Here is a 576716-nt window from a genome sequence, read left to right on the forward strand (position 1 = left end):
ACGGAATTTTCCAGGCAAGAATACTGGAGTGGGTTGCCATTTCCTCCTCCAAAGGATCTTCCCAAGCCAGGGATTGAACCCGCAATTCTTGCGTCTCCTTCATTGGCAGATGATTCTTTACCACTGCACCACCCGGGAAGCCCTTACATTCCAGTATATTTTATTAATGTAGTCTGCCTTTAGTTTTAACAAGGGGTTGGCAAAGTGTGGGTAAGTCTGGCCACAACCATTCATTAGCATATTACCCACAGCCGATTTCTCACAACAATGGCAGAGTTAAGAGTAGTTGAGACATAATGTATGGCTGTCAAAGCCAAAATCATTTACTATCTATACAGAAAAAGTTTGATGACCCCTGGTTTAAAATAATTTCTTATCCTATTTCTTACTGAGTGTACATTGATGAAATATAACAAGCCCATAAATTTAAACTGTTTGGAAAACAGATATTTGTTTTGAAGCTGTTAGAGCACATCATTCAAAAAAATGACATGACCCCATAATTTTCAAAATAAAAACTTCCATATGGAAGCCAGGACATTCTAAGGCTCTAAATATTGAGTATGTCAGTTTCTTTCTTTGAAAAGAAATGAAAAAAGATATATAAACACACATAGTTACAATTTTTTACTGGTTTCCTGAATCTTAACACTCCTGCTAGAGTACCAATACTGGTATTATCCATACGGCATAATAGTGAGGCAGGGAGTAGGGTCAAGGGCCTTGAGTTCAGTTTATTTTACCCGTAAAAGACTAAAACTTTCATATTGATTATGGATCTGCAAGAGTCATATCAATCAAAACCTACTGACTCACTAAGGAGTTAAATATGATCCAAGATCAGCTAAAATACCTGCTATCTCAGCAATGTAATTTATTGTTAGTGCTTGCTATAGTCACTCATATGCAAGTGACCACTCACCGAATATTTCTGATTGTTGTTGAGGTACAACAAATTGACTTTATTCACTCAAGGATAGCAGGCACTAATTCCTAGGAAGACAATTCACTTTTAAAATTCAGTACATTGTTTTAAGACAGTTTTTAAATCGAGGTATTATTTTGAAAAAAAAAAAAAAATATTGTTGGGACTTCCGTGGTGGTCCAGAGGTTAAGACTCCACATGGCCAGTGCAGGAACGCAGGTTCGATCCCTAGCGGGGGAATTAAGATCCTGCATCCTGCAAGGCACAGCCAAAAAAACAAAACAAAACAAAAAATCCTACTCTCCAAGGCCAAATTCTCCTATTTCATACTTTCTGAAAGAAAGGTGAAGATAAAACATTGATTATTAGGAAAAGAAAAAAAAAATGTAGAAGGTTGTTTCTGAAAACAAAACAACTTTGTGTTCCGAGCCCCTAACCATCTGTCATACAGGAATTATGTCTATCAGCAGTCTATTCTAATGGTAGCTCTACTCATGTGAACCTAGCAATAGCTGTAGAAAAACTGCTTATGAAATAGAGGGAAGTCACAAGATTTGAAATGTGGGTATGTGCATCAGGGCTTTAAAATATGGCCTCATTTGACTTGAGCTTTTATCAAAATTGAATATGCTTTACTCCCAAACTTAATTTTACCAAGAATTAAGTGCCAAGTTTACGTCTGAACTTGATTCTTTGTCTGTCCCATAGTCACCACTCATACCTTTATTTGAAGAGGTAAAATGACAGTTTCAGAACTTTGAGAACTGCATGCTCCTCTCAGAATGTAGTATTTAACTGTACAAGCAGCATCTTATAGGATTATAGCTTGTATGTATTTAGTCCCTGAATGTTTGATTAACAGGCTGACCTGGATACTACTGCTGCTTAATGAAATACCCCAACATTTACTAGCTTACAATAATCATTTTATTATGCTCACAGGTTCTGTGGGTCAGGCCAAGGAACAGCAAGATTGCTTGTCTCTGCTCCACAGTGTCTAGGATTTTAGCTGAGAAAATTCGAGGGCTGAGGGGTGATTCAATGACTTGGGGCTGGAATCATTTGGAGGCCCCTTCACTCCTATGATGCAGGAGACCCGGGTTTGATCCCTGGGTCGGGAAGATCCCCTGGAGAAGGAAATGGCAATCCACTCCAGTATTATTGCCTGGAAAATCCCAAGGACAGAGGAGCCTGGTAGGCTACAGTTCATGGGGTCGCAAAGAGTTGGACACGACTGAGCAACTTCACTTTCACTTTCACTCCTATGAATCGGGCCTGTGCTGAAAAGGCTAGAACTATCAACTGGACTGCCCATAGCTGGCCTCTTCATATGGCGCTTCAAGTTGTTTGGCTTGGAGCCAAGCATGTTAGCCTTAGGACAGTTGGATTTCTTATGTGGCAGCTCAAGGCTCCCAGCATGACTGTTCTAGCAAACAAAGTGATAACTGCATCATCTCTTATGACCCAGCCTCGAAAGCATACAGCTTCACTTTCACTGTATTCTGTTGATCAAAGCAGTCCCAAGACCATCCAGATTCCAGGAGAGGAGAGTTCAGTTCAGTTCAGTTCCGCCGCTCAGTCGTGTCTGACTCTTTGTGACCCCACGAATCACAGCACGCCAGGCCTCCCTGTCCATCACCAACTCCTGGAGTTTACCCAAACTCATGTGCATCGAGTCGGTGATGCCATCCAGCCATCTCATCCTCTGTCGTCCCCTTCTCCTCCTGCCCTCAATCCCTCCGAGCATCAGGGTCTTTTCCAATGAGTCAACTCTTCTCATGAGGTGGCCAAAGTATTGGAGTTTCAGCCTCAGTATCAGTCCTTCCAATGAACACCCAGGACGGGTCTCATTTAGGATGGACCCTGCCTATTTACATGGGAGTGGTAAGGTTATATTGGGTTTCCCTGGTAGCTCAGCTGGTGAAGAATCTGCCTGCAATGCAGGAGACTCCAGTTCGATTCCTGGATCGGGAAGATCCCCTGGAAAAGGGATAGTCTACTCCAATATTCTTGGGCTTCCTTGGTGGCTCAGACAGTAAAGATTCCACCTGCAATGTGAGAGACCTGGGTTCAGTCCCTGGATTGGGAAGATCCCCTGGAGGAAGGCATGGCAACCCACTCCAGTATTACTGCCTGGAAAATCCCATGGACAGAGAAGTCTAGCAGGCTACAGTTCATGGGGTCGCAGAGTTGGACGTGACTGAGTGACTGAGCACACACACAAGGTTACACTGGAGATGAGAATGTGGGAATGGGGATTTTTTAAAAGCTTTCTCCAAGAGTAAACTTTTAGTAAAGTATGTATATTTTAAGTCTCTCAAGCCAATATAAAAGCCAAAAAACTCAACCAATATGGTAGTTCAAACATCAGGTGAATGTAAAAAGGAACCCATTTGAGTCAGTTCTAATGAGGTGGATGAACCTAGAGCCTATTATACACAGTGAAGTAAGTCAGAAAGAAAAATACAAATATCATATATTAACACATGTATATGGAATCTAGAAAGATAGTACTGACGATCCTACTTGCAGGGCAGCAGAGGACACAGACAATTTGGACACAGTAGGGGAAGGAAAGAGTGGGTTGATATGAGAGAATAGCATTGAAACATATATATTACTGTGTGTAAAACAGCCAGTGGGAGTTCAATGTCTAACACAAGGAGCCCAAAGCCAGTGCTCTGTGACAACCTAGAGGGCTGGGATGGAGATGGAGGTGGGAGAGGGGTTCAGGAGGGAGAACAGGACATATGCATACCTAATGCCGATTCATGTGATGTATGGCAAAAACTATCACAATATTGTAAGGTAATTATCCTCTAATTAGAAAAATGGATGAAAAAACATTAGCTGAATAGACTGCCCCCCCCTTTTCTTTTTCAGAAAAGGAAAGAGTCTTTTATTTCTTTTAATTGAACAAGTGCCACCATCTAACCTTTAGAGTAGAAACATCTTCTGCATGCATTTGAGCAAAGGGAGGTGTTGAATGTTAGAAGTGACTCAGTTTCTTGGCAACATTACCGAGACCCTCTTTGGGAAATAAGCTCTGCCACGCTGGCCAAAAAAAGGGGATACACAATTGAGCAAATATAAGTATTCAGTGAAATGTTAACATTTTTATAATGTGATATTTATAAGAATTGGATGTCTAAAAGTCATCTCAAACCTACTACATTCAAAACAGTGTTCTATTTCTTCTTCCTAAATCAAAACAGTGATTTTGGTCTTCTCCAAATTTGGTCTTCATTGGGTATTAGGAAATAGCACAGTTTCTTAGTCAAAAACTTAGGAGTCATTCTTGATTTTTCTTATCCTTCCAATTCTTCAATCTAATCTACCAAGTCCACTTAGTTTTACCCCTAAAGTGCCTCTGAAATTCACCCACTTCTCCCAATCTTTAGTACTTTCTCCCTAATGCAAACCATCAGTTCCTTTCTAATCCATCTCCATTTAGTATCGTTGTTGTTCAGTCACTCAAGTCGTGTCTGACTCTTTGCCACCCCATGGACTGCAGCATGCCAGACCTCCCGGTCCTTCACCATCTCCTGAAGCTTGCTCAAGCTCATGTCCATTGAGTCGGTGATGCCATCCAATCATCTTGTCCTCTGTTGTCCCCTTCTCATCTTGCCTTCAATCCTTCCCAGCATCAGGGCTTTTTCTTTTTTCATTTTTTATTTTTCAGAAGAAGCATCAGGGTTTTTTCTAATGAGTCATTTAGTATTAAGAACACATTTTCCAAATCCTAAATTTGATCAAGTGATACCCTCTTTTGTAAGTCTTTGGTAGTTTATGATTGCTCTTAGAATATGATATTAATTTCTTTCTATGAAACTGTAATATCTGGCTCCTGCCTTCCCCACATCTCATTGCATACCTCCCTTTGCTCCTGTACCAACCCTCAACCCCCAAAAGCCTTTGAACTTGTTGTCTTCTCTGTTTTCCTCACAGTTTTCCACATAGCTGACTCTTAAAAGTCAGCTGTTACCTCCTCAAGTCTTTTCTGACCAGCCAAAGTACTCTATCTTATTACTCTCTTGTTTACCATCATATTAATTTCTGTAATAGAAATTATTTCATACATTTGCTTACTCGTTTATTGTCTTTCTTCCCAACTAGAATTTAAGCTCCTTGAAGACAATTGCCTGGTCTGTCTTGCTCACCCATTTCTTTAGTATTTCATTGGATCTTGTACATAAAAGCCATTCCAAAAATACTTTTTTGAAAAATAAATGCAAGATTGTTTAAAACAAGGAGAAATCATAGTTTAAGCCTAATTTCTCATGAAAACATATCCATATTTTACTAAAGCCCATGACTGAACACAAAAGATGATTTTTAAATTAACAGCCACAGAAAAGTAAAAACTCACAAGTGCTTTCTGAGTTCAATCCAGTCTTTCAAGTGGGATCTTACTATATTTGAAGTTGTAGTTGTCATTAATTCAGCTTAAGCTTCATTTATTCATTCTTTATTTATTCATTCAGTTTTTAGTGAGAGCATCCTATATTCATGGGATTGTACTAGAGGAGAATGTAAAAATGTATAACATCCATCTCCTACTCTCACAGAACCTACAATTTTGTGGGGGAAACAAAGAACATACACTGAAAGCCTCATTACATTGAGACGTAAGTGGCACAACCTAAAAGCTATCCATACAGAAAAGAAAGAGTTCTTTTGTACTGAACTAATCAGAGAAGATAATAGGGATCAGGTAGCACTGTCATTTGTTATTATTGTTTAGTTGATAAATTGTGTCTGACTCTTTGTGACCCCATGGAGTGCAGCCCGCTGGGGTCCTCTGTCCATGGGATTTTTGGGGCAAGAATACTGGAGTGGGTGGCCAGTTCCTCCTCCAGGAGATCTTCCTGACCCAGGGATCGAACCCTCATCTAGTGCATTGGCAGGCTGATTCTTTACTGCTGAGCCACCAGGGAAGCCCAGCACTTTAACTGGACATTTAAAAATAAAAAGGCTTTCAATAGTTGGAGATGGAAGTGGAGGAAAGAAAGTCATTCCTGGTAAAATAAATTGGTCCCAGCTAGTAAACAGGACCAAGAAAATGACATGCATGTTTAGGAAATGGTGAGATGTCCCATACATCAAACTATGTATGGGGTCAGTAGCAAATACAGCTGGCTGAAACCTGGTCAAGCAAGGTCACTAAGCCAAATAATTTGGACTTTATTCAGTAGTTGATAAAGAGCTTTGAAAGTGTTGTTTAGGGAGGGCAGTTCAGTTCAGTCGCTCAGTCGTGTCCGACTCTTTGAGACCCCATGAATCACAGCACGCCAGGCCTCTCTGTCCATCACCAACTCCTGGAGTTTACCCAAACTCATGTCCATCGAGTCAGTGATGCCATCCAGCCATCTCATCCTCTGTCGTCCCCTTCTCCTCCTGCCCCCAATCCCTCCCAACATCAGGGTCTTTTCTGATGATTCAACTCTTCGCATGAGGTGGCCAAAGTATTGGAATTTCAGCTTTAGCATCATTCCTTTCAAAGAACACCCAGGACTGATCTCCTTTAGGATAGACTGGTTGGATCTCCTTGCAGTCCAAGGGACTCTCAAGAGTCTTCTCCAACACCACAGTTCATAAGCATCAATTCTTTGGTGCTCAGCTTTCTTCACAGTCCAATTCTCACATCCATACATGACCACTGGAAAAACCATAGCCTTGACTAGACGAAACTTTGTTGGCAAAGTAATGTCTCTGCTTTTGAATATGCTATCTAGGTTGGTCATAACTTTCCTTTCAAGGAGTAAGCATCTTTTAATTTCATGGCTGCAATCACCATCTGCAGTGATTTTGGAGCCCCCCAAAATAAAATCTGACACTGTTTCCACCGATTCCCCATCTATTTCCCATAGGGAGGGCAGGAGCTTAATAAAACAGTGCTTTAGGAGATTAACCTAATTATGTGCAGTTTAGACTGAAAATAGGGGTGGGTGGGTTGTAAGGAGTCCAGACTTTCCCCACCAAAGATTATGTAATCTTAACTTTCTTCATGTATCTCCTAGGGAGGGATTGAGGAAGCATGGTAGAGTAGAAAATGTGGAAGTTTAGGCCTAGTTTCAGAACTCTGGCTCCACAACTTTGGCACTTGTTTCTGAGCTTCTGTTTCCTTAACGGGATAATTTTTATCCTGTCTCACAAGGATTAGGAAGTTTTTGACACATGGTAGCTATCATTAGTTATTGAACACAGCACTGAATTTGTTTAAAATATCTTAGCATTACACTGGACTGCTTCCATCTGCTTGATTGGTGGTCTATGATAAAGCAAGATGATGAAAGCAGTTTGTTAGGACGGCGCCACTATACCTAGTATGTCATATTTTCTTCTGTATTCTCTGAAAAATCACCTCCATCTACTTGATTACCCTGCTCTTTATTCCAAATAGTAACTGCAGCATCAGCAGAAACTTTTGAAGAGTTGTTTCTCTAAATGGACTGTCTTTTACTCTTGCCAGGATAGACAAAGTGTTAAATAAGTACTCAATACTTATTGTATTTTAATTTAATCAAAGAAGCAGTAATGGAATTTGAGGGTCACTGGCTGGAGCAGCAAGAGCTGTCTAGCACGCTTTCTTCCATTTTGGCCCTCTTTAGGGTTTATTTTAATATCATCCTTGGACCAGGATGCCAGGGTACTGGTTCCAACACATCACTGCATCTATGAAGAAATGTGAGTACCAAGGAGTGACTTATTTATTTAGTGATTTATTTCCCCTGAATCAAAGTTATCACAGTACTCAAATGGAAAATTGAAAGGGAAGGGATTTATCTTTTAATTATTTGAAAATTACCTTCGTTCAGTTTCTGCCTTACCATTATAGATGCTAGCATAGACGTTTCTGAATGATTTGTGCTAAATACTAAATACTTTTGCTAAATACTAACCTTTACATTTAAGCAAGTAAATGCTGAAGGACATTTTTTTTTACCCATTTCTGTGTAATGCTGGATGAAAAGTTCATTTTTGGTAAACACAGATGAAAGTCTTAAAATTTCACTTGGAGATGAAGATTGCTATTACCACTGTATGTGCTCTTAGTCCCTCCGTCGTGTCTGACTCTTTGCAACCTCATGGACTGTAGCCTGCCAGGCTCCTCTGTCCATGGGATTTTTCAGACAAGAATACTGGAGTGGGTTGCCATTTCCATCTCCATGGGATCTTCCCGATCCAGGGATCGAACCCACATCTCCTGAATTGGCAGGCAGATTTTTTACCACTGAGCCACCAAGGAAGCCCATGCCAGGGCCTATTTGGTATTTACTAAAATAACAATGACAATACCAAGATACCAAGAGAAATATTTTTTCTACCACTTATTTCAATATGAAAAGTTAAAAAGTTAAGGAGGGAATGGAACAACTACCATAGTGTTACGAGTTCATGGAAAGTTATCAATGGCCTTCAAACGCATGTTGTTGTATGTCTATTTTATGCCCTATAGGAATGATTGTGGCTAGAAAGCACATACATGTGATTGAAGTTAAAAGAAAACAGCACCAAAAAAATCTCATTTTAAATGTTGTGACTTAAAAGCAGCCACGGTAAAAACAAAACAAAACAAAACAGAACAAAAACCAAGAAAACACCCAAAAAACCCCAAACTCTAGTGCTTGAACTTCCCCAAATTCTGGTTTTGGATAACTGAGTTTTCAGAAAGTATACACAGGTGTTTATATCACTGTACATGTGCTCTGTCAGGTTCGATTGAACTGGAGCAGTAGATGTAATTTAAGTATCACATTGTATGGATTTCTCCAACAATTAGCCAACCCTCTGGATCAGATGTTTTAAGTTCACAGAGCAAGACCAACCCCCAACTCCAAACTTCCACCAGTTTTGAGGAAATCTGAAACAGAAGTGATGTGTAAGAAAATGTATGGAGTTCTGGTATTCACATTGCTTCTTTCCATAATAGGAGTGATAATTCTATGAGTGAGTAATAGGGTTATTATGAAGATTAGGTGAGTTCACGTAAGTAATTAGAACAGTCCCTGGAACATGGTAATGACTATGTAGGTCTTGGCTATTAACAGTATTAGTGTTATTAGTGGGGCTATCAATATTTTCATTGCCAGGTAACAGAAACTGTCAATAGACAGCATATTTCATATAAATTTTCATAAGGAGAAGGCAATTCTGGAACTGTGATGATGTAAGTGTGTAATGACTATCAACTGGGTTTAGAAAGATGGGGCCAAATTCAGGCCCCATACTCCCTTTTTTCTAGCTGTATTTGTTAAAGCTTGTGTTTAATGTCAAAACAGATCATCTTGACTTAAAGTTAGCCTTGATGACCACATCATTTAAAAAAAATACACTATAATCAATCAACTTGAAACCTCAGACATTCATTATGTATGAAAAAGGAAAATATGCCAAAATATTAGCAGTCATCTCTGAAGGAGGGTATTTCTCATGCCATTCCATCTAATTTGTCTCTGTTGCACAACTTTTTTAAATAATAAAACTGTTACTATCATAACAGACAAAAAAGCAACAGATTTTCATTTTTGAAAAGCAAGCAGCTATAAGCAAAAGTACAGCAAGATGCCCAATAAAATGTTATTTGAAAACTTTGTACAGTATTTTTATTTGCCTAGGTGCAAGAAAAGCAGCAATATTGTAAGATCTTCTCACTCCATGACACCAGTTTGAATGAAGCCCAGGTGGGCAGTGAGCAAACCCCATCAGCACTAAATATCATCCAGTAACTGTGAAAGGGTTCAGACATTTCAGCACTGTCGCTGGCGTCACAGTAGCTACTATTTCATAGCTTGTAAAGAGATTAATCTTACTGTCTATCAGAAGGGTTTCTTGTGAATTATAGTTTACAATAATATGTCATTATATATTACTTGTATGGAAAATAGCTATAAGCAGGAAAATGAAATTATTTATATATTTTATTCAAACTTAAGTTAAAAAATAAGCCAAAAAATTGATCTACAATGGCTCAAAATTTAAAAACTTGCAAGGGTTATAGTGAAAAGTCTTTTTCCCCATGCCTACCCCACAATCACCTAGTTCTCTTTCCTGGAGGTAAATACTGCTTTTAGTTGCTTTTATATCCTGTCCTTCCAGAGATATTTTCAGTTCAGTTCAGTTCAGTTCAGTCGCTCAGTCGTGTCCGACTCTTTGCAACCCCATGAATCGCAGCACGCCAGGCCTCCCTGTCCATCACCAACTCCTGGAGTTCACTGAGACTCACGTCCATCGAGTCAGTGATGCCATCCAGCCATCTCATCCTCTGTCGTCCCCTTCTCCTCCTGCCCCCAATCCCTCCCAGCATCAGAGTCTTTTCCAATGAGTCAATTCTTCACATGAGGTGGCCAAAGTACTGGAGTTTCAGCTTTAGCATCATTCCTTCCAAAGAAATCCCAGGGCTGATCTCTTTCAGAACGGACTGGTTGGATCTCCTTGCAGTCCAAGGGACTCTCAAGAGTCTTCTCCACCACCACAGTTCAAAAGCATCAATTCTTCGGCGCTCAGCCTTCTTCACAGTCCAACCCTCACATCCATACATGACCACAGGAAAAACCATAGCCTTGACTAGACGAACCTTTGTTGGCAAAGTAATGTCTCTGCTTTTGAATATGCTATCTAGGTTGGTCATAACTTTCCTTCCAAGGAGTAAGTGTCTTTTAATTTCATGGCTGCAGTCACCATCTGTGGTGATTTTGGTTTATGTACATGCAATAGATATGTAGATTTGATTCACAAGTTATAGATTAGGAAAAGTGATGTTTTAAGAAATTTGTGGAGCCTGAATCTGCCTTAATAGAAATGTATTCTGGTTGAGCAAGGCTCTCTTTTTTTAATGCTCTACAAAAATGGATGTGATTGATCATTCAATAAATAATTATTGAGTTCCTACTATGTGTAAGACTTTGTGTCAAATGCTGCTTGTCCTGTCAAGCTGCCTTTAAAATTTTAATACGTATTCATCTTGTCATTCAGATCTGTGTGCTCAAACATCACAAAGCAAAAGAGGCCGTCTCTGACACCCACTTGCAAATGATTCTCCCTAGCCTCTCACTGTGTTTTATTTCCTTTGGAGCGAGGGTGAGTCTATAACTTCTGACCAACATCTCTTGAGAATGAAGGAGAGTGCTATTGCCAGGACACAGGAATATCAGGGTTACCCCTGGGATGGTTGGTCACCCTATTTGTACCATTTCCTGCTTCACAGCATTTTGCATTCCAAGGAAATGGAGATTATCTTGTTAATTTATTTGTTCACTTGTAAGCTCCACGAAACTGGAACTTTGCTTGCTTCAGGGACCCATCACCTCGAAGAGTCCTTGACACATAGTAGGTTTGTAATAAATATTTGTATGCTGAACAGATGACCTTCATGTTCTGTGTGGAAGTGAACCCCTTCTGGTCAGCAAGGGGAAATTGAGAAGTCATAAAGGGCAGATTTGCTCAGAATGTTTCCTCCCTCAGGATAAGGAGCTTTTAACACTCAAATTACCATCTTGCTGTGTTTCCTGTAAAGAGATCAGTCTGGCAGATGTGTACTGGAAGTATCAGCTGTTTGGTTATTTGCAAAAGGATGGGTGTATTGTAGTCTCCAGGATAGGCCTGGTCTGGGGAGAGAATGGTCATGGACCAGTTTGACCCAGTGGTTGGTTAATCTGTAGAAAACCTGTCTTCTCGCAGTGGAACAGCTATGTCCATGTGATTCAGTCCACAGGAGAAAAGGAAGAGCAACTTTAGAGCAAGCAGCTGCCATCTGGGCTTATTCATCCTCCAGGAGGTGAGAGGCCAGCAGGATACAGAGGAACAAGTACCTGTCTGTGTCTGGGACGTGGCTGGTGGGACACACACACACACACACACACACACACACAAACACTGATTAGCAGAGTCCAAGGGCCCTGGGAGTTGGTTTTGGTAGAGAAGTCTGATGTAATTCTCTACTATCTTACTTAAAACCAGACTAATCTTTTTAATCATAGAGGGTGTAGTTTTCCGTGGCTTAGTAGCTCAATTTAATTTTCCCTTTTCCTTTTCAAACAGAGAGGCCTGTGTCTTGTTGTTAGGCTGATGTATACAGGAGAATTCCTGTAGGGGAAAGAGGCTGAAACTCTGGCTTAAGGTTATTAAACAGAGCATTCATAATAAGTGTATCAATGCTATTTCTGAAATATTTGCATGTTTCTCTATCACAAACATATTCAAATTTTATTAAAAGAAAATATTCTAGTATCCTGTTGAAATATTGTTTTTTTGAGTGATTATCTCAAGCTCCTTGATTTTATTACTGAGGGAACTGAAGTCTAGAAAGGCTGAATAACTTGTCTTCCTCAACATGAACGGAGATAGGCTTCTGTTTTTAGATGTTAGAACCTTTCTTAATATTTGATGTTAGGTACGTGTTTTTAAAATGACAGTTGGATATGGCTGAGAGTTTAGCAGTTTAAGCTGTGAAGCAACTTATGACACGTTTAACCAAATAAAATTCTTTTCCCTAGCTCATGCCATGCTGACAGCTTACAAAAACAGTGTTCACCTTTCTTTACTCCTCATAAAAAGGGACTACAGTTATTTTTAAATTTGGAATCAAAGGAGGAAATATAGATTGTAAATTAAGGTTGGCTGAATTTATTCAGGAATTTGCCAGACTGAATATGTAATTTCTAGAGTGTGAATGAAACAAAAATGAAGTTTCTAAGTGATCTCTTTGTCTTTCTCTCTTTGTCTATATCTTCAGTTTCATCCCTGACTAGTCCCAGGATGGAAAGACAGGTGATTTTCTCTCTCCTTACTCTTATATCCTGAAATGGTTAATGAAACCGATTCCAGGTTGGCTACTTCAATGATCATTCGATGGCAGTATTATTTAATAACGAAATGACTATAAGTCAAAATACTAGCACAAAGAAAAATACCTATTCTATATGGCAAGATTTTTGTCAGACGTTTACTAATGAGCCATATATTTAAAAAGAAGCTGTAATGAAAAACATTACTGATCATTCTTTGAAGTTTGTAATCTATACTGTCTCCTTTTGTTTAGGGCCCCAAATAAGATGTGTATGAATGTTGCAATTTTGTGTAACTCAGGGATAAGCATTCATTGATATCGTTTATCCTTTTTTCTCTTGTAAAATAGTATAATAAAAACCCTGAAATAATAGTTATATTTATGGGCTTTGCTATTTGTTGAACAAAATCCTTTATAGATAATATTCAGTGACGAGCCATCACTCTCTTTGATTTTATAATGAGGAAACTTAAATACAGAGGTCTTTAAGTGGAAAAAAAAAAACAACAACACTGAGGTCTTTATAAAGAGGTGTGACTATACAAAGTTACACAAAGACTGAGAAAACTTTTGTGGCCATAATTCTACCTGCAGGTCAGATTTGTAGCCTAATTCTTTGAATAATCATCTTGGGGTCCATTAGTTGTATTATTTTTCTAGGTACAACCTTCTTGCTTTAGAATCGAAGAGAACCATGCTTCTTCAAGACCAGGAATGTCTGAACCACCTATTGAAAACCTTTCATCTTCATTCTTGCTGGAGACATCATGCCAACATGAGGTTTCATCACCTGCTGCCACTAGGTGGTGCCTGCCATTGACACAAAGGTTCTTCCTCTCATCTTTGTTTCCTTTAGGTGCCCATAAGGACCTTGGATGATATCAAAGAAACTTGATTGATAAGCTAAAATAGTGGGTTAGTATCCTAGAAGGTCATTTAGCAGAGAGAGTTATTTATTAAACAAATAAATCATTATCAGTAAAGATTACTTATATTGTTTTTCTAATTCCATTCATTTTTTCTGTTCATTTTTCTTGTCACCAAGCTGTGTGCACACCAGTATGAAATGAACAAATAAAGCTTTCTTTGGGCTCGTGAGAATCAAGGGACATAGTGTGTTTTAGGATTGGTGAAAAAAGGTCTCCGAATTCATTGTCCTGTCTCTGAACTGGAGAAGGAAATGGCAACCCACTCCAGTACTCTTGCCTAGAAAATTCCATGGATGGAGGAGCCTGGTGGGCTACAGTCCATGGGGTCGCAAAGAGTGGGACAACTGAGCAACTTCACTTTCACTTTTTTCAGCTCTGAATAGCAATAGCAAAGGTGACCACACGCAGAGATAACGAGAAAAGTTAATCAATGACCTTTCAAAAGAAAAACACATGCATCTCAATTACTGGACAATAGTCAATAGGAAAGGAAATGGAACCTGCGCTTTTAATTGTGGGATAGCAAACATCAAGTAATGAGAATGATAACAGATTGCTGGCTTTTTGCCAAAGACAACTCTTTTTTTCTCATTAATATAAGGGGCACACAACCCCGCACCCCACAGTGCTCTAATTCTCTCTCTGCCTCCCACCCCACTCTCCAACTTTATACTCCTTTCAGGGTAAAATTTTGTCCATCTTGATAGAAAAATGCCTTTAAGGGTTACTTTTTTGGTTTGGGTAAAGACCAGTTTGATGTATTTTGCAGCAGAATATTGGAAACCATAAGTTTCTTGGACTTTTCCTTTCCCAAACAGTCACCAACACTGACCATTCATGGCTGGTTCACGATGATAATGAGAAATTGCCAGCTATGTTGAAATACATAATCCACAGTGTGAAAAACTGCTGAACAGCAATGGCAAATTCTTAATACAAAAGTGGCTTCTCTTTTCCTGTGAGCTTACTTTGGGGTTGCTGATTCTTGCTAACTGTGTGCTCAGGGACTGAAAGTTAATTTTAACATTAGTCTAAAAACAAAGTATAGTTATGTAGGCAAAATCTTTACATTTAAGTAAAAAAAAAAACCAAAACTTGAATTTCCCACGTTATTGCAGTGGGTAATGTAAAATGTGTGAGCATTGAGGTAACAACAGCCAGACACATGACATTAATGCATTTCAATTTTAGACATTAGATACTTTCTGGTCATCCCAGTGTCTCCTGAGCACTAACCAAGGATTTTAAACACACTAGGTTTTTTTTTTTATTTAAAGGTTCAAGTATATACCTGTTTTGCCAGCATTGGTGAGGTACAATAAATAATATGTCTATTCCAGTTTTAAATACTAGAAAGAAGACTTTTGTCTCCAAGTTATTTTCCTCCAGATTTTTTTCCCCACTAGGGGTCTTATTAATTATAGGTTAGGATTGAAGAAAGGGCTTCCCTTGTGGCTCAGCTGGTAAAGAATCTGCCTGCAATGCGGGAGACCTGGGTTCGATTCTTGGGTTGGGAAGAACCCCTGGAGAAGAGACAGCTACCAACTCCAGTATTCTGGCCTGGAGAATTCCATGGACTGTATAGTCCATGGGGTCGCAAAGAGTCAGACACAACTGGGTGACTTTTACTTGCTATTGAAGAAAGAATTTGGAAACAAATCTTTGGCGGAGGTAGTGAGCATGTGACATTATTTCTGTAGGGTTTTATGTGTTCCGGTGGTTACCCTCAGAGATGCAGTTTGGTCAGTGACTTCCATATGTATATTAAATATATAATATATATTAATAGGAAATGCACATGGGCTTACATCATATACTGTGTGGCTCAAATCCATTAAGTGGCTACTCTCTAGCAGTATTCAGAACATTAGATGGTGTCAGTGCCGACAGTCTGTTCATATATTTATGGTCTACTTAACTGATCAAAATGGGGCTGGTCATTGATATATTATTAGTAGTATTATTTGCTTGGCAAAGAGGACTTAAACCTCTATTAGCCTTAGAAACAGAGTAAATACAATAATCCATTTATATCCTCAAGAAACTCCCTTGGATGACTAAAGATGTTTCCCAAACTGGTTGAGGAAGACAGAAGTCATCAGTGACAAGCGAAGGACAAGGCTGACAGCTGCGCTCTCCCCAGACATCGTGCTAGAGGTGAACAACTTCACACAGCGTGCTGGCAGCGCGCTCTCTACCTGTTTCCCTCCACTTTTATAAAAGTAGCTTCAAGAGTGATCTGTCCCAGTCATTTCAGTTCTGCAAGAGAGAGGAAGCTCTCCCCAGCGGGGAACTCTTGTAAATCGGACAAAAAGCTGGGACTTAGCAGCCGGCTCAGGGCACGAGAGAGAGAGAGAGAGAGAGCGCGCGCGAGACAGACAGACAGACAGACAGAGTCAGAGGCAGAGCCAGAGAGAGAGAGAGAGAGACAGAGGGAACCCAGGGAAGCGGAGGCGGCGGGTCAGGAGCCGGGTCTTCGGTCAGTTCCAGCCGGACGCGGCGCCCAGAGCCCGGGCCCCCGGGGGCGGTGCGGCCCGAGGCCCCTCCCCGCCGCCGCGATGCCCGGGCTGGTGACGCCGAGCGGCGGCCCGGAGCGGTGGGGGCCGGGCGGGCGGGCGCGAGCGAGGGCAGGGCCGGGGGGCCGGCCGAGGCCAGTGGCGGCTTTAAATATGGATCGCGGGCTCGCGCTCGTGGCACAGCCTCCGCCACCGCCGCCCTCCCGATCCACCCCCCTCCCCGGGCTCGCTCCCGAGGGGCGTCCGGGCCGGGCGCCGCTGCTGCAGTGGTAGTTACCGGCAGGAACCTCGGCGATCCCCATAAATATGCAGGAGCTGCAGAAGGCAAAGTAGAGTAGACGCCCCGCGCTCTCACACACTCACCCGCCAGGCACCACGCGGGCCGTGTAGACATCTGCCCCCGCGCTCGCTCTCTCCCCTCTTTCAGGGTCCAGTCCTGCCGGCTCCGGAGACCCTCCCGCCCCCGCGCCCTCGCCCTGTCCTCGCCTCCCTCCGCCCCGGAGCGCGCACCCACCCGGACTGCTAAGTTGTGACTACTTGGGCGGGGGTGGCTCGAGCCCCGCGCCTCGCGCCGACAACTTCCCGCGGTTCGGCCCCGCCGCGCCCCGGGCCCGCGCCTCCCGGGATCCCGCGGGCTCCCGGTTTCCAGCCCCGGCGGCGCGCCGGGCAGCGTTTCGGAGGCGGCGGCAGCGGCGGTGGCAGCGAAGGCGGCGGCGGCAGCGGTTGCTGCAGCTCCACACTCAACCGCCAAACTGGACGAGCGACGGAAGCCGGACCCCAGGAGGTGAGCACCCGGCCAGGGCCGGGGAGGGAGGGTCAGCTCGGGGCAGGTCCTGGAGGGGGCGCGGGCGGCCTGGGCGCGCGCGGGGAGTGAGAGAGAGAGGTCAGTTGCGGGCCGGGCATCTTCGGGGGCTGGGCGCCAGGCGGAGTGTGGAAGCAGATTCCGCAGAAAAGTACTTTTTTCTTCTTAGCGTTTAGAGGGGGACGTTGGATGGTCCTGCTGCACCCGCATGGTCAAGCCCGCCCCCCTCCCCGACACCCCTCCGCGGCGCTCACCTGGCGTCCCTGCCCGGACTGTGGGGCCACTGTATCCCGGGGGCTGGGCTCCGGCGCAGGACACGTGTGTTCCTGCCTGGGTGAGCTTTGGTGGCCCCAGCGTGGCCGGGCACCTGCCGGAGAGGGAGACATCCCCAGACACACTAGCGGGGGAGGCCGGAGGATGGGGGCAGGGGACTTTCGGTGCCACCGGGACCGCGACCCCCACTTCACTATCAGCCGGGAGACCGATCATTCACATCTCTCCCTGGCACGCCGAAAGCGGGGGTGAGTCAGGCAGATTCTCTGCAAGTGGCACACACACACACGCTTCTTTGCTGTTGATTTGGAAAGGGGAGGTTAAACTGGAATTTCTCTTGGCCGGCGACAGTGGAGCTCTTCCTCAGGTACTGGGCACATGTGCGTCTTGGCAAGAGGAGGTGATTTCTTCTTTCTTAAGTGCATTTTACCCAGCCTTTGCCAGTCCGTTAATAAGAGTCGCCAAAGGAAGGTAGCAGTTGGGAACTACATCAGCAAACTGCAGCAAGCCCCGCAAGAAGGGAAGTTAATTAAAGAACAAAAGAATCGCAACACCAAAAAAACCCGAACTTGATAGGAAAGATGGAGAAGGAAGCCATTCTACCTCTGTTCGACCATGGTAAACCATTTTTCAGAAGAGTTCCTTGTAAAACTTCCGTGTTTTCCCCCCACCCCTCACTCCTTCTCAAGGCCTTACCTTCACAACGTAATTGGCCCTCAGCAAGCTCTTTCCAGACTTGACAATGAAGGGCATTTAACAGTTTTGGTTTATGTTCCTCATTTCTTTTCCCATTTCACTTCAGTGCTGGAGAAAGTTGGGGCTAATGGGAAATCGTGAACACTGGGTTGTGCCAAACACACATTGTCTCAAATCCTGGAATGGTTCCTTTCCTGAGAGACACTGCCTTGTACCATATTTCCCCTTTTCCTTGTATCTGGGACTTGGAGTTTGAATATTACCTGAATTAAATTTAAGCATACTTTGCCCATTAGGGCTTATTTTTTCATGTTGATTTGAATAGGTTGTTCACAGCAATGAGAACAGTATCCAGTAGCTTCTTATAGCCAACATAATGTCTTTTGAAAGGCTTCTGACTTAAGAACTCTCTTCCTTGTTATCTATCACATTAGCATTTAAGTGATTTTCATGGCCATAATGGCACTTAGACTGAGGTTATTGGTATAGCTTCAGTCAAAGGAAAATGTCTGCTGCTTTTTTTATAGCTTTAACAACTGAGAAAAAAACTTTTACTTTCATTTTAAAGTTAAATGTAGTGATAGGATTCTGTTCTCTTGCTATTACATCTTGAAATTCAATAGTTTTTACTTTATCTCAGCGTCTCTGGTAAGATGACAAAAACCTGCCACATATATGGGTAGAGAGAGGAAAGTAGAACTCTTACGAACTCTTGAGGCAAAGCGCATTTATCAGGGTATGAGTGTGGGAGGGATAAGATGGGATAGTTTGATAGTTCTAGGCATGTCCACCTTAGACACCGTCAAGAAGGTGTTTTCAAAATGAGATTTGGAGTATCATTTAATGGTTCGGGATCATTCTACAGAATGACCCTTAGTAACATATATAAGGCATGCCAGCCAATGAAATATCCAGAATGTACTGTTTATAGTGGTGTATCTCTTTTAGTTCATTTTGTTAACATAAAAGGACTTTAAATGTAGGAATATTCGTGTTATTATTTTCATCTTTTAAAGGATTAGAATACATTTTGGGTTTACACCCATGTGTGAAAGCACTACAGGGAATCATATTTACAGAAAAAATGTGATAGAAATGGGTAACCTTTGGGACAAATTCCAGCACACTCTGGTGGTAATTTCATTTTTCACTGAGCTCTGGCAAGTATAATTTTCAAGTTCTGATCCCTCGTTCTGATAACAAGATCGATGTCTGGCCATGGCTTACATCTTAAAGAAAACACAACACTTAAGGAAAGGAAATACGTATTAGTTGGTGAATCACGTAGATAATCAGGTTTCTCCGCCTGCCTCTGAGGGCGCTGCAGTCCACGAGGACTAGTGTTGTTAGTCCTGTGAGAAGTCACTGCTACTTAAGTGTGCCAATACACATCATCTGCTTGTTTCCTGGAGCGTTTTTGGTGTTCGTTTTTAATGTGAATGAAAGCCGAGACTGGAGTTGATAGGTATGAAGACTGGGAGTGGAAAGAACAAACTCAGAAGAGAAAAATGTAGCAATGATGAAAGTTTTAAGGAGTTTTTCCTTTATATAGCTGAATGAAAAGAATCAGGGTACATGATTTGATGGGACAGAGGAAGCTGTGAGCGGAACACATATCTGGATTCTCACTGTGGCTGCAGTTTCTGAGGTCAACCTGTGAATTATGAAATTAGTGTGTTGCGGAGGGCCATTGAGCAAAACACATAGTTTAGGAACATCCTAAACTTACATAAAGTTCGTAAGACTTTACAAAACTAGATCTTGCTACTTTCGGGGATTTTTTGCATAATGTAGGAATTTGAAAGAAGGGAAAGAATAATGTTTCGTTCATACAAGATCAGGGCTAAGTTGTATTTCACGTACATATTTGCCTTTCTCCCAATAGCTAAGAGTTTGATTTATGTCACAAGTAGAAAATATGCTGCTGTCCTTCTAACACTAATGTGATATTTTATATCCCCTGTAGTGCACACTGTTGGTTATTTTTCCAGCAGTGAAGATGGATTTTTCTAACCTACCATTTTACTCAGGCCTTTTGTCCGATGTACATTACGCACAACACACAGGCACATGCACAGGTGCACGAGTACTCCTCATTTGTAGAGGTGGCTGATTATTTTATCTGAAAGCTGTATTTATGACTGTCATAATGATTTTGTGGCAATGACTTTTATTGCATTTCTCTAGTCTCTGCAGTGGAATGGCATTTCCAACAGGGCATCAAAAGGACAGCCAGCTATGAAATATGATGGATTTATTTACCTGCTGTGACAAAGAAGAGAAAAAACTTTTTCTTCCAATCTTCTTCATGAGGTTCATAATTTCACCCTCGATGATATGGTCTTATTTGCCTTTGGATTAAGTTACATGTTCGAAAAGATGGAGATAGACCTCATCATGGTGAAACCCTGTACACCTATAGTTGTTTCTAGAAGCCAAAGCATTATCTTTTTCTGCAAATTAAGTAGATGTAAGGGATTATCATGCTTGTTTAAAAGATGAGTAAGCCAAGGCACAGGGAACTTTGTATGCTTTTCTTAAACTAAGTGGAAAATTATTGGTTGAGGTGGGAATGAATATTTCATCTTTGAACTACTGATACCTGTTTCTGAAATGACTGTCCTCGAATGAGTGTTGTTTTAGTTACAGTTTTTAAGATACTAAAGCAGATAAACATTGATCTGATGTAAGGTGAGAGTTTCTGCTCCTTGTTTATCATTCTGTGTAGTGGATGCACACACCCAGCTCTTCTTTATTTCAGGACCTGCAGTGCCTGTGCAGAGAAGGCAATGGCACCCCACTCCAGTACTCCTGCCTGGAAAATCCCATGGACTGAGGAGCCTGGTGGGCTGCAGTCCATGGGGTCGCTGAGGGTCGGACATGACTGAGCGACATCACTTTCACTTTTCACTTTCATGCATTGGAGAAGGAAATGGCAAGCCACTCCAGTGTTCTTGCCTGGAGAATCCCAGGGATGAGGGAGCCTGGTGGGCTTCGGTCTATAGGGTCGCACAGAGTCGGACACGACTGAAGTGACTTAGCAGCCGCAACAGCAGCAGCAGTGCCCGTGGGTGACTTTTTTCAGTTTGTGTGCCCCAGTTCTAGCTCCAGTCTTGAGAGCTAACTTTTATTTTTCATGGAGAATGAGTACAGAAAGAAGTTACATAAATTAAGATGTAAAAGGATTTTACAAGTAGTATTTCAGGTTTTTTTTTTTTTTACATTGTGGATTACTGTGTAGAAAGAGACTTTGCTGCACTCGAGTTTCTGTTTTGGAAACCTTGAAGTTTTAAATAAAAGTTGCAGTATACTTTTTGGGAGGATTTAAAAAATCAAAGTTAGTAAAAATACAAAATGAGAAAGGAATATATTCTTTGAAACTGATAGGATGTTCTATGAATGACATAGTTAGCAAAGCTGTTCATAATGTCTTGGATAAGAAGTTAGCAGTTCTTTTCTTTTTTATAAACGTATTCACTAGTGATATTCTCTTATACTTACTTTGGAAGTAAGTAAACTCCTGGGATCTGGAATTTTATGTTGGTTGATTCTAGCTTTAGCCTAGAGACCTAGTATTCATGGGTAGAGCCCAGTGAAAAAGTGAAAGTGTTAGTATTAGTAGCTCAATCATGTCTGACTCTTTGCGACCCCATGGGCTGTAGGCCGCCAGGCTCCTTTGTCCATGGAATTCTCCAGGCCAGAATACTGGTGGTTTGCCATTCCCTTCTGCAGGCGATCTTCCTGACCCAGGGATCAAACTGGGGTTTCCTGGGTTATTGTTGTTGTTCTGTCGCTCAATTGTGTCTGGCTGTTTGTGACCCCATGGGCGGAAGCACTCCAGGTTTCCCTGTCCTTCACCTTCTCCTGGAGCTTGCTCAAACTCATGTGCATTGAGTCAGTGATGTCATCCAACCATCTTGTCCTCTGTCATCCCCTTCTCCTCCTGCTGGGTTACAGACTGATTCTTTACTAGACATTTGAGCCACCAGGAAAGCCCTAGAGCCCAGGAACATCTCCATCTTTTGGTAACTCCTGTATCTGGCATATTCGTCAGCAAAACAGCCTCTAAGCAGGCAAAACAGAGGTTAAAAAGAAAGACCTACATTAAAGAGGATTCACTTTACTCATAGGAGATCCCTCATATGAGTGGCTGTTCACATGCAGTGTGACTGATTATAACATATCTAGTCCTGTGGTAAATAGTAAACTACAGATTGGAAGATAGAAATGGCCTGGTACTGGCAGCTGCATGGATAACATTCAAAAGTCCCCGAGAACAGCTTGGTAGTCAAGGAAGAGATCGATTAAGAGCTAAGAGACGTGAGAATGAAAAGAAGCTTGGTGGTTGAGGACTCTTTCCACCGTCCTGATAACATCACTTCATACATTTCCTTTCCCCTCTTCCATTTCTCCTTTCTTTCTTTCTTTTCTCCTACTCTTCTTCCTGTCTGTCTAAGTTTTTATGGAAATATAACGTGTATAGAAAAGTATGTTGTTGTTTAGTTGTTAAGTAGTGTCCAACTCTTTGCAACCTGCCAGGCTCCTCTGTCTGTGAGATTCTCCAGGCAAGAATACTGGAGTGGGTTGCCATTCCTTTCTCCAGGGGATCTTCCCGACCTGGAGATTAAACCTGTGTCTATTGCATTGACAAGCGGATTCTTTACAACTGAGCTACCAGGGAAAAGTATGGTATAGAAAAGTATGTGTGTCGTTAAATGATAAGTAAACGGTTCAGTGATTTACCTAAGTGAATAGAGCCCTGGGCATCAGCACCAAAGGCCAAGACATAGGCCACTGTCAGCAGCCAGAAGCCCCACTCTCCTCCCACCAAGGGTAGCTTCCCTCCTGAAGTCCCTTCTGGGGCTGCAGGTTACTTTTACCTGTTATTGAACTTTCTACCAGAATACATGTTCTGTATCCTTTTTGCCTCACTTCTTTTGCTCAGTGTTATATGTGTGAGGTTCATTCTTGTTTTGCATTTTGCAACAGTTTGTTTTTTCTCATTGTACTGTCGTGTTTCATTTTATGAGAAGGCCACATTTATTTATCCATTTCACTCTTGATGGATATTTGAGGTTTTTTCCCCCCAGTTTTTGGTTATTATGAAAAGCAGTGCTCTGAGCATTCTTACATATGTCTTTTAGTATGGGTAGGAATTTGGGATGTGTGTTATGAGTTGAATTGTTGAGCCAGTCTTAGTAGATAGTGATAGCAGCATCTAATGAGAGTTTTGGCGGCCGCATATCCTTAAAAACAGCTACTGTTATCTCTCTTTTTAATTTTAGCCATTCTAGTGGATATGTCGGAGAAGGCAATGGCACCCCACTCCAGTACTCTTGCCTGGAAAATCCCATGGACAGAGGAGCCTGGTAGGCTGCAGTCCATGGGGTCGCTAAGAGTCGGACAAGACTGAGTGACTTCACTTTCACTTTTCACTTTCCTGCATTGGAGAAGGAAATGGCAACCCACTCTAGTGTTCTTGCCTGGAGAATCCCAGGGACCGTGGAGCCTGGTGGGCTGCCGTCTATGGGGTCGCACAGAGTCAGACACGACTGAAGCGACTTAGCAGCAGCAGCAGCAGTGGATATGTAGTGGTATCACATTGTGGTTTTAATTTGCATTTCCTGGAGTACCTTTTGTATTTTTTAATATGTTTATTGGCTTTGTTTTTCTTCTGTGAAGTTCTAGTTCAAGGTTTTGGCTTAGGAGTTTCTGTCCAGTATATTATCCCAAGTAAGGAACATTTTAGGACTTGTGGAGTAAACCTACCTTATTTGTCTAGAAAGCTCAGCTAACCAGGCAGACTCATTTCACCAGTGTTTTTATATAATAACTAAAATAAATGGGTGAAGAGATTAGAGCAGTTTTTTTAAGTGAAAATGAGTTTATTCAGAGAGATATACGTTCCATAGGGAGCATGTGGCCATCTCAGAAGATGAGAGGGGCTCCAGAGCCCAGGAGGTATGGGGTTGTTGGTTTTTATGGACTGGGTAATTTTATAGGCTAACAAGTGGGAGGAGATTCCATCTATTTTGGGGAATGGGCGGGGATTTCCAGGAATTGGGCCACAGCCCACATTTTGGCCCTTTATGGACTGTCATGGCACCTGTGAGTGTGCCCTTTAGCATGTGCTGATGTATTAGATGAGCGGATACTCAGCATGTCTGCGGGGAAGTAGAATCTTGCAACATCTTGGGCCTAGTTGCTTCTAAACAGTTTTTGTAGTATCTTGTTTGAACAGAAATATTTGAACTTGTACACATCCTAGTCTGGATCTGTAAAACTTTTTCCTTAAAAGCTTTAACACAGTTCAGAACCGTACAGAATATATCCTCTGTGGTTCCCATGAGAGTAGAGCATCTTGTAATGTGGTTCTGCCCAGTGACTGATGGAAATGTACGTTTGGAAGGTATGAGTTGGAGACCCAGCTCTATTACTTATAAGTTACTTGATTTAGAGAATTTAGAAAATCATCTAGATCTCTTATTTTTTCATTGTTATTAAAATGGCTGTAAAACCGAATTCATTAGAGCTATTATGGAAGACAATTGAGGTGTTATTTTTAAAGCTTTCTTCAAAACTGTAAATGGCCAAACATATTTTAGTTATTTCATTATTGTTGTTGTGTTCTAAACATACCTTACTCTTGAATTGTGCCAACAAGTGAGAACAGTTCCTGACACAGTAATAAATGCTTGTTTGCTGAATGAATGAACTACACACTTAAGCAGTCTTTTTGAACTGTTAACTCTGCATGCTTCACACTGTTTTTACATTTTTTTTCTCTAGGACTTTTACTTTTTATGCTAAAGCTGAGCAGGGAACAGGGTTTATTAAACATCAGCTTGAAAAATTGAGTCTAATAGCCAGCAGCTTGAGATCACCCGTTTCACTATATAGCTCATATCAAGTTTATGCCCCCAAGTAACACACACAGGACCGGGAGAACCCTCGAAAATGATTAAAGTGCTCTTCACCCTATGGGTGAGCCCTCAGAGCTTACGCACTGAATATTTTTTGCTTCTATAATTAGAATGCTGGCCAACAATTTTCAGATTTAAAATCTTGTAGTGGGTTTTCCAGTGCTGATACCCTGGTAACCATGTTTCGTGAAAAACTGAATATTTAAAGATGAACAATCTGATAACTGGAGCTTGTAGAGAGCCCTTTCAGCTTAGTATGGATAAGATCATTCTCAGATACGTTGATTATAATGTCAGAAGCAAACTTGCAGCATATACTTTATAAACTCGTGTAAAGCAGTGATTCCTAATCCTCTGAAAGGTCTGACTCTCAACTTTTGGTGTGACTTTCTGACCCTCTTTATTTCTTCACCTGAAAAGGAGTTTAATGCCTATATTTATATTTAAATGAAATATAATGAGAATTTGCATGATCTTTATTTTGGAGAATTACATGATAAACAATAGAAGGTATCCCTATGCAAAACCAGACTTGCAGCAGAAGGAACTTGGAATTTGATGTGTAAATCTAGTTAGATTTTCTTACCCAAAGGCTGAATTTTCTTTTTTCTCATATTTGAGTCTTTTCCTTTTTTTTTGAGAGCTGGTGGTGGTAGTGTTGGCTGGTTGGCTTTTGTCATTTAAGTAAAACTGTTTTGCAGTTCTCAGAGTACTGAGTGTATAATACATATTGCTTCAGAATAACATAAGTTAGTCTATATTTTATGAGGACGTTTACATTTTAGGTAGCATCCCTCATATGCGCTTGACCCGAATGTGGCTGCTTTAGGGTGATTTACTGGAAAAATGGAATCATCTGGAATAACAAGACAGCTTTTGTTTTCTTGCTACAGACATAATGCTATGGAAAATTGAAATAAATACAAGGGGTAATTATGGTCTGCCTTGTTAAACTACTATTTTACAAATAGTGAATTTCAGAAAGCCTCATCTTCTGTTCTGGGTGATTTCATTCCTGTTAGAAGTTAAAGTGGGTCTTTTAAAAACAAAAAGCACCCAAGCATGTCTGGTTATTGCTGTGTTAAATGCTAGATGCAAGGCTCCTCTCTTTTGTGTCTACTCAGCACTTGTGACTTTTAAAAGACATTGACGCTGTGGATTTAGGGAAGAGCAACTATTTAAAGAGTAGGATCATGACAATGATAATATCTAAACTGATGTCCCATGAGAGTGAAGTGAGAGTAGCTCTTCCATTTCTCCTGCTCTTCAGCGTGGAAATCTGTTGTCTCTAATGGCCTGATGGAGAGATTCTTTTTTTTTTTTTTTCAATTCTTTTGACATGTACACAGTGCTATATTTGTTTATTTATTATGTATTTAAAAAATTTATTTTTGGCTGTGCTGGGTCTTTGTTGCTGCATGTGAGCTTTCTCTAGTTGCAGAGAGCGGGAGCTACTCTCTAGGTGCCGTGCTTGTGTTTCTCATTGTGGTGGCTTCTCTTGCTACGGAGCACAGGCTCTAGGTTCATGCGCTTCAGTAGTGGCAACTTGCAGGCTCTAGGGCGCAGGGGGCTTCTGTAGTTGAAGCATCAGTCATTAGTGGTGGCTTGCAGGCTCTAGAGTGTGCAGGCTTAAGTAAGGGTGGCGCACGGGCTCAGTAGTTGTGGTGCTGGGACTTAGTTGCTCTGTAGCATGTGAAATCTTATAGGATCAGGGATCGAACCCATGTTCCCTGCATTGGCAGGTGGGTTCTTATCCACTATGCCACCAGGGAAGTCCCTGGAGGTTCTTAATGTCTTTAACACAAGGCAGGCTTTGGTACTTTCTACCCCAGACTGACCATGAATGAAGTTCTGAAAGTGTTATTTGTGAAACTTGTTAGTTCAGCTGAGGACGGAGTGAGATCTTCAGCCGGGCAGTTTGATTGGACATTGTATGGATGGCTGCCCTCCTAGAACCTTCCCCTCGAGTGTTGCATGTCGACTGCAGCTGCATCGAGGCCTCACACCTCGAGCTGCTGCAGAAATGCCTTCATTCCTTTGACCTCTAGAGACGTGTCCTTAGGAATGTGAGATGAGCACTCCTGATGTTAGCAGAGAGTAGGGCTTTGTGGCAGGAGATGGCTAGCGTTACAATCGCTGTACTAGTTTGCATTCCCACCAACAGTGTAAGAGGGTTCCCTTTTCTCCACACCCTCTCCAGCATTTATTATTTGTAGACTTTTGGATCGAAGCCATTCTGACTGGTGTGAAATGGTACCTCATAGTGGTTTTGATTTGCATTTCTCTGATAATGAGTGATGTTGAGCATCTTTTCATGTGTTTGTTAGCCATCTGTATGTCTTTTTTGGAGAAATGTCTATTTAGTTCTTTGGCCCATTTTTTGATTGGGTCGTTTATTTTTCTGGAGTTGAGCTGTAGGAGTTGCTTGTATATTTTTGAGATTAGTTGTTTGTCGGTTGCTTCATTTGCTATTATTTTCTCCCATTCTGAAGGCTGTCTTTTCACCTTGCTAATAGTTTCCTTTGATGTGCAGAAGCTTTTAAGGTTAATTAGGTCCCATTTGTTTATTTTTGCTTTTATTTCCATTATTCTGGGAGGTGGGTCATAGAGGATCCTGCTGTGATATATGTCGGAGAGGAAATTGCTGAGTGTTAACAGGTTGAGAAGAAACACACAGTTCACACATTTGCAGTTTTACAAGTTGAACTGCTTTGCCAGGGAAAAGAGAGAAGGCGGATAGGAAGCGTCTCAAAAGATTTAGATAAACGAGATCAGATAATTTCCCTTGAAAAGTACATTAAGATATGAAACTAAAACATCCGTCTAGAAACATCAGAAGAAAATATTATTCAAGTACTCACACTTTTTATTGCCAAAATGTTCAGCAGTGAATTGTACACTAATTGATCCCTTTATGCCTACTGTTCTGCACTGCCTTTGGTTTCATATGTGTTCCTGTTGTCTTCGTACACTTTCTGCCTCCTCACTGTGAGAACTGTGTCAGAGTAGCTCTCATGGTCCTCACAGTGGATAGCATATTTTGTAGTGAAAATACTTACTTAGTGAAATGATAATTAGTCACTTAAAAAATCAGGACAGACCAGTCAGAGATGCCCAATCATTACACTCAAATTTAATCTGAAGTCTATTTCTTCTAGAGAAATTCCTCCACTGTAGTATCAATAGCTTTGATCATTGCTATTTGGTCTTTCAAATATTTCTTGTGAAATATGTTTTCATGAAGTTTGGAATCCAGTAACTTTGGGGATGAAACTTTTGTTATTAGAGTTTGTGATGTTTTATATTTTATAGTTCCTTGGAAAAATGATCTAACCTTTTTATTTAGATAGGACTCTATTTTATCTAGTCTCTGAATTGGATGCAGTTTTATGCATTAATTTCTTGAAAGTAAAAATGAATTGTTAGCACTTAAAAAAACCTTTTTGTTTTGAAATAATTGTAGGCTCACAGGAAATTAGAAAAATATAGTCCAGTTTTTACTTAGCTTTCACCCAGCTTACCCCAATGAGCACTGCTTTTAAGATTTCTAAAGAGGCATTTACCTAAAAAAAAGTTTATAAGGAATTGTAATTTTTATGCCTTCTCTGAAGAATATGTATAGAAGGTATTGTTAAAAAAAAAAAAAAACACGTTGAAATGAAGTACACCTGACTTTGGGGTCAGTTCAGTCGCTGAGTCGTGTCCGACTCTTTGCAACCCCATGGACTGCAGCACGCCAGGCTTCCCTGTCCATCATCAACTCCTGGAGCCTGCTCAAAGTCATGTCCTTCAAGTCGGTGATGCCATCCAACCATCTCATCCTCTGTTGTCCCCTTTTCCTCCTGCCTTCAGTCTTTTCCAGCATCAGAGTCTTTTCCAGTGAGTCAGTTCTTCACATCAGGTGGCCGAAGTATTAGAGTTTCAGCTTCAGCATCCGTCCTTCCAATGAATATTCAGGACTGATTTCCTTTAGGATGGACTGGTTGGATCTCCTTGCAGTCCAAGGGACTCTCAAGAGTCTTCTCCAACACCACAGTTCAAACGCATAAGTTCTTTGCCGCCCAGATACTTTCTGAGTATCATTTGACAAACCTGAATGGGTGCCTCCTGTGGTAGGTGACGGGGGAGTCATTCATTAACTTAGGTATCCACGTCTGTGAATTTGGTGTTTGCCTCACTCAAATCATTCTTTTATACTGTATTGAACCAGGAGTTTTAAATCCAGATGTTGTTCTCATAAAATCTTTGGAAGATGTAACAGAAATAAAAGTGAGGGAAAGTAAAACTTCTTTATAGTACAGCTCTTAGGGCATTGTGATAATACTGGGCTTTATATAAAGATAAGAGAATATCATTACTGTATATATCTGTGTATTATTTGATGTATATTATTTGCCTTATAGTATGTGTGCCTTATAATAGAAGCTAATGCACAACATATTGAGACATTAGAGAACATGTGTTTATTTTTATTGTTTGTTTATTCGGCTGTGTTGGGTCTTAGTTGCGCCGTGTGGGATCTTTTGTTGTGACTCATAGGCTCTTTAGTTGAGGCACTTGAATTCAGTTGCTCTGTGCCATGTAGGAACTTAATTCCCCCACCAGGGATCGATCCTGTGTCCCTTGCATGGCAAGGCAGATTCTTTATCACCAGATCACTGGTGAAGCCCCAGATGTTTTACTTATTATGTGTAAATGATATTTCCAGTGAAATCCCAAGAATTTCACTATTCTTTGGTGTATTGATAAATATTGCATTTGAGCACATATTTGAGTTCAGTTATTACCTCCTAGGACTTCCCTGGTAGCTCAGATGGTAAAGAATCTGCCTCCAATGCTGGAGCCTTAGATTTGATCCCTGGGTCAGGAAGATCCCCTGGAGAAGGGAATGGCTATCCACTCTGGTATTCTTGCCTGGAGAACTCCATGGACAGAGAAGCCTCATGGGCTACGGTTCATGGGATCACAAAGAGTTGGACGTGACTGAGTAACTAACACACACACACACATCACCTCCTAAAAGGGATCTTTTCATGCTGAATGTCTGTGTTCATCCATGTGTCTGAACCTTGTGAATTTTTCCTACATGGCTCCCTCGAAGGTTTGTTCTTGCACCTCAAGACAGACATACCTGGGAAAGGTCTAGAGAAATACACTGCATATCATGAGAGTAGGGGGGTGTCTTTAAATCGATATGAGTGCTGTAGTCTTGAACCGTGAAGCCTGAAAGGAGACCTCACCTTCATCTGAGTCCAAGTCTAAGGAAAGTCATGAATTCTCTGCCGCAAATCCAAGAACAGCAGTGCTAGGGAGACCACACAACTGAGAGACATAGGTTTAACATAAAAGAAGAGTTTAAATTTATGTAGTAGGTATTTCTGTGAGCAACATTTTACCCCAGGAGGAGAAACTGGCGTCTTGAGAGGCCCAGAATAAATCTTTAGGTAGATGCAGTATTTGTACAATTTAAAAGAAAGGATGGCTATGTTTGATCTATGGGTCTCTTTGGACAGTCTTCTGTCTGGACTCGGCTCCGTCAGGACCCTTTGTGTGAGTCTCCTTCCACTTTGTAGAATGGTCTCTTGCTCTTTGATGTCTGTGTCAGATGTCACTGAAGGGTGGTCTGGGGGATCGTGGGTCTGGCCTCACATGACATTTCCGATAAAGTTTACCTGCTTCATCCGGTCTTATCTTAGCTCTTGACCTTGACCGGAAGGTACTAGTGTAAATGCATTGTTTTACTTGAAGCTATAAAATGATCGCATCCTTTAACACTCCTTGTAAAATTTCTCTAAATCAAGTCCACACCTTGCTGGCTGAGAAAATCAAATTGGGTGTTTCTGAGTAATTAAAACCAACACTTTTGGTTCAGGGTTCGTTTGGGATAATTCCATTACTCTAAAAGAGTTTGCTTTCCTAACTAAGTGAAATTTATTTTGTAGATTTAAAAATAAGTGAGTTGGATACCCTAGATGTCGTATTATATCCACAGATTAAATAGCTTGGGAAGTCCAGTGCCGTGTATTCCTGTTTGACCCACAGCTCTTAGCTTCTGTGATGGAAGGACTCTAGTAAAGGATTTGAATAATACTGTGTCCTTTATATAAAAACCGAAGTGGCGGAAAAAACCAGGCTTGAGTAGGCCCAGGCTTTAAGCAGGTGGCTGCTTGAATAAGGAGCTGGTGGTATAACTTCTCAGTCTTACTTAGACAGTGAAGGGTTCAGTTCTAAGGTGGGCATCGAGGGATATGGGATCTAACAGGGCCCTGACGACTTGGGGAGCAGTGATGGTAGGGTGTGAATGCCTGAAGGTACCATGGATCCCAGTCTGTGGAATCAAGGGAGGGGAAGTCATGTTTTGGGAAGCCCATCTCTGGGAAATAAAGCTCTGTCTGCTTAAACTGCAGGAGTGATCTATTTATCTACTGTCATTACAGTATGAAGTATTCACTTTCATTGAGTTTTCTGATAACTGAAGCTTACCTAAGTAAGCATCCAGTTAAAATTGTCTTAAAATATGTTTCTGATGTATATCATTCTAAAATGAATTGCACACACTTATCTCCTTTCTTAGCAATCTATTGAAAATAATTTCCCGTTTTGTTCATTTCTCATGGTCTTTATACAGTCCAGCAGTGCTCTTTGGGCTGGAGTTGTGTGGAGCTGTTACTCCACATATGTGTTCTCATATTGCTGTGCTTTATTTTTTTAAATTTAAATTTATTTATTTTAATTAGAGGCTAATTACTTTACAATATTTAGACGTTCTTTTGCTTATCTTTTATGTTGTAAAGAGGATGTCTGAGCTATGTCTGAACAAGGATTAAGGGTTTTGCTCTTTGCTTTCATGGTGGGCAGTGACCCTCAAAGTGTGTGTTCTCGTGAATTGAGCATGTTTGAGCATGTTGAACAGTTTTTGTTGTTGTTTTGGTTTGGTTTCTTTGGCAGTGCCACATGGCATGTGGAATCTTAGTTCCCCACCTGGAGATCGAACCCACACCCCATGCATTAGAAGTGCAGCGTTCTGAACACTGGACCACAAGCAAAGACCAGAGAGGGCCATGATGGGGACTGTGCCCTAACAACGAGGCCTTAGCTGTATTGAGAGAGAGACTGTAAGACAGAGTGGAAGGACCCATTTCCATGAGGGAGTCTGAGAAGCATGGGCCAGGGAGGGCTGCTTCAACCAGGTAGCAGAGTAGGGCTCTGGGGTGATGGAGCCTGAGGTGGTGGCTGTGTCTTCCTCATAGGTTTCGAGGACTAGGAGACCAGGAGAGAGGATTCTGGGCAGAACAGTGGCATTCTCCAGTAGTCAGTGGCCTTCAGTGAAGAGGCCTGAGTAGACAGTCGTGAAAGGATTGATGGTGAGCACGGCTGACAGACCCCAGAAATGAGGGAAGCTTGCAGAGATCCAGCAGTCCTGTGGCAAATTTCGGTTCTTGTTGCCAAGACCTCTTTGTACCTGTATGTTCCGAGGCCTGTGGAAACCCCCCTGGAGCTTGTTTTCTGAATCTGCCTTACCGTCAGAATTTCAGTGTACTGTTTATGGGCATGGACTCTGGAGCCAAAGTGCCTGGACTTGAGTCCTAGGTTCCTGGAAAGCAGGTTCTGATTGGGCGGGGTGTTTACTGGGGCTTGTGCTGAGGTATATAATACCTGTGAGGGAGTGAAGGAAGTTGGATGGGGCAGGAGGAGGAGGTGAAGTCAATACGATGGCAGCCAAGGCCTCTGCTGATCCCCTTGGGAGTTCCGGAGCCGAGCAGACCCTTCAGAGTTGTCTTGTCTCGAGGTAAGGGAGCCAGGCCTTTCTACCCCATGTTAGCCAGTCGTGAGATGGGGGCTGTCCTTGGACAGGGCTTGACCTTGGCTCAGGCGACTCTGGAGTAAGACCGAGCTGAGCATTATCAGTTACCCAACATTCCCATTGGGGAAGCCCCTACTCTGTGAGGAGGAGATCTGGGTAGTGCAGCCTGGACCCCAAATCCTTAGTGCTCCAGCTCTTCATCTGAACCTCCCTCCTTTAATTCCGAGGCTCTTAAGTGAGTTAATAAATGTGAAATGCTTAGAAGGGTTTGTAGCACACAGTGAGAATGATTTAGGTGTTAGTTATTATCATCATATGTGACTTTATCAGCTCTACATTTCCCTTATAGTATAGTTTTTTTAGTACAATATGAGTTTAAAAGATAATGCTCTTTATTAATTTTTTTCTTGATTTTCCTTGCAAGAGGAAAAAATCTGACAATATCCTTGTAAGAAAAATAATTTAACGTGGTATGTATCTTAGTAGTGTTCGCAGTTTTAATTTTTACTGGAAGAAAGGAGCAAAGGAGATAATCCCTGATGATTAAATTTGAAGGATTTGGATGTACGGTGAATGAAATTTTTAGGTAGGTGTGTGTGTTAGTTTTAGCCTTTCTCAAAGTAACTTAGGTAAGGACCTTCTGAGTATAGGGGACATGGACTCACCTCTGCTGCTGTGCTGGGGAGTGGCTGGATAAGGCAGTTCATGGCCAGGTGATAGTGTCCATCTCAGAAGGTCACCAGGCTTCGCAGGTGGCTCAGTGGTAAGGAATTTGCCTGTAAATGTAAGAGACACGAGTTCAGTCCCTGGGTTGGGAAGATTCCCTGGAGGAGGAGGTTGTGACCCACTCCAGTAGTCTTGCCTGGAGAATCCCATGGACAGAGGAGCCTGGTGGGCTACAGTCATTGGGGTTGCAAAGAGTCAGACATGACTGAGTACACACACTGGCACTCAGAAGATCACCAGAGTCTTGCTGTTTGTCTTTCCTGTCACTCTGGTTCTGGATCTGAACATTACAACACAATCAGTAAATACAGCATTACCACTTAATTAAATTGCTTCATTTCTTAAACATTTCAGAATCGTTCTTTTCAACAGTCCTGTATTTAAGTTCCATAAATATAGAGCCGATCACCTGGAGTGTTTTAGAAATTTGGTTTTGATTCAAAATAATGTTCTCATGGAGGCTCAGTCTGCCAATTCATTTCTCAGTCACTTGGGAACATAGCTAATTCCTTTGGACAGTTTCTATCTTCTTCATATTTGTATGGCTGGAAAACATTGTGCCTGAAATTTCTTACTTCCCCTCCACCCCAACACCCCAGGCAATTATATTATAAGTAAATTGTTTATTTTTAAGGAACTGTCCGGTTGCCCTGTTAACGATGAAACAGAGATAGCTAATCACGTCTGCCACAAAACACTTCTTTAAGACATAACTGTGCCCATTTCTTCTGTTTGCACCAGTAGTGCACTGTTGGCATATCTTATTAAAGCTGGCAGAGTGGAGGAGGAAATACTGTGGTACTTCCTCTGAAGGAATTTTTTGTAAAAAGGCCTTCCTTGGATTCACTTTCTTCCCTAGTTTGCAATTGTTTGAAAGTATTCTCAGTTTCTTTAAAATAAATGTCAATATTAGGCGTGAACCATGAAAAATCGTTTGTCTGCCTTTTTATTACATAATGATCCATAGAAGTTGAAGATTATATGGAACACACAGTAAGTATCAAGCTGAGTCAATGAGAAAATTTGTCTTTTGGTGTTACCTTATTTGGAGGTTGAGCACTGTATTGTGGGTTCCATGCAGAATTCCACAGTTAGTTTTGTTCTGTGAGCCAGGAGCCTCATGAAGAACATCTCCTTCAGCAACCAGAAGGGCTTTTTTTTTCCCCCTATTGAGGTTAGGAGTGTTGAGTACATTTAAGATTTTACATCCATGCTCTTTTTGTTTTCTTGGTGGGAGAAATTTTGGGGAGGGAAGAATATGGATAAAAGATTTAAGACTGATAGATGTGTAGAAGGTATTCATGTTTAAAGTGGTAAAAACTCATCTCATAATAAGCCCTTTCTAAAACCAAAGATGACTTTTTAAAAACTGTGCATTTTGGGGATTACAATGCATAAACCCTCTTTTTAGAGAAATGTTGTTGAGCTCGATGTAATGGAAATAAGTCTCAGATCCAAGAAGATTATGTCAGTACAGCTTTTAATTCTCTAAAACATGAAATTATAACATTTGTATATATGGTCTTCCACTGTGTAAGAGACAGGAAGTAAAAAGAGTAATATTCTGCTAAAAATTGTTTCCAAAATGGACATAGGTAAGAATGAGTATATCTTGTATGTTGTATTTTTACTCCCAGAGTGACCACAATTACCACATGATGGCTTTGCAGAGTGTGGCCAGCTACTGTCTTATCAGGATTGACACATACCCACTATTGCTACTATGTATAAAATAGTTAACTAATGAGAACATACTGTAGAGCACAGGGAACTCTATTCAGTGTTCTGGGGTGACCTAAATGAGAAGGAAGTTCAAAAAAGAGGGGATATATGTATATGTATATCTGATTCACTTTTCTGTAGAGCAGAAACTAACACAACATTATGAAGCAATTATGTGTGTGTTAGTCACTCAGTCGTATGCGACACTTTGCGGCCCCGTGGATTGTAGCCTGCCAGGCTCCACTGCCCATGGAATTCTCCAGGAAAGAATACTGGAGTGGGTAGCTAGTCCTTTCTCCAGGGGATCCTCCCATCCCAGGGATTGAACCTGGGTCTCCTGCACTGCAGGCAGATTCTTTACTGTCTGAGCCACCAGGAAAGCCCGTGAAGCAACTATAGTCCAATAAAAACTACTTGAAAAAAACTGCTTCATGATTCCTCTTTTTTATTTTTAGCATGAACACAGGTTGTTTTTTTTTTTTTTTTTAATTTAGTATTGGAGTGTAATTACTTTGCAATGTTGTATTCCAACAAAGTGAGTCACAACAAAGTGAATCAGCTATATGTATACATATATCCCACTCATCTGGAGCCTTCCTCCCTGTCTCCTATGCATCCCTCTAGGTCATCACAGAACACTAAGCTAGGCTCCCTGTGCTATGCAGCAGCTTCCCACTAGCTAGCTGTTTTACACCTGGTAGTGTATGTATGTCAGAGAAGGCAATGGCACCTCACTCCAGTACTCCTGCCTGGAAAATCCCATGGACGGAGGAGCCCAGAAAGCTGCAGTCCAAGGGGTTGCTGAGGGTCCGACACGACTGAGCGACTTCACTTTCACTTTTCACTTTCATGCATTGGAGAAGGAAATGGCAACCCACTCCAGTGTTCCTGCCTGGAGAATCCCAGGGACGGTGGAGCCTGGTGGGCTGCCATCTATGGGGTTGCACAGAGTCGGACACGACTGAAGTGACTTAGCAGCAGCAGCAGCAGTGTATGTATGTCAATATTACCCTCCCGATTTGTCCCACCTGCCCCTTCTCCCACCCTATTCCACCCTATTCCTCCGTGTCTCTATTCCAGCCCTGCAAATAGGTTCATCCGTACCATTTTTCTGGATGTCATATATATGCATTAGTATATGGTATTTATTTTTCTCTTTCTGACTTGCATCACTCTGTATAACAGACTCTAGGTCCACCCACATCATTATAAATGACCCAGTTCTGTTCATCTGTACCATTTTTCTGGGTTTCATATATATGCATTAGTATATGGTATTTATTTTTCTCTTTCTGACTTGCATCACTCTGTATAACAGACTCTAGGTCCACCCACATCATTATAAATGATCCAGTTCTGTTCCTTTTTATGGGTGAGTAATATTCCATTACTTATGTGTATCACATCTTCTTTATCCATTCATCTGCCTGTGGACATTTAGATTGCTTCCATGTCCTGACTGTTGTAAAAATAGTGTGCAATGAACATTGGGATACATGTGTCTTGAATTACGGCAGGTTGGCTTTTATGTAGGTTTTAGTTGTATTTTGGTAAAAATAATTCCTAAATCTTGGACCACTGTTTTGGGTTTTAAAATGAATAGATTAAAACCAGAATATATTGTAAATAAGGAAAAATTCTTAACAAAACCTAATTTTTTTATTTAAATAGAATGACTTCTTGCCTTCATTAGAATATTAATCAAAGTTAATCAATTCTTAGATTGTTCATCTAAATTTATATATGTAGTATAGTCATGAACATTAAATGTTTGCCTAAATGATCACTAATACAGTATAAGTATGTTAAACTAGACTTTGATTACTCTCAAAGCTTTACACATGAAATTTTTAATAAATTAACTGTTCATATTGTTACTTTAATAAAAGGCAGAGAAGGAAGGATACTTAATAAGCATCTCACTGTGAATTCCAGTGAAACCACATTATTGGAATTTATATATTTTAAGGACTAGTTTTTTACTCAGTGACACTCAAAGGTTGTCTAAAGGGAAAGGAAGGTTGCATATGAGTGTCAGCTGTTTGGTCTAATGTTCTAAATGAAATGAGAAAAGAAGAAAAAGAAAAAAATCATGGACATAGATTAATGGTTCAGTTTCCAACAGTAAACCTGGTGAGTTCACTTTAAGTGCGGTTTGCTGCAAATTGATGGTGGTTTTTAGCACTTAGCTTCTTATCTCTAAAGCACTTTCCAAATGTTGAATAATTAATTACCACAACCTCCATGTGGGGGTAAAATAGCAAGCATGTCTTTCTGTTTACCCGGAAACCATTATGGCAGAGTCTGTAAATGTTGATTTTTATTTTTAGAGGTTTCTGTGCTTTCCAAGGTGACCAGCTTTTAAAATGCTGTCCTGATTTTCAATCACAGAGTCATGGGAAAAGTAACCAAGGATATTGAGTACTTGAAAACTTTTTCTTCCCATTGTTCCAGTTGTTTTCATCTCAGTTCTACCTGCTCATCATTTTGGAATACAATTTTTTTTAATGGAATAGTTAGTTAAATTTAGTCTCTGAAATTAATATAGTCTCAAACTCACCGGGTAAATTCAGAATTTGGGAATCCTGGTAGAACAATGGCAGTAAATCTAAGTGGCAAAAAAGTCACATTTGGAAGACCTTTTTTTAGCATTAAATCAAATTGTGTCTTTAAAAAAATTTACTTATTTTTGGCCCTGATGTGTGGCATATGGGATCTTAATTCCCCAACCAGGGTTCAAACCCATTCCCCCTGCAGTGGAAGTGCAGAATCTTAACCACTGGACTTCCAGGAGAGTCCCTAAAAATGGTTTTAATAAATTAACGAATCTTTCAAACACTAGTTTTTGTAACTTAAACTGAACCTTGGAGTCTGAGGAATAATGAATATATAGGTGTATGTTTTAGTAGTATATTATAGACAATTGAGCTGTGTGATATATAGAGGACAAACTTTTAAGAAACTAGAGAACAAGAAAGAGGATAAGAGGCTAATTTAGTGTAGAATAAAATGTGTAATTGAACACTGCTTTTAAAAAATTCAAATGGACTTTGAGAAGACAGCCTCTTAAGTGAAGGTGCAGGATGGCAAGAGCCCTGAGGAGGTGGGTGGCTGAACAGTGCTGGTAAGATGGCTTCCAGTGGCGACCTCAGTCTACCAGATGATAGCACCTGCATTAGCCAGGCTAATTCTTAGCTTGTTTGTGTTGCCAGCGTCAGAATGTCTACTGATTAGCTCTCTGGAGGGATGCAGTGTGAAGTCACTGTGGCAGAGGCAGGAGGCTCTCCATCCCTCAGCTTCTCAGCCTTCCAAACAGAAAAGAGCCAGAGCCTTCCTTTAAGAGGAGTTAACTAAACTGTTTCTGTTTTGAGAAACTGACCAGATAACGAAGAGAATGTTGTGGTGACTGTTTCTGATGAGTGTTGAGTTTCTTTGCATAGAATGGACACCTTTAAAGGCAGTGCAGAATTCAGTTCTTCATGTCGGTTTCAAGGAGGTGAAGTTCTGGAACTCTTAGAGGTGTCTGCTCACACTTGTCTGCTGAATGCAGAGATAGGTTCTTTATTTTGAGATCTGGAGGGCTGGGCTTTAGATGGGGGCTCATGATCACACCAGATATTATATGTAGAATCTGTATATGTATATGCTTTTGGAAGAGTGCATCCAGAGTATTCATGTTGTTAAAGTGGTGACATATACTAAATATTTAATGTTTAATATGGACTAGTATCCCTTAACAGTGTTTACTTATTAATCCCCTACAAATAACAAAACATTATAGTTTTCAGGTTTATCTACTCCCCCTGGGTGGTCTGGGTGGAAAGGAAATGAGAGACTATCAGCTCTAAGGTTTCACCTGTAAAATCCAATCTTTTTATGGTATCAGAAACATCAGAAAGTGCAATGATGCAATTAAAACCACTGAACATGGTTGTTTAACTACAACACATTAAATTTGGAAAGGTAGTGATCGAGTCCAGTTTATCTACAATCAGTCATGGAGCTTTCTTCCTATCAGAGCCGAAGAAGGTGTGCCCATAAGAATAAGGCAGCTTCGACTGTATTTTTGTGGTTTAGGTTACTTTCAGATGTGAGGTGCTTTGACAGCATGTTTGTTGGAACCTGCTCACTGAATATGTGGTACATATGGGAAATAGGGAATTCTTTGCCCATGGGGTTCTTTTTATAAGCAATGGAGTTATTTTCCTGAAGTTTATAGGTTAATTTTTATAAATGAAATCATGTTTATGGGAAATTTTACAAATAAGATCTTGATTACAACTCCCTAGGGGAATCTTGATATTTAAAGGAATGATGCAAATGCAAGAGAATTGGTAAATACTAGTGCAAAATAATGCCAGATAATTAGAGTTCTTTACTTGAGTTCATAGTTGGCTTTTGCGGGGCAGAGGTTCAATAACTTCATGAAAATAGAGCACCATTTAAGTTATATACTCATATATCCATTTTATTTTGATATATTGACTATAGGTTTCATCAGATTTTCAAAAGGTCTGTGGTTCCAAAAGAATCGTTAACTTATATAATGTCAGAGTCTTATATATGCTTATCTAGAAAGAAGCCTTCTAAAAAAAAAAAAGAAAGAAGCCTTCAATATTGAAGATTTTGTTCAACCTCAGAAGTTTAAAGATGGGTCGTTGATAAAGAGTAACATGGTGCAACAGAATGGACCTCAAACGTATTTAGGACTGCTGTGGGCTGAATGTGTGTGTTCCCCTCTAAATTCATATGTTGTAATCTTAATTCTCAAAGATTATAGTATTAGTAGATGTGGCCTTTAGGAGGTGGTTAGGTCATAGGGATGAAGCCTGCATGAATGGGATTTCTGCTTTTGTAAGAGATTCCCACAGCTCAGTAGCCCCTTCTGCCATGAGAATGTACAGTGAGAAGTCTGGAAGAGGGTAACACCTGACTGTGCTGGTGGCCTGATCTCAGACTTCTGGTCTCCAGAACTGCAAATAGTACATTTCAATTATCTGTAAGCTTCTCCTCCATGATAATGTGTTACCACAGCCTGAAGGGACTAAGACAAAGGCTGAAAGTTCTGAAGATTTATTACACAACAACATAAATGTATTTAACACTACTGAACTGTGTGGACTTAAAAATGGCTAAGATGGAAATTTTTATGCAATTAAAAAAAAATGAATTTAAGGCTGAGTACAGTGTTTGACAAATACTCAAGAAGATAAGAAAGGTCAAACCAGAACCCTGCAATTAACTGAGGGCCTGGGATTGAATATGTGAGTTACAATCTATGGATAATCCAGGAATCTCATTATGATCAGTAGTTGGAAACATTTCACCCATGAAATGCACATTCATTTTGATTATGTATATCACAGAGGGATAGGGTGGTTTCTTACTCTATTGATCAATTTGGATTTCGTTTCCTCTATCATGGTTATCTCTTGGAGGCAAATCTTGAATTCCTTAAGTATTCAGTCTCTGGCATCAGACTGGTCATTTTGCTTTGCTGTTTATGACTGTGGACAAGTGAATTAGCTTCCTTGAGCCCCTCTTCTGGAAAATAAGCATAGCAAGAGTACTGATCTCATAGAGCAGTTGTGGGAAATCATATGCTTTGTATATATTGACAGCAGTGCCTGTCTCATGGTAAGGACTTAATAATTGCCAGCTTATTACTACTTTTGGAGTGATGCCTGCCAATAAGATAGATAAGATATAGCAGGCCGAAAGGACAGTGAGAAGAAGTGAGGTGTTGGCCATGTTCCAAATGCTGTAATCGTCCCATGAATAAATGAGAGTTGATGCTTTATGTTATTGACACTAGTGTGAAGGCACTTGGAGAGTTTTGTTTGATTTAATATGTCTAGACACATGGGCCTTCCAAATCGAATATTTCTAAACTTCTTAATTCAGAATTGTAAAAATTAAAATGAATCTATAACCATGTGTGAGGATAAATTTAGATATGCTTCCAAAACCTTAAAGGAAACTGTACGTATAGGTACATATCACTGTCGATTTTAAATCTAAATATGATTTCCCAATATTTCATACACACATACAAACTAAACAAAGGCCACAGACGGTGAAATGCATTTTCAGATGTTGAGATCAGACTATTTAGTGAATAAACTTAATTTTCATCTTTCTGCAGTGGTAAAGGAAGATCTGGAAGTGGGAAAGTGATGCAGAATTTACTTCTTCAGATTCTCCTTTATGAATCATTTCACGGTCTTCTAAACATCTTTGAATTTTTAAGAACTGCATGAAGGCCTTTTCCCCTTTATGTAGAAAAATTAGTGCTTGAATACTATTTTTTCCTCTTTCATTTACATTTGGGTTTAAGAAGTTTTTGGAAGGCTTCCTTCCTTGGGGAAATTAAAATAATTTGATATATCAAGGTTACTATTACAGATATCTTCTTACTGTTGGCTAATTACATCTTTAGAATTAAAAAAAGATTATTGGAAATAAAATCTGACATTACACAGTTTATCACATTACATTAAAAGGGTTGTATTGTAGTGTGTGGAAGCACACTTGGTTCCTTTTTTTTGTACTAAAATCTTGTAATCTCATTTAATGATTTATCAATTATAGTTTTCCTTCCTGTTATGGTATTAATATTTGCTTTCATTTATTATCATCTGGACTCTTCCATTTGAAGTCACCTTCCTGTTTACGCCTGTGAGAGCAAGCTAACCTCATTAATTTGGGTTCTAGTATGTCTGCATCAGTTTTTCAGATTGTTTGTACCATCTCTTGAGGATTGCAGATGGTACTCAGAAAACCCTCACTTGGATCTAGGGTAACTTTCTTGTCATAACCAAAAAACATTTGACTTGAGATGAATATCTCTCAGCTTTTTTCTTCCAGTTTGCAGACTTGATATTGCTAGTAAGCAAGGGCATAGTTATCTTTTTTTTTTTTTGGCTGTTGAATAGCCATTATTTGGTTTCAGGAGAAATCATGACATTTATGTAGTCAGTGTCTAAAGAATGAATGACCCATGTACTCAAAGTTACCATTGCAAGAAATGCTGAAGTGTTTTTGAGCTAGCTGAGTTTGTAGTCAATGTAGTGTCCATGTTAAAATAACTATAATTTTTCAGGAAACATTTTCCTATGGGTTATTTCTCATAAAAAAAGTATTATTTGTGATCTCGCTTTTTCTGCCTCCTTCCTTTCACTCATCATCCTTTCCCCAAGTAGAAGCTTAGGGAAATTAACCCAACTGAGGAGAAGGCTTTCTTCCTGCTCCCGGGAATGCTATCTTTGTAGACAGAAAGGATGAAGAATCTGTTAATCTTGAACAAGTGTATTTCTTGGTGTTTGAAGCTATGCAGAATTGTCTGTAATGAGTCTTTCTGTCTCAGTTGACTAGACTCTCTCCTCTATGAAGTGACTGTATTTTATTTATTAACAGTAAAAAGATGTTTATCAGTTTTCATAATAAATATTTATTTTTTATGTCACTAGTCCTTGACTTGGACTGCTACAGAGTAGATCTTCAATAAAAAGTTAAGTGAGCTGAACTGTTAGGTGTACAGTTGCAGTAACAAAGGCGAAAAGTGAAAAAGAAAGAATGTTGGATAATCAGAGTTCCAAAGAATCGTCTAAAAAGTCTGAAGAGACTTGCAACTAAATATACGACCAAGCAAAGTCACATTCAGAATGTTTTTCTTTGTAATTTATCTTGGGAACATTTATTCATTTGCAGATCCATGTGGTTTTTAGATCGCTTTCAAATAATATCTTTGTATGCCTGAGTGACTGCATCATACGCTTTTACCACAAAAGCACCTTCATAAAACAGTTTATCTTTTCATAATCACCTTCCGTCTTTTCCCTTGCTTGTGCCTACAGATTTTGGGCTTTGGCTGGTGATTTAAAAAGGATTTATAATTTATTAGCTTTTTAACAAGATAAAGGCATAGTGATATTCCTATGTTTTTATACCACAGTGAATTTAGATCTGTCACTACCGTTTCATTTAAAATGCAAAAGTTTTTACAGACTGCCTCTGAAACACCAAACAATTTGCAAGATTAAAATGTCAAAATTGTGAATGATTGTTTACACCATTCCCTAGGTACTTTTATCAGGGAGATAGAAAGACACTTTCTATTTAAATTCCTTTTATATTTCTGTCCTAATTATTAAGAGTATACTGGCATAAAATAGCACAGACCTTAACGTCTCTGCATTTGGAAGTTTTAAAAACATGTGGGTTTGTGTAACACAACTTCCTGATAAATGTGGGCATAAACCTGGAGAGTTGGGCCCCTGCCCCCATCAGGCAGATGGGCCTTTCCAAATCTCTCTTCTAAGAAGGTGGAACATTTGGCAATCTAAACCCGCATAGGTTGGGAGTAAACACACATTGGTGATACTATCTCTTGAATTTTCTTTTAAATTTTATTTATTTTGATTGGAGGCTGATTACTTTACAGTATTGTAGTGGTTTTGCCATATATTGACATGAATCAGCCATGGGTGTACACGTGTTGCCCATCCTGAGCCTCCCTCCCATTTCCCTCCCCATCCCATTTGTGTGTGTGAAGAGCTCACAGTGTTTTGTGGATCTTTTCAGAACACACATAGCATCATAGGGCCTCAGGCTGTGTGGAAAGTGAGCCTTGTCTCGTGAAGCTGAGGAAACAGATGCAGAGATAGCAGAGGCTTGTTTGGAGTTACCCTTGGAAGGAAAGTTATGACCTACCTAGATAGTATATTGAAAAGCAGAGATATTACTTTGCCAACAAGGGTCTGTCTAGTCAAGGCTATGGTTTTTCCAGTGGTCATGTATAGATGTGAGAGTTGGACTGTGAAGAAAGCTGAGCACTGAAGAACTGATGCTTTTGAGCTGTGGTGTTGGAGAAGACTCTTGAGAGTCCCTTGGACTGCAAGGAGATCCAACCAGTCCATCCTAAAGGAGATCAGTCCTGGGTGTTCATTGGAAGGACTGATGCTGAAGCTGAGACTCCAATACTTTGGCCACCTCATGCGAAGAGTTGACTCATTGGAAAAGACTGATGCTGGGAGGGATTGAGGGCAGGAGGAGAAGGGGACGACAGAGGATGAGATGGCTAGATGGCATCACTGACTCGATGGACATGAGTTTGGGTGAACTCCGGGAGTTGGTGATGGACAGGGAGGCCTGGCGTGCTGTGATTCATGGGGTCACAGAGTTGGACACAACTGAGCAACTGAACTGAACTGAACTGAAGTCAGAGGTTGTCAGACTTACAGCCAGCTTCATGGACGTGATGACTGAAGTGCCTTGTCACCAAGGAAGTCAGCCAACCTCCAGGATGTCTCACGGGCCATTTACAGAGACAACTTAGATGCCATCCAAGGAAAACCATGAAGTGATGGGACCAGATGCCATGATCTTAGTTTTTTGAATATTGAGTTTTATGCCAGCATTAATCTTCCAACCTTGGCTTGTCCAAGTGTGCCTGCCCTCAAAGAGTCTGTCTTCCATCTGAAATAGTGAATCCAAGCCTCATTCCAAAATTGTCTAATCCCCACCTGAAATTTTGAGATCCATATTTCTATTCTTCTTTGATTTGGAACACTTTGGTACTTTCTTAGTATTTTATGCACTGGATTTGATTTCTTGGTTAGGTTCAGGGTTAGTTTTAATATAGTCTTCCTACTGTGTTTAATCCTCAGGAGAAGGAATGGATGTAGGCAACGTTGTGTCTGGCTGGGAAAGCAGCAGGGAGAGGCCCAGTGGTCTGAGCCTGGGTGGAAGGTGGGGTGGCCTTTGCTTAGAGCAGGTGGTGAGGAGCAGTGCTGACCTGCTCTGGTCCAAGGGTCTCACCAGAAATGAGAGAAGAGCCAGGAAGTCACCAAGACCAGAATTGGGCTCCCCAGGGCAGAGTTACATTGGGATTGGAGAACTGTGGAATATGAAAGTGAGAGGCAGAGGTTGAGAGCAGGTGAATGAGGAAGTGTTGGCCTATATTCCAAAATGGTAATGATGTTGCCTGTGTGTGTGTGTATGTGTATGCGTGCACATGTCAATAGGGTGCCAGGTGCAGTTTTGGGTAGGCCAGGTCACATTATAGAAACTGGGATGAAATAGATACCAGAGAGCCAAGCAGAGTGATTGCCATGAGGCCCAAACTCCTCTAATGCTGAGGAGAGTTTTCTAATGAAATTGGAGTGTGAGACGTGATGATGTCTCAGACTGGGATCATTCTACATGCACTGTTGCTAACTGGCATGTAATTTGTACCTTCTTTTATTCTCTAGCAGTAATCCTGAATTTTGTCTCAAAAAGAATTGGCCTGTGAATGCAGTTCTTGACATGTTAGGAGGAGTCAGTGAAGCAGGAGTAGGGGGGTTTCTGTTCTTTGAGGTTTGCAGACGCAGGAGAGCGCTGCTGCCCAGCTGGTGGGCTTGACGGCAGGGGCCACGTTTGCTACCACACAGGCTCATCTTAGCATGCAGGGCTGAGTTTCCATCGCACATCAATTGCTCTTTAAAAACAGTCATTTCTGAGGCTGTCCTGACAATGGGTATTGTTAGATACAGTGAAAGATGAAAAGGTAAGAAGGAAACCTGCCTCTTCTGCTCCCACTCAGGCTGCTGCTCCTCTTCAGTGTCGTCCTGATGCTTTCATAGCACTAACGCCTCCATGGTTGCTTTCTTTTTTAAAAATTGAAATGTAGTTGATTTACAGTATTATATTAGTTTCAGGTGTTCTCACAAAGAGATTCAGTTATACACAAAATGTATATATTTTCAGAATCTTTCTCATTATAGGTTACTACAAGATATTGAATATATTTGTGCTTTGATAGTAAATCCTTGTTTATCTACTTTACGTGTATTAGTATGTATCTGTTAATTGCATAAAACTAATTTATCCCTCCCTCCCTCCCTTTCCCCTTTGTTAATCGTAAGTTTGTTTCCTGTGTCTGTGGCTCTATTTCTGTTCTGTGAATAAATTCATTTGTATTATTTTTTAGATTCCATGTAGAAGTGACTGTCGTATAATATGTGTCTTTCTCTGCCTGACTAACTTCACTTAGGCCTCAATCTGTTAATGTGGCTCCCAGATGCACCCCAGTCCAGTTTGTGGATGGTCTGTGTGCAGAACTGAACCACATGGGGCTCCCCCTTTGGCATCCACTGAGCCTGCCCTGAGGGATGTAGAAGTGCCTTCTGCTGTGGCCTCCCACCTTGGTTTCCACAGCCTTGTATACAGTACTTCAGATGGTGTGTTATTCTCAGCCTGGGATGACGCTGGCCAACAGCTGTTAGAAAAATAATGGCCCTATGGCGGAGGGACCAGGATGAAGGGGGAAGTGGTTATTCATGCTTCTCTAGGGACATTCTAGACTTTCTAAGCTGTTGACATTTTCTGATCAAAAAGTTGGTGAAATGATGGATTCATTTGCTAATGCTTTTGACCTTTGTCACGTCATAGAATGCTTAGTAAGTAATAATATTTGTACAGTACTCTGGATGAGCAGTCTAGACATCTTGTGGATGGAGGTAACTGGCCTGGGGCCCTGTCTGTGCCTGACTCTGCCTGGAATGGGGAAGGACATCTCAGTCCACCTGGAGCGTGGTCCTAGCGCACTGGCCGGGAACCATCAGGATTCCTGGTTGACACAGTGGCAGTGTTATCAGTGAAATAAATTCTGTGCTAGGAGCTTGAATTGCAGTTTTTGCTTTTGCTGTGATTCCTTCCTGTGCTTAGAACTTCCATTTGTTTGAATTGTTATCAGTTCAGTTCAGTCTCTCAGTCGTGTCCGACTCTTTGTTATATCTCTAACCTATTTCAGTAGAATAACCTATCTTATTAGCTATTAAGCATATTGAGAAGATAAACCGTGTGAACTCTTTGAGCACTAGAATAATACCCTGGACGATTACGGTGGTATCACAGAAATTTGGAAGTCCTTGTGTTTATTCTGCTGTGCTCCACTCAGTCCTGTTGATTGTAGACTAAAACAAGATGGACTTGTTTTTTTTTTGGCAGGGAGTTATGGGGGTGGGGGAGTTCATTAATTTGCTTCTTACTGCTTTTTTTGGTTTACTAAGAACTTTGTATTCTGGCCCTGTCCACGGTGCAAATAGCTGTGCTTTCAAAACAACTTATCGTCATAATGACACCCGTTTAAATTAATCAATATGCGCTCTCAGTTTCACTATATTCGCATCATTTTCTGAGTCCTTGAGGGAAAGATGATGCTCCTCCACTGATGCTCTGGGTCTGCTTCTCCAGGAGTCTCCATCTACCTTGTATCTTTCCCTCGTCAGACTCTTGAGAGTCCCTTGGACAGCAAAGAGATCAAACCAGTCAGTCCTAAAGGAAATGAACGCTGAGTCTTCATTGGAAGGACTGATGCTGAAGCTGAAGCTCTGATACCTTCTCCACCTGATGTGAAGAGCTGATTCATTGGAAAAGACCCTAATTCTGGGAAAGATTGAAAGCAAATGGAGAACAGGGTGGCAGAGTGAGATGGTTAGATAGCACCACTGACTCACTGGATTTGAATCTGACAAACTCTGGGAGATAGTGAAGGACAGGGACCCTGGTGTGCTGTAGTCCATGGGGTCACAGAGAGTCAGACATGACTTAGCGACTGAATGGTAACAACAACAAAGGGTGGGAGGACACAGGAAGTGGACCCTATGCTGGGCACTTTCAAAGCTAACAAGGGAGAGGCTTGGTTTTCGAGTCAGATCTGAGTGTGAATTTCCATTCTTCCTCTCTTAATGTCTGCATTCTTGGGCCTTTCCCTTTATGGCTCTGAGACTAGATTTCTTCCTAAGAAAAATGGAGCTTAGAGTAACTCTAGCACGTGGGCCTTGTTATGAAGACCGCAACTGATCCATCTATATGGATGAGAACTAAGTATACATGTAATCATCATTATTGGTAATTCCTTAGCATTATAGAGAGTCAGTAGTTTTAGTAACACAAGAAAAATTATTATTACTCATCTACCAAGTCTGTCATTTCTATTTTAGGAAATCATTAATCTTAGAAAATTAGTTCCTACCAAAGCTATATATTGGTTAAGACCCGGCAACACATTTTTTTCTTTCTTTTCTTACCTACATCCCCTTGTCACTTCTATTTTTAATTTTTCCTTTACTCTGATGTTTAAAAATTGGCATTTGGGATCATTTTCAACATTTTCCAAGCCTGAAAAATTACACAAGCCAGTCTGTGTTTCACAGGGTGACCACCTTTCAAAAATATTCCGCTGGCTTATTTCCAGTCCTCAGGCACTTTTCCAGTGAGTCGTCTGAGTGTTATCAACCAGTTGTGACCTCTGGCATGTGAAGAGGGTGCAGGCTGATGACCTCTTTCCTTGCTGCCCCTGCGGGTCACTTAAGGTTTAGAAGAGGGAAACTCTCTCTTGTTTCTGGCTCCCAAGCTGGGGCTCATAAGTTTGGAGAGATTTTGGAAGAACTGCCTGGTTATTTATTCCTCCTGTTCCATGCAGGGATGGAGGTGTGGCATGAGGGCATTGGAATCAGGCAGAGCTGGGTTTGAATTCCCTCTCTGCTAGTTGTTAGCAAATGTAACCTTCATGAACTTGTGCCTGTCTAGGGAAAGTTAAGGACCTTCCTGTCTAATAAAACAAGCTGCCTGGGTAGACTGCAGATCTATGACCAGCACCTATCATGCAGTGTGCTTTTTAAAAACAAATTATTTGTCCTTTGTACTGTTTGATTTTTAAAAAATGTTATTTACTTATTTAGTCTGTGCCGGGTCTTAGCTGTGACACCTGGGATTTTTGTTGCAGCATGTGGGATCTTTAGTTACAGCATGCAAAATTAGTTGTGGCATGTGGGATCTAGTTCCCTGACCAGGGATCAAACCTGGGCCCCTGCAATGGGAGCAGTGAGTCTTAGCCACTAGACTGCCAGGGAAGTTCCCAGGGTGCTTTTGTCTATATTATCTTGTAAGTTTCCTGCAATTGAACAAGGTAGGTATTATTCCTAAACCCATTTTTCAGATGAGAAAATTGAGACTTAAAGAATTAATAACTTGAATTACTTTAATTCATAAAATATTATTTTCTTTATTGAAATATAGTTGATTTACAATATTAGTTTTAAGTATGTAACATAATGATTCAATATTTTTATAGATTATATTCCATATAAAGTTGCTATAAAATATTGACTCTTATTTCCTAGGCTGTACAATATGTCCCTATAGATTATTTATTTTACACATACATCCCCTACCCATATTTTACCCCTGTTCTTTCCTTTTACCCATTGGTAACCACTAATTTGTTCTCTGTATCTGTGAGTCTGCTTCTGTTTTGTTATAGTCAATCGTTTGTTTGATTCTTTAGATTCCACATGTAAGTGATAATGTATAGTATTTATCTTTATCTGGCTTATCCACTAAGATTTATAGCCTCCAGGACCATCCATACTGTTGCAAATGTCAGAATTTCATTCCATCCTTTTTATGGCTGAATAATATTCCATTATGCATACATCTTTTTTGTCACATTCATCTGTTAATGAACACTGAGGCTGTGTTCTTGGCTGTTGTAAATAAGGCTGCTATGAGCACTGGTGTGCATGAATATTTTCAGATTAGTGTTTTCATTTTCTGTAGATTATACTCAGGGGTGGGATTATTGGATCATATGTTCGGTAGTTCTATTTTTAGCTTTTTGAGGAACTTCCGTAGTGGCTGCATCATTTTACATTCCCACCAACAGTGAATGTACTGTTTCCTTTTTTTCTATCCTTGCCAGTCTTTGTTGTTTGTAAACTTTTTGATGACAGCCGTTCTGACAGGTGTGAAATGATACCTCATTGTGCTTTTGATTTGTGTTCCTCTAATAATTAGTGATCTTGAGCATCTCCTAATGTACCTGTTGGCTATTTTTATTTATTCTTTAGAAAAATGTTTAGGTCTTTCACTCATTAAAAAATTTTTTTTTTGGCTGTACGGGGTCTTCGTTTTGGTGCATATGTGTGAGCTTAGTTGCCCCACAGCATGTGTGATCTTAGTTCTCCAACCAGGGATTGAACCCGTAACTCTTGCATTGGATGACGGATTCTTAATCACTGGACCACCAGGGAAATCCCTCATTTTTAAATTGGACTAATTTTTTTATTTTAGAGAAATTGTGTGTGTGGAATAAGGTCCGGGGAACCAGAACTGGACAAACAATACCACTTTTAAGTTTGCCCAGACGTCCAAGTTTCTTCCCTTAAGTAGGCTAATCCTGACTGAGAGTGAATGTTTCTGCTAGTGTATGGGCCATCAGTGCCAATGACAAAACAGTGCAAATCAATAGTGTGATGAAGTGATAAATGATTTGGCTATTAAGAAAATGGCATCTGTATAGGTTAGCAAGTAGTTTTTAATCTATGGGTGCTTATTATATGCTTGCCTTTCAAAGCCCATTGTAAACAAAAATGAAGGTCTCTATGAAGGTCACTTCATTTTTTAAGAAAAACTAAGATCATGGCATCTGGTCCCATCAATTCATGGGAAATAGATGGGGAAACAGTGGAAACAGTGTCAGACTTTATTTTTTTGGGCTCCAAAATCACTGCAGATGGTGATTGCAGCCATGAAATTAAAAGACGCTTACTCCTTGGAAGGAAAGTTATGACCAACCTAGATAGCATATTCAAAAGCAAAGACATTACTTTGCCAACAAAGGTTCGTCTAGTCAAGGCTATGGTTTTTCCTGTGGTCATGTATGGATGTGAGAGTTGGACTGTGAAGAAGGCTGAGCGCCCAAGAATTGATGCTTTTGAACTGTGGTGGTGGAGAAGACTCTTGAGAGTCCCTTGGACTGCAAGGAGATCCAACCAATCCATTCTGAAGGAGATCAGCCCTGGGATTTCTTTGGAAGGAATGATGCTAAAGCTGAAACTCAAGTACTTTGGCCACCTCATGCGAAGAGTTGACTCATTGGAAAAGACTCTGATGCTGGGAGGGATTGGGGGCAGGAGGAGAAGGGGACGACAGAGGATGAGATGGCTGGATGGCATCACTGACTCGATGGACGTGAGTCTGGGTGAACTCTGGGAGTTGGTGATGGACAGGGAGGCCTGGCGTGCTGCGATTCATGGGGTCGTGAAGAATCGGACATGACTGAGCGACTGATCTGATCTGATCTGATCTGATGAAGGTCACAGAAACAGGCAGTGATCAGCTAGGCATGATCAGCTAACCATCACTTGCTCTTAGCTCGCCTTTCCTACTGTTGACTCTTAGTTTTACAGAACTGTAAGCACGGGTAGGCAGACTTACGAAGGTCTCCATCAAGGCTGGAATGTAGTAGTGACAGTCTGACTTGCACTATTTTTGACTCTTTTCAGCTTGGCTGCAGCTAGTAAGCTGGGAGGACTGTAAAAGGACTGTAAAAGCTACAGGAGGACTGTAAAATCTCCAAATGGAGATTGGAGAGAAAGTCATCATTACTTCTAAGACTCTTCTTGGCGAAGGGAATTATCTTCTGCTATTTAGATGAAGAAATAATTCTTCCTTTTAACCTAGTGGTTTGTGAAATTGATTCAAGTTGATAAAAGTTCACAAGCAAGTCCCAGATCTCCAGAGAGGAAATGTTATGACACTGAATAGGTCTTTAAGAACTGACTGGTGTTTTACTTTGGTCTTTAGCTATCATGTGTTTATCCAGATAATTGATTTTTGGGATAAGGAGAAAAGCAAATTTAGAAAGTTGCCTTAGACAATATGTGTATGTAATTTCTTCTTGGAGTAGGTTTGTCTCAACTGATTGTAGTTCATTTATTTGTGATTATCTATTAAAGATAACACTGATATTTATCCTCTAGTTTCAGTTATTTGTTTAATGCCCTTTCTAACCAAATGCATACTGCCTCCTACTCATTTTTGGAATGCCATCATTGAATATGGTTATTTGAAACTCAAAATGTATTTTTTTGATAGAAAATAATACCAGAATGATGCTTGGGGTTCCATTCAACACCACTGAAACCTATTTTACCCATTCTGTACCTAAAACACTACTTTGGTACTGCTGCTGCTACTGCTAAGTTGCTTCAGTCGTGTCTGACTCTGTGTGACCCCCATAGAGGGCAGCCCACCAGGCTCCCCGGTCCCTGGGATTCTCCAGGCAAGAACACTGGAGTGGGTTGCCATTTCCTTCTCCAATGGATAAAAGTGAAAAGTGAAAGTGAAGTCACTCCGTCGTGTCCAACTCTTAGCGACCCCATGGACTACAGCCCATGAGACTCCTCCATCCATGGGATTTTCCAGGCAAGAGTACTGGAGTGGGGTGCCATTGCCTTCTCCGACTTTAGTACTATACAGTTATTAATTATTTCAATACTATTAGCTGATAATCTATGTGGATTCCATTATTATGTAACCTTGACAACTGCTTACATCTTCATGTCTCACTTTCATCATCTGTAAAATGGGGATATTAATAGCACTTATTTCATGGACTAGTATTAGGTTTTAAATTATTCATACAATGCACTTATTGTATTAGCTTTTATTATTATTACTATAATTTGGCCACATTTGCAGTAAATAGTTTTTTGTGAGTTGTCTTTGGAACCTAACCAACAAATGTAATATTATTTCTTTGGGAAAAAATAGGTGCCCTGTATTTGGCAAGAAAGGAATATTGTGTCACCAGGACATACTTCCGCTTTCTCCCTGTACCTCGCCTAGCAATAGAAGGGACTGTGGTGGTTTTGGATACTTTCTGTTCTTCCAGGATCCCAAAGAATGCTCATTGTCCTGTGCTTGAACATCATTCATTTGTACATACAGGCAGCCCTGACTTTCATACCTTCAGCTTTGATGCAAACTATGTTTTAATATACAAACAGCACCCCCCACCCCAGCTGGTAATTGCTGTTTCCCGTTGCGCTTGTGTTCTTTGCACTCAGTGAGGAGCTGGAGGGAATTTGCAGAGGCATCTCCTGCAGCCCGTGGTTCTGTTTTGTCAATGTCACAGGTTTCTTTGCACCTCAGTGTTTGTTGCTACAGATATATGGATGTTTTGTTGCATTTTGTGTGTGTGCTCAGTCCTGTCTGACTCTTTGCAACCCCATGGACTATAGCCTGCCGGGCTCCTCTGTCTGTGGAATTTTTCAGGCAAGACTACTGGAGTGGGTTGCCATTTCCTACTCCACAGGATCTTCCCGGCCCAGGGATCAAAACTGTGTCTCTTGTGTCTCCTGCTTGGCAAATGGATTTTTCTTTACTACTGTGCCACCCGGGAAGTTCCTGTTGCGTTTTTAACATGCAACTTTAACACAAATGAGGGGAAAAATTTCAAAATGCTGATGCTTGTATTAAGAAACATAAACATACCATAAACTTTGTTTTGTTTTGACTAAGATGAAATTACTGGGCATGATAAAGTCACTCCAGTACTCCTTGGATGAGAGCCTGTGGATTAAGGTGTGAAGGAAAAGAAAACACACGTTGAAATCTTCCTATACATTTTAATTTATTATGTCTAAAATGAGGGACAAAAATGTGGACATTCGAGTTTATAATAATCTTTGGGAAAGGAACTGTCTATATAACTTGTGAGTATATTCGTTACAACTTTTCTATTAATACATGTTTTCTGGAAGGCGTGAGGGGCTGCTGACCCAAAAGATGCAAAGAGAAGAGAGTTCCCCTGCCCAATTTTGGCTCCTCTTTTCATATGTTTTTTTTCCCCTCCCCCTGGGCCTGCCCTGTGTAAATTGGGCTAGCCAGGAGTGCTATTTATTTTGCCTGAGTTCCTCACTCCAGTCCTCGGACCTTCCTTTGTTCTATTTTCGTGGGCTTTTCCTTTGCTTGTCTTTTAGCCACTGCCATTCTGGACTCCTTTTTCCTAGTCTAACTGCCTAAGAGTATGATGATCTCTAGGTTCATCCATGTTGCTGCAAATGGCATTATTTCATTCTTTGTTATGGCTGAGTAGTATTCCATTATATATATATTATTTATTATTCCATTACATATGTATACACACATATATATATATATACCCCACAACTTCTTTATCCATTCCTCTGTTGATGGACATTTAGATTGCTTCTAACAGCTATTAAATAAAGACATTAAAAATACAACCCCAATCCCATTATTATACCTAATGGAAATTAATAGTAATTCCTTAGTATCATCTAATACCTAATTAATATTCAATCTTTCTTAGTTGTCCCCTCATTTTTTAAAAAATGATTTGATTGAGTCAGGATCTCAAATTGCATATTGCATTTGAGAGTTACATATGGTAGATTCCTTTTCAATCTACCAGAGTAAAAGAGGGTGTTTTTAATTTGAGAGTACCATGCTTCTTTGGGATGGCCTACCCCTTGCTAAGAATCCACTAGAGCCAAATAAGCATTTCTTCCGCCCTTAGGCAAAGGATGACACACTGAGGGCATTTACCTTAAAATACAATAGATATTAACTAAGGAATTTGCAATCATTCTCTGTCTTTCCTATTCTCACAAAATTAATCCAGAAAATTTACTGTTAAAGACAACTTTAAATATATGTCTTTATTATGTAAAACATAGATTTGAGTCACGGGTGTTAAAAAGCCACCAACAAATCAATTCCATGCTGTTCTCTTTACACGTAGGTATTAGTCATCTGCTTTGGCATCTTCTAACACTGAGTTGCCATCCCTGGGGCACATTTAGGTAGGTGAGGATTCAGGTGGCAACTGCAGAAGTCATGAACTTTGAGGCTAGTTTGCAGAAGTTAATAAAGATTATATGAATATAAAGTTAATGCAGATCAGCCGGAGTTCAGAGGACTGACCCGAGGCGGAAGTCAGTGCACAGGCTCTGACCGCTGGGGATCCTGTCTTCTCAGGTGGGTCTGCACCTGAGAAGGGGCCTGGCTGCTGTAGGAAGCTGCCCTGGCAGACCTGCTGGTAACTTTCATGCTATGGCTCCTGGAAGACCTTCTGGGTAGAATCAGGTTCCAGGAAGGACCTTCATGAAGATGTTTATTTAATGACAGAGATTTAAAAAGTAAAGAAGACTGTAAGCTTGAGGAAATATCACGGCTGCTCAGAATCCCCCAGTGGTTTCTAGTTGCTCAGAGTAAATGGCTAAGCCCTCTGAGTAGCCTCCCAGGCCACGGCGGCTGCTCCTGTGTTAGCTCTCTCTCTCTGGACTTGATTCCCAGCCTGCTCTGCTGTAGCCACTGGCCTGCTTGATGTCCCAAAAATCTGCCACTCTCCTGCCTCAGGGCCTTTGTATTTGTTTTTCCCTTGAATAATTACTTGCTCATCTCCTTCAAGTCTCTGCTCAAAGTGTCACTGAGCGAGATCTCTCCTAACTGCCTATTTAAAACTGATTCCCATTGTATCCCATCCCTCTAGCTCCCCCTAAATCTCTTCCTTTCTTACATTTTTTCCCGTAGCAGGATCACCTTCTAATGTATTATGCAGTTTACTTTTAAATTTTCCTTCTTGCCTGTTTTTCCACTATGGATTTATCCTTAGTGCCTAGAATAAGGGCTATTCATAGGAGACACTCAATTGGTTCAATGAATGAGTAGATGAGTTAAACTTTGGGAAAATTTGATTACAAGTATACACTGAGAGATTCCTTGAGGAAACTGAAGGATAAACTTTGAAAAGTACAGTAAGTCTACTTCATATGAATGAGTTCTGTTCTGAGAGCATGTTTGTAATTCCAGTTTGTTCTTAGGACCAACACAGTTAGCCTAAGTACCCAACTAGCACAATTGGCTGCATAGTACTGTACAGTAATAAGGTTATAACACTTTTAAATACAAATAATACATAAAAAACAAATACACAAAAAATAAAACATTTTTAATCTTACAGTCCAATACTTTGAAAAGTGCAGTAGTACAGTACAACAGCTGGCATACAGCAATAAACTGGTGGGAGGTGGTGGAGCTGAAGGATTGTCAGCAATAGGAGGTGGAGGGCAAGCTGCAGTTTCACTCATGCCTGACATTGACACACAGGTTCTGGTTCCTTGCTTGATTCAACTCTATCTATAAAGATACTGTACTATTGTACTCTATACAGATCTGTACAGTAAACTACATAAGAGCACAGCTACTTGCAGAGATGCACACATGTTTCGGTGTACACCAGACACGTGAATTAACTTAATGTCATTGGACACTCAAATGCATATTCACATGTGATTGGACATGCTAATGCATATTCATGTCTTTGAAAGTTTGCAACTTGAATGTTTGTATGCAGGGGACTTACTGTATTGTGGTAAGAGACATTTTGGTAAGGGAATGGATTAGAGAAGTACTTTCATTGTTCATGTAACAGTGAGCAGTGCTTATATGTTTAAACTTCATGTTTATGAGATAAAGTTTTTCTGCTTAGTAGTATAGCCCACATGGGAAGTGATGCATTCTTCTGACTTTTGATACAGTAAACCCTTTTGGCTATTTGCTGGTAGCCCTGAAGGGTCATACCATGTAGTCATTTGTGCTCTGTAGAGATGCTCATGGTGAGCCCTGTGCTACTGGTGAACCCAGACTGAGCCTGGCAGATGGCACACCCCCGGAACTGCAGGTCATCCTGATATCCCTCTTTTCCTTGAGTTCAGAAACTTGTACAGTTACACTTGACCACATATTATATCAGAAATTATATGTTACCATGTTATTTGTGAGTTTGAACATTTGCAGAATAGGATTGAGAGGAGGAGTTTTATGAATGTCTTGGGTCTGCATACTCTGGAGGTATTCTGGTGAGTCTGCTGTTTCTCCAAAGATCTGTTTAATCTTTGTGAGCCTGGATTCCTGGAGAGTTTGAAACAGATCAGTCAAATTAGGTGAAGGGAGGCAGCATGACATATAATGGCTAAGAGCACAGACTTGGAGATCTAGACAACCTGGGTTTGAATCCTGACTTTGACAATTATTAGCTGTGTGACTTTGGTAAGTTACTTAATCTCTCTGTGCCTCAGAGTTCATGATGATAAAAATGATACATACTTCACTAGACTGTTGTAAAAATTAAATGAGCTAATAATATTTGTAGCAGTTACAGCAGTGACTGGCACATAGTAAGCTTAACCTCAGTGTTTATTAAATAAAGATATTTATTTGGGAAGCCTGTCATAGGGTCCTTCAACTTTTGGCCAGTAGGTACACCCAGATAGGGTAAGAGGTGAGTGTAAGTGATAGAATCTGAAGTTATGAGAAGGCATATTGAAGTTAAGTAAGATAAAAAAAGATTCTTGAAGTTGATCACTGATGGACATCCGTTAGATTAGTTATGAAGGGGTATAGGAGAGTGCTTAAGATAAACTTCCTGCCTGGGTCTTAGCTTACTGTGTGATTTTGAGTAAATTATCAACTTAAAATTACAATTCTACATGGGTATGTTGAAAGTGTTTACCTTATGGGGTTGTCGTGGGGATTGAATCAGACAAGCATTGTAAAGTGATGAGCCCAACACTTGGTATGTAGTAGATGTTTTAAACATGGGACTTTTGAAAAATTAATTGATAATCAGAGTCCCTATCCTCAGTCCCACATTGTTATAGGTATTGAAATCTTATAACTAGAACCTTCAGCCCCATCCTGTTATTAAGCCAGCTGGGCACAATTTTACAGCATCACGAATGAAATACTCCATGTGTGACGCTTAACACAGTGCCTGGCATGTAACAAGAACTCAGTAGAATGCCAGGAGCCTCATCCTTGCCACCTGTTGTGGTGGCTCAAGATGGAAGATGTGAATGAGGTGACTGCCACTCAGGTAGAGGTGGGAAGGGAAGGCTGTTTTCTTCAGGGTCAGCTCTTGGTGTCAGAGGTGGGAGGTCACGGGCTGTACCTGCTCAGCTGCCCTCCAGCTGACTCCCAGCACTGTGTCCCGGAACAGACGCCTACTCTGGAGTTCCTGTCCACCTGCCAACCTGGATCTAACCTGAGGTCACTGTAAAAGCCGGACTGAATGTCTGCCAAATCACAGACTCAGAGGAGAAGTACGAAATTAACTCTGGTTATCTGGGCTGTCCCTGTGCTAATTACTATAGATAATTAACATTGACTATGTATAATTTTAAAGTTAGGCTGCAATTTCCAGAGCTCAAAGTTTATGTTGACATTTCAAATCCTAATTTCCTTTTGCAGGTATTTGCTATCCAGCGTCTTTATTGGTTTACCTAAACACATTACAGAGTTTTATTTGTTCAGTTGCAGGTTGAGGAACAAAATTGAGCCTTCTCTTTATTTTCTTGGGCTCCAAAATCAGTGCAGATGGTGACTGTAGCCATGAAATTAAAAGACGCTTGCTCCTTGGAAGAAAACCTATGATAAACCTAGACAGCATGTTATAAAGCAGAGACATTACTTTGCTGACAAAGGTCCATCTAGTCAAAGCTATGATTATTCCAGTAGTCATGTATGGATGTGAGAGTTAGACCATAAAGAAAGCTGAGTGTTGAAGAATTGATGCTTTTGAACTGTGGTGTTGGAGAAGACTCTTGAGAGTCCCTTGGACTGCAAGCAAATCCAGCCTGTCTCCTAAAGGAGATCAGTCCTGAATATTCATTGGAAGGACTGATGCTGAAGCTGAAGCTCCAATACTTCAGCTACCTGATGCTGAAGCTGAAACTCCAGTACTTCAGCTACCTGATGCTGAAGCTGAAACTCCAATACTTTGGCCACCTGATGCAAAGAACTTGACTCATTGGAAAAGACCCTGATGTTGGGAAAGATTGAAGGCAGGAGGAGAAGGGGATGACAGAGGATGAAATGGTTGGACGGCATCACCGAGAATATGGATATGAGTTTAAGCAAGTTTCAGGAGTTGGTGATGGACAGGGAAGCCTGGCGTGCTGCAGTCCATGAGGTCGCAAATAATTGAACACAACTGAGTGACTGAACTGAACTAAACTGATGGCTTCTCATGCTTCTTCTGGATTTTTAAAGCAGTTTAAGCTGTGATTTAAGTTTGTTCATTTGTAATTATTAAGCAGATATTTGCTTTGAACCTATTGTGTGACAGATCTAGATACTGCTTAACTTTAATAAATTAAAAAAATTATTTATTTTAAAATTTTTTTCAAAAGTAGACAAAGGGAAATTCTCTTGATTTTAATTTTACATATTTCTGTGCAATTATAATTATAGTCTATAGAAAGGGTTAAGTTCTCAAGTTAGGTAATAAGGAGAAAGTTAAATAATTAGGATTATTTAAAAAAAAATCTCATAATTCACCCACAGACATAACATCATTCAGGGGATATAGCATAGCCTTTTCCTCACTCTTTGGAGCAAATCGCTGTTTTGACAAGTGATTAAAAGTTAGCTTGTAAATGGGGTTCATGTTTGGAAACTACACTCAGGTCTTTGCATTTAGAGATATGTTAGTTCCAAACATGTGTGTGCTGTCAGTGTACTCCTTCCTCACTTGTTTTTTTTTTCTCCCAAAGTACATATTTTATTTTCATAGAGTAGTGCAAGTGGAACATGAGTAATGTTGTAATCCAATTTAAATGTCATCATGTGCTGGCCATCTGTCCTGGCCATGGGTGATAGCAGATGTGGTTGGCCTTTATAAGGCAAAGTCATAGATATAGCATCCCGGGTTAGTTGACTGATTGATCCATTCATTCATTCTTCAACATTTAAAGAGGAAATGGCAACCCGCTCCAGTACTCTTGCCTGGAAAATTTCCATGGACTAAGGAGCCTAGGCTATGGTTTTTCCAGTGGTCATGTATGGATGTGAGAGTTGGACTGTGAAGAAGGCTGAGTGCCCAAGGATTGATGCTTTTGAACTGTGGTGTTGAAGAAGACTCTTGAGAGTCCCTTGGACTGCTAGGAGATCCAGCCAGTCCATCCTAAAGTAGACCAGTCCTGTGTGTTCATTGGAAGGAATGATGCTGAGGCTGAAACTCCAATACTTTGGCCACCTCATGCGAAGAGTTGTCTCATTGGAAAAGACCCTGATGCTGGGAGGGATTGGGGGCAAGAGGAGAAGGAGATGACAGAGGATGAGATGGCTGGATGGCATCACTGACTCAATGGACATGAGTCTGAGTGAACTCTGGGAGTTGATGATGGACAGGGAGGCCTGGCGTGCTGCGATTCATGGGGTCACAAAGAGTCAGACACGACTGAGCGACTGAACGGAACTGAATTGAAGGAGCCTAGTAGGCTACTGTCCACGGGGGTTGCAAAGACTTGGACACGACTGAACAACTTCACTTTCACTATACTATGTGTAGTGACTGTGCTTGAATCTGGAATTAGAAAGACTTCAGAAGGATGGTATTTGCTCTCAAAGAGCTTATACGGTGGTGCAGAAGTCTGCCATGATGTGTCCGAGGACAGTTGTGTGAGGTTCAGTGATGGTGATGTTCTCTGTTGTACATGCTCCATGAGAAGCAGACACATTTAACGAGCCAGTGAAGAATGGGGAAAGGAGTGTGGCTTTTTTGGGGGAAGGGTGTGTCTAAGAATGTAGAGAGTGTTCTAGAGAGTAGGGTCTAGAAGAATGGGTTAACCAGGGCAATGTGTTATTTAGAGGAAACAGCATGTCCACAAAGGCATGGTAGCCTAATCCGGGAGTGGGATGGTATGGAGAGTGGCAGGAACTCTGTGTAGAAAGCTCATGATAAGTCTTCAGTTCCATGTTGAGCAGTTTGAACTTCATCTTCAATGTAATGAATGATCTTTAAAAGGAGAATGATACCAGACTGTGTTCTCTAGATGGATGGATAAGTGGGGAGTGAGTTCAGAGCCAGGAAGACCAGTTAGAAACCATCGGTGGGAGGGCAGGTAGCAATCCAGTCATGATACACTCACTTCTAAGCCTGAAGTTGGCGTGTTGCAGGGTGGGTTTCCAGCTATCGAAGCCCTTTTGATAGGGCTGTCTTCCCTATCGAATGGAAGAGTTGCTTCCCTTCTTCCCTTTACTCTGCCTTCTTTACACGACAGCTGGTTCAGTCTGGCTCTTGGCTGGAGACCTGGCAGTGAATTCGGGGGACAGGATGGACGTGCTCAGAGCCATCCTCCTGACTCCTGAAGAGAAGTCCCAGTCTTTCCATTCTTGCCACCCCCCTCTCTTAGGATCTTTCTGTTTTCACTCCAGAGCCTTTGAGGAAGGACAGTTGCAAGTTATGAGTTGAGAAGGGAGCCTCCGTTTCCTGTCCCTAACAGTCAAAACTCCAGGAAAACTTTCACTGGGCAAAGTGCTGAATTTTTGACATAGGAACTCTGGTCAGAAGCTGTAACATATGGTAGTCAGGAAAACAAGTAGATCTACTCATTAAAGTAAATTAAATGATGTAAGGGTAATTCAGGCTTCCCTGGTGGCTCAGATGGTAAAGAATCTGCCTGCAATGCAGGAGACCCAGGTTCAATCCCTGGGTTGGGAAGATCCCCTGGAGGAGGGCAGGGGATCCACTCCAGTATTCTTGCCTGGAGAATCCTATAGGCAGAGGAGCCTAGTGGGTTACAGTCCATGAGGTCTCAAAGATGTCAGACACGACTAACACTTCACTTCACTTTTCAAGGATAATTCAGGCGGGTGTCCCATGGGGTCAGACGAGCTGTTCCCTTTTCAGCACAAAATACCCTCTCCAGCACATTCTGCTTTCATCTGTCACCAGTCCTGAGCTTCCACGCCCTTCCTCAACCCAGAGTCCCTGTCTCCATCCTGCTACTAGTTCTTTAAAAAAAATTTTATGTATTTATTTTGCTGCACCGAGTCTTAATTGCGATGCGCAGGATCTTTGATCTTTATTGCTGCATGTGGGGTCTTTAGTTGTGGCATGTGGCATCTAGTTCCCTGACCAGGCACCGAACACAGGGTGCCCCCCACCCCATGCATTGGGAGAGTGGAGTTTTAGCCCCTGGACCACCAGGGAAGTCCCACACCACCAGTTCTTTTCTTGTCCTTTATTGCTGAGCCTGCTCCAGCAAGGAAGTTCCTTTCAGAACTCAGTCAGCCATCTGAAGACAGTGTAGGAGACTGTCCCCAACATGAAGAAGATGGGAGAGAGGAGTTTGATACCCAGCCTTGAGGGGCAGTTCATTGCTGGTCTCCCCAGTTGATACTCCCAGGCATTTGCCCATGGGGACAGAATTAAAGCCTTCGGGATTGTAGGCCTGTTAGTTACTATACTTTCTGGGTCCTTGAAGCCTTAGATTTAGATTCAACTAAAATTAATTAAATTTATTTACTCTGGGAACATATTTAATCCCCTGAATCACTTATCAAGTGTTTAGGGTCATTTTTAAGGACAATTGAAGTGAGTGGTTAGCTAACTCTCCCAAGGTTACAGTTACTAAAGTGCATGTCTGGGATTTGCACCATTTTACTTGATTCTGCATATGTGTGGATGGACCAGCTTCTGTAACTAACCATCACGTGAAATAAAGTTTAAAAAAGCAGATTTGCAGATGAGCTTTTTTAATTGAAACTTTTATTGAAATAAATATAGATTCACATGTATTTTTAGAACTAATACAGAGAGATCACTTCTATATGGCTAGTATTACCTCACTGTTAACTTTTTGCAAAACTTTAGTATAATATCACAACCAGGATTTTGGTATAATATCACAACCATGATTTTCTGATCACATATAATGCAGTTATTCAGATTTCCTGTTGGTACTCATTTCTTTGTATATGTGTGTATGTTTTCTGTTCTGTATAGTTTTATTACCTGTGTAGATTCATGTATTCATCACCACAAGTGAGATGCCTAACAGGACCAAGTCAGCAAGGAGTTGGATTTGAAATTTCCAAATCTGTTTTCTGTCACCTTTTTATAACAACGAACACCACCTCTGCCATCTCTGTACTCTTGTCACACTAACCTGCCCTTCGTATCTAAATTTTGGTCATTTCAAAAATACTGCAGTTCATAAACCAGAATTATGTGTGGTGTGATCCTGTTCAGGATTCAGTTTTCATCTTTTATCCAGTCTGCAGTCTGGTTTTGTGAGGGGCTGTCATCCCTTTCTCCCTGGACCGGGGCCTGTGTATTGATGCATTTACAGCCTGATGAGGCATCCCTGACTTGATGGACATGAGTTTGAACAAGCTCCGGGAGATGGTGATGGACAGGGAAGCCTGGCGTGCTGCAGTCCATGGGGCCGCAAAGAATCAGACACAACTGAGCGACTGAACTGAACTGAGGGCCCTCGTGAACTCTGCTGAGGGGACCTGTTTGGCTTTGTTGCCTCCTGATTGCCGGGGCTCGGCTCTGCTATTAGTCATCTTTTGGGTTTGCCACACTGAAGTTTCTTTTCCCCAGTAGGTATTTCCAGAGCTCCAGCAGTCTCCACGGTTAAGCCAGCGCCCGCGTCCTTCTCTTTCCTCCCTGTGGAAGCCAAAGGCCTTCTCAGCACTGGTGGGGACTGGTGAAGTTAGGAAGGAAACTGTTGCAACTTTTCCTCTGCTCCTGCCCTCCACTTCCCTGTAGTGAACACGTGTGGCCGATAGATGGCAGTCTTCTTTGCAGCGCTGGGATTGCTGGCCCCTGTTGCCTGTGCTTTTAGAGAACTAACTGATGCTGTTCTTTACGTGTGTGTTGAAAACGTGGAAAGCAGATTTTCCAAAACAACAAAGACACCAATAAAACACTGTGTGGTTTCCAAAGTTTGAAAACATTACACTGGCAAATGATTGGCGATGCTAATGATTCCCCTCTTCTTGGAGATGATTTGAATAGGAAATAGAATTCGGAGAGATGTGTGTGTCTGTGTGTGTGTGTGAGTGTATACTTGTAAATGTCAGTACTGGTGGCTCCTGAAAAAGACCTGTGAAAATACCAATTTTTTTTTGCCTCTCACGTGATCTAACCAGCTGAGAAGCAGGGGCAACCTGCATTGAGCTCTGAGACTTGAGACGAACTCCTTGTACCCCTCAAGGAAAGGCCCTTACACACAGTGTAAATATAAATTTACAGCAGCAACAAGTAATAACAATGATAATACAACTCTTCACTTCCTGGTACTTGTCCACTCCCCTCCGTGCGTCACTTTGGTGTGTGCGGGCATGTGTGTAAACATTTGCTGTGCATGGGAAAGCTGTTGTAAAGTGAGAGATTACGGGGTTCCCTGGCTCTTGTAAACAGATCAGGCTAGTGAGGATAAAGTGAGATGAGTTTAAATATGAGGTTAAGTAGTAAATTTTAAGCTGTACGCATGGAAAGAACCAGTGGTGTTGAGCTCAGATACAGACGTATGAACAACTGGAGCTACTCTGCTCCTGAGGGTGCTGTGCATGGTCTGGTGCCTTCTTGAAAGCAATCAGGAAGCACCAGTATTCATTCGATCCCCGTGCAGCTAAGTGGAGAGCAGGGTGTGGAGGAGAGGGGCTGGCAGTGGGAGTGGGCATACCAAGGTGGAAGGGCTGCTTTCTGCTTCTCTGGGTCTGAGCGGTGCCGCTGCTGTGACCCTGCAGCTGAGAACATAGCCGCATTCTGGGGGGTGACAAGGGAACATGTGGCTCCACCTTAAGCAGCAGCCTTTTTGCTGCTAGTGCATCCTTTGGCAAAAGCCCTTGCTTCGGAGGAGAAATGCTCTGCATAAAGTTATAACCCTGAAACCAGATGCTGTTACTATAGAGACGAGTGAAATGCTACCGTGGGAGGCAGAACCCGGGAGGGGTGAGAGAAGGGAGGTGGGAGGGCAAGTGAGGCGAATCTAAAGGCTAGCACACAGAGACCTTCAACCTTTAGCAGCACTGTGACGGGGCATGCTCGCATTCTGAAACTTGCGTGCTGGCGGCCTGCCACTTGCTGACTGGCTGAGTGGCAGCTGCATGCGCTGTGTGGACTAGCTGGTGAGCACGTTGGCAGTTGGCGAGGGCTCTAGGGCTGGGAACTCAGAGGGGTGGAATGTAGATGGGTGCCCAGGGCCCAATGGCCGACAGTTTTGCACAAATGTTTCTCGTGCCAGGCTTAAGTCACCCTTACAAGCCTGTGCAGTGATTAGGACCGGCTGTTGAGGGCCAGTCTGTTTGGCAGCTGATTTGACATGGGTTACAGTTAAATCACTTGCAGCTCCCAGCATAACAGAGGATGGGAGAAGCCCCACATTGGGTATGTGGATTGCTGGGGGAAGGGGTCTGACTTCTGCTGTCAGACGTCCTGCTGAAGGAAGGCAGTGTTGGCCCCGCATGGATTTTATACTGACTGGTATGACCCTTCTCCCCGTGATGCTGGTGAGAAGCTTCCAAATCTATTCTGAACTTTGCCTCATGCTGACGACAAGAGCAGCCTAGGGAACTGTTTAGAAGCATGCTCCCTCCCTTCTTTGTTTTCAGCAAGTGCAGTTGGTGTGAAAGGAACATTTTAGCGTAGATTTTGGGGGCCTGATTAGGAACTAGAGGAGTTCATTTCTTCCTACTGATAGAGGGAAAAACTGGTTGGGTCAGACGGGGCATTTTAAAAGATATCTCTGTCTTACTAATAATAGCAAGCAACTGCTGAGAGGATTTGGTCTCGGGTGGGGTGTGCACAAACCCCAACAATGGACACTTGTGGTATAAAGATGGAAGAAAGCTATAAAATCCCTGAATTCTGTGTCAAAGCCGAGATGTGCCAGGCTGCACTTGCTCTTGACAAGGAAAGGGCTGCTCTGGGCATGCAGGTTCTATATTTTCAGTTTGCATTTTCCTTTGCACTTTTTACAGGAAGGAGGGTGCTTACAGATGCTCCGCACTGTCCACCAGAAAGAACTAGGTTTCTAGTTACTTGCTATGTATAGTCTTGGAGGGAATGTGAAATATGTATCAAAGAGCCAACGAATGCCCCTACCATTATGCTCCCTCTAACCCGGAGCCTGTGCACAGTGCTTCAGTCAGGCTGGATGGTTTTCTCCGCCTAGGAAGTGATTTTGGCATTAAAGCTTGTCTAGTCTCCTTTAGTTGTTACTGTTGACTTCCTTCACTTCTGCTTTGATTGTTTGTTGTGTGCGATTTGGGGAAGAGCTTAGGTGCAAAAGCTAACCTTTTCATTTAGGAAATGTGTGAAAAGTTAGTAAATGGCTTTGGGACCAGCTTGGTTAGTGGTAGGGGTGCAGAAATGACTATAGGAAGTTGTGTTGGATTCTGTAGGTTATAGGACCAGAAAGCGTGCACTTTGAAAAGAAATGTGGGCTACACTACTCTTTGTTTCCTGAAGGGGAGATAGTAAGTACTAGGAGTGTAGATGCAATAGTACAGGATCCAGTATTTTGTTGTTTCCAGGGTCTTTTAAGGAGATTTCTCCATTAACCTGTCATCTTCATCGAGGTCTACAAATGCTGTATTACTGGTGGGTTCTTGCTCTTTGGATCAGCCCTCAGATTGCTAGGGGACGTCTTCAAGAAGGCAGATGCGATTACACTAGAGCCTCTGTCTCTTGTCTTGCTCATCACTGTATCTCCAGTGACCAGAAGAGCCCCTAGTAGGTACTCAGCAAATATTCACTAATGAATGAATGGAGGATGTCAGGGAAGAGAAAAGGGGATGATTGAATGCTGTCTGTGTGTGTCTAGCACTGTGTATGGTATGTTTCAAGTGCTTTGGTCATCATCACCAATGGCCTCCCTATTGCCAAACCCCTTTTTATTCTGATTCTTTCTGAGCAACACTCTCTTTTCTCAGCTTCCTTGACATCATTGTTTCCTGGTTTTCTTCTTACCTCATTGACTGCTTTTGTTCCTCTGCTCTGCTTGTAAATGTTGGCATGCCCGGCATGCCTGGCACTTGGTCTTATGTCAGCTTCTCTATTTCTGCATTTTCTTCCTGGATGATATCATCTAGTAATAACTTCAGACACCAGCTTTATTCATTGATTCCCAATTTTTATCCCCAGCCCTCGGCTCCTGAGCTCCAGACTGACCTCTAGTTGTGTGCCTGACAGTTCCTTTTTCATATATAATAAGCATCTCAACCATAACCTTTCCAGAAAAGAACTCTTGATTCCTTCCTTGAAATATGTTTTTCCTGTACTCTTCCCTGGGCTCCTGAGATAGTTTCTTAGTCTCTTTTAGTGAGGAAACATCCTGACTAAAAGAAACTGGAGACTTAAGAGATGCAGTTTCCATCCTTGGGTTGGGAAGATCCCCTAGAGGAGGAAATGGCAACCCACTCTAGTATTCTTGCCTGGAAAATTCCATGGACAGAGGAGCCTGGTGAGCTACAGTCCATGGGGTCGCAATGAGTTGGACACAACTGAAGTGACTTCACACGCATGCGTGAATTTTTCACTTAACAGCCAGAGCGGTCTTTTAAAAGACAAAGCAGGTCAAGTCCCTTTCCATCTGAAAACTCTTCAGGGGCTGCCATAACACCTAACATTCTAATTGCTTACCGTGGCCTGCGTGGCCCTGATTCCTTCCACATTGTTACTTCCCAGTGACCTTCCATCCCTCTGCCCAGTCCTTCTGGCCTTACCCTGTTCCTGAAACATGCTAAACTTCTTCCCCCTTTAGGGCCTTTGCATTGCTCTTCCCTTTGCTTGGAATATTCTGCCCCCAGATTGTTAAATGCCTGGTTCCTTCCTATCATTTTTGCCTCTGCTCAGATGTCACCTTCTCAGAAGCCACATCTGAATCACCTTATGCTAAGTAGCCCACTACTTATTTTTTTTTCCTGCATCGCACTTACTGATATCTAAGATTATCTTGTTCATCTATTTATTATTAGTTTCAGAGGCATTTTGCCTGCCTTATTCAGACATGTGTTCCTCTCCCTCCAAGAGTACCAGTTCCAAGAGTGGCAGGAATGTAGCAGACATTAAATAAATATTTGCTGAATTGGTGAGTATGTTGGATAATTTAATTTTCATGGAAAACAGAGGCTCAGAGAGGCTGGTAACTGATTTGACCTCTCAAGTCTTCACAGCATTTTCTTTTTTACTGTGATCCTGTTTGCTGACCCATTTCCTGTTTGCATTTAGTTTTATATTTTTAGAGTATAGAAAAGGAAAAAGATGAACTGTGTGTAAGAGCCATATCCCAGAAGAAAAGATTCTTCAGCTTTCCAAAGTAATGAGTTTCTTTATGGCATTGTCCGCCAACCAAGGTTAGGCAAAAAAGAAAAAAGGAAAGAAGACAGGAAAGAAACATAACTTTATTAAACATGTCATAGGTGCTAGGACAAAACTGAGTGCTTTCTCCCATTCTGAAGGCTGTCTTTTCACCTTGCTAATAGTTTCCTTTGATGTGCAGAAGCTTTTAAGTTTAATTAGGTCCCATTTGTTTATTTTTGCTTTTATTTCCATTGAAACATGTAAAATATCATGTATGAAACGAGATGCCAGTCCAGGTTCAATGCATGATACTGGATGCTTGGGGCTGGTGCACTGGGACGACCCAGAGGGATGGTGTGGGGAGGGAGGAGGGAGGGGGGTTCAGGATGGGGAACACATGTATACCCGTGGTGGATTCATTTTGATGTTTGGCAGAACTAATACAATTACGTAAAGTTTGAGAATAGAATAAAATTAATTAAAAAAAAAAAACTGAGTGCTTTCATGTGTGTTACCTGATTTTAATTTCAAAGCAATCCCACATAATTGATATTATTACCTCCAATTTCCTAGATGGAAAAACTGAGGCTTAAAAATTTGGATACTTTGCTCCAGGTGATACAGGTACGAATAGGCTTTTTAAACTGGTGTCTCCCTGACACCAGATTTCTGACTTTTTAAGCTCAGATGGTTGCTTTGTGAGATGGAAATGCTCCTGAAATAGAAAGGAAGAAAAAGTGAATTCAGTGCATCTCATATAGATGATAACAAATATGAGAAGCACAAGAATAAGTTACAAAGACAATATGGAAAACAGACCCACAGGATTCAGTGCCCGAGCACATAACTGGATGAATAGAATACAGAGTGAACATTTGGTTCTCTGGCGGGGCTCATGTATGGTATGACATAGAGCAGCTGTCCCCAGAGAAAGGTCTTTGTTTCTAGACCGGTACGACAGTAGCAGCATTTGAGCAATTTGAGAGTTCTTTCTGCTTTCACTATAAATAGAGTTCATGGAATTCTGTATGTCAAAGTTGATGCAATGAAAAGGAGTCACCGAATATGGAAATCCACCTTACCTCGTTCTATAAACCAGAGACACATTTGGCATTGGGAGGCTGTACAAACGCTGTCATTACTTGGATGGATCCTGAGGTCTTATTTAGCCTAGGAAATTGCAGAGTAGATCCTATTATGTAAGGAGACAGGAGGGCAGCATAATATGGTTACAAAATGCAGCACTTCATGCCCTTCAGGGAAGAGTTAACAGGGCAGATATACATAGACAGAGACGTGCGATAAGAATGTGGAAAATGAATGAATGGGTGGCATATATATGTGACTGTTGCTGAAGCCGGGGTTGCTGGATAATCCTCAGATGTCAGATTTCCGTAAGGCCAACATGTGACTCAAAGCTTGCCACTCAACAGAGAATACTGGGCTGTGCTGGTATTAAGAGGCTGGCTGGAAGCTAGGCTCCCACTGTGCAGTAGCCTAACTCCCTGTCGCTTTCTGTGTGTGGGTGGGTGTGCATGTGTGCGTGTGTGTGTGTGAGGGTATACATTTTTATGCAGTGGGTGTTTAAAGAGCTAAGCACTGAAGCTGGATTTCCACAAACGACCATCACGAGCACTCCAGGCACACCAAACTTCCTCTCTTGGTATTTTTTTTTTCTTTTTGTCTTTTTTTTGGGGGCAGATCCCAAAGGGGAGAACCCCCAACATCCAGCCTCCAGGATTGAAATGATTTTCTCTTACCTGTCCCTGCGGGGGCCCTGTCAAGGTTAGAACGGAAGCTATGTGGGACCGGCATATTCTGAAGCACCCGATGAGAGGAGCTGAAGGAGCGAAGGAGCAGCAGACACCAAAGGAAGAGGGACTCTGCCCTGTTAACATGAGCAGCAGCTTGCAGGTTCACCTGCCCAGAAGCTGGGCTACGTCCAGTGGCTCCCTCAAGGAGAAGTCTGAGCATTCTTTTTTTCTTTTTTATTACTATAGGATGGAGGATGAAGCTGTCCTGGACAGAGGGGCTTCCTTCCTTAAGCATGTGTGTGATGAAGAAGAAGTAGAAGGTGAGTTTGATGGGCCTGGGGAAGTCTGTATTTGTATACATAAGTCTTTATAGATAATAGCACCCATACATGGCATATGTCTTATAATTTTGAAGTTAAAAACCCAAGCTGATCTCGAGTTTCATTTCATCTCCACATTTTGCTTCAGCACAGAAAGTAATTCTAAGAACTTCACTGGACTGTCAGAATCTGAATCAGTGTGGTCCTGCGTAGGTAACAACAAGAAAAAAAGATCTGACTTTGAAGCAGGTTCCTATGTTAGCTGTGCTTCTCTGTCAAAAATAAATATTTTGCCAGATTATATTAACCACTCTCCAATGACTAATTCAAGGAGGCTGCTAGATTTATATAGATATATTTGGCAGTATCTTCTAATATCTTCCTTGTAGCCTGCAGGATAGAGAAGCAGATGTTACAGAGAGAGAATGATACCATTGCTGCAAGAAGCATGGGTCTAAGCTGAGGATATAAAGAGTGGTAATTACAGATGCAACTCTGTTAGGAAAAGATGGACAAGTATTTATTTATTTATTTATTTTTACTTAGAACCCCCGAGAAACTCTTTTGCTAATGTTCCCCAGTGCCAGTTAAAAACCAAAGAAGAGTTAAATTTTAGCTGGTACCATGGTCCTTTCAGTATGCTTTCTCTTCTCTTGTCTCTTGACTTATCAGTAATATGGGTATCATCCTACTTATTTGATAGTGAGAAGGCAGGGTTTAATTAATAGTTATTAAAAAAAACATGTGAAGGCATCACAGATATACAGGGTATTACTAACATTTATAATGACAGTTTTAAAAATAAGCAAGGTTTTAGGCAGTATTCATAAAGTTAAGTAAAACTTACTGGTTAACCACATCATAAATTCTACCCTTTAAAATCACCTGAGAATGAATTCATATGTATTTTGAAAACTCCCTAGTCTGATTAATGCCTACCAAAGACTGGGACCAGGGAGGTGGTGGGGTTGGATAAAGAAGGTGGGTGCCGTGTGTTTTGGAGTGATTCTTCAACCAGACTCAGTACCAGATTCCAGGCAAGTGATGCTCTTGTGCCACCTGGGGTAGTTTGAATAATGTGGCCATTATGTCTCCTTGGTGAGTTTCTTCTGACTGTGTAGTATTGGAAGGTGGGTGCCCCTCACCCCCACCTTCGCACTTCCCGCATGTACACTCTTGAGACTGACTAATTAGAAATTGAAGCCTATGTTTCTTAGGAAAAAGGAAACCACAATATTTTTGTTCTTATTGTTTCATGGGTTCCTTGCACTTTTACAGCATGACTGTGGGAAAATGCCAAGCTAGTGAAAGCAAAATAGTAACACTTTTGTCTTAAGATTCTTGTAACCCTTGATGCTAAGTTTCCATTGTGGTGATTCTGTCACTGTCCCCGTCAGTGTCAAAGAGGAGATAAGAATCTTAAAGTTATAGCAGGTAACTCTAAGAAACACTGTAGGACTGAGCCAATATCTGATCATTTCAGAACAATTAAAGTAGAAAAATCAGTGAGAGCTTGGGGATGAGATGGACTCTGTGTGTATGTTCCTTGAGAATAACCCTCTAGCTAAGTTCTCAGGAGATGTTAATCACTTCTTGAGTTTGTAATATCTGTAGGATTGACAGTGCTTTACTGGAGCAGGATATTATACATGGGTTTCTTAACACGTTGACTAAGAAGTTTATTTCCTGCAGTTTCCCCCTTGATTTTTCAAGCAGAAAATTAAGACAACAATGTAATGAGTAGCACACAAATCTGTAGATAGATTTCTTTAAGGAGAAGCCAAAAAGACAAAGGTGATAAAAATATCTGTAAAATTGATTGGCTTTGTGGTGATTCACCTTGCTGTGTGGCTTTTGTGTATTTTCCTATTCTGGTGAAACTTCTATTTTAATGATAATCTTTCGTGTTGAGTGGAGTGTGGGTTGGTTACATTTCTTTCAAAGCCTGTTTAGCTAGTTGCTGTTGCTGAAGGCTGAGACTATGTAGGATGGCTGCTTATGGCCATGATTTGGTGGAGGCATACAACAGTATGGGGTCCTTACAGTACAGGTCATGAAATATAATCAGGAACTACTCTTTCTAATTCAGTGCCTTCCCAGTTGACCTTCCCATTTTCTCACCTGGCTTCATCTGGTGAGGGTGGTAGCCCTTAAATTTTATAGTAACTCTAGGTGACAGTGTAAAGAAGTTGAAATGGAGATGGGTTTGAATGGCTTACCATGATTCCAGTGGTTGAGAATGAAGATACAATTGATTTGACTGTCAATACCTCTGATCAGGATTTTGATGGGAATGTTTTCCTCAAGGACATGAGTCTATCTCATATTTTTAATTACATGGAGAAGAGTATTCTTAAAGGAAAGAAGACTTATTTTTGTTGTGAAGTAGCTGAGTTTCTGGTACATTTATGTCCAAAGTAAGTGCTCTAGTTTAAGGATCAGAAATTCAAAGGGCAAGGAGCTGCAACACCTAACATTTCTGTTATGAAACATGTTTCCTTTTACCCAAACAGTATTTCTCTTGCTTCTGGAATACATATGGTTGAGGTATATTGCAGCACACTTGGCAAAACTGAACTTAAAATAAAACTTTGTTTTTTAAGGTAATTTGCACTAATAAGATGCAGTCCCATTAAACGAGTATTAGGGTGACCTCCAGTAACTCTGATTATTTTGATATGATTATGCTTTAAAAATTTTTCTAAGGTCACTCAATTTGGGATGATTGGATTCATCTCAGCTTGAAGGCAAAAAGAGTCAAATGCTGCCTCATAGTTCTTTCTAACGCTGTAATTCTGAGAAAGGGAGACAGACTGAGACTTTCAACCACACCCTCAATTCACCTGGTTCAACTTTACTCTCTGTGGGTGGCATGACACTCAATCTGCATTCTAAAAACTCAATAGAAAACCATCGGCTGCAAACTCACTAAGAATAGAGTGAATCAGAAGAGGGGGCATCTTCTGTTTAAATAGTGAATTTATCTATGTGGGATATGTTTAAAGATCTGAAGCTCTTTTTCATGTAGTTTGCCTGATAAACCAGGCTTCCCGGGTGATGCCAGTGGTAAAGAACCCTCTTGCCAGTGCAGGAGACAAAGGAGACGCGGGTTTCATCCTTGGGTCAAGAAAATTCCCTGGAGGAGGGCATGGCAACTCACTCCAGTATTCTTGCCTGGAGAACCCCATGGACAGAGGAGCCTGGCAGGCTACAGTCCATGGGATATGGAATCGCATACGACTGAAGCGACTTAGCATGCAGGCCTCTTATACATTTATAATAATGGTTTAAAAAGATACTCTTTAGAAAGGAAACCCAGTGTCAATTTTAATCTTTAAAATAAAGAGAAGCTTGTATGTTTGCTCTTTCAGTGGTGATCTTACAGTGTGTTTGGTGAAGCTAACATTTTTGGCATAGAGTAGTTACTGTGGGTAAACTCATTTAAAATTTGTAACATTTCAGATACAGCGTTTGTTTTTATACCTAAAGGCTCCAGCTCTAGCCCAGGCATTTCTGTAGAATTGCTCTGTTAGATGACAAATTGACGTTACCAGTTGTTGTTCAGTCGCTAAGTCAGGTCCAGCTCTTTGTGACCCCGTGGACTGCAGCACTCCAGGCTTCCCTGTCCTTCACCGTCTTCCTGAGTTTGCTCAAACTCATGTCCATTGAGTCAGTGATGCCATCCAACCCATCTCATCCTCTTTTGCCACCTTCTCCTTCTGCCCTCAATCTTTCTCAGCATCAGGGTCTTTTCCGGTGAGTCAGCTCTGTATCAGGTGGCCAAAGTATTGGAGCTTCAGCTTCAGTCCTTCCAGTGAATATTCAGTGTTGATTTCCTTTAGGATTGACTGGTTTGATCTCCTTGCTTTTCAAGGGGACCCAGAAATGTCCACTCTGAGGAACAAGACTGATTTTTCATTTCAAACACACTTAGGGGAAATTGGCAAAATTTGTTGCGTGAACCACGGTTGAGAGAGGAAGATCCCAGGTAGCTTTTTCTAAAGAGGAGGAAATTCTATGGATATTTTATCCTTTAAAAAGTCAGCCAGGGTTTTGGATCTGTATGATATAAACAGATTACTTAATATTCTCATATTTCGCAATAGGGGAAAAGAGCAAACTCCACCTTATCCTTTGAGATAAGGCCTTGGCTCTGCAAGGCTAGGTAACTCCCCGGCAAGCCTTGGCAACTCTAACTTCATGACGAGGGGCCCTTTTCTTAACATCAATCCTAAGCAGCAACTCAGGAAACATAAAGTACAGAAATACAATATTGGCTGAAACGGATCTGCTTTTCTGAAGTTTGATCAGTGCTCTCAACTCCATTATGATATATTGTGGTGGTTTTCCTCTTCCATTCAAAACCAAGTCTAAGAGGAAATGCGCTCCCATCTGTCCAAATGGAAGAATAATTCTACAAATTCCCAGGTCTACTGTTGGACATTAAGAGAGAGAGTGTTGTTGAAAATTCATGGAATTTACAGGAAGGTTATTTTTAGGGAAATAAAAGTAAAAAAGTAGGACAGGGTCAGGAACAAAGTAGACATTCACTAAATATTTGTTGCAAGAGTGAAGAAATGAATGTGTAAATAAACCAAATGAAGCATACATAGAATGAATTTATATAGTCCTCTAAAACCTTTGTTTAAATTTTCAGTTAGAAATCTGTTTCTCTTCTCTTAGTCAAATGAGATGATATTTTCTCTAATGATCCTAGTTGATTTTGCAAAGATCATTAATATATGTACATCACTTATACTGATAAGAAAAAGAAGCCCCATAAACACATCCACTGTATTCTTTTTCCTTCTTTTGCTTTTTTATTTTGAAGAGAGAGACTGAAGTGGTGAACTGGTGGCTTTTGTGTTTTGGGAGGTCAAGATCTCAACATTTTACTGACATGAAATCATAATGACTTAAAAACCTATTTTTCACTGGAGGATATTGTGATGATGTATTTATGTGTATTGGAGGAGGTAGTATTCTAAGGAAAAGGCGGGGCCTGGTGGACATTTGTTAATAATTACAATGGTTAGAAAACGTAATTGCCAAGAAGGCGTGAATGAGAACCTAGTGGATGGGAAGGAAGGAGATGGGAAGGGAGGGGCTGGTTGGGGTCAGCGCTATTCTGAGCGCTGGATGTAAGTGTCGGGTTGCATTTTGCTGACCTCCTCTCTCCTGTTCTCTATAATTGCCCAGAAAACAGTGTGTACAGAGGAAATACTTGGGCAAATATTGCTGAAGGAAAAGCCTTCTTAAAAGAAACAATGTATCCACACGTTGGAGAGCTTGGAGGAAGTGTGGTCAGGTGTTTTAAGGGTTGACGCTTGAATAAGTAGCTTGGGTTCCCAGAGCACTTTGAACCCACACAGACCTTTCCCAGTGTCCTGCTGGCAGCTGGAAGCCTGCCAGAGGTCCTAAAGCAGGCAGCACCCAGCTCTCTGACACCTCCTGCTGTGTCACTGAAGTTGAGTATTTGTGTATAGATTTCTTGAGCCTCAAGGAAATCAGCTCATAATTCCATGGGGTTTGGAAGCAGGAATCAGACATCCCTTCTCAGAGTTTTCCAATTGTAGAGAATTCGCTGGTAGTACAGTATGGGCTAAAGCCTTCTGGAAGCCACTTTCTGTCCTGGGTGACTACATTCTTTTATGGCAAGAAGTTTGCAGAATTCAACTTGGTACTTGAGTCATGTTTTCCAAGGATCCAGAATTTTTTTTTTTTTTAGTTCAATAATACATAAATTTTATTGAAGTACAGTTGACTTACAATGTTTCAGATGTGCAGCAAGGTAATTCAGTTATACATGAACCACATATATTATTTTTTTAATTAACTTTTTTATTTTCGAAATCAAGGTATGTTATAAAAATTCTGAAATTTTAAAAATGTGTGTAGGAGAAAATATAAGTCCTTTGACATTCTAACCCTCTTAGTGTAGATGAGTTATTTTGGTATGTTTACTTCCAAAATGCTTCCAGTTCATTTCTTTGCCATTTTAGCACAGCTTTCTACATTTGGCATATTCATACTCAACAATGCCAATGTCTGAATATGACACCATTTGAAAAGTGGGAATTGGTGATTTAACTTTTTGTAGATGGGTCTCTGCGTTCACTGAAGAAACTAAGGGGGCTCATGAGACCATCCATCCCAATCTTGCCTAACCTGAGCATTCTGAAATAATACACTTGCAGCAGATTTTGTCTACGGTTGAGTTTCTTTCTTGAAGCTTTGTATCTGCTCATATTTTTGAGACGAGTTGTTTCATATTGATTTTGGGGAGTCTCTATCATTTGTATTATTCATGTGTTGTTAAGGCAGAGTAACTAAACATCAGTTTGGGAATAAAAGTTTAAAACTTGCTATATTGCTGAAGCATTGCATAAGTGAAGAACAAAACTTAAAGTTTAGATTTTGAATTTCTCAGTTCTGCACAATGAGAATCAAACACACCATTCACCAGAGAACTGTTTTAATAATGACCAGAAACAGTCATTAATGCTGCTGTACTTGGCATTAGGCATAGGAGTACTTTATACAAGGCGTGTGTGCATGCTAAGTCGCTTCAGTGGTGTTCAGCTCTTTGGAACCCTACGGACTGTAGCCTGCCAGGCTCCTCTGTCTGTGGGATTCTCCAGGCAAGAATACTAGAGTGGGTTGCCATGCCCTTCTCCAGGGGATCTTCCAGACCCAGAGATTGAACCCACATATCCTGAGGCTCCTGCATTGCAGGCGGATTCTTTACTGCTGAGCCATTGGGGAAGCCTACTTTATACTGTATCACTGTCTTATTCTTTTGCTTTCTGATTGATACAGCCTCACCAATAATTTTCAGTGATTATCATTCCAAAAAATTTGAACTACCAAAATGTTTATTTTCTTTTATAAAATTATATTTATTTATTTTAACTGGAGGATAATTACTTTACAATATTGTGATGGTTTTTGTCATACATCAGTATGGATCAGCTATAGGCATATGTGTCCCCTCCATCCTGAAACCATTATTTTCTTAATTCATCTTTACCAACATCTATCCCTTGCCTTCCTAATAACCACACTTACATACTGCTTCTTGTTTTGGAAGAGGCAAGCCAGGAAGGTCAAGAGAATTTTCCTGCTGTGTATTTCTCTTTGAACATGTTCTGATTCCCTTTAGGCTCCGCGTGTGAGATCTGGTTTCCATGGTTAGATTGCTCCGATAGACATTACCTCTAATTTGTGAAATTGTCTCCTCTTCCAAGAAAAGATATACTAACTATACTTGCATACAGGATAAATTATAAATGTGTGCCCATTATAATAAGGCCTGCAAAGTTACCCTTCTGGAAAACAGATTTAAGTGTGTGGTATTTTCTTACCAATGAGGAAGATTCAAGGGTTTATTATATATGTAATGTATGTAAACACACATATACAGTATATATATATTTTTCCTTTTTTCCTTTCCCCATATGCAGCATGAACTAGAATAATTCTGTTCTCTACTGGCTGTTATATAATTTAGGTGCCAATTCAATGAGATTATGCAATAGTATAGAAATAATACTAAGTATTCAAACCTGAGCTAAGTGTTTCCCCATTTTTATCATTATAAGATTCAAAGTCATTGGGAATTGAAAATTGGGCCTGATGAGGGAGAGTAGAGTAAGAGTAGAATAAAACTGAATAAAGTTCAGTGGAGGCTCTCCCGTTGCTGAAGTGGGCATGCTGATGGGATTTGGTTTTGTTCTGTTTCATTTCCCTTTTTTGGCTGATAGCACGCAGGGGACTGAGGTGAGAGCCTGCCATGGTACGAGTTCACAGGAGGTTCCAAATATTGTGCCCCTGAAGCTGCTGATTGCCAGGTGGGATGAAGGTGAAGGGAAGGAGGGTGGTGAGTGACACCCATTGAATCATTAGTAGAGGCGACTTAAATAACTCCCTTCCCTGAATAGCTGCAAAAGCTTTTAAATCTGATGAATTGTTTTTACCTTCACCAAGAGTTAGAATTAGAAGTCAGCCATCCTAAGTGCTACATCCAACATGTTCACCTTTCTTGATACTCTGTCGACTTTGAAAGGAGAGCAGACTCAACCCTCTTGGGACATGATTTTACTTCCTCTTGATGGTAGGTTACTCAATACCTTTGACAAGGCCAAAACTTCTGGAAATCAAAAGGAGTGTCTGAATCTTTGTGAAATCAGCCAATGTACCAGCTTTAGAGGGCCAGAGTCACACATTTTATGAATTAGTTGAATCACAACCCTGCCCTCTAGTTGATTATTAAATTTTCAATGTGATTCTATCCCTACTGAAAGATAAAGACAGTGTCTTGGATGTAGAATGAAAGGATACAGTTGAATCCAATGGATGCATGTATTTGGCAAACTCAGTCAGCGTCTGGAGTTGGAGGTACTTTAATTCAGTCTGTATTGTGGGTTAGAGAATGTGGTGGACAACCAGGAGTCTCAGGACCTATTTCTGTTCTTGGCTCTGCCCTGTCTTTCTGGGTGACATGAGGCCGATTGTGTTTGTGTGGTTGTGTTTTCTTCATGCAGAGTGCAGTTAATAACCTATCTTCTTTTCCACCTACTAGAGATGCTCTAAGGATTCTTGGATAATACCAGAAAAATACTTTGACATTTGCAGTAAGCCATTGTCAAATTACTTAATTTCTGAATCCCAGATTTTCGTACAAAGAAACAGCATTGGTGCTTCCTTATCTCCTAGTTTTGCTAGGGGTGTAAGGAAACTAATTTGAAATCCCCAGGATGAACCCTGTAAATTTAAGGTGTTAACTTCTTTGGGTCTGGTCCTTGCCTGTGATTTATTTTTGTGTTTAACACCTTCTCAAGTGCTTGCTGTGACTAGGGAGTGCTTTCTGACTAAAGCTAGTACTGATATCTGGTAATCAACGAGTTAGCTGATTGTTATCTATGTTAACTCTTCTCTTCCCTTGTGGTTCAGCTGGCAAAGAATCCACTTGCTATGAGGGAGACCTGGATTCAGTCCCTGGGTTGGGAAGATCCCCTGGAGAAGGGAACAGCTGCCCACTCCAGTATTCTGGCCTGGAGAATTCCATGGACGGTGTAGTCCATGAGGTTGCAAAGAGTCGGACAATACTGAGTGAATTTCATTAACTCTTCTCATTAACTTTGATGGACAAAGCTTTTATTATTATTTTTTTTTAGCTTATAAAAATGGTAAGAACACTTGCAGATATACAAGCTCTGATATGTTGCTTTTCCGGGCGAACATGACATATTCCAATTAGGTCAGTAACTAATGTGTTGTCAAATAAACTCGTCATCATTTAAGGACACAAAGTTGGTTGATATGATAATTTAGAGAGTATATCATGCCTGTGGGTGAGTATACATGGAGACCAAGATATGTATCTCCTGTAGAGTGATGTTAACTTGAGACCTAAAGGGTGAAGAGAGTTAGCTAGGTCAAGAAGGAGGGAAACCTCCTAGGCCAGGATGTGTGAAGGCCCAGTGGTGAGTAGGCCTGTTTGAGAAGTGAAAATAAGGCCCATGTAGCTGGACCATATGTACCAGGAGAGAGTGGCCAGAAGTGAATGCTGCTGCTGCTGCTGCTGCTTAGTCACATCAGTCGTGTCCGACTCTGTGTGACCCCATAGACGGCAGCCCACCAGGCTCCCCCGTCCCTGGGATTCTCCAGGCAAGAACACTGGAGTGGGTTGCTGTTTCCTTCTCCAGTGCATAAAAGTGAAAGTGAAGTCGCTCAGTCGTGTCCGACTCTTTGCGACCCCATGGACTGCAGCCCACCAGGCTCCTCCGTCCATGGGATTTTCCAGGCAAGAGTACTGGAGTGGGTAGCCAGTGCCTTCTCCGAGAAGTGGGTGGAACCCAGATAATTCATGACTTTTGCTAAAGCTTGTGGAGAAGGCAGTGGCACCCCACTCCAGTACTCTTGCCTGGAAAATCCCATGGACGGAGGAGCCTGGTAGGCTGCAGACCATGGGGTCGCCAAGAGTCGGAAACGACTGAGCGACTTCACTTTCACTTTTCACTTTCATGCATTGGAGAAGGAAATGGCAAGCCACTCCAGTGTTCTTGCCTGGAGAATCCCAGGGACGGAGGAGCCTGGTGGGCTGCCGGTCTATGGGGTTGCACAGAGTCACACACGACTGAAGTGACTTAGCAGTAGCAGCAGCAGCTAAAGATTTAGGATTTTTAGTGTGCACTGGGGATCCACTACAGAGTGTTGTAAGCAGGAAAGTGACAAGACAAAATTTGCATTTTAAAAAACATCTCTTTGGCTGATGGGTGGAGAAAGGATCCCAAGAGGACAAAGATAAAAGTGGGGAGACTGTTGCTAAGATTCAACTGAGAGGTGATTTTAAGGTTTAGCCTGGGACAAAAAAGATGGGTTGAATTGCCAGCACTTGCTGATGGAAAGATGTGCTGGTGGGGGGTGATTACTTTTGGATTTCTGCTTTGAGCAGTTTGGGGACTTACATGCCATTTGTGATGAGGGACACTGGAGGGATAGTAGTGAAGGAAGGTAGGTGTTCAGCTTTTTGACTTTGAGACCCCTGTGAGACATCCAGTCCAGTAGAACTCTAAAGCAGGTACTTGGCCACACAAGCTGGAGCTAAAAAGAAAGGATGGGGATGGGATAGAAGTTTGGGAATCCCAGGGAGCTAGCTAGTATTTGAAGCCATAGGGGGACTTCCTTGGTGGTCCAGTGGCTAAGCCTCCCTGCTGCCAGTGCAGGGGGCCTGCATTCGATCCCTAGTCGGGGAACTAGATCCCATATGTTGCAATGAAGACCTGGCACAGCCAAATAAACTGAGAAATAAATAAATATTTTTTAAAAAATCCCCAAAACAAAATGTTAAAAAATAAAGCCACAGGAGTGGATGACATTACCAAAGGAAGAGAATAGGGTAGGAGGAGGACTGGTCTGTGTTCTTTGATGCCAACCTTTGGAGACTGAGAAGGAGCAATCATAGAAGTCTTCTGAGGCCAAGAGAAGACTGTTTTCAACAAGGAGCCAGTGATGGACAGTGCTGAGTGCTGCCTGGGGTCAAGAAGATGAGGAGCGAAAAGTAACTGGTCGATTTGGCAGAAAAGGGTGATGGGTGGCTTTTAGCAGTCTAAGTGGCATTGTCAGGAAAGAGTCAAATCAGAGGAGACTGAAGAATGCCCAAAGAGAAAACTACCATCGTAAGTAGTTGTGGAGGGACTTTGAGAAATAGTAGAAAACCTTTTAGCCTTTTCCTTATGTGCTTCATTACCCTTAACCAATTAAAATCCTTAGAATTATTACAGAATTTTTAGAGCTCAAAAGGATCTACGAGATAATGTAGCTTAGCGTTCTCACCTTACAGATGGAGAGACGAGCCTTGGAGCCTGTAAAGTGATTTGCTTGCAATAATGCTGATGGTAATTTGGAACACTAGGACGAGGAGCCAGACTCCTTAACTTTACCAGGGCAGTGCTCCTTCCAAAAATGTGTGCTTGAGGTCTGGTCCCTTTCCATCGCTGGGTGAGAGCTGGAAGGAGAGCCTGGAAGAGCAGGGAGTAGGAAGAACTGAATGGAGAAGAATAAAAGGTGTTGGGAGAGGTTGTGAAAAGGTGCAAGAGAAAGAAGCACAAGCCCGGCTGGCCTCATTGTTTGCACGACCACAGGTGCTCATGGGAGGGCAGGTGTCTTCATATTCTGGGGCAGTTTACAGAGCTAAGGGTTGTAGATTTAAACTTGTCATTCTGTGGTTATAAGACACACTTTCAGAGAATTCCTGAGCCTGTTTTGTCCTCTTTTGTAGTTGCTAACTTGAAAAGCTTAATCTTTTTTCTCCCCACTTGGCTATATTTTGCAGACAATGGAATATAGGAGAGGTAGGGTGGAGTGTAGGTACCATGGTAGTGGGGAAGAAAGGAAACCTTTAACCAGGAGCTCCAAGAGTCCCAGCCTCTACATCATTAGCTATTTGGCTTTACCTGGTTAATTGGTACATGAAGAGGTTTAATCAGATGATATTTAAGGTCATTTCAGTTCTAGAAGTGTGATTATCTGCTGCTGTGTCAGTGAATGTTGTCCTCTTTTTCTGGGTGCATGTGGAAAATCATAGTTGTAATGATTCTGGAATTGGGAGAATCCCAGGGACGGGGGAGCCTGGTGGGCTGCCATCTCTGGGGTTGCACAGAGTAGGACATGACTGAAGCGACTTAGCAGCAGCAGCAGCATGCTAGTTTGCAGAGAAGGCAATGACACCCCACTCCAGCACTCTTACCTAGAAAATCCCGTGGACGGAGGACCCTGGTGGGCTGCAGTCCATGGGGTCGCTAAGAGTCAGACACGACTGAGCGACTTCACTTTCACTTTTCACTTTCATGCATTGGAGAAGGAAATGGCAACCCACTCCAGTGTTCTTGCCTGGAGAATCCCAGGGATGGGGGAGCCTGGTGGGCTGCCGTCTATGGGGTCGCACAGAGTCGGACACGACTGATGTGACTTAGCAGCAGCAGCAGCATGCTAGTTTGAGTCATTTGTAGCACTTTCTCTATTTCTTGGTCATTGTTTTAGCAACCCCCAACCTGCTCCCCCTCCCCCGCCCCCGCATGATCCAAATCTCATTTACCTATGTACAGGTGTGTGAGAGGAGGGAATTATGTGAACTAATATTAGATGTTTGATACCTGATTAGCTGTGAGTGCATTGACTATATAGTGGATTATCTGTCTATAGTGACTAAGTCTACTCTTCCTATTGCCCAGCAGGGCTTAGGCTAGTGCTAAAAGGGAAGCCAGAATAGAGTCGCAGACGGACAATGTGGTTAGAATGAGAGTGTGAATGTGTGCATTTATGTGTCTGTCTAAGCTGCCTCTCTGGCTGCAATTGCAAATCCGGTTATCAATGACCATTGGATTAGCCTTTGTTTTCTCTCTTCCAGCCCTACTTGCCATTCAGTTGTGCAAATGGAGACCACAAGAGAGATAATGGAAACTGTCAGTTCTCTGTGTTTGGCTCACAGGTGGATTTTGTCTGACTGCATGTGTATTGCACATTAAAATTCTCCAGCTCTTTCAGGGTTCTGGGGTGTCAGGAGGAGTCAAGGGTTCATCTGCTCCTGTTAAGTGGCTCCTCTTCGCACTGCCCTGGCTGGCTCTGACCTTCCAGACCTTTTGAATCCACTCTCCTCTGGCTTTCAAGTAAAAAGGACAACAGACCTGAGCCCTGGGGCTTGGCACCCACAGTGTGAAAGCTCCGGGGAGACCCTCCCGCAGCAGGATGGTGATGACCTGACGCTGGCTCCTGGCAGGGGTAGGGGAGACGGGGGTTATTGAAGGTATTGCCTCTGCAGCACAGTTACACTCTGCATAATGACTAGACAGCTAACTGAGGGGTGAGTTAGCCTTGATCTAAAAGTGAAAGTGAAGTCATTCAGTCGTGTCTGACTCTTCGCGACCCCATGGATTGTAGCCCATCAGGCTCCTCTGTCCATGGGATTTTCCAGGCAAGAATACTGGAGTGGGTTGCCATTTCCTTCTCCAGGAGCCTTGATCCAAAGTTGACTCTTTTGTCTTGCCCAGGGGGAGTGCTCTGGAGTACCTTCTCTGGAGAACAGAGGGTGTTCACAAGTTATTGTCAGGGCTCAAAGTGGGTGGGAAGGAAGAGAAATAGGGCTTTCTTCCCCGCTTTGGAAATAGGAGGGAGAGATAAGAACAGCATTTACTGTGCATCTTTGTGCACTGTACACAATGGAGGATATTTTATTGACATATTGGATTTGGATTGTCCATAAAAATGATATTTAGCTCTCTCAATGTAGAGATTGTATATATTATGTTGTATATATATTATGTGTATATATATATACACATCTCAATATAAATGTGTTAAAAAATGTTAGCTGCTTGGTTGTGTCTGGCTCTTTGCCACCCCGTGGACTGTAGCCCTCAAGCTCCTCTCTCCATGAAATTCTCTAGGCAAGAATACTGGAGTGGGTAGCCGTTCCCTTCTCCAGGGGATCTTCCCGATCTAGGGGTTGAACCCAGGTCTCCCACATTGCAGGTGGATTCTTTATTGTCTGAGCCACCAGGAAAACCCCAAAAATATATATAGATATAGGTATAAATATAGATTATACTTTAAAAGTATGTGCGTGTGTGCTAAGTAGCTTCTGTCGTGCCCGACTCTTTGTGACCCCATGGACTGTATAGCCCACAAAAGTCCTCTGTCCATGGGATTCTCCAGTCAAGCATACTGGAGTGGGTTGCCATTCTCTTCTCCAGGACATCTTCCCCACCTAGGGATCGAACCCTGCCTAGTCTGTTACATCCCCTGGGTTGGCAGGCAGATTCTTTACCCCTAGTGCCAAAAGAGGTTTTGCTAGAGCAGAATTAAAATTACTTTGGAGAAGCAGTTTTTCAGAGATTGTGAAGCATTTCAGGAGCTACAGTTTATAAAAGATAACATTATTTTTAGTCCTGTTTACTCATCAAGGTTGGCTCCTGTAGTGCCTTTAAGTTGTTGTGGCCTAGATATTTTCAAATAATGGATGATCACTAAATATAAGAAGCTGTATTTCTTTAAAAATAGTCACTGGTTCAGATTTTATACAGTGCTGGTCAGTTTTAGCCTCTGTTATCAGCTATTAGTAACAGAAGCTGTCGTGAAAGTATAACTTCAGTGTGTGGCATGGGTTCCTCACCTTTGCTGTGCTGTGCTTAGTTGCTCAGTTGTGTCCGACTCTCTGCAACCCCATGGACTGGAGCCCACCTACCTAAAAACTATGATTAGAACTACTTTGCTAAACATGAGCACTTGTAAAGCAAGTGCGAAAGTTTTCTGAGCTTTAGCTTGTTCTTTAAGACAAGAGTTTAGCTAAGTTACCATGAGCTCAACTCCCCTTTGAGACCTTTTCCTTGTGCTGTTTGTTTTGCCTCGAGATGGTTATCATTTTCATCATCAAATATTAAATATTAAAAGTACTCTGCTCAGTAAATACCAAGCTGAGATTTCTTATCAGTCTTGCTTGGGGTACCTCAAGTTGCCTAAAGAATTTCTGGGAGGTTTTCAGTGAACAAAAGTCCCATGTCATTCAGTGGGAAGAAAAGTATTTCCCTGTTTTTCATCACTTTTACTACTTATTTGCTTGCATGCCTGCTCCTAAGTGTAGTTGGTAGCATTAATATTAAAATAGATTACTAATCAGCACTCAGAATGGTCTGTAAATAAATTACATATGTAGCATGCAATAAACTATTAAGAAACACGTGCATTATTGTTTTTTTTTTCTGGGTGAAAAGTTGGCGCTATCCAAAATATAGGAATAGAAATGATCCCTTGTCTTGAGTAGTGGGATCTGTTTTGTGGACTGTCAAGCAAACATCTAACCAAAGGGGCTGACTTACCCCCTGTTAAATGCAAAATTATAACATTCCTTTCAAAGTGAGTTTTCTTTTCATGAACTGGTATTTATGCCGAAGTAAATTAGCAATGTTGCATTGATTATATCTTAATAGAACTGGTTATGGACACTCTTATGGGTCTGTGGGTAAAGCACTAATGAGTTACTTGTATTTCCTTTATTAAAGTGTTTAGGATTAGACAGACTGATCTGTTTCTTATTATATAAAGTGCGAAACACACAACCTCTCTGGCATCTGGACTTGGTACTATGATTCTCTGTAAGGTTTCTTATGCATGCACTTCCAAAATACCTTTGAGATTCATTTTGGTACAAGAAATAAAGTCTTTCCAGCATCTTTTAGACAGTCTATCCCACATCCAGGGTCTCTGTCTCCTCTTCCAACATTTTTCTTTTCATAATTAAAAAGAAATAATAAATCTCTCTTTAATTTGCCTCCTTCCCCTGTATCCTTCTTGGCAGTAGCTACAACAAGTTTCAGGCACCTTGGCATAAGACCAGGTTACTTTAGATAAGCCAAGAAAGGCAGTATTTAACTTATGTTTGGGAAGTATTGCTGATTAGTTCTGAAAGAACGATGTAAAGTCCCAAGTGTTGTAGAATCTTTGCTTTGAACCAGAGAGAACAGAAATCCCATTGATTATAGAAAGAGGAACAATGTGGAAAACTAAAATTGGGAACATCCCTCAGAATTTTGTTAGTGATGTTCTGTAGGAGCCTGGGGCTGGCGGCGGGTGGGGTGGCCTTGGGGGAAGGTAGATTTCTGGACAAAGATTTAGACTTGTAGATTTCGATGTACTCAAAGGACCAGCAAGGACCGGTTAACTCTCTGGCTAGAAATCTACATTCCCCCACAGCCACCCTCAGCCTCTACCCATGGTACTGACATCTCAGGTTTTAAAAAATCTTTATATGCTGCCTTATTCTAAAAAGTTTCAATGCGAAGGGAAAGTAACCATTGAAAAGTTGGAAGAGGAGGTTAGTGTTTAAAATGCATGTCACAAAACTGTCTACCCATTGCAGGTTGGCCTGAGATTTGTCTCTTCTATTTCTAGCTGTCAACATGAGGAAGGAAACATCAGTTACAAGATAGTATAAATATAGTGTCTGTCACAAAAAAGCCCCCTAAAAACAGACAAAGCACCACCAAAGCAAGGATGAAGCACTCACTATTTTTAATGTTGAGACCTGGGAGATATTTCTCCTGAGGGATTTTTAAAAAGAGATTAATATCTTTTTAAAAATTAATTGTTTTTTTGTTGTTGTTGTTCATGCTTTGCAGCATGTGGATCTTAGTTCTCCGACCAGAGGTCGAACCTCGGCTCCCTGCATTGGGAGCTCAGAGTCTTAATTAACCATTGGACAATAGGAAAGTCCCTTTTCTGTAGAATTTTATGAGTTAGCTGGTGACAATATCCTAGACGTCCCTGAACCTTGGTTTCTTTGCCTGTACAACGGCGATGTTGTTGTTCAGTCTCTAAGTCATGTCCAAATCTTTGCCACCCCATGGACTGTCGCCTGCCAGGCTCCTCTGTCCTCCACAGTCACTCAGAGTTTGCTCAAATTCATGTCCATTGAGTCGGTGATGCTATCTAACCATCTCATCCTCTGTCATTCACTTAATTCGTGTAGTGGTGAGGATGGCATGAGGTAATGGAACAGCCTGGCACATTTGTAACAATTCCGTAAGTGGCTTCTGTCATCTGTGTGTATATAAGCATAGTACCATGTTTCCTAAGGGCTTTCCTGGTGACTCAGCTGGTAAAGAATCTGCCTGCAATGTGGGAGATGTGGGTTCGATCCCTGGGTGGGGAAGATCCCCTGGAGAAGGGAAAGGCTACCCGCTCCAGTATTCGGGCCTGGAGAGTTCCATGGACTGGATAGTCCATGGAGTTACAAAGCGTCGGCATGACTAAGTGACTTTCACTCACTCACTCATTCATGTTTCCTAAAGGAGCTAATGATCTGTGTTGCATAGAGAGGCATATATTGTTAACCACTCAGTTCTCTACAGAAATTTTAGCTTGACTCACTTGATGGGTTTCGTTCTTCAAAGTCCTAAATCATTTTTGGTAGTGAAGTGGGTATCTGTGGAAGCCTCTTTCACTTAAATGACTATAGTTAATAAGTGTAAGAGTTCTCTGGTGGCCTCAGATCACAATAGCAACTCTCAATGGCGTTAGTGTAGAAATATTTCAGGAACTGGGAGAAGTGGACATGACAGCATCTGAGGGCTTCTGCTCTCCCCTGAGGTGGAGCATGTGAAGACGGGAAGCAACGTGGATCACCTGGTGATAATTTCCGAAGGCCAGAGATAACCAGAAAAGCTGTGTTTTCTCCCCAGGAATACTGGCTGTGGTTGGATTGTGAGATATTCCCAAGATATTTAGAGTTTGTTGAGAACTTGCACCATCTGTCACAGAAAGGTATGCAGGGTATTTCTTCGAACACATGCTCCTGAGGCCCTGCCAAATCTAGGACTGAATGCCCTTTGACTCACACCTAAGTGAACACTGTCAAATGTAGGTTCCAGTAGTTTTATTCTACAAAATTTTGAGTAGCAAGAATGTAACCTTTATTTTAATAACATTTAAACCAATCACTGTTTCCTTATGAATTATAGCTATTAAATTTTTTTGCTCCTTCTTCTTACATTATCTTTGGAAGCAGTCTTTACTGACATTTGGTAGCTCAACTGGTAAAGAATCTACCTGCAATGCCAGAGATACCAGTTCGATTGCTGGGTCGTGAAGATCCGCCAGAGAAGGGATAGGCTATCCACTCCAGTATTCTTGGGCTTCTCTGGTGGCTCAGCTGGTAAAGAATCCGCCTGCAATGCGAGAGACCTGAGTTTGATCCCTGGGTTGGGAAGATCCCCTGGAGAAAGGAAAGGCTATCCATTCCAGTATCCTGGCCTGAAGAATTCCATGGACTATATACCATGGGGTCCCAAAGAGTTGGACATGACTGAGAGACTTTCACTCACTAGGGGAGAATTTTTTTCTTTTGAGCCTAAAACTTATTCCCTCATAAATTAAACAGGTAACTATCCCTGATTCTCCGAGCATCTTACTGCTTTGTAGACTCTTGCTGAATTGGAAGGCTTGTCTATCAAGTTTCCCCTTTTCATTTTACACTTAAAATAATACTATATCCTCCACCTCTATGGCTTTCCTAAGAGCTTGCTGTCATTTGGTGAGTTGTAATTTTAAAAATAGCCATCAGTCTTCATGGCATATCTCTGAAACAGGTAAAGATATTTTAATGAAAATAAATACTGAGATCAACTATGATATTCTTATTAGTAATAGCGTTATTCTTATTACTAATAGCATTAGTAATAGCATTAATGTTTGGTACTTAGCATATACAGCTTATAAAATACTTGGTCATCATTTTGAGAAAGCGTGCCTTTCCCCTACTCACCAAAGTGATGCTGTCTTCCTCTCTTTTTATTATTATTATTTTTATTTTTTTTTATTTTACAATATTGCATTGGTTTTGCCATACATCAACATGCATCTGCCATGGGTGTAAACGTGTTCCCCATCCTGAACCCCCCTCCCACCTCCCTCCCCATACCATCCCTCTGGGTCATCCCAGTGCACCAGCCCCAAGCTTCCTGTATCCTGCATCGAACCTGGAGTGGCGATTCCTCTCTTCTGGTGGGCAAAGAAGCTGAAATGAAAAGAGGTTGAGAAGTAATTGCTGAAACACAGACACTATTCCTTAGGTCCTAAAGGTTTGTTTGACCTTGGGACTCTATGCCTTTTCCTTTATCTGAACAAGACAGAAAAGGAAAATTTAGTTACTAGTAATGTCTGAGAGGAAAAGGAGGATGCTTTGCCTTTTTAAAAAAATTATTTATTTTTTATTGAAGGGTAATTGCTTTACAGAATTTTGCTGTTTTCTGTCAAACTTCAACATGACTCAGCCATAGGTATACATATATCCCCTCCTTTTTGAAACTCCTTCTCATCTCCCTCCCCATCCCACCCATTTTGGTTGATACAGAGCCCCTGTTTGAGTTTCCTGATGCTTTGCTTTTGAATTACTCAGCTCAGTGATGCTTTCCTCTGGCCACTCTTGGAAGGAGAGAGCTTCCTTACCCAAAGAATATTCGGTTCTACTGTGCTGTAAGGGGTCCTGCAAAAGTTCATAGCATGTGGGTACCAAGAATTGTAGCTTCCTGGAGCCCATTGCTGACAGCATAAAAGATGCCTGAGAGGTAGTAAGGGATGGGAGTGGGAACAGAGAGTGGTTGTGGATGAGCATGAGAGATCTTTGTTGATTGGTAGCCAGGTTCTGAAATGGGATTATGGCGATGGTTGCACAACTCTCTGTAAATATGCTAAAAATCATTCAATATATACTCTCTTTTTCTTTTACTTTATAAAATATTAGTTTTTATTCCAGAAAAATCTCAGACATGCCAGAGATTAAAGTAGAAAGATAAACTCTTAAAATGAGTGAATTTTATGGCATGTGAAGAACTGTACCTTAATAAAGCTGATAAAAATGTCTGAAATTGGAGATGTCTTAAAAGGAACCACCTTTGTGGTTGGTACTTGGGCTCCACGGGGCAGCATGTGTCCAAAAGTTCCCCCACCTGTGGTTGGATGGAGTATCTGGAGGAGGAGCTGGAGGAGATGGAGATCAGCTGAATCTAGTTCATAAGGCAGCCGTGAGGCCTAGGATTGCGATGTAAATAAAAAGGCACCATTTTTGTGGTGATGACAACTCCAATTAGGTTCTAGAGGGTAAGGTACATTTCTCTCCTGGGCTTTGATAGCTCACTCTTTATATCATGCTGATTCTTTTGTTGGGTTGACAACAACACTTGATAGCTAGAAATCTTACCTTAAAATCTTATCAGCCCATAGAAACTGTCTTTTGGGCTTCCCGGGTGGCGCTAGTGGTAAAGAGCCTGCCTGCCAATGCAGGAGACATGAGACGTGGGTTTGGTCCCTGGGTCTGGAAGATCCCCTGGAGTAAGGCATGGCAACCATTGCAGTATTGTTGCCTGGAGAATCCCATGGACAGAGGAGCCTGGTGGGCTACAGTCCATAAGGTCACAAAGGATGGGTCATGACTGAAGTGACTTAGCGTGCACACGAACTGTTTTTTAAATGATCTATCATTATATCTAAATATACTATGCAGATTTGGCTAAAGATATTAAAAAAAATCTTTACATGTAACATCAGTTTGACTCTTGCAGTTTAATTGCCATTTTTTTTCTTTTTGCTTAGTTACCATTTTTTAATAAGAAAATAGTTAATGTGACAGGTTAAAATTTGTTCTTTGACTTCTTAACATTTTTTGTGATGTTTTCCTATTTCCTGACCGTGTTTGATTTACTAAAGAAACTGGATGCTTTGCTTACATATATTGTGTGACCTGAGATAAAGCTCGAGGACTCCCTCAATAACTGGAGCGCAGGAAACAATTGACACTGTTTCTTAATTCACATTGTTTTTTAGATGTTTCCTACTTCCTAGTATAATATAGCTTTCCCATGAGAACAATTTGCTTGTAAATGGTTAGAGATGATAAATTTCTCATTGGCACCACATTCTGCAGGGAGAATTTCACTGTGCTTTTTAGTAGTTGAGTTGGCGTATGTGTCTGGGTGTTTGTATGTCTGTATATGTATTGGGGGCAGGGACTTCATGTTTTATATAGATGCCTCAGACTTCATTCCAAGTATCAGGTTTTTTTTTTTTGACTGCTTATTCATTCACATGGGGTTCTGCATTCTTGATTGGAACATCTTGCTTGATATAATTGTTTTAATCCTTCCAGTTTAAGGGAACACCACTGTGAATTACAGTGTTTTTAGATAGGCCTCGTGAGTGACAGTGGAAAGGAATTCATGGTATATTCATCAGACATTTGCATATATGTGTCTTGCATGTGAGTGTGTGATATTTATTGTCTTTGGTGCCATACAGTGGTCATTACAGAATAATTCCAGAATGTGGAGGAAATCCCTAGATAATCTCATCTTTTTTTGCAACTCCCATTTGCAATTCAAAAAGAAAAGAAGTTTTCCCATTACTTCCGAAATGGTGGTTCCCACATTCAGAAGTTAGACTGCATACAAAGTGAAAGTAAAAGTTTTCCAGTGGAAAAAAACATGTAGAACTTTGAGTTCCTTTTTTTTCTGTCTTATCAGATTTTGTAAAAATAATACCACTTGTCAGTATTGCAGTTCTTCCTTCTCGAGAACTGAAAGCATTTCACAATCTTTTTTCCTCATGCCCTCCTCTTCAAGGCAATCTTTACTGGGCTGGGTTTATTTTTATCACAGCAACAACCAGTTTTTAGAAACTTTTGCAAACGAAAAAAGAAAAATGAGAATGGCACTGTAGCTGACATTCATTTTAGCTGTTTCCTAGTGTGAACATTTGAGTATTTCTAAAATTTTCTCTCTAAGTATGTCTTATTTTTTCTTAGTTTGTCCCAGTTCTAAGTCTCTATTCTGCTGATTGGGTAAAAAAAGTTTTAGTGTAAAACCTTATACCCGCAGAATGACTTTTTGAACTCTGAATTAGGTCTTTTCCCCCCTTTTTCCAATAACTCCTTTTTCATCACTCTATTCAGTATAATCACAGGCTCCAGGAAAGTTGGCACTGGAGAGGACTCTTAAGGATTACCCAGTTTAAGACCTTCATATAAATGAAGAAACTGAGGCCCAGAATGATTAAGGGACATGCTCAAGGTCAGATAGCTCATTGATGGCAGAGGTTTGACCAGAATCAAGGATTCCTGATTTCTAGTTCAATATTCTTTGACTTGCCTAAACAAAAAGAGTCTATCCGGATAGAATTAGAACACATCCTCACCAAATCCTGGTGGCAGCCAACAGGTTGAATTACAGTCTAGTTCAATGAAAATTGGAAGGCAGTTTTATTTTTCCAGTTTATCAAATGTGAAATGGTAATGTTGAATTTATGGACATTTTTTTTTTCTGACCTCTGGGTCTTGTGTGATTTCTATGTAGCTGAGACTGTGGTTTGAAATGACGAGTGATTTGTGTTCCTTCCTCAGGCCACCACACCATCTACATTGGGGTCCATGTGCCAAAGAGCTACCGGAGAAGGAGACGTCACAAGAGAAAGACAGGCCACCGAGAAAAGAAGGAAAAGGAGAGAATCTCTGAGAACTATTCTGACAAGTCAGATGTGGAGAATGCGGATGAGTCCAGCAGCAGCATCCTGAAGCCTCTCAGTGAGTTCCCCCTGGGTGCTGGTGCCCCTCTCTGCCTCCCTCCCATGGCCTTGGGAAAGACATGCTTAAAGATCTTAGGGCGAATGGGGAGGGGTGAGGAGACATTACGCCTCTAAAGAATAATGTCTCCGGAGGTGATGCTTTTCTTGTCCCTGTAGGTTGGTCTAGGAGGAGACCTGGTAAAATTCTGAGCAGGTCAGAAGAGATCTGACAGCGTTTAGGCGTTTAGCATTTTGTGTTTCCATTAGTGAAGTAGGACAGAGTATTATAGGTGATATTTAACTGCAATTATCAGCAGTAACTGGGAAATTTTTCAAGAAATTTTTGCCTTGTTTCTCCTTAGAAGTAGGTTCTATTAAGAAAGTAGGTCAAGATGAGGATTATACATATATATATATATATATATATATATGTGTATGTATAATCCATAGAGGCTTCTCTGGTGGTTCAGTGGTAAAGAATCCTTCTGCGAAGCAGCAGACACGGGTTCAATTCCTAGGTCAGAAAGATCCCTTGGAGAAAGGAAATGGCAACTCACTCCAGTATCCTTGCCTGAAAAATCCCAATCTATTGGCTCACAAGAGAGTTGGACATGACTGGGCCAGTAAACAACAACAAAGTATAATCCATAACGTCTTATGAAAAAACACAAATGAACTTTTTGGCTATATACACACATATATATGTATATGCGTGTGTATATATATACACACACACATACTGTGCTGTCCTTAGCTGCTCAGTTTTGTCCAATTCTTTGCAACCCCGCAGACTGTAGCCCTTCAGGCTCCTCTGTCCATGGGGATTCTCCAGAGAAGAATACTGGACTGGATTGTCATGCCCTCCTCATATACACGCATACATATTTACATGACATTTATAGGATTATAGGTTACATTTAGCCAGGTTGATTTAAAAAAGAATAGTGGGAAAACATCCTGAAAATCAGAGGGTCATTTACAGTGACGCAGCTCTGAAAATGTTGAAACTATTAGCCATCATCAGACTTTGGATAGAGGTGTTATTTGGCACAGAATAGCAGGAGGTCAAAGCACATCCTTGGATTCAAGCAGGTGGATGTGTGTTTGGGTTTATGTGTCTGTTGCTTTGGTTTCTTTCGATGTGGAGAACGTTGGGCTATCTGGGCAGCTTTGTGGCTAGAGTGAGAATAAATATATGCAGTAGAAGCGAAAAGCCGTAGAAGCGAAAAGCAGCAGAAACATATGCCAGTTTGGGAAGAGTCCCCAACATGAGTTACATAGTGACAGCTTTTCATGTTGGCGAGCTCAGCCCAGTTCTTCCTCTCTTTGCTACAGTTGCAGAAATCCAGAACCTGCAATAAAATCCAACATGGGTGGCAAAGATAAAGATCCAGTTTAGTCTTTGTAGGTGATGAGAGGCTAAATTAGAATTAACAGCTCAGAACGGTTGAAAGTGAATTTACAGAGTTAAGTATGAGGCTGTGAAGTGTAGTGATGTGAATCTGTAAATTGTTTTTATAGTCTGTCTACTGGAGCTGAGCAGGTGGTTTAGCAGGTAGAGAGGTACTTATGTGGAGAGGAGCTGTCAGCTGGACCACCGAATTAAAGAGGAATGTTCTGAGGACAGTTTGGGGATGGACCACTGAATTAAAAGTTTAAAGTGTTGGAGTAAATGTAAGACTTACATGGGACCAGAGGACAGGAGGCAGGAGTTGCATGCTTTTCACTGGAACACTGGGGGAGAGCCTTTCTGAAAGGCATTGTTTGTATATTGACTAAAAAAAATGGGGTCTGTTTCGAGCAAAGTCCTTGAAATGCAGACAAAAAAGGTCACAGTTAATAGTCTTGAGGAACGAAAGATAACATTCCTTTCCAAATACATTACTAGTTTATCTCGATTTGCTATCTGTTTTGGCAAGACCTGAGCCAGAATCAGAGGTGCTGTCTCCAGTGTGTGTGTGTGTGTGTGTGTGTGTGTGTGTGTGTGTGTGTGTGGCTGTCTGTCTGTCTGTCTCATCGTCTCTCATTCTGCAATTTAAGAACAAGAGTGCATCATCTCTATAAATACTAAAAGGGAAAGAGATGCTCACTTACACAAATGGGCCACAGGATTTTGAGATGATCATTATGTAATAGCTTTTTAGGAAGGGCAGTGGAAACTATGCCAGTAATACTCAAGTAGGTAATAGGGATGAACAGGTCAGAAAGGCACTGAGGCTGAATCTCTGTCTTCCATGGAATGCTGTGACTTCCTGTGGCCTCTGGAGACCAGTTTGAGTAGAGCATGTAGAGGACGGAAGGCAGTTCATACTCTTTATCTTAGAGGTCTTCTCCTTGGGGAGTACTGCATTGGGTTGTATACTTGGTTTCTGAAGCGATCCTACGGAGACAACATTGTTAAGGACAATGATAACAAAGAAATGATCAATAAATTTGTATTTTATAGTTAGTTATTTTCTGCTAGTCAGTAAGTTATGCTGTCATATGCCTGTGACGTATTTGACATCCAACTTGACATGAAGATCCTCAAAGAAATTGCTGTATTTTCTCCATTGCTTATCATGGAGACTAGATGGGTTGATAGCTGGTTTATCTGGTGCGATTCTACTTAAAAATCGTTGCACTCAGATGTAAAGGGACATTTAAGCGTGTGATTTTGGGGAAACTATAGGGCTCTGGCGCCAATGTGAAGACAAAAGTTTCTCTTGTTCTTAGATCTGTGGTTTTTAAGTAACTTATGTCTACAGGCATGCCAGGCCCCCTAGACCAGATTCTTGCATGGACCTGGTGTTATATCAGGTGGTGCTTGTCACTATTGAAAAAACCCACCTGGAAATAGAGCCCCTTGATGAGAATCATCTCTGATTTTTCCCTTCCTGTCACCCTCATCTGCAATATGTCGATAACTTTTGTTGGTTCTACTTCTAAAATACCTCTGAATCTGTCTATTGTTTTTTAATGTGACTGCCATATTCTGATCCAGGGAATCCTACCCTCTTGCTTAAGACAACTGGAACAACCTCTGCTTTTCATATCTTTTCCCACACAGAGGGAGTAGTGATTATCACGAAGTGCAAATTGGGTCATACCATTCCCTCTTTAGAATGAAATCCTGGTCAAAGCTCAGGGCCCACTGTGTCTCACCAGAATCCTTTGCATTACTTGCTCCTTGTTCACTTTAATTCAGCCACACTGATTTTTCAGTGGTGTCCAAACCTTTTCTGCCTCAGGACCTTTGCTTGTGCAATTCTGTCTTTCTGGAATGGTCCCTCATTCTTGCCCTGGTTAGCTTTTCTCTGCCTTTATGTTCCGGCTTCAAAGTGTTGTCTCTTCAGAGAGCGATGCTTTGCCCTGCTATTCTATCTGATGTATTAATAGCTTCTCCATTGTTGGTCTTCCACAGTTCTCATCTCTTTCCTTTGTAATACATGTTTCACTTCGGGAGTTTACTAACCTACAGTTAGTAAAAAAAACCTACAGTTTTGTCTTGTGCTGATGGGACAGCGTAAGCTCCCTGAGAGCTTGGATCAGGTTTGTCTTCTTTTCCTGTGTTATCTCTGGCACCCAGCACGGTCGGTGCCTGGTACATAGTGTGTGTGTGTGTGTGCATGCTAAGTCAGTTCAGTCATGTCTGACTCTATGTGACCCTGTGGACTGGAGCCCACCAGGCTCCTCTGTCCATGGAATTCTCCAGGCAAGAATGTGGAGTGGGTTGGCATGCCCTTCCCCAGGGGATCTTCCCGACCCAGGGATTGAACCTGAGGTTCTTAGGTCTCCAGTGTTGGCAGGTGGGTTCTTTACTACTAGTGCCATCTGGAAAGCCCAGCGTATATGCTTCAGTTCAGTTCAGTTCAGTTCAGTCACTCAGTCGTGTCCGACTCTTTGCGACCCCATGAATCGCAGCACGCCAGGCCTCCCTGTCTGTCACCAACTCCTGGAGTTCACTCAGACTCACGTCCATCGAGTCAGTGATGCCATCCAGCCATCCAGTTGAGTTGATGGATTGCCACAGAGGAAGACATAGGTATTGCTTCTATTGGTCTCAGATGAAGATCCAAGTGGTTTTCTTGTTTGTAATCCTCATACGTGATCTTTATATTTCCTGCTCTGCCTTTTTCTCTTGCCATGTTAAAGTTGGCCCTGATTTTTAATTACTCCACTTTGGAAAGTGCCTCATTATTTCAGCTATTGCTGAAGCACTACTTTGGTCGAGGCACACGACTCCCAAGTGTGTTGAGTTGCTTGTCACTCACAGCTGTTGGAGGAAATCAATCCACAGAGCACGTGGATTTATCACTTACATTTAAAAATGCTCACTAGTCCACACAAGAGCTCAGGTGACTCAGCTTTGGAAGCCATATTGAGGAGGCATAGGACAAATAGTAAAGGACATTTGTAATAAGACATAAGCCAAATATCTTCAAGTATTCAGGCACATATGAAGATGACGTAATTAATGGGTTCATTTAGCTTATAACACAGAAGCTTTTTTCTCTTCCCTGTGGCTCTGGTGTCAAGAGAAGGCTTCTAAAAAGTGGATGCATGTGTTGAATCTTAGGCATTGGGAGCTTTGAGGAGGAAGCTAGCCAGCTTCTTTGTCCCTGTCCCCCTCTTCCCACCCCCAAGCTCAGCAGCAGCTCTGAGGCCTCACACAGCTGTTTTTCTCTGTGTGGCGTTTGAGCTGGTGTCCCACCTTGGGACACAGAGAAGAAAACACGTGTGAGAAGTGTGGGACATGAGCAATGGGGCGGGAGGCTGGGGAAGACAAATGAAGTGGAAGAGCAGGCAGGAGGAGAGACAAGGGAGCGAGGAGGTGGTGTGGAGTGGGTGGTGGAGAGAAAAGCTCGATTGTGCTCTTTCTTAAAAATAACCCTTTGCCTCCCCCACTGTGCACTTTTTCTTCCCCCTAAGTTAGCAACTGCTGTCCTCCGAGGGTTGCCCATTCTGGATGGGGAGGTGGTCCTAGACGAGCTAAACTCCTACCATCGATGGAGTGACCTCTGCACTTTGCATTTTGTTAGTGTGCTGGGGTGCTCGTGGGGGACTCACAGGCCTCTCTGTGACGGCAGAGACTCTGAAGATGTATAAAATGTTAGCAAACAGAGCTACAAGCAGAACATCCTGTTCAGCATTTCGGTCTGATGTGTAATCTATCTCTTGACAAGCTCGCACATGCCTCGGTGCTGGGAGGTGCTAACTGCCTCTCACACATATGTCTTGCCCATGGTGGGATTCTGTCGCTAGGTATGCGCACACAGACGTTCATTCAGTCGTGTGGTAGTCTTTTTTAGCTCTTTGGATGAGTACCAGGACTGATGGATTTATGCTAGTGAGCATTGTTCTGTGAGCCTGGAACATGGATGCCCGTGGGTGATCCAGTAATAGCCAGGAAACTGAAGCAGAGAAATGGGCAGCCGCTTTTGTTTGGTGCTTCCAGGGAAATGAACAGAGTACCTTTGCATAAGAGCCAAGATTATTTGGGATTTTGTCATTTGACTTTGCATACACCCCTGTGCCCTCCCCCGACCCGACTTCATTCTGCTGGGTGCATTTCTACTTTTTCCTTGATTCTTACATGTTTTCAGGCGAGGCCTTAAATACCGATATCTAAGATTCTTACAATTTTCTGTGCACCATTTGCATATCCCCCCAGTGAACCAGTATGCAGGAGAGAAGGAAGTCTGAAGTGTGCATGCGAAGAGTAGATTCTGTCCCTGTTAAGAAATAAAACACAAAAGAAACACACTGTCTTTTTTATCCTCTTCTCTATTTTTCATCCTATATACGTAGGAGGATGCATTTTATCTTTAGGTCTGAAACAAAGGCTTTTTGTATTAAAAAATAATTGAAAACCTAAAAGTTGGCCTTTTCAGAAGGGTCACTTGTGATGGAAGTTTACTGAAAAGGCAGTGGGTCACGGCAGTTAGGAGCACATTTGAGCTAGACAGTTCGAATACCAGCTCATACCAGCAGCGTGAACTTGGCAAGATACTTAAGCTCTCAGTACTCCACTTTCCTCTCTTGTAAAGGGAATAATGATAGAAATTAATCCATAGTGCTCTGAGTGTTAAGTGAGCGGTGTATCTGGTTAGCAATTATTATTTTGAGTTATTCTGAACACTTTCTTCGATCTCATCTTTTCCCATCCACTGTACACAGGTAATGCCAAAGGGTCAGACTAAAACTTTGCAGAATTACTTCTTTAAGCGCTTCTGCCTTTTGTGCTATCAATGCCCACTAGCTTTTCCTTTGCTTTGGCTGTCAGCTTGACTCCTGGATCCCAATGGCATCTTCAGGAGATCTAGCTTAAATTCAGTCTCTTATTAATAACTTGCTGGTGGTACAGCCTGGATGCTGCATAGCGTGAAAGGACCAAGGAAACAAGATGTTCATCAGGCAGAAGTGATACTGATCGTGCTCCTGTTTTGTGTAAAAGACAGCCAGTAGAGCAAGTGACTGCTTATTACCACGTGTGTCCTTGAATTCAGCCAGTAGTTGGAATTTCGCTTCTGAGCCCCTGAAGGCAAATGGTCTGTCCCTTCTTTCCTGAGAAGGATCTCTTTTCTGCCTCTTTGTGTTTCTCAGTGAAATTAATCTGGCTAAGAAGGGCAGTTGGGTGGGACGAGTCAGCAACCTGAAGGCAGTGCTGTGCAGAGAGGAAAATGTTTGGCATACTTGTGTTTCTGGTGGCACGAGGCAGGCTCAACAATGTTGTGTTTTGTGTGGTACACATAATTGCTGTTTCTTCCTCTGTGCTGCTGATGAGTACAGGAGGGCTGTGTCATGGTGCTTCCACCTTCTTTCACTGGTTAACTATGTACACCTCATAGGGAGCCTGGTGTTTTGGAAATGCGATTCACTTGAAGTCACCTTGAAGCTGCCTCCAAGTGGCAGTCCTTCACACTATGGAAGAGTGTCATTTCTCGTAGCCTCTGACTGTTCTATTACAATAGATATTCCATTTTATCATGCCATGAGATGTTATGAATAGTGTGTTTACGTGTGTCATGGGAGAGTTGATGTCGTTGCTATTTATAGTGACTCATGAGTTCTGGAGGCCTCAGAGGGTTCCACTGTGCTCCAGGGGCTGGGGTACGCAAGCTAAAAAGAGACTGTGACTTGGGGTGGAAAATGGGAGAAAACCAGAGCCCCATGTGGAATGTCAGATGTGAAGTATACTTTAATGAAGCGAAGAGGGTGTAAATGACTGTGGGTCACAGGCATTAGCTCCTCAGCAGAAGGCAGAACGCATCCTGTGGTTTGAGTTCAAGGTTATAAGATAAGAATCTTGAGGGTGTGAGCGTATTTGAGAGTATATGTGTGATTAAAAAAAGAAAGATATTGGTAGGGATCTTCTTGAAATGGTAATTCTATTTAGGAAATTTCTCATATAAAAAGTTCTTGAAGGACTCCATGGGTTCTTAATTCCAGGGATTTAGATTCAGGACTTTATGGACTTAAACTGTTAATGCAAAAATTGCTATGAGGGACCATAGGGGACCGTGGGTATACTCTATAAATAAATTCTCTGGAATTCTTCCATGACCACAATCTGGAAGCAGGAATGTTGGGTTCTTTTAATAACTTTCCCATGGATGGGGAGTGTTACTTGACTTTTCATCACATTCTGTAGAGGTGTGGTGAGCATGGAGTCCCTGTCATCTTTGTTACCTATATAATCAAAATCTTCGTTATCTTTGACTCTTAAGTATTCTTCTTCCATAGACAGCCACTCACTGAGTCCTGTTGGTTTTCCATCAGTGTCTCTTGTGTCTGCCTTTTCCTTTGCATTCGTAAGGCATTATCTTCTTTGGATTTTCTGCCTTCAGGGTCTAACTTGAAATAGAAGGGAGTTATTTCTGATAAGGTTTCCAGATTGCTAAACTGTCACTTTCATCTAGTCTCTCCTTAATTAAATAAATAGTAATAATAATAATAATAATAAACCCTTCCAATGCTCCTCATTACTGAAAACAGTTTCCTAACTTGGGCTTCTTAGACATTTAAAAAGAAATTGAGACTAATGGAGCTTCCTCTACTGTTTTCAATATTTTAGGTAGTTTAATGCAAGTTGTAGGTTTACTCTGCTTCTGCAGGCCTTAAAGAGAGCATTTATACCAGCACGTAATGACTTGCCCAGTTTTTGAACTCCTGTGGCAAGTATTTTACATTATTTTACAAGTATGTTACATGTTCTGATACTTAGACCTGTGGTGATTTGAGTATTGACTCACTTCTTTAATTCAGGTGTGTGTCGTCTCTCCAACGATATCATTAGAGCCCCACTGGCAGGAGCAATATCTCATATTTAATTTGAGTCATGTTTTGAAGTAGCATATCCTTTGAGTGGGTATACAAATAAAATGTCCAGAAATGATCAAGTAGGTTAAAATATTCTGCTCTGTCTGCAAAAATAAAAACTGAAAAGTTTAGTATTAACAACTACCTTAGTTTAAAAAAATGCTATTTTCCCCAACCTAAATCTTATTCAAATGTGATTAAAATAGAAGTCACTGGAGTTGTGCAGTAGAGTGAGTTGAACAACAGTGACACGAAAAGAGAGAAGGCCAGGAAAAGTATTTTTTCTCATGCTGTATAGGTCTGCAACATTTACTTTGCAATGACTAATTAGCACATAAAAAATAGAAATTGTTCATATTTTCAAAACAGAAACAAAAAGTGCTACCCTGCATGTACTTTTTCTCATGAGAAAATATTAAAATGTGTGAAGATATGTATGTCAGTGCAAGAATGCAAAATGTTATTTAAGATGGCATTTCACTAAAGAACTGTATTAGCATGTTGAGTTGGAGTAAGCTTCCCTCTGCATAAGACTATTTGGGGTACATATTCCACTTTGCCAAGTGAGGATAGTATATAAAAATGGTTACTTATGATAGTGAGATTCGTTAATCAGTTTATGTCACGGAGGCTGTTTGTGGAGTGTCTTACATGGAAAATTTTAAGAATTGTTTATGTATGTTTATCATGGATAAACAGATTAATCCGTGTTGCTGCAGAGATGAACTTAGGTGACCTTTGTACATCCTTCTCAGAATTATGATGTAATGGTTTTGAAACAAGAATGTCCCTGAAATTTTTTATTCTTTTGCTGCTTGCCAATTAAGCCAAATTCCTTTTTTTTTTAAAAGCAGAGTGTACTCAATACCCTTAGGAGTTACTTTTGGTAGTGGTGTTACTGTGTTCCAGCAATCTGTATTAAAATTATCCTTTGTGAGTTACCAAAATTTTAACACAGAGGCCACAGAGAAATTACATTTAATTGATTCTGCTTCATTTATGAGGAAGGAATAACTTAGGTGTAATGGAAAATGTGACTTCTGGATGCAGATTTACAGGAAACACGCCGACTGTATAGCTGGCTGTGTTTGTTCAAAACTGAAGTTGTTTTCAGCAAAAAATAGGCTGATTTCTGTTACCAAGTCATGGGAATAGCAATTTCTGTAACCAGAAATTCACTGCAGATTTGTGTAGTATCCAGAATGCATGCATGAGCAGCTTATAAAATCCTAGGTCAGTTCTTTGACTCTGCTTTTTTATTTCTTGTGAAATTGCTGAATTCCCCAAATGAACAAAAACCAAGGAAACAAACAAGCAAAAAAGTTCAGAGAGATTTTTGGATTATTTTATTGATGTCCACACCCAGAGATGGCTAATATTCTCCCTTGTTCCTCCAATTCTTAAATATAGATTTTGAACAGAAGATACTATGGTTAATGAGAACTGAAGGTAGATAACTGGTATTCCACTGGCCACTCATTTAGATCAAATGCTAATCAAAGTTTTCTAAAGTGCGTGAGAAGTGTGTGGCTAAAGGAAACTTTTCCTGAGTTATTATTTCTTGCTCAAATCAAACTTGGAAGGTTTATAGATTTTTTTTTTCCCCTATCAGATTGACTGGAAAATGTGTATGCCACATTCTCTTTAAGCTCCTTTTATTCTATTGTTTTATGATTCTTTCTGACATTTGTAAAACACCTAAGTGATGAATATAATGGGATAAACTTCAGGATCTTTGCATTGCATATTTTTTGTGTACAGTAGAAGTGACAGAGAGGCTTTCCTTGTCTGGCAGGTGGGGAAAATGTTCTGTCTTTAAGTGTGAAGATGGGGAATTTTAATAGAAGGCTCGTACTAGCTTGGATGAAAAAGAGATCAATCAAGGGCAACGTATTAGTAGAAAAACCAACCTGAAGCTTATATTTATTTTAAGTAACAATTGATTTTTTAAAATGTCACTGAATTCCACATTTTGGCCAGTGGGGGTGGGGGGGCACAGAAAAAAAGTACATGAATAACACTGAAGGTAAGGAGATAGGAAAGTGTTAGCCGCTCAGTTGTGTCCGATTCTTTGCAGTCCGTGAACCATAGTCCACCAGGCTCCTCTCTGACCATGGAATTATCCAGGGAGTAATACCGGAGTGTGTTGCCATTCCCTTCTCCAGGGGATCTTCCCAACCCCGGGATTGAACCCTGGTCTCCTGCAATGCAGGCAGATTCTTTGCCATCTGAGCCACTAGGGAAGCCCAAGGAGAGTGAGGAGATGACCAGTTCTGAGAAAGAGACACTGTGGAGGGACCCTGACTATTGAGAAAGACAGTGAGACCAAAGAACAGAAAAATCACTGGGTGAGTGGCAGAGGCTAGCTTCTCACCCCTCAAAATAGAACCACATTTCTTAGCAGGACCAGATCTCTAATGCTGTCCTCAGACAAGTTTCAAGTGGCCTCTGCCTGTCTTATCTTTAATCCCCCAAGGGATAGTTTTTCTACCATGATTATGAAATAATTACGGTGATTCTCTAGCTTCTTTTCATTCTTCTGTTTACATTACCTCTTTGTATTGGTTTTGGAGTCCTCCCTAAGAGATGTTCCTTCTATCAAAAACTTGGGTCTTACTAGATCTTTTCGTAATACTTGTTTATTATTATTTTTTTTAAATTCCAGAACACTAAGGTATAAATAATCATATTTAGCATTCTGAAAAATTCTTTTGGTTATCTCTGAGATTTCTAGTAGGCCATTTAAGATAGCTACAATTCAACTTATGTTCCTTATAGGAGATTACCCCCAGGATTTGTTCAGCCACGAGATAAAGCTGGGGGAAAGTACTTTCTACAAAGGCTGCCCTGAGTGTTCACATCTAATCCAAGACTGGTCCCTTAGTAATCTGCCTGATGACAGTGGAAATTCAGTGAGGCAATGGGACTTTTTTGGAAGACAGCTGGATCTAGGGGAATTTTTGTAAGCAATGAACCATTCTTTAATTGAAACCACTGGATGTGGTTAGTAGTTTATTTTAAAAACACCATATGTTAGTTCATTCCTATATACTGTGACAATCGTAGTTTAATCAAAAGCTGCTTGTGACATTTCAGTTTAGTCCTGTTCATGAAAGAGTGGCTCACTTCCTTGAAATCCTGATCTCTGTGCCAAATGCCAGCACATTCACAATTACAGTTTGGCTTTTAGGCAATTGTGCAACTTTTTTTTTGAGTATGTGGTAGGTTTTTATTTATTTTTGTCACTTTCACTAATTTGTCATATTCTTAAATGAAAAAAATGTTTTCTCAGCCTTTTGTTTGTTAAACAGTGACTTTTATTCCTTTCTCCATAGTTCCCCTGAGAGGAAATAAGCTAATGTAACTTTTTTTTTTTTTTGGACTCTCCTTTTTGGCCAGAAAGTCAAGCTAATGCATGATCTCATTGAGACATGATCTACTTGTATGAACCATAAGCTAGTAAGCTTGTCATCATTCTTCATGGTTCTGGGGTAGACACCCCATGAGCCACCACAATAGGGTGAGAGGAGAGATGCAGTCCGATCCCTGAGTCTCAGTGCAGTGCAATGCAAGTCAATTCAATTTAATCCATTTTGATTCAGTCCAAGAAATATTTTGTTGTTGTCATTCAGTTGCTCAGTGGTGTCTGACTCTGCGACCCCATGGCCTGCAGCACCCAGGCTTCTCTGTCCTTCACCATCTCCTGGAGTTTGCTCAATGTCTGTTGAGTCGGTGATGTCATCCAAATATCTTGTCCTCTGTCGTCCCCTTCTCCACTTTCCCTCAATCTTTCCTATCATCAGGGTCTTTTCTAATGAGCTGACTCTTCACATCAGGTGGCCAAAGTATTAGAGCTTCAGCATCAGTCCTTCCAATGAATATTCAGGGTTGATTTCCTTTAGGATTGACTGGTTTGATCTTCTTGCAGTCCATATACTCTCAGGAGTCTTCTCCAACATCACAGTTCAAAAGAAATATTTAGGGAGTACTTTTTCTTTTCAGGCACAGACCTGGGTACTGGGCCTGCAGAGATGAAAATTGAAACCTGACAGTTTAGTGGAGAAAATGACACAATTCAAATTGCAGAGACTATGACAATTACTATAATAGAGCTATCCACCAGGTGGTATGAGGGCATCGAGGAAAATGTCTAGGTTTGACATGGGGAGTAGGAAAAGGCATCACAGAGAAAGGAGCATTTGAGTTGAGCCTTGGAGCAACAGGAATGTCCGGAGGGTAGGGGTGGGGAGTGAGGAGCTGGTGAGGTTTCATTGCCTCTTTACCTAGGAATGGACCAGCACAGAGGGTGAGCAAACTGAGGGGCTTCTACCAAAAGATCCTGTCCCCCTTTAGAAGAAAAGAATGTGGTCATTATAGTTCTGTAGTTAAACAACCATATGGGACTTCCCTGGGGGTCCAGTGGTTAATAGTCCACACTTCCACTGAAGGGGGCACAGGTCTGATATCTGGTCAGGGAACTAAGATCCCACATGCTGCATGATGGGGCCAGACAAACAAAAACCAGAAGGAAAAAAACAACCATAGAAGTACATTTTAGGAGACTCTGCTTGGTAGCCTGCCTAGTATATATTCTCCTTTTCTTCTTTCTCCTCAAAACGTCAATTTTGTTCATGACGGCAGTGTGACAGCTGAAAACATAGATTTCCCAGGGTTCCTTGAGGCTAGGGACTAAGTCATGTGACTTAGTCCTGACCAATGAGATGTAAGCTTAGGTGGACTGGGTGGTGCTTGGAGAAATGCATGTTTCTTAATGGAAAGGGATAGGTGATTGACACTTATTTTAATAAATATTAGTGAGTGAATATTTTAGTTCCATTATTTACTCCATAAATGGTAAATAATATCTTCTACTTAGAGGAAGTGAAGACCTGGAATCTCTTAATTTTGTCCTTGTTGTTGGTGAGCCTGAGCAGCCCTCAGATTTTGCAGGTTGGTCTGTTTATATGACTACCTGTCATATGAGTGTATGACTACACTCATCTTACAAAGGAGAGCTATCAGCAGTAATGTGAACAAATCTGTGTAGAAGGTGATGAATTTTGTTGATAAAATGTTGCTGAGAATAATAACAATGAATATTTATTGGACACAATTTCTGCAATAGGTACTCTGCAGGTACCTAAAAATTGTAATCTTAGTTTTCCTGGTCAAAGCCCTTGAGGTTAATGTCCTCATTTTTAGGGTTAGGGACCTGAAGCTTGCAGAAGTGAGTGACTCACCTGACATTACATGGTTGGCAAGTGGTGTTGCTGGGACACTGGCATCTGTCTGACTCCAGGCAAAATTCTTAGCCATTGTGCTAGAGTGATTAGGATAAAGGTTAGATCAGGCTTTTTCACAGCATCTAGCTAGAGTGAATGAAATTTGAAAGTCATTGTTCACATCCAAATTCACCTTGTGTAATATTATCAATACTGATTCCTTTTTCTTTCACTATGGGGTAGTGATGAACTTAAGCACAATAGATGAAGTAGCCTTTCCTTTTCTCCCTTGAAGTCCTACATGGTTAATCCAGAAATCTTAGCTTAGAATCAGAAGTCATATTATGTATCTTTTTATTACTTATTTTCTAAGTGATTACATTTATTATTTGAGAACGTACATAAAACAAACTTAACTAAAGTAGCTAAAATTGACTGGATGAAATGGGTGGTGTGGCTAGATTTTGCTGGGGATACAGATAGTTTTCTTTTCTGGGTGAAATGTCAACTTGTTTCTCATATTAAAATCTGTTATCTGTCACTTGGTTATTCGCTCATTTGTTCTTTAATTTTTTTTATTTTAAAGTTTTAGAATTTGTCAAATTTATCTTGGTTGCATGTTTTGAAACTATTTTGCTTTCAAGGGATTTTACTATAAAATATTACTCAGCTTCCCTGCTCTAGGAGATCCTTAGCCCTCTAATCTTTGTTCCTTGTGAACAAGTGAAGTCACGGGAAAGTTATTCAGTACTGAAAACTCTAGAGAGAGTCTCTCAGTAAACCCCAGGACCACAACAGTATCAGGAAGACTGAGATACCTCATTCATACATCTGTCCCTTATTCCCTTCATATAGGATGTTTATTGAAGATCTAATGTGTACTAAGTTTGGTGCTGGATGCTGGAAATACGATGGTGAACAAAAGTAAAGACTCTTTCTACCCTTAGGCAGCTAGTAGTCTTTTTGGAGGGAGGCCTGGCGTGCTGCGATTCATGGGGTCACAAAGAGTCGGACACGACTAAGCGACTGAACTGAACTGAACTGAGTCTTTTGGTAGAGACACTTACTAATCCAATACCATACAAATAAATGTTAAATTGTATCTATGGTAAGTGCTATGATGGAGTGACTCATGGTGCTATAAAAATCTGATAATAGTAGGATTTGCTGCGGAGATCAGGGAATGACTTCTCTGAGAAAGTCCTACTTGAGTTGAGTTCCAAAGGATGAGAAAGAAAAAAAAATGGGTGAAGGTTGAGGAGAACACTGCAGGTAGAAAGGAGAGTACAGAATCAGGTTCTGTGCTCACAGGAGGAAGCATGATGAGCATAAGCACTCTTAAATGCCGTTCAGCTGTATAGGGATTTCCAGGCGCTCAGCGGTAAAGAATCCCCCTGCCAATAAGGAGACACAGGAGGTGTGGGTTCAGTCCTTGGGTTGGGAAGATCCCCTGGAGGAGGCCATGGCAACGCGCTCCAGTATCCTTGCCAGAGAATCCCGTGGACAAAGGAGCCAGTCCAAGGGGTCCCAAACAGTTGGATACGATTGAGCAACTGAGTGTACACACACACACACACACACACACACATGTGTGCACACACACAGTCACACACACGCACATCCAGCTCTGTAGAAAAAGAAAGTAGATTAGTGGTTGCCAGGGGCTGAGGGTTGGGAGAAAGAATGAGTGCTAATAAGCATGGCATTTCTTTTTGGGGTGATCAAAATCTGTTCTAAAATTGATTGTGGTGATAGTTGTACAACTCTATGAACATGCAAGGAACATGAAATTGTATGCTTTAAATGCATGAATTATATGCTGTATAAGTTATATTTTAACAAAACTTTTTTTTTTTTAAAGTAGAGATCATGAAGGCAAAAATTAAAAAAACAACAACAACAAAAAAAAGAACATGCCATCAGCACTGCCCAAGTATGGGCATGCCTCACTGAGAAAATTTCCATCTAGAAAATAATTCCATTTTGTTTGACTAATAGTTGAGAAAATAAAAGGTGCGAATTTCAGTTTAACAGTTAGGCATATGAAATGTCATAGAAGCAAATTAAAGCATCAGTTTTTAAAATTTCAATTTAAATAGAATCCAACGTCATATTGTTTTCTCCCGTGCTGTTTTATCTAGTAAACCACCTCCAACTTCTGTTTACAGGCTGTTACCTTCTTTTCTGCAAATGTTGCTTCCTACTGTATTGGGGTATCAAATAAAACATTTGTTTTTCAGCCACTGGTGAGTCCCAGTAAAAGCTTTTGGCCTTGGCAGGAGAAGTGCATTCCTACCTTCTCTAGTGACTCCGTGGCTGCCCATTTTGACGTCATACCCTACTGGCAGTCAGAATCCACCCCCAAGGATGCCAGTTCCACAGTGTAGCGTGTAGAAGGGCAGAGGGGCAAACCGTTCTGGGGAAAATTTCAGGAGCTTTGACTTTAAATCATACATATACCTTTTCTGTCTGTGACTCACATGATGTAAGGAAGAGAAGGAGGATTAAATGACAGGGTCAAGAGGATACAAAACCTCAGCCTTGCTTCTGCTTACTCAATGATTTCCTTCCAGAATGCCTTGCATCTATCACTGGAGCATGGAATGGTATCTTACCATGACAATTTATGCTATGGTTTTGGTCTGTTAGCTTATTCAGGGCGAGAAGGGAAATTTCTGATGCAAGGGAGATTTTGTTTGGCCAGAGGAGTTTTGAAACTTTCATATATTTCAAGCTTTCACATCAGTATATTTTTGTCCACTCTACTTTTAAAGTCTGTGATCAAGAAATGTGTGTCTTCCCTAAAAAGAAATCAGGAAGGGTCCCAGGAGGTCCTCATTGACTATAGCAAAATATATTTTTTATGGCACTTTTCATGTTTTTACACTTTGCTTTTTCCTCCTTTGCTCCAGCTTGCGTTTTTCGACCAAAGTTATTTTAGATGGCATTGAAAGTTTCCCCTGGGCACAGTTCAAAGGGCATTCAGAGAGTTGAAGAAGCTGGGTTGAGTATATGTTACAAAATACTTTATTTTTATGTAGTGCTATATAACTTATAGAGGCTTTTATACACTGTACAATTGTTCCATAACCCTTGATGCAATTAGAGCAAGCATGATTTCTATTTTAGGAAGCCAAATCAGAGCTTCCTACAGCTAGCAACTTGCCGGAGGTCACACATTCTGTATTGTCGGGATCAGGCTTAGGACAAGGTCTTTGGACCCCCGGCTTGGCTCTCTTTGTACTGTATCATGCAGCCATGATACTCGAGTGGTTCAGCTGAGAATGAGAAGCATTTGATCAGGTGCAGTCAAGTCCCAAGGATTCTATTATTCATTTCTCCAAAGCTTGGGTATTCAAAATTAGAAAGTTACAGCTATGAATAGTTGTTTTCCACTTGATTGGTCTAAAGTCAACTAAATCCCGGAGAAAAGTCCTTTGCAAGTGGGTTGCCTTGGAAATGGATGAGCATTGCAGTAGAACAGCTTTTACTGACTGAAATTCCAGCAGTGGAGATGACAGTTGTGTCTTTCTGAAGGGTGTGGACAGGTCCTGAACGGGTTTTTCCGTTGCTCTCATCTCCGAAGTCACACATTTTCACAGATGGCTTTTCAAAGTCTTTTGTTGCTGCTGTTGTTTCTCTTCTGTGTTCAGAATGTATGTAGAAGTAACTTCCTTCTGGCCTTGTAGCTGGTGTTCGGAAATGCGTGCTGACTTGAGTAGAAACGTGTCCTGTTTGTATAGCACTTTAGACTTCTTAAAGTGCTGTCACCTCTGTGAGTGCGTCTGATCCTTGGAACAGCCTTGTGGGAAATCTACTGCCTGCTTTATCATTCCCTTATCTTGCAAATGGAGAAAAGCAGGATTTAGGAAAGCACTGTCCGCATAGTGGTCAAGACTCAGGGGCTTAGAGTCACAGTTTGAGTTCAGATCTGTGTGTCTTACTCCCCAGCTTTTGGATATAGGACAAGTCATTTGACTTTTCTGAGAGGTCTCAGCTCTTACAATCTAGACAATAAGGTGAGAAAGGTATCTACCTCACTGAGTTGCTGTGAGGGTAAAAAGAGTCATGAAGCCCTCAAAGGGCACTGGCAAATAATATGGCTCGGTATGTATGAGTTATTGGGCTGTACCACGTGGCACAGTGGTAAAGAATCTGCCCGCAATGCAGGAGATGTAAGCAATGTGAGTTCAATCCCCGGGTCAGTAAGATCCCATGGAGTAGGAAATAGCAACTCACTCCGGCATTCTTGCCTGGAAAATTCCATGGACGGAGGAACCTGGCGAGTTACTGTCCATGGGGTTGCAGAGTCAGACCCGACTGAGCATAGCACAGCAGCAGCATGTATGAGTTATCATTAGGTGATAGGATCACATTAACTCATTCGCAAGGAGTGGAGGTGGGACTTGAACCCGTGCCTTTCAACTTCTCCTCCCTCATGACGTTCCCAACATGCCATTCTGTAGCAGTTCCTCCTTCTCTCCTCCATGGGTAGGCAGCTGCTGCACTCAGTGGTTAGTGAGGGGATGGACTTTTGGAATAAAAGACTTAGAGATATTAAGAAAACGTTTGAACTTCTTGGGATAAGTCAGCAAGTTATTCTAAAAATGGAGAAACACCTACTCTCACCTACTTATTAAGAGCTACTTGATTATAGCCCAAATTTAACCTTAAAAAAAATTCCCCTCTCTGAATTACATTAATAGTATATGAGTACTTTTGTATGCAGCAATTGGTGATACTTCTGCTGTCACTGGTAGGTGGTTAAGGAGAAAGAGAGATGTGGTTTCCCACAGCGTAGGCCCCTGGTGAACCATAGCCTGTTCCTGTGATGGGTCTGGTGAGAGAGATAGCTGTAGCCCACAGGTTCGTGGGGAACAAGCCATGGTCTCATTCCCACTATAGTTTAAGCTGATCAATTTAGATTAGTGACCAAAACCAACAAATTGACTTAAGATGTTTACTGAATTGGGATTGTTCCTGGAGGTGTTTGCACTCATGTCCACCAGGCCTCTTCCTTCTTGGAGAGTCCTGCTGAAGCATTCCAGCAAGCCCAGCATGGTGGCTGCCTCGGAGCGCCGTCAGCGCTCATCTTCAGTGCCTGCCTGCAGGGGTCCTCAGCGCTGCGCTGGAGCCACGTGGACGTGCACACCTTCACTCGAGTGAACATCCACCTCTTTTCTGATTGTGAAAGTAATCATTCTTGACCTTACAGAGCACTTGACAAGCACACTTGTACACGTAAATGATTCTGAGAGGTCTTTAGAGATTCTTATTCCTACTTGACATGAGAAACTATAGATCTGAAAGGTTAGATGAATTGCCCAAGGAGAGGGGATAAATGTGAGGAATAGGTAGGTCCTATTCTAATATCTAATGTTGCTGAATATCCCAAGTCAGGTGTTCTTTTCCTGACTTAAGTCAAAATTTTCCTCTTGAGTGAATTAGTTAGTAAATGGCTTCTCACATTCTATAGAAGAATTAGGTGTCTTGTAATAATTCATCATGAGTAAAATAGATGACTGAAAATAGATGACAGAACCAGGGAGAACATAGAATATGCAGAGCCACAAGGATCAGTACTATATGGAGATGAATTTTATCTCTTAGCTTCCTGGCAGCTAAGATGAAAAGAGAGACACAATCAAAGAGAGACACAATCAACGTGCATCAGCCATAGGTATACATATATCCCCTCTCTTTTCAACCTCCCTCCCATCTCCTGCCCCATCCCACCCACCTTGATTGATATAGAGCCCCTGTTTGAGTTTTCTGAGCCATACAGCAAATTCCCATTGGCTATCTATTTTACATATGGTAATGTAAGTTTCCACGTTACTCTTTCCATACATCTCACCCTCTCCTCCCCTCTCTCCATGTCCATAAGTCTGTTCTCTATGTCTATTTCTCCATTGCTGCCCTGTAAATAAATTCTTCAGTACCACTTTTCTAGATTCTGTGTATATGTGTTAGAATACAGTATTTCTCTTTCTGACTCACTTCACTGTGTATAATAGGTTCTAGGTTCATCCACCTCATTAGAACGGACTCAAATATGTTCCTTTTTATGGCTCAGTAATACTCCATTGTGTATACATACCACAACTTCTGTATCTATTCATCACCGATGGATATCTAGGTTGCTTCCATGTTCTAGCTATTGTAAATAGTGCTGTGATGAACAGGGGGATACATGTGTCTCTTTTGATTTTGGTTTCCTCAGGGTATATGCCTAGGAGTGGAATTTCTGGGTCATATGGTGATTTTATTCCTAGTTTTTTAAGGAATCGCCATACTGTCTTCCATAGTGCCTGTATCAATTTACATTCCCACCAACAGTGCAAGAGTGTTTCCTTTTCTCCACACCCTTTCCAGCATTTATTTGTAGACTTTTGATGAGGGCCATTCTGACCGGTGTGAGGTGATATCTCGAATAATGAGTGATGTTGGACATCTTTTCATGTGTTGGTCAGCCATCTGTATGTCTTTAGAGAAATGTCTGTTTAGGTCTTTTCCCCACTTTTTGATTGGGTTGTTTGTTTTTCTGGTATTGAGTTGTATGAGCTGCTTGTATATTTTGGAAATTAATCCTTTGTCAGTTGTTTCATTTGCTATTATTTTCTCCCATTCTGAGGGTTGTCTTTTCACCTTGTTTATAGTTTCCTTTGCTGTGCAAAAGCTTTTAAATTTAACCAGGTCCCACTTGTTTACTTTTGTTTTTATTTCCGTTACTCAAGGAGGTGGGTAGATTTAAGGGACTAGATCTGATAGAGTGCCTGATGAACTATGAACTGAGGTTCGTGACATTGTACAGGAGACAGGGAACAAGATCATCCCCAAGAAAAAGAAATGCAAAAAAGCAAAATGGCTGTCTGAGAAGCCCTTACAAATAGCTGTGAAAAGAAGAGACGCGAAAAGCAAAGAAGAAAAGGAAAGATATACCCCTTTGAATGCAGAGTTCCAAAGAATAGCAAGAAGAGATAAGAAAGCCTTACTCAGCGATCAATGCAAAGAAGTAGAGGAAAATAATAGAATAGGAAAGACTAGAGATCTCTTCAAGAAATTAGAGATACCAAGGGAACATTTCACTCAAAGATGGGCTCAATAAAGGACAGAAATGGTATGGACCTAACAGAAGCAGAAGATATTAAGAAGAGGTGGCAAGAATACACAGAAGAACTATACAAAAAAGATCTTCACGACCCAGATAATCATGATGGTGTGACCACTCACTTAGAGCCAGACATCCTGGAATGAGAAGTCAAGTGGGCCTTAGGAAGCATCACTACGAGCAAAGCTGGTGGAGGTGATGGAATTCCAATTGAGCTATTTCAAATCCTGAAAAATAATGCTGTGAAAGTGCTGCATTCAATATGCCAGCAAATTTGGAAAACTCAGCAGTGGCTACAGGACTGGAAAAGGTCAGTTTTCATTCCAATCCCAAAGAAAGGCAATGCCAAAGAATGCTCAAATTACCGCACAATTGCCCTCATCTCACATGCTAGTAAAGTAATACTCAAAATTCTGCAAGCCAGGCTTCAGCAATATGTGAACCATGAACTTCCAGATGTTCAAGCTGGTTTTAGAAAAGGCAGAGGAGCCAGAGATCAAATTGCCAACATCTGCTGGATCATGGAAAAAGCAAGAGAGTTCCAGAAAAACATCTATTTCTGCTTTATTGACAATGCCAAAGCCTTTGACTGTGTGGATCACAATAAACTGTGGAAAATTCTGAAAGAGATGGGAATACCAGAGCACCTGACCTGCCTCTTGAGAAACCTATATGCAGGTCAGGAAGCAACAGTTAGAACTGGACATGGAACAACAGACTGGTTCCAAAGAGGAAAAGGAGTACATCAAGGCTGTATATTGTCACCCCGCTTATTTAACTTCTATGCAGAGTACATCATGAGAAACGCTGGGCTGGAAGAAGCACAAGCTGGAATCAAGATTGCCGGGAGAAATCTCAATAACCTCAGATATGCAGATGACACCACCCTTATGGCAGAAAGTGAAGAAGAACTAAACAGCCTCTTGATGAAAGTGAAAGATGAGAGTGAAGAAGTTGGCTTAAAGCTCAACATTCAGACAATGAAGATCATGGCATCTGGTCCCATCACTTCATGGCAAATAAATGGGGAAATAGTGGCTGACTTTATTTTTGGGGGCTCCAAAATCACTGCAGATGGTGATTACAGCCATGAAATTAAAAGACGCTTATTCCTTGGAAGGAAAGTTATGACCAACCTAGACAGCATATTAAAAAGCAGAGATGTTACTTTGCCAACAAAGGTCCATCTAGTCAAGGCTATGGTTTTTCCAGTAGTCATGTATGGATGTGAGAGTTGGACTATAAAGAAAGTTGAGTGCCGAAGAATTGATGCTTTTGAACTGTGGTGTTGGAGAAGACTCTTGAGAGTCCCTTGGACTGCAAGGAGATCCATCTAGTCCATCCTAAAGGAGATCAGTCCTGGGTGTTCATTGGAAGGACTGATGTTGAAGCTGAAACTCCAATATTTTGGCCACCTGATGCGAAGAGCTGACTCATTTGAAAAGACTCTGATGCTGGGAAAGATTGTAGGCAGGAGGAGAAGGGGATGACAGAAGATAAGATGGTTTGATGGCATTACCGTCTCAGTGGATATGAGTTTGGGTAAATTCTGGGAGTTGGTGATGGACAGGGAGGCCTGGGGTGCTGTGGTTCAAGTGGTCGCAAAGAGTCGGACACAACTGAGTGATTGAACTGAACTGAGTAGGTGGATCATAGAGGATCTTGTTTTGATTTATGTCATCGAGTGTTCTGCGTATATTTTCCTCTATGAGGTTTATAGTTTATGGCCTTATATTTAGGTCTTTAATCCATTTTGAGTTTATCTTTGTGTATGGTGTTAGGAAGTGTTCTAATTCCATTCTTTTACATGTATCTTTTACAGCAGCATTTATTGAAAAGGTTTTCTTTGCCCTATTGTATACTCTTGCCTCTTCTGTAAAAAATAAGGTACCCATAGGTGCATGGGTTTATTTCTTGGCTTTATATCTTGTTCCATTGGTATATATTTCTGTTTTTGTGTCAGTACCGTACTGTCTTGACGACTATAGCTTTTTAGTATAACCTGAAGTCAGGAAGCTTGATTCCTCCACCTCCATTCTTCTTTCTCAAGACTGCTTTGGCAATTCGGAGTCTTTTGTGTTTCCATATGAATTGTGAAATTTTTTGTTCTAGTTCTGTGAAAAATACCATTGGTAATTTGATAGGGATTGCATTAAATCTGTAGATTGCGTTTGGTAGTATAGTCATTTTCAGAATATTGATTCTCTCTACCCAGGAACATGGAATATCTATCCATTTGTTTATGTCATCTTTGATTTCTTTCATTAGTGTTTTATAATTTTCTGTGTACAGTTCTTTTGTCTCCTTAGGTAAGTTTATTCCTAGATATTTAATTCTTTTTATTGCAGTGGTGAGTGGGATTGATTCCTTACTAGCTCTTTCTGATTTTTCATTGTTAGTATATAGAAATGCAAGGGATTTCTGTGTATTGATTAAACAATCAGTAAGGTATTTTTTATCAGAAAAGTAAAAGCATGCTAAAGGAAAGTGAAGATTTTTCTGGAATTGTATTCTGAAAAGGAGTGTTTCCATTTAGATAAGGAGCAATAAGAAAAATTGAAATGTTCTCAACCAAATTTTATAGCTATGCAATGATATAAAGTGCACTGTAAGGGGGCATTTGTTGGGTGCCTGTTATGTGTCAGGCTGTACTAGGGAGTTTGCATGCCTAATTTAACCCTCATAAACATTTAGTTATTGCAACTATCGTTTAAAGTATCGTTATGCCCATTTAATGATAAGGAAACTCAGCCCCAGGGACTTTATACAACTTCCTCAGAGTCACATAGCTTGTAAGGAGTAAACCTGTGAGACCCAATCCTTGCTTATTCTAGAGCCCATGTTCTCCCCACTCTGTTACAATGCTTTACAGAGATAAATTAACTAAAAGCAGGTATTGCTATGTCATCCTTAGTGGTTCTTTGGACCTACATTGGAGGATCATCTTTTGTAAATTTCACTTCTCTCATTTGAATTTGGTACGAAGTGGATAGTAGAAGACTCCTGCACTATTGCTGCTGACGGTGTTTCCCTCAACTGGGAATAATGGTCTTTGTTGTTGTCGAATACTATGCACTTTATATGCCTTGTCTTCCTTAGTCCTTCCAGCAGCTCAGTGAAGAAGGTACCGTTATTATTCTCATTTTGCAGATGAGGAAAGGAGGTTCACTGAGGTGAAGTAATTCGGAAAGTATCACGTAGCTGCTCATGAGCAAGATTCAAATACGGACCTCTCTGACTCTAATGCGCTCCTGCCTCACCATTGTACTAGTGGGCCTCTTGCTGAGCAAATGGTCAAGCTGCTCATCTCTTGAAAAAAACTGAGATCATGATCTAGATTCTTGTCTGACAGGAAGCTGCTCTCATCTCAGCACTGTGACCGGTGCAGGAATAGCTATGGACAAGTGAAAGTTTCCCTTGAAACGCAGTCAGGTCAGTTTCAGCATGTGCCCAGGCTTTCACGAGCAGTTTCACATTGTGGAACGCGAATGGGATGCCTTTGACCTGAAAAATTTCTAAAAAAAGTACTCCTTTTTTAAAAAGTTTAAAAAGTTTTTTTAAAGTTCCTTTTTTTAAAAGTTTCTTAAAACCCACAGGAAAACCTTAAACACATTTCAGTGGGTTTTATCTTATGGGGTGTCTGAGGAACTCCCCAGGGTGAATTAACTGCTAGATATAGGGGTGTCAAGAATTGATACAGACAAGTTTAATTTTGGAACATGCACCCAAATATACTTTAGTAGAGAGTAGTTAATACAGAATTGTGTGTTTTGATAGTCCTTCAATACCATTATCAATGAAGTAAGTGAAAAATCCCATTTTGTGATTATTCTAGTAGTAATAATAATCATGTATCCCATCAACATAGTAAGAACAGTAACATGCACTAAGTATTTTTCTGAATGCTTGGTAAGTAGTAACCTCACTTAATCCTCATAACCAGCCTTTGGGGCGAGGTACTCACTTCTCTACATTTCCTCAGTAATGCCATGAGTACCTCACCCAAGGCACATAGCTGATAAATGGTTTACTCACTTCAATAGTCTGTTCTTTATATCTGGTGACTCAAATAAAGATACTTACACTCCTCTTTTTGTTGCAGGTTACAATGCAATCAGTTCCTATGAAAATGATGTAAAATCCTTAGAAATAAAAATAATGGGGACAGGGATTCAAAAAACAGTGTAATAGTGCTAGGTCACTTAGGAGAGACCATTCTTGCCCAGTTCAATTCTTGCAGTGGGGCAAGTACCAAATGACTAGGAATCTCTGTTGAGTTTGTGCAGTTTGGTTCATAACTGGTTTCAATCCACAGTGTCAAAAGCTAATCCTGTGACATTGTCCTTGAGAGGTTTCTTCTTTAGGCAATGCGCATTGTTTCAGTTATTGAAAGTAGCATATTTTTACCTGGAGTCCACTTTCTCCTTAAGCTGAATATTGCTCTGAGAATTCTCCAAATGTATATTGATAAAGAAAAAATTAGTATAATGATTTGAAAGAATAGCTCAGTGATTAAATAGTCTGTAGCTCTGAGAAACATATTGGGTAAGCCTTGGATGCTGAAATCAGACTGACCTGGATTAACTGTATATAGCCTTGAGCCATTTTCCTGACGTCTCAGATTTCTCATCTGAAAAATGGGAAGAAGACTCCGTAACTCAGAGTTTTTGTGATGATTAAATAGTATAAAATACTTAGCCTAGTGACTTGATTAAATATGTGCCATATTTATTCATTCTTTCATTAAAAATGGGGTAGACAGAGTCCTGAGTCCATTCAGGTAGAATCACGCATGAAGAATTAGAGGGAACACTTTGACAGGGATTCAGGGTCACCAAATAAAATATTCCTGAATAATTTAGGTGTCAGAATTTAATTTTCTATATGCAGTCAGTATCTCTGGAGGAATTGGAGGCTCTTATTAGCAACTATAGAATTTTTTTTCAGCCTGAAAGGGATGGAGTGTTCCTGTGATAGAGCAGAGAGAGCCTGGAGCTGATACTCAACAGGTAGAGTTCTAGCCTGGCTGTGCCACTTACCACTCTCTGACACTGGGCACTTTATTGAATCTTTTTGGGCTTCAGTTTACTGTGTCTTGGAATGAGGAGTTGGTGGTGGTAGTGGTATTCAGTCTCTCAATTGTGTCCGACACTTTGCAACCCCATGGACTGTAGCATGCCAGGCTTTCCTGTACCTCACCATCTCCCGGAGTTTGCTCTCCTGGTATTCAGTCTCTCAATTGTGTCCGACACTTTGCAACCCCATGGACTGTAGCGTGCCAGGCTTTCCTGTCCCTCACCATCTCCCAGAGTTTGCTCTCCTGGGGTTGGTATAGGCAATGTTTGAATTTTCTTCCAGCTCTCATATTCTGCTGTCAATTAGCTTAGTTTTATGAAGCTAGATAAACTAACCAGTAAAAAAACAAAAGAACAGTGGCCAGAAAAGACCTTTTTTCCAGATAGTCACAAATGAAATACAGAGGAAATAAATGGAAACAAAACAGAAACTCCCAAGTAGGTTGCTGGACATTCCAAAATGTCTCTTAAGCCAAAAGACCCTTTATATTGTGTTTCATTGATTCCTTTGGAGAAATGTCCTCAGCTCATTCACAGGCTTAGAATCTTTTGCTTCCTTCCTTGACTGAAAAAAAAAAAAATTCTTTTAAATTCTTTCAGTGCAGCAGCAGGAGTGGCCCCAAAGGATGGAGGCACAGGAAGCGTCTTTATTTTAATTGTTGCCAGTGGCAAGACAGCCCTTTTCAGGGTCGCCTTGAGCTGTCACCAGAGTGAACGTATGAATGAATCAAATGAATAGGGAAGATAAATCCAAATAACAGAACACAATTTTTTTTTTCCCCTCCCAAAGAACAATTTTGTCTTGAGCAAAGGGTCATTTAAACTGGAGATATAGTTGGCACGGTGCCTTGGAAAGGCTTGTCACTTTCTTTCTACAGTACTTCCTGAGAAGTTTCCCTTTCATTTGGGACTTGTTCAAACTGGCTGTCATAATTTTCCTTCAGAAAATGGTGACAGAGACTGATGATTAAAAAGTAGATTCTAGAACTGGTTTTCTGCCTTTCAGCATTTTGAGGTAATAAGATTCTTCTCAGAAATTTAGCTCTTCTTTCTCTGGTAGTGCTTTGAGAACAGTAGTCATATTCAAGGAGTTAGTTAAACCTCCACATTTAATGTATGAGACGACTGAGGAAAAGTCACTTGGCCCAAAGGGTTAACTTTGGTTTCTAGCCCTCAAGCGAGTGTTTTCTCTCCCACGCCACGTTTCCTTCCTACATTGGGCTGTGGCTTCCTAATTCTTACAGAATAACTTGAATTTGCCACAGCAGTACCCATCCTCCACCAACATCAGAACTTTAGAGAGTTAAAAGACTTTCCATCTTTCTGAAGAGTCAAGTCCATGAGGATACGGCTACCAGACTCTCCTGAAAATAAGAGACACTGGAAGGGCAATGTGAAAGCACATGTGACTGACTAAAGCTTCTGAGGCCTTTAGTGAACAAGTGGGCTTTAGCTTCAGATAGGAGAACTCTGCTAAGCTCGAGAATGTGACAGTCCATCTGGAGTAACTCCATGGTAGTGAAAACTGGAATAATGTGTTTTTTCCAAAACTTTTTTTTGTTTAAATTTTGGGCTACACTCATGGCATGTCAGACATTAGTTTCCTGACCAGGAATTGAACCCATGCCCCCTGTAATGGAAGATAGAATCTTAACTACTGGACCGCCAGGGAGAAATCCCTTTTCAAACTTTTAATTTGAAAAAAATTCTGGATTTACAGTACCCATCCTCCACCAACATCAGAACTTTAGAGAGTTAAAAGACTTTCCATCTTTCTGAAGAGTCAAGTCCATGAGGATACGGCTACCAGACTCTCCTGAAAATAAGAGACACTGGAAGGGCAATGTGAAAGCACATGTGACTGACTAAAGCTTCTGAGGCCTTTAGTGAACAAGTGGGCTTTAGCTTCAGATAGGAGAACTCTGCTAAGCTCTAGAATGTGACAGTCCATCTGGAGTAACTCCATGGTAGTGAAAACTGGAATAATGTGTTTTTTCCAAAACTTTTTTTTGTTTAAATTTTGGGCTACACTCATGGCATGTCAGACATTAGTTTCCTGACCAGGAATTGAACCCATGCCCCCTGTAATGGAAGATAGAATCTTAACTACTGGACCGCCAGGGAGAAATCCCTTTTCAAACTTTTAATTTGAAAAAAATTCTGGATTTAATTTGAAAAAAAAACCGCAAGAGATAGCACAGAGGAGTCCCATGTCCCCTTCATCCTATTTCCCTCAGTGATTACATCCTGTATAATTATAGTTTAGTGTTAAAATCAGGGGATTGACACGGTACAAGCTGTCTATATAGTTACAGGTCATTTTATCCCCTGTATAGATTCGTGTAATCACCACCACAATCAAGATATGAAATAGTTCCATCACCACAGAAACCTTCTGAGGGCTATTTCTTTATAGTTACACCCTCTTCTTCCACACTGTCCCTAACCCTTGGCACCTACTAATTTGTTTTCTGTCTCTGTAAGTTTTTCATTTTGTGAGAGTTATAGAAGTGAATCATACAGTATGTTAACTTTTTATATTGGCTATTTTTTTGAGCAACGTAACGCCCTTGAGATCTATCCAAGTTGTCGCAAATAGTTCAGTTTTTATTGTTGAGTAAAAATCTACAATACGGATATACTAGTTTGTTTAACTACTGACCTACTAAGAGACATTTTCATTGTCTGCAGTTTCCGGTTATTACAAATAAAGGTGCCACGAGCGATTGTGTACATACAAGGTTTTGAAGAGATACTATTTCATGTCTCAGATAAATGCCAGGGAGTGTGCTTGCTGGGCAGTATTGTAAATGTAATTTTAGTTTTTAAAGAAATTGCCAAACATATTTTTCAGTGTGGTGGTAACATTTTACTGTTCTACCACCTATGTATGAGTGATCCAATTTCTTTGATGATATCACTATTTTTTGTTTTAGTTGCTCTGATAGGTGTGTAGTGATAATCTTGTTTTGGTCTTAACTTGCATTACCCTGAGGGCTAATGGTGTTGACAGCTTTTCATGTTCTGTTCGCCATTTGTATATTCTCTTTGGTATAATGTCTCTTTGTATCTTATGCCTATTTTCTTGTGAGACTGTTGATTTTAATTTTTTTTTTTTTTACTGTTGAGTTTTGAGAGTTCTTGATATGTCTAGATACGAGTCCTTCGTCAGAAATGTGATCTGCAAATATTTTCTCCCAGTGTGTAGTTTGTTTTTTCATTCTTTTAACAGAGTTTTTCACAGAGCAAAAGTTTTAAGTTTTAATAAATTCTAATTTATCGATGACTTTTTTCTTTTATGGATCATACATTTCATGTCATTCTAGTAACTTCACTAAGCTCTCGTCCTGAAGATTTTCCCCTTTGTTATCATTTGAGATTTTTTTAAAAAAATTTTAATTTAAAACTCCTAGAGGAGAACATAGGCAAAACACTCTCCGACATACATCACAGCAGGATCCTCTATGACCCACCTCCCAGAATATTGGAAATAAAAGCAAAAATAAACAAATGGAACCTAATTAAACTTAAAAGCTTCTGCACAACAAAGGAAACTATAAGCAAGGTGAAAAGACAGCCTTCAGAATGGGAGAAAATAATAGCAAATGAAGCAACTGACAACTAATCTCAAAAATATACAAGCAACTCCTACAGCTCAACTCCAGAAAAATAAATGACCCAATCAAAAAATGGGCCAAAGAACTAAATAGACATTTCTCCAAAGAAGACATACAGATGGCTAACAAACACATGAAAAGATGCTCAACATCACTCATTATCAGAGAAATGCAAATCAAAACCACTATGAGGTACCATTTCACACCAGTCAGAATGGCTGCAATCCAAAAGTCTACAAGCAATAAATGCTGGAGAGGGTGTGGAGAAAAGGGAACCCTCTTACACTGTTGGTGGGAATGCAAACTAGTACAGCCACTATGGAGAACAGTGTGGAGATTCCTTAAAAAACTGGGAATAGACTGCCTTATGATCCAGCAATCCCACTGCTGGGCATAAACACTGAGGAAACCAGAACTGAAAGAGACACGTGTACCCCAATGTTCATTGTAGCACTGTTTATAATAGCCAGGACATGGAAGCAACCTAGATGTCCATCAGCAGATGAATGGATAAGAAAGCAGTGGTACATATACACAATGGAGTATTACTCAGCCATTAAAAGGATGCATTTGAGTCAGTTCTAATGAGGTGGATGAAACTGGAGCCTATTATACAGAGTGAAGTAAGCCAGAAAGAAAAACACCAATACAGTATACTAACGCATATATATGGAATTTAGGAAGATGGTAACAATAACCCTGTATACGAGACAGCAAAAGAGACACTGATGTATAGAACAGTCTTTTGGACTCTGTGGGAGAGGGAGAGGGTGGGATGATTTGGGAGAATGGCATTGAAACATGTATAATATCATATATGAAACGAGTCGCCAGTCCAGGTTCGATGCACGATACTGGATGCTTGGGGCTGGTGCACTGGGACGACCCAGAGGGATGGTATGGGGAGGGAGGTGGGAGGAGGGTTCAGGATGGGGAACACATGTATACCTGTGGCGGATTCATTTTGATATATGGCAAAACCAGTACAATATTGTAAAGTTAAAAAATAAAATTAAATTAAATTTAAAAAAAAAAAGGGAGTGGAAAATGTTGTAGTTGGTTGCAGGGGTTAATAGTCAGCCACCTGTTGCTCTGGCTAAGCCATGAGAAAATCACCGTGGGAAAAGAATAAAAGTAAAATATAGCAATACAGCAAAAAAAAAAAAATAAAATCTATGATCTGTTTTGAGTTAATTTTTATATAGGATGTGAGGTTTAGATTAAGGTTTAGTTTTTATTTTATTTTTAAAATTTTTACTTAGTTTTTAGAGTTATTCTATTCTGAGTAGTATTTTCATCCTGTGCTTAAACTAAGAACCAAAATTTCTGATAGCAATATTCTTTTCTTTTTAAAATTTTTTATTTTATATCGGAGCATAGTTATTACATAGTTGTAACATATTGTGTTAGTTTCAGGTGTACAGCAAAATGATTCAATTACACATATACATTTATTTTTTCCTCTACGTAAAAAGATACCTGTATGAAAAGGCACATGTAATAAGTCCATGTAAAGTTATTATGTTGCCCACTTTCTATATTAGACAGTGTGTACTACAGAGAAGTGGTCACTGTGAAGAAATAAAAAGGAAGAAATTTACCTAAGTTGGATGCCTTTTCAGGGCCTGGGGAGTATTAGATAGGTGAGAGCAGATTTCAGGCAGAGCAGAAATCTAAAGGAGTGCATCTCTCACCCCAAATTTTATTTCCTGATTACCACTCGGCTGCACCATAGTTCACTGGAAGTTGGACAGTAGATGCTAACTACAAAGCAGACACTCAGGCTTGTATTATGGGCTGAGGGTATCCTGCATTGGAGGCCCTGTTGAGGGGTCTACTTAAGGGTTGCAAAGGGAGATCTGAGTTCAACTTTGTATTTGATACAGTGCTCAAGAGTGGCTAGGTAAGAAGATTATATGAGAATTTGATTTTGAGGGGCAACATAATGTAGCAGAAAAGCAGTAGGGCAAGAGTCAGAAAGCCTGGATTTAATGTCAGTTCTGCAGTAAGCTTTTATGACTTTCTGCAGCTTGGATAACCAACATGAACCCCAATTTTCTCCTCATGAAACAAGGGCTTAGACCCTAGGTGATTTCCAAAGTCTTTTCCAGATTTACATTTCATGGTTCTGCAAAATAATTAAAAAAAAATAAATTGTACTATGGTATAATCTTTATTTTTGCTGGTTGGTTGGAGTATGAAACCTTGATATGAGAAATGATAATTGATGTTTAATAATGCATTTGTTAAATGTATAATGGATATGTCCCCTTTAATTTAAAATATGTATTAAGTGTCTACATGTCTCTAGTGCCACAGTGGGTTAATTGATTGACAGATTCTCTTTGAAAAATATTTGAGGAGAAGGAAATGGCAACCCACTCCAGTGTTCTTGCCTGGAAAATCCCAGGGACGGGGAGCCTGGTGGTCTGCCGTCTATGGGGTCGCACAGAATCGGACATGACTGAAGTGACTTAGCAGCAATGCTATGTTAAACATTGTGTGCCCTCTTTGAAGGGCTTCCCAGGTGGCATTAGTGGTAAAAAGCCCACCTGCCAATGCAGGTAAACATCAGAGATGTGGGTCCGGGGGAAGATCCCCTGGAAAAGGGAAAGGAGACCCACTCCAGTATTCTTGCCTGGAGAATCCTGTGGACAGAGGAGCCTGTCCTCTTGCTTCCCTGGTGGCTCAGAGGATAAAGCGTCTGCCTGCAATGCAGGAGACCCGGGTTCGATCCCTGGGTTGGGAAGATCCCCTGGAGAAGGAAATGGCAACCCACTCCAGTATTCTTGCCTGGAGAATCCCATGGACAGAGGATCCTGGCGGGCTACAGTCCACGGGGTCGCAAAGAGTCAGACATGACTGAGCGACTTCACTTTCTTTCTTTCTTTAGCAGTATCTTAGGCCTGCCAATGAAATGTGAACTGTGTATTCATTTTGAACAATACACAATATTAGTGACTGATGGCAAGGGGTATTCAGCTTATTTTCTCTTTTAAAAATTTCCCTTTAATTTTCTAAATAAGATGACTGCATGCTACTTGTTATTTCATTATTATATTTCTAATTTACATAATCTCAGTTCTTTCTCACTGGTAGAAGTTCTAAAAAAGAGTAGGCTTACCTGTGGCTCAGGTGGTAAAAAATCAGCCTGCAATGTGGGAGACCTGGGTTCGATCCCTAGGTTGGGAAGGCCCCTGGAGAAGGGAAAGGCTACCCACTCCAGTATTCTGGCCTGGAGAATTCCATGGACTGTATGACTATACATGGGGTAGCAAAGAGTCAGATATGACGGAGTGACTTTCACTTCACTTTTAATGAACCCTATTTAAAAAAACCTTCAAAACTCTGGTTTGGAATTTGCACAGAGAAGAAATGGGAGAATGATCTGGGTTCTTAGGGAAAAACGTAGGTTGGATGGGTTGATAGGGTTACAAATAGGCTTTGTGGAAAGCCAGAAAACAACCTGCTTGGCCAGAGTATTATAGTCTATGGCAAGCAGACAGTACCTGAATTAGGAAAAGGGCAGCTTTAAAGCTGATTTTAACTGGACCAGAACTGTGTCAATCCATATTAATGAGTGGAACACCCATGACTGGTCACTGGATGTTTCAAATAAGCAAAGAAAAGGGAATCATTACATTTTTTAATATTTATTTGTAGTTTATTGAAGTATTATTGATTTATAGTGCTGTGTGAGTTTCAGGTATATAGCACAGTGACTCAGATATATGCACACACACATACATATATATGTACCTATACGTGTGTGTGTGTGTGTGTGTATATATACATATACATATATATATATATACACTTTTTCAAAATCTTTTCCCTTATTGGTTATTACAAAATATTGAATATAGTTTCCTGGGCTGTACAGTAAGGGAAATTGCATTACAGTTAAAGCTGAGGTCCGATAATGCCAATTCACATGGTTTGTGAATCTGATGAGCAGAGTTCCATTAATGAGAATACCTACCAAATGTGCAGTCATGCGTTTTTGGGAAAGTTCTATCGCTCTTTGTCTTTTATGATAACCTAAAACTTTATCTGCGTCAGTGCGGTGACAGACAGTGGCTATGGCTTTGCTGATTTTGTATTTCTTTAATATGATAACAGTCTTCATTCCCCTCTCCCTCCTCCCCGGATCCTCTTTTCTTTCTTATTGTCTTAGGAAACCTTTGGATGAAAAACCCATTTCCGTCTTTGATCCGCTGTCGTATGGTGACATTTCCCAGAATAAGGCCTCTGGGTATAGAGTTGCCTGCAGCGGCTGCAGTGTGTGCAGTCCTGACCTTTGATTCACAGAAGGAGCTTCTCTTCCTTGTCATCAGAGTCACACAGGGCCAAACTAGTTCTGCCTCAGTTGCGCTGAATATCTTGGCTTTTGTGGGTGGGAAGTCAGCAGATCTGAATAGGACTGGGTATGAAGGCCTCTCTTGTGTCCTGCGGGCAAGGCCAGAGCCTCATTACCCTAAGTTCTGGGGAAGGGAATGTGAGGCTGTTGGGGGAGTGGCATTTGAATCAACATTATTGCTATATGATACCCACTTTCTTTCCTTAAGATTCATGACCGTGGATCACCAAGTTGTACCCATTAAGATGTTACTGCTATTTAGGGAAATCAGGTTGGATGTGAAAACGATCACTTGTCTTTTACAAAATTTCCATTGGTTTTGCAAACGTTCCAGGTCGGAGGGAACTTCTGTGCAGAGTTCAGTGTAAGCTGATCTCAGGCTGGTCCAGAGTGTCATCCTTTCAGACTCAAGTGAGCTTTTTATAGTCCTCTGGCTGCAGAGCCCTCCTTCTTTTGCTTCTTAGCTGAATAAGGACAGTCAATGACCATCTTAGAATTTTCTAGATAGTCAGCTTTCAGGAACAGAATCATGGTTTTTCTTTGTCTTGACTTATAAACACTATAAACTTCTGTTGGAAACTTAACCCATAGTGATAAGGGTAATAGGAGTAAGGCTAATAGTAGTATGATGTCATAAGATAAAAATAAGCCTCTATCAGTTGTATTTCCCAGAATGGAAATGAAAGGCTTCTACTTGTAATTTGCCCTGGGGTCATTTCAGATATTATGCTCTTTGCCAGTTTCGTTGCTACTCCTTTAATGGTAGAAAGACTCAGTTTCTACCAAAAGTATTTTTTCATAGAATTTGAGCACAAACGGAAGTTCAGGGCGAGTTATTCTGTCTCTCACCAAAGTAGAAATCCTTGCTATGACTTTTCTGACTGGTCATAATTCACCCTCTTAGGGCCAGAGAGCTTACTTCTTTCACTGTGGTCCATCCCATTTGTGGACAGTTTTAATCACTGAGATGCCTTTCATTACACTGGATCAAAATCTACCTTCCTGTGATGTTGACCTTTTGGTCTAGTTGTATCCTGGATAATACAATTAATCCTTTCTCCTTTCCCCTACATAACAGCTCTTGAAAACAGGAAGGAATCATAACATCTCTTAGCTTTGGGCAGTTTGATGTTATTAGAAGCTATATTCTGTTTATCTTTTTTCTTCCAAGCCATTGCTGATAATGTCGAATGTAGCAGTGCATTACATGTCCGGGCTAATCTTGCTTTGTCAGTCAACTCTCTTTGTCTTATGTCTTTCTGAACTGTAGCATTGCAATGAAGACAGTGACCCGTGTGTGTCCCGGTCTTGGAGCTCCTTTACTCTCACTAGTGCCTTTGTTCCCCATCCGTTTATTGCATGGGGTCATGCAATGTTTCCGGTTCTTACACTTTGGGTTCCATTTCCAGTTGTAGGTTGTCCCTTTGTCACCTCTGGTTTCTGGTCTTTCCTGCTGTAGACCTGCCAACTTACTTCTCTCGCTGTTGAGATATCAGCCTGATGCCTTTGATGGGGAATCTGATTAGGCAACTTTTTAGTCATGGAGTAATATTCCATGGAGTGTTCCTGTTGGGTGTCCTGCAGCAGTGGGTTACAGATATGCTGAGAGATCGATCTTCAGCAGGGCCTCAGTGGATCCAGTCTCCTCTGTGCACTTCAGAGTGACATACCAGTGTTATCCCTACGTGTTCCATGATGGGACAGAGCCACAAGCATTGCTTCAAGGAATAAACCAGAGTACCACTAAGTCATTGATGGGTTAGGGTTAGATATTTCACTTAAGATAAATGAGGCAGTCATTTAATCAGAAGAGGAAATGAGGCTTTCTTGGTGTAGCATATTCTTTGTGATCTCATCCTGGCTCCTGGTAACCTTTTGGGTTGAAAGAACTGGGTGCTCCCAGAGGTGGTCTGTGATGTCTCTGGGCTCAGAAGAGACATACAGAAGAGGAATACTGTATTTCAGGCAAATACAGTAAAAGCTGGGGCTTGATGAAACAGTGGAGTTGGAAATCCACTGACTTTCACCTCCTGCTCATATTGCTGACATGAGCACGTGGGCAAGCATAAGGGAAACAAGTCAATATCTAGGGCACTGGAGACACCAGACTGCTCAGTAATGACCAGTGGTAAAACAGTTCTTGTGTTACTCTATAAAGTGTCATTGAAAAGATGTAGTTAAAGAAAAGCGAAATCTTGGTTTTTTTGAACTTTGTCTACCCTTTTCAGTTCAGAATTTGTACTTGAATTGAAATGTTTTGGTAAGATTTATTTCGTTCTTTGTTTCTGAAGATAAATAGTTTTCCATAGTGACAAATGCTAGCTGTATTTATTATGATTTTTCATAATAAAAACTTTGAAGCAGAAGTATTGACACTTGAGTAGGCATCCGAATCCCTTGGAGGTCTTGTTAAAATTTCAGATTTTTGACCTTCACTCCCAGATATTGACTAATAAATAAGTTGGGGTGCTGCTCTGGAGTGTTAGTGTTTTATAAAGGCAGCCACATGGCTTCTCTTGGAAGTGGTCAGAAGATCGAACATTGAACAGCACTGAGTGTGAACAGTGATGCTTCCCTACTTGCCAGCTGGTGGATCCTTTTTTTTTTGGTATTGTCAAAGGATCATTTGCTTTGAAGGCTTGTATTTTTTTTCTCTAGCATGTGTTTCTTCTTATGCTGTGTTGAAATACAGAGACACTCAACCAAACTGGAATCATCACCAGCAGTTTCTGTAACTTTGTGCAAATTCAAGTTGATCATTTTATGTTGCTTTTGGTTATGACATTCAGAAAACACTCAACTTACTAAGTTGGATGGAGTAACATGACCTTACATTTGTGCATAGCTATACAATTAAGCAATATTTTCACTGACATTATCTCGGTTGATCTTTGTGATAGTCTTGTGCAGTTGGTATTATTTCCGTTTTATGAAGTAGGAAGTTGAAGTTTGTAAGGGGATGTGGACATGGGTACTCTAACCCACATCATTTATACTTCAGCATTAGGCAGGATTTATTATGTGCCAGGGACTGTGACGTACATTTTGTTCATTCTGTCTTTGAATCTTCATAAGAACACACTGTGAGGTATTATGATTATCTTTATTATTATCATGACCTTTAAAAAAAAAGTTGGCCCTTGATGAGGTTAAGTAACAGTAACTTCTTGAGGTGACGCCTTTAAGTAAATGGCAGAGCCAGGATTTGAGTTATGTCTGTCTGACGCCAGAGTTCATGCTCTGACTCTGGGTAGCATGAAGGCAGATTGCCTGGATTGATTAAAATCCTCTAATTAGATGGCTCAGTCCTCAGGAAGCTGAGCAGTAGTATTTCCAGGCAAGTTACCAGTACAGATTACAGCAAGTTGCCAGTATACATTGTACCAAGCCACGCTGTACCTCATTCTAGAAAGAACGGAAAGTAACAGAAAGATCTAATAGGAAGCAGATCAGACATACAAAAGGTAAAAATTAAAACCAAATGAAAGGAAACACAATTGCACATTTTTAGAAAACTTGATAAAAATAGCATTTTATGTTTTTGAGACACCGATGTACAGAAGGTTGGAAGGACATAAGTTGTAGTCTATACACACTCTGATAATGTTAACCATTCTTCTGGAAGCAGTAGAGTTCTCCTGTGTTTTATGGGCTTTTGAGTGTCATTCAGCCTTTCATTTATGGAATCCTGTTTCCATTACTAATAACAACTGGCATTTGACCTTCATGTCTGTGCCCTTGACAATGATTGTCTCTATATCTTCAGTGTACAGTATGGCCTTTGTGTTTTGAAGCAGAAGTTTGCTTTCATTAGATACATCTATTTTTTTGTGCTAGTGTTTTTCTCCCACTGATAGAAAAGTCTCAGTGATGCTATATTTATCCTGGATTTCCTCTTGAAAGTTCAAAATGAAAACGTTTGGTTTTGGTAGCTTTGGTTAAAATCCAAGATCAGTTTTAACACATAAGAAATAAACAAATGTTTAAATTTTTTTTTGCCCTGAATCCATGAGGTAGAACAGAGTATTGAGCTATGAGGTAAAACAGGGTATTTTCTGTTTGCTAAATTTCACCAAGATCTGTGTGAATAAATGACACAAAACATTTTTTTTTTAATCTCAAGTCAAGCTTTTATCATGAGTTTGTATCATCTATTACTGATGGTGATGAAAATCCCCAGGCCATATTGCTTTGACATTTTAAAGTTCTCTGTCTAACAAAGTGCATTTAGCAATTCTCCATGTCCATCTGATTTTTGATATGTAGTGATGGCATACTGATATCTTTTGGATCTGACAGTCTAGGGTACTGGACCAGCAAGGGGCAACAGTCAGGATGATGTCCTACTCAGACTGGTTCCATCTCACATGGTGCCCTTGTGGGAGCCATGGATCAAGATCCAGGCTACATCAGTTTAGCCCTGTGTTTTGTAAATGCTTTTCTTTCAAAGGCCTTACTTTCTGATGGAGACAGTGAGTCCATGCAGCTCTTGATGGTTTGGCTTGAAAAAATTACTAATACTTGTGTCATGGCTGACTAATGTCATAATCCTATACCCAAATCCTGTAACTATCAAGAAACACTGAGCATCGAATGCACATCTCAACCAACAGTCCAAGAAGATACAATTTTCTTCAATAGCAAGTTGGAGATATAATATGAGATTAGTACATATTAAAGTTGCAGTATACATTAGGAGTTGGAGAGCAAAGGTAGAGCAGGGCTTCTTGAGAAGCTTTCAAGGGCATCTCATGTCATCAGGTCAGTATCTTAACTCAAGACATCTTGTGTAGTTCAGTTATTTATTCAGTTAAAAAAATCTCCATGGAAATTCTATGGAGAGTACCCTACTTTTTTCTTCACTCCATGCTATAGATAAGAGAAAGTCAATTCTAATTCTTACTTTTTTCTCCTTTTGTATGACTGGCAAAATGTGTGTGACCTTTGTACCCTTTAATCAAATGTAGACTGTTTCTTGACTTCGGGGGTGGCTCATCGAATTAGATTCTAGGTTCTCAAACTTTAGAGACTTAAGCAGAGGCCTAGGCTGACCTTGGTAAGGTGCTTTCGTATTCCTTTGAGAACAGCACAGAGTAAAGCGGGTGGAGGAGGCAGAATTCCAAGGCAGACAGGAGTTAAGTAATTTCATTAGGTAAGAAATGACTCCTGTTCCTTCTAGCAGGTAGACAAGCTAAACAGGAAAGTATGAGAAAAGAAATAAAGCTCATTTGAAGAGGGAAAGTGTCTAGAATGGAATATTTTCAAACTTTTTATTGAAGGAAATTGTATCTTTTGGGGCTGTTGGTTGAAATCTGCATTGTATTATTTCTTAGGATTTGTATATAGGATTATGGCATCAGTCAGCCTTGACAACTATGTTATTAATTAACAGCTAGTTAGTGGATACCTGCTGGTACTGTACTGTATAGAGTACCAACATGTTGTAAATGTTTTTATATATATTAGCTAAGATGTTATTATAAATCAGAGAGATTCCCTTTTTCCAGGGAATTTTATCATCTAACAGTGATAAAGATAACGTGTACTTATAACACAAGTGGAGAATGCTCGCCAAGTAACATATCAGTAAGTGAAAAAAATAGTGTGAATAGAATATCTAAGTATTGAGTGACAAAAAGAATAGGGATGAAGATATGGGGCTAACTGAGGCAGGAGATGAGGTCTGAACGGGATTAGGGAGAAACATAAATTGGAAAATAAAAGTGAGGATGGCATTTTGAATGGGAAGAAAGGTAAATGTGAGGACACAGGTTTGGAAACAACAATAAGCATGTCCTGTGGTGGTTCCTAAGCACACTGGCTTGGCTGAGATGGCGCTTTCATGGCCATGGATCATTTGTGATGAATTTGGTTATTGCTTTGATGTGATAAGACACTAGGAACATGCCATAGATTCTTGAATACATGCAGTGTGCTGAAATATGGTAGTTATTAGGCAGCATAAATGTCTACAGTGGATTGGAGGGGTGGAGCTAGAGGTGGGGAGAGTGTTAAGGGGCTGTTTTGTAATTGAGGCATAAGTAGTGAGAGTTTGGGGGGGTTGTTATTGGGAAAGTCTGCTGCACTGGATAAAATGAGCTTGGATTTTTGAGTTGTTACATCTTATTTTATTTCTTTTAAACTTTTAATTTTATATTGGAATATAGCCAGTTAACAATGTTGTGATAGTTTCAGGTGGACAGCAAAGGGACTCAGCCATACATATTCATGAATCTATTCTCCCCTAAAATTCCCCTCTCATCCAGGCTGCCATGTGACATTGAACAGAGTTCTCTGTACTATTCAATAGGTCCTTTTTGCTTATCCCTTTTATTTATTAATTTTTAAACCTTTTTATTTTGTATTAGAGTATAGGCTATGAACAATGTTGTGATAGTTTTGGTGGACAGCACAGGGGCTTTGCCATACATGTACATGTATCCATTCTCCCCCAAACTCCCCTTCTGACTAAACTGCCATATAACATTGAGCAGAGTTCCATGTGCTATACAGTAGGTCCTTGTTGAAAGTTAGAGTCCTCAGTCATGTCCTACTCTTTGTGACCCCATGGACTGTACAGTCCATGAAATTTTCCAGGCCAGAATACTAGAGTGGGTAGCTGTTCCCTTCTCCAGGGGATCTTCCCAACCCAGGGATCAAACCCAGGTCTCCCGCATTGCAGGTGGATTCTTTACCAGCTGAGCCACCAGGGAAGCTCAAGAATACTGGAGTGGTTAGCCTATCCCTTCTCCAGGGAATCTTCCTGACCCAGGAATTGAACCGGGGTCTCCTGCATTGCAGGCAGATTCTTTACCAGCTGAGCTACCAGGGAAGCCCTGGGTCCTTGTTGGTTATCTGTTATAAATATAGCAGTGTGTACATGTTGATCCCTAAGTGTCCCTTCCCCCCATCCTTTCCCCTGGTAGAGATGTTAATTTTAGGTGTCAGGGTCATAACTTGAGATGACCAGTGAGTAACTGGAGATGGATCACAATTTGAGAGGTCAAGCCTATTGATTTTTGAGGCATTCGTGTGAGATGATAGTTCAGTAGTGCATGTGGTATATGCTTTAGAGTGGAGAATACAGAGAGAGAAATGCAGAAAGCCAGTTTCCAACCTTAGGAGCTGTTGCCAGCCAAGGGGGTGGAGGCAGGGAAAAAGGAAAGTCAGCAAATGAGACAAAGAGGTGGTGGAAGAACACAGAGAACATCCAGGGAAACCATGCGAGGAGAGAATTTCAACAGTGCTAAATGAAGCATAGAGGTCAAGGGGATTGAGAACTTGAGAAAGGCCTATCGGATTTGTTAAGGGAAAGGTCTTTGGAGTCTTAGAAAAATGTGTTTCCAGTGAAGTTTCAGTGCAAAAGTGCATCAGGGATTTTCTAGGTACTCTGCATGACAAGGGGATTAATGTTTAATAAATAAATCCCTTCTGTAATTGCTTTAGCACATATGACTGGATATCTGGGTCTTCAATATTTCAAGGGAAATTATGAGGTCACCTCAGGAAGAAGCTGACGTTAGATTGCTTGTATTATGCAGATCGGTCCGGTGATTTGGTGTGTTCTGTGAGAGAGAAGCTCTCAAAGCTGAACTGTTGGGCTTGGATTCACAAGGTCAAACTGGCTCTGGGGAAATTTCCTTGGAAAAAGTAAAATCCAACATTTGAAAGTCAATTCATGCGTATGATTATTTTTTAATTTTTATTTTATTCAGCTTTTAATTTGATATTGAAATATAGCTGAATAACAATGTTATGATAGTTTCAGGTGGACAGCAAAGCGGCTCAGCCATACCTATATATGTATCCATTCTCCCCCAAACTCCCCTCCCATTCAGGCTGCCACATAACACTGAGCAGAGTTCCATGTACTATAGAGTAGGTCCTTGTTGGCTGTCCATTTTAAATATAGCAGTGTCATGGATGCTATTGTTTGGTGTATGGTAATGGATGAGTTTGAAAAGTATTTGTCAAAAATGTTGAGTTGTGGAAAACAATAAGTATGACCAGTTAAAGGTTATGAAAAAATTAATATTAATTTACATGACCAAAGAAATTTTGGTCAACATTGCACCAACACTCTAAATTTAGACTTATCAATGGAGATGATAGGTTAGATATGGTGAAGACCTCAAATTTTTCACAACTCAAAGGAGAGAAGTTTGTAGAAAGAAAACAGACTTTCCAGTTTGTCTCCTCTTCAATTGATTAGTGGTAGCCTCATTAGTCAGAAAAGATGGAACTTTAGGTGTAACATAGTAAGATATAGATGTAAGTAGATGAAAATGTACTGTTTTTCTGGTGAGTTAAATATGTGATTTTGAATTTATAATCATAGCAAGCTACTTGAAAAGGGGTGAAGGTAGAGATAGGATGAATTTTTTTTTTCTTTAGCTCATTTTTCTTTCTGTTCTTAGGCATATACTTAGGTAGTAGATGCCCAGAAATAACTAGGGGCTAAATACAGTTTTGCTATAATTGAAGTGGTGACTTTACTATTTATACAGATTTTCATGTCTCTACAGCAAAACATGAACTGCTTGTGTTGTATCTCTGATTTAAAATATAGTGTTTTTGAAGTACTTTATAAAATGTCATGTAGGTGGGTAAACGTGAAACTGTGCTTAAACTCAGATTGCATGGGAATCTGAAAATTTCCTGATTGTTCAAGGTAATGCATGACTGTGATATTCATGAGAGCGTGTTTCATCTTGACTTCCCCCAAAGCTGTAGTATACAGTGCATATTGAATAGAGCCAATAGTTGTTGAAAGGTCTAGAAACTTTCTAAATTTACTTATTTGAACTCTACATTGTTACCAAAAAACAGATAGTTTTTTGTGACAGATAGGTGACAGATAGTTACTACATGAATGTAAAATAAATTATAAGTAAGTGGGAAAATGAAAGGGAAAAAAAGGATAGCAACTTAAAAGGAGTCAAGAAAGAACAAATGTAAATCAATGAAAAGTCGTGGCCATGTGGTATATATAGGCCTCATTTTTGTTTTTAAATTTTCTATCAATAAGAAACTTGATTGCTTATTCCTCTTATAGAGACAACAAATTAGAAACAAATCACTTGTTTAGAAGAGGCACAGGTTTCACCAACCCAGACCCAGAAAGAAATAAAGAGAGCTATTATTTATATGATATAGTGAACAACAGCTTGGTTAGAGACCAGGCAAGTTCTCATGAGCTGACTCCATGAGTCTAGACTGCCAGTGTCGCATGAAAAAGTCAATTCAGTGGTGGCTCTCTAGGGTCAGTTAGCTCATTCTTTTGATCCTTAAATTGAGGGTAACTGCATTTCTTTCCATTTCACGTGTTTTGAGCTTTCAGGGTATCCATTTACAATCCAGGACGTAGCCCTGTCACACTTAAGGTCAGAGCCCTCCTACTGAAAGCATTCACTGTATGCTCACGCTCAATCATGCTTCAGTCATGGCTGCCTCTTTGCGATCTCATGGAGTGTAGCCCACCAGACTCCTCTGTCCATGGAATTTTCCAGGGAGGAATACTGGAGTGGGTATGAGCTGTCCTCTTATTGTGAACCAGTGAAGAGGATGAGTTTTCATCACATCAGTGAAGGGTGAGGTAATGGTTACACAATAATTTTTTGGAGTAGATGATAAAGAAATTCCAAGGAAGAAGTTAGGGTCTTTGGTTCCCCAGTGAATTTAAAGGAGAATTTAACCTGGAGAATTTTCTGGAGAAATTTCCAGAAATAGTTTTCATGTTCCTTCCAAAACTAGGAGTATACTAATAACCTCAGTAAATTCTTTCTGGAACCAGATGGAACATTTCAGAAAAATAAGAGTAAGATTTCTGTGAGTTGAAGGGAGAAGCAAATTCTCCCTTCCAGAAAGCTTTCCCCTGTGAATTCCTCTAACAGGTATGAAGTGTGTCTTCACTCTGGAGCTCCCTGTTCATTGTATTTTGCTTGGCACTTGATTTGGGTTCTTGGAGACCTTGGTAAACTCATCACATTAGATCATGGGTTGATGTAAGTTCATGTTGGGATGTTTTTATATTGGTTGGGACTTGGCTAGGGGAGGAATGTATGTCTTCAACTGGTCTTGAAAGAGATTAAACTCATTTGAATTTTTTTTATGTCAGTGGAATGGGTAGTAATATTTCTTTTGCATGGAGCTAACAAGTGTGCCTGTTAGAATAACATTCCTGAGCACATGATGAATCAGTGACTGATTAAGGAAGGCATCTGGAAACCACTTTTGAGGGAGATTTTGCCATTAATTATAGACGATACACATGCCATTGATTTAAGGACAAAAGACAGAAATTACCTCTTAACAGATTGATTTCTATCTATTGAATGTTCTCTTTTATTTTTACTTTTTAAAATTTATTTATTTTTAATTGAAAGATAATTGCTTTACAGTATTGTGTTGGTTTATACCAAATACCAACACGAATCAACCATGGGTTTACCCATGTCCCCTCCCACTTGAACATCCCTCCCACCTTCTTACCCATCCCACCCCTCTAGGTTGTTATTGAGCCCTGGTTTGAGTTCCCTGAATCATACAGCTAATTCCCACTGGCTATCTATTTACATATGGTAATGTATGTTTCCATGTTACTCTCTCCATACAGCCACCTCTCCTTCCTCCCTCCCCCTCCGGTCACGTCCATAAGTCTGTTTTCTATGTCAGTGTCTCTGTTGCTGCTCTGCAAATAGCTTCATCAGTACCATCTTTTTAGACTGAGTGTTCTCTTTTAATTTAAACTTTTGGATGTGTCTTAAAAGTAGTTGGTTTTCTTCAACCAATGATATGGAAAGAACCAATGATACCCACAATATAAATATTATATTTATAGTTATATTGAGATTAAAGCATAAGTCTCTAGTCAGAAGGGTAGTGTTTCCATTGCAAAAAATTCATCTTGTTCCATAAAAGAGATTCTTTATAATGTACTGCTTTTTTTCTTTTTAAATTTCAGTTTTGTTGAGATACATAATTGACATACAGGACTGTATATGTTTAAAGTGTACAGCATGATGACTTGACTTACATATATTGTGAAATGATCACCATAATATATAATTTAATGCTTTTATGAGACTCTTTATTTATCTTTCTACAGTTCTGACCATTTAGGTATGCTCAAGTATAAAATATGCTTATTCAGACCTAAAGTTTTAGGTATGGATGACCGAGGGCAGTAATTTCAATGACTCAAGTGGAGAATAGAGCTCCTTTCTGTTGGGAATGATAATTGGAGACTAAAGTTTAGGAACAGCATAATTATAGATGTAGATTTAGGAATTATCTATTTTACCTCAAAATATTTTTTTATTGCAAAAGTAATGTATATGTGTATGTATTGAAGAATACCCTCCTAAATTTGTATATTAAACAATATATTTTTGACAAAAATGGTAATGTTCTATAAATACATACTATCTTCAAAACCTACTCTTTCTTCCTAACAGTATCTCACCAATGTCTTCCTAGATTATTATATAGTTTTATAGCCAACCCAGTATCATTTTAAGGCTGTTGTACAGATGTACCGTAATTTACTTAACTGTTCCCCTGTTTGGGGATGTTAGGTTCTTCCTCATTTTGGTTACTATAAGCAGTGTTTTAACAAATATCTCTGCAGTTAAATTTTTGAAGCCATCCATAGTTATCTCCTTAGAATAAATTGCAAAAAGTGGAATTGCTGGGTCCAGAAGCAGAACTGGAAGCTTCTGCTACAGATTATCACAGTTATCCTCCACAAAGTCTGTCTCAATTTGCAGTATGGTCAGTGGTATATGAGAGGGTATATGTAGGTGGCATTCTCTTCAAAGGTGATAGCCGAGGCTTTGCCATCATAATGTAACTTGGAATGATTGACAGTTTAGCTTAGCACCTGGGACCTCCTTCTGGGAGTTGGACCATTCTTCAGCTTCTACTTTGTCGCGGCTGATAATAGTTTAGGCTGAATCTATCCTGAGCCAGACTCCTCCTTCTTACAATTTAAAATGACATTCTTGGATCAATCATGGACGGTGGCAAAGGGAGGACTCCTTTCCTCCACCCCCACCCTCCACACACACACACACACACACACTTGCCTGTCAGGTTCTTCTTCAGAGCTCTCTACTGAGATTCTGCCATGCTCAGAGCTAGGTCATTTCCCATTTGAGTCTAGCACACAGAAACTAGGGGCTGTTGCTCTGCCTCTGGACTTAGAGCTGGAGAAAAATTGTCTCTTGATCCTATGGGACAGCTTAGACCTTGGAACTGCAAACCCAGGTATTTATGCCGGACTGGCTATTTCACCTCTAGTTTGGAACACACAGGTCCTTTTTAATACCCATGTAAGGGATTTTCAGGGGATTTGCCTTGATTTTCCTAAGAGAGGAGGCAATCACAGAACCGAATCCCTTTTCAAAATTGATTGGAGAAGGAAATGTCTGTAGTCCCTCCTGCCTTTTCACTTTGAAAGAGTCTTCATTATGGGAGTGTGCTCAACCATGTCATGATGGAAGCTGTCCATTCTTCCATTTCTAAAGCACTGTGCCATTGTGCTCTTGTTTCCAGGTCTTTAGTTGTCCTAGTTTGAACCAAATCTTTTAAACTTGTTTTTTTTTTTTTTAATTTTATTTCTTTAAATCATGCAAATAAAATTTTAACATATTTTTATTTCCATAGTCGAAGCAAAATGGAGTCAAAAGCAATATAATAAAGAACAAATAATGGAGCAGCAAGGCAAAGCCTCTTTTAATCATTTTGCTCTTGAGTCCTCTCCAACGTTATCCTTCTTCTCTTTTCTCTTGGGATTTATATGCATTTAAATGCACATATAGAAAGATTAACTTGTGTTTTGTAATACTTAGTAATTGACCTACCTTGGGTGTAACGGTCGATGAACTGTGAGCCTAAAATTTCAATTTGTACCTTTTAGTGGCATGCAACACTTCATGTTATAAGATATGTCTGGGTAAATGGCAAAGCTGTAGGCTTCTCAGGTTTATTCTTATTTAGAGTTGGATATGTTTTCTGTTTGGGGTCCATTAGTTACTTTTGAACATATTGTGTGCATGCTCAGTCGCTCAGTTGTTTCTGACTCTTTGCAACCCTGTGGACTGTAGCACTCCATGCTCTTAAATCCATGGGGTTCTCCTGGCAAGAATATTGGAATGGGTTGACATTTCCTTCTCCAGGGGATCTTCCCAGTCCAGGGATCCAACCTGCATCTTCTTCATTGGCAGGTGGATTCTTTACCACTGAGCCACCTGGGAAGCCCTGTAGGCACACTAAACTAAATCATAATGTTTTAAATATATTTGGAAGACTGAAATATAATTTGATAATTTCTGCTGGTTATTTGTATTGTCTCCTTAATGTTTTATTAATTTCAAAAGTGGCTTACTTCTGTATATTTGGCATACCTTGGATTTGATCATTTCAAATGTTGCTCCATTTATGACACATCCTTAAAACTCTGCTCTCTCAGATTAAAATGGAGAAGTATTTGGTCTTTGTAGATATGTCATTTCCACAGACATATTGGTTTGCAATATTGGCTGAGTGATAGGAAATAAAGGGTAGAAAATAAGAAATTATCCCCCATTGGCTAGTACGTTGTTCTCTCAAATTATCTGGATTTTAAAGTATTATTGGGAAAAAATATCCCCTAATCTTTTATTAAAGATAAAAGACAAGCTCTTACAAAGTATAGGTTGTTTGCAGGACTGAGAAATATTGGAAATATGTCTTGGCTCAACTAGCTGGCCACCCTCGAGAGCCAGTAATACCAAGTGGCTCAGCTTAGTTGCGCTCAGTGGCAGGAGACATTCTGAGGTTTCCCATGTGTTGGGAGGGGGCCCAAGACAAAGAGGTCCTTGTAAAACTCAGCTAGAGACTTGGCCATGGGACAGAGTCCTTGAAGAATCTGCATTAACCGTGCCTTGCCCAGGGGCATGCAGCTGTCGCCCCTGTACTATAAACCATCAGCATCATGGACTGAGTCTGCATCTCCAGATAGATACTTTGAACTTCTTTAGCTTATTGACGTTATAATTATCCCTGAACCCTGGAGCTGCCCTTGTAACATCACGTGCTTTTTCTCCAGAATCATATCACACTTCATCATTAAAAACTGCTTACTCTGTTTTCTCACATATGGCTTTTTTTTTTTTTTTTTTCCTGTAGAAGATGGTTACTTAGCCTCACATCTTACTTTCATATTTGCCCTGTATGTGTACATATTGTTGTTTAGTCTCTGAGTCACATCTGACTCTTCTGCGATCCCATGAACTGTAGCCCACCAGCTCCTCTGTGCATGGGATTTCCCAGGCAAGAGTACTGGAGTAGGTTGCCATTTCCTTCTGCAGGAGATTTCCTGCACCCAGGGATCGAACCCATGTCTCCTGCATCGGCAGGTGGATTCTTTACCACTGAACCACTAGGGGATTTCACATGTCACACGTATGAATAAAATTTTAAAATCCACCAATACATTTGTTTCTTTTGCCATTGTAAACAGAGAACATGGTATCCTAGTATTTGAAATCAGAGGACTGTGGGTTCAGGTTTTGCTTCTGCCACTTAATAGCACTCTGACCTGCTGAGGCTCTTTTTCCATTACCCTTTCCCATCTTGGTTGGGATTTGTGAGCTTCAAGTGAGGTAATATAGTTAAAAGCATTATGTGAACTGTAAACTGCCATGCAAATGTTAATTATTGTTATTATTTTAAATTTACTCTGTCTAGTATAATCCAGCATTAGTAATGAATGCCTCATGAGTCCTCTTAATCCCAGAGAAGATATAAACTTAATATACCCTACTTTGGTGGTCAGAAGCTATATTCATTTAAGAGCTACTGATAAGGAGTGAAAGTTGCAGATACACTGGGGTTCTGTAAGCAGCCTTGGCTAGAGAAATGGAAAGAGGCTGAGAATAGAGATCAGTAATGGCTTAGTTTCTGTACAGCCTGGTGAAAGACTACAGTTTGAAGGATTAACTTCAATGTTGAGGCTGATAGTGTTTTATACTTCACATTGATACTCCAAGGTAGCATTTATCAGCTATTAAAACAGTAATTTTGTGAATCACTAAATACACACATATGGTCAGATGTGTATTATGCTTTTTCAGGGAAATGATCTAGATGTTTTGGTGAAAGTAAGAGTCCTTTGGTTACACAATCAACAGTATAGGAAGGAAGATTTCAGGATTTCCGAAGGTGAGTTTCACATCCTGGAAAATGTGTTTCCCTCAGTTGGACTCCAGAGTCATCTTCAGGTTAGAAAATGTCAACAGGAAACAGTTCTGGTTCAGGAAGTGATGGATTCTGTTTCTCACTTTGCAGAAAGGCTTCTGGGGGTCAGTAGGGGGCTTGATTTTCTTCCAGCCAGCCTCATAGATAAGTGGCTGGTTTCATTTCATTTTTTTGGCTTCATCTTCAGTTTATTTCCTTGTTCTTTCCATTGGAAACTTTTCTGCTGAAAATGTGCTCTGGGGTTCAACTTTAGTGAAATCTTGGCAAGTTTTATTTATGAGTCTAGTTCTTATGTTTATCCTTATAACATCTTTTTTGAAGCAGGACATTTGACACATCTAAATGTCCACAATGTGAACGTCATTTATAATCCTAAAGAAAAGTTTTATTCTAGGTTTTCCTGAAGGGTTGAATTAGCCAAGTTACGAGGTTTGGTTTTGCCGTCTGTGAGACAGAAAAGTGGCGGGAGAATGTGCTGTGACTTCAGCCAACTGGCTGTCTACCAGCCTCCCTGATTTCTTGGCCATAGGAAATAGGGCATTTGGAGACAGGTGCTGAGGAAATGAATAACACTTGCTATGACAAGTCTGACACATTCCCAGTTTTGTTCTCTGTTTTTGGTGTTTGATGCTTTTGTTGTTTTGGGAAAGATGGTATAGCTTAGTAAAGATGTTATTTTATTTTAGTTTCTAAGGTAGAAGTGATTACTATAGATGTGGCTGCTGCTGCTGCTGCTGCTAAGTCACTTCAGTCGTGTCCGACTCTGTGCGACCCATAGACGGCAGCCCACCAGGCTCCCCCATCCCTGGGATTCTCCAGGCAAGAACACTGGAGTGGGTTGCCATTTCCTTCAATGCATGAAAGTGAAAAGTGAAAGTGAAGTCGCTCAGTCGTGTCCGACCCTCAGCGACCCCATGGACTGCAGCCTTCCAGGCTCCTCCATCCATGGGATTTTCCAGGCAAGAGTACTGGAGTGGGGTGCCATTGCCTTCTCCAATAGATGTGGCTAGGAGGCACGTATTTGAGTTGAGACCTATATACTTATTCTTGTGGACTTGGAAATAATGGTGACTTTTTTCAGTCTTTGCTGTTGTTCGGTCGCTAAGTTGTGTCTGACTCTTTGTGACCCTTTGGACCACAGCATGCCAGGCTTCCCTGTCCTTCACTATGTCCCTAAGTTTGCTCAAACTCATGACCATTGAGTCAGTGATACCATTCAGCCATCTCATCCTCTGTTGCTCCCTTCTCCTCTTGCCCACAGTCTTTCCCAGCATCAGGATCTTTTCCAGTGTTTTTGAGTTAAGAGCTATATGCTTATACTTGTGGGATTGGAAATAATGGTGATTTTTTTTTCAGTCTTCACAAAGGAAAAGGAAATATCTTAAAAACAACCTGGTTGTTGATAAAGTGTGTTGTTGTGGTAAAAAAAAGCAATGTTGCTGAGAGTAATGAATTAAAAAAGATCTTGCTGAACATGGATGTTTCCCTTAATGTCTCTAAACATGTTTTCTTGTTTGTAAAATGATATTTCTTGGTAATTGTTAAAGTCCTTTCTAGATCTCAAATTTTGTGATTGTGATTTTTCTCTGTAACTGTAATGACTGATTCCTTTCACAGAGTGTAACGGTAAGCGGTATTCCTTATTAATGAGAATTACCTTTAAAGATATAAGACAGCAAACTTTGTTGCAAAGGGAACGTATGGATACACACCTCTGGGCTTGAACTTAGCTGGTTGTCTGTAGTTCACTCTGTGATGTGTGGACTACCTGCACTGTGAACTCTAGGCTGTTTCTCCATGCCCAGGTGTGCTGAGATTCAGGAAGGCAGGCATTCTATCCTCAATGTGTAGTTTTCAGTAGCCTGTCTCTAGGCAGGACGCATGTGTTTCAGTGGTGACCTTCAGTGGCAGCCTTCATCGTATGACTCTGGTAACACTGAGCCTGGGACTTTGCAACCAAATGGGAAGGGAGGAAGTGCTATGTTAGGCTCACATAGGGTGTTTTGGAGATGGAATCATCACTTACTCTAAGCACAGATTTTGGTAAATGGAATTTAGATAGATTGCTTTTCAAACTCTGTCATGTTTCCTTAAACTTTTTTACTTTTAGTAGTAATTGCATTTCTGGGGCTTACGGTAGGTGTATTTTATTATAAATGAAGGTTTCCATCTACAAAAGAAAAGTCTAAAAATCAGGTTGTGCCCATCTTTTACTCTCTCTAATTTCCATCAGATCTCATTTCCTCTGTTTTAGTCTCTGCTCTGAATGTGGTGGTGATCTTGTGTGGTACATCTCATGAACTTGAGGCACATTATGGATATAAATCTGAGGATTTATCAGAAGAAGGGAGGGATAAGTAAATGCTCGGATGGGATGGTGGGGTCAGTTGATCTATCATTCATGTAATGGTTCTTTGGGAATAAAGAAATGCACGCAGATTGGTTGTTGATAATAAAATTTAGCTCAGATGGCAATCACACAGTTGTAAGTTTCATTTCACAGCAGTGCAACAAGGCTCTTAGTGTTTCACACATTTTTCTGTCTTACTGTCAGAATGTCTGAAGATGACTTTGCTGCTCAGACTTAAAGGCGTTTTTTTGGTCTCTCAACGTCTTTCCCGAAGACCATCACTTGAAAAACAACTCTCCAAGTATATATGGATGAAAAGTATCTATTTATGACCCATCCCATTTTACTTTTTGATTAGGAATCATAATATCTGTTACCCTCAGCACAGAGAAGAAAATGAAAGGTCCTCTTTTAATGATGTAAGCCAGGATCAGAATCACAAGATTGTGTATGAATTCAAAGGCTGCCTGCTCTTTCTCAACAGAGCTGCAGCTATAGCATCCCAGGTATTTATTTATTTGTGGCTGCACTGAGTCTCAGAGAAGGCAATGGCACCCCACTCCAGTGTTCTTGCCTGGAGAATCCCAGGGACGGGGGAGCCTGGGTGAGCTGCCGTCTATGGGGTCGCACAGAGTCGAACACAACTGAAGCGACTTAGCAGCAGCAGCAGCAGCACTGAGTCTCTGTTGCTACATGTAGGCTTTCTCTAGTTGCAGCAGGTGAGGACTACTCTCTAGTTATGCTAGGCAGGCTTCTTACTGTGGTGGCTTCTCTTGTTGCCAAACACGGGCTCTAGGGTGCATGGGCTTCAGTGTTGAGGCACGTGGGCTCAATAGTTGTGTTGCATGGCCTTGGCTGTGTCCTTTCTGAGTTTGATTTGTTCTTTTCATTCATCAAACATTTGTGATGGAGAGACACAGCAGCGTGCCCAGGCACACTGTGCTAGGCATGCAGGTACTGGAGAAAGAGTTAAGATATGATCCCTGTTCTCAGCCAGGCCCATGGAACCTAACAATCTAATAGGAGGGGCGGCAGAGTTATGAAAACTTAATTATAATTTTGCAGTGTCAAGAGCGATGTCATAATGCTTGAGAGACACACAAGTACTTTGTGCACCTCCAGGAGACAGGAGACACTGATTAATTCTATCTGGATTTAGAGGAGGCTTTAGAAAGGCAAAGAGCCGGACACGACTGAGTGACTGAACTGAACTGAACTTAGGAAGGCATTGACAACTAAATCAACCAGTGAAGATGAGAATGGGTTACGTTTTATTCATCTTTGTACTGATATTTCACAGGGTATTGAGTGCAGTGCCTAACAGATAGTAGGCCCTCAGGAACAAATTGGATACTGATTTGCAAGCCTGACTTGGTTTGAAAAGCTCTTCCTTCCCATGCTTCTGGTCATAGCTCTGTACTTCTCTCAAACCCAGTTCAAGCCTATAATTCTTTTTCTGTCGGTACACCATTATGGTTAAAAGCATTGACTCTGGTTTCAGTTCCTATTTCTGCTACTTATTGGCTATTTGACCTTGGGCAGGTAATTTAACTACTCTGTGTCTCAGTTTCCTCATCTATAATGTGGAGACAATAATGGAATCTAGCATTATATTAAATGAAAAAAATTAAATGCAAAGACTGAGCTTTAATAATAGTAATCACTTAATAGCTATTAACAATTGCTATGTTTCATTTACACATCTCTGCCCTGGGCTTCCTTGGTGGCCCGGTTGGTAATGAATCCACTTGCAATGCAGGAAACCCAGGTTCAATCCCTGGGTGGGGAAGATCCCCTGGAGAAGGACATGGCAACCCACTCCAGTATTCTTGTTTGGAAAATCCATGGACAGAGGAGCCTGGTGGGCTACAGTCCGTGGGGTCGCAAAGAGTTGGACATGACTGAGCAACTAAACCAATTGCCCTGAGTTCATTTATCTCTAGTGTCATCTCACAAACGCTTGTTGTGACCAGCAAAAATAGCATTTTCTGGTACATTTTTTGAATGACAGGGAAAAAAAGAGAAAGTGACTTATTTTAGGAAGCGAGCTGTTTATTCATGGTCTGCTCTTTCTTTAAACCTTTGATCATAAGGACCTGGTTAATGCCACAAGGAGCTCACATGTGTTTTGCTAATTACAAATCATGCTTCTTGGCAGCCCCTTTAACTGTTCAAATGACCTCCAGATTCTGATTTTTCTTCATTCTTTATTAATAGTTAACAAACTGTTTAATGCACAGCGGGAAAGCCAAGTAAGCCTGAAGGGTTTAGAAAATGGCATGTGAAATAGTTGTAAACTGTTTCAGTAAACATTAAATGGGTAGCAATTACTTAACGTGATTGCCTAAGTTTCATTAAAGTACTTAAGAGAAAAATATGTGCTTGGTGCTGCTTTAATTATAAGGAACTCATTAGGGTAGCCTCAATCTAAGGTTTACCAAACCAACCTAATTCATAAACTCACCCAGGGGGTCTGTTAAAAATACAGATTCCTGTCTCGCCTCTCTCCCTTCAGACCAACTGAGACTTGGAACCTTGGTAATCTGTATTTTTAATCACCTCAGGTAAATGTGATGATCGGGCCTATTTGAAAAACACAACTCAGGTGTTGTCTTGGCTAAAAGCCTGCTTTAGATTTTTGCTTTCAACTGTCGGAAAAAACACTTAAAGATGCGTCAAATGTAACTGGCTACCAGGGGTTAACAGTGGTGAATGTAGAATGAGAGTAGTGGAGAAAATGGACGTCTGAGCGTCGCTTGCCTTCCTAGGCCATCGGCTTGGGAAGCCACACCACCATTATTTGACTACAGCCAGAACTGCTGTCTAGCTCGACTCAAAAGTTAGTTTAGTTTTTTCAGGTTGGTGAAGACTATAGAATGAACATAAGGTAAGCTTATCAGATGTTGTCTGATAAGTGGAAGTGGTGTTTTTGTGAACAGATTTGCAAGAGAAATGCTCAGTACAGTTTTGAAGCCAGGTAGCTGGACCACAGATCTGTTAAATTGTTAGGAACAAACAAAAGCAGCCTCTATGTTCTCAAGGTGTGTGCAGCTAAGAAGACAAAGATACTGACATGCAAGAACAGTCAACCTGGATAGGTGTCCACAGCTCCTTATCACAACTTTGTAGATGTATTTATAGTTCTTTATAAGAATTACTGAATATCCTCCTTCCCCACCCCACCAGTTGACACTGCCCTAAACAGCTTTCTAAAACACACACCTGGTTTAGCCACTCCCTGCTTCAGGCCCTCAGCACTTCCCTATTGGTATAAGAGGATAAAGTCTAAGTGCCTTATCAAAGTGTATAGGGCCATTCACAATTTATCATGTATCTATTTTTATACTCAACTCTTTCTTCTCTTACCACATTTTAATGCTCTGTGCTCCAACCACACTGAACTGGAGGCCTCTAAAATGCTTTAAGAAAAACAAAAAAACAGCATTATTCTGTTAGGGCCCATAGCATAATGCCTGGTAGGGGCTCAATACACAGTAGGTGTTTATTAAGCATCAATTGGATGAATGAATAAATCAAAAGCTCTTAACACAATTGCTGTAATTATCTGTTTACATGTGGGTTTTCCCCTTGTGAGATGTGAGCCCACTCAGCACTATGACATATAGTTTACTCATTACATGTATATAGTATACTAATTACAAATATGTAGAAACTTGTTACAAATGTGAATGAATCAATAGGCTACCCGAAAGGATCACAGATGACATCTACTTTGCACATTCATGGTCAGCCCTTCGTAATCCATGCTATTGAAGGGAGATTGAATAAGCCAAACATATTAAATAATAGTATATTTGATTTTCTTGGAATTTATAAAATTATCAAGCCAAACAATGACTGACTGAATCTTGAGAGACTGGAAATTTGGCTGACTTTCTAGGTTCCTCCCTTTCCAGTGGAATTCTTTGTTTTTTTCCCCCTCTGTTCTATGTCCAACAGCATCAAACATAAAACTCATACAAATATCATATATTTAGGCAGAGCTGACCTGTCCAGAATCACATCCCATCAAGGTTGAGAAGGCAAGTAAGTGTGTTGAGCTGAGTAAGGATTGGGCTTGTGGGCTTGTGTTGGTTTTCCTGGGAAAACAAAAATAGACAAGAGATTTTGAATAGTCATTGTATTACTTTATCATGGCCAGTTTGGTTATGATGAGAAGCTGAAAGGAATGGATGAGAGTTTATCTGAGTCACTTGGATGCATTTTGAGCCATTGCCAAGCTGTGTGCTGGCACTGACTTAGCCCTTCTTCTAATGGATACAGAAAAGTCTTTCTTCTCAAACTGGGCTCCAGATGCTTCTGAGGTTGAGTGGTGTGGAACACAGGATAAATATATAATATTTACCTGTAGCATCACTTTTACGTATATATTTGGAAGGAAATATTTTGTAATAAAATAAAACATAAATTTATTAATTTTAAGTGTAAAATGCATGAGAGTCTTTAAAGTTTCAAGGCAAAGCATAGAGATTTACAGAGATATTTTGAGGCTGGGTGGATGCCTCAGTTTTCCCCTCTGATTAAAGTTTTAAGAACACATTAGTACATTAGACTAAAGTATTGGTTGGTAACATGGATGATTTAATAACCATAGCATAGCCATTTTCAACTTAAAAGTGCACATTTTAAAGTCTTTGTTTTTGACTTCTTCACCGAGGAGGGCTCTGCAGTTTCTCTCACCACTTCTTGAGCACAGAGGATAGTGATAGGATCTTTAGCTTCCCTTTGTTGCATAAAAAACCAGTTAGGACCCAAAGCTTCAGAGAGAGATGCCTTGCTGAGAACAAGTTAAATCACGAACTGCTTTATTTTGAGCCAGTTGGAGGTAGCATACTGCTGGCAATTCCGAAGCATTAAAAAAACAAAAGTTATGGTTATTAATTTTTGAAGACACAAGAGCATGAATCAATATTATAGCAGTGTCAGTATCGCCGTAGGAACTGGTTTCTACTGAATGTGGCAGCAAAATAAACGTTTGCAGATTATTTTGACGGAACGTCATCCACTGAGCTTCAATTTATTCGCCCGGCACCCTTACTTTTGAAACAGAGTTGCTGCACTTGAAGTAGAGAAGAAAATCCTTCCTCTGAACATTTCTGACATTGCTGGACTTAGCAAATGATTCTATTTGCAAGCATTTGTAATGTAGATCTGCAAATGTTTTTAATTGGAACTGAATATGTTGCTAAGAGATGTGCCTCGAAACATCTGTCTGACATGTTTCACTGAGGTGGAGATTAGGGAAATGAGTCCATAAAGCAGAGTGGTCAGCTGGTCACCATGGTGGTACAGGCCATTTTAAAACACAGATTACATGTGTTTTTAAAAGTTCTCTAGACAGGGCTGTAAAATGGAAAGGTACTTTTTCAGCTAATGTGCTGAATTGTTGTAAGCAGTAATTGACCCTGACTGCTGCTGCTGCTGCTAAGTTGCTTCAGTTGTGTCCAACTCTGTGTGACCCCATAGACGGCAGCCCAGCAGGCTTCCTGGTCCCTGGGATTCTCCAGGCAAGAACACTGGAGGGGGTTGCCATTTCCTTCTCCAATGCATGAAAGTGAAAAGTGAAAGTGAAGTCACTCAGTCGTGTCCGACTCTTAGCAACCCCATGGACTGCAGCCTACCAGGCTCCTCTGTCCATGGGATTTTCCAGGCAAGAGTACTGGAATGGGGTGCCATTGCCTTCTCTGAATTGACCCTGACAGATAGGCTTAAAGATTGTACATGAACCGAGGGCTTCCAGATATTCAAGCTGGATTTAGACAAGGTAGAGGAACGAGTTCAATTAGCGAACATCCATTGGCTCATCGAAAAAGCAAGAGAATTCCAGAACAACATCTGCTTCTGCTTCATTGACTATGCTAAAGCCTTTGACCGCGTGGATCACAACAAACTGTGGAAAATTCTTAAAGAGATGGGAATACCAGACCACCTTACCTTACCTGCCTTCTGAGAAATCTGTATGAGGGTCAAGAAGCAACAGTTAGAACTGGACATGGACAATGGACTGGTTCCAAATTGGGAAAGGAGTATGTCAAGGCTATATATTGTCAACTTGCTTATTTAACTTGTATGTAGTACATCATGCAAAATGCCGGGCTGGATGAAGCATAAGCTGGAATCAAGGTTGCTGGGAGAAATATCAATAACCTCAGATATGCAGATGACACCACCCTTATGGCAGAAAGTGAAGAGGAACTGAAGAGCCTCCTGATGAAGGTGAAAGAAGAGAGTCTTTCACCTTAAAACTCAACATTCAAAAAACAAAGATCATGGCTTCCGGTCCCATCTCTTCATGGCAAATAAATGGGGAGACAGTGGAAACAGTGAGAGATTTTATTTTCTTGGGCTCCAAAATCACTGCAGATGGTCACTGAAGCCATGAAATTAAAAGACACTTGCTTCTTGGAAAAAAAACTATGACCAACCTAGACAGCATATTAAAAAGCAGAGACATTACTTTGCCAACAAAGGTCCGTCTAGTCAAAGCTATAGATTTTCCAGTAGTCATGTATGGATGTGAGAGTTGGACCTTAAAGAAAGCTGAGCACTGAAGAATTGATGCTTTTGAACTGTGGTGTTGGAGAAGGCTCTTGAGAGTCCTTTGGACTGCAAGGAGATCAAACCAGTCAATCATAAAGGAAATCAGTCCTAATATTCATTGGAAGGACTGATGCTGAAACTGAAGCTCCAATACTTTGGCCATCTGATGCGAAGAACTGACTCATTGGGAAAAGACCCTGCTGCTGGGAAAGATTGAAGGCAGGAGGAGAAGGGGATGACAGAGGATGAGACAGTTGGATGGCATCACTGACTCAATGGACATGAGTTTGAACAATCTCCAGGAGTTGGTGATGGACAAGGAAGCCTGGTGTGCTGCTGTCCATGGAGTCTCAAAGAGTCGGACATGACTGAGCAACTGAACTGAACTGAAAGATTCTCCTTGGCTAATTTTTATGGTATACTGTTAGTTTTTTTTAACCTCTAAGATTTTTATGAACATGTGTGTGTGTGCTGTTATTTGATTTTATTCTTATTTTCCAGCATCCATTCATCACTGGAAGTTAGGCACATACAACCCTAGGAGGTTAGTTTATTCCCTGGAATGAGCATTTTTAAAAAATATTTTTGAAAGTTGTTTGATGTATTTGAAGAAAATAATTTTCCAAAGCAATTGCATTCATTTTACACACAACTCTGCTTGTATGGGTTTGTACACATTTCATCTGACTCTCAAACAGATCTGTAACCCTCAAAGTTAAAACTGACAAGTTTATAGGCTATGTTGTTTGAGCTCTGGAATGAATTTAGACTCTTAAAGCCTCTTATAATCAGAGGAAAATCAAAGTAATAGATTGGATGGCTTGTTGAAAATTAAAGGAATAATGGCTCAATCCCAAGCTTGGTGTAGCAAAAGTTGAGGACTCATTGGAAGGTACTTGGTAATATATAATCTTTGGTTACTTGAAAGAAAAAATATGTGTTCTTATTATCAAGATTTTAACGTGACTCACTTTCACAGAGTTCAAGTCAATGAGCAGATATCTTTTTGAGTTATGGCTCATGGACTCTTGAAGCGTACCCTGTTTAAAGAAAGACAATATAAATAGAAATAAAGCCTGTACTATAATAAAATATAATTACTATAATAATAAAATAGTACAGACTTTATTTCTATAAAATAGTATATAATAAAATAGTGCAGGCTTTGTAGTCAGCCAAATCTACATAACTGCATTCTGGCTTAGATTCCTCCATTGCTAGGTTTGTGATCTGAGTAATGTATGTAACCTTGAACATATTTCATTTATGAATACAGAGATAACAATACTAGGTTATAAAAGTGTTCTTCAAAGAGATAATATGTTCCTAGTTTGTGCTATTTACTGATCGATGTTCTTATTAAGTAGTATTTTCAATCAAGTACCCTAACTAATGCAAATATTACAGTTTAAACTGATTGGCTGGAAAAAATAGAAAGCAAGCTGAAGACTATTCAGTAAACCTCATATTAGTAACTTTTTTGAAGTTCAACTTCTTTTGAAGAAGCTTGCCTGTGGTGCTCAGTTGACAGAGGAAGAAGGAAATTTTGTGATCCTGGACAAATTTAGGAGTATAAATTTTGGAAGAAGAGACTGAACTGGATGTGTAGCCCAGTTTGCTTACATACGATTAGATCCCAAATGAGATTGTAAGCCAAGTTTTTATTGTGCTTGAAGTCTTGGATCATTTAAATTGTAATAGATTCAAGATAGAAGAGATTCTCAATTCTGAAGTGAGCTTGATTTCAGCATGTGAAAGAATAAATATTTTTTGACTCAGTTCAGAGCATACTAATTTCATGGGCAAATTAACCAATTGTCATTCATGGCAGGATGTACCATACAAACATTGCAGAAAAACTTTAATGGCAGTTGATGTTTCTGAAATGAATTCTTGGACATAGCCATCCATATGACTCAGGTGAATTATTCTGTAGGAGAAAATTTAGTAGCCACTGATTTAATGTCCAAAAGTACAATATTAATATTTAGGTCTATTTTATAATAGTGGCCAGGAAAAATGATTATAAACTGACTTTCAGAATTCAGTTTAGGGGATTTATTTAGCTGAGATCACAAGTAACTATTAGATGGCATTTTGAGGTGTGGTTTAAAGTAAGATTAGATGAATATAACTTTATAAGAACTGGGCATTGGCCAGTTTTTCTTTGAGTATACAAGGCAGAAGTTCAGAGTGTATTTTAATAACTATAATTTATTTTTATGTAAATCAGCAATGGAATATGTAAAAATATTTAGACCCTTGTTTTAAAAAACTAGACTTTTTAAAGGAACATGGTAACAAAACTTCCTAAATCTCTGTTAGGCAAGAGCAGAGACTGAGTATACCTTACCGTATAATAATCTTCATGTGTGCGTGCTTTGGTGCAGCTCAGAAATAACCAGTGTTGTTTAATACTTATTGAATACCCCTTGGGTTGCTGATGTATATTTACTTTGAAAACAGACGCTACTTGAAGAGAAAAAGTAGATGGTTGTCAGTAGGATCTGTGCATCAAAATGTATGCGCTACACAGAATTGCCACATTCATTTCAGGAAGTCACCCTTGTGCATAGTTTAGTTCCTTTCACCATGTATTCTTATTAATCTGTGACCCACCACACATACCTTTCCTTTTCTGTGTTTGGGATACCTCATCCTTCCAGCATTTGTTATTCTTCCAGTGAAGTCTTGGTTTTTAAAATCATCTTAGATATTTCATGCTCACTTAGGTCTCTGGAGTGGGTTATGTGCCTTTACCTCTTTAGATCTTTTTAACTGAGGTTCATTTTTCTTGCCACTATTAATGATAAATTCATTGAAAAAGGAAGAGTAAATATTTTCATTGATTTTACAATTCCTTTATGTAGCTGGTGTTTAAATGCTCCTAGTTCCTGCTCACCACATGTCTTTAACTGAAAAGAGGTGTAAATAAAGGGTGAGAACATTGCTAAGGTTTACTAGTTTTTACCTTCAGGAATGCCAAATTTAGGTTTTTTTAGTCTTTGCATTTGAAAATTTGTTCATATGTATTGTTTCTCAAAGGAAAGGTGAAATGAAAAATAACAGCATGAACAGTACTTTAGTAGACTCACTGTCTTGTATTTCTGAATAGATTTTGTAATGCAGAAGAACAAAATTCAATTCCAGCATCCATGGATATACCTTGTAAAAATCTCTTTCTTTTTCCTTTTCCTGTTGTTATTATATGTCAAAGAGTCGGGGAAGCTGAGTCAGAGGGTAAGGGAGATTTGACCATTTGGAATTGGAGCCAAGCACAGGATCTAGGACTTATAATTCCGATTCCATCACTCCACCCATGATTACTATTTACTCAGGGTTGTGTTGTCTCAATAACTAAGTTGCCTGGCAGTCATTAGACAGGAGGGCATGTGCAGAACTCCATCTGAACAATGAATGCTTCCTAAGCTGTAAAGATATAGTTCCCCTGAGATTGTGAGAAAAAGCTCCTGTGAACATTTTGTTGATCACATGGCGGAGATTTGCCAACCTATCAGCAAGATTTGGAGAGTCTTTAATATCTTGCATGGCTTCCCAGATGACGCTAGTGGTAAAATATCTGCCTGCCAATGCAGGAGACACAGGAGACTTGGATTTGATCCCTGGATCAGAAAGATCCCCTGGAGAAGGAAATGTCTACTCACTCCAGTGTTCCTTCCTGAAGAATCCCATGGACAAATGAGCTTGATGGGCTACAGTCTATGAGGCTGGAAAGAGTTGGACACGACTAAGTGACTTAGCACAGGTAGTATCTATGTAAGTCCTCCTTAAAATACATTGAGAACAATCACCACATCTCATCATACCCCCTAAAACAACAGTAGTTCTTTAGGTCATTTTCACATTATTAGACAACTTGAGTATTTATATGTAATATTTGCCTTGACCTACTGACTTACCTACCTATCCATACGGTTGCTTTTATCTCAGTTTATCCTAGCTTTTCACTCTTAATTTGGTTACTTGATCTTGATTCTTTCTCCTGGTTCCTTTAGGTTTGCTGTTTAGAGTTGCTGACTTGGCATTTGGCCTTGGCTTCCTGTCAGAGATTTTGACTTGTCTCATTTATTCAGACCCAGATACGTTCTATTGCTTTATTAAGAGTTTTCTGTCTTATTCTTTGTGTCCCTTTATATCTGAATCCCTGATACCCCACTTTGTTCATGGCTCCTGCCTGCCCCTCCACATAAGGAAAGTGGCAAAGGGGTTGGACAATTTTGGGGTGAATGCATAATCTCTGTAAGGTTACTAGAGCATTTTTTGAACATAGTTTTAGGAAAGACAGATTTGAGTTTATGTAGGTTTTCAAAAATGTGATAAATTGACAAACGTATTTCTAAACCAGCTTAGATCCATGATGGATCTAAAGAAAGAGCGGTCTGAGAAGGCAAAGGAACTCTAAATTTTGTGACTGATAATTAATTGGAAATTCTGCAGCCAATTAAGGAATGGCCAAGCCTTACACATCACCACAAGCCTTACAAGTGACTAAATACTCTCTATGCCTATTCTTTCTGCAGACTCAGCCTGTTTATAATGAATGACTTTTGAAGTGGGGCTCATTTACTTTCTCCTCTGATGAACTGAGGTTATCTCCAGATGACTTGAAGTCATAAATAGACTTTTTATATAAGGGATAAAGAAATGTCAGAGAGAAGGATTATAGTGAAAACATACTGTGTTGAAAAGGGTGACTTCCTTAGTTTGTTGACATTACTCTGTGAAATACATAGATGATTCACAGCAGACCTTAATGGGTAATGAAAATCCCTAACCAGCCCACATGCACAGTCTGATCTATGTTGTCCATCAGCTTTGTGTGGTTTAACTGTATGGATAACTCAGAAGGAAGTTCATTTCTATAACAAATGATTCTCTTCTCTTCTAAAATATGGTTCTCAAAACTTAGCTGATCTCATTTTATTGGCTGTTGAAAATGGATTTAGCAAATCTCTATTGATAATTTGGGAAGGTACTTAATGAAACAGCATGAAAACTTATTGTTTATATTAATTGGACTCTTGTTATTCGTGTGCCATTTTTTTGGGGGGGATTTTGAAGTGTATATATACCTTTATTATTTTTTTTTCTGTTTATTTATTGATTTTTAATATGTTTATTTATTTTAATTGGAGGCTAATTACTTTACAATGTTGATGTATGGCAAAATCATATGCCATTTTTTAAGTAGTTGAATTCAGGCTTTACCAGCAGTCTTTAAAATTCTGGCCTGGTTTTTAGGTCTTTGCTGGCCAATGGACTTATGTTGCTGGTTGGCTTCAATAATGCAGAGGCTTCTGGGTAGATTTTGTTGTTGTTGAGTTGCTAATTATGTCTGACTCTTTGTGACCCCATGGACTGCAGCACCCCAGGCTTCCCTGTCCTTCACCATCTCTCAGAATTTGCTCAAACCCATGTCCATTGAGTCAGTGATGCCGTCCAACCATCTCATCCCCCTCTTTCTCTTGCCCTCAATCTTGCTGGCTAAAGTATTGGAGCTTTAGCATCAGTCCTTCTAATAAATATTCAGGGTTGATTTCCTTTAGGATTGACTGGTTTGATGTCCTTGCAGTCCAGGGGACTCTCCAGAGTCTTCTCCAACACCACAATGCGAAAGCATCCATTCTTCAGCGTTCAGCCTTCTTTATGGTCCAACTCTCATATCCATATGTGACTACTGGAAAAACCGTAGCTTTGACTATATGGACCTTTGTCAGCAAAGTGATGTCTCTGCTTTTTAATATACTCTCTAGGTTTGCCATAGCTTTTCTTCCAAGGTTAAAACAAGGCAAATGAAGCATCATGTTGCGTGAGAACAGTGAAACTATTAAAGTCAGGTCTATCAGGTTGGAGGACCTGCTGTATGTTTTTATTTGCTGAGAATGGAGTTAAGCTTTAGAGAAGTAGGGAATCACTCACCACCAATTTTAGATCTTCAAGTCAAAGCAGACTTAAGGCAGAAAACAAGAAAAGCTTACTATAGAATCTTGCTGATGTTTCTGTATTACCTTCAGAGTTCTATCAAAATCGTTAGAGCAATGATATATCTGTGGAGAATGTGACTGTTTTTCTTTAGAAAGAATTAGAACCTATGTAATGTTTCCTTTTTAACGGGATTATGTTTTGAATCACTTTCTCAATATCACTATCCAGGAAAGATGGGTGGAGTATTTTGGCCTTGTGGGGATGAGGTCAGAAGTCCTAAAGATTGTTTTAGGCTTGGTGCCTTTATATTCTTAGGCATTTTGAAAGAGAGTCTACAGGAAGGAGGATGCCTTCTTTTGTATATGCAGGCATCTAATGGCAGCATTAGCCATGGTGGTTGTGATGCTAATATTGGAGCAATAAATTTAGCTACTTTATATAGAAAAGAGTTGCACTTGAGCAAGTCTATAGAGGATATTTTGGGAATTGGGTAGATTTCTTAATGTTGATGAGAATTGAGTCTGACTTTAGGAACCTCAGGGTATAAATTGTGCTGATAATTGTTCTGAGTTGAACCTGGAGAAAATGCTGATGTATTCACTCTGAAGCAGAGTGATTCATCATGTAAAGCTTATCATGGACAGCTCTGGCAGAGCAAAGAGAAGTGAAGTAGGGAGTAAGAAATTAAAGGAAAATGGAAATGGAAACTGTGACATGCATTGGGAACTTTTCCGTCTTTTAGGAAGAGCTTGCTGGTGGCCATTTTCTTAGCATCTTAATTAGAGGGTAAGTTCCTCTTTACAGAAAGCATCTTGCTTTCCCAAGCCAATTGGATGAAGCCCCTCACCCCATCCCCATTCTTCTGTGCCCATGGAATTATTTTTAGACCTTTGTGGCTGCTCCATCTGCTTGCTTTCAGAACCATGGCCAGTCTTGTAACATGGTTCAGAAGTGGCTGTTTGAATCCCTAGACAGCAGTAAAAGCAAATGCATGAGGTGTTATGCTTGTTTTGTTGAGAAAGATAATTGAGATTCTGCAATTTCAAGTAAGGTAGGGAAGTGCCTGGCACTAATTTGGCATGACTGTCCTCAAGTTAGCAATTAAGTATACCTTAATAGGTTTGTTTTCCTTATAATAATGACATTAATGTTAATTTTAGAAAATTTGGAGATTACACATGCGCAAAATGAGGAAGACAAGAATCACCAATAATTCTATCATTTAGGGATAATAATTGCTAACATTTGGTTCTGGTGTTTTTTTCTATACATACTATATAAATCAGTAAGCCTGAAGAAGCCCAGTTATAACTGGAATAAACAAAACAGAATGTATTGATTCACAGAAGGGTCAGGATAAAGCTGGTCCTTTGGGGAAAGGAATTTGATCTGAACAAAAGACTAGAAGGGAGTTAAAAATAAGAACCAAAGTTAATGCTTATTCAAATGTGCAAGGCATTAGGTATCTTGTAATTTTAACAAGGCAGATACACCCTCCTAGTTACATTTGAGTGAATAGGCATGGTTATAGGAATTCTTCTTCCTTGCTTGAGTCGTTTTTCTTCTGGAAATTCTCTGGCATGTAATAGGTGTCAAAAGACATAACTTACGACTCTAGCAGGGGCCAAATAACACTCTGAACAATGTACTGACTCATCAGATCCGCATTATTGGTCATGACATTCCGTCCAGACTTCTTGGTCACTTGCTGTTTTTTTTCACTTCTGTGTTCCTTTGGCACCTTGGGTATTGCCTCCTTGGAAACTCTGGATGCTGGCTTCCTTAGCAGGGTATTGACACTGCCACGCTGGGCCCTAGTGACTATGTCTACAGTGTGGTACCCTCTCTAGATGATTTTGCAGACAGAGGGCATCAACAGTGGGGCTGGAGCCAAAAGGATAAGTGTGAATCATCCCTTGGGTATCCAGAAAATACTTGAGAGGTAGATATGTCAGTGGGGTACAGACTGCAGATTTTTCACGATATGCAACTGGGACAGTGTCAATGAAATTGGGTTATTACTATTTCTGTGAGCCCATTTCTTCCCCAAGGGCTCATGAATACCATGCAAACTTGGATTCAGTGAAGTAGGGAAAATGATAGGGTGATAAGACTAGTCTAGAAAAAAAAGTCAAAAAGTTCAGTTTTACCGTTGATTAGTTTAGTTACTGTGTTAGTTCAGGCTTCCATAACAAATTACAGTAGGCTATGTAGCTTGAACAATAGGAGCTTATTCATCACAGTTATGGAGGCCGAGAAGTCAAGGTCAAGGTACCAGGTGATTTTGTTCCCTGGTCAGGGCCCAGTTCCAGGCTTCACATGGCAGCTTTCTCCCTGTATCTCCTTCACATGGCGGAGAGAAAGAGGAAGTAAACTCGCTGGTGTCTCCTCTCATAAGTGCATTAAGCCCATTATCAGGGATCCACTCTCATAACCTTATCTAAACTCAACTGTCTCCCTAATAATCTCCAGATATTATCACATTATGGACTAGAGTTTCCAACACATGAATTTTGTCAGGGACACAGTCCAGTCTGTAACAGTTACTTAATTTGGATCACTACTGAGCTTGCTAAAACCCAAAATGACTGATTAAAATTTTATGTCTTTCTGATAGAGATTATTGAAATATTGGAATAATGTTACTAATATAATTAATATAATTGGAATGATTAATTAAAAGCATCAGCAGACCCCAAAGACTTTGAGCCAATGTTTTTTTCAATATGATGTGCCCTGAAGTTTCATAGATAAAATTTGTTTGACTGCTAGGCCATCACTGGGACTACTTCTCTGTGAACATCTTAGCAGCATTTATTATTTTTATTGACTGTGCTGTGGTTTTGTGAGATCTCAGTTCCCTGATCAGGGACTGAACCTAGACCATGGCAGTAAAAGCAATGAATTCTAAACATTAGACTACCAGGGAACTCCCAGCAGCATTGTAAATACTCATAGTAACCCCACTGAAAAGCCGAGTTTTAATTTTCCAATACACCATGTTAGCAGAAATTATGAAGGAGAAATACAGAATAAATCAGAGAATGTAAGGGCTACTACCTTTTTGTTCTAAAGAATTCTGAATAGCTTATAGACATGACTGGCATCCTGATAACATTTTTGTAATGCTCAGCTCAGTTCAGTTCAGTCACTCAGTCATGTCCGACTCTTTGCAACTCCATGAATTGCAGCACGCCAGGCCTCCCTATCCATCACCAACTCCCGGAGTTCACTCAAACTCATGTCCATCGAGTTGGTGATGCCATCCAGCCATCTCATCCTCTGTCATCCCCTTTTCCTCCTGCCCCCAATCCCTCCCAGCATCAGAGTCTTTTCCAATGAGTCAACTCTTCACATGAAGTGGCCACAGTACTGGAGTTTCAGCTTTAGCATCATTCCTTCCAAAGAACACCCAGGGCTGATCTCCTTCAGAATGGACTGGTTGGGTCTCCTTGCAGTCCAAGGGACTCTCAAGAGTCTTCTCCAACACCACAGTTGAAAAGCATCAATTCTTCGGTGCTCAGCTTTCTTCACAGTCCAACTCTCACATCCATACATGACCACAGGAAAAACCATAGCCTTGACTAGACGGACCTTTGTTGGCAAAATAATGTCTCTGCTTTTCAATATGCTATCTAGGTTGGTCATAACTTTCCTTCCAAGGATAAGTGTCTTTTAATTTCATGGCTGCAGTCACCATCTGCAGTGATTTTGGAGCCCCCCAAAATAAAGTCTAACACTGTTTCCACTGTTTCCCCATCTATTTGCCATGAAGTGATGGGACCAGATGCCATGATCTTATTTTCTGAATGTTGAGCTTTAAGCCAACTTTTTCACTCTCCACTTTCACTTTCATCAAGAGGCTTTTGAGTTCCTCTTCACTTTCTGCCAGAAGGGTGGTGTCATCTGCATATCTGAGGTTATTGATATTTCTCCCGGCAATCTTGATTCCAGCTTGTGCTTCTTCCAGCCCAGCGTTTCTCATGATGTACTCTGCATATAAGTTAAATAAGCAGGGTGACAATATACAGCCTTGACGTACTCCTTTTCCTATTTGGAACCAGTCTGTTGTTCCATGTCCAGTTCTAACTGTTGCTTCCTGACCTGCATATAGGTTTCTCAAGAGGCAGGTCAGGTGGTCTGGTATTCCCATTTCTTTCAATGCTACCCATAGGTAAATTATTTTTTTTCCAATATTTTGAAGATGAAAGGCTAAGACACAGGTATTTTCCAAAAATGTCTCAGCAAACTCCAGTTTTTATCACCTCTTGCTGGCTGAAATTGGTAGCATTCTGAAATCCAGGCTTTTACTGCTGTTGACTCTTTATAGCTGAGTAATAATGTCATGGCATATTACGGATAATTGTGATAATTGGCAGCTTTTCATGTGTGGGAGCTTAAAATACATGGATACCTAAGTATTTTAAAAAATTATCCACCTTAATGAATGCTATTTGCCTGTTTCAATTTCTTAGCTAATTTGAAACAGAAAAAGTAACCGTCTAATTTACCTGTCTAGAGCCTGCCAGCATATAAATCAATAGTCATTTTCTGGATATGTTGAAGGAGAGGTGAGTTCAAGCATGGAGAAAGTCTAATGACTTGAACAGATCACTCCAATAAAAGTTTTATTTATGAAAACAGTTTCTTCAGTTAATTTGAAGGAGCTGATACATGGATGGCTAATATAGGTTTGCCCTACCCTAACTCATTCAAGTGGAAGTATAGACATCTATATCATAAGTCTTTGGTTGCAAGTGACAAAAAAAATTGCCTCTGATTACTTTTAGCTTAAAAGGAATCCTTACATATGATTGAAAAGTTACTGACTTCAGGCATGGTCCTATCTAGGTGCTTAAATGATGGTATCAGGAACCTGTTTCTGTCTTGGTTCTGAGTTCCTTATTTCCAGGCAGGCTTTTCCCTTAGGGTTGCAAGGTGGCCATGTACACTGAAAGCTTTTATTACCATCTTAGCACCTTAAGCATAAAGTGAAGGTTTATTTCCTGGAAGTTCAAAAAAAAAAAAAAAAGCTAATGCTTATTTATTCTGTTTGTCCTGGATTAGATAAAATATCCAGTCAAAAATTAAAAATTGTGGCCAAGAATCGTGATGTTCTTATTGTCCAGGCTTGGGGCACAGCAGGTAATTCAGTCTCAGTGGACTTCTAAGTATAAAGATGTTTCTCCAAGGAAAATGGGGTGCTGTTATCGAAAAAAAAAAAAAAAAGGTCAGGGTTGCTAGGTGGGCAGGAGTAACAAATGCCATTGCAGTGTATGTGTGTATGTTAAAGATTTATATAAATATGAAGATTTATACATTTAGCTATTTAATCATTTCTTGTAGTTATGAATGTGAAAAGAAGTTTGAGGATTTTATATATACATTTAAGTGTATTTGAGTACTGCAGTGGCCTAATAGGTAATTGTGAAAGTTTTAACAACCATGATACTGACCTACAAACTTTTATCTCAGCATGAAGAAGAGAAATGAATACTTAAAATGATAACTATATAAACCAGTTGGTGATAGCACATTAATAAGTTGGAGAAGCAAATAGTTATTTCTTTTTATACTTTGGTTTGAGAGCTAAGACTTTACCAGATGGTGGACTTTGACAAGGAGAAAATACAAAATCCAGAAGTCCTCATTTAACCCACAGAAGGGAATTTGCATGTAAACTTGTCATGCTCAGTATGAATGTTCATTATGATCATTATTTCTATTGAAAAAAACTTTTTTCGGGGTAGCCTGCAGGGTGACCTCAGTGGGAGGTTTTACAGACCAAAAATAAAAGAGCACGTTCACAAATTGCCTTTCAGCAGATAATGAACCAAATGTTCAATTAATTTACTTTAGGACTATTTCATATGCCATTATGATTTCTGCCTCCTCTGAAATCCAGTACATTTACTGTCTGTACTGTTCATATGGAAATCTGAGCATTTTTAAAGATGAGATCATCCATTAGAGTGTGGTGGCTAAGAAGTGGGCTTGGAAATAACGCAAGTGGATTTGAGGTCATATCACTTATTGTTGTGTCAACTTGGAGAAGTCTCTTAGCTTCTTAATACTCAGTTTCCCTAGCTGTAGTGCGAAAGAAATATAAGAGAATAATAGTAGTGGATATTTCATAGGCTTGTATAAAATAAGCTATGTAAATGGAAAGGGCTTCACACAATGCCTAGTCCAGTGCAACCATTCAAAAGTCTTACATATTGAGTATTACATTTTTATTTATAGCATGTTTTCCATTATTGTAAATTATCTTCCAGCATTAATTTCCTTGAAGATAGAGATATTATCTTAAAAATATTTGTATTATCTCAACAAATACCATGGCATGTTGAATACACTGAAAACTAATCAATTACATTACCAAATGAAAGTGTAAGAACTCTACTTCAAATCTCACTAACCCCACCGCTCCTCGTTTTCCATTTTTTGCATTTTTCCATGATGTCATTTTCCTAGTTGAGCTTATTAACAAGAGGCAGAGGACAGAAGCGTAGAACGATATCCTGTGAGGAACTGGGGCAGAATAGATGTTATTCATTTTTTTTTCATTCATTCTTTTACTCAATTTTCCATCCATTCTCTTTTGTATAACTTCACTGTGTATGTTATAGGTGCCAAGAACAGTTTAGGAAAGGCATGAAAACCTGTGAAGACAAAGTACAGCAATGAATAACACACTGAGCCATGGATATTAAATGTCTTAATAGATGTGCACACTAAATGTTGTGGTCCCTCAGGGTAGAAGGAGATTGCATCTAGCAGAGGGAAATAGTTGACCTGAAGTATTCATTCTTTTATATGTGACATGACAGGAAATGGTGACTGTATTTTGGTACAGTTCATGCAAAGATGGATTAAGGGGAAGGGTAGAATAAGGGCAGTTTTCAAAACTTAGATATTTTCCATTTCAGAGTCCTTAATGTCAGCTGCTTTTTGCAAGTACATATTTGTGTGCTGGAAAATGTACAAGGTTTGTTTGCTGCTGCTGCTGCTGCTAAGTCACTGCAGTCGTATCCGACTCTCTGCGACCCCATTGACGGCAGCCCACCAGGCTCCACCATCCCTTGGGTTCTCCAGGCAAGAACACTGGAGTGGGTTGCCATTTCCTTCTCCAATGCATGAAAGTGAAAAGTGAAAGTGGAGTTGCTCAGTTGTGTCTGACTCTTAGCGACCCCATGGACTGCAGCCCACCAGGCTCCTCCGTACATGGGACTCTCCAGGCAAGAGTACTAGAGTGGGGTGCCACTGCCTTCTCTGACAAGGTTTGTTTAGCCATATCTAATTCCATGGTGGCTCAGAGGTTAAAGCGTCTGCCTGCAATGAGGGAGACCTGGGTTTGACCCCTGGGTTGGGAAGATCCCCTGGAGGAGGAAATGGCAACCCATTCCAGTATTCTTGCCTGGAGAATCCCATGGATGGAGGAGCCTGGTGGGCTACAGTCCATGGGGTCGCAAAGAGTCAGACACGACTGAGCGAGCGACTTAATTCATTAATACTCAGAGTGACTCTTACATGCACAGTATTGCACTGGTCTTTAAGGAAGGTGCATAAAACACAGTCCCTGTGTTCTAGGACCTTAGTGACCTAGTTAGAGAGACAAGGCACATCTAGAAAAGTTAGGTAATAACAAGCAAGCCATGTATTGGTTGGTACCTCAGTGAATAATTCAAAGTGTAGTTATGATTTCAGTAAAGGAGAGATTCAAATTTCTGGGGAATGATTACTATAGGTTATTGGAAAAGATAGCATTTTCAACTGGGCCTTAGAAATGGAATCAGAGAAGAAAGAAAAAGAATAGTGTAGTTGTATTCTGTCATGGGACACTTCTGGGTTGCTGTGGGAGACAAGGATGGACACACAGATTGAGGCCAGAGTGACAAGAAAAGTAAATGGGGAGTAGACTGTTGTGTAGCCAAGGCATGGTGGAGAGGTTTCATTGCATCTGCCATCACTGATGAGTGGATGGTGGCTGTGCAGATGAGCACGGAGGCCAAGTTCAAGCTCCGCAAGAGAGAGTGTGAGGATGATGGCTGCTGTGGTGGCTGGTGGTGGCAGTGGGTGGACAGCATTCCTGCCATGCATTTGCCTTCTTCCTGTTGGTAGCAGGGGTTTGATGGCACCACGTGTCCCCAGGCCCTGCAGACCATCACGTTGTCCTCCGACAGGTGGACCTGGGTCAGAGGTAACCACATTCATGTAGGATCCTCCAGGGAATTCTTGAACCTCTCAAAAATCCAAAATACGTTTTAACCCAGAGGATGAATGAAAAAAGGAAAAAAATCAAAGCAGATTAAAGGCATTAACTTCATTTTGATCTGCAGACCTTCTGTTCTGACAAAAGTGATTGGATGAATCTGACAGTTTCTCTTTCTCGTTCCTTTCTTTCTTCTTCTGTTACCCTCTCTCATTTTTTTCTCTAGGTTTTCTTTTATGATGAAACTAGATTAGTTATTACTTAGAATTGTAATCTATTCAAGTGTAAAGCAAGTTGATTTTCTGATGTTCTCAAACCTCCTACTCCTCTGGTATTAAATTAAGACTGAAAGGGCTTATTTATTTTCCCCTTGTTCTTTTATTGGCTATTTTCCTGGAATGTGTGGACACCTTTGCATTCTCATTACTGAAGCCACTTAATTTACTAAAGTAAAACGTGCAGAACTTTTGGCTATTTTCTTTCTTATCTGATATATTTTCAACATAGAGGAATTGTCAAGGCTGATAGCTGTGAGAGCTTGCTTTCTTAGAAGCCAGGCAGGTGTTGCTGGTAAGGGCTGGCAATTTTTAAATAACTCTATACCTTGTATTTTAGCTACTCTGGTGATCGTCATCATCCCAGTTTTTAGGTGGGGGAACTTGAGACACAGAGAGGGTAACTAACTTGTCTCAGATCACACAACAAATAGTAATGGAGTTGGGATTCAAACCCAGTTTGGCTAAGGAGTCTGAAAGTAGCGGTATGGCTTGTATTTAGCTCATTTCTTTATTTGACCAGGACTTCCTTGGTGGTCAGACAGTAAAGCATCTGCCTACAATGTGGGAGACCTGGGTTCAGTCCCTGGGTTGGGAAGAACTCCTGGAGAAGGAAATGGCAACCCTCTCCAGTATTCTTGCCTGGAAAATCCTATGGACAGAGGAGCTTGGTAGGCTACAGTCCATGGGGTCTCAAAGAGTCGGACATGACTGAGCGACTTCACTCACTTCACTTTTATCTGATCAAAAGTTATAGGGGAAAAATGAATTCCTGACATACTTCATTGCACCCTGCATATCTTTGTGTTAATAATGATGTTAAAAATTGGGGAGGGTGTTTGTTGGCCATGGAAGATGCCTCTCCCACATGTTGATATTGACAATACAATACCTCTTATTTCTGATTCTTGGAGAAGCTTTCTTTTGATGAGGGGAGCAACTGAGGAAAGAAACTAGAGTGGCAAGACAGTTTATGACATGTGATTTTGGAATTTTATCCTGGAGATTGTTATACTGGTTGCTCAGAGGCTATATTTAATAAATAAGACAACTTATGAAAGGTGCTCAGTCACGGTGCCCAGAGAGGAAGACCTGGAGGTAACATGACATCTTTCTTTCTTTCTGCTTTGCAGAGGTGCAGCAAGTTGCTGTCTGATAAGCAGTGAGCTGTACTTTTCTAACTTGAGAACATCAGACCGCAGAGTAGTGCTCTGTGGATTCCAGTTCAGCACAGATGAACTGTGCAGTGTCTATGCAGGAGAGTCAGTTCTTTAAGCAGGAGAGATGTTCATTCTTCTCTGTTAGAGGTGAAGACAAAGCCACATGGCATCTTTTAGAAATGAACAAAAAGTTGATTCTCTAAACATAGATTTTTTCTGAAAGCTAATTCTGCCTCAGGGATCTTTGATGTTGAATGTTGATGAAAAATCAGTCAAATTTGTGACTGTCAGTTTCAGAACCACTGTGCTGAATAACTATATCTAGATTCCAAATTCTGCCAACCGTTTCTTACCATTCTCTTATTCCCTCTATGTGTTCTCTGATCCTCTAATATAGTCACACATCCCATTTCTTGATGGGAAAGACATTGCAAGTGTTTTTACACAAAAATCCTGGAACTTTAGTTTTTTTTTTCTCCCAGAGATTTAGGAAATTTCAAAGACACTTTTGTTCTAATTACAAAAGTAAAACATATTGTATCTTATATTAATATGTATTCAGTTACCTTGTTTTAATGTTCTGTAAGCACAGAACAATTTGCAGATGTTTTTCTTGTTTGCTGGTTTATATACTAACTTTCTTATTCACTTAACTAATTAATTAATTAGTTAATGTTTGTTTTCCCTCCAGCATATAAATTAGAATCTTTTTGTCAGGTTCTTTGCTTTATCTTCAAAGCCTGAAGCAAAACCTATTTAGAGCATAGACATTACTCAATAAATATTGCTGACTGAATACATGAATGAATTATGCATGTATTAGAATTGATATGAAAGTGAAAAGAAGAAAATAGAAGCCCTAGAAATAAACTGAATAACGTTTAAAAGATACATATACAGGCAGTCCTTGCTTTGCATTTTATTGCAGGACCATAAAAATGACTATGCAAGATGAAATTATATAAAACAATCCTAATGATCAATGAGAAAAGTTATTATTGTTCTTTGACATTTAAAAAATTTTCCAAATCATTAAAATTTCTCTTAGTGTTGACTGTAAAGGTAGAGGGAAATGAAAGAAATAATAAAACCAGTATTTATTTAGTACAAGCTAATTTAAAACATTAGAAGCATTGAGATTAAATTGGTTGATTTCTTTGTAAAATCTGGTCAGAAGTAGTTTGCTTGTTTGCTATAGTACAGTTTATGAAATGGAGTGAACATCTTTTCTGTGCCCAGAGGAGTTGTCATATTCCTAAGTCTGGATCAGCTTCCAACATTTTATCCTTTGTGCTTTCCATGTCAGGAAATGTGTATGAGAGTTCCTTAAACGTGAAGGTTTTTTTGGCCAGTATCACTTCCTCTGGGACATTATTATCATTTTGTTACAACCACTTGCCTTACTGTTTAAGTTAATGAGTTTGCTTTCACTAAGTTCCCCTGACTGTACATCTGGAGTTTCTCAAATGGGGAACGGCAGCATTATCTACATTCCCATAATCAGTTAGGTCTTAACTCCATTTGTATTTGACGTAGGTTGCACTTCCAGCATTAGTACTTTTTGTTTCTGGGCTGTACTTCCATCTTTGTTGGCCAACTCCCTCTTTTGATTATTCATGTCATATGCATTTATCATTGCAAGAAAAGGAGGCCGCACCACTATGCACTTTGCTGTCTGTGCATAACAAATGTGTAATGACCCGTCACCGGCAGACTTTGAAAGGGGCGCTATGATTGGTCATGATCATGATGCACGTATGTTATTTACATGGTAGCTGATGGACTGAAGAGCTGGCAGTGAACTTTGTATTTTATGCAATTACTCATAGTTAATATACCACACAACTGAAACTTAAGCTGTGGTGCTGGGCTACTGGTGTTATTTAACTCAACTGTAGCAGCTGAAATTCACACTCATTAGAACCATGCAAAATGAGGGCTGCCTCGTTTCCAGACTATCTTATGGATACATGTGTATTTTTTCTTTAGCAAAGTGGGTTGCTTTATACATGTGATTGTGTAGTTTTATTTTTTCAATTAATATTATATGATATGCATGTCAAAAAACAATAATCTCATCTTTATGTTTTATGATGACATAGTATTTGATTGAATGGGCTTAACCAATGGTTTGTTTAATCAATCCTCCTTTTTGGATGTTTAGGCTTTTTCTATTTTTCTCAATTATAAAATATGCTACAGTGGTCACCTCTGTAGATAAGATGTTGCGATAGCAACTGTTATTTATTTGAAATGAACATCTTTCCAGGGGTGGAATTCCTGGCTCACAGGATAGATATACTTTGAAAACATTTCCATATTTTTTTCAAATTTCCCTTCAGAAAGATGTTTCTGTTTGGACTCCTACCAGTGATGTAAATTGAAAGATGCTGGTGCATATGTCCTAAACCCTTGCCCACATTGAGAGTGTCATTCTTTGAAGTTTTTGCCATTTTTATATGCGAAACATGTATTTTGTTTTAATAATTAGTTTTGATTACTAGGTAGGTTGAATATTTTTCATGAGTTTGTAGTAAATGTATTTTGACCTATGGAATTTTATTCTGCCTAGTATTATAGCAGTTTTCAGATGGTAGGAATTTTTTTTTGTTTTATTAGGTTGAGAGCATATATTACTACAAAGCTCTACCAGATGAATAGATCTGTGTACTTGGATCACAGTCACATGTATATACCATTCTTTGGGGATTATAAGGAGTATCCATGGGCTTTATCTTATAACCGTCAGTTTCCAAAAGCTTTCCTTTTTTTTTTTTTCCTTTTATTTTAAAGAAAGAGAAAACAGCCCACATCTAGGAGGAGATTCTAGTTAATTTTTCATTACATGACTTTTAGGAGATGGGGTCAGAAGGAGCTAGTAGGGCATTCAATTATGTGCTCAAGCAAGTTGGAAGGTTTTTTCCCCTTCTGGTGTACAATATTTTACTTGGGCTTGTTTTTCAAGTGCACTGAAGTGTGACTAAACATTTTTGGGTACTGCCATTATGTAAAGAAGAGGCTCCGTCTTGTTAAATATTCCTTCATCAACTTTGCAGTTAGGCAGTTACGGGCAGTAAGGAGCCTGCAAGGGCATGCATGGGCTTTGGGCATTGGCACAGGGAGGGTTGCTGGGAGGCGGGGGCCTGGGGGAAACTTAGGATTGGGGTGCTCTCTTGCCCCCTCCCACTGCTGTAGAGAAAATGATTGGCTCCAGCTGGTTTCTGTCTCAGACTTTTGGATGGGTCATCAGTGGAGAAAGAGAGAAGCTCACGTGGTCGGACCTCAGCTCATCTGAGGGCTAAAGGTTCTCCATCAGTCGGGACGTGGAATTGGAGCTCTGTCCTTCTGGAGCGTGGTGGAGAGCTGAGACACGGTTCAGAACCAAAGGAGTAGAGAAGGCCTTGGATTCCTTTTGTCTTTAGGTTGGGGACGAGGGAGGCTTGGCGAGGAAGATGTCCACTGAAAATGTGGAAGGGAAGCCCACCAGCTCTGGGGACAGAGGAAGACCTCGGAGCTACACTTTGCTCAGGGTTGTCCAGCCGATGTTTAACCGCAGTATTTTCACTTCTGCAGTCTCTCCTGCAGCAGAACGCATCCGATTCATCTTGGGCGAGGAGGATGACAGCCCAGCACCCCCTCAGCTCTTCACGGAACTGGATGAGCTGCTGGCCGTGGATGGGCAAGAGATGGAGTGGAAGGAGACGGCGAGGTGAGGCATGGCTGAGTGTGCAGGACTGAGCCAGGGAAACAAGGACGGGGCAAGATCCTTGTCTGGGAGCCCCTTTCTCTAACCTGAGCACTTTGAATGACCGATGAGCCTGAGGTTGGCTGGTTAAAGATTAAAAGGATTCCTTTTCTTCTCTTTGACATTGACGTGGATGCAGGAGACCCTTTGTTTCACTGCTGGGGTCATTGGTCTGCATTTTAACCTTTATAAGATATTAGAAGTAAATCGCCATTTATAGGTATTTAACAATAAAATATTTTAAAGAGAGAAAGTCAAGCACCTAAAATGATGGCCTGGAGATATATGCCCATGGTCTCCACATGCCATTATTCCAAGTGAAAACTTGTCATCTTTTAAAGATAGAGTGAAAACAAGTAGAAGGTTCACTTGAATTGGGCGTAGTAGGGACCCGAGTTTAATTTCAGACCCTTGTCACCTGCCAGCTCATAACATTCATCATCATATATAAATATACATACAATATATATGTGCAACTTAAGATATACAATATATAAATATAATATATATGTTAAAATATGTTGTATTTATATTATATAGTTTATTTATAAATATATATCATGTTATATCAGATATATCATTGTATCATGGACATTTACCTACATACATGTATATATGCAGAAATGCTATACAAATTGTTAAGCACTGCACAAATATCTAAAGTTTCATTAATCTCACAACAGAGCTTTTCTTTCTTTCTACATGTAGATTTAGTTATATACACCACATTAAATCGTCTATGACATATAAAAATCATTTAATACAAAGATGTTGATATAGTGGCAGTTATTGGTCTGTTGTCATCACTCTATGGAGGTTCAGTGTATTTGACTTTCACCAACAAAATAATATTGACATATCCCTTTTATAGGCTGTAATTTAATTCACATCAATTAAATTCAGCCAGTATGTTTTTAATGACTCTAACCTGGGTCTCCTACATTGCAGGCAGATTCTTTACCACCTGAGCCACCAGGGAAGCCAAACAACATGCCTTTTATAGGCTGTAATTTATTTCAAATCAATTAAATTCAGCCAGTACATTTTGACCATACAGTACATGTTGGGCACTGTTTTAGGTACTGGGAATACAGAAGTGCGCAATAACTCATTTCTGCCCCTCCATCTCAAATGCTCCCTCTTGAAGCTCTTCATTCTTTGCTCTCTTGGGGGCCTCTTTCCAGTTGTTGTCTCTTTTCCCCCTCTCTTTGCACCAGTCACCTGGATATTAAAAGTTTTTCATAAAGTATGCTTTTAGTTGATAAAACACTCTCCCGAAGAAGTCTGTCAAACTGAAAACTTGTACCAGTATCTCTATTTCATTCTTTATTTTTCTTCTTTCTAACAGAAAAGATCAGAGTGAGAATTATACTGGTGCAGCATTAATTAAGTGTTGGGGAGATTTTGATTTAGTTTTGACTTTGCTGCTAACTAGCATGTCATATAATCATGTAGTTTTCCTGAGCTTGTGTTTTTTATGTTGTCAAATGAGAGTCATATTGGGTTGCATTGTTTCTAATATCATTGTATTTTATAGCTCTAAAATTCCATCCCTCTTTGTATATTGGTGTCATCAGCTGCAACTAGAGAAGTTCCATTGATTCTTAACTTTCATCTTAAAATTCTGTGCGAGTACCTATATAGAGCAGAATTCAGGTACAGCATTCTGTTTTTAATTTCAGCCAAATGCAGACTGTACTTTATTTTATGTGACCCCTGGTCCCAGAAATGTGAAGGGATCACAGCTCATTGTATCAGTAGTTCAAAATTGAATGAGATGGACACAAAATTTTCATTTAAGATTTTTAAAGGTTAAGATGGTCATGAATAATTTACGATTTTTAAAAGCTGGCTATTTCCTTGGGAACAACATATGTGTCCGTTTGGTAATGTCATGGGTTCCTGAGAGAGTGTACTGCTGGAGAAAAAGTGTGGTGGGTGTATACCATGTCATGAAGGAAACTGTCCAGAAAGAAACATACGACAATAGTCTACTTTCTATAACTTCTCCTATATAAGACTTGCCACAATTACTATTAATTAATTAATCATATATGTGATATTCTTTTTTTCATTTTGTCTACCTCATTATACTCATTCACCTGAAGGGAGAGATTATGATTATGATTAGTTGAGAACTGATTGCCTTAGAATCTACTGTTCTAAATATAATAATTTCTTAAAATTATTGTGTGATTGAAGTTGGAGGTCTGTGATAACCCATTTCTTTCTGACTGATGTATAGCTCAGTGTACCCAGGCATCCAGCCCAAGGTACCCAGCGCACCACTGACAAAGCCCAAAGAGGACCTTTGTTTGATGTTTCAAACTAATTCATCAATACACTGATGCCATCTGCGTATAGTTCTCTAGCCCAGACTTCTTGGCTTGTTTGATTGAAAACAAATATTTGGGTGGGTAGTTGGCATCTCAAAGGGCTTCCCAGGAGGCACTAGTGGTAAAGAACCTGCCTACCAAGTCAGGAGATATATGAACCACATTCTTATATCAATCCCAGGATTGGGATAGATCCCAGGATTGGGAAGATCCTCTGGGGGAGGGCATGGCAACCTACTCCAGTATTCTTGTCTGGAGAATCCCCAGGGACAGAGGAGCCTGGTGGGCTATAGTCCATAGGGTCACATAGAGTCAGACACAACTGAAGTGACTTAGCATGCATGCAGGCATCTCAAAGTAAAATGTCAGAAACTGAGCTTCTGATCTTCCCACATCAGACCTGCTCTTCCTACAAGGTTCCCCACCACAGTGAACAACTCCATTTTTTTAGTTGTTCAAGCCAGAAAGATTGGAGTCTTTTTGACACCTGTCTTTCTCTGCATCCCTTACTTGATGCACTGGCAAAGCCTATCTAGTTTACCCTCAACGTTATTCAGATATTCAGAATCTCACCATTATCTTGCATTCAGTGCTGCCGCAACCCTGGTCTAATCCACCATTCTTTTTCTAGATGACTGCAAATGCTTCGTAATTAGTCCATCTCCCTGAACCTGCCCTTACTTCCCTCATGAGCTCTACACAATGATCTCTTGACCTCATCTCCTTCTTCTCCTCCTGGTTAGCTCTGCTCTAGCCTCACTGGCTTGGTCATACTCCTGTGTCAGGGCCTTTGCCTTGTGCTTCCCTTTGTCTGAAATGCTCTCCCTGTGTACCCAGTGTCATCTCTGTGGCCCATTTCCTCACCTCCTTCAGGTCTCTATTCAACCATGACCTCCTCAGTGGAAAAAAGCAACTTTCCCCAAACTTTCCTATCCCTCATCCTTTATTCTGTTTGTCTTTAGTACTTATCAACGTTTGGCATGTTAACATATCGTCTCTCTCCAATAAAAGTAAAGCTCCATGAGGGCAGGAACTTGGGGTTGTTTTGGTCACCACTATATTCCTAGTGTTTTCAGCTACCTGTGACACAGCCCATAGTTGAAAATTGCGTGTTTATAGAATGAACGAATAGAGAAATAGAGCCTTGATTCTTAGCTTACTGCTCCACCTAAATTCTGTGGGGAAGTTTGGAGACGGTTGCATCTCCAGAAGTGATTCAGATTGTCAGTGGGTTTTACTTCCTGCAACATGACTCTGCTTCTGAATATTTTGATAGTAATTTATGACGGCCATTTATGATGTCCAGTTTCCAGGCACGATGGGGCTTTTCTTCCCCACAAAAAGCTCTAAAACCTACCAGACTAATAAAAGTTTAAGACTTAAAAGGGACTCATTTTGCATATTAAAATGCAGCATGAATTTTTTTTTGGCTAACATTAAACAGAGGATTCTTTGCTTTTTGTGAAAATTCCAATTAAAGGGACTATTTTATTGGATAAAACTACACGGAGCTGGAGAGAGGTCTCTCGATCTCTCCAGCTCCGTGTAGTTTCCACCGTGAGTCCACACCCCATAGAACACAATAACACCCTCTTTAGTATTTTCCCTTTTAATGTTTTATACTTTTTTCAGTTGACCAATGATTTCATTTGACCAAGAATATCCTACATGGAGTCTCAACATTACTGCAGTTTTAGTCCTACTTCAGGAAGTTCAGGTTAGCTCTGTGTCTTAAAAAATAAGGAAAATGCTTCCACTGGTAAGAAAAATATCCCCTTTTAAGTCTCACAAAGCACAGTAGTCATGTAAAACTATAAACAAGGGAAGTCTTTATTTATATGACGTTTGAAGTATAGCCAACCCTACCACCCTCTTTTTTCCCACATCTTTTCCCTGATTTTTTCTTTCCTGAAAGTCAAAACTTTGAATTTTCACTGGCTTTCCCAAAGGTAGAATGATCAGACCTGAGAAATATATATAATCAGTGGAATACAGAGAATATTATTTTTCAAAAGAGTATCCTTAGTGTTAGGTCATTAGAATACTGACATTCAGAGACTCCCTGGTGGCCCAGTAGTTTAGACTGCATGCTTCAACTGCAGGAGGTGCAGGTTTAGAGAACCCTGGTCAGAGAACTAAAATTCCCTGAGTGCGCATGGCATGGCAAAAAGTCAAAAAACCAAAACTTTAATACTGACTTTCAGTGATGTAGCAGTAGTTCTAATGGAACATTTGGTACTAGTGAATGATCCTGTGCTTCTCATTAAGAATTTCTAGGTGACTGTTGTTGTTCAGTTCCTAAGTTATGTCCAACTCTTTGCAACCCAGTGGACTGCAGCACACCAGACTCCTCTGTCCTTCACCATCTCCTGAAGCTCACTCAAATTCATGTCCATTGAGTGGGGGATGCTATCTAACCATCTCACCCTCTACTGCCCCCTTCTCCTTTTGCTTTCTATCTTTGCCAGCATCAGGGTCTTTTCCAATGAGTTGGCTTTTCACATCAGGTGGCCAAAATATTGGTGCTTGAGCAACAGTCCTTCCAATGAACATTCAGGACTGATTTCCTTTAGAATTGACTGGTTTGATCTCCTTGCAGTCCAAGGGACTCTCAAGAGTCTTCTCCAACACCACAATTTGAAACCATCAATTCTTCGGCGCTCAGTCTTCTTTATGATCCAACTCTCACATCCATATATGACTACTGGAAAAACCGTAGCTTTGACTATATGAACTTTTGTCAGCAAAGTGATGTCTCCACTTTTTAATATGCTACCTAGGTTTGTCATAGCTTTCCTTCTAGGTGACTAGGCATCAGCTAATTGATTCATGAAGCAAACTGGTTAAAGAATAAGTCATGATCCAGTTTTGGTGATGGCCTTAAGCCAGAAAGGCTATCACAACCCTCCATGACTCCAAACTCTTTATTTCTGTGAGTCAGTGATGTTTGCCAACGTGGCTTTTGGCTTCCAGTTTTCCCTCAGTGAATATTCAGATGGGCCGTGTTGGAATTCATCACTGTTCTAAGAATCTGTGTTAAAGATCACTTCCCCAGTGAGACTCAAATTCTACTGCCAAACCTGTGTAAAAAAGAAAGACATCACGAGTTTCAATAAACCCAACAAGCCAACAAAGGGAAAGGGCACTGATGTTTCAGTTCTAGTGGGCCACATGGAGGAACAGTTTTTGCTTGGCCAAGTGACCCTGCCTCCCTTTGGGGAACCTGACCTGGGTTCTGGGCCTGGCCATCAAACATAACCACATGCCCATACCCTGGGGTTTTGCAGAGGGACCCTAATCTACACTGACTCCACTATTTCTTCTCCACTGTGTTACTCTGGAAAATTCCATTTGAGACCAGGTTTATTTTTTCTGTAAGAAAAAGGAATTTAATCATCTATGTAATTATATGTGGTTACTACACTGTTTTGCAATAACTTTCACAGTTGATCTACAAATTTAAGAATTCTCCTTAAAAACATCGTTTATCCCAGATATGCACTAGCATTGGCATCTTTTATGTGCAATGAGGCATTTATTAGTTAACAAGAAATTTATTATTGTTTTAATAGCTTTATATAGTTGGATTATATTCTAGGGCAAAGGTCATGTCTATTTTCCACTGTAAAACTGGCATGATTTTAAGTTAGAGGTCTTCTCTTTTCTTAATTGTATTTAATCACATGATTGGAAAGTTGCAAAATGTTCAGTGTTTCCCATGGGCCTTCTATTTCTTCAACAAACTAGTGAAATACTGTTTGGTTGGCAGTCACTCAAAGTGTGTTAAACTGCAATGTACTTTATCATTATTCTTCTAAGACCTTGGGAAAAATAAACTTCACCTAATAAACTCTTTCTTAAAGGTTATAACAGTTTTGTGATTGCCAGCATTTAAAAAGCCAACTTCTGAAATTAATTTTTCTATAACATGTCAAATAACTAAGACAAAAGGATAAGTAGGGAACTTATTGCAAATATATGGTTATTCATAGTTATTATGAAGGGTAGATAGTAGCTTTTAGTACATTTTACAGTAAAAATGTCTGGTCTTTAGAACTGTAATTACATGGTTCTAAAGCACCTTCACAAATTCACTGACACATGAATAGGCTGAACTTCGGTACCTTTGCCTTAGCCTTTTCTTTAATGGGTTCTGATTTGAACTGAGTCATTTTCAGTTTTTTCTCAAATTTGTCCTTGATATGTGAGGAAGATAGACATAGCATGTATAGTTTCTGGAATGAAACTACCTGCAGTCTGTTTAAATGGGCAAACCATTACTTTATGCGTGCATGTTTGAGGTGCAGTTTCTTGAACAATTCAAGCAGTGTATTTTTAAAAATTCATTCATTCTTTAGTTGGCTGCATCGGGTCTTAGTTGCGGTACACGGAATCTTTCATTGTGGCACACAGACTCTCTAGTTGTGCTCAGTAGTTGTGGTATGTGGGTTTAGTTGCCCCTCAGCATGTGGAATCTTAGTTCCCAGACCAGGGATTAAACCTGTGTTCCCTTCATGGCAAGGCAGATTCTTAACCACTGGACCACCAGGGAAGTCCCTCAGGCAATGTATTTTAAAGGAATTTAATAGTCATTATCCCAGAATTACCTTGTGCTATTCGCTATACTATGACATGACATCATCACAACATATAATATTTACTGAACTCAAAGTGAAATAGATACTTAAACTGAACTTTGAGACAATACTTGTCTTTCATAGATTTTAAGGAACTGGCTAGTTTTGAGACTTTACATTCCCATTTCATTATGGTTAAATCTTGACCAAATCTTAACTGGTATAATTCAGGAGGTTGAATAATACTATTTTCTAAATCCAAGCTAGTTGGGATTATTTCTAAATATGCTTTTGAAACTCTTTAAAAGTCCTATTTAAGATGAACTATGGAGAGTAATTGGTCACAAAAGCATGCAATGGTTTTACTCCTTTTTTTAAAAAGAAGATTTTGTCAAACTTACATTGTTTGGACAATTGAAGATTATGGCAGGAAGAGCTCTTGTCATATACTGTACGTAAGTGAGGCTTAGTTTTCTTTTACAAAATGCATTTGGCTATAAGGACTTACGGCAACTGATAGAAGAGCAAGTGGTCATCATTCAGAAGAGATAAGAGGGAAGTAAAGGCTGAATATACAGAACACTCCCATTTACTGACTTTCTAGCTGGCCCTTGTTATTCATCTTGGACTTAAATTCTGTGACCAAAGATTCTATCCCTCAGATAATAAGAATACTCTTAGAAATAAAAGCAAGACCACTACTACCATCTTTATGGATAACATAATTATATGCAATTCTGACTAGGTTTCATATACAATGGAATCTTCTAGACTCTCATCTTGAGTGATAAATTATAACATCAAATGGAAATATGATTCACATACTTGTCACCAATCAACATGTTAGAGATTCTGTAAGTCTGAAAAGGTAATATGCCTGAAGTTAGCCAGTGTAATATACTCTGTAAAATGATTACTTTCAAAATAACCCAATTACCTTTTATCCTCTGGGCAAATCCATAGAATTCTATAAGAATGTGATGTGAAGTTGTCATTTTTCTCTCATTTCCATCTACTTCTGTGGTTCTAATACCAACAAAGGTGAAGAACTGTTAATTAACACACACTTGCACACGCACACACACAGAATATTAAAGATCTTTCTTTCAGAATGTTTCAAAGCTACTTTTGTAGAATAAACAAGGTCTAGTTCTGAAGTTTTAGAACTTTTTGGTGTTGGTTTTTTAATGTGAGGGAAAACATGTGAAAACCTCCACTCCTTACACTTTTGGGGATACACCGGGAAGGAGGAGGGTCTTAGGGTGGAGGGTGAGGTTCGGGATAAGGTTGGCATTGAAGTGTGAGAATTTCCTGGGTGGGAGAGGAAAGAGGGAATTTAGAATATAGCTAATATACTCATGAATCACATGAGTGTTGGGCTTGATTAGAATTCTGAGTTTTCCTTGACATTGTGGCTGATCTGTTGATCTATTTTCACTCATGATTCTAATAATGTGTTCTTTTATTCCCCTTGGGAGTGGTGAGCAGTCTATAAATAATACCTTATGTAGAGCTTCCTCTCATCTCTGCCCTTTGTTCTCATCTTCAGTGAGTTGGATGAGTGTTTAGCTTTTCCTAGGAAAACATTTTTCAATCATTAAACTTTTGGGTGAAGAGTGTAGGAAACGAATTTTTAATCCCTTCTTTATCTTGTCCAATATCTTTGAGAGTTTTGAAGTGATAGAAAGCAACATTTTCTCTGGTCATGATAAACAGCAAAATCATGATGTTTTCCTGTTTCCCTTTACCAGTGTAGGAAGAGTCAATATATATAATAGGTGGGATATAAAGACTGTCAAATGTGTTTTGCTCTCATTTCTATTAAACTTTTTGCATTCCTATATATTGCTAAGTTATCAAAATGTCTATAAATCTTGGAAAGAAGAAACTATAAAATAGGGTTATTTGTTCCATTACTAGGGTTAATAAGAGATCTGTTACTATCAGAGTAGATGCATTGTTTACTGAGCTTGTATATTTTTAAACACATGTGGAGCTAAGCTCGAGGGGTAAAAGCTTCTATTAGCATCTTGATGAGAAGGGAACTTGTGTTAACCTAGAGAGAGTTATCAATGTAAGATACAGCAACACGTGCTGGCCCTCTTTAAGCATGAAAGGGGAATGTTATATTTGTCTAACCATTTTACACACCATATTTTTAAATATTTACAATAAATTTTGGTTCATTACTGATTATTTCACCTTGTATAAACTTGCCTTGTGAAGTTACAACAGAATTCTCACAATAGTGATTATTTTTACACACTGTAGGCTCCACCCACATGGAGAATTTGAAATGCATATTTTTCCTACATTATTTAAAAAAAATTTGTTCAGTAATCATTCTTAAAGATTTCATGGTTACATGTAGATAGATATAAAACCAAGAATACATTGTTTTTTTTCTTTCTCTCTAACACCAGGGAGAGGAGCAGGCTGGTGAGTCTGTTTGGTGTATTTATAAAGGTAATTCAGTTAATGATAGAATAAGCTTTTAAGACTCCACAAAAGGAGACATTTTGAAAGTGCTGGTGGGGGTGGAACTGGAGAGGTTGGTGTTGCTATTTCCAGAGGTGATGAGAACACTTTTAATTGCTCTTCACTTGAATCTCATGTTTCTAGGTGGATTAAGTTTGAAGAAAAAGTGGAACAGGGTGGAGAGAGATGGAGCAAACCCCACGTGGCCACCTTGTCCCTTCACAGCTTATTTGAGCTGAGGACGTGTATGGAGAAAGGATCCATCATGCTAGACAGGGAAGCTTCTTCTCTCCCACAGTTGGTGGGTAAGTATGTTGTCTTAAGTTCTTAGCATTTTTTCTGCTCTATCTGCCTGTCTATGAATCTTTCTCAATGCAGATGACTTCTAGTGTAAGCAGAGCTGAATATTCTGTGGCATTTAATCTCTGTCTCCTTTTAATTTTTATTGTTATTTTAAAAATATCTGCCTATTTATTTTTGGCTGCATCAGGTCTTAGTTGCAGTACTTGTGATCTTCATTGAAGCACGTGGGATCTTTCATCGAGGTGCGCAGGCTTCTCTCTAGTTGCAGATTATGGGTTTTTAGTTGAAGTGCCTGGGTTTAGTAATTTTAGCAAGTGGGCTTAGTTGCCCTGTGACATGTAGGATCTTAGTTCCCCAAACAAGAATCCAACCTGCATCCCCTGCGCTGGAAGGCAGATTCTTAACCACCGGACCACCAGGGAAGTTCCTCTTTCTCTTAAGGTTTATTGCAGAAAATTTGGAAAATACAGACAAATACTGAGAACAAAATTTTAAAAAATCATCCATTGTACTTCCATCTGAACATAGCTGTTGTTAATATTTTGGCATATTTCCATCCAGTTTTATTTCTAAGTCCTCTCTCTTATGCTTTTCACTTTTATGTTATTTTTAAAATGATAATTGGTACCATGTTTGCATGGACAGATTTGCATTCCTTCAGATATTAGCATAGATTGAGGTTTTTAGATAGAACTCTCCCCCCATGTCCTTTGCTATAGTGGACTGGAAGTCGGCACACTAGATTTCTAGAACTTCTTGATCTTAGACATTGTGTTGAGCTTCTCTGGGCCTGTTTTGTCATCTGTAAAATAGGGTTTAAATCCTCTGTAAAAAGGAAGCTGGTCTATGTCTAGTCTCTCAGTTGGGTTGATTTTGTAGGTGAACGTCAAGCTTCTTTAGCTGTATGTAGAGAAAACTGGGTGGGGGCAAGAAGCCTGTGGAACCTTATTGATTAGTGAATGAGTTGGGTTTCATTGGTGCTGAGGATCATTTGTAGAGCCCCCAGCAAGGCACTGGCCTCATGGTGCAGGGCAACATTGGCATCTTTGTGATTAGTGTTGTGTGGTGTTGAGCACTGAATGTTAATTTACCATGTCAAACACCTTGTGCACACCTTGCTGCGTTCTAGAGAGTAATAATTGTTTTCATTTTCTAGCAAGAACCTGGTCTAAGCTGCTTTATCATGCAGATTGATGTGCTCAAGACCATGTTTTCCTTAAGGAAAGGTGTTGGGGCTCTGCTTGTTATTCCAAAAAAATTCCATAGCTCGGTGACCTCTGCCCCTGTAGGGATGACTGCACTTTTTTAAGGGGCCTGCAGTGTGCTTACTCTGGAACTGTGGGAAGACGATGTGGATCATGGCCCCACTGACCAGTGTAAAATTCTTATGTAATCTCAAAATTTCTTTGACTATCAGAAGGCAAAGTCTTGTCTGTGGCATCTGTGTCTTTATAGATAATGGGAAGTCTATAGCATGTGTATTAGACAAGAAGATTCATTCTCAAATTGGGTATATATCTTGCTGATCTGTACATATCTATGTCCTCTTCAGAGGGCTTGTTAGATTTACAAGGAAGCTCTACACTTGCCTTGTATCTGAAGTGCTTATGCTGCAAGTGGAGAAGGGAGGAAGTCTAATGTGAAGATGCTAGGTGAATAGAATGAATTAGTTTATAAATCTATTCAGCAGTGGTACATGGCCTTCTACCATGTACCAGACACTATTCTGGGCCCTGGAATTAGGTTTGCAAATCTACCACTTTGTAAATGGAATATATTACAAATCCATGTCCACATAAATAAGTAGTAAGAAGATAATGTAGGAAATACTGCTTTCTACAGAATTTTTCATAGTTAACAAAGCAGGTGAGACTGAAAATGGACCTTTGATATGTGAGAAGAGATGTTGGTTTATTGTATCCAGGGAAGATCTGCAAAGACAGAGAGAAGCAAAGGAAAGGAATGGTTTTCCAGGGTATTTGTTTCACTGACTTATTTCATTTGTTAAAAGCTGCAAGTGAGATTGTTATCTAAAGATGTACCATAGTTAATGAAAAGCAATCCAATTTTTGAGTGAGAATCACAATTTCTGTATTTTCAGGCTTTAAGAACTAATCTGGAGCAAAGATGTCTGAATTTAGAAATGCCTAAAGGCAGAGCCAAATGGGATTAAATTTGTGACTGGGCAATGGATCGGCAATCTAGGGGGAGAATATATGTTGTGGTTTAAGGGTCATTGAGGTTTCCTGTGTTGAATAAAAAAGTCCTACCTTAGACCATGGTTACTTCCTGTAATTCCACTATTTGGAGATGCATTTCACTGAACCCAGGGTTTGTTCTCTATTAAAATATACCTACTCTCTGGCAGAGGTATGTATTCATTCCATGACAGGCAGAGTGGTGTCATAGAGAGAATGGTGGATTTAAAGTTGGGGAGTGGTTAATTAGGGTCTACCTCTTGTAGCATGTATGACCATGGACAAGGCTCATTACTTAATTCTTTGTTTAGTCTCTGTATTTCATCCATGGAAGGTAGATAAAGGTAGACCTTTCAGGGTTTTTGATAGAATTGAATGAGGATCTCAGATGTAATTATTCTTATACAGATGTAATTATTCATATACTTCCATGACTATTCCAGGATAGAGTTGACCTAGCAAGATCTGACTATAGACTGAGTCAGGTCAAGAGATGCTCAGAGACTTCACGAACAGGAGAAAAGATTCTGAAAGGTATAGTGGAGAGAGCTAGAAACAACCTCATAGCTTCTTTGCTCTGCCTAAATATGATCAACAAGGGTGATGAATGTTAAAGTCAAATTATATACTTGTGCTTATTTATTAAACTGTCTTCGAGATCTTCAGAACCTGAAAAAAGCCGTCTTACAGAGTTTCTGGCCTTCAGTAATTTGCTGACCCTTTCCATGTGGTAGAAGACCGAGTCCCACATGATACTGGAGCCTCATTAACCAATAGCCAAAGAGAAAGTTTCTGTTATTTACTACATTTAGGTAGCATAGTCGGTAAAGAATTTGCCTGCAGTGCAGGAGACCCTGGGTTTGATCCTTGAATTGGGAAGATCCCCTGAAGAAGGAAATGGCAAACCACTCCAGTATTCTTGTCTAGGAAACACTATGGACAGAGGAGCCTGGCAGGCTATAGTCCATGGGTCTAAGCATTGGACATGACTTAGCCACTAAATCAGCACCAAGAAAGGTTCATTAAGCAGTTTGCATTCTCACTTTAATTTTCCATTACTTTTTGTTTATCAGTTGTGGCGTTTTTTCTCTAACCTCCACATGTTCACTTTAATACTGTCATTCAATTTTAAAACTGGACACTGCTAGGTCACTTTGAAGTGTCATCACTGAGTATTATGTTTGCTGTACCACTCCGGAGGCAAGTGGGCAGAGAGACAGCACTGTCATTCTGGAGCTGATAACACAGAAAAACAATTCAGAGGCAAATAACATACTTTACAAGGAAAATAAAGAGAGAAAAAAAATGGACCAGATTTGGAGGAGTAGAGAAAAAAGCCTGTTTGATAGAGTGTCAGTGACTGAAAGAAATACTTAAAAATCTTCTGAAAGAATCAAAGCTTTACAGCAGATTAAACAACATGAAAGAAAAAAACTGCCATGATTTCGAGTGATAAAAATTGGCAAGGTACCTTGAGTTACTGCCATTATTTGATTATTAAAAAATCTTTTTCTAGTAGAGGATGCAGTGGATTTATCGTCTCCTGAATGGTGCTATTATTCAGAGTTGAGAATTATGTGCAGCTAAGTCTTAAGATACATCTCCTCTTCACCCCACTTTTATTTCCACAAAAGAGAAGAAAAAGAAATCATAGCAAGTGTGATGATATGAAACAAACAATAGCATGATTTTAATCCTTTTTTGCAGTCTACCTGCTTCTCCTTCTCAGTCGCCTCCAAGGGGCACCCTCCCTTTGTAGGTGCAAAGTCACCACCATGTGAGGCTACAAGCAGTGGCTGAAGCTGTGTCACTTCTCACACTTGTATACAAAATTCAGCCTCATTCTGATTCTTCCCAGGACCTAGTTTTCTTCATGAAGATCCCCTTCTAAACGCTAATGGAAAATTTGTCTTATTTAAGGGATAAAATGTCATTGTATAGGTTACTTTGATAGCTTCATTATTGCAATCATATTATAATTTTACACTTAAAGAACATCATTCACATATGAAGCCAAGTACATGGGAATTTTCCTCCCCTCCTAAGTTAAAAAAAATTTATAAGGCATTTCAGGTATTATTATGGGAAATGGATTAGGAAAATGTAGTTCTATTTTTGGAGCTCTAATTTTTATATTTAAAGGCATTCCTGAGCTGTGCACGTTGGCAGATATATTAGTCATGTTATTTCTTGCTTTTAACACCTTTTATATTTTCAAAATGATAATATATTTATTTTTCATCACAAAAGTAAAATATGTTCATTTTTAGTAATGCAAAAACATGTAGCACATGAAAATCAAAATACCACTAATCTTATCTTAGAGATATTTTCTCAACAGTTTTTGGGTACATCTCTGTTTACACATATGAAATTTATTTTAGAGCTGGAATCATACCATAACCCTCTAATCTGCCCTTCTTAACTGAAAAACATAGTATGAATATTTCCATGTTATTAAACATAAATATAAACATCATTTTAATGGCTGCAAAATAGTTAATAATCTATAATTGGGCTTTTAAGTTGCTGTCAAGTTTTTATCATAAAGACAAGAAATGAACATTTTTGTTATTCTTTTGTGAAATTGCTTATTTCCTGATTATAGGTTTCTAATGGTGAAATATTCAAAGGGTTTGAACATTGTAAAGGGTTTTGTTTTGTATTGGCCAAGTAGCCTTCAAGAAAGCTTATCCTCGTTGTTACTGTCATCATTGACACTGTCTATTATATAAGACTTTCACATTGCTGGGGCCAGCTGGATAGATTAACATAAAACTGGTTACATTTGTATAAATCTGAGTTGTCTGTTACTCTTGAAACCCTATATTTCTTGGGCTTTTGTATGTTTTTAAAAGAATGTTACCCTTAATCTTTTTTGGGGGGAGCATGACCATCTTTCTCTTCATTTTTTTTCCCCCTTTGGTCTAGAGTTTCCTTTTAAAAGAAAGAAAAGTATCATATGATATGGAGAAAGATCTAAACTGTGAATCAGAAAACTTGGTTTAATTTGGAGTTGGGATAGGGGGGGCGTTGCCCTACTAAGGCTGTGTCTGTGAGTGTCTCCTCTCTTGTGCTTTTTTTCATCTGTTTAAGAGTTTGAACCTGATGCTTTTTGAATTTCCTTTCACCTCTGGGAGCATTTTGAGCAGGCGCTTTCTCTCTCTATTGGTAGTGTTTGTGGGATTTCGAATATCGAAGGCTTAATTTCAGTGTAGCTGTAAAATGTTAACTGCCTCCACTTTCCTTGAAAGGTTTTGTAGTTTATGCTTAAGAGACCCCTGTAATGTGGGCCATTTTTATGGAAACTTAATAAAGGGCATAAGCTACACAGATGTTTTAACGTGTTCTAACTGGTGATTTCCAGAAATTAGTAACAGAGGGCTGGCTGTGCATTATATATGGATTAGTTTGAGATTACAGGGGAAGGCAAGAATAGAGGGAGGCCCTGCCAAGAAAGGGTAGATAAGAAACACTTTAATCCACAACCCTGAAATTAGAGTAGGAGTTTGATATGCTTGCGGTAGATATGCCAGGGCTGTATGTTTATTTTTATGGTTCTTCTGTAAAATGGACTTTCCACTTTGATTAAGACTTCAAGGGAAAGGAGAGAGGTTTGTGTTCAGTAGCACTTAATTATTTTAATATGGAACAGAGGGTTAATTATAATTACAGGATCTGTTCTGAGAGTTTTACTGAGTAAGGGTTGTGTAGTTAAAAATACTCAGAGCTAAAGGCCACTCTCAAACCAAAACATTCCTATGGTAGAAACTCTTCCTGCCTTTCCCAGGCTGTCTACAAAGTGGTTCAGTGATATGTGACATTGACAGCATCTGTGTAAGGCATGTGATGGAAAGCCTGGATTCAGCCTCTCCTTGGATCCCAGGAAGTTGACTGTACACTGTGTGAACTGTCAGCTCTCACGGTGAGACCGGTTCTATGAGTGCTTGTTAAAAAGAGGACTCATGAGAGGTACAGTCATGCTCAAGCAAAGCCCCTTGAACATCTGTAACTTCTCTTTGCAAAGAGATGGCAGTGTTTGGGAGATGCTGTTGTCCTATCAGTTCAGTTCAGTTCAGTTCAGTTGCTCAGTCGTGTCTGACTCTTTGCAACCCCATGAATCTCAGCACTCCAGGCCTCCCTGTCCATCACTAACTCCCGGAGTTCACTCAGACTCACGTCCATCAAGTTGGTGATGCCATCCAGCCATCTCATCCTCTGTCGTCCCCTTCTCCTCTTGCCCCCAATCCCTCCCAGCATCAGAGTCTTTTCCAATGAGTCAACTCTTCGCATGAGGTGGCCAAAGTACTGGAGTTTCAGCTTTAGCATCATTCCCTCCAAAGAAATCCCAGGGCTAATCTCCTTCAGAATGGACTTGTTGGATCTCCTTGCAGTCCAAGGGACTCTCAAGAGTCTTCTCCAACACCACAGTTCCAAAGCATCAATTCTTCAGTGCTCAGCTTTCTTCACAGTCCGACTCTCACATCCATACATGACCACTGGAAAAACCATAGCCTTGACTAGACGGACCTTTGTTGGCAAAGTAATGTCTCTGCTTTTGAATATGCTCTCTAGGTTGGTCATAACTTTTCTATCAGTACCCATTAATTTTCTTGTCAGACTTTTAGAGAAGAAGAGCTTTTATTCTCTCCTCCACTTTTGTATACAGAGAAGTTTGTGCAAGAGGAAAATAATTGACATGTGCTCAATGCAGCCTTGTGTCTGCAACAGGTGGGCCCGGGACCCATTGTTCTGGTTCTCTGCTGGGGACACAAGCCCTGACTGCAGACATGAGGTGGTGTTCCTCCATTGCCTGTTTCACACAGATTCTGTGAGAGGTTCTCCTGTGCCCCATTTTGGACAAAGGAGTATCAACCTGTGATGTGACATTACAGGAGGATGCCACCAGGCTACATTTATGTCCTACTGCTGACATGTTGATTTGTGGGAAAGAGGACTTCTTGTTTTCTGTTAGAGTAAAACATGTCCTGCAGCAGACGTACCCATGGAGCAATTTCTATGAAGCACATTCATCCTTTCTAGTTAGAACCATTCTGGAAAATAAAAGAGCGAATAGAAATTTGGGGGAAAGATTTTTTCTAAGATTATTTTATTTTATTATGTTTTATTGAGGCATAGTTGACATACAATATTGTATTGGTTTCAGGTGTACAACATTATGAATTGGCATTTATATACTTTATGAATTGACAATCATGAAAAGTCTAGTAACTGTCTGTCACCATACAGAGTTATTACCATATTATTATTGATGGTATTCCCTGTGCTATCATTACATTATGTGGTTTATTTATGTTAGAACAGAATTTTATACCTCTTAATCCCTTTCATCTACATCACCCACCCATCTCTCCCCTACTCTGGCAACCACTATTTTGTTTGTGTCTTTCGGTCAGGTTCTGTTTTGCTTGTTCATTTTGTTTTGTAGATTCCACAAGTGAAATTTATTTTGTAGATTCCATAAATGACATCATTTGGTATTTGTGTTTCCATCTGACTTATTTCACCTAGTGTAATACCCTTTAGATCCATCCATATTGTTACAAAAGGCAAGATTTCAGTCCTTTTTTATGGCTAAGTAATACTTTATTATATATATATATATGTTATATATCACATTTTCTTTGTCCAACTTTAGGTTGCATTTATACCTTGGCTATTGTAAATAATGCTGCAGTGAATATAGGGGTGCATATATTGTTTTGAATTAGTGTTTTGGTTTCTTTGTCCAAGAATCTAGAAATGGAATTGCTGGGCTGTGTGATTGTTCTATTTTTAGTCTTTTGCGGAACCTCCATACCATTTTCTATAGTGGCTGCACCAATTTACATTCCCACCAACAGTATACTGTTGCTGCTGCTGCTAAGTCACTTCAGTCGTGTCCAACTCTGTGTGACCCAGAGACGGCAGCCCACTAGGCTCCCCTGTCCCTGGGATTCTCCAGGCAAGAACACTGAATCGGGTTACCATTTCCTTCTCTAAGGGTTCCCTTTTTGCCACATCCTCACTAACTCCTGCTAATTTGTTATCTTTTGATAGCAACATTCTTGACAGGTGTGATATCTCTTTGTGGTTTTGATTTGCATTTCCCTGATGATTAGTGATATTGAACACCTTTTCAGGTGTCTGTTGGCCATCTATATGTCTTCTTGGAAAAATGTCTATTCTGATCTTCTGCCCACTTAAAAATTAAATTTTTTGGTGTTTTTTTTTTTTTTTTTGATATTGAGATATGTGAGTTCTTTAGTACTTTAGATGTTAACCCCTATTAAATATATTATTTTCAAATATCTTTTCCCATTCAGTAGGTTGTCTTTTTGTTTTGTTGATGGTTTCTTTTACTGTGCAAAAGCTTTTTATTTTGATGTAGTTCCATTTGTTTATTTTTGCTTTTGTTGCCTTTGCCTGAGGAGACAGATCTAAAAAAATATTGCTGAGACTGATGACAGAGAGTATAATGCCTACGTTTTTTCCATGAGTTTTATGGTTTCAGGTCTTACATTTACGTCTTTAACCCATTTGAGTTTATTTTTGTAAATAGTGTGAGAAGGTGGTTTAAAGTGGTTTTTAAAGAAGGTGGTTTAAAGCTAGTAGAAATTTTAGGGTTTTTTGGGTTTTTTTTGTAGAAAAACTAAGATATTAAACTTTCTAGAAAATTCTTGTCAGGTTATACTTTAAAATGAATTATAGAATATGTGGTAAAGGCTTTAGTTGGATCTAAACAGGAAGAATAAACCTCCCTTCTTAGAAAAGACTAAGGTATAATTTTGTACTTTAACCTTTCTTTCACTGGATTAATTAGTGTTCAAATAACCTGATATGGGCAAAGGTATTATCTTTTTTTTTTTTTTTTTTACTTTGTCCTATTATAAAGCAATTACAGACGAATTTGAGAGAATAGATTAAGAAAATCAATAATGACGTGATGCTAAATTTTATATATTCTCTTCAAGATTTTTTCATATCATTTATATTTCTGGCACACTTCCTATGAAAGAGTACATGAAATTTTCTAATCTTACTTTTAAACAATTGGAAAGCGTAAATTATTTATTGTGTTACTCATAGAAGAATGTGATTAATATGAATTCACTCTCAACCAGGATTGAAAAAAATTTACAAAGCAGTTCTTCCTCTCCAAAGATGTAATTAATACTGGAATATTTCTAACTCTCTTTAATGCCAATAGTACTATACCCTGTATCTTTACCTTCACAGAAAGTGGGAAGTTGGAAATTGAAAAATAATATATTGATATTAAATTTGAGGATAACATCCATAAAATTAGAGTTAACAATTTTAGTTAAAAAATAACTTATTAAAAAAATAAGTTAAAAAAATTTGACTTTGTGGTCTTGTGACTGAATTTTGGTTTTGGTTTTGCTTTGTTTTTATTTCAGAGATGATTGTTGACCATCAGATTGAAACAGGCCTATTGAAACCTGACCTTAAGGATAAGGTGACCTATACTTTGCTCCGGAAGCACCGGCATCAAACCAAGAAATCCAACCTTCGATCCCTGGCTGACATTGGGAAGACTGTCTCCAGTGCAAGTAGGATGTTTACCAACCCTGATAATGGTAATGCAGGGGCCGCCTGACCGCTGCCCTTTCTTACCTGCCTTACTCACTTTACTCCACCTCTTCTCACCTTTTTTTTTTAAATCCCTCTTCTTATTTCTTCTTTTCTCAACTCATATGCCACAACCATTTCATAATGACATGTTTTAACCAACTGGGAAGACTTGCAGTCCTATTGGAAAGATTTCAGCAATTACGACTGTAGGCTGCAAATGCCAAGATGCCATGGTTGCTCCATACACCTCTATTCTGATTGACTGAGAGGGTTTGGTAATAATGCAGTGATGAATCAATTGAATGTTCCCAATGAATCAGCAGGCCTGTATATTATTGAGTACATCAAGGAATATGCTTTTGACTTGGTGGTTTGTCAGAATTAGGACAGACTAAGCTTTAATAGGTACTCCGAAATCTCGTATTGTGAAGTGTTTGCTTGATATATGAGATGGTGTCCAGCCTATAGATGGTCATTCATCAAAATAAGATTCAATATTATTTTTACTGCTTAAAAAACCAATCTGCTCTTTTGCAATGTGATAGATGTGAGAATTCAGGTAGGATATTAGCCCGATTTTGTAGCAATAGGAAAGGCACTATGTTTTATGTATACTCTTTTACATTTACCAGAATTTCTTGCAAAGTGTCTGGCTTCTGTATCATTGTCTTTGTTTTGAATAAATTTCGTAATTGGGTGTAGGCTGAGAAAGGAGAAGTTATTCTCATGAGGTATGGAAAATTAAAGTGTAAAGACTTGCTAAGCATTGGACTGGTCAAACGAGGCCTCTTCCATCCCACGCCCAATCTTTTTGGTGTTAAGAGAAATGAGTAGATAAGGGAACTTTTAATTTGCTGTTCTCAGCTGTACTTTCAGAATAATATAAAACATGTTGTCATAGAAAAGATGGACTAAGTGAAGTGTATAAACTGAATTCTAACTCAGTTCACTCTATTTCTGGAAATTGAGTTTTCTTACTTAATATTAAAATTAATGGCTTTCTGGGAGAGAGCTTACTATTAGCAAACTTTGCTATATTTTGGAATCATTCCACATAGTTTTTTAAAATGAGTGTTTAGTAAGTAAGCAGAATCAGATGAAAAGTTCAATTCTGTTGAGTGACTTTTATATTTATGTAATTGCTTTTGTGTTTCTCTTTTTGAAGCACAACAGGTTATAAATAATTAAAATAAGAATGCTCTTTAAAGAGCATTCACAAAAGGAAGAATCTAATCTAGAACATTCCTATGACAATTTGGTTCTACCATATCTGAAATATTGCTGCTCACAGGAAATGTTTTGATTTCTCTGCATCTCCCATTTTATTTATTTTTTAAATTGCATTTTGAACAGTTTAATGGCTGGAAATGTTACGTGATAAACAGTTTGTTGAAACTGATGTCACAAATAATTTTAAGAACAAATCATATTTTAAAAATTATGGCATTTAAAGTACAAGTCTGTTTTTTAGTATCTTATTTGTTAATCTCTGTCTCACATAAAATGAAAATTTTATGATTTGGAGATTTATTTTTTATCATGAAGTCAGTGGTAGTATAAAGAAGCGAGCATTGTTTTCAGATATTGCTATATTTGCAATGAGAAGAGGAATGAGTATGGCAGAGCAAGGGTACCTTCACCACCAGTGTGGTATGAGCTTAACTTTCCTGGACGTGTAGGTAGAGTAAAAGTTAGGAACAGTTGGGTCTTTGTGGCAGTATCTTGTGCTTTAGGGGAGAGTATTTGGATGTGAAATGCAATTATTGAGTTGATATTGCTCGTCATTCATCTTCTACCCTATCAGTAGATCTTTGTACTGCAGAGAAAAGTTGCAGTTGCCTTCACTACTGAGCTTCTCACATGTGCAATGCCTCAGATGCTGGGCAGAAGGCAAGCAGGAAGTGCAGGTGATTCTTTTTCTTTCTGACTTGTCAGCTGATCAGCTAATACCCTAAAGCATGGAATATGACTAGGCCTTTAAAACATATTTTGGCCTTTTAAATATCTAGAGGCAAGTTTTGCCTTGAGAGATACTATAAGAATGACTTTCAGGTGATTCCAAAATATTTTATTGTAAATTATCAGATGGCAAATTTTTGATTTTCTAGAGGCACTTGTTCTTAACTTGCAAGTTTATACATATAGTTATCTTTATATGTTAGGATTTAAATACTTAATATCTTTAACAACTATGAAATGTTCTTAGGATAAAATTCTAAAATAAAAAGTATAGAACATTTTATACTACTTTAATAAATCAGAATCTTTTATCTATGGTAGTTGGAATAGATTCTAATATCTCCATGTAAAAATGTTGATAAACTTATCACCTTGGTTTTCTATCATAGACTATAAAATAGAATGCTGCCAGTTTTAGTTATAATAATACCCGTGTTGTTAATGGCTGAAATCTTTGGAGTTACTCTAGATTAAAAATTTTTTCATTCCCTAGTCATATGCCACCTCTTATATACTTGCAAGGGCCAGTTGTTATCAAGAATTTTGAGGACTGTTTGTTAAACATAGCTACTATTAAAAATTAACATACAACTAGATATTATATATTAAAAATAATGTTAACGAATACTCAAAATGCATTATCTCCTTCTTATTTTACTATAGGCTTCCCTATAAAATAGTGTGTTACTGTTAACTCTTCCCAAATCTACATTCAGGGACTTTATACTGGAAGCTTGCAGTCAGTCCTGATGGTGGTATAATCACCATAGACATCAGCAAATACTACAAATCAGGACTTGATATATTGTTTTGTCAGTTATTTACAACTTTAAAAAGAGTTAGAGAAAATGCTAATAATGCAGGTTAAGCTTACCTATGTAGTATCTATAGCCGATATCTTAGCTTGGGCTTCTATAATATGTTACCAAAGATTGCTGTATATACTTAAAGAACAAGCATTTATTTCTCACGGTTCTGGAAGCTGGGAAATCCAAGATCAAGAAGCCACAAATGCAGTTCTTGGTGAGTGTCCACTTTGGCTTGTAGATGGTCACCTTCTCATTCTATCTTCAGGTGGGGGAGAGAAATCGATCATCTTTCTCCTATTTCTTTTTATAAGGATGCTCTTTTGGAAGCCAAAATTTATATGCTGAAATCCTTACCCCCAATGTAATGGTATTAGGAGGAGGGGCATTTGGGGCAGAGTCTTCATAAATGGAATTAGCACCCTTTACATTGAGGGTTATGGCACCCCACTCCAGTACTCTTGCCTGGAAAATCCCATGGATGGAGGAGCCTGGAAAGCTGCAGTCCATGGGGTCGCTAAGAGTCGAACAAGACTGAGCGACTTCACTTTCACTTTTCACTTTCATGCTTTGGAGAAGGAAATGGCAACCCACTCCAATGTTCTTGCCTGGAGAATCCCAGGGACCGGGAAGCCTGGTGGGCTGCCGTCTATGGGGTCGCACAGAGTTGGACACGACTGAAGCGACTTAGCAGCAGCAGCAGCAGCACATTGAGGGTTAGGATTTCAGCATGTGAATTTTGGGAGAATGCAAGCATTCAGTCCATAACAACTGTTAGAATGTGAGTCGTACAAGGAATTGAGGAAATAGTCTTTCAGTATTAAAAAACTATTATTCAGTTTAATAAAGGAATCACCCATGTCATTGATGATTGAGTCAATGCATTTTCATTGCTTCACTTTTGTCTTCCTCTATAGCATATATGATAATGGATGTTCAACATGGGTGTTGGGCCTATGCTTGTTTGCCAGTTGCAACCATAAGTCAGCTATTGATAGAAGAGTTTGGTAAAAAGCAACAAAAGCATTGTATGAGAATCAACTGGCTGTATACAGTTTACAATAGAGTATTGTATATTTATTATTTGTATGTATGCTATACATCTTTAAATCAGTAAAATTTACCACTCACACCCATTTGCGCTTGCGCACACACACATACACACACACACACACACACACACACACAGACACACACACACATGCACAAGTGTTTTCACCAGAGAGCTGGTTCTCAAACATTTACCAAAACACCCACTACCAGCCCACCACTGTCTATCCATGGCTAAATTTTTTAGGGTCCTGATGTGGCTTTGGATTCAAGATGATTGAATGATTTAAAAAGAAATGAAAAACATTTTTATTTGTAATAAATTGGGGAAGAATCAGGTTTATAATATCTTAATTATTGTGAAATTTCCACTTATCCAAGACATCTGTGAATTCTGGTGGATATATCTGCCAGGTATGAAATTTGAGGCAAGTGCCATATTTTATATATTGAGGCAAGCTCAATTTATTAATGGAGGCATTTCTATCAAGTTAGTGTCACAGGAAGAAAATTAATGAGGTTTTCCTTTCCTCTGGTGTTAGATTTTCCTTTCCTTACTCTCTTTTTATTTCTCACTATTATTTTAGGCTGAACCATATACAGTTGCCATTTTTGTGGGTAAAATATAGTTGACTACCAACAGTTTCATATGGTTCTATTTAATAGTTTGGTCAGAGATACTTAGGTAATAATTCTGTATTATTTTAGTTTACTATGAAAGAATAACATTGAAGCCTAAGAATGTTTCTTAATAGTGTTTAGAAGTCAAATAAGGTATATTTAGTTTGCATTTTATTAGAAAGTGAAAGTTTAGACTTAATTGGTATTTTTTCAAAAATATTTAGTAATATGTTTCTGACAAGGTTACCTGATAACTCTGTTTTAAAGAGCTATGTTTTATAGGATTATATGATTTTTTTAAATGTCATTTACCACTTAAGTGGATACTTGTGATATGTACTGTCTAACAAAAGATGGATAAGACCCAACTTTAAGACCAAGAACCTTAATTTGAGTATTCAGCTTTCACTGCCTTTATGGAAATTTGGGCAGTGCTCTCATGAATTTGTCCCTGGTGTTTTCCTGATTTCATTTCTACTCCCTAGACTCTCATAAAAATCCTTGCCCTCTGTGGTCTAGGAGATGCCCTTTACTGAGAAATGATTTTGGTTATCCAACTGGACCTAGGCTATGAATTTCATATTGCACAATCCATTTTTATGACCCCAATTTTCATTATTTTTTAAGTGAAAAACTGTAAAGGTAATTTAGTACTTAGCTTCTATGTCTGTAAAACATAAAATGAAGATTAAATGAGATAATGCATGTAAAATGTTTTGAATGGTGATTGTACATAGTACCATCACTGTACTTTATACAGTGGTACCATAGTACCATCACCCAACAAATAATATTAAATTATATGTAATTGTATATATTATATGTTTAAGCACAGGTAAGGAAGAAAAATCTCATATTGAATGATGGTATTTGCTGGAGTGATATTTGCTCTATAACTTACCATTTGGGAAGAATCTCATGGATATATTGCTGATTTATTTCCTCTGCCCTTCACTAAGTGATACCATTTCACTAGCAGTGGGAGAGGAGGAAACTCTCTCATCACAGACCTCTTGCAGAATAGTCTGTCCCCATCATTGATTTTCCTCTTTGCTGGCTGTCAGGGAAACCCTAAACCACACTGAGAATCTAAGACTTAAGGCTTCTCCAGTAGGTAGATGAGGGTTTGGAAAAGGTGGTGGCTCCATGCCAGGGCAACTGCTGCTAGACATCATCAGGCTGCTTCTGGTGCACTGTGGCCTCTTCTGTAGTTACAGGGAGCCAGGGCCTGCTCCTGATGGCATCTCTGAATTTTATCTCAATTTACCTTCTTTTTTTTTCTATCAGTTATGAGAAATGCAATACCACTTGCTCCTACCCTGTACTTTTTCTGCAAATTCCTCTTTTCATTAACTTCCAGGCAGTATGCTGATTCCTAGCTCTTTCCTACACTGCAGTTTCTAACATTAGAACAGAACAATTTTCCAGGCATGAATCCTGGCGTGGATTGCCATGCCCTCCTCCAGGGGATCTTCCCAATCCAGGGATTGAACCTACGTCTCTTATGTCTCCTGCATTGGCAGGCTGGTTCTTTACTGCTAGTGCCATCTGGGAAGCCCCTTAAAAAGTGTGAAAAGTGAAAGTTGCTAACTTGTGTCTGACTCTTTGCGACCCCAAGGACTATAGCCTGCCAGGCTCCTCTGTCCATGGAATTCTCCAGGCCAGATTACTAGAGTGAGTAGCCATTTCCTTTTCTAGGGGAGCTTCCCAATCCAGGGATCAAACCCAGGTCTTCTGCATTGCACACGAATTCTTTACCATCTGAGTCACCAGGGAAAAAGTGTAGTCTCTTGCTATTACCTACAGTAACATAAATAGTGGTTAGCAACAAAACAATGAAAAAAAATCAGTGTTTTATTCTGTTAATTCTTGGCCCTATTGAAATGGAAGTGGAATTAGCTAGGCTCTCACTGCTTTGCATCTGATTGGAGGTTAGACATATTCCAGCTACTTGGTTTGGGTATTAGGTCAAGCTGCCTAGATGCTGGCACTTGGTAGATCTGGCTGGGACCACTGCCAGGTTTGGCAGCTTTCTCACTCCCTGTAGACATTCTTAGGTTTTATCTGGGTTTTGGATTCCAGCTTATCCCAGTAGTCTCTGTCTGGGTTATTCTACTCTGAAGTTCCCCTCTCCCCTCCATACCCTTGAATTCAGACCTGCTCCCTGAATCAGTGGGGAAGGCAGACATTTCCCTGACTTTCCTCAAAGGTTCTGTCCCAGAAGTGGTCATCGTGTTTCTCCAGTTCTAAGATAGGTCAGCTCTCAGGCCTCCATCACCTTCAGAGGAGATTCAGCTTCCCAGGTGCCTTTCTGTGTATAATCAGCTCTTTCCAAAACCAGCAGCACACATCCATCTGTTTTGTTCAGAACTCTAATTCTCCGTTCATTTGCACAGCACAGATGAATGTTCTGGCCAGAATTCAATGAATGACCAAGCTCTTCTCAGCCTTAGATTAAATGAACCCATCCATGGAAAGTCACTAGAAAAATGCCTCAATAAATGTAATCTTTAATAACACTGATGAAATAACAGTAGTATTTCTAAACCATCTATCAGACACTATTCTTATGTTATTTTCTTTTCCTGGGCAGGTGACTGAACATCCAGCTTTATAATGTTCAGACTGTTAAATAAACAACACAATTTTCTCCAAGAGTCATACTCTCTGAGTATTTGCTAGTCTAGTCTGCTCTTTATGGCAGTGAAGAGTCAGGCTTAAGAGATACAACACACACACACACACACACACACACACACACACACACACACACAAGAGATACAACACAAGTAAGTGTTTAGGTTTTGATATTGAAAGCCTACTTTATAATCTCCTTGAAGACACACCATCTTTTCCAAAGGCTTCATTCTAATCCAGGAGAAATCCTTAGTAGCATCATGAGTTTGAGCAGTTTGCATTATCATAGTCTTAAGCCTCAGTTTCTATACCTGTAAAATAGGATAGTAATGTCTCATTCAACATATACAACCAGAAATAAATGAGATATCTTTGTGAGAAGTATTTAATAATCATAATGTGAGATACCGTTGTAAGGAAAACTATTATTCAGAAAGGTTTTAAGGGGAAAATGTAGTGCCTTTCAGATTTAAAACTGAATACAGAGCTTCAGTTCCCCACCGTTATTTTGTATTCTTTTAACTTCTGCATCTTTTAGTTTTTTTTCCCTACTACTCCGTATGTGAAAGCATTCTTGGAGTTCTGTTTTTAAAACAGTGCTGCTTTCATTATCAACCTTACAGACGCCAAATAATACGTAAGGAGATGCCACTCATGGCTTTATAATGTTTTTAACTTAGGAGTATGAAGATTGACTAATATGTCTGAGCAACAATAGTTCTTAGCTATCAGTAAATAATATTGGAGAAGGGCATGGCAACCCACTCCAGTATTCTTGCCTGGAGAATCCTATGGATCGAGGAGCCCCATCGGTGAGTACAGTCCATAGGGTTGCAAAGAGTTGGATACAACTGAAGCGACTTAACACACACATTAATAAATTATATATATATATATATCAGGATGTTGAAATAAACATATTTAAAATTTTTACTAATTGCCAGTCTATTTTACAAAACCAGGGTCTATAATGGAGTAAAGGAATGGAATAATTCTTATTATCTTATCTTACCAAATAAGAATATTTCTTCTCCATTACTTCTTTCTCTGAAAAGGAGTCCTTAACTGATTTTCTGCTGCCGAACCAGGAGTAAATCTTCTTCCGAGGCTTGAGATCTTGATGGAGATGCCCTTGTGAAATCTCAGTCTCCCCAGCCTCAGGTTACTCTAAGAGCAGACAGGGGAGTAGTTGTATATCCTACTCTCTGCCCTGGTCCCTATAAGAGAGAAATAGAGAGGAGAGGAAAGGGAAGCAGAGGAAAACGTGAGGAATGAGGGAAGGCAAAATGGAGACGTGAGATGTGAGCACTGTGTACTCTTTACCATGTCTCCCAAAAAGAAAAAAGGGAGAAGAAAACCAAAGTCTTCCGAGAATAACTAAATATATCTCATTTCACTCAAACCCTGTTTCAGTAAAAGTACAAAGGACAAAACGGAGATTTTTTTTTTCAGGTTTGTGAACCTGATTTCTTAAAAATGACATTTTGAAATTAAAGCTGCATCAAATGAGGCCAAGGTTGCTGCCTTCCATGTTTTCCAACACCCTTGAATAAAGGAAACATTGTTTTATCAATAATAGTAGTAGTAATAGCAGCAACAGTGTTACCTCCCATTAACTGAGCACCTATTATACACCAGGTATTGCTCTCTAGGATGTTTTTATTTATTTGATTTTCATACCTATAGTTTATTTATTTATTTACTTTACAATATTGTATTGGTTTTGCCATACATTGGCATGAATCCACCATGGGTGTACATGTATTGTTTTTAAAGTTTCTATATTGTATCTCCATTTGCAGATGAAAAGCCTGAAGAAATATAAAATAAAGAAACCTTAGAAATGTGAAATAACTTACCCAAACGCATAAAAATAGAGGAACCTAGTATACTTAATAACAGTGTTCTGATTCAGCTACAGTGATCATGAGCTTCCTCAACCATAATTTATTTCCCATACATCAGTGAGTCCAGGGCTCTCACTTTGTGTAATATTGTGATGTTAAAAGAGCTCTGAGTCTTTCTATGTCTAGGCAGAAATTTATGTGAAAGATGGCAGTTGGACATCTTTATTGGCTTTCCAAATGGAGATTTCTAGGCAACATGTCATGTGTTTATGGGTGAAATAATGCTAAACTCCTGAGCTAAATTTCTTGGCTAAATAATGGTGTGGAATACATACAACATTGCAATCGTGAAAGAGTCCTAAAATATTAACAGTAGTTAATCATCTTTTTAAAAAGATTGTTAAAAAAATTGATAGAGAAGCTTTTTTTGTGGCGGGGGGTGGGTTATTTGCATGATTCAAGTAGGGACACCCTTACTTGAACAGATTTAAGATTGATGGTTTTAGACAAGTTGATTCTCAAGGAAAAGATGAATCATTACAAAAAAATCCTGTTCATAACACCTTTTTCTACAGTCTAGATATTGGGAACCGTCACTCAGAAGTCTTCAGGGTTTTATCTTTCCTCATCAAATCACAGTAATATAAACCAGTTTCTTGTTTATGCCGGAAGCCAGGCAAAAATGATTTAAAAGAGAATATATAAGATAGTAGCAAAGCTAAGTTGTTTATTTTGTAGCTTAAGTGTAGAAGAAGTACAATGAAAGCATTATTTGGAAAAGGCTTACATAATATATCATTATAATGGTATAATCATAAAGTTTGGCTTGGCTTTAAGAACAGCTTTTTTAACATTTTGTCTATGGAGTAAATTTGTGATGAGAAGAAAAGCAACATAAAAGGGTTATAGAGTTTGTATCTCTTCCTGCACAGAAGTACAGGGAGGGTCTAACAATCAAAATGTTGAAATTTGCCAATACAAGTAATGGATGCTGTGAGCCTCCCAGTTTTCATGAGGGTAAGCAGCCAGATGGCTCCAATCAGCTTTACTAAAACACAGGTGCCAAGCCTCTATGGGCAGTTTCATTTTCATGCTTGTCTTTGGAGCCAGATTCTTTGCCAGTGTGTGCCAGGCTCCATTCCACTGTCCCTTTGATGGCAAGGCTCAGCATTCATGGAGGCTGTATATGCAAAAAGGTGTTTCCATCTTTAGTTCCCAACTAATAACACACTGACATGCTGTGGGGAAAGTGGAGGGAAGAGAAGCTGTCTGGGGAAGCTAGTCATCAGCATCTGAGTTTTGGAGCAGATTTATTTTAGGAGCAGGCCATGGTATCAGTGATAAAATTTGGGTAACTTTGTATTGTCCAGCCGCTGATGAGTGTGAAGGCTCTTTTTAGTTTACTTTGCATTCCTAACCTCTGTCTGCTCTCACTGAACTGGAATTTTGGTTGGTTCTTTCTTGGGCCCAGATAAATGGCAGCCAGTAGTCTGGCCTTCCTTCATGTCCTTTAGCTAAGCCTGCAGGAATATTGGCTCACAAGCAGGTCCCCTTACTGTCAGAAGAAATAGGAGGTGAAAGTTGGCCTGTATGACAATATGTATTTCTATATGCCTCTCTCTTAACAAAAGCAATTTTGGAATTATCTCAACTGGTTCATTTCCCTTTTTCATTTTTCTTAGTGCGATACAAACTTGCAAAGAAGTTCAATTATGGGAAACAATTAAAAATTCAGATTGCAAAGAAAAAACATCAGATTTGCCTCAAACAGGTGTTGGCACAGATGGCCCGCTCACAAGTCCTGGCTTTATTTACAGCTTTTAAACACAGAAAGATAAATTGACAAAAATGTTTCTAGATTTTATAATGTGCTGAATGCCCAAATTTGCCATCAACTTACATTAATTTGTAATTGATTTAATTTGGAACTTGACCTCCCCAGTCACCAATAGCCTTAAGAGCGCTATTTGTCTGTCCTGTCACTTGCATACTTGTGTGAATAGATTATCTAATGTTTGGTTCTGTTTGATATGCTTGATTTGTTACTTTGATCATTTAACAACTATATTACTAAGGGAAAAAAACTCTCTCAAGTCAAATTGTATGTAGTCTGATGGTTAGTTATTTCCAACCTCATTGTTGTTCCTTAAAGGATAATTATGCTGCCTGTTTCTTACTAGGAGTGGGGCATTTGATGAGAATAGCAAAACAGATGACATAAAACCCAAATGCAACTATCTCCGGGCTGAAGTTGATGGTGTTCTCCAGTTGATTGAAAATATTTGGAGGAACCATACTATATATTTAGCCTACATCATTATTCAGTCTCTGATGTGCTCTAAGATTTGGCGTGGGTGCACCACATATTAAAATTATACTAAAAATAAGGATTAAAGAGCAACAAAATGAGAACTAATGTGCCATTCTAAATGGATTTGTATTACGATATTGATTTATCTATACCCTAGTCTCATGTTGCTGAAGGGCTAAAAAACAGGAGGCAAAGGGTATTAAAAACCAGTTTTATATTCACCAAGGAAAATATTTCCTAAGTCAAAATATGAGATGTTGCTTTCTGCTTTGGGTAGAAGATCCATAAAAGGGGATGTTGGACAGATCACAAGAGAGTGCCTTGCTAATATAACACCTTGCTCCCTGTGCCTTGCACAAGTGTGTGTGACTTCCCTCTGTGTGTGCTTATGTGGTGCAAGATTATTAACAATCGTGATCTTACATCTTGAGATTAGTGTTCATTACGTAAATCTTCTCTCTGAGTACAATCCATGTTTTGTGTATTCGTGCTTCAGGGTGGATCAGCCATTGGTAGTTGGGGAACTATGATGATTGAATGTAATTTGTTTCAGGCTCTGAAATTCTGTGTTGGGATTTGTACCATCTAAGAATGCAGGGTCATGGGAGGGGGTGTGTGTCAATGTAATATGTCATTGTTCTCCTTTAACCCGCTTGTGTGATTTGCTTTAGTATTTTTTTCTTCTTAATCAATGCTTTCATCCTCATCCTTGCTGTGGCTGCTCATGTGTCCTCCTCCTCCTGTCTTCTGCTTCTGGCACTAAAGCCCGCAGCCCGCTTGAGAACTCAGTGCCCTGCCTAGCAACCCGCACCTTGGACGATGACCCCCGAGTGCGGCGCAGTCCCAGCGTGGGATGGCTAAGTAAGTCAATGGCCGGGAAAGGGCAAGGACGGTGGCGGTGGTGGCGTGGGAGGGCATGAAGACGGGGCTTATGGTAACTAACTGAGTGAAAGTGTCCTCAAGAGTGCCTGAAAGGGTAAGGCTCACAGATTGCTAAATTCACAATTATGGATTCATCTCTTCTACTAGCAAAGAGGAGAGTAATAATGTATTCTCTGTGTGACCTGCCATCCTGAATTAAGTTGAGAACTTGTAAGCCAGTGGAAAGAGTTGGAGACGAAGGGCTGGGCTTGGCACTGGCAATGTCCCTCCGTGGAACATTTATCAGAACCTCAGTTTCCTCGTGGGGGTGATGATGTCATATTTTCTTATTTCAGAGGATTGTGAGGAAGATATCATGAAGATGAGGTCTCTACAGGAGGTTTGAAAGCATTCAAATGCTGGTCAAGAGGAAAAACTTACCAAGTTAGTGGTTGAAAAACCCCTCAAGTACTGCTTAAGTGCCAGAAAGGCAATAGGTGCTACAGATGAAAATGTAGCATAAGATAGAATCTTTATTTTTGAAAACTGTTTGTAAAGAGATAGGATATACATACCTAAAACCAAAAGAGAACGTGTACCCAAAACACATGAACTTTCCCCTGTGATTTCCAAATTTGATTATATGTGATAAAAATTACTTTTAGTTGTGAAGAAGCCCATTCATGGTGACAGCATTGGGCTTTTAGCTGTAAACTGTTACTTTTCTTAAAATGAACCTATTGATTAAGCTTTTTGCTTAGTGTAAGGAAATTTCTCTTACTGGAGATGTTTTCTCAGATGACTTAATGGGGGAAGTTTTACTTCATCCTAAAATGATGTTTGTTGTGGTCAATTCTTCTAGGATTTATTGGAGTGAATTTGATCTTTTTAGAAACTGTAGTCATAATCTCCATGTCCCATAGAAATATAAATATATGTTGTCCATGTCAGGCACTGTACTTGACACTGGGTATTTTATAAATGTATAAGTGAGTCCTTGCCCTCAGCAGGGCTTCCTTTTTAGTGAAGAAGGCAGGTAAAATGGATAACAGTTGTAGCATATGTTAGGTAAAATGACTAAAAGTACATACTCACCCACACACACCCACACATACACACCTACCCACCCCTCTCCACACCCCACAAGATTATGGGAACATCTGCTGGGCCTGAGAGTTATGATGGTAGAAGAGGCTTTTGGACAAGATGATTTGGGGGTTAATCTTGAATAAAAAAATAAGAATTTGGTGGCAGGAGAATTGGGAGGAAGGGCTACTTACTGAACTACTAACTTTGCAATTATTTCTGCTGTACAGTAGGCTGAAGAAGCTTGAATGATAATTTTGTATATAATAATGAGTAGGCAAACATTAATTCATCACTTTTTTGGTACAATCCTTGAGCTAAGGATTGGTACCTTTATGGGGCACCATTTAATTTTCTGAACAATCCTGTGAAATGTCTATTGTTATCCACAGTTTACAGATGAAATGGGGATTAGGGAGGTTTAATAACTTGCCCAAATCATAGAGATCATTAAGTATCTTGGGTAGGAATTGAACTTCATCATTCAGTAGTTTCATCTATAACTTTGATGAATAGTGTCTTACTGAGGTTCAGTTCAGTTCAGTCGCTCAGTCGTGTCCGACTCTTTGCGACCCCATGAATCGTAGCACGCCAGGCCTCCCTGTCCATCACCATCTCCCGGAGTTCACTCAAACTCACGTCCATCGAGTCAGTGATGCCATCCAGCCATCTCATCCTCTGTCGTCCCCTCTTCCTCCTGCCCCCAATCCCTCCCAGCATCAGAGTCTTTTCCAGTGAGCCAACTCTTCGCATGAGGTGGCCAAAGTACTGGAGTTTCAGCTTTAGCATCATTCCTTCAAAAGAACACCCAGGACTGATCTCCTTCAGAACGGACTGGTTGGGTCTCCTTGCAGTCCAAGGGACTCTCAAGAGTCTTCTCCAACACCATAGTTCAAAAGCATCAATTCTTCAGCGCTCAGCTTTCTTCACAGTCCAACTCTCACATCCATACATGACCATTGGAAAAACCATAGCCTTGACTAGATGGACCTTTGTTGGCAAAGTAATGTCTCTGCTTTTCAATATGCTATGTAGGTTGGTCATAACTTTTCTTCTAAGGAGTAAGGTATAAGAAATTCATATGGTTACGTTGCCAGAAAGACTTATTTACCTTGCAGTGAACCTTCAACAATCACTTGATTTTCTCTGCAAAAGTCATGCATTTCTTTTAATAAACTTTTTTTTTTCTCAATTGGGGAAAAAATAAATTCAGGTACAGAGTTTAGTCACTAGAGTTTGGAGTCAGACAGAACTGGATTTGAATCCTGCACCTACCATGTATTAACTTCTTGACTTCGGGCAAGTTACTTCTCTACTGTACATTTGGGTTTACATAAAACCCAGCCATAAAACTGGGTTAATCTTACCAACATAGGATTGTTGTGGGAATTAAATTAGAAAATGTATAATGCTTAGTGTATTGCTCAGCCCTCAATAAATATAGCATTTACTGTTATTAGCCAAGTGCTTATAGGAATTGCTTAAGACATTGTAGCTATTCTTATCCTTTTAAAGTTTTATTTATTCCATGTCAGGCATTTAGACATTGATATACTATTGTGGATAAAGTATCAAGGAAACTGACCAAAATGTTCATTTTGTTCATGTTATGGAAATATGGCAACTATTTGGAAATTAAGACCACACCCTGGGCCAACCCTTCTAAGAAAACATTTTAGTCATGAGAGAATAGTCTGTTCATTTTCTATTTATATGATATATTCTCTCCCTAAACAAACAGCTTTGATATATCATCTCAGTCACCTTCCCAGAGCTTCCTGTTACCTATAACATCAGTTCAATACATTTAATATACACATATAAAAGAATAAAGATGTGCAAAGTGGTGTTAAATCTTGCTAGTATCTTACCTGCCTGCTGCTGCTGCTAAGTCGCTTCAGTCGTGTCCGACTCTGTGCGACGCCATAGACGGCAGCCCACCAGGCTCCCCCGTCCCTGGGATTCTCCAGGAAAGAACACCAGAGTGGGTTGCCATTTCCTTCTCCAATGCATGAAAGTGAAAGGTGAAAGTGAAGTTGCTCAGTCGTGTCTGACTCTTATCGACCCCATGGACATCAGCCTGCCAGGCTCCTCCGTCCGTGGGATTTTCCAGGCAAGAGTACTGGAGTGGGGTGCCATTGCCTAGCCAACCTCATTTTCATCTCTTCTTGGTACAAAGCTCTATCTAATCTGCTTGTCCTTTTTCTCTTGGCTTATATTGTGGTGAGCCCCACTTCTGTGCCCTCTTGCTTGGCCCTTCTGAGAACACCTTTTTAAGTATGGGATCCAAAACTACTCAGTAAGGCCCAAATGAAATCCCATTTCCTTTTATAAAATTGTTCTCAAAAACACAAAAGATTTTTTCAGGTCCTGTATGTCATAGTTTCTGATGTCTGTGGTTCACAGTTGAGGATTTACTGTGTATTGTTTTATGCAGCTGTCTGATGGTTCATTATTTGCATTTTTTCATTTCAGTTCTATAAAAAACTCCTTTTGGTCAGGGGCTGGGTATCATGCTTTTGGATCCCCTGAAGTGCATTGTACAGTCTTGAAACATGGGAGTTGTACAGTAAATATTTATTAATCCTTGACACTCCAACATCTTATTAAGAGTAACCAGTAGCCCAGTTTTCATTAGGGCCCATCTTGACCACAGTAACCAAAAGTGAATATAGTTTACCGGGAAAAATTATTTCCCAGTATTTCTGCTCACTTCAGTTTGATGAGTTTTGATCAGTTCATTCTAATAGTCAACATAGAATTATTTTTCAATAATAAAAACACTGCCCAAAATATCACCTAAAAACAGTTTTGTGGACAAGGTTCCATTAATTTAATCTTTTCGTATTCTTAGAAAAGATATTCTAAAAGATATTTTCAGACAGTGTTAACTTGAAATGACAGCTGCCTTTAACAAGCTACCTTTAAAGTTGCTTTTGGGAAGTAAGCTCCATTGTGTGCTTCTTATCTTAGTTGTCACCTGAAGCAGATGTGAGCTTACAACTCTTACTCATTTCAACTGCTGCTAAGGTATTGAATTAGAAGTTGGAAAAAAAACAAAAATGATTTCCTCTTAGAGATCTCCCCAGCAGGTCTAAAACCAGTCTGGGCCACTGAGAACAAAAGAGAAGCTTTTACCTCTACTTTTCAGGACAAGTTAATACCCACCTAAATGCCTTGCCATCATTAGAGCATAGGTGCGTACCCTGTCTTGCTAGATTCGGAATGGCTCTCCACTCTGAGTGCTTATCTCTGAATTCAGTTTGATGGCTAACAGCCCACATCCTCTGAGCCCCTTAGAAAACACTTATGTCCTTTTGCAGTTATCGGCAGTGGAGATCAGCTGCTTCAGACCCTTAGGTCTGAACTTTAGAAAGAAAATGAGGACTTAGGGTTTTTTCCTGCCATCTTCTGCAGATTCCGGCATCTGTCTTCACTTTGCTTTGTGTGTGTTTTTCTGTCTAGTTTGTAAGTCTACCAGGCAAGGATCTCCTGGTCCAGCTCAGTGTTTTGTTTTGTAGGTGCTCATCTAGTGGTGATATTATTGTGATCCCAAGTATTAATATTAGATAATATTTTTAAAAATGAAACCACGGTGGTATAATTCTGTAGATTCTTGTTTTATCTTACAACCAGGTGTACAGTTAACATTAGAATTTAAAGAACTGAAATCTAAGTGGGGCTCTTTTGCTTTAGGGGGGAAAAAATGTGGGTTTTTTTTTCCCTCTTTATGGGCATTTCTGGAATTAAGCAGTTCAAGTCTTTTAACTGTTGGAAAGTTTACTGATAAAATAAATATTGTAATTTTCTCTGGCTCAAGAGTTTTCTTAAAGAGTTTTGGAACCTCTTTACGAAAGTCTTGAGCCCAGAGAGTTCACTTAAACAGGTTCAAGTCAACAAACATTCCCCATGCTCTTCCTCTTCTAGTTTCATAGTCCAGTGGGAGAGAAAGAAGCGAAGGAAGTTCCCAGCTGACAACACTTCTGAGAGAAGCAGAGCCACCACCAGAGTATAAGGGCAGACCTTTTTGTCTGCAGCATGTAACATCGTAGAATATGTTATACTCTCTGAAAATGCTTGTCGGGAGAATGGATAGTGGGCATAAAAAACAAATTGGGGGAATTATTCTTCTCGGGAAAGGTAGACTTTTCAATGAGCCATAAAGGGTGGATTGTCCTTCTGTACATGAAAGTTGTAGTGAAAGCAGGATGAGACATGGAAAGGTGATACTATGCTGAGGGAAAAGTATAAAAGCAACTAGGTTGTTGAGAACAGAGAAGAGTTTGTGTGACATGGGATAAATTCACACATTTAATTAGCAGACAGGGCATGAGAACTGAATATATGAGTGTTAAGGTGGTGAAATCATGAAGCTGTTTTATGGAAGGTCTGTGAACGTTGTTTAGCAAGAGCGTAGCATGATCAGAGGGCTTCCTCCGTGGCTCAGCGGTAAAGAATCTGCTGTAATGCAGGAGGCATGGGTTTGATCCTTGGGTCGAGAGGATCACCTGGAGAAGGGCACGGTGACCCACTCCAGTATTCTTGCCTGAAGAATCCCATGGACAGAGGAACCTGGCAGGCTACAGTCCATAGGGTCGCAAAGAGTTGGACACGATTGCAGCAACTGAGCACACACACAGAACTGTGTACTAGGGAATTAATTATTAGTAGGGAGAAGCCTGAAAGTAGGGAGAGAGTTAGATGATTGCAGGAGATCAGTTGGAGAGAATGAGGATCTGGGCTAGGATTGTGACTGTGGGGATGGAAAGGTGGTGATATTGCATGACATGTGAGGAGATGGCGTCTGCAGGACTTGGCACCAATTGAAGGTCAGGGGAGGAGGAGAAAGGAACTCAGAGTTTGAACTTGCAACCAGGGAGATGCTAGGAAACCCACCGTAGAAAAGGGTGGTGAGGTTTACAGAAACAGCAGTTCTGATTTCTGCCCCTTTCATGCTTGCTGTGAAGGCAATGGCACCCCACTCCAGTACTCTTGCCTGGAAAATCCCATGGATGGAGGAGCCTGGTAGGCTGCAGTCCATGGGGTCGCTAAGAGTCGGACAAGACTGAACGACTTCACTTTCACTTCTCACTTTCATGCATTGGGAAGGAAATGGCAACCCACTCCAGTGTTCTGGCCTGGAGAATCCCAGGGATGGGGGAGCCTGTTGGGCTGCTGTCGCTGGGGTCGCACAGAGTCAGACACGACTGAAGCGACTTAGCAGCAGCAGCAGTAGTGACCATCTTTGAAGATGTGTTTCACTAGGTTTTTGGTTTTGGGTTGTGTTTTCTTTTTTGGGGGGGCCATACTGTGTGGCTTGTCAGATCTGAGTTTCCCCACCAGGGATTGAACCCCAGGCCCTTTGTCGTGAAAGTCTGGAGTCCTAACCACTGGCCCTCCAAGGATGTCCTTACTAGGAGATTTTTAGATTATTTATCATGGGCCAATACTCTTTTAGAATTGTGCTTTGTCATCACATTATCACCTTAGTTCAGGGGACCCATTTAAATTTACCTTTGGGGTACAGAGTGGCAGCTCTCTTTAGAGAACTAATGAATTTAGAGCATTTTCATCTTGATTCACCTTCCAGCCTATGTTCTAGATGTGGACTTATTCTTGATTGGGAATATTTATTTGGTCATTTACTGTATGGTTCTTCCATACATTTTTTGGCCTTTAAAAGGACAAAAGGAAATCCAAGTATAACTTTCAAAGTCCTTTCACTGTAGCTTTTCATAGTCACAATTTTCAAAAGACCATAGGAAATGAAATCTTTTAAGAACCTGACAGCTACCTTCAGATTTTTTAGTTAACATAGATATTCAGAAAACTTCTGTAGTATCCAATAATTAATTACAACATTCTTCAAATGCAGACAGCCCTTACCACTTAAAAAAAAGGGGGGTGGGTGTTGGTTGCTGTTTATCCTGAACTCCTTAAAGATGGCTCATTAGTTATTTCATTGATATATGATACTGCATTTATAATAGACTAAAGTATATGCTGACTCCTGGAGTTATTAACAGAAAGAATCAAGGTGGGAAAAGAATAAAAACTTAGAAATTCTGTTGTATTTTAGAGTTCTGGGGACTTGGAGGAGATTTTAAGAGGCACAGATTTCAAAAAACTTTGACCATCTGCTTTAATTATAAAATAGAGGTTTTTTCCCCCCAACAAGAAGAGCTTGAGACTTGTGAACATTCACACTTGTTTGAAAATGGTGTTATGTAGAATATGTTCACAATCAAACTCTTCTTCTCATCACCAAATCTAGCCATTTTCCTGACCTTGCTGTCAATTATCATCTTTCTCCCTTCCTTCAGAATTGGAACCTTAAAGTCATCTTTGATTATGCATTCTCTCTTCCCTTCTGCCTGCAGTGGGAGGGGAAGAGATTAATTTAACAGATTAACTAAGTCTGTTAAATGATACCTGTCATATTACTTGTGTTGGTCTCCTTTCTGGTCTTACTGCCATTGTTTTTGTTCAGATTCTTATTTTCTCTTGCTTGTACTGTTATCTGGGGTCACTGCTTATAACTGGGTATAGGGAAATGTGTCCTAAACTCTGCCTTCCAATAAGTCTTATCATTCCTGGCTGACATCCTCATGTGGAAATGGTCAGTGGCACATCAGTGCATTTCAGATCATATCCAACCCCCCTGGGCCTGGCATTCAGGGCCCATTGGACAGTGCCCTGAAGTTGAGGAAGCAGCATCTTATGCTGCTGCATTTCCCTTTATCTGCATTAGATTTCAGAAGCTTCTTACCATTTCTTAAATTTGCCGAGTTCTTCCCTCTGTTTTTGTCTTTGTCCTGAACATTTTCTCCACTTGGAATACTCTCCTTCTTCCTGAGACTGTGTCAAAATTCTGCTGGTTGTTCAAGGTCCACATTCTCCTTGAAACCTTTCCAACCTGAGATACCCTCTACTGACCTTGAACTCTGCAGGCACATTTTTTTGTACCACCTCCTATGACCTTGTCTCATTCAGTTTTGTATTGTTGTGTGGGGGTACATCTTACTGTAGTCTGTGGTCTACAATAGAGATAGGACCCATAGCCTTAAGCAGGACCCATATTGAATTGACTTAGGTATCTTCTATTGCAGGGTTGGACAGTTAAGGCCCATGGACCCAATCTGATATACTGCATGGTTTTGTGAATAAAGTTTTATTAAAACACAGCCACGCTCTTTAGTTTATGTATTGTCTATGGCTGCTTTCATGCTTCAGTGATAAGACTTCAATAGTTACAACAGAGATTGTATGGCCTATAAAGCCTAAAATATTTACTGTGTTCCCCTTTACAGAAAAAATTTTCTGACCAATTACACTATAAAACTGACTCTGAAAATGGGGACTGGGTACCCCTGAGACTCCTCCAAAGAGTTTGAAAGGTCTTTGGATTTTCCCTGTATCATTTTCAACCAAAACAATATATCTCAGAAGATTGAACACAGAGTCAGACAAGAGAATCTAGATGTAGAGTAAGCCATACATTCAAGAGATGTGTAAAAATGTGAAACAATGCCATTCTTTCATTTAGGAAAATGCAGTTATTTTTCATAAAATACATTACTTATGGCAACATACAGTGGGTTTATTATATTATTGTAAATTAATAAACAGAAAATTTAAAAACCTTAGGTTTAATTCCTGACATGGTTAAGAGTGTTATCTTAATTTTAGGGTCTTCCTACCCTTCTTTCTTTGCTGCTCTCAGGACAACTAATAGTTAAGATGGGCTGGATTTTGCTACAGTGACAACTAACCCCAAATGTCTCTCAGTTAACACCATAGAAGTTTCTTTCTCACACTATTACATGTTTAATATGAGACTCCAGAGAGCTATGTTCATCATCCTTAGACATGATCCAGGCCAACAGTAGTCTTATCTCAGTTCATGCTTCCACAATCACTGTAGCATGAGGAAGAGTTAGAGTGACTCATGGGTTGCCTCAATAACTTGTGTCCAGAAATGACGTGTTACTTTCACTCATATTTCACTAACCAAAGTGAGTCATATGTCCACACCTAATTTCAAAGAATTGTTATCCTACCATGTGCATAGAGGGTGGAGATTAAGAAATCTTTGGTGAATAGCACCAATGACTCCCACCCAGTTGTAACAGAAATTGTGGGCTTGACTTGGAGTGTGTCCTTTTGGGCAGTGCTGAGAGTTATGTAAAACTATGCAAGGCCAGTGTGAAGGAAGTATTCACCTCTTGCACACCCTCATAGATGGAGGAAGAGAGCTTTTCTCATAGTGAGAAAGGACTGGGGTTATCAGTTCAAGGCCTCCCAAATAACTGCTGAGGCTGTGGTTTTACGGGAGACTTCTGAGATAGGAGGGATTCATTCAAAACTGATGGAGAATGTTTCATGCAGATAAGAGTAAACCACTTTTATTCGACCAAACAATGCCTGAATTTAATTCTTGGAGACCACTGAAGATCTAACTACTTGAATTAGTATGTCTGTCCACATGTGAATGAGAGAGACTGGAGGAAAAGCAAATGTAATATTCTAGCTGCAGATATCAATTCCAAAGTTAATAATGAAATTTCTTCTTGGCATCAAGCAGTAGAATTTTACTTTGATGAAAATCACTGGCAGAATCTTCAGAAATAATGGCCTTCTTTCTGTGGTAAACTGAATGCTTATGGTGTTTAGCATTGTCCTGGTAATTTGGATCCCAACTCTATTCCTCTTACTGTGCCCCCCGTCTCAGGAGCCCCTCATCCTTCCCTTGTCAGGCCAGAAGTCCCTGTCATCTCCTCCTTCTCCTTGTCCTTCATCCCCTTCTGCTATTTTCCTTCCTATTCATTCCTTCCTTTCCCTAACTCTCCATGACAACTTCTCTACTTTGGATCTGTATTATCTCTTGCATGAATTATTATAATATCCTCCTCTTTTCCCAGCCTTCATTCTTACTCCTTGAAATCCATCCTTCACAACTGCCAGAAGGGCCTATCTAAGTCACAGATGCAAACATGTCACTCCCTCTGCTCAAAAACTTTAGTGCCCCCTGCCTGTCTTTTCAAGGCCAAGCTTCATAGCCTTGCCCATGTTGAGAAGGTCAAGCTCTCTAACCTAGGAGATGATGCTCCTTGCATTGGTCTCTGCTTAACGCTTCTTAATCATCTCTTGACATTTCCGTTTTGATACTACAAGCTCCAGTAATATTTGGGGTCCTCATTTACTTAGGTTCCAGAATTTCAATCTCTGTATCCCTTATTCATGCTGTTGTGACTTCTCCCACGTGACTGAATATATTTAATTAATCCTTGGAGTTCTTATTTCCTCCAGGAGACTCTTTCATTTCTTTCCTTTCCTTCCCTCCCAGCCATGTGCCTCTCCGTTTCTGCATTCATTCTCCCAGCCATTATTTTATCACCACACCATAGTACAAATATGCTTCCTTCATGGTTGGCAGAGTGCTCAAAGAGCCTGAACCACATCTCACTCATCTTTGAATCTTCTCTGCAAAGCACAGTGTTGCACACTTAGTAGATGTTTAGTAAGTGTTGTACTGGACTCATCTACCCACATCTTGTTGTGGGTACATTATTTGCAAATCATGTATTATCAGTCACACTTGTATCTCCTTTGCCCCATTAGATTTGTATGGACAAGATGGGGTCTCATCATCTTTAAGAGCTTAGTCAATCTGAAAACAAGTAAGAAAAGAAATAGAATAACTGTACTTAACTAGAATGCACAGAATCTATTTACCTGAGGCACACTTTGTCTTTTTTCCATTTTAGTTTTTGACTGTTGGGTAGTCTTTTCAAATTCATCTACATTTCCTTATTTGTGTGACTTAGTTTTCTTTAACTTTTTTTTTTTTCTTTTGATGAGGGGTGCGGATAGTGTGTGCGCTGTTTCTAGAACATAAATGGGGATTCTTATAACCTAAATTGGTTCTTTTGGAAAAAAACTGTGGTTCGCTTCTAACTCAGTGGCTAGTGTATAATACCTGACACACAACACTTTGTGAATCATTTATTGATTAATTGAACACTTAACCTGAAAATGGGAGAAAAGACTGAAACAACAGATAATGTGCAAATCTAGAGCAAGGTTCTGACACCCCACTCCAGTACTCTTGCCTGGAAAATCCCATGGATGGAGGAGCCTGGTAGGCTGCACTCCATGGGGTCTCGAAGAGTTGGACCCAACTGAGCGACTTCACTTTCACTTTTCACTTTCATGCATTGGAGAAGGAAATGGCAACCCACTCCAGTGTTCTTGCCTGGAGAATCCCAGGGACGGGGGAGCCTGGTGGGCTACAGCCATGGGGTCGCAAAGAGTCAGACACGACTGAGGTTACATACTTATGCTGACATAGTGCTTTAGGGCTGTTCACAGCTGCTGCAGCTCTTTTTTTTCTGGGCATGTATGAATGCTGTCTTCCTCACCCATATGAAGTTAGGTGTGACCTGATTTGCTTTGGTCAATGGAGCACGAACAGACGTGATGGGTATCATTCCCAGGGAAAGCTATGAGAGTCAATACATGCTTTGGTCAATGGAGCATGAACAGACGTGATGGGTATCATTCCCAGGGAAAGCTATGAGAGTCAGTACGTGTTTTATGAGTTTCTTTTCTCTCAAACAAGCAGTGTCTTGTGAGGACTGCTCTGTGCCTAAGGACAGAGATGTAGAACAGAAACCCCAGAAAATCTATGTGGACATTATTATTTTAAGGGAGAAATAAATGACCTTTGTTTTAAGACATGAGAATCTGAGGTTGTTCTTTTGCTCTGACCTTACCTGTCTGGTGGGGAGTGTTTGAGATCACATGGTAAGTGGGGGACCAGGGTTTGAACTCAGGTGTGTGGACTCCGGATGACATAATTCTTTTCTATTTCCCTCTCTGCTTGTCATTCTCTGTGCCCTCAGATCTCTCTGCTTTTAGCCACAGATAGTGTTCTTGTCGGCTAATAAGAGATGTGGACACTGATGATTCGGTTTTGTTGTTTCAAATCAGAAAATGAAATTCCTGGTGTTTCTCAATGAGGGGCAACAAGGCAGCATTCAAAAGTATAATTTTCTGGGATGGTTCTATTTTCTCAGGCCCATTCTTATCAACTCCAGGAAGCAGCTGGGGCACACAGACTATTCTGGGCCATGGTCAGCTTTTGCCTCAGAAAAGAGCCATACACTATGATGGGTTCTGCAAGTAGTAACCATGGTTACAAATCAAAGAACAGTCTCGTTAGGTGCATATAGTGGAAAGACTAATATCAGCATCCTTTTTGAGGAGAAAGAGCAGGAGAAATCCAATTATAATGACAAAATTTTCCCTTAATAAAAATCTTCCTTTAAAAATCGATTCTTTTAGCATGTTCCTAAGCTGGGGTCTGGATTTTAGGAATTGCTGTGTCAAGATTGAATCATTTCCCCAGTTTCCAAAAGACAGCTTTGAGTAATTTCTATCTGTGTTTCTAGGAAAGTGCCTCGAGCCTATAAGAAAGTGGCATATCCTTTTAACCATCTAGGGGCTTAGGCTGTGTAGGTTGTTATGATAATTCATAATAATTTTGGTGATAGCTGTGACTATTGTCTTTGTAAGAATAATTGTTATCATCTTGGATTGAGAGTGTCCCATTCCCCTTGGTACTTCACTGGTAGCTCAGATGGTAAAGCATCCGTCTGCAATGCAGGAGACTCGGATTCAATCCTTGGGTTGGGAAGATCCCCTGGAGAAGGGAATGGCAACCCATTCCAGTATTCTTGCTAGAGAATTCCATGGACAGAGGAGCCTGGCAGGCTACAGTCAGTGGGGTTGCAAAGAGTCGGACATGACTGAACGACTAACACTTCCTCTTTCAGTTCAGTCGCTCAGTCATGTCCGGCTCTTTGTGACCCCATGAATCGCAGCACGCCAGGCCTCCCTGTCCATTACCAACTCCCGGAGGTTACTCAGACTCACGTCCACTGAGTCAGTGATGCTATCCAGCCATCTCATCCTCTGTCGTCCCCTTCTCCTCCTGCCCCCAGTCCCTCCCAGCATCAGAGTCTTTTCCAATGAGTCAACTCTTCGCATGAGGTGGCCAAAGTACTGGAGTTTCAGCTTTAGCGTCATTCCTTCCAAAGAAATCCCAGGGCTGATCTCCTTCAGAATGGACTGGTTGGATCTCCTTGCAGTCCAAGGGACTCTCAAGAGTCTTCTCCAACACCACAGTTCAAAAGCATCAATTCTTCGGCACTCAGCCTTCTTCACAGTCCAACTCTCACATCCATACATGACCACAGGAAAAACCATAGCCTTGACTAGATGGACCTTTGTTGGCAAAGTAACATCTCTGCTTTTGAATATGCTATCTAGGTTGGTCATAACTTTCCTTCCAAGAAGTAAGCGTCTTTTAATTTCCCGGCTGCAGTCACCATCTGCAATGATTTTGGAGCCCCAAAAAATAAAGTCTGACACTGTTTCCACTGTTTCCCCATCTATTTCCCATGAAGTGATGGGACCAGATGCGATCAATGCAAAGAAATAGAGGAAAACAACAGAATGGGAAAGACTAGAGATCTCTTCAAGAAAATTAGAGATACCAAGGGAACATTTCATGCAAAGATGGGCTCGATAAAGGACAGAAATGGTATGGACCTAACACTTCCCCTTTAGTGGTGATAATTTTGTTATGTTCAGTTGCAGTGAAACAGTTTTGGGGTATTATATATTTTTTTTCAAATGGTCAATTCACTCATTCACTTAAATAGTTTTAAGTACCTCTCTTGGCTGGGGCTCAGCTAGTCCTGGGAAAATATATTGAACAATGCAGACACCTACTTCACAGACGTACTCACTAGACCTGCTTTTGCCAAGCAGAGAGTGATGTTGGTGCTAAGCTGGTTCTCTTGAATAGAGTTGGAAATGCTTGTGGAGAAGGGTGGATCATATCTGAAAGCAGAGAATGGGAACCTAGAAATCTTTGGGGACGTGATCAGATAATGAGGAATCTTCCTCAGCCATCAGGGTATGGATGAGAGGAATCAGAGAAAGGGAAATGTAGTTGTTTCATGAGATGGGCTTAATACAAACATGCAGAGGAAGGTAGACTTTGCTGCTTCAAAGAACAGAACCAGAAACATTTTAGGGAATAAGATATTACTTGGACTCCTGGAAGAGATTGAAGGCAAAAGGAAAAGGAAGCAGTAGAGGATGAGATGTTTAGATAGCATCACCAACCTGATATGAATGGGTCGGACAGGAATTTGAGCAAACTCCAGGAGATAGTGAAGGACAGAGGAGCCTGGGATGCTGCAGTCTTTGGGGTTGCAAAGAGTAGGACATGACTTAGCGACTGAACAACAACAGTGTTTTAGATTGTTGTTTTAGCATTTGAGTGTAGTTTTTATCTTCATGATTCAATGATTCATGAAAGTCAGTGATTTTTAAGAAGGATTGATAACTTGATCCAGGTTCAGTCCCTGTTGTCAAGGATAGAGGCCCGTCCCTCTTGTATGAGGATACAGGGTTTTCTCATTGAGGGACCTTCGTTTACCAGCTTCTTGGGAGGGAATGAAGGCTGCAGGGATCAACTCCCCGGTGTTAGGACCCATAAAGGATAAAGCAAGGGCTTTACCCTTATGAAAATGCTTAGTTAAGTCTGGGGACATTTGAGACTGTACATTATCTCTAGGAAGTTCTGTGTGTTTAAATGAAATCCAGCTGTTTCTTAGCATGTGTGTGCTTTGGTTGGCACATACTGTCTCTTGGTCCATCCAGATACTACTACTAACCTGAGAAATCAGACGTTTTACTGAATGTAAGAATGAGTTTTGTTACAATAGAATAGATCGCTTAATTAAGTGCCAAGTTCCCTGTCATCAGAAGTATATAAACAGACCTTAGGATATTAGGTATGTGTTGTTATAGGGGAAAAAGACATGGAAGACATTTCTCCCAGACACGGGAGAGAAGTTGGTTTATGTTCTCCGTGTCCTTTACCTCTGTGATTTCTCTGAGTTGCATCTCTAATAACATAGCCAGCATTGCAGAGTATCTATCCTGTGGGGCATTTAACCTTATTGTGCTTTCTGTGTTATTTCCCTGTGAGAGACATGTATAACAGTGATAAATTTCCAGTAGTACTCTGTTGGAACAACTTCTGAAGCTAACTTTTTGATACTGATTCAAGTTATTACTGACATGAGGGTTTTTTTTTTTTTTTTCCTCATTCTCTGCTTTTTCCCCCTTTTTATCTTGGTTCAGCAGAAAGTAGATTTTCTAGAAAGTACCTTTGCCCCCTGATTTAAGCAATCTTTAAACATCTTAACTAGACCCAGTGAAGTATTCTTAGAGTCTCTGCATCTTTTTGTTGTTGGTGGTCAAGGCTGCATATAACAAAGTGACTTAGCACAGCACACTATACAGCAAGGCTTCATATATTTTCTTACTGTCTGTTTTCCTACCCAAATCACCCTCCATACCACTTCAGGAAGAAACAGAGAAAGGCATATATTACCCTCAATTCAGAATGACAGGTGCTAGATGGAACCTATGGTTCCCAGGAGACCAAGGTGTTCTTTGAAAGCATTAGTGGTTACCTAAAGAACTTCCTTTCAGCATGATGGGACACAGCTAAGTAAGTTAGGTACATGTTGCATAAATTTCTCAAGTAAAAAATTACTAACGGCCTCTGCACTCAGGGAGACATCATAACACTGCTGCTGCTGCGTCACTTCAGTTGTGTCTGACTCTGTGTGACCCCACAGACGGAGTGCTCTAACTTTGGTTTACCAGGAGTCATTGCATACCCTCTGTGTGATGAGTGACACCTATGTTTGGGCCTCAGTCCTCATCTCTTGAATCAACTCAGATGCTTTTTAACCTCCAGCTACAACCTCTTAGTTCTCTGGACACCCCGCCTTAGGCTGGAAAATGACAAATGGTTAGGGTCCTAACCCTGGCAATTGTAGTTCATGTTCTAAGGATCTTGATTTCATAGGGGATTTATGCTTATGATTATAGGACAAAAGGAAAGAGGAGAAACTAACATTTATTGAACATCTGTGTAGACACTTGCTCATGCATTTCCTTGCTTAATCCTTTTTTTTTAATGGGAGTATAATTGCTTTACAATGCTGTGTTAGTTTTCTGCTGTACACTTAATCCTTACAGCAATTCTATAAGGGATTATTATTTCATTTTGTAATCTTTTCTTACTCTACCTTTGACTTCTTTTCATCATGTCAGGCCGATGTAAGTTATTTCTTGGATTCCTTTTATACGTCTCCTCATGGACCCATTGGGCTTATCTGAGAGAGATGAGGTGTGAGTTACCACTCTGTACACCTCACCCACCAGCCAGAAAAATCATGGCCATGGCAGTTCATATCACACAGGTCTGTGTCATGGAGTTGAAGACTCTCAGCCTTGGGATTTCTTAGAACAAGATCCTAGATGAGATTTAGGAGTGAAAAGTATCAACTGGGCATCCAATTCAACTTGAGCTTTCCAATACGAAGGAAATCCTAAGCCTGTGTTAGTTCTGACCAGAATTCCCCAGAATAACCCTGGGATCTCTTGAGGCCTCAAAGCTATTTCATCATTTGGAACCTAAGTGACATCAGATGTCACTTTGGTTAAATTGTATAATAAACTCTCCAAGGCAGAGAAAATGAGTATACAAGCCAGCATACACTGGGAAGGTTGTTGGCTTGGACCTGTTACCGAGTTCAAGTTAATATTGCTTGGTGCACAACAGACTGATAAATTGAGAGACAAGGAACTGGGGCAAGGGAAAGCAACTTTATTCAGAAAGCCAGCTAACCAAGAAGATGGCAGACTAGTCTTCCAAAAAACCATCTTGTGTGCTAAGTCACTTCAGTCGTGTCTGACCCTTTGCGACCCCATGGACTACAGCCCACCAGGCTCCTCTGTCCATGATATTCTCCAGGCAAGAAGACTGGAGTGGGTTGCCTTTTCCTTCTTGTGGAGATCCCAACCCAGGGATCAAACCTGCATCTCTTAGGTCTCTTGCATTGACAGGCACATTCTTTACCACTAGTGCCACCTGAAAACCTGAGTTAGAATTCAGGCTTCTTTTATACTAAAGGAGGAGAGGGTGTGGCGGGTTTTTTGCCCACCAGACCCCGGATAGAATGTGATAATCTTTTGTTCTTACAGCTATCCATGGAGGATCTGGTCATGATGTCCCTGTAAACCTTCAACAAGACAAATGTTATTTTTTGTTCTGAAAATTTTATCTCTATATGAATGAAAAGCATTACGTTTCTGAAGGTCCAGCCTGGGGGGGCAGAACTTTGCCATTGCTATTACGTATATTTCAGGATATAGGTAGCATTCTTTTACTGTTTGACTAAAGTGCAGAGCCGGCATGACTAAGCACAAACAACAGAGCACGAAAGATTAGAGCTAAAGGAATAGATCCAATGTGGAGTCAGATTTGTTCTCCTCTGTTACACCCTGTGCTTTGCTCTCACGTAGACACTTGGAGCCATGTATGTGATAGGGGCATGATGGGTCCCAAAGTCCTTGTTCCTTTCTTTCCTGGAGGCTGCTCCCTGACTTGAGTATGACCTGTGAGCGCCGATTGCCCAATGTGTATCACCTAGTTGGATGTGTATCAGTAAGACCATGAGGAGTTACTGCACGAGGCTTTTCTCCAGGTCACGTTTTGTGAGCCATAAATCAAGAGTGGTTAGGAGGAGCTGTGTTTGTAGCTGGAGGCCCAGATAATGAGTCTGTTACTCTTTTAAAGTTTTATATCTGTATCTATGTCTATATATAATACTAATAAACTATATCTATATCAACATTGATATTGACATCCGTATCTATATATTTGTTTGTCTGCAGATGTAGGACTGTGTTAAATGGCTTGCTTTTCTGCACATACTTTTTTTCTTCATAGACATTTTGGATATAAGGCCTTTTGTTGACTAAAGCTATAGATATGAATCTTTGATAATTCAGATAGAGCCTCCAGGAAAAATTTCCCTTGTCATCATTTTAAAAATAATGTAAATATCACTCCATGGAGCATCTTAAAGCTACTTAAAAATGGATTTAAGGACTTCCCTGGCAGTCCAGTGGTTAAGACTCTGTGCTTCCAATGTAGGGGGTTGCAGGTTTGATCTCTGGTCAGGGAACTAAGATCCCATATGCCTTGTGACATGGCCAAAAAATAAAGAAAAAAAATTGATTTTAAACTTTTCATGATCTCCATGTTTATATTAGAAATTTGATTTAATTAGAACTCCCAAGATTGTCTACTAATCAATAGACAACTTAATCTCAGGTATTTCAAAATAATAAAAGTAGATTTAATTAACACTATCATATGATGCATAAACATATGTATTAAGATTTTTTATTAAAGTATTATATGTAAATAATCATGAAATTGAAGTAAACAGAGGACTTCTAATGAGAAACAAGCTCCTTTGTATTATCTTCCCTATTTACAGACCCTGTCCTTGGAGCAGTCACTTTTAATGCTTTTAATTGTTTCTATTTTCTTTTAGCTTTGTCATGGTTATCTTATTATCTTTATATAATAAGTTTATCTTGCTATTTCTGATTTATCAATCTTAGATATTTCCTATTAATTTTTATTTTTTCAAAAGATCTTGTGCTTCCCAGGTGGCTCAGTAGTAAAGAATCCTCTTGCCAGTGCAGGAGAAGCAAGAGATATGAGTGTGATCCCTGGGTCAGGATGATCCCTTGAAGAAAGGAATGGCAACCCACTCCATAATTCTTGCCTGGAAAGTTCCATGGACAGAGGAGCCTGGCAGGCTAGAGTCCTTGGGGTTGCCGAGAGTCAGATAACGACTGAGTGACTAAGCAGCAGTTTGTCAGTAAAGAATATTAGAATATTAGTTTCCTGCTCTTCCTTGGCCCTCTCCTCACTTTTACTTCCATATTTCTGTCATTAGTACTTCTATTTATTGTCAATATGTGAAGGTCGCTCAGGCATGTCCGACTCTGTGAATCCATGGGCTGTAGCCCGCCAGGCAGCTACGTCCATGGGATTTTCCAGGCAAGAACACTGGAGTGGGTTGCCATTCCCTTCTCCAGGGGATCTTCCCGACCCAGGGATCAAACTGGGTCTCCTGCATTGCAGGCAGACTCTTTACCATCTGAGCCACCAGGGAAGCCCCTTTATTGTCAATATTGGTTAGATTTACATCCTTGTCTTTATCTATAAATACATTTGTTCTTTTTCTGTCAGTTGATGTTAAAGTCAGAAATTCATAAATAGTATTTACATTATTATGACAATAGGAATGTACTTTAAAGCTATGACATGGTTTATAATTACATTTTCTTTCTTGTACAGTTTTGTTTTTTTTTAACCTGCAGTTTTAAATTGTATATTTTCAAATTGCCTGTTGTTACTGTATCCCCAAGCTCTTTCGATAGCTGAAGGGCCCGGATAAACCCTATGGCTGCTTTATTCTCACTGCTCTCTCCTTGTCGTCTCCTCTCTTCCCTCCTCTCTTTTCCTGCGTCTTAAGATACCGCTGCCCCGAGACCTGCTGCACAGCTTCTGTTCTAGCATTTACTCTCAATCCTCTCCTAAATTGGAGACCATCCATCTCTTTTTCTTTGTTTTTTCATTTTGCCAAATCACATTTCAGATTACTTTGTATGAAAGGGCATATAAAGGTTGACATTTTGTTTGGTTTTCTTTTCTTTTTTTTTTTTCTGGTTGAAAGTTTCCTTATTGTTTTTTCACGTTTGATTGATAGTTGAGATGAGTATACAGTTCAAGGTTGAAAATACTATTTCTTCCAGAACTCTGAAAGCATAGTTTCATTCTCTTCTTCTGTTTTTGTGTTGCTTAAGAGAATTCCAAGTGCAGTTCTTACTGCTTTTCTCTCTAGATAGAAAATTTTAGGGTATTCTCTTCACTTTCAGTGTTGTGAAGTTTCCTAATGATTTATTTACACACAGTGGTGGATTGTGTGTATGTGGCTTGTTTTGTTTACTTCCTCTAGAGACCTTTGTAATTGAAGAAATGTGTCCTTAATTTAGCTGTAGGATATTCTCTGTAATAGCATTCTCTTTCTCATTGTCCTTGTTCCAGCTTAGTAGGACTCTTAGTATGTCTTTCTAATTGGCCTTCATGGACTGATACTCTGTACTCTCATGTTTTCTGCATCTTTGCCCCCTTGACCATTACTTTTTCAGAAGATACACTTCGTTTTATTTTCTAACCCATATGCTATGCTAAGTCTCTTCAGTTGTGTCTGACTCTCTGCGACCCCATGGACGGTAGCCCACCAGGCTCTTCTGTCCATGGGATTCTCCAGGCAAGAATACTGGAGTGGGTTGCCATGTCCTTCTTTAGGGTATATTCCTGACCCAGGGGTCGAACCCACATCTCTCATATCTCTTGCATTGGTAGGGGGATTCTTTACCACTGTGCCCCCTGGGAAGCCCATATACATTTATTACTATCACATGTAGTCTTGAAAATTATTATAACTGTAAAGCATTTTCCTTTTCTATTTTTTATAGCATTCTGTCCACATTTTATGGATACAGTATCGTCTCAAATCTCTTGCAAAATAGTAAGAATCTTTATTTAAGTTTTCTAAATTATAATTCTTTTATTGAAGTTGTGTTTTGGTTGTGTGTGTGTTTAGTCTTGGGCTTCCTCTCATATATCTGATAATTCTCAATTGTTCATTTGTATTCAAGTAAGAGGATTTGTATTCAAGTAAATCAATACTAAAGGAAGTCAGTCCTGAATACTCACTGGAAGGACTGATGCTAAAGGTGAAGCTCCAGTACTTTGGCCATCTGATGCAAAGAACTGACTCATTAGAAAAGACCCTGATGCTGGGAAAGATTGAAGGCAGGAGGAGAAGGGGATGACAGAAGATGAGATGGTTGGATGGCTTCACCGACTTGATGGACACGAGTTGAGCAAGCTCCAGGAGATGGTGAAGGACAGGAAGGCCTGGCCTGCTGCAGTCCACGGGGTAGCACAGAATCGGAGACAACTGAGCGACTGAACTGAACTGAAAGAGGATTTGTTTTAGAGTGAGTAGGAAATGTCATCCTGTCATCCTGAATGCTAGAAATCAGAAGATTTTGCTATGAGGTCCAAACTCCTGCTCTGATTGTCTGGTCTTTTCTAAATCCCACTTCAGCAATGAACCCTGTGGTGTAAATGCCTCAGCTGCTGGGTGTGCACCCACTGGGATGGTAGCAAACTTTTGGTGCAGTGACTTTCCATGAACTCATCCCTTTCTGCTTGCATCTTACTTGGGCCTCCATTGGACTTGGCCTCTTCCAGTGTGGCGCTTCTTCAGTGTTTTTCATGGAAGATCTCTTTTTTGACTCCATGACTTCCTGCACATATTTCACACTATAGTTTCTATGTAGCACAAATAGTATCAAGTTCTAATACTCTTTTTTTTTTTTCATTCCCTCCCTCTTGATCCACTCTCAGGTTCTAATACACTTACCTATTCTTTTGCTTCTAGAAAGTTTTTGAAGTCTCTTGTCTCTGTTGGTTGTCTATTAATTTTCTTAATTGATGTGATTTTATAATTTTTTGTTTTTAATCTGTTTTAATTGTTTTAAGTTTTTATTTTAAAAATATCTAGGAAGGGAGAAGGATAAACGCATTTACCAAGTCATATACTAAGTTGAATTGGTAGCTTTCTTAAATTGTTTTAAATTTAGACACTTCATCAATTCAGAGAACTTCTCCATTAATTAGTGAAATTTTTACTATGTCTTGGATCCAGTATCAACATACAGATATAAGGGAGTCCAAATTAGGAAATCTGACACTGTTACATGTGCTTGGAATACTGTGGCTGTGGGGACCTATCACAGGTTCTCAACCTGATGAGAGAGTATTTAGTAAAATCACTTTGGGTCATGAAGATAGTGAGATGTTCCTTTCCTTGATTCTTAATCTTCCCTTGATCTTTCTAACTCACCCTATTACTAAGTAGCATAGTCTTGCTGACATCACTGTTCTTTTCTTTTTCTACTTTCATGAAATAAGGTGATGAATTATTTTCTGTGCTTCCACCTATATTCTTTGTACAGGGTAACTTTTGGTTCATCGTTTTATGTTTGTGTGTGTGCATGCACACAAGGACAGGTGACACAAAGACTTACAAACACTATATGTAATCACAGGGACCACAGATGCCCTGAAGTCCTTTATGGAGTCTTTCCTATGTTAGTAAGTTTTTTAGTCCTTGTTTGTTTCTGAATGTTTCCGCAACTGATTAGAGATTTTTCAAGTGTCACGTGTATATTGTGTGTGCACAGAAAGAGAATGAAATGCCTTTAAAAAATTTAACTACGTATTTTAGATCATAAAGTGAAGTTGCTCAGTCGTGTCTGACTCTTTGAGAACTCATGGACTGTAGCCTGCCAGGCTTCTCTGTCCATGGGATTTTTCAGGCAAGAATACTGGAGTCGGTTGCCATTTCTTTATTCAGGGGATCTTCCTGACCCAGAGATCAAACCCGGGTCTCCTGCACTGCAGGAGGACTCTTTACCTTCTGAGCCACCAGGAAAGCCATTTTAGATCATAATAAATATTTAAGTTTTATTTTAGATCATAATAAAAATGAAATATCCAGTGCAATATCATTGGATTGGGAATGGGAGTCACTCTGGTGAGAGGATTTTGCTTTTGCTGGTTGAAATTTAAAAAGACTTAGAAGAAATGAAGGCTGTGTATTCAACATTGAGATGTTGAATCCCTAACACTGAATCTTGGGAAAAGCCAACAGAGTAGTTCAGAAAATTCAAAAACACAGAAAATAGGGTCAAAGAAGTTGAGGGTGGGTAGATTATCAAGGGGCATGTAGACAGCAGAGATCTCAAAAAGATAGAGAATGGTCTTTAAAACAGAGAATAGTCTTTGTGTTTGCACTGCCTTGGCCTCTGCCCTCTTCCATTTCTCTCTGCAAGGATGTCTTCTCCCTCATCCTTGCCCCACACATTAGGGATGACTTCAGCTTTTGGCTAGAACTTGACTCACGTACTTCCATAGTTATCTGGATCTTTTGATGTCTTCTTCCTTCCTCTGAATTTGCTTTAGCTTTCCAAACCAACCTCATTCTTTATCTCTGTTCCCCAGACTTTTCTCTACCCAAGGCTGTCCTTTCCTTGCAGTGCGTCCTGACACCTTCCCTGTGTCTCTTCTCATTCTCACCTGATTCTTCCTGCACACAGTGTGTCTCTTTCTCACAGTTGTTGCTTCTTACCTCTCTTTCTACTGCGGACTGACAGGCATTTAGCCAGTTAGGCAGTGTCTTTCCATTCCGTTAGTTCTGGGCCAGCTACAAACTTCTTCCTTATTTACTCTAAAGCTTTCCAAGTCTGAAGTTTCTTGGAGTCTGCACATTGCATCTCCCTCCATAGGAAATAGACTTTGAACAGTAGTGTTTATAGTAGTAACTCCAAATGGAAGTAAAGTGATACCCAGTTGCTGTTATTCATTCATTCACAAATATTTATTAAGTGCCACTGGTGCCAAGCTCTGGGGCTGTAGCTGTGAACAAGACAAACCAAAGGCCTTGGCTTTGTGTTCTTGGAGTTTACATGATATTAAATCATGAGCAAACAACAGAAATCCTCTAAATAAAACAAAATAATTAAAAGTTGTACAAGCGAAAATATCCAAACTGATTTTCTGTTAGTTATGAGATGCTTTCAAAGAGCTCTTACTGATAAAATTTTAAATGTTCTTTAGTCTCATATTTATATTTTAAATATTTCTGCATTTTATTTGGAGGTGGGCACTGAGAATGGGTTGGAGGTCTTGATGACATGCTTTTTTTTAAAATTACTTTTGGTGGGGACAGCTCTTGGTGGTCTTTTGCCATGGAAGACTAGGAAACTGATCTGACAGAATTCAAGCTTATCTCAGCCATTCCTTCCAGAAGGACTTTCTCAGTCACACTTGTTACGTCTCAACAGATTTATTATCCCTGTCCTGTTATATTCCTGTTCTTAGTGGTTGAAATGGGAAGAAATTGCAAAATTTCTTGAAAGGTGGAAAACCAGTATGGAAATAGTGGAGAACTGGCTGTACGTTCATTGTGGAATCTTACAAACACTTGGCTATGACTGTGACTTAAGACATTCAGAAGTGTGTAGCATTATTGCTTTTATAATTACTTTGCTATTGCTTTTAGTATCCTTTCTCCTTTTTCACAGAGCTGTGGTTTCGGGCTACTATTCAATCACTGTGGCAAGCAGAGTAGCTGAGTTGAATATTTTTCTCCTTTACTTTATGAAAATGAAAAAGTAAAGACATGCAGACTCCATCTTTGGGAGAAGCTAAATTGGAAACCAAGAACATTTTTGGCTTAAACCTCCTTGGTGATTTTATATTGCACCTAATTGCCATAGAAATAGGATATATCTTTTGTGGTTGTACATTATATTTTCTCTTCATTGAAAATGATGAAGTTTATGTGTTTATTTATGTAAATAACATAGACAGACCAATCCCACCCCCCACACCCCTAGATTGTTATTAAGAGATCTGGATTTAAATTGACACTTGCTGTGTGATCATGAACTTGAAGTTCATTTTGTTTATGTGTAAGTGGTAATAATGATACTGATCTCAGAGTGTTTATCTGAGGATTAAGTAAGATAATGTAAATTAAACTACTTCAGTTCAGTTCAGTCTCTCAGTCGTGCCCGACTTTTTGCAACCCCATGAATCGCAGCATGCCAGGCCTCCCTGTCCATCACCAACTCCCGAAGTTCACTCAGACTCACGTCCATCGTGTCAGTGATGCCATCCAGCCATCTCATCCTCTGTCGTCCCCTTCTCCTCCTGCCCCAATCCCTCCCAGCATCAGAGTGTTTTCCAATGAGTCAACTCTTTGCATGAGGTGGCCAAAGTACTGGAGTTTCAGCTTCAGCATCATTCCTTCCAAAGAAATCCCAGGGCTGATCTCCTTCAGAATGGACTGGTTGGATCTCCTTGCAGTCCAAGGGACTCTCAAGAGTCCAGAAAGATTAGTTGACCCTTAATCTTAGATATATACATCTTAAAGTAGATTTGTTATGTCAACATAGGGGGAAAAAGTATCAGTGAGTCAGTGAGGTGTACAGAGAATATATCCTATAGTCTCATTATGAGGGTATGAGATGGGGAGGTCAGTTTATGTGTCTGTCAATGCATCACATACATATTTACATTTTTACTTAACATGTACACGTATAAGTATCATCATTTTTCTATGCTGTACATTCTCCTACCTCTTTTTATAGTATCTAACAGATACAATTGCAAAGGACTTTATGAATTGCTACATGTATGCTAAAGAATAACAATGATTTTCAAACTTTGTACAGAATGTAATTAATTTTTATAGAAGACAGTATGTACCTGCCAAGTGGGTACTTTGAAAATGAAATTGTTTTCGATTGTGTGAAACTGCATGAAAATGTGCTCCTCCAAGCTTTCTTTTTCTTATGGCCAAAATACAATAATATGGAAATTATTATGATTATTCACTCAAGGCTGGTTCTTCTTTTTCTGTTGTAAAAATCAGATTTGAAAAACACAAAATTGCTTTAGATCAAGAGCAGTTATAAAACATTCATTTGGCCTGTATATTAGAAAGAAAGGCCTACTGGTGGTGGTTGTTGTTCAGTAGCTGAGTTGTGTTCAACTCTTTGCAGTCCCGTGGACTACAGCACCCCAGGCTCCTCTGTCCTCCACTATCTCCCAGAGTTGGCTCAAATTCATGTCTGTTGAGTCAGTGATGCTATCCAACCACTGCATTCTCTGCTGCTCTGAGCAGATGCATCTTTACCTGCACAAGAAGCAGCATACTTTTGGGTACATTTCTATTTCACCTTTTTGATTCACAATGACATTTGCTTCTGCTACCCCCACTCCCTCAATATTGCAGTATATTGAGTTTACATTAATAGGGCAAAACTCTAGAAAACACTGACTTAGCCTGACATTGTGTCTTATTGACTATTGGGTACAGATTATCCATGGTAGAACATTGTTAGGGACTCTTTGTGTAAGTTTCCCAGGTTTGCTAAAGTGCCACACGGAAATTTCTGATTCCCAGGTATAATCTGGTTTGTAATCTCTTGACCTTGCCTTCTTTGATTTGGGTGATGTGTTTCTGGAAAAGGCTGATTAAATAGTGAATTCCAATAACAAAGTTATTCATTCAATGTGTGTGTGCTAAAGTCACTTCAGTCATGTCTGATTCTTTGCAACCCCATGGACTGCAGCATGCTAGGCCTCCCTGTACCTCACCATCTCCCAAAGTTTGCCCAAGTTCATGTCCATTGCATCGGTGATGTGATTCAACCTTCTCATCCTCCTCTCTGAGATCCTTCTCCATGAGATCTTCCCAAATCAGGGATTGAACCCAGGTCTCCTGCATTGCAGGCAGATTCTTTACCATCTGAGCTACCAGGGAAGCCTATTGATTGTGTAGGTGAAGATTTAGAGGAAAGGCTGTGTACAGTCCTTTTTGTGTGTGTTTATGTGGCAAAGAAGCTAACTCCATGATTTACTTGAGATGTGACGGTTTTGAGCAATGGCTTGCAGGAGGACAAGGTTATCAGATCTGCCTCTTTTGCTACTTTAATTTATGTATGTTTCATGCAGTTCAGTTCCAACTAGGACACACCCTGTGGTTAAGAAACTGGTTTATTTAGAGTAGTGGTTCTCCAGCTTTCGCTTGCTTCAAAATCATTTCAAAGGTTTGGTAAACCCACCTTGCTTGGCCCCATACCCAGCATTTGATATAATTGGTCTGGGGTGAGTCACAAGAATTTGCATTTCTAATAGGTGCTCAGGTGATGCTGCTACTGCTGGTCTGGGGACCATACTTTGGGAACTACTGAGTTAGAACATTGGGAAGCCTTTGTCTTTGGTTCAGGGTGTTGTGGAGGGCAGAGGTGGAGAGTTTACTAGGGAGGGAGGTGGAAAAGGTGCAAGAATGCTGATCATCTTTGCTTAAGGTTTACCTAGAAGTGTTGACTTCTGAATTCTTTCAGTGTGTTACAAAGTTAAACATCAGTGAAACTGTTAATATTACTTTTATTAATGAGAATCAGATAAAGTTGGGAGGGACAATGGATGTGATTGTTTCTAACAGTGGCCTCTTCTTCCCCATCTGGTTCCTGCATCTTCCTTATTCCTGTGCCTTTTCTATGTCCCCCCGCCCCCCCGCAGTATAATACAAATACAGATAGTTATCTTGTAACTGTCTTTCAGAAACAAGAGAAATGCAGCAGTATATGAGCTTTCTTGGAAAAGTTGTAACATCAGTCAGGATTACCATTATAATGGAAACCTTACTTGTTTGCTTCAGATTTTGCCGTCTATGGGGTCGCACAGAGTTGGACACAACTGAAGTGACTTAGCAGCAGCAGCAACAGCAGCAGGACAGTGCTTGGGTGAAATGTACCTTCGCAGTATTTATGAAGAATTTCCAGTGTAAATCAATGAGTTTAGAATTTTGCCTAGAAGATTTAAATTACGTAGTGAAAAATTGCTTTCAAATTCATTTCGGTATTCATGCTTATATACAATTGATTTAATAATTAGAAATCAGTATACCTATTTATTTACATAAGCTGCTTTTAATTTAGGATTGCTAAGGCTTCATTGCTTTAAGAATATATAATTCAGTAAGTTAAGTCAGATAGAGAAGGAGAAATATCATATGACATCCCTCATATGTGGAGTCTAAAATGAAATGATACAAATGAACTTACTTAAAAAACAGAAAGAGACTTACAGACTTAGGAAACGAACTTATGGTTGCTGAGTGGGGAGGGATAGTTAGGGAGTTTGGGATGGTCATGTACACACGGCTATATTTAAAATGGGTAACCAACAGGGACCTATTGTATAGCACATGGAACTCTGCTCAGTGTTATGTGCCAGCCTGGTCGGGAGAGGGGTTTGAGGGGAGAATGGATATGTGTATATGTGTGGCTGAGTCCCTTTGCTGTTCACCTGAAACTACCACAATATTGTCAACTGGCTATACTCCAATACAAAATAAGAAATTTAAAGTTCAGGGGAAGAAAGAATAAATAGTTCAGTTGTTTTTTCTTTTGCTTATGTAGGTAGAATCTTCACCCATTTAGTTAAAAAAAAAAAACAAACTGGTTTTGTTTTTTAATGTAAAGTACAAAATTGTATGTACTCATCAATTCCTGTTAGTTTCTAGCCCAGCATTATTTGGGGGCATTCATGTTTGTGCCTGGCGTCTTTTGTATTGAAGACCGTAGAAACCTTGTATGCAGTTCAGAGAAGAAAATGTGGCTTTCAAAGAGGTTCTTTTAATTGTGCTTGTAAAGCAGTTTTTCAGATGTTACTTTCCTTTGAAAAATGCCCTATACTTAAATTTTCCTAGAATAAAGCATCCTACCAGGTAAAGGGTTTAAGAGATCTGGGCCATGTTTACTCAATGAAATGCAGCAGAGTGGAAAATAATTCTGGTTTTGCCAGCTCTAGAAAATTGATCTAGTAGTTAAAGACAATTATATTATTTAATGAGCAGCTGTTATATAGACATTAAATTATTAGGAGTAGATTTTAATCTTTGATAGAATTTTGTGTTGATGTTTTGGCCTGAAGAAATGGAAGTCTGTGATCTGAAGAATTATATGGAAGCAAGCATGAAGCTGTGTTCGAACTTGGGTGCTTGTTTTTCAACCCTTGTCCTTTTAGTGTGAAGACCAGACTGAGTCAGATCGCTGAGGATTAAATGGGGAACACATTACTCAGCACCTTGCAGGGGTGGGTCAAACACCCTGCCTTTGAAAAGTTATTCTTTTGCTTAGTAAGCCAAGAAATTTCAAGTTCACCTGCAAAATGAAAGCTCAGTATTTTGTTGATTAACCAGTCTATTTGAAAATGGTTCTCATCTAGATGGCCCCCCCCACCCCCGCCATTCTTGTGTGATTGTATCTGAAGTCACTGGTTGGATTTTATCTACACTGGTTTATTTTATCTACAGCCAGTGGATTTTATCTACAGCACCCATACTGCTGTGGAGCTTGTTGCCCATGGAATATTCCTGATAAAATCTGTCCCTTGACTTGAATGAGAAGTTTGGCATATTAGGGAGGAAGATGGGGTATGCTTATTTTAATCTGGTAAATGGGAATGCAGGAAGTAAGGGGAGCTGTGATAACACTGAGGAAAAGTATAGGGTTCCTGGCTCAGATGCCCACTAAGGAGAAATATTCTTCATAAAATCTTAGCCAGAGAATGGAATAGAGATGGTTTGGGGGGTTGATCAGAGCAGGTGGTGTCTAGGAAGGACTGCAGAGGCTGACGGAGAGGAGGTCCAGGCCTTTTGTCCTGGGGCCAGCTTTGCTGAAATAAGGAAGGAGCCCACATCTATAGGCAAAAAAATAGATAGATTAGGATGTGTGTAAAGGGCAGGCCAGAACCAGGAGTAAATTTATTTTTATGTGTATAAGTTTTACACCTTTCTTTCAAAGCTGAATTTATCTTGAAATAAAGCCAAGAAAGAAGACTTAAACAAGGTCTTTGAGATATTTTTTGTTTAACCATGTTAGTTCTCTCACCTTACTTTCCAACTCTGGAAAACTCTTTGGGAGAGTCCTAACACAGCTCAAGCACCATCACCATTCCATCATCATCTACTAGCGTTCATGAAGTGTACAACCAGAAGCTTTGTGTTTTTGACAAGAAGTCTTGAATGACGGTCTCCTTCTGTTTTTACAGGTAGCCCAGCCATGACCCACAGGAATCTGACTTCTTCCAGCCTGAATGACATTTCTGATAAACCAGAGAAGGACCAGGTAAGCTAGGAATTCTTGCTTCTTTAAAGTGTAAGACAAAGTATATCTAGAAGATGCTGGGAAGAGATGAGAAATGGTGGTTTCCTAACTTAAATTGAACCAATATGTGTTGATGGCTTTTTTTTTTCTCACTTCCTTGGAAAGAAGGGGAAGCAGTTTGTGAAGGGATTTGAAGTCCAGAAAATAAGAGTTAGCTTAGTCCAGAGATCTTCACTTGGGCAGTTTAAATGTTGAAACTATAGTTCTCTCAGCTTTAAGATAGTAATAATAACTCCTACCTCAGGTTTATTGTAGTGCTTCAATAAGGTAATTTATGAAAAAAGTGCTCTGGTGAACTGTGAAGGGCTAGGGAACGCTGTCTGTTGTGAACTTTGGGGGGATACTTCAGGCAAAGGTAATGATAGTCTTGTTAGCTGTGTATTTGCTTATTAAAATATATGGTAAGTAACCCGTTTGAAATGAAAAGCAATTAAGTTTTGAACCTCAGTATGTTTTCTTTTAAAAAGAATATAATAGAAACTGGATCATTTTCCTAGTTGAGTGAGTATCTGGACTTGAACTAGTTAAAAATGTGACTAGGTATAATTTTGTACTTTGTTGTCGTTCAGTCGCTCAGTCGTGTGCAAGTCTTTGCCACCCCATGGACTGCAGCACACCAGGCTTCTCTGTCCTTCACCATCTTCCAGAGCTTGCTCGAACTCATGTCCATCGAGTCGGTGATGCCATCCAACCATCTCGTCTTCTGTCATTCCCTTCTCCTCCTGCCTTCAATCCCAGCATCAGGGTCTTTTCAGATGAGTCAGTTCACATCAGGTGGCCAAAGTATTGGCGCTTCAGCTTCAGCATCAGTCCTTCCAATGAGTATTCAGGACTGATTTCCTTTATGACTGGTTTGATCTCCTTGCAGTCCAAGGGACTCTCAAGAGGCTTCTCCAGCACCACAGTTGGAAGGCATCAATTCTTTGGCATTTTTGTACTTTGCATTAAAGAATAAAATGAGTTATTTGAGCTAATGGGTTGAAAATTCTACTTGAATAAATAAATAAATCTCAATTATATATTCCTAAGGCAATGACACCTTGTTTACAACCATGTTTCTCTTTAGACAGGTTTTCAGACCTTAGTGAATTCCCAAAAGTACTGGAAAGGTGAAATTATGTTCTTTCTTGTAAAGTGACATTGATTTCTTTATTCTCCTTCTAACCACCTTTGGAATAACCCTGTCCCCATTTTCTCCTAATTCAATACATTTTTCATATTATTGTTCTTATCTTTCCCCTCAGATCAAAAGCTTATACTGGCTTCTATCAAGTTAAGTTCAGAATATGCCAACTTTGAAGATTCTCTGAAATCTGGTGTAATCTTTCTCATTTTAACTTACCTGTGTTTCCCAGAAGAGAGACTATGCTTTGGTTAGGCTTAATTACTGCACCGCACCCCCCCCCCCCGACCCCCGCCCCAGCATTGAGATTAATTCTTGACTTCTAAAGTTGCCACCTACTCTTAAATACTAATATGGATAGCTCTCCTTCCTACCATTGGCCTACCTCTTGAAATACCGTGGAGGATGATTGTCTAAACATTGAATGCATTGGTAGGATCATAACAGTACTGAAAGGGAAAACTCAGTCCACTAGGACTTGTTGAGAATTTTACTCAAAACTATTTTGTACATTTTGGCTCCAACGATTGACAAAGCAGCATTCTAATTATGAGATTTTTTGGAGCCTTGATACAGGATAAGGAAGTTAGGAAAATCTGGGTTGACAATTTCTTAGGAAGACTTCTTTTACTCGAGACAGTTCTCTTGTCAGGCATTTGTCAATAGCTGCTGGTAAATGTTGAGAGAAATTTCTTACGTTCTTGGTTGTCTTCATATCTGAGCATATACAAAAGAAATTTGATGGGTTAAGATGTTTATTACATAAGATTTTGATGCCCATGTTAGAAGAAATAGGTTGGAACATTATGATTTAGTTGATTTAACTAAATAAAGCCTGTGTCGTCCTTAAAACCAGAATCTCTGATGCCTATCTCCAGTGTCTCCTATTCATCAAGGTTCATATGATGTTGAAACCAGGAAGATTTAATTCAGGAATTTTGTTCTTTTTGTTTTCAAAGCTAGAAATTGCAGGTGATGAGTATATCATTATAAAGAGCAACTGTCCATCTTCATTTATCTAATACAATAGCCATCGTTCATCCAATGAACCCTTCATCCCCTCAAAGAGAAAGAAACTTCATCTTTGCTTCCCACCAAAGAGTTTGAAGAGGTGCTTTGTAACTGACCCATGATCTCCTCTATAATCAAAAGTAGAGTACAAATGCAAACTAATATTTCCAGTTTATATACCTACAGTCTTATTAACTTCCAATACAAAAGCTCCTGGATCATTTTCTGGTGAGAAGAAGAGAATAGGCTTGCTAAGAAGATGAAACCCTGGCACACACACACACACACACAAAACCCTGCAATAAACTTGGGCTTTTTATTTTTTAGCCTGCTTTTTCTCTGTTTGGATAGGAAAAAAGGTTGCCAGGCTCAAATTTGTTTTGAAAAAGCTTTTATAATTAATTAGCCAATGTCCTGGAAATGATCTTGGCAGTAAAGTCAAACTTGTTCGGTATGCTTTTCCAAGTTGGCCCAAAAAACTTGCATCCAACTGGAACTGAAGTTTTCTGATGGACTGATTATTCTGCCTGGATACAATTTGAACAGTTGCGATGGTACCTCACAGCTTCCTGGAGCTATATAACTTCCCAGTAGCACAAGGAATGGATTTAATGTTCAGAGATAGGAAGAGAAGCAGAATTTCTCTTTCTGACAGCTACATAGTGACAAAATTTGAGGGCATATTTTTTATGAGATTCTGTTTTGGGAAAACAGAAGAAACAGATCTGTGGGCTGCACTTTTTCTGTCTGGCTCTGCCAGGCCTAGTACTTACGATTTCAGTAGCGGCTGCTTTATTGAGAAATAGCTCACAATAGTTAACGGCAGAAGAAAGAGCATCGCCAAAATTTAGATGATGCAACACTTCAACAATATTCCAACTTGGATGTTATATTTATTAGGCAAAAAAAAGAAAACACCTGGGGAGAAGTAGATTAAAAAAATACATCTGGAGCTCATTGACTTGTAAATGTACATAAATAATCTCTATTTTGTTGCTATGGAGGATTTTTTTTCTTCATTATCCAGTTATCTTCCCCAATTACCTTAGACTGATTTGTTTTTCTACTACCTTTTATTTCTTTTCTGTTTTTGAAAAAAAAATAAATTCTGTGGGTGCTTATCAAATGCAATGGTTTAGTTATAATTTTCATGTGAGTATGGAATCATCTGTGAGAATAAGAAAATTCCTTCTTACTATTTTACCTTGTAGCTTTAACTCTCTGGAGGAAATACTGTGCTCAGTGGTACAATGACTTTTTAATTTATTTTTATTTTTTATTTCCTTTTGTGTTTTTTAGATTTTTTTTTTATTTTTTTGGTGTGGATCCTTTCTTTTTTTAAGTGCTTATTGAATTTGTTAACACTATTGCTTCTGTTTTTTATGTTTTGGCATTTTGACTGTGAGGCATGTGGTTTCTTAGCTCCTCAACCTTAGATCAGACCTGTACCCCCTGAAGTGGAAGTGCAGAATCTTAACCACTGGACTGCCAGTGAAGTCTCTACGATGACTGTTTTAAAAGGGCTTTTTTTTTCATGTTTATCAGTAATGCAATAACATCTCACAATTACATAAATCTTAAGTGAAATCACAGTCTGTAGATTGCAGTGAAAGTAGTAGATAAATTTCTTGCAGACGCTTTAGAGAGACACTTCTGCACACATCCTTGTAACTTCTTAACTAGTCATCACTTCCCTGATACTGGTTATTTAGCCAGCTTACCTGAGAACTTATCCATAGGTTTCCTGGTGGAACTGGGCCTAACATTAATTTCTAAAGGGTACTGTAATCAGTTTTTGCATTATCTTTAAGTACACTATTATCCTTAATATACTTTGTGATCTCTATTTTTGAAATCCTGATCTGTGTAGAGATAGACCTGAATTAAAATTTTTTGTCAGGGAGTAAGAGGATGAAATCAGTAAACCATGTAGAACTTTGAAACTGCTCAGCCATGACTGTCTTAAAATGGAATCTTGAAAGATACATCTTGTGATTGGACATGCCCCTAATCCTTTCTTACACATGTGGAATATAGGAGCGAGTCACCCTGGTGGCTTAGATGGTAAAGAGTCCACCTGCAATGCAGGAGACCTGGGTTTAATCCTGGGGTCAGGAAGATTTCCTGAAGAAGGGAATGGCTACCCACTTCAGTCTTCTTGCCTGGAGGATTCCATGGACAGAGGAGCCTGGCAGGCTACAGTTCACGGTGTCTCAAAGGGTCTGACATGACTGAGCGACTGACACTTTCACCTAAATTCGGCTGAGATGATGCTTTCATTATTTTGATTTCCATCCTGAGGCTCACATAGAGCTTCCCTTAGCGTTCATAGCTATTTCGTATTCATAGTGATGGAAAAGTACAATAGCACCTGCTTTTCTGTTTTCAGCACTCAGACAGAAACCCCTCTGTTTCACACAGAGCACGGGTGGTCTTGCTCTGCTCCTCAGAGAAGGCACAGCGGTGGGGAAGGGCTTGTATTTGCTCATGTTATGATACTGTCTTTTGCACGTGTTCAGGGACCGGTGAGACACTGCTGGGAAAGCTCCAGATGGAATCACATCTGTGAAAACCCGAGAAGAAAGGCATGTTGTGAGGAGGTAGTTACAGTCATGAGATGTGCTTAGTCACTGCGGTGTTAGTAACTGCAGAGAGGGTCTCTGTGGCTGCAAGTTTCCTTTGACCAGGAGTCCTTGATGAGAACTGGCAACACCATGGCACTGGTTATCTTTGGAGCCCCTTTCCCAGGGGTTTAGCCTGTCACTGAGATAGTGAACAAAACTGATGTTTGTCATTCTCTTTTCCTTCTCTACAAGAAATTTAACCTTCTGTAGCCTCCTCTTCCCACCTTGTGTTCTCTCCCATATTCCAAAAGAATTAACAACTAATTATTAGTAGAGTTTGAGAAGCACAGATATTCATACTGATTTTAAGAACCCGTGTCCCAGTTGAAACTGACAGTTGAATTTCCCCATTTTCATACTGTTGTGTTTCGGGTGAAAGCCATTTATCTCAATCAGAAAGCTAGCCTTCATTTAAAAACAGATTATGTGTCAGCTTGAAAGTGAAGTAGATAAACTTGTCTCAGGTAATCTAAGCTCTATGTTGTGTTTTCAGGTGAGAAAAGGAGAGATCTTTTGTAAAATTTAGAACCATGTAAAATTGAAAGCCAGCTGCAGCAAATTTGAACTTCTTAATCACCCCATAATTGTAGGCTGCTGAACTCACTGATCCATGTAAAGAGTATATTCTGTGCTAGCAAATGTTCTTGGTGGTAGGGTTCCAGAGGTAAATGAGACAGACAGATCTTTTGACACTTGGAACTTCTGTGCTTCAGGGGACAGATAGACACTAAATAACAAAGATAAGTAAATAAACAAGTAGGGTAATGTTATGCAATGCTAAGTGTTATCTAGAAAATATAGTAGGATAATGTGGAGAGGTACAGCAAAGCCGGTTTAAGTAGGAGGGTTACCCGGAGAAGAGAAGTTCTGGGCAAAGAGGTTTCTAGGCTGAATGTAAAGCAAGAGGAGAGCCTTGAGGCAGGAATGTGTGTGCTGTATTCAAGACGGAGGAATAAGAAAAATTCCAGAGTGACGAGCAAAGGAAGCAGGTATGCAGAGGTAGATGAGGCCAGGGAAGTACACAGGGGAACCTTTTAATTGTATTCTAAGTACCAAGAGACACTATTGTGGGAATTTTACCTAGAGAGTGGTGTGTTCTGATTTACTCTGAAAAAAGATCACTGAGAATAGTGTGTGATGGGGTGGAAGAATCTGCTAATGTTCTGGATCATCTGGTGTTGTTCCTGTAATTAAACACTGGATGAACACCGCAGTGCAGTAAACAGCTCAACAGACAAGAGCCAGTTTCTTAATGGGTTGAGCCGTAGGTGTCAAGACCTTATTCCTATCAACAAATCAAGTTCTTCTGTACCATGAAAGTATTATAAGGGAGAAAGTGAGTTTTCTAGTTAGCATATTTTCCATGCACTATTAATTAGATTTAATTATTAGTTACTATTAATAAAAATTAGAATGTTTTAATGCACTAGAAGTGAATGTAGGCCACTGAGAGTAGTGAGACTGAGTTTATGAGTGATTGTTTATGTGCTCTTTTTGATATTGCCTGGTAAAACACATGACTCATGAGGCCTTCACCAGAGGTCTCTCTAAGAATTTAATGGTGATAAGCAACTTACTCCTTATTGTTCTGAAAGAGGCATCAGGATGTGCGGACAGAGCGGCCTAAGGGGTTCCTGAGCCTTGATCTCACCTGTACCTGTGAAGTGAGTGTTAGTCGTGCAGTCTGACTGTTTGTGACTCTCTGGGACCCTATGGACTGTAGTCTGCCAGGCTTTTCTGTCCATGGGATTCTCCAGGCAAGAATATTGGAGTGAATAGCCATTTCCTTCTCTAGGGGCTTTTCCCAACCCTTGCCGATCAAGGGTCTCCTGCATTGCAGGCAGATTCTTTGCTGTCTGAGCCACAGGTATCCATGAAAGAATCTAAGAACTCCAGGAGCACCACAGGGCAATCCCGTGTTCACCATTGAACAAATGGCATTGCCGGGTTTATATGCCTTAAGTGGTTATCTGGCATGTTTTTTTATTTAATGTCACTTTTTTTCTCTTTTCAGTATGTAGCAGTTTGCTGTATCCCAATGCAAAGAATACACTTAGATTGCAGAGAGTAGTGGAATGCCATCAACAATTATCTTTAATGGATGTCTGCTCTCATGCCACATATCACCTACCTCTGATCAGAACGTCATTAAAAAAAAACCCCCAAAACACCTTTTTTCCCCCTTGAAAGTGGAAAACCAGAAAGCAATAGTCCCTTTTGGTAAACACCCTAAGGGCATGTTTAAAAAACCTTTATAATAAGTGTAACTATAAACATTGACTTATTCTTTACCTGCTGTAGTAACATTTTATTATCTATAGTGTTTTTTAAACTTTAGTTTTTTTGATTCATAGTAATACTAAATTGCTGTAAAAATTCAAGCAGAACAAAATGAATAAAATAGAAAATGAAAGTTCACAAATTCTCACCCTCAAAATAACCACTATTAGCAGGTTAATATAGTCTTCTAGACTTTTTCTAGACATAAAAATGTATATGCTTACTTATATAAATTACAAATGAGATCATATTGTTTGGGAACTGGATTTTTTAGAAATCTAACAATACCACAGACATCTACCTTGTTTTCCTTAAAGGCTACATAGTGCACGTTTCATTTAAATAATCTGTTAAGAGATAGTTACTTATTTCTTTGCAATTACAAGTAGGCCTTTAAGAAATGTCCTCATTGTAACTGAGTTTTGGGGGTTTTTTTGCGTTCTTTCATGAGTACTTCTGAAGGAGAAATTTTTGTAAGTGGAATTGCTGGATCACCTTGTATTGCCAATTACCTTCCCAAAAGATTATGTCAGTTTCATCCTGCGTCTTTTAAACACTTGAATAAATCTTTCTCACTGCTGGGATACTGTTTGCCAGTCAGATTTGAGTTTCTCCTTTGTGATTCACTCCACTAAAAGCTTAGCGACTAAATTCAAGTGAAAAGGATCCCAGTTACTAGCATCTGCCTCCTACTTCACTTTGGGGACTTTTTTTTGCAGAAGCTGAAAATATCAAGGCTAAAACTGGGTTTATTCTCCTGGTCTAATTGGATCTCTGAGCTGGCTAATCCGCCTTGTATTTTGAGGTAAAGAGGTGAGAAATACAGTGGTTGTAGACTTGGCCGCCTTTGTGTTTCTGATTGCTTCTCCTTAAGGCGAAGCTATTCTCAGCTCTGAGAGACACCCTGTGACTTTGTGAGAATTTCCTTGGCAACCAAAAATGGCTTCCTCTTAAGAGCCCTTCTTGGTGGTCAGCATTTGGAACAAAAAGGAAACTTGCAAGAAGGGTTGAACAAGTATTTTTTTTTGAAGCCTTATCCAGCACATTTGCAGCTTGGCCCTGCATTTCTTTCCTCTCCAGTCCTCCACCCTCAAGAGAATTCTAAGTGAACCTACATACATACTGTAAAGCAAGTTAAATGAAAATTTACGCCTTTATGAGGAGTGTTGTCATCTAGGATAACTGATGAAAAGATCAGCAGATCATTCATTACATGTTGGGAGGTATTTGCAGATTTTGCTGTTTCCTTACTTCTCTTGCAACAGGAATCTCTAGAGTAGATTTACAAAGAGGTCAAGCCATGGGAGGAAGTGTTTCTTGCTCTTCTTTACAGAGAGAAGGGTTTCCCACTGTTTCTGGCTCACTTGTCTGAGTGGTCAGTGGTAGTTGATTTTTTCACCTCCATAGAATCTCATGATCTTATCAGTTACCAGCAGAGTTTTCTGATAGCTCTGGGTGTTACCACCAATGGTCTGGTTTCACTCCCTCGTACTGAACTAAAATGAAAACTACCATGCTTCTGTTTTCTGTGCTGCCATGTTAAAATGGTAGCAGTGCTTCTTTCTACAGTCTGAAGGGCAGTGGTTAATCATTCCCAGTCAATATTACTGCCTAATCAGTGTTCAATGGATATGCATAGAAGAGGCTAGAAGTAATCAAGTCAATTTAGAGGACACCATTGTAATTTCAGTATCAGTGGCACTTTTGACCATTCGGGGGCTGTCTCTGAAAGTGATGAGTCTGTCTGTTCTCTCTAAAGAGTAATTAATAATGACAGACATACATTCAGCACTTTTTTATACTAGTGCTTTGGTTGGTATTATCAACCCTGTTTTATATTAATATGTTGGTAAATTTAAGGTACAAAGACATTAAGTAGTTTTTTCTGAAGTCAAATAGCATCTGAGTGGTAGCACTGGCCCTGGGGTTGTGCTCTAAACAAGTACAGTAAATTCTGCTTCTTTGCCTTATGGTCTTTTTTAGATCCTAAGCCCCAGGTGTTTGATTGATAATTTATGACTTTAGGTTTGTCTTTGGGGCACGCATTGTGCTGAATAGGCTAATCACCAAAACTGTTATTAAATAAACCAACAATTTAAAAAAATTCTTGAGTCTTATGGTGATTGGATGTTTCTGCTGCCACAGTGATTAAAAGACTCTGTGAATTAACTGTTGTATGCTCATATCCTGAGTGGTAGTGGTGGAGGTCAATGAGGGCTGATAGAATAAAAATAAAGTAAAAAATATGATTTCAGAATGTGAGTTTATATCTAGATGAGGAGACTGAATAACCGTGTAGTGCTGACAGTGAAGTGCAGCAGTTCAGGGAAAGGCAAGATAAATAACTGTGTGGGCCAGAGCTGTCCATCAGAGAGGAATGAGAGATTTTAGAAGCATCTTTTCATTGTAGAGAACATAAATAACAGAAGATAAGAGTTTCAGCCAAATAAAACATTCTTCATTGGGGAAGGAGTTAGGTAGAAAATGTAAGAAATACATTGGAATGTAACTTGCTGCAGTTTACCAGGTACAAGTGAATGACTTGGTTTATCCAACAATTGGAATATAATGTGACTTTTAAAATTCTTTGAATAATGGCAGTAACCCCCCAAATTTGATGAAATACAACAGGGTTTCAATGTTAACCTTTTAAAAACTTTTTAAAAATTATACTTACCTGTTCAGTTCAGTTCAGTCACTCAGTCGTGTCTGACTCTTTGTGACCCCATGCATCACAGCACGCCAGGCCTTACCTGTAGAATTAGCAAAAGTAGATTATATTAATTAATCAGTTGACTTGTTCACAGACCATGGTGGATGCTCATTTGATTGACAAAATTTTACTTGTGCTTTTAGAAACACCCTACAGTCTTCAACTTTCAGGCTGTTTGGTATTATATTTGTTCTTATTATGGATATATGTTCACTTCTATGTCATTAGGTCTGATAAATAAATATCACTGTAACCTTCACTTTTTTTTTATGGTAAAGCAGAAAAAGCAATTATTATTGAACTGTTTTTAAAGCTGATCATAGGAATAGCTTTGAAGACTTAAATAAGCATGTTGTACCTTAACTCCTCTAAACCTGTTTCCTGATTCATAATAAGGTTTTATAATTCAGTCTGAACTGCCTTCTTCACAGAGTTGTTACATGAAAAAGAATGTGCCTAGTATACTTTAAATATTATATAAATTTTAATTTATCTCCATCATTTTCATTGTTTATACTGCTTTGGGGGCTTTCCTGGTGGCTCAGACTGTATAGAATCCACCTACAATGCAGGAGATCTGGGTTCAATCTCTGGATCGGGAAGATCCCCCAGAGAAGTGAATGGCTACCCACTCCAGTATTCTTGCCTGCAGAATTCCATGGACAGAGGAGCCTGGTGGGCTACAGCCCATGGGGGTCACAAAGAGTTTAACATGACTGAGCGACCAAGCACATACACACACATACTACTTTTTATTTTTGGTTTTGTTTGACAGGAAAGTTGGTTAGGATGGAGTCAATTTCATTTTAGATGTCATTCCTCACTTCTCAGATTTACATTGCTAATCTGGCTTTTTGGGGTTTCCTGTTCTTAGCTTCCACACTGCTCCGCTCGCACACCCATGAAACGTGTCTGATGTGCCTTCCATGGATAGTGGTACGGCACACACATTTCTGTTGGACCACATGTGTCTTTTCCAAATTCAACCTTTCCTTCAGGATCTAAGTCAAGTGCCACTTTTTCCTTACACGCACCCTTGGGTTTTCTGACTCATGTTAATTATACCTGTCTCAGGGAGACCTGGGTTCGATCCTTGGGTTGAGAAGATGCCCTGGAGAAGGGAAAGGCTACCCCCTCCAGTATTCAGGCCTGGAGAATTCCATGGAGTATACAGTCCATGGGGTTACAAAGAGTTGGACATGACTGAGTGACTTTCGCTTTCTCAAATTCTAATACCATTAAGCACTTAGTGTTTGTCCATTCACAGGGACTCACTTGTTTGTTATTGTTTTTTATATGAATATCTAATGTTATTTATGGGGTGGGAGTGGAAAGGCACAGAGAAGGCAATGACACCCCACTCCAGTACTCTTGCCTGGAAAATCCCATGGACGGAGGAGCCTGGTAGGCTGCAGTCCATGAGGTCACTAAGAGTTGGACACGACTGAGTGACTTCACTTTTACTTTTCACTTTCATGCATTGGAGAAGGAAATGGCAACCCACTCCAGTGTTCTTGCCTGGAGAATCCCAGGGACGGGGGAGCCTGATGGGCTGCTGTCTATGGGGTCGCACAGGGTCAGACACAACTGAAGCGACTTAGCAGCAGCAGCAGCAGGGGAAAGCAGAGAGTTTGGGGTAGAGGGAGAGGCAGGAGTCATGGAAATTGTTGATGTCAAGATGATGATGGCTAATTGGGGGAGAATCAGCTTCTACTTATTCTTTTTCTCAAAAAAATCTTTTTTTTTTTTTTTAAAGCTGAGAAAATGACTGACTCTGAGAGTTTCTCAGAGAAAGATGATTTCTGAAAGTATTGTTAAGGTCTTATATTTTCATTCTGGCAGCTTTGAAAATTAGTATTTCTTATCGTGAGCGTTGACAGAGTATTTCATTAGGTTAATCAGTTGCTTGAAATGAACATCCTTGCCCGTGTCATACATTAAAATTTTTTTCAGCTAGAATAACCATATAAATGGTAAATTCATGTATACATTTTTTTTTCTCATAATTGAAAGCTCAGTGAACATAGTTACCTGGCTGATTGACATCGCTTACAGAAAACACCAAATATTTTTCTTTTCCTTTATTTAAAACAAAATACAGTTTATCATGAGGACATATTGGAAAAGTCAACTGTCAAGCCCAGAAAGATGTTCCATTGCAAGATGACATGGTATTGCTAAGTTTTCCCAAGCAGAGACCATTTCAAATTGTGGACTGTCCAACACTCTACTTTTAGACATGAGTTACTTTATTTTGCATGATATGAAATAGTGTGAAATTAGGTAGGGGTGAGGCATATCAGACTTGGGAAGGATTTATCATTGACTGTGATTTATTATAGAATTTACTAGTTTTATACATTATTGTTTTTTACAAGATATTGAATATAGTTCCCTGTAGTGTACAGTAGGTCCTTGTTGTTTAATGTTTTATATTCAATATCTGTCAATGCCAGAGTCCTAATTTATTCCTCTCCCCCCGTTCCCCTTTTGGAAAACATAAGTTGGTTTTCCATGTCTGTGAGTCTATTTCTGTTTTGTGAATAAGTTAATTTGTGTCATGTTTTTAGATCCCATGTGTAAGTGATACCCTATTTGTCTTTCTTTGACTTCAGTTAGTATGGTAATCTCTAGATCCATCCATGTTACCAGAGATGGCATTATTTCATTCTTTTTATGGCTGAGTAATAGTCTGTTGTATATTTCTACTCTATACATTGTTATAACTCTGTTTCACTTTAAATTTTTATTATAATTTTGAGTCCAGGAGTGCATTAAGGTAAGATCCAAGTATATCATTAAAATTTAAAAAGACAAGTCAAGTTGAAATACAACTATGTATCAGGATGACATGTTTTCAGAAAAATTTGTGGTCAGAGGTGAAAGAAGTTTCTCTTCTCATAGTGCCTTTGGCCGCATTTCTCTGTTTCTCACATGATACTTACAGATAAAGTCTGTTTCCATATCAGCTTGTTTATGACAATGAAAAATAAGCAAGGTAATTTCAGAAATTTCAGTGAGTAGCCTCTGCATTGAAGTTTTGTATGAAGAAAAACTGGGTGCATAATTCTTTTCCTGTTGAATCATCGTCTCTAAAGTGATATCCCCAGGCACTCACCCTGGAGGAAGACTGTTTAGAAAAATAACAATTGTCACTACTTCTTAAAATGGTGATGAAGCTCTTTTTCAAAGTGTGCAATTCTCTAGGACTAGCTCTTTTCATCAGGACATTTTGAAAACATCTGTAAATATGTGTCATAAAGAGATTTGCGGGGGGGGGGGGGCAGTGTTATGCTTATTACCACCTGTCTTTGTGTGAAACCCCTGATTGAAGTCCTGCTGAGGGAATGGAGTGTAATCAGTTCTTCTGAAAGACCTTGACTCATGTCACATTTTGGGTTTCAGTTTAAAAAATTTTCTATAGTGTTTCATTTTTCAGAGATGTGCTAAAGTAGCACAACATGCATGTTTTATTAAAAACCAAGAATAAATGAAAATAAAAGGCTTTTAGAAGATTCTGTCTTCTCTAATGTTATACTAGGGGTTATGTTGGAGAAGGCAATGGCAAGCCACTCCAGTACTCTTGCCTAGAAAATCCCACGGATGGAGGAGCCTGGTGGGCTGCATTCCATGGGGTCTAGAGTCCGTCGTGACTGAGCGACCTCACTTTCACTTTTCACTTTCATGCAATGGAGAGGGAAATGGCAACCCACTCCAGTGTTCTTGCCTGGAGAATCCCAGGGACGGCAGAGCCTGGTGGGCTGCTGTCTATGGGGTCACAGAGTCGGACACGACTGAAGTGACTTAGCAGCAGCAGCAGCAGCAGCAGGGGTTATGTGGTCTTGTGCTTGTATATTTCTTAATCTATGCCGTGGTAGTCTGAACTACACTTTAGACTATGTTGTCTTCATTTTAGCTGTGCCTTCTTGATCTAAATTCACAAATTGTAATACTTCAGTGTGGAAAGAATAGAAGAAAAGGATGTAAATCAAAGGAATGGAAGACTTAGAGCCCTTTTACAGTTTTCTGGGTTAATAGGAAATGTAGCAGGAAAGCTTGTGTTTTATATAATCCTAGAGATGTTCATTCAAATCCTGGCTTCCTTTCTTACTAGGTAAGTGATCTTATATAGGCACTTAATGTCTCTAAGCCTTAGAAAAAGTCAGTAAAACTTACTTTTCCTGTTTTTATGAGGCTAAAAAGAGGTAAATAATATGTGAAGTATTCCAGGCACAGACTAATTAGGTGCTAAAAAAAATATTACTTCCCTTTCCCCACCTGCTTTCTTCTGCCTCTTTGTGAATAGAAGAATAAGACAAACTATGAAACAAAGTAGGGGAAAATGGAACCAGTGAAATAAATGAGACAATGTATTTGTTATTTGGGGGATGGTTCAAGAGTAAGTAGCAAAATAAAACAATGGGGAATTTCTAGTTCTTACTAGAATAGCTCTTAGCTTAGAATGATTTTATATTTAAATAAGAGTATACAGGTAAGATTTTATAGTGGTGATGCCTTCTTTTTCCTCTCTTCTTTCCTGAAAGTAGCCAGTCTTCTGTAGTAGTATGTTAAAAATTATTTTTACATTCATGCAAACCATGTGATTTTTAAACCTAGAAATGTGTAAAGTTTACAAAGCACTATGAAAGTGTTGAAGTTAGTTGCTCAGTCGTGTCTGACTCTTTGAGACCCCATGGACTGTAGCCCACTAGGCTATTCTGTCCATGGAATTCTGCAGGCAAGAATTCTGGAGTGGGTAGCCATTCCCTTCTCCAGGGGATCTTCCCAACTTAGGGATCGAACCTGGGTCTCCTGCATTGCAGGCAGATTCTTTACCATCTGAGCCACCAGGGAAGCCTATAAAGTATATAGATATTACAAGAGAGGCTCTGTCTTGAAGGAGGGTACAGAGAGCATCACTGATGACTTGAAACAGTTTTTTTGCGATGAGCCCAGAATCCTGAGCATGGTCTTCAAAGCCCTGTGTTGTCTTGCTTAACGTCTCTCTCCAGAGGCCTTTTGCAAGGTTCTCTCCCTCGCTGATTTTACTCTGACCATGCACGTGTACATTCCAGGTCCACTATTATGCCAGTCTTCCCCTCCCCTAGGCCCTTTGCATATAGTTTCCACTAACTGGAATGCTCTTCCTGCCCAGGCAACTGGGGTTCACCCGTAATTTTTCAGTCTGAGTCACTTCTGCAGGGATGTCTCCTGGGGTCCCTGGTTTAGGCTAGAGAGCCTATGTTGTGAGCTCCCTTTGCACGTGTGCTTCTCCATCACGGTGTCCACCACAGCTGTCATCCAGTGACTGCTTATTTTAATTTTTGGTTAAATGTTTGTCTTCACCAATAGGGCATTTGCTTCAAAGTTGAAAAGATGATATCTGGCAAACTGTGGCTCGCTGGTAGTGAGCCTGCTGATAGTCTATTTTTGTATAGTTGGCAAGCTAAGTATTAAAGGGGGATGGAAAAAAAAAAGAATGTATGACTGAGACTGTATGTTGCCTACAAAGCCTAATTTGGCCTTTTTAAAAGAAAGTTTGTGCCAACCTGTGATCTGAATTATTGCCCCATATTTTTAAATGGAGGAACACAAGTATATTTATATATCACATTTTCTTTTCTGGGCAGGCCACTTGGTTGTATGGTAGTAAGGCATCCATAAGGTTCCTGATGATATAGGGGTAAACACTTTGATGAACTGAGGGCTTGCAACCATCAGAGGTTCTCAGCTAGAGAATAACTGTACTCAAGTGTGTGGATTAATAACCAGTGTAGATGTGGAAGGAATTTCTAAAACCATGGTACTTTTTAGCGTCCTGTTGAACAGATTAATTAGCAGTTTGGTTTAAGACACAAGGCATGCTTATCAGATTCTCAGAGGACACAAAACAGACATGGTTAGCTATATAAATTTTAAATGATAGAATCAAGATGGAGAATGATCTTGATGGGCTGAACCCACAAAGAATTTAATAGGAATGATTATACACTATGTAAGTTCAAACATGAGGTGAATAATGGAGAAAATTCCACTGTATTTGGACAGAAAATTTGTAACTTTCATTGGATTCAGATTTTTTTTAAAGGTGTTCATTTTCTTTTTAAAACTTTATTTTATTATTATTCGTAGTATTTTGTTTTGGCTGCACTGTGTGGCTTGTGGGATCTTTGTTTCCCTATCAGGGATTGAGCCTGTGCCCTCAGCAGTGGGAGTGTGGAGTCCTAACCACTGGGCCCCAAAAGTACCCATTTTCAAAACCAGTGAGGAGACGTGTTTATGGGAACTAGGATGGTGAGATGCCTGGGCGCTAGCCAGAGGAGAATAATTGAAGTAACTCACTTATAACTTGTAGAGATGAGAAGGTTTGAGGGATAGGAAGTTCCTGAAGCCTATGTTCCAGTAAAAGAGAATAGATTTATTGTCTGTTGCTCTTGTCATAAACTTGTGTTTGTGGGTACATGTTTCATGGAGGCAGTTTTTATTTTAAATATTAGTATGAATTAGATAGGAACCAGAGCTTCATTACAAACTTATTAATGAAAGTTTTATTAAGTCCCTTTTGGCTACGCATTGCATTTGGAATCAGGGCTATAAAAATAATAGGATACAGTTTCTGTCTTTTAGGGGTTCTGATTATAGACTGTGGAATAAATCTGTAAATAATGTAGGGTCTGCCTGCCTGTTCAGTGCTCAGTCGTGTCCGACTCTCTGTGACCTCATGTACTGTAGCCTGCCAGGCTCCTCTGCTCATGGGGATTCACCAGGCAAGAATACTGGAGTGGGTTGCCATTGCCTCCTCCAGAATGTCTTTGACCACAGAGAGGAGAATGAATTATGCCAGGGGCTGGGGAGAGGGCACAGGTGATATTTGAAGTAATTCTTGAGTTGAATGCTTTTTTCTTTCACTATCACATTCAAAAAAACAAATGACTGGATGTTAGGAATATAGTTATTGGATGGAAGTTGGACTAAATCATTTTTGAGTTCTTTTTAAGATTTTCTGATTTGATGAGTGTCAAATGAATGATACATAGGGATTGAAAATTCAAAAAGAGGTAGACCTTTGCAGTGGAGTGTGCCATGGAACAAAGGAGTGAACAGACCCTTGGGCTCGTGACTCGTGTCAGTAAAGTGATCGTCACCTTCTGGTATGTAGTCGGGTACAAATGAAGAACCTGTCGGGGAGATTTTTGGGAAGCTGTTGCCTGTTCCTGCATCAGCCCCTTGTTTTCCTTTCTCTGCTTCTTCAGTATTTTCTATTGTTCTAATTTGGTGTGTGTTCTCAGAGACCTCAGTGAACGGTACATTTTAAAAAGTCTGCTAGATAAATAATAGCATGACTACTACAGATTTAATTATAGCTGTACAGCTGCCTGTTTGAAGTGTTCTGCTGGGACCATATGGTCCCTTGTACATCCTAGCCCTGCAAGGACCTGGTTTAAATGTTTCCTGGCTGATAGTACTGAATTCTCAGAGAACTGCCGGCAGCCATTCAGAAGTCAGTAGATGGTGTGCTTTCCCTCTGTTGTCTCCATGCGGATGGCCATTTTATCGATAATTTATTAGACCCCAAGCAATCAGATATTGAAGCACCCACCCAGACAGGTCTCAAGAGTTATGTCTACTTGTTAGTTTTCCGGTCTGATTTTTGTTACCACATTTGATGTGCGAAGTGAAAGGTACTTATGCATTTATTCAGTTTCACTCAATTTTTTCCCAAGTATTTCAATGAATGGTTCTTTTAATTGTTTTCTGTTCCAGTGGTGTGGTGGAAACAGAATTAGAGGAGGGCTTAGGAGAGGGCATCTTTTCTACTCCTATCTGTGTTCTGGGAGTGTGATCTTGAATGAATTTTAGCTTCTCTGGGCCTTAAAGGAGCCAGAACTGGCCCTCTTAGGTCCCTTCCAGTTCCCAAATTCTGGGAAAATCAGTTGGGGACCATGTTTTTTCCAAGGACATATATTCTGAGGGCATTTTTCCACTGTGGCATTCCTTTTCCATTGTGGCATTCTGTGTGTCTCTTTCCCTATTGCTTAGAAACCCCAAATTTCCCATTCCTTGGGCCACAAAAATTGTTCAGTATGAACACTGTATACAAGCCTACACCTCCGAGACTAACAGTCTAGGTCTTCATTTGTACGTTTTTGGTCGAAACACTGTCTGGTGCAGTGGTTTTCAAGCTTTTTCCATGTCAAGAACCCATTTGAGTTTGTGATGAAACAATGGGGGCTTTCACCAGAGAAATGAACAGTAAATGTATAGGCCTAACAATGTGCATGTAATTTCAAAGTGCCCATGGGCTCCCTGGACTCCTGCCAGGGACCCTAAGTTCAGAACTGCCACTCTGTGCTTTGATAAGAGCCCTGCCTTTTCCTTTGATTCTGAGTGAAAGGAACCGCAGGAAAGATTGAAGACAGAGAAGCCTGGACCGCCAGCTCCAAGGTGGTTCACATGGTGCCTATGGCAGAGCCTTGCCGGGTTCTTTTTGGACTGCATGGAGGCAGGGGTGCTAGACAGAGTTTGCTGGGTCCCACATGAGACAAGCACTCTGCGTGGGTATTTGCAAGCCATTAACTTTAGACTCTTGGTTGTCTACATTGCCTCTGATGGTTCCACCCTCTTACCCCTCATCCCTTGAAGTTTTTGTTTTTAAAAGAGCAGTCTGTGTTTTTTATTAGCTATCCTGACTGGGGTGAGTGCAGAAGAGAATGCACATGAAACATTTCCCCTTAAACTATAATTTTCTCTTGAAGTCACTAACCCCATGATGCTAATTTTTGTTTGTTTGTTTTGTCTTCTTCTTCAATCCCTCTCTCCCAGTGGCAGCTGGAGGTTGTGGAGCAGAAAGAACGAAAGAAACCCTGTGTTTAGGATCTTTCTTTTTGGGATGGGAGAGGGAAAGCTATAAACAGATATTACTTTTAAGATATTAATAGGTAGGGTGAGAGTTAGAAGTAAACCATGTCATGTATTTTTTTTCCTGCTGAAAACACAGTCATTCAAGGACAAGTGGGGATGCAGATGAACTGATGCTGTTATTGTGGATAATTCTGTTTGTTTTACAGTATAGCTGCACTAGTCATGCTCACCTTAGCCTTTGATTTATCTGTTCTTTTTTTTTTTTTTAGCCTTACCGTAGTGAAGATAGCTCTGCAAACTTTTTAAGTTAAAACACATGCAGCTATACATTTGGTAGAATTAACTTACGTAGAGAGGCACTGTACTGGATGAATATATGTTTTAAGTCCATAACACAAACTGGGGAGAGAGATTTCTATCTGAAATTCAGAGAATTGAGTATCTGAATTAAATGTAGTGCCAACGTAACTTTATTCCTTTGGGGGAGAAAATTTTTTTCTTATTTTGCCCATCATCTGTTTCTGGTAGATCCTAGGATTATATTAAAACTCTATCAAGGTGATTATTGTTACCGTTTATGGAATAGCCACTGTGCTATTCAGTCACTGTACTAGGAGCTTTTTACATATTGTTTACAACATGTGATATATTACTATCAACTCAACTTTACAGATTGAAGACGCTAAATGCAAAAGATAAGTAAGTGTCATCTTCTCAGTAACTATTGCTTTGGTTAAAATACAGTGAAGATTGAGGACATATATTTTTAGTGCTCGGCCAGACTCACTGGTGCATCTGTTATTCACCTGTATTGGTGAAGTGTTTGCTTTTGCTGTCAGGGAGCATTGGGCATTTGAAGAAGTGCAATTCTAGTCTAGTGTGTCATTCTGGATCCTTCCTTCTGCTTCACTCTCTCTATCCAGGCTTCAACATGTCCTATACAGTCTGTCTTTTAATTTTTCTCAAATCTCTTTTCATTATTCTGAACCTTCTGATGTTCCCTTGCTTCAGAGCCTTATAATATTCCTACATTTAACACATGTACTGAGGGCCTATTACTTGCTCAGCACTGGGTTTAAACACTTTCAGACATCATCTCAATAACTTCTCATAACTGTAAAGGAGTTACTTATTAGTTATTCCCATTTGAAAGATTTTAAAGATTCCCATTTTAAGGGGGTCACTCATTATTCCCATTTTATTCCCATTCAGCTTAAAGAGGTGGAAAAATTTGCCCCAGGTAACCACAGCTAGTAAGAGGAAGAACTGAGGTATTCTGATAACTCTGACTCTAAAGCTCATTCTCTTTTTCTCCACTTGAATTTAAATGAACTGGAGGTCCAGTGATTAAGACTCCACGCTTCCAATGCAGAGGGTGTGGATTCTCGAGTAACTGGGTTCCCACAGGTCATGTGGCATGACAGAAAAAAAAAAAAATTTAATGAACTGGAGAATAATCACTAAACTTAGCTTGGTGAAGCTTGGACTCTGGAGACAGACTTTGCTTTGCACCCTCTCCCTGCCTTTCCTATTTTCTTGATTTTAGCCAAGTTGTGTAATCTCTAAATCACATTTCCTCAAGTGTCAACAATGACAACAACCTCTGCCTGTCTCCAGAGCTGCCAAACTGAGCAGATGGTGTTGCTGGAGGTGGGGATAAAACAGTGGGTCTGAGGGCATATTTCAGCCATGACAGTGCTTCTCCATCAGTGCTTCTCCATCCTTAGGGATTGTGTTGGTAATTTGTGAGGCTTTTGTTTTGTTTGTCACATGATTGGAGGGTACCACTTGCCTTCAGTAGGTAGGGCTAGGATAGAAGATGCTCTGTAGTGCTCAGGAAAATGACCCCCAATAAAGAGGTTTTCCATATCCCCCCTAACTTTCATGTATTCTGCCAGATATTCACACAGGTGAAAAACATAACTGTCTTAACTGGAACCCAACCCCACTGTACATACACAGTGTCCTCAGATGGCTTTAATAAGCACCCACTTTTCTAGGAGCTCAGGTACTGTGTAGATTGAGGGAAGAGTGTACTTTCTTTGCTCAGAGGTTTACCAAGTACTGATCTCCATTTCAGAACCTGCCCGAAAGCATCACTGTTCAATGTATTTAGGGTGACAGTTCAACCAACTGAGTCAGTCTGCTGGTATAGATACTTTATTCAGGGTGTTTTTACCTATAGTAGTGAATATCTGATTACTTAATTAAGGATACTGTAGAGAAAAATTTGGGTTTCCTTAGGTGATGCTAGTGGTAAAGAACCCACCTGCTAATGTGGGAGACAAGAGAGACATGGATTCAATTTCTGGGTTGGGAAGGTCCCCTGGAGGAAGGCGTGGCAACTCACTCCAGGATTCTTGCCTGGAGAATCCTGTGGACAGAGGAGACTGGTGGGCTACAGTGCATAGGTTCACAAAGAGTCAGACACAACTGAAGTAACTTAGCAGGCAGGCAGAGAAAAATTTGTACTTCGATGAAAAGTGTGTGTACTATGGAATAGCACACCCCTCTGGGTTATCTGATTCTGTGGGAATGATTCTACAACTCTGTAAATTGTAGATAAGTGATAACAATGTGAGATAATATTTGTCTATAGACATCTGAGTTCTGTCCTTCCTAGTAGAGGTTCAATTATCCTCTCTTTTCCACTGCTGAAGAAACTAGCTTTGCCTTCATTTACATATCATTTCAATATTCCTAATTTATAAATGTATCCATTTTTTGGCTTCTCTCTTGAATGGGTTATAACGTTTGCCAGGTTCTTTATTATGAGGTAATTGCCATAAATACATTTTATATCTCAAAAAAAAAAAAACAATGACAACAGTAATTGCTTGTAGAAAAGGCATGATACTTTAATAAAATAGCACATGCAAAGTTCCTGGTCTGGTGCCGGTTGATTAAAAATATGTTAGTAATTATTAGTATTACTACTAATCATTTTAAAATGTATTACTGGAGACTTTGGGCCCTCTTGGTAACAACAGTGCCTTCAGAGTACAGTTTTACTGATCAGAGATTTGAAATCTTAAGTTAGGAAGGGTGCAACATATGGTTATTCTCCAAAAGCAGGACTCTCTTTAAAAATCTCACTGATAAATCTTGGAAAGGTAGGATTTTAAGGCATTTTGGCATGGATTTTTTTAAAAAGTCACAGTGAATGGTAGCTACCAGGCAACCCAAAAATAAAAGTTGATTTTTTATTGACCTACGCTCATAAGTTTTAGAATTGATAAAGGCTGTTCATATTATGCCCAACCCAGACAGCATATTAAAAAGCAGAAGCATTACTTTGCCAACAAAGGTCTATCTAGTCAAAGCTATGGTTTTTCCAGTAGTCATGTATGGATGTGAGAGTTGGATTATAAAGAAAGCTGAGCACCAAAGAATTGATACTTTTGAACTGTGGTGTTGGAGAAGACTCTTGAGAGTCCCTTGGACAGCAAGGGGATCCAACCAGTGCATCCTAAAGGAAATCAGTCCTAATATTCATTGGAAGGACTGATGCCGAAGCTGAAGCTCCAATACTTTGGCCACCTGATGCAAAGAACTGACTCATTTGAAAAGACCCTGATGCTGGGAAAGATTGAAGGTGGGAGGAGAAGGGGATGACAGAGGATGAGATGGTTGGATGGCATCACTGACTCAATGGACATGAGTTTGAGTAAACTCTGGGAGTTGGTGATGGACAGGGAGGCCTGGTGTGCTGCGGTTCATGGGGTTGCAAAGAGTTGGACATGACTGAGAGACTGAACTGAACTGAACTTTGTCTCTCACCAGAGACCTTTTCTTTTTTTTTAATTTAATTTTATTTTTAAACTTTACAATATTGTATTGGTTCTGCCATATATCGAAATGAATCCGCCACAGGCATACACGTGTTCCCCATCCTGAACCCCCCTCCTTCCTCCCTCCCCATACCATCCCTCTGGGTCATCCCAGTGCACCAGCCCCAAGCATCCAGTATCGTGCATCGATCCTGGACTGGCAACTCGTTTCATATATGATATTATACATATTTCAATGCCATTCTCCCAAATCATCTCACCCTCTACCTCTCCCACAGAGTCCAAAAGACTGTTCTATACATCAATGTTTCTTTTGCTGTCTCGTATACAGGGTTATTGTTACCATCTTTCTAAATTCCATATATATGTGTTAGTATACTGTATTGGTGTTTTTCTTTCTGGCTTACTTCACTCTGTATAATAGGTTCCAGTTTCATCCACCTCACTAGAACTGATTCAAATGTATTCTTTTTAATGGCTGAGTAATACTCCGTTGTGTATATGTACCACAACTTTCTTATCCATTCATTTGCTGATGGACATCTAGGTTGCTTCCATGTCCTGGCTATTATAAACGGTGCTGTGATGAACATTGGGGTACACGTGTGTCTTTCCCTTCTGGTTTCCTCAGTGTGTATGCCCAGCAGTGGGATTGCTCAGAGACCTTTTCTTAAGTGTGCTTCCACCAAATGGAGGACTTGTCCTGGAACTTTCAGTATCCTTGCTTTTATCTTTGTTGATTGTAAAGGTGACACAGCACAGGTATGATCACATGGATTCCATGCATTAAAGAAATGTGGAGTGAACATTTACTGGGAGGCAGTGCCTTTATAAGCCACTGGGGAAACACAATTGAATAATATGTAGTTTCTTTTTATAGGGTCCTTTGGAACCCTTTTTTTAAAAGATACTTTTCATCTAATAAGAATCACAGTCAAGCCAGCTGATGAATGCATTGGTGAAAAGTATATCATCACAGAGGGAAGGCAAGGGCCCTATAAATGAAATCAGAGAAAATTAAGGCAGTCAGGGTCAGACTTGGCTAGAAAGAGCCTTTTCCACCAGGTAGATTGATGAGTGTTTCAAGTTTCCTTCCCTGACCTGTGTTTATGTGTGGTGGGGTTCATGACTCAGCAATGAAAGAGGGAAAAAAAAAGAACATTACTTAACTCAACCAGCACCTAGAACTTGCAGATTCCAGATTTTCTTTAAATAGTTTTTAAAGTGCTGTGTTTATGTGACTTTCTGCTTTCCCCCTCTCTGTGTGGCTTATTTTTATTTTGTGTAATTAAATCCTGTTGAATATCCTAAATGTGCTTCTTAACAATTTTAAAGGTTGTGTTTATAGAGCCTAAACCATTGTTGGGTTTTCCTGGTGGCTCAGATGATAAAGAATCCGCCTGCAATGCAGGAGACCTGAGTTCGATCCCTGGGTTGGGAAGATCCCCTGGAGGAGGGCATGGCAGCCCACTCCAGTGTTCTGTCTTAGAGAATCCCTGTGGACAGAGGAGTCTGGTGGGCTACAGTCCATGGGGTCACAAAGAGTCAGACACAATTGAGCGACTAAGCACATAAACCATTGTCAATACTTAGCATTAGTGTACTAAATGAAAAGGTTAGAAGTTTTAGGACAATTATTTTTGAACTTCAGGTAGTAAAATATATTCATCAGAAATGGGAAGGTTTCACAGTGTAGTGCAGTGGACATAATTCACATTCTGGCTCATACATTCAGTTGTATGAATTTCGTGAAGTCCTTTAAACTGCTTGGACTTTTGTTTCCCTCATCTGTAAAATAGTTAAATAGTACATTTCTTGTAACCTTTCTGTGAGAATTCAAGTGAAATAGTAAATGTGAAAATGTTTTAAACACTGTAAATAGCTAGAAACGTATTGATGTTTTTTAGTGATGTAAAACATAAGAAAACGTGACTAGAGATTTTGACAAGTTGATTTTTAAACTAGGTCAGTACTTGAAATTTCATCCTATTTAGGAAATCAGAACTGATGGATTGTGCTTAATGTTTTATTTAGTTTAATAGCCATTTGTGAATGTGCTGCTTTGCAGAATCATTTGCATTAATGGTGGTGAGATGGCTATATTTGAAAGGAAAAATTAGAAAATCAGATTTTCACCCTCAGGGGACTGTTTTCATTTTTAAAAATGGAATAAGTAAAACTAGAAAAGTTTTCAAGAAGTAAGAACATGTAGCCACAGCCTTTTGACATTTTGTCGTATTTAATGACTTTATCTTCCTTCTTTCATATTATATACACTCTGGAAATCTCAGACCATATTACAGAAATTCAGTACTAACAACATCATAAGTGAGTGTCTAAATTTTGGATTCTGTAGGCAATCAAGCAAGAGCTCCTCTTTTTAGGCGTCTTAGACATTAGGCTGATGGTTTTTAAATTTAGCCAGTGGAAATATTCTTCTAAATTACAGCTTGAAGATAACCTAAAGGGCAATCATTAAAGACAAAACAAAAAAAGTTTAAACTAATTTATTCCAGCAATTCTGTGTATCACACCAAAAAAATCCTATCCCACAAATTTACTAAGGGGTTGATTAAAAACTGTCTTTATTTAACAGGAGAGTTTTGAAATAATTTGTCTTATGTAGTCTTGAAATAAAAAGCAATACTCTATTAAGCTTATAAAACAGCAGTTCCTATTTTTTTCCTTCCTCTGACATTTCTTTGTTGGGCAATTATACAGTTTACAGTAAAGAAGTGAGATTTAGGAATGGAACGCTGGGGTGTGTTTAAGACGGTGTTTGTCCGGACTACTGAGGAACACCCAAACCTGTTCTCAATCCAACACTCCTGAGAAGATCAGGATGAGAAATGTGTACATAGATAATCAAAGGTCAGGTAACTCTTACAGACTGAGACTTCGGCTGCAAACTCCACAGTAGAACCTGGGTGACCTAGGCAGAGCCTTCTGCCTCATCTTGGTAGCTGGAAAGACCCTTGAAGCAAAAGATACTTCTTGTACTTGGGACTTGAGTAGACATGCTCTTTTTACTGAGAATCCCTACCACAAAGAAAGGCCAGAGTAGAGTTTTCAGTGAAAAGAACTATTTTCCTAGTGCCTGAGAAAAGCTAGTGTAAGCTTATTGACTTAGAATTCAATTGGTTCAGATCAGTCCTCTTCTTCCTTAGATGTGGGATGAGAGGGCTGCTGGAAAACTGGGAGAGGATGGGCAATAGCATCAGTCTTCAATTAACCATAGAAGCCAACGATAGCCAGTGCCTGGTCTCCACCTATCATACTCCAGGACTCCCAGAATTTGAGATGGTAGGTCTGTTCCAAATATATACACACAGTGCTTGCTAGGTCAAACCTATTTCAGAATTATCCCAGGGATTAGTTTTCACAAGGCTGCTTTTGATGGACTGCTGCTTCTTCCCACCCCTGTTGGAGGCTAATTTTAATCCAAGGAAGTATACTGGGTTAAGTTATGTTTATGTTGCTTAGGGTTCACACACCTTTGGAAAGTAAAAGCAGGAATATGTTACCTCCAACACAGCACAATCAGGTGGTCTCCTGGATATGCATGGTAGGAGGGAAGAAGGGAGTAGAGAGGTTTACTTTCCATGTTAGAGAAACTAAAAGAAGCCAGGAGGAGTGAGCCTTATATTTGTTTGTATCTTGCTAGGCATTTTACCTGGAGAAGGAAATGGCAACCCACTCCAGTGTTCTTGCCTGGAGAATCCCAGGGACGGGGGAGCCTCGTGGGCTGACGTCTATGGGGTCACACAGAGTCGGACACGACTGAAGTGACTTAGCAGCAGCAGCAGCAGGCATTTTACCTCTTATCTTTTCTTATCTTTACAAAAGCCTTTGACATATGAGGTAGGGCTATGGAATACAGTTTTTTCACTATCCTTGATTTCCTTTAAAAGTTTCCTGCCAAGGAAGCACCGTATGTAAGCAGTATGGGAATGAAATAACAGTTAATCTATTAAGACACTCTTTGTAGTATCATTGTTTTATTAAAGTAAAACGTATTTGTGATAAAATCTACTTGATAATTTTTTAGAATGTGGACACTTGTATAATTGTCCTACAGATTATGAGCTAGAACATGATCAGGATAGTATACTTGTTTTTTAATGCCATATTTCCTCTCTTGTTTTTAATTCCTTCTTTATACCTTCTATGAGTTTCATTTGCTGTTTTAGTCTTATTCCGTGAGATATAGATTTAGATCATCACACTTTAGCTTTTGTTCTTTTGAAATATTTGCACTTAGGCTGTGAATTTTACTCAGTGCACGTGTAGCTGCATTCCACAAATTATGATATGTCCCATTTTTATGTTATGAATAATATTGACTTTAACAAGTCATTGATGTTATTATGTTAAAATAACAAGTCATTTTAATCTCTAAGACATCTACTTTGTGTTTTAAATGGTTCTTCTGAATGTCTTCATCTCATCAGTGTTTTAAAAATATTATTTCAGAGTCTACCTCTGATACCTAGTATATCAGTTCAGTTCAGTTCAGTCACTCAGTCATGTCCAACTCTTTGTGACCCCATGAATCGCAGCATGCCAGGCCTCCCTGTCCATCACCAACTCCCAGAGTTCACCAAAACTCACATCCATCAAGTTGGTGATGCCATTCAGCCATCTCATCCTCTGTCGTCCCCTTCTCCTCCTGCCCCCAATCTCGCCCAGCATCAGAGTCTTTTCCAATGAGTCAACCCTTTGCATGAGGTGGCCAAAGTACTGGAGTTTCAGCTTGAGCATCATCCCTTCCAAAGAAATCCCAGGGCTGAGCTCCTTCAGAATGGACTGGCTGGATCTCCTTGCAGTCCAAGGGACTCTCAAGAGTCTTCTCCAACACCACAGTTCAAAAGCATCAATTCTTCGGCACTCAGCTTTCTTCACAGTCCAACTCTCGCATCCTAGACGGACCTTTCTTGGCAAAGTAATGTCTCTGCTTTTGAATATGCTATCTAGGTTGGTCATAACTTTCCTTTCAAGGAGTAAGCGTCTTTTAATTTCATGGCTGTAGTCACCATCTGCAGTGATTTTGGAGCCCAAAAAAATAAAGTCTGACACTGTTTCCGCTGTTTCCCCATCTATTCCCATGAAGTGATAGGACCAGATGCCATGATCTTCGTTTTCTGAATGTTGAGCTTTAAGCCAACTTTGTCACTCTCCACTTTCACTTTCATCAAGAGGCTTTTGAGTTCCTCTTCACTTTCTGCCATAAGGGTGGTGTCATCTGCATATCTGAGGTTATTGATATTTCTCCCAGCAATCTTGATTCCAGCTTGTGCTTCTTCCAGCCCAGCGTTTCTCATGATGTACTCTGCATAGAAGTTAAATAACCAGGGTGACAATATACAGCCTTGACGTACTCCTTTTCCTATTTGCAACCAGTCTGTTGTTCCATGTCCAGTTCTAACTGTTGCTTCCTGACCTGCATATAAGTTTCTCAAGAGGCAGGTCAGGTGGTCTGGTATTCCCATCTCTTTCAGAATTTTCCACAGTTTATTGTGATCCACACAGTCAAAGGCTTTGGCATAGTCAATAAAGCAGAAATAGATGTTTTTCTGGAATTCTCTTGCTTTTTTGATGATCCATCAGATGTTGGCAATTTGATCTCTGGTTCCTCTGCCTTTTCTAAAACCAGCTTGAACATCAGGAAGTTCACAGTTCACATATTGCTGAAGCCTGGCTTGTAGAATTTTGAACATTACTAGCGTGTGAGATGAGTGCAGTTGTGTGGTAGTTTGAGCATTCTTTGGCATTGTAGGGTTTAAATACTTGCCTAGTGACTATAATAATATGATAGCCTGAACCTACATACCAGCTGATGCTGAAGGTCTGAGGGTGATAGCATGGGTGGGAGGATATAATATTATCCCAGTCACTTGAGATTGATTACAGTATGATTTTTTTCAGTTAGCTATATGTGATGCGTATCACTTGAGTATGAGTAACGTTTCTGTCATCACATGGGGTGATCATTCCAAGAAGCTGTCACTGTTACATCAGTCCACTTGTTCTGCTTTATCTGTTTATAATCTCTAGTTTCTTGTTATGCTAGTACTGTGATCACTGGGTTCTTAGAAAGCCAATCAGAAAGTAGTTAACTAAATTATTATAGCAAGACCTAACCTGTAGCATTATAGCAATGCTAACCTGTATTGCTAGCATTAAAGGAACAGGTTAGCATTAAAGGAACCTGAAATGTACATCCCCAGACTCACAGAGTTGGTATTGTTACCTGGTAGACAAAAAGTGTTCCCAAATTGCTAAGGTGGTCAAATTGCATGTGTGCATGCTCTGTCATGACCGACTCTTCACAACCCCGTGGACTGTAACCCTCCAGGCTCCTCTGTTGATGGGATTCCCAGGCAAGAATACTGGAGTGGGTTGCCACTTCCCCTTCCAGGGGATCTTCTTGACTCAGAGATAAAGCTTGCATCTCTTGCACCTCCTGCATTGGCAGGCAGATTCTTTACCACCGCACCACCTGGGAAGCCCCTGAGCTAGCCAAATTATCTCTTACCAGATGCAGCCTTTTGAAATTCATTTCTTTGGAATCAAGGTTGTCTAAAGCAGTTTTTTCTGCTGTGTGTTCTCATAGTTGGCCCTGCATGAAATCCAGGCTATATATCCCTTGGAGCATCAACTAGTGATCTATAAGAAAGAAATGTCAGACTATCTTCGTAATTCAATCCATATGAGGTTGTTGAGTGATCCTCAACCTGATTTTGTTCTTATTTTCATTATCTTTTGCTGTTGTTTGTAATTCGTGAGTTGTTCTTCACCATTCTGTGTAATGTTAATAATGTTTTTGTTAGTACTTTATTGCTGTTCACATTTTATTGTGTAAGCCCATAGTTGCTTTTTATACTTAAGTCATTATTTTTCCTGTATCAGGTATTGTCGAGGTACTTGAAAAAGGGAACCTATATGAATCAATATTTGATGAGCAACCTTTATGAGAGGAATCTGTAAACTTTGATTCATGGACGAACTCTCCTTGAACTCTATTGCTATATATTGTGACCTCCATTGAACAATATACCTTTCATATTATCTTTATGTGTCTTGTTTCATTAGATCTATTTCTGTATTTGCTTCTCTTCATTGGATTTTAAACTTTAGGCGAGCAGAGTCTGTCTGTTCTTTGCAGTGCCCACATCAGGCCTTGAACATTTGAGGCACCCGTTAAATTTAAAGAGAATTAAATGGAGCTGAGAGTAGGATTAAATGGGAGATGAGAAAATTTCTGTCCCAAACAGCATTTTAAAATCTGTTTTCATATCAAAATGTGCCTTATTTATCTCCGAGTGGGAGATAAAGCATTCTTTGGCATACATGCCTAGTCAAAGCTCTAACAGAGTGTATAGCATAGAAACTTATTTAATTCTGTCTGACCTGGTACTCCTCAAATTTATTTGACAAAAGCACTTTTTTGTGAAGGGTCTCGACTGCAGTAGAAAGAAATCACCTCAAATTAATTTAAGCCCCAAGTGGAATTTTCTGGCTTATATAACTAGTAATAATTCTTGATGAGTTCACAGAATGGAGAGGCTACAGGGCCTGAGGCTGGGGACTAAGCAATCTCTCTTTTCATCCATTTTTTCTCTCCTGGTTTTGTGTTTCATTTTGGCCGTTGACCTCATTCTCTCCTAGTGTGGACAATCCTGTGACAGGCCCTTCCAGCAAAGAGGGTAACAACCTTAGGTGAAAGGGAAACATTGATTTTTACACATTTATTTGAATGTTAATTTTCCAAAATGTTTTGGTCCCTGTGTAGATGGTGCATCCGTCCTTTGGACCAGCCACTGTTATCAGTAGGGGAGTTTACTAAGATGAGTCCTATCTAGGCGTTTGTCCACTTAGATGGCCTGGGTGGTGGTGGGATGCCCAGAAACCACTGCTTTAAGAGAAGAGTTAGGAAAGCTTATTGGGAAGAGCAGAAATAATAACCACCATTCATTCACTGAACAAACATTTATTTTCATCTTTTCTTCTAGACATTAAGGATGTAACACTGAACAAAAGAGATGGATATTATCCTTCTATTAGGGAACTTACATTCTAGCGAGGAGGCAGATAATAAGGAAGATAAGTAAAAACTGTAGCATGTTTGACTATAATAAGTACAAAGAAAAACATAAGGTAGGACAGAGGAGTAAGAAGAACCTGTGGGGAAAGGGAGGTGGAAATTTTAACAAATGTGGCCAGGGAAGGTCTCAGTGTTGAGAAATAACATAAGTAAAGATCTGAAGGAAGTGAGGAAGGGAGCCCTGCAGACGTTCCATTCAGACACCAGCAGATGTGAAGGCCCTGAGGGAAGAGTGTGCCTGGTGTGTCAGAGGGAAGGTTTGGCCCCTGGGATGGTGGGTCTGAAGAAGACTGGGAAAAAGCAGCTGGAAACGAGGTCAGGGAGCTGATGGGAAGCCCGATGATGCTGGAGTTGTGGCTTGTCATAATAAGATTGCCTTCTCAGTGAAATGGGGACCGACAGAGGTTTTCTCTGACTCCTGATTTGATTGCCCTGGCTGCTTTGGTGAACAGACGGGAGCAGGGCGGGGGCCAAGGGCAGAAGCAAACGATCCAGCTGGGAGACCAATGCCATACCCAGGAGGGAGGTGCTTGTAATGTGGCCCAGGGTGGTGGCAGTGAAGATGGTGAGAAACGGTTGGACGTCTCTGATGGTGGGTCCAACAGGATTCACTGGTAGAATGGACATGGGGTGTGAGAGGAGGAGAGTGTGGAAGATGACAGCAAGGTCTGGGCCTGGGCATTGGAAAAATGGAGCTGCCATGAACCAGATGAGCAAGACCCCAGGATGAGCTAGTTTGAGGGGACTCTTGGGAGGGGGGCTTGGTTTTGGATTTGTAAAATTTGCAATGCCTGTTAAGACTTTTGAGGATAGATGTAATAGAACTGGACTTCAGGTAAGAGGTCCTGGCTGAAGTAAATCTGTTCAACTCTTTGTGACCCCATGGACTGTAGCCTGCCAGGCTCCTCTGTCCATGAAATTCTCCAGGCAAGAACACTGGAGTGGGTCCCTTCTCCAGGGGATCTTCCCTAGCCAGGGATTGAACCTGGGTCTCTTGCATTGCAGGCAGATTCTTAACCATCTGAATCACCAGGAAAGCCCATAGATCTGTGAGCCATCAGGTCACAGATGGAATTTAAAGGCAGGGGGCTTGTCGAGATCACCCAGGAATGTGTGTAGAGAAGAGAGTCATCTGAGGACTAAATTCCAGGGCAACTCAGGCACCACACATTTTTATTTTGGAATAGCTACTAATTTCTTCAAGAACACTAGTGTCCTACAAACACAGTGTGAGATTTGCTGATCTCGAAGAATATATCTTTATAACTACTTCTCTTCTGAGCACATAGAATGCAGTTCCTCTAGCTTTAAAAACATGCTTCAATTTTTCCAAAATGGTGTAGTCATCTTAGTAAAGGTACCATACAAGTAAAACATTTTGTGGAAGAATATAACTGTGGGATGTTCTACATGTTCTGTGAGTCAGTAGTTGCTTAGTGATAGATCCAGACAGTTAGTATGTTCTAGAATGGGCCTCTAAAACCTCTTGAACTTTCCTGGGCATTTAATGTTCTTATGGTCTGACTGTAAATGCTGCAGAGCTCATTCCTTCCATTCAAAATATTTACGACAGCTGAATTATGTTGCAAAGGAAGCAATCAGTTCTGTGTGGGATAAACTGTTCTAACCCTCAGGGAGCTAAGAGCAAAGACTTCAGCCTTGGCAAAAGCATGATTCCAAAATGAATGCTTCTGGGACAAATTGAGAGAGTAGGATTGACGTATATACACTACATGTGTGAAACAGACAGCCAGTGGGCAGCTGCTGTGCAGTACAGGGAGCTCAGCTCAGTGTTCTGTGATGACCTAGACAGATGGAATGGGGGGTTATAAGGGAGGCTGAAGAAGGAGGGGATGTATGTATACACATAGCTGATTGACGTTGTTGTACAGCAGAAACACAACATTGTAAAGCAATTATACTCCAATTTAAAAAATTAAAAAAACAAATGAGTGCTTCTGGAGTTCCCTAGGAGCAGTGCTGAGAGAGTGAAAAGGCTTGTTCTGAACTCTGAAGGAGGTTTAGAAAAGGTAGAAATGAGGAAAGGACAGCTTTTGGTCCTAAGCGTGGGAGGCTAAGTACCTAAAACTGGAGATTATGATCAGATTACCTACCTAACGACAGCAAAGAGTGCTGGAGAGAATGGCAAGTACAATCAGATGATTATAGAGCTTCATGGCCTGTGTTGGTAATGGGAGCTCTCTCTGGAAAGAGTCGGAAGAAGATTACTCTAGCAGTGGTATTTCATTATGCCTTTGGGTCACTTGACCATATCCCAAACTCTACTCCATGTTACACAGAGCAATTCATTACTGCAACTTCCTTTGACTATAATAACAATTTGATGGTTTTAGACTATTCCCATGGCTGCTCTTTTCGTATGTGTAGAAATAAACAGACTTTTTGGAAATATTAGTATTGCTTGAAGGATTAATGGTATAAACTTTGGAAAAGTCTTTTACTGCTGGAAGTAGTCGTGTTTCTAACATCCAAAAATATATACCTTGCCTTTGTGGGGTTTTTTTGGTTTCCACTAAATTATTAGTTCCAACTTCCTTCTTTTTTTTTGCCTCTCAGTTTTCTTCTTGTATGAAGTTCCAAAGGCAAGAATCTTGTTAAAATGCTACTGAAGGTGATGGTTTTGGGGATCAGTTTTCATGGCACTTATTCTCCCTTATTGAGAACTATTTATATGGAAATAGAAAATAAAACTCTACTGTAATTTTTCATTACTGGGGAAAATTGGGCCATGCCTCCCACTTCCCATATAGGTGATAACCCGTGGCAGAAAAAAGTTCACTGGTAACTTTTAACTTAAGTGGGGAGACATTCATATTGGTGAGATGTGTATATCAGAAATCTTCTTGCAAAATTCTTATCTCTTTCTTGTTGTGATTGTTGAGATGTTTTCCTTGAGCTGTTGGGAGACGTTTCCCACTCATGGTAGGATACTTGAACAAGCCTGTTCTAAGTGGGAGCTGGGTTGGGAGGGGGAATGAAGGAATAACATCTACAGGATAAGTTTTCAAAGTGACTGTTAGGCAACCTTTCAATTCAGTTCAGTTCAGTCGCTCAGTCGTATCCAACTCTTTGCAACCCCATGGACCGCAGCACGCCAGGCATCCCTCTCCGTCACCAACTCCCAGAGTTTACCCGAACTCATGTCTGTTGAGTCAGTGATGCCATCCAACCATCTCATCCTCTGTCGTCCCCTTCTCCTCCTGCCTTCAATCTTTCCCAACATCAGCGTCTTCTCAAATGAGTCAGTTCTTTGCATCAGGTGGCCAAAGAATTGGAGTTTCAGCTTCAACATCAGTCCTTCCAATGAACACCCAGGACTGATCTCCTTTAGGATGGACTGGTTGGATCTCCTTGCAGTCCAAGGGACTCTCAAGAGTCTTCTCCAACACCACAGTTCAAAAGCATCAATTCTTCAGCGCTCAGCTTTCTTTATAGTCCAACTCTCACATCCATACATGACCACTGGAAAAACCATAGCCTTGACTAAACAGACCTTTGTTGGCAAAGGTAACCTTTACTCTCCATGAAAAGCACTTTATACCTTTACCTTTCTCCTCAAGCTCCCATGTACGTCCGTCTTCCTCCTCCTCACCATCAGGTCATTCATATTTCCCTGAAAAAATGTAAGTCCTTGGAATCATCTTCACCCCACAGACTTCCCAGATCACCCCCGACTGTACCTAGAGTCTGCCTTGCCTGGTTAGAATGGATGAGTTGTGTTCCATCTGGATTTAATCCCTCTAGCTATGCATGGATATCTCTCTTCTCAATAGTTCAAGATTGCTTGAGCTGATTTGCAGTTATGCCCATTTCTCCTACGGTAGTAATCTGTCTTTACTAGATCATCTTCATGAACATTCCAAATTGTGATCATATTCCCCATGGAAAATCTCCGTTTTATCCCTTTCTTCATCTACCTCCTTAATTCTTGGCTTTTCTTGGTAGCAACATTTTGCAAAAGAATTCTCTCTACTCCCAGTCTCCATTTTTTCACATCTTATTCTTTACTGGGTAGCCTGGTGTCCGCTCTTATATAGATCATCCACCCCTTCCATCTTGTCAAATTCATTGGTCTTTACTTTCTTTTAAAAAACAATTTTTTAATAATTTGGCTGTTCTGGGTCTTTTGGTTGCAGCATGTGGGATCTTTTTAGCTGTGATTCTTTTTATAGCTGCAGCATGCCAACTCTTAGTTGCCACATGTGAGATCTAGTTCCCTGACCAGGGATTGAACCCAAGACCCTTGCACTGGGAGTATGGAGTCTCCCATAAGACCACTGGGACTTCCCTCGTGGTCCAGGTCCCATCATTAGTCCTTTATTACTTTTCATCTTATTTGAACTTCCAGCATCCTTTGACACTGAAGCAGATAATCCTCTCTTCATTGTTCCCTTTCTTCACCTAAAGTCCTGGTTGGTGAAGGCCTGCTTCTATTCCTACCTCACAGGCTGCTCTTTTTCAGTGTCCTCTGCCAATATCTGCTTCCATTCCTATAAAAGGTTAGGTACCCCAGGGTTTAGGGTCAGTGGGCAGATGTTAAGGGTCAATGGACAGCCCTTTCCTCTGTCTACACTAACACCCGAGGTTGTATCATCCTATCACATGGTCTTAAATCCTGATTACATGGTGATATCTCCTAAATTTAGGTCTTTCTACTCCACCTTTCCATGGACTTTTCTTTAGTGGGTAAGTTCTGTTTAAAACATCTGAAACTCCTTACTGTGCCTTCAAGACCCTCACCTGCTGGCCCCCCTCACGTCTGCAACTTCATCTGCTGCCGTTTTCTCTCCTGTGCTCCATCTGCTCCCACACACTTGGCCACCTGCTGTTGCTGTAACTGCCTAGCTCTTGCCTGGCTCAGAGGCTTTGGACTTTCTCTTTTCTTTGCCTAGAATTTTCTTTGCCCAGATCTTTTCTTGGCTTGTCCCCTTATCCCAGTGTCAAACGTGCTGCTTCAGAGGCCTTCCCTGACCTCCTTGTCTAAAGACGTATCCTCTTACATGTCTTACTTTTTTTTCTCAACACTTATCACTACTTTAAATTCTATTTTACTTCTCCCCTGCTGGAATATGAGCTCAAGAAGGCCATGTCATTAGTTGACACATCCCTTATCATCAGGGCTTAGATCAGTTCCTGGCTCCAAGGAGACTCTTAAACTCATGTTTATTGAGTTGAATAAGTTAATGAATTGATACGTATGTAAATATTGTTTTATATGTAAACCACATGGCTGTACACATAATGTTTTTGCATCCAAAATACAGAGAAAAACTTATATAATAGAATGGTTAGACATAATAGAAGAATGGCTAGCTAGGGCCTGCCTGGTGCACGTAGACTCATAAAGAAATTTCTTTGAGTTCCCTTCTCTGGAAATAAGTTGTGTCTTCTTGGCTCTTCCCATGCAGCTGAAGAATAAGTTCATGAAAAAACTGCCACGTGATGCAGAAGCTTCCAACGTGCTTGTTGGCGAGGTAGACTTCTTGGATTCTCCTTTCATTGCTTTTGTTCGGCTGCAGCAGGCAGTCATGCTGGGTGCCCTGACTGAGGTCCCTGTGCCCACAAGGTAAGCTGCTCCCTGACTCACTGGGGTCCCGTGTGGTCATAGGGAAAACTCCTCCCGCTCAGGCTAGAGAGCCAATAGGATGAGGGTTCACCCAAAGCAAGCATGTTGGAAAGGTTTAACTTGAAATAACGGTTCAGTCTGACTTTCATGCTCTTGGTTGACTTGGCACATGTATAGTAGTAATAATGATTATAATAATTAATTGGACTATGGAATAGTTTCTGATGGATTAGCCTATTTAATACTCATAATAATTTTTAAAGTATAAACTATAAGGGATTTTATAGATGAAGAAACAGTTTGAGAGTTTAAGTAACTTCTACAAGATCATATAGATGGTAAATGGTTCAGAGGTCTGAGTCATTTTCATTTGTTCTCTGTTTGATTAGGAAATTGATAGTGGGTATGTTCATACATACATATACACATTATATATATCAATATATGTAAATGTGTCTATGTGTACATATTTAGACATGTATATATGTAATTTGACTCAGTGGTAAAGAATCCTCCTGCCAGTGCAGGAGATGCAGATTTGATCCCTGGATCAGTAAGATCCCCTGGAGAAGGAAATGGGAATCCACTCCAGTACTCTTGCCTGGAGAATGTGGACAAAGGACCCTGGTAGGCTACAGTCCATGGGGTCCCAAAAGAGTTGGACATGACTGAGTGACTAAATAGCAATATGTGTTTATTATATATATGCACAAAAGTAAAAATCATTAAGTTGTACACTTAAATTTGTGTACTTTATGTGTTAGGACTCATAAAGTTTTATTTTAAAAGAACATATACTACTGTTATTACAATCATGTACTCATACTGCACAGTACCTTAGAAGTCATCCTTTTTTATTTCTCTCTGTAACTGAGCCCAGTAGAAGAGCTAGGAAGCTTGACTTTTATGTCAAGTGTAGTAGGTAAATAGAAGCTAATGCTTCAAATAAACTTGTACTTAGGAATAGGTTAAAGAGAAGTCTATAATCTTCAGGTTGACATTAGAAAATTGTTATAAAATAGGGCCTTTTTTGGGGCAGTGCCCAGAGCAAGGGCAGGGAACTTTTCTGTAGGTTTCGCCAGGTGAGCAGGAGAGGCTATGGATTTCCAGTGGTCTCAGATGATCTGAGCAAGGTAAACCAACAAGATAAGGGGCTCAAGATTTGTTTTGAGCTAATTCAGGAGGAAAATTAGGAGAACATTTCCTTATGGCCTTCCATTCTATACATTACAGGCCATTCTTTTTTACGCTGCTATTTTTATCCCATTTTTCTATTTCTTAGACACTAACAACAGGGAGAATACTTGTCATATTACAATATAGGAATAATATAAGCAGTCGTTGGACAAATAGCAGAGGAAAGGGGATAGTTACAGCTTATTCAGTTAATGGGATTATGATGATTTGTGTTTTCTATAACTTAGCTTTTTGCTTGAAAACATTCCAGCAGAGCCTTGCAGGTTCATCTGAGCAATCACCTGGCGAACAGCTAGCTGACTCAGTCATGGCCGAACTCCAGCTTGCATGTCCCTTTGGTTTTATTTATGTCTCTTTGGACCAACTTTTCTGGAGCTTGAAAGAAAAAGACATGCCAAGAAGTGTTCAGTTGCTCTTTTTCATTTTTTATTCTTTTTCTCTAGAAGCTACAAATAAAAATATTTTAAGAGGTTTTTTATTTAAACAATAACACAAGATCATTGAGTAGCAAGTCATGACCATTTTGGAGTCCCTCTTATCATCTGCTCCTGTCCGGCTCATGTTTTTCTGTCCTGGACAGTGGTACTAGTCTAGAGGTAAAATCAAGCATTATTTGAATTGAGAAAAGGAGCCCAGTCTATTCAAGGGAATATAATTCAATAATGCTTCAATTCATAAAGCTATTTCAGGGCAGTAATCTGAATAATATATCCTAGCATGTTAACATTTTTCCAGGAAATAGTTTTATCCATTTGCTATCCTCTGAACCAGGGCAAGCTGTAATCACTGAGAAGAGAGTCTCATTAGCTTCTTTGTGTGTGAGTAATACAGGGCCACTTACAGTGGCTGCATCCTGTGAAATCTAATAAAGGAAATCCCACAAGGAGCATGGTGGTCATTGTGGAGGATGTCTCTGCACTCAGCTGTGTGCTTTAACATGCATGCCACCCCGCTATCCTGCACAGAAACCTGAGAAATCTGTTTCTGTGCACATCTTGTAATGACGGTCATTTTTTCTTTTGAAAAATTTTTCCATTTTTCCTTTCCTTTTGAAGGTGGAAGACAGACTCTTTTACTTATTATTATTATTCTTACTATTTATAATAAATAGCATTACTAGCATGCATCTTTTAGGAAATATGATTATAGCCACTCCGTTTGTATAGAGTTCACGAATTTCTCTATCCACTCTGCTCTTTGCTTGATCTAGTTTAGCTTTCTGTTTGCAGCTGGATTCCTACAGACTGGGTAGATGCTTTCTACATAGAGGACCTTCTTGTCATCCATGTGAAAGCAGATGAACTCTGTTCTTTGGTGACTTAGTCGGGTATGTTTATGATTTTCTTAGTGTCTTAACAGGCACTTTGCTTTGCTATTATCTTACATCTGTTCCATTGAGGCTGCCACTCAGTCATATTTATGGGCCACATGGAGATGAATATAATTCCCATTTTATAGTTCAGAGATGGAGCCACATGGATGACGTACTGTCAGTGCAGATTTCTGACTCTGAAGCCAGGCTCTTAGGGAAAATCTAAGAAGACTCCTAGAATGGATTGCAAAAAAACGCTTTAGGGTTTTCCCATGAAGACTAATCAAAGCCCTTGATCAATCTGTGCTTTTCTTACCTTGATTTTCACATCTGAGGCAAATAATTATAAAGGGAGCTTGCAGCAGCAGCCCTCTATAAAATTAGAATGTTTACCCCTTTGTGTCACCCTTAGTTAATATCGATTTTATGTTATAAATAATGATCTGCCTGAAAGCAGTTCTTTGTCCCTAATTGTCAAAACCATAAAAATTCTAGTAGAGGACTTGGGATGGAGGTCTTGCTAGTTCAGTTCTGTCTTGTGTAACAGTCTTCCAGTGGCTCACTGCTGTTTACTATGTGCAACATGGTTGGTTATGATGGGTTTGTGGTCCTTATGAATTTATTGAGGAAGCTACAGTTTAGCCACATTTTCCAAAGCCACTAAATATGAATAATGGGTTATTTGATTCACTGTTGTTTGAAAAAAAGGGAGTAAGGAATTGGTACATGCTGAGTTTATTTTAGAATGGCTGTGATATATCAGGAAGGAGGAGGGGTGCACATCTCGGAAAAGATGGAGAGGTTTAGGAAGGCTGGCTCTTTTTCTGATATTATGCTCTATTTCTGCCTATAATTATTTTGTGAATATGAATATAGTCCGTTGGTTCTGGATGCAGATCATCTGGTACTGATTTTTGTTGTGGTGAATGCTAGAGGCATTCTCCACAGGCGCGATTGCTGCTGCTGCTGCTGCTGCTGCTGCTGCTAAGTTGCTTCAGGCGTGTCCGACTCTGTGCAACCCCATAGACGGCAAGCCCACCAGGCTCCCCTGTCCCTGGGATTCTCCAGGCAAGAACACTGGAGTGGGTTGCCATTTCCTTCTCCAATGCATGAAAGTGATAAGTGAAAGGGAAGTCGCTCAGTCGTGTCCGACTCTTCGCGACCCCATGGACTGCAGCCTACCAGGCTCCTCCGTCCATGGGAGTTTCCAGGCAAGAGTACTGGAGTGGGGTGCCATCGCCTTCTCCGCCAGGCACGATTAGTTACATGGAAAAGTGAGCACATCAGAGTGGAAGGGCCTCATGAAGATTCTCGAGACAGCCAGGCACTATTATAAATTCTGTGACTTGTGTCTACTTATAAGCAAATACAAAGAACTCAGCAACATAAATTATTTCCCCTGAGCCAGCAATATGGGCTGTGCCCTTTCAACCACACAAATGTAATGTTTACTCTAATTCGTTAATAAAAAAAGCTTTTGGTTAAAAATAACATCTGTCCATTGACAAAAACAAAAACAACCACTTGAGTCATGAAAGTTTTCAGTATGTTATAAAAGCTGAGTTTGGCAAGATGGACTTCTGTCAGAAAAGTTGTAACAGCTTTTGCTTCTTGGAGGGTTAAAGAGGAGAGAACATGTTTCGGACAGAGGGAACTTCAGCTCGATAAGTTGTTCTGTGTTGTTAGTTTTCCCAGATCTCTCATCTCCATTTCAATAGTGCACTTCCAATTACAGTCTTCCTAGGGGTCTGCTTCCCTACCGATGAAATTCTCGACCTGAGGTGATGTTTCCTGCTACTTGTGGGTGTCCAGAGTTCCTCTCTATTCATTTTAAGAAAATGGATTTACTCAGTGGTTCCTGACTGAAGTAATGTGAAAATTTTAACTGATACGTAACTTTTTATTTCTATTTGGCACTTGATATTTTCTTTATACTTTAAAGTATAAAGAAAATATCAAGTGCCAAATATATATCAGATCAGTCAGTCAGTCGTGTCCGACTCCTTGCGACCCCATGAATCGCAGCACGCTAGGCCTCCCTGTCCATCACCAACTCCTGGAGTTCACTCAGACTCACATCCATCGAGTCAGCCATGCCATCCAGCCATCTCATCCTCTGTCATCCCCTTCTCCTCCTGCCCCCAATCCCTCCCAGCATCAGAGTCTTTGCCAATGAGTCAACTCTTCACACGAGGTGGCCAAAGTACTGGAGTTTCAGCCTCTGCATCATTCCTTCCAAAGAAATCCCAGGGCTGATCTCCTTCAGAATGGACTGGTTGGATCTCCTTGCAGTCCAAGGGACTCTCAAGAGTCTTCTCCAAATGAACATATATATATATGTTTATATATATATATATATATGTTTTAATAAAAATCACATTATTCAGGAAAGAGGAATTGTACGTTTATGCCTAACTTAATGAAAACACTGTAGCTCTCATATACTGGGTTTGCTACTATGATAAGTGGTTTTTTTATGGTCACCACTGGTCTGTTACTGCCATTTCTTCTTTGGTGCTGTTTAGTAAAGAGCAGAGTAAATATTTGTAGAAAATGTATGCCCTCATCTCATAGGATTTAAGGTGGAGGATCCACTACTCTGTTATCCCTTGGACCAGCGGCCCATTGTCTGCCAGAATTTGAGAACTATTAATGACTGAGAGCATTTTCTACACTTTCTAATAAGCCACTATTTTGGCTTTGTTGCCATATAGTCAACCTGATAATTAATTCACGTGTCAGTTGATAAATGTGCATTTCCATAGTGTGTATTTATAAATGTAAAATAATCATGATGCAGATACTAGGGAGAGGTAGGAAGATGTAGACAGTGATTCTGGAAAGGGTTAGATATTGTGTAGTGCTTAGATGCTAATATTTGGATGTGCTCAGATGCTCAGTTGTGTCTGACTCTTTGAGACCCTTTGGAGTGTAGCCCATCAGGCTCCTCTGTTCACGGGGTGTTCCTGGCAAGAATATTGGAGTGGGTTGCCATTTCCTTCTCCAGGGGATCTTCCCGACCCAGGGATCAAACCTGTGTCTCTTGAGTCTCCTGCATTGACAGATGGATTCTTTACCACTGCCATCTGGGAAGCCTGAAATAATAAAAAAATGACAGGCAAAGGAAATACATTGTTTTAAAATGTATTAAGTAAAGCATCCAGGTGTTACATATGCTCTCTTGCTGTACCACATTGGCCACTTCTGTTTAAAGCTATGCCCTATCGTCCTGCCTGGCAGCTGGCCCTTGGTAGACAAGTAAATAGAATTGGGACATACGAAAAGTACTATATGTGTTTCTTAATGAGATTTGCATTTTACTTTATTTGTTAAATGTTTTTTTCAGGTGTTGCACTCATTCAGTGAGCCATCCCTTCAGAAAAGTGCATTGTACTTTTCTGTCAATAAAAAAAGCTCTTGATAATACTGTATGTGGTGGCGTATAATTTAGGTTCAGCTTCAGAAAAAGGCAAGTTCTAGTTAGAAGAATTAAAACCCAGTTCTAATAATGACTTCCTTCATACTTGAATGACTTTCGTGCCTGCTGATTGCTTTTGCCCATTTCATCTACTGTGATAACATTTGAAAGCGAGTGCACCGCTCCACTCCAGAACTGGTTTCTAAGCAAATAAATACTGAATGGTTTTATGGTTATTCTGGTATAAACTCTGAGGATTCAGACATTCAGATTTACCTTCTTACATTCTCAATTTGTTTTTTTTCTTTACTCTTTAGATTAAATTTTATGATGAAAAATGGAATTATCTATTCAAGGGCATTTCAGAACAGACCCTAATACCTTGAAGAGTGTTGGCTATCAATAGCCCTTTCTTAAACAACAAAAAAATATAAATAAATTAGTAAAAAAGAAAATTTTACCAACAAAAGTCCTAAGCCATTCATGGTTTCATAAGATCTTACTTAAACTTTCTTGTCCCTAGCTAAGTATCACAACGTCTTTCCCCCAGAGTGGCCTATGGAAGTCATAGTTGGATAGCTTTCTCTGGTGTATAGGTTGCGCAGGTATTATTAAGCAGAATTGTGTGCTGGGAAAAAACAAGAGGTAAAAAGTCCTATCTGTCTTGTTGTTCAGTTTCTTAGTCATGTCCAACTCTTTGTGACCCCATGGACTGCAGCACACCAGGCCTCCTGTGCTTTACTACATCCCAGAGCTTGCTCAAACTCATGTTCATTGAGTCCATGGTGCCATCCAGCCATCTACTGTCATTCACTGGGGACAGTCTTTGAGCCCATCCATTACCTTCCTTGAGCCTAGGTTTCTTCACCATTAAATGGGAGTAAGATGCGTGTCCTTATAGCAAAGGATAGTAGGAGTTTAAATGATATGTGAGTGTGAAATGCTTTGTAAGCTTTAGAAAGCTGTGCAACCATAGCATGTGATCATTTTTATTGTCCTCATTATCTCCATGTTAGGTAAGATATGATCATAAATAAGCAAGGCAGGGATTTGTCTAGTATTGCCTTTTGTCTGTTTTTGAATTCATATACTTCCTGCTCCCCAGTTGAGAGTTGCATCTTTGCCCTTGTGATCAGTGAGGGAGTCCTTCCAACATGATAAGGGGTGAACTTGAGTGGAGATAAGCCCATTATTGCAAGTTTCAGGACCTAACTACTGTGGAACAGTGCATTATCAAGAAAACAAGTTTGGAAAAGAAAATGAGGAATCCTGTAAAAGAATTTTAACTGTGAATGATGTTTTATATTTAATTTCTCTCAAATTTTTCCTTCTTTACTTTGGTTGTCAGCATGTGGTTTATTGTAGAGGAGTTGGATTTTGCTGACTCCCAGCCACTTCTGAGTAGAACTATTTCTTTAAAATATGGAGAGGATCATTTGTCACCATCAATATTGGGTGAAGAAAAGTCAGAAAAATCAGAAGATGTGCTAAGTCTTTCTAGTTATTGTGCTTAATGGGTTTTCTCCAAAGATTCTGAAAAGTCAGAAGAAAGAGAAAGAAAAGAAAGTTTAGAAAAGAAAGACTTACTCATATAGTGAACCTTTCCTTCTTCATGAAGAAGCTTTTTAGGGTTCCATGCTCAATTCTCCCTTGCTTCCAAACAAAATGAACAACAATTTGTGTTTCACAATAGTGTGGAAGAGTGCCTTTCATATTACCAAGACTATGACCTTTGTTTTAAAGATGAATTCTAGACCTAACCTTTTTATGAATTAGGATTAAACATGTCTCAGTGTTATGTGTGTTGAGTTTGATGAAATATGTGTTACAGCCTTTGCTTCTTTCCTCTCCCAATAGGTTCTTATTCATTCTCTTAGGTCCTAAGGGGAAAGCCAAGTCCTACCATGAGATCGGCAGAGCCATTGCCACCTTGATGTCTGATGAGGTAGGGAATCAGGAAGATGGTGATCTGTGAATGTCATTCTTTGTTCTCATACTGTGAGTTGGCTGTCACAATTTCTTCAATTAGAATTACGTAGTTACCAACCTTCTTTAAAACATGAGGTACAGTCATTTGTGCAAATGAGCTGACAACTGCTTTTAATAGTTTTCAAAAAATAAATTTTATGTTAGAATAAGTCATATTTTCCTTTCTCTAAACATTTGCAGTTCTGCAAACTGAAGTATGTTAAATATTATTTAAAAGGTTCAAGTCACTGTATTAACATAATCTCTTAAAATGTTTAATATATTCATCCTGCAAATTCAAGTGTTTTGTTTCAGAAGTGGGTTTTATAAAATAATGCATAGTAAAATGCATTTTCCCTTAGGTATCAGAAAGTACCTGTTTTTGTGGTTTTCTTATCTTGTGGGAAGGAATGATGCATATACTAAAATGCATTAGCAACCATTCTGCAAAGTATCTAGCACTTTGGAATTATGACTGTATTCTCATAACAGTTTGACGTCACTACACACACCTTAGACATGTTGAAATTCCGAACTAGTCTCATAGTAGGAGAAATACTATTAGAATATAGGATCACTGATTTCTGCTTTTATGCCTTTCTAGCTTGCTATTTTGCCGAATGTTTTGTTTTTGCTTCATTGCTTGATATGTTAGCTTCTCCATGTGTTGAGTGGAGAATAGAGCATTTAGTTATGGCAGTTCTATTTGTGATTACTCAGATGGTTACTTAATTTGGGAACACTGATGAATAGCAGTGCTGTTTTTTTCCTTTGAGGCAACTAAGCATCTCAGTGAGTTCTTTTATTTATTTCTGCATATTTACAATTTCTTAATTCTTCACCCTAAGATGTATTGATTAGAAATGCTTTAGGCAAAAAAGAAAAAGAAGAAAAAGAAATGCTTTAGGCTGCAAATGATAGAAAATCTGACTTATTGTGGCTTAAACAATTTAGGGTTTGTTTTGCACACATATTAGGAAATTTGGAGGTAAGTAGTTGCTGGAGTTGGTTAAACTTAACTGCTTAATGGTAAATCAAGGGCCAAGGCTCTTGCTTTGTGGTCTTAAGGTGGCTGCTGCTGTCAACTCCATTCACACCATCTATAGCAAAGCAAGAAGGAGGAGGCAGGGAATATTAGCTGTGTCTTTCTTTCTGAACTGGTATTTTAATGCTCCTCCCACACATTGTTTTTTCTTTTTTTCTAATCCCATGAGTCAGAACTGCCCATCCTTACCTGCAGGCTAGGCTAAGAAAGATACTGACTTTCCAGCCTCCATAGTGGGAGGTAGCAAGAGAAAATAAGGCTGTAGCCAGTTATGTCCACTGCAGATGTTATGCCTACACTTTGAATGACCTCCCCTAAACCCCAAAACCCCCACACCATTATGTGCTGTTTGATAGCTTTTACACATTCTACTGAGGAGAAAAGACATAGCAATCTTTAAGAATAGCCAAAGGTATCAAACAGGGCCCATCTTCTTTGCTGGAGACTAAAGAATTTGACTTACAAGGTATGAAAGGCTTGGGTTATGTATAAAGGACTTTCAGATTATCAGGCAGGTTAGAAGAATGAAATGATGGACAAAGAGTATGATACACATTTGCTACCTTGGATGGTTTGGTTATTGGCTTCCTAAAACACAGATGATCACCTACTTAAAACCCCTTTGCTTTAACTCAAATTATTTGTGTGTTTGAGAGCTGCAGAATTTGAGTTTTAACCAGTCTTAACACTCAGTTTGAACTTTTCCTTCTTGAATTAGAAGCAGTGGTTTGGCCCAGTAGTTTTTATTTCAGGGAGTGATTGTGTATTTCTCTAAACTATTTTCATCTGGCTTCCATAGCAACCATATCAGTAATAGTACATACCAGTGGGAGATGAAAGGCAATGCTATTTTATGGTATTGTTAGGAAAAAATCATATAAAAGAAGCACAGCTGTTTTCTCATGCCTCTACCTATATTCTTTGGGTTCATAATCTGGATACTGAAATATTTTAGATTAAGCTGAATAGTAGGAAATAGGAGGCTATGGTCACAGTAATGTTAAAGTAGATTATGGATTGCATTCTTCAGCCTTAACATCTGAGGCGTGTGGAGAGTTCTCTTGTTGGATCAGCACATCTCTTCTTATTCTTTAGGTGTTCCATGACATTGCTTATAAAGCGAAAGATAGGCAGGACCTGATTGCTGGCATAGATGAGTTCCTAGACGAAGTCATTGTCCTTCCACCTGGAGAATGGGATCCAGCGATCAGGATAGAGCCTCCTAAGAGTCTTCCATCGTCTGACAAAAGGTAAAACGATCAGGCCATTGGGAGTTTTAATCTTTGAGAAGGAGAAGAGGTTCTGTCTAGTGCCTTAATATTGACAGATTTCCATTAAACTTGAGGTATTATGGCAAATGAATCACACATGTGCCTTCGTTTGACATTTGGTTGACACTGGAAAATGAGCATGTGGTGATATTCTTCAGTGATTACAAATTAAAGATCTCAGATTATGATATTGGAATACACTGTAGAGATTCTTTTGGGATGTTTCTGGGACCCCTTTATAGGTGGAAAGATCAGTTTACTCAAGGTAAATCTACCCTGTAGATTTAAGAGGTTAAGAAATTGGGTGAGATAATTGAGGGGAAGCCATTTTCTAGAAATCTGTGGTTTTCCAGATGAAACAATTTCCCTTTCATACAACATACAGTTTATTCAACTTTTTATTCATCTACTCATTTTTTTTGGCTCTAACTAGAACACTTTAAAGTTGTCTGCTTCCCTGGTAAAGAGTCTGCCTGGAATGCAGGAGACCCTGGTTCAATTCTTGGGTCAGGAAGATCTCCTGGAGAAGGGATAGTCTACCCACTCCAGTATTCACGGGATTCCCTGGTGGCTCAGACGGTAAAGAATCTGCCTGAAATGTGCGAGACCTGGGTTTGATCCCTCAGTTGGGAAGATCCCCTGGAGAAGGGCACGGCAACCGATGCCAGTATTCTTGCCTAGAGAATCCCCATGGGCAGAGGAACCTACACCCACGAGGTCGCGACGAGTCAGACACCAATGAGCTATTAAGCACACACAGGATGGTGGCAGGAAATCATAATCTTTCTCCCAAAGGGTTTTTGGTCCATCTCTTCATTAGTTAGTGCATGATGTAGCTAAGAGGCAGGTGAATAAAATAAAACTAATCTTCTCTTGGGCTCTGTTGTCTTGATTAGAAAGAATATGTACTCAGGTGGAGAGAATGTTCAGATGAATGGGGACACGCCCCACGATGGAGGCCATGGAGGAGGAGGACATGCAGATTGTGAGGAATTGCAGCGCACTGGAAGGTAACTTATGGATTCTTCTGTTGTTCATAATGAGGTTCCCCTCTGGTCTGAATTCCCCTTAATCTTTCTGTCAGTGCTTTGTTACTGGTTTCTATGTTCGGTCAGCCAACACAGGTTTATGGTGTATTATTAGTCACAGGTGCTTGGGCTGCAGCAGTGGATGAATGGAAAACCTCTGTCCTTAGGGGTCTTTGTAGTGGTGGGAGACAAACAGTGAGCAGATAACGAAATGTGAATCTGATTGTGTGGGGCAAAGTAAAGCAGAAGTAGGGAGTTTTGCAACAGGCGAAAGGTACTAGGTAATACCATTTTACATAGCATGGTCTGTAAGGGAAGGCCATAGAGGGAATTGCAGCATTTGAGGAAAGTCCTGAAGAAGTGGGGAGGCAGATCCTAGGGTGGGGGGTGGAGAACAGCAGGGTGCCTAGTGGGTGCTGGGTTGGCACAGAGGCCAGTGTGACGGCAGTGGCATGAATGAGAGCTGTTAGAGAAGTGGGGGGCGGGTGTGGCAGAAAGGCCAGTCTCTCCCTGCCCTTGACTTTCTTGATTCCATCTCTTCCTGATACATTTACTCAGAAGTGTACCCATATTACAGAACAGAGTACAGAGTTACAGAACATGTACAGAGTTACATGTTACAGACGTGAGTGACTGCCAGGCCACTGTCTCCTCGGCCTGCAGTGGGGAGCTCAGGTTTCTCAGGCAGCTTTGGCTAAATCTCTTCTTATTAGAATTATGCCTTCACTATTAGGTTCTCCATTTCAATCTGAATTAAGTACAGTTTTAAGTAGGATACTTGTTTATGAAGATATGACTTTTTATTTTTTTTTCCTTTTTTTATTATTTTTTAAATTTTATTTTATTTTTAAACTTTACAATATTGTATTGGTTTTGCCAAATATTGAAATGAATCTGCGAAGATATGACTTTTTAAAAAACACTTCAGATTTTTGAAAACACAAAGGTATGTCATTTTAACAGACAACTGAATCTGAATGAAATGACGTTCTTTCCTTCCTCCAATGACCCACTTGGGTTTGTTTCCCAAATGAAGAGGATGTTATTTCTCTCCTCTTCTTCTTAAAGACTAGAGAACAGAACCTCTCTCTCCCCCATTTTTTCCCTGAACAGTTCTTTACAAACTATTCCCATTAGAAATATCCTTTTCCTCTTCTATAGATACAATTTCTGGGATTTAACTTCTTTATTTAATCAGACTGTAATCTTTGATATTTTAACTTTCCTAAGTGCATTACATGTCTGCAATGTCTGCTACCATGCAATATGTCTGTACATACCAAGAAAAGTGAAGCAGGGCGTTGAATGCAGCTAAGACAGACAGACAGACACACAATCCTGAGAATGTGTGAGAGCATAGTGCAAGTCTTGCCATGAGTGGAGGATCAAGACTTCCAAGGGTTGTAGCACTCTGAGGGAAGACATCAAAGGCAGAAGGCACAGCGTGGGGAAAGCTGAGTGAGGTTTGGTTGAGGGAATGAGCTGACACATGACAGGCAGCTGACCTGCCTGTGGATATGAGGCGGCTCAGCTTGCTACGCTCCTCCATGACACACCTGCATGGCTTTCTCCCTTCATTCTTTCCGATCCTCACCCCAAAGTCACCCATTAGGAGTCCTGTTCTGGCCACTCTGATATTACAGCCATAGCAACTCTAGCATTTAACCCAGATCCCCACTTAATTTTTTCTTTGATTTTTAGCCCCATGCATTTTACTTATTTCGTTTGCCTCACTCAGAAAATAACTCCATGAGGGTGGGTATTTTTTCCTGTGTTATTCACTGTTGTATTTCCAGTACTCAGAATAGTGCTGGGCATATCCCAAATGACCAAATACACGTTTGTGGAATGAATGAATGAATGAGGCTGGGATGGAAGTTCTGACAAGATTAGAAAGGGCCTTATGATCGGCTCACAGGTTGGGATGTTTTCCTTCAGACATTGACACTGAATTCATCTACACAATTCACTCTCATCTAAAGACCAACAGTCTAGGGAATGTGACTGCCTAATTTGGTGATCAAAAAGAAGACAGAAGAAAATGTATTCCTTTACAGTTTTCTGATTTTATCTTAAGGGCTGAAATAGTATCTTGCTGATTCAAACACTTTAAATACACCTTCTCTGCGATTAAAATAAGTTATCTCTTGGTTCATTGCCCGATACTTTATTTTACATTGTCACGTTTGCTTTTTCCCTACCCAGGTTCTGTGGTGGACTAATTAAGGACATAAAGAGGAAAGCACCATTTTTTGCCAGTGACTTTTATGATGCTTTAAATATTCAGGCTCTTTCAGCAATTCTCTTCATTTATCTGGCAACTGTAACTAATGCTATCACTTTCGGAGGACTGCTTGGGGATGCCACTGACAACATGCAGGTGGGTTTGGTTTGGGGGAAGACACAAATAGTACAGCCAGATTGCCTTCCTCACCCCTGCAGCTCAGCGAGAAGCAGATGGCCTTTCAGTTACTCAGCGTGATTTTCTTTCTTTTGCTGGATGCTGCATTTTACTTTGCTTCTGGTCTGCTGCTGTATTTCCAGCATTTTAGTAGTTACAAAAATAGCTCGATGAAATCTGGCTTGAGTCACAAGTGGGGAAAAGAAGGGAAGGAAATGAGGATATATAGCTCTATTTGGGCAAAAGCAGATCAGCTGCTTTAATTTTGTGCCGGGTATAAGGTTTCGATCTTCTATTACCTTGAATGTATGGACCACACTGTTAAATTTGATATATCAAGTTTTGGGGGAATGCCTGGTTAGCTTCCTTTTACATGTGAGCAGACGATGGGTGTTTTGCTCAAGACTGAATTTGTATCTTTATGAGAAGAACTCAGCTTTAAGGATAAAAGCCACGAGTTGGTGTTCCTATTCCTGGATCTGCCTCTCATTAAGCCATTAAGATTCTAGCTTATTTTGTTGGTTGCTTTGCAGGTGGCATTTGCCCTTCTTTTGTAGCCATAATAGCTGAAGTTTTAGTGATAGAAAAGATATTTTTAATTCCCATAATCAGAAAGATATGTACAAAACCTCTTTTAGTTGATCCAATCATTATGGAAAAAAATAGGCATTGTGCTAGTTGCGGAGTATAGAGTAGTGAGTGAAGCTGAAAAGAACCAGATTCAAGCCCTTTTCAAACACTGTTCTTCTGTGTTACTACTTATTACTGTTTAACCTATGTGACATTAATAAGTGCTGCCAACCAGCTCATTTAAAATAATAGAGCTGCTTCCAAAGGATTGCTTTTTTTCTACTTCTGTTTTCTCCCCTGGGCACATTTCATATTTTAGATTTCTGCTTAAACACAAAATTAAGATGGAGACGCTCTGTGACATCTGTGTTGACCCAAGCAAAAAAGGGAGACATTACTTTAAACAATTTTATTTCACTTGTTAAGAGCACTTTCATCTTTTAGTCTTTATCTATTGCTGCATAGCATGTTACCCCCAAATCTGAGGCTTCAAACAACCATTTTTTCCTTCTCTCTTATGGTTTTGGTGGTTGATGGACTCGGGTGGCTTGTTCCCTTAGGTCCTTGTAGACTTGCAGTGTTTTGGCAGCTGAGTTTGGAGTTGCCCGAGGGCTTCTTTCCTCACGTGACTGCTGCCGGGGCTGGGGGCTCCCCCTCTGACTAGTCCAAGGCTGGCTTGGGTTTTCTCACAGCTGGGCACTGTGATGCCTCCCGTGACCTCCTGCTCCTTTGAAAGGGGGCAGTTGCCACTTGGCTTTCCTTGTTGCCATGTGAATATGCACTCATTATTCATTTTCTGATTTTCAAAGAGAGGTTGGAAATTCAAATTCTTAAGTGAAATCTGGTGATTCTGAAATATTGGCCAATGATCAACATTTTAAAATTACATTGTGCTGACCAGAAAGCACTTAGCTGTATATTCCCAAGTATGGGGAATAGAAGCCAAGCATTGTAGTCACAGAGATGAAGTATATGAAAAAAAATGTCTTCCCCTTTTTTCCTCATTCATAGACAAAAATGAGTAAATTAGTTGTAACAGTAATTCAGTAATGGTATTTTTACAAAATCTGTCTGTATTCAAATTGCGTGGCTATTCTTCATCTAAATGAAAGTCTAATGATAATTAAAATACGTCATTCAAAAGAACAAAGTGGAGGAAAAAAGCACTGGGGAAGTACCCTGAGGCCAGCACGAAGAAGATAAGACAGGCAACCTCATGTTAAGTGAAGGACAGGGAAGCCTGGCATGCTGCAATCCATGGGGTCGCAAAGAGTTAGACACAACTGAGCCACTGAACAACATGTTAAGAAAAAATCACACAAAGCTGTGATTTTGAGAGGGTAGCAAGAACAAAACCTCCTTCTGTCTTGCACAATATAGATAGACTTTCAGGTGAAGATAATTTTTCAATATGTGGTTTTTTTTTAAATGTTCTTATTGAGATGGAGACATAATGACATTTCTTATGTGTTACCCTTTTGCCTTTTTAAGCTGAATTGAACTCTTCAACTTTGTGAGACTTAGCTTTAAAATGCTGCATCTCACACAAGAGAGAGAGAAATCTGTTCAAGTCTATTATTGATCCCTCCTGGTGGTGCATTATTTTGCATATGAGGGAGTTCTGTAAAGATTAAGTTGTGTAACATATATAGTTACTGTGGGTTTGTCCTCTGAGACAAGTATTATGGGAAAGGCCTTGCTGGTGGAGTAAGCTATTTTCTGGGTTCTAAAGACTTTAGGAGAAATATAAATGCTTTCAGTGTGTCAGGATGTCCATTAAAATGACCATTTGCTGGATGTTACTTCTAGGAGTTGACTTAATCAAGTATCTAATTGAAACCTATGAGGATAATTTGTCAGACATAATAGACCATTGTATCAATAAATTATGTAACCTCCATTGATAGTTTCACTGAAACTGAATTCGGTTTTTTGAAACTTTCTCTGAATGAAAATAGTGTTGGATATATTTAACACTCATATATACATATATTTAGTCTTCATGTCATTTCTGAAGACTTTTTCGTTTTAAGAACTATGTGGATGAAATACTACAATTTGGTACTTTCAGTGGGTGGCAGAAACATTGAAAAACAGGGATTAAAAAATTAATGATCATTGATAGCTATTTCTTGAACAGAATACTCTCTTATGAATTTGTTTTGGGCGGAATGATGCTGTTAGTAAATGAGTTCATAGATTCAGTGGGTTTTTTGATATAATATGTGTAAATATAATTTGACTAGGACATGCACACGCATATGCAACTCAATAGTTACATAGTAATTTTACATATCCTAGAATTTAAATATGGAAAAATTTTGCTTATAGTCATCTAATTAGGTTTTCTTGCAGTGGTAGATGACTTAGATGGGTGTATCTATTGGTTTTATCTATTTTGAAGACCAGGGAATAAGGTGAATTTAATATGTTGAAGAGTGTCTCAAAACTGTAAGGGTGTATGTTCTTTAACGTACAGAGGTGTTTTTTTGCGATATGAACATTGGGGTGCATACATCTTTTTGAATTACAGGTTTTTTTCCTAAATATATGCCCAGGAGTGGGATTGCTGGGTCATATGTCAACTCTGTTCCTGATTTTTTGAGGAACCTGCATACTTTTTTCCATAGGGCTGCACCAGTTTACATTCCCACTAACAGTGTAAGAGGGTTCCATTTTCTCCATACCCTTTCGAGTATTTGTTATTTGTAGACTTTTTAAATGACAGCCATTCTGAACAGTGTGAGGTGAAAACTCTCACTGTAGTTTTGGTTTTCATTTCTTTAATAATTAGTGATGAGACCATCTCTTCATGAGCCTGTTGGCCATCTTGTAACATACAGAGGTTTTGATGCTCTGGCAGTAAATGTCTTCTTGACTTCGCATCAGGAAAAGAAAATACTTTGTGGATTTGGTGTCAAGACCAGGTTATTTTACTAGTCTAAGGCAGACGTCGATACATTCTTTTGTGAATATTTATTGGATGTCTACTGTGTCCCAGGCATTAAGTGCTGAGGATACAGATAACATGACCAAAGTAGGTAAGAATCCCTATTCTGATGGTATTTACAATCTAGAGTTGATAAAGCAATCTGTTTTATGCTCCCCCGAGATACCAGTAGTGGTCTGTAGTGGACCTATTTAAAGGGGTGAAATCTTCTTTCTTCATTTGACTTTCTAAACACTAGATCAGAACTGAGCAGAAAAGCTTTGTCACAGCCTGAAATAATCTTCAATTGTATCACATGCCTTCATAAATGTGGCAGTGGGTTATTCACAAAAGCACAGGCAGCTCAAATGAGTCAACCGACTACAGTGTCCTTGCTTTTAGAGGCGGGCAGCTGAGAGACGTTCATGTAGGACCTTTATTGTGAGGCTACAAATAGACATGGATGCTGGGCAGAAGCATGTTGTGAAAACATGAGTGAGTCACCCACACTGGTGTCGTTTAAGCAAACTCTTCTGCCAACTTCTCTTCAGGAGGTCTTGCCTACTCAATGACAGGAATTTACATTTAAGCATTCATTTCAAAGCAGAAATATATATATATATATATACATATATATGTAATTAGTATTCACATACATTCTCAGTTATATAAATTCAGTAATCTTACCTATATATGTAATATATATATATATATATCACATTATGTGTGTGTGTTTGTGTATATACATATGCACACACCTATTTCGAAGCAAATCTTGAGAGGCATATGGATCATTTCCCATGGAACTGTGTTCAAAATAAATCAGTTGAGGCTCCAGAGGCTCCAGTCAGTTCAGTTCAGTTGCTTAGTCGTGTCCAACTCTTTGTGACCCCATCCGTGGGCTGCAGTACACCAGGCTTTCCTATCCATCACCAACTCCCGGAGTTTACTCAAACTCATGTCCGTCGAGTTGGTGATGCCATCCAACCATCTCATCCTCTGTTGGCCTCTTCTCCTCTCGCCTTTAATCTTTCCCAGCATCAGGGTGTTTTCCAATGAGTTAGTTCTTTATATTAGGTGGCCAAAGTATTGGAGTTTCAGCTTCAGCATCAGTCCTTCCAATGAATATTCAGGACTGATTTCCTTTAGGATGGACTGGCTGGATCTCCTTGCATTCCAAGGGGCTGTCAAGAATCTACTCCAACACCACAGTTCAAAAGCATCAATTCTTCAGCACTCAGCTTTCTTTATAGTCCAAATCTCACATCCATACATTACTACTGGAAAAGCCATAGCTTTGACTAGATGGACCTTTGTTGGCAAAGTAATGTCTCTGCTTTTTAATATGCTATCTAGGTTGGTCATAGCTTTTCTTCCAAGGAGTAAGCATCTTTTAATTTCATGGCTGCCGTCACCATCTGCAGTGATTTTGGAGCCCAGGAAAATAAAGTCTCTCACTGTTTCCATTATTTCCCCATCTATTTGCCATGAAGCGATGGGACCAGATGCCATGATGATCTTAGTTTTCTGAATGTTGAGTTTTAAGTTAACTTTTTTACTCTCCTCATTCACTTTTATCAAGAGGCTCTTTAGTTCTTCACTTTCTACGGGTTGTATCATCTGCATATCTGAGGTTATTGATATTTCTCCTGGTAATCTTGACTCCATCTTGTGCTTCATCCAGCCTGGCATTTCGCATGATATAGTCTGCATATAAATTAAATAAGCAGGGTGACAATATACAGCCTTGACATACTCCTTTCCCAATTTGGAACCATTCTGTTGTTCCATGTCCAGTTCTAACTGCTGCTTCTTGACCTGCATACAGGTTTCTCAGGAGGCAGGTCAGGTGGCCTCATTCCCATCTCTTTAAGAATTGTCCACAGTTTGTTGTGATCCCTTGTGGCTCAGCTGGTAAAGAATCTGCCTGTAATATGGGATACTTGGGTTCAATCCCTGGGTTGGAAAGATGCCCTGGAGAAGGGAAAGGCTACCCACTCCAGTATTCTGGTCTAAAGAATTGTATGGACTGTATAATCCATGGGGTTGCAAACAGTTGGACAGGACTGAGCGACTTTTGCTTTCACTTTCACACAGTCAAAGGCTTGGGTATAGTCAATAAAGCAGAAGCAGATGTTTTTCTGGAATTCTCTCCAGATATAATCAAATTAGAATGGCAGCATAGATAGCTGCATGAATTCTCCAACTTGCCACATACATTTGAGCCATCATGCTTCTCTGAGAGGACTCTGAAACTTCCAGAGTGGGTGTGCATGGATTCCTTAAGTGTAGGCAGTTAAAGTTTAGCCTGGGCTTCTGGGAGTAACTGAACTGCTTTGCCAAGAGTTGACCTTACAGTCTTCTGGGATCTAGCCCTGGCTTGTTTCCTGTTCTTAAGCAACAAAGTATTAGAGCGTTGGCTTTCTGAGATCCAAGAATATGCAGTGCTCTTATTGCACTTTTCAGTAAGCTCTACTGTAATGATGCTCTATTCCCCTTGCCATGAAGTGAAAGTGTGTTAGTCCCTCCGTCATGTCTGACACTTTGTGACCCCCTGGACTGTGGCCCATTAGGCTCCTCTATCCATGGAATTCTCTAGGCAAGAATACTGGAGTGGATAGCCATTCCTTTCTCTAGGGAATCTTCCCAGCCCAGGGATCCAACCCATGTATTCTGCATTGTAGGCAAATTCTTTACAATCTAAGCCACCAGAATTTGTAGGCAAATTCTTTACAATCTGAGAGCTTTACAATCGGAAGCTCTCCCCTTGCCATGAGGATGCATGCTCAGTCATGTACGACTCTTTGCAACCCATGAACTGTAGCCTGCCTGGCTCCTGTGTCCATAGGATTTTCCAGGCAAGAATACTGAAGTGCGTTGCAATTTCTTCCTCCAGGGGATCTTCCTGACCCCAGGGACTGAATTCGCGTCTCCTTCATTGGCAGGTGGATTCTTTACCACTGAGCTCTGCCATACTGTTAAGTAAAAATAAGGGCTTTTATCTTCACTATCCTAAAAACATGTCCTTCCCACAACTAAAAGTCTCTTATGACCATGCATATGAACTCATTGCATTAGATTTATATTCTTGGTTGCCAAGTGGGTACTGCTGCTGCTGCTGCTAAGTCGCTTCAGTCGTGTCCGACTCTGTGCGACCCCATAGACGGCAGCCCACCAGGCTCCCCCGTCCCTGGGATTCTCCAGGCAAGAACACTGGAGTGGATTGCCATTTCCTACTCCCATGCCAAGTGGGTTCTATTAATTAAATTGTTAAATGTTGATTTAACAAATATTTATGAATAGGTTAGTCTGTGGGTAAGATACTGATATAAGGAAAACTGTTTTGATACTTAGTGTCAAGTCTTTGTTATTTAAAAGCTGTCCTTCTTAGCTTTATGGAACACAGAGAAGTGCTTTAATTTAAATTGACTGTTGGTTGTGAATGACTGAGCACAGTCTAGAGTGAAGACTGAGTGAAGAAAGTCATTTAAATTTTTTTCAGGAATAAATATAATCCTATTTTCACAAACCTTTTAGTAAAAGAAGACCGTAAGATTTTTAGGATTTTAGAATTTGTTGAATTTTGTGATATTTATGGAGCCTAACAGAGCACATTTTAAGGGAACTTGTTTCATAATAAGGAACATTTATAAATATAAATTTGGCATCTCCAACTTTGAGGCTTTATTTTAACATACTGCTGTGCTGAGAATATTCAATCAATCTGCTTAAGTTGGAAATGTATCATTTCTTACTCATATATGATATTCCTCAATAAGATAGACACTTCTTTACAAAGCATCATGCGCAATTTGTAACAGCAGGATTAAAGCAACTGATAATTACTTTACTGCATGAAGACTAGATAATAATTTCATCTTCCCTGAATGTTACATTTTGGTACCAAAGTGCGTTTCTTCCCTGAAGTGGAAATAGAAGGTGATGTGTTAATCTGCAACAGAAACATATTCCAGTTTGGGCAGGGTTGTCTGTTGGAATGATCCAATTAGGTTGTGTTGGTAAGAAAACAATAAATGTGTATTCAGTTACAAAGTAAAGGGCACCACACTGTTTACTTGCCTCCAGGGTATGTTGGTCATTGCTTTTCCCTGGAAGAAACTTTAACTTTAGACAATTTGCTTCATTTCATGTATAAGTTTTGAATGAAACCTGTTTGATTGAAGTTCGTTTTTTTGTTTTACCAAATTCCATTTAGCAGAAACCTATTTGGCTGTTTTTCCCATGTAAATGACCTTTGTCAACTCTATTTTCTTGGTGGTCAGAAAATGATGGGTCATTTGAGCAGCGGTGAAGATCCCAAACAATGCTAAATTCTAAACAATATTTTGTGTTTAGCTTGAAATCATTTTGAAATAGCTTTGTTTTGAATAAGATAAAATTAAGCATGGTACGAAATTCAAATAGTACAGAAACACTGCATAGAAGATCGTTTTGCCCTTAAATCCAGGAATAACCATTATTAACCTGTTCATGAATATCTTTCTGTATCTTGCAATGCTTGTATAAACAGATCACTGTGTAGGATTTTCTGTAAATGAGATCATATATGCAATCATTTATGTAACTAGCATTTCAAGAAAGTCTTTCCACCTCAATATGGGTCTTGAACACAGCATTTTTAATGGCTGCATTTCTTTATACACATGGTGTATGTGCTATAATTTATTTAATAAATTCTCTATTAGTGGACTTTTAGTTTTTTTCAGTCCTTTCATTTGTAAACAATCTTGGTGCTTAACTCCACTTTCCTTCTTTGTCATTACCTCTTTAGCTAAATTTTTAGCAGAATGTGATTGCAGTATATACTTGTTTTATTTTTGATATTGATTTCAGGTTACACTTCACAAAGGTATACTGATTTAAACTTCTACCAGTAATGGACAAGAGAGCTGGCTTGCTCACTTTCTTGCAAAAACAGAATTTGTCTCATGTTCTCATTTTTGTCATTCTGTGGCTTAAAAATGACGGCTCATTTTTATTCCATTTACATTTCTTTGATTTTTAGTGAGAGGTAATATCCGTCCATACTTATTGCTTACTTATGTGTCTTTATATTTGTACACTTGGGATATTTCTCTTTGGGGCATTCTTTTTTTCTCATTGACTTATAAGAACTCTTTGTATAATAAGGATATTTTCCCTTTGCTTGTCAGAAATATCACAAATGTATTTTTCCTAGATCTGCTATGTATCTTTTAACCACATTTGATTTCTTTTGCTGTAAAGATCTCAGTTCTTATGTAGTCAAAATCTTTAGTCTTTTATAATTTCTTATATTCATGATATATTTAGAGCAGTTTCCCCACCCCAAGATTAGAAAAATATTTACCCACATATCTTAGTTCTTTTATGTTTTCATTTACATTTCTCATCCATCTGGACTTAATTTTTGTGTAAGATTATACTGGTATTTGATGTTTGGACACTTCAGAGGATCTAGATACCTATTCACAGCTCTTCAAACAAAACAATATTGTAAAGCCTCTCTTTCTTGCTATCCATTCTATTGGACTTGGAACTGGAGCTCTTTAGTAGAGATTTTGGCTCATACTTTTCTTCAAGCAGAGAGATAATTTGTTTTTCAAGTCTTGCCTCCTTTTTTCTGTTCCTGCTGGGCAGTGTAAACAGAAATCCTGTTTATGACGACAAAGCACTTTTAGGCAGAGATGGCACACTAAGGATTTGGCAGCTGTGATCTGTCAGGAGAGAAATCATTGATTTATAGTCTGTAGCTACACAGGTGAAGTAAGAAATGAGGGTTGTGTATCCAGTCTTCCTTCCTAGTGTAGATGAATGGTCTGTGTAGCTGCTGGTCATTAACCATGCTAGCGGGTAGTTCTTATTTTGATAGAAGAAGGAAGATTGCCTGAATGGGTGCACCTCAAATATGGACCGTATAAAAATCAGTTTGGGAACTTTGGAAACCTATGGATTCCTGGGACCTAATCTTTGAAGATCTTGATTTATTTGTTCAAAGTGAAGATGTGTTTTGTCGCTCAGTCATGTCTGACTCTTTTGCAAACCCCTGCAAAAGCCCGTCAGGCTCCTTCCTCTGTCCATGGGATTCTCCAGGCAAGAATACTGGAGTGGGTTGCCATTTCCTTCTCCTTCTCCAGGGAATCTTTCCCACATGTGTCTCCTGTACTCATGCACTGACAGGCAGATTCTTTACCACAAAGCCACCTGGGAAGCCCGAAGTGGAAATAAAAATTCAGTATTTCTTTTTCCCTAAAAAACAAAAAACAAAACAAACAAAAACAACCCTCACAGATATTTTTCATGTGGCTCAAATTTGATTTAGGTACTTTCATCATCTCATCACTTATTTTTGATCTTGTGGCTTTACGTTGGGGATCTGATCTGCAGGTAATTCAGGTTTGTTTGCTTATTTCCAATGGCCATGTTTAAAAGTCATTAGGCTGCATCATTTTTCTTGGCTAAATTTCAGATTCAAATGCTAGAGAAGTTTAATTTTATTGATCAACATTCTACACAGTTTTAATAGATTACAGCCAATACAGGCTGAAATTTCTTTTTATGGTTAGTAGACATTTTTTTTTTTCAAGTCTTGAAATCTAACAGTAATGTTGGTGAATATTTTAGCATATATTGCCCCCTAAATATTCTTTTCTCGTTTTACTTGGTTGATAATTGTCAAAGAGATAGAAAATCTTTTGTATTTTAAGGCAATTTGGGGTTAATTATTAATCCAAGTAATACATTTCTTAATAAAAAGGACATAAAACAACAAAGGTCATTCTTTAGTGTTATATGAAGATATTAAATGTACTAAATTGCAATAAAGTCAAAGTTGACAGCATAAATGTTGAATGTTTTATCATCTTGAATGCATTTGCTTTGTGTTAGCCATGACGGGTGTGATGGCCTTGACTTATCACAAGTAGTTCACAGACAAACTTCTGGTGCTACCAATTGTGGTTGGATTTTTTTTTCTAAAGAATCTTGCTCCTATGGTGAGATTTCCTCCTTTTTTTCATGTTCTTGTCACTTTTTAAAGCTTATTTATTTTGTTCCATTGATCTATATTTCTGTCTTTGTGCCAGTACCATACTGCCAGAAGGAAAAACATCAATACAGTATACTAACTAACGCATGTATATGGAATTTAGAAAGATGGTAACAATAACCTGGTGTACGAGACAGCAAAAGAGACACTGATGTATAGAACAGTCTTATGGACTCTATGGGAGAGGGAGAGGGTGGGAAGATTTGGGAGAATGACATTGAAACATGTAAAATATCATGTAAGAAACAAGTTGCCAGTCCAGGTTTGATGCACGATACTGGATGCTTGGGGCTAGTGCACTGGGACGACCCAGAGGGATGGTATGCGGAGGGAGGAGGGAGGAGGGTTCAGGATGGGGAACGCATGTATACCTGTGGCGGATTCATTTTGATATTTGGCAAAACTAATACAATTATGTAAAGTTTAAAAATAAAATAAAATTAAAAAAAATAAAGCTTATTTATTTGTAATTAGAGGATAATTGCTTTACTGTATTGTGTTGGTTTCTGCCATATATCAACATGAATCAGCCATAGGTATACATATGTTCCCTCCCTCTTGAACCTCCCTTCCTCAAATTTCTTTTATGCTTGATCTTTCTGAGACTTCAGTTGACTCTCTTGGCCCTTCTTTAAAACAAGGAATATCTTTGGTTTAATGTTATACCCTCGTGTGAGCAAAAAAAGGTTCACCAATTGCTTTACATGTGGATTTTTACTTCATTTCTATAAAGGGAAATACACCATTTTGTTTTATTGTGGCTGATTCCATGTGTTTGATACTACAAGGAATGAAAAGAAACACCAAAATCAGTGGCTGTAACATTGCCGTCTAAGGCTTCTGTGGATTCCTGGTGGCCCTAGTGGTAAAGAATCCACTTGCCAATGTAGGAGACACAGAGACCTGAGTGTGATCCCTGGGAAGACGCCCTGGAGTAGGCCATGACAGCTCACTCCAGTATTCTTGCCCGTAAAATGCCACGGACAGAGGAACCTGGAGGGCTATAGTGCATGGGATCGCAGAATTGGACATGACTGAACAGCAACCTAACCCTGGAAAACACTGAGAATCTAGAGGCTTTTGTCCTCTTTTTGCCTGAGGAGCAATCTTCATCTTTTCCTGTCACTCCTATTGACTGTCACGCTCCATCTCCTTCCTCTGTTGAAGGAGAGAGAAGTAACTGAGACAGACTGGGAAGAAGGAGACGGGAAGCAGGAAGAAAAGAAAACCAGCATCTTATCGTCTCTCTACTTTATTCTTAGCTTTTTGTATGGTATTATCATATTCAGTCCAAGTAATTATCCTGTGAAATAGCCATTGATTTTACAGAGGAGAAAATTAGGATTTAGAGAAGTTCATAAGTAGTGGAGCTGAGATTAAACTCCGGTATCCCTGACTCCAGGACCTGCTCTTTGTGCTGAGCCACCTGGAGGAGACCTTGGAAGAGACCTCGTTCAGCCTCTTCATCTCTTATCTGAGTAGATTCATAATGTGTATGTTGTTGTTGTTGTCACCCCGTTGTGTCCAGCTCTTTGCGACCCCACAGACTATAGCATGACAGCCCTCTCTGTCCCTCACCTTCTCCTGAAGTTTACCCAAGTTCATATCCATTGCATCGGTGATGCCATCTGGCCTTCTCATCCTCTGATGGCCTCTTCTCCTTCTACCTCCCATCTTTCCCAGCATGAGGGACTGATGTATGTGTTCAGTTCAGTTCACTTCAGTCGCTCAGTCATGTCCAACTCTTTGCGAACCCATGAATCGCAGCATGCCAGGCCTCCCTGTCCATCACCAACTCTCAGAGTTCACTCAGACTCACATCCATTGAGTCGGTGATGCCATCTAGCCATCTCATCCTCTGTCGTCCCCTTCTCCTGCCCCCAATCTCTCCCAGCATCAGAGTCTTTTCCAATGAGTCAACTCTTCACATGAAGTGGCCAAAGTACTGGAGTTTCAGCTTTAGCATCATTCCTTCCAAAGAATACCCAGGACTGATCTCCTTTAGACTATACTGTTCATCAAAAGCACATCTGTCAATGACTGTGATAAACATTAGACATATTATCTAATCTGATGTTCACGTTACAAGGCACAGAGAGGTTAAGTAACTTGTTTAAGTCATTACAGAGTAAATCATATACAGTCTGGATGTCAGCTTGAGGTGATCTGACTCCAGAGTCCATTTTTATACTGTACAGTATGTGTACTATGCCTCAATGTTTTTCTCCTACCTGAAGAAACTGAAATTGACAAAGGTTAAGTGACGTTCCCAAGGTCATCAGCTCTTTGGTGGCAGAATAGAGTCCAGTCTCTGTTTTCCAAGGGCAAGTTGTTAGCTCCTTCCTCTGTTATGCGGTGGGTATCATCTGATCGGAAATGGAATAAAATAAAAACCGAATCAAAATGTAGCTGGAGTGCTTTGCTGCACCTGATTCTGTACCCCTCAGAGTTCAGCCGTGTACATTACATTCTCATGAATTGCTAGGGAGTATGTTCCTCTGTGGGGAATCAGATGTAGAAGTGGTTTTATGAGCCATAGCTATTAAAAATGCACACATCCACACATTATTTCCTTTTTATATTCATGAACACTGACAATAATAAATCAAAAAAGGGCTTTTTTGATAGTTCACTTTACAAATTGCTTTAAATTCTAGTTAAAGTTATTCATTGCATGAGATTATTTTTTAAAATTTCTATATTGTCAAGAGCAACATGTCAAAATGTGATGAAAATAGTTCTTTTCTCAGAAACACTGGAAACACCTCGGAGTTTAAGCAAGTTTCCAGTGTAATGTGTATAATAAATCATCTGTCTCTGTTTTAAAATTGTCAGCAACAAATGGAAACTGTAGCACTTAGCAAAGGATCAAGTACTGAAATAAAAATAATCTTACCTTTTTAATGATCACATGACTTTCCATAAATCAAAGCTGTTTTCGGGAAGAGATTAGTTGTTATCTTTATTGGATGAGCAGTCATGGATGTTGGCCTTTGATAAGCGGGACCTAGGGTGTGATTTGGGCGTCTTCTTAGATTCCTTTAATGTTTCCTGGGTGCCTGGAGAGCATGTGGGGAATGGTGTGTAGCATTATGGGGGAAAGAGAAATACAGATGATGCTGGAGACTTTGCTCTTGCCCCTCACAGAGGTTAATAGCTACATGAAATCAAATTTGTTGTTGTTGTTATTTAGTTACTGAGTCATGTTCAACTTTTTCACAACCCTATGGACTGTAGCCTGCCAGGCTCCTGTGTCCATGGGATTTTCCTGGCAAGAATACTGGAGTCGGTAGTCATTTCCTCCTCCAGAGGACCTTCCAGACCCAGTGATCAAACCTGCATCTCCCACGTTGGCAGGCAGATTCTTTGCTGCTGAGCCACCTGGGAAGCCCTTCAAGTCAAATAGAGTATTCTTAATCTCATACTCCTCCTTTTTTCACTGTGTTCTCTCTTACACCCAGGCTGTGTGCTTTAGTTTGATCCTGCAGTAGTGATGAGAAACAGTCACTCATCCATGCTTGAGAGAGAACGATGCAGGGACACTTCGCCTGTCACCTGTGCCCAGAGCATGGCTTGTCCTGCCATGAGGAGCCTTCCAGGACCTACTCTTTCATGTCACACACACTAAAATAAGGCACACGCACACACAAAGATAAATGACAAAGACATAAAAAGCCCGGTGTCAATGCACAAGAGGTAAAAAAAAAAAAGGGCAAGTCTGAGAAAATCCCAGCTGCGTGTATACCTTTTCCCTTTGCCAAGGATGCAGTAGTAGTTGGGCAGGAAACCATACTCCAAAGACTTGTGCCACAGTGAGCATGGATTTGTGCATATCATTTAACCCCCTGAAACTCCATATCTTCAGGGATAAGAGGTCAAGACTGATACTATTTAGTGGGCACTGGGGAACCTTTTTCTCTTTTCTCTGCATAAATGCAGCCTGGTTCTACTGGCTTTGTTTATCATTCTGCTTGCTGCTCCCCTAGGAGGAATGAGCTGGATACAATGATTATGTGTGCAAAGGCTGTAAATAACGAGATGGTACCCTTCGGCCATGCAATAGAATTTATGTAAATAGGGTCCTCTTAAAACACTCACCTGCCAAACTTCAGACCTAAACATCTTGGGCAAAAGTAGGTATACTGAGGTATTTAGAATGTGTCTGCACACTGTGTGAGGAACTAGTCTTTTTACTTGTCAACTCTTGCTTTTTTATGCCATCTCCACCCCAACCTCATTATTAGATAGTGCTGTGCTAAAGGATTTTTGTGTTTTCCCAGTTGAACCCTACCCTTAAAAGAGAAGGATGTACTATTGTTAATGTCATTCTGAAGAGAATATTACTAGCTCTAAAGCCACATAAAAAAATATTTCAAGTAATCATCGTAGTAAGAGTCTCCTGGGATGGCTTTTTAGTGGGGATAGCGCTTAAAGTTCTGTAAATCAATTTTAAAAGACCAATTTCTTTATAATAATTACATTATATGTATACATTATGTGATTATATGATATTATATATATGTGTATGTATATATGTATATTTATAATCCTTTGTTCTTATTATGCTAAGGGGCAATAATGGGTTGGTTCTAAGAGATACATCTACAGGGCGACATGGCCACAAATGTTTAGTTACTCATGTCCCCACGCATTTATTACCTCTAGAGAGAAAGTAATTTGCAGCTCTTGTGTACATTTACACTGGACAATGAATATGCAGTAGAATATTTTTTGAAATTGATGTCTTAGAGACTGCAGGATAGAGGGCAAATCATTTTCTTCTATTCTCTTTGCTCTCCTTTCCTCTTAAAAAGCTTTCCTTTATAGAAAATAGCTATTGTGCATAAAATGTAGCTAGTTATAAGTACCTGCTGTGTGCAAAGTGAAATTCAGCTAAAACAAATACTGAAAGTAACCACAGAGAGAACAACACCAGAAGTACTAAGTCACTTCTACACACTTGGTGGGATTGTATAGTGTGATTTTATGTATGGAAGCATCAATTAGTATTTTTTTAAAGAGTATTGGAGTCATCCTTTGCCTTCTGTAGTCAACCACGAGTCATTACAGTCATTATAGTACTTAGGAGCAGTTCAACCCTTGGAATAGGCAGGAATGGCTAAATCATATGTGTGTGAAATAGAAGGTGATATCCATATTGGTAAAAATCAATATTCTTTACATTTGTTTGATGTTTGTGACAGCCCTCAAAATAGCATACTCATGTGGTTTAAGTCCCCTAGTGACATCACACATAAAATAAGGCATGTTTCTATTAACACCTCTGTTTTCTTTCTATTAGGGTGTGCTGGAGAGTTTCCTGGGCACCGCTGTCTCTGGAGCCATCTTTTGCCTCTTTGCTGGTCAACCACTCACTATTTTGAGCAGCACAGGACCTGTTCTCGTTTTTGAGAGGCTTCTATTTAATTTCAGCAAGTATGTATATAGATATCAAATTATAAATTAGAGTTGTTGAGTTGTAGAACATTCACAGTCTAGATAGAGCACAGAATAGTGAACTGAAAGTTCCTCAGTCGCATCTGACTCTTTGCAACCCCATGGACCGTAGCCCACCAGGCTTCTCTGTCCATGGGATTCTACAGGCGAGAATACCGGAGTGGGTTGCCATTCCCTTCTCCAGAGGATCTTCGTGACCCAGGGATCAAACCCAGGTCTCCTGCATTGCAGGTGGATTCTTTACTGTCTGAGCCACCAAGGAAGCCTGCACAGAATAGTAGTTAAGTGGAATTTGGAAATTTTAGCATCTGGAGATTGAGAGGCCCTCAGAGATTAAGTCACCTGGCAGGTGCTAACATTTGATGCAGTGGAGGTCCCTCTGTCACATTGCTTCTCCTCCGCCCCCGTTCTTCTCTGCCTCATTGTCCTGCTTTGTGCCTCTGGAGGCTGACCCCGGTGGACCCCAGCATGCAGGCTCCTCTGCCCTCTGGCTTCCTGTTGGGTTTGGCTAAAGCAGAGCCTCAGGAGCACAGGAAGGCAGAGAGGTCAGGGCATGTCTGCTTCCCCCGCCGCGCTTGGTCACTGCTCTCCCGGGCAGTCTGGCAGTGGCTTGTTCCATCCGGTGGCTCCCCCTACCCCACCCTGGTTCTGCCCTCATCAGGCTCTGGTGACTCTTCTTTCCTTAGCCTTTCTAAGCTGTTGTGGGGGTCGGGGGACGAGGGTAGAAATGGCTTCCTGACATCTCTAGTCCCTGAGAACCTTGCCATTTTTGTTACTCATTCCTCTGTAAATAGTTCACATCTTAAAAGTTTTCCTCAGAATTCCATCTGAGGTTGCCTTCTATTTCCTGCTATGATCGTATTGACACTAGAGAAGTGAAGTGACTTGTTCAAGGTGACATAGCTTGTCTGTGGAAGAGGCCGGGTGCTCCCGTGGCCCACTGCTCCTAAATCCCATTCCTGTGTTCTTAACTAATGATGGATTTCTAGAATCAACTGGGTAACAGCTAACATTTATTGAGTGCTTGGCCGTGTTCCAAGTATTGTCCTAAGTGCATTACATGTACTCCCTCATTTATTTCTTGTAGCAGTCCTGTGGAGTAGGGACTATATCCTGTTTTATCGATGAGAAAGCAGGCACAGAGTAGGTAATAAATTGCTGAAGGTTGCATCAACCAGTTGTTGCAGGGTGGGGATTTGAATCCCTGCTTTCTGACTCCAGAGCCTAAACCTCTTGTGGAATCACTAGACATTACTAATGGGCTTGGCAATTGTGGTACCAGTATTTTCTTTTAGAAATTGATGGATTATTTTAAGATGGAGAAAATTTAATTAACCAAATTATCTAAATAGCCACATTAGCCCACAAATGGCTTCAAAATCAAATTGGGAATTCCAGCTTCTTTCTAATGAACTTGATACCTCTGAGAGAGAACTGCCTTTACTGGCAGATCTCAGTACACAGATAGATTGCAGAACTTCATATGGCTTGCTAGCATTCCTTGTTGGAATTTCCATATACTTCTACCATTATACAGTTTTAGGATTTTAATGTTAGAAATGTTATTACCCACTTAATGCCTCGTAGACTTAAGGACTCAAATAGGAGGCTTTGAAATTGTGTGGGGACTTCCCTGGTGTTCCAGTGGTTAAGACTCTGCCTGCCAACACAGGGTACACGAGTTAGATCCATAGTCTAGGAAGATCCCACATGCCTTGGAGCCACTAAGCCCATGTGCCTGGAGCCTGTGCTCCACAACTGGAGAAGGCCCTTGCACAGCAACGAAGACACAGTGCAGTCATAAATAACTAATAAATAGATAAATGAAATCTTAAAAAATCAACTTAGAGGGATAAAAATTACTAAAAGAAAAAAAAAAGAAGCCATGTATGCTGTCAAAAGTGATCACGAGAGAGGAGGGAATGAGAATTTAAAATGAGGGTTTTGAAAACTGGGTTGAGGGCAAAAATTAAAGGTCTTCCAAGCATTTAAAGCTTCAGATTTTAACTAGAGTTATGTTCTCTGTAGATCATTACCAGAAATTCCTCCGTTATAATTCTCAGGAGACCATTGGAAAAAATTCTGCTCCTGTCAGTTTATAGAAAGAGTCAAACAGTTTTTATATGTTTAAGAAAACATCATGTGAGACAAGAAAGCCTTTGTGGAAAGATTAAACAAGCACATACTATAAACAGGGACAAATGTGCAACCTTTGCAGAAAGATTTATTGTATACAATGTGATCAGAGCCTTAATCTACAGAAAATGTTTGCACCCTGGTTTGCTTTAGATAATTGTAGAATCGAGATTATTTCCTTTTGCTAAGCAAGTTCCTTTCTCATTTTCCCTTCTGTTTCATCAAAATTGGAAACTTAAACATAGTTTCAAGTGATTTATTTGAAAATAGCAGTAAAGCAACAAGAAATATTTGAGAAACTGTACTTTAAATCCATCACCGAGTAACATATGACACTATGTGGCAAACCTTATTCTTTTATTCACAATGCTATATCATTTGCTTACATATGGTAACAGCAGTGCTGATATGTCTAGATACAGAGTATTTGTGTAGACCACTGTTTCTCAAAGTGTGTTTCATCATTTGCTAGTTGCATTAGATTCTCAATGAAAAAGAAAAATCTGTGATCCCAATAAGTCTAGGGAGTGCTGTACATTATTTATTATATCCCCCTATTGATAATTCACTTTACCCTTCAGTTTACTAAGGGATCTGAGAAATCCTTCAGTAAAGAAAGTATTTTACTATCTTTTGCCCAGGTTTTCCCCATCATATTTTACCTTCTTTATTTTTTTAAGAAATAGATAAATTCTTATTTTGTGAGTTTAATGGACTCAAACAGTAACTCCAAATAATCCACAGATTTATCTCTGACTTGGAATACAGGATTTAATATTTGGCTTATCAACTGGAAAACCATGAAAAGGCATATGAATGATATACTGTCGCTTTTTAAAATTAGTAACAATGAAAGAATAGCTCACAACTTTCCAAAACACACATAGTTTTGTTTCTCCAATTCTGCAGTCTCTTTTGAACTATTTTTACACACTGTATTTCAGTAATGAGCTTCACTCATGTCTCAATAGTAAAGAACTTGCCTGCCAGTGCAGGAGGCATGGGTTTGATCCCCAGGTCAGGAAGATCCCCCGGAGAAGGAAAAGGCAACCCATTCCAGTATTCTTGCCTGGGAAATCCCATGGACAGAGGAGGCTGGTGGGCTACAGTCCATTGAGTTGGAAAAGAGCTGGACATGATTTAGCAACTAAACGACAACAACAATCCCAATAATAGAGAATTGGATTCCTTTTCCTTTTCTTCTGGGAGAAATCTGAAGGGAGTTTAAGCAGTGTGGTCTAAGTCATATAGAAACTTCGTGATTAAAGTTGGATTTTATCCTGTTTGTCATTTGGTCATTTATTAATTTATTTCTTATATTATTTGAGCAGTTTACTTGTAGGCCTTCAAATTATTATTGTCTTCTATTAAGTACCTGGATTTATTCATTCAGTTTAGGGAGTTTATATTTGTCAGTGACTGATTTCTGAAACATGCTTCAAAGGTAAGTTCTTCGTTTTTCCTGTACCCTTGGGTTTCTGCTGCTCAAAACTATCGTGTAAATCTTTAGAAACATTGAGTTTTACCAAAAAAATGTACACTGATTTTGTCCTTCTAACGCACCATAGTTTCTTCAGTTTCTACTATCATTTCCTTTCTGTAGCTTATAACTTTTATAATTTAATTGCAATTTAAACTTGGCACCAAGGGGCCTGATAATCTTATTGGACGTTAACATTGCCTTTTATTGTAGTCATCACTGTTGATCGGCTTGTTTAAAATCACTGTTGATCGGCTTGTTTAAAGTTTCTCATCTTTTATTCCTCTTTCTTTTTGCTGCTGTAAACATATCACTTTCCTAATGGAGTGATTGGTATTAGTGAATTTATCTGGGTTATTCTTACAGAGACACTCTGGGAGTATTTAAGTATTTTAGAGGAGCTGGTTTGGGTATCCTGTTTAGGTCCTAAGATTCAAGTTTATACATGCATTTTCCCCCTTTGTACTCAAACTGATAGTGTTCCTGATCATTAGCTGATGACTAGATTATTTCTTATCCTGTCCTGTAAACATCAATTCTGTAAACAAGAATTAGCATTCTTAGAACACATTAAGGATTGTTCTAACTTTAATCTTGTTAGGAAAGCAAAACTAGGTAATTGTTTAAAACTTTAAGGAAAATGTCTGAAGTAATAAAACTGTTTCTAGGCTCTGACTCATTGTGTGATAATGTAAATTATAGTGTAAACTCCTAGAATTTAGCTTTTTCTAGAGTCTACTTATCTCAGAAAGACATGCATAGGATTCAACACTGGGGTTCCAGATGTGGAGGGAACTGTAAAGAAATGCCAAAGATGTCTTTAGAAAGATTTTGGGAAATCTGTAGAAGATAACTTTCTACCCAAGTGTTACTAATCTCCTGTTTTGGCAATGTATTCCAATGTGTGTGATTTGATAAGAAGGAAATAGAGGACAGTGACTTTAAGGCCCACTCGTGTGCTACGGCTTCCCTGGTAGCTCAGATGGTAAAGAATCCGCCTGCAATGCAGGAGACCCAAAGTTAATCCCTGGGTCAGGGAGATCCCCTGGAGCAGGAAATGGCAACTCATTCTAGTATTCTTGCCTGGAGAATTCCATGGACAGAGAAGCCTGATGGGCTACAGTCCATGGGGTCGCAAAGAGTCAGACACGACTGAGCAACTAACACATACACACACACACACACCACACACTGAATATAAATTGTACAGGAAGAACCATGCTGTAATTTTTAAAAGGACCTGTCCAGTAGTACAGAGAATTGGTTTCTGGTCCAGCTCTGCCGTGAAAGCCTTGACATTGGATAAATGGCTTAGTTTCTATTGGCCTTGGTATCTTCATCCATAAAGTGAGGCACATATGACCACTTGGTGATTAATCAGGATTCTCCAGAGAAACAGAACCAATACGATGTGTATATTCATCTATAAGAGATTTATCATAACTAATTGGCTCACACAGTTCTAGAGGCTGGCAAGTGCAAAACCTGCAAGGTGGCCTAGCAACCTGAAGACCCAGGAGAACGTAGGTTCCAGATCCAAGGCCTTCTGCTGGAGAACTAGGTAGTGCCTATGTTATCGATCAAGTCCAAAGGCAGGCTGTCTGCTGGACAGTCCTCTCTTGCTTGAGGGAAGCTGGCCTTTTTGTTCTTTTCAGTTGAAGAACTGACTGGATGCAGCACACTCTCATTATGGAAGGCAGCCTGCTTTACTCAGGTTTATCGATTTAAATGTTAACCTTACCCAAACCACCCTTAAACACCCAGAATAATGTATGACCCAATACCTGAGTACCTCATGGCCTAGTCCAGTTGACATATGAAATCAAGCAACTTTTAATTCTAATATTCAGTAGAAGTTTTGGTTGGTCATCACTTGGGTACCAGTGATAGCTCATAAACCAGTTCAGTAACTTTCTGACATTACAACTTTCAAGTTGTAGCCTGCAGGAATAGCTTTATTGGAACCCTTTTACGCACCAGACATTGTGTTAGGAAGAGAATTTGAATTTTTATTCTAAGAGCAGTGCAAAGCCACCAAAAGACTTTAAACTAGGACATTTGATTTACATTTGAAAAGGTTATTTTGGCTGTGATGTGGAAAACAGCTTTGAGCAGGGCAAGCATCGATATTAGTAAGGAGGTTCTTACAAGAATCAGGGAAAGGCTTCTTGGTGGCCTAGACTAGGCTGTTGGGAATGGACATGTTGACAAGATGTCTTTGGGAAAGCATTAAAATATGTGGCTGTCAGTTATCAGAAACTCACTGTATAAAGGGAAAGCCATAGAGCTTTAAGCATGCATGATCCTTGATTTATTTTTTCTCATACAAGAAATGTGATTACCAATATGTTTTTTCATTGCAAATGATGATAAAAACAACTATTTTAATGCACTGTCCACATAATTGTAAAATAATGAGTGTGAAATGGTAAAATACCAACATTTGACCCATGTTTTCCAAAATATGAATCTTGAACTAATTCACTTGTAAGAAGTGTAAAGGGTATTGAAAAATGGCCTACTTAAATGGAGGCATCGTATTCTTTTTTTAAATATTGAATCACTTGTTTATTTTTACTTTTTAATTGGAAGACAGTTGCTTTACAGTGTTGTGTTGTTTTCTGCTGTACAACAGTGGGAATCAGTCATAATTATTTATATATTATATATATATATATATGTCCTCTCCCTCTTGAGCTCCCTCCCTGCTCCCATCCCACTCCTCTAGGTCATCACAGAGCACCAGGCTGGGTTCCTTGTGTATATAGCAGCTTCCAATTAGTTATCTATTTTATACCTGATAGTATATATATGTCAATATTACTTTCTCAATTTGTCCTACCCTCTTCTTCCCCAGCTGTGTCCATAAATCCATTCTCTACTTCTGCTTCTCTATTCCTTCCCTGCAAATTGGTTCATTGGTACTATTTTTCTAGATTCCCAATATATCCATTAATATGTGATATTTTTTTTCTCTTTCTGATTTACTTTACTCTGTATAAGAGGCTCTAGGTTCGTCCACCTCAGTACAGCTGACTCAAATTCATTTGATCCCATCTCCCTGTATTGGTGACACTCAGTTCACAAGGGGCATTGCATGGAGTTCATGCCACATGTCTCCTTGAGCACTGTTTTTCGTCTTCCTGACCTGACCCTCCCTGGTCTATCTCAAAAGTTCTTGCTTTTCCTTAAATACTTTTAGTTTTTTCTGCAAGATTATCTATCCCCACCACCTCGCCGAGCCCAAATTAGTCCCACTTCTGTGACACTCTGTGGGAACTTTAGGTATCACTTAGTATTTTGCGGTGTGATTGTTTATCAGTTTGTCTTTCTCAGTAGACTTTGATGACTTGAGGAAGACAGAATACTTTCTTAGTGTCTTCCTTAACCAGAAGGCTCCCAAAACATTTATTGAACATATGCTAGGTACCAGTGTTACGCTTTCAAACTGTTTATTTTTTCTACATAGAGATCATCATTTTGAATGAGAAGATTGAGTGAGGGGATAGAGAAAGATATTTCATGCAGGCATAAATGACAAGAAAGTGGGGGTCACAGTATTCATATCAGACAAAATAGACTTTAAAACAAAGACCATAAAGAGTGATAAAGGACACTCTATGATAAAAGAATCAATACAAGAAGAAAATTAATGAGTCAATTACATTCAAATGGTACGATTCCTTCATTGTGCTTTTCTCAAACACCTGAAATTATTTCTTAGCCTAGTGCCATTAAGCCAAATCCTAAAGGTAATACTTCCTGGATAAAATTAAGAATGATCTTTCTATCTAGTAGCTATAAGTGATCTTATATTTTTAACAATCACTCTGCAGTTTGGTAGTTTTGTGTTGCAGTTTGTGTTCCATGGAGGAGGAGTCTAAATACCTTTTTTCTTCTTTCCAGGGACCATAATTTTGACTATTTGGAGTTTCGCCTTTGGATCGGCCTCTGGTCGGCCTTTCTGTGTCTCATTTTAGTAGCCACCGATGCCAGCTTTCTGGTTCAGTACTTCACTCGCTTCACTGAAGAGGGCTTTTCTTCTCTGATTAGCTTCATTTTTATCTACGATGCTTTCAAGAAGATGATCAAGCTAGCTGATTACTACCCCATCAACTCCAACTTCAAAGTGGGCTACAATACTCAATTTTCCTGTGTGTGTATGCCGCCCGACCCAGGTCAGAACATTATGCTTAGTGTTTATGCTTACCTTTTATTTGGAAGAAGCCGGAGGCTCCATGCATGCAAACTTTCAACCTGGTATTATGATCCTCAAAAATGGGTTTTATTTTATTTCCTCTGAGAAACCATGCAGCTGAATTTATAGTCTCTTTGCCTGAGGTGTCTTAGCCATGTGATTCAACCAGGAGGTGTAACCAGGAGCTCTGGAATGTGAACGTACATTCACATTAGCTCAATACTTTGAAACTAACTCAAGTGACAGAATTTGCAAGGAAATTTTGTGTACCTTATTCTTGATTGTCTCTGATAGGTGAGAAATAGTTTTGTGTATATTATTCTGGATCTTCTTTGTATCTCTATGACAGATATAAGGACCAGACTAACCTAGTCCTCTGAACTTCTGTTCCTTATTTTACTAGGAATCTCCTCTTAAGTAAATTCTAAGTAGATTATTTTAAACTTACAGAATAAACAAATATGAATTCACTTTATATAATTTGAAGCAAGAAATTAAAAAAAAAATTCAGACTAGAATCACCTAGTGATAAAATAGAGCTTTATAGTTAGTTCATCTGTGTTGCTGCTGCTGCTGCTGCTAAGTCACTTCAGTCGTGTCTGACTCTGTGCGACCCAATGGACAGCAGCCCACCAGGCTCCCCCGTCCCTGGGATTCTCCAGGCAAGAACACTGGAGTGGGTTGCCGTTTCCTTCTCCAATACATGAAAGTGAAAAGTGAAAGTGAAGTCGCTCAGTCATGTCGTGGCAACCCACTCCAGTATTCTGGCCTAGAGAATCCCCATGGACAGAGGAGCCTGGTGGGCTACAGTCTATGGGGTTGCAGAGTGGAAAACGACTGAGTGACTAAGCACAGCACAGTAGAATGAGGAGTAAGCATTTGTGTCAGAAAATTAATGCTAATAGTCCTAGTGGTCCCTGGTTGTAACATTAGCTACATTCGCTTAAAATAAAAATTAGTGCATGATCCATGCTTTTTTGACTAAGATCCCTTAGCACCAGAAACACAGCAGTGTTTTGAGGGTTTTGTACACCTGGGCTTAAGTAGGGCAAGTCAGAGTCGAAGTGTTAGTTGCTCAGTTGTGACTCTTTGCGACCCTATGGACTGTATAGCCCACCAGGCTCCTCTGTCCATGGAATTCTCCAGGCCAGAGTACTGGAGGGGGTTGCTATTCCCTTCTCCAGGGGATCTTCCCAACCCATGGATCAAACCCAGGTCTCCTGCATTGCAGGCAGATTCTTAACCACTCAGCCATCAGGGAAGCCCATTAAAAGTTGGACACATTCATGTAATAGCCACTTTTATCTATAGATTCTAAGGAAAAACCACTTACTAGTCACAATAAAACAAACATGGTTATATTATAGACTAGAATGAATAATGCTTATGAATTTTTAAAAACTCAACAAGATCCTATAAAGAGTTTCAGTGCCTGTGCAGGCTGTGTCCTGTGACTCTCAGATATTTTGGTGATGTATCTGCATTGTTCTCTACCATTTTGGTGGAGAAGTCTTATAAGACCTATATGCATCTTGAGACATGAAAAAGAGCAGCATCTCTCTACAAATGGGTTGATCAGTGACCCTGGTGAAGAGATGGGGCCTTGTTGGGCTTTGCACTTATGGTTTCTTTTTCTCTTTTAAGAAAAGTCAATTCACATTAAAATAAACCCTATGCTTAAAAGCAAGGAGAAACAAGTAAAACGTGGAAATTTAAAGATTGAGGCAAGATGAATGCTATAGATATAAAGGCCTATTACCGTTAAGATGTACACTGTTTAGAAGTACTTCAGAACTTAAAAAGTGCTTGGAAAGAGTAAACAGTACATGATAGATATGATTAGAATCAATTAAGTATGCTCCCCAGAGAAACCCAGAAGGCATGTATTACCGTTACACAAGTCTTAGAGCTCTTCCTAGGAGAGGAGGTGATAAGACCTCTTTTAATCATACAGCCTAGACTTTGAGGTGAAGTCTAAACTGCTGCTGCTGCTAAGTTGCTTCAGTCATGTCCGACTCTATGTGACCCCATTGACTGGAGCCCACCAGGCTCCCCCATCCCTGGGATTCTCCAGGCAAGAACACCAGAGTGGGTTGCCATTGCCTTCTCCAATGCATGAAAGTGAAAAGGGAAAGTGAAGTCGCTCAGTCATGTCCAACTCTTTGCGACCCCATGGACTGCAGCCCACCAGGCTCCTTGGTCTGTGGGATTTTCCAGGCAAGAGTACTGGAGTGGGGTGCCATTGCCTTCTTCAGAAGTCTAAACTACGCATGTGAAAAATACTGAATTATAGACATATTTAATAGTGGGATTTTGGACTTTCCTTTTTACTTATTTATTTCTATGCATTTATATGTCTCTTTACTTGTGGAAAAGTCTATATACTGGCTTTTTTAGGCATTCTGAGTAATTCTATGTTAAGAATTTCTGGAGGAAAAAAATACTACCAGCTGTTTTGAGGTTTGAAGTGTTCATAAAGCCAGATGAGGGCTTTGTCAGCACACCTGCCACAAAGATATCCGTGGTGTCAGCCCCACACTGACCTGAGGCTAATGGAAAAACTTGCATGTATTGTTTTAATTGGATGCTGGTGGAGTAGGTCATTTGGAACCAGGAAGACATACCTGAATGCATTTTCACTGCAAAAAATACAACAAAGATTTTACATGTAATTTTCCTTTCAGGAAGGATCTCTGTTTTCTTGAGACACTGCTATTGAGGCTTGAACCGATTTTATCCATGTATAGCAAGTGCTGGCTGAAGTGATAATTCTTCCTTTGACGTGCTTCCCCTCGGTTGTGTAACAAGCCTGTCTTAAATAGCTAGTTTTTGTCTTGGAAGGATTCTGACCATTCCCGCTACCTCTATGGGGTACCAGTAATGCAGGGTAGCAGGATTTTGAAGTCAGAAAATCTTGTGTTCAAGTCCTGCTTGGCTAAGGCCCCATATATGACTTTGGACAAGTTCCTTTCTCTAAAGTAACTTTGCCTCACCTTCCTCATGTGTAAAATGGGGTTAATAATACCCCCTACCTTATAGAATTGTTTTGAAGGAAAAAAAAATGAGGCATTACAAAATACTTAGGACAGTTTCTAAGAAGTAATTAAATGTTAGCCATTTAATAACCATTATAATTTTGTTGTTATAAAAATTTAGGGTTTGTAAGTATGAATGATAGGACAAACAAGCCAGTCTTCATCATCTTCCTTCTAAGCAAATGTTGTGGCACAGTTGGCTCATTCTGCAACAAGACTGTTGCTTGCACCCCTTAGTTTTAGACTCATTCAGATACGTGGCACTCATGGAAGATACGTACATAAATGTGAGGGAGTATGGGCTTCCTCGGCTCAAACAGTCAAGAATCTGCCTGCTAATGCAGGAGACCAGGGTTCAATCCCTGGGTCAGGATGATCCCCTGGAGAAGGGCATGGCAATGCACTCTAGTATTCTTTCCTGGAGAATCCCATGGACAGAGGAGTATGGCGGGCTACAGTTCATGGGATTGCAAGGATTTGGACACAACTGAGTAACACACACACACACACGGAGATGAGATCTGTTTCTGATGTGGACAAAGGCACATGCATTTCCAGGACAATCTCATGTTTTATAAAACTTTTAAGTTTAATGATTGTGTATTTCTCTCACAACCTTAATACTTTTTGATAGAAGACTACATAGACCCACAATACATTTAGTACTTCGACAACAAACTGAAAACCAATAGTGAGAGAATAATACAGTTGCACGTACAGCTAGAGTAAGTGTTCTAAAAACAACAAAAGACTGGCCTTTCATCGCAACATGCACTCCTGGTAAAATAATTCAATCAATGAGTCAATAATATTTAAACTGGCGGATGACTTGTTTTTCAACATTGGTACAGTCTGTAACAATGAACCAGCAACTGCGCAGATGGAGTCGTGATCCTGCAAACTGAGAAATGATTTTACAGGAAAGGAGATCGGGGTCATTTAATCACTAAGAAAACTATTTTCATGGCCACAATAACATTGTGGATTTTTTTTTTCTGGTGCTTTGTGAAGACAGCTCTTTCTCCTCCCTACCTGATCTTTCTTGTTCTCACTTGCTTCCATAAAACTTTATCACTTCCTGAGTTTCCATTTCTTAAGGCACCTTTTCCTCCCTTCTTCCTGCACCCCTCTGCTGCTCAGTAAACCCAAGTCATATACTCAGCTTCTCACATATTGAAAGACTAGGGAACCTCAGTCTTCAGTTGCTAAAAGGGAAGTTATCCATGGGACATATCAGGGTTTTAGCACATCGTTTTTGTGCTTACATTCACTTTTCTTAGAAATATGATAGTTATTAATTAATGTAGAGGTAATAGGTGTTCTATTTCCCACTATGCCTTGATGGTTATATCGCAGAGGTGTATAAGGAAGAAGATGGTTCAGAAAACCAAAAGTGGGATGAATTGGGTGATTAGGATTGACACATATGCATGATTGATACTATGTATAAAATAGATAACTAATGAGGACCTATAAGTTAGTTCCCTAACCTGTAGCTCAGGGAACTCTGCTTGGTGCTCTGTGGTGACCTAAATGGGAAGGAAATCCAAAACAGAGGGGCTATAGTGTATGTATAGTTGTTTCAGTGTGCTGTACAATAGAAACCAGCAGCACGCTGTAAAGCAGCTATGCTACTGCTGCCAAGTTGCTTCAGGCACGTCTGACTCTTTGGAACCCCATGGACTGTAGCCCGCCAGACTCCACTCTCCATGGGATTCTTCAGGCAAGAAACCTGGAGTGGGCGACCGCCGTACCCTCCTCCAGGGGATCTTCTTGACCCAGGGATCAAACCCACATCTCATGTCTCCTAAACCAGCAAGTGGGTTCTTAGCCACTAGCGCCACTTGGGAAGTGCAAAGCAGCTATTACTTCAATAAATTTTTTTTTTAAAGCCAAAGTGAAAACTGAAACATACCCAGTTGAAAGACAGCTCATGGTATTTTATTTGTCACCAAAATCCCAATTTAGAAAATTGTTAGTGTGATAAAGTGTAAACCAGAAGTGTGTTGGAGTAAAGAAAACTGAGTTTGAATTTTAGCTCTAGTTAGCAGTGTGATCTTGGACCAAGCTAATTTCCTAATCTGTTTGATAACCTGTGAGCTGGGTTAGTAATTGTACCTACTCTTAGAGACTATAAGGAGTAAATGAAATAGTATATGTAAAATTGTTTGGCTCATAATAGACACTGAGTAAAATTTTGTTCTTTTTCTCATTCCCATTATCCCACAAAAGATGCCCCAGCAGTTAAATCTTTTCGTTGTATTCTTTTAAAGGGATGCAAGCATTTAACTTCCCCTGAAATTTCCTAGAAAAAGACTCTGACTAGGCTTCCACTGGAAGCTTACCAACCAACAAACAAAAACCAAGGAACTGTTGTAGATAAATATGAAACATTGCAGCAAAATTGTTAGAAAAAATGTCAAGAAGTTCATTGCATCATAGTTAGATCATTTACTATTATCCCCCTGAATCTCAAGACTACAGAAGTGTTGTACACTATACATAGTCATGTAGGAAAAGGCTTTCAAGCCCCAGAGATGAGATGTTTAGTTCCTTTAAGAAGCAGCTATCTATTCAAAAATATAAATGCTAGAATTCTTTAAATAGGGACCAGGAAGTAGACTTGACTCCCTTTTTTCCCCACTCCTTTTCTTCTTTCTTCTGCCTTTTTTTCCCTTCCCCTTCTGCCATCAACAAAAATTCACTAAGTCTCTAGTTCATTGCTTAAGAATTGTGCTATTTGCAATGAAGTAGAACACATGCCCCCTCACGTGCGCATTGCTTTTTATAAAATTTACTTTTAAGATAGTGTTAATTATCTTTAGAATGAATAAGGTCAGACATACATTTGACCTAGACCTTAGAAATACATTTCTACTGTATTACCTGTGTTCATTTACCTAATGTGTCAAGGGTGGCACTGACTATACACCTAAGGGTATGGTTAATGTTTTGGAAAGGGTCAAAATAAATTTTCTGAGCAGGTGTTGGTTTTGTATCTGGAGAGAAAAAAAGGCTTGTTAAATATGACAAGCAAATTAGATAGGCAAGAAAAATAGCCTCAAGGGGACAGACACGATACTTTACTCTTAACAGAAGGGATATATTTTATTGATTCACTGTTGACTGTTCTAGGGAAAACAGGCTTAATAATGGATGAATGATGAAGAGGAATAAAACCTCTCGCAGGCACCCAGTGCATTACTGTCTAGTATTTCTAAGTAAAATGTGGTCTTTTCTCTGGCATGAAACTGTCAGACCAAGTGATGGTAGTAAGCATGGCTTCCATTGCTACACTTTGGTTTTATTTACAGCTTGAGGAGGTTTCCAAATGCTCTAAAACAGTTCTTTCTACAGTGGAATTTTTTTTACTATTTTTTGTGTGTATAATTTTTCTATTATCTTAGCAAATGCTATGCACCTATGTGTCATAACCGTTAAAAAAGAACTGCCGGCTCATTGTCTCCTGTGATCCCATATTACAGTCAGTGAGGGAAATGCAGGAGACACAGGAGATGCGGGTTTGATCCCTGATTCAGGAAGATCCCCTGGGGGAGGAAATGGCAGCCCACTCCAGTATTCCTGCCTGGAGAATCTTGTGGACAGAGGAGCCTGGAGGGATATAGTCCTTGGGGTGGCAAAGAGTCTGACGCAGCTGAGCACGTGCACATGTGTGTAATTGCTTCACAGTTAGCCCATTAAAAGAAAATGAGGACATAAAAGGTAATCCTAATTCATCTTCCATGACCTGCATCATGTTCTATGCAGTTTGACTTTTATTATATGTTATTTCCTCTTTAGATAAAGTAGATTTAAATTGTAGTCTGAGGGTTGAAGAGGAAGGGCAGAGCCTTCTGGTATAGTCTTGCTTAGGTTTGCGTTTGCCATGCTACTTTACCAGCACAGCTGACATTTTGTTTTTCAAGGTAACATGGTCTTTTGAGATAACCATGGACATTTGAAAGACCCATCATTTTAATTTCCTTTAACTGACCTAACTTATATTTCAGTAGCATCTGTATAATACTTGCAAGAATCAGAAAAGGAGAAGCAATGAATTTGGATAATCACCAGACCTGGATAATTCTCTGGCTTTGGGTTTGTGTAAAATCCAGACTAGGAAAATGTATCCCAGAATAATGTCTTATGTATATTGCAGATGTAAAGATGGGTGGGGATGGGAGAGAAGTTTTTGTGAAAGTAGTGGCTAAATATATCCAGCTTAATACCAGATAGTAGCTTAGCTCCAGGGCAACATCATAAGTGAGTATGTGAATAGTGTTCATGGAATAAAGAGCGTCATAACTTAAACTTGTCCATTGACCTTGAAAATCTCAAGCATGAGGCTCGGTTAACACAGGAAAACAAAGGGTAATAACAAGAAATAGTGAATAAAAATTTTCTGTTAATTTTAAGACTTCAGGCTGGGATAATGACACAAAATTTCCCAAAAGTTACTCCTCCCAAAGTTTTCCTCTTTCACTTTGTCATCCTTTAAAATCTGTATTTGCCCTTTTATTGATCTGGACACTTAAGCCATAAATATGTGAGTTATCAAGAGGCACTCATGTGCTCAAGTTTTTAAGAACCCTTAAATAAATCTGACATGACCATGCAGGCAAGAAATTTATTCAATTTTATTCTGTACTTATTTTCCAGTTACTCTGTTGCCTTAAGATGTTGCTTAAATAGAATGGAATATAGCATTAAAGTTTCATTATCATGGAGAATATTGTTAAATTTTTTCTTATTCAGAGCAAGTTAATCGGTTCCCCCCTAAGAAGCTAGGTTGAAGATACAAATTCAGGTTTGACTAACATTTACTAAGTGCCTTTCAAATGCAACACATTTTATTGATATATAGTTGATTTATAGTGTGGTAATTTCTACTGTACAGCAAAGTGATTCAGTTATATATATGTGTGTATACACACACACACACATTCTTTTGCATATTCCATTTTGGTTTATCACAGAATACTGAATACAGTTCCCTCTGCTTTGCAGGAGGAGCTTGTTGCTTATCTATTCTCTATGTAATAGTTTATATCTACTATCCCCAAACTCACAGTCCTTCCCTCCTTCACTCTCCCTCCCACTTGGTAACCACAAGTGTGTTCTCTAATTCTGTGTTTGTTTCTGTTTTATAAGTAATTTCATTTGTGTCATATTTTAGACTCCACATATAAGTGGTATCATATGGTATTTGCTTTCTTTTTCCTGATTTCCTTCACTTAGGGTGATAATCTCTAGGTTCATTCATATTGCAGCAAATGGTATTATTTTATTCTTTTTATGGCTGAGTAGTATTCCATTGTACCACATCTACTTTATTCATCTATCAGTGGACATTTAGGTTTTTCCATGTCTTGTAGATAATGCTGCAGTCAACATTGGGGTACATGTATCTTTTTCAATTATAGTTTTGTTTGGATATGTTAGCGCAGCTTCCCTGGTAGCTTAGTTGGTAAAGGATCCCTTTAAATGAGGGAGACCTGGGTTCAATCAATCCCTGGGTTGGGAAGATCCCCTGGAGAAGGGAAAGGCTACCCATTCCAGTATTCTGGCCTGGAGAATTCCATGGACTGTAAAGACTATGGTGTTGCAAGGAGTCGGACACGACTGAGCAACTTTCATTGGATATGGACGCAGGAATGGGACTACAGTCATATGCCAACTCTATTTTTAGTTATTTGAGGAACCTCCAAATTGTTTTCCATAGTGTCTGTGCCAATTTACATTCCCACCAACAATGTAGGAAGGTTTTCCTCTCCAGCCTTTATTATTTGTAGACTTTTGAGTGACTTCCCAGGTAGCACTAATGGTAAAGAATCCTCCTGCCAATGCAGAAGATGCCAGAGAGGCAGGTTTGATCCCTGGGTTGGGAAGATCCCCTGGAGTAGGAAATGGCAACCCACTCCAGTATTTTTTAATAACAGCCATTCTGACCAGTATGAGGTGGTACCTCATTGTAGTTTTGATTTGCCTTTCTCTAATAATTAGCTATGTCGAGCGTCTTTTCATGTACCTGCTGGTCATCCGTGTGACAGACACATTTTTAAATGTCTATTACTGTCTGTGTTCCTTTCTCCATTCCAGAGGATCAGTTAGCATTTGATACACAGAAAAGAGGATCAAGATGTGAAAGTCCAAGGAACGTAAAATGACCAACCTGTGTAAATTACCTGAAACCAAGTATGGGACACAGACTGTCCCAGTGATAACTGGCTCTTTCTAAATTAGCCAGGTTCCTAGGGCAAAGTGTTCTTGCTTCATAAGCCGTGGTGCTGAGCAAATAGTGAAGACACAGAATACAGTGTTTTGGCTTTTCCATTTCACCTTTCCAGAATCCTAATTAAGGATATTACGGATACTGTATGCACAGATCATTCTGCAGTTGGTTGCCAAAATATTTGCATTTTATGTGTCTGGATCCAAGTGGTGATCAAGGGCTCTTGTAGACCAAGTTCCCAACTGGAATTGATCATTTTCTCGCCTGTGAGCTTATAGAAATTTACTTTTAATCTTATTTATGGGCTCAACCATATTTTGCCAATATGTATTTATAGAAGTGCTTGCTTATATATTTATTTTGAAGTCTTTCTTTTGAAGCAACTACTTATTGTAATAAGTAGGAAAAGTATATTATTCTTATTATCATTTTGATACTGATCTTTTGAGATTTGGGGAGCCAGTGTGCATAGCTTGTCTCGGAGGAAAACCAAAAATACAAAAGTTATTTAGATGATCAAATTGACATATATCAAGAACCGGAGAGCAGTTACTAAAAGTTCAGATTGGAACTCAATGGCCTTTATTATCTGTCATTTATTTCACGCAAAAAAAGGAGCTTCGAATATCATCCTCCTCCCTCCTCACTCCTTGAGTTTAGGGAGAAAGTATGTTACAAAACAACCTTCACTCTCTTATGACAGGAAGCTCACAAAATTGCATTAATTCACTATCTGTGAATCTAACTCACAAAGGACAGATTCACAGATACCAGCTAAATAGTGCCTTCGAGGTCACATATGCTGTTTTTCTTCAAATGCTCAGACAGGTCAGACATTTCAGTTTACGGTAGAGAGAGCCATCTAACGTGGGTGAATTGTAATTCCCCGCCTTGAATCCAGTGGCCAACATAAATCATTTTGATTCTGATAAATAGAAATGCGAGGTGGGGGCAAAAAAGGGTGAGCAAGGTTTTGGCACCAGCTCTCCTTCTGGTTGACTCTGTAATCCTGGGCAAGAAACCTGGCATATCTTGCCTCAGAGTCCCATGCAATGTAAAACAGGTGTAAAAGTATACCTGCCGCATGTGTCTTCTATGTTTTAAAAAATAAACAAATGGAATAATGTAAGAAAGTGTGCTTGAAGCTTTTTAGAACATAATAGTAATAGACTTCTAGGCTTTAATAATAATAATTTGCTAACATCTTCATTCTTTGGGCCAAGCATCCTCTATCCTATTTTGATTCTTTCTGTGACCTGTAATGAAATGCTAAGAATGAGAAAGCTGAGTCTGCAGGTGATGAAGTAGGGAAGCCCTGCCTGGCAGCAGCTAGAATGAAGTTAAAAGTTTAACAATTCCAAAGCCTTCAAAGATCAGAGTGGAGTGAGAAAAACTAGGACTGAAGCTAAGTATTTTATTCCCTTTTATTTGTTTTCCATATTTCAATTCTTTTGCCTTTATCTGCTGTCATTCATTTGTAGTCACTATGTGACCCCATTCCTAGCTTCTTTTATTGTTAGTAAACAAATATTTTTTCAGTTTTATTGAAGTATGTGTGTGTGTGTGTTCAGTCGTGTCTGACTCTTTTGTGATCCTATGGACTGTAGCCCACCAGGCGCCTCTGTCCATGACATTTTTCAGGCAAGAATAGTGGAGTGGGTTGCCATTTCTTACTGTAGGGGATCTTCCCAACCCAGGGATTGAACCTGTGTCTCTTGCGTCTCCTTCATTGGTGGGCAGATTCTTTACCACAAGCGCCACCAAGGAAGCCCTTATTGAAGTATAACTGACAAAATTATATATAAATAAAATATACACACTTAAAGTGTACAACTCGTAATCTCATCATGCATATACATTGTGAAGGGATTTCCATTACGTTAATTAACATATCCATTACTTCACATATTTATATGTATTTGGTGAGAACACTTAAGTTACACTCTCTTTGGAAATTTCATTTATATAGTATAGTATTATCAACTATAGTCATCATCTTATAATTAGATCCTCAGACCTTAGTTCTCTTACCACTGGATATTTGTACCCTTTTACCAACTCTCCCTATTTCTCTCACCCCCAAGTCCTAGTAAACACCATTCTATTCTATTTCTATGGGTTTGACTTCTTTTTTTGTTTTTAAGATTCCACATATAAATGATATCATGCAGTTTTATCTTTCCATGTCTGACTTATGCTACTTAGCATACATAATGTCCTACAGGTTCATCCATGTTTTTGAAAGTGGCAGGATTTGGTTTTTTTAAGGTTGAATAATCAATAAATATTTTTGAGCTCCTGTTAGTTAAGTGCCAGACTGGGCAGATTCTGGGAAAAAACAGTGCATACTTCCTTATGTTCTAACTTTCAGCAGTCAAATAAACCTGTCTGTTTCCTCTAAAAAGTTTATATAAGTGAGACCTAAAACATGCCAAACTAAGAGGACAAGTTACAGATGTTGGGGCCTGGGTTGGGGGTGGGAATGATCTGGGACCAAACAGTAATTAGCAGTTTAGATATTGAATGAGCTTTGTGATCCTCAAAAACAAAAACTTGATGTGCTTTTTCATATTTCCATATTTTTCTAATACATAAAGCTCCATGTAGTAGGAAAATGGCTTATCTGATAAAGAAAAATCTTATAGAATACTTTTGACATGCTGTGTTTTGATTTTGGACTCATAAATTGAAAGAAAACAATGAAATATTTCAAAGAGGAGTGTTGGTTTAATAAATAATTTAGGTTCTACAGTTCAGTTCAGTCACTCAGTCATGTCCAACTCTTTGTAACCCCATGGACTGCAGCATACCAGCTTTCCCTGTCCATTACCAACTCCCAGAGCTTGCTCAAACTCATGTCCAATGAGTCAGTAATGCCATATAACCATCTCATCCTCTGTTGTTGCCTTCTCCTCCTGCCTTCAATCTTGCCCAGCAACAGGGTCTTTTCCAATCAGTCAGTTCTTTGCATTAGGTGGCTGAACTACTGGAGCTTCAGCTTCAGCACCAGTCCTTCCAATGAATATTTAGGGTTGATTTCCTTTAGAATTGACTGGTTTGATCTCCTTGCAGTCTGAGAGACCCTCAGGAGTCTTTTCCAACACCACAGTTCAAAAACATCAGTTCTTTGGTGCTCAGCTTTCTTTATGGTCCAACTCTCACATCCATACATGACTACTGGAAAAACCATAGCTTTAACCAGACAGATCTTTGTCAGCAAAGTAGTGTTTCTGCTTTCTATTACGCTGTCTAGGTTTGTCATTGCTTTTCTTCCAAGAAGCAAGTGTCTTTTAATGTCATAGCGGCAGTCACCATCTGCAGTGATTTTGGAGCCCGAGAAGTTGTTATGCAAGTGACATCTTATTAATTCAACAAATGATGTCAAACTATATAAAGATAATTTAAAATTAGATTAAATGTACATGCCCATTATAATAAATTATATATAATTCACTATTTAGTATTTTTTTGTTTGCACACATTTTGTAGAGATATACTGCCTCCTATGAATTCCACAGTTCCAGAATCAGATGATTCTTAATTAGTAAAGCTTCAATTTATAAGATTTAACTGTATGTGAAGCCATAATCAACCAATTTCCTCACTTATTAACAGTCATTTTTTTCCACTAGGTAAAATATGTTGAATGCATTTTTGTAATAGAGGAGATTTCTTTTTCTTTTGAAACCTTAAACAAATTACAATACCATCTCCTTAAATATTTGTCATTCTTTCTTCTCAAATTAGAACATAAAAGATGTATCCAAATTTTGGGTTATTTAATCTAGGTGAAAGGTAAATACAGTTATAATAAAGAAAAATTTATTGTGCCTTTATGTTTTTGTTGAAGACGTTTTTTAAATGCCATTTCCTGCTTTTTTAAAATTACTAATTATGAATATGGGTCACTTTAATCTTATTTTTATAGTAAAAAATGGTATTTTTCTTACAGTTAATATCTCAGTGTCTAATGATACCACATTAGCTCCTGAAGATTTGCCAACCATTTCTTCTTCTAACATGGTAAGTGACTTAATATTTTAAATCATTTGCATATTATATATTCTAATTATAATATTCATGATATGATGTTTCCTACCATTCAGCGATCCTAGTCTGAATACATATTTAATAGTCAGTGATATTGTAGGGAAAGAAAAAACACTTTCTGCGTTCTGATCAACTGTTTTTTTTTCTTTTCCTTTTTTCTTTCAAACTTCAGTATTTATTCCTATAACACAATTTTCAAACCTTCTCAGGAATTTGACTGCTATATCCATTAATTATCAGCTTTAAATATTTTCACAAGGGAAAGTGAGGTACGTTGCTAAGTGGGAGCATGGAATCCTCTCTTTGTTTCTAGTACGATTACAAACTCTTCTGATGACCAGATGGTGCTGTGTTCTCTTCACTGAGGGTGATTGTAGCAGGATGTTTCCCGTGTCACTTAGAAAGGACTGTGCCTCTGTCACATGATATCCTTTCCCATGGCTTGTAACCAAGGCTCTTTAAGAGACTGGAACTAAGCTTTAAAAATGAGCTGTTTTGCATGGAAGGTCACACACTGGAAGAAGACTTTTGTGTTGGAGAAAAAGGGGCAAGTGCTGTTTCAGACTTGCAATTGTGTTCCTTCTGCACTGGACATGGAATCTTACCAAGGAATTTCAGTCTTTCAGTTATAAAGGCAGAAACCATAATACTTTGTCTTGATAGAGTGCCCATCTCTCAGGAGACCAGAACACTTCTGGAGATATTATATAATCAGTGCCCACAACATCCCTTTCAAAGATGACGCTTTGTATCTTTCCTGAATATCTCTCACTTGACCTTGTTTCTCTCGTTTTCACATTCAATGGCTCTCTTGACTTCTTTCCTCACTGTTTTCTCTGTCTTTCTCCAAACTTTGCCTCTTTGTTTCATCCATGTTTGAGAGCACACGTGCGTGCACAAGTGTGTGTGTCTGTGTGTGTGTGTGTAAGAGATACGTATATGTCTTAAGGGCCACATAGAGAAAAAAATTCAGTTTTCAATCTTTGAGCCAGCTGACCTGGTGCCTAAAAGGATATAACTTAAAACAGAGAAAAATACTTCCTTCTAGACTTTTAAGAAACTTACTTAAAACCTAATTAAAATATATATGTAACTAATTAAGATGGTTAATTTGGAATAAAAATTAATAAAACATTTACTTCCAATGACTTCAAAAGAGATTGTTTCCTAACTTAATTCTTGTTGTAACTAATCAAGTAAAGCTTTAAAGTGAAAATGTTAGTCCCTCAGTCATGTTTGACTTTTTGTAACCCCACAGACTGTAGCTCGCCAGGCTCCTCTGTCCATGCAATTCTCCAGGCAAGAACACTGGAGTGGGTTGCCATTTCCTTCTCTAGGGAATTGTCCCAACCCAGGGATTGAACCTGAATCTCCTGAATTACCAGCTGGTTCTTTACCATCTGAGCCACCAGGGAAGCCCTGAACTAATAAATTTTTAAGTCCTGTCTTTGGGCAAGTCCTGGAGAGACTCTAGCAATTGACATGTAATTATACTAAGATGTCACTATAAGATTCATGGAAAACAAATGGAAGTTGAGGTTGACTTCTCATATGATTGTGAAGTACACTCACACTAATGATAATAATTTAGCTACCATTTATAAAGCATCTACAAGAGACCAGGTGTTTTATACATATTATCATTATTGTAAACCTTAATGTGTATTGTGATCATTTACATAACCTACCAGGCATAATTATCTCCATTTTATAAATGAGAGTGACTGAAGCCCCAGAAGGTAAATAACCTTTTCTTGGTTTAGGTCATGTAGCCATAAGTTAGTAGAACAAAGATTGAACTGAAATTTGTGTGGTTCCATAACCTGTGGTATTGCTAGTGCACCATGATGCTTCAGTGTTTTCAAATTGGAATGTTTACTATTGTTTACTCTCTTCATCCCTACGAATGCTCTGTACTCCAGGGCAATAGTCTCCTCGTGTGTGTATCAATTATGTACCTTAATTAATCTTCAGTTTCTATGTCCAGCTTCTCTAGAGAAGAATTTAGGGCAAAATATGTAATGTGTGTGTGTATGTAATTATAAAGGACAACTTTTTTCTAGTCTTCATTTCTCCTTTTCTATCTGTATCAATCCCTTTATGTATACTTTGCATAAACACACACACACACACACACACATATATATACATGACCCAGAAATGAATGTTAGAAAGGTAATATGACTTATTATCATCAATTATAGCACCTAATAGGGGCCAGGCTATTTACATTAATTGTCTATACTCCTCACAATACCTTTATGAGTTATGGTGTTACCTGTATTTTATAGATGAATCAGAGGCTTATAAAGCTTACTTAACTTTTCAAAGGCCATATGACCAGTAGACAGTAAAATCAGAATTTGAACTCAGGCTTTCTAACTCCAAAATCTGCCTATTTCCATTCTTTAGGAAAGCAGAACAGCATATCATGTAGAAGGACTTACAGATACCGAGTTCTCATGCCAGACTGCCTGGTTGCAAATGCAGGACTCCACTACTTAAATCACAAGCTATGGAAGCTTCTCAGCTTCCTATCTGTAAAATGATGATGAGAAGAGTATTTCCCTGAGACGCTAGAAGAGCCAGATTAATAAATAGGCAGCCAGCAAAATAGCTGGCACGTATACTTGTCTCTTGGTCAATGTCCGGTGCTATTTTTATTCTTTTCAGGTATTCTTATTGTTCTGCTAGGCCATTTGCCACCATCACTCAGGTTGGTGGAGAGAAGAAATTGGTAGCCGCTGCTTCTGACCACCTACTGGGTCCTCTGTGTGTTTGGCCACCCTAGCTTGGCTAGCCTGAACCTTTCCTAGGACCTACAGTCAACAGGGCTTCATCTCCTTCTTTTCATTCAGCAATAATTAGGTCAGGAAAGAAGATGCTGTAAAAGTGACGTGCAGCCCTTGGGCACCGTGAGACTCCCTCTCACAGGGCCCCAAGAACATCCTGTCAGAGCAAGGGAGGCCTTTGTTCTTCAGCTTCATTAGCATGAAGACAAGCTTTCTTCTTCCTAGTGGTGTGGGTCTGTTTTCAGGGGAAAGAGCAGGAAAAACAGGGCATGAGAGCATTTAGACAGAGGTGAGAACATTGGAATAACAACCCTTCAAGAATAAAAAGCCAGGTTTTCCACATTTCCTTTTATTGTTGGAATCATTGTGTCTTGGTTTAAATTAATTTTTATTGGAGTATAGTTGCTTTACAATGTTGTGTGTTGGTTTCTACTGTACAGCAAAATGAATCAGCTGTATGTGTACATATCTCTGCTCCCTTTTGGATTTCCTTCGTATTTAGGTCACCACAGTGCATTAAGTAGAGTTCTCTGTGCTCTACAGTAGGTTCTCCTTCATCACCTATTTTATACATAGCACCAATAGTATATATATGTTAACTCCAGTCTCCCAATTCCTCTCACTCCTCATCCCCTGCTTTCTTCCTTAGTGTCCATACGTTTGTTTTCTACATCTGTGTTTCTGTCATTGTGTCTTTAAATTTTTCCCTCTTTGATCAGTTTTCCCATGGATTTCTCACTTGGAATATCCCTTTAACCTGCAAACGAAATTCTTGCAAAGGTCTCTGTAAGTCTTTGAGACCAGCCACAATTTATCCACACTCTATCTGAACAGTAAGTGTTGAAATTGGCTGGTAATCGAGATTACCAGCTCTCAGAGGCAGAGAACAGATTTCAGAATCTAATGTCAGAAGTTTCTCTTACGAAAACATGATTGAATGGATCAGTTGGTATTTGTTTTTCATGTTAGATTTATTTTTATAATTTGATTTTTTATTAAACTCAGTCATACGTTAAGATGCACAGTTCTTAATGTGCTCATTGCAATGAGTTTTGACAATTTTATACCTCATGTAACTACCACCTGAAGAAACATAGAGAACATTTCCATCATCCCAGAAAGTCCTCTGAAATGCCCTATTTCTTGTTTTAGACCCCAGCTTTTTGAGCCTTGGGAGATCTTTGCCCAACTGCTCTGCTCACTCCACTCCTTCAGAGGTCAGCTATCTTAGCCCTTTCAGAAGTGCCTGAAAGCCTCACAGGGATTTCTCTCGCCTGTCCTTTCCTGCTTCCTGTCTTAGGAAAGTGTCTTTCTTGCATTTGATGGAGTTTCTGTGTCTAAGTGGTGTTTCTCTCAGCTGTCTTGTCAAATCTCTGCTGCTGCTGCTGCTGCTGCTGCTAAGTCACTTCAGTCATGTCCGACTCTGTGTGACCCCCGTAGACGGCAGCCCACGAGCTCCCCTGTCCCTGGGATTCTCCAGGCAAGAACACTGGAGTGGGTTGCCATTTCCTTCTCCAATGCATGAAAGTGAAAAGTGAAAGTGAAGTCGCTCAGTCGTGTCCGACTCTTAGCGACCCCATGGACTGCGACCCACCAGGCTCCTCCGTCCATGGGATTTTCCAGGCAAGAGTGCTGGAGTGGGGTGCCATTGCCTTCTCTATGTCAAATCTCTAGCCTTATATGAACTCTCTGTGCATTTGGCAAAGACAATTAGAAAGTTTGGTGGGTGGATGCAGGCTTGGTTGATGCCTAGGGAGGGCTTCACAGAATTCTAACTTGTCACCCAGACTACAGAATCATTAAAAATTCATGAAAAATGTGGCTCATTTCTCGAGACCTCCAGTGCCTTGATCTTCCACCTGCTACGATCTTCCACCTGCTATGATCTTCCACCTGCTACTCTGCCAGGGATGAGGCAGTCAGGGACCTCTTCTCTCCTATGAAGATCTTGTAGCTTTTTGGCATTTAATTTACTTAGGATTTTTACATCCTTATCTTGTTGGTGGAATTTTTAAAACTATGATCTTATGAGAACTCCCTTGGTGGTTCAGATTACAAAAGATCCCCTGCAATGCAAGAGACCCGGGTTTGATCCCTGGGTCAGGAAGATCCCCTGAAGGAGGGAATGGCTGCCCACTCCAGTTTTTATCCTTGTGCTTTGGTTGTTAGGTTGGGACTACTAACAGTCTCCTGCAACTTTCTATATCTTAATCATAAGTAGGACAACCAATTACTTTTGATATTCCACAACAATATATGTAGCTACAGTTGCAGCTCATATACATCCCATATATCATAAAGTAAGATTGCAGATCACTGCAAATCTAGCTTACCCACTGCAGGGAAAAAATCCTGAATGAGTACATTAACTACTTAAGCTTGAGACTTATATTTATAGCATTACCCATAGGTATATAACTACACAAATATACTGTTTAAAGGCATATATTTTACCAGTTGATACTTGAAGAGAGCAAAGTAGAATCTTTCATTTTTATGTCTGAAGTTTTGCTTATTGTATTGCCCAGTGACACATATTATGTCTACATGGAGATGCTGTTAATCATGGGTCTAGGACCTATTACAGTCTCATAAATTCCACTTGGCAGTCAGACATGGAAGCACAACTGCTTTGATTTGATGTACCTTCAGGGTGATTCTAGGAGTTCACATTCTTTTCATGGGAAATGGAATGTCATATGAATCTTCCTGTGCATAACATTTTTGTGATTTTATCTCATTAAGAAAGTCAAGTGCACAAACCATTCTGTCCTTAAATCTCCTTAAAGATTACATGTTCCTACTTTTGAAAATATTATGGAAAATTTCAAACATGCCCTAAAATAGAATAGTACAATAAATCTGCATATATACACATCACCTAGCTTCAGTGACTGTCAAACATTTGCCCATTCTCGTTCGTATATCCCCCACTTTTGTCTTTGTGGAGGATGCTGTGGTATTTTAAAATTTAAAAGTAATCCTTCAGTATACATTTTACTTTTAAGGTTTATGAATGTATTCACTCAATACAAATAGGGTCATTCTCTAGAAAATGAGATTCAGAAAAAAACAGCTTGAAATCTCTTTTCATGAGATTGAGCTCAGTTAAGACCCTCAGCAACTTAGTCCCATTTCCTTTGTATCTTTTCTCTCACTGCCCATTTACGCAGACACTCAGCTCTGGCCCACCTGGTCCATTCACTCTGAGTTCCTCCTCATGGTGATCATTTCATAAGTGGTGCCTAAAGGACTTATTACATAAGTGAATGAAGCATCATATGTCCCCAGATCCACATCATTGCTCATGGTGTCTATCTAATGCTGTACCTCTCTGTTTCTGCTAGTAGAGAAGAAATATACACCCAAAGTTTGTCACGTTTATGCCCCTCTCCATGGGCTTTCGTTACTCTCTCTGCATTCCTTCCTGGTTCTGTTGCCTTGCCACTCTTCTGCCTACTGCCTTTTGAGTATGAGAGTTCCATAGAGATTGGGCATTTTTTCAAGGTGCAGTTTAACTTTTGTCTTCTCTGTGCTCAATGAAATTAATTAGCTCCTCTTCTGATCTACTAATCTCTGTACTATTTGTTTAGACACTTTCTTTTACTGCCTTGCATTATTAGTTAATATATACATGGACATATTTTATTTCTCCAATAATAAAATGTTGTTTTTATTCTTATTTATTGCTCCCTTAAAGCTTATCATAGTTATCCATGTAATAGGGGCCCAGTGCATTTTCTGTTTTCTTTTGGCTAAATCTTCCACTTTTTGTTTTGTTACTCAAAATAGCCTATGTCTAAGCGAAGTTGCATCATCAGAGTTAGGAAGAAATAGAGTCCCAGTTACATTTGTATTTCAGAGAAATAATGAACAAAAATTTTTTTTTAGTGTATATCCTACATATTGCGTGTATGTGTGTGTATAGTTGTGTGTGTGTGTGTGTGCTCAGTTTTGTCCAGCTCTTTCTGAACCCATGGACTGTAGCCCACTAGGCTCCTCTGTCCGTGGAATTTTCCAGGCAAGAATGCTGGAGTGGGTTTCTGTTTCCTACTCCAGGATATCTTCCAGACTCAAGGGTAGAACCCCTGTCTCTTGCATCTCTTGCATTGGCAGGCAGATTCTTTACCACAAGCACCACCTTGGAAAGCCCCACATATTACATGGGACATACTAAAAATGTTATTCATTGTTTACTTGAAATTCATATATAACTGGAAATACTTTATTTTACCTGATAATCTAAATTGAAAGTTTATTTGACTTTAACTTTGTCCTCCAGATAGAAAGAATAGCTATATTCATAGATAATCTTCCTTGTGGGTGTGTGTGTTAGTCGCTCAGTCGTGTCCGACTCTCTGCAACCCCACAGACTGTAGCCCACCAGGCTTCTCTGTCCATGGAATTCTCCAGGCAAGGATACTGGCATGGATTGCCATTCCCTTCTCCAGAGGAACTTCCCAACCCAGGAATCGAACCCTGGTCTCCTGCATGGCAGGCAGATTCTTTACCATTTGAGCTACCGGGAAGTCTTCCTTAAATATGTCAAATGTTAGGATCTTGGTGAGTGATTTCATTCATTCAGTTAACTAAGATTTCTTTTGGTGCTTGCTATATCCTAAACTGAATTCTGCCTCTGTCTTGGTCCACTGTTTCTTATTTTTTTGTTGACACACAGTCCCTTCGGTCTGCAGACACTCTAGTCTTTTCTGGGTTTACCCATCTGTGGTCCAGAGAGGCCAGAACCTAGTCAATCTTCCTCTCTCTTTATCTTAATATTTCATCTTCCTCCATTCTTGTTTTTACCCATAACTGGGTTCTTTCTCCACCACAAACATCTTCATGTCCAAAGGAAATGGCAGCCTCCAGTATTATGGCCTGGAAAATTCCATGGACAGAGGAGCCTGGTGGGCTGCAGTCCCTCGGGTCGCAAAGAGTTGGACACAACTGAGCAACTGAGCATACAGTTATTAGCTAGAGTTTAAGTTCTATTGGAGTAGGAAACTGTGTGTTAAGGTGTAGATACCGAGGTTTATACATGCTACCTAAAGATTTTATGCTGGAGCCTTAGTGAAGAAGATGTCGGAGGCTATATTTTCTGTACAACAACACAAAGAATCATTTGAGGCATGCAAAAAATGTGATACTAGCATTTTAAGGTGACATAAGCAAGAAACATGTCTGTCATTTCTTGCACATCTGTATAGTTTTCATCTCTCTAAGAAAATCAATAAAGCTTCCTGTTGAGATTGTTTTAATGCCAGTCACCTCTTTGGGGAGTTGGAGCTGTAATGAAGGATTCTGCTGATATTAAAGTGCTGAAATTATGGTAAATTTTTGTTTATTTTAAACCAAAGAAATCTGTTACCTGTTATGACCTCTAAACTTTAAAGGTATACTTAAAAATATCCATTTACAGAAATCTGAAAAACAAAATGAAACTGATTAATCACCTCTCAGAAACAGAGTTTAATAAAAGAGTAGTTTTGAAAGTCAGCTGTTTACAAGTTGAAACTAATATTTCAGGGAAAAATCTAGAGTTTATTTTTTTTTTCCTGACTTATGTAAGAACTTTACGTTTTGAGTGCTATAAAAATATGAACTCTTTCTGGCCAGAGATTCTTCTTTTATGTGTGTGATCTTCTTTTATTACTAGATTACTTATATCAAGAAAATGCATGAATAGTAAAGGATATTGGTGATGCACTGGGTGTGAGGTAGAATGCCTGCCTTCAAAGGACAGGAAAAATTTATCTTTTTGTATTTATTTGAGAGGTGTCCGCAAATTATTCTTCTGTTAGCACGTGACATACACATTAGCCTTGCAACTAAGAGGAAGTCTGACTCCTAGTACCAGCAGATTCAATGTCTGGTGAAGCTCTGCTTCCTGGTTCTAGATAGTCTTCTCATTGTGTCTTCACGTGGCAGAAGGAACAAGGAGCTCTCTGTTTTGCAAGGGCACAAATCCCATTCATGAAGGCACCACCCTCTTGACCTAATCACTTCCCAAAGGCTCCACCTCCAAATACCATCACATATGGGGGTAAGGTTTCAGCATATGAATTTTAGGAGAGCCCAGATATTCGGACAGTAGCACCCCATTAGTGTTGGTCAGTAAGTGGCTGCAAGAGAGCATAACCTTCCAAATGAGGCTGCTCTTATGTCATGAAAGGCAGTTTTCTAGAGAAGAAGACAGCTGTGAGCTTATAACAGCTAAAACTCAGCATCTGGAGAATGGGTGTCCTGGCCTTATCTAGTACCATAGCTAAAGGATTCTCCTGCATTTTGGAAACAGTGAATAGGAACAGAATTACACTGCTATCGAGAAGTGCAGCATTGGCAATGTGACCGCAATTCATGAGACAGAAGAAAACTTGAAAATGGCCTTGTGAGCTTGAGGCCATGAAACACAGGGAAGGAGATCCCATATCCTACTGCTCAGCCCATCACAACACATTCCAGCAATGGATGCTCATGATGCTGACCCTGGAGTCAAAAAGAAAAGCTGTGTTTCATTAGGATACACAATTGGAAAAGCAGAGATCTCCAACATTTTTAGAGTTTAGTTCCTCAAGTCACCAGTCTCTAGTTATTTTGAAAAGAAATAGCTCAGTTGTGAAAGTGTGGGGTAAATTAGTTAGCCAAATATAAACTTTAGAGCATTGAATCTAGGGCCATCAGATTGAAGCACAAGAAGCTGTGCAGCACAGAAGTCAAGTTTTTTTGGACATCAGATATGTTTCGGAGAGTCTCACGTTTGGAGACTTAGGAGATTATTATGTCTTGGTTTACTCTCAGGAAGGTTCACAGGAAAGGACTTTTTGGTTCGTGTCTATTGAACAGATGGGTGATTGTAGGGTTGTAGTATAAACCAGGTAATGGATTGCATCATTCTCACTGTATTTTCAATAACTGTCAGCCTCCTGGCCCCCCTTACCTGTTATTCCATTAACACCTCCTCAGATTTCACCCTTCAGTGGTTTATCCTTGGACTGTTCTACAGAAGTTTTTAGTATAAATTCCCGTATAGTCCATCAAGGATCAAAAGCTGCTTTTGATATGTCACACTGTTCTCCAGAAAATGTTTCATGTTTTTCTTCTGCAGTACCATAATGCTACCTTTGACTGGGCATTTCTGACGACAAAGGAGTGTTTGAAATATGGAGGAAAGCTTGTGGGCAACAACTGTGGTTTTGTTCCTGATATTACACTCATGTCTTTCATCCTCTTCTTGGGCACTTACACTTCTTCTATGGCTTTGAAAAAATTCAAAACCAGTCCTTACTTTCCAACCACGGTGAGTACTTGAGCTTTAAATAATTTTTATTGAATTCCCACTGTTTCAATAAAAATACAGTTTTACAAAATGAAAAAGGCACCTGTAATTCAACCTTTCCAATATGATTTTGAGTGTTAAAAAATGCTTTCCAGTCTCTGTGCATACGTATTTTTGACATAATTATAGTCTAGCTTTGAAAAACCTTTCAGGATTTTGCTCGCATAATTCTATCCTAAATTCTGCCTGTCTGAATTCTGACTGTACCGAAAGGAAAAAGTAGGTGTATTCTATATAAAAATGCACAAAACCATTTAGATCTGTGGATCTTTGAGATCCATGGTGTGTTTAAGTACTTAAGCAAAAACTCTTTCCTTATGAATTAGGAATTTTGACGTAGAATTCTCTGTTCATCAGCTGTACTTGTGAGTAATTTAGTAGTTGGGCTATGGGCTGTGGGAATAAATGTAAACTGTGTTGTTACACAAGTACTGGTATAAGATATGGGTGTCATCTGAACCGGCCTTCCCTTCCCATAGTGACGAATGCCACGATAGAGAAACACAGATAATTGAGCTGGCTTGTCTCGTGCAGACATCCTGTCTCCCATTAATATGCTTGGGTGAGCTTCAAGTCAAAACTGTGGTTCCTGGAGAGACTACAAGATAAGACCAACATTTAGTTAATGGCATTTTGTTTTCTTAACTGCAGAACGAAGCTAATCCTTTGCTTTACAGTTCAATTCTCACTATTTAGGATGTCAGTAGTTCTTAGTAATCTTGATTATACTTGATTTTTATCAGTGAGCTGCTCTTTACAACTGGAATCTCATGAATCTCTCCTCCTGAGCTCTGTGTAGAAAGACCAGGAGAACTTGGAAGACAGGATATGTAGTTGATAAAATTCCTTTTTTATTCCTGGGGAATGAGACTGAAAATTAATATATTCATTTTCAGCTAGGAAATGTTTTGTCTTTGATATTTCTTATGAAATGGAAAGTAAAAGCAAGAGTTGATGATTGTCTCAGTCTGTCTGGGTGACTATAACAGAATATTAGAGACTAGAGGACTTGTAAACAACACAGATTTATTTTTTATGGTTCGGGAGGCTGGGGAGTCCAAGATCAGGTGCCAGCATGGTTGGGTGAGCGCTCTCTTCCTGGTTCCTGGGCAGTGTCTTTTTCACTGTGTCCTCAGGTGGCAGAAGGGCTGGAGAGCTCTGTGGGGTGTCCTTCATAGGAACACTAATGCCATCCCAAAGGCTCCATCCTTATGCTCTTCCAAAGGCGCCACCTTCTAATATCATCTTCTTCGTGGATTAGAATTCCAACATATGGATTTTGGAAGGACAGCATTCAGACCACAGCAGGTTACTGTGGTCTGCAGATTTCATTAGAAATGTTCTGAAATAGCTGGCCCAAAGGATGAAAAATTTCCTCAAAGTGAAGTGTAGCAAGAAGTGTTCAACTTTGTCTGCCTTGAAAGGGCATCACGAAGTGGTGGTCCGTAGGCAGAATTCAACCCTCGTCCATTGTTTGTCTAGCCCATAGTTTGTAAACACACACACACACACACACACACACTTGAGGGCATAGGTGGAAACTGTCCTTTGCAGGTAGTTAATTGTTCTCACTACTACTGCTCTCTATTGTCTAAGACTTGTCTGCTTCACACATTCAGGTTAAGTGCTTGTCCCTGAGACTTTGAGCTTGTAACACCGGTTCCCATACTGGGAAATGTGCTTACTTGATCCACCTTTTCAGTGGTATGTTATGTGAAGAACAGTTTCCTGGGTAAAGGTCTTTGAAGACGATTTCTTCTTCTCTATTGAGATTTTTCCTTAATTATTAATTTATGGCACATTTTTTTTTTTTTGGCTCACACTTTGGGAATCATCACCCTTTTTGTCTCTCTCATTTGCCATAGTGTGAAAATTAAAGAATTTGTGAAGCACTTGTAAATCGTAGTTAGCAAAATAATTTCAACCTTAAGACGAATAGTGATCATTTTAACTGTTTATATAAACATCACCTTTTTTTCCCTGCAAATTCCAAAATCGATAATAGCTCTTTGAACTTAAAGAAATTTCTCCTTATAAGAGCCCAAGCAGGTAGCTTCTCAGACATTGATAAACGCTGTTGAGCAAAGTTGGGAAAATATTGAATATGTGAAAATAAAATAATGAAGGCATTCTAGTTACAATTCCTGTTGAGAAGGTTCTCAACTTTGTTTACAGATGCTTACACCAAATTATAAAATAAACAGGTAGGAGGACATATATTTGATTTCCAAGGAGAAGTGTTCAAATGTGTAGGCTTTCACACTATCATCTCCCTCCCCTCCTCACTTCACAGTTATAGCTAACTAATAATACATACATACATAAATTATAAGAACATCTTTTTTTCCTCTCATTTGCCAAAATATGTTTTCATTTAAGCCGTCATTTAGAAGTATGATCTCTGTAAGTAGGAGCAAATATGTTTATAGATTCATATACTTGTATTTTGGGCTTCGCAGGTAGCGTTAGTGATAAAGAACCCACCTGCCAATGCAGGAGACATGAGTTCTATCCCTGGGTCAGGAAGATCCCCTGAAGGAGAGCATGACAACCCACTCCAGTATCCTTGCCTGGAAAATCCCAAGGACAGAGAATCCTGGCAGGCTAGAGTCCATAAGGTTGCAAAGAGATGGGACACAACAGACTTGACTTAGCATAGCACATACTTGTATTTTATATTCTATAGTTAAAACTTATATGCTTAAATGTGATTACTGTGCTAGTACTCAAGCCTAACTGTTACTACTTCCTCACTCTCACCAACAATTCATGTGGAACCTCTAAAATCGCCAAATGCTAATCCTGGTTGGCAGTGCCCTTGCCATACAAAATGTCCAATTCTCCTTTAATTCACACAGCCATCGCTCTCTCTTTGTACTTCTTTTCCTAAATGTTTGTATGAGTTGTTAATTGATCAAGACTGAGAATTGCTAGGAAACTCTTACACTTCTGTTTTATTCCTCACATCAGTTAGCACCAGATTGGATGCAGGCTAGGCCCTCAATTCTTGTTGGCTAGTGGAGCCCAGTCAAGTAGAGGTCAATGCTGCAATTTATGGAAAGAGCACATATGCAGGAACCCAGAAGCTGTGGATGCTAAGGCCAGCACTGCAAGTAACTAACAGGGCACCCTTTGATAGCTTACTGTGGACTTCAGTCCACACCCATAACAGGGGAGCCCAGCTAGATGGCAGTTAATATCCTTTAAACTCTAATATTCTATAATCTTAAAGAGAGTTTTCTGATTCCATCTCCTAAGATAAAAGTCTCTACATTTAATTTGTGCTTATAGCAGTGAGAAGGAAGTACAGATTCCCGAGTCCATTATTAATAATCTCCATTTTTATGCCAGGTCTTCCTTTGCAGCTGCTGCCAGCCTCTGTCTGTGGATGATCCACAGTTGTCATCTAGCAAATTCAAAATTATACACTCAGATTAGGATGGTCTGAGGGGTTTAATGAAAGCGTGATATACAAAGGTGACATTAGGTTGGGGGAAACTACAAGGGAGCGTTTAATGTCCAGTGATAATAACAGTGGAATTGTTATGATCCTTGAATGAAAGGATGTGGAATGAGAGCGGTTGCTAGAACCCGGGAGAAGAGAGAGTGGTAGAGCTTTCCAGAGGGGCCCCGTGAACTCCTTTGGATTGAGAAATTTAGCCAGCCTGACTCAGCCTCAAAGGGATATAGCTATAGGAATCAATAATCTGATCTCTCTCTTCTCCCGATAGCCTGTCTGGGCTGAAATCTGAAATCTGGAGAGCAAGGGAGCCTATCGTAGACCACATAAGTCAGCTTCCCAAGGCAGTGAGCTTGGTAGAAAAGAGTGGAAAAGGATCTGATATGACAAAAATGATATCCATCATATTTACCTTTCTAGGATTTTCTTTATCGAGTTAAACTCATCAGTCCATTTGATTAACCTGCTGTAATAGCTCTCCTTAACATGAGCTTCCCTGATGGCTCAGATGATAAAGAATCTGTGTGCAGTGCAGGAGACCTGGGTTTGATCCTTGGGTCTGGAAGATCCCCTGGAGAAGGGAATGGCTACCCACTCCAGTATTCTTGCCTGGAGAGTTCCATGGACAGAGGAGCCTTGGCAGACTACAGTCCATGGTGTTGCGAAGAGTCAGATACTCCTGAGTGACTAACACTTTCACTTACATGTATACCTCTGTCCCCCAGTTCAGTCTCTCTCACTGTCTTTGCCCACATCAGGGTTGATTATCTGCTCTCACCTTCCCTCATGAAGCCAGCCACTGTCAGTCCATCAGTGTGAGCACTTAAGATGAAACAGTTTGCCTTTGGTAACTAACAGTCCATCAGGAATTTTTCTTATTTTTGATGTGGACCATTTAAAAAATCTTTATTGAATTTATTACAGTATTGCTTCTGTTTTATGTTTTGGTTTTTTGGCCGTGAGTCATGTGGGATCTTAGCTCTCTGATCAGGGATCAAACCCATATCACCTGCATTGAAAGGCGAAGACTTAACCAGTGGGCTGCCAGGGAAGTCCCAGGAATTTAATCTATCAGATACTTCCAGATGCTCAGTGGAATGTGATAGAGTAGTGGTACCCGCCCTGACTGCCCCCTGTGCTTCCCATCCCTTTAGGAGGGGTGCAGTGGTCTGTTGTCCCATACATTTCCTGTTCTGTTATATCGGCCTCAAGCCTTTCACCAATATTTTGTCATCAGAACTTCCTAAAGGAGCATCACAGCATAATCGGTGATCTTTTCTAGCAGATGCCTCGGGGCTTTAACAGGAAATGTTCTTCCAGAGTCCTCTACCAACCAGTGATGCTACTCCTGGAGCATAGATGCCATCACTGCAACATATGTTGGCAAAATGAAAGCAGTCAGCTTAAAGATAGAGCAGGATTGTGATTAGAACTCATAAATCTATAGAGCCTCTCAATTAGGCAGAACTATAGATGGCTGGATGGCATCACTAACTCGATGGACGTGAGTTTGAGTGAACTCTGGGAGTTGGTGATGGACAGGGAGGCCTGGTGTGCTGCAATTCATGTGGTTGCAAAGAGTTGGACACGACTGAGCGACTGAACTGAATTGAACTGAATTGGTACTTTGGCATAGTCAGATGCAGTGTGGAAGGCTGATGTATGTAATTGGCATGAAAGTGTTTTTCTCAAGGATCTACTTAATTTCCTCTTTTCCTCGTCTTAGAATAAGATGTGATGTGAAAGGTTTTAATGATTACATAGAGGTAATCTGTGGAAAGAAGAAGCCTTTTTTGGCTGTGGTACCTTGTTGGTCAGAAGCACTATCAACTTACTTATCCATCACAGAAAAGTCCCCAGCATTGAAATCTATTCATTAATACAAAACGGTCTCCTGCTCCATTTCTAGATTGTTTAATTTATACACGTGTGAAGTTGCTTCAGTCATGCCTGACTCTTTGTGACCCTATGGACTGCAGCCTGCCAGACTCCTCTGTCCATGGGATTCTCCAGGCAAGAATACTGGAGTGGGTTGCCATGCCCTCCTCCAGGGGATCTTCCTAACCCAGGGATCAAACCCAAGTCTCTCATGTATCTTGCATAGGCAGGTGGATTCTATACCACTAGTGCCACCAGGAAAGCCCTTAATTTATACGTATGACTTATTAACTATTTGTTTAAGGAGTTTAATTTTTGTACCTTAATATTAAATTGTAGAACCACCTTCTTTTAAAGCCCTGGAACCCTTTATTATCATGGTTTGGGGGAGAGGAGATATAGCCAAGATGGCCCTATTAGAGGATCAAGAAGTTTTGATAACTGAGTCTTAATCATCGAATTTTAGTGTTAGGACTTTGAACAGCATCAAATCCAACGTTGCCTCTTCATTCCTGACAAGTGCTCATTTGTGGGCTGCTTGAATGACTCTCAGGGAACTTCACATCTCCAAGGCATTCCTGATAGAAACGCGAATCAACCTTTCCATGGCCTCTGTCCTCGGGGTCTGCCCTCGCTTTCTGAAGCTACACAGAACAAGTGTAGTCTTTCTTTTCTATGACAGATTTCACGTGTATGAAGGTAGTTTACTCACTACAGCTTTTTGAGGTCTCTCATCATTTTTTTTTTTTTTTTTGGTGGTATGTTTTCTGGACTCCTGTTCTACTGGTCATCCTTCTCTGAGTCAGTTCCAAATTTTCAGTTTCAACTGAGAATATAGTGACCAGACTGGGACATAGTATTTTCCAGGTGATTTACTTACTTGGGCCTGGCACTCATTCATGTGGGTCTTTTTCTTCTGCTCAGTTTGAGGCAGAATGGAGGAAGAGGAAGAGGCTGTGACTGCTGGAGTCTCCTTAACTTCCCTGCTGAACCACTTTCTTAGGCCCACTCCCCTCTGCCCCTGCTTGGAAAAACAATCTCTTTCTGGTAGACTTTTACTGGTAGGCTCTGAGGCCCTCCTAGATAAATAACACAATCCAGTTCCCTTCTTAGTTCCCTGGATCTCTCTGACTCTGGAGCTTATGACATAGAAATCCTGGAGTCAAAATCAGACTTTCCTTTTAGTGAACTCTAATTGTGTGTGTGTGTGTGTGTGTGTGTGTGCGTGTGCTCACGCTCAGTCTTGTCTGACTCTTTGAGACCCCTTGGACGGTAGCCCACTAGGCTCCTCTGTCCATGGAATTTTCCAGGCAAGAATACTGAAGTGGGTTGCCATTTCCTCCTTCAGGGAATCTTCTTGACCCAGGGATCTAACATGAGTCTCCTCTATCTCCTGCATTAGCAGGTAGATTCTTTACCAGCTGCGCCACTTGGGAAGCCCAAATTCTAATTGAGGGGATCAAATTTTAAATTTTTTTATGATATTTTCTGCCTTTTCATGACTGCCAAAAGGCACATATTTTTCTGACATACTTTTTTTTTTCTGTCTAGGATAAATGCATTTTTTACAGTATTGTTTAGCATTTTCCATGCACTGCAATCATGAGAGGAATTGACATCATGAATTAATATTTATTGAGAACCCACAGGGTGCCTGCTGCTGTGCTTGTCTCTTTGTAACAGCTCCATCCATTGAGAACTGCTCTGCAGGCTCACAGCCTCTCCCCCAGTTAATTTGGGAGCAGCTGCATCCTTGCAAAGTGAAAACCAAATACCCTCTGGGGCTTCTGAGGAACCCAATCCATTTTTTATCCCTGTAAATTAACTAGCTTCTCACTGTTGGTGTCTCAACAATTATGACTCTCTTAATAATTAATATAGTATCATTCTTCATGAAGAGTATGTGTATAATAGATTTATTAGGTTGTTTTTGCCTAAGAACAAGAGAACAGCGTATGGTTATTTGAATTTTCCTTCCCACCCACTTAATTTCTTCTTTGCTTTGGTAGTTTAAATATTTAAGCCAGGTTGTTTTTTATTAGATTCATTGAGATATTTTGTAAGTCTGCAGAGGACAGAAATATTTTTCTTTTCATTTTTATAATTAAAAATGGTAAATAAAAAAACTCAAACTATTCTGATATAAAAAAGTCTTCATTGAAATATGCTTTGCTTTTCACCATTCATGAGTGGAGGAATTATTATATGTCATAGCACATCTGTGTACCATTTAAAAAACAGCAAACTTTTTTTTATAGTTAGTCCTTGATATATGAGTCAACTTGTGTTTCACTTAGATTGTAATAGTTTATATTCCTAGGATGTTGAAGTTTGAGCCTGGAGAGACTTAGGGACTTAGAGCATTTGACTGGATAGACCCATTAGTTATGATGTTTGTCCAAGTTAAATCTGAGGCCTCTGAATCCACAGGGTTAGCATGAAATCTTGTAGGAACAGTTTTCTCATGAAAACTTTGGCACTTCTAATCATTATCAATAATAGCTAGTAGGAGATTAGGAACTATGGGTTTCTAATTTGATTTCTTTATATAAAAGAGTACTATTTTGGTGTTTTTGAAGGAGATCAAGTTTGGTGAAGAGGGAGGATAAAATAAACTAAAAATGGAAGGAAATCCATACATGTTTCTTTTGCTAAATATGTTTGGAAAATGTGAGAAAAGCCCAAAGAGGGTGATTCTTATTCCTTAAAGTCAGATGCCACGCTCTTATATCTGAGTCCTAGAGTATATCTAGTAAACTGGGTGTACTCAGTGCTTGACATTTTTAGGGCATTTTTAATGCTTGATTTTTTAGTTTCTGCTGTTGGTTTTGCCTCATTCAAATTAAAGGTTAATTTTAGTATAGGATAAGAAGAGCCTGCTAAAATAGCACCCCCACCTACCTTCTCTAATTAGAGGATTTAGAGTTGAATACAAAAGTGGCCAGGGAAAAATCAATTTCCTTGACTATGAAGTTTAAATTAGATCCAATATCTTAGAAATGAATGTCTTACAATAAACACCCTCCAGGGGTGGTTTCTGCTGTTCCTGAACAGTATTGTACAATTTAACGGGAAGGAAGGGGAAATAGAAGCCAGTATATTGTACAGAGCATATCACCCTGGCTGTGATTTTTAATGGGGTTAAACAATATTATGAATAGAATAGCTTTTCTTTCCCCATACATTTTAAGAAATGTAATCCTGAATTACTATCATTTGACTTCTTAGGTACTGTTACACACATAATATGGGCTTCCCTGGTTGCTCAAGGGTAAAGAATCCGCCTGCTAATGCAGGAGATGCAAGTTCAATCCCTGGGTCAGGAAGATCCCCTGGAGAAGGAAATGGCAACCCACTCCAGTATTCTTACTTGGGAAATCTTGTGAACAAAGGAGCCTGGTGGGCTACAGTCCATGGTGTTGCAAAAGAAATCAGACATGATTCAGAGACTGAACAACAACGATACATATAGTATAATATTACCACACGTGACAAGAATGCCATTGCCAAGGGTTCTTACAAATTTATATATAATATATAAATTTGTGAAACTAACGATTAAACTAAGATAAATTATCTGTTTATTTATATTGTTTTTCCATGGCTGCTATATCAAATAACGATAAACATAGTGGCTGAAACACATTTATTGTCTTGAGATCAGGTGGTCAGAAATCTGAAATGTGTCTCAGTGGCTAAAATCAAGATGTTGGCAGGACTGTTCTTTCTGAAGGCTTTGGGGGAGACTAAGTTTCCCTGCCTTTTCCAGCTTCTAGAGGCTGCCCACATTCCTTGGCTCTTGGCCCCTTTCTGCCATCTTCAAAGCCAGCAGTGATCAGTCCAGTCTTTCTCATGCTGCATCACTCTCTGACATAGATTCTCCTGCCCCCTCTTTCACTTAATGGGAATTCTTGTGATTACTCTGGACCCACTGGAATAATCCTAGTTTCCCCAATCGCAAGGTCATCCGATTAGTACCCTTAATTTCTGCTGCAACTCGAATTCTCCCTAGCCATGTTACATTACATATTCACAGAGTCAAGGAATTAGGCATCTTTACTGGAGCATTATTCTACCTTCCACATTATCTGACCTAAATTTTTGCATAATTATCCTGGGTGATACCTTGGCAACGTCCTGAAGCAGGTGAGTGGAGACAGGAAGATGGGACGCAGGAACCATATGAGATAACATAGTGGTTTAGATAGGATGGGAATAGCAATGGAGGTGATGAAAAGAGACAGGATCTTTGGAGGTAATTGGCTGACCTGTTAGATGTAGGATGTGAGAGGAAGAGAAGAGTTGTTTGGATGGTCCAAAGTTTTTGGCCTAAGCAATAGGGAAAAAAAAATCGCCGTTAATGAAGATGGAGAAAACTGCTGAAAGAGCAGTTTTAGGGCTTTGGTGCTCAGTGTGTGGAAGGCTGAGAATGCCTCCTCTCCTAAGTAAAGAAGCAACGTTTCTCCGGTACTTGGTAGTGATTTCAGTCGGGCAGGTCTTTCCCCTAGAAGGGCCAGAGGTGCGGGCCTTATGGAATTTCTACCAAGAAATGGCAGATTGGGTTCATTTGCTAGCCTCTGCTTCCCTCTTCCTATTTATGGGGCCGGGGGCTGAGGTGAGGAGAAACACTGACTTTTTAATAGCCATTATCCTCTTTTGGAGCAATTTCTAGGATATCAGAGTTGTCAAAAAATTGGACTTGCTAAATGAGGATTGGGAGGGTGATAAAGAAGAAAGAACTCTTTTTTTGCCTTTGCAGTGACCTCTGGTCTTCAGTGATTCACAACCTACTGGACCAGAGCAGTTGTAACATCTTGATATTAAACCTGCTTCACAATGACCATCACTTGCCAGACCATCCCAAATTGGCTGTGTCAAAACTTAACTCGCACAATCTAAAGAAATGGGTGTTTCTTCCAATATTGAGCCCCTGGAAAGAGCCTTTTTTTCTGCCAGAATTCCAGATACTTCCAACCAAAATGAGCTCTGCGTGGCAGTTTCATATTATTACTGGGCTTTTATTTCTTGTTTCTTGGAATTCAAGATTCCTTTCAAAGACCTCCTGACAGTAGATTATTGAGTTATTCCAGTGGTTTCTGCAGCCAAAGAGACTTTGTGGAACTTGAAATAACCCGAGTCAATGTATATTAGGAGAGTTTATGGTGTTGCAGGTGTTATGCTAAGCACTTTCATGGCTTATCCTATTTAATTCTTATAACAAACTGATGAAGTCATAGGGATTACTTTGGCTACATTTTGTGGTTGGAGTAATTAAAGCTAAGAAAGGATAAGTATTTACAACTAGGAAATAATGATGCTGGAGTTCCAAGCCAGACAATCTGATTATAAAAACTGTGTTTCTAACTGCTGTACTATATGTTCCCCAAAATGATTCCTGCCATCTATTTGTGCTTGTATTATTGTTTGTGATTGGTGTTAAGTTGCCCCTAAAGTCTCATAGCTGGCTCTCTGCTCCTCTGTGTGGACTTCTCCAGAAAGCTAGCCCAGTCCTCCAAGAGGGAAAGGAACTCCTGGTCAAAAGGGTCATCTTTGATCCTGCTGCTAGTGAGTCCTCAAGGCTCCTGCCACCCAGAGACAGTCAAGAATTGAGCATGACTCAGCCTTCATTGAAGGCAAAAGGAGAAAGGGGCGGCAGAGGATGAGATGGTTAGATAGCATGAACTTTAGCAAACTCTGGGAGAAAGTGGAGGACAGGGAAGCCTGGTGTGCTGCTGTCCGTGGGGTCGCAAAGAGTCGGATACAACTGAGTGACTGAACAACTACAACATGTCCTTCACACCCACATTGCCAAGGAATTCCATTCTCCACTTTAGTTCCTCTTGAATACCTGCTTGCCATAGTCATACTGCTCTTTCAGAAGACCGTCTGTCTTAAGAACTGTGCAGCCACTAAGCCCCATCACTGATCTCTCTTCATCTAGCAGCATCAGAAAGCTGACTGCTCACCCTAAGATAATGTGACCACTGCTGAATCAATCCTGGCAGGCTTCCTTGAGTATGACTGACTGTGAGCTTCATGAAGACATGGATTGTATCTGTTTTGTTCACTGGTATCCCTGGCATCAAGCCAAGTATTAGGTTCAATTGGTCCTTCATTTTCATGGAAGCAGAAGTTGTGAATACAGAGAGCTGAATGTGCTAAGTAAATTTCTGTTGAATGATCAAACTGTGTACCACCGTGAATACAAACCTTACTGGGAAACTCAGCTGTTTGTGCACCAGTAATGCTTGTAGGCCATTGTCAGTGCCACTAGTCACTGCAGAGGCCCTGACAATCAACTCAATGGTCCCAGGCTCCCCTGCTGAATCAGATATGGCCATTCTGCACCCACGCCATGGGAAAGACTTGAGTTTAACACACATCCCACAAAGCCCAGCCCATGTCCTAGCCAGAGGCAGGTACTTAGGAAGTTTAAAGGCTGTAAACTAATGGTAATCACAGTTAAGTAGTGGAGAGAGAGAGGCTCCACATACAGGAAATTTTAAGCACTAGCCTAGAGTGAAAAATACTTTCTTTGGCCAATTTAGTGAAGCCATCAGATTTCTGTCTTCCATCACTTTTTGTTTCTTTGAGGTCTTCAGTCCATTCATTAGTCTGAAACTGTAACCCCTTCCTTGCTAAGTTCTTGGAGTTTTCAGATTACCTTGTGGAAATTATCTTGCTCTGTACTCATCATTGTTGTTATTTAGTCACTTAGTCATGTCTAGCTCTTTGTTACCTCTTGGATTATAGCCCACCAGGGTCCTCTCCTCTGTCCATGAGAGTTTCCAGGCAAAAATGCTGGAGTGGGTTGCCATTTCCTTCTCCAGTGCATTTAGACAATACTACCTCCCAGATAGTAAAAAGAATTCTATGTCTCTGTGCAGATTTTTATAACATGTCTTGAAATTTCATCCATATCCAGCTCTCCTTTCTGTGACATACGGGAAGAGAGTACAGTACTTCAAGGATATATTTTATTTGATTCCCTTCCTTTATCTAAACACACATATACAACACACACACCTGCTTGGTGCAATTAGATTATTTCTGGCCAGATAAGAAAGTTATGCAAAAGCAACTTAAAAAAAATAATCTCCCTGCAGTATGACACCTCCTTTAATTTGTTGATGAAGCTGTTACTAGAAACTGTTAGCAAATAACAGAATTCTTCATTCACTTCAGAGACATATATATATATATATATGTCATATATATATGACATACGTATATCCAATGCTTAAAGGTTCCTGTTTCTTTTTTCTCTTCCCAGGCAAGAAAGCTCATCAGTGACTTTGCCATTATCTTGTCCATTCTCATCTTTTGTGTAATAGATGCTCTAGTAGGTGTGGACACTCCGAAACTAATTGTGCCAAGTGAGTTCAAGGTAGGTGAATTTCTGTCTTTTGGTCATTCCCTGATTTTGTTTCTTTTCCCTTATTCTATTTTGTCTTATCTCCGAGTTAGTTTTGTATAGTTACCCATTTCTTTATGTTATAAATGGTCTCTTGGTACATTTATAACCAATGTACATTTTATCTATTTTTTCACTAAAATTAAATGCCTGACTAGAACTAAATGCAAGGTTCACATTATACTGATTTTGATTGAAAATACACAATTATAAAATCTGTTTTATCTAGAGGATTTAAAATATCCCAAACATTTTAAAACAACTTGTAACCTTGATGCATATAATAGTTCTAGGATGTAATGTAACTATTATCATCCTGATTTTGTGAAGTTGAGATTGAAGCTTATAAAAATTAAACTATCCAAGGTTACACTACTAATTCAGTGCTGTTTTCCTGCTACCAAACGACTTGCTATAACACACATGTTTCTATACAAAGAAGATGTGAGAATTATTCATTTTATAAACTTGTTGGTATGTGAAGACCTAACGGGTAAAATTTACGTTTCAGCCATTCTTGAATATCCCTGTCTAAATTTTCCATTTTAAGTCTTTCACTTATTTTCTAGAACACCCCTAATGTTTCTCTTCATCCCTGATAACCATATATTTGCTAAGAAAAATTAAACTAACAGCAGTTTTAGCTTCATGACTACCTAATGAGAAAGGAATATCAGTGTTATAGCAAACAAATTTTTTTTTTTTTTTGCATTTTCTCTGCCATTAGCAAAGATAAGTTCTCATTTATTCAGTTATTTAAGTCAGCATTTATTGAATGTTTGCTTTAAGTCAAGCCTGGTACTAGGGATTTGAAATACATTGAAGGGCAAGACATAGTTCCTTTCTTTCTAAGCTCACAGCCTGGTAAATGTAGTAAAATGTGTATAGGTTCAGTGATGGGATTATGAGCCAAGCGAAACAGAAATATCTTTAGGAGAAGTGAGGATTTCTCAATAGTAAATGTGGAAAAAATAATTCATAGATAGGATTCTATTTTAGTTTATTTGTATCGTTTAAAATTTGGAAAAGAATAGGAAAATATGAAAATAAGAAATATTTAATATAACTTTAAATATTTGTAGCTTTTAAATGAAACCATTTCAATTTGGCAGTAGTAGACATAACTTCAGTGCAGTTGCTAAAACTTATGGACAAAATTCAAGGTCACTTTGTAGTTTCTTGCCTCCTTCATTACTGAATATTGCATTTGGGTTTTTCTTATGGCTGTCCCTTAGATCACTTTCTTCCCTCCTGAGTCTTATCTTCGATCATCCTGATCATGCAAAATGACATTTACTTCTTTTCCATCACCCTATATTCTTAGTTTTCCTTCATTTAAAACATTGCCTAAAAAATAACCTCCTTTAGGAACTTTTTGGTGAATAATCTTTGTCTAACCTATCAGTAAAACTGTTTCTGTTTTTTTAACACGCTGACTCTCCAAATACAAAACTGTCATCCCCACTTATTTTTCGTCATGGAGTATGTATTAATATTGTTTCAAATAATGTCTTCTCTCTTCTTCAAGCCAACGAGTCCAAACCGAGGTTGGTTTGTTGCACCGTTCGGTGGAAACCCCTGGTGGGTGTACCTTGCAGCTGCCATACCTGCTTTGTTGGTCACCATCCTGATCTTCATGGACCAGCAAATCACAGCTGTGATTGTAAACAGGAAGGAACACAAACTCAAGGTAATGTTCGCAACAACAGCTATCACTGCCTTCTCCGTTCTTTGTAAGTACTGCTTAAAAATACCGATTACTTCAAAAGCAAGATAGTTTAATTGGCATGTTATTTAAGACTTGACAGAGTCGTAGATCACCCTGTGTGGACACATGTCCTCAGTGTACTACTTTTGGAAGACCTTATTTAATCCTGGAAAAGATTGTTTCAAATCATGTTTTCTTCACCACTGGAGAGGGCAGCATTAACTGTTTACCACTAAGCCACTGTTATCCTTCTGATTTTAACTTGGTAACTGTCCTTAATGAAGGCAAAGACAAATGCTTTTTCTAAAAAACTGTTGAAATAAAAGTGTGGGTTTTCTTCAACCTTTGCCAGAGTTAATTGGTCAAAATAGTCACAGTGTCATCCTCCATTCAAGGAGGTGCGGATGGACTCTGCTGTTTGATGGAGGGATAGTACTGTTACCTTGCAGGACAATATGTGGCAAAGAAGATGTTGATTGCTTAGACGCTTGATGGATATAGTGTTCATACTTTATATCCATCGATATATTTTTGAGGGGGTGGTGGTAAGACTAATTCATGGAAGGCCAGGATAACTTTACACTGTGTTTTAGGCTTAAAGTTTTCCAAACTGCAAAGGTAATGGGAATGCCAGCCCCAAACTCAGTTGTAGTTTTATGGTTAGGAATATTTTTAGAGATTTTTTGTAACGGCGTTATATCTAGTGACAAGGCAAAAAGTAGTATGTATCTTCACTGTCTTTCTCTCTGGGGGGGTGTTTTGTTTTTTTTCCTAGTTGACCAAATGGCTATACTGTGTTTAGAGTATCCTAGTTTTATTTCAGGGGATGTCTCCCATCTATACCCTTCCCCTCATGTGTCCCTAGGATTGGTGTTCAGTCCCTAGGATTCAGTCATTCTAACTCATGCCTGAGCCCCCCAAAGATTAGCCCAGTGTTATAGGGCAGGCTCAGGCTCTTGGGTTTACCGATGTGGTAGATTTATTCTTTCTTGCTGCCATTATTTTTTGTTTCCAGTATTTCTCTTACTTTCTGACAGATAGACCATGATTTCTATGAGACATTTTCTGTATTTTGCTGAGCATTTTTAGATGTTCTATACTGGGAGGCATTTTGGTCTTTGTTTAGTTTGAAAGGCTGGAAATGGATGTTGACTAATATATTTTATTCCTAAAATATTTGGAAACATCTTCTTACTTTTCAGATCTAGTTGGTCAGATTTGGTATGTATCCTTGAAGGCAAATGCCTATTCTTTTGCCCATTAAGTTTCCTTACTAATAAATGCAGAATTTTGAATTTAGCAAGTTTAGGGTGGATAAAATATTGAAATTTTATTCTTCTATTCCCTGTAGAAAGCATTGGAAAATCAAGGCATATTAGGATTTACCTCTTAAAATAGGAGCTGAATATATTTTTAAAATGTTTTCATCACCATTGGAATTGCTTATTTGAAATCTTTCCTTTGAATGACAATAGTTCTAGAATAAGTGCCAGTGTTTTGACACAAATCTAAAGATACCAGTGGGACCATGATCATGAATTGAAGGCTTCTCACTCTGGATATTGTTTTGTTCAGATTTTGTTTGGAAAGAGGCTGTGGAATGTGGAAATTGAAAATTCTGTCTAAAACGATACAGAGCCCTGACTGCTATGAAATTGATTCAAAAGAGAAACCTGAAACAGTGAGGGAGATGGAGGCATTGCGATGTGAAAAGCAGCATGTTCGGGGGTGGTGTTTGCTTTGGCTCTGAGTCCAGTGGCCCTGGCTGGCTGATTGCTCTGTTTGGAATGGGACCCACCTTTCCATTGTGCAGATCAGCTCTGTACTGATGAGGAACACTAAGGCACTTGGCTTTTTGTGGCCATCATTTTGCTTAGTTATGTTCCACATTATTCCTGCAGTGCACTCAAAAGCAAACGAGCTTCAGCAAGGTCATAACTTCTTCAGGGATTTTTCCCTGAGTCATTGGCAGAAGCAGAAAGAGTTTGAGCTTCAGACCTCAAAGCAAGGGATACTCCTCAGAAGGAAAGTGATCTTAAGTGTAAAGATAGGACGTGGGAGGGAAAATCATTTGGAATTAGTATCCAGAGATAGGTATTAGATCATTGTAGCAATACATTTTCTCTGATATACTCTATGGTAAAACCTTTAATTTGAGTGTGTTTTCTTGGATAACTACAAAAGGTGCCCTGTTTTACCTTTTTCCTTTCTATCCCTTCTCTCATACCTTAGACTCAGTGCTTTAATCTCATGTCTAGACTATTCTAATGGTTTAACCATGAGTTAATGACCAATCTCCTTTGTGTCATTTCAAACCCTGGAACTTTTTAAAAAAACTTTGTTCTAATATGTCAGTCCTATAGTTCTAAACGTTTATGCACTTTATTTCCTCTAAACCTTTCCCCCTTGAAGAATGTCCATTTGCCCTAGCTTGGGATTTAAGTGATATGATCTCACCCGAAATTTAAAATGATTCTGCATACTATACAATGTACTGGTCAGATGAATTACTGGCATCAAATCTGCCAGTTTCTTCTGCTGGTTATTCAAACTTTCCTCTCCGCTGCTCAATGATTACCACCTATCAAAATCATCTCCATCCTTGTAAAAACTTGTCAGTGAAATCTTCACTCATAATGTAATTTCTATTACATGATGTAATCATATATGCAATATGTAATTTCTATTACACCTGTTTTTGCTCTTATTATATTTGTACTACTCTGTGCATTGGTCTTCCCTGGTTTCTCAGTGATAAAGAATCTGCCTGCAATGCAGGAGATGCAGGTTTGATCCCTGGGCTGGGAAGATTCCCTGGAAGAGGAAATGGCAACCCATTCCAGTATTCTTGCCTGGGACATCCAATGGACAGAGGAGCCTGGCGGGCTATAGTCCATGGGGTCATTAAGAGTCAGACACTGCTGAGAAACTGAACACACACATGCACGCTATACATTGGTCACATAATATCTTGTGCAGTAGTTTTTTAGTATAATTTCCTTTTTTTTTCTGAGCCAAAACATTTTCAAGGCAAGGACCATATTTTAGTCCTTTTTCCAGCTCTCATGTGGCCCATCACACTGATTTCCATAAGGTAGATATACTAAACACTGAAGAATTTTGTTATCTGGGGCCGCATGGTCCTCAGAGTTGTTGTACTCAATGTGTAAGGTGGGTAATAACCAACACCCTTCTAATCCATCTCTGGTTCTCATAGGGAATGTGAGACCTTTAATATTAGTCAAAGCCCTGTTTAGATGTCGTCACTGCAGGAAGATTTTGTAGGTTCACACTAGATACACTTAAACATTCTGTACTCTTGGGTGTCTTTTTCAGACCTCTTTGAATCTGGGTTTAGAATACATTAGAATTTATGTACAAATCTGTGTCCCTTCCCTTGGTGGGAAGAACTGTGTCATGGTTCTCAGTGTCCTCATAAACCACCTTGCTCTCTGAATCCAGAGGGGCTTTTAGCATGAATGTTTATTCTGCATCTTTTCATGTGTGTGTACTGCCCCTGACCCCTTTGTTATCCTCTCTGTACCAAATACACTGTTGGGCTTGTCATTTCCCCTCAGAGATTTCTTATTTCTGTGGATTTACTCCTGAATGACTGGTGTTCTCTGTTTGCAAAGTACATATAGTATCAAAAGAAAGTGAAAGTTTCAATGCCTATCCTTGTACTTAAAATATTCTCCAGTTTAAGAAAGCAGAACATCCTTTGGGTTCATATCCATGAAGATAAAGACTTTTATACACTTTAGAGGACAGACTTAACCTTTTTTGAGCTTACTGAGTGCTTGCTATGTATAAAACACTTGCGTTAGATATTAAAGATTAAAAATTGTTCTCAGTCATGGTCTCTACCCTGAAGGAGTTTCATGGATTTCCCCTCTTCACTACTCATATCCACCACTAGGCTGAAATTGACCTTGTACTTGTATCTTGCACAAACAATAAGTTCTTTTCTTCCACCTCTGGCTTCAACTAATAATCTATAAACCTTTCAAGTGGAGGTATTCTGTCTTCTTGTTTTTATCTAACATAAGATCTAGCATAGGTGTCCAATGAATGTTTATTTAAAAAATAGTTTTCTAAGCAAAGATATGAGCAGATGCAAAGGCCCTGGGGTGAGGAAGAGCTTGGTGTGTTGGGAAACAAGTAATAAACTAGTGTGACTAGAGCCTCTGGGAATTAGTGTTTCAAGATAAAGTCAGTAGGAGTGGGGCCAAATTACCATTGAACAAACACTCTCAACTTCAGCATTATTGTCTTTCTGAACAATTCTTTGTTGGTCGTGACCATCTTGTGTATCGTAGGCTATTTAGCAGCATCTCTGGCCTCTATTCACTAGATGCCAGTCGCACTCTTTCTCCCAAGTTGTTGTGACCAAAATATATCTCCAGACACCTGTCTCCTGGTAGGCAAAATGGTTATGGTAAGAAACACTGATATAGAACACTGATGTAAGAAACACTAATATAGGAGAATTGTACAGTGCTTAGGTGTTAGAATCTAAGTCAAACAAGAAGCCACTAAGGGAAGGACCATACAGTGACTGAGATTTTAAAGAGATTACTCTATGAGGAGAGTGAACTCTCAGGGACAAGTATAAAGCAGAGGTTTCTGTGGCTAGAGCTGTATTGAGGGTCGAGGGTTGCTGAGTGACTGTGAAGAAAGCCAGGAATATGAAGAAGGCAGTGGCACTAGGGATGAGGGGTAAGGAGAAGATGACACATGGCATTTTACAAAAATGCTTCCCATTGCTCTTATAATTAAAACTTCCAAAGTCTTTAACAGAACATGAAAGTTCTTAACTCTTTTAGCCTTATTTTATACCTTTCCCATCTCCTTCTAAGCACCAACTCAATTTTCTCAAAATGGCAGCCCATTTGCCTGTTGTTTTCCCCCTGATTCCCTATATCTTGTCTTCCAGCTGGTTATGGTTCATGTTTTAGGGCTGAACTTAGATACCACCTCCCATGTAAACCATCCCTGACTTTAAGCTGAGTTGAATAAAGGTGCTCCCCCTCTCATGGCATCGCAACCTCATCCTTACTATAGACCTTTAGCACTGTGGTATTGAGAATGCCTGTTGATTTTGCCAACTCTTTTATTACTCTATAAACCATTTGAGGACAAGGACTGTGTATTAGCTCTAATTATATTTCTAGGATCTAGCAGAGTGCCACTGAACAGATGCATTAACATGCATTCATTTATCCAACGAACATTAATCTAGTGTCCACTCTGTGGTGGGCTCTGTGTCACGTGCTGGAGTTTCAGTAGTAGAGAAAACTTTGCATATGGTTCCTGTCCTCATGGATCTTCTTGTCCCTGAGGGAGAGATGTGTCATTCCAATAATCAATCACATTGTAGCATTGCAGAGAAGTATGAAAGAAGGGGAGGGTGCTTGAAGAGTCTGTAAGAGAGGGTTTGATCCAGTCCAGAGGTACTGAGAGTTCCAAGGTAGCAGCACTTACACTGAGATCTCACACGTCATCAGTAGGATTAGCTGAGCGAGCCTGGGTAGTAAGAGGAACACAGGAGGGCACAGGACTCATTATGTAGGAACAGGCTTTACAGAGCCGGTAACCTGCTGAGAATGAATGACTTAAATAATTGAGTGTGGCTGCAGTGAAAGAAGGAGGGTTGGGCCTGGAGAGAGAACAATGTGGAAACAAACCAGGTAGGGCCTTCGGGTCAAGTTGATGGTTTTCCCTTCCTTTTAAGAGCATCAGGTACTCTCACCTGGTTGAGGGAAAAGAAGACTTTTTGAAGGGGGTGATGTCAAGAGGCAGGGTAATTATGTATCTATAATTACTTTGTCCCAGAACTTTTATTTGTTCTGGTGGTTTTGCAGTTACCTTTGTATTCTACTTTCTACAGTTCTCATTCCACCCTCTTTAGTATTATGTGGTTCCTTTTTGCTCGTCTCTTGGATATCTAGTTCAGACTTGTTTTACTTGAAATAGTTTAAGAAACCATGGAGGGACTTCCCTGGTGGTTCAGTGGTCGAGAATCCACCTGTTGAGATTCCTGGTGTGATCCCTGATCTGGGAAGATGCCACATGCCGAGGGGCAGCTAAGCCCATGTGCCACAGCCACTGAGCCCACACTCTAGAGCCCAGGCCACTCAATAAGATAAGCCACTGCAATGAGAAGCCCATGTACTCCAACTCAAGAGTTAGCCCCTGCATGTCACAACTAGAGAAAGCCCATGCAAAGCAATGAAGACCCAGCACAGCCAAAAATAAATAATTTTCTTTCTTTAAAAAAAAGGTTAAGAAGCTGGCTTGATTTAAAAGGGGAGAGAGAGAAAGCATGGGGGCAGCTCACCTCCATGACTTTTTCTGCAACCACTATTCATTTGACCCAGTGTGTACATTCTTAGGTTATTACAGTTTCCATGGTGACAAGATATTCTGCCCATCAATTACCATGTTGGTACTCCTAATATAGTCTTGAGTGATTTAGTCTAAATAAAACGTGTAGCTATGTGATATTTCCAGATGTTTTCCACCTTCCCCTTATCCCAACAAAAGGTTCACATTTATGCCAATCAGCAAGTAAGTTTTAATTTTTTGTATTGCTAACTAAGAGTTTATATTTGCCACTCAAAAGAATGTACACATTCTACTTGTCATTCACTTTTTAATAAACTTCAGTTGAGCATTGACTATACATCATGTTCTCTGCTTAGGTATTCAGGATGCAGTCCAGTTCCTCATGTTACTTATAGTCAAATATCAAAGACAAATAAACACACCTACAATTTCAAAACAGCATGATGAATGCCATGATAGAGGAAAGCATAAATTAACAGGGAACCATATAAGTCTTAAGAATGAGTAGGACTGAGCCAAGGGAAGAATATAGACTTTTCTAGGGAGGGATGTCAAAGACGCCAAAGGCATCAGTAAGACATATTTGAGGAATTGGTTGAAAGTGGCTGTAAGATCCAAGTAGGAGAGAGGTCAAAGATGAGGCTGATGATGTGAACAGAAGCCAGATTGTGAATGGCCAACACACCCACAGGCAGAAGTCAGCAAATCCTCTATGTTCCACCTCAATATAAAGCCAGAATGCACCCAGCTTTTACTCTGTTCACTGGTGCCCCCCTGATTCTAACCATGACAGTCGCTTGGGGTCATGGCAGCAGCCTCTTCATGCTTACTGTTCTCTTCTGTCTGCTCCTAACACAGCAGCCCTGGCATTCAGAACGTAAGCAAGTCATGTCATTCTTTGCTTTAAAACACTACAGTGGCTTCCCGCAGTATTCAGCCTCCAAATCCAACTTCAGTTCTCCTTAGTGCTTTCCACTGTTTTAGATACTGTATAGATTACTTGTTTATGTTGTTTACTGGTGTCTCCTTCGGTAGAATGGAAACTCCACTAGTGCAGGAATTTTTGTCTGGTTTATTTGCAAATATGTCATCAACACCTAAGCCTGTGTCTGTTCATAAGTTGGCAGTCAGAGTTTGTTGACAGAGTGAATGACTGAGACCCCCAGATGTAGCATATATTCACCTCATTAGTCACTACCTTGCCCTCCTCTCCCCTACCTTAAACTATTCCCAGTTCAAACCCTTATGCTTTGTACTGCAATGAACTGGTTTTATGAATAATATTACCCTATTTGTCTCTCAAGGAGGCTTTCTTTCTTAGCTAAACCTGGACAAAGTAAAAATATGCTTTTCTTTCTTGGGTCAGTTACCCTTCCCTGTGATGAGTTCTCTGAGAACATTAGACCCATGGGTGCAAGCCAGGGGTAAAATCTTGGCATTTCGGTGAGAAGAGAGTAGTGTTCGGAATAATGTAACAGGATCTGAACGATAGCAGTCACCGGGTTCCCAGTGTAAAGCCCACTCTCATTTTTTACAGTCAGCCTCTCCATTCCCTCAGGTTGCTCACACACTGGCTTTGGGCGCTGCTGCTCCCATGCTGTGAAAATGGACTGCTCTGTTTTCTCAGGCTCCATAGGGGGGTTCGGCGTTTGATTTCTTCACAAACAGAGCAGAGAAATATAATCATAGAATAACATCGTGGACACATTTAACAATATTTATTTAGTGAGTAAAAGAGCTAGACCTTTTGTTACATCGTCTGCTCTTCCAGTCAGTAAATGTTATTGTGACTCTCTGGCAGTGTTTGAAATCAGCCTGTTCTTATTGAGGGGGTATAATTACCTTAAGTGTAATGTTTCATAGGTTGTTAAACCATTATTTTCTTGTACTATGAAAGGTGAGAAATGGTCTTTTATATACTTTTTTGTCTTTATTTTTCAATTGAAGTATAGTTGATTTACAATGTTGTATTAGCTTTAAGTGTTCAGCAGTGATTCAGTTTTTCATATTATATATTTTTAAATATATATACACATATATATACAAATTTTTTTCTTTTTAAGATTCATTATTTGTGCTATATAGTCAGCCACTGTTGGTTATCTACTTTATATATATTACTGTGTTTATGTTAATCCCAAACTCCTAATTCCCAACTCCCATTTTTCCTTTGGTAACCATAAATTTGTCTTCTGTGTCTGTGAGTCTATTTTTGTCATGTAAATAAGTTGTTATATCATTTTTTTGAGATTCCACATAAAGTGCCAAGGTTGCTTTTCTTAAGGTTGCTTTCAGATCTCTAGTCTACATGTGCTGAGTACTCTCTGAGTGAACAGCATACTGCTAAATAGTCAAGCAAAGAATGCATTGCATCTGTTTCTAAGGAGCTTATTGTGCTTATGTTAAAAACCAGTATCACTATTGCTGCTATCATCATTTATTGAGCTCCTACTCTATACCCATCACTACCATTTATGCTCCCACAAGAAACTTTGTCTCAGTTACTTTATTAGAGGATCTCAGTAACTCTTCAAGGTAGTTGTACATTTCTATTGTTCCAATTATGTGATTGGATGCAGAGAGGATAATTAACAATAAACAAGCAAGCTCAAGGACGTATATCATGTGACAGCTTTGCATTTAATTATTGAGGGATAGCATGAGGAAGATGAAGCTTCATTCAAGGAGCTCACCTTTCGGTAGATACGTATTCCAAGCAGAGTGCATTGGTTACTTTTGGTAATCTTAACTCCTATCTGGATTGTTACCTCTTGCTGCAGAAAGGAGCTGGATATCACCTGGATCTCTTTTGGGTGGCCATCCTCATGGTGGTGTGCTCCTTCATGGCCCTTCCATGGTATGTGGCTGCTACTGTCATCTCCATCGCTCACATCGACAGTTTGAAGATGGAGACAGAGACTTCTGCACCTGGAGAACAGCCCAAGTTCCTAGGAGTGAGGTATGTTAAATCAGAAAAAAAAAAATGGCTCTACAAACCATGCCATTCACACATCTATGTGTCAGGCAGGAGATGGGCCAATGTGGAGGAGAAAGGACTGGTGATGAATGATTTATTCTGGACTTGCTATTCTAGAAAGGACTAAGTTTTCATTTGAAAGAGAGTCTTCAACAATTTCTTGAGTTCACTTCTCATGTTACATACATTTCCTTTGATTAGCAAAGAGCTAAAGGGTGCAGAGTAAAAACTCAAACAGGTCATTCAGTTTCTTCAACATGCAGGTAATTTTGGAGCTGTGGTGTGTACCATATCACAATCATAACTAAAGGCTAAAGCCTTTCATTTTTCAGCTCTGTTGAGACTTTCTAAAACTCTTGAGTCTGCTTATGACTTTCAAGATTCTATGAAAGGAAAGGAATTCTTATTTTCCACTTAATTTTCTGTCTCATAAGCACTGAGAAACCTTGACCTCCAGCTGTTCAATCTGGGTAGCCATGAAGGGCTTTTATGAGACCTTTATACTCTACTGTGTATTTTTCACAATGGACTCTGCTCCTAAGTGCTCGAGTGACTAGCTCACATGACCGGGCCAGCAGTTCCCACGCCACAACAGTGGGTGATTCTTTTTTGGGAGCTGGGGGAGGGGGTTGTTGTATGGGAATCATATTTGTTAAAAATTACTTTTGTTGTTGGTTGATTTGGAAATGAGACTGATGGGATTTATTGCATTTGGGAAATTCCCTGAGCTGATGTTAATTAGAATGTGGGGCAATGTAATAACTGTCTCCTGTGAAGGAAGGTGTAATTATATAATGGTACAACTTGTTTTAAAAATAAGGGTTTCATATGGTCAGTAACTGACCAAGAGCAAGTGATTTTTAAACCCTGATTCTAAAAAGACAAAGGATTTAGCAGAATTACTTTTTTCCCTTGATGAATTCAGATCACACACTGCACTAGTTTTAAGAGAATTTTATAGTTCTATTGAGCCTATAAGCTGTCCTTGAGGTGTTAATTGCATATGATATCCACACCTTTGTGAAATATCGATTTGGTCAATGTAGAGTCTTTTTTTTTTTTTTGAAGGTGAAAAGACAAGAGCATGTTTATGAAAACAAGAGGTAGATTGGTAATCTTTTGATTTGGTTTCAGGGAACAAAGAGTCACTGGAACCCTTGTGTTTATTCTGACTGGTCTGTCAGTCTTTATGGCTCCCATCTTGAAGGTAAATATATAAAATACTTGCCTTGTCCTCCTTCTCAGAATACTGACAGATAACTGGGTATGTGAAGAGTAGAATTCTCCAGGAAGTATCAGCGAGTTTCTTACCACATGCATAACACACTGAATGAAGCAGGGATCAGGTAGAATGAAGACTTTAAAACCTTTCATCTTGATCTCCTCACTCCTTCATTCCTTCTATTATTATTATTGTAGTAGTTTGGTTGAACCATATTAAATTACCACTATTCAAATTTTTTGACCTATGGCTAGGGCAGTTTCATATAGTTCACTTACTACCTGAACTCCACTCCCAACATTTTTCACTCTCCTGGTCTCTCTGCATCTTTTCCTCCCATCACTTCCCATTTACTTGTCTTTAAATCATACCCTCCCTTCCCACATTAGACTCCTGGATAACATGAATGACTCAGGATGATTATTTTGTAATTGTTCTCTTATTCTTAATGATTGCTGACTGTTTCTGTTTTCTTCAAATCACAAGGCCTAATGTCCACAAAGAGAGACTGAAATTACTGATTTATAACTGGAAAACTTTAGAAATGAACTTTTGAGGAATAAAAATGATAGGTTATTTAGAAAGTTAGGGTCAATATGCAGGTTTGATTGATGGGGTGAATGTCTCTTTAACAGATAAATATAAACTGTATGTGAAGTGGAGATGGTACTAAAAAGCCTATTTAGAAGTGGAGATGGTACTAAATATATATATATATAAAACATAAGGTTTCCCGTTTTCTTTTGCAACACAAATGTTTTATTCTTTTTTATTATAGAAACAGTACTTGCCAGTGATTGATAATTTGTATCTTATGCTTGACATTACAGTACAAAGCATGAATATCACCTATGGACCTAATAATAGCTGTCAATAACCACTGTTAGCAGTATCCTTCCAAATTTTTCTCTGAAAATTTTTGTTTGCTTTTAAACAATTCTAATTTTTAAAAAGGTTTTTTAAATGCTTATTTAATTATACAAGTAATGAAACAGTGCATTCTTGTAAAGAATTCAAACAATACAGAAGTACAGGGAAAGGCAAAACTTCATTTCTTTCAAGTTCACACATTTATATGACAATTGCCAACTAGATGAATTCGTGGAACGTAGAAATATGATCTCAAAGCTAGGACGGACTTAGCTGCTGCTAAGTCGCTTCAGTCATGTCCGACTCTGTGCTACCCCACAGACGGCAGCCCACCAGGCTCTGCCGTCCCTGGGATTCTCCAGGCAAGAACACTGGAGTGGGTTGCCATTTCCCTCTCCAATGCATGAAAGTGAAAAGTGAAATGAAGTAGCTCAGTCGTGTCCTACTCTTAGCAACCCCATGGACTGCATGCAGCCTACCAGGCTCCTGCATCCATGGGATTCTCCAGGCAAGAGTACTGGAGTGGGTTGCCAGGACTGACTTTACCTTCGGAATAATTAGATTAATGCATACAATATGCACAAAACAGTTTGTAAACAGTAAAATAGTTAAGTTTTCCTCTTTTGCCTTTTATTTCCACAATATCCGTTAACTCATGTAATTAATTTTTGACTGGAATGATGAAGGAATATGTATCTCATGTACTGTGTGGGGAAGTAAAAGTAACTGCAGGGAATTTGTTTCTGGTTACATAACAGAGGACCGTAAAAAAGGGCAGGTCTTATGTTCTGTGGGGACAGAGGGAAATCTATTGTCACTTTGCCAGTGCAGAGCAAGTTGTGGGGGAGATTTGAGTTGTTGTGAGTTTCATAGCATGAAATTCTCTGCTGAAGTGCTGTGTGTCCTCTGTCGCCCCGTAGACCCCAGCACATCAGCCGGTGGAAAGTCTAATGACAGGTTTTTCCCACATGGCCAATGGATATGGTCATGTGGACAGGTCAGCTCTTAGATCACTGAAGCCTCAAGTTGTGGAAGGCTGTACTAGGAACTTGCCCCTGGAACCCCTGAAGGTGGACTCGCATCATATGACACATCTGCAGAGTTTCTTTTCTAGGATCTGTTAGTACGTAACCACTAGTGAAAATAAGTCAAAATGTTCCCGTCAGTTCCTATGTACTCATCACCACCCACTCTTTTTTCTTTTATTTTTATATAATTTCTTTTCATGAATGCAGTATAAAATCCTAACTCAAAAAAGTCAGATGTGTTTAAATTTTTTTGTTTGTTATAGCAGATTGGCTTTATCTTGGAGAATCTGTCAACTGAGTAATCATGCCTGATTCCAAAGGGACACAGAGAACAGTGTATAAACTGCTATTTTTAGGAAGAAATGCAGGGTCTCTTCCTAACTCTTTTCTCACCCAAATATGGCTGTAGAGACGTTAAAGCTGAAAGAACTTTATTTCTTCATTTTATGCTGATTCTTTTTGCTCCTGGTTTGTAAAACATGTTACTATCTACAGGAACAGATTACAATGCAGAGAAAGGAGTGATATAGGTATAAGGGATCACTGAGCATAAGCTTGCTTTTCCTTTGACCTTCTTTAAGTACTCATGTTCTGGCTCCCCCTCATTCGGGTACTAGTATCCATCAGATAAGATCAGATCAGATCAGTCGCTCAGTCTTGTCTGACTCTTTGCGACCTCATGAATCGCAGCACGCCAGTCCTCCCTGTCCATCACCAACTTCCAGAGTTCACTCAGACTCACGTCCATCGAGTCAGTGATGCCATCCAGCCATCTCATCCTCTGTCGTCCCCTTCTCCTCCTGCCCCTAATCCCACCCAGCATCAGAGTCTTTTCCAGTGAGTCACCTCTTCGCATGAAGTAGACAAAGTACTGGAGTTTCAGCTTTAGCATCATTCCTTCCAAAGAAATCCCAGGGCTGATCTCCTTCAGAATGGACTGCTTGGATCTCCTTGCAGTCCAAGGGACTCTCAAGAGTCTTTTCCAACACCACAGTTCAAAAGCAGCAATTCTTTGGCGCTCAGCATTCTTCACAGTTCAACTCTCACATCCATACATGACCACAGGAAAAACCATAGCCTTGACTAGACGAACCTTTGTTGGCAAAGTAATGTCTCTGCTTTTGAATATGCTATCTAGGTTGGTCATAACTTTCCTTCCAAGGAGTAAGTGTCTTTTAATTTCATGGCTGCAGTCACCATCTGTAGTGATTTTGGAGTCCAGAAAAATAAAGTCTGACACTGTTTCCACTGTTTTCCCATCTATTTCCCATGAAGTGGTGGGACCGGATGCCATGATCTTCATTTTCTGAATGTTGAGCTAAAGCCAACTTTTTCAGTCTCCACTTTCACTTTCATCAAGAGGCTTTTGAGTTCCTCTTCACTTTCTGCCATAAGGGTGGTGTCATCTGCATATCTGAGGTTATTGATATTTCTCCTGGCAATCTTGATTCCAGTTTGTATTTCTTCCAGTCCAGCGTTTCTCATGATGTACTCTGCATATAGGTTAAATAAACAGGGTGACAATTGTGGCTATTTCCACCTGGCAACTTTGGGTCAGTACAAAGGAGTCAATATGAGAATCAGTGAAAAGTGAAAAAAGGAGTTCAACAATCATTTGTGCCAGGCAAAATTTTGCCCAAGATCTGGGAAATGAAATTGTCTTGTTAATATAGTTTCCAACGTATTGTAGGAAATGTAGATTTAAAAACAAGGGTTCAATAGTCTAGCATTGACTATTGCAGTTCATTACTTCAGTTAGTGAGGCTGTTCCTTACTTCAGGAACCACATCTGAACAGGTCAGCCAGTTTCAGATCAGGTGCCCTTAGCACTGAAGTTTGCTAAGGTGCATGCATTTCACTACAGGAACCTTGTTAGCTCATTTGAAAAGTCAACACAGGAAGAAACAGATGTTGAGAGTAGTTTAACTGAAACCTAAGTTATGACTGAGAAAAGTCAAGATTAACAATTAACCTCAGAAGTCACTTAGAAAGTGGTATTAGCACCTAACTTGGAGGAGGCAATGTGACTATGTATCTATATAACCATGTGTTTTAACAAAACACATGACAACTTTAAGGAATGGTTTTACTTCAAAGAGCTGCCTTTGAAAGGCAGATCAAATGAATGAAACAGAAACATGTGAGTTTTAAAAATTTCCTCCCAACTTTCCTCCCAACTCCCAGGATCCCTCACAGGTTTGGTGACCTCCGATGATGCTAGCTGTATTTTCTGCCATGCATTAAATAGTCTGGGTAGTCGTTCCCCATGCCTATGTAGGCAGACTTACTGTGAACATTGATTACTTTGAAGCTGATGACTTCTGTTTTGATCTCTTTGCCACACTCGGTCTTTTTACAGAGAAGAATGCAATGCAGGGAATCATAATGTACTAGCTTTAAGTTCTGGAGGACACCCCTTGACCTTGGCCAGCAACCAGTGGTACATGCTTCACATCTCACCACTGGCTCAGTACAGAACTGCTTAGAAGCAGGAATAACCGACTTCCCAGGCTGGCTAGACAGTTTAGATCTGTGTTTCTGCAGCGGAAATACTGATGTTAAGCTAGTGTTCTGTATGGGGAGATGCAGGGAGACCAAAGAGCAGGAAGAAGATGAAAGGCAGTTTCTGCAGCTTACTTTTTCCATTCTTCTGACAAGCCTAAAGCAATAAAGATCAAGAAAAGTTCACTGCTATTTCTGTTGCCTTTGCTTGAATTAGTTTATCTTTAACATGAGGAGTGACCAGAATTTATCCTTCAGATTTGTTCAGTGATCTAGGATGTGGAGGAGAGCATTTAAATGGTATTTGACAAACATTTGTTGAGCTCCTGCTATATGCTGTACACTCTGCTCAGTAACAGGGAAACAAGGAGAAGTGATAATGTAGATGATGATAAAGATGATTGTATTCATAGCTCTCATTTATTGAACTTGGACTTGGACTAAGGACTCTGCACAGACTTTTTATATTTAGTTCTCCAATAACACCTACCAAAATTATACTTACTTAGGATTTTTTTAATCTTAAAAAAGGTTTTAATTGAATTTATTCACCAAGCATATAATACACAGTTACTATGTTGTTAACACCTCAAAATTTTTTTTAAATTTTGTATTGGTGAATAGCCATTTAACAAACAATGTTGTGATTGATTCAGGCAAACAGTAAAGGGATTCAGCCAAATATAGACATGCATCCGTTCTCTCCCAAACTCTCCTCCCATCGAGGCTGCCACATAACATTGAGCAGAGTTCCATGTGCTATACAGTAGGTCCATGTTGGTTATCCATTTTAAATATAGAGTGTGTACATATCCATCCAAAATTCCCTAACTATCCCTTCCTGAATCAACTTTATAGTTAAGAAAAATTATGAGTAACTTGCCAGGTCACAAAGTCCTTGAATTGTTCGAGCCAAGATTTGAACTCAGGCAGTTCTGAGTCCAAAGCCTGATCTCATAACCACGGGGTGTACCACCTTTGAGATAAAACAGTATTTGCCCTCAAAGAACAATTCACTTTCATTTTCCTTGAGATGATCTTCCCCAGCTTCTCTGACCCAATATCTAATTCTCTCAAGTATAGAGAAAGATAGCCTTTTTACAAACTTCTTCATCATAGCTTGCTCCACAATTTCAGTGATTACGGACCATATTGCAAGTCTGCAGCTTCCTTACGTTGATTTTTAAGGCTTAAGGGTGTAAGGATATTGTTTTAATAACACGTTCCTGAAGACAGTTGTTAGTGTTGAAAAAGCAATATTGTAAAACTTCGATAAAACCAAGTCTCGTATTCTGACCTTTGTAGCCCTTCTTCTGTCCTAAACTCCTGCCATGTCAGGCCCACCACAGAGGAGCCAAAGAAACCTCTGCTTTGCACTTGTAGGCTTCTCGACCTGCCACTAAAAGCCCTCTTGATAATGATTTCAGTACTACGTTCGTCGAGGAGGGCATGGCAACCCACTCCAGTATGCCTGCCTGGAGAATCCCCATGGACAGAGGTACTTGGCAAGCTACAGACCATGGGGTCACAAAGAGTTGGACACAACTGAGCAACTAAGCACAGCACAGCACAGCATTCATCAGATATCTATATGAGCCAGACCCTGAACTAAATATCTGTGCTATGCAATCTTTGTTATGGGGCTTCCCTCGTGGCTCAGCAGTAAAGAATCTCCCTGCCAAAGAAGGAGAGGTGGATTCAATCCTTGGATCAGGAAGATCCCTTGGGAAGGAAGCTCCAATATTCTTGCCTGGGAAATCCCATGAGCAGAGGAGCCTGGTGGGCTACAGTCCATGGGTCTCACAAAGGGTTGGACACGACTGAGTGACTAAACAACAGCAAATCTTTATCATAAGCACTATATGGATGAGAATACTGAAGAATGGGGAAGTTAATCATTTTCTCTGGGTTGCACAACGGCAGGTACCAGAATTGTAACCCAGGTCTGTCTAACCTCTATGCCCATGCTCTCATAAAGATCTCATTCTCGTTTTTATACACACACACACACTGACTATGATTCTGCTGGGAGACCTCATTCTTGTACCGAAATCTGTGCTGTGGACAACTGCAAACCCTGCCTTCCTTTTTTTAAAATTGCATTTACCTTTTTTACATTTTTTTTTTCTTATGGGGATAATCTAACAGTATCAAAATCAAAGGGAAGAATATGTCACCAGAATTTGAAAACATTGGTAACATTGTCTGAATATGTTAATATTGATCTCATCTCTGTTTCATTATTCTACCTAGTGATAGGATCAAGCATTTAATTTTTTTTCATTTTTAATGTTTATTGAAAGCATTGTAGAATAATATTTATCTACAATTATGCATTTTGGCATTCTGGGTACGATTGCTTATTTGTATGATTTTTGGCATAATTTTATCATTTGATACTTCTTGATATGCCTGTGAATTTAGTATACTTTGTGTTCTATGTTTTAATTTCTCTTGTCTTGCTTTGTAATAGTGTCTCCCTGATATTACTATGCATATCATAGTAGTTAAAATGGGATCCTATCTTTTTAAAGCACAGTCTTCTTTTCCTTTCTTTGGGAAATTTCTATTGTGATTAATATTATATTGTGATGAATTTTTAAGGATTGACCTTCTGCTATGACTCATAAATCAAATCCAATAAAAAAATATCCTCTAACCCAGTAATTCTGTTATGTTTCATCAGAATTTCCAAACTGAAAGATTTTTACTGACACACCACACTATCATAAGAAAATGATGGATTTAATAAGACGTTTGTATCACATTGAACTTAGCTAAAAATCAAATTAATAGCCTTCTTCATATGTACTATTTTCACCACAGAATAATTTTTAAAAAACATGATCATCTCTAAAGCTATTTTCCTCCTCATACCATGTTCTGAGTTAATGCTACCTTCTGATTTCATCTTGTGATTAATTTGGCAATATGTGTCATCATCAGTTCAGAGAGAACAGACCTAGGCTCAAGGCACAAATTGCCTTCACTCTGGCATTAGAGCCACGTTCAAGAAAATGCTTAGCTAAGCTTAGGTGACAGGTGGGGATAAGATCCAAGATTATCTTTGTGATTACTTTCTTTTAAGCCAGATTAAAAAATAACTATGGCAGGATTTCTAACAAGTTTCCCATGAACTATATACTTCTTTTCTCTCCTTCCACCTTTCATTTCTTCCCAAGAAATTAGAAATGACATGATAAGAAATCATCATATATTGAGGAAGAATAGAAGTGGTCTTGTCTGTGGAAGATATTTTAAAAATTAAGAAATAAGTCAAAACAAAACAATAAGTCAAAAAATAAAAAGAGGTGATAATATATATACAAATAACTGATTCACTTTGCTGTATAGCAGAAACTAGCACAATATTGTAAAACAACTATACGCCAATAAAATTTAATTTAAAAAAACAAGTCAAAAATATGAAAGGGTCTTTTCCTTAGTTTCATTTTGTTTTTAAATAAATTTGTATGGAAGCATCATAAGGAATGGAAACACACACATTCTAAAGAAAATGAAAACAATGTCCAGACTCAAGTGTCTGGAACATGATGCATTCACCTCTGTGGTGACTGTTGGATATTACAGTATGAAGGCTTCACTGCCACTCACTCTGCCCTTCCCACCACCTTCAACTTTCGAAGTCATTTAGTTTTCTGAGTTCAAGATCAGATTAGCTATGTTAAAATTGTTGGTCTTTTTTAGAAGAGGCACATAATGTTTTCATGCTGCTGCTAAGTCGCTTCAGTTGTGTCTGACTCTGCGACCCCAGAGACGGCAGCCCAACAGGCTCCCCCGTCCCTGGGATTCTCCAGGCAAGAACACTGGAGTGGGTTGCCATTTCCTTCTCCAATGCATGAAAGTGAAAAGTGAAGGTGAAGTCGCTCAGTCGTGTCCCGTGTCCGACTCTTTGCGACCCCATGGACTGCAGCCTACCAGGCTCCTCCATCCATGGGAGTTTCCAGGCAAGAGTACTGGAGTGGGGTGCCATTGCCTTCTCCAAATGTTTTCATAAATCAGTATATTTACTCTATAATAAATTTACATTTTTATAGCTAATCAATAACAGTTGGCAGTTATGACTTATTTTGGAATCTATCCTATTTCTCTAGTAGTCTCCAAAGGGTCTCAGATACAGAACTGTTTGAGGTAATCACAAGGAAAGGCTGATAAACATTTTGCTTCAATTTCTTAATACATGTGATAGTTCTTTAAAAATTACTCTAAAGTCATACTGTTTTCTGGCTACAATAGCCTCCTTTGTGCAGATTTGGTAAGACTGGACTTAATTGATTGTGGTTTTAGTATTTGAGCTTTGAGAACTCCTGAACTTGAACTTCTTTTCAAAATCCAAGCTTGAGAACCCTTTTTTGTTGTTCGGATAGAAGACTTCCCAGAAACAGTCATCCCTGATTTGATTTGTTTCACAGTGCTAGGAACATTTCAAAGGTTTAGGAATAGACAAAAGTTACAAACATATTGGAACTTCCCTTACATTACTGTATAAATTCTTGCTAACTGATGCATGAAAATGTATTAATTCATTATTAAAGGATGTGTATTAATCTGTGTATGTGATTAATTGCTTCCAGATGCTCCATGCTCCTTTCAAGCAGCATTCTCATTAGTTAGTCCTTTTAATATTCCCAAGAAGAAGAAGGGGGACAGTAGTTTGATGTTTACTTAATTGAAAGAGGCATATATACACTGAGCTGATATTTGGTGTATAAATACTGTAATTTTCACTTGGTGAAAATTATTTAGAGAAAAGTCAGTAGACTATTGGGCAGAAATTTGGTCTCAGGAGTGGGGCAACCCTCTGCCTTTCTTTCTGCTGCACAGTTCATGCAAACATCTGATTTACATGGTCATTCCTTTTAAGGGGAAAGGGAGACAGACTTTTTCTCCATTAAAAAAGTCATTTTAAGGTCATGCATGCTAATTGTTTTTAAAAAGTGCAAACAAGCATCAGATGCAATATGAAAGTCTCCTTCACCCTCCTTTATTTCTTTCTAGTACGAAGTGTTTAGAAGTTTGTCAATGATAAGGAAAGCACACTGATTAGTGGTCACTGTGTTACTAAGTCTTATCTTTTACTGTTATTATTATTATTGTTTATTTTTGTTTTTAAACTTTCTTCCATTTTTCCCATCCTAGTTTATTCCCATGCCTGTACTCTATGGTGTGTTCCTGTATATGGGGGTAGCATCTCTTAATGGTGTGCAGGTAAGTTTTCCATAGCAATCTAAACACAGTTAACGTTTTCTAGTAGTAGTATAAACAGTCCAGTAATAGATCATTGGAAAAAAGTGCTAATCCTTAACTGCTAAATTTTAAAATGCATTTATTTTCTACTTTCTCCACCATTCACCTGTGTTTCTGATTTAATTAACAAAAGTAAATTTGTTAACAAATGTTGTCATGTATATTCATCCTTGAAATAAGCTGTTAAAGGCCCTTTGACTAGGAAAGTAAGAAATCTCTCTGTGATCTCCCTCCCTCCCTCTTTCCTTCCTCCCTCCCTCCTTTCCTTCCTTCTTTCCTGAGAAGGAAGTCTAACCTTTGAATGTGCTTGAGGAACTATTTATCCATTTGCCTTTACCCTGTACTAAGAGCAACCTATTCTTACTTGATTTGCTTTTCACGTGGCTGAGATCACAGACCAAGAGTTTTGCACCAATAAAAGAATCAAGTCAACATGGTTAATGTGCGACTTTTGTCAGAAATTTCAGTTTGTCACATCTTGGGTAAAACTGGCCCCCCTTTTTAAAAAGTCATTAAGGAAAATTTTGTAAGGGACTTCGTCTTTCAATTGAGGTTTACTTTAATTGGCACCAGAAAACTGGAAGTACTTCTGCTTTCTGGCACCTTGTTAACTGTAGCCTTATTTAGCACTTAGTGATGTTTTCATGGAAAAGACTGCATGTCCTGTGAGCATCGTAAGAATTTATTTAAACCCCTTTGTAATAATCCTTGTTTTCATTTATTGGATTTAGATTAATTTGAATTTAGAGTCCGATAGAGTGGCCAGAACTCCAAAAAGAGAAAGGCTATAGTTCTTTGAGTCAAGTTCTTCACCATTTGTATATTTATTACAAAATACGAGGTCATTCTTCATAGACTGGACTAGAAGGATGTGAATGTGGGTTTACTTCATGAATGTCCATGAAACTTCTGGGAAGTATAAATGTGTAAAAATAGTTTTACCTAACATAGTAAATATTCTTTCTTACTTTAAATGGAAAAATATGAAACAAACATGGTCCTCAAACAAATAGATCATATTTTTGTTCAGCCTAAATAAGTCAGTCTAGATCAAAAGTTTGATTTATGTGTTCTGGATGTGTAATCAATGGTTGGAGCTACAAGCTTATTAAGTTAAACAGAAAGGAAAGAAAATCAGTGAATTTATAACAGTAGGGGAAAAAAGATCCCTTGCCGAAAGGACAGCTAGTGGATTTTTAAAATTCTACTGTGGTGTTGCCCTATTGCTATTTCTCTTTACTTTTTCTCTTGACTCTCCCTCTTTTATTTTTATTTATTTATTATTTTGGCCACACTGTGCAGCTTGTGGGATCTTAGTTCCTCTACCAGGGATTGAACCTGTGCCCTCTGCAGTGAAAGATCAGAGAACTACCCGTGGACTTACCAGGGAATTCCCAACTCTTCCTCTTTTAGACCTTTTTGGCAAAATTAGAGTTAGTAAAAAATTTTGTTACCTCAATCTTCATAGGTGGGACTGCTCCTATCAGTCAAAAATAACTTCGGAGGAAGGAAGAAAACTCTTTAAATAGGAAATCACTTCAGGGAAGATTGTGATAGCCTATTTACTTTACATTTTTCCCTTTTCTCTAGAGAGAAAGTAGAAATATTATTTCAGAGTTCTTATTAAATGATCATTCGATTCAGCAGGTGTTTTGTAAGCATCTTCCACGTGAAAATTCCTATGATAGGTATTTAAATGTCATCATTATTATCATGATTGATGTAAACTGAGCAGTTGTTCTTTTTTTTTAATTTTTTAAAAATATAAATTTATTTATTTTAATTGGAGGTTAATTACTTTACAATATTGTATTGGTTTTGCCATACATCAACATGAATCTGCCACAGGTATACACGTGTTCCCCATCCTGAACTCCCTCCCTCCTCCCTCCCCGTACCATTCCTCTGGGTCGTCCCAGTGCACCAGCCCCAAGCATCCAGTATTGTGCATCGAATCTGGACTGGCGACTCGTTTCATATATGATATTATACATGTTTCAGTGCCATTCTCCCAAGTCATCCCACCCTCTCCCTCTCCCACAGAGTCCAAAAGACTGTTCTATACATCAGTGTCTCTTTTGCTGTTGTTCTTTGAAGCACAACACCGGGCACATAGGTGTTCAGTAGTCATTTTAATACTTGTTTATACGTAACAGTGGAATAGCCTTTCCTAGATCAGGTATCTAGTTGTTGGTGATCTAAAAGTCACTACAGTATTCACATGGCTTTTCTCTGCGAAATGGTAATTTATTGCTGAATATATTAGTTAAGTTATGCCATAGATAAATAATGTGAAATTTATGAAAATACCAATGCATTCCCATTTTCAGGTCAGATACTTCTTTTATATCCTTAAAACAGTATTGAAATATATGTGATACATAGCATTGCCTCTTCTTTTCAGATAAGACAGCTTAGGCACAGGGAGACACATGAGTTAGCTATCTTCCTTTAACACGTTATTAGTAGCATAGGCCCAGGCTCTTCTCCTAAGGTGTAGATAGTACATGTAGAAAATAGGAGCTGAGGACTTCCTTGGTGGTCCAGTGGTTAAGAATCTTCCTGCCAGTGCAAGAGACGTGGGTTCAATCCTTGCTCTGGGAAGATCCCACATGCCGTAGATCAACTAAGCCTGCACACCACATCCACTGAGAGTGTACTCCAGAGCTGGCAAGCCACAACAAGAGAAGCCACTGCAGTGAGAAGCCATGCACCACAGCTAGAGAGTAGCCACTGCTCACTGCAACCAAGAAAGTTCATGCACAGCAATGAAGACCCAGCACAACAAAAATAAATAAAGTTTAATAAAATGAAAGGAAAACTCCAAGATCTTAAAAAAGCAGGAGATGAACATCTTGAGTTTATATTTGACTTTGAGACTATTCTTTAGTGGCCACTTTGTCTCATATCGTCCTATAGCTGCATAACTTTCCTGCAAAGTAACAAAAACCGGAAGAGTCGTACTGATTTACTGTGTTAGATGATGCTTCTTCTCTTCCTGACCAGTGTTCTCTAACAAGGTCCCTGCTTGCCTAAAATATAGACTATAAAACACCAGTGGTGAGTTAGATGGAAAGAAATGACTTGGTGCATCAGCCCTTGAAGTAACGCACTTGTCCTCTCCTTCCCTTTTCTCCCCAGTTCATGGATCGTCTGAAGCTGCTCCTGATGCCTCTGAAGCATCAGCCTGACTTTATCTACCTGCGCCACGTCCCGCTGCGGCGAGTGCACCTGTTCACTTTCCTGCAGGTGCTCTGTCTAGCCTTGCTCTGGATCCTCAAGTCCACCGTGGCTGCTATCATTTTTCCAGTCATGGTAGGGATTGTTCTGATTGAACCTACTCATGAGATCACACCAGCATCATGTAGTTATTGTAATATTGATGACACATGTATCTTTTATGGATAGTTCCATTTTTTTTTTTTTGAGTTTTGACCTAATCAGTTTGGTGGGTTATAACTTAGGGTTCCCGGGTCTCTGGTTGTCTAGGCTGGACCTTGTAGTCCAACAGCTGAGTTCAGGTACTGGCTCTGGTTCATGCTGACCCGTGAACTTCCCTGAGCCCCCATTAACTCATCAGTAAAATGAGAATGGCATCTTTGTTTTATTCTGTGCGTCAACAATGAATATAAAGGGGATAGCATAATGCCTGACACATGGTAGACACAAGTACACATGACATTAGTTATTTTTGAAATATTGCTACATTGGAGTCAATCAGAATACACTTCAGGCACACTTCAGGTCAAATAATAGAGGGCCAGTGTGGCAGCTTATAAGAGGTCAATGAGTGAATTAGAAGAAACGGAGATCTAAGCTTAGTTTTTGAAGTTCTTCAAATTTGTATCATGCTAAGTGTTAGGGTAAGTCTGGGCTCGCCTTGCCATGTTATGATGTGAAGGAAGGTGAAACAGCTAATGTTCAACTCTGAATCACAAATGAAGAAGGACATAAGGAAATGCTAGCTCTGTATTTGACTTCATCATTGAATTTGTGTGTATGGGAAATAATGCTATTGTAGCTTTACCTTTTTTTTTTTTTTGCTTTTTTTTTTTCTTTTTAATTAAGTTATTATTTCTCTAAGAGATGCAGAGGCTGACATAGAGCATAATCTAAAGACAACTGTTACTTTGAAGCAGAGTCAGGACTTCCAGGTCCTACTGCATATTAATTTTGCTGTTGAGCAAAAGCATCTTTAATATACCTTCAAGAGCAGTTCATAAAATCAAAGATACAGAGCTCAAGAGTCCTGGGGTTCAAGTTAGAAAACTGGACCTTTTGTATTCTCCCTTTATCTGGCTTTGTGATCTTGGATAACCTTCATATGTCCCTAAGCTTCAGTTTTCTCTCCTTTTGGATTAGAGATACTAACATCTACCTTTTGGGTTGTTCGTCATGGCAATAAATGAGAAAATATTGTCTAAGAGTTTACCACAGTGTCTGACTAAGGGTAAATATTCAGTTAAAGGTGGTGATTAAAGTCACCCCATTGGAATAAATGGTCTGAGTAAACTAAATCAGTTCAGTTCAGTTAAGTCGCTCAGTCGTGTCTGACTCTTTGTGACCCCATGAATTGCAGCACGCCAGGCCTCCCTGTCCATCACCATCTCCTGGAGTTCACTCAAACTCACGTCCATCGAGTCGGTGATGCCATCCAGCCATTTCATCCTCTGTCGTCCCCTTCTCCTCCTGCCTCCAATCCCTCCCAGCATCAGAGTCTTTTCCAATGAGTCAACTCTTCGCATGAGGTGGCCAAAGTACTAGAGTTTCACCTTTAGCATCATTCCTTCCAAAGAACACCCAGGGATGACCTCCTTTAGAATACTCCCCCATTATTAATATTTTGGAGATGCCTCTGTGAACTGTGCATTGTACACATTTTTTGACTTTCAAAAACCTGTATAATGGCTTAATTTTGAACAATTAGCAATCATATGCAAGCTGTTTTTCCTTTGAAACTTTAGTTATTTTATTAGAAATCTGACATGGAAGAAAATGCTTTAAAAAATAATGCTTTCACACAGAAATTCCAAATGGGGGGATCATACATTACAGTGAACAAAATTAAGTCAGCCAAACACTTCTGTAAACCAACTTTCCCTGTGAAGAAAATGTTTATGGTCCACTTAATATAAATCCATACAAGCCAGACAAGTTCTGTCATACTTCAGCCTTGTACAAAAACGTTTCTACTGATTTTGGTAGAGCAATATTAATACTCACTCAGACTTCTCTGACATGCATTCTTTCCTACCCTTTGTATCTGTCCTTCCAGATCTTGGCACTTGTAGCTGTCAGAAAAGGCATGGACTACCTCTTCTCCCAGCACGACCTCAGCTTCCTTGATGATGTCATTCCAGAAAAGGACAAGAAAAAGAAGGAGGATGAGAAGAAAAAGAAAAAGAAGAAAGGAAGTCTGGACAGTGACAATGATGATGTAAGGGGCTTTCTAAAATTCCGAAGTAAAATTCCAAAGTTGGTTAAACAAATGTGAAAATTGTATTTTTTTAATCCTTCTGTGTGATGAATGTCTGAGTTCCCAGAATGTTTACTGGTCATGCTGTTGGTCACTTTTCACCTTTGTTTGCCCTTTATTTTCTTTCTTTGTTTCTTAAAAATATTTTCTGAAATCTTCTGTAACTGCAAATATGCTACTAATGATATAATGACTTCTAGGCAATCAAGCCCACCATATCTAAAAAAACTTTAATCTCTGATCTCCTAGATTAAAAAAAGGAAGCTTGCTTCATAGCTATAAAGTGTATTGGGTTTATTATTGATAATCCAGGATTTAAATTTGAGATAATAGCTCCTTTCTATATAATTTTAAGCCTGATGAGGACAAATGCTGGTGACCTCCCATCCTGGGATCTCTGTATGTATTTGAGTGGGCTCTCAAACAAGCTTCTCAGCTATTTTATTTATCCTTGCATTAGACTTTGACATAATTTTAAAAAATTTATTGGGGTATAGTTGCTTTACAATGTTGTGTTAGTTTCTGCTGACAGTGAAGTGAATCAGCTGTATGGATACGTATATCTTCTCCCTCTTGGACCTCCCTCCCATCCCATCCATCTAGGTCACCAGAGAGCGCCAAGCTGAATTCCCTACAGCAGGTTCACACTAGCTGTTTGTTGATAGTGTATATATATCAGTCTTACTCTCCCAATTTGTCCCACCCTCCCTTTGCCACACTGTGTCCACATGTTCTCCATCTCTATTCCTGTCCTGTGAGTAGGTTCATCTGTACCATTTTCTAGATTCCACACATATGCATTAATGTATGATATGCTATTTGTTTTTTTCTCTCTGACTTCACTCTGTATACAGACTATAGGTCCATCCGTGTCTCTATAGATGACCCAACTTTGTTCCTTTTTATGGCTTAGTAATATTCCATTTTATATATGTACTACGTCTTCTTTATCCATTCATCTGTCAGTGGGCATTTAGGTTGCTTCCATGTCCTGGCTATTGTAAATAGTGCTGCAGTAATGAACATTGGGGTGCATGTGTCTTTTTGAATCATAGTTTTCTCAGGGTATATTCCCAGTAGTGAGATTGCTGGGTCATATGGACTTAAGCATAATTTGAGATTGCTTTTCTGTAACCCTTCAATAAAATGGAAAGGAAATTGGCATTTGGGGATCTTTTTATATAATTGTAATAGTCAGTGTTGTAATTTAGGTTATCTTCTTGCAATTGTATGACTAAGCTAAGAAATAAAATGATTGTCCACTTTTTAGGAAAACATTTCACAGAAATCTTGGTGTTTCACTAAAGTCTATAATCAGGACTGGGAGAAAATCTGGGATTTGCTTTTCTTTCACACACAAACACACACTCACACGAGTAGCTTATCTCAATAGCTTTCTGAAAGGGCAGCCAAAATGACACCTTCTACATGAAGATTTGTAGATTTGTTTTAGATTTTACCCAATGCAGTATCCCCACTCTAATGGAATCCCCAGTATCCTTCTGACATGAGAGTCTTGTTAGTTTTCCTTGTCTGGTCTGTACTTGATCATTTTGATGGATCGGGCATACCTTGTCCTTAAGTGCCAAAACAGCTCTTTACTTTTGTTCCTGTTCTATGGATGAGGAACTTTAGATTGAGAAATGTTAAGTCATTTTTCTAAGCATACACATATTGGCAAAAACAAAGCTCTCGTCCAGGCCTGTCTGGTTATTTTCGATTGGTCAAGCTGTCTGATACTGTATTCTTTTTGGAGAACTTGGGAAGAGTACAGTGAAGGAAGGCAACAGACGAACTTGGATTTTAGATAAATTGATCCAATAAGAAAAGGCTAAATACATGAGGTGCATTTAGCTAAAGAGAGAAGGAGTCTGAGGGAGCTTCTGTGACTGTCATCATCCATCTTCAATGAGAACAGGTGTATAGATTTTCTGTTTCCAGTGATGACAGAAAAAGGGAGAATATGCTTAAACTGCGGCACAGATTAAGATGCAGTGTTAACAAGAAAGATGCGTTTACACATTGAATAGAAATCAAATTTTGAAATAAATTTCTAGGCTACTCAAGGCAAAGAAAAGATTGCCTGAAATACTGAGATAATTAAAGCAGTATTTCATCTTGAATTTTCAAGACCAGTATCTCAGTTTAGGTACATGGACACCAAACTTAAAATTCATTACACGTTACAAATGTATGAAATAATTTTATGGAATCATCTTCTGTAATGAATTTTAGGGAAAAAATAGTAATAAAATATTTACTTTTAAAAATGTTTTAAATTTAGTGCTCTCTAATGTCAGAGGTCAGATCAAATGAGCTCCTAAGAAGGTCTTCTAATTCTTAGATTTGATTTTCAGCAAATCACATTTTATTTAAGCAGCACTATTCTTTTATTAATAATGTTTATCATTTTCAATCCATATTTCCAACAGATTTCTTGAAGATAATGTGTGATATGTTTCGTTTCCTCTTTCTCCTCTTTCCCCTGCCCCCTTGCCCCCACAAAAACAAACAAACAAGCTTATTATGTATCCTAGACAGTGAATCCAGCCAGAGTATATCTGTGCCATAAGTTCTGAGTGTTGAGCCCATTATTTGGGATTCTCCATTTGAAATGTGGCTTTCCTAATGTTCACTTGGCCATTGTGTGGTTTGGCATCCATGGATATAGGGAGCCACACAAGGGTATGAGAATTCCAACTCTAATATCTGTGAGCAAAAGTAGTGAAAATTATGGCTTGCCTGCCTTTTGAGCCACTCAGTCATTTTTGAACCCACCCATTAGGCTATGTATGATTAAGGGTGAGCTGCCAATCTGTTCATCTATAAATGCTATTATTTGGGGAAACTTTGAAATACTGCACCAAAACCCGTTCTTAACATTTTCATTTTTTTCAATTCCAGTGCAATATTTTAGTCTTTTGAAATATTTTAACTCAATATTTTAATTTAATATTTAAGGCTCATTATCCTCTTTAGATTTATCATAAAGGAATTTTCTATATGTGTAATAGTTTTATGGTAAGATTTGTTTTTTATTTTCTTTCATCCCTAGTTCCCATTTTTCCCCTTTCAACTAAATGTTATCTCCTTGGTTCTTTCAGTGAAGAGATAAATTTCATCTTTTGGGTTCAGGCATAGCCATGGGTTCAGTGAATCCTGAAAAACAGTAAAGTGTTAATCCTATAGAAATCTGTTACAGTTTTGGCTTAAGTGGTCCATTCTTTAAGAAGCTTCATGATTTTTTATTTTGGTGATGATTCTTTTCTCCTTATCTGACCATCATAGGCACCTTCCTTTTGACTTCATCTTCTCACGTTTTGCTAAATTTCGAAATATATTTGGAATAAGCTAATTAAGATGAACCTTTAAGTACAAAATAGTTTTGATAGAGTATTAGAGTAAAGGATGGAGGGTTATTTTCAGGTCTATATGGATGACTCTTTGAGAGTGAATATTAGAAAAAGTATCCTTATGTGTCTTGGAAGGAAAGATAAATCATCATTTTCCTGGGGGTAGTGTTGGAAAGCATAAATGAAACAAAATTTCAAGAACATATAGTTTAGGAAGTCTCCTAAATTTAATATTTCACACTTAACTGTTAGTTTCAAAGACACATACAATTAACCCATAAATATTTGATTGTGAATCCAGCTTATGGAAAACTTTACAATTGTTTTCATTTGTGGTGAGCTCCATTTGTGTGGTTCTAGTTTTAACTGACTTAATTCCCTTAACCTAGAAGAAAGGAAAGTAAGCGTGATGGGAAGATGCCATAGAACTTGAAAAGCCAGCAAACGAGAAGTGATTGTATCTAAGGCTGTTCTCCTTAGTACAGCGTAAATGATAATGTAATAGGTTCAATCCATCCTGCGAGGTCTGCATAAAATAAAACTGTTGTAAATTTCTTTCACAGTCTGACTGCCCATACTCAGAAAAAGTTCCAAGTATTAAAATTCCAATGGACATCATGGAACAGCAACCTTTCCTAAGTGATAGCAAACCTTCCGACAGTGAGTAGAACTAACCTCTTGCATGCCGGCTGGAATATGATTTGCACTTTACAGAGAAAAAACTTAAGGACTGTCATCTCCATTCACTTCCCCTGTTTTCTTTCTTTTTTTCTATGTGCAGATTTATACTTATTATGAAATTTCATTTTTACATTCCTTGATCTTTATTCTTTACCTTTTCCTTTTATCCATAACCATTTAAGTTTTTATTTGATTGTCTCTTCTCTGATCCAAGTTATCGCCAGTTTCTTTGAATTGCTAAACTCATAACCATGTTTTTAATTGATTTCCTTTTTTTCTGCTGGTATGTAGAATGGCAGCTTCTAGTACTACATCACTGTCTGTTACTGTTTGTCTTCCTTAGGTTTCCACCAATGATCAAATCAGCTCAAAAGAGAGATTGCATCGTGGGTTTCTCAAAGATCAATGAGTCAGTCAATTGTTAATACTGAGAATTTGGCGTAAATGTTATTTCAATTAAATTGGCAATCATTAAATATTACCGCCCATCTTTGGGTATAGCCTATAAGATATTTGCATTTTCTTCCTAATTTCTTCATTCTCCTTCTGCTATTTCAAAATCATCTTTGTAATTGTACTGGTCTTTCTTGGGGTAATAGCCTGGTGGCAAAGGTGTAATGGTTTTTGTCATGTCATTTTTTTTTTTTTTTGTAATTGAGTTAACAGGCCAGTTGAAAAGGGTGAACACTTTTGTAGTAACATTAGTGACTATCTCAAGCTTTTTCAATAGCAAGGACCAATTGCCTCCAAACTATTTTGAGTTTTCATTTGAAGGAAACATACTCTTTTAGCTCCAGGTGTACTTCAGAGTATCCTGATCTGTTACAAGAAAAGACAGTTGAAGCATTTTTATTTCTATTTGACAGTGCTATTTCAACTTCAATAAGAAGTTACCAAGAAAAGTTTGAAATGAATGAATATCTATGGAAAATGGGTATTTTAAATATCTCTTGGTGTTTATCACAAAGCTCAGCAGCTTAAACCAGCAAACCTGGATCACCTCATGTAGTTCCTGATGTTTAGGAGCCACTGATTTGGGTGATTCTGGCCCAAGGGCTCTCTTGAGGTGGCAGCTGTCAAGCTCTTCACTGGGTCTAAGTCTGAAGGCTTGACCAGAATTGGGGATCCACTTCCAGGCTCAAGCAGTTGGCAGGAGATTTTATAGTTCCTTCGCTCATGGATATCTGCTAGGGCTGTCCCTGTCATGGTGGCCAGTGATAACAGAGGAAGAAACCAGAACAGAAGCTGCAATCTTTATGTCTCAGGAGTGATGTACCATCTCCTGTGCATATTCTCTGGGTTACATAAACCAACCCTGGTACAATATTGGGAGGAATTATACAAGGACATGAATACCAGAAGGTAGGCAGCAGTGGGAGCCATCTTGGAAGCTGGCTCCCACACTGGTTTAAAGAAAAGAGAATTAACGCAGTCTCACCTTTGGTGTCCAATCTGTAATCTGTGACTGAGACTACTTTCTTCTCGATCCTATCAGCAACATTTAGTTGAATATTTTTTTTAAGTTCAAGCTCCTCAAACCATTATTTGGTTTCATTTTCATTTCCAGAGCATTAAAGAACAAAAAGAGACTGTAGAAGTCTTCTATTGGCATCCTAACCTGGCAACCTCTTCCAAGTACAATTTAAAAACTACTTTTAAAAAATCAGAATGGTGGCTCAGAAGGTAAAGAATCTGCCTACAGTGCAGAAGACCTGGGTTCATCCCTGGTCAGGAAGATCCCCTGGAGAAGGGAATGGCTACTCACTCCAGGATTCTCGCCTGGAGATTTCAATGGACAGAGGAGCCTGGTGGGCCCCAGTTCATGGGGTAACAAAGAGTAGGGCATGACTGAGTGACTGACGCTTTTACTTCACACTTAAAAAAAAAAAAATCAACAGATAGAATTTGAGGCTCCTGGAAAAAGTGTATGGCAGATTGATTATTTATTGCTAATTGTTCTTCATTTTCTCAAAAACCTTTAAAAGGATATTTTGAAAGTAGTGGATATGACATGAGAAATTTATTTAAGCAAAATACCCATGATCATTCTAAAATCTTTTCTAGTATCATATAAATCCATGAAAGAACAAAATTGATTTCGTGGATTTGCAGTAGAAGCGAGTTCCTCAAAATCTTTATTTACCCCCATGAATAATAGCAGGACAAAGTTGTGAATGCTAAAGATGGCAGGAAATCCAAGGGCAAAGACTTAGGCATTCAGTAGATGTTATCATCCGCTAAAAATTATTTAGCTTGTCCTCTCACTGAAAACAATAGTGGCCCATCCCAGAAAACCTAGAATAAAGGAAACTGAGTGATTTTGGCTTCATCACACTACTTAGATTCTTGATACAGTGTTTATTTAAATCGTGTAAACTTGTCTTTCATACTATTTCCGGTTGTAAAAGATGTATCCCTTTTTGTAAAGACTTAAAAATTTTTCCTTCTAATGTTATACTTTACCAATGACTATTTATGATTTAAATTTTTTTTTTAGGAGAAAGATCACCAACATTCCTTGAACGCCATACATCATGCTGATAAAATTCCTTTCCTTCGGTCACTCGGTATGCCAAGGTAAAGGACAGCCCAGTATCTAACGTTGTTCTGTGGGGTGATTGCCCTGCACACATGGAATCAGTGGCAGGTTATTGGCAGGACACCCTGTTCTCCATCCTCCCTACAAATTTATCTTAGAAAAATTACCGAGACATCAGACCTCATCCAAGCCTTTACTTGTAGAAAACATTCTAAGAGACCTGTTCCACCTACTTTTAAACATAATGAAATCTTTCAGGATCTTTAAAGTCCAGCATCATACCAGTGTCATCTCTGATTTAAGGGTAGCTGGCATTTCCTGCTGGCTCTTCTCCAGTAGTTTCCTTCCTTTTTACACAGCTCTAGAGATTTCAGATCCTCCTTGATTTTCAAAATCGTGAAATCTCTGAGTATTTTTCATGTCAGTCTTTTTGTCCTTTAACTTCTGACAGTGACACCTCCCTGGTAGGTCTTACTTATTGTTGGCTTTTTTTCCAACCTAGGTGTGAGAGCTTATGAAACTCTTACTTGAATTTCTTAACTCCTATTTGGTAACTTCGTCCCATTTTTAAAGTGTTTGTTTTTAATACAGAAGGAGGAGATAAGTATTTAAAGAGAACAAAGAAGGACCCACTTGACTTCTATACAACGCATAAACATTTGACAGATGGTAAAGGAATTCTGTTGTACTTACTATTTCCTTTTTTTTCCCCCCTTTTTCTTTTCCTCTAGTCCTAGAACTCCAGTAAAAGTTGTGCCTCAAATTAGAATAGAACTTGAGCCTGAAGACAATGATTACTTCTGGAGGAGCAAGGGAACAGAAACTACATTGTAACCTGTTTGTCTTTCTTAAAACTGACCGTTTTTGTTGTTTATGTTCTTGTTTCTTGTCTGATTATTTTTAAATTTTTGTTTTCTTTTGGGTTTTGGTCACTGGCCAAACACTGCAGCTCTCTCTCTGCTTCTCTCTTGCATAGGTAAAATCCAGACAATAGTGCACCATTCCTTAAAAACAACATCTGAAGAATCCCTTTTTGTTCCTATACTTTCAGATATGTCCTCTGACAACCAAATTCCTCTGTCACTCTAAACATGCACAGACCCTGTCATTTTCCTTTATTAAGCAGAGGGCAAAAGTATTAAGGATTTTATAACACCTTTTATTAAAATATTGAAGGAACTTCCAACATTAGCTTTGGAGCTGTGCTTACTGGCTTATGTTTCTGTCTGGTCGAACAAACCTTGACCTCCAGACAGTCCCTTCTCGCTTGTATTGCTCTCCAGGACTGGAAAACGTGCTGCTATTCTAACTTGCTCTTGCTTTTAAACCCTAATCTTAGAATTATCAAAAGAAGGAAAACTAAAGGTACTTTATTCCCATTAGAGAAACTATTGCCGTCATTGTAGCAAGTGCTGGAATGTCCCTTTTTTCCTATGCAAACTTTTTTTAACCCTTTAATGAACTTATCTGTTGAGTACATTGAAAAATATTTTTCTTCCTAGATTTTGTTGTTTAAATTATGGGGCCTAACCTGCAACTTATTTTTTGTCAATTTTTTAAACTTTTTTTTAATTACTGTAAAGAAAATGAATTTTTTCCTGCAGCAGGAAACATAGTTTTGAGTAGTTCTACCTCTTATTTGTAGCTGCCAGGCTTTCTGTAAAAATTGTATTGTATATAATGTGATTTTTACATACACACACACACACACACACACACCATCTCTAGGGTATGCCTGAGGGCTAGATTGGACTAAAAACACCATGTTTCTAAGCATCCATTTTTCCCTTTCTTTAAGAGAAATTTAACTGTTCTATGAAGGAGATTGGGGGAGGAGGGAGACACTCCTTTGTAATGGGAATAACTAATGTTTTGATAATAGTATCCAGGCACGGATGCTGATTGTATTACCATGTCAGTGTCCTATGCAGTATTGTTAGACTTTTTTCCATTTTGAAAACATTTGTGTGTTTGTGTATGTACTCTGTGTGTGGCTGGTGCACATATGTGCAAAGTTAGAAAGAGACAGAGTGATGGTAGGGAAAAGGCAAAGTTACTAGTCTCTTGTGTCAGTTTTTATAAAATCCAAACCACTTGTGAAAAATCTATCAGAGATCCAAGAGATTTACCATTATGCAAATGAGGGTAAATATATTTTATTACCCAGATAGCAGTCACTATCACTAACATAGTAGCCCTTATTTACAATACAAAATCCATAAGACTATATAATAGACCATTTACACATTTAAAAAGTGTTTATGGGAATGCAGATAGATCTCAGAGTTATTATATATGTATACATTTTTAATAATACTCACATTGTCTTTAAGATTGAAAGGCAATTATTCTTTGTGATTGGGGCATTTAGAATATATATGTCTATATATGTGTATATGTGTATTTCAAAGTACCATATTGAAAATTAGACAAATGAAAATTAGATCTTTAACCAAATTTAGCATGTTATCTAAATGTAATATCTTAATAGTCTGCATTATATATTATGAATCTGCATTAAAAATAGCATTTTAAATGGTGAATCCATAATTTTGGATTCCCAAAACCATATTTGTGATGTATCCTGACTAAGACAGGTTGTTGGAGGAGTATTAGAAGCAGAATGAAACCGCTTATTTTGGTTTCATAATATGTACATATTGACTCCCACTCATTCTTATATTAATTAAATTATAATTCTGTCCTTTTGAAATTTTGATTATAAAAATTTTATTGTCCTAAATTAACTGTTACTTTTATAGTATCTGATAATCTTAAAACTTTTAATTTTATACAAAATAGACATAAATGACCTACAATTTTTTCATTAAAATGAAGGTGGCAGAATAAACATTATTTGTTAAAACCTCACGTGCCAAATTTTGGCATCATGTTTGTATTTAGAGCTGTTCTTAAAATGATGATATTACTTATTTTTCATTATCCTAATTTAAAACTGTACGAAGCTTTTCTCTGTCTTTCTAATGGGAGCATTGATAAAATGTTTAAATGCCATGCATATTAAGATTAGCCTAACCTAGGATCTTGTTAAATTAAAGACACATTTGTTCACTTTTATACTCTAGATAGAATAATTTATATTTCTGATCATGAATCAAGTATCTGAGGATTCGTGTCCCTTTCTGTCCCTTTCAAAGAACTCCTGAAGCAACTTAACTCAATATTTCAGCCTTTGAGTAGATAAAACTACCTGTACCTTCGTTAATCACCCACATTCTGTGACGGAAGGCTGATACTCATGAATGCAGAGAAGCACCTTGTATTTGCTAAAAGGAATAGCATCAAATCTTTTCAATATTTTGGAACCCAGGGAAGTATTTTAAAAAGCACTTACTTTCAGAGGAGCACAAGTAGTTACCAACTAAACAAACAAACCCTGAGGTCCACACAGAGCTATCAGATTATCTGTATTTTAACTGAATTTGGGCTTCCCTGGTGGCTCAGATGGTAAAGAACCTACCTGCAATGCGGGAGACCTGGGTTCAGTCCCTGGGTTTGAAAGATCCCCTGCCTGGAGAAGGGAATGGCTGCCCACTCCCAGTATTCTGGCCTGGAGAATTCCATGGACTGTATAGTCCATGGGGTTGCAAAGAGTCGGACACAACTGAGTGACTTATACTTTCAGTAATTGAATGTACTATCAAAGAACTAAAGCAGATTTTGGGGTGGTTTTGTTTTTATGTAAACTGGACACACAGAATACAATAGTAAATTTGTTTTCGCAAGTGTTTCTCCCTGATGTAAACACAGAGGTAAAAGATTTATGTTAGAAGTAAAGGACTAAGGGTACATGCAGAGTTGTTAAAAGTCCTGTGGTTGTACTGACTCAGTGTTGGAAGGAAAGCATCTGCTTTATCAGAGAATAAAGACTTGTGGTCTTGCATTGGAAAGATGTTTTGGAGACACTGTTTTCCTGGATAAAAGTCACTCTACTATGTAAAATAATGAACAAGTTGGGATCCTAATTATTTTGTGTGCCGTACTGGGTACAGTCCCTGCCTCTTTTTCTAGTCAGGTGGTGGAGTAGGGTAGGGGGATGGAGGAAGTCAGAGAAGTAGGAAGACAAGCCTTCTCTAGTCAGCCCCCAACCAAAGACTGGAAAGAAGAGAAACGATTGTCTGCCATCAGAAGTTCAGTTTGTATGTATTCTGTGCACATGCACCAACACACACAGAGTAAATCTTTAATCAGCTATATACTGGTGTTTAAAACAGAGAACGATTGTCTTCCAAGTTTATGGTTCTTTTTTTAAAAACTGTGTTAAGTACTTGAAATGTGTTGACTGCTGACTATCTTTCAAAAACAAAAACAAAACCGTTTGAGTTGTATTACAGAGGTTGACATTGTGCAGGGATGGGACAAAGCTTTCTTCAATCCTTTTTATACCACTTCATGATTTTGGTACAGGAACTTAAGATGTTCTTGTTTATTCCATGAGATTTCACTTCTACTCTTCACAGTATGAGCATGAAGCCCAGTGGCACCAAGTGGCTGAATACAATTGAATGATATTTTGCTTGGGCCTTGGGAGTTTTCAGATGATGATTTCATTGAGCTTCATTGTAGCCTGAAATAAAGAAGTTGTGTGATATATGCTAACCAGTCAAGTTGCTTTTTGACCAGAAATTTAGATATGTTCTATTTTTTGGCTCATTTCTTTGTGCTCTATGGGTACATACAAAAATCCTGAATTCTGTTCTTAAGCAAATATTGCAACTCAGGGCTAAAGTCATCCAGTGAAACTTTTAGAGCCAGAAGTAACTTTGTCCCAATCCTACAATGTGAAAAGAATGAATAGTTGCCTCTTTTTAGCCATTTTCATGGCTGGTACATATCCGTACACATTACTTTTCAGAATCAATACGCACTTTCAGATATTCTTATTTTTATTCTCTTAAGTCTTTATTAACTTTGGAGAAATGATGCATCTTTTTATTTTAAATGAAGTAGATCAACATGGTGGAACAAAATGATATAGAACAGAAAACATTTCAATATATTACTAATAATTTTTTTCCAATATAAAACCTAAAATTCCTATAACATTATAGTATTTTACAGTTTTATGAAGCTTTCTATTGTGACTTTTATGGAATTAAGAGATGAAGAAGATGAGATATTTTAGCATTTATATTTTTCAAAATTAAATGTATACTTAAAATAAAGTAACTTTATGCATTATGAGTGTCAAGTGCTTCTGTTCAACTTTTCAAATAATTATTAACTGCCTGTTATTTTCCTCCTTTGGAAGATGTGGGAAATACAAAGGTGAGTAAGTTCAAACTCCTGACCTCTGATTGCCTTTCATTACTCTAGGCAAGAGGATAAAATAGATGTCTAAATTATGTAAAATAAGAAATTGTAAGAATTATCTATTCAAGTCTTAATGAAGGGCTATGATGCAAGGGCTCAAAGCAAGAAAAAGTATGTCCACTAAGAGCAGTGAAATGGTTTATTGAAAAGGTGACATTGTTATTCTTCTTTAATATAGTTAGTGAAATAGAAGATGAATCTATATGTGATATTGATGTATATAGTCAATTATCAAAGCAGAAAAACTGCTAAGCATAAGCACTTACTAAAAATTATTCAAATTAAAATCCTGGAATGGTGCTCCATAGAAGATACATAATACATCCTCCCCAGGGTTCCCTGTAATATTTACAACTGTCTAGGAAATTTCAATTCAGCCCTAACTTATAATAAGAGAATGGTAGCAGGGTAGGGGGTGGATGGTCAGGGGAACAAATAGGAGGGATGAAGAAGAACCATAGATAGCAATAAGCAGTTACATTTTTAAAAAAAGGTCATGAGATTGGGACACTGGTTAAAACAGTCTTTTCATCTGGAAACAATATAAAGACAGTGGCTCTGAGCATCTTTATAGTGGTGGTGACACTGGACATGGGATGAGGTTTAAATTATATCACTGAACTGGAAGCAGCAGAAAACAGAATAGATCATAATATGGGAGAATTTGGTTTTACAACATGCCCACCAATGATGCATTAAATGAGTTAAGAAATTAGGTTCACGTTATATTTAACGTGTTATGAAAAGGAAATGCATACTTCAGCAGCCCTTCATGACGCTACCTGACCTACCAGAGAACAGGGAACTAAAACACAGAAGCCTCTGACATACCAAGCCATCCGTACCAACATCTACAACCACAGCCTGAGCACCACGGTTCTGAGCGGAGAGCTCAAATCCTCATTCAAATGTTTCCACTTACTTTTTTCAAAATGCTTGGATTTGTGTACCTTAATAATCTATGGATTTCTCATAGGAAAGCTGAATTAGTAAGAATCAATAACTTAGTCTTGGTAGGAAGAGAGATGACACAAAAACGGTATAAAACATACTCAAGAAGTCAAGAATCAGGCTATTTATTACACAGGCAAGGACACCACAACAGGTCTTACAGGTAAAATGTATTGGTGTTATATTGATTGAAATCTATTGATTATATGTTTAAAGGTAAAAATATATTGCAACTAATATTCAAAATGATGATTTGGGGCCACCAAAAATATTAACTATGTTCCATTTTTGTTCATTCATTCATTTACAGTTGTTGAATGGGGTAGTTGTTGGAGAAACAAAAATAAGATATGATTCCTAATTTCAATTAACTTACAGTCAAGTGTGAAAGAGAGACATGTAGACAAAGTAGTGAAATGAAAACTTGTAAGTGCTATGACAGAAATATGTGTCAGGTACAGTGAAGGCCCATATGAGGAAGTTATCAATTTCTTTTGAGAGTAAGAGGCCAAAATGTCGGGAAAGGTTTCTAAGGCAGTGGTTCAGTTTGGGTGAGAAAATATTTGCTGGGCAAATGGTATCAGTGGAATTAAGAAAATGGATGAAGGCCTCCCAAATCTGGGAGGTATAGAAGAGAATGGTGCAGGGCAGAGAATTGCTATGTATGTATTCACTGCGTACCAGATTCTCTACTTGGTCAAAGCAGCAAATAAAATAGTTTGTGCCCTAATGAAGTGTGTGGTCTGGGAGATACACAATCAACAAATAAAAAATAACTCGAGTTATGAATAGTACCATGAATAAAGAAGATGGGGTAATACAAGAGTAAAATGAAATTAACGGAGGTTGGATGAACAGGGAAGGCCTCTCTGGGAAGAGATGGCTGAGTGGAGGATCAGGTGGACAGTGATGGGAAGATGGCCTTAGGCAGAGGAGTCAGCAGTGAAGGCAGAAGGGGTCACAGGATAGGGAAGAGGTTAAAGGTTCATGGGACAGGGTGTCACTGCACAGACATAGTGAGGAACACGTTGGCTGGGGAGGAGGTTGCTATTTGAGAGGACAAGGCTTATGTGCTAATTTATTTCATTATTTCTATAGCATCTTTATAGAGTTTGGAGCACAAAGTACACTAAATTATTCAACTCAGTGAAGCTTTACATTTTTATACACATGTAACCACAACTTAGATCAAGATGTAGGATATATATATTAGAATATATAAAACATCCTTTCCTGCCTCTGCATGCTAATAAGCCTAATACCAAGCTCTTAGCTTCAGGTTGGGGAAAAAAAAAAAAAAATCAGAGGGTTTGTCTCTAAGATAACAAATTTCCTGAGGAAAACTTCAAAACTTCTATTTAAAAAGATCTCCTTATCTGACATTAATGAGTACTTTCTTTACACACAGGCAAAGCCTGAGAGTCAACAAGACTCACCCACAGACATAAAGCCCTCTGTCAAATATTCTCTTTCTAAAATATGAAGATAAGTATAAATAATAAGAATTACAAAATATTTGAAGAAATCCTATAGGCATTACCAAGAAAGACTGAGATTAATAGAAACCACCAACCCTATGAAAACAAGTATTTCAAAGACTAGGAAATAACTTCAGAAAAATCCTAATTTGTTTTACATTTGAAAGAACACCTGTACAAAATTTGAACAGGATCATTTAAAACAGAACAATCAAGAAAGAAAACACTTGGAATTTAAAATTCCATTCCAAATCTAAAACAAAATAACAGTAGAAAGAAAAAGTTTATGAAATATCTCACAGTATATTAATAGAATCAAAAATAAAAATAGAGTCAGAGTATATAATTTCTCAGAAATGAAGGTTGTTACACATGTTCATATACATATCTGAACAACTCTGAACAAATAATTTAAATTATACATTGATAGCACTGTTGGATTTCAGATTACCAAGAATAAAGTTTCAGAACACAAAAAGAGAGTATCTTAAAATTTTTCTAGAAAAAGAGACCACATATAGAGACATAAAAACCAAGGTGAAGTCAATCTTTTCAACTGAAAAATTGAGAATTAGTCAAAGCTACGGTTTTTCCAGTAGTCATGTATAGATGTGAGAGTTGGCCCATGAAGAAAGCTGAGCACCGAAGAATTGATGCTTTTGAACTGTGTTGTTAGAAAAGACTCTTCAGAGTCCCTTGAACTGCAAGGAGATCGAACCAGTCAACCCTAAAGGAAATCAACCCTGAATATTCATTGGAAAGACTGGTGCTGAAGCTGAAGCTCCAATACTTCGGCCACCTGGTGCAAAGAGCTGACTCAGTGGAAAAGACCCTGATGCTGGGAAAGATTGAAGGCAGGAGAAGAAGGGGATGTCAGAGGATGAGATGGTTGGATGGCATCACCAACTCAATGGACATGAGTTTGAGCAAGCTCTGGGAGATGGTGAAGGACAGGAAAGCCTGGCGTGCTGCCGTCCATGGGGCTGCAAAGAATCCGACATGACTGAGGAACTGAAAAACAACAAAGACATTAGTGCAATGTCTTTTAAAAAACTCTGAAGGAAAATAATTTTAAACCTAGGATTTTTGACCCAACCAGCCTATCAATCAAGTGTAAGGCAGAATAGAATATTTAGAAACCAAATTCCAAACAGTTAATCTTCAGTTCAACTGCTTCTAGGAAATTACTTACAAAGGTACTTCGCTGTGAGGAATTTAACTCAGACAGTCAAGGTCACAGAAAGCAACTGATCCAACCTTATTGAATAGTCAAGTCACAGAGTAACAGATAAGGCAGGACAGAGGGCTTTGGGAGAGCACATAGAAAAAGTACTCCATGGAATGGTTAAAATGACTAGAATGTTGGAAAACTTGGGGCTTCCCTGGTGGCTCAGATGATAAAGAATCTGCCTGCCCTTAGGTCACCACAGAGCACTGACTAGAGTTCCCTTCACTATACAATATGCTCTCATTACTCCTGCAATGCAGGAGACCCAGGTTCAATCCCTGGGTCAGGAAGATCCCCTGGAGAAGGGAATGGCTACACGTCCTAGTATTCTTGCCTGGAGAATCCCATGGTCAGAGGAACCTGGTAGGCTACAGTTCATGAGTGTAAGATAAAGGCATTGGAAAAAAGGTACATTTACAAAATCCTGGGAAAAGAAACGTTGCATGAGAAAATCATGGTCCAAAAATTAAGAAAGCAGTCCAAATTGGAATAGAAGTTACCAGATATCAAGGAAGAGAATGCACAAGATTCTTAGAAGGAGTAAGAATCTGGAAGATATTAGGGATATGGTGAAGAAGGCATACATTTATCTTCCCAAATAAAAAATGGAGAACAGACTTGTAGACACATTGGGGGAAGAAGAAGGTGGGATGGATTGATAGAGTAGCACTGAAACATATACATTACCATATGCAAAACAAATAGTCAGTGGGAATTTGCTCTATGACTCAGGGAGCTCAAACCCAGTGTTCTGTGCTAACCTAGAGGGGTGGGATGGGGTGGGAGGTGGGAGGGAGGTTCAAGAGGGAGGGGACATATAAAGCAATTATCGTCCAATTAAAAGTAAATAAAATTTTTAAAAAGTAATTAGAAATGCTGTATGAGCAGTAAATACTCCAAATATGTACAAATTTTGAACTATTGATGGAATATAAGGAAAGAGAATTTACTTGAACTTGACATTCTCCTTTGAGTGGCTCAGGTGTAATTATATTGAATTTGGAATTATACCCCACTACTTGGTTCTACTAGAATATTAACAGAGCCATAATGCTAACATAGAATATTACCACAGTCAATATAAAGGAAACACTATTTATTGGTTTCAATATTCAGAACCAGCCCATAGAAATAGCATGGAGCATCAAAAAATGTGAGAGAACCACTGAGATCACCCCTGATAATATAAAAGGAAACTGAAGGAATGTTGGGAAGGAGTGAAGAAGAAAAGGTGGAGAGAAGTGTGGGAACACAGTATCAGTTAGCAGTATGTTTGGAAGAAATGGCAGCTTTTAACTGTGGCTTAAACAGTCTGGGATTAGGCAGCTTCTGGCTTTTGTTCAGTGTCCAGATGCTGTCAGGGCCGGCATCTCTGTGATTCTCTTGGTTGTTGCATTCATATTCACAAGAGAATTAATATACTTTTAGTCATCATACCAAAGCTAGAAAAATGGTATGTGCTCAGTCACTTCAGTCATGTCCAACTCTTATCGATGATCTTACTTGCAAAGCAGAAATAGAGACACAGACATAGAGAACAAATGGATGGATACCATGGTGGGAAGGGGGTGGGGTCAGATGAATTGGGACATTGAGATTGACATATATACACTACTATGTATAAAATAGGTAATGAGAGCCTACTGTATAGGGCAGGGAACTCTGTTCAGTGCTCTGTGGCGACCTAAATGGAAAGGAAATCCTAAAAAAGAGGGGATATATGTACAGGTATGGCTGATTCACTTTGCTGTACAGCAGAAACACACAGAAACCTGTGTGACAGCTCCAATTAAAAAAAAAAGAATTAAAATTGTTTCAGCAGAAATAAATGGAGAGTTTGGAAAAAAAAAAACAAAATGATAAAAGCAAGTAGATAAAGATGTCTCTCTTAGCTAGACTCTACCTTCATATTTGAGAAAGGCAGCTCTGCCCAGCAGACCCCCTGTGACTCTTTGGATATATCTGAACGACTCCCCACATTTAGATCAACCACCATCTAATGGGAATCTGATCAGTATCTTCTGGGGCCAGGTTGTGGTTGGGGTCTTTCTTTCCTGAGTTCAGAGTCTCTCAGTCTACCATCTGAACCGACTGGGGCTGGTGTCAAAGGGTGGGGAGAATGGATGCTGAAAGTTGCAGAAGCACAGTGATATGTTCAGTTTTGGAAACAAGCCATTCTCTAGTATGTGTAATGCTGTTGTTCTTTTACCCTGCTTGACCTTGAATGTCAGGCTGACCTGGTAAAAACTGAGCTTAGCCAGGATATTTCAAGCGCTGAGACTCAGTGAGAGAATTATCAAGGGGTTGCATCAGCTGAGCATTAGCCATGGTGGAGCTTCAATTATTGATTAGGTTTCTCAACTGGCAGACACAATTGCTAACTTTGGGCAGAACTACAAATAAGTATGAAGGGATTAGTAACTATATATAGGCTGTTTTTAAAGGATCAGCTTTTTGAAGGGTGAGACTGTGATTAGATGCTGTTATTAGAAAAGTGCTGAGTATGTTTTTGATGCCATGATACATATCCTCATACTAAAATATGCAATTTGATACAAAATGTATCTTTTTATATAATGCTTCTAGAATACTATGAAAGCTGACATCTTCATTATGAATACAAGTTAGATTTAACATTTCAAGATCTTAATTATTTATTATCTGAGGTGGGAAGCTTGAGTCTTCCATTCAGTTCAGTTCAGTGCAATCACTCAGTCATGTCCAACCTTTTGTGACCCCTGAGTCTTCCATTAAGAGGCTGCAAAATGATGATGTTGAGTTATTTATAAATCTTTGTGAAGGATAACAGTGGCAGGCTACTTCTTTTGAGTGCAATGGTTAAGAGATCAAATATATTTCAAAAACTTAAACAACTGAGTATGTGGGTAACTTAAATGGAACAAGTAGAGTACAGGGGTTATGCATCAAGGCTTTGAGGTCAGCTTTGAATTCCAGCCTTGCAAAATCTTCTGAATCTCAGTTTCCCCTCTGTACATAGAGGTAATAACAGTACAGTTATCTCTTAAGGTGGTTGGAATGAAAGAAAAGATGTGTAAGATATGTGAGGTATTTAGTACAGTACCTGTCAGAAATCATACCCCTTTGATTCATATTTTAGCAATTCAAAATCTATCATCATTTGAATAAAGCCTGAGATAAATTTTAGTTTGGCATGATTGCTAAAATGTAGATTCCAAGCAAATTCATACTTTTCTTAAGGCTTCCATGGAGAACTTCTAAACTATTTGAGAATTAACTGATTTCAAACAGATCAAGGGCTTCCCAGGTGGTACTAGTGGTAAAGAACCCACTTGCCAATGCAGGAGACATAAGAGATGTAGGTTCAATCCCTGCGTTCAGAAGATCCCCAGGAAGAGGGCATGGCAACCCACTCCAGTATTCTTGCCTGGAGAATCCCATGCTCTGAGGAGCCTGGCAGGCTATAGTCCATAGGGTCACAAAGAGTTGGACATGACTGAAGCAACTTAACACACACACACACACATACACACACAAACATATCAAAGCGCTTTCAGGCTGAGTATCCCTATAGGAACAATTAATAGACTAATTAAAATAACTTATTCCCTGACAACCTTCACTAGACAATTATTACTTAACAATCAAATATGTAGCCTCACTATGTGGTAGCAACGTTCCACATGCCTTACAAATATTGATTTGTCCTCATAACAACCCCATAAGAGAGGAGCTATTATTTTTCCCATGAAGAAACCAAGGGCTAGAGAAGTTAGGTGATTGCCCGTGGTCACTTCAGTGCTGTGGTGCACTTCCCAGCACGCCTTCCAGACTCAACCTCTCATTCAAGGTGAATTGGCTGATTGGCTGCTGACAGTTACAGATGGGTCCCTCCCCAGAAATTTCCTTTGGCCACAGGAATACTGGGGACCCCCAGGGTCATTTTTAGCCAAGAACAGTCGCAATCGTATTTAGTCTCGACTAATACTTTCAGAATAAGGCTTTTTATTTGATTGTAGCAGTTTCACGTGCCTATAACCTCATTTGCAATTCTTTTCAAGACATGCCTATTTCTCTAAACTTAATTAAGGTGATGAGCTAATCAAGTTTATTGGAAGTGGATAGACTGATGCTTTAATCTCTTATCCATGAGCTAGTTCATCCAACTGAAACAACTCCATCTTAATTCAAAAATTTTAACAAAGGACATTATGGTCATATTTGATTTGGTCTTTGGAATGAAGTGAATTTTATCTCAAATGTCCTCTCAATTTTACCTTTTGGGAAATAATGTTTAGGAAAGAGAAAACAAATGCATCTTTTAATTCTATTACCTCTTTGATTGCAAATTGACTTTTTTCTTAAACAAATTAATCTTTCTTGTATATATGAGAAGGAAGAAGTACTACCAACTTTATTTACCAACTGCAGAATTTTAAAGATCACTCAAAACATTAATTGTCTTCCAAGTTAATGCAAGCAAGTTTTACCAAATGTTTTGCCAATGCATAATATGTATTGTCATCTTTCCAGACTCCATTTACAAAATTTCCTCATCACATAGGCTGGCCTCTGAACTAAAGTCACTTAACAGGTTTTTATTAGAGTAGCACTGCATTTCTAGGCACCAAATAGATGGGGAAACAATGGAAACAGTGACAGACTTTATTTTCTTGGGTTCCAAAATCACTGTGGATGGTGACTGCAGCTGTAAAATTAAAAGAAGCTTGCTCCTTGGAAGAAAAACTATGACAAACCTGTACAGTGTATTAAAAAGCAGAGACATCAGTTTGCTGACAAAGGTCCGTATAGTCAAAGCTATGATTTTTCTGGTAGTCACGTACGAGAGTTGGACCATAAAGGAAGCTGAGCACTGAAGAATTGATGCTTTTGAACTGTGGTGCTGAAGAAGACTCTTGAGAGTCCCTTACACAGCAAGGAGAGCAAACCAATCAACCCTAAAGGAAATCAACCCTGAACATTCTTTGGAAGGACTGATGCTGAAGCTGAAGCTCCTATACTTTGGCCACCTGATGCAAAGAGCATTGGAAAAGACCCTGATGCTGGGAAAGATTGAAGGCAGGAGGAGAAGGGGATGACAGAGGATGAGATGTTTGAATAGCATCACCTATTCAGTGGACATGAGTTTGAACAAACTCTGGGAGAAAGTGAAGGACTGGGAAGCCTGGCATGCTCCAGTTCATGGTGTTGTAGAGAGTCAGACGTGACTGAGCAAGCAAGCAAGCAATTTCTATATAAATCAGCTTAAGGTAAATTATGCTAATAATCTTAACAGGTAGTGGGTTTTAACATCAAAGATTAATTTCTCAGGCTACCAATCAGTTTGGTCCTGCACCAGACTATCTTCATTCCAAAATGTAGATTGATGGAGCGGCCTCTGTTGAGACATGGCCAGTCATGGTAGAGGGACTGGAGAACACGGCACATGCAACAGCTCTCCGATCATACGCTCACAAGTGACCCACCTCTCTTCCAATCACTTTTCTTGACCAAAACTGGAGGTGGTAAACTATAATCCTTCTAAATGGAGGAAGGACACATAAAATCTAATACAACTCTAACCTTGTCAGCCCTGTAGTAGAAAGCTAAAGAGAGCCACATTTTATCCATCTTATGTACATCTGATGCACGGCTGCTTTGTTTTGGCTGATTAAGAGCATTAATATAATCCATGGGGTTGGAGGCTTGGTGTAGTTGATAAGGTGGTTCTTAGTGAAGGAAGATTGCTGGTAAAGGTACCACTTGCTTGTGAGATTTTGCTTGTTTCTATTGGAATATTTTTATCTAGCATGGTTTCTATTTTGCATGTAAGGTAACCTATATGTTAATTTATTTCATTATTTCCATAACATCTTTATGGAGTGAAAGCCTAAAATGAACTACATTTAATTATTAGCTCAACAAAGGAGGCAAGAATATACAATGGATTAAAGACAATCTCTTTAACAAGTGGTGCTGGGAAAACTGGTCAACCACTTGTAAAAGAATGAAACTCGAACACTTTCTAACACCATACACAAAAATAAACTCAAAATGGATTAAAGATCTAAACATAAGACCAGAAACTATAAAACTCCTAGAGGAGAACATAGGCAAAACACTCTCTGACATACATCACAGCAGGATCCTTTATGACCCACCTCCCAGAATATTGGAAATAAAAGCAAAAATAAACAAATGGGACCTAATTAAACTTAAAAGCTTCTGCACATCAAAGGAAACTATTAGCAAGGTGAAAAGGCAGCCTTCAGAATGGGAGAAAATAATAGCAAATGAAGCAACTGACAAACAACTAATCTCAAAAATATACAAGCAACTCCTACAGCTCAACTCCAGAAAAATAAATGACCCAATCAAAAAATGGGCCAAAGAACTAAATAGACATTTCTCCAAAGAAGACATACAGATGGCTAACAAACACATGAAAAGATGCTCAACATCACTCATTATCAGAGAAATGCAAATCAAAACCACTATGAGGTATCATTTCACACCAGTCAGAATGGCTGTGATCCAAAAGTCTACAAGCAATAAATGCTGGAGAGGGTGTGGAGAAAAGGGAACCCTCTTACACTGTTGGTGAGAATGCAAACTAGTACTGCCACTATGGAGAACAGTGTGGAGATTCCTTAAAAAACTGGAAATAGAACTGCTTTATGATCCAGCAATCCCACTGCTGGGCATACACACTGAGGAAACCAGAATTGAAAGAGACACGTGTACCCCAATGTTCATCGCAGCACTGTTTATAATAGCCAGGACATGGAAGCAACCTAGATGTCCATTAGCAGATGAATGGATAAGAAAGCAGTGGTACATATACACAATGGAGTATTACTCAGCCATTAAAAAGAATACATTTGAAGCAGTTCTAATGAGGTGGATGAAACTGGAGCCTATTATATAGACTGAAGTAAGCCAGAAGGAAAAACACCAATACAGTATACTAATGCATATATAGGAATTTAGAAAGATGGTAACAATAACCCTGTGTATGAGACAGCAAAAGAGACACTGATGTATAGATCAGTCTTATGGACTCTGTTGCAGAGGGAGAGGGTGGGAAGATTTGGGAGAATGGCATTGAAACATGTATAATATCATGTATGAAACAAGTTGCCAGTCCAGGTTCGATGCACGATACTGGATGCTTGGGGCTGGTGCACTGGGAGGACCCAGAAGGATGGTATGGGCAGGGAGGAGGGAGGAGGGTTCAGGATGGGGAATACATGTATACCTGTGGCGGATTCATTTTGATATTTGGCAAAACTAATACAATATTGTAAAGTTTAAAAATAAAATAAAATTAAAAAAAAAAAGAAAACTTAAAAAAAAAATTCCAAACAGCAAAAAAAAAATTATTAGCTCAATGAAAGTTTACATTTGTATACATATGTGTAACCACCACTTAGATCAAGATGTAGAATATTTCCAGCACTACAAAAGGTGCTCTTGTGAGTTTCTGTCAATGCTATCCAATCTTTAAGTAATCACTACTCTGACATCTCTTGCCTTTGATCATCTTAATTTTGTCTGTTCTTAATTTCATGTAAAGAAGATCATGTATACTCTTTTCTATTTAGTTTCCTTGGCTGTACATAATATCTGTGAAAACTATCCATGATGTAGTATATATCATTAATTTGCTTTTTTTAGTGTTGTATAGTTTTCTATGATATGAATACATATGTGTATGCATATTTATGTATCATGCTTCCATTGATGGGGCTTGCTTTTTATTGTATTAATAGTGTCTTTGAATAGTGAAAGCTTTCAAATTTGAGGCTGACATATTGATTTTTTTCTTTTAGATATTTTGGAGATTTTTTGTGTTGCATGTAAGAAATCTTTAGCAAATCTAAGATATTTGAGCTTTTAGAAGTTTTATAATTTTAGCTCTTACCTTTAGCTCTGTGGTCTATTTGTAGTATATAATATGAGGTAACAGTCAAAGTTCATTTTTTTGCGTGTGGGTATACAATTATTCCAGCACTGTTTGTCAAAAGACTGTTCTTCCCTCATGGATTGCTTTGTATCTGCTAAAAATCAATTCACAGTATGTGTGGGTGTATTTCCAGACTCTATATTCTGTTCCATTGATCTATTTGCCTGTCTTGACACAAATAGTATACTGTCTTGTTTACTGTAGCTTTATAATAAGTCTTAGAGTCAGGTAAAGTCCTACAACTCTCTTCTTCTCTTTAAACATGGTTTGAGCTATTCTTAATCCTTTGATTTCATATATATTTTAGAATAAGCATGTCAACTTCTTTAAAAAAAATTTTTTTTGTTGAGTTAAAAAATAAAAAAAACTACAGCTATGCTGAATCTACAGATCTAGCAGGAATCTTACTCCTAGTTTTATATCCAAGAGGAATTTACATTCATTTGTACCAGGACACATGCACAGGAATGTCCATATCCGTATTATTTATAATAATCCTCAAATTAATATTGTAATAATCCCAAACAAAACAAGTACCTATCAGTGTTAAAACATCTAAATATATTCTCTGTAAGTACCACACACCAATGAATTCTGCCACTGGAACTCCTAGATAAATTCATTCTAAACAGAAAAGTGAATGAACAAATAATAATTATATTTATCACTGCATTAGTTAAGGTGTCTCAATATCCCAGAGAGATAGGGCCACTTGGATGTGGAGAGAGAAAAACAGAGAGGGAGAGAGAGACATTGATTATATGGAATTGGCTCATGTGATTATGGAGGCTGACAAGTCCTGAGATGGGCAGAGTGAGTTGGCTGGCAACCAGAAGAAGGTAGTTCATGGTGTAGCTCCAAACAAGTTCAAAGGTCTGAGGACCAGAGAGCTGATGGTACAGTTCAAGCCTGAATGCAGGAAGGTTCAAGACTCAGGAAGAGTCAGAGTTTCAGTTTGAGTTCAAAGTCAGGAACAACAACAATATCTCAGCTGAAAGGCAGTCTGGAAGGAGGAATTCTTTCGCTCAGCAGGGTCAGCTTTTTGGTTCTCTTCGGGCTTCAACGGATTGGATAAGGCCCATCACATTAGAGGTGGCACTCAGCTTTATTTAGACTACTAATTCAAATGTCAGTCTCATCCAAAAACACTCCAAATGGACGCTCCTTTAGGCGGGAGTTGCTTCGCCCCTTGGCGGGCCAGTGTGGTAGTGCCCCGTGACCTCACAGAGGCCTGTGGCTGAGGCCTTGCTTAGGCTTTGCCTCCCCCTCCCTGCTGAGGTCGGCGACAGGAAGGACGAACCTCCCTCCCTCCAGGCCCTGGACACAAGGTGATTTCAGAGGGCAAGCTGCGAGCAGGAGAGGCTGAGCAAGCTGCTCTAAAGTCTTCCCTTGTGGCTCAGATGGTAAAGACTCTGCCTGTAACTCAGGAGACCTGCATTGGATCCCTGGGTCGGGAAGATCTCCTGGAGAAGGAAATAGCCACCTGCTCCAGTATTCTTGTCTGAAGAATCCCCGTGGACCAAGGAGACTGGCAGGCTATAGTCCACAGGGTCCAGAAGAGTTGGACACGACTGAGTGACTAACACTTTCACTTTAAATAATCTTAGATTTACAGATCCGTTATTGTAACATTTTACATGACCATGGTACATTTATCAAAACTGACACCACCCTTATGGCAGAAAGTGAAGAAGAACTAAAGAGCCTCGTGATAAAAGTGAAAGAGGAGAGTGAAAAAGTTGGCTTAAAGCTCAACATTCAGAAAACTAAGATCATGGCATCCGGTCCCATCACTTAATGGCAAATAGATGGGAAAACAGTGGAAACAGTGGCAGATTTTATTTTGGGGGTCTCCAAAATCATTGTTGATGGTGACTGCAGCAATGAAATTAAAGATGCTTGCTTCTTTGAAGAAAAGCTACAACCAACCTAGACAGCATATTAAAAAGCAGAGGCATTACTTTGCCAACAAAGGTCCATCTAGTCAAGGCTATGGTTTTTCCAATAGTCACGTATGGATGTGATAGTTGTACTATAAAGAAAGCTGAGCACAGAAGAATTGATGCTTTTGAACTGTGGTGTTGGAGAAGACTCTTGAGAGTCTCTTGGACTTCAAAGAGATCCAACCAGTCCATCCTAAAGGAGATCAGTCCTGAATGTTCGTTGGAAGAACTGATGTTAAACTGAAACTCCAATGCTTTGGCCACCTGATGTGAAGAACAGACTCATTGGAAAAGACCCTGATGCTGGGAAAGATTGAAGGTGGGAGGAGAAGGGGACAACACAGGATGAGATGGTTGCATGGCATCACCAACTCAATGGGGATGAGTTTGAGTAAACTCCAGGAGTTGGTGAGGGACAGGGAGGCCTGGTGTGCTGCAGTCCATGGGGTTGCAAAGAGTTGGACACGACTGAGCGACTGAACTGAACAAAACTGAAGAATTTAACATTGATACAATACTACTACATAAACAACAGACATTATTAATATTCCACCAATCTTTCCACCAATGTCCTTTTCTATTCCAGGATCCAGTTCAGGACCCAACATTGCATTTTGTTGTCATGCCTCCTTAGTCTGTTCCAATCTGCAGAAGTTCATCAGTGTTTCTGTACTTTTCACGACTCTGAAAACTTAAAAAAGAAAGGGTCAGGTGTTTTGTAAAATATATTCCAATTTGGGTTTGTCTGATGTTTTCTTGTGATTAAGTTGGAATTATGAGTTTGGGGGAAGAATACCAGAGAAGTAAAGTGTCCCCATTGCATCAAATCAGGAATGGATTTTAACAACATGACAGAGCACCAAGAACCAGAATCTGTTCATTATTTTGCAAAATGCCTCCAGGAGGCATGTAAGGATTTAATAAATATGTATGTTCCAGCCAAATTGGTTATGGAGTTGAGCACAGCTGTCTCAAAGTAAGAAGTAAAGGGAAGAAAAGTCACCAGTTACTACTTCCTTAAAAAGCAAGTTTCCACTGGAATATTCCTTTCTGTTTACTGTTTGCTCTAAAGCATACTATCTTTCTTTGGAAGTAAAATACAGCCCAAGAACACTGTTTCAAATCATAGGGAACTAGGGCAACTCTGATGGAAAGCAAAAGCTTAATTCACCTTGTTTTAGTGGCATTTTCCTTGATAGTAAATGAGGCACCCTAAAAACAATACCACTCCTAATTATTAAAGGAATTATACCTTTACAAGTAAAGGCCAGAGAAGCAGGAAATATTTGCCATTGGTAGCCTCTTGGTGTGGTTGTTTTTCTTTTATCTTTGCCCGTTTCTTTTCCATTAAAGGATCAGAAAATTACCATGACTTTATTCCCATAGGCTGAAAATTAGCCTGCTAAGCTTGAGCCCAAATCAGATTCTGATGACTAAGAATTAATCTCTTTTGGCGGAAGCATGTCTAACGGAAATCAGTACAGCTTTCCTCGGTCACAGCAGAGCAGTCACTGCTGTCGCCTGTGATTGATAGGCAGTGGCCACATGTGGAAATCATTCGGGTTTGAATCTCTTTGTTCTCTGGCCAATATTGATCAATTTTTGTTTTTCTAGAGAACATCTGTTCACATGCGCAGTGTTCACAAATGAAAATCCTTCATTCTGAAGGTTAAACAGAAGTGTTTTAAGAGAGTATATAAATTTCTTTAGCATAACTACCTATAGCACTGATATCCGAATCCTTACTTTGTGATTCTGACTGATTCCAATTTTTTTTCAGATTAAAAAAAATTATTGAAGTATAATTGCTCTATACAGTTGTATTAGTTTCTGCTCTACACCAAAGTGGATTGGCTATATGTATACATATATCCCCTCTTTTTGGATTATCTTGCCATTTAAGTCACCACACTAACTTCAATTATTTTGAGAGATGGGGAAAAGTTATTATTTTTAAATTCCAAGTTTAAAATCTTTCAATTTAGTTACATTTTAATATATCACAGGAAAATTGCAAATGATAAAACAGTATGAGAAAGAACTGGAACTCTAAAGAAGCTACACTGAGGGAATTTATTTATTTACAATGTATTCAGCCTTTATGTATCAAATGCCTATTACAAGGTATCATGGTACATGCTTAATACATAAGATTGAATAAAGTAGCTACTGTCCTTACCCTCAGTCTGAAGGGAAATAAATTAAAAGGATGTCCATGTTAGATTCACAGTTGCTTTCACAACATTTATCCACTACTTAGTGATGCTTTTTGGCTTCAATCAGAAACTCACTTTTAAATATGATTCAAGGGTGAACAGATACCTTAGAGTTGGTCAAAAAAGATATTTATCTATGTGGTAGGATGTGAGCGTTCTGCTGCTTTAAAGTATCTCTTCAATCCAGGTGTGTCCCCATCTAACTTTCCAGGGTTAGTAATCCTCTTTAAAACTCGAATAGTGCTGGGATTTATAAACTGCTTCTGTGAATAGTATCTCCTTCTACTCTCCTGCATACACGTACTTCTCAGATGTGCTAGCCTCACAGTTCTCCAAGCAGTGCCTTAGAGTCGTTCTTTCTGCCTCCGAATCCTTCCCTTCTACTATCCTTTCAACAAAGACCCCCATCAAATGCTACCTCCTCCTTTACGAAACTTTTCCTGGTGTCATTCTTGATATTACTTTTATTTTTTGTATCATTTATTTGATACTGAATATGTTTTGCCTTGCATCATAGCAATCAGGCCATAAATATATAAGATTTTTCTCTGTAATTGTGTCTATGGGTCACCAGCACAAGGATTTTTCATTTATGAACATGGCTGCATAAATCACCATTTTCCCCCCACTCAAGAGGACTGCTCTCGAGCGCTCTTTGCCTCCCCTGGTCAGCCAGTCCCTACTTGCCCTTCCCCTGGCTAGTGATTGTTCTAATCCTTAGGCCAGAACAGTTCCACCTGCTAATTAATTAAAGGTAAACAGTTGCCCTCTTGATGGTCGTTAGCCTGAGGGGCTGTAAGAGACGTGCCCCAGCCACTGGTTTCCCTGGTAACTGATGAGCCAAGCTGACATCAATTGCCCCGCTAAATGGCGCCTCCTCCCCCAAGGAGCAAAGACGGCTGCCACGGTTGCTTGCTATACACGATGGAGGGTGCTGCTCTAGGAACTTTTGCTTCAGACTTGTAAGATCCCCTTTCCAACAACCATTGATATCTCTGTCTCTATTTCCGGGCTCATTCTTTGGTCTTGGGGCTGGGTAACTACAAGGCTTACAGGTCTGTGGGGGTGCAGCCCAACAATTGGTGAGTTAGCCAATATGCCAAGGAAGCTCCTAAGAGCATTGAGATGTTGGGAAATAAGAACAAGAAACAGAGTTGACTGTCCTTTAGCATGTGGGACATGAAAATCTCAGTCTCTTTCCAGTTGAAAAGTAGCAGCCTGGCACTCATGACTCATTTGACTGCATGGAGAAGGCTGGTGAAAGTAGACAAAATACAAGGATATGGATTATCTATTGAGTATTTTGGTGTTATCTGGCTAAGAAAAACAGCTTCCCCAGTGGAAAAGCAGTAAGAAAATCTGCCTGCAATGCAGGGGTTCAATCCTTGGGTCAAGAAGATCCCCTAGAGAAGGAAATGGGTACTCACTTCAGTATTCTTGCCTGGAAAACTTCATGGACAGAGGAGCCTAATGGGCTACAGTCCATGAGGTTGCAAAGTATACAATGTGACAGCACTTTGAACAACGCAGCAGAGCACGAACACAGACTCACCACCCCTGAATAATGACAGACATGGACTTTAGGGATATTAACTAAGTGACAGTTTGTGAATTAGACATGGCCAGTTACCTGGAAGGGTATTTCTGGGACCTGTGGCAATGGCAAAATAGTAAGAGTACTCTTGGGGCTTCTGGTCCTAGCTATAGAAGGGGATAGTGCAATGATATAGGGTGATGGGACAGCTATGTACAGTCTACAATGCATTATGACAGGTGTAAGATATTACAAAAGGCTTACCTGAGTTGCTGCACAATGCAAAAAACACTACCTGAGGACTAGAACAGCTGTGGATGACACAGGGACCCCCATGGACATTGCTAGTGACCAAGGAACCCACTTTACCAGCCATGAAGTTCAGGAATGAGCCAATAAAAATCATGTACACTGGCATTTCCACCTGCCCTGCAGCTCTACTGTTGCTGGGCTAATTGAAAGGAAGAATGGACTACTTAACAATTGATACTGGAAAGTCACTCTCTCAACATATGGTCCCAAAGGCTAACTCAAGCCCTAAGAACTGAACAATTGTCCCAGTACCTATGCTATGTTAAGCCAGAGGCAACTAACTAGTCAACACCATCAACTGTTAATCACCGGAATCACTGCCAACTATCAGGGCAGTCTTTTGCCCTATAACATGATCCCTAGAGGAACATGTTATAAAATGGCCCTGGAACTGGCAGGGAAGTCCTCAGTATAATTAGAGACTCAAGTGGGGCCAGGAAGAAGACAGGTGAAGTCTAAGACTACTAAGGCAATTAATCTGGGCCCCCATTGGAGAAAGGCACGGTTACGTTAACCCCATGGTCTGCTATACTGTCTGTCCAGAATATAGCATAGCTCTGGGGACTGAGGGTGGACAGGCAATATGATATGGCAGGCCAGGGCAAAAACCACGGGCAGGGGTGGTATTATCTCAGAATGCTGTTACTGCTCGTAATTTGCATAATGACCTTCCCTGGTTGTGCCTGTTAAACGTTTTGTACCAGTTAGAGTGGAGGGATCTTTGTGGACTGGCAACAATGGTGGTATCTCACTGAGAAATTCGTCTGATTGCTGGGTCTATGGTGCTATGCCACTGTCATCATCCTCTGGAGTTCCATGAAAAATTGACCTGATAAATGCCTGGCTCCCAAGATTGCCCACCTCTTGGACTCGTGATGTTCTTTAGCTGCTGGTGTCTGTATTGCATTTGTGGTATTTGGTTGCAGTGAATCTCTGAATACCTGAATGCAGGGATATCACCTAAGAGGGCTGGTCCAAGATTGTAAAGGTCATGCAGGGCACGTAGGGGTGGAGCGTGTGGTCAGGCCACTCAAGATGGCTGTGCTTGTGCTCTCTGTACATCCCCTGCTCGCCAGTCCCTGCTACACCTACACCTTACCACATGAATGTACTTCCCCCTGCTCCAATTAGTGATTGTTCTAATCATTTGGCCAGAACCTGCTAGTTGATTGAAGGAAAATATCTGCAGCCATGATGGTTGTTAAACAGGGCAGAGGGAGGCGGTGGGACTGTGAGGGAGGAGCCCTAGAGCTGGTTTCCCTGGTAACTGATGAGCCAACCTGACATCAATTCCCCCTATAAATGATGGCCTTCTTCCCCAGTAATGCAGATGGCTGTAATGTCCTGCCAGCTGTCTGCCATACACAATGAAATGTTGCTCCAGGACCTTTTGCTCAGATGTGTGCAATCACATGTCCAATAAACCTCCATTTCTGTCCATGTTTCCAGGCTCCTGAATTTCAAGATCGGGCAACTACAAGGCTTACAGGCCAAGAGCCTCCTACAAATTACTGAAGAATAAGGATCAAAACCTCTGGGTGGGGGGAACCTCTGAAAATACCATTTATGGTGAAAATAGACAAGCATGATCTTCAGTTATATAAAAGGGTTTCAATAGGCTTTTAGGACTGAGTAGTCATCCCTTTGAAAAGAGGTGTAGATCAGAAACAATTGAGAAAAATATTAACAGTGGGAGGGCCAGTGGCAGCCGCTCATAAGGAAGGTCATCCTGGGCTTACATTTTTGGTGGCCACAGAGGTGGGCGTTGTGTGACCTACATTGATAGAATTACCTTGGAGCTGGTTTGGTTCCAAGAAGCAGAGGATACTGCATTTACAGAGGAATCACACAGACAAGCCATATTTGCTGGAAGCAGTTTGTTTCTGTAGCTGAAAAATGGGAGAGACTTTTAATATAACAACAAGATGTATCCTGGGCTTGGAGACCACTGAAAACAGCTGGTCTTGCAAAATCCAAGGCATTCATGACAAGTAATAAAAAGGAACTGGTAAAATTTAGATGCTAAGAAATGCTAATAAAGGAAAGTAGAGAAACTAGTAGTAAATTCTTATTAACAGAACACTAACCATAAAAAATGTTATGTTGCAGATGAAAATATTAATGTTTTACTTTAGTGGGAAACCACAAATAAAAAAATGGAAAAGCTCAGAGAAAAAGTGCTGATGAAAAATCAAAAGATATCCAGGTTCAATGCACCATACTGGATGCTTGGGGCTAGTGCACTGGGACGACCCAAAGGGATGGTATGCGGAGGGAGGAGGGAGGAGGGTTCAGGATGGGGAACATATGTATACCTGTGGTGGATTCATTTTGATATTTGGCAAAACTAATACAATTATGTAAAGTTTAAAAATAAAATAAAATTTAAAAAAAAAAGAAAAATCAAAAGATATAATGTGAACTGAAAAAAAGAACAACTTTTATAGAAATTAAAATACATTTAAGAACCCAAGGCAGGATGGACACTGCAGAAAACAATGAAAATAGAGAAAAATGCAAAGTGAAATAAAAGGAAGTTGGGAACAAATCACAGGTGAATGGAGAAAAAAACTATGGACAGTGGTGGCTCAACAGTGCAGGAGACACAGGTTTGATCCCTGGGTCGGGAATATCCCCTGCAGGAGGAAAAGGCAACCCACTCCAGTATTCTTGCCTGGAGAGTCCCATGGACAGAGGAGCCTGGTGGGCTACAGTCCATGGGGTCACAAAGAGCTGGACACAACTGAGCACCCATGGAGGAGAAATAGAAGTCCAAGGTATATACCATTGAAAAGCCCCTCCCAAATAAAATAAAAATGATGGACTGGAACAATATTCACAAATGTAACCAGGAAAACTTCCTTGAGCGAAAACCTGAATCTATATATTGGAAGAATACATCTTGAACCATGGAAATTGACTCAAAATAGCCACTGCTGTAATATATAGCTAGTAAAGTTGACTTCAAAGGAAAGTCCTTTGATTATTTTCCCTTTATCCTTTGGGAAACATGCCAAAAATAATCTGTTATTCAGATGCTATTCTCTTGTGTATTGCTGGTGGGGAGTATGCCACATTTTCTAGGTTCTTTTTGCCAGATGTTTCGGTTAGAGTCTGCCAGTGGGAGCCAGTTGTGAGATTAGGAGGCTGGAAGCAAGTAGAAGAAGCACCAGTTCTGCCAGGGACCCAGGGCTTCAGCAGCAACAACAGTGAGTGCTGGCTCCTGGGTGTCCAGTCAGTGCAGAGCAGCAGTTCCAGCAGTTTTCACAAGGATACTTTTGTGGGTTCCTACAGATTGTTGCTTCTACCTACAGTTCCTGATCTCTGGATATCATCATCTAATTCCTTTTCCTCTTACAGTTCTGCCAATACTTTTGCAAGTGTTGCTTGAAACATCTAAAGGATTTTCTGTTTTTCTAATTGGACTCTGACAGAAATAGCCTGGCAGGAAAACAAACAAACAAAGCATTAAATCACTCAGAAGAATCACTAGAAAACTAATATAAGGCTGATCTCAAACTTTGTCATAGTAACATTAAATACCAGAAAACAGAGGAGAATACGTGTAAGAATCAAGGAAATGCAAGAATAAACAAAAACAAGACTACCTCAAACTCAAAAGCTTTTTGTACAGTGAAGGAAACTGTCAACAACATGAATAGGCCATTACTGAATGGGAGAAGATATTTCCAAACAATATATTTGTTAAGGGGTTAATATCTAAAATAAATGAAATCATAAAACCGAACATCATAAAAACCCAAACAACCCAATTTAAAAAATGAGCACAGACTCTGAATAGACATTTTCCAAAGGAGTCATGCAGATGGTCAACATTGCTAATCATCAGGAAAATGCAAGTCAAAACAATAAGTTATCACCTCAGACGTGTCAGAATGGCTATTAATAAAAAGACAACAAACAGCAAGTGTGGGCAAGGGTATGGAGAAAAGGGAACTCTTGTGCACTGGTGGTGGTAATGTAAACTGGGGCAGCCACTATGGAAAACAGTATTGAGATTCCTTAAAAAATTAAGTTACCATATGGAATCATGAATTCCACTTCTGGGTGTTTATCAGGGAAAAAACCCCTCTAATTTGAAAAGATATATACATCTATGTACATTGAAGGATTATTTATAATAGTCAAGAAGTGGAAGCAATCTAAGTGCCTATCAATAGATGAATGGCTAAAGAAGATGTGGTACGTGTGTGTGTATATATGAGCAACTAAGCACACACATATACGTACACATGCATATATATCTATGTGTATGTATCCGCACACTTAGTTGTGCTTAGTTGCTTATAGTGTTTAGTTGCTTAGTTGTGCCCGACTTTCTGAGCCTCATAAACTGTAGCCCGCCAGGCTCCTCTGCCCATAGGATTTCCCAGGCTGGAATACTGGAGTGCAGTGCCATTCCCTTCTCCAGGGCCTCTTACCCATCCAGGCATAGAACATGCATTTCTTCAGTCTCCTGCATTGGCAGGCAGGTTCTTTACCACCAGGATTTACTCTCTGAATTTGTATGATGTGCTACAGCATTAATTATATTTTTCATGTTGTACATTACATCCTTAGCACTTACTTATAACTGAAAGTCTGTATCTTCTGACTGCCTTCATCTGATGCCATTTTCCCTACACCCCCCTGTCCGGTCACTGTAAATCTGATTTCTTCTATAACTTTGTTGTTTCTGAAGTATAATTGACCTAAAACATTAGGTTCAATTCAGTTCAGTTGCTCAGTTGTGTCCGACTCTTTGTGACCCCATGAATCGCAGCGTGCCAGGCCTCCCTGTCCATCACCAACTCCCAGAGTTTACTCAAACTCATGTCCATCAAGTCAGTGATGCCATCCAGCCATCTCATCCTCTGTCATCCCTTTCTCCTCCTGCCCCCAATCCCTCCCAACATTAGGGTCTTTTCCAATGAGTCAACTCTTCGCATGAGGTGGCCAAAGTATTGGAGTTTCAGCTTCAGCATCAGTCCTTCCAATGAACACCCAGGACTGATATCCTTTAGGATGGACTGGTTCAGTTCAGTTCAGTTGCTCAGTCATGTCCGACTCTTTGCAACCCCATGAACCGCAGCACGCCAGGCCTCCCTGTCCATCACCATTTCCCGGAGTTCACTCAGACTCACGTCCATCGAGTCAGTGATGCCATCCAGCCATCTCATCCTCTGTCATCCCCTTCTCCTCCTGCCCCCAATCCCTCCCAGCATCAGGGTCTTTTCCAATGAGTCAACTCTTCACATGAGGTGGCCAAAGTACTGGAGTTTCAGCTTTAGCATCATTCCTTCCAAAGAAATCCCAGGGCTGATCTCCTTCAGAATGGACTGGTTGGATCCCCTTGCAGTCCAAGGGACTCTCAAAAGTCTGCCACAACACCACAGTTCAAAAGTATCAATTCTTCAGTGCTCAGCTTTCTTCACAGTCCAACTCTCACATCCATACATGACCACAGGAAAAACCATAGCCTTGACTAGACAGACCTTTGTTGGCAAAGTAATGTCTCTGCTTTTAAATATGCTATCTTGGTTGGTCATAACTTTTCTTCCAAGGAGTAAACGTCTTTTAATTTCATGGCTGCAGTCACCATCCGCAGTGATTTTGGAGCCCAAAAAGATAAAGTCTGATACTGTTTCCACTGTTTCCCCATCTATTTCCCATGAAGTGATGGGACCGGATGCCATGATCTTTGTTTTCTGAATGTTGAGCTTTAAGCCAACTTTTTTCACTCTCCATTTTCACTTTCATCAAGAGGCTTTTGGTTCCTTTTCACTTTCTGCCATAAGGGTGGTGTCATCTGCATATCTGAGGTTATTGATATTTCTCCCAGCAATCTTGATTCCAGCTTGTGCTTCTTCCAGCCCAGTGTTTCTCATGATGTACTCTGTATATAAGTTAAATAAGCAGGGTGACAATATACAGCCTTGACATACTCCTTTTCCTATTTGGAACCAGTCTGTTTCTGTTCCTATCTGGAACCATGTCCAGTTCTAACTGTTGCTTCCTGACCTGCATATAGGTTTCTCAAGAGGCAGGTCAGGTGGTCTGGTGTTCCCATCTCTTCCTGTTAATGCAGTGATTTGTTATTTCCATATATTTCAAACTAATCACCACCATGATTCATTTTTTTTTAACTGGAAGTTTGTACCTCTTTATCTCCATCACATATTTCTTTCCTTCCCAACACTCTGCCCTCTGGCAACCACCTGTTTGTCCTTTGTATCTATGACTGTTTTGCTGTTCCACATAAAGTAAAATCATACAGTATTTGTCTTCTCTGACTGGTTTCACTTAGCATGATACCCTCTATGTTTATCCATGTTGTTGAAAATGGCAAAATTTCATTCTTTTTTTTGGCTGAGTAGTATTCCATTGTATACATATGTGTGTATACGTATACATGCATACAGAAAACAAATACTGTAGACCTTTCTGCCAGTGAGCGGTTGGCTGCCTTATGAGGGAAGCAGATCTGATCTGAATGTGGGAAGAGCTACTACCTGAGCTCTAAGTAAAGACAATACCACTTCATGTAGCTTGGAGGAATTTAGGAAAGCATCCCATTTTTTGATTATTCCAAAAAGCAAACACAAGTTCCAGATTTCTTAGTCCACAAATCTGCCAGTGTGCACGGGCATCTAAATATAGATCTTGAAATTTTCTGAGCCTGTTGGCTCATGACCAGAGGTTTCTTTCCTCTTTGCTCACCTTCCCAAACACCTCCTACAATACCCCTTACCCACAACTGCTCACCTCTCCAACCTCCTAACTATCATACTTTTTCTTTGATTTGTTAGAATTCTAAGTTGAATTCTAGTCCTACTGAGTAGAATTCTGATAGCCTAACTCCTTCCAATCTATGTTCAGGGACCCTACTGATCAGTTACCTTTGTTTTACTTGCAATTTCTCTTAAAGTTTCCTTCTGTAATTTCAAGATTCTGAGGTGATTTGAACTGGCCAGTGTCTTGGCTTCCTGTGTATTCCTTGCCTTAAATGAGGGTACTGTGTTTGCTTTTTTCAGCAACTTGAGAACCGATATCTTTGTGATGTTGATTCTGCTACGAGAAATGTGGCATCATTTCCCAGTTCTTCATCCCTACCCATTGTTTCTGAATTCCAGGGTTTCCTTCCAAGAAACAATGATCATGTGGCAAGACAATGAGGGTACACGCATGACTTGTTATTCAGATGTCCTCCTGTTGGAGTCAACTTGAGAAGCAGCAAGTGGCAGAGCTCAGAGGCTCTGGGTTGCCACTCGTCACTGCACAGGCTCTAGGTAACTCTTCTATTTGTCATATCCTTTCACTTCCTGATAATCACTCTTGTTCTGTTTGGCAAACCACCCCCCTAAATCCTTCCCAGACATTTCAAGATTGTGGTGATAAACATCTTTAACTCTGCCCCCTAGCCACTGTTGACTTCACTTGCATGTGGTTTTCTCATGAGGAAACCGTTGCCACAAGGAGTGCAAGGCTGGAATGACAGGGAGTTGAATTTGTGCGGTAGAGCTTTGATGAACTCAATTTGCTCTTTTCTGGGCTACTCTAACTACTGTGATTAAAGAATACAAATGATTCTGCCTGTTTTCTCTCCTTGTTTTCTCTGTCTCTTCAAGTTCTGTCTGTACTGGCTGACGTTGATATAATACATTTCTACTTCTTCTGGAGCATAGATTCCTCCCCGACATCTCCTTCCCACAAAATTGCCAGGATTGATGATTCACCTAGTCCTCACTCTCTGTTGTTACCTCAAAGTGTAATAGAATTAAGACTCCAAATAAATGCTATGTTTTTATATAGCTGAACACCAGTATATATCCATCATTTCAAAAGTTGTTCCCTTAAAATTTTTTAAATAGCTAAACTTAGAACATATTCAGATGGCTTGCCTCTTCTGAAAGGTGCATTATAGTAGGAAAAAAAAAAAAAAAACTGGGCAAGGAGTTATGTATGGATTTGAGATCCACCTTGTAAAGGTGGATAATCCACATATTACCTATGGCTTTGGAAATTTGGACACATTTCTTAAACCCTTTGAGCCATGTTGTTATCATTTGCAAAGGAGAATAACAAAACCCACGTCACACTTGGAACCGGATGGGAAAGTGTACGTAAGCACCTCAGTGCATGGCATGACCAGTATATTCAGGAGTTGAGTGGATTTTGGTATCACACAGGCATCTTATTCCTGGCAATGCTGTTCAATTGTTATGTGATCTTAGAGAATTATTTATCTTCTTTCTATCTTCTGTCCTTGTATGTTAAATGAGGATAACATTTCCTGTCTCATAGGGCTGTTGTGTGGATCAAATAAAATGAGGAAAGTAGTGTTTGCCTAGCAGTAGTAGTTTGCCTAGCAAACTAGTAAATGCTCAAAAAGTGCTAGTTGTGTTACTGGGTTGAGTTATTCCATAGTTGCTCAATGAATGCAGTTACATATAAATTTGGCAAAATGGAAGTTTCTTTCTGGGAAAAAAAAATATTTGAAGCAAAACCAGGAGGCCCTGTGTGTTATCTGAGTAGGTAAATAGGCAGCCTAGCTCAAGATCATGAGCAGATTCTAACAAATCTTAGGAAAAAACCAGCATTGAGAGAGAGAGTGATAGAAGTTGGCTCTAGGAAAGTTTCACTCTGGGAATAAGATGACACCAGAGACTGGTATGTAGATAGCACAGCTGGGGATATGCATCAAGACATGATATTTTCCTTTGCAAAGACAGACTGGACAACAGGGCTATTTTTCCCTAAATGTTCTGAGGAAAGGCTGATACGAAATTTCTTTCAAGTGAAATAACCATGGTCTACAGGTTACGTCTTTATCAGAATGTAGATGGTATTTTTCTCTTCTTGGATCATGCTGATCTTATTTTCCTCAATTTAAACATTGGTGAGGTGAGTAGATGCTATTAAAAAAACAATTCCAAAACTTTTCTTTGAATGGTTTGAAAACAGGTGGAAGTTTTAAAAGACCTATTTAATCAGCATTCTATTCATGAAGAATCATTGTAAATGTTAATGCATCTGCTGGTTTTATGAATACTACTTATTAGTTGCACTCGTAGAGAACAAGTGGGTCTGGTACCAGCATACTGGTGTCTCTATCTAGCGCTCTGTCTCCCTCACCACAGCCCTGTGGCAAAAATCTCCCGTCTAAGAATTTCTGGTAAATATTTAACAGCCTGCCCTCAGGAAATTAAAAAAGTCCTGGTTTGCAGTGTATGCTTATTTCTGTTGCATAGATATTTCCACCATGGTTGATTTTAAGCTACCTGTCTGGATTTGAGAGGAGATATATATAGTCATCTCCAGTGGGCTGGAGCTGGGGGCAGCATGACACACCTCTTATTCCTTACCTGACATTGACTCTGGTGGGACTGGTACTGGCAACACTCAGACAAAATGTGGATGAGACGCAACCCTTCCCTGAGCTCTGTCCCTTTGTCTCAGGTATTCATTCATCCACAAGTGAACATGTGTCCCAGTTTGGGTTAATCAAAGTAGCTATTTTGTTATTGTTCAGTCACTCAGTTGTGTCAGCCTCTTCGAGACCCCATGGACTGCAGCTCATCAGGCTTCCCTGTCCATCACTATCTCCCAGAGTTTGCGCTAACTCATGTCCATTGAGTCGATGATGCCATCCAACCATCTAATCCTCTGTCACCCCCTTCTTCTGCCATCAATCTTCCCTAGCATCAGGGTCTTTCCCAATGAGTCAGCTCTTCCTATCAGGTAGCCAAAGTATTAGAACTTCAGCTTCAGCATCAGTCCTTCCAGTGAATATTCAAGGTTGATTTCCTTTAGGATTGTTTGATTTGATATAAAGAATTTGATATTTGAACACTGGAGAGAAGTTCTTGTTTGTTCGTGAATAATGAGCTGTGATATCATCAACTCACACCTTCTACAGCCTTATTCTTTTTTTGTTTCCTTTGGCTGCCCTTTGAGCCTTCTGGGATCTCATTTCACTGACCAGGGTTCGAACCCAGGCCCCCCTGCAGTGGAAGCTTGGAGTTCTAACTACAGGACCACCAGGGAAGTCCCCCTACAGTCTTATTCTTCATGCATATGTGAAGGGACAGAATGAGGGTCAGCAGAAACTGGGTGAGATGCAAAATGGAGAAAGAGAGAGATTAACATCATCATATTTTCAGTATTTTTTACAGCTAGATGAGCCAGAATTTCCATTTGTTGCTTAAGTTAACTTGAATTCAATTTCTCCAACTTGCCATTTAGTGCATATCTGGCATATTCAAACAATAGAATACTACAGATCTATTAAAATGATGATTTGGAAGCATAAAAATTCACATTTGAAGATTTCTTTTCAATTACCATAAACTTTATTTAAGATTTTTTTTTTAAATTTTATTTTATTTTTAAACTTTACATAATTGTATTAGTTTTGCCTATGGCGGATTCATTTTGATATTTAAGATATTTTAAAAGTTGAAAAAAATGTACACATTGGAGTTGCACATTTTCTGTGGCTTTTGGGTTCCCTGTGGTCTCTTGAAAATTTGCCTTCTAGTGGGTCAAGTGATCCATTGTCTCTATGTATTACTTTTTATCAAAATGGAAACATACATATACAAAATTCATAACGAATAACCTCAGATGCCAACTGAATTCAGGATGTAGATGGATAACAATAAATATATTTTCTTCAAATGAAAAAAAAATGAACCCCTTCTCCCAGTACTGTACACAATATCTTAGAACCATCTGTCGCCAAGGATGCTCAGATAGCTAGCTACCTCCTATGGTGCCAGGAGTTGAAATTGTGATTGCAAAAATTTTCCACAAATGCTTCTTGCTCATTTTTGTTTATTAAAGAAGCTGCCACAGGGATCTGAGTGTGGAGGCACTCCTGCATCTGGTTGAGCACACTGGCTTGGTCTGTATTGTGGTTCAGGATTTCCTGACCATGTGATCTTGGTTTGGTACCTATATTTGTAAGAATCAGCTGCCTCATGTATCAGATGAGAATATTTATGTTCTAAGAGATTCCTACTTTTTCATCTGCCCTGTAACCCAAGTCAGCACTTTTCCTGAAACTTTCTCCTTCCTATCCTGACATTTACATGTGAAGTGAGTGAAAGTTGCTCAGTCGTGTCCAACTCTTTGTGACCCCATGGAATTCTCCAGGCCAGAATACTGGAGTGGGTAGCCATTCCCTTCTCGAGGGGATCTTCCCAACCCAGGTCTCCCGCACTGAGGGCAGATTCTCTTTACCAGCTGAGCCACCAGGGAAGCCCAAGAATACTGGAGTGAGTAGCCTATCCCTTCTCCAGTGTATCTTCCCTCCTGGGATCTGCCCAACTGGCCTGAAAATTGCCAGGGTGGTGAAAAGTGCTAGTTGCTCAGTTGTACTTGACTCTTTGTGACCCCATGGACTACAGCCTTCTAGGCTCCTCTGTCCATAGAATTCTCCAGGTAAGAATACTGGAGTGGGTAGTCATTCCCTTCTCCAGGGGAATCTTCCTGCCCAGGGATCGAACCCAGGTTTCCTGCATTGCAGGTGGATTCTTTACTGTCTAAGCCAACAGGGTGGTAAAACAAGGGTGAACTTTTCCACTCGTCAGCGTACCCCAATAACTGTACTAGGACTTTTCCTTTCCTACCACTATTGTCATATGGTGGGTGAAGTTTCTGTGCTCTCTTTGGGGTACTTATAAGTGTCCTGGATGGATGAAAGATAGAACAGGAGACTCTGCAAAATCTTGAGCATAGCAAGAGGTGGTGGCAGCTGATAATGGAAGCCATTCTCTACCCAGGGATGATGACAGTCACTGACATGGCTTTTCTGTAAGCAGAAGAGTGGTCTATTATCTTGGCTTCCACTCTGCTGACCCCTTACTGATGATTAAACACATTGCCATGGTAATACTTCCCTCTCATCCCTAACTCCCCTGAGACCATTCTGGTCTGGAAGTTTGGTCCTCTTCTGAGGTTGGCCCCACCATTCCCTTTTCTCTTTCTCTCAGCCCAGGGAACCCTCAACCATCATTTTCCAAATGTGGGAGGTGGAGTCATTTCCTTCCCTCTTTTTTGCTTTTTAACCTTTGCTTTTATAAACCCTTTGATCCACTTCCTTCAGGGACTTCCCTTTGAGTCTTAAGAGACTAGTTAGGAAGCATAAAAAAAAAAAAAAAACAAAAGCAACCACCAACAACCAAACCAAACCTACAAATCAAAGTATATGTATTTTTTTCTCTTCGCTTTCCTTGTAGAAAAATACTAATGCTTCCATGCTCCTCTGACAAATTGGGGGAATAATGAAAGCGCATGAAAAAAAGTAAAATCTTAAAGATTGACATTTCAACATCTTGTTACCTTGATATAATAGACAGGACTTACCAAACCCTGCTGATCTGGTGTTGGGCATCTGAATAATCCTTGCTCAATGGTGGTTCTTTGCCAGGGATATTAAAATTGCAACTCAGAAAGGATAGCTTTTATTGGTATGCAAAATTTGAGAACTGAATTATTAGTGATGTTGTTTTCTGTCACATAGACACAAGGACCAGAGGAAACCCAAGAAAGAAGATTGTGGGAGACTTGCAAAGAGGAGTAGAGAAGGCAGAGTAAGAACTTGAGCACTTCTTCTAAAACCAGTGGTTTGAAAGTTCTCTTTGCATTCTAAATACTGGGTTCTGTGAGTTGGTTTCTGTCCTTGTGATCCAGAGCCTTATCACAAATACTCACTTCATAGGATTTCTGCTTTGTGTAGATGCAGCAAGCCTGTTCAATTTCTTCGTAGAATAGCTGGCACTTAAGAAGCATACAGAATGTTGTTATTATTTAAAGCAATATACTTTTTCATATCTGATTTGTATTTTTCCAGATTTCCTAATCACTAATCCATGCCTGTCCAAGACAAAATGATTTACTCATTTACCATCCATTCTGTTCATGTTTAGGTTAAGCAATCATTCCTGTTCCTTTTCATCATTACATACACTTAGGTACTCTTACTCACTTAGGGCAGTATCTGGCACATAATAAACATCAAATGATGATCTGTTCAATGAATGCATTTGGGATATAATGTGATAATGATTGATTAGTTTCTGTGATTCAAGAACAAGCAAACCAAAATATCACTCCTAACTGTTGCCATACACATGTATATTGAAATATAAACAGTGTTAGTTAAAAAAAGTCTGACTTTTCCTTGAAAATGTCTGATAAAACTTCTATTGAACAAAGGATACTTAGGGGTTTTGCATTTTGGGATTTCCTTAATAAAAATTCGCATAAGGATATCATGTTCTAAGCTTGTCTCAATCTAGTGGAGAAAGAACAGTTTTACTTGGGAATATCACCATTTTATGAAATTTGCCACATATCTTTTACAACATATTGTGTGTGGAGGAGGAAATGGCAACCCACTCCAGTATTCTTGCCTGAAAAATTCCATAGACTGAAGAGCCTGGTGGGCTACAGTCCATGGGTTCGCAAAGACTCAAACATGACTGAGTGACTGAACATACACACACACACACACACACACACACACACACACACACACACACATTTTACTACACTTATACTTCCCTGTCTGCAGATTTTAAAAGATATTTCAAAAATGACTTCTGTTGTGCATTTGTTGTATGATTTGTAGTAAAGAGATACCATTTTCTAGGAAGACATGTTTATCTCCACTATTTGAAGGAAGTATTGACTTCTCAAAAGTAAATACTTTCCTAATGACTTACCTGGCTTGACATTCCATTGTGATTTCATTCAGTACTATGGAAGTTACACCTTATTGATCAGCAAGTTTGGTACTTTATCCTACTGCTCCAGAGTGGGGAAAAAAAAAATTTCTAAACAGACTTTGGCAATTTTATTTTATATAAGACCATTCCTCTAAACAATTATTCTTTCCAATGAGCTTCATTTGTCTCTCTTTTGGAGAAGAGCATGTCAGAGTGTTACCTAATGAGAGCTCTCAAGAATAAATTGTGCAAACACAAGGGAAAAAACTGTGTTTGATCTTATCTGAAGACAGATGCAAAAGATCTAAAGTTTAAATTATGGAGTAAGAGAAGAAAGATAGGCTTTAAAGCAGTTAAAGTTTGTCTTGTGATGTTTTTGTTTGTCATGGATGCCTTCAGGAACTTCTGAAAGCTGTGGATTCATTCCCTAGAGAAATCTATACAGCAACATACACAGAATTCTTCATGGCATTTTAGAGACTTCACAAAGATGCTGCAACTTTTCTGTGAATTTTATGGTAAAAACACTTGCTCTAGAGAACAGTTCCCCCAAAATAAAGAATATTTAATAGTTAACTAAATTGCTTACCATGAAAATGTATTTTTAAAAAAAGGAAAATGTATTCAAGTGGGAAATAGAGTCTTAGTACTTTTGCTTCTGAATTGACAATATCGTTACTGAAGTCCTGAGGTACTAAAGCCACTTTCTGCTCTGTGAATCTTAGAAAGTTATGTTTTCTGCAAAATTCTTGAGCATTCATATTATACACATCGAAACTAAGGGAAGCATCTGCTCTGTCTGAAATAGTACCAGCTATAATAATCTGACATGCATCATAATTTTGGGAGGAGAATCAATTTACAAAGAGTTGACTATATAGAATTGGATGGAAAATTAAATTCAGGTTCATTAATCATAGTCAATGGATTGAAATGCTATAAGTATTATCTTCTAATATCATAAATAAAATTGGGGTGAGTTACTGTTTCATGTATAGTAATAAATCAAGAACATAAAAAAGGCTAGGAAAAATTTATTTCTATTTTATTCTTAACATCTCAGCAGGATACAGCCAGAAGACTTCTGCTGTTGGTAATGAATTTGCATATGGTTTACAAGAGTGTTTATTCCAGAGGGACATCTCAACTCTTTTAACAATACATATTTTAAAATATATGAAGGGACACCATGGTAACCAAAGGATATTTGATGTTTTCCATCGCTAGTGTGAGCAAAAACTTGTGATACATATGTATTACATATTATATATATAATATGAATTACATGCATCTTGTGTAATAATATACACAACTGTTTACTTTTAATTCTCAAATAGACCAGAAAAGACTGATACTTTCAGAGAGTTTTTGAAAGATCTGAAGTCAATATATACCTTTAGATTACTGTTTTCAGAGTATTTTGACTGAAACCCAGGGTAAGCTATACATATAACCTATTATACTCTACATATTCATAAAAATAAAAATTTCACAAAACTATTCTTATGTTATCTGCAATATTTACATAAATATTTAAATAAAATACAATGCACTTTAATATTTACTATTTCATTATTTCCATCTTATTTTAATCTATTTCGTGGAAAGTTATGACCAACCTAGATAGCATATTGAAAAGCAGAGATATTACTTTGCCAACAAAGGTCCGTCTAGTCAAGGCTATGGTTTTTCCTGTGGTCATGTATGGATGTGAGTGTTGGACTGTGAAGAAGGCTGAGCACCGAAGAATTGATGCTTTTGAACTGTGGTGTTGTGGCAGACTCTTGAGAGTCCCTTGGACTGCAAGGAGATCCAACCAATCCATTCTGAAGGAGATCAGCCCTGCGATTTCTTTGGAAGGACTGATGCTGAAGCTGAAACTCCAGTACTTTGGCCACCTCATGCGAAGAGTTGACTCATTGGAAAAGACTCTGATACTGGGAGGGATTGGGGGCAGGAGGAGAAGGGGACTACAGAGGATGAGATGGCTGGATGGCATCACTGACTCGATGGATGTGAGTCTGAGTGAACTCCGGGAGTTGGTGATGGACAGGGAGGCCTGGCATGCTGCGATTCACGGGGTCGCAAAGAGTTGGACACGACTAAGTGACTGAACTGAACTGAACTGAAATAATTGCTTTGCCCCTAAACTTATTTCACAACCCCTGAAGAATGAAAACAGTTTAAAACTTCTTCCTCAAAGTTAAAAGTTCTAAACACTTGGTGTATAAAAGAAAATCCCAAACAGCTCTTACAAAATACAGACTACTAGGCCTGCTTTCAGAGATTCTGATTCACTAAGATTTTGTGAATGCAGTCCAAGAATCTACATTATTCAGAATCTTCCAAGATTATTCTGATGCAGATTTTGAGAAATAGGTTCTATATGTGACCCAGGTTCTATCTTTGAATTAAGTTCAGTTCAGTTCAGTCACTCAGTCATGTCCAACTCTTTGTGACCCCATAAACCACAACATGCCAGGCCAATTAAGTTAAATCAGCTAAAAATTACACATTTGCACTAAGCTGTGTTAACCTCCTGCCAGGTTGCTTTTACTGAGATCAACTTTGGTGTCTTGTCTTTAGTTTTCATTGAATGATGCAAGAAGAAATTTAATATTGCACTTTCATAGGTATGTCATTGAGACAAGGGTCTTTGTAGCACAGCAGTGTTGCATACGTGAGACTCTGAGTGAAATTATTGCTCTATGCCAGGGAAGGCTTCACCTGCCTTAAAGAATTGCTATTTCTTATTATCAAAGAGAATTAAATAATTGGCTACTCTGTGCTAGAGCAACCAAGACATTTTTCGGTTTTAACTACTGTATTCTTGGCACCTAGAACAATGCTTGGCTCATAGCAGATCCTAACAAAATCAATATTTGTTGAATTGAATGCTTCTCTTTCATGTTGGCTGTCAACAAAATTGGAAGCAAATTCCTACGTCAGCTTTGACACTAGTTGATCTTATGTCCTTTGTATGTGCATATTTATGACCTTTGTGATTTTGACATTCTGTGCAATTTGTTCGCTTCTGGGTTTGTATTTGGTAAGCTTATATACGTGGCGAGGTTTATATAAATAAATGTTACCAGCAACTATTAAGTGTCTGATACGTAACAGTTGAAAATTATTTTCTCCTCATAAGAGGCTGATTTCAAAACTAAAACTTAAGAGATTTCATGGTTTACCCAATTCAGACTTCAGGAGGGTTGGAGGACTTTGATGAAATCATTATGAGAACAGCTTAAGCCAGTGGTGATAGAGTATCTGTTTCCCTGCAAACATTGAGGAATCTTGGCTGCCCAAGTCTGCTAGCTAGAGCTCAAGGCTACCAGTGTGTGTTTAATTATGCTTCAGACCTGTTGTCTGAATCAGTCCTCCTCTCCACCCTCCTTTTTGTGTTAAAGCACATGGCAAGAATGACTTGTGATAATGTTGGATATTCACAAGAAATATCACTCATGATCGGGGCATATCTTTTATTGTTCTAAATAGAATATTTGAAGATTTAAAGTCACATCTAAAAAGGTTGCATTTGAGCAGGAAACTCAGCCCTTGTGTGCATGTTTTTCCTGTGTGTTTTCCTATGCTCTGCCATAAAGATCCATCTGTTACTCTAGCTTCACAAAAATGATTGAGGGGCAGAACTTTTTAAAAATTTTATTTTATTGAAGTATAGTTGATTTATAATGTTGTGTTAATTTCTACTTTACAGCAAAATGATTCAGTTGTACATATAAATGTTCTTCCCTGGTGGCTCAAACGGTAAAGAATCTGCCTGCAGTACAGGAAGGCTTGGTTTGATCCCTGGGTTGTAAAGATCCCTGGAGAAGGGAATGGCTACCCACTCCAGTATTCTTGCCTGGAGAATTCTATGGACAGAGAAGCCTGGCAGGCTACAGTCCATTCGGTCTCAAAGAATCAGACACAACTGAGCAACTAACATTTTCACCTTCACTTTTTATGTTATTTTTTCATATTCATTTCCATTATGGTTTATCACAGGATATTGACTAGAGTTCCCTGTGCTAAACAGTAGGACCTTGTTGTTTATCCTTTCTATGTATAATAGTTTATTTCTGTGAATTCCAAACTCCTAATCCATATCTCCTCCCATCCCTTGGCAATCACATATCTGTTCTCTCTGTGAGTCTGTTTCTGTTCTGTAAATAAGTTCATTCACATCATATTTTAGATGACACATACAAGTGTTATCATATGGTATTTGTCCTTCTCATTCCGACTTCACGTTGTATGATAATCTCTAGGTCCATGCATGTTGCTACAAATTTTTTTGTAGCATTATTTTATTCTTTTCATGACTCAGTGACATCCCAATTGTATATATATATATATATATATATATATATATATATATTTATACCACATCTTCTTTATCCATTTCTGTCAGTGGACATTGAGGTTGTTTCCATGTCCTGGCTGTTGTAAATAGAGCTGCTGTGACCACTGGAGTGCATGTATTTTTTCGAATTAATTTTCTCTGGGTATATTCCTAGAAATGGGGCTGCTGGATCATATGAACAGAGTACATCATGAAAAACGCTGGGCTGGAAGAAGCACAAGCTGGAATCAAGATTGCCAGGAGAAATATCAATAACCTCAGATATGCAGATGACACCACCCTTACGGCAGAAAGTGAAGAGGAACTAAAAAGCCTCTTGATGAAAGTGAAAGTGGAGAGTGAAAAAGTTGGCTTAAAACTCAACATTCAGAAAATGAAGATCATGGCATCCGGTCCCATCACTTCATGGAAAATAGATGGGGAAACAGTGGAAACAGTGTCAGACTTTATTTTTTTGGGCTCCAAAATCACTGCAGATGGTGACTGCAGCCATGAAATTAAAAGACGCTTACTCCTTGGAAGAAAAGTTATGACCAACCTAGATAGCATATTCAAAAGCAGAGACATTACTTTGCCAACAAAGGTTCGTCTAGTCAAGGCTATGGTTTTTCCTGTGGTCCTGTATGGATGTGAGAGTTGGACTGTGAAGAAGGCTGAGCGCCGAAGAATCGATGCTTTTGAATTGTGGTGTTGGAGAAGACTCTTGAGAGTCCCTTGGACTGCAAGGAGATCCAACCAGTCCATTCTAAAGGAGATCAGTCCTGGGTGTTCATTGGAAGGACTGATGCTGAAGCTGAGACTCCAATACTTTGGCCACCTCATGCGAAGAGTTGACTCATTGGAAAAGACTCTGATGCTGTGAGGGATTGGGGGCAGGAGGAGAAGGGGACAACAGAGGATGAGATGGCTGGATGGCATCACTGACTCGATGGATGTGAGTCTGAGTGAACTCCGGGAGTTGGTGATGGACAGGGACGCCTGGCATGCTGTGATTCATGGGGTCACAAAGAGCTGGACACAACTGAGCAACTGAACTGACTAACTGAACTGAGAATTTTAATATTAGTTTTGGATAAGTTTACTTTGACAGAGGTTCTAGTTCTAACATTTTTGAGGGGCAGGGGAGAGAGACTGGGCATGGCTGAGCCTCAGCAGCCTCACCTGCCCCTATGATTGGAGGGGAAAGGCAAGATGCTGATCAGGCAGCTCCCTTGACTGCCTTCTAACTCCAGTTTGGAGCTCTTGCTCTCATACTTTTTCTCATCCTTCATGTCAACATATTAGTTTTACAAAGTTGTTGAAAGTGTGCTTCTTGCAGAAAATGAGATCCGGGCAGGGAGAAATAGCATACCCGGCTCCTCTGGTATTGGACTTCTGTTCAGCAGAGTTGGAATGTCCGACAGTCTGACCATTCTTGCTTAAGTGGTTGTTGATTAATTTGTCTCCTTTCTTCATTCATGCCACAGATTCTATGAACAGGGAACTAGGTACATGAAGAAGGGGAAAAAAGATAGAAACTAATATTTCTCATATATCTATGCACCAAGTTATATGCTTTAAGTGCATTTTTTTACTTTAAATCTTGGAACCATTTCCACATGTAACTAGCCCTTTGAAAATAGCTGTATTATTTAGGGCTATTATTATCCATACTTCATTGATGGAAAAAAGCTAGTTCTCAAAGAGATTAAGCAACTTGCCAAGATTACAGGTCAGTGGCCATCACATGTCTAAATTCACTGCCTGTTTCCATCAGACCACATGCTCTCCCAAATCTCTGAGCATCTCCACTTTCTCTGAGAGTAATAGTAGTAATTACATTACTCAGTTGCTCTTATATACAGAGGCTGTTGTCCAAAGCTGGTGTATTTGCTCAATTACAGAGAAATTCTATTAGAGTTTTTGTCTTCTTGTTTTGTACTGATTCAGGTAAACAGGTAGAGTTCAAAGGTGGTTTTTTGGTACTAATTAAGTACTACCCTATTAAAGTTCTACTGTGCATTGCATTGCCTCTTTATTAGTAAAGCTCAACCATTCCAGAACTTTTTACTATATCCCGACACTTGTCTCTTTTAGCATTAGGTGTCTTGGGTATGTATCTGAATTTTTCAAGATATGTTTTTCTTACTTTCCAGAACATCATGCCCAAACATCTATCCATTTCTTCATATGTGGGCCTCTAAGATTTCCCTTCCATTCTATCTATTCTACCTTCTTGACAGACTGTCTGTAACATAAAGTAGGGTCCAGGACTTATACATCTTCAGAATGCAAGGAAGAAAGAATGAAAACAGGAACAGATAAATGAAAAAAAAAAAATGGTCTGCTCACTGGCAGACTAGAAAAAGCAGCACAGATTGTGGAGAGAAAGAACACATTTGTATTTCAGAATGGTTTTTGAAGCTTAGACATGAAGGCTGGTTACTACTGAACCCAGCATGAGGTTTTTTTCCATCTATCATCCTAGGTAGTGATTTAGATAACCTGCAATGGCCACCTATTTTTCTGTTGATGACTTATTTCTTCTTTATCTGTGTTGATTAAATATGCCATTTTAAGTAAATCTCTCAGCTGATATTAAAAATTGATGACCAAGTGAAAGTGATCCAGCACCTGCATCATCACTAGCTAATAATCTCATTACTGTTCTCAAACAATGTAATTATTTCACATCACACACACGGCTCTTAGCAATGGAGCCCAGAGCAATTTACATTCAATTCTTATAAATATATCCAACAAATTAAGTAGTGGAATATTAAAACCTGTATAGTCTTCAGGCTAGAATGAGTAAAAGATTCAGCAGTCCCCCTCAGGAGATATATTGTGCCTTTCATGATTGTCCTTTTGGGGATCACAAAAGACAATGGGCTTGTGACTCTTCAGCATGTGTCAGGTCAGCACTCTTCAGACGGGTCGAATCTGCTTATTTAGATACACAGATATGTGTATCTACATATGACATGCTTACCATGTCATATAATTTTGGCTGAAGTCAGTTTTTATCTCTACTATTATCATAGAATTCAATAATACTATGTTTCCATGGTAGACACTTTATTTGAGAGATCAGTTTTAAGCAATATACTTAAACTTGACTAAAAAGTTCCTTAGAAAAAATTTTTTTCCTTCAAAAATATTCATTGAAACTCAGGAATTTCAGGGTCATCACTGCAGATGGTGACTGCAGCCATGAAATTAAAAGACGCTTACTCCTTGGAAGGAAAGTTATGTCCAATCTAGATAGCATATTCAAAAGCAGAGACATTACTTTGCCAACAAAGGTTCGTCTAGTCAAGGCTATGGTTTTTCCTGTGGTCCTGTATGGATGTGAGAGTTGGACTGTGAAGAAAGCTGAGCGCCGAAGAATTGATGCTTTTGAACTGTGGTGTTGGAGAAGACTCTTGAGAGTCCCTTGGACTGCAAGGAGATCCAACCACTCCATTCTGAAGGAGATCAGCCCTGGAATTTCTTTGGAAGGAATGATGCTAAAGCTGAAACTCCAGTACTTTGGCCACCTCATGTGAAGAGTTGACTCATTGGAAAAGACTCTGATGCTGGGAGGGATTGGGGGCAGGAGGAGAAGGGGACGACAGAGGATAAGATGGCTGGATGGCATCACTGACTCGATGGACATGAGTCTGAGTGAACTCCGGGAGTTGGTGATGAACAGGGAGGCCTGGCGTGCTGCGATTCGTGGGGTCCCAAAGAGTCGGACATGACTGAGCGACTGAACTGAACTGAACAGATTTTAGAAAACATGACCAGTGATGGCTGCATTGTGTCAAGTCACTCAGGTGCTTCCAGATGTTTGTTTATGTGCCTGTGTCCCAGCCTATCCTAACAGTTTTAGATAAAATTTCTTCTTATGGTATCAAAATCATCTGGTAATCTCTCTATTTTAATTTTAACTGTGGGTTATGGGAGAAGGAATTAAAATATATATTTTTTCCCTTTAGGGAGCCTCTTTCATTCATTTCAGCTCAGCTTACAGGCCTTGCCGTATTGGCCTCCCCTGTGTTCCCGTCCTTTGTAGGTCTCTCTGCATGCCAATGCAAGAGATAAGGACTCATTCCCTAGGTTGGGAAGATCCCCTGGAGAAGGGAATGGCAATCCACTCCAGCATTCTTGCCAGGAATGTCCCATGGACAGAGGAGCCTGGAGGGTTACAGTCCACGGGGTCGCAAAGAGTTGGACACAACTGAGTGACTGAGCATGCACGCATGCCCTCCAGAGTAACAATGGCTCATCCGCTTGCACAACTGGTTGGTAATGGATCCAAGGTAAAAAAGGAAAGGAGAGTCTTTAGCAGTGTTCTGGGAACACATTATGATCTAGAATAAATAATGAGGCATTAAATCAATACAGAAAAACACTAAATGTAATTCACCATCTTTATTCCACAATCTGAGATACTTTCCACAATCCATAAATATTTCCCAGGTTTTATCAGTGTTCAGCATTACTGTCCAGTCATGCTTCTCCCCGTGGAAACATAAGAAAAGCATGCTTCTTCCAAATCTGAAGGCTAGAAAAGTCTGCCAAGATAGAGATGTATTATTTATAAAGCAATATATGGAAATGTTTCATTTCTGATAAATTGTAGTCCTGGAGAGGTTTATATCATTAAGCTCCACCCCTGAAAAAAATGGGTGTCATATAGACACCCTTTCTAAAATAATTATCTCTTCATTGATTGGTAAGTAGATCTTATACTGTTGTTGTTCAGTCACCTAGTCATGTCCCGCTCTTTGCAATGCCAATGGACTGCAGCACACCAGGCCTCCCTGTCCCTCACCATCTCCTGGAGTTTGCCCCAGTTCATGTCCATTGCATTGGTGATGCCTCCCAGCCATCTCATCCTCTGATGCCCTCTTATCTTTCTGCCTTCTGATCTTCCCAGCATCAGGGACTTTTCCAGTGAGTCATCTGTTTGTATCAGATGACCAAAATACTGGAGCTTCAGCTTCAGTGTCAGTCCTTCCAGTGAATATTCTGGGTTGATCTCCCTTGAGATTGACTGGCTTGATCTCCTTGCTGTCCAGGGGACTTTCAGGAGTGTTTCTCCAGCACCATAGTTCAAAGGCATCAGTTCTTTGGCGTTCTGCCTTCTTTGTGGTCCAGCTCTCACAACCATGTGTGACCATTGGGAAGACCATAGTCTTGACTATATGGACCTTGGTCAAAAGAGTGATGTCTTTGCTTTTCAACACACTGTTTAGGTTTGTCATCACTTTCCTGCCAAGAAGCAATCCTCTTCTGATTTCAGGGCTGTAGTAACTATCCGCAGTGATTTTAGAGCCCAAGAAGAGGAAATCTATCACAAGTTCCACCATTTCTCCTTCTATTTGCCATGCAGTAATGAGGACAGATGACATGATCTTAGTTTTCTAATATTTAGCCTTAAGCTGGCTCTTTCATTCTCCTCCTTCACCCTCATCAAGAGGCTCTTTAGTTCCTCTTCATTTTCTGCCATTAGAGTGGTATCATCTGCTTATCTGAGGTTTTTGATATTTCTCCTGCCTATCTTGATTCCAACTTGAAACTCATCCAGCCAAGCATTTCTCATGATGTGCTCAACTTATAGGTTAAAAAAACAGGGTGACAGCAGACAGCCCTGTCATATTCCTTTCTCAATCTTGTCTCCTTTCTCAGGAGACACGTAAGATGATCTGGTATTTCTATCTCTTTAAGAGCTTCCCACAGTTTGTCATGATCCACACAGTCAAAGGCTTTAGCATAGTCAATGAACCATACTAGTAGAGGGAGAAAAATACTGAAAAAATTTTCTGATATTTATTTTTAAATATATTTATTTCCGATAGCATATAAATTAGTTTGGTAGGACTATCATGAGAAATACCTGGTCCTAGAGCCATGTAATGTGCAAGACTTAGAAACAGGAAGATGATCCAGCCCTTGTTCCTAAGAAACCCATGCAGTAACAGATTTATTGCCTGTGAATGATGAAAACATACTGTATGTAATTTTGGGGAAGAACATGGGAGAATCATAGGCTTGAGAATAGGTATAAAAAAAAAAAGAGAACAGAGACAGTAGAAAAAGGCAGTAACCAAGGGCACTCTGGACAGTAGAAAGGGAAGCGGGCACAATCCCATAGCAGGAACTGTTTGGTTAGCAACAGCCACCATGATGGGTGATTGGTTTCCAACTATTTCTTCTCTCCTTTAATGTCTCAGACAGCATTCAGAACCCCATGAGAAAGTGCAGAGTGACCAAGCTTAGGTTCCAGGCCTGTCCCTTGGTTCAATGTGGAAAGAAGACATATTTCCTTTCATCTCCTTTATGGAAGATGATACCTCCCATCCAACATAAGATGAGTGGGGAAGAAGCAGTTGTATGTTAGGACCAGCTTGTATTGCTCACAAGGGCCAATTAGTACATTTTCAGAAAATTTATTAAATAAATAATATTTAAAAGCAAAGGTCATAAATACTCAAGACTTATGACTTCTAAGATATTTTACTGTTATTTATTTATGTTCTTGAGGTTATTTACATCTAATACGGCTGTCAAGTGGAAATATCATATATGGGTGTGCCTGTAGGTCTCTTCCCAGCTCTGTGTCCAGTGACATCAAGTTGGTAGCTCAAAACTGGCCAAAGTGGGACTGTTTTACACTACAGAGGTTCACAAATGCTGCAAAGTAGTGCTTGGTTTATTCCTGTGTTGTCTAGATTACAAAAGTGATGGAGAAATATAAATAATGCAGATAAAGCTTAAAATTATGTCATGTTTGTAGGCATTACATTGCGAAGAGCACAAAAAACTGAGGAAATTGTCTTCTAGTATTTTCAAAACTATTATCAAATTCAGCAAAGAACTCCTTTATGTCATTGATGAACAAGAACATTCTGACATACATCTTTGTTGTTTCACCTTGCCTTAGTCATAGACCCAGAAAAATCCAACAACCTTTGAGTTGTATTTCTGTTCACTCATCAGCTACAAATGTAGTTTGGTTGTAACAGTTCGGCCAAAATATCAACAAAGGCCTTCTTTTGTTGGGAAAATTAATTGACTACATGGAATTTAGAGTGTTATATTGTTGTTTATTATTGTTTATAAAATGTTACATATTCCTTGGGGCTTCCCTGGTGGCTCAGAGGGTAAAGTGTCTGAACATATTCCTTACATGAGCAAAATTTATAATTTGTATATTTATATAACTCTATCTATCTGTCTATCTATACATCTATCATCTCCACATTTTCTTTTCCTGGGGAGCCGGTTGTTAAACATTTATCGACTTATCACTGGGTAAGAGTAATTGTCAAGAGGAATGAGGATGAACAGCCAAAACTGTAAATAAGGAGCGTCTCCTAAGACACGGATACATAAACAGGCTGCAAGACTGGGCATGGAACATATGTGAGGCAATTAGAGTTCAAAAAGGAAAACAGTGAAAGCAAAGAGAAAAGACTGAAAGCAAATAGAGGACTAGGCTGAGGGTATGTCAAAGTTAAAGGAAAGTTCATTTTTATCCCACATTTCAATCATGAATAAGACACTAGATTATATCCTTTGAAAATGTGAGAAGGAGGATGGATGAGAGGGGCAAGTGTTTGTGGGAGAGTTAAGGAGTATTTTAGAGCATGCTCCAATCCTATTATTCCTTGCAATGTTCAGACAATACTTTGTATATAGTAACTTTAGTAAATATTTGGCCTTTGGATATAGGAATCCACAAATGTGTTATATGGTGATCTTGGCTTTGCTTTTTGCTAGCTGAATGACACTGGGCAAATTAATCTATCACTCAGTTTTCTCATCTGTCAAATGCAGATAATATTATTTATTCTTTAGTTAGCAGCTAATTTATTGTTTAGTTTTGAGAATTAAAAATATTTGGCACATGTAAAGCCTTAGCTGATGATGATGATTATCACTGTTCCATGTTTTCTTTTTCTCTTTGACTCTTCCCTTAATAACAGGTAGTCAGTGATTACTTCGGAGCAGGCGATGGCACCCCACTCCAGTACTCTTGCCTGGAAAATCCCATGGACGGAGGAGCCTGGTAGGCTGTAGTCCATGGGGTCGCGAAGAGTCAGACACGACTGAGCGACTTCACTTTCACTTTTCACTTTCATGCGTTGGAGAAACACCCCACTCCAGTGTTCTTGCCTGGAGAGTCCCAGGGACGGGGGAGCCTGGTGGGCTGCCATCTGTGGGGTCGCACACAGTCAGACACGACTGAAGCGACTTAGCAGCAGCAGCAGCAGCAGTGATTACTTCCTCTGTTAGCACTGTGTCTGCCCTTCTAGTACTACTTATCTCCTTATTCTAGTCCTTTGGTGAGAAATTGAAAAATGGCCTTGATGACAACCAGACCACAGTATTCTCAACAGAACATAAACAATACTGAGAACAAGCCATAGACAAGGCCTGTATGTGACCACAGAAATGAATAAACACCCTTCTCTTAGTGCTAACATGAAAGGGTGCAGTTGCTTTACAATGGCAACTCTAGACTTGCTTAATCTTCCCACCTCCTAGAGGAAAAATGTTAAGATTCCCAACCACTGAACTTCCCTAGCTCCTTGAGAGCTTCTAGTCCAGAACTGGTCCTTGCTTCCTCAACGTCTCCTTAGAATCCTCCAGCATGAGCTCAAACCTCATAAGAACCTTTTCTCAGCTTCCCCTGCTAAGATGCTCCTGGGGTTCCCAAGGGCTTGCAGCCTTCCTTGCTGTACAAACTAAATAAACTCACTGTTCTTTGTCTGTTTCTTCCTTTCCCAGGTGTATTCCTGGTACTCTTTGTCACTCTCAACAGTGGTGATATAGTAAGTAATTGGCAGGAAAGACTGAAAACCAAGTATAACTTGCTAAGGATGTATGTTAAATAAGAGTGAATGTGATATTTAGTATGTAATGGAGGGAAACAGTACATTGCCAGGGGTTAAAAGATCAAGATTCTCTTTTTATCACATTCAAGTTCAAGCTGAGTTGTGGAGAACTGACATCAGTGTGATATTGTTTGCGAGCTTCTTTACTTAAAAGAAACATTCCAACCACAAAAAGGTTAGCTTACAGTAAGTAATCCAACAGAGAACTTTTGTCCTGTCTTTGTTTTGAGTAGATTGCTGGTCTTCTTCAGCATCCCAATTACTTTAATGTGCATTTCCTACAGACAAAGACATAACCACAGTACAACCCTCCAAATCAGGAAATGAGCACTGATATCTTACTCCCATCTCATCCTCAGACCACATGGAAGTAATACCCTTCATAGCGAAAGGCTGCAGTTCAAAATCACTTGTTGCATTTGGTTGTCTTATCTCTTTAGCCTACTGCAATCGGGAACATCTCAGTCTCTCCCTTACTGATGATCCTGACACTTTGGAATATCACAGACCAGTTACTCTAGAGAATGGCCTTCCATTGGGCTTGTCTAATATTTCCTTATCTTTAGATTCAAGTTGTGCATCTTTGGCAGAAATAGCACTAAAGTGATGCTGCGTTCTTGTCTTTGCATTTTATCAGATTTATCATTTTATCAGATTTCATTTTTGTCCTCTTGTTAGTGGTGTTTAATTGCTTCAGCAAGGTGGTGTCTACCTGTGTTGTTCACTGTGAAGTTACTCTTTTTCTCTTTGCAGATAATAACAACTTTTTCTCCCCTGTGGTAAGGTGTTTTGAGACCGTAAAATCCCCTTTCTCATCAGTTTCAGTCATTTGTTTATTTATTTAATTACTTATATGAATATGGACTCGTGATTTTCAATTTTATTTTTAAAGCTTTTTCTTTTTTAAAGTTTTAAGTACACAGCAAAACTGAGAGGAAAGTACACATATAGTCTCCTCCATTGTCATCATCCCCTGCCTGAGTGGTCCATTCCTTACAGTTCTGTTTAATGGATTATAATCAGTTTCTAGGTATTTATTTTGACCTTCAAATTACCCCTGACTTGTCCAGTAGAAATCCTTCAATCTAGCTTTTGACACGTCCCCATCATTTTGTAATACTCCCTCACTTTCAGACACACAAAATATTCTAGGCTCATCTTCTACCTTTTCTTCCTCAGCCTTGAAATCAGCTAATTCTTCAAAGAAGTCCTGTTTTCAGTGGATAAAGGTCTTCAGAAAGGAAGGTCTGGGTGCTTGGTGTGCATATTGCTTTTGTCCTTTCCATGCCATCTTATTGGACAGAGATGGGAATTACATATACACCCCCTGACACAAATACATACACACACTTACATCTATATTTATTTCTGTATCATATAGATAATTTTGTAAAACACTGAGTTTACACTGAAGCGTTTGATTCTGATCAACACCATAGGGTTTCTTTCTATACTGGTAACTCCATTCTCTGGCAGTGAAAAACCTGTCCCATTTACTCTTCGTATGTTTACTGACTGATTAAACTGTATGTATGTAATTCCCTCCCATCATTGATCCAGCCCATTTCCTCTCGGAGATGTTGTCCTCGCTTCATTCAGGTTTTAAGTCCCCATGCTACGCTGCTGCCATGGCTGCTGCTGCTCCATGGCTGCTCCATGGCTCCCTCTCCCATACAGGCACCCTCTTTACTCCATTTGGGCCCTCATGCCCCACACTGGGCCACTCTCCATCCAGAAGCCTTCCTCACCTGCCACCCCCCTCCCTGCCCCCAGGCTCTGATACTCTGACCTGAATCACCCCCACACCCAGACCTCCTCCTCACCCAACTCAGGCTCCAGTTCCCCTCTCCAGGCCACTCTTCCCCCACTTACACCGTCCTCATTCTGCTTGCCTTTGACATCCTGTGCCAGGTACCCACCTCTGTGGGTCCTTTCTTACCCTTCTAAGCTATCTTATCTTGCAGTGGACTATGTCTCTGTGGAAACGCAGTTTTCTACATCATGTCCAAAGTTGTTTCCATGGATGTCTTCTCACCCCGCTTGAGTGCTGACATCCCATCCTGGCCTGCCTTCCTGTGTGGACACTTATCTCACTCTGATCTTACTGTTTATTGCTCTGGGCTCCCGTGGCTCTCCTGTGCTGAGGTGGACACCCACCACGCTAGGCCACACCTGTTTGTCTGGGACTGATATGTCCAGGAAAGGAAGTAAAGAGAAGCGGAAGACAGCAGTTGGCCTATTAGTAAGTAGGAATCTCTAGCATTTTGTCTTTGATTACCCATGTGTTTTAATAAGTCTGGCACTTCTGCTTTTCTGCTGTGGAATCTGTGTGCTGTGCTACGCTAGTTGCTCAGTCGTGTCCAACTCTTCGCCATCCTTTGAATTATAGCCCACCAGGCTCCTCTTGTCCATGGGATTTCCCAGGCAAGATAACTGAAGTGTGTTGCTATTCCCTCCTCCAAGGAATCTTCCTGACCTGGGGATCGAACCCACATCTCCTGGGTCTCCTGTATTGTAGGCAGATGCTTTACCTGCTGAGCTATCTGGACCTACTATTTTAAGAGATAAGTTATCTGGAATTTTTTTGTTGTTATTGTTAGACCAAAACTACCACTGGCTTTCCTTTCATCAGATTAGAATTAACACAGGACTTTCTCAGTTTGATCCAACCTATTTCTTTTGCTTCCTTTCAGTGTACTTTCTGCCCTGTGACTTAGCACTTCAGCTCCTGTGAACTCTTTGCCCTACAACAAATATTCCCTGCTCTCTCACACACTTGATTCTGCTTTTTCTTCCTCCCAGCATGCCTTCACCTCTTTCTATCTGGAAACCTTTGACTCATTCTTTGAGATGCAGATTAAATGTCACTTCTTAGTACAATCTGTCCCAACTCCCTAGGGACAGATAGGTGTTTCCTGCCTCTGTAGAGAGTAATTAGAACACATGTGATTAAACTTCTGTCTCTGATTGGCTGAGTAACTCTGGACAAATTGCTTATCTTTGATGAATCTCAGTTTCCTCTTCTGTGGATTGGGGATAATAATATAATAGTATCAATTTCATAGAGTTGCTATCAAGGTGGGTTTTGATAATGCATCATTCAACACAAATTTTCAACATGCTAATGATTGCTATTATGATGATTATATAATTAAATGTCTCCCCCCAAAAGATCATATGTTCTTAGGTATACTACCAAAACTTAACCCAAGATCTAAAACATTGTATGATAAACATTTTCTCAGCTCAGTCACTCAGTTGTATCTGACTCTTTGTGATGCCATGGGCTGCAGCACGTCAGGCCTCCCTGTCCATCACCAACTCCCAGAGCTTGCTCAAGTTCATGTCCATTGAATAGGTGATGCCATCCAACCATCTCATCCTCTGTCATCCCCTTCTCCTCCTGCCTTCAATCTTTCCCAGCATCATGGTCTTTTCTAATGAGTCAGTTCTTCTCACCAGGTGGCCAAATTATTGGAGCTTCAGCTTCAGTGTCAGCCTTTCCTATGAATATTCAGGACTGATTTCCTTTGGGATGGACTGGTTGGATCTCCTTGCAGTCCAAAGGACTCTCAAGAGTCTTCTCCAACACCACAGTTCAAAATCACCAATACTTCAGTGCTCAACTTTCTTTATAGTCCAACTCTCACATCCATACATGACTACTTGAAAAGCCATAGCTTCAACTAGGCAGCTCTTTATTGGCAAAGTAATGTCTCTGCTCTTTAATATGCTGTCTAGGTTTGTCATTGCTTTTCTTCCAAGGAGCAAGCATTTTCTGAGGGAGTTTATTCATTCAGTAAATATTTTTAACTCTGTGCTTGGTACTAATCATGTTTTAAATAACATTGTGACCAAAACACAGATGCTCTCTGACTTCATGGGATTCCTAGTCTAGTGGGAAATTGAGAATTTAACAAATAACTGTTGTTGTTCAGTTGCTAAGTCATGTCTGACTCTTTGCAACCCTATGGACTGCAGCATGCCAGGCTTCCTTGTCCTTCACTATCTCCTGGAGTTTGCTCAAATTCATGTCCATTGAGTTGGTAATGCCATCCAATCTTCTCACAAATAATTACACAAGTGAATAAGTATTGTGATAAGGCTTAAAAAAGACAGTGATTGTAATATCTGAAAGAGAATGAGGGGGTTGCTAATTTAGAGTAGGAAGTAGAAAAGTATTTCCAAAAAAGTGATATTTGCCAGAGATCTGAAGGCTGAATAGAAATTAAATAGGAGAGAAGTGTTCACAAAATGAACAGTATGAATGGAGGTGTGAGGCAAGAAAGAACTTGGTTCCATTAAGCCTGGTTTCAGAAAGCAGGAAATGGGAGTGATGAGGAGGAGTAAAGTGAGATGAGATTTAAGAGGTAGTCTGGGTCATGTTATTTAAGAAATTTTGAATTTAAGAAATTGTGTGGGTTGTAATAGAAAGTCATTGACATTTTTAGTCAGAGGTGTGAGCTGATCCTAGTTTTCCCTCAAATTACTCTGGGGAGACCCTAGAGCAGGGGCACCAGGAAGAAGCTGTGGGGTCCCAGGGAAATGTGGCCTGGGTGAGGGCAGTGGAGACAGAAGGGAGAGAGTAGAAATGCATTTGGAACGTAGAATAATAGATAGGCATCATGATAGTTTTGATGCCAGTGGTATTAGGGAGTAGGGGGGAAAGTTATTCAGAATGACCAAGATTCACACATGAGTGGAAGAAAGAACAAGAGCAGAGGGGCAGTTAGCTCAGATGATGGAAACTGGAGGAGGAATAGTTTTTCAAGAGAAGATGAAAAGTTTGGCTTTGGGTGCATGAAGTGCATTTGAAATGGTGGCAAGATGTCTAAGAAGAAATGTCAAGTACACTATTGATTAGGTAAGTCTGGGGGCCAGAAGGAGGATCTGAGCTCAATGTGTACATTTAGGAGTTGTTAGTGTAGAGATGAAACCCCATTCCCCGTCCTACCCCTGCCCATCTTCTTCTTATTATTTTTAAACTATTTATTTATTTGGCTGTGTAGTTACCTCATGCAGGATTTTTCATTGCAGCACACAGACTCTCTAGTTGTGGTGCACAGGCTTATTGCTACCCCACGAGGGATTGAACCGTGTCGTCTGTGTTGAAAGGTGAACTCATAACCACTGGACCACCAGGGAAGTCACCCTTCTCATTACTGATGAACCATTAATCTTATTTACTAGACTCTTTCTGGATAATTGTCATGCTACATATAATGTATAGATGACTTGTATTGGTAGAAAGCTAGAGAACTTCTTTGAAGGGAAATACAGCCAGTTCTGCTATAACAAGATATATTCCTCAAATGGAAAAGCTGGGAAAATTATGTAACAAAAATGTTCATTGGACAAATCAGGTCACAACACTTAAAAACGTCATCGGTGCCATGTTTACATATACATATATGTATAAAGAAGAAATGATAACATGCTTTTACACATGTTAAATGATTAATATGCAGTACTATGATAAATGGGGCTTCCCGTGTGACTCAGTGGTAAAGAAGCCACCTGTCAATGCAGATGTGACTTTGACCCCTGGGTTGGGAAGATCCCCTGGAGGAGGAAATGGCAACCCACTCCAATATTCTTGCCTGGAAAATTCCATGGACAGAGAAGCCTGGCAGGCTACAGTCTATGTGGTCTCAAAGAGTCAGACACAATTAAGTGACTGAGGAAGCATGCATGCAATACAATAAGTATGGACACAGTCTTGAGAAGGATCGGAAGTTTGTTTGTGAAGTGGACATCAGAAGGGTTGAGACTAGTGAGTTATTGGGAACTGTGGCAGGACTGTATCTGAAATCAGATGGAAAGTTTGGGTAAGTGTGGTTTATTGGGCTTGAGCCAAACATCAGAGTTATACGATTTACAACCTTAAACCCGAGGGCATGCTTCTCTATCTTTAAGGTGTTGGTCTTTCTAGGCATATATAGAATAGACACCCACTTCTTAAAAATTTGGTCTAAAGTATAGTCTTTTCTTTCAATTAAATTCTGTATCACTAATGGAAACTTTTTTTTGTGCCTTTATTATTTTACTTCTGGCTTCATCCAATAGCTGAAGGCTTTGGGAGTCTTAGCCATGTTTTAAACTGCTGACGACCCCACTGTGTTTAAAAGTTGTGATTTAAGAGGTCAGTTTCGGAGTCACTTTCAGGCTGAGTCTTTGTATATTTTGTAGATAGTGCTTTCTCTTTGACTGTCAGGAAGATTGTTTCTAATTTTCTTTTATTTGGTCTTCAATCCATATGCTTACCAGTCTTTTTCTCCTGCCATTTTACACATACTTTAAAGAGGTAGTAGATGTTTAAGATGTTTGCATGAATGTGTTTTGTGTGAAATTTTGGGGCATAATGAGAATTTCACATTTATTTAGGTATGATTTTACCTGCAGAGAAAAAAAAAAATTGCACCAAACTGAATTGAGATGAGTCAGAATACACAAAACACATTCATGCAAACATCTTAAACATCTACTACCTCTGTTAAAGTATGTGTTAAATTGCAAGAAAAAAAAAATTGATGCTTTTGAACTGTGGTGTTGGAGAAAACTCTTGAGAGTCCCTTGGACTGTAAGAAGATCCAACCAGTTAATCGTAAAGGAAATCAGTCCTGAAAATTCACTGGAAGGACTGATGCTGAAGCTGAAACTCCAGTACTTTGGCCACCTGATTTGAAGAACTGACTCATTAGAAAAGACCCTGACCCTGGGAAAGATTGAAGGCAGGAGGAGAAAGGTACGACAGAGGATGAGATGATTGGATGGCATCACTGACTCGATGGACATGAGTTTGAGCAAGCTCTGGGAGTTGGTGATGGACAGGGAAGCCTGGCATGCTGCAGTCCATGGAGTCGCAAAGAGTTGGACACAACTGAACAACTGAACTGGACTGAACTGATTCCCTAATATGTCAATTACCTTGGAACAAATTTGCACTTTCAAAACAAGCATTCTAGAAGAACTGGCTTTATTAATTTTATTCTCAAAATTTCCCAGTAGAATATCCAAGTTTTAGAAAACAGGAATATTTGTAATAGACTGGGCAGGAAATTTTCCTCCTGGAAGTTAGTGGTAAATCAATCCTTGATAACATGGAAAATGTTGGTGCAATGGGCAGTAAGTGGATAACTGTTTGATTTATATGCTAGATCATACGTGACTTTTTTAAACTAACCTAAGACTTATATGCAGAGTACATCATGAGAAACACTGGGCTGGAAGAAGAACAAGCTGGAATCAAGATTGCCAGGAGAAATATCAATAACCTCAGATATGCAGATGACACCACCCTTATGGCAGAAAGTGAAGAGGAACTCAAAAGCCTCTTGGTGAAAGTGAAAGTGGAGAGTGAAAAAGTTGGCTTAAAGCTCAACATTCAGAAAATGAAGATCATGGCTTCTGGTCCCATCAGTTCATGGGAAATAGATGGGGAAACAGTGGAAACAGTGTCAGACTTTATTTTGGGGGGCTCCAAAATCACTGAAGATGGTGATTGCAGCCATGAAATTAAAAGACGCTTACCCCTTGGAAGAAAAGTTATGACCAACCTAGATAGCATATTCAAAAGCAGAGACATTACTTTGCCAACAAAGGTCCGTCTAGTCAAGGCTATGGTTTTTCCTGTGGTCATGTATGGATGTGAGAGTTGGACTGTGAAGAAAGCTTAGCACTGAAGAATTGATACTTTTGAACTGTGGTGTTGGAGAAGACTCTTGAGAGTCCTTTGGACTGCAAGGAGATCCAACCAGTCCATTCTGAAGGAGATCAGCCCTGGGATTTCTTTGGAAGGAATGATGCTAAAGCTGAAACTCCAGTACTTTGGCCACCTCATGTGAAGAGTTGACTCATTGGAAAAGACTGTGATGCTGGGAGGGATTGGGGGCAGGAGGAGAAGTGGACGACAGAGAATGAGATGGCTGGATGGCATCACTGACTCGATGGACGTGAGTCTGAGTGAGCTCCGGGAGTTGGTGATGGACAGGGAGGCCTGGCATGCTGTGATTCATGGGGTCGCAAAGAGTCGGACACGACTGAGTGACTGAGCTGAACTGAACTGAAGCTTTACAATAATTTAGATTCCAAGAAATGACAGTTTTTGTTTATAAAAGTAACTTAGAAAAATTTCTCTGTTCACTTCCTTCTTTGATTTCTTTCTTTCTTCCTGTGTCTATCTATCCACCTGTCCATTTGCCTTGTGTCAATTCATTCTGAATATAGGTACATATATATGGCAAATATAAGAACCCTAGAATAGCTTTTGAGATTATTTTAAATTTAGAAAATAGCAATTTTAGGTTTAATAGGTATAAAGTCTACATGGATTTTAAAAGGAAATCTATTAATTATTATATCAATGTTATTTTGCACGTATTTCTATAAGGGACCTGGTGTTTTAATTTTGCACACTGTGACAAATACAAACGGGTTGCTATTCATGAAAAATTATATTTTGCTTGATAACTGCCAAAATTAGAATTCTTAACAGCTGAATGTAAAAATTTCACAACTCATTTTTGGAAAAATTATAGATTATTTATTTCTACCATAAAGTGAGTCCAAGTTTAGTAAAACCAAAAGTTTAATTCAAGTCACACACACACACACACACACAAACACCACAGTAATAGGGGATTATTGTTTATTGTGTATTTTCCTTGGCCCACAAATTCTGCTAGGTACTTTAATATGTTTTATCTAATGTCCACTATAAATCCTCACATGATAGGAACAAACCCAAAAAATCAGAAATAATTCACGTTTACCAATAATCTTTAAACTTCAGAAACTATATTCCAAAGGTCCCCAGGACTTCAGAAAGGTTGAATCGTGGTACGTACTTATATAGGGAAGAAATTTTTTCTTTACCACATCTGAGTTTTGTTAGACTCTTCACCATACTATATATACCTTGACATGAGTTTAAAATGAGTAAAAAATAATAATAATAAAGTATGTATCTCTTTTTTAATATATAATTTTAATATTTTAAAATTCACTAATTAAAAAAATGAAAATAAAATTAAAATGAGAAAAATTATTTTGAAGTCTGCCCCTTCCCTGGTGGCTCAGATGGTAAAGAATCCACCTGCAATGCAGGAGCCCTGGTTCAATCCTTGGGATGGGAAGATCCCCTGGAGGATGGCATGGCAACCCACTCCAGTATTCTTGCCTGGAGAATCTCATGGATGGAGGTGCCTGGTAGGCTATAGTCCATGGCATTGCAAAGAGTTGGATATGACTGAACAGCTGACTACACACACATTCTGAAGTCTATAAATGTACTAAACTATATAGATTGCTTTTTAGAGCAGAGACTCAAGAAACTTTCTATCCACCAATTTCTTGATCATTTGCTATCTCATCTGCCTGATGCCTGAAGTCTGCAGCTGATGTAGAGATGTATAGACGTTTTTGAGTTTTTTGGGGAAGTTACTCTCTCCTTTACTAGGTTGTGGTTGTGATTATGTCATTTTCTAAGATTTGGCATTCATGTACTTGGTAACTACAAATTCTCATGATGAATACATTTGATACATGACTAGATCAACCAGAAAAATTTTTTAGTTCTGTGGTTAAGACAGTCATTTTCACCATTAAATGTATTTTAGAAATTGCAGTGCTAAACAATGCAAAATAGTACTTAATGATTATATCCAGTAGATGTGATTGGATAGTTAAGAAACTTAAATCTGTCAGGTGAAAGCCTGTAAAAATTATATTAAAAAATAATAAATATAAGATTATTTTATAGTATTATCAAGAATGATAGTATAGTCAAAGAAGAGAGAGAGAGAGAGAAACTTGTGCAGGTAGTCCCTCAGATATCAGAGGGTTTTTTTCACTCACAGTTGAAACTGTTCCTAGAATCAGTCCCCTTGCAGGGCCTGAACCCACAAATGACGTGATGAGAGGTAGATGAAAAAATCTTTCACGTGCTGTGGGATTGTGTGCGGGCTAGGGATCCAGAACTGTGAATTTCTCCCCCACACAGCAAGGGGCTATATCTGCTCCTTCTCCTGAGGGAGGGGGAAGGATACTAGGTTCTTACCTTTGGAATGCAAATAAATCTCTTTTAGGGATTTTAAGACCTGTTCTGAAATTTGCAGCCCTTGATTCTGACTCTGTGTTTTGAAATGTAAATACATGGAAAGATAACGTTCTAAATCCCTTCAGTGGTCTAGGCTTTACTCAGTCTCCCTTTCCTTTAATTCAGCTGCCTAGCCTGGAATGGAAACTTTTTAAGGATAAAACTTTATAATCCTTTGCATGTGAGCAATAAGTTCCACCATTAAGGAGGTAGGGAGCCAAACATCTGATACTCAGTGAAAAGCAAGTGATACAAGTGAAAAGCAACCTTTTTACTGGTGAAGTAAAACAAAATAATCTCAATTTTTATGCTGTATCATTTTCATGGCTCATGAGGCCAGGACTTTTCAAGAACACTGAGAAATCCAGGGAAGATGTTTTCCCACAGCATACATTATAATACATATATTAACATATGTTAAAGTTTTTCAATAAATGGTACTAGAAAAAATGAGTTTATGATTTGGGGAAATATTTAAAATGCTTTTTAGTATCAAAAATCAGACTGTAGAAAGTCTAGGGAAAAATAGAAATTATTATATTATCATAAGTCTGTAGGAGAAAGGTTTTTTCAAGCAAAAGTAGTGCAAGAAATCAGAGGAAGGATAATAAACTTGATTATATAAAATTATAAAATGCCTATAAGCCAAAAATGTAAAAGGCAAAAAACAAAGTATTCCAATAGATATGATGAAGAGGGGATAAATATTTCCAACATATATGACAGGATAGTAAAGTGATCCAACAGTTTTTGTGAATGTAAACACAGGTATTATCTCTTTGGAAATTAAGACAGCTCTGACAGCTATTCAGAGTTGTCTCCCAGGCTATAGTCCTCAGTGAGAGGTGGAATAAAACTTAAACTCACAACTCTTATGTTATTTATTTGTCTTTAAGTTGATGAGAAAAAAAATGAAAATAAATGAAAATTTCAACTATACACTTATTTTTGTGATAATGTGATATCCATGTGTAATTATTATGTAGTCAGTAAAATGACATTACTAAGGGAGTTATGCTAGTGTTATCAAGGTGACCTGAAAAGCAGAATACAAAATTCTTATGAGCATATGGATCCCAGTAAAGCAAAGAGAAAACCTGGCAGAGAAGGACTCAAACTGTTAAGAATCGTTATTTCTCAATGGTAAGATTATGAGTAACTGCAATTTTGTTCAGTAGAATTTTTTATCATCTTTAAGTTTTTTTGATAAGTTGGGCTTCCCTTATCAAAAGGTGGCTCGGTTGGTAAAGAATCCACCTGCAGTGCAGGAGACCCAGGTTCAGTTCCTGGGTGGGGAAGATCCCCTGGAGAAGGAAATGGCAACCCACTCTGGTATTCTTGCCAGGAAGAGTCTATGGACAGAGGAATTTTGTGGTGGGCTATAGGCAGAAACAACTTCACTTTCCCCCCAAACTTGGGCTTCCTGGTGGCTCAGAGGTTAAAGTGTCTGCCTGTGTCTGCCTGCAATGCGGGAGACCTGGGTTCGATTCCTGGGTCAAGAAGATCCCCTGGAGAAGGAAATGGAAACCCACTCCAGTACTCTTGCCTGGAGAATCCCATGGACAGAGGAGCCTGGTGGACTGCAGTACATGGGTTCACAAAGAGTCGGACACGACTGAGTGACTTTATGTATGTATGTATGTATAGTCTATGGGGTTGCGAAGAATCAGACATTGCTTAGCAACTAAACTACAAGCTTTCTGATAAGCAGGTAATAATTTGTGATCATAAAAAGGATTCCTTTTAAGTGTGATTATTAAGAAGACCTTTAAAAATAAGGATTAAAGTAAGAAAATACTTCACAGTCCAAAGCTATCTCACCGATAGGAATCCATAGTGGCTGCCAGGAGCTCAAATTGTTGTACCTCTGTAAAGGTTGTGTGTGTGTGTGTGTGTGTGTGTGTTCTTAGTTGCTCAGTCACGTCCAACTCTTTGTGACCCCATGGACTGTAGCTCACCAGGCTCCTCTGACAATCGGATTTCCAAGAATACTGGAGTGGGTTGCGATTTCCTCCTCCGGGGAATCTTCCTGACCTAGGGATCAAACCTGCTTCTCTTGTGACTCCTACATTGGTAGGTGGATTCTTTACCCTTGAGCCACCTGGGAAGCCCATATCCAGCACCAGGGGCGCTTTAATAATTGCCACATTGTATGTTTTTCTTGGAAAACTCTAAATTGGAAAATAATGTCATGTTGGATCCTGGGAATGTCCTTCAGTCACTGAAATCTGTCTGTTCCTACGGGCAACACTGAGAGAGAACTTCAGGGGTCTCACAAAGATTTAGGTACAAATCATCAGTCTCACTGTTACCACTAAACAATGCTAACAAGTTGGTCCAGACCCAAGGGTACAGGGCAACACTATAATCATATGTTTCATATCTCTAGGATAAAGGATTTTTGGTAGCTCTTTTACTTGGTAAAATAACTCATGTCAGTTCTAATTTTGCTGGAATTAACCTTCAAACGACTTGAAATATAAGAAGAGAGGCTGGCATAGAGATCTCACATTAGATTTGGGATGACTATTTTTTCCAAAGGTTGGTGAATACCCTTCATAGAGTGACTGATTCTTTGACAAATGCAGCTTTTAGATTGTACTGTTGACTGCATATCCATCTTGCACCTACTATTGCATCTATGCTCTGAGAATCCATCAGGAGCATCCAAGACTTGAAGGACAGAGTTGTGAATTGTTCATTTAAATGCAAATTAGATTCACCAGCTGTTGTTGCTACTACTATTAGCAACCTTAAGGAGACATTTTATCCTAGCAACCATAGAGGAGGCAGATAACAATTTTCATTTTTATAAGGAAAAAAATGGTCAGAAAGCATAGGAGCAATTTTTCATTCAAATTCATCTATTTCACAGCAGAAAACCTTTTAAACAGAATCTAAGAAGGCTGCAATCAGTTGCTTCAACAGATTTTGCAGAATAACTATCATTGCCAAGATGGATGAGGTCAGCATTCTATAATATTTGGTAGGTTCTATTCTAGGCAGTGACTTCATAAGTTAACAAAAGCTGTGAGTGGAGTCAATAACTCTCCAGCATAAACTCATCAGTGTGGTAAAGCCAAATTTGTATGGATTCTCTTTAATTTAACCAAAAAATTTTAAGATTATTTTATATCGCAAATATTTATTTCATTGTCACTGTTCGCCTTGGAAAAATTATCAAAGTATTTTAAAACACTTTGGCTTCTGACAGACTTGAACTCCTGACATGTAGGACTGATTTCCTCCTTGTCATGCATAGAACCTCTTTTTTAGCATGTTCTTGGTAAAAATTTACTGAATTAAATTCAAATATTGTTTGATTTAGCATTAAGTTTTATCACTTACACAGGTTGTTCTTGAAATCTCATTTTCTAGTGTCCAAGATTTAATCATCACAGTTTCCATAAATTTTATAGGATCATTTTCTAAAAAAGCTAAATATATGCAAAAAATCCTATTAAAAACATCTAGAAATATTTTCATGAGTGTATGTAAACATATTGTATCTTTCAGCATCTTGATGCCATAGCAAAACTCAGATAGATAAGTAGATAGAAATATTAGTATCCAAGAAGCTTTCAACATTCTGTAATTTTCTTAAAGCTTCAGATAGAAAATGGCATTATTTGGTAGAATATGGGTTTTCAGAGTTGTACATATTCTAACCTTGCAACACAAAATCGCTGCTAGATATTTTCTAGTGTACCTCATTGTTCTGGGTCTCATATTCTAAACACATATATATAAAATTAAAAAAAAATGTGTTCAAATATCTCCATAGTTTTGTCACAAAAGTATAACTGAATTATTATAATTTTTCAGTTATCAGTGTTTGTTGGACAATTGGCTCAATCTTGGTCCAATCATGGTCTTTTAATCAATATATATATATATATATATTTAATTGGAGGATAATTGCTTTACAATATTGTATTGGTTTCTGTCATACATCAACATGAATCAGCCATAGGTATACATATGTCCCCTCACTCTTGAACCTCCTTCCCACCTCCCAACCCTAATCAATAGTTTTGAAGCCTAAGTTTTGGTTGCTGTTGTTTTTATTGTCAAGTTATTATCAACTAAAACTACTGGTTTAGTGTGACTTTTAATTTCTTTTTTAAAAATTGTATCAGTCTTAAATGGATGACAAGGAAGAATTTAGGAGAAGGAAATAAAATGGATTTGTGTACATCACAAATGAAGATATAATCTGACAGTTCCCTGAATCACTGAGAAATAAAGTATACGGTGACTAAAACAAATCTTGGTGATGAGAACCAACTCATATCTGGAGCAGACTTCCCCTGTCTTTGGAGTACATGATCACTTTGGGAAAAGTTATTCTGGCTGCATTAAGGTGTGCCTGCCCTTGCCAGTCTGAGGATTTTGAGATTCTTACCTTTAAGTCCTTCACAGTCAGATGGACTGACTTCAAGGGCTGATCATGTAGTTTAAAGCTTATCCAGGCTGACAAGCTAGTTCTATGGTTATATCGTTTTGAGAAAGAGTGGCTAGGTCATTCTAAGTAAATCTTTACTATGGGACTTTTACTGGGTTAATGTGTTTGGAGAACCTTGAAGAGAAGAATAGAATATATAATAAAATCTGCTGGTTGCTCAGTTGTGTTCAACTCTGCGATTCCGTGGACTGTAGCCCGCCAAGCTCCTCTGCCCATGGAATTCTCCAGGTGAGAATACTGGAATGCATTGCCATTCCCTTCTCCAGGGGGTCTTACCAACCCTTGGATCAAACTCCGTTCTCCTGCATTGCAGGCAGGCTCTTTACCATCTGAGTCACCAGGAAAGTCCTATATAATAAAAAGATACAGTGTTTTTTAGAACTCATGTGTTCTACATAATTCAGCTTTTTGCGGGGAGGGAGCCCATTGTCTCTATGTTCCAGAGGTGTGCTGGAACTCGCTCCTACTGGCTTCTGAAAGCTGGCTGTGTGCGTCACTTCCCAGCTCCTTGGTTATGTCATGTAAGTAGATTGAAGTCAACCACGATTGGAGTATTTACATTATAGGAATCAGTGAAGTTTACAGATCAGAACATTTCCCTCTGGAGAGCTGGTTGTTAAATATTTACCACTGTGGTTTTCACAGGACACACTTTGTTCACTGCTATGTCCCCAGTATTCAGAGAAAGTGCCAGTCAAATATCAAATAGACACACTGTAAATATTTGTTGAATGCATTAACCTGTACCAAACCAGTCAGAAATAAATATTTGTTTCTACTTTTCTCTTTCCAGGATGTATATTTTATCATCCCTATCCCTAAAATGTCAATAACTTCTCTCATACAGAACCTACAGTTTTTATTTCTGCTGAAATTTAATGGTATTTTTTAACATTTTCAGTAATTAGGAAGCTGGAGGAAAAGTGGCCTCTAGGTTACTTTTTTTGCTACAAGAAATCCTCATGCAAAGGTGGCAGAGATACAGTCTTCTGTTGAATGGTGCTTTAAGTCAGTCTGTCCGGTGGAAGGAACGTGTCACAGCTGGTTTGTGTTAGTGACAGGGCAACCAGGTTGTACCATATTATGAATTTAACATGAGGCAATTCATAAGTTTGAGTGGCCAATCATGAATCCATCCTGCTTCATCCTGGAACTGCCTCAGTTGATATTCATTCAGTGCTTATTAGAGAGACAGTAAGAATCATTTATATTTTGGCACTTGGATTTTTTTACTTTAGCTTTTTTTTTTTTTTTTTGCTTTTCAATGTTTCTCCCAGTTTCCCTCCTTTTACTGGAAGTTTCTGCTCAGAATGATGTCTGACAATGGTTAACACACCACTTGGTGATGTGCCAAGGTAGTTACAGGAAGTCTGAGATATGTACGGTTAAACTTTTTGGATCATGCTAATATGACTTTGTAAATTTCCATATTGAAACTGAACACCTAAAATAGATAATGTTCTGGGTATTGATACCTGTAGGATGGTTAAAGACACCCAAATCTCTTAAGAAGGAATTCTGCTGCTGCTGCTGCTAAGTCGCTTCAGTCGTGTCCGACTCTGTGCGACCCCATAGACAGCAGCCCACCAGGCTCCCCTGTCCCTGGGATTCTCCAGGCAAGAACACTGGAGTGGGGTGCCATTGTCTTCTCCGAAGAAGGAATTTTAGTATTATCCTATTAGGCCTTGGTTCTCAAACTTTTGTAAGTATCAAAATAATCTGAGGAGTTTAGTTCAAAATTCAGTATGAGGAGTCATAGATTTTTATGCAGATGTCTATGATTTCTTTCACTTGACTGTTATTAAGCACTTAACTTTCATACCTAAAAGAAGGGAAGAGACGTTAACTATATCTTTGATACTCTATTCATCTAATTCCCATTTTCTATCAGTCAATGAGTCCTGTAAACTCCTCATTAAGATCTTTCAAAACTGTCCCTTTGTCCATTCCACCCACAGTTACTTGGTTAATGCTCTGGTTAATGGTAGCCTCCTTCTTTCTAAGGATGGAGAGGCAGGTTTTCAGTGTATGGTAGCATATGTAGTAGGTCCTATCAGTGCCCCACCATTTTTCCTCAGCCCACCTGGATCTCAAGGTTATAGAAACTCATTTCTGGCTAACTGACTGAGCGAGCCTGTTTGACCTGTGCCTGGGGATGGGCCTGAAGGTAGCTGAGAGTCACTGCTCTCTCTAAAAATGGTGAAGGTCAGGAGTTCGTGGATAAATACGTTAACTTCTTTGCTCCTTCATGGCACACTTCTGAGGTGCATTCTGTAGTTTTCCAGTGTATGTCAGTTGTTCATTGTGAAATCCTTCATTTTAGCGTTCTGTTTATGTGATTTCCTCCATCTCTGTCACAATTCCCTATACCATTAACCTTCTTTCTAGAATTACTCACCAAGGAAACTGCTTGCATCCAAATCCTTGACTCAGTTCAGTTCAGTCACTCAGTCGTGTCCAACTCTTTGTGACCCCATGGACTGCAGCACGCCAGGCTTCCCTGTCCATTCAACCATCTCATCCTCTGTTGTCCCCTTCTCCTCCTGCCTTCAATCATTCCCAGCTTCAGAGTCTTTTCCAATGAGTCAGTTCTTTCCATCAGGTGGCCAAAGTATTGGAGTTTCAGCTTCAGCATGGGTCCTTCCAATGAATATTCAGGACTGATTTCCTTTAGGATTGACTGGTTGGATCTCTTTGCTGTCCAAGGGACTCTCGAGAGTTTTCTCCAACACCACAGTTCAAAAGCATCAGTTCTTTGGTGCTCAGCTTTCTTTCTGGTCTGACTCTCACATCCATGAATGGATATGGAAAAACCATAGCTTTGATTAGAGGGAACTTTGTTGGCAAAGTAATGCCTCTGCTTTTTAATATGCTGTCTAGGTTGGTCATAGCTTTTCTTCCAAGAAGCAAGCATCTTTTAATTTCATTGCTGCAGTCACCATCAACAGTGATTTTGGAGCCTGAGAAAATAAAGTCTGTCACTATTTTCATTGTTTCCCTATCTATTTGCCATGAAGTGATGGGAACAGAAGCCATGATCTTTATTTTTGAATGTTGAGTTTTAAGCCAGCTTTTTCACTTTCCTTTTCACTTTCATCAAGAGACTCTTTAGTTCTTCACTTTTTGCCATAAGCGTGGTGTCATCTGCGTATCTGAGGTTATTGATATTTCTACGGGCAATCTTGATTCCAGCTTGTGCTTCATACAGCCTGGCATTTTGCATTATATACTCTGCATATAAATTAAACAAGCAGGGTGACAATATACAGCCTTCACGTACCCCTTTCCTGATTTGGAATCAGTCTGTTGTTCCATGTCCAGTTCTAACTGTTGCTTCTTGACCTGCATACAGATTTCTCAGGAATCAGGTAAGGTGATCTGGTGTTCCCATCTCTTGAAGAATTTTCAAGAGTTTGGTGTGATCCACACAGTCAAAGGCTTTGGTGTAGTCAATAAAGCAGAAATAGATGTTTTTCTAGAACTCTCTAGCTTTTCCTATGTTCCAACGGATGTTGGCGATTTGAACTCTGGTTCATCTGCCTTTTCTAAATCCAGCTTGAACATCTGGAGGTTCTTGGTTCACATACCATTGAAGCCTGTCTTGGAGAATTTTGAGCATTACTTTGCTAGTGTGTGAGATGAGTGCAATTGTGTGGTAGTTTGAACATTCTTTGGCATTGCCTTTCTTTGGGACTAGAATGAAAACTGACTTTTTCCAGTCCTGTGGCCATTGGTGAGTTTTCCAAATTTGCTGGCATATTGAGTGCAGCACTTTCACAGCATAATCTTTTAGGATTTGAAATAGCTCAACTGTAATTCCTTCACCTCCACTAGCTTTGTTTGTAGTGATGATTCCTAAGGCCCACTTGACTTCAGACTCTAGGATGTCTGGCTCTAGGTGAGTGATCATGGTTATCTGGATCATGAAGATCTTTTTTGTGTAGTTCTTCTGTGTATTCTTTCCATCTTTTCTTAGTATCTACTGCTTCTTTTAGGTCCATACTGCTTTTATCCTTTATTGTGCCCATCTTTGCATGAAATGTTCCCTTGGTATCTCTAATTTTCTTGAAGAGATCTCTAGTCTTTCCCGTTCTGTTATTTCCCTCTATTTCTTTGCACTGATCACTGAGGAAGGCTTTCTTATGTGTCCTTGCAGTTCTTTGGAACTCTTCATTCAGATGGGTATGTCTTTCCTTTTCTCCTTTGCCTTTAGCTTCTCTTCTTTTCTCAGCTATTTGCAAGGCCTTCTCAGACAACCACTTTGCCTTTTTGCATTTCTTTTTCTTGGGGGTGGTCTTGATCACTGCCTCCAGTACAATGTCACAAACCTCTGTCCATAGTTCTTCAAGCACTCTGTCTATCAGATCTAATCCCTTCAATCTTTTTGTCACTTCCACGTAAAACCAAAAGGGATTTGATTTAGGTCATACCTGAATGGTCTAGTGGTTTTTCCTACTTTCTTCAATTTAAGTCTGCATTTTGCAATAAGGAGTTCATGATCTGAGTCACAGTCATCTCCCAGTCTTGTTTTTGCTGACTGTATAAAGCCTGTTCTAGGAAACTCAATCGAAGACATTTTGTATGAAAAGTGGTCCTAGAAAAAAGATCTTTAGAATAAAAGTCTGAAATTTCATCATTTTCTGGGTGAGATAAAGATTCCATGGCTGATACAATTTGGAGTGATAATAATCCTGGCATGTATCATTTGCTATTGTGAGGTTTCCAAGAAACAAAAAAATTGGTAGAAGCAGCCCCTCCCTTGGGCTAGCAGCTCCTGTTGCCTGGAGGCTTGTAAGGGCTTCATCTGACAACTTCCAAGGTGCTTGCCCCGCTCAAGTTCTGCTTACTCCTTTCTCATTGTTTTTAGGCCAATATCTGGGGTTGAGTCTTAGTGTGGAAAAACCAAAAGTACAGTCTGATTGGAGGAAGTGGTTATATCCTAAAGAGCTGTAGTATGTGGCTAATACTGACAGGGACTGGGAGAGCATGTATGGGAATAGTCAATGTTAGAAGCAGGGGCAAAATATGACTGGATAGGGAAGAGTTTGTTGCTATGGAGTTTAACAGATCATGACTCAGGTTTTAACATACTGACAATAACACTTGGATCTGGTCCTAATGTGCTGTGCTTTTCACTCCTTAAAACTATGGAGATGCCAATGCTAGTAAAGACGTGGTGGTTATTTCGTTGCTGGGTGATGTCCAACTCTTTGTGACCCCATGGACTGCAGTACGCCAGGCTGCTGCTGTAATTGCCTTGGTAGACCACTGAACAAGGGATCAGAAAGCGCAGAGAGGTGGCCATGCTCGAATACATTTATAGCATAAGCAGCTGACTATGTTCCCCTTGAAGGGAGGGGACACATCCTCCCCTTAAGCAATGAAGAATGCACTGGTACAGGGCAGGGAGCCTGGGGCAGTGGGGAGAGGGCACTGGCATCACCAAAAAACTCAGTGAGGGTAGTCCTCTGTAAGCAAGTTGATGGTAGGAGGTGTTATTGTTGAACTAACTCTGTAGTATGAGTGGGATGGTAGGATTCTAGAACAGAAGAGGCCCAGTGGTTTCACCTATCTACTAGAGACAAAGTGGTCATAATTACTAGAATGGGAAGCATAGCTGGATAGCAACCAGGAGGGCTTGATGTTACGGGGCTCTGTGGCAATGGCTGATGGACCATGACTTCCTAGGGTCAATAGAGATGGGCAGTCAATAAGAGAATTCCTTGAATTATAAAACCAAATTATTAAGACTTTGTAAGTAGAAGATTGAAGTCAACTGCTTCAAATTGAAGATGAGGCTAGTCTCCATGAGGAAGGACTATGTATTGCTACAATATTATTTCCAGAAGTTTTTACTTATTTTTTTCTTACCAATTTATTACTAGAGGGCTATAGAGCCATTTACCAATGCACTGTATGCTGGGGTTGGGGATATGCTCAGATCTTGTGAAGATTATTGAAAAAGGAAGCTGAGCCAGTGCTAATACCAATGACCTTGAAATGATGTCATGGCACCCTGCTCAACAAAAGGGCCAAGAAACAAGCGGAGTCCTGGCCTATATTCAACTCACAGTAAGGCCGACCCACCCCCCCATCTGTGGTCATTTCTTCAGTTCTTGTGGATCTAATTATGTAACTGTACCCTGCAGCTGGCAGAAATATCACTTTGATTCCCTCACCTGTGGAATACAAGCTGTCTGTTAAGAAAAGCCAAGTGGAAACCTCTGACATTGCCCTCCACCTCCCAACTTCCCCCCTGTGCTCTAGTTAAGGTAGTAAATCATAGTAATGCCACAGAACTCCATCCCAGGAGGAGTTACAGTAATCTTACAGAAGACTAATAAGATGGAGGGCTAGTTGTTGCTGTTCAGTCACTCAGTCATGTCTGACTCTTTGCGACTCCATGGACTGCAGCACGCCAGGCTTCCCTGTCCTTTACTATCTCCCAAAGCTTGCTCAAACTCATGTCCATTGAGTCAGTGATGCCATCCAGCCATATATTCCTCTCTTGTCTCCTTTGTCTCCTGTCTTCAATCTTTTCCAGCATCAGGGTCTTTTCCAATGAGTTGGCTCTTTGCATCAGGTGGCCAGAGTATTGGAGCTTCAGCCTTCATCATAGCAAAGTTAACTTATCTGTAGTCACCTTTATGGAAAACCAGATGTATCATGGTAGATGCAGGTGAACTTCAAAATGGAATAGTGTTATCTTGTATGAGTCATTATTATTGTTTTTATAATGATTATCCTGGAAGCTAAATGAAGAAACTGTTTCCAGGAAAAAGAAGTGACCATCTATGTCCCACGCTGCTGATATGTTGTCTAAAATGAGAATTGAAACTTGGCTGTTGGATTTAACAGCATGAATGCAATTGTTGACTTTGGCATGAGCTTTTTGGGTTAAGTAGTGATGGCCAAATCCTGGTTGGGGTAGGAGTCGGGAGAAAATGAAAGAGAATAATTGGAGAGAAGATGTATAGGCAGTTCTTTGGGGGAATTTTTCTACAAGGAGAAGAAAAAACTAGAGGGATTATGAAGTCAAAAGGGGTTAATATTTTCATGGGGGAAATTATAGCATTTTTATACAAATGGGAAATATTCAGAAAAGATGACAAATTTATGGTGTTAGGAAAGAATTACTACAGAAATTTCCTTGAGTAGGTAAAAGAGTTGGAATCCAGGGTGTAAGTGGAGGGATTAAATTTTTGTAAAAATTGCTTTTGAATAGATGAAGTGGTATGTAAATGAATGAAATGAATGAAAAGTATTTTCTTCAGATAGCTGTGGTTAGGTTAGTAGAAGGTAATTGTGGCTTTAGAGAGAGCTGTAACTAGGGAATTAAAAAAACTTAGGATACCTTGAGTATATTATCATTTAGAATGTTCAGGTTGTGAAAGTTGGAGACGCGGTGCCGTAACTACGTATGGTATCAGCTGTGACAGTTAGCGTAGCCTTTTCCATTCACTAAGTGCAAAATGTAGGTACTCTTACACTTCAAGTTCTTTTTATGTCTAACACGTATACTGAGGGAAACTGCTATGTTTCCCTTTAATAGTTCAGGTGAGATAAGACTCTAAAATTATTCTACATATACCTGAGCATCTGTGTAATCATAAACATAACCATAAACATAATAATTATGTTTTCTTATTTCCGTACTGGGTTTCCATGGTAGCTCAGATAGTGAAGAATCTGCCTGGAATGCTGTAATTTTTAGGCTGTGTCTCCAATTTCCAAGAGCTAATCTCTGAGAAGTGGTAAGGTCCTTGGTAGCTTTGTGTAAGTTACAAGTATCAGTGTTACTAGTACTTTTTTGGTGTAAGTTTTATTAGTATTAGTATGTGTTTTTTGTATGTTACAACACATGAGGAAAAAAGAAATCTCAGGAAGACTGAGCATCTGTAAAAGCACTAAAAAATAGAGACATTTCTAGGGTAAAGAACCTCAGATATCACCCAGCTCAGCTCCTTGAGTCTGTAGATGAGGAGAGGAGTAACTAGGGAGATTAAGTGATTCACTCTAACTGATATGATTAATAATGGCGGAGTCAGTATTAGAGGCACCTTTTCTGGACTCTGACTCTAGTTCTCTCTCTACTGTATCTTCCCTTTGGATTGTCATAAATTTGTAATAAGGCTAATGGGTCAGAGTTTAGGATCTAAATAAATAGTTTTCAGTATGGTATGTAGATACAAAGAAGGAGCTCACATAAATAACCTATCCAATAATTCCTTTATATAGCCAAGTGTAATTTTTATTTTGGAATAAAATAACTTAGGAATATTTTTGGACAATAGTATAAATTATTTTCATTAGAAAGTAAATTAGAAGACTTCTCTGGCAGTCCAGTGGTTAAGACTCCAGTGCTTTCAAAGCAAGGGGCATGGGTTTGATCCCTGGTTGGGGAACTAAGATCCCACTTGCCACATAGTGTGAGAAAAAAATAATAAAAAATAAAATACAGTTTCTAGAAGATCTGTTCAGTCATTTACTTACTTGTCAAACATGAAAAAAAGTAATTTAGACTGCACGATATTTTTCCTGATTTGATAGAAGTAGGTCATAAGAAACTAAGAAATCATATTGTCTTAAAGAGATGAGGAAAAGATGCTCTTCATCAGCTACCATGAAGCAAGGATTTATTTTAATCCTTCAATTTTTCCAACAGCCTTATAAATAGGCGTTATCTCCAATGTACATGTAAAGTATCAAGCTCGCAGAAGTTCAGTAATGGTTCTAAGGTTACCCAGAAAGTGAAGAACTGGTATTCCACCGCAGAGAAATTTGTGAAAGAAAGGAAAACCTTACGGAGCTCACAATTTTGTGTGGGTCTGGCTGTTCTATATTACTTTGCTTAAGTTTACCCTGCCATGAATAATGGTTTCATGATAAGAGCAAAAAAGTATGGGTAGTCAGTGAACAGCTGATTGATTTATTGTGTATACTACTGTATTTTCTTTCACCAACTTCTTTGAGACTGTGAGAAAGTAACTTAACCTCTCTCTGTCTTCATCTAATTATTGATTTTGAGAACTAATATTTATGAATCTATGGGCTCATAAATTTCCTGAAAATTTAAACTTTCCGTGTAATAGACACAACCTTCATACCATTGAATAATTTTGGTGAGTATTCGGGTTCTATTTCTATTGAGGAATTATTAGGACATTATACAAGCTAGTAATTTGCCAGATGCATTGCTTGATTCATATGCTATTTAAAGAGACTCAAGTAAGTAACTTAGAAACAAAATAGAGGTGTGTGGGTTTTGTGTGTGTAAAGAAGAGAAGGAAGAGTAATATATATATAATCTATAAAAATGATATAATTTCCCCAAATATATAATATATATATATATGCAATATATATAATATATATTCCCCAAATATATAATTTTCAACCAAAATTCCACATTTTTTTACCCTGTTCTGAGACTTCTAAAATCCTCTCCCTTGCATCACAATTGTATACTTGTTTTCCTCTCCTAAACCCTAAGTCATTTGAGGATAATGATGTCTTCTCCATTTTATTATTTCTTTAAAAATCAGTGGTGGATCCATGTCAATTTATGGCAAAACCACTACAATATGTAAAGTAATTAGCTTCCAATTAAAATAAATACATTTATATTAAAAAAATCAGTGGTATATAAATATAAGTATACATAACCTTCATTAGCACTTCAACCAGTTTAGGACAGAATTGATCATAATATTAAAAGCTATAGGAGAGGAACGGAAATTGAGAAGCTCATCAACCTTGATGTGCTACTTTACGCACTATGTTAAGAGCTCTTCTAGGAGAAACAATGAAAAATGGAAAACATACCGTCAGTCTCTTTCCTCCTTTTTCTTCAACATATATTTCTCTAAGCATGTATCATACAAGTAGGCATGCCAAAGATTTTTTAAAATGGAGAAGACATCACTATCCTCAAATAACTTCAGGTTTTGGAGAGGAAAGCAAGTGTACAACAATCGTGATGCAAGGATGAAGATTTTAAAAGTCTCAGAAGAGGGTAAAAAAAAATCTGAAATTTTGGTTGAGATGACTTTGAAATTATAGATGTTAAGTCACCCCTCTGTCCAACATGGAATATCTACTCCGTAGAGTTCTTGGGCATTCCTTATAAGGTTAATTCCTGTTTATGTTGCTACTGTGAATGAATCTCCATTTGGTAGCTAGTTATTCTGGTAGAAAGGACAGCTTTTAATTTTTCAAACTGAGTTTTTAAAAACTTGCTGATTTATTGAAATTGCACTAATAGATCATTCCTTTCATGTTCATATAGAATTTTGGTGGTCAGGCCTTTGAAATTATGGAAGTTCCAAGGTTTCCATTCCTGGTCTTGGAAATGTTTTGCTTTGTTTTAGTTTTTAAGTAATAAATATTCAACTATTCCCCATATCATTGGAGAAATCACATGATAATCCAGATAATCATTGATTTGGTGAATTAGATTTGGTAGGTTTTTCTGTTATCCAATCCTTTTTTTTTTCTTCAATTTGAGTTGAATGGAATTGGGAGGCTAATATGTTATTCAGAACTTTGGTGTCTACATTCATAAGTGAAATGGTTCTCTGTGTGTGTGTGTGTGTGTGTGTGTGTGTGTGTGATTGTGCTCAGTTCAGTTCAGTTCACTCGTTGAGTCGTGTACAACTCTTTGCGACCCCATGGACTGCAGCAAGCCAGGCCTTCCTGTCCATTACCAACTCCCAGAGTTTACTCAAACTCATTTCCATTGAGTTGGTGATACCATCCAGCCATCTTATCCTCTGTCATCCCCTTCTCCTCCCAGCTTCAATCTTTCCCAGCATCAGGGTCTTTTCCAGTGAGTCAGTTCTTTGAATCAGGTGGCCAAAGTGTTGGAGTTTCAGCTTCAACATCAGTCCTTCTAATGAATATTCAGGACTGATTTCCTTTAGGATGGACTGGTTGGATCTCCTTGCAGTCCAAGGGACTCTCAAGAGTCTTCTCCAACACCACAGTTCAAAAGTATCAATTCTTCAGTGCTAAGCTTTCTTTATAGTCTAACTCTCACATCCATATATGATTATTGGAAAAACCATAGCCTTGACTAGATGGAACTTTGTTAGCAAAGTACTGTCTCTGCTTTTTAATATGCTGTCTACGTTGGTCATAACTTGCCTTCCAAGGAGGAATTGTCTTTTAGTTTCATGGCTGCAGTCACCATGTGCAGTGATTTTGGAGGCCCCCCCCCCATAATAAAGTCAGCCACTGTTTCCACTGTTTCCCCATCTATTTGCCATGAAGTGATGGGACTGGATGCCATGATCTTAGTTTTCTGAATGTTGATCTTTAAGCCAACTTTTTCACTCTCTTCTTTCACTTTCATCAAGAGGCTCTTTAGTTCCTCTTCACTTTCTGCCATAAGGGTGGTGTCATGTGCATATCTGAGGTTATTGATATTTCTCCTGGCAATCTCGATTCCAGCTTGTGCTTCCTCCAGCCCAGCATTTCTCATGATGTACTCTGCATATAAGTTAAATAAGCAGGGTGACAATATACAGCCTTGACGTACTCCTTTCCCGATTTGGAACCAGTGTGTTGTTCCATGTCCAGTTTTAACTGTTGCTTCCTGACCTGCATACAGATTTCTCAAGAGACAGGTCAGGTGGTCTGGTATTCCCATCTCTTTCAGAATTTTCCACAGTTTATAGTGATCCACACAGTCAAAGGCTTTAGCATAGTCAATAAAGCAGAAATAGAATCCAGCAAAATTTTTCTGGAACTCTCTTGCCTTTTTGAAGATCCAAGAAGATGTTGGCAATTTGATCTCTGATTCCTCTGCCTTTTCTAAATCTAAATTGTGCTCAGTCATGTCCAACTCTTTGAGACCTTGTGGACTGTAGCCTGCTAGGTTCTTCTGTCCGTGAAAATTTCCAGGCAAGAATGGTGGAGTGGGTTGCCATTTCTTCCTCCAGGGGATCTTCCTGACTCAGAGATCAAACCCAAGTCTGCTACTACATGTCCTGCACTGGCAAGCAATTCTTTTCCATTGTACCACCTGAGAAGCCCCCTGAAATTGTCCCATAATTTTCTTTACAGTCAAAAACAAATTTTGGAACCAAGGCTATGCTGCTGCTGCTGCTAAGTCACTTCAGTCATGTCTGACTCTGTGTGATCCCACAGATGGCAGCCACCAGGCTCCCCCGTCCCTGGGATTCTCCAGGCAAGAACACTGGTGTGGGTTGCCATTTCCTTCTCCAATGCATGAAAGTGAAAAGTGAAAGGGAAGTCGCTCAGTCATGTCCGACTCTTAGCGACCCCATGGACTGTAGCCTACCAGGCTCCTCCATCCATGGGATTTTCCAGGCAAAGTACCGGAGTGGGGTGCCATTGCCTTCTCCAAACCAAGGCTATACTTGCATCCTAATATCTCTTAACTTCTTCTCCAACCATGTTTAAAATTATGAAACAGGTAGTATAAACAGGGTTACCTGTTCATTAAGAATTTCATAAACTTTACCTGAAACCCTCTAGGTTTGAGATTAATTGCATTGTTACTACTCCATTTGAGGTACTATATTATATTTTCTTGATATTTATATCAATGTTTTGTGTTCTGGTGAACATAACATTTGTCCATTTAATTTAGATTATCAATTTTTTAACACAGAGTTGTTCAAATCATCTGTTTATTATTTTTAAAACCTCCAAGTGCCTATACATACTGGCTGTTGTTCACTATTTTGGTGTTTGTATCTTTCTAGTAAGAAAAGAGAAAAAGACAGTGGATTGAGGAGACTAATAAATACTTCATGGATCAATTGCCTTATGGGGAAGGCAAGATTGAAAGAATAAGACAAAATAAATAGAAGTATGAATAGTTATCTGGTTGAAAATAATTTTTTTTTAAATAGAAAGAGTGGATAGAAAATTATTCAATTTTTCGGAACATTATAAGAAAAAGCCCTGGATGAAAATGCTTTAAATACAGGTTTGGCATTTGAACTAGAGCAAAAATCTAAGACTTTAAGAGGTAGTGACCAATGGAAGTGTTATGAGGAAGAAAGTCACAAGATTAGACATTGTGATTTACCTGGCATGGAATGTGAAATCACTGAACAGGGAAAAGAAAAAAAAGAATGTGAGTCATTCATGCCTGGTTATGGGTTATCTTAATTCAATAATTTAGAACCTCCTGAACTACTACCTTATTCCTTGTTTTCCAACTACTATCAATTAAAAAAAAAAAAGAATTGAGAGTGAACGTAGTGCCTTGACTCACACAGACTTATTGTTTCTTTGAGATCTTGCTATCTCATTTCTGCGCCTGCTGTTCAAATCCTAAAAAGTATCACAGGCCTGCTGTTGCTAAGTCAGATAACATGTTAGTGTTTTTTTTCTGCTAAAAATTGTTAGTCTTCACCTATATTACATTTTCTCTTAACATGGCTTCTTTTCTGTTATTAACTCGTTTGACAGCTCCAGCTTCCTCCTTGTTCTCTCCCCTCCCCTCCTGCATGTTCATATTCATGAAGACTTTGTCCTGGGCCAGTTAGGATTGGGTCAAGGATTCTAGGTGATTGTATTTCTGCTCATGGCTTCAGCATGACTTCTACTATGATAACACTCAAATCTAGGCTGTGAACTTACTGAGATCTGTATAATCTGTATCTGCCTCACCATTGTAGGCCCATTGCCTGGCATTCATTCAGTTAGTATGTTCCAGGAGCCTGTGCTAAACCAGGAACCTGTTAATACTAGATATACAATGGTGACAAGATGGGGTGACCCCTGAAAAGATCTTGGTAATACATGGTTCTTGAATAGATGAGTGAGTATCTGTCTTCAGTCTAGTCTCACTTTTAATCTTTGCACCTGTCAAATATCTTCATCTTGATATTCATGCTGAAGTATCAAGGAAAATATATCAAAAACTAACTGTTCATCTTCTCTGAGTCTTTTCTTCTTTCTGAGTTTTTTTTACTTCTGATAATTTTACTACTCTTTTACAAGTCTACTGAATTAAGAAAAAAATCTCAATTATCTTTGATGCTTTTGAGTTTTGACTCTCTACTGCCAACTAATTGCCAATTTCTTACTAATACTTTTCTGGATCAAGCAGTTGTCACACCTTCATAAATATTCTAAGAATTTACTAATGGTTCTTCCTCCATTCAATCTCTTTTCGTCTAGAAAGTCTCATGCATGCATTACTGCTAAATTGGTAGCCCCAAAGCCCAGCCCTGACCATGTAACTCCACTGCTTAAAAGTCAGGTGGGAGGGGGGTTCAGGATGGGGAACACATGTATACCCATGGCTGATTCATGTCAATGTATGGCAAAAACCACTACAATATTGTAAAATAATTAGCCTCCATTAAAATAAATAAATTTTAAAAAAAAGTCATTTACTGACTTATCCACTGCTGAATAAAATCACTTTGCATTTTCTCTGTCTACAGCCCTAGAGGTTCTCTGTGTCCTAACCATTCAATATTTAAATATGTTCACACATTCCTATCTCTAGGCCTTTGCTTTGACTGTTTCATCCCCTTGGGATATCTAGGTACCTCTGTCTCTATGAGTTCAAATGCTTTCATTATTCAAGGACTACCTGAAATGAAACTTCTTTCATGAATATTTTTTCTTTTATGATGCCCTAGCTTTGAAACAAATTCCACTGAATTCCACTGGCCTTTATTAATATGTCATCTTTATGTCATCAAACCCTTTATAAATTAAATTACAGTAAGTTCTGATTCTATCTATAATAGTTTGAATTCAGTTCAGTTCAGTCATTCAGTCGTGTCTGACTCTTTGCGACCCCATGAATCGCAGCACGCCAGGCCTCCCTGTCCATCACCAACTCCCGGAGTTCACTCAAACTCATGTCCATTGAGTCGGTGATACCATCCAGCCATCTTATCCTCTGTCGTCCCCTTCTCCTCCTGCCCTCAATCCCTCCCAGCATCAGGGTCTTTTCCAATGAGTCAACTCTTTGCATGAAGTGGCCAAAGTATTGGAGTTTCAGCTTCAATATCAATCCTTCCAAAGAACACCCAGGATTGATCTCCTTTAGAATGGGCTGGTTGGATCTCCTTGCAGTCCAAGGGACTCTCAAGAGTCTTCTCCAACACCACAGTTCAAAAGCATCAATTCTTCAGCGCTCAGCTTTCTTCACAGTCCAACTCTCACATCCATATATGACCACTGGAAAAACCATAGCCTTGACTAGATAGATGGACCTTTGTTGGCAAAGTTTGAATTATTGCCCCACAAATATTCACTCCCCTTCCCCCTTCTGGATGGAATATATTTCTCTTCTTCATAAGTGTTGGGTCTGGCCATGACATGTGCTTTGGCCAAGGAATGCTAGTGGACCTGACATGAGCAGAGGCCATAGATGTATTTGCAATCTGGCTTGGATCTAGTTCTGCTGGGGCTTCTCTGATGGCTCAGATGGTAAAGAATCCGCCTGCAATGCGGGAGACCTCGGTTCAATCCCTGGGTTGGGAAGATCCCCTGGAGAAGGGAAAGGCTACTCACTCTAGGATTCTGGGCTAGAGAATTCCATGGACAGAGGATCCTGGTAGGCTACAGTCTATGGTGTTGCAAAGAGTCAGACATGACTAGGCAACTTATTTTTCTTTTCGTGCTCCTGACTTTTCTATGAGATCATGTCATGGGGAAGACTTATGAGGTAGACTAGAGTGCAACATTCAGCCTAAAGCCAAATGCAGTTGGGTCTAAGGTGGAGTCATCTAGCTGAGTGTGCACTAGATTGCCCATAGACATATGAGTGCAGGAAAAAGTGCTTTTTGCTGTATACCACTAAGTTTTTTTTGGTCGTTTGTCATGAGGCAAAAGTTAATTAGTATACTATCCTATACAATTTAACAATTTAATCTAAATCTTACTATGTCCTGAATACTAGGCCAGTTGCTAAGAATACAAAAATTAGCAAAACCAAGCATGATTTCTGTCCTCATGGAACTTATACTTGATTTGAGGAGATACTAATTAATAAAATTATACACTTCAAGAGGAAAAACATTATTCTTGGAACATATAAGAAATTGACCTCATCTACCCATGGGCATCAAAGAAGATTTTCTAGGCAAGTGATTGAATCTGAGATTTGAGTGAAAATTAGGGGTTTAGGGTCTAGGAAAGGTAGGGTGAGGTGGGAGAAAATGTTCTTATATTTCAGACAGAGGGCCTAGTTGGTTGATAGCACATAGCATGTTCCACGACCACAGAGAAGGCCACTGTGACTGGAGCCCATAGGCTAATGGTGCTATCGTACTAGACATAGGACAATGCAAGGCCTTGATAAAGATTTGGGATTTTTTTCCTACAAGTTTTTAGAAGCCATTGAAAGCTTTCTACAGTGGCATTATCAGATTAGTATTTTGCAAACAATACTCTAGTCTCTGGATGGAGAACAGATTGGATGACAGCACTAGATTAGAGTGGCGAGACCATTTAGACAAATATTACACCTAACCAGGCTAAAGATGATGGTGGTTGTACTAATTAAGGCTGTGAAGATAGAAGAAAGTAGATGGCTTCAAGATATCTATAGGAAGTAAACAGAGCAAGAAAACAGAATAGTTTAGTTTTGAGGTCTTGAGGGAGAAGGAGAAGTCAAGGAGGTTTCTTGGGTTTAAGATTTGACCAACTGAAAGTTGGTTCCATTTCTGGAAGGTAAAAATGAGTCTGTGGAGGAGTATTTTGCTTGTATGTGAACAGTTGATGTGAAAGCTGGGAGGTTGAGTAGGCGGTCTGGAACTTATTTGTCAACCCCACTCCAAGAGAGCTACCTTCCTGAACTTCTGTTCATCATTCCCTGGGAGTAGAGATATTATTATCTTTTAGCAGAGAAGGGGAAGAATAGTTTGGAGGTGACAATGGGGAGTAAGAAATTCTTGATCCCAACTGCTGACACTGAGGCTGCTAGGAACATGGAGTCCTAATGGGAGAATCAGGAGTAAAGGCAAAGAAGTGGGGAACATACTCAGAAAAAGAGATGAAGGGTAAAGGAAGACTTGCAGACTATAGACCAGTAGCTCCAGAAAACAAGTTCTATCTCACATACTAGAATTTCAGCCAACTGGGGTATGGGAGGAGATAACTAGATAACTAGAAATATAAATTAGGAAGAAAATCACCAAGGTCACTGTCAGACACATTCCTTTCATCTATTTTACCACCTGATTGCATTAAAGAATTAAAAGAAAAGTTTGATCACAGCTTTCAATGTCCTTGGAAAGAATAGGCAGTCTATTTCCAACTTTGCCTTTATGATAATAACAAAAAAAGATTAAAAAGTTTTTTATATTTTCTCTGAATCTGAATTTCTGGATATATAATTATGCTCTTGCTGCTTAAAATAGAAACCTGAATGAAATTGGGGAGAAAATTTAGTCCAGATTTATTAGGAAAATTCTCTCTGTAATGGTAGCCAACACTCATCTAATGTTTTTAGAAAATTGTTTGAAATAGTTGATAGGACCTTAGCCGCATATGCCTGCCTGGTCATATTTGGGGGATCCCAAGCTGATGGTTGCCAAGTCAGGTTCCCAGGACATGAAATGAGACACACAGGCAGACAACAGCTGTCCCTGGGACAGAAAGAATTGACAACCAGTAGGTACCTGGCAGCAAATCAGAGATTTAATTCTTACAAATGTTTTTTGCCTATCAATATGAATTTGGAAAGGAAAGGACGATCTTACATTCCTCTCTCAATCAGGCACCAGAGATCTAGGAGAGTAGACTTTGGTAAGAACTCTCACCCTTTGCTGACTCCTGCCAGTTTTCCCAGAATCCTGGCTGTAGGCTCCGGACTGAGTGGCTACTCCCAGCAGTTCTCAACTTGGTCGTCAGAAACTGTAGAGGAGGAAAAACAATTTTCCCTCCACCCTTAATGGTAGTGCTTGACTAAGGGCCCTTTTTGTCTAATGTGTTAGTCGTGTTGGACTCTTTGAAATCCCATGAATTGTAGTACACCAGGCTCCTCTGTCCGTGGAATTCTCCAGGCAAGAATATTGGAATGGGTTGCCATTTCCTTCTCTGGGGGATCTTCCCAACCCAGGGATGGAACCCAGGTCTCCTGAATTGCAGGCAGATTCTTTACCATCCGAGTCACAAGGGAAGCCCTTAAGATACCTCATAAATGGATAAACTTATCTAGGTTAGAATTTCTCCATTATGGCCACTCTAATTCAAGATTATCTGTGATAAGGTTAACCTGCTTGCTCTGCTTTCAAACAGGATTCTGTTCACTTGAGGCCTCACATTGGGTGCAGGCTTAAGTTGGACCTAGTCTAACCTTGGACTCAATTTGGTTTCTAAGTTGGATCCAGTTCAATTCTGAACCCTGTCTGGTTTTTACGTCAAACCCAGTCTAAACTCTTACTAGCTTCCAGGCCCAGTTTGGGAGAAATTCTCCAAAAAAGCCTGAAAGTTCCTAATGATGGTTGCTGCAGCCCTAGGATCCTGGAAGGTCTTACCCACCATCTGAGGCAGTGAGCAGGGAGCAAGTTCAAGGGGCTCAGCAGGTACCTGCATAATTGAGTTAATTCTCAGGTTGGTGATGAAGAGCTTAGCATAAGTGCCTTCATTTTGGTCCTCTGGTCTTGTTTTTAGCAATGGTTACTCTTTCTTATAGCTTGTTGGTGAAGTCTGCGTATGGTGAGAAACAACTATGCTCTTTCTTACTTCTGGGCTCAACTATCTTGGCAGGAAAGTCCCTGCTCTGAATCCTGACCTTAGAAAATGGCACTCTTGCCCTCCTTCTGCACAGCTCCTCTCCTGAGGTTTAGGAGCTTGTGGAGCCAAGAAGATGGGCTGATCTGAAACCCTTGCCGCCCCTCCTTACCTATCCATCTAGTTGTGTTCTGGATGCTTTGGTCCCTGGAATGCCCCATCCAAACACAGTGAATGTACTCCAGGGGAATGATTGAGACTTTCTGTGGGAAAGGCCATGTTGCTGACCCTGGTGATTCAGAGGTAAGCTTGGGCTGGGAAGTGGGGAAGGGATTTTAGGCTAGGGACTGGGGCCAGGACTGGAGTTTGAACTTCCCCATCAGCTTCAGGTACAAAACTCCAGAAAATCCACTCATTCTAAATTCAAACCTGCCTGTCCAGTTTTAAGTTCCTTTGAGGAAACTAAAAGGCAGATACCAACCTGGAAAAAAGGCTGGGACACTGTGTGTAGAAATTACCTGACCTGAATGGGATTGGGGTCACAGTAAACCTCTTGGCATATGGAAAGAGGGCCCTGTGCAGAGATGGACATCTATCTTTACCATTTCCTGTGATTTTTTTTCTGTTTTTTACTAAAACAAACAGAAATATTTGGTTCCTCGAATTTTTCTCTGTTAGGCACTAAAATGATACAAATAAAACATTTTTGATCATTTTTGTAGCAACTAATTTATCCTTAAGACCATTTGATTATAGAACTCATCATATTTCATGAACTCCTTTTGATGTCCCAGCAATACATCATGACTTTAAAAGCATGTTGTGGTCAAATAAGTTTGGCTAACACAGATATGCCACATCCTTCAAACACTTGAGATTGGCCACATCAAACCCACACCCCTGGTCAAGACTCCCAGATAACCTATCTTTCTTTATCTGAAACTCATTTCTAAGCTGCCCTATGTTCCTCCTAATCTATTCCATCAAGCCGCCCATCACCAGACCTTCCAGAACTTTCCACTGGGGCCTCAAGAACTCATGGTCTATAGCTAAGAAACCACCTTACATGCTCAATCTCCTCTGTGAACAGTCCATTCACCTTTTTATTCTAACTGGAAAACCTCTGAGATGAGTTTCATGCTCTCCCTGTAATTTTTCTCCCCTTAGGTTCAGTACCTGGAGTTGGTATTGGTGACTCACTTTGTTGTGAAGATCTTGTTTCTCACTATTTCTTAAATTTCTCCCTTTTGCTTTGTTCACACAGCTCCCCTAATTTGTACTCATTAAACATCTCTAGGTCCTACAATTGCCCCCTAACTGCATTTCCTGTTCCCAGAGTGGCTTCCCTTCAATCTGTCCACACTGCTGTGATATTGATCTTTTTAATCATGCCATTTCCTTGCTTAAACTCCTTCAATAGCTCCCCATAGCTTTCAAGGAGAAAGTTCAAACTCTTTCATTAATATCTAAGGCTTTTGTGACCCCATTTCTTTCTATATTTTCAGCTTTAGTGCCCACACTCCTTCACATTCACCCTTGGCTCCAGCTATATTGAACAATTTGTAGTCCTCTGCAGTCTCCCAGGGAACCGGACAACTTTTCAGGACAAGTCCTCCCAGGATGATTTAGATGCCCTATACCTGTGCCCCTAACATACTGTCCTTCTCCATCCATCATCACAGCATTGACTGCATTGTGCTGTGGTCTGATCTGCAGCTTTCTAAGGGAAAACACCATGTCTCAGTCAGATTTCAATCCTTAGGGCCTGGTAGGTGTTTGTTAAATAAATAAATGAAGGAAGGAAGGGATAACCAAAGCTGCTCTACCAATATTAATGGGGCATCATTTTGAGTCGGTTTTTTCCCTTCAGAAGTGAAGCTGTTTTATGTTGACTAGTTGATCTTCTTTCTTTTGGTTTATCTGGAGTTAGGTGTTATATGCATATGTTGGGTGGTGATGGGTGATGAGGAGAGTTTTGCCTGTGAGTGTTTGTGGATGGGGAGGCTGCAGGAAAAAAAACTTTGCTAAAGCTATCCTCAAAAACCTGACTCTCAGGAGCAGTGAAGAATAAATTCCTGGGACTAGCTGTTGAATGAAATCCTGGGACTGCCTGTTTCAGAATGCCCTTATGGGCTAGGATTAAAGTCTTTTAGGGTTATTACCCTGGTTTCTCTGTACACTTTCTTTTGGCAAGCTATCCAATTAACTTGGGGCTCTCATTAATGTCAAAGTCTAATCAACTAAATTTACTGTTCACAGAAATAACCCTTAGAGATTTGACATGGACTAACCGGTTAATGACGATAATGTGCTTTAAAATCAGACTTGCTGAGGAATTAGGCAGTGAAGGTGTCTTTCATGCTCTTCCCTCAGCCTGTAATGTCTTCTCCATGCTTTTCTGCTTGGCAAACTCACTTGCTCTTCAAGACTTCCCTGGGTGCTGGACTGATATGAGCATTGTCCTGTGTTTACTCTGCACCCTGGGATATGGCATTGACTGGACTAGACATTCTTTAAGAACAGAGACTCTGTGTGTGTGTGTGTGTGTATACATATTCCCAGTTCCTAGTATTGTGTCTAAAGCATCAGTTCAGTTCAGTCACTCAGTTGTGTCCGACTCTTTGCGACCCCATGAATTGCAGCATGCCAGGCCTCCCTGTCCATCACCAAACTCCCGGAGTTCACTCAAACTCATGTCCATCGAGTCAGTGATGCCATCCAGCCATCTCATCCTCTGTCGTCCCCTTCTCCTCCTGCCCCCAATCCCTCCCAGCATCAGAGTCTTTTCCAATGAGTCAACTCTTCGCATGAGGTGGCCAAAGTACTGGAGTTTCAGCTTCAGCATCAGTCCTTCCAAAGAACACCCAGGACTGATCTCCTTTAGGATGGACTGGTTGGATCTCCTTGCAGTCCAAGGGACTCTCAAGAGTCTTCTCCAACACCACAGTTCAAAAGCATCAATTCTTTGGTGCTCAGCTTTCTTCACAGTCCAACTCTCACATCCATACATGACCACAGGAAAAACCATAGCCTTGACTAGATGGACCTTTGTTGGCAACAGTGGAAATCAATTAATGTTCTGTGGATTTTTGAATCTTGGGAGGTGACAAAATCCAATGATAGCTGTATGGCTTGACCAGAAAAACTAGTTGATATACAATATATATTTTATTTCTATGAAAGTAACATACTCTACTTGTAGAGAATTTGGAATACATAGAATTTCACAAAATAAGAAAGCTAAAATTTTCTGTAATCTTCCTACCTACCCCAAATTAACTATCCTTAACAACTTGAATACTTGACTTTTGTGTATATACAAATATTGAGGGTCTTGCTTCAATATTTATGATGCATTTAAACATTTAGCTTAACTTCAGATTGAATCAAGAATCATAAAATGTGACTTCTAAGAAATTGAATACTCCCTTGAGGGAAAGCAGTTTCAAGGACAGAGGGGACATGTGAGATTAAAAAAGGGAAGTTCAATTTAGGGAACCATTTAGCCTTGAAGGAGCTATTTACCCTGTATGAGTGAGCGTTTTATTTGAAACCAGATTTTATTTGTATAGGATTAGTCTTTTGATTTTTTCTACCTTTTAAAACCTATTTTATAAAGATTAAATAATCAATCCAATCTACAGGGACTTGTTTATCCAGTGTATTAGCTGAGGGGTAGCTGGCAGCCACAATGAAGAGAGATGATTCTGAAAGTTTGAGTAGATGTTTTCAGGTGGCTCCTGGCTTCCAGACCTACAGCAATACCCCGATTGTTCCTAACATGAGCAGGTATATATCTGGTTCCTCAATTTGATCTATGGGCTGGTAGCAGTGATATCATCTGAGCAATTGTAAGAGATGCAGAGTCGCCATCCTTCCCCAAATCTATTGACTCAGAATCCATACTGTAGCAATACTGCCAGGCGACCCTAAGCACATTACATTTGAGAGGTATACAGCAGCTCCACAGCTTCCTGGAATCCTATGAATTACACTAGGAGATTACTCTTATTTGATGATCTTGACTTTTAAACCATCATCCTTGTCTGGCTCTGTGGATGGGCCCCTTGGGCTCATGCTGCTGCGTGGAAAGGTCACTTGTAGCTTAGTTTTTCTTTCCTCCTGCACACAGCCTCACGTGGGTCTGCTACTGCTTTCACCTTGACTGCACCTTCCATGAAACTTCATCCTGTTGGAATTCCTGGCTGTCCTGCACTCCTAGAAGTTTCGCTAGATGAACACCCTTCTGTTGGCTTTCCATAGTCAACAGCTGGCTTCACCTCAGGATGCTGTGATTCTATTGTTCTTGTGTCTTGTTTCTCTTTTTTTACTTGCATGCTTGGAGCTCCACCCATCTGACTATAAGAGGAAGCAGGTTTTGTTTGTGTTATTCTTGTTCTATAGACCAGACAAGTGAGGTTTAAAGGAGATACAAAATTTCTTTTAATGAATGGCTTTTAATTGATAGAATCAAAACTGAAACCCCTAAAAACACATTGATGTAGTTACCTCCAGAGTGGCCTGCTATGGTCCCTCTTCCTCCCTCTCACTCTGTATCAGGGTTGGTCTCTGTGGCCAGTAGAATATGGCAGAAGTGACGGCTTCTCACATCTGATGGATGCATGCTCAGTCCTGTCCAGCTCTTTGAGACCCCCTGGACTGTAGCCTGCCAGTCTACTCTATCCATAGAAATTTTCCAGGCAAGAATACTGGTGCATGCTAAGTTGCTTCAATTGTATCCAACTCTGTGTGACTGTATGGACTGTAGCCCACCAGGCCCTTCTGTCCATAGGATTCTCCAGGCAAGAATACTGGAGTGGGTTGTCATGCCCTCCCCCAGGGAATCTCCCCAACCCAGGGATCGAACCCAAGTCTCTTACATCTACTGCATTGGCAGGCAGTTTTTACCACTAGTGCCACCTGGGAAGCCCAAGAATACTGGAGTGGGTTGCTATTTGTTCCTTCCAGGGTCACCTCTGATATTAGGTTATAAAAGAAACATAGCCTCTGTCTTGGTTTCCCTCTCTTGTTGTGGATCATTCATTTGGGGAAAGCCAGTTGTTCTGTCAAGAGCAGCCCTATGGAGAGACCAGGTACTGCCTACAGCCATGTTAGTGAATTTGGAAGCAGATCCTTCAACCCAGTCAAGGCCTCAAATGACTGTGGCTATGCAGGTGTAGATACCTAATACATGTTTTCTTTTGTCTCGATCAAAACACAAATGCCCTGAAGACTTTATAAACAGTCATAATGGCCATATAATTTAACCAAGCCACAACATTACATGAGAAAAAAATCGTATGAAAAAGTTTGAGAGTTAAAATAAGTAATCTAGGATTAAAAGAGGACTGGGGTGGCACTAACATTCTCCATTTAAGGAGGCATCACTCTTAGATAAATGCAAGCACAGGGCTGAGAGCATCCAGAGAGCGAGTGCCTCCTCAGATATTTGTTACAGCAGCATCCACTTCTCAGTACTGATTTCTGGCTTAGTCCGATTGGGCTGCTAAGACAGAATACCTTAGACTGGGTAATTTATAGACCATACAAATTTATTTCTCCCAGTTCTAGAGAAAGGGAAGTCTAAGATGAAGGTACTGACAGATTTTGTGTCTAGAGAGAGCCTGTTCTCTGGTTCACAGTCAACTATGTTTTCCTCTTTTTGCTACGTCCTCACGTGGTGGAAGGGACAAGGGAGTTCCCTGGGGTCTCTCTATGAGGGCACTTATCCTATTCATGACAGTGCCACCCTCATGACCTAGTTACCCCAAAGACCCCACTTCCAAATATCTTCACATTAGGAGTCAGAATTTAGCACATGCATTTTTAGGAGGACAAAAATGTTCAGTATGCAGTTAGCTCATTGAATCCTCATACACCTCTTGTGAGTAATTTATTATTAAGTACATTTTAGAGATGAGAGAATTAAAGCTCAGAAATGAAAGTGTCTTTTAAAGTTAGGAGTTATGGAGAGAGATTTATTTATTTTTGTTTACACTGGATTTTTGTTGCTGTGCATGGGCTTTCTCTACCTGCAGTGAGCAGAGGCCACTCTTCATTGTATTTCATGGGCTTCTCATTGCAGTGGTTTCTCTTGTTACACAGCACAGGCTCTAGGCATGCAGTCTTCAGTATTTGTGGCATGTGGGTTCAATAGTTGTGGCTCACAGGCCCTAGAGTGTGCGGGCTTCAGCAGTTGTGGTGCATGGACTTACTTGGTCAGTGGCATATGGACTCCTCCCAGACCAGAGATTGAACCCATGTCCCCTGCATTGGCAGGTGGATTCTTATCCACTGTACCATGAGCGAAGTCCATGGAGAGAGTTTGATTCCAAAGCTGTACTCTTTCCACTCTACCATCACTCCTGATTGTCCTTGGAGGGTTAAGTTTCTAATTCTGAGAAAACTAATTAAAGGTAACGTTTCATGAAAATCAATGTGTAATCATATGATCCATGGAGGAGAAAAACAGTGTAGATAATCTAAACAAATTTATCCTTGATTTGGGGAAAAAAAATTTTTTTTGATTGTCCTAACATCCTAGTATTAGTTTTCTCCTAATAATATTACAATGTAGTTTGCATTCCATTTACTGAGTGACAGGAGTTGTTGACAAAGAAACATGCTGTTGTAAAGGTAGAAAAAATATCTGAATTGGCAACAAAAATTATTTGGGATAAATTCTGGCATATACAGCTGTGAATGAGTAATTTGAAGCTATCTTTGAAAGTTCTTCTAAGACTTCTAAGTTTGAAACAGTTTATCTTAAACATTGGAAAAAGAGACCCATGATGTAAAAAGCATGGTTTTATTGGGATTTAATGAATTTTAAAGCATATTGTACTAAATTAGATAGATTTAATTCATGCAGATGTTCTGCTACATAATTCTTCTCAAATAAGCAGCTTTATCAATAAAACTTGTACATATTAAAGTTTAAAAAATTTCAGTGAATAACCAATAGAATTTTATCTCTAACCACTAATACATGGGCTATTGAGTCATTGCATTTTACTTTTAATTATCACAAGAGTGAACACTCAGTCAGTATTTAAAAAGCACTTCATGATCGTTAATTAATTGACACTAACTCCTACTTCCTGGGCCGGATAAATTTCCTCTTTTGAAAGACAAATTGAGCTAAACTTGATCCTTTGAGCTAAACTTGCTTTAAATTACAATTTATTTTGAAGCAAAACTGAGGCTAGGATGGAGATATGGAACTTCTAGGTGAGAAATAAAAATTAGGTTGCCCATTAGGTCACTAACAATGTTAGATCTCTTGATTAAAAGAGAAACTTTAATTATCAAAGAAATAGGAGAATAAGAAAAAATTATGGTGAAATGAACATACCCAATAAATTTATCTAATACTTAGCCATGTATTTTTTGGTTATCAGTGTCCCCTTTTACATAAAATTGTAATCTACTTAGAAGACACTATATTTCTTGGATTTACCATGATTCCAACACGTTATCGAGTACAAAATACAATCTATGTCTCCGTGATCATTCCCCAAAAATCCGTGAAATTGTAAGTGGGTATGCATCTCATTGTGCTGGATACTGTACAAAACAAATGGCCTAATGGTGCAGTTCTGTACTTTCTATCCTGAGACAAAGCATTAGAAGCAAAAAATCTAATTACTATTTGGTCATAAAATCATTCTGGGAATTTTCTAAGTGAAATATGCATACTTCCCTTATTCTGGTTTTCATTGATGTTTGAAGTGATTGTTCACAACAGAGGAACAGCCTGATCCAAGAATAGTTTCAAGCAGAGGTAAAGTACCACACAAAACAGGATTAAAACCAGAGATAACTAGAAAGATTGTTTCCACCAAGAAACAATTTCTTCCTAATTCTCAATTTCCTTTTAAGGCCCCCTTTTGCTCAGGAAATGTAATATCCCTCATCCCACAGTTAAGACCAAAATCAATAGAAACCTTAGGCAGTTATTTCTCATCTTATGAGTCTAGTGTTATTAAGTTCACCTAGAACCTTCTGTCGCCAATTCGGGTAGATGGAGTCATCTAAGGGTAAGACAAAGAGTCTGTGAATTTACAGAAAGAGTAATGTATGAAACAATATCAGCATTTACTCTTTTGTTTATTAATTCCTGAAGTACATATTATTTCAGATACTAAGTAGTGAACAAAACCAGCCCCCCCCACCGAAAAAAAAGACCCTTTCACATCCTCATTGTGCTTACCTGCGAGAGATGAGAGAAATATAATCAGCAAGCAAAATCCACAGGATATCAAATATTAATATGAGGAAAAATAAAACAGGGAGGGGGGATAAGGAGCTGCTAGGTGGTGAGAGAGGATTAAGGGTTTGTTACTTAAATTGGGTGATCAGGAAAGCCTCTATAAAAAGCTGACATGGAGCAGAGATCTAAAGAAAGTGAGAAAGTGAGGACTGGGGCACGTGGATAACCATAAAGGGGAGTGGAAAGGAGCCAAGAATTTTAAGATGCCTCTTGGGATGCATTTTAGAGAGATTTTTTTTGTGGAGCACTTAACGTGGAATAAAAGGAGACCTTGAGAACAGATGTTTGCCAATTACTTTTGGATCCTAGCACCCGTTGGCATGACGGGGCTTTGGTGACTCTGTTCTGCATAGGTGACCCTGGGAATCAGACAGAAGGCCAGGAGAGCTGGGTCAGGGGTTATGTGAGGAGCATGCTCTGTGAGTTTTCCTTTCTGACCTTGAAACATCTGCTTTCAACCAAGCTTGTGTAGCTGATTCTCACTTTCACAGAAGCAGACCAATCTTTCTCAAGATAGACCTTGGTCTGAAAGAAAACAGACTCCTATAACAACTGCTTCCCTCTTCCCAGGTCTGAGCCCCAACTGTGCTATAGTTTAGGCACCTGCTGGGCACCTCAGGTACACGCAGGTGACCAGTCATCTACTCCACACCTCTCCTTCTGCCAAAATTCAGCCTTTATTTCACCAGCTAAGATGTTGCTTTGGGCCTTTAAGAAGCCTTAGTAACTTTCTTTAAATATTCTTAAGTTTTTTTTCTTTTTTTTATGTAGAACATATTTGGAGAAGGCACTGACGACCCACTCCAGTACTCTTGCCTGGAAACTCCCATGGACGGAGGAGCTTGGTGGGCCGCAGTCCACGGTGTCGCTAAGAGTTGGACATGACTTTAATTTCACTTTTCACTTTTCACTTTCGTGCATTGGAGAAGGAAATGGCAACCCACTCCAGTGTTCTTGCCTGGAGAATCCCAGGGATGGGGAAGCCTGGTGGGCTGCCATCTATGGGGTTGCACAGAGTCGGACACGACTAATGTGACTTAGCAGCAGCAGAACATATTTTAGAAGTCTTTATTAAATTTGTTACAATATTGCTTCAGTTTTATGTTTTGTTTTTTTGACCCAGAGGCATGTATGATCTTAGCTCGCTGACCAGGGATTGAACACACACCCCCTGCACTGGAAGGTGAAGGCTTAACCACTGGTCTGCCAGGGAAGTCCATAAATATTTTTCATGTATATATATATATATATATATATATATATATATATACACACACACATACACACACACACATATACATACATATATATATACTTCACGTCTCTCACTGGACTGTAACATTCCTTATCTGACTGAAAGAGGGAGTTACTGAACAATCCCTTTTGTGACTCAAAATATATTCTCTTACTTCTCTTCACTTATAATAATTTTATTTATTCTAAACCTGGGCCCTCAAGGAAGACAGCGGTAACAAGCTTTCTGAAGCACTGATATTTAACCAGGCCTGATGTTCACCCCACAGTGTGGAGCAAAAAGTTAAGCAAGGTTATGACCATTTACTAAATATTAAATGTGGTGGCTTCAGGTGGCTCAGTGGGAAAGAATCTGCTTGCAATGCAAGAGCTTCAGGTTCGATTCCTTGCACTCTCCTCTTCCTCTGTAAGGGAAGTAATAAATCTGCTCCCTCTCTCCTCTGCTTTGCTTCTTCCTAAAAATAATTCCTTTGGATTTAAACCAAAGTGAGGTTGGAAAGACCTTTGTCCTCCTATAAAAGGCAAATCCTGAGGAGAAGAAATTCATTCTTTCTTACTACACATTAAGGTACAGCTTCAGGGGGAAGAAATTTGAGAATATTTTCTAAGAGCCGGCTGACAGGGTGGGAGAGAAAAGCCACATGAGAGGGCATCAGGTTACACACGGGGAGACAAGCCATTCCAGAAGGCACGCTTTGCCCCTATCAATTTTGCCAGCTTTTGCCCTGGTTGGAACAGGAACTTCTGGAATTCTCCCAGTAGTCTTCCTGCCTTCATTTTTGCTTTGTCATGTTTTCTGCGTAGCTCTCTATTGTTCAGACTTTGTTTCAAATACAAACAGTAAATTAGTATTGAATAATTATTAAATATTGAAGATCATTTAGCACAAGTAGGTTTATTTCCAGTTACCAAAAGGAAATTAATTTTCATGGGGCGCCCGGACTCTTTTATCTGGAAAAGTTATGTCAATGTAATTTTGGAAATCCATGAAAAGATTTGTAAAAGAATGTGCATACAGCCAAACCTACAGGTCACAGACAATACAAATGCAGGAGAATCAAGCTCTAGAAAGGGGAACAGCTAATTCCAGAGGGCTGAGAGGTGGGCATAAACTAATAATCTGTGGATGGTGAAAAGGAAGTGGGCAAACTTCCTTGGGCCAAACTTCCCTGACTTTCTGGGAGAGTTCTTTATTTGGCTGCTATAAATATCTCCATTCTTCCCTGGGGAAATTTGTCTAGTGTGGAAGAGAGAGTGAAAGCGGGTGAGAGTGAATTTGAAGATTGAGGTAAAATGAGGCTATAGATGACATATTATACAAAATCTCTTGGATTTAGTATGAGAAACTAGAAATAGTTTGTGGAGCTTGTGGTCAAACATAATTTCCTCAGAACTGCTTTAGATTAGAAGTAAAGCCAGGATGAGGAGGGAGCCAGAATAAGAATGTTTAATAATTCTTCCTGTTATGAAATGTCCTTTTCATATTTATCTTAGCCAAACTTAGAGAAGGGATCCCATTCACTTCTGAAATTTAACCTGTTTGAGTCTTTCATCTTTGAAAGAATGCCTATTCTGTTTCATCCAATCAGTAGATCAGACTATGATTTATTAAAATAATCACTGAGTGCGTACTATGTACTAGGTGAGATACTAGAGCTGGAGAAACAAAAATGAATGAGCTACAGTCCCTATCCTCAAGATGGAGATCACAAAAGAGCCCACAGTCTGTTTTGGGGAGATAGAGATTATCAAATAAATTATGGCAATATTGAAAAGGGCTAACACAGGGTCCTATAGACTTAAAAGAGGCAGTGGTTAAATCTTGGGTAGATGAGAAAAGTCTTCATGGATCAAGGTCACGTCTGGATCTTGGAGAGTAGAAAGGAGTTCACCAATGGGATAAAAGAGGGTATTTCAGTCAGAAGGCATTGTAAAAGCAGCAGGTGGGTTCTGATCAGAGTGCCCTGTATTATCCTGAGGAATCTAAGCTTTATCCTATTAGCTCTGGGGAACCATAAAATATTTTTTAAGTAGATGAATTACATGATCAAATTTGCAATTTAGCAAGGTCACTCTAGTGATAGTCTGGATGACATACTGCAGGAGGGCAAGATGATTACCATATTTGAAGTCGGTTTGGAAAGATTTGTTTTCTAAATATAGATTCTTCCACTCCAGAAACATGGTGCTCAGTCATTTCAGTCATGTCTGACTCTGTGACCCTATGGACTGTAGCCCTTCAGGCTCCTCTGTCGGTGGGGATTCTCCCTGCAAGAATACTGAAGTGGGTTGCCATGCTCTACTCCAGGGAGAAACATAGTATCTATGTCCATTTCTTTTGATCTCCTTTAATTGCTCTTAGCAATATTTTGTTACTTTCATTAAACAATTCTTGAACATATTTTATTGAATTTATTTCTCAGCATTTCATGTTTCTAATGCTACTAGAAATGGTATTATTTTAAAATTTCAATTTCCAATTGTTTATTGTTATGAAGTAGAAATATAGTTGATTTATGTATATCTTTTGATCATGCTTAACTAGATTTTTGGGCTTCCCTGGTGGCTCAGCGGTAAAGAATCTGCCTGCCAATGCAGGGTTTGGTCCCTGGGTCAGGAAGATCCTCTGGAGAGGGAAATGGCAATCCACTCCTGTATTCTCACCTGGGAAATCCCATGGACAGAGGAGCCTGGTGGGCTATAGACCCTGGGGTCGGACACAATTTAGTGACTGAACAACAATAACTAGGTTATTAGTTTTAAGTAGTTTTTTAAAAAAACTGGATTCCTTGTGCAAAGTTGCTTCAGTCGTGTCTGACTCTTTACAACCCTATGGACTGCAGCTCTCCCTCCAGGCTCCTCTGTCCATGGGAGATTTCTTAGTTGTCTAAATAGTAGACATGATTATGTATTCAGGAAAGAATTTTACTTTTCTTTCAAATTTGAATTTTAAAAGATGTCTTCCTTTTGTATAAAAGCTTTCAATAAAATTTTGACTAGAAGTAGCAGTGGACATTCTCACCTCCCAATCCTGGTGGGAAAACAGTTATTAGAATTAACTATTAGAGTCATTCTGGCCTCTTAAGCTCATTAGACAGTTCATTTTGGGTGTGGATGTGTGTGTGAAACTCTACTTTATTGGAATAGAGCAAATAGGTAACAGGAATCACACTGGTGCTGGCAGCTTTGGGCTTCTGCCCTCATCCCTTTTAGCCCCAAAGGCCTGGAGAGCTGCCGCCCCTATGAGGCTCTCCTACTTGCTTGCACCAGGAGAGGCTTCCACTTTGGGGAACTGCACTAAGCAGGCAATTCCAACGTGCATTTTGCTACCAGATTCACAATTAGCAGCAAATGCCCACAACGACAGCAGTAGTGATAAGACTGGACTTGACATTTCAGGAAAGGATGAGGAAAAGGTTAAGTCAAACCCAGGCACCATGTGTTAACAATGGTCTCACAGCAGAAGAGGATGAAATGGCTGGATGGCATCCCCGACTCAGTGGACATGAATCTGAGCAATTTCCAGGAGATAGTGAAGGACAGGGGAGCCTGAGGTGCTGCCGTCCATGGGGTCACAAAGTCAGACATAACTTAGCAACTAGACAACAATGATAGACTTAAGGTTATTGAGATTTTCTTTTGCTTATTCAGGCAGTGTTTGGTAATTTGCCTTTCAAGAAAGTTTGCCTTTTCGTCAAAGTTTGTCAGTTTTTTGCCAATATTTTTGTTATATTACTAGTGATATTCTCAGTTTCATTTTTGATATTGGTAATTTTTTCTCTTTTTTTCCCTTGTAAGTTTAGCTACTAGTTTTTGAACTTCATTGATTTTTTTTTTTTTTTGAAGCAGCTTCATTTTGGTTTGATTCTTTACTATTTGCTTTTCTGTTTTTCTTGATTTCTATTATTTATTACTTTCTTCCTTCTACTTACCTTGGGTTTAATCTGTTCTTATTTTTCTAGCTTCTTAAGAATGACACTTAGGCCATTATTTTGAGGTCTTTACTAATACAACCAATAAGAGCTGTAAAATCCTCTAAAAGCTGTTTTAGCTATGCCCCACAAATTCCAGTATATTGGGTTTTAATCTCATGTATTTTAAAAGTTTTATATTTTTTTTGTGTGTGTGTGTGTGATTTCTTCTTTGATGCTGCTTAAAAGTTTATTTTCCAAATATTTGGGAATTTTCTATTTTCTTTTCTTTTTTTTTTTAGCTCTTTCTAATTTAATTTAATGTAGTAAAGTAATGAATGTATGTATGCTCAGTTGTAGTCTGATTCTTTGTGACCCCATGGACTGGGGCCCGCCAGGGTCCTCTGTCCATGGAATCTTTCAGGCAAAAATACTGGAGTGGGTTGCCATTTCCTCCTCCAGGGGATCTTTCCCACCCAGGGATCAAACCTGAGTTTCTTATATTTCCTGCACTGGCAGGTGGATTCTTTACCCCTACCACTAGTGCCACCTAGTATGTGTGGTATAATTTTAATCCTTCTAAATTTGTCAAAGCTAGTTTTTATGGCATGACATTTTAGTCTATCTTGATGAATGTTCTGTGTGCTCTTGAAAAAAAGTATAATATTTTTTAATACCATTATATTTGTTAGATATATATACACACACAACATTGTCTGATATTAATAGTCATTCCAGCTTTCTTATAATTGGGGTTTACAAGTTACATCTTTCTTCCATTCTTTAAATTTTAACCTATGTCTTATGTTTAAAATTAATTTCTTGTAGACACTATATGCTGCTGCTGCTGCTAAGTCGCTTCAGTCGTGTCCGACTCTGTGCGACCCCATGGACTGCACCCTACCAGGCTTCTCCCTCCATGGGATTTTCCAGGCAAGAACACTGGAGTGGGTTGCCATTTCCTTCTCCAATGCTTGAAAGTGAAAAGTGAAAGTGAAGTCGCTCAGTCATGCCTGACTCTTAGCAACCCCATGGATTGCAGCCTACCAGGCTCCTCTGTCCATGGGATTTTCCAGGCAAGGGTACTGGAGGGGGTTGCCATTGCCTTCTCCGAGACACTATATAGTTGTGTTTTTTAATAATCCAGTTAACAGTTTCTATCTTTTAATTTAAGTATTTAGACTATTTACATGTAACTATTGATATGGTTAAGTTTAAATCTACCATTTTGGTATTTGTTTTCTGTGCTTCTTTTCTTTTTTTTTAAATTTAGTTCCCTGACCAGGAATTGAACCTGTGCCCTTGGCAGTGAAATTTTGGAGTCCTAACCACTGGACTGCTAGGGAATCCTCTGTGTTTATTTTCATTTTCCTGCCTTATTACAATAACTTAATAGTTTTAGGGTTCTGTTTTGCCTACCACATGGCTCAGCAGATAAAGACTCCACCTGCAATGCAGGAAATGTGGGTTTGATTCCTGGGTCAGGAAGATGCCCTGGAGTAGGAAATGGCAACCCACTCTGGTATTCTGCCTGAAAAATTCGTGAACAGAGGAAGCCTGGTGGGCTACATTCCAAAGGGTTGCGAAGAGTTGTACGTGACTGAGCACTCACACATTTGTTTCCATGAATAGTTTATTCATTAAATTCTCTCAGCTTTTGTTTTTCTGATAAAAATCTAATTTTTCCCCCAAGAATATTTTCTCTGGATATACGTTTTTTGGTGATAGTTTTCTCTCTGTACTGTCCTACAGCTTACATACTTTCTGACAAGATGTCTGTGAACATTCTCATTTATTTTTTCCTTCCGTGCATGTCTTTTTTTATGTGATTTTTTTTAATGTTCTCTTTAATGCTTTTCCCCCCACAGTTTAATCATAATAGCCTTTGTGTGATTTTCTTTATGTTCATCTTGCTTGGGTGTCATTGAATTTCCTGGATCTCTTTCTTTATGTTCATTTTGCTTGGGTGTCATTGAATTTCCTGGATCTGAAGAAATAGAATTCTTCAAATTTGGAAAATACCTGGCCATTTGTTATTCAAATATTTTTCCTGCTCACCCTTTGAACTCTAATTATATCTGTTAGACTACTTGATATTATTCCACAGGTCATGGAGTTTCTGTTGATTTTTCCATCTTTTTAATTTTTGTGCAATATTTCATTTGGATAAGTACTATTGCTATGGCCCCAATTTCACTGATATTTCTTCTACAGGATTTAAACTACAATTAATTGCTTCTAGTAGATTTTAAATTTAATTTTTATGATTTTCATGTCTAGATGTCCCATTTGGTTCCTTTGTAGATCTTCCATTTCTTTCCTTGTTGTGTTCACTTTTCCCCTTTGAATAAATACATGGTAATATTTTAAGGTCTCAGTCTTCTGTCTCTGTTATTTCTGGATATATTTCTATTGATGATACTTTTGATCATTTGTCATATTTTTCTGCTTATTTGCATATCTTATCTCTTTAATGGTTGCTAAGCCTCTGATTTTCTTCTTGAGTGCTATTTATTTCTGTGTTCATTTAAAGTTTTTATTATTTTCTGAATACAGTTAAATCACTTTGGATTAGTTTAATCATTTCACACTTGTTTTGAAGTTTTTTTAACTTGGGAGTGAAGAGTGAAGAAAATACTAAGATGTTACAAAAGTGGGAGAAATATTGGGTCTTAGGCACCGTGGTTATGAGAACATTCCTCTTGAAGTTAATGTTTGCTTCTCATGGAAGCATAGTTTTAAGGTCTACCCACAATAATTTATCATTCATATTTCTACCTGGGAGAATATTTATTTAAGACCTAGGGAGGCCAGCATGAATACCCTGGGGAACAGACCCAGAAGATAAAGTAGATTTTTCCCATATGACCTGCTTTTTGTTATTTTTTTATGACTGGTTCTTCCTTTATTTATCTCAAAAGATACTGAGGCTATTTTTCATAGGCACTGTTTTCTTTAGGTAGAATGAAGCCAGGTTGATAAACTAGTTAATCATAATATGTATGAATGTCTCACCATCACTGTATTTTGGGAGATGATATTTAAAATTGACAAATACTCTTTATACTGTGTTGACATTTTATTTTCCATAGTACTTATTATCATGCTATATACTCAATTTGTTCTTTGAGATTTACTGCTGCCCAACCCTCCACATTCACTTCTATCCTTTTCTGCTTTGCTTTGACCCCTACTTTTACAAAATACATTGTCTGGCCTCTGTATCTCTCTTGCCTGGATGGTTGAGTCCAGAAAATTGAAAGTCCCAGTAGAAGACTAGAGGGGGAAAGAGAAAGAGGAAGCATATTTATTTTGCCCCAATTCTTCCCATCATCTGACAGTGGTGGTGTTCTTCCATGGATAACAGATCCTGTAGGGTGATCTCCTCTTATTTTGGCCCTCGCAGAGTTCAGGTACTTCTGTACATTATATTTGTCCCTTTAGGCTTTGTCATAGTGATAACTCCTCTCTGTTGTGGGGAATTCACTAAGCTTTGTTAACTGCCTTCATCTATGCATTACTCTGTATGTTGTTCCTTCATTAAACTCTCTTCAGTTAAACACTTTTGAGCATGACTCTTTTTTTTTTATAGGGACCCTGTCTGAAATAAATTCCTTTCCATATAATATCTGGAGAGCACTTTTGCAAACCTAAATCAAATAAGGTCACTCCTTTATTCCAAACTCTCCAATGACCTTCCTTTCCAGTTAGAATCAAATCCAAGCTTTTTGATGAAACTTCAATGTAAACTCTTCAATTTCATCTTTTTCCAGTCTCTCCCTCTCTTTCTGTTACAGCCACACTGGTTCTCTGTCTCCCAAGAACATGCCAGACACATTCGTGCCTTGGTGCCTGTATACTTGCTGTTCTTTCAACCCGGCAGCATTGTTTCCTAGGTCTTTACATGACTGACTCTTATCATTTGTGTTTCTACTCAAGTTTCACCTTCTCTGAGAGACCTTCATTGATCAACTTATCTAAGTCACTGTTTAATATCCTATTACTTTCTTCAGTGGAGTCAACAGTCCTAGCAGGATTGTTTTCTGTTTGAGATAGCATCCCTCTGTCTAAAGCCTAACAGGCTCTGCACACATGGATTCTCTTAGGAGCATGGCCATGGTATCTCTGCAGAGTGAGACATGCTACCTTTCAACTTCCTGTTTGAAACTCAATTTCTACCCCTAGCTACAAGAGACTCCCAAACCCTGATTCTTCTCAGGCACACTAAGCATCACGTAGACTGCTATGTGCATCCTGTCTTTCAGCAACAGGGTGGTCCAGCCTCCTTTCCATATGTCCATTGCTCATTTACCCCAAAGTTGCTAAGGGTACTCCATTGTCCTAAAACATAATCTCATTAGGCAATGGGTGAGAAAATATCACATTAGCTGAAGATATCTGTGAAATATTGGTTACTGATTCTCTTTCTAGATGAAACTGAGCCCTCCTAGGTGGTTTCTAAAAATCTCAGTGGCTTGTAGGGCAGTCATTAAGCATCTTTTGTAGGTGTGAGAAGGAGCTGGGCTGAACTGGTGACTTTGAAACACTCTTTCGCCACACCAAATGTAGCAGAATTACTTTTAAAAAGTCAGATAACTTTTTTCCTTGGGGAAATTCTCCTCTAGAATATCCCTTGTTGAATAAAATATTCTTTGATGTTGGAAATGTCCTATATCTGCGCTGTTCAATGAAGGAACCATGAACATGCATGGCTATCGAGCATTTGTAGTATGAATAGTATAGTGAGCTACTGAATTTTAAATTTTATTCAAATTTAAGTAATTTTAAGTTTAAAAAATAAGATGAGGCTAGTGGCTACCATATTAGACAGCACAGCTCTAGAATCTTTCTACCAATACACTACAGCCCAAGTACAAAATTTTGCACTTTATGAGATATGATCCAATGAGGGGCTGGGCGAGACTCAGAATCACTCTGGAAAGGTTCTATATATAAACAAGGTACTAATTTGTAAAAGATTTTGCTTCTTGGTCTGTTCATTCTGGAAACCATACCGAATAGAGCCAAATAATATATTTCAAGTGTTAATTACCAAGCACTTCTGTATGTGGTGTTGATAAAACCTGTAGTCAATATGGCTCAGGAAGTCTCTGACATTCTTTGAGTCTACACTGACAATTCCTCTCAACTAAATCTCACGCTAATTCTTCTCCAATACTTATAATGCTGAAAAGTCAGCATCAGTTCTGACAAATCCAAACGTTGTTATCTCTTTTTGACATTGCTCAAAATCCATCCATTAAAGTACAGAGCCAGCTCATTGGATGCATTGGTAGCTTTCCAGATTGCTGCTTGCTCCTCCTGCAGAGCTGGGCCTATGTTTTTGCAACCATGTCTAAGGGACCTGCAGTTGGCATTGATCTTGGCACCACCGATTCTTGTGTGGGAGAACACAGAAAGGTGGAAATAATTGCCAATGATCAGGGGACTGAACCACCCCAAGCTATGTCATCTTTACTAACACCAGACGATTGATTGGTGATGCTGCAAAGAACCAAGTCGCAATGAATCCCACCAACACGGTTTTTGATGCCAAACAACTTACTGGATGAAGATTTGATGATGCTGTTGTCCAGTCTGTTATGAAACATTGGCCCTTCATGGTGGCAAATGATGCTGGCAGACCTAAGGTTTAAGTAGAATACAAGGGAGAGACAAAGAGTTTTTATCCAGAGGAGATGTCATCCATGGTCCTGAAAAGAGGAAAGAAATTGCAGAAGTCTGCCTTGGGAAGACTGTTACCAATGCTGTTGTCACAGTACCTGCCTACTTTAATGACTCTCAGCGTCAGGCTACCAAAGATGCTAGAACTATTGCTGGTCTCCGTGTACTTAGAATCATCAGTGAACCAACTGCTGCTGCTATTGCCTATGGCTTAGACAAAAATGTTGGAGCAGAGAGAAATGTGCTGATCTTTGATTTAGGTGGTGGCATTTTGATGTGTCAATCCTCACTATTGAGGATAGAATCTTTGGGGTTAAATCTATAGCTGGAGATACTTGTCTGGAGAAGACTTTGACAATGGCAGGGTCAACCATGTCCTTGCAGAGTTCAAGAGCAAACACAAGAAGGATATCAGTGAGAACAAGAGGGCTGTCTGTTGCCTCCGTACTGCTTCTGAGCTTGCTAAGCGCACTCTGTCTTCCAGAACCCAGGCCAGTATTGAGATTGATTCTCTCTATGAAGGAATCAACTTCTGATTTGAAGAATTGAATGTTGACTTGTTCCATGGCACCCGGGACCCTATGGAGAAGGCCCTTCAGGATGCCAAGCTGGACAAGTCTCAGATCCACGATATTGTCTTGGTGGGTGGCTCAACCCGCATCCCCAAGATTCAGAAACTTCTCCAGGACTTCTTCAGTGGGAAAGAACTGAATAAGAGCATCAACCCCGGTGAGGCTCTTGCATATGGTGCAGCTGTATGCTACATTCCAGGTAGCCATTTTGTCTGGAGACAAACCTGAAAATGTTCAAGACTTGCTGCTGTCGGATGTCACTCCCCTTTCCCTTGGAATTGAAACTGCTGGTGGAGTCATGAGTGTCCTCAAGCACAATATCACTATTCCTACCAAGCAGACGCAGACTTTCACCACCTACTCTGACAACCAGCCTGGTGTTCTCATTCAGGTTTATGAAGGTGAGTGAACCATGACCAAGGATAACAACTTGCTTGGCAAGTTTGAACTCACAGGCATACCTCCTGCCCCTGTAGTGTTTCTCAGATTGAAGTCACTTTTGATATTGATGCCAGTGGCATTCTCAATGTCTTTGCTATGGATAAGAGCACAGGATAAGAGAACAAGATTACCATCACTAATGACAAGGGCCGTTTGAGCAAGGATGACATTGAACAGATGGTTCAAGAAGCAGAAAAGTACAAAGCTGAAGACAAGAAGCAGCAGAATAAGGTGTCTTCAAAAAATTTGCTTGAATCCTATGCCTTAAACATGAAAGCTACTGTTGAGGATGAGAAACTTCAGGGCAAGATTAATGATGAGGACAAACAGAAGATTCTTTACAAGTGTAATTAAATAATCAACTGGCTGGATAAGAACCAGAGTGCAGGGAAGGAAGAATTTGAACACCAGCAGAAGGAGTTGGAAAAATTCTACAACCCCATCATTACCAAGCTGTACCAGAGCACAGGAGGCATGCCCAGGGGAATGCCAGGAGGAATGCCTGGGGGCTTCCTTGGTGATGGAGCTCCTCCATCAGGTAGTGCCTTCTCAGGGCCCACCATTGAAGAGGTTGATTAAGCCAGCCTAGCATAGATATAGCATTGTTCCACACAAAACATGGAAGGACCCAAATTTGTAACAAATCCTGTGGCAGTTACAAAGTTGAGCTGCTATAGTAAATAACTGGGCATTCTTGGTACTTGAACATGGAATGTGTGTGCACATGGAAAAAATTGCACTTTACAAGCTCTGTATTGCAAGAGAAAAAATTTAATGTCTCAAATAAAACTGTATTTAAAATTGAAAAAAAAAATAGGTACAGAGTCACCCTGCATTGGCTATGGGATTGTGTTAACTATATTCCAAAGCTTTAACTAACTCTGTTCTTCTTTCTTCAAGTTATGCTTTCTTCAAGTAAATGCTGGTCTCTGGCTCCTTATCAGGGTCAATGGGCTCTACTTGTGTAATCTGTTAAACTTTCCCTTGGTGTCCTTTAAGAAGCAGATACTAAGATGGGATTAAACATTTAAGGGCTGTCTTAGGAGAAAGTACCCATGTGAAAGGAAATAGGGAGGTACCCAGAGGAAGCTGGGGGATCCCTCTGACCACCTGGCCAGTCTAACCCAGAGTGAAGGAGAGAGGGAGAGAATGTTGGGTGGTTGTTTAATTACTCAGTTGTGTCCGACTCTTTTCGAAACTATGGACTGCAGCACGCCAGGCTTCCCTGTCCTTCACTATCTCCCAGAGTTTGCTCAAACTCGTGTCCATTGAGTCAACGATGCCATCCAACCATCTTATCCTCTGTTGCCCCTTCTCTTCCTGCCCTCAATCTTTCCCAGAATCAGGGTCTTTTCCAATGTGTCAGTTCTTCGCATCAGGTGGCCAAAGTATTGGAGCTTTAGCATCAGTCCTTCCAGTGAATATTCAGGGTTGATTTCCTTTAGGATTGACTGGGTCGATCTCCTTGCTGTTGGGTGGAGGGCCACACAGTTCCAGCAAAGCCATTAGGGAACCACCCCCCCCCCCGGATGAATTTGGCCAACTGAAGTCTCATGTCTCTCTGGAAAGGGACCTGCCTTAATGTCACTGCTGTACTTAGTATTCAGTCAGTGGCTGGAACAGCTGTGGTAATGGCATCCTGAAAGCAAATTCTGGATTTCTAAGCTGGGGCTCCTGGTCAGTTACATTTTCTGCTGTAGAAGGAAGGCAAAGCACATCTTCATGGCCCCCACACCTCATACAATTTTGCTTCAGTTATGATGGATAGACAAGAAAATGAAAAATGAAAGACAGCATGGCTAGAAAATAAAATATCTGAATAATACATAGAGCCCTTTCCCTCATTACTCAGAATTATCCCCACTAATCCTCTAAGGTTAATTCTAATTCTTCTCTGTCAAATGTTTCTACTGACTGCAGAACTGGAGTTAGAGGCTATCTTATAACTTTTCTGGGCTCTCCAGTTAAACTGTTAACCTACCCATTTACAAATGGTCACACAGGATTTGGCCAAGCAGAGCTACATTAGTAATGCTTGGGGGTAGAAAATTGGACCAATATAGTTACCTAATTCTCCGGAGAAGGCAATGGCCCCCACTCCAGTACTCTTGCCTGGGAAATCCCTTGGACGGAGGGGCCTGGTGGGCTGCAGTCCATGGGGTCACTAGGAGTCGGACACGATTGAGAGACTTCACTTTCACTTTTCACTTTCACGCATTAGAGAAGGAAATGGCAACCCACTCCAGTGTTCTTGCCTGGAGAATCCCAGGGACGGGGGAGCCTGGTGGGCTGCCATCTATGGGGTCGCACAGAGTCGGACACGACTAAAGCGACTTAGCAGCAGCAGTTATCTAATTCTACTCTTTATTTCCAGAATATACAAAGATAAGCTTTTCTTTCTTAGTGTCCTGTTTGCAAGCTACTGTTAGGCTTCCCCAATGGCTCAGCGATAAAGAATCTGCCTGCAATACAGGCTTGACACAGGTTTGAGCCCTGGTCCAGGGAGATCCCCTGAAGGAGCAAATGGCAACCCACTCCAGTATTTTTGTCTGGCAAATTCCGTGGATAGAGGAGCCTGGCAGACTCCATGGGAGTCACAAGGAGTCAGATACAACTAAGCAGGCACAGTACAGTGTTATCAATTTAGCTACAATTTGGGGTCTTTGTAGGAACCTAATAAATGATTCACTGTGTCCTCATGTTTCAGAATAATGGTGAGCTAAGAAAAAAAGAATCAATAGGTAGAGACCAAAAATTATGACCTTAATTACTGATTTAACTGCTATTGGAAATTTGACTTGTATCTGTGGGCAAGTTGGCTCTCAAATACTGAATCTAGAATGAGGAGGTTCACCTGTTTAGCATTATCTGCACTAGAATGGAGCAGGCATCCTCTTCTCCAAGTCCACATCCCACCCAAACTGTAGAGGAAAACGAGTTTGTGGCTTCTGCAAGCTTTCACAGTTTCTTTCTCAAATTCATCAATCAGGTTAGCTCACTCCTTCTCTTCTGGGACTGTATGAGTGAAGGAAGAAGAGAGAGGTCAGGAGTATTAAAACAAACTGAAAGATAAGCGATGGGGAAGATGCATGCCCTCCCTAACACAAAAGATACCATACCCAAATGACACATGTCAGGAAGTACACAGGCTCAGTGACAAAGCAGAGGCCAGTGATTCCCTTATTCTGGGGTAGCCTTAACATGGTCTTGAAAATTCTGATATCTCTAACAGTTACATTTGTATGCCATCTTCTGTCTAAATTTTTGAAAAATATGTTTTTCCTTTCTGTGTTGGCTCAAAATTTGGGGTCAGAGTATTTTAAAAGAATTTCATGAAATGTATGGCTTCTTTCTTACCAAAAACATATACAAACTCAATTTCTCCCCTAGTGATTAAAAAAGAGATTGGATTTCTTTCTTGACTCAAAACTTCAGGTCTCTTTTCTGCACTATTTTTATTTTGCATTCATACCCAAGTGCGCGCGCATACACACACACACACACACACAGGACTTTAGAGTCTAAAGTCCTTTACTTTCATTTCTGTTTTTCTTAAGCTCACTTGAGATGAGCCCAAATCACTATAATCCTGACTTTTGAACTTGGGGAGCTTATGTGAAATGGTCCATAAACTCATTCTAAGAAAAGGTTACTTAATGCCATTCCTGTATTACTGTGGAATTAAATTCTCCTTCTCAAACTCCCTGTTAATGTTATCTTCCTTAGATCAGAAGCTCAACCTGAATTTTATGGATTTGGGGAAAAATTATAGTAATTGACTCTCTGTTGTGAGTTAGTCTAATGCACTGAGTAGGAACTTAGGCATTGGAGTCAGGCATAGCTGTACTTATATCTCAGCTCTTTGACCTTGTACACACTGCTAGACTTCTCTGGGACATAAGTTCTTCCTAAAAATGAGGACAATGATAGTAACTATGTACAAAGCTATGGTGAGGATTAGAGGAGATAATGTATGTAAAGCATTTAGCTTGGGGCCTAGACAAAATCAGCAACCAATAAGAATAAGCTATTCTTATTACTATTACTATTTTATTGAACTTTGTATTAATAGCATCTGCCACAATTGTTAACACAGAGTAAATGCTCAAGAACTATTTACTAAACGAATGACTAGGACAAGTCCAGTTATTTTATTCTTCCTGTGCTCAAGAGTAATGGTTCTTTCTATAGTTTGTCATTTACTCTTTCTGTGACCAGTGGAGTCTTGTCTGAAAATATGATACTAAAAACTGTAGTATATCCAACTGTTACTCCATCAAGAGCATGTCTGTTGAACATGTACTTACTTAGGAAATTCTCTTTAGGATAAACCAAAATGTTTTTACTCAGTGAATATACCCACTAAGACCTTCTTTACAAAGAGGCTTCTAAATCTATCTGTTTAAGTAAACCCTTTTCAAGAACTGTTGCAATTCTTTGGGAGTCAAATTCAAACTAACTTAGAAGTGACCTGAGAGGGAGAAGTAGCCTACCTGGAATCAATTGCTCTTTTTTCCCCTTTTACAAATATGTTTATGTCTATTGAGAGAGATAGGCATAGATATAGATGTTTTGAGATTAACTTTCATTATTCCATGGATTTCATGTAATTTTCAGCAAATCTCCCATCATCCCTCCCTCTCCACATCAGGAAAATTCCCAAAATTTTCATATCAGGAGTCAGATTAAATGAATGTTTGTTTAAAAAGTGCTTCATTGCTTTCGTGTTCTCTCACAATTTCCCTCCTCTGCCTTGCTGGACAGATAGAATCTTATGAGGATGTCAGCTTGCCAAATAATTGAGATTCTTTTCAGTAATATAGGACCCAAATCAAAAACATTCCTGAAGACTAGTACATTTACAAATGTTATTGCTTATACAGATGTGTGGTGGAATGGAATAAAATGTTAGGTATGACAACAACAAATTATAGAAATATGAGGTTTGCCTTCAGGCATATGAATATATACATGAGGAAAGGAATACTTTGGTGGGAATTATAACTAAGGATGTGGGATCTTTGAAACAATGTTTAGGAACAGAAGATTCCAAGTTAAAATCAAGGGAACCAGTCAATACATATTTCTTGAGCACTAATTATATGCCAGTCACAGAGGACACAGCCGTGAATGAGACACTCAGAGTCCTAGCCTGGACTTGTACTGCTACTGCTAAGTCACTTCAGTCGTGTCCGACTCTGTGCGACCCCATAGACTGCAGCCCACCAGGCTTCCCTGTCCCTGGGATTCTCCAGGCAAGAACACTGGAGTGGGTTGCCATTTCCTTCTCCAGTGCAGGAAAGTGAAAAGTGAAAGTGAAGTTGCTCAGTCAGGTCCGACTCTTAGCGACCCCATGGACTGCAGCCCACCAGGCTCCTCTGTCCATGGGATTTTCCAGGCAAGAGTACTGGAGTGGGGTGCCATTGCCTTCTCCAGACTTATAGCAAGATGCAAAAGACAGACATTAATAAACAGATAATTCAGGAGGGCATAGGGCATTGAGGAAGTGCAGGGTCTTGTTGAATTTATGGTAAGTGTAGATTGAGGAGGAGAGGGGCTTTAGCTAGTCTGGGAGATTAAGGAAGATTTCTCTCTCAAGGAAAAGATGCTTAAAGCAAGGTGTCAAGCTTGGCTAGAGAAGCTGCCAAGGCAAAGGGAACAGTATGAACACACATCTATGCAGAGTTGGGAAAACCCACATTATTAGTCCCCTTGGGCTGTCATAACAAAACTGCGTGGCTTAAACAACAGAAATGTACTGTCTCAGTTCTGGAGATCAGGTGTTGGCATTCTTAGTTCCTCCTGAGAACTGTCTCCCTTAGCTTCTGGTGATTTGCTGAAAGAACAACAATCCCTGCTGTTCTTTCACTTGTAGAAGTATCACTCCCATTTCCTGCGCTCCTCTTCACATGGTGTCATCACTGTGTCCATGTCCAAATTTCCCCCTTTTGTAAGAATACCAGTCATATTGGATTGGGGGTTCACCCTATTTCAAAGTAACCTTGCCTTAACTAATTACATATACAGTGACCCTATTTCCAAATAAAGTCACATTCTGAGGTACTAGGAGTTATGACAACAACACGTGATATTTAGAGGGTACATAGTTCAACCACAATACCCCATGTGCCTAGTTTGCAGAGAGGAAAAGAGATTGTAGTCTGATGCGATTTTAGAAAGGTAATTAGGGTTCAGACACAGCATATTTTTAGGTCAAGTTAGGATTTGGTACATGTTTTTAAGTGTCATAGTAAATCATCTGTGACTTTTAAGCAGGGGAATGAAAACGATCAGATTGGTGTTTTTAAATGATTTCTCTGGCTTCAGTGTGGGAGATAGATCAGTAGGTGGGTTAAAAGACCATGTTGCATTCCTCCACTTTTCTTTGTCAGCACTCCTTTTCTCATTCCCTTAGATATATCTTTCCCTACTCCACAGCCTTGAATGCCATTTAGCTGGCCTTTTGGATGCCCAAATCTCTTCCCTGTGCAAAATGCTTTCTTGGGAAGTTTTCTACGCTTCTAAATTCATCTGTCATACAATCTGTGTTTTTCTCCTTTGGATATCAACAAATCACAGAGTTCTAATGAGGTGGCTGAACCCAGAGCCTGTTATACAGAGTGAAGTAAGTTGGAAAGGGAAAGACAAGCATCGTATATTAACGCATATATATGAAATTTAGAAAGATGGTCCTACGTGTAGGGCAGCAAAGGAGACACAGGCATAAAGAACAGACTTTTGGACTCAATGGGAGGAGAGGGTGGGATGATCTGAGAGAATAGAATTGAAACATACACATTACTGTATGTAACACAGAAATCCAGTGGGAGTCTGATGTATGATGCAGGGTACCCAAAGTCAGTGCTCTGTGACAACCTGGAGGGAGAGGGTGGGAGGCATGTGGGAGGGGGTTCAGGATGGAGGGGATGTATGTATACCTGTGTCTGATTCATGTTGCTATATGGCAAAAACCATCATGATTTTGTAAAGTAATTGTTCTCCAATTGAAATAAATAAATTTTTTAAAAAGTTAAAATGAGAGTATTGCTAATAAAAATGTTTAGCAATTAATAAAAAGGTGATCTGTGTGTAGGTGTAAAATTTGGGTAAAATCGAGTAATTAAGCCTGGACTTTTACAAAGCCACAAGAGATTTCAAATGCCTTTATGGTCAATGACTTGCATAAGCAAAGGCGAGTCTGATTCAGGTGACTTCCCAGAGCTCCTCTGGCTCCCCGACATAAGCTGCAGGATTTCAAGGTTTCAAACCCCATATGTCTGCAAACCCTCCCTGGCTGCCTTATGCTGATAGGCAGAAAACGACTTCTAGCGATCTAATCTTCTCATAGGATTAGGTCTGGGGATAATAAAACTTTACTAAATGCCCGTGGGAATTTAAAGATAGCCTTTGTAGAGAAGGCAATCTATTGTCATACTGCATGGTAGTAAAATGGAAGAACATTGAAAGTGATTAACAGAGCAATTAAAATGGTATAATAAAGGGGCCTCGGAGTCTGAGTTGCTAAGAATGAAGAAAAGACCATCATTTAAAAAAGTGATCTTAAGCTTGATCATGTGCTGCTGTGATCATCACTGGCAGGATAACAAGGTTTATTCTACCTTCTGTTTTAGTCCTGAAGCAAAAATCTGTTGCTTCCGTTATGTTTCTTCTATTCAGAACTGGGACATTCTTCTGTGATTATTTGTTCAGGAACTTCTGCCTTAGCTAGGGTTCAGGCTAAGCTAATGTACCAAAGGAAACCCAGAGTAAAGCAGCTTAAAAGAAGAGGAGCGTTTTTGTTTTTTCTTTGCTGTCACCTAAGAGTCCCAAAAGGCTTCCCTAATAGCTTAGTTGGTAAACAATCTGCCTGCAATGCAGGAGACCTCGGTTCAATTCCTGGGTCAGGAAGATCGGCAGGAGAAGGGATAGGCTACCCACTCCAGTGTTCTTTAAGCCAATGTGGCTACGTACTAACCAGTAACTATTGTCAATTTGGGCTTCCCTCATAGCTCAGTCAGTTAAGAAACTGCCTGCAATGCAGGAGACCCAGGTTCTATTCCTGGGTCAGGAAGATCCCCTGGAGAAGGGCATGGCAACCCACTCCAGTATTCTTGCCTGGAGAATCCCATGCACAGAGGAGCCTGGTGGGCTGTAGTCCATGGGGTTGCAAGAGTAGGACACGACTTAGTGACTCAACCACCACCACCACCAAGAGTCCCAAGGGAAGTGGTGCAAGGCTGGTAGGACTTCTCTGTTCTATGATATTGCTCAGGAACCCAGGCTAAGAGGAAGGTCTGCCCTCCTCAACGTGTGGGTTCCCAGTGGTCTAAAGCGTGGCTCCTGGGACTTTCCTGGTGGTCTAGTGGCTAAGACTCCATGCTACCAATGCAGGGGGCCTGGGTTCCATCCCTGGTCAGGGAACTAGATCCCATATGCTGCAAATGAGAGCTTGCACGTCAGAACTAAAGACCTCCCACATACTGTGACTAAGACCTGGAGCAGACAAATCAATATTTTTTTAAAAATAAATAAAATAAAGTGGTGGCTCCTGTTGTTGGCATTTTCCAACCAATGAAAGAGAGACGAATCCAGGTCAGGTGACGTCATTTCTAAGGAATGATAAGAAAATTGCAAAAATCATCTTTGCTATTTCATGACCACTCCTAGCTCAGTTGGAGTGGTAAAGAATTTGCCTGCAATGTAGGAGACCCCAGTTCAATTCCTGGGTTGGGAAGATCCACTGGAGAAGGGATAGGCTACCCACTCCAGTATTCTTGGACTTCCCTTGTGGCTTAGCTGGTAAAGAATCCACCTGCAATGTGGGAGACCTGGGTTTGATCCCTGGGTTGGGAAAGATCCCCTGGAGAAGGGAAAGGCTACCCATTCCAATATCCTGGCCTGAAAATTCCATGGACTGTATAGTCCATTGGGTTGCAAAGAGACACAACTGAGCAACTTTCACTTTCACTTTCCTAGCTAAAAGGAAGCCTGGAAATTCTTCTCTAGCTGGGCACCCTTGTGCCTTAATAAAACTTGAGGTGGTTTATTACTAAAAAGAATATGGGGGCAAATAATGCTTTATATCACACTTTCATCCTCTGGTGAGTATATTAAGATTCAGAGGGGAAAATGACTAACCCCAAATCCCACAGCTGTTAAAACTTGGGTTTCTAGACTCCTGGAAGGAGACAGACTTTACTCAATGTCCCTAGGAATTGCCCCTTATCCTGTTACCTACTTATTGCTGATATAAGAACTATGGACAAAGGTCAAAAGTTTGTCGCTTGGTTTCGAGGAATTTCTAGGAATTACTTAAGTATTGGCCCCTCAAAAACTTTTTCAGTTTACTAATTTGCTTGTCATAATAAAAAGATAATAAACTTCTTTTTACTTGCTTCAGAATAGGTTTCTCCACACTGAAGTGCTGCTCTCAAACAGTCTAAATTTATAACAGACCATCTTTGCTCCTTTTATAAATTTTCAAAGTAAAAGTCCAGCTTTCTGAGGAAGCCTGTCACTGTTTATCCCAGTTAACTTTTTCACATGATTGTCTTTGATTCTGAAATTGTCACACTATTTACTCAAATACACAAAGTAGTACCTAAGATGACATAGAATATGATCATTCTATTTCTATTAAGAGAAATACTGAATTCTTATTTCCATGGATATCTTCTCCACCACTTCCTCAAGAATAATACGGATCAAGCAAACTGAATAGACAAGTATTGAGTATGAGATTTTATAAGTGTGGAAGAAAAGATGTTTCATTCTCTTTAAAAAAAAATGGTATTAAAGTAATAGTTTTCAAGAAGTCCTAATTTATTCGTTTTATTCTTAGAATAAAATTGCCTTTGAAAAGCTGGTTTTAGAAAAGGCAGAGGAACCAGAGATCAAGTTGCCAACATCCATTGGATCTTCGAAAAAGCAAGAGAGTTCCAGTAAAACACCTATTTCTGCTTTCTTGACTATGCCAAAGCCTTTGACTGTGTCAAAGTTTGTTCCACAAACTGTGGAAAATTCTGAAAGAGATGGGAATACAAGACCACCTGACCTGCCTCTTAAGAAACCTGTATGAAGTTCAGGAAGCAACAGTGAGAACTGGACACGGAACAACAGATTGTTTCCAAATCGGGAAAAGAGTACTTCAAGGCTGTATATTGTCATCCTGCTTATTTAACTTATATTCAGAGTGCATCATGAGAAATGCTGGGCTGGATGAAGCACAAGCTAGAATCAAGATTGCCGGGAGAAATATCAATAACCTCGGATATGCAGATAACAGCACTCTTACGGCAGAAAGTGAAGGAGAACTAAAGAGCCTCTTGATGAAAGTGAAAAAGGAGAGTGAAAAAGTTGGCTTAAAGCTCAACATTCAGGAAACAAAGGTCATGGCATCTGGTCCCATCACTTCATGGCAAATAGATGGAGAAACAATGGAAACAGTGGCTGACTTTATTTTGGGGGGCTCCAAAATCACTGCAGATGGTGATTGCAGCCATGAAATTAAAAGACGCTTGCTCCTTGGAAGGAAAGTTATGACTAACGTAGACAGCATATTAAAAAGCAGAGACATTACTTTGCCAACAAAGGTCCATCTAGTCAAGGCTATGGTTTTTCCAGTAGTCATATATAGATGTGAGAGTTGGACTATAAAGAAAGTTGAGTGCGAAGAATTGATGCTTTTGAACTGTGGTGTTGGATAAGACTCGTGAGAGTCCGCTGGACTGCAAGGAGATCCAACCAGTCCATCCTGAAGGAGATCAGTCCTGAGTGTTCATAGGAAGGACTGATGCTGAAACTCCAATACTTTGGCCACCTGATATGAAGAGCTGACTCATTTGAAAGGACCCTGATTGCTGGGAAAGATTGAAGGCAGGAGGAGAAGGGGACGACAGAGGATGAGATGGTTGGATGATATCACCAACTCAATGGACAGGAGTTTGGGAAAACTCTGGAAGTTGGTGATGGACAGGGAGGCCTGGCATCCTGTAGTCCATGGGGTCGCAAAGAGTCAGACACGACTGAGCGACTGAACTGAACTAAACTGATTGCCTTTGGGGGAGTTTTTGACTAAACTTAAAAAATCAAGGCTAAGACTCTGTGCTTCCACTGCAGTGGGCACAGGTTCAATCCCTGGTCATGGAACTAAGATCCCACATGCCGTGCTGCTGCTGCTAAGTTGTTTCAGTCGTGTCCGACTCTGTGCAACCCCATGGACGGAAGCCCACCAGGCTCCCCTGTCCCTGGGATTCTCCAGGCAAGAATACTGGAATGGGTTTCCATTTCCTTCTCCAATCATGAAAGTGAAAAGTAAAAGCAATGTCGCTCAGTCGTGTCCGACTCTTAGTGACCTCATAGACTGCAGCCTACCAGGCTCCTCCATCCATGGGATTTTCCAGGCAAGAGTACCGGATTGGGGTACCATTGTCTTCTCCCATATGTGCAGCCAAAAAAAAAAAAAAAAATCCAAGGTGGTGCTTTTGGTTCTCTGGGGCTTTGGAAGATAATAGTGTTTTAGTATTCTGTTTTCTCTTGGTAGAAAGTGAAAGTGAAGTCGCTCAGTTGTGTCCGACTCTTTGCGACACTGTGGACTGTAGCCCACCAGGCTCCTCCGTCCATAGGATTCTCCAGGCAAGAATACTGGAGTGGGTTGCCATTTCCTTCTCCAGGGGATCTTCCCGACCCAGGGATCGAACCCAGGTCTCCTGCATTGCAGGCAGATGCTTTAACCTCTGAGCCACCAGGGAAGCCTTTTTTCTTGGAAGTCCTGGACAAGATTGCCACTTCTTTTCAGCATAGAAACATTTTGCTCCAAGGAGGATACAGTATGGATCTCATTTACACACGGACGAAACCTAGGATTGTATTTTTTGGAGATGAAAATTGTCCTATACTGCACATCCCCTTATACCAACTATTCAAGATGAGTTTGTGACTAAATATTGCCTTTTAAAGGCCCTCAGGAAGATGAATATTAGGATAGCATTTGCTTTCAGTAGATACAATGAAGATATTAATAGTTTTTCCTGTCCTTTTTCTAAAATTTCTTAAATTTGCTTATTGAATCTTGCCAAGTCTAAGAATAAGGTACAGTGAGGAAGTAAGAATGGTGGTCAAAATGGGGCTCTGATTATTTGATCCCCAAATTCAACATTTGAAATTTTAGTTTTCTTATTATTTTTGAATTTCAGAGAGCTTTGTTCAATGGGGGAAAAGGAAAAAATAACATTGTCCTGTACCTCTCCTGCCCTTCCCCACAAAACAAACTTAAAATTTCTACCTCTCTTCTCTCATCCATACTCTTAGATTACACATTCTTTAATTCACACCTTGACATATCATGCTGGTTTCTCTCTATTTCAATAGGAACCACATAAAAACCAGTGGGTGAGACAGGAAGCTGGCAAAATGGAAAGCTTCTGCTTGTTGCTCTTTCCCAGGAGTTGAACCCAAACTCTGTGCATGTTATTAACCTCTGCTCCATAGATTTCCTGTCTACTGTGACCACTCACACTAATATTGATCCCTGCAAGTCTTTGAGAATTAATGAATACTTCCACTGCCCACACCTCACTGGGTTCAGACCCACCTTACCTTACAGCTTCTGAGCCCCTTCCTGAGTTTGACCCACTTCTACATCTTCTCCTCATCCTGGCCCCTAGCCTTGTCTCAGCTATCCTTGTGATCTTCTGGACATAACCAGTATTCCTTCTGCTTTAAAAGGTTATAAGCAAGCAGCTATGCTATGTCAGAAATTTCAAAAGTTTGGAGGGTATAGAATAACACTGCTTATTCCAAAGAAAGCTTAACACTAAAACTAAGTCAACACATTTAATTGTGTGCATGGTATTGATTGTGCTAGCGATAACATTTTAATAGTAAGTCATTTAAATGAAAATATTCATAGACAGCTTTGGTAAACAGGATAATCTGAAAAATAGTTCAGAGATGAGAGAATATAAGTCTGTTAGTTTAGGCTTCCTCTTTTCTTGATGAATCTCTTCTTTCCTAAATTCCAAGGTATTATTTTGTGATAGTTCCTGCCCATACTCAACATTCACCTTGAAAAATTCTCAACATGAGAGAAGACAAGAAATTGCTATCTCTCTCTTCTAAATTTCCAGAATCTGGGGGTGATAAACAAGTTTGCCAAGAATCAAAACATTTAGATTTCAATGATGGTCAGTTTAATTGGGGGGGAGGGGGACAGAGAGAGAGAGAGAGAGAGAGAGAGAGTCATCTTAGAGAAGCTCATTCAGATGATTAGAAATCTAAATTGGCAGTTGATAATGTAGAAGGAAAAGACATAGCCCAACTGTTGGAGGATTTTGGTTTTTATTAAAACTTGTTTTCGAAAGTAATGTTTTCATTTTCATTATAACTCCAAATTGTTACAGAAAAATTAGAAAACACAAAACCAAAAAGGAAAAATGCCATGCAGAGACTAATTCTGTACAGGGAAAATTTTAACCTTAAGAAGTAACTACACGAAGAGTTGGCATTCCATAGAGAAATCAAGATGCAATCCAAAGCAGCAGAGCGCTACAGTAACAATGTTTTTGTGACATTGTAACATTATTATTTAAGCAGATTGCTATCCTAAAACCAGCTTTAAAAATGGTAGTGCGGAGGTAAAATTGGTATGTGCAGAGCATAAGATTAGGAGTTTTTATGGTGAGAATCATAAGTGTTACAAAGAAGAGCCCAGAGGCTGACATCAGACTTCCACTACTTTGAAGTATATTGCTCATTACTGTTGGCCTTTCTCACTTTCCTCTTAGACACTTAGACATTTAACTCTTTTCAAGTCAGTTTTTATTCTTCCTTCTCTTTCTAGTACCCTCTCCTATGCAAGTCTTCCACAACCTTGGCTCTCACAGGAATAATAATAATACCAAACAAGTAAAGTTTGTATAGCACATTACATCTTTTACATCTTATAAATGCTTTCATATATATCATCTTAGGCTTCCCAGGTGGCTCAGATGGTAAAGAATCCACCTGCAATGTGGGAGACCTGGGTTCGATCCTGGGGTTGGGAAGACCCCATGGAGAAGGAAAAGGCTACCCACTCCAGTATTCTGACCTGGAGAATTCCATGAAATATATATTGTACATGTGGTCGCAAAGTTGACTTCCCTGGTGGCTCAGACGGTAAAGTGTCTGCCTACAATGTGGGAGACCTGGATTCGATCTCTGGATTGGGAAGATCTCCTGGAGAAGGAAATGGCAACCCACTCCAGTACTCTTGCCTGGAAAATTCCATGGAAGGAGGAGCCTGGTAGGCTACAGTCCATGGGGTCGCAAAGAGTCGGACACGACTGAGCGACTTCAATGTCAATGTCAATGTGGTAGCAAAGAGTTGGACACAACTGAGCGACTTTCACTCATCTTATTTAATATTTATATTAGCATTCATTCAACTAATATTCATACTAAATGGTCACTGGCTAATTTTCAAAGTGAATGAACAGACCTAGTGAATTAACTGTTATAATCCTCCTTTTATCATGAGGAAATAGCACTTAGAAAATATAGGAAACTTTCCCCAAAGGACAGAGCTTTTATTTTAATCTAGGATTCAGCTCTAGGACCGCCTACTTGATATATTATGGTTTTTTTTCTATGTTACCTTGAATACTGAATTAAAGGGTCCGTGAATCTAAGTTTCTATGAACTGGATCCTCAGTGCTTTATAAAATAATTTGTTTCTGATAGAATTTTAAACCCTGAAGTTTGTTTAGACCTGATATTTAGTGGATATAATGTCTTTGATTCATTCTCATGTAAATATCTTATGCTGACAAATAAAAACTGAAGAATTTCTTTGGTTTCTTTGGATTTCTTTGGATTTCTTTGGTTCACACATATTATCTTGCTGTATTAACTCCAAGGGGCTTTTCTAATATTTATAGACAAAAATAGAAAATCCTCTGCCAAACAGCACACCTTAATTCTTTATTCATTATCTTTGAATAAACTATATGTAAATTTCATTAGAGTAGGGCTTTTGTGTATTTCGTTCAGGGCCATATTCCCAATATCTAGAATAGTGATTCATAGTACAAATTCAACAAATATTTGTTGAATGAATGAAAGCACTTTGCTGTTTGTTGTCATGGAGATAAAAAATAAATATAAGGTGGTTTGTATACATCATTTATACAACAAGTTAAGCATTGGCCAGGTACTGTACTAGGAACCAAGGATAAATATCATGTCCTGGTCAAATGATTTTATATTGCTTTTAAATTTCAGGTAGTGGAAATCCAATACATTTGCTTAATTGAAAAGAAAATTGAAATGCATTGGCTCAGATAACTGGAAAGTTTGAGAGAGAAATGTGGCTTCAGGCATTGCTTACCTGGGCAGGTTGGGAGTGGGGGTGGGGTCATGTGCTACCAGAGGCATCTGTTTCCTCTTCTGCTTTCTTTGTGTCATTTTTAAAAAGATAAGCTATGTTTACAAAGATAGCAAGGAAGAAACCAGTATATTCCTGGCATACCTTTAGGTACCTAGCAGTTGCAGACTTTAATGGAGAAGGAAACGGCAACTCACTCCAGTATTCATGCCTGGAAAATCCCATGGACCGAGGAGCCTGGTGGGCTACAATCCATGGGGTCTCAAAGAGTCGGACACGATTGAGCGACTTCTGTGTGTGTGTGTGTGTGTGTGTGTGCGCAGACTTTAAACTCATCTAACATGGTTCAAGATAGAGAAGCTCCTGTCAAGGGTCTTTCAGACACCCTATCGAGTCTCTTTCAAACACCCAAGGACTGGAAAATTACTGAAGGCAAAAAGTTACAAAGTTTCAGAAAAATCATATTCTATAGAAGCACATCCAGCCCAGACAGAACTTGGACCAAAATAGATATAAACTTACCTGCTCTTTCCTACACTTTGCTCTTTAAACTCAATAAAAGACTCAAACACCCACGCATCAGGGCCAACGCCACTGTATGGGTCTGGTCCCTTTCCTCCCTTGGAAAGTGAATAAGAACACTTTTTTTTTCCTCCTTGTTAATACTTCTGTGAATTCTTTCACAACCCACATCAGCTCACCTAACACAAATTATTTCTAGAGAATTATAATATAGATGAAAAATGATTATAATCTGAACTAGGGCAGTACAATGGGAAGGATAAAAGTAACCTAATTTGAACAACATTTACAGAGTAGAAATGATTGCTATAGAGGAAGAGAGAGAAGAAAAACCTCCAATTTTTTAACCAGGGGAACCTGTGAATGGTGGCATCACTCACCCAGGCGGGAAAAACAAGTTGGAACAACTATTTTGAAGAAGATATGTGTAGTTTCAGATATGTTGAGTTTGAGGTTCCAGTATGAATTTAAAAAAGAGTGGACATTCAAATCTGAAAACTAGGAAAGAAATCTGGACGAGACATATAGTTGAAAGCCATCAGCTTGAAGATGGTAATTGATTCCATGGGAATAGATGAGATCATTTATTGTTCAGTTGCTAAGTCAGGTCCATCTCTTTGCAACCCCAAAATTGAGATTACATAAGAAAATTAGAAGAATGTGAACAGGAAAAGTTTTAACATAGAACTTTGAAGAATTCTTATGAACAAGAGATGAACAAAAGAGGAGTCCACAAAGGACACTGAAGAATAGCCAGAAACTTAGAAATGGTATCACAGAAGTCAAGGGAGAAGGTATTGAGAAGACCGCATCACCAATGGTTCATGCTGTTGAGAACACATATATATATACTAAAATGTATTGGAAATAGGGGTGGAGGTCTTGTCAAGAGCATTTCAGTGGTGGTAGAAACCAGACTGCAGTGTGGAGAGGTATAGTAAGAATTGAAGAAACAAGTAGAAGGATTCCAATATATTTTTCTGTAAAAGAGAGGGAAAAAAAGACATGGAATTAAGGAAGACCTTTTCCCGGGTAGCTCAGATGGTAAAGCATCTGCCTACAATGCGGGAAACCCAGTTCAGTCCTCGGGTCGGGAAGATCTCCTGGAGAAGGAAATGGCAACCCACTCCAGTATTCTTGCCTGAAGAATCCCACGGACGGAGGAGCCTGGTAGGCGACAGTCCATAGGGTTGCAAAGAGTCGGACATGACTGAGTGACTTCACTTTTCACTTTTGTTTTTAATTAGGAAAGACTGAGGGCTTCCCCAGTGGCTCAGTGGGTAAAGAATCTAACTGCCACGCAGGAGACAGAGGAGACCTAGATTCAATCCCTGTATCGAGAAGATCCCCTGGAGGAGGGCATGGCAACCCACACTGGTATTCTTGCCTGAAGAATCCCATGGACAAAGGCAACCCATGCTGCTATTGTTACCTGATGAATCCCATGGACAGAAGACCCTGGTGGGCTATAGTCCATGGGGTTGCAAAGAGTTGACACACTGAAGTGACAGAATTCATGGACAGGAAAGACTGAAGAATATTTGAATGCTAATGGAAAGGAGGCAGTAGAGAGAGAGAATTTGGAGAGAAAGCAAAGAGGGAATAACAGAGCAAGGCTGAAACATTGGGAAGGTGAGAAGTGAAATGAGATGGGTCTGGAGAATAAGCAGAGGGATTTGCCAGTGATAGGAGGGGCGGCACATTTTTTCACCCTAACAGGAGGCAAGGAAAAAAAGATGGGTACAAATATAGGTGAGATTATTTCAGTTTGGTGATTGGAAATTGAGGGAGTTTATTATTGAAGTAACTATATATCCTAGTTTGTCTGGGAAAATGTTGGTTGATACCTATGGTCCTGGTGTAATTATGGGAGTATCATCTCTTATTCTCAAAATAGTTTCAGTCTGGATGATAAATTATATAGTCACCCTACTTAGGGTGGCTTCTTTTTCTCAGTGGCATTGGAGGTGAGATGCAGCCACAGGGTTAGGAAGAATGAAAGGTATGAAACAATACCATGGAAATGGGAGAGCAAAGAGACCAGAGTGAAGAAAGGCTGTAAGATGATATTGCAGGCCCAATGGACTTGGAACTTCGGTTTTCTAGAAGCACGACTGTATATCTGTCACTGAACAAGAGCCCTCTAACACCTGTATTAATGTGCCTGTTCACAGGTGAGGGGCTTTCCAGGTGGCACTAGTGGTAAAGAACCTACCTGCCTGCCTGCTGATGCAGAGATGTGGGTTTGATCCCTGAATCAGGAAGATCCCTTGGAGGAGGGACTGACAACCCACTCCAGTATTCTTGCCTGGAGAATCCCCAAGGACAGAGGAGCCTGAAGGGCTACATTCCATGGAATCCAACAGAGTTGCACACGACTGAAGCAACGTAGCATGCACACAACATCACAGATGAGAGAGCTGACTCAGAGAGGTCATATAGTTTGCTCAAGGTCATAGTAATAAGAGGTAGAGCTTGGCATCCAATTCAAGTCGTTTGGATCACAAAAACCTGTCAATTTAACTATGAACCACCTTGTATCGTCATGAAACATTTTGGGATTCCAGGGAGCATGAAGCACTTCCTGTGTTCTTGACTGCCATCCTGTATTGTGTGACCTTTCTTAATTTATGATATGAAATGTTATTGCTTTGATTATATACATGTAATGCTTTACATACCAAGTCTCTAAGCTTTTTGAAAAATACTCCTTTTTGCTTCTTGCATAAGTTTGGAAACAAAGCTAGGAGACTGAAGACCTTAGGCTATAGCTACTACTTTGTGTCCTCAGCTGAAGTGTCATGATACAGTGACATGGCCCATTGTGAGGAAGAGTCACTAGTGGTATGTTACTAATAATAATCATTCAAGAGTGTTTGCATATGATTTTTTTTTTTAAAGGGCTACAAGATATTCAGAGTCATCTTTGCATGTGTATGATGGGGCAGAGGGGAGCCGTGACCTCTGTGATTCCAGAAACAGAGACACATTTTCTCCTTCCAACCTTTATTTTAGAGTGGATTGAGAAACACTTTCTGTTTTCAGACTGCTGTTTGAATGCAAAGCAGGAGGGGGATGGAAGAGGCAGGGAACTGATCTGGATTCTTTGAAATGTTTAAGGAAAAAACCCTGGGGCTTTGGAGCTTCACTCATGCTTTATATTGCTAAAGATGAATTCCCTATCAAGTTTGTGTTAGAAGGCATTTTGGCTTTTGGAGTAAATATTTACATGAACCTTTGATTATGCAAAGGTAAGATAAAATCCTATTCTGGAATGCTGGATTTGAAATGACAGAAATCCAAACTGCTCCACAAAGCAATGACCACTGTGTTTTCTGTGGTCACAATAGCATTTCTGAAAGATTATTATGGGGTTAACTGGCTTGAATTTTCCAGGGAAGCTAGAACAAAGATGGGGAACGAAAAGAGTGATAGAGTCCTAGAAATTTAGTTTAGAGCTGGGGAATGACTGATGGGTTTTAGGAGTCATATTTCCTTCTCTTTTTTTTGCACTGTAATTACCTGTTTCCACAAACTTTTCATATATCTGACAGGGTTTCACTGGCTAGGCACTACTCTAGGTGTTTAAAATACATCAGTGAAAAAACAGATTCCAGATAGAGGGTTGCTTATATCATAGTAGAATTCCTTCAGTGATGTATTTTGAAGAATAAAACCTTGTGTCAACTGTGTTTTGGAGAAAGGAAGATAGTGTCTAGTTTTGAATGAGGTTGAACAGAGATAAGTTTATCAGCTGGGGGAGTACTTATGAGACGGTGGAATGGACAAAAACGGTGGGGAAGCCTGGCATAGCCAATACCAGGAGAACATTAATTCTCTGCAAATTCCCAGGACTTGAAAGGGGTTTAGACTTTGTGTAGCCACACATAGTGGAGACCCAGACTGTAAATAATTAGGTTTTAAAGGAGGGAGAATCCAAGTAGCTTGTGGGCTTCTGTGTTATACCTATTATCACATGGATTTAACTCTCAAATTGTCAACTATATTACCTGGAGTAGGAGAAAAAGAGTGGCATCAGAAATGTTACACAGGACATTAAACTTAAATCTCATATATGTTCATCACATTAATGAATGCCATTGTCTCTTATGAATCCCACTGTGGAAGAAAGGTTGAGAATCATTTGTGCATCTGTCACCAGGAACACACATATTAACATTGAGCAAAAGTGACTTGTTAATATGGTTTATTGAAAGTAACATAGACATCCTCTGTTTAAAAGAATCCTAGATTAAGTTTCTCATTTGCTATTGCCAGATCAACACAAGGATTTTTCTCCCTGTAAATATTTCTTCCACTTACCCTATAAGGTCATAGAACAATTTTGGTTAACCTGGAAAGTGGCAGAGTAGAAAGATGTGTGCTCGTCTTCTCCTGTGAGAACTCCAAAACTGCAACTCTCTGCTGAACAACCATCGACTGGAAATGTTGGGTCCCACCAAAAAAAGATACCCCACATCCAAGGGCAAAGGAGAAGCCCCAGCAAGACAGTAGGAGGGGAGAAATCGCATTTAGAATCAAACCCCTTACCTGCCAGAGACGCTCAGAGGGCTTAAACAAACCTTATGCACGCCAGGACCCAGAGACCCCACAGAGACTGAGCCAGAACTGTGTTTGAGTGTCTCCTGTGAAAGTATGGGTCAGCAGTAGCCTGCCACAGGGGCAGGAGCTCTGGGTGCAGTAGACCTGGGTATGGCATAAGCTCTCTTGGAAGAGGATACGATTAACCCCACCATAGAGCCACCAAACTTACACAGGACTGGGGAAACAGACTCTTGGAGGGCACAAACAGAACATTGTGTGCATCAGGACCCAGGAGAAAGCAGCAGTGACCCCACAAGAGACTGACCCAGACTTGCCTGTGAGTGTCCAGGAGTCGCCGGTGGAGGTGTGGGTCAGCGGTGGTCTGCTGCAGGGCTGGTGGCACTGAGTGCAGCACTGTTTGCATGGGACCTTTTGAAGGAGGTCACCATTATCTTCATTACCTCCATCATAGTTGGCCTCAGGTCAAACAACAGGGAGGGAACACAGCCCCACCTGTCAACAAAAAATTGGATTAAAGATTTACTGACCATGGCTCTGCCCATCAGAACAAGACCTAGTTTCTCCCTCAGTCAGTCTCTCCCATCAGGAAGCCTCCATAAGCCTCTTATCCTTATCCATCAGAGTGCAGACAGAACAAAAACCACAATCACAGAAAACTAACCAAACTGATCACATGGATCACAGCCTTGTCTAACTCAATGAAACCAGGAGCCATGCCGTGTAGGGTCACCCAAGATGGACGGGTCATGGTGGAGAGTTCTGACAAAATGTGGTTCACTGGCGAAGGGAATGGCAAACCACTTCAGTATTCTTGCCTTGAGAACCCCATGAACAGTATGAAAAGGTAAAAAGATAAGACACTAAAAGGTGAACTCCCCAGGTCGGTAGGTGCCCAATATGCTACTGGAGATCAGTGGAGAAATAACTCCATGAAAGAATGAAGAGATGGAGCCAAAGCAAAAACAACACCCAGTTGTGGATGTGACTGGTGATAGAAGCAATGTCCGATGCTGTAAAGAGCAATATTGCATAGGAACATGGAATGTTAGGTCCATGAATCAAGGTAAATTGGACTTCCCTGGTGGCTCAGATGGTAAAGCGTCTGCCTACAATGCCGGAGACCCAGGTTCGATCCTTGGGTTGGGAAGATCCCCTGGAGAAGGAAATGGCAACCCACTCCAGTATTCTTGTCTGGAAAATCCCATGGACAGAGAAGCCTGGTTGGCTACTGTCCATGGGGTCGCAAAGAGTTGGACACGACTGAGCAACCACTATCTATGTATCTAAACAGGAGATGGAGAGAGTGAACATCGTCATTTAGGAATCAGTGAACTAAAAGAGACTCGGAGGGGTGAATTTAACTCAGATGACCATTGTATCTACTACTGTGGGCAAGAATCCCTTAGAAGAAATAGAGTAGCCATCATATTTAACAAAAGAGTCTGAAATGCAGTACTTGGATGCAATCTCAAAAACAACAGAATGATCTCTATTCATTTCCAAGGCAGATCATTCAATATCACAGTAATCCAAGTCTATTCCCTGACCAGTAATGTTGAAGAAGCTGAAGTTGAATGGGTCTATGAAGGTCTACAAGAACTTCTAGAACTAACACCCTCCAAAAATGTCCTTTTCATTATAGGGGAATGGAATGTAAAAGTAGGAGGCCAAGAGATACTGGGAGTAAGAGGTAAATTTGGCCTCAGAGTACAAAACAAAGCAGGTCAAAGGCTAACAGAATGCACTGGTCATAGCAAACACCCTCTTCCAACAACACAAGAGAAGACTCTACACATGGACATCACCAGATGGTCAATACTGAAATCAGATTGATTCTATTCTTTGCAGCCAAAGATGGAGAAGCTCTACAGTCAGCAAACACAATATTGGGAGCTGACCTTGGCTCAGATCATGAAGTCCTTATTGCCAAATTCAGACTTAAATTGAAGAAAGTAGGGAAAACCACTAGATTATTCAGGTGTGACCTAAATCAAATCCCTTATGATTATATAGTGGAAGTGAAAAATAGATTAAAGGGGTTAGATCTGATAGACAGAGTACCTGAAGAACTATGGACAGAGGTTCATGACATTGTACAAGAGGCAGTGAACAAGACCATCCCCAAGAAAAAGAAATGCAAAAAGGGAAAATGGTTGTCTGAGGAGACCTTACAAATAGCTAAGAAAAGAATAGAAGCAAAAGGCAAAGGAGAAAAAGAAAGATATACCCATTTGAATGGAGAGTTCCAGAGAATAGCAAGGAGAGATAAGAAAGCCTTCCTCAGTGATCAATGCAAAGAAATAGAGGAAAAAAACAGAATGGGAAAGACTAGGGGTCTCTTCAAGAAAATTAGAGATACCAAGGGAATATTTCATGCAAAGATGGGCACAATAAGGGACAGAAATCGTATGGACCTAACAGAGGCAGAATATCTTAAGAAGAGTTGGCAAGAATACACAGAACTATACAAAAAAGATCTTGATGACCCAGATAACCACGATGGTGTGATCACTCACCTAGAGCCAGATATCCTGGGATGCCAAGTCAAACACGCCTTAGGAAGCATCACTACAAACAAAGCTAGTGGAGGTGATAGAATTCAAGCTGAGCTATTTCTTCCTAAAAGATGATGCTGTGAAATTGCTGTGCTCAGTATGCCGGCAAATTTTGAAAATTCAGCAGTGGCCACAGGACTGGAAAAGGTCAGTTTTTATTCCAATCCCAAAGAAAGGCAATGCCAAAGAATGCTCAAACAATTGCACAATTGTGCTCATCTCACACGCTAGTAAAGTAATGCTCAAAAGTCTGCAAGCCAGGCTTCAGCAATACGTAAAGTGTGAACTTCCAGATGTTCAAACTAGATTTAGAAAAGGTAGAGGAACCAAAGGTCAAATTGCTAACATTCATTGGATTGTCCAAACAGCACAAGAGTTCCAGAAAAACATCTATTTCTGCTTTATTGACTATGCCAAAGCCTTTGACTGTGTGGATCGCAACAGACTGCTAAAAATTCTTCAAGAGATGGGAATACCAGACCACCTGACCTGCCTCCTGAGAAATCTGTATGCAGGTCAAGAAGCAACAGTTAGAACTGGACATGGAAAAACAGAATGGTTCCAAATGGAAAAGGAGTACGTCAGGGCTGTATATTTTCACCCTGCTATTTAACTTATATGCAGAGTACATCATGCAAAATCCTGGGCTGGATGAAGCACAAGCTGGAATCAAGATTTCCAGGAGAAATATCAATAACCTCAGATATGCATATGACACCACCCTTATGGCAGAAAGAGAAGAACTAAAGAGCCTCTTGATGAAAGTGAAAGAGGAGAAAGTTGGCTTAAAGCTCAACTTTCAGAGAACTAAGATCACGGCATCCGGTCCCATCACTTCATGGCAAATAGATGGGAAAACAGTGGAAACAGTGTCAGACTATTTTTTTGGGCTCCAAAATCACTGCAGATGGTGATTGCAGCCATGAAATTAAAAGATGCTTGCTCCTTGGAAGAAAAGTTATGACCAACCTAGATAGCATATTCAAAAGCAGAGACATTATTTTGCCAACAAAGGTCCACCTAGTCAAAGCTATGTTTTTTCCAGTAGTCATGTAGGGATTGAGAGATGGACTGTAAAGAAAGCTGAGCACCAAAGAACTGATGTTTTTGAACTGTGGTGTTGGAGAAGACTCTTCAGAGTCCCTTGGACTACAAGGAGATCCAACCAGTCCATTCTAAAGGAAATCAGTCCTGAATACTCATTGGAAAGACTGATGCTGAAGCTGAAAGTCCAATAATTTGGCTACCTGATGCAAAGAACTGACTCATTGGAAAAGACCCTGATGCTCGGAAAGATTGAAGGTGGGAGGAGAAGGGGACGACAGAGGATGAGATGGTTGGATGGCATCACCGACTCAATGGACACGAGTTTGAGTAAACACTGGGAGTTGGTGATGGACAGGGAGGCCTGGCGTGCTGCAGCCCTTGGGGTCACAAAGAGTCAGACACGACTGAACAACTGAACTGAACTGAATTTTGGTTTTTATGGTGCTTTTCTATTCATCATTCTATTTCCTTTCTCCAGTTTTTTCTACTAATGGAATTATATTCATTGTATTACAGGTACATCAGTAAGTAATGCCTTTTTGTGTTCTCTGGTTACATTTATCATGTTATGATGAGCTTCTAAAGTCAGTTTTGGCTTATATTTTATAGTATGTGATGCACTTGTTTGGTTTCCTAACCATACAGAGCACCAAACAGACTTTTTATTCAACTTCATGCTTATGGAGTTATTGACCTAAAACAGTTATTGACTTTCTGGGTAGTATTAATGAGATAAGGAGAACATATAAGAACAAAATAAAAACACTTCAACTTTAAGTCATATATTAATAAATTTTCTTTGTTCCATGTGAAACTCCTCCTGAGCTTCAGCTTTGTCTTGAATATCTCATGACCTTTAAAAATTCCTCATCAAATGCTTAAAATTAGTTGGTAAAGTCTGCTATTCTAGGTACATTAATACCCCTCTCCAAAGACATCCACATCCTAATTTCCAGAAGCTATGAATACATTGTTACAAAACAAAGGGAAATTAAGTTTGCTTATTAACTGGATTTAAAATAGAGATATTATCTTGGATTGTCTGGATAGGCCCAAAATGATCACAAGCATCCTTAAAAATGGAAGAAGGAAGCAGAAGAGCAGTCAGAGGGAAATGCATTTACAGACAAAAGACACAGGGAGATGCAACGTGGCTGGCTTTGATAATGCAAGGAGAGAACCATAAGCCAAGAAGTGCTGGTGGCCTTTAGCCTCTAAAAGCTGGAAAGAGCAAGGAAAGGGATTCTCCTCTAGGGCGTTCAGAAAGGATGGCAGTCCTGCCAATACCCTTGATTTTTGGCTTCTGACCTCCAAAATGATGAAATTACACATCCTCCAAATGATGAAATATTTTAAACGACTAAGTTTATGCTATTTTGTTAGAGCAGCAATGGAAAGCTAATATACCTGCCATTTGCAAGGCTGTGATATTCATATTTTGGTTGCCTCATCTTTCTCTTTGTACCTCTCTGCTTCTTTAATAACATGAGAAGCATGGATAACACTGAGTGGATCAATTTGGGAGAACTGACATCTTTACTACATTTACTACATTAATTGAATCCTCTAATTAATGATCATGGTATGTCTATCCAGTTTCTTTTTAAGTTCTTTGCTTTCTTTAATCAACATTGGTAGTTTTCAGCATAGGGTCTGAATCCCTTTTGTTACACTCACACCCTGTATTTCTTTTTTTTTTAAACTTATTATAAATCATAGTTTTAAAAAATTGTTTTCCACTTGTTCATTGTTAGTATGTATAAATATGAGTAATATTTGTCCATTGACTGTACACTGCAACTTTGCTAAAGTCACTTATCAGTACTAGGAGTTTTTTTCCCCCTTCTGTTAGATTACTAGAGATTTTCTAAATGGACAATCATCTTATCTGTAAATATAAAAATTTTTATTTCTTCCTTTCCAATCTATATACATTCTGTTTTTTTTTTTTCCTTGCCTTGTTGCATTGGCCAGGTCTTCCAGTGTGTTAATGAATACGAATGGTGAGAGTCGTATCTTTGCCTTGTTCCTATTTTAGGGAAAACATTCAATCTTGTACAATTAAATATGGTTCTAGTGGTATTACATTGAGGCAGTTGTCTTTGCATTTTAGTTTGCTGAGAAATTTTAAAAAAAAATCATGAATCAGTATTGAATTTTGTCAAACACTTTCAGAATCAGTTGATATAATTTTACATTTTCTTTTTCCTATAGATTGTCAATATGGTGGTTTACATTGGTTGAATTTTGATATTGAATCAGCATTGGGTTCTTGGGGTAAACTCAACTTACTTGTGGTACATTATCCTTTGTATATATTGCTGCATTCAAATTGCTAACATTTTGTTGAGGATTTTTGCATCTATGTTATAAGGGTTATTAGTTTATAGTTTTCTTGTATTGTCTTTGTCTGGTCTGGTATGGAAATAGTGCTGGCCTCAAAATCAGTTGGAAAGTGTTCCTTAATCTTCTAACTTTTGGAAGAGATTGTGTAGAATTTTTGTTATTTGTTCAATGTTTTGGTGAAGTTCACCGGTGAAACAATCTGGCCCTATGGATTTCTTTGCTTGAAATGTTTATATCTCTATGCTTAATTTCCTTAATACTTATGATACTATTCCAGTTTTCCATTTCATCTTGTATGAATTTAGATAGTTTGTGGTTTTGGAGCAGTCTATTTCACCCGTGTTGTCAAATTTATATGCATAGATCTCTGGCTGGTATCCCTAAATTTCCTTTCAGTTTTTGAAGAATCTGTCATGACATTTTCTCTTTCACTCCTATTTTCAAAACCCTTGCTTCCCTGTTTGGATCTGGCCTCTGTGTGTTTTATTCAGTGGCAAGGCTGATAAATAGGATCTGACTCTTAGTTCTTAGAGTCTTTCCTATGCTTACTAGGGTTAGATTGATGCATATACGACTTGGGTGTGAGCCCAGGAGTTCGTGGCCAACTTTATAGAGCTGCTTTCTGAATTCCTTCCTCTGTGATTTCCCTGTTTCTCTCCAGTTCCTCAAGGCACACTTTTTCAGTCCTGTTGCCAGAAAGCTGAAAGTTGATTTACTCTGCTATGCCAGGTATTTTTCATGACTCCTCCAGTGTTTGTGGGTTGGTGGTTGAAAGATAGAGAGCAAAACAGTAAAGGTTCACCCTACCCTCTTAGTTCCTAGGACCATAGCTCTTGCAAGTGGGGAGGAGTTTCTCCCCCACCTTCAGGTTTTAGATGACACCTTACTCAGGTCTCAAGCCTAAACTAAAGAGTTTTTCCAGGGATTATTTCTATTTTCACTGATACTTACTTCTGGGTTTTAGGCTGCTTGGAGTTGAGGCCAGGGGATACCAGTGGAAGAGGAAGGTAAATGCACTGCTGTATCAGTGGTATTTCGATCTTGTCCTCTTTCCTACCACAACTGCTCTGAGTCTTCAGATAGCTGCCGATGCCATCTGTCTAGGTTCTTAGCTACATTCAGGGACAGAGACAGGATAGAATGTGTTTGTTCTATCTTACTCCAAACAGGAACTCAATAGAATATTTTTATTAGATTGGAAGGTAATGCACTTGGAACTGATGATGAACCTTTGCAGTTGGTCACTAGTTCTCTGTTTTGATGGTGGTGATGATGAGGGGTTCTATGAAAATCAAAGTCAAATAGCTTCTTCTTCATAATATCATCCAGAGTTGCCTCAGCTCTCAAACTCATTTTCCTCTCCCTCTATTCTCTCTCTTGCCTCCCTATTCTAGCCTCCTTTAAAGTTACATATTAAAGGATTGGCTTCCTTTTCGACTCAGGGACACAGTTTACCATAACTTCTGTGTCACATTAGTGGCATCTGATCATCATAGAATTCTACCTCCATTGGCCGATTTTTCCAGTGACTGATGGCTTCATTTGTCACATTTGCTAATTTTGTCATCATTTTCATGTGACATCTGTAGTAAATTGAAGACCATTGCTTGTAAGATTTCTTGGATAAAGTGTGAGAATCCTTATATATTTATAGCTACACTTTAAGGTGTTAACATTTTTGTTTTAGGTTTTTAGCTAACCAATGTAGGAGCATATTGAAATGGTGAGAGTTCGTACTGCTCTAAAGCACACAGAAAGATGATTACATGTAATTTGCTGGAATCCTCCTTGTGTTTGTCACCAGTAAATCTCCTGTAAGCAGTTTAGTTGTTCACACACTGAAAAGTATGTGGATTAGGGAGAGTAAAAGTCTGTGTGGGAATTTATAAAGATCAGGAGCATTGACTGGCCCAGTTGAATCCAATTTTCTCTTCTTCATGATCAGCTTAGAATCAGACTATTATTGCTGAAATGGATGATTATTGCTGAAATTAGACTGTTAGTTTAATGTATGAAAAACTCCAATTAAATGGCTTGTTCTGGGTCACACAGCTGGTAGATGTCAAGACCAGGCATAAGGTATAGGTCTTCTGACTTCCAGCCAATTGTATCATGTTTATAAAGCCATTCTACAGAACTCACCATTGGTGGGGATGGTGTTCAGGGTGTCAGAGGCACACATGTAAGAGGCATGCAGGAAGTTGATGTCATTTTGAATTCTACATCCCAACTTTAGTTCTTGTTTGAAGTGATTGAATTCCTTTGTACGCTCCATATACATTCAGCTTAAAGGTCTGGAGAGGGCTAAAGATCAGGGTGTTTGTGACTCTGCACTTTGGCCTGTCAGCAGGACACTATTACAGGCTTTTGCTTTGGGAATGTACTTGGTTGTATCATCCACAACAACAGTAACAAACATTCACTGAGAGCAGGTGTGCCAAGCACCAGATGGAGCACTGATGATAAAAGAGGTAAGCCAGGTTCATTCTCTGCCATCAATGAGTTCAGTGCAGTGTGGGCTGCGTCTGCAGAACTTTTCCTGAGCTAAAAAGTATGATTGGAGGCCAACCTTTTTTCTTCTTTACTTTTAAAATTCTATTTTGTATTCATTATTCTTTTAAAATAAGAGATATGCTTTTAAGAACTGTTTAATCTTGCTTTTGCCTTTGAACTCTCTGAGGCATCTACTGGAGAAGGAAATGGCAACCCACTCCAATATTCTTGCCTGGAGAATTCCTTGGACAGAGGAGCCTGGTGGGCCACAGCCCATAGGGTTCCAAAGGGTTGGACATGGCTGAAGCAACTTTGCATGAGGCAGCTATGGTGAATAAAGAACCCAGAGCTATTGGAAAATAGATTTTCCACACTGCCTCATTAAAGGGATGACCATAGTTTTATTTTTATTTTTTTTCTGGTTTCTTCAACATCCCTGGCAACCTCAGACCTTGGAGTGCCACTGTCTCATGTTCTTGTCCTCAACCATGCCAGAGTCTAAAGGGTGCTAGATATTTCTAGACCCAGCTCATCTCTGGCTTTGTTTTCTCATCACCTGCTCTGACCTTGTGTGGCTGGACTATATCCTCCATGACATTTGCCTTGTTCTGAGCCATGTTCTCTGGCTCACCATTCTTTGTCAGCACTGATATCTTGATGGACTCACCCTGTTACACCACAGAACAAGTTATCAGGATACACCTACATTCTTGCTAAATAAACTATGTGCTAAACACGGTATTATTTTTTAAAAAGAAAGAAAAACAGAGAAATTTGTTGCAATGTAGGCGTCTTTGGAAAAAGAGGAGTGGGTAAAGGCACAGTTCATACTAGGAACTCAAGCTAGTTTTTGCTCTGCTTTGCACTTCCATTGGCAGCAGTCCATGGGGTCGCTAGGAGTTGGACACGACTGAGCGACTTCACTTTCACTTTTCACTTTCATGCATTGGAGAAGGAAATGGCGACCCACTCCAGTGTTCTTGCCTGGAGAATCCCAGGGACGGGGGAGCCTGGTGGGCTGCCGTCTCTGGGGTTGCACAGAGTCGCACACGACTGAAGTGACTTAGCAGCAGCAGCAGCAGCAGCACTTCAATTACATCCAATATTGCATTCAATGTTTTCAAAGTGATGATGGCTAATGAGGGCAAAGAAGCACAGTGGCTTCTAGGGATTTTATTTGTTTCCATGACCCGACCTCTTTGGCCTTTTCATGTATTTTATGCCTTCAAGGATTTAAACAAATACCTAAGAGAAAATGCAGCTCTTGTCACACAATATGTAAAATAGTATTTTTATTTAGAAGTAATATAATTGATGATTATGCTAAATAATTATCAGAGCCAGTTCAAGACAAACCACTTACATTGGTTTCTGCAATCTAGGTTAGGCATCTTTCAGAGTTACTGGCAACCCACTCCAGTGTTCTTGCCTGGAGAATCCTAGGGACGGGGGAGCCTGGTGGGCTGCCGTCTATGGGGTCGCACAGAGTCAGACACGACTGAAGCGACTTAGCAGCAGCAGCAGCAGCAGCAGCAGCAGCAGCAGCAGAGTTACTAGTCTTTGTAGTGCTTTGCTGAGACTGGAAGTCCATGTTTACCTGGAGACCTTCAGACTGACTTCCCATTCTTTAACGGGGAAACCAAAAGTCTACAGGCCACAGCTCCAGATCTGAGAGCTCTTTCAAGGAGTTTTGGTGAGGAGTGATTAAAGCAAAATGCCTAGACTTTTTCAGGACTTACAGATCCAAGGCCTGGAACTTTTTGCAGCCACTTAGACTAAAGAGGATTTCGAGACGTATTTCTGGACACACATACTGTTCTATGTAGACTCTGAACATGTAAATGAGAGTCAGCCTAAAGTCATTGGCTTATACCTTCAAATATTCAGGGAAAGGTGTGGTAAGAATAATGGTCTGAGGGAGTCCAAATGCCAACCAACACAATCAGAATAATTAAAAAAAATTAATAAACAATTTCTAAAAATGACTGATTTTATTAGCTATTTTAATCACCATATCTCTTTACTCATTATAATGTCCCTTGGAGGTACTCTTATTTTCTCCATTTTACTGGTGAGCAAATACAAATATTGTTAATTGCCCAAGATCTCATGGATAGAAAAAGGAATTTTTCTTTCTGTCAAATGCAAACTGTTTGAACGGTTCAAGGTAGCAAAAGAGGACATTACTATTAAATTATCTTGCTCTTGCTAAGGTAATGATATTCAATCATAGTTTTAGATCTAGAAGATGACCTCTGATTTTATGGTAGGTAATCAGAAACCCCAAAAGGCCCATTTGTCCAAGATCATGGAAGTAATAAGAGGCAGAGCTGAATAAAACTCAGTCTTTCGATGACCAAGGCCAAGTTCTTCCATGAACCTTTTGATACTAGAATTCACAATGTTGTGAAGGTTGACTTGGCTGCCTGCATTCACAGAGTAACCAGGGATCTGCTACCATCTAGTGGTCAACTGAGTAATTAGTGGTTTTCAAAAAGTTTCAGGGACTGCCCTGGTGGTGGAGTGACTTGTGATCTCAGTATAGGGGCCCTGGGTTCGATCCTGATCAGGGAACTAAATTCCACATGCCACAAGAGTTCACAGGTCCCAACTAAAGATCTCATGTGCTGCAGTAAAGACTGAAGATTCCACATGCCGCGACAGACCTGGCACAGCCCAATAAATAAATATTAAAAAAAGTTTCAGATACTGGGCATAGAATAGCATCAAACTCATATGATGTATACTGTTGTCAGAGAATATGAAGTGAATAAGGAATTGTAGAGGTTATACAGTCCATTGTTAGCATTTTACATATGCGAGTTTGAGAAGGTTGAATGAAATCTCCAAGGTCATGCAGTATGATGGTGGCAAAACTGAGATAAAACTCCGGTCTCTTTGCTTTCAATTTAGTGTTCTTTTTCTCTGGCATTCCAACAGTGGGGAAAAAGGGGTCTTTTCAGTTCGCAGAATACAGAATAAAGTACTTGCCTGAAGTATTGTGAGGTTTTCAGTATATGTAATAAATTCAACTTCCCATTCTGACAGTCCTTTCTTAGTTATATTAACAGAAGGTCAAAGTGGTATGTGTAATATGGATATTCATCTATATCTCCATAACTGTATATTTGATGGCTATGTCTGTAACTCCTTCTATATAATCTTTTTTTTTTTTTTCTAATGCTAGCACTAGAATAAGTTTCCATTTCTTGGGCCCTTGATAACTTATAATAGCCTAGAAATATGCTGGATGGAAGTAGACTGCTGGCAAGTATTTTTGAAAGTTACTAAAATAAAAAAAGGTTAATAGAGTACATGTAATAGAGTACACAGCATATATTATATAAAATACAACTTAGGCTGTTACAGTCAGAGCAGTAGAGGAGTTATGTAACGAGTTTCAATGATGCTTGTTTCAAAACAGATTATGCTTTCTACTTTTGATAAATTAATTTTGCCTATTGGAAAGCTTTCAAAATCTACCATGATAAACTTTTAAATAATTAAGAACTGGCTTGGAGAGGGCAATGGCAACCCACTCCAGTACTCTTGCCTGCAAAATCCCATGGATGGAGGAGCCTGGTAGGCTACAGTCGTGGGGTTGCAAAGAGTCGGACACGACTGACTTCACTTTCATTTTCTTTTTCACTTGTTGAATCTATGGTTGAACTAGACAATAACTTATAATAGTGGATTCTTCTCTCTTTGTCACACTTGCTGGTTTGCTTCTTCAGTTCTTTTAGCTCAGACAATGTATTGAATGTCTGGAGGAGTTTAGAACTGTTTATTTGGTGTTGCTTTCTGGAAACATAGTGGAGCTAGGAGAAAAACACAGGCTTCTACCAGGAAAAACCATTTCTAGGATTTTGGGGGATTATCTTGGCTACGTGACATTTGAGAGTTTTAACAAAAAATTTTGCATCTCTTTTAACTTCTTCAAGCCATTCTCATAGGTGGAAGCCATTACCAAATGTCTTCTTTGTTATCACCTTCAATTCTGCAGTATGCTTGACACATTAAAAAAATTCCACCACATTTTCATCAATTTTATAACAATAGCAGTAAGAGAGAGAGAGAAAGGTGGAGGGGAAACAGGACAGGAGGGAGTGAGGAAGGGAAGGAAGGAAAACAAAAGCTTTGGACCCAGATAAAACATATTAAATGAGCCTGGCTGTTAGAATATATAGGTAGATAATGCCTTTCTGACCAAACCATGAGTAGTTTTTTTCTACCATAACCCAGGGCATAACTTAGAGAATTTGCTCTTCCTTAAGTACCATGCCCAATGGGCAGAGACAGTGGTACACAGGTTGAGTACAAGGGCTCTGAGTCAGATTGCTCAGCTGTGAATCCCAGCTCCACTTTGCTATGGCCAAGCCATTTGGGTAACTCGATGAGCTGTGAGCCATGCTGTGCAGAGCTACCCGAGATGGATGGGCCATAGTGAAGAGTTCTGACAAAATGTAGTCCACTGGAGGAGGAAATGGCAAACCGCTCCAGTATTATTGCCAGGAGAACCCCATGAACATGAAAAGGCAAAAAGATAAGACACCAGAAGATGATCCCCCCAGGTCAGAAGGTATTCAGTATGCTACTAGCGAGGAGCGGAGGGCAAATACTAACAGCTCCAGAAAGAATGAAGCTGCTGAACCAAAGTGGAAGCAACACTTGGTTGTGAATGTGTCTGGTGGTGAAAGTAAACTCTGATGCTGTAAAGAACAATGTTGCATATAAACCTGGAATGTTAGGCCCATGAATCAAGGTAAACTGGATGTGTTCATGTAGGAGATGGCAAGAGTAGACATCGATATCTTAGGAATCAGTGAACTAAAATGGACGGGAATGGGCAAATTTAATTCAGATGACATTGCATCTCCTACTGTGGACAAGAATCCCTTAGAAGGAATGGAGTAGCCCTCATGGTCAACAAAACAGTCCAAAATGCAGTACTTGGATGCAATCTCAAAAATGACAGAATAATCTCTGTTTATTTGCAAGGCAAACCATTCAACATCATAGTAATCCAAGTATGCCCCAACCTCTAATGCTGAAGAAGCTGAAGTTGAATGGTTCTAGGAAGACATCCAAGACTTTTTAGAACTAACACCAAAAAAAGATGCCCTTTTCATCACAGGGGATTGGAATACAGAAGTAGGAAGTTGAGAGGTACCTGGAAAAAAGGGCAAGTTAGGCCTTGGAATACAACATTAAGTGGGGCAAAGGCTAACAGAGTTTTGTCAAGAGAACACAAAGAGAACACATTGGTCATGTGTTGTCTCTTGTTCCCTTTTCCAACAACCTGAGAGACAACTTTACATATGGACATCACCAAATGGTCAATACTGAAATCAAATTGATTATGGTCAATACCGAAATCAGATTGATTATGTTCTTTGCAGCCGAAGATGGAGAAGCCCTATATAGACAGCAAAAACAAGACCTGAAGCTGACTGTGGCTCAGATCATGAGTTCCTTATTGCAAAATTCAGGCTTAAATTAAAGAAAGTAGGGAAAACCACTAGGCCATTTAGATATGTCCTAAATTAAACCCTTATGATTATACAGTATAAGTGATGAATAGATTCAGGGATTAGATATGGTAGACAGAGTGCCTGAAGAACTACAGACAGAGGTTTATAACATTATACAGGTGATGACCAAAACCATCCTAAAGAAAAAGAAATGCAAAAGTGGTTGTCCGAAGAGTCTTTACCAATAGCTGAGAAAAGAAGAGAAGCAAAAGGCAAAGGAGAAAGGGAAAGATATACCCAACTGAATGGAGAGTTCCAGAGAATAGCAAGGAGAAATAAGAAAGCCTTCCTCAGTGATCAATGCAAAGAAATAGAGGAAAACAATAGAATGGGAAAGACTAGAGATCTCGTCAAGAAAATTGGAAATATCAAGGGAATATTTGATGCAAGGATGGGCATGGTAAAGAACAGAAATGGTAAAGATCTAACAGAAGCAAAAGACATTAAGAAGAAGTGGCAAAATACACAGAAGAATATACAAAAAGATCTTAATGATCCAGATAACCATGATGGTGTAATCACTCACCTAGAGCCAGACATCCTGGGGTGTGAAGTCAAGTGGGCCTTAGGAAGCAACACTACCAACAAAACTAGTGGAGGTGATGGAATTCCAGCTGAGCTATTTTAAATCCTGAAATATGGTGCTGTTAAAGTGCTGAATTCAATATGTCAGCAAATTTGGAAAACTCAGCAGTGGCTACAGGACTGGAAAAGGTCAGCTTTCATCCCAGTCCCAAAGAAAGGCAATGCCAAAGAATGTTCAAACTACCATACAATTGCACTTATTTCACATACTAGGAAGGTTATTCTCAAAATCCTTCAAGCTAGGCTTCAGTTGTATGTGAACTGAGAAATTCCAGATGTACAAGCTGGGTTTTGAAGAGGCAAAAGAATAAGAAATCAAATTGCCAACATTCCTTGGATCATGGAGAAAGGAATGGAGTTTCAGCAAAATATCTACTTCTGCTTCATTGACTATTCAAAAGCCTCTGACTGTGTGGATCATAACAAACTATGGACAATTCTTAAATAGATGGGAAAACCAGACCACTTTATCTGCCTCCTGAGAAACCTATATACAAGTCAAGAAGCAACAGTTAGAACTGGACATACAACTGACTGGTTCAAAAAATTTGGAAAGGAGTACAACAAGGCTGTATATTGTCACCCTGCTTATTTAACTTATATGCAGAGTATATTATGTGAAATGCCAGACTGGATGAATCCCAAGCTGGAATCAAGGTTGCTAGGAAATACATCAACAACCTCAGATATGTAGCTAGCACCACTTTAATGGCAGAAAGTGAGGAGGAACAAAAGAGTCTCTTGATGAGGGTGAAAGAGGAGAGTGATAAGACTAGCTTGAAACTCAACATTAAAAAAACTAAGATCATGGCATCCAGTCCCATTACTTCTTGTCAAATAGAAGGGGAAGAAGTGGAAGCAGTGACATCTCATCTGTTTCCTCAGCAATCTGTATGCAGGTCAGGAAGCAACAGTTAGAACTGGACATGGAACAACAGACTGGTTCCAAATTGGGAAAGGAGAATGTCAAGGCTGTATATTGTCACCCTGCTTATTTAACTTATATGCAGAGTACATCTTGCAAAATGCCAAGCTGGATAAAGCACAAGCCGGAATCAAGATTTCCGGGAAAAATATCAATAACCTCAGACATGCAGATGACACCACCCTTATGGCAGAAAGCAAAGAAGTAAATAGCCTCTTGTTGAAAGGGAAAGAGAAGAATGAAAAAGTCAGCTTAAAACTCAACATTGAGAAAACTAAGATCGTGGCATCCGGTTTCATCACTTCATGGCAAATAAGTGGGGAAACAATGAAAACACTGAGAGACTTTATTTTCTTGGGCTCCCAAATCACTGCAGATGGTGACTGCAGCCATAAAATTAAAAGACGCTTGCTTCATAGAAGAAAAGCTATGACCAATCTAGACAGCATATTAAAAAACAGAGACATTACTTTACCATCAAAGTTCCATCTAGTCAAAGCTATGGTTTTTCCAGTAGTCATGTATGGATTTGAGAGTTGGACTACAAAGAAAGCTGAACATTGAAGAATTGATGCTTTTGAACTATGGTATTGGAGAAGACTCTTGAGAGTCGCTTGGATTGCAAGGAGATCCAACCAGTCCATCCTAAAGGAATCAGTCCTGAATATTCATTGGAAGGACTGATGCTGAAGCTGTTGCTCCAGTATTTTGGCCACTTGATGTGAAGAACTGACTCCTTGGATAAGACCCTGATGCTGGGAAAGATTGAAGGTGGGAGGAGAAGGGGACGACGGAGGATGAAATGGTTGGATGGCATCGCCAACTCGATGGACATGAATTTGAGTAAGTTCCGAGAGTTGGGGATGGACAGGGAGGCCTGGCTTGATGCGGTCCATGGCGTCACAAAGAGTGAGACACGAATGAACCACTGAACTGAACTGAGTGACAGATTTTCTTTCCTTTGGCTCCAGAATCACTGTGGACCGTGAGTGCAGCCATGAAATTAAAAGACACTTGTTTCTTGAAAGGAAAGCTATGATAAACCTAGACAGCATATTAAAAAGCACAGACATCCTTTTGCTAACAAAGGTCCATATAGTCAAAACTATAGTTTTTCCAGTAGTCATGTACTAATGTTGGAGAAGGCAATGGCAACCCACTCCAGTAGCCTGGTGGGCTGCAGTCCACGGGGTCTCAAAGAGTCAGACACAACTGAGAGACTTTACTTCACTCACTTCATACTTTATCACTGGAGAAGGGAATGGCAACCCACTCCAGTATTCTTGCCTGGGGAATCCCATGGACAGAGGAGCCTGGCAGGCCATGGTCCATGGGGTCGCAGAGAGCTGGACAAGACTGAAGTGACTGAGCACGCACGCATGTACTGATGTGGGAGTTGGACCATAAAGAAGGCTGAGTGCTGAAGAATTGATAGTTTCAATTTGTGGTGCTGGAGGAGACTCTTGAGAGCCCCTCGGAGAGCAAGGAGATCAAACCAGTCGATCCTAAGGAAATCAACCCTGAATATTCATTGGAAGGACTTGATGTGAAGAGTCAACTAATTGGAAAAGACACCTGATGCTGGGGAAGATTGAGGGTAGTAGGAGAAGGGAGTGGCAGAGAATGAGATCATTAGATAGCATCACTGACTCAATGGATACGAATTTGAGAAAACTCCAAGAGACAGCATAAGACAGAGGAACCCGGTGTGCTGCAGTCCATGGGGCTGCAGAGAGTCAGACTCGACTTAGTGACTGAACAACAACAGCCTTCACCCAGGTGGTGCAGTGGTAAAGAATCCTGTCAATGCAGGAAATGCAAGAGATGTGGTTTTGATCCCTGGATGGGGAAGATTCCTGGAGTAAGAAATGGCAGTCTACTCCAATGTTCTTGCCTGGAACATCCCATAGATAGAGGACCCTGGTGGGCTCCAGTCCGAGGGGCAAAGAGTTGGATGCAACTGAATGACTGAGCACACGCACACACACAGCCTTTACCCAGTCACTTAATTTCTCTGTGTGTCAGTTTTCTCATTTATAAAATTTGCATAATTATTGAACCTATCTCATAGAGGTATCTGTGTGTTTGTGTGTGTGTAATTTTGGGATAGTGCTGATAAAGCGTTGTGAACAATGCCTGGCACATAGTAAACATAATTTTCAGCTATTGAAATAATCCTTCCTAATTGACCCTAGTTAGAGATCTTAAGTAACCTAAGCCCAGGCTTAGCTCAATGGGATCATGAATCAGGTAACATTTCTCTTGAACCAATCCCCATCCTAACCATTTAGAACTAATTCTGCTTCTTGGAGAAGAGTTCTTCAAGGCCTTATAAAGAACAGGGTTTTCTCTGAATGTGTTGGATCTGACCCTGCTCTGCACTGTGTGGGGGCCATGCTACCACAGCAGGACCCAAATCAGTCTAATGCTGGGGGAAACATTATCTTTTTTCTTACTATACTTGTTAGAATTTTGTTGGCATCACAAGAGTAAGTGACAATTTTCAACAGCATACAGACAATGCTAAGTTCTGGCTTAGTCCTTGGCTAACTGATTCCTGGGCAAGAGACCATAGGCATTACTGGTCCCTGGGAAGGAACTCTTAATGACAGGTTGGGCCTCTGCCATGAAGACCTGAGTACTGGAGCCCTGGATGACTTACACTGTAGAATTCCTTAGGAAGCCACGTAATATCCTTCTCTCCCTCGACTGTTGTCACAGACCATGGGAGAGGTCTTGGGAAAAGCCACGGACAGCGTGGACCTGAACAGTATCTAATGCATGGGAGTGAACTCATCTGAGATTTCAGACTTCATTTCCATATCTGAGTTAGAATATATTTTCCTTCTTGTTGGGCCTCCAGGGCAGAAATTTAGTTAATAATGTTACTGATATGCAGTTAATACATGTTATCTTCTATGGTTCATGGAAGGCTCATCTCTTGTCCAATTTATCCCCATTCCTCATATCCCACTTCCCTTTGCCTATAAGTAACCATTCCATGTACTTCCTACAGATAATTTCATTGTGCCTGTTCTTATTAAATACAAAATTTTGTTTTGCATGTATGCATTTTTAATTTATGTAGATAGTAATGTGTAAAAAAGTCATTGTGTTTCTTTTAATTTTTGGTCAGCACTGTGACTTTAAGGACCACTCATATCTCCAAATGTATATCTTCTGATGTTTTAACATCTGTATAATATTCCATGGTATGCATCCCTCATGTTCTACCTGTTTATTCTTCTAGGCTAGGGTTCTATGCAGTTTTTGTTTGACTCTGTTTCCACAAAAGCTTCCTTCTACATGTTCTCCTGTGCACCTATGTGAGATCTATTTCTTTTTATCTATCTATCCATCATCTAGTATGTATCTATCTATCCACCTACCTATCATCCATCTCCTAGTGTGGAATGTGGAGTCAGACTTTGTACCTGTAATTAAGTGACTAAAGGCTTCTTAGAACATGTACACCAGACTGCGCTCCAGCCAGCAGAACACCGAGGGTTCTTTTATCTACTAATAAAAATCTCCAAAGCTGGCATTATCCAGATTTCCAAGTTCATTGAGTCTCACAGAGGCAAAGTGATATCTCACTAATGTTTTAATTAGCATTTCTCTGATAACACATGAATGTGATTATCTCTTTATATGCTCACAAGCTTTCCCGGCTTCCTCACTGATAAGCTGAACTTTTATTAATAGCCTTTATATTTTAGACGGGTTTTAGATTTAGAGAAAATTGATCCAATAATACAGAGTGTCCGTATTCCCTCCCCACCTCGATAGTTTCCCCTAACAACATTTTACATTAGTGTGTTACATTTGTTACAATTAACAAACCACAGTTTATTCAGATTTCCTTAGTTTTTACCTAATATACTTTTCCTTGTCCAGGATCCCATTCAGGGCACCACATTACACTCAGTCTTCATGTCTCCTTAGGCTCCTCTTGGCTGTGATAGTTTCTCAGACTTTTCTAATTTTTGATGACCTTGACAGTTTTGAGGAGTACTGGTCCAAGATATTTTGTAAATGTTCCTTTGTTGGGACTTATGTGATATTTTTCTCATGAATTGTGGATTTTTAGGAGGAAGACACCAGAAGTAGAATTTTGTTTTCATTCCATCACATCAAGTGTACATACTATCTACATGATTTATCACTGTTGATGTTGACTTTGATCATCTGGCTAAAGAGAATTTTTCAGGCTTCTTGACTGTGAAGTTTATTTTTCCCCCTTCCTTTTCCATATTGTGCTTTTTGGAAGGAAATCACTAGGCAAAGTCTACACTTAACGAATGGAGAGTTATGCTCCCTCTCCCTTTAAGGAGGAATATCTTCATAATTTATTTGAAATGCTTTTGCGGGGGAGTTTTATTTCTTCTCTCTCATTTGTTAGTTTATGTAATCATTTATTTATATTAGAATGAACTAGTTTATGGACATTTAGTTTATACTTTGGGTTATAATCCAATACCAGTGTATCTATTTTGTTTCAGATATAACCACTGGAAACTCTTTACATTGGTTCCTGTGTCCTTTTGACTTTACCCCAATCTTTGTGGGTCTTTTCCTTTTTTTGTTGTTGTTTTTTTAGCACTTTCATTCTTCCTGGCATTACAAGAGTCTCTATGTTCATTTTCAATATTTCCTCCCCTAGTCCTAGAACAGCCATTTCTCCAAAAAACTGTTAGATCCCTTTGTTGGAGAATGGTATTAGAAACCGAAATCTGAGTGTTGGGTGTGTTCGTTGCTCCTGGACTATTGTTTCCTTTAGGCCTTCTCAGAGCAAACAAACACAGGAGTGTATACCACCCCCTGTACAGACACACATGTATAAATATTTCTGTGTGTAACCATCTGTTGTTGTTTAGTTGCTAAATCATGTCTGACTCTTTGCAACCCCCTAGACTGTAGTCCTACAGGCTCCTCCGTCCATGGGATTTCCCAGGCAAGAATACTGGAGTGGGTTGCCATTTCTTTCTCCAGGGGATCTTCCCAACTCAGGGATCAAACTTGCGTCTCCTGCATTAGCAGGTAGATTCTTTACTGCTGAGCCACCCGTGTGTGAGCTTAGTCGCTCAGTTATGTCCGATTCTTTGTGACCCCATGGACTGTAGCCCACCAGTCTTCTCTGTGGGATTCTCCAGGCCAGAATACTGGAGTGGGTATCCTTTCCCTTCTCCAGCGGATCTTCCCAACCCAGGGATTGAACCCAGGTCTCCTACATTGCAGATGGATTCTTTACAATCTGAGGCACCAGGGAAGTCCCTAAATTAAACATGTGTCCTACTGGTATCTTCAACTCTAATCCAACACTCATCATTTCAGCTTCCTCCTCATTTGCTTGTAAACTTTCACTCCAACGGTGAGAAACCTCATTCCTACTGACCTCCATCTACTTATTTAATTGTTCCCTTTCAGAACACCTGTATTGCAGTATCAGAATTGTTAACTCATTGGTATATCCCCATGGGAAATAACTTTATCAATGCAACTACAGTGCTTATGTGAAATTCCTTATGCCTTTAGTCCTAAAGACTTCATTAATTCTAAAGTTATGTAGGTGAGTATCTTTTCCCCTTATCCTTTAAAGTGGAGTTGTTTCATACATGTGTAATACAGTCAGATTCTCTTGTCACAGTCCTTATTTTTTCTCATGATCCTTGACCTCCTAAGTGATGACTTTAGAATTGTATATGTTAAGGTTCATTATTTGTATTTTACAGTTTTATGAGTTTTGAAAAATTTATTAATATATTATTTATTTACCACCACAGTAAAACACTTTCACCACCCTAAAATTTCCCTGTGCTTCAACTATTCAATTAATGTATTTTTATTCTCTGTGGATTTTGTCATATTTTCTAGATTTTAATGCCTTTTTGGTTACCATTTAATATTGTAATGATTTTTTTTGATGGTAGATCATTTTTAAAGTCTTTATTGAATCTCTTAAAATATTACTTCTGTTTTATATTTTGGTTTTTTGACCATGAGGCATGTGGGATCTTACCTCCCTGACCAGGGACTGGAACCTGCAACTCTTGCCCTGGAAGGCGAAGTCTTAACCACTGGATCACTGGGGAAATCCCCACATTGTTGGTTTTAGATTTGCAGATATATTATTCATCTGCATATGTCTGTGGAATTTACCCTTTGTTGAACAGAAATCCTTAACACTGATGTAATAAAATACATCAATATTTTGCCTATGATTTGTTTTTTTGAATCTTTATTAGGTAGTTCCTGACCCCATTTTACAAATATATTTCCCTACATTTTTATTGACTCCAGAGAATTATCTTTTACTTTAAAGCCTTTAGACCATTTGCATGCAGTCTATCTTTGCGTGTCTAATTGGTAGGGTTTCAATTCAATTTTCCTACACAATTTAAAAATTCTAAGCCATTTACAAAACAATCCAACTTTTTCACATGGATTTCTGGTACCATTACCATCATGTTTTAGGTTTCCATATACATCCTGGATTCCTATTTTATTCTTTTTAACTCTTTGTATGTTATTACACTGTTAATTATTTGTATGGTTTTGTACTATGTCTTTGGAGAAGGCAACGGCAACCCACTCCAGTACTCTTGCCTGGACAATCCCATGGATGGAGGAGCCTCCTGGGCTGCAGTCCGTGGGGTCGCTGAGGGTCGGACACGACTGAGCAACTTCACTTTCATGCACTGGAGAAGGAAATGGCAACCCACTCCAGTGTTCTTGCCTGGAGAATCCCAGGGATGGGGGAGTCTGGTGGGCTGCCATCTGTGGGGTCGCACAGAGTCGGACATGACTGAAGTGACTTAGCAGCAGCAGCAGCAGCAGCAGTGGTGCCTGGACTTCTCATTGTGGTGGCTTCTCTTGTTGCAGAACATGGGCTCTAGGTGCATGGTCTCCGGTGGTTGCAGCATGTGGGCCCTAGAGTGCACAGCTTCAGTAGTTGTGGTGCTCAGGTTTAGCTGCTTCGGGATCTTCCCAGACCAAGGATTGAACCCATATCCCCTGCTTTGGCATGTGGATTCTTTACCACTGGGCCATCAGGGAAGTCCACCATTTTCAAATAAGGATTTGGAATGACTGATAAAAAATTCATTGGGAATTTTAATGGTGATTGCATTTAATTTATAGATAAATTTGAAGAGAATTGATATTTTTATGATAGCGAGTTATTGACTGTGGGAGCATACACTGTCTTTTCATTCATTCAGGCTTTCTTTTATGATATTCTTAGAGTTTTAAACTTTTCTGAGTGCATGAGCTGAGTTTAGAAGCTTTCCTCTGGCTTTCTCTGCCCAGGGTTGAAACCATTACAATTCAACCTCCCTCTCCTCTCTGTCCCCAAGTTCAAGATAGCCTTTAGGGGATCCTCCAGCCTTCAGACTCTCCAGGATTCTCATAATTATCATTATGGTTGTTAGTCCCTCAAATCATTTTCATTTTCTTTCACAATTTCCAGGCTTGCTTCTGGAGGAGAGAGAGCCAGTAGCTTGCTTTAAGTCACCATCCTGATAAGCCTGGGTGTAACTTGTTGTTAAACCTGTTTGGGTGAGACAGCTGGGAACTGCTTTTCGGTGGTGGGGGAAAAAGGGAAGAAATCATTTAATTGACTCATTTTAGTACCTGCAAAATACAGAGTGGACCCAAAACTGCAGGCCAAGGTGTAAGAATCCAAATGGAGGCCCATATAGCATATGTCTACATATTTAAAAGTTTGAAATTAAGCTAACAAGCCGTTAAATAAATAAAATATGTTCTATCCTCCTAGTTTGGCAAATATGTCTTCATAACAACCTGAACATCCGGGTTTAAGTTTAAAATCCTTAGAGTCCTCTGAGCTCTATGATTGAACTTGGCAGAAGGCAGAAAGCCAGCCTCCAGCCCATGACCTGTTACTGTCTCTTTGCCAGGTCCAATCTGTCCAGGTCTCTGATGATCTCATTTACACGCATGTTCAGTCCTCAGCCCACGTGTCTGAACCCTGTCCACATCTTCTGCAAACAACTCCCTCTTGGCCCGCTGACAGTGCGGTCAGCCTGCAGAAGATGCCTGTGTAGGTGCTGGAATTTTGCAAGTCATTCTGCACCCTGTGTCCTACAGCAAGGTCTGGAAGGAGGAAAAATGGATTCTTGGGTGTGCATGTCCCTTTGGCCCTGTGAATGCCTGGCCCCATGGGGAGGGTCCGGGCTAGACGAAGGACAGATACATTGAAAAGTGTCAAACATATATAAAGTATTATTATCACTGTGATTTGAACACTGGAAACCCTGTGGAGAATTTGAGTAAAAAGGAGGATTAAGTAACAAGTACAAAAGAAAGTCCAGAGCTGGTTATTGATGACCTTGGAAGACACATTCTGTCTCATTTCTGTTTATCCAGAGCCTGATTGTAGATGTGGCAGCATGACTTATTTTAATTACTATTTTTGATGTGTAATCTTCCTACCTATCACTAAGGTAAACAAACTAACAAGATAAAACCAAACAATTTATGGTGATTTTTCAACTAAAGGCTGATGATTGATATATCATTCTCATTGTCCTTCTGAACTTCAATTGCCAGCTGGAATTTTCAGGAAAGATGACTTGGCTGGTGAGATGCAAGAGAAGAAAAGACAGATGACATGCTTCTTGCATGGGCAAGGGGCATTACAAGGTAACCTGCCCTTGAGCTGACTTCATTGCAGAGAGCAGCATCACCTTCAAGAAACTGAAAAGAAAGAGAAAGTGTTAGTTGCTTAGTCATGTCAACTCTTTGCGACCCCATGGACTGTAAACCACCAGGCTCCTCTGTCCATGGGATTCTCCAGGCAAGAATACTGGAGTGGGTTGCCATTTCTTTCTTCAAGGGATCTTCCTGACCCAGGGATCAAACCCAGGTCTCCTGCATTACAGGCAGATTCTTTACCATCTGAGCCACCAGGGAAGCCTTTAAGAACCTGTGCTGACGTTCAGATGTGGAGACTCGCCACTGACCAACCCTTACCTCTGCAATTTCCTTTCTTTGGGGGATGTCATTTACTCTCTAGTTATGGGTATAGATGCCGGTCTTTCCTCTAGAGTGGAAATTCCTCTGACAGTGGGGAATGTCCTTTGTAAATGCTGGCCAGATGCTCAATAAATGTTTATTTAAAAGGTAATATATTCTGCAAAATGTAGCCTGGGTAGATCTGATTTCCTTGTGGAAATGGGATAAAGAGAAATATAAATACAGGCTTTTCCACTTTTTAACTTGATAATTATGGTTGAGAATACCCTTTGGGATACCCTTTGGAATTGTCAGTGTGTATCTAACTACCAATTTCAGTGTCAATAAGATATGTATATAGGTTGAGTATAGAGTCTGGAGTCAAACTATGTGGATTCAAATTCTAACACTGTAAACTAGTCGCCGACCTTGAGAGGGGTTATTTAACCACTCTGTGCCTCAGTTTCTCCATCTGTAAAATGCGGATAATAGTGGTTCTTAGCTCATGGAGGTCGATGAAACTAACAGTGGTTTTAAATATCTACAAATTATGTGATACTCATTCATTAAAAGCCACTCCAGTGTTCTTGCCTGGAGAATCCCAGGAACGAGGGAGCCTGGTGGGCTGCCGTCTATGGGGTCGCACAGAGTAGGATACGACTGAAGTGCCTTAGCAGCAGCAGCAGCAGCAGCAGCATTCATTAAAAAAAAAAAAAAAAAAACAATGCTATTTCACCTTCCCTGGTAACTGAATGAGTCTTTTCACTGACTGTAGAATAGAATGTGGTAGCAAGGATGCTGCCTGAGTCCTGAGGATCGATTACATGTGCCATCATACCTTGGGAAATTCACTATGAGAACTTTCAGCCCCCTGGTGCAAAGTCTGGCTCCCTGGAGGCTGCCAGGTGGTGCTGTGCTCAGCCGCTCAGTTGTGTCCGACTCTTTGCAACCCTATGGACTGTACCCGCCAGACTCCTTTGTTCATGGGGTTTTCCAGGAAGAATACTGGAGTGGGTTGCCATTTCCTCCTCCAGGGGAACTTCCCCACCCAGGGATCAAGCCCCCATCTCCTGTGTCGCCTGCATTGGCAGGCAGATTCTTTACCATTAGCGCCACCGTGTGGAGAATACCTGAATAGACCACCTAGAGAGAGAGGCCCAAGGAGTTCCACTATTCAGACTCCAGCTGTTGGATTCCTTTCAGCCCAGGCTAGTTTATATGAATGAAAAACTTGCAAAATGGCCCCAGCCCCAACCACTGCCTGACTGTCACTGTCTGAGAAACTCTGGGTCCAGTTAAACCTCAGATTTGCAAGCATATATAATGATTGCTATTGTTTTAAGCTGCTTTTTCAGGGTGGCATGTTACTAAGCAGTAGAGAAGTGGCACAATTACACAGCAGTATGTTCCCTGATTTAAGGAATGTGCTAAGTAAATTTTGTTACTGTTAGATCAGTGTTCATGATCATGGTGACATTGTTAGCTTGATATTAGTGCATTCATTATCCGTAAGTTGGATGTGTTAGGACCTGGATTATCTGCTTCATGTGACTGTGATGAAGATTGGATAAGATAATGTAGGAAAGTCCTTTGAAAAGCAATATGGTATGTAAAAAGTGAAGTTTTTTTTATTACTATTTTTAACATCTTTTAACCAATCTTGGTGGGAGTTTAATATTGAGAAGACATACTTTATCACTAATGCTGTCTTGTAAGAAACAAAATGGATCAATTTTTTCCTAAAATTTAAAAAATTCGAAGGAACAAAATGAAAAATTTAGATGAATTATTTGCTGTGTGTGCACAAAGTGGCCAAATTGACACACTTAAAATCTCTGAGACTAAAAGTTGAAACTTCTGCATGTCTTTAACTTGCCTCCAAGCTTTTCATGTTGTTCTATAAAGAGCTGTAGCACAAAGTAAGTTCATTCCAGGTGATTGTTGTTCGGTTGCTAAGTCCCATCTGACTCTCTGTGACTCCATGGACTGCAGCACGCCAGGCCTCTCTGTCCTCCACTGTCTCTAGGAGTTTGCTCAAATTCATGTCCATTGAGTCAGTGGACTCAACTATCTATCTCATCCTCGACCGCCCTCTTCTCTTTTTGCCTTCAATCTTTCCCAGCCTCAGAGTCTTTTCCAATGAGTCAGTTCTTTGCATCACGTGGCCAAAGTATTGGAGCTTCAACTTCAGCATCAGTCCTTCCAATGAATATTCAGGACTGATTTTATGTACTGTTAATATCAATTTTATTAGTATCTGATTTTAGGATAGATTTCAGCACAGTCATCTGAATTTATATCTGTCGTCCACACGGTGGCAGTAAAGATTTTGATTTGAAATGGACAAGCCCTCCTGAGGCTTTCCAGGGTGCAATATGCAAGGGATATGAAGATCCATGCTTTTGATATTAAAAGGGGCTTCCTAGGTAGCGCAGTGGTAAAGAATCCACCTGCCAATGCAAGAGATGAAAGAGACACAGTTTCGATCCCTGGATCGGGAAGACTCCCCCGGAGGAGGAAATGACAACCCACTCCAGTATTCTTGCCTGGAAAGTGAGGACACAGAAACATGATTGACTGCTAGAAACTTTCTTACTGGGGTAGAAGCAATAAAGGAATCCCAAACCCCTGACCTATGGATGAGTAAGTAGGTCCTATCCCTAATTGTAAACCAGAACTTGCCAAAAAAGGCTAAAGTCGTGACACTAAGAGCTTTGTGATGATGGGTGTCATGGAAAGAACAATTAGGTATTCTTTTGGCCTAATGAGAAAAAGAGTATTTTAGGTCCTGGAAAAAATGGACAAGATAGAAATCGCCTCTGGGAGAGGTCATCTTTTTTTTTTTTGGTTGTTTTGGGTCTTCTTTTCCACTCTCAGGCTTTTTCTATTTATGCGGAATGGGTTTCTCATTGTGGTGGCTTCTCTTGTTGCAGAGCACAGGCTCTAGGTGTGAGACCCTTAGCAGTTGCAGCACACGGGCTTAGGTGCTTTACGGTATGTGGAATCTTCCCAGACCAGGGATCAATCCCGTGTCCCCTGCATTGGCAGGCAGATTCCTATCCAGTGTACTACCAGCAAAGTCCTGAAAGGTCATCTTTTGACTTGACTATCTATGACTGGATTTTCTACAATGGGAGACAAAAATTTCATTCCATACTCAACAGAATTTTTGAAATGCAGTGGCAGATTGAGATAAAGCAGCATTGGAAATTTTCCCTTCTCCAGTATAATCATTTAGCCAAGAGAGGCCTAACAGGTTGATCTCTGAGGCTTTCCTTTTTCTAATTGGGGAAGGTGCCATGCTGCTGGAGTAGGACTTGCAAGCTTGGTAGCACCATGGCTTCTATCAAGACTGATTAAATCTGAATCTCTGAGAGGGGGCCCTGGGCACTGTTCTGTTTCATTATTTTTCCCCTTCGAAATGCTTTAGATGATTCTAATGTGTAGCTATGCTTGAGAATCACTTGGTCTATAGGATGGGTGGGTGTGAGACTTCTGTGGTGGGGTTGTTGTGAAGTCACTCAGGCATGTCCAACTCTTTGCCACTCTATGGACTACAGCATGCCAGGCTTCCCTGTCCTTCACTATCTGGTGGGGAGAGGTACATAAAAGGGAACTCAGAGACCTAAAACTGAAACTCCAATACTTTGCTGAAACTTCAATACTTTGGCCACCTGATGCGAAGAACTGACTCACTGGAAAAGACCCTGATGCTGGGAGGAGAAGGGGACGACAGAGGATGAGATGGTTGGATGGCATCACCGACTCAATGGACATGAGTTTGAGCAAGCTCCGGGAGTTGGTGATGGACAGGGAAGCCTGGCGTGCTGCAGTCCAGGGGTCGCAAAGAGTCAGACACGACTGAGCGACTGAACTGAACTGAGAGGCCTAAAAGAACAACCTGCTAAGCCTTCTTGTTTATTGTTAGCCACCTGTTTGTGCATGCTCAGTCATGTCCAACTCTTTACAACCCCGTGGACTGTAGCCCACCAGGCTCCTCTGTCCGTGGGATTTCCCAGGTGAGAATACTGGAGTGGGTTGCCATTTCCTCCTCCAGGGGAATCTTCCCGACCCAGGGATTGAACCTGAGTCTCCTGCATTTGCCAGCAAATTCTTTACCACTTGAGCTACTTGGGAAGTCTTTATTGTTAGCTATTTATCACCAAATGGAAATAAACAGTTAAGTTGATTTAATTCTTGCTTCATTCGAGTGTATGACTGTTGAATTAAATGACATAATTGGATCGCTTTTTCCTTGTTGTTTTTATATTCTAATCTCCACATAAAGCACCTTGGGCTTCCCTGATAGCTCAGTTGGTAAAGAATCTGCCTGAATTCAGGAGACCCTCATTTAATTCCTGAGCTGGGAAGATCCCTGGAGAAGGGATAGGCTAAACTCACCAGTGTTCTTGGGCTTCCCTTGTGGCTTAGCTGATAAAGAATCTGCCTGCAATGCAGGAGATCTGGGTTTGATCCCTGGGTTAGGAAGGTCTCCTGGAGAAGGGAAAGGCAACCCACTCCAGTATTGTGGCCTGGAGAGTCCCAGGGACTGATAGTCCATGGGGTCAAAAAGAGTAGGACACGACTAAGAGACTCTCACTCACTGATTGCATGAGGCCCACACACATTATCAAGGGTAATCTTTTTTACTTGAAGTCAGCTGGTGGGAGAGTTCATCACATCTACAAAATACCTATAGAAACATCTAGACTAATGTTTGACTAAACAAATGGGCACCATAGCCTAGACAAGTTGACACCTAAAATTTAACCATCACACAAGCCTTCTGTTATTGCTGTTGCTCTTTACAAAGTTTAAAGTCTTTCGAACTGCAGGACTAATGTTCTGTATTTTCCTGCCTAAGGTATCCCACAGGCAATTCTTAAACCCTTACCTGAGAACCATTACCTCTAATGGTCTGCACAGGATTGCTGTATTAACACATTATTGACTGGGGTGGGGGGTGATTTTTGTAGAAACTAGTGCTTGTGGTGTTAATACATCTCAGGTCAAGAAGGTGTGAATACCTCACCTGGAAATTCTTAAGAAACAAAAGTGCTTTAGTGAAAGTCGCTCAGTCGTGTCCGACTCTTTGCAACCCCATGGACTATCAATCAACCGAAGGTCTTAAAAGCAAAGACAGATTTCTCAGGGGAGAATTCCACCTTAAGAGGGCAACACACATGAGTTTCCAGACTGTTGGCTTGCCTCACGGACTTTGGACTTGCCAGCTCCATGACTGTGTGAGTCAGTTTTAATCATAAATCAGTCTATCTCCTATTAGTTTTATTTCCTTGGAGAATGCCCGGCTGATAGTTTGTGAACTTCATTCTCAGAAACAAAGCATTGTTTGGTTTGTTTCTCTCATGACGATCAGTGTTTTTGAAGGAAGGTGATTTGGAAGGTATAAAAAGTTGAGGACTACTTATATTATAGACATTAACCAGTAAAATCAGCCATGGTTGATCGTAGGTGGAAATTCAGAAGTGTCCCTAATACTGGGAAGCACTTAGGATATAAGCATAAATTATGGCAATGGCTTCTCAAAGGCCTGTTTTTCTTACCAAATTGAACAAATACAGGCATAATTATACATATAAAGTCTAAACTTTGAAACTCTTGTACAAAAATGATGGACTATCTGGGTCCATGATTCTTAATATTGAAAAATGGGGGAAGGTGTTGAGAGTTTGTTAGAAAATATATCCAGGGGAACCATAAAAACACTACTTCAACCAATCATGTAATATTTACTTGACTACTTAGTGGTAAAAAGACGCCCATTTCTACCTGGTCAGGCATTAAAATACTTCACCAAAAGGGACCAGTTTGTAAGCAGTTCATGAATAATTTGTAACTGCAACCTCTCAAATAAGAGCAGAGCAGTATTTTTCAAAATTATTTTCAGATTTTTGAATTTTTGAATAAGTCTGGGTCATATTTGAAGGAAAAGAGGTCAGTGGTTGAATGTAGACAGAATAAATTTTATACTCTAAGTTGTGGTTCTTCATGGGACAAATATTGTATTGTAATACCAAACCTAATTGGATCAGGGAGTGTATTCTTCAGGTGGACCCATGAATCTTGCATGGCATGTTGGAAATGGAATTTAAGTTTTATTTTTTTTTTTAATACTAACTCTGCTGCCTTGGGCCCCTCACCCACCTTTGTGGAGTCTCATTTCTCTCATGTTGTTTGTTGTTGTTGAACTCATTTATGGAGTCTCATTCTTCTCATACTTTATATCAGTGCTGTTTTCTTCTTAGAGTTTGTTTTGAAGCTACCAGCTAATTTTAGAAGTGAAAAAAGAACTTTAAAAAGTAAAAAATACTGCTTATGTATGTAGTGGGTAGGTTTTTTTTTTCAATTTCATGGCATCATCTAAACAACTTCCCTGTTTGAGGTTAATTTCTCCTTTTGGAATCTGTGTGAGGTAGAACACCACATTCTACTGTAGAAGCCACAGGGGGCAGGCATTTGCTGTCTCAATTCGTAGGCACCTGATCTTCCTCTAGTTAATGCAGTGCAGCCTGCTGGGACTTAGCATCTCGAGAGGGGACCAGGGATGATTTTCGTTACTATGACTCCAGTTATATTTGCTATAAAATATGCTTCATCTGTACCATAAACTCTACATCTACCATGAGATGAATTCCAATTCCTTGAAGCAGTTAACTGTAAATATAGAAGACTTTCCTTGGCTTGTATTGGTTTCCAAGGAGTCTTTATTCTGAAAATATGATCTTTTTTTCAAAGCAAAATCTGTTAGAACACTTTCAGTTTCCCTGGGCAAAGTAAGCATGTAGAAAGAATATCATATAGGATGTATATGGTAAATGGAATTAAGCAGAAATTATTATTTTTAGAACTTTGACTTAATCAATTGCTCCAAGGAGTTTTCTTTAGCAACAATAAACTTGTTTAGGTCACAAAGTTTTTTTTTTTTTTTTGCAAGCCAGATACTGCCTAACTAAAGCCATACAACTTATGGCTAAAAGCAAGAAAATATCCACAGGAGGTTATATGTTTTTAAATTAAAAACACATTTTTTTTTTTCTTTAAGAAGTGAGCTATTCCAGGCTGTTTATGGTAGAAGGCTATTAACTTTTTCTTAATGGTACATATTAAGACTGAGATGCAATCAAGCCATGGAGCTCAGTGTGCTGGGAACTGTAAAGTGGATGCTTCTGCTGTGAATCTCTTAGAAGACCACTGTAGATCTAGAAGAAAGCAAGGGCTGGTGGGCTGGAGTTGCCTCCTATCGTGTCTTTGTGGAGGTCAGAGAAACAGTGCTGGAGACTGACACTGTATCATCAGGCAAAGTAGCATTTATGGTTTGCATTATATTTCAATTTATTTTGGTAACAAATCATCACGCTTAACATCAGATGAGGATATTGTAGCTGAAAACAAGCAGGGAGTATCCTAGCTGTCTCCCCAGGAGCTCTGGTGTTGCTGAGTTTAGGCCAGCAGTTGTCATTCCCAGAGTGCTTCCAGCTTGAGGTCTGTGAGAACCATGGAAATATATGTTAGGAAAACAGAGCTAATGGACGCCAATCATCCTCCAGTTCAACAGATGCACATAAAGTCGGGTTATTATGTATAGATGTAAACCTGTCTAGTGTGACCTGTATATCCTCTCTGGCCCACTTGATGGGTCTTGAGTAAATGTAAGAAATTCCCAAGACCTCAATATAAAGCCATCACTGTTTGGCTAAGTACATCATACAGTGTTGTTTTTTTTTTAATTTGAACTAATTTATGTATGTAACTTTCTGATGTATGAGTAAGAATAATCACTGTCAGAGGGAAAAGTAGCAGCAGCCAATGGCACATGAGGCTCCTCAGTCATGGGACTGAGATAAAAGTTCAGTAGTTATTTTAATAACTCACTGAGTGTGATGTTTAGTTAATAAATTGTGTCCAACTCTGTGACCCCATGAACTATAGCCTGCCAGACTCCTCTGTCCACGTGATTTCCCAGGCAAGAATACTGGAGCGGGTTGCCATTTCCTTCTCCAGGGGATCTTCCCCACCCAGGGACTGAACATGCGTCTCCTGCATTTCAGGCGAATTCTTTACTGCTGAGTCACCATTGAGTATGAGTTTTTATCCAATCACCTTCTACTTTGTAATTAGGCAAGAGTGTCTCCCCCGTGTCTATTCTTTTCCTAGACACTACAGCAGAGCTGTATCATAATTCTCTGCATGGTGCAAGAAGTGCCATCTTTCATTGCCCTCAGTGGGTGTGTGCCTTGGAAGGAGGATGAGAAAGGAGGCCCCTCTGTGCTCCTTTCTCACATTTCTCTCATTGTGTCAGCACTGGACGTTGCTGAGTGTCATTCTAGTTGTAGTTTCCCTCCCTCCCGATTTTGCAGCATGAGCCGACTCCTTTATCTGTTGGCAACCCAAGGCACACTAATTGTTCCCAAAACTGGAGGGAAAAGATAACTGGCTTCTTGGGACTTATTAAAAGACAGCAAATCCCTCTCCAATGGGGCATGCAAATGTGATCACAGTCCATTTGGAGGCTTGAAGAAACTGACTAAGGGGACCAATAACTGTCAGAATGATGAGTCAGGTTTATAAAGACTTTAGTTAAGATAAAATAACATCAAACTACTGAGTGGAAGACATGAATTGGACATGTACCTAAGGAGAGGAACACCTTGAGACAAAAGCTTCAGCTTCTACATGTTTTTCAGGTCTCTAGAGAGGGGTAGGTTCTTACTGAAAAATACATAGGCAGCCAAAGTTAAACAGTTTTAGGAACTGCTTTGCACTAAATAACATGCCACTGCTGTCACCCAGAGCATACTTGTTTTAGTAAGAAAAACAATGGAAGGAAATGGATGTGTTCTAGAAGAAATTGACTACGGGGAAGGGGACCAATAATTGTCAAGATGACAAGTCAGGTTTAAAACATGAAGAAAAGGCTGGTCTATGGGGAGGGAGAGAGGTCTGACAAGTGCTCACTACTTGGTTTGGAACCAAAGTCAAGTGTTGGATTCAGAGCAGCTCACAATGGGAACTGTTGTTTTTGGGCAATGCTGCTAATTGAATGTTCCCCAGTGGCTCAGTGGTAAAGAATTTGCTTGCACTGCAAGAGACATGGGCTTGATTCCTGGGTGGGGAAGATCCCCTGGAGAAGGAAATGGAAACCCACTCCAGTATCCTTACCCTGGACAGAGGATCCTGGTAGGCTATGTATAACCTGTGGGGTTGCAAAGAGTTGGATTTAGCAACTTACAACAACTATTGTCCTACAGAGTTACAGAATTCTCCCTGAAACCCAAGAACCACAATCTGCTGGCTGTGTTCTGGAAACCTAATAGAACTTTTAGAGTGTGGCATCATTATTTTTAGACATCAAATGCTCTAGTCTCACAACCTTATGAGCAAGTTATAATTTGCTCTTTCAAGGACATATAACTGCTCCTAATATAACCCTTTATAATTGCAGATTGTGACTATAATAAATATGCATTAAGTAAATAGAGCCCGAAAGAATCAATACACATTGTGGAAGCATATGAAGGAACATGTGAGTGATTTTTTTTTTTTTTAGGACTTCCTTCTAGATGATCAAATGGTAGCTGGGTGGCCAGTTGGGTGATACAGAAATCGTAGGACTAATCAAAGGCAATAATAGAAAAAATACTAATATGAGAGAAATGACTGAAAAATCTTTTATGGAAGATCGAGTTAATTACTAGAACCAGAGTAATCAGTATACTAGAACCTTCATCAATCTGTCACTGAAAAAACTTACCCTGTTGATTTAGCTAGCATTAAGTGTATTTTGGAAAGTTGTCAGGTTAAAAAAAAAACAAAACTCTTAATTCTTCAAATTAGTGTTCCCTCTCTTTTTCTTAGAATACCTCTTTTCCAATTTGTGGTCCCAGAGACTGAAAGAATGTGAATATGCATGAGACACCAAGAAAATGCACTGTGTTCCTACAGAAAAATAATTCGGTTAAAACAAACTCAAAGGCAAAGCTTTCATATACAATAGCTAGAGGTACCTTGAAGGGTGGGAGGTGAGGTGGCTGTTGTGTACTGAGATTTTTAACTCTATTGAGATTACATGTGGGTTGAAATAAAGGGATACTGCTGCTGCAGCTGCTAAGTCGCTTCAGTCATGTCCGATTATGTGCGACCCCATAGACGGCAGCCCACCAGGCTCCTCTGTCCCTGGGATTCTCCAGGCAAGAACACTGGAGTGGATTGCCATCTCCTTCTCCAATGCATGACAGTGAAAAGTGAAAGTGAAGTCGCTCAGTCATGTCCAACTCTTAGCAACCCCATGGACTGCAGCCCACCAGGCTCCTCCATCCATGGGATTTTCCAGGCAGGAGTACTGGAGTGGGGTGCCATTGCCCTCTCCAAAAGGGACACTGGATTAATTTAAATGAGGGAAAAAGATTAGTTTAGCAGCAATAGAGACCATATACTATTTTTAACTCTATAATATTTACACTCAGGTAACCTGGATTTTTCATTTTTTTCATTGAGGTATAAGTGAAATTGAGTTGATTGACTCAATGGACATGAATTTGAGCAAACTCCAGGAGATAGTGAGGGGTAATGAAGGATGGTATGCTGCCGTCCATGGACTGCAAAGAGTTGGACATGACTGAGTGACTGAACAATGTAAGTGACATAACACATTAGTTTCAGGTATGGCTTTTGGCCTTTTTCTCCAGAAATTATTCAGTGAACTTACTTTCCCTTTAGGACATAATATTCATATGCTAGAGCTCAAAGAATATATAGAGAGGGAAACTTGCTTTAGTTTCGATTCATATTTTAGACAAAGAATGTTGCCTGCTATTCCAGGAAACAATAAATGTTGCCCACCATCAGACACTTTAGCTGTGCTAACAGTGTGCCCTGAAAAGATTTAGAATGGAGAATAACCGAAAACTTTCAGTGTTCTGGATTCTAGCCATTGGTCATAGAGAGTTAAGATGTATATCTAATGGGAAAACTTCAATGACCCCAGATTGTTGCATCTTCTCATACAACAGAGAGAACTAAAATCATTAACTTGAGATGTCTATTCTTTGTAAATAGCAGTCATCTTTGATGTTCTACTATATGTTTGCTTTTTCAGCAAAAACAAAACAAAACAAAACAAAAAAAGCCTATGCCTATATATTCTGGCTCCTCCCTTACCCCTTCAGAGACGTTCTTTTAGCTATCTGAGAGGCTATCTTCCTGGACTGTAGTTCTTAGTAAAGTCCCCAAATAAAACATAACTCACAACTTTGTCAGGTTGTGTGTTTTTCTTTAGTCAACAGTTTTATCAGCAGTAGAAGCAACAGCAGTAAAAACTTTTGCTAGTATTTCTGCTACTATTTGCTGGGACTTGTACATAATACATCATCATTTCAGTTAATCATTACAACAATGCTGAAAGGTACATATTACACTTTTTTCTTCTTATGGAAAATGGAACTTAGCTTTAGGGATTGTAACTTGCTCAAGTTTACAAAGACAAAGACAGAATTCTAAACCAGATTGGATGAGTCCAAAAATGAGTTCCCTTGATTAATCTCATTGCATCACCTCTCAGAATGTTAATTTTCTATTTTGCTTTTTCTAATGATTCAAATTGTTGAGAGTTGGAAGCTTGGATTTCATGAGTTGATGGCTTTTCCTTCCATAAGCATTTTAGGAAACAGTGTCAGGAAATCAGAAAAATTAAAATTTTATATAATTGAAAAGCCTCAGTTTAATTAAGATTTGAGATAAACCATTGTTTTTAGTCATTTAAAAAAAGTCTCAGAAGCAATATCTTTAAAATGAATACAATTAAATTTGAAGAGAAAATGTGTTTTGTAAAAATGCAGAGTTAAGGTCACCTCAGTTTAAGGTACTGGGTTCTATCTAAGTTATTTTATGCTCAATGTCTTCATCAGACATTTTTTTTAATGGTTGAGAATGTACTATCTGAAAAAAGCAAGTGGCAGTATTTCAACAGTGTTGCTTTTGCTTGAGGAATGTCGTTTTCCTCCTGAGAATACTGCCATGTTATTGAAGACTTGATGGATTCTGTCTTCAAACTCAGCTTTTTCTGCTGAATGCATCAAGACCCCTGATCTCTATGAGGTCATTATCTTAGCTGTGGGGTTATAATGGATAAAGTACTGGGCTGGGGACTAGGACTCTAGTCCTAAATATGTCAGAAGTTGGTTGTATATTCTTGTTTAAGTTCCTTAACTTCTCCATATGCTTAATATTCTCATGTATAAAATACATTTGACTAGATAATTGTTAGAATAAATAATTTGAACAAATAATCTCCTTCCTATTATGATTAAAAAAAATACATAGTACAAAGCTAGGTTCTTTGCTGCCTTTAACAACTATACTTACTTAAGATGGTACACATGCATCAGGACTGTAGGGTATTAATTTCAGCATCAATCTGAAATGAAAAATGTTATTTAAATCATGAGATATTTTGTTTCAAGATAACATCATTCAGAAGGAATAAAAATTTTTTGAACCTTGCTTATATGAAATGATTCTTGTCAAAATACAGTTTTATATTAAATTTTTAATTGACCATCCTTCATATTTATTTGGAGAAGACAATGGCACCCCACTCCAGTACTCTTGCCTGGAAAATCCCATGGATGGAGGAGCCTGGTAGGCTGCAGTCTACGGGGTCGCACAGAGTCGGACATGACTGAGCGACTTCACCTTCACTTTTCACTTTCATACATTGGAGAAGGAAATGGCAACCCACTCCAGTGCTCTTGCCTGGAGAATCCCAGGGACAGAGGAGCCTGGTGGGCTGCCGTCTCTGGGGTCGCACAGAGTTGGACACGACTGAAGCGACTTAGCAGCAGCAGCAGCAGCATATTTATTTAGTTTTATATTACAGTATTCCAGGAAAAAAGACAAGAAACAATGACATGAGTTAATAGGTGCTAATTATTGGGTGTGCACAGAATATTAATTCATAGCAGATGAGCTTGGGTTCCAGGGGAGTTGATGTTTAATTTGAATCCTGAAGCTTGTGGAAGGATTGAGCCAGTTATAGTGTGTGAATAGGGCAATCTGGGTTGAGTTATGCAAAAGCCTTGAGGTAAGACCCAGCAATCCCACTCCTAGGCATATACCCTGAGGAAACCAAAATGGAAAGAGACACATGTATCCCATTGTTTATTGCAGCACTATTTATAATAGCTAGAACATGGAAGTGACCTAGATGTCCATTGACAGATGAATGGATAAAGAAGTTGTGGTACATATACACAATGGAATATTACTTGGCCATAAAAAGGAGTGCATTTGAGTCAGTTTTAAGGAGGTGGATGAATCTAGAGCCTACTATACAGAGTGAAGTTAGTAGAAAGTGTAAGATAAATGTTGTATTCTAACACATATATATAAAGAATCTAGGAAAAGGGTACTGGAGAATTTATTTATAGGGCAGCAGTGGAGAAACAGACATAGAGAATAGACAAATGGACATGGGGAGAGAGGAAGAGAGGGTGAGATGTATGGAAAGAGTGACATGGAAACTTGCATTACCATATGTAAAATGGATAGCCAATGGGAATTTTCTGTGTGGCTCAGGAAACTCAAACATGGGCTCTGTATCAACCTAGCAAGATGGGATGTGGAGGGAGGTTCAAAAGGGAGGGGATTTATGGATACCTATGGCTGATTCACGTTGAGGGTTGAAAGAAAACAAGAAAATTCTGTAAAGTAATTATCCTTCAATAAAAATAAATAAGTTAAAAAAAAAAAAAAGAGCAAGCTTAATTTACTTAGGAAACTGCAAGTTGTTTAGGAGAGCCAAAGCAATAAGAATAAGTCACGACCAGTTTGGAGAAGAAACCAAGGTCCAAATTCTTTTGATTAGAAAAAAACAAAAATTGGACATAATTTAGAAGTGATGGAGAGGAATTAAAATGTATTTACCATTTTGTGCATCACAAAGGTTATTTTGACCTCAGTATAGAGAGGGGATTGGGTGTGAGACACTTAAGGAAGACTAGAGATGAGAGACCAATGGGCAGCTTGTAATCTAGGTAAAATGTTGCCTAAATTGTGCTGTGCTTAGCTGCTCAGTTGTGTCTGACTCTTTGCGACCCTATGGACTGTAGCCCACTAGGCTCCACTGTCTGTAGGGATTCTCCAGGCGAGAATACTGGAGTGGGTTGCCATGCCCTCCTCCAGGGGATCTTCCCAACCTAGGGATCAAACCTAGGTCTTCTGCATTGCAGGCAGATTCTTTACCCTCTGAGCCATCAGGGAAGCCATTGAGTATGAGTTTTTATCCAGTCATTTTCTACTTTGTAATTAGGCAAGTGTGTCTCCCCTTTGTCTATTTTTCTTTTCCGAGACACTACAGCAGAGCTGTATCATAATTTTCTTTGCATGGTGCAAGAAATGCCATCTTTCATTGTCCTCACTAAGTACTGATAATATAGGAGAAGGTATTTACTGAGAGATATTGAAGAGTTAGAATTCATAGGATTTGGAACTGAGTTGAATGTATGTAGAAGGCAAAGATTACTGTTTCTATTTTAGACAATGGGTGAATGGTGATGGTATTTATAAATGTAGGGAAATAGGACTTTTTTAGGGGAAGACTTTGGGCATGTTGAGTTTGAATTTCTTGTGGGATAAGAGCCCCCATAGACAGTTGGATGAAAATCTTGGTCCTGAGGGGAGAGATTCTGCCTGGAGGTGGAGGTTTGAAGATTAAACACATGTCCATGGACAAGAACGCTCAGGGAAAATGTAATGTCATGAAAATTGAAGATGAAGGAAAAAACTCTGGAAGAAAAGAAGTTTAAATTGTAGGTAGAAGAAGGGGACAATACTAAAGACAGTGAGAAGGGAAGGACCATAGGAGAAAAAGGTAGAATATGATAAGACGACAATTGTTGCAAGAAGGAAGAAATCATTGTGGGTATCAAGTGTTTTACAGAGAAGGCTGGTAAGGGCTGAAAAACTGTCAGACTTACCAAGGAATTTTCAGTGTGACTTTGTCATTAGTGATATAGCAGCTTCAGGTACCATACTGCAAAGGGTAGAGGAATTCATAGGAGGTGTGATGAATGAGAGCGTATACTATTCTTGCAAGAATCTTGGCTTTAAGGGGAGGAGAAAGAAACGTAGCTGGGGAGTAGTGTCTGAATTACCTTATTTAAGATCGGGAGATAAAAAACTTTAAATTAGAATCATTCAAAAGGTATTGTTGAAACAGAAGCGTATAACTAATGAAAAAAGAGTCCAAGGAACTAGGATGAATGGAATTCAGAGTGATACTACTAACTTGGTATCAGTTTTACTATTTTAACAATCATTTTGGACTTCCAGTCAGTAATTAATAGTTTTCTGGTATTGATAATTTATTTTCACCATTATTAGGTAAATTAGGGCTAAATGCTGACAATCTCATGGAATAACAGACTCATGTGAAATAAACTTATGTTTTTTTCTAACATCATCTAACCTCCATATATCTACTCAACCCACTCATAAAAGGGGAATTAAAATGGTACCCAACATTTGGAATTGCTTTAGATCACTCCACAAATACATACATGTAAAGCTATTAATATTCTGCTTAACAAATAGTAATGGTTTAATAAATGATAGCTATGATATTGACGATTATAAAAACTACTTATACTGAGAGATTAACATTTTTCCTGAAGTGTGAGAGAAAGGAAAGAGGAGGCAGAAGGGGAAAGGGATGGGAAGAGAAGAATTGGTCTCCTCTTTGCCCAGCTGTTCATGGAGATTTGAAATTGATTTTTTAAAAAATTTTAATGATCAAATCCAGTATATGACAGTGGCTTTCTGAAAACTTTGGGAAATCTGTTGGGACATCTTAGGGATAATGTAGTGATGAGTTTTCAGAAGCTATATTATCAGGTCATGAATAGGAATGACCTGACTGAATGATGGAGAGAAAAAAAATCAAGCCTAATTTTGCAACTGTAAGTTTTTCTGCAGTCAATGGGCCTCTATAGAATAAAAAGGAATGACTTCTGAGTGCTGTGGTAAAGCTGAAAGAAAGCTATACTGACTGTTCTATTTCTTGGTCATTTCAAGATCAAGGTGAGGGAGTAGATAGAGGTAGATGACATAATTAAACACTAATTTAGTATGGTTCAGAGGCCCTTTCTGCCACTCCTCTAGCCACTGTGCCATGCATGTGTAGAATGGCAGATAGAGGTGGATCTGTGGATATAAATGACTCAGTGTGCATGTGGTGCACAGGTACCGCTTTTAAGGAGAAAACTTTCAAGCAAATATAGGACAAGGAGATTTGATGATAAACTATAATCCAAATTATAGGGTGAGTGGGACAAATACTTACACTAAGCATTGAGAATTAAAGTCTGTTCTAACAGATTTTGCCTTAACTTGAAGTCAGAGGTAAGCTCACTTACCTAGCTATGATATTAACATTAATGTAGAGACCATCAAAAGGCTAACAGAAATACCAGAGAGTCTAACCTCCCAGGGCTCTAAAAAATCATTTATCCATGAGTAGCTCAACTTCATTCATCTCACTGTCCTTTAGCAATTTCTGAAAGTTTGGCTACTCAGCCGCAGCACTGCTATAAATTTACTGGTTATAAAGCAAGAAAATAGAACATCACAAAACTGTGTTCTCACCATGGTTGTTGAAAATATGAAAAAAAAGTCTTAAAATGGCAATGTATTATAATGAATATACTGAAAAGCAAGTTAAAGAAATGAAAAGGAACAGGCTTGAAGGAAGTATGTGCTTCACGCATACAGCTCTATTTGCCTTGTACAAGGTCAAAAAGGAAAGTGGGTGTGGATGAACAGGTAAAGGGACTGGGGACTGGTTAGCAAAGTGGTATTTTTGACAGAATGTAAAAAAAAAAAAAAAAAAAAAAGGAGTTAGGTTTTTTTCTTTTCTTTTTTTTTTATTAGTGACTGAATGAGACCCTCATAGCAAATTCTCCTGGTAGAAAATAGCTTCTAGGAAAGGTAATTTTTTTTTTTACTTCTTGTAAAGGCAACCTAGATTCAGTTGTCATATTACCCAAAGCCAGTTGTTAGTAAAGGAAGAAAAACTGTTGGATTTAGTTTCTTTATGATAGATGTTTTAATGCCAGTAACGATCAAAATTTCCTAATAATTCACTTTTTTTAGAACCTTGTTTTGAACTTTAATGCAAGATTAACATGATATGTTTCTCAGCAGAATTTTAAGAATAGGCTTCTTTTTATTTTATTGTACCCTTTTCATTCCAGAATTCTGGCTTTACAAATTATTACTAGGAAGATTGACAGATAGGTTTGGGATTTGAAGGGTATGCATTGAAACTGGAGAAGAAATTATAATTTCCAAGGGTATGCTGCTAAGTCGCTTCAGTCATGTCCGACTCTGTGCGACCCCATAGACAGCAGCCCACCAGGCTCCCCCGTCCCTGGGATTTCTCAAGGCAAGAACACTGGAGTGGGTTGTCATTTCCTTCTCCAATGCATGAAAGTGAAGAGTGAAAGTGAAGTCGCTCAGTTGTGTCTGACTCCTAGCGACCCCATGGACTGCAGCCTACCAAGCTCCTCCGTCTGTGGGATTTTCCAGGCAAGAGTACTGGAGTGGGGTGCCATTGCCTTCGGGAATAGAGCACAAAAATGAGTAATGTGATGTAGCTCAACTTGTTAAATTGATAAGGTAAAAAAGCTCAGATGGTGAAGAATCTGCCTGCAATGCAGGAGATCCAGTTAGATCCCTGGGTGGGAAAGATCCCTTGGGGGAGGATATGGCAACCCACTCTAGTGTTCTTGTCTGGAAGATTCCATGGACAGAGGAGCCTAGTGGGCTACAGTCCATGGGGTCACACAGAGTCGGATACAACTGAGCAACTAACACACACCACACACACACACACAGAATAATAAAAAATAAAACCACCAAAATATGTAAAAGAATTAGTATGTATAACCAAGACTTAAATACAAACAAAACTTTTCACAGCCTAACTTTCAGAAAACCATTGAAATATAAAAGAACCTCTACCAGAGAACCGAGAAAATAACATTTTCTAGTTGGTAAAGAAAGCCAGACCAGACTCAGCAGAAATTATGAGGGGAATATCATGTTTTAGAGAAAAAAAAAATGTTATCATAAACCAAGCTACTGGGCAGTGAAATAGGCTGCCTCTAGGAGAAAACAAATTTCAGATATTTAAATGGAGGCCGAATGACCTCTGGCAGGGATGAACTGAATGAAAAATTACACTAAATGACCTTTATAGTTTTCTTCATATAAACATTTCATTTCTTATTAAGTTCTTAGGTATCTTCAGATGTGCTCTACTAGAATAATAATAGAAAAATGAAGTGAAAGTGTTAGTCACTCAGTTGTCTCTGACTCTGCCACCCCATGGACTGTAACTTGCCAGGCTCCTCTGTCCATAGAATTCTCCAGGCAAGAATACTGGAGTGGGTAGCCATTCCCTTCTCCAGGGGATCTTCTTGATCCATAAAATTAAATCAGGCTTTGTTGCTTTCATGGTTTAATTGCATAAAGATTCTTATAAATTCTTAAAAAATCCTTTAATTTATAGAAAAAGACTTCTAATTGACCTGAAATCCCTGGCATAAGTAGTATTAACTTTAACACTATAGTAAAATTATTTTTATGTATAGATGCAGAAATGATGGGTCCAAAATGGGCCATAAGTATTTCCTTCCCAATAGACTACAAAATAAACAATAGTGTAATCCAGTCAAAAGGAATACAACTTAATATCATGAACTTTAGAAAGGTGAGCCAAGGAAGAATCTGTTTTAGCATGGCATAGAGCTGTTCTTAACCCTGCCTCTATATTCCAGAAATATAACAGATGAGACATCAAAATCCTTGGAATTGGCATTACTACTTCCGAATTAGCCATAAAGTGAAATGAAATGACCTCCTTATCTTTTTTGACTATTCTAATATAGCATTCTGAAATGACTGCTGGAAAATAAAGAGTCAAATGGAGGATATGAACAAATAGGATACCTGCATCTGAAAAGACCAACAAGACATTTCCCATGAGTAGGACAGGCAATCAGTAACCAATGAGCAATTCTGACCATACAGGTTCTTCATACTATGCAGTGATAAGTAGAACAGTAAATTTTCTTACCTCTGAATTGCAGTAGAGAGGAGGTGAGTTTACAGAACAACACTTGGAGGCAAAGTCTGAGCGCTTGGCAACCAGCTCTTGGAGATCCGTCTCCGTGGCATCAGGAAATTTTCCTCTTAGTCGCTCTGCCAGTCTGAAAGGCCAATTTTATGTAAAGTTGTAATAGATGCACTCTATAATCATGTCCAGTGCAAAATGGTAGCCACTTCAGATCTTTTGCAACAGCAACAACAAAAAAGGAAAATAGTGACCCTTAAGAAAACTCAGTATCTGTGGAATGATTTTTGATGCCTCAGTTGAAGAATAGGAAGTGAAATCTGTCTTTTTAGATCATGACAGTAAACATACAACCTGCTGCTGAGTTTGAATTCCTATTATTCCCCTTTCATTCACTCAGTTACATCAATCACATGGATGACCTCCTCCTCTCTGCTCCCTAATCTTTCATCTTCTCTCCAATTCTAGATTTCAAACTCCTCAAAGAGTACTTCCCTTATAGGACTTTGTCACCTTAATGAACTTTCTCTCATATATAATCTCTTCTGTTTGCCTACTACTCAACTAGCTATGCTGGAAGACACAACAAGGGCTTTGTGTTTTTTAAGCCCTGCTTTTTATGAACTCTCCATCTCCATTTAAGATGGTGCTAGGATCTGACTTTGTTGATTCCCTCCTGGTTTGAATGGTCCCTCCCAGTTTAAATTAACTCTCTCTTCTCATAATGGATAACTCAGCCTGGTTTATGACTTTTCCAAGAAATATTGATACTTGCCAGCCCAGTAGTGGGCATTGGGACATAATGGAGACCCAAGTTTATCTAGAGTTGGGATTAGTATAATGGATGCTGGGAAAGGACAGACGGGTGAGGGGGATTAGCTTACTTATTAAAGAGTTATTGAAAATAGTAGGTCCCGGCTGGGAGGGAAAGGAAGTCAGACTAGATGCAACTCAGAGGATAGGGAGAAAAAGAGGGTCTGTGGGATTTTAAAAACCTAGATTCAATAGCTTCAATCTTCTCTACTTTCAAAATCCCAAATATCAATTCCACTGCATTAACACTTTTAATGAACTGAGATTATATAAATTATCACAGAATTATCCCATGTAACCCTAGAGTTCAAAACAAAACTGTTGGCAGGGAACTTAATTTTGTATTATCCATAATATTCTATGCCACTTCCATAATTTATTAATTATATAATCTCCTGATAAATGGGAAACAACCATTTTGAACTTAAGGCTTTCACATTTATTTTTCTTTTAGACTTTGTTAAGGTCTTCATAGGGGTCACTGAAGGTTTCCTCCTTTTGGGATTCTTTAAAAGTTTTTTTTGTGAGGTTGTATTTGTGCTTATTTGAGGGCTGTGTTGTTGATGGTTTGAAATAGATCTAAGAAATTTGCTTAATGAAATTGAGAATGACATGATCTCACAGAGATATTTTCTAGGAAGCCAGTAAAACTTTTGTTATGACCTGTTATTTTAGTATTAACACCTATTTATAAAGACATGCTTCCTTCTTTAACTTGAGAAAAATGGCTATTGTACCTTATTGATTAACATTTCTATTTCCAGTTTATAGAGAATATATACTGGTAATGGATGACACTGTTCTTGATTGAAAGTTTGGGTTGTCTTATCAGACAATATGCCATGAATTTAGCTAATATTTTTCAGCAGTTTTAGTTTCTCAGTTATGTATAGCAACAACTACAGATAACTTTTTGGTAAGAGTGTTGATATGAGTTAATTATATATTTTTTAAATCATGTCCCTGTGGATCTTGGAATTTATGTTTCTGTGACTGTGTTCTAACTGACCTCTCATCTGATATACATGACATCTCCCCAGAAAAGAACTGTTTTTTCTTATATAGGTATCAGATTGACTATTCTTTACAACGCTTAAATTGCATCTCCTCTTTTAACTGCTCACTTAACACATCTGAAGTCTTCAATCCTGCTTCAAATCACAATACCAGGCTATTAATAAATTTGAAGGAATCAGCCAGAACGAGACCCTTACTTTTTCTTGTACTCAGTAAATGTGTTTTCTGAATAATCAGCACATAGTTCTTGTCCTTTTTGAATGAAAGATGATAATTCCCTTGTCAATTGAGGGCCCTGTAAGAAAATAATGATTACATAACAATTACTTGTCTTGAAACGCTCTTCAGAGAGATGTTAAATCAGAATTCCAGGCAATGTATCAATATGAGTGTCTAACCTATGGACACCTTATCTTTGACAAAGGAGGCAAGAATATACAAAGGAGAAGAGACAATCTCTAATAAGTGGTGCTGGGAAAACTGGTCAACTACTTGTAAAAGAATGAAACTAGAACACTTTCTAACACCATACACATAAATAAACTCAAAATGGATTAAAGATCTAAACGTAAGATCAGAAACTGTAAAACTCCTAGAGGAAAACATAGGCAAAACACTCTCTGACATAAATCATAGCAGGATCCTCTATGACCCACCTCCCAGAGTAATGGAAATAAAGGCAAAAATAAACAAACGGGACTTAATTAAACTTAAAAGCTTTTGCACAACGAAGGAAACTATTAGCAAGGTGAAAAGACAGCCTTCAGAATGGGAGAAAATAATAGCAAATGAAGGAATTGACAAAGAATTAATCTCAAAAATATACAAGCAACTCCTGCAGCTCAATTCCAGAAAAATAAACGACCCAATCAAAAAATGGGCCAAAGAACTAAACAGACATTTCTCCAAAGAAGACATACAGACGGATAACAAAAACATGAAAAGATGCTCAACATCACTCATTATCAAAGAAATGCAAATCAAAACCACAGTGAGGTACCACTTCATGTCAGTCAGAATGGATGCTATCAAAAAGTCTACAAACAAAAGTCTCTACACCCTCTCCAGTCTAAATGCTGGAGAGGGTGTAGAGAAAAGGGAACCCTCTTACGCTGTTGGTGGGAATGCAAACGAGTATAGCCATTATGGAGAACAGTGTGGAGATTCCTTGAAAAACTGGAAATAGAACTGCCATACGACCCAGCAATCCCACTGCTGGGCATACACACTGAGGAAACCAGAAGTGAAAGAGACACGTGTACCCCAATGTTCATTGCAGCACTGTTTACAACAGCCAGGACATGGAAGCAAACTAGATGTCCATTGGCAGATGAATGGATAAAAAAGCTGTGGTACATATACACACACGATGGAATATTACTCAGCCATTAAAAGGAATGCATTTGAATCAGTCCTAATGAGGTGGATGAAACTGGAGCCTATCATACAGAGTAAAGTAAGTTAGAAAGAAAAACACCACTATAGTATATTAACGCATATATATGGAATTTAGAAAGATGGTAACGATGACCCTATACAAGAGACAGTAAGAGACACAGTTGTAAAGAACAGTGTTTTGGACTCTGTGGGAGAAGGCGAGGGTGGGATGATTTGAGAAGGTAGTGTTGAAACGTGTATATTATCATATGTGAAGTGGATCGCTGGTCCAGGTTCGATGCATGCGACAGGGTGCTCAGGGATGGTGCACTGGGATGACCCTGAGGGTTGGGATGAGGAGGGAGGTGGAAGGGGGCTTCTGGATGAGGAACACATGTACGCCCATGACTGATTCATGTCGATGTGTGGCAAAAACCACTACAATATTGTAAAGTAATTAGCCTCCGATTAAAATAAATTAATTAATTAAAAAATTATGTGTCTATTATCTACATTGGATATTTTATAACATTTTCTACATAAGGCCAGATTGTAAACATTTCAAGCTGTGTAAGTGTCATACAGTCTCTGCTGTAACTAATCAACTGCCAACATGGCACAAAAGCAACTATAAATAATGAGCAGGACTGTCTTATGATGAAACCTTATGAACACTGAAGTTGGAGTTTTATGTAATTTTCATGTATAATGAAATACTATTTTTAAACCATTTAAAAGTGTAAGACTACTTTTAGATCACAGGCACCAGGCCAGACTTGCTTTGTTAACCCTTGAGCTATACCAACATAAATATAGAAAATTGTACCTTTGCATTTAAACAGGCAGTAGAAGATTCAGAGTGGCAGCATTCATCAAGGCTTTTCAGGGTTGACTCAAGTATTTTAGTGAGGAATACTTCTGGAATCCGAGTCTTCCTGCTTAGTTCAAATATATACCTGGCAGAAGAGAGAAAGGAGATAACACTCTAACATGGGTAGATTTGCGTATACACGTCATGTTCTGAAATTTAGTATCTATTACCTGGCTTAATTAAAAATAAAAGATTGAACTAAAAATGACTCCAACACGTTTTAAGTTAAAATTCTCATTGAAATACAAGTTATTGATAGTTGCTTTGAAGCTATTGTGACTAGTTAAATTAAAATTCTATATGTACCAAATATATATTTGTTTATAAATTTATGCATTAACAGATCTATCAATACTTCAAATATATATGGAACTGCATTTGTGCAAAGATAATACAATAAATCCAATATAATGCATCAAGTGGGTACCTTAAGTAGCTTTTCTTAAGTAATTTGTGTAAACGCTTCCATTGTCTCATCCCAATATTTATGTATTTGTAAAACTGATGAGTATTTAGACAAATGTAAATTAGAGTTTCAGTTCAAGTTCAGTCTAAATTCTAATCTCTAATACGAGTAATTGATTTTGGGGGCCTGTTAATTCAAACTGAGATATTTTGAGGCCTTAAGTATGCACATACTTGTAGCATATGCAACTCAGTGTATGTAGCCCACGGTGTATCTCAATTCTTAGTGGGAGGAAAACAGATAAAGGCTTACCATCTCTTTGAGTTTTAATTTCTTTTGTCACTTAATGCTAGTGAAAGTCAATATTGTCAAATTAAATCAACCCTACTTACTGATCCAGGACCTTGGTGTTTCCTTCATCACACACATCTTTGTTCATGGGCAACTTGACATCTGGCAATTCAGGGTTTGGGGAAGCTGGCATGAAGTAAGCGCACACAAATATCTCCATGGGTGTTTTTTCTTGACAACAGTCCTTAAATTTCGAATTTTTAGTGGATAAGTTGTCACAGAGTTTTACTGCATATTCAGGAAGCTACAAGAGAAATTGTGAGTTTGTGCATTGTTAGTTTCTAGTTAGTCTCATTAAAAATAAGGAAAGCTTAAAAAAGTCAGCATGAATGCTCTTACAAGGTACTGCTGCTGCTGCTGCTGCTAAGTCGCTTCAGTCGTGTCCGACTCTGTGCGACCTCAGAGATGGCAGCCCACCAGGCTCCCCCATCCCTGGGATTCTCCAGGCAAGAACACTGGAGTGGGTTGCCATTTCCTTCTCTAGTGCATGAAAGTGAAAAGTGAAAGTGAAGTTGCTCAGTCATGTCTGACTCCTAGCGACCCCATGGACTGCAGCCTACCAGGCTCCTCCGTCTATGGGATTTTCCAGGCAAGAGTACTGGAGTGGGGTGCCATTGCCTTCTCCTCTTACAAGGTACAGTGGTAGACTATTCGTGAAGTGCAGTTTGTCAGTATGTTATTGTTGTTCAATCGCTGTGTCTGACTCTTTTGTGACCCTATGGACTGTAGCCTGCCTGATTCTTCTGTCCATGGGATTTTTCAGGGAAGAAGACTGGAGTAGGTTGCCATTTTCTCCTCCAGGGGATCTTCCCAACCACAGATCGAACCCACACCTCCTGCACTGGCAGGCAGATTCTTTACCACTGAGCCAGTAGGGAAGCCCTTGTCAGTATGTACTAAAAGCCATGAAGTATAACAGTATGATTTCCAAGAATTTACTCTCAGATCATAATAATGAATGAAGGGAAGATTTAGCTAAAAACGATTAAGGGCAGCACTGCTTACCATGTTAAACTGAAACAACCTAAATCCGATAAAAGGGAACTAGTTTAAAACATGGTATATCTAGGTAGCTAAATGTCTCTGGAGAAGGAAATGGCAACCCACATCAGTATTCTTCCCTGGAAAATCCCACGGACAGAGGAAGCCTGGCGAGCTACAGTCCATGGGGTCTCAAGAGTCGGACATGACTTAGCGACTAAACCACCACCACCAGGTAGCTAAATGTAGTATATACAGTACATATATAAAGTCCCACTTAGCCATTATAAGTCAGGTTATAGAGAAACACCTATCACTGAGATGTATCCTTAAAGAAAGACCAGATGTCAAAGTATCTGTTTCTAAAGAGGTCACAGACATGGAGTGACTTCTATCTAAAGTAACAGTACAAATTTGTATGTACTTGAATGGATGATATAAATGAAAAATGGTGAAAAAGTTGGATGGCTATTAAATTTTAACAAGTATAACAAAACATTAGAAGCTTTTAATAATGAGTTCAGTGTTGTCTAATAAAACAGGTGAATGATATAACAGGTGATGATGAAATATTCTCTATCTGTATTGTCCAATACTGAGCACTTGAAATGAGGCTAGTGTTTTCAAAGAACTGAAGTTTAGTTTAAATGTAACCATCTATGGCTAGTGGATATGCTCTGGGCTCTGTAGGTAGAGTAAGGTCTTCGGAATCAGAATCTTGGCTTTGTGTGGACTTTGCCACTTACTAGTTGTAGGACTTCAGTTTATTAATCCTTGATAATCTTGTTTCCTCATCTGTACAATTGAGTTAACAGTGTATTTAAATTTCATAGGATACATAGGAGAAGTCACTGAGATGATGCATGTAGAAAGCAGCTTAGGAGAGTGCTGGCCATTCAGTAAGTGGTCTACGACGATGAACATTTTCTTACCTCCTTGATGCAGTCCTCAGAGACAGAGTCACAGCACTTGGAGAGGATTGTTGTAATATCTTCAGCAAGTGGCAGAACATCTTCCAGATGTGCAGTAGGCACTTTCTGGGCAAATTTGATGAGATGGCTGAACAGTTAAAAATGAATGATTAGTTTACCTATATTCTCAGTTTTCTTGGTTTATTTATGAACATGGTCTGGAGGAATAATATCCAAGTTTTACTTCTTTGTCCTCAACATTTGCATAGAGCATATCTGTCATGTAGCAGATCCTTTGTGCAAAAGTCACTATTGAAAATTCAGCCATTCCCAATGAATCTCTTCATGTTTTCAGTACTGATAAAGAGCTTCTCTTCTGGCCAGATTTTTGTAGCTGAAGCAAGCCTTTAAAATGTTAGATCTAGGGACATCCCTAGGGGTCCAATGGCTAAGACTCTGTGCTCCCAGTGGTTCTGGGTTCAATCTGTGGTCAGGGAGCTTCATGCCTCAATGAAAAGATGCTGCATACCACAACTAAGAGCTGGCCAATAAACACAGCCAGATAAATGCATTTTACAAATTAAAATGTTAGACCTAAAATGGTAATAAAGAAATGTCTAACATCTATTCATAGGGCCAATGTTGTGTTTTGTGGCCCCTCCTAGTCTTTAGAATTGTTCATAAATTTACTTAGAAACTACAGATAAAAGGAATAGTGATGTTTTGTTTTCATTAAATATTCTTTTGAAATATAATTCTAACTGTATGGCATTCTCTCATATGGATATATTATAATTGATTTAAACATGCTGTATTCTAGGCATATTAGGAAATGTTTTTCCTATTTAAAAAAAGTGGCGGCAATATTTTTAGCTAAACTTTTGTTCACACTCAGCTCTTCAGAGTAAATTTCTACACACTAATGCAAGTATAAGTTTATGATATATGAATTATATCTTATATATTATTTATGGTATATATTTAAGATATATAAAGCCATTTATGTATGTACATCTTTATAGGATGTTTTATACTATGAATTACTGTGCTCTACACACCTAATACTCTTAATGCAAAAGAAAAACTAAAGGGAATTTCAAGAGAAAACACAATTTAGTTTTTCAGTAGTTCTAATGGAAGATTATCTTTAAAGAATTCATGAAAGTAGCTTCTATGGCCTTTGGGGGAAACTTAAGATCTGGTGCCAGCATGAATTATTGCATTATCATTAGAGGAAAGAATTTGTGAATCAGAGTAAGAAAAATTAAAGAGACTGTAAATACTAAAGATATAAAGCTGGCAAATATAGATGTCTGATAAGCTATGAGAGAATTGTAAACATAGAAACTGTCAAAATTAAAGTGTGACATTAACAAAGCCATACAAAAATCAAAGTGAAGGTTAGAACAAAGTAAAGAATTAAAATAAATTCAAGGAGCTTAAGAGATATATAAAAAGAATTCAGGAAGTTTTCTTCCCAAGGAAAAAATGGGCAAAGCAAGTAATGGGTGGTGAATAAGAAAATGATTGTTTTTGCTTGTGTGTTTGCAATATACAGCATTATGAATATTGAGGAAATAATTTCTAGTGGTCTACCAGTCTTATGATGAGTATATGGAAAATGTTGATTAAAAGCAAATTAGGTTTTATAATAGTCTTGTTCCTTTGGTTCATGTTCTGTGTAGAGAAAATAAAAAGTAGCTGAGCACTATTTTTGAGGATTGTAGGAACATAACACTATAGTTTGTATTTTCTATTGCAAACATTTTTTTAGAGAATCCTAATACAGATTGATAGCACAGAAATAGCTACACATACTGATTGTGCTTAATTTTTACCTGAGCCTTGACTTCTCCTTCCCATAAGCAGCGTATTGTGAGCAGATTCTGTTTGTCATAATGGTGAGAAGTGAAAAATGTTTAAGCTGAAGTCTCTAGAAAATAAATGAGAAATATTTCATTAGATGGTCAGGATACATTGAAAGCAGTGTGCAAAAGTAGCAGAAAAAAGGGACATTCTGACTCCTTTTAATGACTAGAAAACTGAATTCTGACCAAAGGAACATTTCCCCCAGAGTTGCTTATGTGTGTTTTTCCATTAACAAAATAAAAAAGAGGCATTTAAAAAATATTTTCAGATTCCAGAATCTGAATCTAACATTATTTAAAAGGAATGGCATTAATAGAAGAAAAAAGTACATAGCTAATGATGAATATATAGCTGTGATGAAATGACACCTACCTCTTTCAAAAAGCATACTGTTGGGTTTGGTGAAGTACAGCAGGACCCTACCATAGAGAGATAACTCTTGGTGTAACCGACTAAAAGTGTCAGAGGAGCTTGTCCATAATTAATGGAATATTCATACATAAATCTGTAGGGGAAAAATAGTAGGATTAATGAAAATATTTGTGGGAAACAACTCACTTTTTCAGAAGTGTTTTGATGGGGGAAAAAAAAGGATGCATGTTACTTTATAGTTTTAATATCTAAAAAAGCACCCGGGATATAGAGCAGGGGTTATAATACTAGTCACTTTTTTTTTAATTGTATGATTTTTATTAAGTGATATTTTACAGACTGGTTCGAACTCAAGTCTGCGAGTCAAGAAAAATTAAGTAAATGAAAAAAGGATATGGCAAAAAATGTGCTCCAGGTACAACAAACCAACTTTTTTCTTCAAGAAAGAAAATGTGGTCATGGTACACTACTTGAATTTTAAAAAGGAAACAAAACACATAAACTGAAAGTTACTGTACATGAAATGAGACAAAGTCTAGTTTTTTACCTTCTGTCACACATGTTCCTATAAAATAAGGGATGAGGCTAAATTCCTTCCAGATAGACAGTTGAGAACACCAACGGATTAACTATCCAGAAGGGCCAAGTCTCAAGTATTTCTCCCTGGCTGCCCAGTCTGATCCATTCTGAAGGGTTTTAAGTTCATGAGAAACTGGCTACATGATCAGTTTATAAATGGATATTAAGGCAATTTACTTATCACCATCTTAAGACATTCGGGATTGTCTTGAATAAGTGGTTCAGCTTGTACTGTTTTACTTAAGAAATTCTTTGATATAAGAGGAAACCTGACTTTAGCAAGGATGTCAACCATAAAAGGTTGGCGGTTAGGTTCATCATATTTCAACCATCTGACAGCAGCACATAAAACTGACCCTCTGCTCTGACAGAGGGTCCTGGTTGAGGAGATGTGTAACTTGCTTGACAAGTTGTAGAAATTCATCAGTTTTAGAAACATCAGTAAAATGCTGATGAATAAAGTCATCTGCAGTTGCTTTCCATTCAGGACAGTCTAGACACTCTGCTAATACAGTTATGCCAAGACGGTTTGAAGCATCAATTTGTTTTTTCAAAAAATCAACACACATTTGCTTCACAGGTTCAATCTGGTACTGGTTTGCTGCATCTAACAAGGACTGAACATCGTTGCTATTCTCAGAAATTCTAGCGGTATAAGTGAATTCCACAAGTTGTTCAGTAATGTCAGGTTTGGCATCTTTGAGTTCCACTTGAAAGGACTTTGATTCAAGCATGTTAGTTGTGAACTTTAGGTTAAAAAAAATGAATGGCTGCAGCAAGACAACACGATGAGCAGGTATCTTTCTTTCCTGGACCGTAAGGATCACATCACACAGTATTGTCTGTTTTCCGCATGTTATTCATGACACCCATGAAACTTGCCAACAATTTGGCTTCCTCTCCAGTAGCAAGTTTCTTTTTGGTCTTCTTCTTGCTGCTCTTCTCCACCCCAGAGGCTTCCACTCTCCCTCCCTCAGCGTGGTTCACGCCCGGGACTCGCCAGTCTCGGCGAGAAGTTGCACACTCCAGGCACGCTTGGGCTTGTGTTCACCAAACACCAAGGCTGGGACAGTAGCTGCAGCACTCTGCTTTGGAACGCGCGGGCAGCGCCACTGCAGTAAGGCAGGGCCGGACAACCCGCTCAGAAGCTCGCTATAAGGCAATGTAGTCTCTGGGCTGCGTCTCCAGCAGAACTGGAGCTGGAAGGAGGTTCCTGTGGCACTATATACTAGTCACTTTTAATCAATATTTTCATTAAAAAAATCTTTCCCAAATTTCCACGTAGATTACTTGAGAGAGGTCATTTGTCCCTTTGTTCATTTAGCTTCTACCATATGCATGGCCTGGGGTGGCTGCTTATTAACGTTAATGAAACAAACTAAAATGAATGTAATGCAATTACCTTTCATTATCTGTTGAGTTTAGACAATTGTTATGTATTGGCTTGTTGATTTGTTGAAATTCATTTTTAGGAGTATAAGCCCCTAAGGGTCTAAAAAGACTCTGAAATCCTGGGCAAAATCTTCTCTGACAATTTACAGGTATCGGCAAACCAACCAATTTTTATAAAATTATCACCTTGACTTATTTCTAAAGCCAGTTTTAATGACATTTCTTTTGACTTCTCTGTGTGTGTGCATGCGTGTGTGTGTGTGTGTATTCTATTATTACAAATAAATATTTTCAATTTTCATTTATATGGTCTTCTAAGTCTAAAGAATCAACATATAACCTTCTCGAGAATATTAAACAATGAAAAAAAGAAATGTAATATGTTTGCTTTGCAATATGTGTCTTGTTCACAGCTGTTTCTGGGGATGTACTGTAGGAATGAGAAAAAGCTATTTATTTCTTATGCTCTGAAAACAAAAGTGAAAGTGAAGTCGCTCAGTCGTGTCGGACTCTTCGCGACCCCGTGGACTGTAGCCCACCAGGCTCCTCCATCCATGGGATTCTCCAGGCAACAGTACTGGAGTGGGTTGCCATTTCCTTCTCCAGGGAATCTTCCCAACCCAGGAATTGAACCCAGAGTCTCCCGCATTGCAGGCAGATGCTTTACCCTCTGAGCCACCAGGGAGGTCCTATGCTCTTTTGCACAGCAATAAAATCCTATCGGATGGAGTATGCAAAGATCCCTAACATAAGAGTAATCACAATAGCTGCTGTTAAATATTTGAAAATGTCACAAGGATGGGGGCATTCCAGGTGATTCTGCTTCAGATACTAGAACTAGGATGACAGAAGGTGGGGGTTTGGGAAAGTTGCTTTCATCTTCATCTGAGAAAAGGCATTTATAATAATCAGCACTGACAAAGATGGGCTGTCTTGGGTTACAGCCAATTTTCTGTTATTGGAAATTGTCTGGGTTGTGGTATGGTATAAAAGGTGTCTGTACACAGTAGGGGGTTAGCTTAAACATGTTTGTTATTTTGTACCCTGAAGTTTTACATGTGATGAAAGCTGCTTACCGATCAGCAAAGTCCTTGGGATCTTTCCTGAATGCCTCACAGATCTCGTCATTTGTTGGCTCTACGTAAGTTGGAAATTCTTGTGGCTGGTGCTTCAGGGCAGCCATACAGAGCTTCTTTTCAAGGCCCTCATGGGTGCAGCACTCAGGAGTTCCAGGGTGCACTGGGAATGGAGAGTTGCTTTCACAGGACTTGTCAGACAATGCTGAAGTCTAGGATGAGAAAAGAAAAACAAGTAAACTCACATACATACAATTTTTTGGCCTTTAGTTCTCCACCTGGTATAGTATCTTAGCTCTAAATTTGAAAACTCTCATTGGAAACAAAGTTGTCTATGACAAGTTGCATAATTCTAGTTTCAGGCAAGTACAGAGTCTTATGTTAAGACTCAGAGTAGGACCTAAAGAAAACCTTCATTAATGAGTGGATGGTGTGTGACTACAGCCTTTAGAGGCTGGATCCTCTAGTTTAGTGTTTCTCCATGGGGATATTAACATCTCTGAAGATGAGGGAGGTCCTTTTAAAAAACTCCATTGATTCTGATATGATCTGCCATCTGCATTCTGTTCTAAATACTATGCTGAGAATGGTTACCTCTCTCTGCCTTCCTCCCTTCCCTTTGTAACTTGAACACACTCTTAATTCTTGACTGCCTTGGTCTTCAACACTGATCTATGTTCTTGAACACAGTGGTTCTTGAACCTGCTTTTGCATCATATCACAGACTATATAAAAATTGGAACTGCTTGGGCTGCATAACACAGAAATTCTGATTCAGTAGGTCAAAGATGAGGCCTGAGGTTCTGTTTTTTCCCAAAGCCCCAAAGTTTATTTTCCTGTGTATCATAGCTGAAGCAGTGCTACAACTTAATTTACTGCCTCAACAATGGTAGACTGATTCATGTGGGCAGATTAAGCCCATGGTAATACCACCAAACAATTGTAGCAACGAACTGTTCTTTTTGGGAAAAATTTGATATCTGGAATAATTTGATGCATGGAATAGAAATAGTCATCATGGAAAAAATTATTTGAGGATTTACATGGGAAAAAGACTTTGACATCTTTACACTTACTTTATAAGTTATCTTTTTAGGACAAAACTTCTAAAGATCTTTCCTGTCAGTGAAGGAAACCAATGTGATATTAGTTTTGTAAACCAGAAGTAAACAGTGAAACTTTCACCATTTCTTTGTCTGGCAACTTCCCTATTTTTCCTTTATTACTTTCTTCCAAATAAGAAAAGTTTACAAAGAAAGTAACATATTTATAGAAGAAAATTGCTTTGAACAACAGGAGAAGGAAGATGTAATCCAAAAAACATCAGTGCCATTTCTGTACTTATGATCTGTCTCTAACAATATTGGAGCCCATCTTTGGTCAATGGATGGGTTAGCAAATATATAAAATAAAATGGAAATAAAAATGTGCTCTGTTTTGATTACAATTTGTAGCTTGCTTGTTTAACATAGTGCAGAAGGTAGGGTTGAAATAATGTACTTTTGTGGTTTATGGGAGAAAATGTTAAAATTCTTAGAAAGTAGATAAGGGCCAGATAAAGCAATTAATGGGTAAGAGTCACTGTGTAGAATATATTCTAATCAGGTCTTTGGAACATTGTTTCTGTTGGCTAACTGCCACGGCTTTGAATAGGGAGATATTTGCCTGTAGAGGCATTTATCAAGATGCAGTTAAATGCCATTTTTATTTGGCCTGATGACAGTACCAGTAAATTGCTAGAAACACATGTAGTCCCGCCTCTTTTAGCTACTGTCTATATTTTGAAAACTGTCATTTCAGCATTTTAAATTTCTGCAGATATACTCTAATGGAGAAAATGCAGAACTTAGTGTGTGTGTGTATATATAGGCCAATTTTTGAACCTCAAACTAGTTTGAAACCAATGCTAAGTTTTTCCAGGGCAGCTGGTACCAGTCTTGGCATGATACAGGTATGCATATTGGTAGGCTTCTAAGATATACAGAATGTTGGAATTATTTCAGGAGGTTCATGAACTACACCCCAGTTTTCTCATTTGAAACTTGTAGGACCAACGGGCAAAATTGATCACTATACTAGAATAAATTTTAGTTCTGAGATAATAGGTTTCATATTTCCCCTAAACTTGGAGTAGGTGGGTTGGTGTCTAAGATTTCCCCAAGATGTGATGTAAAGGCCTATCTTGACTCTGTTCTATGGGCCACAACAGATGAGGCCAACCACATATCCCTACCCTGTTGTCATAGCAGTCAGGATCGGCCCCTTCCGCACAGCAGGTTACTGTTAAGGAAACAACTTCATTCACAAGATGGCTGATCTGTTCAAAGGTGCCACTGGGAAATTTTCTGCTGTATAGGACCATTGACCTGAGGAGAAAAATGAACATACTCAGAATTTTTAAAAGTCTTCATGTTTGTGCATATTTTAATATGAAGTCTCTTCCATTGTCTTTTTAGTGGAATTTTGCACACGTTCTTGACCAATAAAAATAGGACATTGACTTTAAAAATAGGTTCACTTAGAACAAAACCTCATCTTGTAAAGCAGTAGAAGATGGAGTTGAGGGGTTCCATCAAACCAGCCTCATGTTCTTTCCTCTCTCAAGCTTCTCTGAATGAACCTGTTCTTGCCCTTGTTATGCTGTTTGCCATAGTCCTAGCATGTACTGCTGCCTTTTAATTCATCTTAGAAAACTATGCTTGCTCTCAACTCATTGGTAAACCTATAACAAATTCTCAGACCATGGTAGGGGTAGTTCAGCTTGAATCTTTGGATGGTCTCCATATGCCTAACGTCTCTGCCCACTTTGACCCTGGGACTCTATCCTCTTAATCTCAGTGGAGCTCAGTTTAGCCCCTGAAGCTGAATTGAAGTTACCTCACATTGAGCTTTGGAGAAGGCAATGGCACCCCACTCCAGTACTTTTGCCTAGAGAATCCCATGGACGGAGGAGCCTGGTAGGCTGCAGTCCATGGGGTCGCTAGAGTCGGACACGACTGAGCGACTTCACTTTTACTTTTCACTTTTATGCATTGGAGAAGGAAATGGCAACCCACTCCAGTGTTCTTGCCTGGAGAATCCCAGGGACAGGGGAGCCTGGTGGGCTGCCGTCTATGGGGTTGCACAGAGTCGGACACAACTGAAGCGACTTAGCAGCACCCTGAGCTTCATTCTAGGTCAGGTAACCAGGAAGAGTGAATGAATACATCATACTTACAAAGATGTGAAGTCATCTCTTCCCAGGCTGGCAAGGTCCTTGCAGACTTTATCTTTCTCATAATCTCGGCCTAACAATCAGAAATACAGAAATTGAATCTTTCCTCTTTAAATGAATGGTCCATTAAATGTGCATATACAAAGGGACATGATTCATTGATATGAAACTAGCATTTTCTTAATATCTTTATGCAGCTTCATTTTGGGGGTGCCTTCTTGTTTCTCACAATGGATCAGAATTTGATAACATACTATTTGATGGCATTCTATAAACTTTAATGACAATTAAGTTAAGAAAAAGAATGAAATAGTACTTAAAGTAGGTGAATCAAAATATATATGCTAACTAGTAAATTGGAAGTGTTCTTTTTGATATTAGGTCACTCAGTCATGTATGACCCTTTGCAACCCACTGGACTGCAGCATGCCAAGCCTCCCTGTCCTTCACTATCTCCTGGAGCTTGCTCAAACCCATGTCCATTGGGTTGATGATGCCATTCAACCATCTCATCCTCTGTCGTGCCCTTCTCCTCCTGCCTTCATTCTTTTCCAGCATCAGGATCTTTTCTAATGAGTCAGCTCTTCATATCAGGTGACCAAAGTATTGGAGCTTCAGCTTCAACATCAGTCCTTCCAATGAATATTCAGGGTTGATCTCCTTTAGAATGGACTGGTTGGATCTCCTTGCAGTCCAAGGGACTCTCAAGAGTCTTCTTCAACACCACGGTTCAAAAGCATCAATTCTTCGGCATTCAGCCTGCTTTATGATAATGTTAAAAGAAAGCTTTTTATCCCTCCCTCTTTTCTTTGCTTCAGATTCATCCAAGGGCTCAAATGAACCAAGAAGAAAATAAATGGAGAGCATGTCTACATTACAAAGTGAAGCACTGGGCACAGGCATGCAGGCCTTTCAGGGAGGGGTGTGAGACCTGGTGTTGCCACTCTTGCTTCATTCACACCTCCAGACTCTCTAACAGAAGGCTGGGTAAGCTGAGGGAAAAATTGGAAATTAGGCAAAATAATTTTTTGGGAAAGTTGTCAGTCCATGTGATGGGTTCGGGAGAGTGGTAAGAGAGTGCTTTTCTTCACTTCAAGAATTGTAAGAGAGGCTTCAAAGAACACATTCAGACCTTGATAGGTGATCCTTGGAAGATGCGATGGCATGGTCAGGTATCTGATTCAGCCTTGAGAAAACTGTACATTTAGAAGGTCTGGTTAAGTGGCCTGGGGCAACAGAGGTTGGGCTGTGAGTGGGAGACTCTGCTGTGGCCTGTGTACCTGATGCTGATTGGGCAGGAGAGCAAAACTGGCCTGGAATCATCCTATCTGTCTCTTTTTCTTTGAAGTGGGGAGACATTTATGTAGAAGGCAGTAGGCTACCAAGAGTAGGATGCCCTTGTGCAGATGTAGACAATTTGAAAATCAAAGGGCTAGAGGGAGCTCTTAAGTTGCCCGATGATGTGAGTGATCACCAGGGATGATGGGGAAAGAGATCTCCAAAGAACCCACAAAAAGAATGTGTTAACTCTGAACATCTGTAACCAGAGAAAGGAACGCTACCTCACCAGGCTGCCCACTGAGTGAGATTTGCTGCTGCTTATCTTTCCTGCTGGCTTCTTTTTTCCTTGTGTTAGCCCTGGAGGAACTAAAAGCAGCCTAGAGAGTAGGATGAAGGAGAAGAGAACAGGCAGAGGAAAGTATATGATCCCCTTTGCCATTAAAGGCAACAAGACTGAAATACAAATGACCTGGGGGAATCAAACTTCCCACTTTAAATGAATTTACAATTTTTTTAAAAATTTATTTTTAATTGAAGGATAAGTGCTTTACAATATTGGTTTGGGTTCTGCCATATGTCAACATGAATCAGCCATAGGTATACATGTGTCCCCTCCCTCTTGAACCTCCCTCCCACCTTTCACCCTTTCCTACTCCTTGACAGATGAATGAATAAGGCTGTGGTACCTATATACCATGGAGTACTACTCATCCATAAAAAGGAACACATTTGAATTTACAAATTTTTGATGATTGACCAGAAATTTCCATGACTGTTATAAGGTGGTTATTTTGAGGTTCAAAAGGACCATAAGACCTTATTTGTGTGATCAGAAAAATAAAAGCCCTACTTTCAAGTCCCTCGACATGGTTGGGAAAAGCTTGTTCCCACAGGGAATGAGTACTTTGTTGATGGTGAGACCCATGTTTTCAACATACGTATTACATACACAGTATGTTTTCAACATACCTATTACATACACAGTAGGAGAACACAGGGAAGGCAGTCAATATTTGTCCCTGATTCATCATTCATTCAAGTAAGTCTAGGAAATTTCCCAATATTTTGATACTATATTTAAAAAAATAAGTATATAAGTGGCCCAGTTCCTATTATAAATTGTTTTGATGTTTAATAACTCATCCTCCTGGATTTAAATATTGGGAAATCCTTCTTGGGTGATATGATGGCAACTACTGGTGTGCCTTTTACCACCTAGATGGCCTTGCCTCAACTCCACGGAAGAATAAATATATGTAACACAGGGTAGAAATTCTTCTTGTTTTTAAATTGGAATGTGTTAGTTTCAGGTGTACACAGAGTAACTCAGTTATACATCTATTTACTCTATTTTTAGATCATTTTCCCATATAAGCCATTACAGAGTATTGAGTTCTCTGTGCTATACAGTAAGTTCTTCTTAGTTATCTATTTTACATCATATATTGCTTATATGTAGACATTCTTGTTTTATGATTTGGAGTGGAGGTGGTCGTGGTTGGATACTGACCAGGGAAGATTGTTTTTTTCCCTTTTAAAAAGACTCTCTTTAGGATTTGTTTGAATTAATGGTGAAAATGCCTGATTTTGGTGAAAACTGCTCATAGAGGAAACTGTTGCACCCTAAGTCTTTCAGGTGAGCTGTTTAAAGTATATATCCAAGGTGAGAAGTCAGAATTGAGGGACCAAAGCTTTCTTAAGTGTCATTTTGTAATAAGGGATTAACAATACCATCAACATGACAAAGTGGATAAAACCCTACATAATCAAATATCACATTATCTTGGAAACTAGGATAAGACAGTAGGATTGACAACAGCTTTTGATACTCTATTGACTATCTGAGAACCTTCATGTCTAGTACATTTCCTGTAATTTATTAACTCATTTACAAGGTTGGATATTGTCAGTTTCAAAAGGTCAAAATAAAGCAGGAATTTTCTGTTAATCATTAATGGTATCTGGTGGGACTGAAGATTAGGGCACAGAGGGAAAGATTTTAGGATACAGCTATCCTCCTGTAAGGACAGAACAGGTAGTATGAGGATATCAGCGACATTTGTTACTCCTGGGTAGAGCTGAGAGAAATGGCGGACAGTAGATTTTAGTTCAGTGTGAGAGAACTTTATAGCTGTGGCTAATTAATAACTGAAATGATGAACAGCTTTTTGAAGCGAGTTTGTTTTGTCCTAGAAATATTCAAATAGAGTTTAAATAACAGTATATTGGGGGCTTCCTCGATAACTTTGTGGGTAAATAATCCACCTGCAATGCAGGAAACACAGGAGACTCAGGTTCGATCCCTGGGTTGGGAAGGTCCCCTGGAGGAGGAAATGGCAACCCGCTCCAGTATTCTTGCCTGAAAAATCCCATGGATAGAGGAGCCAGGTGGGCTACAGTTCATGGGGTCACAAAGAGTCGGACCCAACCAAGTGACTAAGTATGTGTGCATACATACATTATAGATTCCTGGATTTAGTACACAGTTATATCCTCATGATCTTCCAGGTCACTTCTAAAAGTTACAAAGTCACCCTTTTTGAAATAGTAAGAGTAAGAAATTATATAGAATCTTTTTTCCAAAGCTTATCCTTTGAAGCTACTCAAAAACATAGCTGGAATAAGAACTCATTTATTCTCAATGCAAACGGGCTAACTTTGTTTAATAAACTCTCCCTATAAAACTTCAGAGGTCACTTTTGTTTTATTGTGACCAGTGAACAAAATGCAAAATGAGAGCCTGCATTAAGTGGGGACACCTCTGAATATTTAAGGAACGATTTTGTTTCTAGCTTTCCAGGTTTCTCACTTCACTAAGGAAGCAGAGTTTCACTCAGTGTGTTGAGAATGTGAGCACATGTGAATGTAGTGCAAGTGGACACTACTGTTTAAACACTAGTTTAAACAGCTTTAATTAAATCAACTGTGTCTGTACAGAAGCACATTGAAATCCATGTGTATTTTTAGTTAGAATGATAACTATTATTAGTTAGAATGACAGAAAACTGAGAAGCTAGATCAACTACACAAGACTTAAAATGGTTTTGGAACCATGTTTTCTTGGAATATTCAGCCTTGGGCAAGACAGAAGCAAGGGAAAAAGCCCAAAAGAGGCACTGAAGAAATTTAGAATTAAAATATAAGATAAAACTGTTCTTACAGAAGTAGCCCGTAGAGGAAGCTGTTACACCGTGTATCTTTTAGGTGGATTACTTTAAATATTTCTGACCAGAAAAAATTCATTTATTCAAAGAGATCTGGAGCTTAACTGGCTAAGTGAGTATGCTAATCACTTTTTCATCTTCTAAAAAGTAACAAATACTGAAGTTAATTTGAAATGCAATTTATTAGAAATCGATTCCTTATTCCATGGAATACTGCATAATGTTTTCACAGCAGTTGAGCTCACTTTGATTCATATGATTAAACCCTATATCAAGTGAATTTCAAATGACATACTCTGTTATTTCATGTGTCATGTGGCTGGGAAGAGGACAGTCTGGACTTTGAGGCAGCTCTGGTAAATATTGGCATAATCCCGGTGACACTGGAAAATCATTTTCACATCCTGATTCCTCAGCACTCAATGTTTACAAATGTCCTTAACGGACTTGCTTTTTGCAGTAGCGTGCCCCTTTTCTATCTGTATTGCAAAACATTTTGGTAACTTGTGCCTCATTCTGGGATTCTGAAAACATTTGGTTTACTTCTGGGAAATCTTTACTGCTTTATGTATCTCTCACCTCTTGCAACACAGCTGACAATACTTGTTCATACATGGGACAGACGTGTCTTGAGGACTTACTCTGTGCCAGGCATTGGGTTCAGTACTAAATATACAATAAAGAGCAAAATAGACATGACCTTGCCCTTGTGGAACTTTTACTCTAGTGGGGATAGACGATATGATACTTACTGTGGTGATACAAACTTTAGGGTATTTTGAATGTTTTAACTATTGGTTTAATCTTTCTCTAAAACCATATTGATCCTCTAGAGAAGCTGTATAGCAGTAGCTATGGTTAGAGCCTAAATAATACTGAATTGAATTAAAAAAAAAAAAAAAAGCAGGATGCTAAGAACTGTCTTAAGTTGCTATTTTCCTATTATGTTCTGGAGAATCATGGGCTTCCAGAGCTGTTGGGCATTGACATTTTTGCAGTTTTATTTGTTTGACATTTTTATTTCCATCCTGCACTGACAGACTCATCTATGTCAGAAAAGGTCAGTATACTCATGCTTTAGACTTAAAGAATAAGGTTTGTACTATTCATTTGGACTAGTAGGGCTAGATATTCAGAGTAGTGGTTTTAGTTGAGAACTTAAACACTGTTGGGCTAATTTAGGAAGTTGCCCTGTTAATCAAAACTAAAGGAAAAAAAAATCACAAAAAACAGATGTCACTAGAAACACTGTCAATGAAGAAGTGGTAATCAAATTAGTACTTTTATTTCATTTTTTCCCCCAGTTTTCTTGGGGGGAGCTCATTTCCATTCACATTTTAAATCATTATTATCTAACCCATTGATCTGGTTTCATACTGATATTTGCTGGCAGGTATGTGGTTTTGAGTTTAAGTCAATGGGCAGAAATTAAATTCTTTTTAATATTGAGTTCTTTTTAATATAGAGTTCTACATGACTTCTACTGACTTCTACATGACTAATCTAGAAGAAATTAACTGTAACTTTTAGGCTGCCATCAATGGAACATTTCAGATGTTGAAAATTCACAAATAGTAGAAGATAGGATAGCAATGGGTCAGTTGCCCAGATATTACAATTGCAGTAGAGGATGGCCTCATAGACTCACTCAAATGTGATGTCTTTGGGTTCAACATGGGTGGTAGGCCATATAGATGCTACCCTCACCAAAGTCCCAAAGGAGGCATTCTTCCTCCATGCATCTCATTTCACCTCTCCTTCGCTTCACAAATTGAGCACCTTGTCATCTACAAAGCCTTTTGCAGAGGTGAAGATAAAGGAGCAAGTTTCCTTCTCCCACCTTTGGCATGAGTGACAGTGTTGTCTTTGGTATCCTGACTTGGAAACTTAGAATGCATTACAGGTCTTGGTTTTTAAAACAGCATAAGAATAAATAACATGATAAAGCACCATATAAGAAATTTGAAAGCCACCAATACTTAAGGAACTGAGGTCTGATAGATAAGAATAAGACCACAACACCAATAGCAACAATGGTGATCATTGCCATAGAAGACATTGAAACAAAGCATATGAACTCCTAGAATGGAAGAGGGCCTTTAGAAAGACTTGTGGAAGGAACTGCCACTTGAAGTGGACCACGAATGATGGGCAGGATGTTAACAGGGATAAATGAATTGGGAGAGGAATTTTAAGTAGAGAGAACAACATGAAAAAAATATATGAAGTTAGAAAATCAGTCATATCTGGAGAATGAATAACCCAATAAAACTGAAGTGAGGGACTTAAATACTAGAAAAGGTGATCACCAAAGTTTTACTTATTTTTTTAAGGTAATTGGGTATTTACTGAAATAACATTCATGTACAGGCATGAAAAACTTGGAGTTGTATTCAAGGAAGAGTAATCTTAGGATCTAAGTGAAATAGTACCTTGTTATTAAGGCTGTTCTATGAAATACGTTAATCTATGTAAAAATATATAGCACATCTCCTGCCTAATATGTACTGCAAGGGGATCAAACCAGTAAATCCGAAAGGAAATCAACCCTGAATATTCATTGGAAGGACTGATGCTGATGCTGAAGCTGAAGCTACAATACTTTGGCCACCTAATGCGAAGAGCCGACACATTGGAAAAGATCCTGATGCTGGGAAAGATTGAAGGCAGGAGGAGAAGGGGGCAACAGAGATTGAGGTAGTTGGATGGCATCACTGACTCAATGAACATGAGTTTGAGCAAGCTCTTGGAGATAGTGAAGGGCAAGAGAGGCCTGGCATGCTGCAGTCCATGGGGTTGCAAAGAATCGGAGATAACTGAGCAACTGAACCATTAACAACAAAACGTGGTTAAAACTCAATGAATGTTAGCAGTTCTTCTCATGGTAAAAATCTACTGACAGTACATAGTAGGAAATACAACTTATATGCCTTGTGATCAGGATCCCATGTAACTTGCTGCAGTCCTCTCGGGTGGTAGGCTACATTATTTTCTGGTCAGAGGAAAATGGTAGAGAAGGTGAAACCCAAACTCCTAGGAATCAGGGAATTGAGTTAACATGTATCCCAGTTACCTCCTGGCCAACTCCCCCTGGATCTGGTCAATAAAACTGTAATCTATCAAAAGTGAGATGATTTCACTCATTGACTCTTTCCTTTGGGAAGTCCCAGCCTGTCACAGGGCCTGGAAACCTATAGTGCTGTATTTCTATTGCTATGGTAATAAATTCCCACACATTTAATGGCTTACATTTACTTCTTAATATTTAGGTTGGGTAGTCTGACACAGATCTCACGGAGCTAAAATCAAGGTGTCAGCAGGGCTCTGTTCTTCTGGAGGCTCTAGTTTAGTTCAGTTGCTCAGTTGTGTCCGACTTTTTGAGACCCCATTGACTGCAGCATGCCAGGCTTCCCTGTCCATTACCAACTCCCAGAGCTTGGTCAAACTCATGTCTATCGAGTCAGTGATGCCATCCAACCATCTCATCCTCTGTCATCCCCTTCTCCTCCTGCCCTCAATCTTTTCCAGCATCAGGGTCTTTTCAAATGAGTCAGTTCTTCACATCAGGTGGCCAAAGTATTGGAGTTTCAGTGTCAGCATCAGTCCTTCCAATGAATATTCAGGGTTGATTTCCTTTAGGATGGACTGGTTGGATCTCCTTGCAGTCCAATGGACCCTCAAGAGTCTTCTCCAACACTACACTTCAAAAGCATCAATTCTTCAGTGCTCAGCTTTCTTTATGGTCCAACACTCACATCCATACATGACTACTGGAAAAACCATAGCTTTGACTAGATGAACCTTTGTCAGCAAAGTAATGTCTCTGCTTTTTAATATGCTATCTAGGTTGGTCATAGCTTTTCTTCCAAGGAGCAAGCATCTTTTAATTTCATGGCTGTAGTCACCATCTACAAATAATTTTGGAGCTCCCCAAAATAAAGTCTCTCACTGATTCCATTGTTTTCCCATCTATCTGCCATGAAGTGATGGGACTGGATGTCATGATCCTAGTTTTCTGAATGCTGAGTTTTAAGCCATCTTTTTCACTCTCTTCTTTCACCAAGAGGCTCTTTAGTTCTTCTTTGCTTTCTGCCATAAGGGCGGTGTCATATGCATGTCTGAAGTTATTGATATTTCTCCCAGCAGTCTTGATTCCAGCTTGTGCTTCATCCATCCTGGCATTTCACACAATGTACTCTGCATATAAGTTAAATAAGCAGGGTGACAATATACAGCCTTGACATACTCCTTTCCCGATTTGGAACCAGTCTGTTGTTCGTGTCCAGTTCTGTCACTTCTTGACCTGCCTACAGATTTCTCAGGAGGCAGGTCAGGTGGTCTGGTATTCCCACCTCTTTACGAATTCTCTGTGCTTTGGAGGCTCTAGGGGAGAATCCATTTCCTTGCCTGCTCCAGTCTCTAGACACCTCGGCTTCTGGGCTCAAGAGCCCCTTCCTCCATTTTCAAAACTGGCAACTTTGTACCTCTCTGCGCCTTTTCTCCTTAGCACATCTTCCTCTGACTGATTCTCTTCTGCTTCTCTCTTGTGATTGCATTGGCCTTACTCAGGTAATACTTTCTATATTTTTCTGTTTTAAGAACAGCTGAACCTGCAACCTTAATTCCCCTTTGTGACGTAAGCTAGAGTTTTTTCAGGTTCCAGGCATTCTGACATTGACATTTCTGGAGGACGCTCTTTCTGCCTCCCATACATGTTACTATTTAAGCCTGAGATTGTACCCACCATTAGGTGACTCCAAATGGAGACCAGAATTGGTGTGGATTCATATAAGACAGTCTGATTCCTAGAATCCCACTAGCTGGCTATGCATGTTCATCCCTATTGTTTCATTGTTGTTTTTCATTTGGTAAGTTGTGTCCAGCTCTTTGTGACCCCCATGGACTATAGCACTCCAGGCTCCTCTGTCCTCAACTATCTCCTGGAGTTTGCTCAAATTTATGTCCATTCCATCAGTATCATTTCATTAGCTGCTGGGAGCCACCACAGGAGATCCCACCCATGACAAAGGTCATGCGGAGAGAACCTGACAGGCAAAGGCAGATCAGGCCTCAAGGGACCCCCTGGATCTGCTCGAGCATCTACCCCAAAACCAGAATCTGTCTGTCTTACTATTTTGTGCCTTTCACCAACTCTTCTGACATTAACAGGGGGCTATCCCTGACCACCTTTCTCTTGAAAAAGTCAACTTAGGGTTTTAGTTAATAAGTCTCCTGGGAATGAAAGGAATATTTCTATTTTAACCCCTCTGTTGGCATTCTAGCTTGCCTGACAGGTTTATCCATACTCTTGCAATTAACACACATGATTGTTCACAACTCCCCAACCTTGAAAGGCACAGGAAGCCAAAACATTCTAAAAGTCCTTTAAGGGATGAAAAATTATTAGAATAGATAGTACTGGTAACTGCTACTGCTGCTAAGTCACTTCAGTCGTGTCTGACTCTGTGCGACCCCATAGACGGCAGCCTAGCAGGCTCCCCCGTCCCTGGGACTCTCCAGGCAAGAACACTGGAGTGAGCTGCCATTTCTTTCTCCAATGCATGAAAGTGAAAAGTGAAAGTGAAGTCGCTCAGTCGTGTCCTTCTCTTAGCGACCCCATGGACTGCAGCCTACCAGGCTCCTCCGAGTACTGGTAAAGGGCTTCATTATTGGGCCAATGCTTGCTGCCAAGTCCCCATATCCCTTGTCCATTGTGCACCTGGGAGTGCATTAGTTAACACAGTTGGAATGTAAGAAAAACAAGTAGCAGCCTTGGAATTAACCACATCAGACCTCTGAGCTAATTGTTTCTTTCTTTGTTGTAACTCACTGCACCTTTGCTCCCTGAGAATGTAACTCTGTTTAGCACTTTCTGAGGCTGACATAGATTAGAAATATAAAGAAAAAACACTTCAAGGGAAAATAAGTTTTCTGGTTGAGCAGGCTTTATCAAAAAAGGGTCATAAAATGTCCACAGGCCTCTAAGGCCAGAAGATAATGTACACAACATTGTTTATGGGAAAGGTATGCAGAAAAAATCCTGGTTTAGATAAAGACGTAATGTTTGGGCTGACTCTGTATTACTTTGCATCTTTAATTTCCCTCTATGTACAAGTCAAGGTATAAAAGTTCCTTTCGAAAATAAAGTTATGGGCCTCGCTCACCGAAGCTTGGTCTCCCCCTGTCATTCTTTTTTTCTTTTCTCTCCTTTTCTCTCTGTTCTTCTTTCAGGATGCCTCCTTGGAACACAGGAGCTTTATTGGCTTTCTGTGTAAACCAAGAAAGATCAAGCCTCTCTCTCTTCCCTTTTTACTTTCCTTATTGCCTATGCCGTCATCCTGAGGGTGCCCCTGGATCCTGCTGGGGCTGGACCCCAGCAATTAGCCTCTCAGTAGTGATTCTACTTTGGATATAATTCAGTTTTGAATTCTACTTACCACATTATGCCAAATTTTGCATTGTTTTTTAGTTTGAATTGTTTAGGGAAGTGATGGGAGGTAGGGTTTTGATTAGGGAAGCCATTACAATAGCTGGATGAAGGGGAACAAGAACATGCACAAGGAGAGTATAAGGAAATGGAACTGTACTGGTAAAGAAGCTGCCTGCCAATACAGGAAATGTAAAAGATGCGGGTTTGATCCCTGGGTTGGGAAGATCCCCTGGAGGAGGGCATGGCAACCTACTCCAGTGTTCTTGCCTGGAGAATCCCATGGACAGAGGAACCTGGTGGGCTACAGTCCATAGAGTCACAAAGAGTTGGACATGACTGGGAAGCAACTTAGCATGCAGATAGGAGTGTTCCCAGGTGTTAACTAGAGCTACGCAGAGGGCAAGGCGACAGACAAAAGGGAACACTGAAGAGGCTCTGTGCAAGGCTGATGTGTTTCAGGGCTAAAATATTTAGAATATAGAAGTGATTGAGTATAGATTAACAAATGGAAAGAATAAAATCCAACAATGTTCTACAAGATGGAACACAGATGGCTTAGAGGTGATAGTGCCCTAAAAATAGGGAAGTTTAGAAGACAGAGCCGGTTTCATGGAATAGGGATGAACTGAGGTTTGGATCAGTTGTGGATGACCTTGGTGGACAGAATGAATTTCACTTACTTCCCCCCTAAATCAGGGGTAATGACTGGTTCTCTCTTATACTTGTCCTAAGATTAGTTAAAGACTGTTTCAGCTACGTGTCTCATGAGAGGCAGTGAAGCAATGATTGTGAGCATTGTCTTTGTAAACCCAGTGAATTAATGTAAAATTCTGATTCTGCCAATTACTAGCTCGGTTATTTTGGATAAGTTACTTAGCCACTCTTTCCCTCAATTTTCCCACTTATAAAATGGGTATAATAGTACTGATAGTCATCATGGTGTTGAAAGGATGAAGCAAATGTATCTAAAAGATTTTAAAGGAATGTATCTAAAAGATGTAAGTTGGCACATTGTAAATTATTAGCTATTTTATTCAGTTTATAAAATCTAGTGTCAGTGCTTTATAATGAAAATAACAAGAGACTTAAAATCTACTCCTTCCAGGATATCTGTGATGTGTCTTAGTTGACATTTCTTGTCATTGCTGTTTAGTCTCTAAATCATTTCTGACTCTTTTACTATCCCATGGACTGCAGCCCACGGGCTCCTTTGTCCATGGAGTTCTCCAGGCAAGAATACTGGATTGGGTTGCCATTTCCTTCTCCAGGGGATCTTCCAGGCCCAGGGATTAAGCCTACCTCTCCTGCATTTGCAGGTGGATTCTTTACCACTGAGCTACCAGGAAAGCCCCTTAATTTTCCTTAAATACTCAAAACTGTCTTATGAGGTAGGTACTCTAATAAACTTAATTAAAAGTCTACTGACTGTACTATGTGGCAAGTACTGTTCTAAAACTGAGGATTCCAGCCGGGAACAAAAAATCCTTGATTTCATGGAATTTACCTTTTACATCTTAGTTTCATTACAAAAAAAAATAAATGAACAGCAGGTGATAAGATGATGAGTGCTAAAAACAAAAGCAAAATGAGACTAAGATGGGGTAAGGGAATAGAGAAAAATGTAGTAGGTGCTGTTGGTAGGTAGGTTGGTCAGGGAGGCCTTCTCTATATGTGAACTTGGAGCAGACAGAGGGGGGTCCATGCGAAGTGACCATAGATACTAGAGGGAGGCCAAGCAGTTCCTTTTTAATGATTTCAACTTCTTTCTATAGAGATCAACCTTGTGACCTTTTAAAGTGTGTGTACACACCCCCATAGCCCAGCTGTGACGGTGAGTGCGTACCTGACATTGGACTTGACAGCAATGAAGCATAACTTGGCTATTGATTTCCACAGAGGTTAGCATTGCTTTCGATGATCGAGTTTAGATTCTTCTCTGACTTCAGTTCTTCCTCCTTTCCCTTATCATCTAAGCCTCTTTAAGCTTTTACTTGGGCTGCTTTGTGAGCTTAGATCAGGTCCTATTTGTTCCTAGCCTAGGACATTTGCACCTGGCTTCCTTCTGCTTGAAACATACTTCTGGATATTTACACAGCCGTCTTCTTTTCATCATGTAGATCTCAAATCCTGTGTCACCTCCTCTGTCACCATTATGTTTGCTTTGCAGAGATAATATATAGACATATCTGGGAAATTAGAATATCTACTTGCTCTAAATTACTTCTCTTTAGCATTCAGTATAGCTATGTTCCTTAATCAAACTTAGGACAACTTTGATTTTCACATGGCTACTGAAGAAGTGGTAGTCAACTTGTAGAAAAGAGAAACAGAATGATTCAGCAGTGGATAAACCATATTGTTTAACCATATTGTCTTAGGACTGTTTTGACAGCTAACTGGGAGAAAGGAAAATACAGCTTACCCAGCAACCTGAGGGAAATTTACTTTCTTGCTGTTTCATATCATGTTTAATAAAATTGACTTCCCTGGTGGCTCAGACAGTAAAGCATCTGCCTACAGTGTGGGAGACCCGGGTTCAATTCCTGGGTCAGGAAGATCTCCTAAGAGAAGGGAATGGCAACCTACTCCATTATTCTTTGGATTTCCCTGGTGGTTCATACGGTAAAGTGACTGTCTACAATGTGGGAGACCTGGGTTCAAGCCCTGGGTTGGGAAGATCCCTTGGAGAAGGAAATGAGATCCATTGGAGAAAGAAATGGCAATCCACTCCAGTACTATTGCCTGGAAAATGCCATGGACAGAGGAACCTAGTAGGCTAAAGTCTATGGGGTTGCAAAGAGTCAGACATGACTGAGTGACTTCACTTTCACTTTAATAAAATTATGCTGAGAATGAAATGCTTAAAGCAAAAGGAAAATGTGCTTGCCAACAGCTCTTATAAACAGCAGTGGTTTATTTCTTGTAGCATTATTTCTGTGGTGATTGTGAGGCTGTGTCAGTAGCCTTCTTGCTTGTTTTTTAGAAGAGGGAAAGATACAATTTGGATTAGTGCTTTATCCAGTTTTGAATACAGAAGCCAAGTGGAGGCAATTGGTGGACATAATTTTCTTGTCATTCACAGGGTAGCTAAAGTGGATATTATATCATTTAGATTTAACATATTTGGTAAGCCCTTCTCTCACAAGATGTATACAAGGGCTTATGAACTGAATCCCCAGTACCATCTGATATTTGAGTATGGGCCTGACTGGAGCTAATGCTCATACTGTATACATTTTAGAGCTGATGTTTTCCAGAGACTGTTTCTACGGGATATAGGCATTTTAGGAAAGAGCCCATATGTCTGGGAAACTCTGGCTTAAATTTTCTTGTTTTGTTGTCCTATGAGTTCTGAGAAACCAAAAACATTGATCATAAACCAGCAAAGAAGGACTAATGTATGGCTTATTTCTTAAATATATTTGTATATAGAAACTTCTTTATAAAATGAGTGTTAAGGGACATACACCTTGGAAAAGGGGTTCTTTTTTGGGTGGGTGATAAGTCAGCTCTCAAGAACTAGACAGAGAGAACTATAACCCTAACCAATCCTCCAGCATCCAAAATTCCTTTCAATTACTTTAATATGTGCACTTCCTGCCAGGAGTGAGCACACCTCGCTTTCAGGTAAATCATCGACTTGGTATTTGGGTCATGCTCAGGTGTTATAGAACTGAGGACTGATGGCTCAGGACTACAGTCACCAAATATTGGACATTTATTAGGTAATTGTATTTTATGTCTCAGGTATCATCCTCTGAGCTATGGCACATAGTTAACCAAGTTCATTGTGAAGTTCAGTTCAAGGGAGCTGGCTTGAAGTTTTTAGCATCCGTTACATCATGGGCTGAGAGAATGCTACAGGATGTCGAAAAAGAGGTTGCTGAATACTGGTATTCTCCAAAGCACTGTAACTGAAGTTAATCCAGTGTACACTTACTGAGTCAGTAGAACAAAACGGCACATTCTGGCATTCACATGTAGTCCCAGAACTTAACCATTACTGGCCTTTCTGTGTTGTGAAGATCCAGATCTGAAACTAGTTCAGGAGGACTTTCCAGGCTCAGATCTGCCCCAGGGAAACCCTGGGAAAAGGAATAGGCTTTCAGGGTTCCTTGGGACCTGGGCTATTCAGAGGTCTTGTAACAGACATGAATAAGACAAAATTTAAAAATAATTTGAATGAGAAAAGAAGATTATTTTCTTAAAAAGTGAATGTAAAAGAATAAGAAAGGCAGGAGTAAGATTATTCTTGTCACAGTTAATAACTGATTCCTGGGGTACACATATTTTATTCCACTGGTTAAATGTTGTTCATATGAATTCTAATATATGACTTGGGTAAAGCTGTTAACTGGCAGCACTACATGAAAATTTTAACTTTTCAAAGCAGGATGAATGCAGATTCCATTTATAAGCATTAAAGAATCACCTAGAAAGTAAACTGAGACAGATTATGAATTTTGAAGCTTGGGAACTTGCCACAAAGTTGTATATTGCTCAAAGATGAAGACACTAGTTGATAAATGAACTCAATGAGAAATATAGCTCAAAGATCTTAATAGTCATATTTCATAGCTGTTAAGTTCTTTTTTTCTTTTTTTTTTTTTAAATTTAAATTTATTTATTTTAATTGGAGGCTAATTACTTTACAATATTATATTGGTTCTGCCACACATCAACACTGGGATGACCCAGAGGGATGGTATGGGGAGGGAGGTGGGAGGGGGGTTCAGGATGGGGAACACGTGTTAAGTTCTTTTATGTGAGATATTTTAGAAACTATAATGTGGTTTCAAATGTTACATATAGAGGATTCCTTGAAGAAGTTAAAAAAAAACTCACTTGACTTCATGCATCATTGATATGGTACATCATGCTCTCAATGGCAGTGAAAAACGAAGCTTAGTGATGGATCACAACCTCCCTCTGCGTTCTCTTTTAACAAATAAAAACATTCTAATTTTGAACCATTTTCTTAGATCTTGGTTATTAAGAAAGTAGGGAAAGATAAATGACAAATCATATAGCTTTTCTTTCTTTCATGAGATTCTTCTTGGCTATTCTATTAGAAAACTATGTCACATCTGAGTTTAAGGTTAACCCACTTTTATTCTTCCCTCTCTCCCTCTTTTATATGGTAATGAAATTAAACTAGTGGAAGTTCTTGCAAATGGTCACAGCACTGGAAATCTTACCTCTCTCTAGAGCATGCACAAAGGCTACAGCAAGGAGGAAAACCAGGATCCTCTTCATTTTTCTGCCACCACGTCCTGTATCACCTCCTTCTCCTGCAGGTTACCCAGTTTAAAAAAATGGCAGCCCAAAGTAACCGATTCCCTTTTACTAAAATTCCGAGCTATGCACTAATCAATTATTAATCTCTACACAGAAGCAAGGGCAGTCATCCTTGGGCCACAAGAGATAAAGTATCATCAATCAAAGCAAATAGACAAGCTGTAGAAAATGTAGTGGAAAATCTAGGAGAGGTCAATCATTAACTTTGTCAAACTGCAAAAGAATCAGGATATATATAGATACCCCCCACTCCCGCCATTGCTGCTTTTCACTGAAGCTTATCTCGTGTATTTATGGGTGCATTTTCCCTCCCTCTTTATGTGTTGTCTTTGAACATTCCCTACTCTTCTCATGTGTACAAATGGAAACTTGAGGTCTCTCTTTGTTTAAACCTACTTCAAGTAAAGAGTATCTTAAAATAGCACTGACTAGATGTTTAAGTAATAAGGGGGAAAAGTGAGAACCCAATTTATCACAATTGCTCAAATCCATAATCTTAATGCTATGAATTTTATTGAGGATGATAGGATGGTACTTTATGTGCTATATTACACATATATTTCAAAAGCACTGAGATACATATTGAAATAACCCTTGAAGTGAGGTAGATAATAACTGAGGAGGTTAAATGGTTTGCCCCAAATCACAGTGGCAAAGCTTGCGTTCCTTAGAGCTCATTTAAAGTTCTTGTTACTAATACTATACAACTGGTATATTTTAGGATAACATAACGCGAGTTCATGATTGGCCTTGTAAATGCAGAATCCACTATCTTCATTTTGCAGATAACAGAACTAAACCTCCAGCTCTGTGACTTGCCCAGAGAGGCACAGGCAGTTACTGTTCATTCCATCATTGGAATCAGGTCAACGTTTGGTTCTTGCAATAGTCCTCTTTTCAGGAAATGGGGTCAGATAAGGTTTGGGTGGACTTCCCTGGTGGCTCAGACAGTAAAAGCATCTGCCTACAATGTGGGAGATCTGGGTTCGATCCCTGGATTGGGAAGATCCCCTGGAGAAGGCAATGGCAACCCACTCCAGTACTCTTGCCTGGAAAATCCCATGGACAGAGGAGCCTGGCAGGCTGCAGTCCATGGGGTCACAAAGAGTCAGATACGACTGAGTGACTTCACTTCACTTCACTTCAAGGTTTGGGTACACCAGCTCTGGAATAAAACCCCTACTCAGCTCTCCTTTGGCTGTATAACCTTGGGAAATCATTTTGTCTAAGCCTTACCTCTCACCTATGTAAGTAGTGATAACTCTTAGCACTTTTGTTACAAGAGTGTTGTGAGTGTAATAAAATGATGTGCAGGGTTAACCATAACAATAAACACAGGGTAGCATGCATTAATACTGAAGTGAAGTCAAGGCACTCAGGCGTGTCCGACTCTCTGTGACCCCATGGACTGCAGCCTGCCAGGCTCCTCTGTCCATGGGATTTTCCAGGCAAGAGTACTGGAGTGGGGTGCCATTGCCTTCTCCAGGGGATCTTCCCAACCCAGGGATCGAACCCTGGTCTCCCTCATTGTAGGCAGATGCTTTTACTGTCTGAGCCACCAGGGAAGTCTGTTAACCACTTAGCATTAATGTTAACCACTACTGTTATTTTAGCTATTCTCTTCACTGGCTCTCTAAATTTATAATAACTAAGAAGGTTGATGAAACTAATGTGGCCTGGAACTCTGTAGAAAATCTTAAAGCCAGCCTATATCCTGGACTTAGGACCATCACAGATAAGTGGTAGAGAATTTTGATATCAACTTAGTAACTAAGGATGAACTGCATGGGTATATTTCATGAAAGTCTCAAACTGCATAACTAGTTACATTTTTAGTCAGCTTCTCCATCTATATTGAAAATTGTGGAGTGTTAAGTTCAGAAAAGGGAGTCCAGAAAGTTCAGAAAATGGAAAAGACAACTAAGCAAAATTAAAGCAGAGATATCTCAATAAAGCCAATGGAAATACATGTTCTAGAGGAGACTGAAAGATACTCATTAAATATTTCTAGAGGCCAGATGGGAAGATTGTCTTACTGGTCAATGACCAATTATATGCTTTTCAAAGATTGACTGCCTGCCTACCACAAGTCTTCTAAACTTTTCCCTTGGCTAAACTCTTCATTTCATGGCATCCAGTCCCATAACTTTATGGCAAATAGAAGGGAAAAAAGTGAAAACAGTGACAGATTTTATTTTCTTGGGCTTCAAAATCACTGCAGATGGTAATTGCAGCTGTGAAGTTAAAAGACACTTGCTCCTTGGAAGGAAAACTTACAAACGTAGACAACATATTAAAAAGCAGAGATATCCCTTTGCCAACAAAAGTCCATATGATCAAAGCTATGGTTTGACTAGTTATGTATGGATGTGACCATAGTTATGTATGGATGTGACCATAGTTATGTATGGATGTGGCAGTTGAACCATAAAAAAGTCTGGGCACTGAATAACTGATGCTTTAGAATTGTGGTGATGGAGAAAACTCTTGAGAGTTCCTTGGACTGCAAGGAGATCAAACCAGTCTATCCTAAAGGAAATCAGTCCTGAATATTCATTGGAAGGACTGATACTGAAGCTAAAGTTCCAATACTTTGACCACCTGGTGCAAAGAGCTGGCTCACTGGATAAAATCCTGATCCTGGGGAAGATTGAGGGCAGGAGGAGAAGGGGTCAACAGAGGATGAGATGGTTGGATAGCATCACTGACTCAATGGACTTAAATTTGAGCAAAATCCGGGAGACAGGGAAATCTGGCCTGTTGCGGTCTATGGGATTGCAGAGTCAGATACGACTAGTGACTAAACAACAACAAACTCTTAGTTTATTT

The 576716-nt window shown here is 39.6% G+C and overlaps 2 protein-coding genes and 1 pseudogene across 7 annotated transcripts; 2 read left to right on the forward strand and 1 right to left on the reverse strand.

Annotated features, from left to right (window-relative positions):
• Positions 1 to 16334: 16334 nt before the first annotated feature.
• Positions 16335 to 380346, forward strand: SLC4A4 (solute carrier family 4 member 4). Of its 4 annotated transcripts, XM_005208064.5 has the most exons (26): positions 69087 to 69723; positions 70061 to 70134; positions 92579 to 92758; positions 169743 to 169878; positions 179450 to 179610; positions 189228 to 189407; positions 231307 to 231383; positions 267360 to 267517; positions 275302 to 275389; positions 277553 to 277707; positions 278625 to 278738; positions 280962 to 281136; positions 297007 to 297140; positions 304684 to 304955; positions 318195 to 318265; positions 328190 to 328381; positions 341032 to 341145; positions 342701 to 342862; positions 352009 to 352187; positions 353340 to 353412; positions 362988 to 363056; positions 366237 to 366410; positions 368371 to 368532; positions 372488 to 372584; positions 375103 to 375182; positions 375876 to 375895. In XM_005208064.5, the coding sequence occupies exons 1-25, from the start codon at positions 69596 to 69598 to the stop codon at positions 375144 to 375146; spliced, it is 3369 nt and encodes a 1122-aa protein (XP_005208121.1). In that variant the 5' UTR covers positions 69087 to 69595; the 3' UTR covers positions 375147 to 375182; positions 375876 to 375895.
• A 96594-nt stretch (positions 380347 to 476940) lies between these two features.
• Positions 476941 to 479264, forward strand: LOC782958 (heat shock cognate 71 kDa protein-like; annotated as a pseudogene).
• Positions 479265 to 517945: 38681 nt separating this feature from the next.
• GC (GC vitamin D binding protein) lies at positions 517946 to 573909 on the reverse strand. Of its 3 annotated transcripts, XR_234992.4 has the most exons (14): positions 573788 to 573909; positions 557718 to 557787; positions 556734 to 556866; positions 554501 to 554712; positions 551454 to 551586; positions 551051 to 551145; positions 549234 to 549360; positions 547362 to 547564; positions 546519 to 546648; positions 544513 to 544610; positions 542489 to 542621; positions 535717 to 535768; positions 532516 to 532549; positions 530664 to 530840 (listed from the first exon to the last, which is right to left on the reverse strand). XR_234992.4 is itself a non-coding variant. In XM_005208092.4 (13 exons), exons 1-12 carry the CDS (start codon positions 573843 to 573845, stop codon positions 535736 to 535738), a joined length of 1425 nt encoding a protein of 474 aa, XP_005208149.1. In that variant the 5' UTR covers positions 573846 to 573909; the 3' UTR covers positions 517946 to 523077; positions 535717 to 535735.
• Positions 573910 to 576716: the final 2807 nt, after the last annotated feature.

The sequence above is a fragment of the Bos taurus genome, chromosome 6 (genome assembly GCF_002263795.3).
Source record: "Bos taurus isolate L1 Dominette 01449 registration number 42190680 breed Hereford chromosome 6, ARS-UCD2.0, whole genome shotgun sequence".
NCBI lineage: Eukaryota > Metazoa > Chordata > Mammalia > Artiodactyla > Bovidae > Bos > Bos taurus.

What these genes read in the sequence shown, in the direction of transcription:
- GC (XM_005208092.4), bottom strand. Translation starts at nt 573,845, where the DNA reads ATGAAGAGGATCCTGGTTTTCCTCCTTGCTGTAGCCTTTGTGCATGCT. An exon ending in TTTACTGAGTACAAGAAAAA is followed by an intron (nt 542,622 to 544,512) that starts GTAAGGGTCTCG and finishes TTGGCCTTTCAG; the next exon opens with ACTGGCAGAGCGACTAAGAG. An exon ending in CTCTCTACTGCAATTCAGAG is followed by an intron (nt 535,769 to 542,488) that starts GTAAGAAAATTT and finishes TTTTCATTTCAG; the next exon opens with ATTGATGCTGAAATTAATAC.
- SLC4A4 (XM_015471674.3), top strand. Translation starts at nt 69,596, where the DNA reads ATGTGTGCGTGTGTGTGTGTGAGGGTATACATTTTTATGCAGTGGGTG. An exon ending in TGATGAAGAAGAAGTAGAAG is followed by an intron (nt 70,135 to 92,578) that starts GTGAGTTTGATG and finishes TTCCTTCCTCAG; the next exon opens with GCCACCACACCATCTACATT. An exon ending in ATAAACCAGAGAAGGACCAG is followed by an intron (nt 231,384 to 267,359) that starts GTAAGCTAGGAA and finishes CTTCCCATGCAG; the next exon opens with CTGAAGAATAAGTTCATGAA.